Source organism: Lissotriton helveticus, chromosome 5_1 (assembly GCF_964261635.1).
Source record: "Lissotriton helveticus chromosome 5_1, aLisHel1.1, whole genome shotgun sequence".
Taxonomy (NCBI): Eukaryota; Metazoa; Chordata; class Amphibia; order Caudata; family Salamandridae; genus Lissotriton; species Lissotriton helveticus.
Genome location: NC_136065.1, coordinates 1,178,742,338 through 1,179,319,053, shown reverse-complemented (window position 1 = coordinate 1,179,319,053; position 576,716 = coordinate 1,178,742,338). Strand labels below are relative to the sequence as shown.

Here is a 576,716-nt window from a genome sequence, read left to right as displayed (position 1 = left end):
TGTAAGTCTGAATATGGGAGATACAATGTGCCCTTCTGGTACAATAATGTAAGTACATTCTTCCTTTACATAGGTTATTTTCATAATTACTATAGCGAGTATTAAATCCAGGGAACAAAAACAGAGGAGGGAGGAAAAAATTAAGTGTGGCTATGCGCGGCCACGTTATGAACTGTTCAGAGGCAAGAAGCCAAAACAACTATGGATGTTGCTAGGCACCTACCCAGTGCTTCTGAGAGTCTTTTATACACCTGTATACAGAAGTACCACCCATAATCCTGACGTGGAGTGATATCTGGGCAGATGGCCAGATATCACTTGGGGATCACTGGGGATATCACTTGGGGATCACTGGGGATCCAGCTTGGGGATAGAGTAAATTACACCATCCCCATGGTGGAGAGGTCACCCACCAAATTTAAAAATGACCACCAAGCAGGTGGGTATTTATAAATGCCTTGGCAGGAACCACCATCACAGCAGTTCCTATCAGCATTTGACTTTTTGCTACAGGCTGTGTCAGAAGAATGCAGCCTTGTAGCAAACATTATTCTTTTTTTCTTTTCAAAAAGAAAATCCTGAAACATGATTTTCTTTTTTAAAAGAACAAAAGTAATGCTCCCCTCATCATGGGAGAATTCTCCCTAAGTTGCGGCAAGCATTATAATGGTTTTACTGTTCCTTATCGCCAGGTTTTACCTGGCAGTAAGAAACAGTAAAAAAATGACATGTCAGCCCATCTAAATTGGGCAGGCAGATATGTAGCCATTTCTCTGATTGGCACTTACTCCCCAGGGCCGTCTGAGACGTTTGGCCATGGTTGAGACAGAGTAGTCTCTGCCGTGGTGAGTAGTCTCCACCGTAACCAAACTTAAGGCACGCCAGCAATTAAATGTGGCAGCGGACAACTAAATTGGCAAGGAGGGAATTCCATCATCGTTGTGCAGCAGAACCCTCTTTGCCAATATATAAATCAGGCCCAATGTTGCTTATCACTCTTCACAGTTAGCACATATATTCAAACAAATACTCAATTTAAGTACAGAAATTGAACACATACTTGAGCCTCATACCCAACCTCCGATGAGAAGCATAACGTCACAACCTCAATACTAACACACTATAAATTAGTTTTTAATCTTAGAATCTGCAGGGAACTAACTCTGCTTGTCTTTTTTCCTGTTATCCTTTGGGCATTGTGATGCTCTGTGCCCTCATTATCTCTCTGTGACCAGGAGATGTTCCTGCAAGTTGTCATTGTTGTCTCTCTTTCTGTGAGTTCCAAACTCTGTTTCCTCCCCACAGCATTGCAATCTAATTGAAATTGCAGCCCAGTTGAGTAAGCCCAGAATTATTTGAACTTTTGCCCACAAGTTCATAGGAGGCTCAGTGACATGGAAGTCACTTGATGGTGACTGAAGAGGTCCAGGTAGAGGAAGACTGTACTGTTAAAGAAATAGATGGGCCCCTGCACTCTAGCTTACGTGTTCAGCCTTTTCAGGAGAAAAGAAAACATTTTCACCAGAATATCACGTGGCTTAGTTGAATCCTTCACACTTCCCTGGTACTTAGGATATATGTGTGCAAAAGATATCTGAAAGGCATCTTTCAAGATTGATCTGGATAGATCCATGATGCACTGGTAGCAGTAATCTCTGATAATTTCTCCTTAAGATTACAAATAAGAACATTGTCTCAGCATGTACAATATTGCATGTCCTCACAGTTGTCAAGCAACTGTTACATTTGCACCTCCAGCATGGACATGATCATTGTTGCAAGGAGTAAATCAGTGCTTAGATCAGTTACTTGGTAGGTTCCACTCTTGGATGCAGGGTTTTCATATCGGACGTGAGGGTGATGTTATTCCTGGAGCAGTCAGACTGAAACCTTTTTCAGGCCACTGTGAGAGTCCTTTCAAAGCCTTTTTTAATGTGGTCAGACACACTGTCAAGAATTCTTTATTTAGGTGAGAGTACTCCTTATCCATCATATCTGAATCTTCTAATTTCCTCACTCCAGTTTCTCTGTCTTCAACGTTGGGTGAGATCACCTTCTGCTGGAGGTAGCTGTGAAACTTGCTGCGCTGAGCCTTATTTTTTCAGTGTGTCATCGCTCTCCAGACATTTGTCCTCCTAGGAGACTGACAGCCCCCTCTCCCTATGCTTTTTGCTCAGATAAGGAATTAGTCTTTCCACCATCTGAATGTGGCCCTCCCAAATCTGCACATTTAGGTGCTCTTCCAAATTTTTAACCTGGCAGGATTCCAGCAATCCAGCATGGACCGAGAGGGCTACCTGTACCCACTGAGAGGGTGTCCAGGGCACAGCTGCAAGAGGGTGGCAGAACATCTAGGTGCGCCCGTTCATTAACAGGATACTTTGTTATTGATGGCATACCAGAGGCATGCCTGTCTGTGGCCGCCCTTAACAGGACCACTCTCAGTGGCCTGCTTCAATGGCTGATTCTCTCTAAAGCAGAGGATTATTTTTTAGTTGCTACTGCTGCCCATACTGTCATCTTACATCTTTATTCGATTACCTACGACTCAGTCATCTTTTGAATCTGATTTGCTTGCTTCATGATTATGTGTTGAAAAGCCATTTCCCTCGTTCCACCAACGCAAGCTGCTAATACACAGGCCTTTCGATTAATGGTGGTCAGCAGTTAAGAAAGCCACATCACTTAGCTTATCTTGGACTACAACTTGGATACGCATGCTATTACAGAAGCATTATTTTCCAAGTTTACCTGTGACATTGTAAAGGATATCCCCTTTCGAGGTTTTAAATTATGAACTCATCGTACAACCACTAAGGAGGCACCCCACCTGGAATGCTTTGGAGACCTTTTCAAGCTGAAACCCCACTCTGGACTCCATGCTATTAAGTCCCATGATCCAAAGGGGACTTTCTGGTCATGCATTTTAAATTACCACCCCTCCCAGCGCTTCATCGTAGTCTTTTGAATCCGTGGCCTCTGCCCTGACCAATGCGGCAGGTGTAAACTTGAACCAGCTTGCTTTAGGCGATTTTAATCTCCATTTTAACACTTGATTTCACCTGCTAGTGTCCAGCTCAACCTTTTTTCCTATTTGTCTCCAAAGTATGTCCTCACTTTGCAGCTTTCATACATGGGCACTGTCCTGATATCATTTGTTTAAACCCGCTTAGCTTTTTTAGTATTCCTAATCTCCCAATTTCTTGGACCGATTAATTCAGAGAACCCTTCCTCTGTACTTTCCTGAAATGTAAATTACCGAGGACTAAAGCTCCCACCATTTTCAATAAAAGAGACTGGAAGAAGGTCACCCCGCTATGCCAGTTAAAGCCATTACCTAAACCGACATGGATATTTGTCAATTCATTTCTACCTCTGTTTTGACAGATCAATATTATATTCTCCTGCACTTGGCTGCTGATAATCTCAGCCCTTGAAGGAGTTTCATATGAAAAAGGAGCCGAGCCATCTAAAATTTGGTACACAACAGAGCTTAAATCCATCAAGCTCCAACTCAGAGTTGGGAAAGCCACTGGCATAAGTATTATAATCCCCCCATGAAATAAGGGTCCTTGGCGCTTAACCAAATATGAATGCTGTAAAAAAATGCTAAAGCTCGTTTTTATTGTGACAAAATTCTTAATGCCCCAAACTTTCCCAAAGTAATTATTTCAACAATAAGATATTTGAAAGACTCTACTTCCAAACTCATATTACAAGGTCCGGGAGAAATGCAATAAGGGGCCATATTACACAGAGTGTGTGCTTTTTGCACTCCTGATGCACTATAGCATTAGTGTAGTAATAAACAGCCACTTTCTATTTCACTGAATGCGATGCTCCCTTGGCAGTCGCTGGTTGATCATCTACAATGAAGCACCTGTGGGCAGTGCATAAATTGCAATAGGGCATGCTGTTTCTGTTTGCACATGGCTCACTTGTTTAAAGGTGCACCATGGAACAGACATGGGCAGTGCTCCTTCTCTGTAATACACACCCAGGGGCGAGTATCCCTTCCTAATAGCGAGTCGCAAGGGCATGTACGATTGTTTTGCGACTGAAATTAAGTTGCAAGACTATCGCAGTTTACCACCTACTTCAAGTAGTGGGTAAGCCAATCGCAAGCAGGAAGAGGTCCCTTTGTGATTGGCAGCAAAAACTTTTTTTAAGAGCAGGCAGTTTTCCCATGCACCACTACCTACTCTTGAAAAATGTAACTGAAATGTTTCATTTTTGTTTTTAAAACGCATCCTGTTTTCCTTTAAGGAAAATGGGCTGCATTTTTTAAAAAAAGGTCGCTTTCTTTAAGAAGCAAACACAGACATGGGGGTCTGCTGTCCCCAGCAGTTCACCATTAATGTGGTATTGCCCATTCCCAATCGGTTGCAAATTGCGACCTGCCTCATTAATATTCATGAGGCAGGTCATTTGTGACCGGATTGGGAATCGCAAAATGAGTCTGAGATTAATTAGTAGATTTTCTTTTGTGACTCACAAATTGCGAGTTGCTACAATTCGCAAATTGCGAGTCGCAAAATGAAATGATCGCACATGTGTCCCACGGTGTACATATGAGTCTTTAATCCTACAGTTAATGGAATGTATTAGTGATGTCAGGTGCAACACTTTACATTAATATAGTTAGGACATATAAAGTACATGTGCTAAGTGCATGTATATGTTGCATATTTGTGACATGTAAGGATGGAGTCAAAATGATGCTGCTCCATGTGCTTTTAGCAAGACTCGTCAAATCCTTTGGACTTACCTGCTTTTTGTATGCAGACGATACCCAGATATTTGCTGGATTTGAAGATGATGCTAATTTAGCATTATGGAATCTGCAAAACTGGACTGCCGAACCAAAGTCCAGTCAAGTCTTGGATGAATGTCAATTTTCTCAAAAGGTAATGGCTCAAAAACAAAAAGCCTCTGTCCTCAAAAAATCATTGTCTCTGGCCCGGTAAAACGGATGTATGACGTTACAACGCATGCTTTTACCACGCATGCTGTTACAACGCGGTTTTTACAACGCAAACCTTTACAACGCATAGCGCTTTGGGGTGCTGGATAGTGAATAGTTTAATTTACTATTCCAACTCCAGTCCCCGTGGACACTAGGGAAGGTGTTGGATAGTAAATTAAATCTATTCCCTATCCTAGAGCGCCCCCCAGCGCAATGCGTTGTAATGGTTTTCGTTGTAAAACCTGCGTTGTAAAAGCACTGCGTTGTAAAAGTTTAGTTGTAAAGGATGTTTCCCGGTAAAACTTCTGCCCGGTAGCTAAGATCACTCCCTGACTTTTCGACCACTGTTGTAAAAAATACTCCGTGTTGATTGATGCCCCTCTATGGAAAACTGCCCAAGCTGTTGTCAAATCCTGTATGTTCCAGATGTACTGGCTGAGACGCATCCCATACCCCTTCACACCTGCCCAGAAGGTTCTAATTTTGAATGCCTTTGTATTGCCACAATTGGACTACTGTATTGCAATCTATCTTAAGCTGCCTGCCAGCCTCCTTTACAAGTGACAACTGGTTTTCTAAGTATTCACGATTTATCCTACTCCCTCACTGGGATCCGCTTCTCCCTGTAGTGTTGTGATGTCTAAATACCGCCGCAAATCGATTGGCAAAGGCGCGTTTTCTTTAGCAGCTGCTAGCAGAAGGACAATGTGCCACCATCTTTTGTAAGATATGGGCCAAGCTTGCTGAATTTTCGGAAGCTGCTTAAGACCTGGCTGTTCTCTCGCAAGTAGCAGCATTCTGCAGAAACGTCGTTGTGTGCTTTGATCCTTAGTTAGACCTCGAAAACATTGAAATACAATATAAGCACTGCAAAGACATATGTGTGAAAGGCGGATCAGATGCTCTGAAGTGAAGACAGGAAAGGTCAGGTCAAGCAGTGAGTCTTGCGTACGTTTTCTAGTCTTCACGAGAGTGGGGAGCAAAAACTGGCCTCCCCGCAGCGCTCACCTGTAAATTCAGAAGTTGCGCAGGCGCACAGGGGCAGGTGCCATCCCTCCAGCTCCCCACGATCCGTGGGGGTGGGGACCCATGTCTAACCCTCGTCCGAGGCCCTGCACTAGTTTTCCGAGGAGGTGCATAAGTGCCATTTGAGTGCGGGCCCTGACCCCTCTGGCTTCCAGGGAAAAGAGTCTTGGTGCATTCATTCTTCCGGTGCCCATGCCCTCCTTTGGCAGGCATGAATCACTCCAACGTGGCCGGCATTAGTTTCTCCCGGCTGGGGGTTTACTTTACTTTACGTGTGGATTTGTAGAGCGCAAGCGAATCATCCCCGAGCGGATCTCTCGGCGCTTTGAGGAAAAGGTACTTATTGGATGAGCGCATCTAAAACAGCCATGTCTTTAGAAGTTTCTTGAAGCTGGTTAACTCATTACAAGCCCTAATGTTTTGTGGCAGTTTATCATAATCAAACATGTTTCATTAAGCTCGAAGGCCGAAGGCATGCCCGCCCGGCCCCACCCAGGACACAGAGAGCTACCACGTCCAACAGTGATGCTCTCTCCGATTTGCACCGAGTTTTGGCAGCCATCTTGAGACAGCTCCAACACCTTGTCTGCTATCAGGTGTCTTTTTGCACAACACGTTGTGGTAACCCCAGTCCACAAAAGCATGTGATATTGTAACCCAAACTGCACTGGACAGTCTTTTCCACCTGCTGAGTAGGTCTATCACCCATAGCAGGGCACGGCTGAAATAATGGTTTGTAAGGAAGTGGAGAGGCAGTAACCCATCCATCTTGATGGAAGTCCCACTTGTAAAACTTCAGAAAGTGTCTGGCTAATAGAAGAGAATACAGGAAGCGTTTCAAGATGGCCAGAAATAGAGACCGAGTTGTTTATGGAATATTGAATAGGGGTGTAATTATGTCTGAGATATTTGATTTTTCATGTAAAATATAATGTTTGGCTTTTCTAGTGTAATATGGTGGCCACAAGATATGGATACATGAGATACGATTAGAATCACACAGTAATATCATAATCAAACATGTTTCTTTAGCCAGGTGTTTGCTACGGTAAGGTGATTGGTATTTCAGTACATTTGCCCAAAGAAGTGTGCATTAAGATTATTTTATATTGGATTAAATACAAGTGTAGTCAGATTTTGGTGTTGAGTCTGAAAGTTCTGAAGGGATGTTGAAAGAGTTTGGGTGTTCAGAGGCGCAGTAGAAACGATGAAGGGATACGTTCATCAGATGTATGTAAAGAAAAAGAAGAACGCAGTTTACCAGAATCCTCAGAATGTCTTTTTACAACGGTTGTATCAAAGACAATATTACAAAAAGTATGAAAAGTTGAGATTCTACTTAGATTTTAGAAATTTCAACCAGTATACTCCACTTGGTAGCTTTCACATTAAAATGAGTTTCTTTTCCCCTTGAAAAGATGGTAATATTTTTCTAGATTTGAAGTAGGCATATCCCTAGGTAGGACTCCGGCCAAGTTAAAAACAAATAACCCTATGTATAATCAACAGATTGAACTGGATTTACAGAGCACGGGTAATCAACCATGAGGGTATCCAGGCATTGAGAGCCATACTGCTCGGGTGGAATCAGTTCAACAACCAGGTCTTGAGATCCTATCTCTATTAATGAAGAGAGGGTGAGTTCAGGAGGTGGAGGTGGATGCTGTTCCAGGACTTTGCAGCGAGAGGAGAAGGAGCTTCCTCCACTGTTGCTCTGGTGCATGGGGGAGGGGGGTGGGAATGAGGAATAGGGAGGTGGTGCACAGGTGTCTGGAGGGTTAGTGGAAGCTCAGGCACTGGTTGATGTATGCCGGACATAGATTGTGCAGGGCTTTGTAGACGTGGGTCAGCATTTTGAATTGACATCTCTTGTGAACAGGGAGCTAGTGGAGTTTCTTGAGGTAAGGGGTGAAGTCGGTCCATTTAAGGAGGTCGAGGATGAGTCTGACCAACCAAGTTCTGCAAGATCTGCAGTCTCTTTAGGAAGGGTGTTGCTGTAGTCCAGGAGGCTAGTGACAAAGGCTTTATTGATGATACATCTGGTGCTGACTGGGAGACATTTGAAGATCTTTTGGAGCATGCGAAAAGTTAGGAAGCAGGCGGGGAATACTGCGTTGGTCTGGCTTTTCATGGTGAGTTTGCTGTCCAGGATGATGCTGAGTTTCCGTGTGTAGTGTGTGGGAGTGAGTGAGTGTGAGGGTCCTAGTTCAGCAGGCCACCAAGATTTGTATCACAGTGAAGTGTTGTTCCCGAAGAGCAATACTTCTCTTTTGTCTGTGATGGGCTTGAGGCAGTTCTGCATCCAGTCGGCGACGTTCGTCATGCACAAATGCTGAAGTTGGCCCTCGTGGTGATTGGTTCTTTTGATAGAGAGTCCATGTGTTCTGACGATGTTGGCCATGTGGGTCATGTAGGTGTTGAACAGGGTAGGGTTGAGGTATGAACCATGAGAGAGGCCACAGATGAAGTACTTGATTTCAGAGGAGAATGGTGGTAGGCGGATTCCCTGGTTTCTTTCCGACAGGAGGGATGCATTCCATTTGAAGGTTCCCTCTGGAATTCTGATCTGATGAAGCCTTTTGATCAGGGTTTTGTGGGACACAGTGTTGAAGGCTGCTGAGAGGTCAAGGAGGATCAGGGCGGCCATTTCTCCCCGGTCAAGGAGGGTTCTTATGTCACTGGTGGCTGCGATCAGGATGGTTTTGGTGCTGTGGTTCGTGCGGAAGCCGGATTGGGATCAGTCCAGAATATCGTAGTTGTCCAGGTATTCAGTGAGTTGGCAGTTGATGGCCTTTTCGAGGACTTTGGCATGAAAGGGGAGCAGTGAGATGAGCTGGTAGTTCTAGAAATTGATGGAGTCAGCTGAAGATTTATTGAGGAGGGGCTTGACTGCAGGGTGTTTCCATGCTTCTGGAAAAGTGACAAAGGTGATGGATGTGTTTAAGATGGCAGTGAGTTTGTTGCTGATGGTCCTCCTTCTGAGTTTGAACATGTGGTGGGGGCAGGGGTTCAAGTGTGCTCCTGAGTGGATGGAGTGCGTGATGGCTGTGGTGCTATGTGTGGTGAGATGGTCCCAAGCAGTGATCTGGGGGTCAGAGTTTGCGTCTGCGGAGGAGAAGAGGCTAAGGGTTCTGGAGGCAGCAGTTTGGGGTAAGAAATGTTTGTAGATGATGGTGATCTTGTCGTGGAAGAAGTCTGCCAGGGTGTCACAGAGTTCTTGGGAAGCGGTGAAGATGTTTGCAGTTGGTGATGGGTTGAGAACCCCTTGACAATGCTGGAAAGTTCTTTGCTGTTGGAGCAGGCTTCAATGCTGTTGGCTAGGGTGTTCTTTCCTGTCTCTTTCAGGAGTTCATTGTAGTGGTTGAGCGATATCTTGTAGGTGATGCGGTCGGCGGGGTCCTTGTTAGTGCGCCATTTCCTTTCTAGTTGCTTGCAGTTGTGTTTCGTGGTTCTCAGTTCTGGAGTGTACCAGCTGGCATGGTATGTGAATCTCTTGAAAGGGTTTGATGGGGGTGACTCTTTTAGCGCAGTTGGTTATCCAGGTGGTGAAGTTCTTGACAGCCTGTTAAGGTAGATTTTGGTGTCAGGGTCAGAGGTGTTGAGGGCATCAGTCCATTGGCTTACGTATACTTTTTCCAGCTGCAGTGTGAGGTACTGGGCAGCTTGGTGGTAGTGTTGGGGGCTGCTGTGATGGTGAAGCGGACGACTGAGTGGTCTGATCAGCTGAGCTCAGTGAAATGCCTGCACTTGACTTTCGCTTACTGTAAAATTAGAGTTGTGCATGTGTCCATCATTTTGTGTGAAGTTGGTGACCAGTTGGCTGAGGCCAATGTTCTTCATGCTTTCGAGGAGGCTGTCTGAGTTGGTTTTATGGAGGTGAAAATTGATGTTCTGAGGATAATGTTGTTTTCAGTATTGATGGCTTGTGGGTCAATTAATTTGGGGATGGTGGTGTAGAAGCCAGGGCATGGTCCTGGGGTTTGTAGGTGAGGGTGCTTCTGAAGATGGTTTTGCCGTCTGTTTTGAGTTGAAAGTCTAGTTGTTCTATAATCGGGGTTTCTGTTGTCTGTGGAGGTGGTGCAGTGGATGGATTGTTTGTGGATGATGGCAATTCCACCTCTGTGGCTGTTGAAGTGGTCCTGGTGAGCTTTCTTGTAACCGTTAGGGGTGTCTATTGAGATGTCAGGCGCAGATTTTTGATTAAGCCAGTTCTCGGTGAGGAACATGACGTCGGGGTGAGGAAGGTGATGGGGTCCCAGATTTCAGTGACATGTTTTCAGAGTGATTGGGCATTGAGCAGGGGGCAGTGAAGTTGTCCAGGCTTTGTCGGGGTTGGTGTGGTGGTGGCGGTTACGTATGTTCTGGTGCTGCAGGAAGAGAAACAGTGGCGGCATGAAAAATGTCCTGCTGTTGAGCATGGAGAGCTGTGGCAACAGTTGTTGTTGTTGTTGTTATTGCAGAGTCTGGGGCCCAAGGCTCTGAGCTCGGTGCTGGTGTAGCTTTGAGTGACAGGAGACCCTGGATTTTCAGGCTCTGGGCACGGTCCAGACTTTGGTGGGCCTTTGGTATGCCGGTGGCGCAGCTGCTCTTTGGTCTTCATTAAGTAGATCCTGAGATGGGTGCTGGGCAGTGTTAGCAGTGGCGGGAAGCGGGCAGGAAGAAAGCAGCAACAACGGCGGGAAAACACTAGTGGCCAGCAGGGCAAAAAAAACAGTAGAGCGGGTAAATAACACACACTGGGGAAAGCAACAGAAATATATGGTACAAGGAGCACAAAAGCAGCACAACGAAATCAGTAAAAAAAGTAACTAAGGCTAAACAGCAGAAACAAATATGTCACACTAATGGAAAGCAGAGAGAAAACAGCTGAATTAATAATGCACACTAGAGAAAAGCGGGGAAGAAACAGCAGAATGAAGAATGCACAACAATTGAGAGCAGGGAGAAAACAGCAGAATTTACAATGCACAACTGTAGAAAGTGGGGGAAAACAGCAGAATGAACAATGCACATCAGTGGAAAGCGGGGAGAAAGCAGCTGAATGAAACAGTGCACAATAGTGGAATGCAGAGAGGAAATAGCAGAGAGCAGAGACAGGCACAATATTGGGCTCAGCGAAAGCACGAGCAAAAAAGCTCAAGCAAGGGCGAGGCAGCAGGGAGCTGGCAAGGGTCAAGCTGCAGCCTCCATTAAGTAAGTCCTGGCAGGGACACTGGGCAGTGTTAGCTGAGGTTGGAACCGGGCGGAAAGAAGGCAGCGTCAACGGCGGGAAAATACGAGTGGACAGCGGGGCAGAACCAACAACACAGAAGCTAAAAAATCACACACACCAGGGAAAACAGCATAAAATACGGTATACGGGTAACAAAGTGTGACGTGGGTGCAGTAAGGGACTGGAATCTTTTGCGGGTTAGATAAGGCTTTATTTTTGGTTATGTCTTTCAGGTCCGGGATGTCAGTCTTTGGGGCCCATTGGGGAAAGGGGGGGGGGGAGAAAGCACCGACCCGAGACTCAATGTAATTATGATAAAGGCCGCTTTATTGGAAGCAGGTGCATCCTACACAATAACATCCTCGGCCTGTGCCGCACAATCTAAACCTCATAAATATGTAATTTCCTGCCTCACCCCCACCTCCTCCCCTAACTGATTCCCACAATCCACAACCATTAACAATTAGCATAACGTCAATTTGCCTCTCCACCTGGGTAAATACTTTATTGTGCTAGACCTACCCCCCGATACTCCAAACAGTTCTCCTCTCTTCCCCCATATATTAGGAAGAACCGCCCCTACATACAGAATGCACCCCACACCTGCTCCAGCGACATGCGAAAACCCCCCACCCAATCCAAAAACCCCCTTTTTGCACAGAATACAAAACATTGTAAATAGCCTTGAAAAGCCCTGGCGCACTTCTCACAGAGGCGAAGCACGTGTCGGCTGCCCACGTTTTCATCTATACAAATAAAGAGCAATTATCCACAAAGCAAGAACTCTTCTGCTTCTATTCATACCAAAAAAGGATTGAGCCTAAGGACACCAAGATGTGACGTCCACCAAACTCATCACCCCGTTCAAACCCCTTCTTGCACCAGCCTCCAACAAAACCTGCCCAAAATCCCCATTGCCCCCAAACTCCCCCGCAAAGGAAAATCCCCCGTAAAGAGTAGTGCCTGCCCGTGGGCACCCCCCCCCGAATCATGGCCCAGGGAGGGAGGGAGGGAAAAATGTTTTCAATCGCCACCCCCCGCCCGGCGGCCGAGACACCACACTTAAAATGGTGTCTCTGCCGCGTGGCCGGGCGGATACTACGGCCCCGCCCAAAGGAAGCCCAACCCAGCCCCGCCCCCCAGCCCAAAAGCTACCAACAAACCCAAAACCCCGTCCCCGTGCGGCGCCATCTCTACCCCCCCCCCCCCCTCTCCCCGGCCCCAAATTCCCCCGGGCGGGGCAGGCCTCCCTACGGTCGGCCCCCCCCCCAGGACCCCATTGGGGCCCATTGGGGAAAGGGGGGGGGGGAGAAAGCACCGACCCGAGACTCAATGTAATTGTGATAAAGGCCGCTTTATTGGAAGCAGGTGCATCCTACACAATAACATCCTCGGCCTGTGCCGCACAATCTAAACCTCATAAATATGTAATTTCCTGCCTCACCCCCACCCCCTCCCCTAACTGATTCCCACAATCCACAAACATTAACAATTAGCATAACGTCAATTTGCCTCTCCACCTGGGTAAATACTTTATTGTGCTAGACCTACCCCCCGATACTCCAAACAGTTCTCTCTTCCCCCATATATTAGGAAGAACCGCCACTCGAGGGACGTGCTACGGTCCTCGACCCCCCCCTAGGACTCCCCCTCCCTAAACCCGGGACGCGCCACCTGCCCCATTCGGCAGGACCACCCCCTAACGATATGGCTGCTGCGGACCCCCCTCAAACCCTGTGCTCCTATCGACGCGTTCAAACCGCCGGCAGGTCCTCCCCCCAACCACAGGGCCATGCCCTCCGTCCCAATGTATAGGGCCATGCCCTCCGACACCACTTACAGGGCCATGCCCTCCGTCACCACGTATAGGGCCGAGCCCTCCGTCACCAATGTATAGGGCCATGCCCTCCGTCACCAATGTATAGGGCCATGCCCTCCGTCACCAATGTATAGGGCCATGCCCACCGTCACCAACGTATCGGGCCATGCCCTCCGTCACCAATGTTTAGGACCATGCCCTTCGTCTCCAATGCGCAGGGCCATGCCCTCCGACACCCATGCATAGGGCCATGCCCTCCGCCACTAACCGTATAGGGCCATGCCCTCAGTCGATGTCACCCCCGGGGCGTGCTTCCTGGCCGCGGAATCGAGCTCCCTAACAGGTATGCCGCACTAACACGGGGCCGTGCCCCCTCTCTGGCGCAAAGGCCCACCCCTGTCAACATCAGGCCTGAGAAGCCGCTCAGCGCCTGCAGGCAGCCCGCCGAGCCGGCCGTCCCACCAGAGAGAAGCCCTCCGGATGCGTGTCCCACACCTGCGCCCGTCCGCCAGGAAGAAACCCCTGCCGCACCCGTTCGGCGTCAGACCCCCAGTCCTCCGGCGGGCGTGCTCCCTGGCCATGGAGTCGAGCTCACCACGGAGATGACCACACTGACATGGGACCGTGCTTCCTCACTGGCGCCCCGAAAGAAGTCCTCCACACAGTGCGTCACCCCCAGAGCCTGTCCGCCAGGAAAAAACCCACTGCACAACGTACCCCACCCTCACGCGCGACTGCGACCTCGTTGCGACCCCCCCGTCCTCGGCGGGCGCGCTCCCTGGCCATGGAGTCGAGCTCATTACGGAGATGACCACACTGACATGGGACCGTGCTTCCTCTCCGGCGCCCAGAAAGAAGTCCTCCACACAGTGCCTCACCCCCAGAGCCTGTCCGCCAGGAAAAAGCCCACTGCAAAGAACGTACACCTCACCCACGCGCGACCGTACATCTCACCCACGCGCGACTGGAGACGCCCGCGGCCCATTGAAACGGTAATTTTGTCCGCCGTATTCACAAGTGCATCTGCAGATATTTGGTAATGATTTCCACTCCGGGACGTCAACTGTGAAAATGTCACTTTTGTAACTTTTATAAGCTTGCCTCCTTCATACCACTAAAAATGGAAGAACGTACCTCTTACCCACGCAAAATGTCACATTTATAAACTCTATGCGCTTGCCTCCTTGTGTCCTACTAATAAAAGGGGGTTCTACAGAAGACATCAGTGTGGTACTCCGCAATGCCCCTTCGCATAGAAAGATCAGCAATAAGTCCACCGTAAAGAAAAGTATGTATATATTTTAAAGCGTGGGATTCGAACACAGAAGGCAAGAACAGTAACCCGGGCCCAGATTCAACATACTTCACTGCACGGAGGCGCAAAGTGCAACTCCGCCTTGCTCTATAGAAAACCGTGTAGCCCCAAATGTACCACGAGCCGCCTTTCAATTAGGTCTCCGCTGGCACCCGCGCTAAAACAGGCTGGACCCCCGCAAATAACTTTCATATATCACTATATGACTCCCTTATAGGTTCCGGAGTAGCAAGCTACCCCACTGAAAAGCGCTTCGGCACCTCGTCAGGGTAGGAAGCGCTATTTAAAAGTACTCACAATACCATACCTGGCCCTATAAGGCAGTGACCAACGTCTGCGATGGGATGGGGGGGGGGGGCGCACTGTGTACGAAGCACCGGCCTAACTATCCGAAACATAAATCCCAATTGTAACTTCACCATGAGAGAACATCAGAACGGGGAATTAAGTCGTTTGTGCTATGACCCCTCACACTCCAAATGCCCTCACATATATGTTCCACAGAGTATTCCCGATAAAACCTAGTTTGGAGAATAGCTTTGACCCTTAATCCATGGGGCCCCATCATCTTTTTGACACACTGGTTTCCACGGATTTAAATTAAAGGCAACGCTTCAGCGGCATATGGCAGACGTTCAAATAGCTCGAGACTTTATTGCACACATCTTACTGTCATGCGCTGCCCCCTACGCACTGTTACTTGCTGAACAATGCGGTCACAAATGTTGACATACCGCGACAATATTGAGATATGTTATACTAACAATACTGCCGGAACATGAAACAAATGAAATGCTGAGCAGCATATGCTATGTGCAATATGTCATAGCACCCGGAGTCCAGAGCCCCATGGGCACCTGACGCACTTTTATAAACAGCTTGTACCGTACATATACCCATGATACTATAACTGCACCACTGGTTGGTTTATACTGCTTGGTGCACTCTGCAGACCGGCCAAGAATTAACGTGTACAGTGCCTAAACATCTCTATGGCCCACTTACAGGCGCTGTGAGACCTGCGCCGTACCTGCAGCCTTAGCACCAGAACTTTCAACTTTCATAATCAGTCATCCATACAATGAACTCATCCAGACACCCTAATGGCCTCTCATTTTGCAGTATATGCTATACAAGAATCATATGCTGCATGAAAAACACAACTACAAAAACACAACATCTGGGACTAGGAAATACTTTTAGGAAATAGGATCACATATGCCATGAAACACGAAATAAAACTTGAAATGTAAACAGTGACAGCACAGCTGACTTGGAAGTCTTCAAGGGTCCTTCAAATTAATGATGGGACATGAATCAGAGATTTCCCTTGTAAAGTTAAGGGCATGCATGTATGGCCCGGTAGTGGCCCATTTCGATGTCAGTTCTTAATTATTGCTGGTGCTGAGCAGTGGTAGTGCCCACCCTACCTGAATCCCAACCTAATCCCAAAATTGTCCACATTTTACACCGGGTTGTCTGACATAATTCCGAAGGGGTTATTATTCTGGATCCTGGAATGAATCTAAAAACGTCCCTGGGATATGCAGACCCGGACCTGAACTATGTGTGCTGCAGCAGTGAGAACGCAGCCTTGCAAGCAAGCCCCGGGCTGGTGAAATATGTGTTTGCTGTGAGACGACACACAGTCGCCCACACTCAGCTGCCCCCAACTACGGATTTCTAGGAACAATGAAGGGTATGTTATTGCCACCCACGCGGTGCGGTTATCGCTCCCACTGCGGGCTACCCCTCCGGTTCGGAACAGGTTGAGCTCACTGGCACCTCGAAGGTTCCCGCCCAAGGTACACATGCCCACCGGGACGCTGTTTATAAATGCAGCGTGAGGGGGGGCGGCAAGGGGAAGCAGCACTATGAAGCCGTTTTCTGTCCTGGACGTTTATTGAAATCTACTTTGGCATTGCGAAAGGGCTGAACGTGTGCCTAATCACAGAAGAAATGGCCCGTTCCCGCTCCGGGAGCCGCCGCGGCCACGAACCACCGCTCCCCCATTGTGAGGAGCAGGTGGGCCCCCTGAAACCCGCAACACATCGCACTGAGCAACGCCCCGGACCGTACCGCCCCCTCCTCCACCTCGAACACCACTAAGAGGTCCACACCCCCAGCGTACACTCCCAAACATTGTCACCCAATAAAACCTCAGCACAAGTATCCGGATAACATAAACCACAGATGTAACCAGCAAACAATATCCGAACAATAAACCACCTTCGAACCAACACTCATAAGGTCTTCACCCCCCCTGCTCCCACGTAGCACCCCGGCGGCCGTATGGACCCTTCGGGTAGGGGGCAGAAGGGACTCACCTAGTCCCACGTGGGAGCCTGACCGCCCGCACTAGCCAGAACAGGCCCATCCACTCGGTCGCGTGGAGCCGCATGCTGCTCTCCCGAGCTCCTCCCACGTCCAGCGATGTGTCCCGCGCCGTGAAAGTCTCCTCACAAGCCTGACATGACCCATCGGAAAGCCTGCAAAGTCCCATCACACACACACAATCCTGAAGTGAAAGTCCCCTTCGCTGCAGGCCCTCCGCTCGTGCCGCTAGCAACCATGGAGACTTGAGGAGATTGTCAAAAAAATTTTCAATCGCCACCCCCCGCCCGGCGGCCGAGACACCACACTTAAAATGGTGTCTCTGCCGCGTGGCCGGGCGGATACTACGGCCCCGCCCAAAGGAAGCCCAACCCAGCCCCGCCCCCCAGCCCAAAAGCTACCAACAAACCCAAAACCCCGTCCCCGTGCGGCGCCATCTCTACCCCCCCCCCTCTCCCCGGCCCCAAATTCCCCCGGGCGGGGCAGGCCTCCCTACGGTCGCCCCCCCCCCCCCAGGACCCCATTCACGAGCAAACTCTGCCAGGTCCGTTGTGGCACAGGTCTTTTCCACCCCCTTGACTGGAACGTCCACCTTCCTTAGGTCCCGAGGGTTTCGTGGTGAGGAGAAGGTGCAGGGTAGGGGGGGTAAGGACGAGGTAAGCAGGTTAAAGGAAGCTTTACAGGAGTTTTTACACGCTATTTACAAATAGGACAGAAGCCGTCTGCAGCACTACGGAGGAGGGTCTCCCCGCCTCCCAACCCAGCCTGCAGTCGCTGACGTACCTGTCGCAGCCACAGTCCTCCCTCGGGAGTGTGGCACGGCGCTTCACAGGACCGTTGACCTTCTGGCTCGCCTTCCTTCTCTCTTCCTGGAGTCCGTACTCCACTCTCGTCACTGCCAATTCTCCACCACGCTCCGGCTTCTCTCTCCTGGGTGTCGTCACACGCCGCTTCTCTCTCTTCCGGGGTTTTCTCCACTCTGGAGATTCCAACGTCACGGGTGGGCGTGTCCTCGTTCTCTGTATACGCCCAGTTAAAGACGTCGTACTCTTTCTCCTCCGTTTCGTCTAGAAGAGGCCAAGATGACCAGTCGCCCTGAAGGGAAGGAGGGGAGGGGAGGGAGGATCAGTGACCCACCAATCTTCCTGTGGTGTACATTTTTCCACCCTCCGGCCCTCTCCGTTACACTCCTCCCCCCCTGGATTCTCCCGATCGGGGAGAAATGGTCTCCTGGACAAAAAGTCCGCATTGCCATTGTCCACCCCTTTTCGATGTTTTACAATGAAGGAGAAGGGCTGGAGGAATAAAAACCATCTGAGGACGCAGGGGTTTTGCGTTTTGTTTCTCTGTATCCATTGTAGGGGAGCGTGATCGGTGTACAACACAAAGGACCGTCCTTCTCGGTGGTATTTCAGTTTATCAATAGCCCACCTGATAGCCAAGCATTCTCTCTCTACCGTAGGATAGTTGCGTTCTCTGGGATGTAATTTTCGGCTAATGAATAAAATAGGTTGTTCCATTCCATCGTCTCCTTCTTGTGACAAGACGGCACCTATGCCTATGCTGGAGGCGTCTGTAGCTAGCGTGAAGGTTTTGTCAAAGTTGGGTGGTATTAATACTGGACTTGTGGTTATGGAGTGTTTGAGGAATTAAAAAGCCTGCCTTGCACTTTCAGGGAGGTGTACTATTTGGGTGGTTCTTACATTCTTTTTCAGGTTGGTCCGTCAGGGGACTGGCAGCTTCAGCAAAATTATCTATGAACCTCCTATAGTAGCCTATCAGGCCTAAGAAGGCTCTTAGCTTCCTTTTGGTAGAGGGAAAGGGTGTATTTAGGATGGCTTTAACCTTTTCCTCTTGGGGTGCTATGACCCCCTTGCCTAACATGAACCCTAGGTATTTTACTTTTGGATAGGCGGCTCGGGATTTTTTTGCATTCACGTGTAATCCGGCGGCCTGTAGGGCCGTCATGATTTTGCTTACATGTTCTAAGTGATGTTCCCATGACTTACTGAAAATAACGATGTCGTCCAGATACACTGAACAGTATTCCTTATGGGTGTCAAGTACATCGTTCATTAGTCTTTGAAATGTCGCTGGGGCCCCATGGAAGCCGAAAGGGAGGACATTAAATTCAAACAGCCCCTCTTCTGTGGTGAAGGCTGTTTTTCGTTTATCCTCCTCCCTTAGAGGGTCCTGCCAATAGCCCTTTGTCAGGTCTAATGTTGTTATATAGCGGGCTTCCCCTATTCTTTCAATTAACTCGTCTACCCGCGGTATAGGGTAGGCATCGAATGAGAAAATGGTGTTCAGGGCCCTGAAGTCCATACAAAATCTTGTTGAACCATCCGGTTTTGGTACCATCACTATTGGTGATGACAAATTACTCCGGGATGGCCGAATCACTCCTAATCTGAGCATTTCTTGCACCTCTCGTTTGATGTCTTGTCTCCGAGAGGCGGGTATTCTATAAGCTTTCTGCTTTACAATTTTCCCTTCTTCTCTGTCAATCCTATGTTCTGTTACATGGGTTCGTCCGGGTGTGTCTGAGAACACTTTCGAAAAAGGTCTTAAGGTATCAAGAAGTTCTCTTCGTTCCCCCTCAAGCAGGTCTTGGTTTATGGGTAACTGATCTAGGGTCGATACGTCTTCCATTATGGGCAGACCAAAGTGTGTTGACTTAGGAGGGGGTCCTATCCACTTTTTCAGCATGTTTATGAGGTAACTCTGTTGCCGGGACGGCGAGATCTGTATTTTATATGTTGTTTTCCCCAGGGTCTCAACAATCGGGTAGGGTCCCATCCACTTGCTCTTAAACTTCTGTGTAGAAGAAGGCTGAAGTACTAAGGCTCAGTCCCCTTTCTCTAGTTTCCTCCACTTTTTCCCCTTATCATAGTAGCGTTTTTGTTTCTGTTGGTGTCTGTCTAAGTTTGAGTAGGCTAGGTCCCTTAGTTTTCCCATTTTCGATTTTAGCTGCTGAGTGTATTCTAACAGTGTTCTTTGTTCTGCCAACCCCTCCTGCTCCCAGGCTTCTTTAGATATCTCCATAAGTGAACGGGGCTGCCTAGCGTAAAGCTTTTCAAAGGCGGAACAGCCGAGGCTACTTTGTACTTGGGCTCGGAGAACATATAGTGAGAGGGGTAACAATCTGCCCCAATCTTTGTTCTCTACTGTTTGCATTTTTTTTAGGGTGGCCTTGAGAGAGCGGTTATACCGTTCAACGAGGCCGTCGGTCTGAGGGTGATATGCTGATGTGCGTATATGATGTAGGTCTAGCATTTTACATACCTCTTTCATCATACGTGACACAAAGGGAGTCCCCTGGTCTGTCATGATCTCCCGGGGAAAACCTACTCTGGAAAATAGTTCTAACAATTTTTCAGCTACGTTTTTCGTTGTAGGAGAGCGTAGGGCAAAGGCCTCCGGAAAGCGGGTGTTATAATCCACTACAACCAAGGCATACATATGTCCTTTCGATGTACGTGGTAGGGGACCGATTAGGTCCATTCCTGCCCGTTCAAAAGGGTTTCCTATAATGGGTAATGGCTGTAGGGGCACGGCGGGAGGTCTATACATGTTCTTCTTTTGACAGACCTCACACTGCTTACAATACAACTCGGCTTCTTTATATATGCCTGGCCAGTAGAATTGCTTTGTTATATTTTGTGTCGTTTTTTCTGCACCTGAGTGTCCAGCCGTTAGGTGGGTATGAGCGTAAAAGAGAATCTGTTCTCGGAAGATTTTTGGGACTACCAATTGCAGGGGTTCGTTGGGCTTCCCTTCTCTATATAGGAGGTCATTTTTGATCGAGAATCTAGGATACGTTGGGGTAGGTGAGGATTGGGCCACATGTGCTGATTCCCATGCATTGAAAAGTGTAGCATCATTGGATTGTGCGAACTTAAAGCTCCTGTCTAATACCCATGGTTCAGTTGTCACCAAAGAGATGTGTCCTTGAGGAGCGATTTCTCTTCCCTCGCTTAGTTCAGAACAGAAGAGGGACATGAAGTCCGGGTTATCCACCCCTATTATCAAATCCTCAGGTAGGGTTTCTACCACTCCTACTTTTACTGTGCAAGGTGTTCTACCTCCCGAATGAAGGGTGATCTGGGCCAAGGGATAAGGCTTCACATCCCTGTGTACACACCTTATGTGTACCAGGGTGTTAGGGAGTATCTGAGAGGGTAACACTAGTCTCTTTTGGATTACCGACTGCCTACACCCCGAATCTAATAAAGACTTGATACCCCTTCCGTTATCCTGGATACGTACATAGAAGGAGGGTCCCATTTCCGCTGTGTACATCACCGCCTTGGGGATATACCCCACCTCCATAGGCTCCTCTGTGGACTTCCTTCGTAGACACAAGAGGGCTATGTGGCCCCACTCGCCACACTCGAAGCATCGTGGTCCTCTCACAGGAGTTGTGTCCATCCTAAATGGCTTTGGTTTTAAGGGTTCAGGACCAATTTTCTTTTTATCCTGCTTCAATGTCAGGCTGGGTTTTGGGGTTTTGTCATTATCCCAGGGGAAGGAACAGGGCTGTGCCCGTGAGTAATTAGCAGCCATTTCTATGGCTTGTGCAGCAGTAAGCCCCGAGTGTTGATTTAGCCATCGCTGCGTTCCATATGGAAGGGCCTCCATGAATTGTTCAAGATAAATACTGTTCATGATTTCCTCTTTACTTCGGTGTTCGGGTCATAACCACTTATCAGCGGCCATCTTTAAACGCAGGAATAAGGTTTTTGGGTTTTCCCCGGTGACTCCTTTTTCCTTCCGGAACCGTACGCGATACGCTTCTGCATCTAATCCTAGATGGTCAAGTATAACTTCTTTTATGTCCGGGTACGGGGTGTTCCCCGCATGGTTAGCCACTTGGTATGCTGCCTGTGCCTCCCCAGTTAATAGCGGGGCTAGGAAGAATGGCCATTTCTCTTCAGGCCACCCACAGGCATGGGCTGCCCTTTTGAAAATTGTCAAAAAAGCATCAGGATCTTCTCCCTGCACATATTTTTGCAAGGAAACCCCTGCTAGGTGTGGCATTGGGTATTTTCTCTCAAGGGAAGGTCCGGCGCCTGGGGTCTGGACAACTTTTTGTAACCCTTTGATTTGGGCTCTGATCGTGTTCTTAAACATTTCCCTGTCTGCATCTGCAGTGGATATCTGCCGCTCTATCGCCCATTCTAATTTTTCCTGTCCCTTTATTAGGAGCTGGATGACTTGCTCCATCAGTGGATGCTGGATGGAAGTGGCAGATCCCACTTCTGACACCAGTTGTGACGTGGGTGCAGTAAGGGACTGGAATCTTTTGCGGGTTAGATAAGGCTTTATTTTTGGTAAGGTCTTTCACAAGCAAACTCTGCCGGGTCTGTTGTGGCACAGGTCTTTTTCACCCCCTTGACTGGAACATCCACCTTCCTTAGGTCCGCTACGTGGAGCATTCACGTTGGTTTCCCACCGGTGGCTCGCCAAGGAAAACAACAAAACAAAAATAAAGGCCGTCAGGACTCAAGATCTCTCTCTATGGGCCCAGGGGAACCCGGAACGTGAAAGGACACCGCTGAGTTATGCGTGCTTTTACAGTCAAGGTCGTGCCGAGGGTTTCGTGGTGAGGAGAAGGTGCAGGGTAGGGGGTAAGGACGAGGTAAGAAGGTTAAAGGAAGCTTTACAGGAGTTTTTACAGGCTATTTACAAATAGGACAGGAGCCGTCTGCAGCGCTACGGAGGAAGGTCTCCCCGCCTCCCAACCCAGCCTGCCAGCCGCTGACGTACCTGTCGCAGCCACACTCCTCCCTCGGGAGTGTGGCACGGTGCTTCACAGGGCCATTGGTCTCCTGGCTCGCCTTCCTTCCCTCTTCCTGGACTCCGTACTCCGCTCTCGTCACTGCCAATTCTCCACCACGCTCCGGCTTGTCTCTCCTGGGTGTGGTCACACGCCGCTTCTCTCTCTTCCGGGGTTTTCTCCACTCTGGAGATTCCGACATCACTGGTGGGCGTGTCCTCGTTCTCTGTATACGCCCAGTTAAAGACGCCGTACTCTTTCTCCTCCGTTTCGTCTAGAAGAGGCCATGATGACCAGTCGCCCTGAAGGGAACGAGGGGAGGGAGGATCAGTGACCCATCATTCTTCCTGTGGTATACGTTTTTCCACCCTCCGGCCCTCTCCGTTACACAAAGGCAGCAGAACAAAGTCAGTAACAAAATCAACTAAGGCTATACAGCACAAAGAACAAGCATTGGCATAGTCAATAGGTCTCGCATTTGGGACCTTATAAGTGTTTAGCCATACAACAGTTGATGTTGTTGCACCAAGGATATTGTGCTGCATAACTAAACACTTATAAGATTCCAAAGGCAAGACCTATTGGCTATGCCAATGCTTGTTTTCTTGTTGGGTTGCTTAACTTTGCTATTTTACATGGTTTAGTTGCTTCCTTTCTTATTCTGTGTATCTCTGGAGACTCGTAAGCTTGCTTGACTGCTGTGTAGTGTAAGTCATTAAGGCACCGTGAAAGGGCAGCAGTTTGGGGGTCGGACAGGATGCCAGTAGGCATGGTAATAGAGTAGTGAAACATTGATGTCAGATGAAGTGCATGTAAAGGAGGTGAGAGAAGGGTAGGCGACAACGCGACATAGCAGGTTGTTGGAGGAGTGGGGGCATTTGGTGCAGAATTGGTCTGAAGATAGACCGCCCATCATAACAGGCTGTCTGAAAATAACCAGAGGCCTGAAGCAGTATGGCTCTGCGGCCTCAGCAAATGCAGATTAACATTTGTCTAGCCGCAGTCATTTTAGGCAACAAATTGTGTGCATGCGCATGCTCGGGTGCTAAACGATGCAGCAACCTTTTTATACTGCTTTGTACGATAAAACACATTTTACTTTCGCATTTGTTGAAGCCACGTCCCACCCCTTTTGTTGTATTTAAATTTGCTTACTCCTCGTGCTTTTTCAGGGACCACCATTTTTCTTCAGGTGCCAATCCATTGTTCTGAATAGGGCTCTGGTGTCCACTCTTATCACACTTGGCAAATGTCCTATAACCTACCCTCATCTTAAAATTGAACTTGCCTTGAACTGCTTTTAAGAGTGCTGACACAGAAGGCATGCCGTTATTTCCAGGGGACTGTGACCCCAGGTTATTCGTGTATGAAAGCACTGGGCGATGGGGCACGACAGCTGCACAACACCAACCGATCCGGGCACTTGATGCCTGAGGTGCAGTACTGACCGCTCACCTGGTGACCGGCAACAAGATACCTACCTTCATGTACTGCACCATTTGCTGCTGAGGTGATTTCTGTAGAGCCATAATGATGATTGTCAGGACATCTGCAAAATCCCCCTGGTTATGTGCGAGTTATTGTATGACAGGGACTGCTGACGGCTTTCCGATATAAGGTTATGACCGCACCTACATACCAGATGTTGCTGTCTTGTGTGTACTGCACAGTGCGGGTTGGTGGTGGGTGGTTACCTGCAGTACTGGCTGCCGGTGCGAGATTCTGGCTGCTGCTGAGGTGGTTACTGAGCAATGCAGTATCTGCTGGGTGAATAGTGGCTGTAGGAACCTGGAAATGTTTAAGGGTTCAGACTGTGTTCCACGAAGTGAGAGTTACAAACAGTGAGTGAGGCTGTGCTTCAACATGCAACAGCCACTCCAGAGGCGGGTTACTACGCAGACAATTCTGAGGAGTGTGGTTTGTGCTGTTTTGCTAACTGTGAGACTAGAGTGGTTAATGCTATTGTATGTCAATGTCAATGTCAAAGGTTCTTATATAGCGCCTTATCACCGCAAGGTCTCAAGGCGCTTGCTTTGGGAACCCGTCCTGGCTTTTTCCCTGTGAGATAACCCCTACTGGGCATCCCCAAGGTGAAAGCCAGGCATCCCGCCGCGGGGGGCCGTAGTGGAGATTAAGCAAGCTATTGCCCAGAGTTGCAGAGTGTGAACCCGTGATTCGAGTAGGCACCGAAGCGAGAATTATCGAGTCCGTGGACATTTGGGCTCAGGACCTTGCCGCGTCGGGTATTGAACCCTGGTCCCGGGTCTGACCTCTGCTTCAGGGTCTGCCTCCTCTAACCAGTGAGCCACACTTCTCCTGTAGCTCCTATTGTAGCTGGGTGCATTGAGAGAGACTGCACCAAATCAGTAAGGCGGTACCTCATGGAGGACAGTCTAAAAACTAGACTCTTGAAGAGAGACTTCCCCAATGAGTGAGCCTCCGGTTAAAGGATGAGACCTGCACCCAATTAGAACAGTGGTAATTCTTAGCCTCTGATGTCTCCCTATTCTTGTATTCTATTTGCTTCCCTCTGGCGGGAGGGGTTTCCCTCTCTGTTCACTTGCTGTTCAACCCTGCTCCTTCTGTGCTTGCTGCCTGGTCCTGTTGATCTCCCTATCCTGTGTGCGGCTCGTCTGTGGGTGAGCAAATGAAGCCTCCGCTTCTTGAGGCTAAGTTAGGATCCCGCAGCACGGGAAAAGAAACAGTGTCACAGAGGACCCGTAGTAAAAGAGATTTGTCACGTATGGGTGGAAAAGCTCTGGTTGGTTGTTTGTGGAAACTAATTGGGGAGAACCACCTCAACCCTGAGAGAGATTAGAAAGTAGTCACACAGCAGAGCTTATGTAGCCAAGAAGTGGGGCTGTGTACAAAGGAAAACAAGCATTGGCTCACAAAGAACATCAAAGCGGCCGCGAAAGTGAAAGTGATCGCGATCAAACGAGGCGCGCGCCCGCACACATGCACTCAAGCTCTAGGCCGGCCATAGTAGCATTTTTTTAAGCCATTCCTAAAAGACTCGCCAAACTAGCGCATGCGCTGGGTCAGACAAGACCTAAAAATGGTAAAATAATAGAAAGCGGGGCGAAAACAGCTGAATGAACAATACACAACAGTAGAAAGCAGGGGAAACAGCAGCATGATCAAGGCACAGCAGTAGAAAGTGGAGAGAAAGCAGCAAAATGAAACAATGCACATTAGTGGAACACAGAGAGAAAATAACAGAGAACAGAGACAGGCACAATAATGGGCTCAGCAGGAGAACGAGCGAGGGAGCTCAAGCGAGGCAGAGGCAGCGGGGAGCTGTCACAGGGATAATAATAAAAGAAATCTTTTGTTTTTCAAAGCGTCCATTTTGTTTAATTGCCTTTGCAGATTTTTAGAACATATTTCTGAAAGAAAGACAAGACTACTATTAAGCACAGCCTCGCATTAGTACCAACCTTGAAAATACTTAAAGAGGCTGCCTACAGGTTAGGCATACAGAAATGACATAAACATGATATTTTCTAATGAGGAAATTGTATTTCTTTGGATAGTTTATTTCACTAAAAGACATAATACCAAAGAGAGACACAGAAATCTAGGTAAGGGGGACCCACAATTTTGACACATCCAAATTTTACCTTAAAAGAGCACCAAAAATGTGATGAATCGGAGATGGTGTTATACCTCAAGTTCATGAGGCAATGTGTCCCTGAGGTAAGGTCCCTCACAGTCACAACACATCAAAATATCAGCAAAACAGTCAATTAAGTAATGGGCCCACTCAATAACTGAGTTTTAGATCAGCAGAAATAATTTAAAGGATTTATTACAAAAATGCAATAACGCGGAAGAGAATAATTTCAACAACGCACTTCGCAAATAGAATATTACAGAGAAGTGCAAAATCAAAAATATTGTAAGTCCCAAGTGGGATGCAAAATCAACAGAGAAACGGACATCATCCCTGAGGTCCAGAGATGGGACGTAGCGTTGAATTTCAGAGGATCTAAATGCTGGACTGTTGCCATGTAGGGCTTTAAAGGTGATACACCCCAGCTTAACACGTTGGCTGCGTCGCCCGTTTTGCGGAAGAGCGGCACTTCCGCAAAACGGGTGGAGCCGCGTCGGCCATCGGCCGACGGCAGCACCAGCGAGGTAGGATAGGGTTAAATGCACAGTATTTGGCTACTGGGAGCCAGTGTAGACTTTTATTTAATGGCTTAACATGGTGCCATTTAGGCTGGTGGTAGATTAATCTAGCCACTTGGTTTTCCACCAGCTGCAGGTGTTTTATTTGATATGCCGGAAAACCTGCATAAAGTGAGTTTGCATAATCAATGTGAAAGATTACCAAAGCCAGGATGGCTTGGGTCAGGACTTCTGTAGTCAGAAATCTACTGATCTTCCTGATCATTTGCGAGTGGAAGAAACAGGAGGATACCACTGTCCCAATCTGGGCTTTCACAGACAGGTCACTGCTGATAATAATACCCAGACTTTTGATAGAACATGCTGGGAGTTCCTAATTAACATCTCTGGCATCCCCCTTTTCAAATCCTTCACCTTTCCTCTTTTCTATTCTCCTTACACCCACATTTTAGTAACAAATACTCAGAACAAGCATTTACAATGCAATGGTTTTGCCTTTGTTAAAGTTTGAGCTATTGGCAAAGCTCTTGACATTTTTTTTTTAACATAAATAATTGTTATTTGCAATGCCACTAGCTTTATCTTTCGCAAATGACACCCACAAACACCTACAGAGAGCCCCCCCCCACACACTGCGAGCTCCCTCCACACACTGCGAGCCTCCCCCCACACAGAGCCCGCACACACCGAGAGCCTCCCCCAGACACTGAAAGCCCCTCCCCCACACACTGAAAGCCCCCCCCACACACAGAGCCCCCCGCCCTCACACAGAGAGCCCTCCCCTTGTCTGGCAATGTACACTAGGCCCTTGGAGTTCTATAAAGCTTTGGAGAGAGTTATTCTGCTACTGTTCATTATAAAGAATATATTCGTTCCCAACTATACAATGGTGGACAATATATCTTATACAAGCCACTCTCAGATGGACGCAGGCAGCTGCTTAGAAACTTCTTTAAACAACATACACAGTGAGGTCAAGGTCTTAGAATGCGAGTGCACGTATTGTTGTAAAACATCAATAAGGCACATGAGGATGACACACAGAACCATGCATAGGCACAATATTGCACAGTGACTTTACTAGATTGAAAAACCCCATAACTTCTGAAGAATCTGAAGATTGATGTATAAAAAGTTGCATGGATGAATGATGGATGTGTGAAAAGGTGGGTGGATGAATGATGGGTGGATGGATAGAAACGTGGATGTCTAAAGGATGGATGTATGGATGGAAGGATGAAAGGGTGGGTGCATGGATGGATAAAAGGTTGCATGGATGAATGATGGATGGATGTGTGAAAAGGTGGGTGGCTGTATGATGGGTGGATGGATAGAAGGGTAGATGTGTAAAGGATGGATGTATGGATGGAAAGATGCAAGGGTGGATGGATGAAGGATGGATGAATGAAAGTGTGGATGAAAGGATGCATGGAAGGATAAAAGGGTGGACGGATGAAGGACGGATGGAAGAAAAGGTGGCTGGATGTATGGATGGATAAAACGTTGCATGGATGAATGATGTATGGATGTGTGAAAAGGTGGTGGGATGAATGATGGGTGGATGGGTGAAAGGGTGGGCATATGGATGTATAGATCAAAGGGTGGATGGATGAAGGATGGATGGGAGGATGAAAGGATGGATGGATAGATAAAACGTTGCATGGATGGATGTGTGAAAAGGTAAGTGGATGAATGATGGATGAAAGGGTGGGTAGATGGGAGAATGAAATGTTAGATAGATGTATGGATGGAGAAAATGTTGCATGGATGAATGATGGATGGATGTCTGAAAAGGTGGGAGGACGAATGATGGGTGGATGGATAGAAGGGTGGATGGGTAAAGGATAGATGTATGGATGGAAAGATGAAAGTGTGGGTGGATGGATGTATAGTTAGGAGAAAGTAATGGTAGATGGATGGATAAAAGGTTGCATGGATGAATGATGGATGGATGTGTGAAAAGGTGGGTGGCTGTATGATGGGTGCATGGATAGAAGGGTGGATGTGTAAAGTATGGATGTATGGATGGAAAGAAGAAAAGGTGGATGAAGGATAGATGGATGGAAGGATGAAAGGATGGATGGATGTGTGAAAGTTTGAGTGGATGAATGATGGTTGGATGTGATGAGGTCTAACAGGCGCATTTATGGTTGTCAAAAGTTGATGAGGAGTACCAGTTTCTAGAAACTTTTGTTGGAAGGGGGTCCTTATGCCAAAAAATGTTTTACAAGTGTGTCTCGGCATCAAAAAGTTTGAAGACCTCTGCCCTACACACACTCACACAGAGCTCCTCACACACCCACACAGAGCTCTTTTCACACTGTGAGCTTTTTCCATACACTGTGAGGCACACACACTGTGATGTACTCACACACTGCGAGCTCCTCTCACATACGGGGAGTCTCCACACACATTGCGAGCTCTACAGAATGCAAGCCCTACACTCTGCAAGTCGTACACACTGCAAGCTCAACACACTGTTTGGCATTGTACATGAGGCCCTCAGAGTCCATACAGCTTTGGAGAGTTATTTTGCAACTGTTTATTATAAAGAATAGATTCTTTCGTAATTTTACAATAAAATGATATTGAAAGACACTTGCAGTTGTAAGTCTTTTTGAAGTAACTTTTTTTTCGACTATTTTCCTTCGAAGCTCACAATGCTTATTGTTGACTTGAATTGCCCATATTACAAATGTAATGTGAGACAATATATCTTATAGGAGTTCCAATGAACTTGTGATTTGTAAAAATTTTTGACTATTCACTCAGAAGTTAGAAGACAGATGAACTTGCTATAGGATATACAATGAGTGCATTTGTTATAGCTTAAAATAAAATATGTTTGCACAGTAACATATCTTATGCAGTTCGTAAATAGATATGGACTGTAAGTGCCTATCTCATTCACATTGTTTAGCTTGTTGTGAGTATTATCACTGGAGTAGCAGTTCTAATGAACGTGGGATATGTTTTTTTTTTTACCATTCTTTCTGAAGGTATAAGACAGATGAATTTGCTACAGAACATAGAATGAGTGCATGTGGTATAGCTTCTTTAGTATTATTTTATTTACAAAAGACAAAATCGCTTACCTGAAAGTCCTTACGCCACGGAGAAGGAGACCCGACACGAAAATCGCTTACATGAAAGTCCTTGCACCACGGAGAGAGCGAGCCAAAGATCCCAAGACAAAATGGCGACCGGAAATAGTTACCCCACCCTGGCGTCAAATACCTGCAACGAAAGAGAAATAAATGAAGTCCAAAATTCCGAGCATTCAAAGGGACAGTATTATTTTATTTACAAAAGACAAAATCGCTTACCTGAAAGTCCTTACGCCACGGAGAAGGAGACCCGACACGTCACGGCAGGATCAAAATTCCACCAATAGCAGCTCGTCCCGAGCAGGAAGGCAGGTGCCGGCAATGCCGGACCAGATTCAGGGGCGTTCCCGAGAATTTTTGGCTTTCGGCTGACGTAGCGTGACGTAGCCAAAAGCCAAAAATTCTCGGGAACGCCCCCGAATCTGGTCCGGCATTGACGGACAGGCCAGTCTTCCAATGGCTAGCCTCCATTTATGGAGCTAGCCAATGGAAGACGGGGGCCGTTCCTGTCTCCCCTACTATACTCATTAGGTTTTCGCCTGCGCGAAAAAGCTGCGCAGAGCGCAGCTTTCGCCAGGCAAAACCTAAAAATTAAACAAGAGGAACAGAACAATATCATAAAGCAAGGTAAAGAAATATAAGAGCTAGAAACAGCCTAAACATATCACCTCCCAAACTATCGAAGCATTCACCAACCCTGCTTAATCCCTTGTCTATCGCAATAACCCAGAAACCTTTTGTTTCCCTAAAGCCATGCTCTTCTAAAGCTTGCACTTCGCAAGAAATATTAGTTGTCTTTTGAACATATGTATTTTTTGTTTAAATCTGTATATTACGCATTCTCATTTTTACAGTGAATAAAAAGTTACAACAGCATTACAGCATCTTCAATAACCTGTGGTAGTAGCAATTATAGAAATAAAGCAAAGTGTGTCATAATGCGTTGACATTTGTGGCGCACAGGACATTTGACCGAAAGAAACAATGTGTTGCACAAGTCGTATGTCAAGCTGCTAAGCAGGCCGGTCGGTTCATATCTTTAACAAAATGTATACGGATCAAAACAGATGTGTAATCTACAATTAATATAGACAATTAATAGACCACACCTATCTACAGAAGACACCGAAGAGAAATTTCAGACCCAGTATGAAGGTATGAAGTGGAAGAACCAAAATGTGAAAAGTAAGAGGCAGTGCAGAGGGGACCCATAATAGGTGTGAAGTGAGGGGGCCAATGTCTGCAGTAGCCACTGAGGATCAACTAGGGGAGTACACCGCATATATTTCGAACATATGTGTTAAGAATCCGACTGGTATTGGGTATGAAGGTGCAGCCCTCACTTGCCTTCAAAACCCAGCAAACACAACCTTCTTTTAGAAAAAGGATATGTAAAAATGAGTTTGCATAATCATCGCCCGGATTGGGATTATATATGGAATCATAGCTCCAAATATATCTAATACCATCTGCTCAAAACCATGTTTCACTCTCTTCAAACCAACAACTTCATTAATTCCACTCCCATGATAAATTCTAGGAAACGGTAAAGCAAGATAGCACAAACCCATCCAATTGCAATATAGGTTGAAATAAGCTGTTTTACCGCACACATACTAAATTCCTCTCAGCATTGGTTCATCACGAACCAGAAAATAGCCAATAACAACACAACTTTTCTTAAGCTCACTCTCACCCACATATACAATTGACCTAACTCCTGTAGGCTCATGATACACCATACACAAGTCACCTTTTCGTTCATACTCCACTCTCAATCTTGGTTGAAAATTCAAAAATCTAAATTCATCCTCAGCCTTAATCTATTCTCTTCTTTCCAATCGCTCACAGTTTTTATCTTCTTTCATTATATACCTTACAAACTTATGCGTCGTTTACCTAAACTGCACATATACTCTGTTTAAGTTTTATTAGTACTAAGATTAATTTGTGCAATTCTATTTTGATATTTACCATATTTTAAACCATCTTTAGCATCTTTGGAGACAGGAAGATCTTCCAACGAAACTTTGAAATCGGACAGATAAAGCAATATAAGCTCATGTTCATTAAATATACTCACATTACAATCTAAATCATAAGACATCGGAAGCTGTAGGTAGGTCGCACTTCACCTACATAAGTAGCGAGAAAAGTACACACAAAACAATCCTTTACCCCATTATGTCCACATTCTCACCCAACATTTTAGTATAGATATTATCATGAAATCCACTAACTAAGCATTCCCTTTGTGTCTGTGTATACATCCAACATCATGATATACTGTAGTAAAATCAACCTCTGTGGAGACATATCCCACCGGAGAAAGGAACAATAAACCAACGAAGACTATTAATATCATTATTAAGGAGATTAAGTAAATAATTTTGTAGCATCTATGGCATTTTGAATGAGATCAAAAACAAAATGAGGGGCCGATTATTATGGCGGACGGACCTGAGTCCGTCCGCCACCATAGAGTAGGAGGGACCGTCCGCAGGGGCAGCGGCGGTCCCTCCGTGCAAATTACGATGTGACCGCCAGGGTGGCGGTCACATCCTGTATTAATAACATTGCAGCGGGTGCTGCTTCAAGCAGCACCCACCGCAATGTTAAAAATGCATGTATTACATTTACATGCACAAAGCGGCAGGCACCGCGCGGTGCCTGCCGCTTTGTGCATGTAAATGTTGGGGGGTACCATAGGTACCCCCCATGTGCACCTCCCACCCCCCGACACCCCGGGGGGCCCGCAACGGGCCCCCAAAAGCCAAAGTCCACATGCTGAAAAGCCGCCGCGGAAAAGCATGTCTCCGTGCAAATCCTAATTTGGCTGACGGTGTCTTGCAGACACCGTCACCAAATAGCCCTCCCTCAAAACCAAAAATCAAAAAAGTCTTTGAAAGCTTTTTATCAGCTCTTATGTAAGTTCAAACAGTTCATATTCTCGAACTCTTTTCATCTGGATTCCTTTGGAAAGCTAAAACTGATTGCAACACTGTCCTCCTCTAGTTTGTTTAAAAAAATGAATTGGTGACAGTTTATTGGACTGCTGATCCCTCTACCTGAATCTTCTTCTTCTGACACAGATGCTAATTATGCTCATTCAGGTAAAGCATACTCTCTGTTTGGATTTCTCTTTCTTGCTGGTCTTTTAGCAACTGGCAATCCACTTTCACTGTTCTCTCAATCGATTTCAATTACTTCCATTATTTTTTTATTGACTTTAGTATTTCATCCTTCCAGTGCATTCTTTTGCAGGTTCTCTGTACTGCCCTTGATGTCTGAACTCTTGCATCTACACTTGTGACTACTGATGAATATTCTCCACTCAATGATGATCTTGAGGTTTGATCAGCAACAACAACTCAATTCATTGTGATGTGCTTTCTCTCTCTGTGGGTTCCCAAGACTCAAATTTTCAACTGGAGCATTTCACTTGTTGGATCAGAGTCTATTTCTTCTTGCTGCAGCTCGTGACTTTGCAACAGCTTTTCACTCTGACCCTCAAATACAAACTGGCCACTGCTACTGGTACCTTTACCAGGTTCCTCATGTTCATCAGCAATTTCACCAGTTCAAATTTTTTCTTTATCTCCCACTAGTTCCACTGTGCAAACTTTAGCTTGAATCTGTGAATCAGTGGTTCTAGTCACCACTTCTTCATCCGCCACCGACATTCTTCTTTATGAGACTCCAATCTACAAAGTTCAAGGGGTGCCATTGAGTTTCTTTTGTTGATGTTGTTGCCAAATGTATCTGCTGAGAAATAGTTTTCACCACATCAGCCACACCTTAGCAGTAATCTAAAATGAGGTCATCAGTCATTCAAACAAGTGAGGAGGAGAGTGACACGTTAGGAGAGAGGATGTAGCCTGATGGCTAGAGTGGTCGCCCTCAAAGCGGGGGAACCGAGTTCAAGTCTCGGCAGAGATGCTCAACATCTGCGATTCTGGGCAAATCACTTAATCTCCCTGTGCCTAACAAAATGAATGTGTCCATCTGTAATGCAACTGGTGCTCATGTAAAGCACTCTGATACCTTCGGGTCAAGTTTTTGCTATATAAAACTCCGGAAAAAGAAAAAAAAAGTGTACCTGAAGGAATGTAGACCCAAATCATGGTGTCTATCACCAACAGCATGGAAGCGTCTGCAACTAATTTTAAAAATTGAATGTAGGCAGTGGCCTCCTGGATGGTAGAGAACTACCTTAGACTTAACGGTGATAGGACAGAGGTCTTCGTCTTTGGAAACCAACAGCCTATTTGGTCCCATGCCTGGTGGCCCGACACACTTGTCCCATACAAAAAACCTTGGTGTTATAGTGGACAGCTCCCTCTCCCTTGGCCCTAAAATCAACAGAACGGTGTCCACCTGTTTTGGAATTATCAGGATTCTTAGGAAGATCTCTCAATTTCTTTCCATTTCCTCAAGAAAGCAAGAGCTTGTCGTCCTAGTGCTGTCCATATTGGACTATTGTAATGCCCTATATCTGGACAGTAATGAGGGACTCATCCACCGAGTGTAGCTGGTCCAGAATGCAGTGGCCAGGCTGGTGATGGATCTTCCCAAATTCCACACAATCTCAGCGTCTATCAGTAAACTGCATTGGTTCCCTCTAGGCCGGAGAATTCTGTTTAAAGCCCTTTGCCTCACTCACAAGGCATTTTATAATCCAGGCATGGAAGGCATTAAAAGGCTTTTTCAACAATATGTTCCTACCAAGCAGTTAAGATCTGCCAGTAAAAATCGGATTGTGGTCCCTAGGTTTAGGAGAGCCATATGGGGGGGAAGCTTTCTCAGTGGCGTCACTAGGGTTGGTGTCACCCAGTGCGGGTAACTCATGGTGTCACCCCCTCACGACTTTCCCCATGTCACTTTCTTTCTCTACACACCAGTCTTCCCATATTACCCGCACCCCATTCGAAGTTCCCATGGCCAGACTCTTTCTCAGCAGTCTTTTCTACCTCCAGCCCCACACCCCTCCAGCAGCCCCAGTTTGTCCTCTGAACTCACAGTTTGTCCTTGGTGTATGCCCACAAATCCCCTTTCAGCAGTCCCATTATCGCCTTCTGCCCACCCCCTCTCAGCAGTCTTGTTTCCCCCCTCTATGCTCCCCACCCCTCTCTGCAGTGCAATATGAAGCACGCCCCCTTGTGCCCCCCACACCCCGTCTGCACTCTGTGGTCTGTATGTGCGCCCACCTGCTCCACAGAACTCCCCCCCCCCCTGAATAAACCTACATTAAAAGAAATCCCACATTGGGAGTAAAATTAACCCCAAAATAAAGGTACATTTCGGTTCCGGAGTCGCTGTACTTTGGCCCCTGCAAACTTGTTATAATGATTGTAAACGTTAATAATCAAAGATCGTTTGTAGAAGCGCTTAGACTGTCACACCATTAAGCGAAGCGCTACCATAAGAAAACACGATAAAGCATTTTGTCCCTTGTAAATGATGTCCTGCAGGCTGGGGTTCCCCATTAGAATACTCGCCGCACAGATAGCACGGTGGGTGGTGCGCTTACTGCACAAATCTACTGTCTGCCCCCCATGGCACTGACTGAGCCGGCCACACTCCCAGTGCTTGAATAACTAATGGCATTCAGTTGCTATTAACAACGCGCACTAGAGAATCATGTGCGGGCAATTGTGCATGTGGTGTCACTGCATAAAATACTGCCATTTTTATTATGACATCGATCAGACTAGAGTTATTTTGGGGGTACATTTTGCTGCAAAGTAAGAATAGCTCAACGGTGTGGTGTCTGGGGCGGGGAGGGGCGTGCAGTTAAAACCAAACTAAAGGGAACATGTACTTGGCGCAGTTCTCCGCAGCAGGCTGTAAAGTGGGGGGGCGCACATTTAGTTTACATATATTTAGAATCGCACACATATTACTTCGGACAATGCACGAGCCTTTGGGACACCAGTGTGCACTAGGCAGAATGATCCTTGTTTTTTTTTAATCCGTTTAAGGTTTGGGGCCCCAAGTGCCACCTGATTCCCCAGTGTCCTCTCAGGGGCCCTGATAAACGCCTAAACATGAAGACCCTCAAGCACGGTGGCGTGGGGTGAGGGGGGGGCAGTCGGGGTGCAGTAACTGAGGTATAAAGGGGGCGAGGCACTAAACACACGTATTAATGCATGTGGAAGCTGCGGGGGGGGGGTGATCAGTCCAATGAATGGTCAGTATGTCTGAGGAAGAGGTGTGGCGCCGTGGCCAGGGCGACTGACTCCGGAATCTGGGGATCACGGTTCGATCCCCGGCACCGGCGGCAGATTAGCCCAGCACCATGTGACTCTGGGCAATAGCTTGCTTAATCTTCCCGACGGCCCCCAGCGCCTAGAGACCCTAACGGGTGATTGTGCGCTTCACAAATGTGGATATTATTATTATATTATCACCCTCCCAAGTGGATCAATTGCCTCTTGGGTGCAAGGAGCGACGGAGGAAAATGGCGCGTGCCCCCGGGGGCCCTGTTTTTAGGTCTCGCCTTTACCATTCCGCAGGAATGGGAAATGGGGAGAATTCAAGTGCTCTATCGACTCTTCAAACTACCGCTTTTCCAGTGGCATTTTCTTCGAGTTCACGTGGGCACATGCACGAGCTTTAGTGCCATAAATTGTTTTCATTGGCTCTTCACTTTGTCCACACCTCATTCAGGCTGCTTCCTCCGCCCACCATCTATCTCCCCTGCGCGTTCCTCTTGCTTCTTTTTACATCATCGAGTCGTGCACTTTTTGAAACCGTAACACCCTGTCTTTCACTTCCTGAAACACGAACACTCAAACATCTTTCTGTTCCATTCACGCACCGTAAACATGCACTCAAACACGCACAAACAGCCCAGTAGCTTCACAACATCGCGTCGTCCATTTTTTTAAACCGTAACACCCTGTCTTTCACTTCCTGAAACACGAACACTCAAACATCTTTCTGTTCCATTCACGCACCGCAAACATGCACTCAAACACGCACAAACAGCCCAGTAGCTTCACAACATCGCGTCGTCCATTTTTTTAAACCGTAACACCCTGTCTTTCACTTCCTGAAACACGAACACTCAAACATCTTTCTGTTCCATTCACGCACCGCAAACATGCACTCAAACACGCACAAACAGCCCAGTAGCTTCACAACATCGCGTCGTCCATTTTTTGAAACCGTAACACCCTGTCTTTCACTTCCTGAAACACGAACACTCAAACATCTTTCTGTTCCATTCACGCACCGCAAACATGCACTCAAACACGCACAAACAGCCCAGTAGCTTCACAACATCGCGTCGTCCATTTTTTTAAACCGTAACACCCTGTCTTTCACTTCCTGAAACACGAACACTCAAACATCTTTCTGTTCCATTCACGCACCGCAAACATGCACTCAAACACGCAAAAACAGCCCAGTAGCTTCACAACATCGCGTCGTCCATTTTTTGAAACCGTAACACCCTGTCTTTCACTTCCTGAAACACGAACACTCAAACATCTTTCTGTTCCATTCACGCACTGCAAACATGCACTCAAACACGCACAAACAGCCCAGTAGCTTCACAACATCGCGTCGTCCATTTTTTAAAACCGTAACACCCTGTCTTTCACTTCCTGAAACACGAACACTCAAACATCTTTCTGTTCCATTCACGCACCGCAAACATGCACTCAAACACGCACAAACAGCCCAGTAGCTTCACAACATCGCGTCGTCCATTTTTTGAAACCGTAACACCCTGTCTTTCACTTCTGGCTGAAACACGAACACTCAAACATCTTTCTGTTCCATTCACGCACCGCAAACATGCACTCAAACACGCACAAACAGCCCAGTAGCTTCACAACATCGCGTCGTCCATTTTTTGAAACCGTAACACCCTGTCTTTCACTTCCTGAAACACGAACACTCAAACATCTTTCTGTTCCATTCACGCACCGCAAACATGCACTCAAACACGCACAAACAGCCCAGTAGCTTCACAACATCGCGTCGTCTATTTTTTGAAACCGTAACACCCTGTCTTTCACTTCCTGAAACACGAACACTCAAACATCTTTCTGTTCCATTCACGCACCGCAAACATGCACTCAAACACGCACAAACAGCCCAGTAGCTTCACAACATCGCGTCGTCCATTTTTTTAAACCGTAACACCCTGTCTTTCACTTCCTGAAACACGAACACTCAAACATCTTTCTGTTCCATTCACGCACCGCAAACATGCACTCAAACACGCACAAACAGCCCAGTAGCTTCACAACATCGCGTCGTCCATTTTTTGAAACCGTAACACCCTGTCTTTCACTTCCTGAAACACGAACACTCAAACATCTTTCTGTTCCATTCACGCACCGCAAACATGCACTCAAACACGCACAAACAGCCCAGTAGCTTCACAACATCGCGTCGTCCATTTTTTGAAACCGTAACACCCTGTCTTTCACTTCCTGAAACACGAACACTCAAACATCTTTCTGTTCCATTCACGCACCGCAAACATGCACTCAAACACGCACAAACAGCCCAGTAGCTTCACAACATCGCGTCGTCCATTTTTTTAAACCGTAACACCCTGTCTTTCACTTCCTGAAACACGAACACTCAAACATCTTTCTGTTCCATTCACGCACCGCAAACATGCACTCAAACACGCACAAACAGCCCAGTAGCTTCACAACATGGCGTCGTCCATTTTTTGAAACCGTAACACCCTGTCTTTCACTTCCTGAAACACGAACACTCAAACATCTTTCTGTTCCATTCACGCACCGCAAACATGCACTCAAACACGCACAAACAGCCCAGTAGCTTCACAACATCGCGTCGTCCATTTTTTTAAACCGTAACACCCTGTCTTTCACTTCCTGAAACACGAACACTCAAACATCTTTCTGTTCCATTCACGCACCGCAAACATGCACTCAAACACGCACAAACAGCCCAGTAGCTTCACAACATCGCGTCGTCCATTTTTTTAAACCGTAACACCCTGTCTTTCACTTCCTGAAACACGAACACTCAAACATCTTTCTGTTCCATTCACGCACCGCAAACATGCACTCAAACACGCACAAACAGCCCAGTAGCTTCACAACATCGCGTAGTCCATTTTTTGAAACCGTAACACCCTGTCTTTCACTTCCTGAAACACGAACACTCAAACATCTTTCTGTTCCATTCACGCACCGCAAACATGCACTCAAACACGCACAAACAGCCCAGTAGCTTCACAACATCGCGTCGTCCATTTTTTTAAACCGTAACACCCTGTCTTTCACTTCCTGAAACACGAACACTCAAACATCTTTCTGTTCCATTCACGCACCGCAAACATGCACTCAAACACGCACGAACAGCCCAGTAGCTTCACAACATCGCGTCGTCCATTTTTTGAAACCGTAACACCCTGTCTTTCACTTCCTGAAACACGAACACTCAAACATCTTTCTGTTCCATTCACGCACCGCAAACATGCACTCAAACACGCACAAACAGCCCAGTAGCTTCACAACATCGCGTCGGTCATTTTTTAAAACCGTAACACCCTGTCTTTCACTTCCTGAAACACGAACACTCAAACATCTTTCTGTTCCATTCACGCACCGCAAACATGCACTCAAACACGCACAAACAGCCCAGTAGCTTCACAACATCGCGTCGTCCATTTTTTGAAACCGTAACACCCTGTCTTTCACTTCCTGAAACACGAACACTCAAACATCTTTCTGTTCCATTCACGCACCGCAAACATGCACTCAAACACGCATAAACAGCCCAGCCCAAAATTGTGATCCTACTCTGTTCCCTGCCTTATATTCACTATCATTCATTTATCTGGACCTTTCTGCCTTTCTCTGTCGGAAATACGCACCAAAACAACGAACATTTTCTAAAGTCTTTTCACAATTATGCACGACATGGCTGTCTTCTTTTTCCCCTCTGTAAGGTGGGGAGGGGCCGAGAGCAAAACGTCTGGGGCCTAACCACCCCAGGAGGCTGAATTGCTTTCAACACAGTCGTAAAGATTGTAATCTGTTGTCGACCATCCGCTGGGAAATGCAAATGTAAACCAAAGAAACCTAACGTCGCCTTCGCCCTGAAAACTATAAAACAAGGGAAGCAACTTTCGAAAGTATGTGTCAAGCACGACTTTTTTTTACACATTAGATTACATGCACGTACATTGGGATTTTCTTTATTTTTGCACAGTTTGAAAGTGCAAACTTACACACCAACCACGCATAGCAACATCCGTAAGTGGCTGCTTAAGCCATTCACACACTACACTAATTAGATACGGCATAGACTTTTTACGTTACAAAATTACAATACCACATTCAGTATGCCCCTACAAAATAGCAGTATCTTGAGCCTATTCAGATGCTCCCTCCTAAGGGACACACACATCACACCACTTTGCCACATCTCTAAAACTATGTTGCATCTACATTAAACATTTTGGACAACAAATACAAAACTTTGACATACTTGACAATACGTATACACATATTGCAATTCACTAAAAAGTGGTAGTGATCCTTAATGTGATGGGGAGCACACAGTGTTATTTAAATGCCCCTCACACACCAACAGGCCCCTTGGTGTCATGCTTCATCATCGGGGCCTTCGCACCCCTCTACGGGATGCGGCGTGCTACTACTCACGTATACGCAGGAGCACTTATAAGTGAACTATGTGTATGTGTGTGAAGGACAAGGTGTGAGTAATAAGGTGAGGTGAAGGTGTGAAGAATAAAAATACCTGGCTCGTAGGAACAAAACAATGTATTATAACCTCGGCTCTTTCTTAAACCGTAACACTCTGTCTTTCACTTGCTGAAACACGTACACATTGAGGCGTGCAAAACATCTCTCTGTTCCATTCACGCATCGCAACACGCACACGAATACGCACAAACAGCCCAGTAGCTTCACACAAACAGCCTAGTAGCTTCACAACATTGAGGCGTACAAAACATCTCTCTGTTCCATTCACGCATCGCAACACGCATCAGAATGGTAAACTTTTATGTGACAGAAATTCTTCAGCCAGAACAATTTAGTGTGCCTTCTGCCTCCATAAGGTATGTGTTATTGTTGGGGCACATCCAATACTTAGTGGTGCATTTGCTACATATCAAGCAGACTCCATGTTATTATTGGAATCCTAGGAGGCAGATATGACCAAACTCACAGTGCACACAGCACTCAGTCACACTGCACGAAGGCCTCACTTGTACTGCATACATCCCTCACTTACACTACACACAGCCCTCACTCACAGTGCACCTAGCACTCAGTTACACTGCACCAAAGCCTCTATGTTGCATGTACATTAAGCATTGTTTGCAACAATACAAAACTTTTACAAACATCACAATTCACAGACTCTACATTTATACACACATTAGTCACATGCATGCAGAAACTCGTGATCCAACTCTGTTCCCTGCCTTATATTCACTATCATTCATTCATCTGGACATTTCTGCCTTTCCCTCGCGGAAATACGCACCAAAACAACGAACATTTTCTAAAGTATTTCACAATTATGCACGACATGGCTGTCTTCTTTTTCCCCTCTGTAAGGTGGGGAGGGGCCGAGAGCAAAACGTCTGGGGCCTAACCACCCCAGGAGGCTGAATTGCTTTAATCACAGTCGTAAAGATTGTAATCTGTTGTCGACCATCCGCTGGGAAATGCAAATGTAAACCAAAGAAGCCTAAAGTCGCCTTCGCCCTGAAAACTATAAAACAAGGGAAGCAACTTTCGAAACTATGTGTCAAGCACGACGTTTTTTTACACATTAGATTACATGCACGTACAATGGTATTTTCTTTATTTTTCCACAGTTTGAAAGTGCAAACTTACACACCAAACACGCATAGCAACATCCGTAACTGGCTGCTTAAACCATTCACACACTACACTAATTAGATACGGCATAGACTTTTAACGTTACAAAATTACAATACCACATTCAGTATGACCCAAAAAAAAAGCAGTATCTTGAGCCTATTCCGATGCTCCCTCCTAAGGGACACACACATCACACCACTTTGCCACATCTCTAAAACTATGTTGCATCTACATTAAACATTTTTGATAACAAATACAAAACTTTGACACACACACAATTACAGGTATAAAAGCATGCTTTTTGGCTGATGAGTACTGCAGTAGTGTGCATAAATGAAACTGTTGTTGTGCTACATACGGCTGTGGTGGTGCAGAGTGATGCTGTGTAGTTGTTCAATGGTACTGTGGAGGTGCGGAGTGATAATGTGTCGCTGCGTGTTGCATTGGTGGGGCTCAGTGATGCAGTTGTTGTGAGAAGTGCTACTATTGTGCTGCTGAGTTATGCTGTGGTGGTAATCAATGAACACCAACGCAGCAACACTCATCACCAGCACTGCACCACTCATCACCACAACAGCATTACTCAGCACCACACGAACATCACTCGGCAACACAACAGCATCACTCCACACCACCACAACAGCATCATTCAGCAACAACACAATATCACTCTACAACGACACAGCAGCACTATCACCACACCAGCACCACTCAGCAGCACAACAGCATTACTCAGCAGACAAATGTCACACAAACACAACATGTACGCTTTCACCAGGCACACACACCAACAGCCATCATTGCACGCTTTCACTAGGCATACACACACACCAACAGCCATTACTGCACGCTTTCAACAGGCATACACACCATCGGCCGTAAGTGCACACTTTCACCACATAACACACACACAATTACAGGTATAAAAGCATGCGTTTTGGCTGATGAGTACTGCAGTAAGGTGCATAAATGAAACTGTTGTTGTGCTACATACTGCTGTGGTGGTGCAGAGTGATGCTGTGTAGTTGTTCAATGGTACTGTGGAGGTGCTGAGTGATAATGTTGTGTCGCTGCGTGTTGCATTGGTGGGGCTCAGTGATGCAGTTGTTGTGAGAAGTACTACTATTGTGCTGCTGAGTTATGCTGTGGTGGTAATCAATGAACACCAACACAGCAACACTCATCACCAGCACTGCACCACTCATCACCACAACAGCATTACTCAGCACCACACGAACATCACTCGGCAACACAACAGCATCACTCCACACCACCACAACAGCATCATTCAGCAACAACACAATATCACTCTACAACGACACAGCAGCACTATCACCACACCAGCACCACTCAGCAGCACAACAGCATTACTCAGCAGACAAATGTCACACAAACACAACATGTACGCTTTCACCAGGCACACACACCAACAGCACACATAAAACATCTGTAATTATGTATCTATAATTATCATTGCACGCTTTCACTAGGCATACACACACACCAGCAGCCATTACTGCACTCTTTCAACAGGCATACACACCACCGGCCGTAAGTGCACTCTTTCACATTACTCGGCAACACACCATCATCACTCCACACAACCACACAATATCACTCTACAACGACACAGCAACACTCATCACCGCCACAGCACCTGTCATCACCACGACAGCATTACTCAGCAGACAAACGTCACACAAACAGAACATGTACGCTTTCATCAGGCACACACAACAACAGCTATAAATGCACTCTTTCACAAGGCATACTCCCAATACGCCGATACTACACTACATGACCCGCATCCCAGGACGACACAAGCAAAATAAATGAGTCAATGCATGGCGACATGGACACAAGCAAACTGTGAGCCCTAGTCCATAATTACATTATCACACAAAAGGTCCTGTATACAACGTACATACAAAAAATCACAAAAGAACGCTTTCATTACATTTGAACAATTTGCATTAAAAGCTCGATCGTATCAGCTCAGTCAGTGAATTCTAATAATAAGAGAAACGTGACAAAAAAAGAACTGAGGCAGTGCATACATACTAAGCCAATGGATAGCACGACACAAGCCAGATACGGCCCAACAACGATCCAAAGAAGATCCAGGTGCGGAATAAACAATTTACTGGGTGCGACCTCAGGCGAAACAACACTACAGGACCCGCATACCAGAACGACACGCGCAAACATGAGTCAAGGCATGCCAAAGAGACAGCCTAAATACGAGCCAGTGATCGCATGAAAAACGGCACTAAGAAGAAACGAGCCGGACACAAGCACAAGTGCGAAATAAATAATTGCAAATTTCTTATTTACATTCAATGCACACTAAAGAACATGATTATATTTTTAATTGTAAATAAACAAAGGCACTTGTTAAATAAAAAATTAATGGCAATTACCTGTCGATCGGAGCTGCTCAGTCAGTGAAGTGTAGAGATCAGAGAAACACCACACAAATATTACATAGACAGTGCATACATAATAATGTTTACAATAAAAATAAAACATCACAATAAACACGGCAATGCATAGCGGCGACACAAGCCAGATACGGCCCAACAACGATCCAAAGAAGATCCAGGTGCTAAATAAAAATTTTACTAGGTGCGAACTCAGGCGAAACAACACTACAGGACCCGCATACCATAACGACACGCGCAAACATGAGTCAAGGCATGCCGAAGAGACAACCTAAATAAGAGCCAGTGATCGCATGAAAAACGGCACTAAGAAGAAAAGAGCCGGACACAAGCACAATTGCTAAAGAAATAATTGCAAATTTCTTATTTACATTCAATGCACACTAAAGAACATGATTATATTTTTAAGTGTAAATAAACGAAGGCACTTTTTAAATAAAAAATTTATGGCAATTACCTGTCGATCGGAGATGCTCAGTCAGTGAAGTGTAGAGATCAGAAAAACACCACACAAATATAACATAGACAGTGCATACATTATAATCTTTACAAGAAAATTAAATCACAATAAACACGGCAATGCATAGCGGCGACACAAGCAAGATACGGGCCAACACCGATCCAAAGAAGAGACAAGATGCGAAATAAACATTTTACTAGGTGCGAACTCAGGCGAAAAAACACCGCATACCATAACAACACGCGCAAACATGAGTCAAGGCATGCCGAAGAGACAACCTAAATGCGAGCCAGTGATCGCATGAAAAACGGCACTAAGAAGAAACGAGCCGGACACAAACCAACTGTCAACGAAATTATTGCAATGTTCATAATTACATTCAATTAAAAAAAAAGAAAATGTATACATTTTTAAGTGAACGGTCACAGTCACACTTTCAATAAAATATCAAATAAAGCAATTACCTGTCGATCGGAGCAGCTCATTCAGTGAAGTGTAGAGATCAGACAAACAACACACAAAGAGAACATAAACGTTAATAAACAAAATTGATGTGTGTTGCCGAAAATAGCACTTTGAAGTGACGAAAGATCACAATCAGTACCCAAAAAAAAATAAAGAGACACAGAAGTACTTCGGAAACACAAACATTCCTTAATTAATTCCCAAATTTTTTTTTCGTCCTTACCGTTCACATTTCACATAAACAATCGAAACGTCACTTTGACAGAGTCAAACAAGAACGGTACAGTCAAAACCTATAAATTAAAAATTATTATATAAATTTAACGTATTCAAATACAAGCAAAATACAGTATATAACAGCTATCATTTGGCATTACAGCAAGAATTACAGAAAACATATCGATAGCTAACATTTACAGTTCGACATGTTCATATAAACACTGCATCCAATAAATTAATTACATTTTATCATTATACCATTACCATAATCCAATATTTACAGACGCGCAATAAATACATGACACAATATGTAAATAACTGTAAAATATTATATAAAAAGTAGATATCGTAACGAATAAACAAGGAAGAATATCAAAAACGCAATAATACATCTAAAAAATTGATCGATTTAATAACAATAGATACACAATAAATAATACATTCATATTCATGTAGTAAATACATTTTTTTTAAGCTTACCTGTCAAACGACGCTGGAACAAGAACGGAAGATGAACACGCCTTTCACGGAATAACATTCACACCAATTTGGAAAGTTACACGTTGACGCACGTCAAACGCAACGCTACGTCACCAAAAAGTAGCAATGCGATTGGCTAGAAATTACGTCACACTTAAATTTACATAAAAACAAATAGAAAACTAGAACGCTACATTCTATTACGTAACGGACGTAAAGGGAAAACATAGCCTCCGCCATTTTCAAATACGTAAAACTAGACTTTAATTACAGTCTATAAACATTAACACATATGAATTGCAAAATAATACTTACCACAGGATAAACACTCACACTCACACAGCATCAAATATGTTATTTCACAAAATAATATTTTACTCACTAAATACATGAAAAGTACACTAACAAAAAATGACGAAAATATTGATTTAAAAGTTCATTACTCACATTTCGGAAATACTCGGCACAATTTTAAATTTTAGCTAAACAAACAACACTATTCGCATATTTCAATTCAAACGAAAATAAACATAAAAAACATTCAATAAAAAGTTCGACATGTTCATATAAACACTGCATCCAATAAAATATTTACATTTTATCATACCATTATCAAATTTTTACATACGCGCAATAAATAAATTTCACAATATGTCAATAACTAAAATATTATATCAAAAGTAGATATGGTAATCAATTAACAAGGAAAAATACCAGAAACTCAATAATACATCTAAAAATATGATACATTTAATAACAATAGATACACAATAAAAAATACATTCAATACATTTATTTTAAGCTTACCGGTCAAACGACGCAGGAACAAGAACGGAAGAAGAACACGCCTTTGCCGGAATAACATTCGCACCAATCTAGAAAGTTCTACGTTGACGCACGTCAAACGCAACGCTACGTCACAAAAAAGTAGCAACGCGATTGGCTAGAAATTACGTCACACTTAAATTTACATAAAAACAAATAGAAAACTAGAACGCTCCATTCTCTTACGTAACGGACGTAAAGGGAATACATAGCGTCCGCCATTTTGAAATACGTTACATTTGAAAATTATGACAGTTGATAAACATCAAAAGAAAAATATGTATTAACAAATAATACTTACCACAGGATAAACACTCACACTCACACAGCATCAAATATGTTACTTCACAAAATAATATTTTAGTCACATAGGACATGAAAAGTACACTATCAAAAAATAAAAAATATAGAATGATAACTTCATTAATATTACATTTCGTAAATACTCCGCACAATTTGACATTTTAGCTAAACAAACAACACTATTCGCATATTTCATTTCACACGAAAATAAACATAACAATGATTCCATAAACAGTTCGACATGTTCATATAAACACTGCATCGAATAAAAAAATTACATTTTATCATACCATTAGACACTTTTTACATACGCGCGATAAATACATTTCACCAAATGTAAATGACTGACAAATATTAGATACAAAGTATATATGGTAACCAATAAACAAGGATAAATTGAAAAAACTCAATAATACATTTTAAAATATGATAGATTTAATAACAATAGATACACAATAAATAAAACATTCATATTCATGTAGTAAATACATTTTTTTTAAGCTTACCTGTCAAACGACGCAGGAACAAGAACAGAAGCAGAACACGCCTTTGCCGGAATAACATTCGGACCTATCTGGAAAGTTCCACGTTGACGCACGTCAAACGCAACGCTACGTCACCAAAAAGTAGCAATGCGATTGGCTAGAAATTACGTGACACTTAAAATTACATTAAAAAAAAGGGAAACTAGAACGCAAAATTCTATAACGTAACGGACGTAAAGGGAATACATAGCGTCCGCCATTTTGAAAAACGTTACATTTAAAAATATTTAGAGTTTATAAACATAAAAATACACATGTATTAAAAAATAATACTTACCACCGGATAAACACTCACACTCACACGGCATCAAATATGTTACTTCACAAAATAATATTTTACTCAGAAAGTACATGAAAAGTACACTATCCAAACAACAATAAAATATAGAATTAAAGGTTCATTAATATCACATTTCATACATACTCCGCACAATTTTTAATTTTAGCTACACAAACAACACAATGACATATCAGGATAAATCGAAAAAAATTAAAGTCACAACTAAAACAGAACTGCAAATTCAAAGTTACATCCACATGTGCACTTTTAAAATACATTGACTAACACTATTCGCATATTTATTTTCACACGGAAATAAGAATAAAAAAAATTCAATAAACTGTTAGACAGGTTCATATAAACACTGCATCCAATAAAATATTGACATTTTATCATTATACCATTACCATAATCCAATATTTACATAGGCGCAATAAATAATACGATCTCCAAATAAAAAATAGAGTTGAATAAAATAAATAATAATAACAAATAATAAAGACAGGAGAAACACTCACTGTCACACCACATCAAATGTACTAAATCAGAAAATTATCTTTTACTCACAAAGTACCTAACAACTACAGTAGCTAAGAAATACCAAAAAAAAGGTGAATATGTTCATTAATATCACCGCTAAAGTAACAGTCGGAAAAAATTGATATTCTTACCTAAAGAAACAACACAATAAAATAGCAGAATAAATAGGAAATAATAATACATACAACTACAAGAAAAATGCTAACTCAAAGAGACATGAACATGTGCACTTTCTAAATATGTTGGCTAACACTATTCGCATAGTTGAATTCACACGAAAATAACGTAAAAAAACATTCAATAAACATTTCATAATCTTCGTATAAACACTGGTCATCCACGAAAATATTTACTTTTTGTCATTATCCCATCACCATAATAAAATATTGATATACTCGCAATAAATACATGTCACTAAATAAAGTACATACAATGCAAGAACATACATTAATGTTATACACAAAAACATAAAATATTACAACATTTCACATCCGAAAAATACATAGGCTAAAAATACATACCCATTCGACGAGATAATACATTTTAGGTACGTAATAATTCGTATACAAACAATATATTAATTAAATATCAGGTGTCAGAAACATATACATAATATATCAATTTTACAAACATTTCATTTCTTTTACATTAAGTGAATACGCTATTACAAATTAATTCGCGAACACAACATTGAAGAATTTGTAGAAAAACATTATTATACATTCTTTATTTTAAACACACTATCAATAGTAGATTCAATAGACTTTAAACATAAATATTCAAATAAAGTCTTACCTGTTAAACAACGCGAAAACAGCACTGCAACAAGAACACGCCTTCCGCACACCACCATTCTCGATCTTCTGGAAAATTCCCCGGTGACGCACGCCAATCGCAACACTACGTCAAAAACGTAGCGCTACGATTGGCTGACAAAAATGTCAATAATAAATATAGAACACGGAAGTCTAAAGAAAAAAAAAAACTAGACTGCTGACCTACTAAATGTAAGTAGCGTCAAGGGGACGTATTGCGTCCGCCATTAAAAAATTAAAAAAATTAAAAATAATTATTTACGTAACAAAACACTACACTAACACACACAACACACACAAAATACATTAACAAAAACAGACATACAAATAAAAAAATTATAAAAAATAAAATTAATTGCATACTATCATACACGCAACACCACTCATCCACGCAACACCACTCATCCACACAACCCCACACATCCACGCAACGCCACTCACACACGCAACGCCACTCACACGCGCAACGCCACTCACACGCGTAACGCCACTGACACACGCAACGCCACTCACACACGCGACGCCACTCACACACGCAACGCCACTCACACACGCAACGCCACTCACACACGCAACGCAACTCACACACGCAACGCAACTCACACATGCAACGCCACTAACACACGCAACGTCACTAACACACGCAAGGCCACTGACACACGCAACTCCACTCACACACGCAACACAATTCAAACGCGCAATGCCACTCACACACGCAACGCCACTCACATACGCAATGCCACTCACACATGTAATGCCACTCACACACGCAACGCCACTCACACACGCAACACCAGTCACACACCCAACGCCTCTCACACACCCAACGCGAGTGACACGCGCAACGCCACTCACACGTGCAACGCCACTCACACGCTCAACGCTATTCACACGCGCAAACTCACTCACACACGCAACGCCACTCACACACACATCGCCACTCACACACGCAACGCGACTCACATGCGTGCGCAACACCACTCACACGCGCAACGCCACTCACAAGCGCAACGCAATTCACACACGCAACGCCACTCACATACGCAACGCCACTCACACACGCAACGCCACTCACACACGCAACGCCACTCACACATTGTGGGTGCAGATTGTGGGAGCAGATTGTGGGTGCAGATTGTCGTTGCAGATTGTGGGTGCAGATAGTGAGTGCAGATTGTGGATGCAGATTGTGGGTGCAGATTGTGGCTGCATATTGTGGCTGCAGATTGTATCTGAAGATTGTGGCTGCAGATTGTATCTGAAGATTGTGGCTGCAAATTGTGGGGGCAGATTGTGGATGCAGATTGTGGGTGCTGATTGTGGGTGCAGATTGTGGGTGCTGATTGTGGGTGCAGATTGTGGGTGCCGATTGTGAGTGCTGCTTGTGGGTGCAGATTGTGGATGCAGATTGGGAGTGCAGATTGTGGATGCATATTGTGAGTGCATATTCAGAGAAAACTCAGCAGCACCACCAACATTGCAATGCAATAGGTCTCCTTTTAACGCAAATTGGAGCTATAGGCCTTGTAAATGGAAAAACCTTTTATTTATGTTCCAAAAACAACGCCAAAAAAAAGGGCATTCTCATTTACAATGGTAATAGTTCTGACTTGCGATATTGCGAGACCTATTGCATTTTCAATGCTTGTTTGTTTTGCAACATCGTGGGTGTTTCTGCATTTTAGGTTAGCAGGCACACCTCTGTACTCTGTAAGGAGTGCGTTTGAAAGCAGCGACCGCGTGCCTGAGCAGACCGGCGTCTGGAACTAAGGGGTTAAAACCCAGGGTGATATGTTTATTTAATGCCCCAACTCGCGTGGCGTCACTGTCAATCTATAAAGGACACACAATAAATAGTCATATGTATTTTAAGCGCAAGGTGCTAGGATCGCCAATTACGATTGTTGTACAGTACTCCTTTTATCAACATCCGCAAAGTTTTCACACATGTGCATTACTTGCTTTGGTGCAGCGACGGGCGGGGCGGCTTCGGCTCGGCTGGACACAGTCCGGGCCTCTTCACCAGCCGAATCTGGGACATCCAACTCCTTAATGCAGAGAGCGAGACACCTAAAAATCCGCTATGACGACGGGGGCGGGGCTTCCAATCCAACATGTTTATCCCTAAACACTTCCACACCAGCCAATCCTGAAGGTGTTTTTTTTCATCCTTTGTTTTTTGTGCCCCGATGTGATTGGCTATTTTATTTCCTCTTCGATTTGGAAAACGTTTTCACACAATAGCAAAATATATTATGGGGGGAAAATAGGCAGAGCTGTGAGAGGGAGCCAACCGCCCCCAGATCCGTGGGCTGCCCTGGAAGCGCACCCCAAAGCCCTGTGGGCGCCTCTTACGGACAGCTGTGCCTGGTGGAGCTCCAGGGCCGGGGACTGAGGGAAGAATGTGGGTTAGTAGTTGGGGGGGGGGAAGGGGTCAGGGGGTTATCAGCGGGATTCTGGAAATCTGTCTGCAGCCCGGGTTGGAGCTTAATAACATCCACACTCTTCATTGTGAAACTGCTCAGAACAGTATCTGGTTACGGCGCAGACAGACAGCCACGCACCGGCGGGGCACGGGAGGGGCTGGCACGGCCCTCTGACTCTTTCTGCACCCAGTCCTAGGGTCTTCATGTTCTGCTGCTCGGCGTGGGGTGGGTGCCATTATACACGCTATACCTTCCAGGAGGTTTTACACAAATATATACGGGCTTCAACCTTTGTGCAAATTCCCCTTTTCCCCCAAATTAAAAATGTTATTGTACAATATAGCAAGCAGAGTCAGAGACATAGAATCGACGGTGTCACCCCATGTGATGGTGTCACCCGGTGCGGGCCACACCCCCCGCACTCCCCTAGTGACGCCACTGAGCTTTCTCCTTGGCTGCTCCTAGAGTCTGGAATTCTCTCCCTCTCTCAATTTCTGGGCATGAGTCTTACTTTCTTTTTCGTAAAGCCTTGAAGACTTGGCTCTTCACCATCTAATCCTTCTGAGCCTTTCACGTACCTTGACTGGCGGCCCTTTCCGCATCGCCTTGACGCCTCTGGGCATAGTTTGCGCTTTATAAGATTAATATTCATTTATTCATTCATTCAATCTCATTGCTCTGCTCACTAGCACTTATGAAGCAGGAGAACAGAGTTTTATCTAGGGTACTTCTAATGTGCATTAGGACAAGAGGAAGGGCACCTGGTCATTTCAAACGAGTAGATGCACACACTTTGGCCACCGTGTTTTTGATGGTCCCATTCAAACTCTCCGCCATGTCAGATGATTGAAGATGAAAATTACAATGGAACCTTTGATTAATCTGAAGAGCTGTGCAAATCAATTTCATAATTTCATTCTTAAAGTGGGAGCAACGATCCGTCTCAATAGAGGGCAGCAGGCCAAAACATGGTATTAAATCCCACAGCAAAAGTTTGGCAACTCCAATGCTATCTGATCTCCGAGTGCGGTAGGCCTCAACCCAATTAGAGAATAAGTAGACAATCACAAGAATGTATTTAAGGCCACTACAAAGCAGCATTTCTATGAAATCTGCTTGAAGTCTCATAAATGGGTCCCCTGATTTGATAACAAAAACTGAGGTTCTTTTTCCCTAATTATTTCTTTAACAAATGAGATACCTTTGACAAAAATCCTCTGCAACAGTTCTGAATGTGGATTTTGACCAATACTTAGTGGATGTTCGGGACATGGCACCTCACCATGCATGTGACTGAGTATGTAAATACCTAGCCATGCAATTCAACATAGACGCAGGTACAATATATTCAATTCAACATTTAGGGTTCGATTCCAATCTCGTTCAGAAGGTCTGCGAATCGGATTCGTGTTTGCTGAATCCGATCCGGAGCCCTTGTTCCCGACCGACTCATTCCCAGTTCCGAACGACCAAGTTCAATGCCTGGAAACGGTTAGGGCTGACCGAATTGGGTCCGAAAGGCATTGGGACAGGATGAGCCTTTCCAGGAGAATTGCAAGAACTACCAACCTTTGCCGCAGCATTCCTTATAAATAATTTTCTAAAGGACAGGCTTAATTCCTTCTCCTGAATCTTTAAAGTGTGTATTGTTGAATTCTAGTGTAAACTGCATTTGCCTTTACCTTTACCATGACAGGCTTTGCACGTTTTATCACATCTGTTTTCCTGTATAATCACATACTTGGTACATGACAGTATGTCTTAAATCCGGAGGAAATCATCTTTAGTAATAACTGGGAACAAATGAACTCTTGAATGCTGTGAGGTAATTTCAAACACTGAATCTTCATCTAGGGTTTCAATTGCAACGCCATCTAGTGTACAATAAATCATGAATTTCATCTTGCAAAGGAAGTCTGTACCCAACAAATCGACAGGACTCAAATCATTCAATATAAATTGATGATTATTCTCCATTTATCTTATTTTAACAGGAGCATCTGCTATAACCTGGTATTTGTTTATTGCTAATGCCGACAACTTGGACTACTCTTTCCGAGAGGGGTAGGTTTGAAACCTCCACAGAACAAACTGTTGTAAGGGTAGGTCCTGTAAAAAAAGACCTGTAGAGGCCATTCATCTCACCATCTACATAGGGGGTCACTTTAGTCTGCTTGCAGGACTGCTCCAAGTAAGAAATCCTCCCCTTCAGACCATGTCATTGGGAATTAGTCTCTGGGGAAAACTGAGGAAAATCATTATTCACAACCATTGAATTCCGCTGGTACCCTGATTTGCAAGGCATTTTGTGTCTCATATTTTGCTGCAAACTGGATGTGCGGGCATACTCATACAGAACTGCCCTTGCAAACAAGATAGTTGGGCTGGGGCTAATGACTGCATCTGCCCATGATTCACATTCTTCTAAATCTGGGGAACAAAATTATTATGGATTCATTCTGTATTCTGTCTACAGTCTTGCTTTTAATGGCTGACTTCACCACATAAATGACATGCAGTGCTCTTCTTCAGTAAATCAATATTTGCATTCACTCCAAACATGGCCACAGCTCCTCTTCCACAAACGTGCAACTGCTCCATCCTATTTGCAATTCTCACACCTTGCATCGAATTGGTACAATTCATTCTAGAATTGTCAGACGGCACAAAACCCAAATCAGAACCCATCATCTGGTTCTTGCCATTTCTCTGAAACTGCTTTGTCTGTGCAACCATCAGCTTCTCTTTGATATTTTTTTGCTTCACATCAAACAAACCACTACTGTATATGACTTATTTTAGGATCTTATCAATACACTTAGTCCGCCAGCACATCAGAATCTGCTGAATATGAGAACTAAGCTCAGGATGCAAACCTGTAACGAAAGCAGATACAAAACCGCTAACACCATCTTTCTCAGGACATTCAACTCCACTGTGAGTCTTAAAAATCTACATACGCTTCTCATAATAACTCCTTTGAGTCTTGTTAGATCTTGAAATCTTGCATAGTAAATTTCCTTCTTCCGCACCTTTTTTTTCAAATTCCCTATCACTGCTCTGAACTTGTCAACAACCACCTTAGTCGACACATTATTAGGCACAGCTCTAAATGGTTCTGCAGTCGGCCAAGCAACAGTAACCTTACTCTCAGACCACAAATCGCTAAGAACAACAATTTCAAACAGTGTATCCAAATCACTCCAAAGCATTTTCAAAATCATTGTCAAACTATAAACCTTTTTGTACCATTTCTCAGGTTCCTCTTGCAATTTTGGAAAATGTATCGTAAAAAAGTATAAATATTTCCTCTCATCCAAAGTACATGCACATATTTCCTTCCATGAACTTCTCTCAGGAGAAATTCTGAAACTGCCTCTAATTCTGAATTACTAACAGACCTCTTTGTTTTCTTTCCTGTCTCTGGAGCTTCCTTTTAGTAGTACCTTAATTCTTCCACCTTTGTCTATACTTTCGGAAATCCCTTCAGTCCTTAATCTTATCTCGATTTTTAATATAAGATCTTTAATATGAGCTTGTAAAGTCACTAAGTCAAACTCTTTTATTTCGTTATTGGTCAAATACAATTTGTAGCTTCTCTGTACACTTCTTACTCTACTGATACCTATCTCACACTTGTCAGCCAGTTCCTCAAGCTTAAACTTCAATTTTTAAAAGCCCAATGTTAATATCTCTCTCTTTAGGAACCTCAACAGGATCAGTAGCAAAAGTCATGTAATTTGAAAATGGAGAGACATCAGTAGTATCTCTGCTAGTACTCTGTAGAACTGTCAATGCATTCTCAGGTGGGACACTCACGAAGCACACACAACTGTAAACACAGTCAATCTCTGTGCCTGTACATTCGTACCCTCTCTTGCTGCATCAGTCCAGGTTGAAGAGAGTTAGGCTGACATTGCGAAAGATATTCAAAGATTACACAGAGATCCCTTTAGAAAAAACCCAAGTAGAGTTAAACCAAAGAAGATTCTCATTAATTTTCAGACATATGCCCTAAAGGAAAAAATCCTCCTTTCGGCATTTCAATTAAAAACTTTAAGGGGGCAGATTTCCCATTTGAAATTAGATCAGATCTCTCTCTAGTGACCTTAGATAGACAATGGCAGTTGGGCAAACGTCTAGATGAATTTAAAAAAGTTGGAGCAACTGGGCAGCTCAAATTCCCGGCATCCCTAAGAGTAATGCATAACAACAAAATGCATATAATAAGAAGTCCAAAGGAGGCAGATGATTTACTAGAAGTCATTTAGAAGGGAGGAGTAGGTAGCTGAAGGATATACAAATAAAAAGGAGCTATATCCTAGGAATATCTTTGCTTCCTCTCCTCTCTTTTCTTTTATTTCCTATGGGGTGCTGCAGAGATGTGGGGGGGGGGGGGGTTACACATAGACACGTAGTTATTCTTGGCGGTGGGTGCCCGTTGCATGGGAAAAGAAATTTGGGCTAACATCAGGTCCAAGGAGAAGTATGGGAGGGTTCTCCAGGGAAGGGTGAAAGGTGGGAGGGGAGGAGCACTGGGTGGGGAGCATGTGGGAAAAATGGATACAAAATTCCTCAAAAACCTCAGAGACATATCGGACTTAGAAGAACAGAGATATGCCTATCCAGATTTTAACATGGAATTTTAATGGGCTACGCATGAAGGGGCGGAGGGACAAGATATTATAATACCTTAGAGACTCAACTGCGCAGATTCTGATCTTACAAGAGACACATCTGGTAAAAAAGGAATGTGTGGAATCATTTAGAAAACAAAGATGGGTACAACAACAAATAATATGTACGGATCAGAGTGCAAACATAAGAGGGTTGAAATAGTGGTGAAAAAACAAGCAAATCTATGGATATCACATATGAGCGCAGATAAGAGGGGTAGGTGGATCAGAGCAAGTGTAAAAATAACGGATAGGCTACTAACATTGGTAGGATATCACGGTCCAAACCATGATGATTGTGAGCCACCTAAAACATATTTTCAAATTTGTTAGATTTCTCGGGTCCGGTAATTGTGGCAGGAGATTTCAGTGTAGTAATGGACCTAAAGTTAGATAAATCAAATAAAAGTAGAGCTGTACCCATGCCTAAATCACGAGCCTTACTGAAAACCATGATGTACCAACATACTTTGTGTGATCTCTGGAGAGAGAGAGTTGGAAATCTGCAAGGTACCTCATTCCATAATAAGAAATATGGGCACAGATCAAGAACAGGCTACTTTTTAGTAGACTGGATCCTTAGAGAGGAGGTCCTAAATATTGGGTATAAGGCAAACCATTTATCAGATCATTCATTAATAACAATGACAATTAAAGACATCAGTAAGTGTATAGAAAGGAAGTGGACATTAGATCGCACCATACTGGCAGATAGGGAAATAATAGAAAGTTTAAAGATAGACGTTAGTGAATTTATTAAGATGAACAGTAAGTCAGCTCCAACCGGCATAGTTTTGGACATGTTAAAAGCATTTATTTGAGGTTAGATCACTAGTGCAGTTTGCTACAGAAATAAATGTTATAAAAATTAAATCTCCCGGTTAGAGAATAAAATAGAAACAATAGAAATTAAAACAAAAAGAACGCTAACAGATGATGGTAGGATTTTATTTTGAAGAACCAAATGGTGGAAATCCTCCAAACCCAGATTTAAAAAAAAGATGGGATGCTAGTAAGCTAGCACACTTCGAGTGTGGGGAGGGGGCAGGGAAGCTTTTAGTTTAGAAGACCAAGAAGGACCAGAATAGGAAACGGATTAAGGAGATTAAAGAGGAACAGTATGGGGATATTCTTAGGAGTTGAGACTGATACAGAAGAGGCATTTAAGGAATATTTTTGGGCTTTATATACTGAGGAGGAGATAACTGCAGAAGCAGAGATTGAGGAATGGTTAGCAGATTCTATCCAACCCTTAGATGCTAATCAGCAAAATATCTTAAATCAGGACATCACCCATGAAGAAGTTAGTATGACTATTCAGTCAAGGAAGGGGGGGTAAAGCGGCTGGGTCAGATGGCATGCCAGTGGAGCTGTATAAAATGCTAGGGGAAGTGTTAATTCCATTTATGACAGTAATGATAGGAGAGATATTAGATCAAGGGGAGCAACTACCAAACTCCTGGAATGAGGCTATTATTACTCTCACTTTGAAATCAGGAAAGGACCCTGCTACATGTGAATCATATAGACCAATATCTCTCCCGAACTCGGATTATAAGCTCTTTACAAAAATTCTGGCAGGGAGATTAAGTAAAATAGCCAGAGAAGTCATACCTAAAGATCAGAGGGGCTTTGCAAAAGGAAGGTATCTACGTGAGCTTACATATGGGTTAATAAGAGCCATTGATTTTGCAACAACTTATGCATCCCCTTTAGCAATAACAACATTAGATGCCTCCAAAGCCTTTGATTGGGCGAGGTGGTCTTATTTGATGTCCGTTTTAAAACGGTATGAGATAGGAGGTAAATTTTGTAGAGAAATCCAATTAATATATCAAGAACCCTCCGCAAGAGTTTTGGTGAATGGGAACCTATCTTCATCCATTAAAATAATTAGAGGTACAAGACAGAGTTGTCCCCTCTCCCCCCCTTTTCTTTAATTCCTGAATAGAGCCCTTTGCACATAAACACAAAACAGCAACTGACATCCCTCCCTTCTTCCAGGGGGAATGGGTGAGGAAGGTAGCAATATATACGGATGATCTCATGGTTTTCTCTTCGGATCTTGTGGTGGGTCTGCTGGCTATTATACAGTTGGCTTTTGAATTTGTTACGGTGCCGGGTTGCTTAGTAAATGAGGACAAAACAGTGGTTATGGTATGGAACCAGGGAAGGGAGAATAAGCAGAATAAGAGGGAAATGCGATACCTGGGTCTAAAAATAGTAAAATAGTACAAGATTTAAACAAAATCTCAGAAGTAAATCTTAAAATATTGAAAGAGATTGTGCGACTAATGAAGGGGTGGGCACATCTTCCCCTAATGGATTCTGGAGAGGGTTAATTTGGTTAAGATGACGATACTGCCAAACATCACTTTCCTCTTTAACAATATACCCCTGCGTTTCGAGAAATCTACTATAGATGTTATGTTATGTTTAATGCTCTTTTATAGCGCACGATTCACCCTGGGGCATCTCGGCGCTGCCTAGAAAAAAAAACCGAAGGTGGGGAGTCAGGTCAGCGGATATTTTAAAACAGGAATGCTTTTAGTTGTTTTCTAAAGGTGCAGTAAGTCGGAGTTTCCCGCAGGGCCTTGGGCAATCTGTTGCAGTACTTTGGAGCAAGATACAAAAAGGCTTTACCCCCTGTGCGGCTCAAGCGTATACGAGGGATCTGTAGAAGTCCTAGTGAACCTGATCTCAGATTTCTGCCTGGTACGTGTTTTACCAGTTTCTTTCGTAGATAGTAAGGGCCTCCACCATTTAGAGCATTGTAAGAAAGGCAGCATATTTTAAAAAAGGATCTCTTCCTTACTGGCAGCCAATGCAGTTCTTTTAGCAAGGGTTCGGAGGGGGAGCCAGCTGGCATATTTAAGATCATTCTGGCAGCTGTATTCTGAATAACCTGTAATTTATTTAGCAGGGTCTCACCCACTTCCGCCAGCAGGGCATTGCCATAGTCTAAGCGACTGATCACCATTGCTTGAACCAAGGTTCTGCTGTGAATAGTAGGCATGTGTGGGAGGATTTTTTACGAAGTAGTCGTAGACTATAATAGCAAGAGCTCATCGTTGCTGCTATGTGATCCTTCATCGTTAGCGATTCATCCAATTTTAATCCAAGATTTTTGACACTTTGCTTGGGAACAGGGGCTATACCCAACTGTGAAGGCCACCATTTGTTAGACCAGATCACCGAAGCTTTTCCCAGCAGCATGACTTCCGTTTTTCCAGGGTTCAACTTGAGACAGTTATCAGTCATCCAGTTGGAAATTGGAAATATGCCCATGGAGAAACGTACTTTGTCAGCTTCTGGATTAGGACCGATGGTGAACAAAAGCTGGGTGTCATCAGCGTAGGAAATCGTTTCGAAACCCAGTTGTTCTACTACTTTTGCCAGAGGAGCCATATATATGTTAAAAAGGGTTGGGCTCAGGCAGGAGCCCTGAGGAACACCCTTGTCCAGAGGCATTTTTCCTGATTGATATGGACCCAGGATGACTGTTTGGGTTCTGTCGGACATAAAGTTCTGTAGCCATTTCAGGGCTACTCCTTGAATGCCACAGGAGGCTAGCCTCTCCGCGAGCTTTGTGTGTGAGATGGTATCGAATGCCGCGGAGAGGTCTAGTAGGATCAAGATAGCTGATCCACCGGCATCTGTTGTCAGCCTAAGGGAGTCAGTCACGGCTAATATGGCTGTCTCCGTGCTGAAACCCGGGCGAAAGCCCGATTGTGATGGGTCCAAGATTAGATTGGTTTCCAGATAATTGCTTAGTTGCCTGTTGATAATACTTTCAAGCAATTTAGCCAGTAATGGGAGCAGGGAAATTGGGCGGTAGTTGCCAAGATCTTGAGGATTTGCTGAGGGCTTTTTTAGTATTGGGCATACGAACGCTTCCTTCCAAATTGTAGGTATAGTACCTGATTGTATAGACTGATTGAACATTTTTTGGATGGCTGGAGCACAGCTGGTGGCTAGTAGGGCCATAATTCTGGGAGGGCAGAGGTCTTTGGGTGAGCCTGATTTGGCAGTGGACAGTACTTTAGATACCTCTTCCAGCAAGGTAGGTTCAAAGCAATCAAGAGTGCAATCTACCCGCTTTGCTGGACCTTCGGAGTAGCCTAGAGATTCCAGATTCAGAGTGGCGGTAGATAAAAAATTGGAACAGATATTGGCTATTTTTTCCTGAAAGTAGACTGCTAAGGAGTTACAGAATTCTTGAGTTTCCACGGGGGATTGTTTGCAGACTTGAGGGGATACAACATCCCTTACTATGTCAAAGAGAGCTTTTGAGGAGTTGCTAGAGAGCTCAATTTGGTTCATAATATATGTGCGTCTAGCTGACTTTAGACTGATATGGTAGCTAGACACTGCTTGTTTGTATCGTTGTCTATTCTGGGGTCCTTACTCGCTCGCCAGAGTCTCTCTAGTTTCTTACAGATTAATTTGTCCGACCTCAGCTCTGCAGAAAATCCAACAGGCAATAAATGCCTTTATTTGGGCATATAAGGGAATCAGGAGCTCTTGGAGAAAACTGCAGAGAAAAAGAGAGAAAGTAGGATTAACCCTACCAGATATACAATATTGTGCTTGGACCTTCCAATTGACAAACTCTAGGATGCTTGTGAAAACACCAGATGGATCAGAAATAGGATTTATGTTCTTAGCAATGTTAAAAGAAAGTAAGGTGGATGTAGATGGCTTCCTTTTTAAAATTGGTGACCCAAAGTACTTTAAAAAAATTGAACTAGAGGCACTACAAGCAATGGTGAGAATCTGGTACCACATCAGACAACGTTCAACAATGGATTGCTATTCCCACTATGCCCCTATTTGGGAATCACCAGGGACCTCAGAGTGTATTAATGTTAAATTGGCATTACCTATAAGAACATGCGTGTGTAAGGGTCTGGGGAGATCTGTCATGAGACGGTAGTCTTATACCATGGCGAGATTTAAATGGGATGATGGAGGGTAATCTTTCATAGTTTAAATATATACAACTAAAAAGTTGGGAACAAAGTCTAAAATTGCTGTTGGGAGTGGGAAACGGTTTGGAGGAGCAACTGGTCACAAAACCATCAGGAAACAAGGAAGTCTCATTCTGGTATTGGGAAATACAAGACATCATGGATGGAGAGTTTACTTGTGCAAAAACACAAATGCAAGAAAAGCTGCGATGAGGCCAATCACGATACAAAAATCTGCAAAATCCAATGACAGACCTGCAAGTCACACGCGCCAGGCGGGAGAAATCACCATAAAAGTGGGAAAAAAACAGACAAATAAATGCCAAACAATAGTGAAGCACAATGGATGTTGCTGGAGCAAGTACGGAGGAGAACCAGAACCCCAAAAGTCCCCGGGAGGACCAGCCTAGGACCTCAGGGTCAGGGAAGGCCAAGAAGAAGAAGAGTAGGAAGAAGCGTTTCAATCCGCAGGAAAACAGGATCCTGATAATGGAGGTGTAGAACACCATCAACAACTGTTTGTCACCTCCACTGTGTCATTAGCAACAAAAAATGGACTATGGCAGTCCATCGTGGACAAGGTGAATGCAGTCGGAGTGCTGAAGAGGACAATGGAATAGGTCAAGAGGCGCTGGAATTATGTCAAGCGCAAAACCAAGCTGAAACTCGCCAACAGCCTGAAGGCAGCAATGCAGTCTGGAGGTGGGAGTCCTGCACCACAGGAGGAACTGGATGATATGGAGGAAATGGTGTCCACAGTCATCAGTGGGGTGATGGTGGCAGGAGTACTGCTCAACATGACCGGACACAACAGCACCAGAGTGAGTAACGACCAGGGACTGGGGGGATGGGGGGAGATGGGCACAATGACACACATGTACAATTGAGCTGAGCACATCTGCGGACAAACCATGCCCCAGCCCCCAACTCACACCAAGAGACCAATGTACCCAAGTTGGCAACATCTCAGCACTGCATAGGCACAGAAGTCAAAGGCACAACGAATGAAATAGAGAAGGGGCAGCAAAATCAGAGCTGCAGGGGCGACTCCCCCAAAATGCAGCACTCACATAGCATGCAGAGCACATTAACACTGACAACAATGTGGTACAAACCGAAACGAGTCCACAACAGAACACAGGACACAACTGGTGCCGACTGGGTGTAGACACTGGCCAATCACATTTGGCATTGCAGGCAAATGTGTGTTAATAATGTACAAGTATAAACACACACACGCCATCTTGTTGAAATGTCCATTGTCCCCCATCAAATAGGCAGTTCCTCACAAACAGTCACAATGTACACAGTCATGCAGTCTGTATGAAAACATATACAATGCGACAACATACATGTGGACACATTGTTATACTGCATCTCCCCTCCAGATTACAGAGGGAGAATCAACACCTCCTGTAGAGCAGCCCGAACCTCTCTTCTCTGATGATGAAGAGGACCACCACAGCTTCGACTCCGACTCCATCTAACAGCTCATGGACAGCCCCTGCAGCCCACCTCCAGGAGCAGGGCAGCCCAGCTGCAACGAGGAGACCCTACCCCCTGCACAGACCACACAGCAAGCAGCACTCACCACCACAACTGCCTCCCAGGACCCCCACTAAGAACACATGGCCTTCCATCGCCGTGTGTAGGGGTGCCAGGAGAAGCTGGCTGAACAGGTGCGGGTGGGCTTCGACTAACCCTGGGCGGGCAACTTCGTTACGCCCACGAAGTGGGCGTAGTGTTGCCCAGTGTTGCCCGCTTCGCCCTTTGCAAAGTAGGCAAAGCAGGCAACAAGTTGCCCGCCACCCGCCTCCCTACCGCCCTCCCTAAATGCTTACATTAATATATAAAAGAATTATAAAACCACTTACCTTGTCCTGCCGCGTCCCCGGGGCTCCCGCTCGTCATTGCGCCGCCGGCGCGCGCGTCTTAGATGCTAATGCGCATGCGCGGCCGCCCGCGCATGCGCATTTAGGGAGGGCGGGAGGGAGGCGGGTGGCGCGTAGTGGGGCTACGCGAAGTACGCGGGTGGGCGTAGTTTTTTGCCCACTTCGCGTAGCTTCGCGAAGCCCCACTACGCCCACTACGCCCAGGGTTTGCTTCGACAGCATGGCAGACAAACTAGATGCCATACGTGGGTGTCTGAGTCCCATCAGGGACCACTCACGGTCCCTAACGGACACCCAGAGTCCGCTCCATGCTCTCCAACGGACCATAGCTGACATCCCTGGAGCCCTGACTCAGAGGATAGACCAACTGTCCAGTCAGAGTGGCTCTAGCGATGTCACACGGGAGTTGGGAAACATGGGGAGGTTAATGGAGACAATGGAGCGGGTGAATGCGGAAAGAGCGGCTGCCACAGCTGCACACCAGCGAGTAGTAGCTGGGTTCCTCAATGACCTGAAGACCATCCTCATGGCATGGCTGCCACAAGGCCTGTAGCTGATACATGTTGCTGCTACCACTACATCCACATCTCCGAACCCTGAAGTGTCAGTGCCATGCAGTGCAGGAGACCGAACACCACCACCCTCACGTGAGGCACATGGAACTGCAGAGGACGAAGAAGCGGATGAATTTGCCATCGTGGTACGAAGGACGAAGTAGCATTCTTCTCCACCATATGGCCGTTTCTGCTTGGTCCTGCCCTCTGCATCATCACCTTCCACTGTCCGCCGATGCACTCTGTGACACTCACCTTGGACCGCGACATGGACTGCCATAATCTGTTTGATCGCCAATGACACAGCAATCACTGCAGACTGAACTCTTCCTCTTCCTTTGGACTTGTCATTCCCTGAAGGACGCTGGCTGGCCCTCCATGGGCCAACATCGTAATGTGCGGTTTGCATGGCCCTGTACTGCTCCAGATGCAACACTCCACTGAATGTGCATTAAACATTCCTAATCACACAGATGTGTCATGTCTATGGTCTTTCAAGTGTGGAAGTATGGATGAATGTAGGCTCAGTGAATTCCTCTTACGTCCATCTGGCTCATGTCATAGAACTTGGGTCACAGTGTGACACATTGCCAAATGCGGTCTGGGTGGCGCAGACACAACGATAGGGACACACGCATTTGTTACTTCTTTGTCCAGCCCCGTACGGAACCACGCCCAGGGCCCTGGGGTCATTGTTCACACCCTTACGCTGGACTGGCATACGCCATGCCAGTCCACTCTGCTTACGCTCACAGGGGGGGATGACAACGCTACATGTCCAAGGTCTTCCCTGTGGTGAACTGCGAATCACAGGTCTAGTTGTCAGCATGCCACAGCCACCCCCTCACAGCTGGTGAACACCCACACCACACCCATCCAGCACACACGCCACAGGACATGTGATCCTGGCAATAAAAGGGCTGGGCACACATGCTTGACGCCATTTCCTCTCTCTATCTGGGTGGTGTTCATGTAGGCATGAGGGCCTAGGGCCCTGCAACACCACTCTCCCACGGCCCGGAGGTGACATGATGGCATCCACACTAGGATACCCAATCATACAGGGTCCATGATGTTTGGGGCACAGACTTGGTGGCTCTGGATATACTGCGGCCGGCACAGGCACACCACCACGGGACGGTGACTTTCGGTACCCTGAGGTAGGATCACCTTAAGTGCTGAGCGGGTGTGCAGCCTGTGATGATGCCCCGTCCCGGCGGTCCAGACTGCTCAGGATTTGTGTGCCCTGCTGGACCTCAGTGTAGGCCATGGTCAGCGGTCAGTGCGGACCTACCACCACGTGGCGTCGCCTCCCGGATCACAGAGTTAGTGGTACCTCAAGGGCTGAGCAGGTGTGCAGCCTGTGATGATGCCAGATGCACTGGTATGTCCTTTGCCGTGGTGAAATCAAGACCCAGAATCAAATGTGAGACTTGGTGGCCTGCGGAGTGGGGCTGCATGATGTGGAGGGTGCTATGTTCTCGGGCCCCGGACTTGAGGCTTGCACCGGCACGTGGTGGGCCCTCATTGCGACACGCTGGTGGCGGAAGGTGAGCAGTGAGACCTGGGTGCACAGGGGCGGGCATGCACTGCCGGGTGGCGGGAGGTGCTGGGGGCAGCTGCCTGGGTGTGCAGGGGTGGCCATGCACCGCTGGGCAGCGGGAGGTGCTGGGGGCAGCTGCCTGGGTACGCAGGGGTGGGTATGCACCGCTGGATGGCGGGAGGGGCAGTGGGACAGCTGCCTGGGTGCACAGGGATGGGCATGCACTGCTGGGCAGTGGGAGGGGCTGGGGGAAGCTGCCTGGTTGCGCAGGGGTGGGCATTCACCGCTGGGTGGTGGGAGGGGCTGGGGGCAGCTACCTGGGTGTGCAGGGGCGGACAGGTGATGATGTTGTGTGCAATTGTATGTACTTTGCCATTCATGTATCTTGCAGGCTGTGACCTACAGATTGTCCCGAGGGGAGCCTCCATGTGTCTTCATTTCTGTTCTGTGTTTATTTGAATACATTTACATTTGTTAATTCGAAGGTGAATGTGTGATGCTCATTTGTGTGATGACACATGCATGTCACCAAATGTGTTTGTGCGACATCAGGCGGATTATTTGGTACATTATTCTGTGTAGTTGATGTGGCATGTCTTTGACCGAGGGGGTGGGTACCCAAGGAAAGGTGGTCCTTGGGGAGGTGGCGGTGGGGGTTGTGGCCCTGTTGGGGATCCCAGCTGCATGATGAGTGGCTCCATGGCATCTGTTCTTCTTCTGGTGTGGCTGTGGGCTGGGCTCCCTATTCTGGTGCAGGCTGTGGTCCGACTTTACACCAGGTCAGAGCAGGTGTTAATTTCCTGCTGCTAACGTGCCTTATCGCATGTTTTGTGGTCGTATCACCGATCTGGCTGGCCGTTGAGAAAGTTGCGGAGTAATGTGTTGCTGCTTTTTGCACGGGAACGCCTACTCTGCATCTCATTAGCGATAGTTGCGGGGGTCATCTGTGGCGATGTTTTTGGCGGCTGCTATCGCAGGTAAACTGGTGATATTGGCTGTTAACTTTTATCGTGACTTTGGCTGCTATAAAGTGCAGATAACTCGGCGATAACTCCTTATCCCCTCGATTTCTAATGTTAAATTCACCCTCAGTCGTGAATCAGATACAGGTATAAAACCCAATGTTTATCATCATTTCATATACAGGCAAACCCTCTGCAGGTATTATCTGTCCTTCTATAGCAGATAGTTAGGACCTTTAGGATGTTTCAACAGAGCACCCATTATTCTCACTGAAAATAATCACAAAACCCCACAAAACAAACTAGTGAATGATCTTGTCTTGAGAGTGTTTAGTGTGTCATTGAAGTTTCGAGTCTTGTGTGGAGTGATGGATTATTACACTCTGTGACATTTTAGATTATTCAATGTTAATTTTTGTGTTCAAATGGTGGTTTGATCACTATAATGTCACTTGAAACTGGAAAAACAACAGATGGCATAGAGTGGGCAGAATCATTTTTCATTTAGTGTGTTAGTGCTTAGGTGCTAAGTCAATATGATACTTAATAAAACTGTGCTGTGATTTGCTGAGATGCGACACATCTGAAAATACCAAAATGAATTTGCAGTTTTAGTGATTTCATGTGCGAAAATAATGCATAAGAACACTTGATTTTGGGGGTGAGCCAGGAGACTTTCCTGAAGAATTAGATGTTAGTAACATTGCTGTCCATTTCTCTTTTGATTTTGCTTCCCACTTGGAATTTAAAAGATTTTTTATTTTGCTCTACTCTGTAATTCTCTATTTTTAAGAGCCAAAATGGCAATTATTCTGTATTGATTTTTAGAATTTTTGTAAAAAATCCTTTAATTTTTTTCCTGGTGATCTAGAACTCAGACATTGAGTGGACCTTTCACTTAATTGACAGGTTTTAAAAATATTTTTATGTTTTTGGAGGTGCCTCACCTCGGCGACCAATTGCTCTTCCTTTCTGCTTTAGAATTTTTCTTTTTTACCCTGTCTCTGGCGTTAGTGGATTTTCCAAAGAAGATTTTCCTGGTGGATTTTTATGAGTTCCTGACTTGCAGTGCTGTTCCTGAACAAAAGGGATTCACAAAAACATAAATGCACAAAAATCCTTAACTGAAAGAGCGATCAAAGTGGCCCCCAATTCAAAGAATAAGTAATAAGTGCCTTCCAAAGTACTCTACAAACAATCAAGCCATTTAGGTACACCATATAAGATCTCATACCATGATCCCTATGCAAAGACAGCAGAGGGTGTTTTCCAGCTATAATCACTGTTGTAAGAGTGGAGACTTTGCAAGCACATCACAGGGACTTTGCCATTTTGATCTTTGCTTGATCAGCCCACATTTTTACTACTGGATTCGAGAGGCAAAGATCACTCTGGTGATTTCATCTCTATTTCTGATGTAATTTGTCATTTTACTTGACCTGATCCAAGCTTTGCTTATTTTATTCATTGACAATTTGTTAGGTAATAAGAGCCACTCATATGTATTTTCTGTGTTGAGAGTGTTGAGAATGGGCCCTCATTAGGATGTCAGGCAGACTGCCACAGACAGGCCGTCTCTGGTGGTCCATCTGACAGCCAGATTACAATACAGCAAGTCGGTTCGCTTTGGGTGGGGGAAAAGATTGCCACATCTGACAGGCTCAAGGAGCTCAAGGCAGCGGTTGGAGCCTAATCCCTATAATGGAGACGGTGCCTGCGGAGGCACGTCATAAGGATTAGCAGGGCCCCGTCCCCCCTCGGCCTCCACCATGTGGTCTGGGGGGCACATGTGATGCCCTGCCAAACATCCATGCACCGTGTGGCAGGCACCCCGTGGTGCCTGCTACAGGGTGCATGGATGTTTAAAAACATCCCTTTTTCAATTGTGGCTTGTGCTGTGCAACTTTTCTGGGCTGTAGCACAGGCTGCAATAGTTAAAAAAATTCCTTTTTCAATTGTGGCTTGTGCTGCGCAACTTTTCTGGGCTGTAGCACAAGCTGCAATAAAAAAAGAGATGTTTCCGACCACCTACATGGTGGTCACATCCTAATCTGGTGTGTGGGACCACTGACTACTTGTCGGCCAGTCCCATTCTCGCTGTGATGGGGGTTGGACGCTCGTCTGACTGCCATGGTAATGTGGCCCATAGACAGGAGACATATGGTGTGAGTAAGAACTATAGCAAGAACAGAATAGCCATGTGCTTTCACAGCTCCTTTCTGTTGTAGTCCATTTCCTGTTACCATGGGGACAGATTGGGGGGAATTCTACATCTGACAATTTAGTTGGTCATGGGGTGTAGATTTCGTCTATACCCTTCAGTGGAAGCACAGGTCATGTTTGAAATATGCAATTGCTACATGATAGGTTCAACAGTGTTCTATGTTTGTACATTTTCATTTGTGCTGACTTCTAGGGATTGTTATTTCATGAATCATCGTCAGAACAAAGTGGCAATCGCTTTCTTCTGGAATTTGCTACAGCTTCAGTCTCAGTGCTAAACTTGAAGGCGTTGGACCTGGGCATATTACCTCAAACATCCTTTGTGCTGTATGTAGTGATATTATTTTGAAAATTATATTGTTCTATTGGTAGCCAATGTAGACAGCAACGTGCAGGGGATATGTGCTCTGTGATTTTCAGGTTAGTGTTTTTGATGTTTTTGTCGCAAACCCTTCGATTAACAAAATCGCTGGGTTTCTGATCACCAAAGAGCTTTTCACCAATATCAAAAGCCCTTCTGTGAGTCAGAAAAGTCTCCTTCGTCATTATGGTTCAGAAAGATATAAAATAAATGGCTTATATCTCAATTGCGGTGGCAAACCACTGATCACATACCAACCCCTGAGTTGTGGCGGTAACTGATTGCAAAGCATATTAATCTTATCCTTTATGTGGGGGACATGTAGGAGCTAGCCAGGATTTGATGTACACCATACTGTTTTGGTCATTACTTTCACTGATGTTGAAGTAAGATTTTGAATGTTAGCATAATGATTGTTGATCTATTACTTTAAAAAGAGTTCACAATAGTTGATTGACAATTTTTTAATTAATCATTTTCACTTTTTTGTTGTAGAGCAAGGGCTGATGGCATGGCATTTTGAAAATGGAACGGTAGTATCTTTCACTTGGTCAAGTATTGTGAGTTCTTCAAGATCTTGAATAATTTGGTGTTTTTGTTCTTTTGTATCTATCAGGCAAATGTGGCAGTATATTTCTCTCAACAGGACAACACTTTCTGATAGTTTCTCAGGTGGATTTTACATTGGATTGTATCATTTTCTCTAGTCTAATTTTCCACTAGTTGCATTTGAAAGCTTCTAATAGTTTCTCATGGAAGCACTCTGTCATTACTTTTGTCTTTAGGTATAGTTCAAGATTGTGCGAGGTGGGGAAAGCATACTCAGGGGTGCTGTGGAAGGCTTCACTTGCCAACTTGCCTGGGGCCCTATAGTGCCTAAGGCAATGAGTGGTTGATGGGCTCCAGTTTATTATATCTTATTTCCCATTTTTTATAGTGCAGCTCACCTAGGATAGGCACCAGTACGCTTTGCATAAGAAACAAAGGATAGGTATCTGGACTGACAATATTGAAGGGGCCAGAGACTCTTTACAATTAAATGGGGGGTGGACAAAGAACAATACACAACAAATTAAACTCAATTCAGCATCAAAGGAAAAGCAGAAACATCCAGGCGGAGTTGGTCTCTTAGAGAAGAGACAGGAGCAAGAGCATTTGGGGAGAGGGATGAGGAAAGGAATTTGTTTGGGGACAAGTTAATAGAGGGGGAGAATAGCAGGAATCGGAAGAAGAACTCAAAATAGGGAAATTGGTTTCTAGGTTAAAGGGGATTGTAAGCAGGTAGGTGTTTTAGTTGTTTACAGAATTGAAGGGAGTTCTAGAAAGACATAGCTGCCCCAGAGCAAGACTAGGTGGCAGCTAAGTGGGATTTTAACTTTTGGGTTTAAAGTCTAAAGATCTCTTTCCTCCGGTGGAGGTTAGATCCCCTCGAGATCTTTAAGGCACCTGACAAGTAGACCGGGTTTTGCATGTAAATAGATTTGAACATGATTCAGTCAAGTATTTTAAAAGTCTGGCCTTGAAGAGAAGCCAGTGTAGGTCACAACACATTGGTGTTATGTGGTTACGTTTCTTGGCTCTAGAAATTAGCATTGCTCCACATGATCAAAGGTTGGCAAGGTCATTATGGTGTTGTCGGACCACATTTGACAGATGAGGCTCCTGTGTTCGACCTTCATCCTATTGTGGAACAGTTTGTTGAGTGAGTGACCAAAGAAATTGTGAATACCCAAACGTAGATTTACTCACAAGTAAATCTACCTTTTTGAATAGGGCTTGCTGTCTTCTTGTATTCTTCTTGACCATACAGTGGCAGTCAAATTTACATAAATGTTTTGGTCTATTTGTGATAACTCTTCAGATCAATTCTGGGCCTTTTGGTTGAGAAAGCCATATGTTTCCAATCCTTATCATCCGCATCTGTCAGAACCTTTTAGAGTTATGTTACAAGGGCAACGAAAATATGAGTTTCAAGAAATTAGTGACTCTTGGAAGTTTTGAGGTTGGCTTAAATTTCTGATCAACTGGAAATATTATCCATCTTAGTGATCATTTTTGGGAACTTGCTTTTAAGTTCATATTCTCTTGAAAGTTCACTGTTTCTTTCAGCGGCAGCCCAATAAACCCAGATCAAGGGGTTTCATACTGTTAGAAACATGCAAAGAACATTACAAAGAGCTTACAAGGGGTTTAATGAATTTAGAGAAGGAAGAACCACTTCACCCTCCATCCAAGGCAGTGTTGTGGATTGCCATGTGGAGCTCATGGCTGGATGTCCTCTCTCTTTGAATTATTCTGGTATCTCAGCACTCTTGGTTGTTCGGAGGTGTGTTCTACTAACCACAGAGTGCGCAAAGCATGAAGAGTGGGGGTGGGATTGCAGAACTAAGTGCAGCATTAAGGATGTCTAATTTCTTCTTCTTCACCAAGAATTCCAGAAAATGGTCATAGACAAACTGTATAAACAGCCTCTTCCAAGAGGGTGGACTGTCCATAAGATGTTATCTGAGGCTCCCAATCCAAGAGTCTTTTATTGTGATGATAGATCCTTCCTGAAGCCTATACAAAAGAGAAATTCTTCCTCTCGTTTTTTGCTGTGTTCTTTGCCCCCTAGCTACTTTTTCCCATGATTTTGGCTGTATCAGTAGCAATGTATACTAGATTCTACTTCTGCTTATTTTCATCTTCCTGTTGCTAGGCAGAATTTGGAGCCTTGTTGATCAATTCAGTGTTTATCTCAGATCAAGAGATACAAGATTGCTATAAAGGCTGTTTACCCTTTGTGTTGTTTTCCTCTTAGCTAGGACCCTCTTAAGGAGGCAATTGTCAACTTTCTTCTATACCTGTCCATGCAGTGTAGCACTCTGGCTATTGGAAGCAGTTGCCTTTTTCTTGGACAATCAGCAAGGAGACTCAACCGATCTTCTCAGCATTCAGTCTTTGACAAGAAAGTATTTCTAGCCGGGCTCCAGCATTCACCATTCCTACCTGTCAGGTTCTCACGCCTATCAGGAAGCAGCTACTTCAAGACATACGTGTGCTGTTGTCACCATCTTGGAAATGCCAACATTAATAAAGGAATGGTGCACATGGTTCAGGTCTTTTCTCCTTGTCATCAACTGTAATCACTTTTCCTCAGACTTAAAGAGAAACGTCATTGCTTCAGCTACTCTCGTGTGACAAAAGGTGAAGGGTAGACATAAATGAGATTCGAAAATGCTAGGCAAAAGGAAGAGACAACATAGATCTGCAAAGAGTACCACTGCTACTGGGATCACAGTCTTGAACATCTGTCATCAGGGAGATAGGTAAGCAACTACACACTAGACAGGGCATTGGTGAGCATTAGGGATACAAACATGTACAATCGGACAATGCCAAAGTTATTACAGGAATGTCCCCTGAAGGTAAATGGACGTGCATCCCTGTCCTAAGTCACATGACTGAAAGTGAAACTGATATCCTGACTTTCTCTTGGTCCTGTGTACACAACGGATCACTGACTAAATATCGAGGGACAAAATATAGACTACCCAAAATATAGATTCCAAAATATCGACAGACAAAATATCGAATTCCTATCTACAAACAGGTAAGTACCAAAATATCGACCCCAAAATATCGTTTATATATATATAAATATATTATAAAAATATCAAGTTTCTTAATATTAATGTAAAATTAAAAAAATATTAAAAATAAATAGCTAAAATATACTTACAAATACTTAAATTACCTTAAAATTATTAAATAACTAATTAAACTTATATAAAAAAATACAATCATATCTGTTAAAACATATATATATATATTAACATAATATTAATAAAAAATACACAATATTATTACCGTAGGACAGCGGAGGTGTAAAAATTACTATTCCCACTCCTGGAAGTGCAACAGTAGGGAAAGCGTTGGATAGCGTAGGGGTAAAAATTACTATTCCCACTCCAGAGAGTGCAACAGTAGGGAAAGCGTTGGATAGCGTAGGGGTAAAAATTACTATTCCCTTTCCAGAGAGTGCAACAGTAGGGAAAGCGTTGGATAGCGTAGGAGTAAAAATTACTATTCCCACTCCAGAGAGTGCAAAAGTAGGGAAAGCGTTGGATAGCGTAGGGGTAGAAATTACTATTCCCACTCCAGAGAGTGCAACAGTAGGGAAAGCGTTGGATAGCGCAGGGGTAAAAATTACTATTCCCACTCCAGAGAGTGCAACAGTAGGGAAAACGTTGGATAGCATAGGGGTAAAAATTACTATTCCCACTCCAGAGAGTGCAACAGTAGGGAAAGCGTTGGATAGCGTAGGAGTAAAAATTACTATTCCCACTCCAGAGAGTGCAAAAGTAGGGAAAGCGTTGGATAGCGTAGGGGTAGAAATTACTATTCCCACTCCAGAGAGTGCAACAGTAGGGAAAAGCGTTGGATAGCGCAGGGGTAAAAATTACTATTCCCACTCCAGAGAGTGCAACAGTAGGGAAAACGTTGGATCGCGTAGGGGTAAAAATTACTATTCCCACTCCAAAGAGTGCAACAGTAGGGAAAGCGTTGGATAGCGTAGGGGTAAAAATTACTATTCCCACTCCAGAGAGTGCAACAGTAGGGAAAGCGTTGGATAGCGTAGGGGTAAAAATTACTATTCCCACTCCAGAGAGTGCAACAGTAGGGAAAGCGTTGGATAGCGTAGGGGTAAAAATTACTAGTCCCACTCCAGAGAGTGCAACAGTAGGGAAAGCGTTGGATAGCGTAGGGTAAAAATTACTATTCCCACTCCAGAGAGTGCAAAAGTAGGGAAAGCGTTGGATAGCGTAGGGGTAGAAATTACTATTCCCACTCCAGAGAGTGCAACAGTAGAGAAAGCGTTGGATAGCGCTGGGGTAAAAATTACTATTCCCACTCCAGAGAGTGCAACAGTAGAGAAAACGTTGGATAGCGTAGGGGTAAAAATTACTATTCCCACTCCAGAGAGTGCAACAGTAGGGAAAGCGTTGGATAGCGTAGGAGTAAAAACTACTATTCCCACTCCAGAGAGTGAAAAAGTAGGGAAAGCGTTGGATAGCGTAGGTGTAGAAATTACTATTCCCACTCCAGAGAGTGCAACAGTAGGGAAAGCGTTGGATAGCATAGGGGTAAATTTTACTATTCCCACAATAGTGAAAATAACTTAATATAATTCTTATAATTATCAATTAATCAATTAATAAATATTAATTATCAATTAAGAATTAATTAATTATCAATTAAAAATTATTTAACAATTTGTTCAAAATAAATACCAATAAATTAATTAACATATTTAATTATTTATGATTAAATTCCTTCCCACCCTATTCCCCTATAAACCTACAACTCGCTACAGAAAATAAATTAATATTGTTCAAATAATTATCAATTAATCAATTAATACAAAATAATCATTTAACAATTAATTAATTACCAATTAAAAATGAATTAACAATGTAATCAAAATAAATACCAATTAATTAATTAACATATTTAATTAATTATAATTAAATTACTTCCCACCCTATTCCCCTATATACCCACAACTTGCTACAGAAAATAAATTACTTTAATTCACATAATTATCAATTAATAAAAAATTATTATCAATTAAGAATTAATTAATTACCAATTAAAAATTAATTAACAATTTATTCTAAATAAATACCAATTAATTAATTAACATATTTAATTAATTATAATTAAATTACTTCCCACCCTATTCCCCTATAAACCCACAACCCGCTACAGAATTAAATTACACAATATTTAAATAACATAAATTTAATTACTTAAAATAAATTACAAAAATATATACACTTTACACATATATACTAACATAAAAAACACTTTAAAAAAATCGATATTAATAAAAATTCGATATTTTTAATAAACTATATTATGTACTTCGATATTTTGACTGTCTATATTTTTTAAATCGATATTACATTACTTACCTTCAAAACTATATTTTTGATGTCTATATTCTGTCCATTCGATATTTTGTCCATTCTATATTTTGGACTCGATATTTTGGTTTGTCTATATTTTGGAATCGATATTTTGACCATTTACCGTACACAACATTCTGCGTGTGCACTGAGGCCTAGACATGAAATTGATCATGAGGCTCAGATCCTGGTACTGAGGTTGAGGAAGTTTAACATAAGCATACTCTCTAGTTGACAAAGGACTACCATCTTTATCCTTAGAACATACACAATGAGCAGATGGCAGCATACCATTTTGAATCTAGTGTTTGGAGTGGCCTTTTTACTTGTTACACGTAAGTTTGTGATGCCTATAGGCCTGCTTGTGAGAGTTCCATTTGCATGTGATGGCTACAACCGCAATGAGATTCTCATTTCAATGTTGAGTGCATGTGTGTGTGTGTGTATGGTGCCAGGCAGCAGGATTCCGCAATGCTCGTAAGCGTGTGTATGCTGTAACCAGTAGGTTCCATTTTGTAGTTCCCTTGATTTTGACATGGCACAGGCTGGAGGGTGTGACTCAGCCTCCCCACACACAGTGAAAATGTACTGCCTGCATTCCTGAGCCGGAGGGCGTAGCTCCAGACACTGAAGTGTGCAGTGATGGAGACAGGGATGATTGGAGCCAGCAATGTCACTACCTGCTCTGAAAGTCCTCATCTTGCGTAAATACGTTTTCCACCCTGCAGAAAGAAGATGTAATTATGAGAAGAAACCATCCATATCCCCTGTCTAGAAATCATGTATAAAATTGGGACCTAAACCTTTCCACTTCATTCCAGTTCCAAGCTGCTTCACTGACCAAGGAGTGGGGGATTACGAAGATAATGAGGGCCTACATTGGCTAAACAGATTTGGGTGCACTTTTAGGGATAACTTCAAACCGCATACCCAGCTGATCCTCTCCCTCACCAGAGACCCTGACACCGCCAGAACCTGCCTACACGAAGGGATGAAAGACGTCGCCGAGTGGATGAAGGACAGCCGCCTGAAACTGAACTCGGACAAGACGGAAGTCCTCATCCTGGGATCTTCGCCCTCCGCCTGGGACGACTCCTGGTGGCCCCCAGCCCTGGGCACCGCACCCAAGCCAACCGACCACGCACGCAACCTGGGCTTCATCCTGGACCCCTCCCTCTCGATGGCCAGACAAGTCAACGCCGTCTCCTCATCGTGCTTCAACACCCTGCGTATGCTTCGCAAGATCTTCCGCTGGATCCCGACCGAGACCAGGAAGACTGTCACCCAGGCACTCGTCACCAGCCGACTGGACTACGGAAACGCCCTCTACGCCGGAACTACAGCCAAGCTACAGAAAAGACTCCAGCGCATCCAGAACGCCTCCGCCCGACTCATCCTGGATGTCCCCCGACGCAGCCACATCTCCAGCCACCTGAGGAACCTGCACTGGCTCCCCGTCGACAAGAGGATCACGTTCCGGCTCCTCACCCACGCACAGAAGTCTCTCCACGACCTGGGCCCCAAGTACCTCAACGACCGCCTGACCTTCTACATGCCCACCCGCCAGCTACGGTCCACCAGCCTCGCCCTCGCAGCCGTACCACGCATCCGAAGAGCCACCGCCGGAGGAAGATCCTTCTCTTACCTGGCTGCCAAGACTTGGAACTCCCTCCCCATCCACCTTCGGCTGACCCAGGACCATCTCGCCTTCAGGAAACAACTCAAGACCTGGCTGTTCGAGCAGTAGCATACCCCTCCCCCCAAGCGCCTTGAGACCCTCCCGGGTGAGTAGTGCGCTATACAAATGGCATGATTGATTGATTGATTGATACAAGAACTGCACAAAGATAATGGAATGACATACGGGTCACAGAATATAGGAAAGCTGCTCCACTTATTGAGTCTGCACCAGGGCTTGAGTCTAAGAATTTGTTTCTTGATGTAGTAAATCCTGTAGACCGTGTAGTATGTACATTATTATGCTTTTGGTGTGATTAAAGTACTTTTCTTAAAAACTAAAGCACTGAGGTGGACTATGGACATTCACTTCTCACATCTATAACTTGATTACTTGAGTTCTGAGCCTCAAACCCCCACACGGCCTACCTTAGACACCTTGGACACCTTGGACTGCTCACTCTCGATACACAGAGAGTCATCTGCTTTAGGGGAGTACTTGACCTACTTTCTCCACATCATAGTAGGACGAACCCCAGGATATTAATGATTAAAGGCCCCAACCTACATGGTGGGCAACAAGTAACCTCTACGACACCTTGGACTGATCGCCCTCCCTATCCACAAAAGTCAATGGCAGCAGGGGTGTACTTGGCCCAGTTTTCAACACCATACTAGAAAGGACAACAGGACACTGGTGTTAAAAGTCCTCAACTCCATGGATGGGGTGCAGTAACTCCTGCTTATCCAGTGTCCCCCAAAATGGGTTCTAACTGCCAATATCTCAAGCCCTGCTGGAACCAGACAGACACAACAATCAGATTTGCTGATGCCAAATTCTCAGGTCTCACTGGATAATGTCTTGGTATTTACATGCTCTTAAATCAAAGCAAACTTCGTGTTGTGAAATGTTCAGATTGCGGTTTTGTTAAATCCAAACAATATGAGTGTTAAACCGCACTGGCCTAAAATGATGTAAAATGATTAGACTAATATGTTTCGAGGACGGGAAATTATACATTATACCCGTCTTTTGATTTTCATAAATTCCTCTCTATGAGTTATTTTTGACAGTGATGTCGATAATTCTCAGAAGACCTTCATGTTTTTAACCTTGAGAACTTGAGGTCATGAATGTTGCAAATTGTGGACTTGGGAAATGGCTTTGTTGGAATAAAACGCCATACACGATTGATTGCACCTGTGTTGTGACGTAAGCAGAATAGCTATTCCTCGTGCGCATTTTGAAGACTCGGAATTAGCCTATTAGCGGCTCTAATACAATTAATAAAAAAAATCGTAACACAAAAAAATATGTGCAGGGAAAACTATTTATGGAACACAGGGAAGAGCAATGGCTGTGTTCGGGGGCTGGCAGGGGGTGGCTTTCCTGCTGAGCGAAGAATACGAATGGTTGCCTGCCAACAATAATTCGTCATAAGCGGAAACCCTGTTCCAGGGAAAATAATATGTGGTATTGATTGATGAGCCATTCCACCGGAAAAAAAGAGAAACATGAAACTGTTTGACTACGAGATTCATTCTCTGTGGTCTCTTAATTATCTGGTTTGCTTTTGAATGATAAAAGATACTGTCGCCTGCTATGAATAGTGGGGAGTCGGGACTGTACTCAGTGGTGCGTTTTTTTAATGTTGTAGGCAGTGAAATCTTTGTGGGAAATGTTACAGTGAGATGCTCATTTGTTCAGTGTATGTGGTGCAGCGTGCTCAGCCCTGGTCTCCAAGGGCCAGATGTACGTAGGAAATCGTTTGCGATTACCAAATGGTAATCACAGTGCTCTGTGATGGGCCTTTGGGATTGTAATTATTGGTAGAGGGCCTCTTCCCTGAATAAGGTCAACTCCATGGTTAAGTTACTGTGCATTAGCATGCAATTCCCGCATGATTGCATATCGCAGCAAAATCTCCACCCACTGTGGCTTCACAACAAGTACTGAATACTTTCTCGTTTGTTGGGATATTTTGTATCCAGTCCAGTCGACAGAGACACTTTGCCGAGTTACATTTGTGTACCGACTAGAATGCTCGTGTATGTTAAATTTTATGAGGAATCTCATATCATTGTTGCTAAACAATCTATTGTTTCTTTTGTTTCCCTAAATGGGGAAGGTATGTTCAGATGTGGGTCCCGTGCTCATTGTGCCACTGGATTCAAGCTAGCCTGGCTGATGAGGGGTGATGCCCCGAAATCGCCCCCAGGATGCTTGTGTCCACTCCAGGGAGGACCTGTCTTGGCAGTTCCGGCTGGTCTTTTCTGAAGAGGAACAGGGGCAGGACTGATTTGCATATGGCTGAGTCCAAACTGGGGTGGTGTGGTGAGCAAAAGAAAGATGGATTAAACCCAGATATTTGTGACTGGGGTTGAATGTTTGCATTGTTCAGTATTCCGTTCATCATTTGTTCCTTTTGCTATTGTCGCCTTAAGTAGGAAGGATATGCCCAGACATGGGTCCCTTGCTCACTGCACCACTGAATTCAAGCTAACATGGCTGATGAGTTATGAGGCCCCGAAACCGGTCCCAGGATGCTTGTTTCCGGTCCAATGAGGACCGAGCTGGCGGGGTTGGACTGTTCCCATGTGGAACAGGGTCAATACGGATTTGCATTTGCTGGATCCACATTGGGGTGGCGTGGTGAGCAAAAGAAGAATGTGTTAAACCCAGATCTTTGTGACTGGGGCTGAATGTTTGCATTGGACAGCATTCCATCCTTCATTTGTTCCTTTTGCTTTGGACAATAAAGGGGTGTTATTTACTATTCCCACTCTAGTGTAACCATATTGTGGGAAGGTGTTGGACACTAAAAAGGTGACATTCACTATTCCTACTCCAATCTAACCATATTCGGGGAAGGTATTGGACACTAAAGGTGTGACATTTACTATTCCCACTCCAATCTAAGGCTATTTAAAGAAGATGTTAAACACTAAAGAGCTAACATTTACTATATGCACTTCAATTGAAAACATTTTAAAGAACGCTAAAACAAAATAAATATTTTATATAAACAAACAATACTCCACACAATTTCTTAACTATAAAATACGATAATATTTAATTGAAAAACACACTATCCAAACCACAGGCATATATATATATACATATTTCAACATCAAAATATAAATGAAATTCTTAAAAATAATAATTAATATAAATATAAAATAAATTACTAGCATTCCTAAAGTATACCATAAAAAGAAATACATTTAAAATACAAAATTAATAATCATAGAATAAAAAATTATTTAAACACATTTTGCTATTTTAAAATTTTGAAAATATATATTTAAAATGAACATATAATTTGAAAACAAAAAAATATTTTTTTTTTGTATTAAGAAATTTTCCAGAACAAATTACAATTTTTAAAAATGTATATAAAAATATTTTCTAATAATGATACTTTAAAAATATATATTTTTAAATAAATCCACTCCTTCACGATGATGCGCCAATTGATAGATCCCATGGGTGGATACGTGGGGGTCAATGGGGCAGACAATAGGTAACTTTGATTAGCATATATGCACCACCAAGGCTCCAGGCACCTACACTGGAAAAGGTTGTAGATGTCCTACTAGAGACATCCTCCTCCTTTCACGTACTTGGAGGTGACTTCAATGATGTTATGAACCTATCGTTGGACCGATCTCAGGCGGGCGGAGAACCAAGGGGCACTATGCCACTCTGACAATTTGCCACTACCTTAGGGTTCACTGACCAATGGCGATACTGTCACCCCCACTCATGTCAATACTCCTACTACTCTAGTGCGCATAACAGATACTCTAGGCTGGACTACATTTTTCTGCCTGAGGACAAAATGAAAGAGGTTGGGCGAGCGGAGTACCTCGCCAGGGGACTGTCGGGATGAAAGAGAGAATTTTTTGTACCATTCTAATGGTCAAGAACACGGAAGACACGACCTTTGAGACCTGGGATTTGAAATTCAGCATTTCATCAATTATAACTCCCAACTTTTTAGCCTTTTCTAATGGTATGGGAAGGGGACCCAGTGAACTTGGCCACCAAGCAGGGGACCAATGAGGAGAAAGCTTTCCAAATAGTAACACCTCAGTTTTGCTCGAGTTGAGCTTCAAGCAATGCCTGCTCATCCAATTGCTTAGAGCGACCATGCAATCATGCAGTTTGTTGGAGTGGTCAACATCTTTGTCCATAGTTGAGATGACCAATTGGGTGTCGTCGGCATACAAGGTTGGAGTAAGGCCAAAGCTTCTGATCAAAGGGGCTAACTCGGATACATATGCATATACATATACACATTGTGTGAAATTTCCCCCTTCCAGTACATTTATAGTGGTCAAGCTGCCCCCTTGTTACCTTCAGCTACCAAAGTAGAGTCTCTTGGTACCATTAAATGGGATGGAAAGCTATATGGAAAGCTCCTCTCCCCTTTGAGTTGGAACATGATTACAACAGGATGCTGCCCTTCAGGGCTTTGTAAGATGGGACTTGATCCCAGCTAAAGAGTATTTTAGTCTCAGCTCCAGGCCTTTTTGGAAATACAGCACGGCTTTGATCTCAACAGAGCCAAATTTTGTTCCTACTTACTGCTGAGGCATGCACTATCCCATTACCTGAAACACTCTAATGGATTTCTGACTTTAAGACACTAAAGGCCATGCTGACCATGGAAGCCTGAAGGGCCAAAGATATCTAAACTTTATAGGTTATGTTATGTTATGTTAATGGGTGACTTATATAGCGCACGGCTACTCCAAGGAGTGTCCCGGCGCTTTCTGACCCATTACTGAAAAAAAGAAGGATAACAGACATAACAGTATTATTGATTAAAAAGCCACGTTTTCAGGGCCTTTCTAAAGGCGAACAAATTGGAGATGTGGCGGAGACCAACGGGAAGAGAGTTCCATAGTCTGGGGGCATGATGTTTAAAGGAACGTCCACCGATTCTGGCTTTCTTAATGGGAGGCACCATTGCCAAGCCAAGATTTTCCGACCGGAGAGATCTGGTGGGCTTGTAAAAGGAAAGCCGTTTCCTAATGTAAGAAGCCCCTACCAGATGGAGTGCCTTGTGGGCCAGTGTAAGAGCTTTGAATATGATTCGTTTTTTAATCGGAAGCCAGTGCAGGGAGACTAGCAACTCAGAGGCTCTGGCTTGCCGGGGTAGGCCGAAGATGGCTCTAGCCGCAGAGTTTTGCACAACCTGGAGTTTGTGCAAAAGATAATCCGGCAAGCCCAGGTAGAGGATGTTAGAATAGTCAAGCCTGGAACAGATCAGAGCTTGTACTGTCAACTTCCTATGGGCAGCGGGGAGCATAGGAAGGAATTTACGAATCATTTTTAGCAGACCGAAACAGGTACCTGTGAGGCCTGTGATCTGCGTTTTCAAAGCAAGGGTGTTATCAATTTTCACTCGTCATTAACTCCTCTGGGTCCTTCTGAGCTCTTTACGAGGCTTGGGAAGCAGACATCAGCAACCTGCAAGACTGGAGCGATTTCTTAATTTCCCCTCTGGAAGTGGCCAACTGAGTTGTATTGAGTAGAGTGGATTTGAGGATTGAATCTGGCGAGGTCGGTAATTTGTCCCTTAGACCCTTGTCCCTTGTGGATGTGTAGATAGCAACTAAGCTCACTACCAGGTCTAGCATTCTGACCGAATCGTATCCGGAATGCGTTCCGAACGACTCGGATCAGGGGAGTCGGACCTAGCAATTTGGATGCATCCAGATGCTTCCAAACATGATTTGGTTAGACTCCCATTGACTTTAATGGGAACCTGTGTTCCGAACGAGAACACAGGCTCCCATTGAAGAAAAGAGAGACTGGGGAAAATCGTGCGCTCTGGGGCAGGCACCCCATGGTGCGTGCCACATTGTGCATGGTTGGGAAGTGAGGATGTGATGTGAGATTCCACGCCACAGGGGACCCATGGGCCCGATTTGGAGGGCCCTGGGTGAAGGGGGGGCTGCTATGGGCCCCCAAAGACAGATTCCGACAGCTGTTTCATTTCGGGCAAACCGAATTGTAACGGCTGTCCGAATCGGTCATCGTAATCGTTCGCTCCAAAACTCCATAGAGCTGTCCGATTCGACCAGCCCTAACGGTTTGCGGGCATCGTAATCAGTCGTTCGGAACTGTATACGATTCGGTTGGCAATAAGGGCTCCGAATCGGATTCAGCAAACCTAAATACGATTCGGAGTCATTCCAAACGGCATTGTAATAGACTCCTATGTAGTGCACACAGTTGAGTTGTCAACCAGAATTAAAAATGGATTTTCACTCAGTTAGCAGTACAAATGATGTTGTGCAGTCACAAGTGTAATTATATATAGCATACAGTCAAAGCTTACCACACATGCATTTACATAAAGTAACTTTTTTTCATTTTTCTCCATATTAAAGTTATTTTTGCCTGTGGACAAGGCCTATATACCACCCCCTCATTAATGCTAGCTGGGTCCCTTCCAACTTCCACACTGAAACTAGCCCTTCTAATGCTTGAGACAGAAGTAAATCTTACACCATCTGCAGAATGGTAATGAGGCCAGAAATTGTTTCTGAAATTTTCGAGCGCTCCTTAAGCAACACATTTAGTCTCAAATAATATCTCATCATACTAGTCGAATAAATAGAGTAAATGTGTTTAGAACTATAAATTCTTGCTTTATCAATACGAAAAACTCGAAAACTCATAAGTAAAGCAATTACTACATGTACGTTTAATTTGCATGTGCAAATGGCTTTCCTTACATTTTGGCACACGTCTGCATTTTCTTTCTATGGATCTCTAATAGAAAATGTCATAAATTAGACAGTTTAAATGTTGAGGCGAATTGCTTCTGCATAGTGTAGAGAAAGACGCTGTGCCTAATGCTGGCAATGTGCGTGACGGTGTAACTATAAAATTTAACTTAGGATTTATACGCAGCTTCGGTGAGACCCATAAAATATTATACCCTACACACCCCACGCCCCCACTGCGGGTGCCGCAATGCTGAAACTGAATGAAAGGCATACTTTCGCTTGCTTTGGCATGCTCGCTCGTGTTGCATTTGAAAGCTTGTAGAGCGAGTGCTTTAAAAACGAGCATCTCTGCAGCCTTGCCAGAACAGTGACATCGGTTAGTCTATGGAAGCCAAGCCTGCGTGTTTTCAGAATGCTTCCTCGGTGCTCCAGCTCTGGTTTTCGCTGACGAGGCCTGTTATTTTATGAAACTCATAGCCAACAATCAAAGGGTCAACACGAGGTAATATTAGCTCAGGGCATCGGGAGTTTCCCCGGGAGGCCGGAAGGGTGGGGGCGGGCCGATTTTGTAGCAGTGCAGCAGTTTTGAGAGGGCCCCCTGAAAGTACCTTGTATATCCAGTCGTTTTCAGGAAACAATAAATGTGTCAAGATAACTTTAGTGATATTAATGTACCTTCTGGAAAGAGATGGCTATGTCTGGTGGCAGTTTTGACTCATCTAGGGAAGCACAGAGGGTTAATATTTCTGCTGCAGAGCACGTTTACCATGCAGATCGCAGATGGCAGAACACTATCTTATGGGCAAAGCCTAGTGGGCTAATGCTTTTGTCACAGAGATCCTTTTGTTATTGTACAATTCAAAAGTTACGATCATAATCTAGCACAGCGAACTATGAAGTGTCATTGAAGACCTCCATTCAAACTACATGCTACAGGTTACCAAGTTATGTTTCTTCCTAGCCTTTCATTATCCTAATGTTGCTAAAAAGTGTGTATTTGGGTAGAAATAAATTCTCATTAGCAAGGCAATTAATCACTTGTGGTATGTTTTGCATCCTGAATTTGTGCTTCTCCAGACCAAGCACTCTTAAAAATGCCTACTAGTATGGTTGACATGTGAATCCTACACCTTGTAACCCTCTTTGCCTTATGTAACATGTTCTATACACTGATTTACACAAGTAAGATTCATTGTCTCTGTATTTGTGTGATGTAAAGTGCCCCAACACCCTACACTGTTATGAGAGGCACTATAAAACAAATGAAATACATGTGAGAGAGGGGCTATGGAGAGCTGAGAGGCACTGTTAGAGGATGACAGTGAGGGAATCATTGAAGAGCCCCAACAAAGATTGTTGTATCCTGGTGCACTGAAAGGTCATCATTTACTATGATTTAAAAATTAATACAATTGAATATATAATGAAAAATGTGTTGTAAAATGCGCTATTTTCGGCCAACTTTTCTTGGGAGGAGCATCATCCCAAACCCTCCCTGTAGTGGTCATGCTCCCTCACTGCACTCACTATGCACCGTACGGCAGCTAGTCTGACAAAATTTGCCAGGGCTGCTTTGGTATCTAAGTCCGGCCCTGTAGCTTAGTAGTAGTTGCAGATGTTTCTCGCCTGCTAGTTTTATTTGCAGCATAAAGTATTAAAAAGTACTTTTTCTTAACATGATAACACAGAACATGGTCTTATACCTGTAGGGAGGGTAAGGCCTGCGTTAGGGGTTTTTATGCCTTCAGCAAAGGAACATTTTGCGCCCCACTCCCATGACAACGGTCCATTCCTTTGCCTTTAATGGACAGTCTTTACCCCTTTCTTTGCTGGTGGCGCCCTGGACCACTACCTGATATTTGCATCCGAAGATGCCTTGCAGGGGATGAACCGAATGAATGCATGCTCAAAAAAAGAATTAAACAGGAATAGAAAGAAAGATAGGGTCCCTGATGGTTCAGGTTCAGCTGCATTGACCACTCAGTATAATTTGGAGGCTAGGCACAGGGAAAGTAACTCAAAAGCACCCACAATGTACACAAAAAATAGTAAATGTGTTGTTCATTGTTAAATTGGCCATCCAGTGAATGATCTCACAGTAGGCCTCAAAATCAAACAAGATGTTATCAAACAATAGGGAATTATGCATTTTTTATTGCAGGTGTTTGGTGGTGATCCTGCTTTTAGCATAAGAAATGAGTAACATCGTTATGTATTTTCCCATTGCTGACCAGGATCATCATTGAAACTGTTAAAAGCATCCATAATCAGTGATAATAGCATAATTTTGCCAGCTTATCCTATTTATAATACAGTGAAAAGAGCATGGGGGACTGATTGTTTTATCAAATGATGCTGCAACAATTTTGACAAGTGGTCATGCTCCTTCTGGCAAATTCCCTTTCTGACACATAAAATTACTTTGAGGAGTGAGCTTCCCTACTCCAATGTCTTCTTTTTGTGAAGACCATACCATGCCCCAATAAGATAGTGTCATTGGAGTGGGTATCTTGCTACATCACTCGTAGACTGTGTGTACTTTGTGCTGTGCAAAACTGTTTTGTTGACTTTGACACATGTTGTATCAATAAGTCCCTATGGTGTGCAGGCATGGGCGCACTTGATCCCTTTACTTCAATTTAGTACTAACCCTATAGTCTAGGGGAATGGGCCGGCCATGTGCCCAAAATATACTGAGCCTTTTCCCCACAATCCAGGAATGCACACCAAAACCTGTTCATTACTGTTTGTCTTTTCTGTTCCATAAAGACATTCATTAGGCATTGTCCTTGGTGTATAAACAGCCCATAGGCATCTCTTTGACAGGATCAAGTGGCTCAAGCAGGTTCTCTGAAGGTAAGAGTGCTGCAGCTTTCCGAACACACAGAGGGTGATAATGCTGTGTAATTCTCTGTGCAATGATGTCTGGTGCCTGCCCTTTGTTAAATTAGGAGTAGCACAGACAAATAAAGAATAATGATGCTTAGTATATGAACCTAAACATGTTCTTGCTCTAACTGCATTTGAAAATACCAACTTATGACTCACACCCAACGGATATGTTTTTCAGCTTGGAGGTTCGGCAGTCATTATCTGTTATCAGCTATGTTTGCTCTGCAAGCAATAGAAAGCTCCTAGTGCAAGAGATCCAAAGTCCAGTTGTAAGCAACGTTGTTCAACCCAGCCATTCATAAAACCAGTGAAGTAAGTGCTCATTGTAGTGTGGACATGCGGTGCTCCATAATATGCGCATTGCGGCTCAAGACATAAACGTGATCACAATAAAATCAAGAGAATAGCAGAAAGACCCCCAAAACGAGTGCAAATCCTATGGTAAACAAATCAGAGGTCCAGTTTTTCCAAAAAAGATGAATTACTGCACATAGGGTTCATTAAATGAAAGTTTCTCTCAGCCGGAAAGTTGTTGATGGCGTTTCGCTCCATATATATTCAAATTGCTGCACTTATGATCACTTATTAGCTCTGCACAGTTGTACAAATAATTGAGAATATTTTTTTTTTTTTTTTTTTTTACAAAAGTGTGGTCTCAGCTGCCTTTGTCTAGCCGGCCAATAGAACTAACAGTTTAGAAGGTACAAAAAAGGTACATGCTGAACAGCTTAACATGTAATGTGTTTACCCCCTGTCTTTTTTCATTTGTTTGGACACCCCCCTAGGAAATGATCAGTGTGATTGCTTGGGTATCAATCATCCTTAGTTTAAAATTCCTAATTCTAGCAATGAATGGGTTGCTGCTCCCAGGTTTGTGATACTGGCCTCCTGCCTGCACCTAGGAATGTTAATCCCTGGGCAACCATCTTATATTGCAGAATTGGCTGGGACCTCAGAAGAATTATACATATTTGAACAATGTTTTCAGCATTTCTGATTGATTGTTCTCAATCTTAATCACATTGGTCCTGATGGTGACCCTTCATTAATATATGGGTCGAAATGTCATCAACATCTTTCCTGCTGAGAGAAACTTTCCTTTAATAGCCCCCAATATACAGGAATTCCTCTTTTTGTAAAACATTGGGACTTTGGTTTGTGTACCATAGGATCTGCACTTATTTTTGTGGTCTTTCTGATGGTCTCTTGATTTTATTGTGATCCTGTTTGTGTCTTGAGCCGCATTGCACGTATTATGGAGCACCGCATGTTCACACTACACTGAGCACTTATTTCACTGGTTTTATGTATTTGCATGATGCACCCAATGACAAGTGATTTCAGCAATTCTTCTGCATACGTTTTTTATTTAACCAGATCCTTTATTTCTTTTATTTCTTTCTTTTCCTTTTTCGTCTTTTGGCATTGTACAATACATTAATTTGATACCATAAGACTTATGGAAAATGGGTTTCAATGATATCTGATGGGGCATTGTTGTATTTGAATATCTCATGCTCAGGTCCTTTTTAGGTCTAAGGGTCGCTCCAGTGATTTTTGAAATAGCCATTCCAAAGCAGGAATTTTCTGAAGTCCACACTTTGTTCCAATATACTCAACCCTGGGGTTCCCTTTTTCAGAGTCATACCGCTTCCCTCTTTTCTTTCTTCCATGAAAATCTGTATTTGTACAAATGGGGCATGCTAAATCGGATTTGCATGTCCTTGGTACCCAGCATGTTTTATATCGATATCTATATCCTATCTCACACAGGTTAGTCACTAAGGCTTTACCTAAGATTGTAAACCCCACACAAAGATCCACCAATACTACTGCTGTCTTGCCACCCATCTCTATAGTGCAATGTGGGAGTCCCTTACATTTTGAACTACAGTTGGTTTATACCAAAGTCGTCATTCTACACTACTTCTTCAACTAAATAGGTTTTATGCCCTCCATAATTCCTGCAACTTTGCTGAAGTGCACTGTTTTTTTGTATGTTTTACACACTTTGTCATAAGCTGGGCATGATCTGAAATTCCTCAAATGATTGGACTTGCCACACCTGTAACAAATGTCCACCCATTTTCTCTCCTCGCTCCCATTTTCACCATCCACTGCCTTTCTTATTCACCACGTTAACTTCTGCTGTGTGCTGCCATAATGTAGGAGGATTGCTGGTTTTGAAAGTAGGCCTTGATGATATTTCTCAGTACCTCTAAATCTCGCATACATCCAACACAGGTTGCTTTGGCCCATACTCCCCGCAACAAGGATGGCTTCAAGATACTCCCTTTCAGTGGAGACAACTGACATCACAGTCAACAAGGTCCAGTTTTCTGCTCCGCCCTTTAGACTGAAACATGACCTCACTTTAAATTGTCACCATTCTCCCTTACCACGTTGTTGCCTGAGAATGATAAACCTTGAACCAATACTGATGCATCCAATATCCACTATACTCCTCTCTGAAGGTCGACTCCATTCAGCTCTGATAACAAGGTGACTGCCATTCCTACTGTTAGCACGAGTTGCCAGTATTGTAGCATGAAAAGAAGATAACATTTCAACTTCTGTTTTCCAAGGAAGGAGTTATTTCTTTATTCATAATCTTATTCAGATTGGCATTTCCTGCATTAGGTGTAGCCACTAGGAAGGGAGTATATTCTGATTGGTGGTGCCTGTTAGGGAAAAGGTCAAAGGTGCAACAATTTTAAATACTGGTCCCACCCTAATTCCAATTACTTCCACAGTTATTGCAGACTCCCTATGCACTACATCTGGATTCCAGACCTGCTCCCTGGTGACCGCTGGAAAAAAAAATGGGCATCAGCTTTAATTTCCTTCTGTTACCACCACCACCCTTTCCAATGGAGCTGACAGAATCCATGGTCCTGCAGTAGGGTAAAAGCCACGAGGGAGGTGTGTTCCAGCCCAGTTGCTGGACGGGCCCGGAGCATGCTGCATAGGCAGCGCGCTGTGTAGGAATAATTGTAAGGCACACACTCAGGCTCCGATATGGCACAGGACTGCCTATGTGCAGCTCCCCCCCCCCAATTAATTTATGCCTGCGGTGACCCTTGGTCAAACCAAATGGGTGGTTGCCGGCCGGGGTGCGAACTCTAACATCCCTTCTAGGCCTGAAACTGTGCAAAACAACCAAATTGACACTTGATCACACAAACTTTCCCCGTGAGGGGCCAGGGCACTGTATCTAACAAACAGACAAATATGTTGGTAAAAGAATACTGGTGGCTGATCTATCAGCTGCTGGCTGCACCCCTTCAACTCATCGAATACATAGCCCTGGAACTCGTGGGATGGCGTTGGATTCCACCGGAGGCTGAATTTCAGGAGGCCCCGGTCAATTCCAGTTCATTCAGTACTGGGTCTTTCAGTCTCCTCAGTGGGGGACAGTTCGGTGGGGGCGGGCTACATCTGGAAAGGCAGTTGACAGGGCAAACTCTCCCGAGGGTGGAAGATCAGTCATATGTTAGTCATCCAATGACCTTTACAGGTGTCATTTTGGAGACTCGGGTAAATCTCTGGCGTTTCCCTTGAATGGCTTGAAATGTGACACATTTCACGTTGCTGTCTATTGGCCCCTGGAGGGTGTTACCATTGTCCCATGAATCCTAGAGATTTTCCATTGATTTAACTGAAACAGAACACGGAACTTGCTTTCGGGGGGCCAGTCTTTGATGAGCACCCAGTCTCTTACGGAGAGCTTTGAGGCTTTCGCCTGCCTGGCGGTACTGGTCTTCTCAGTGAGCTTGATTGCGGTTGGGTGGCACGGGGGCTTGTTCCCAAGAGGAGTGGTGCAGGATAACATCCGTGACCTTTTGACCAAAACAAAGGGCGCTTGGTGCCACTCCCGTAGTTGAGTGTGGGGTAAGTCGGTACTCCTTTAAAAATTTGTGGATGGCACTCTCTATGCACTGCTGCTCAGCCTGTGCATTGTGGATGGCCTTCGTGATGGTCCTCATGAAGCATTAGACAATGCTGTTGGCTTGAGGCCAATTTAGAGTGATCTGCCGGCGTTTGATTCCTCGGGACACCAGGTAGTTTGTCAGGTCCTGGCCGTTGTCCATGCAGAGTTTCCGGATAAGACCGTGGGTAACAATAACCTTCTCCAGTTTAGGGATTGTTTCCTCGAAAGAGGTGGTCTTCCCAATCTCAACCTCTGGATAACGAGAATATTCATCAATGACCACTAAGAGGTGTCTGCCATTGGGCAGGCTGCCAAAATCCACACTGGTGCAGTGCCAGGGGCCATCAGGTGATTGTTCGGTGATGATGGGGTGAGGGGGAACTATCTCCTTTGGTGGCTGGCAGAGACTGCAGTGGTGGACTGTCCATTCAACTTTTTTGTCGAGACTAGGGAACCACAACTTGCTCCTCAGTCTGTTTTTTGTTTTAAAAACTCCCTGGTGTGATCCGTGTGTGAGGTCTACCATCCATTGAGTCAGACTGGCTGGCACAGCAAGCCGGGGTACTCTGAGCAAGCATCCGTCTGCTGAGATGGTGAGCTCCTCTCTCATGTGACGCACTGACCAGAGTGTGTTATGGGGTTCTGGCATCTTTTGGGGCAGGGTTGACATGATGGTGTCCTATATTCCTGATCTCGTAGCTGCCATGACTCGCTGAAGACAGTTGTCAGCTTGGGTGTCTTCAATGATGTCGGCCAGTGAGACTGGAAGAGGGCATGATCTTTCCATAATGATACTCACATACTCCTTGGCATTCTCTGCCTCTTGTTCTTCTTGAGGGGTGGCGGCCTAGGTGCGTCTGGAGAGGTAGTCTGCTGGGTTGTGAGCTTTGGGCCGGAATTCCACGGAGAAATGATACTCCTGTAACTGGAGCATCCACTGTTCAATCCTCGGTGGAGGCTTGGATGCCGAACCTTTAAAAGGAGGTATTAGGGGTTTGTGGTTGGTACTGACGACAAACGGGTGTCCTTACAGGTTGTTGTGATAAAGTCTGCAGCCCCAGTGGATCGCAATTACCTCTTTCTCAATATGAGAATATCGCTGCTCGGTGCGAGTCAGAGCCCGGCTGGCATAGGCAATGGGGGCCCGCTCTCTGCACTGCTGTATTTGTGGCAGGAGGTCTCCCAGGCCTGTGGGGCTGGCATCCACTGACAGCTCAGTGTCCTTGCTGGGGCCGAAGTAGGCAAGTGTGGTGTCGGCGGACAAAGCCTGTATAATGTTTTGGAAATACTTTTCTTGTTCCGGACCCTACTGACAGTGGGTTGACAACTTGGTGAGGTCACATAGTGGCCCTGTGAGTTGGGTCAGGTTCTGCATTAAACAGCAGCAGTATGTGATCATGTCTAAGAAACTTCTCACCCCGGTGAAGGTGGAAGGTGCAGGCGCATTCTGGATGTCAGAGACCTTGGCAGGGTCAGGGGTGATTTCCTTTGCAGAGAAGCAATATCCAAAGAAACATTTGTCCTCTTTCAGGAATTCATACTTCTCCTTGTGCAGAGTAAGGCCACATTTTTGCAGTCGATGGAACACTGACCTCAGACTGTGGAGATGTGCTTCCAGGGTGGGAGCGTGGACCAGGGTGTTATCACTGACGTTCAGGACACTCGTGAGTCCCACTAGCACTCCTCTGATAATGTCATGAAACATCTCTGTCACACTGGAGGTGCCAAAGTTGAGGCATTTATATTGTCGCAGACCAAGATGCATGGAGAAGGTGGTCACATACCGGGATTCAGGCATAAGGAGGATCTGGTGGTACCCGGAACGTAGATCTATTTCCAAACCACCGGGAGCCTGACAACTCCCCTATGATGTCATCCACGGTAGGTGTCATGTGGCAATGTCTCTTTATGGCGGTGTTCGGGATCCTCATGTGGACGCATCTGCGTACCTTCCCCGGCTGTTTTGGCTTGTGGGTGACAACAATGTGCAACACCCAGGGCGTTGGCCCCTGCACTTTTTCTATGATGTTGGCTTAGTCAAACTTCAGCAGTTCAGCCTCCACTTTAGGTCGAAGGTGAAAGGCCACTTGCCAATATTGCAAGGCAACCGGTTGCACCGACTGGTCAATGTGGAGGTGGGTAAGTGGTCTTTGCTCAATCAATCAGGAGGTTGGTAAAGCGCACTACTCACCCGAAAGGGTCTCAAGGAGCTGAGGGGGAGGGAGGAGTGCGCAGCTCCTGGGAGTTCATGGTGTTTCGTCGAAGAGCCAGGACTTGAGGTCCTTCAAGAACTTGGGGAGTGTTGATGTCTGTCGTAGGTGGAGAGGGAGGGAGTTTCATGCCTTGGCCATGAGGAGGGAGAAGGAGTGTCCTCCTGTTCTGGTCTTCTAGATGTGAGGTACAGTTGCAAGGGAAAGCTGGGCTGAGCAGAGGGATCTTTGGGGTACGTGGAACGAGAGTCGTGGTTCATGTAGGCGGATCCAGTGTTGTGTAAGGCCTTGTGGGCGTGGGTGAGAAGGTTAAAGGATGATTCTCTTCTTGACCAGGAGCCAGTGTAGTGTTTGTAGGTGTTGGATGATGTGACAGTTGCACGGTAGGTTGAGGATTTGTCTGGCGGCGGCATTATGGACGTTCTGGAGTTTGCAAATGAGGTTCTCTTTGATCCCGGCGTAGAGCGCGTTTCCATAGTCCAGTCTGCTGCTGATGAGGGCGTGGGTGACGGTTTTCCTGTGTTCGAGGGGAATCCAGTTGAAAGTCTTACGGAGTAGGTGGAGGGTGTGGTAGCAGGAAGAGGTGACAGTAATGATCTGGGGGTATTGCGTTCAGAGTCCAGGATGATTCTGAGGTTGCGTGTGTGGACCATGAGGGAGGGAGGGTTTCAGGTATCGATCCAGGCATCGAGGTGTGGTCCCATGATGAATACTTCGGTTTTGTCTGTGTTGAGTTGTAGGCAGCTGTTCTTCCTCCACTTGGCGACTGCCTCCATTCCTTCTTGAAAGTTGTGATCGAACATGTTAGGTTCGTTGGAGAGGGAGAGGATGAGTTGGGTGTCATCTGTGTACAATATGATGTTGAGCCCATGTGATCTGACGATGGATGTGAACAGGGCCATGTAGACGTTGAAGAGGGTGGGGCTGATGGAGGATCCTTGGGAGACTCAGCAGGTGGTCAGTGTGGGTTTCAAGAGGAAAGGGGGGAGTCTGACCCATGCGCTCTGCCAAAGAGGAATGAGTGGATCCAGTTGAGGGCCTTGTTCCGGATTCCTGTGTCGTGGAGTCTGATGGCTAGGGTACGATGTGAGACTCTCAATGCCTTGGAAGAGTTGTTTGAACTCATCCAGAAGGGGATCAAGGGCATTGACAATGACCCCAAATGCGAATTGGACCAGTTAGAGCTGTTCCGCTGTGTGACAGCTGACCAACATGTCCAGTACCCCTTCTATCATGTAGGCTCCCGTTCTGGTGGCTTGTCCTTGGTTGCTGATGGTGGTGGTGAAAGTTCCTGCCTGCCAGTGCACATGGAGGTGCTGTAGGCATATACCCCGGTGGTGGTTTAGCGCTGTGCTGGTGGTGAGGCCATCCCTTTGTGCAGTGACAAGTATAGGATGTTGATTGAGGCCACTACTGGTTGTCGATAAGCGCCACTACTGGTTGTCCGTCAACAATGACTTGGCACGGGGGGCATAGTGCATACTATCTGGGTTTGGCTCCACTATGTGAATGACGTGAACTGTACCTTCTGACTCTACTTTGTACTATTGGAACCCATGGTTTAGAATCAGCGGGGGACTTAATGTTGAGCCATGCAAAACGGGTATGCTTATACTTAATTGTTACATGCATATTTTTTAATCCAACGTAATTTGGAGATGGGAGTGGTATAAACACTACCACCTTATCGCAAAACTGTTGCACATACTTATGGATCTTGCAGGTTACTGTTTTTGTATATATATTTACTTTTTTGTCCCTTTTGATTTTATTGATAGCTCAGTGTCTGTTGGGTACTTAACGGGGAAGATATGTTTCTTCTGACTCCTAATCAGCGGAGTACATTTTTTTTGTGAAACGTTTTGGCACTGTTATATTACTTGTCATTTTAGCACTACCACAACTATTGGTGTGAATATTTGTGAGACTACTATCATGTTGAACTAGGTAATATGGTATAAATCTATTTGCTGACTATGTTTCTTAATTAGGAAATGCTTTATGACAGGAATTATGATTGGCATTATTGGCCTTGCACAAACCTACTCTATGCAGTTTAATTTTGCAGTTTACTTTTTCGTGCATATATATACCTTTTATTTTTCTTTGCTTAGTTGTGTGGCCTAAACTTCAAAGTGCACTTCCTGCACTTTAGTTTCTCCATTTAGCACATTATGTTTTAAATTGTGTACTCTGATCTAATAATACACATTAGATTGCATGTACCTTCAAGTGGTTATCCTAATCCTTGGGTTACTTCCTCACACTTTTTCTGGATTCACTCATACCTTTCTGGTAGGTGATAGTGCGTTCTCAATAGAATATGATAGTAGTTCTTATACAAGTTATTTTGATTTCAAATTTCAGCATGGGAGGAAGTCGATAGGCATATTCGACTTGCTACGAAACAAGTGTTGGCTGCTTGTTATTGTTTCCACGCCACATGAACTGCAGGATGAATATGGAATAAGAATACTTGAGATCAAAGACTAGTTTAACCTTTGACATGTCAGAAATTTGATGTTTGACTTTTGAGTGCTCAGGACTCTCTCTTTGTTTATGATTACATTTATCCCTAAGCTTCAGGTTTATGTGTTGAGGTTGCTCGGTAGCCAACTTTTGTTCTAGAGCACCACTGAACTATAATACTAGCATGTATGTCCCGTACATTTGGTGAGTACCTTCCGTAAAGCTGGCTACCCCTTCTTTTTTAGTATTGTCGTCATCATCGGCTAGTATGGACTCCATGTCTACCCGGTTGGCTTCTTTCTTCTTGGACCCTTTTGTAGATGGCATAGACCATCAGACTTCAGCGAAATAATTAATTTTTGCTGCATCATGAGCATTTTCTTCCTTTCAGTGGGCAGTCTCCCTCATGTAGGGTGGTACCTCCACACCACCTGCATGGTCTGGCAGGTTGAGGAGCCCCTCGTGCCTTGGCAAGAGGCGCTGGCACCCACTTGGTTGACGGGTTCGGCCTTTATGGCTCATTAAAGCGTGGCTTCCATATGGGCAGCTTGAGATTTCGACAGCTCATTTGATCTGCCCATGGTGAGGATGTCATCCATCATCATGCGGGGCATCTCCAAGATGTGTTCGCATAGTTTTGCTGATGCACAGTCGCAGAAAAAGTGTTGTGGATTTCAACCTGCTCGTCGGGGAGGGTGCATGGTGGTAGCACCGACAAGTGGGGAGCTCCAGTGGTGACTTTTTCATCTCCCTCGCGCTTGGAAATTTGATAGGGCATGGGTGGATCCCTTTTCGCTTTTGTGTGAGTTGTTGGTGGTGCCTTTGCATTGTTTATCACCTTCAAGTAGTGGCAGTTGGCCGACTAGTGGCCTTCGAGTTACTTTTGGGCTCCTGTAGGGTAGTGGCATCAGCCTGGGCAACTTCCTAAGCCCCAAATGTGTACAACAATTGTGCTCGCCAAGCACCTAGATGTTATGTCTTTGAGCATTCTAGTAGCTGGGCGTGGGTGGATGCATGGGGTGGAGGAAGAGGCGGGGCACGAGCAGTAAAGAGTTAGTTAGAGTAGGGACAGGGACGAGGAAGGAGTGTGTTAATAAAGCTCCTTGAACATCAAGTAGTGTCTGTCATTATTGCATGCACGACACTACAGCTGGCGACGAGGGTGGGATGAAGTAACCTGCCATCCCCACATTGAGGAAACGAGTGCCCTGTCCCTGGGCAGCACCGAGAAGTAGTCGCCGTCGCGACACGTGTGCCCCCAGAGAAGATCGCCGCCTGAGGACCCAGGCCAGCGACAGCTGTGACAGCTCCACGATCCTTCGATCGTGTGGAGCGCTGCCGAGTGAGTGCTAAAATAAGTTTGCTGCCGAGAAGTCATTTCACGCCAAAACGGGAGCTCACCCCAGATGCTTGCAACTTGGCGAGGCGTCGGTAGTGACAGCGAGCGAAGCGACAGAATCGCGAGCCTACCGTGACCCCTTCGCCAAGAAGTTCCAGAGAAAGCAAGTGGAGCGCGGCTGCTACAGTGCTACTGACAAGATCGGCCATCCGGTGAGTCTCAGTAACTGGATCGGAGTGAGGAGAATGAATGAAGTTGAAATCTCGCGGGAGCCAAGATTTCACTAGCGGCGGCCATCTTGAAGTCAGGCAGCCCGCAGGACAATCCCTATGTGCAAATGGGAAGCGGCCATTTTGAAGTCAGGCGGCTCACGGCTCCAGCAAACAAGCATTGGTGAATGCGAAACAAGCACTGGTAAATGCAAAACAAGCACTGGCAAATACAAACAAGCACTGGTGAATGCGAAACAAGCACTGGTAAATGCAAAACAAGCACTGGCAAATGCAAACAAGCATTGGTGAATGCGAAACAAGCACTGGTAAATGCAAAACAAGCACTGGCAGATGCAAATAAGCATTGGTGACTGCGAAACAAACACTGGTAAATGCAAAGACAAGCACTGGCAAATGCAAAATAAGCGTTGGTAACTGCGAAACAAGCACTGGTAAATGCAAAAGCAAGCATTGGCAAATGAAATAAAATAAGCATTGGTGAAAGAAAACAAGCACTGGCAAACGCAAACAAGCATTGGTAAATGCGAAACAAGCAGTGGCACCTTAAAACGGGTTTCGACAAAACGACTGGCACCAGTAAGATAAAAGGTGACGTAGCCAATCGCGCTCAAGGATGTCGAATCCACCGCAAGAGAATGGCCATGCTGCCGTGGCTACCTCGACTGAACCTCGAATATCACACTTGCGTCCCCCTGAACCACTAATGTTGGTGGCTGGCGTAAGCATGGGCCCTCGATGGCAGGAGTGGCTAGAAGATTTCGAGGACTATCTTGAAGGTTCAAAGGTCACTGTAGATAGAGCGAAACTCATTGCACTGCGTAATTTAGTTGGCAAAGAAGTCAGCAAAGTGATTAAAGAGCTGCCAGAAGATGACAAAGGGACTTATGCCAAAGCAAAAGAAGCGCTGAATAAGAAATTCATACACAAGAGGAACGTGGACTATGAGAGATATGTTTTTCATCAAGCTCATCAAGACAAAGAAGAAATGATGAGCACCTTCATCTCCAGGTTACGACGACTGTCTCAGTACTGCAATTTTGATGCGTTTTCAACGGATGATGCTATCCGACTGCGAGTGATTGAAGGCTGTCACTCCGAAACACTCCGGAGGAGGTTGCTAAGAAAAAGCCATAACCTTGATGAGATAGAAGAAATGACAAGAGTACATGATCAGGCAGAGGAACACGCCAAGTGCATGGAGACAGGAAGAAGCGAGAGAAAAGAACAAGCCTTCTAGAAGCACAGCACCAAGACTCGCAGGAGGTCAGGTGAACAGCAGAGGAGGTCCAGACCGGCCTCTCGTCATCAACACAAAGGACGCAGACGCTATGAGTCCAGCCGGAGAGCTAAGAAGGCTGAACCTGCAAAGAAACTGGACAGGTCTAGAAAGTGCTTTCGATGTGGATACGATTATCTGCATTCAGACGTCTGTCCAGCGATGGGTCAACAGTGTCACAAGTGTGGGCGCAAGAACCACTTTGAAGCAATGTGTGGAACATATAACAAAGAAAGGAGAGGTGAAATGAACAGGCGGCAGTCTGACCCCAGAAGACACCACGCCAAAGCGGTGCAAGACCGGGCGATATCATCCTCTGGATCGTCCCGCTCCAGCCGAGACTCTCGTGAATCTCAGTGGACCAGAAGGTCACCGAAACGATCACCGTAGAGAGAGTCCAGATCGACGTCGGCAGAGTCTAATTATACTGATGAATATGTCTGCATGGTATCAGACCCTGATCAACTAAAAAGGTATCTTCCATTGGACATAAAAGTGGGGACTCATGCGACACAGTTCATGCTCGACAGTGGGGCATCCCTGAACTACATGCCCATGACAGAATATAACAAGATGAAATCACCACCTCACCTGAGCCCAGCGCACATAAGAGTTTTCACCTGGATGGCGAAGAAACCACTTCCATGCTTGGGCAAATTCAAAACAATTCTCACACACAAAGACAAATCAGTGACAGCATATATCCATGTCATTGAAGGTCCCGAGGCGGAGTGCCTCCTCAGCCTGCCTACGGCGGAACGTCTCCGCCTGGTGGAGATCCTTTACAGAGTCAGTGATGATCTGGATTTAATCCTCAAGTTCCCCAAATTATTTACTGGGCTAGGCAAAATGAACAAATGCCAGATCCGCCTCCACATCAATGATCAAGTGCGCCCTGTGGCTCAACACCCTCGACGAGTGCCTTTTCATCTTCAGCAAGCGGTGGAGGAGGAAATTCAGGAGCTGTTACAAACTGACATTATCGAAAAGACAGATGGTCCGACGCCATGGGATGGTCCGACGCCATGGGTGTCTCCTGTCGTCATAGTCTCAAAGAAAGGCACTCCAGACAAAGTGCGCCTATGTGTAGACATGAGACTTACCAATACTGCCATTAAGAGAGAGCGCGTCACCCAGGACCCCACCTGAGTGACATGATAACCGCCTTGAATAAAGCCTGAGTATTTTCCAAACTTGATCTGAACAAGGGCTATCACCAGCTGGAACTCCATGAGAAATCAAGATATATAACGACTTTCGCTACACATTTAGGTTTGTTTAGATACAAGAGACTAAGTTTCGGCATTTCATCAGCAGCTGAAATCTTTCAGGAAATGATTCGGCAGACCATCAGACACATACCCAACTCGCTGAATTACAGTGATGAGATCCTGGTATATGGGTCAAACACGCAGGAGCATGATAAGGCGCTGGATCGAGTATGCCATGCTCTTCTGGAGGCCAACTTGACTCTCAATAAAGATAAGTGTGAGTTCCACCAATCCACTCTCAAGTTCTTTGGCCATGTGTTTTCGGGAGCCGGCATGAGTCCTGACCCGGAGAAAGTGACTGCACTCAATGCCACCAAGAGGCCCCAAGATGTCAGCGACATTCATTCCTTTCTGGGCATGGCGAGCTATTGTGCCAGATATTTTAAAGACTATGCCACCATCAGTCATCTCCTGAGAGCTCTCACCAAGCAAGGACAACCTTTTGTGTGGAGTTCCAAATATGAGAGGGCCTTCCTGGAAATCAAACAGGCTGTTGAGGCTGCAGACAATCTGGCATACTTTAGCCCCAAGAGAAAGACTGAAATAACAGTGGATGCCAGTCCAGTAGGTCTGGGTGCCATCTTGGCCCAGTGTGACAAAGACAATGATCAACGGCACATCGTGGCCTACGCCAGTCGCAGTCTGATTGAAACAGAAAAGGCCTATTCTCAACCAGAGAAGGAGAGTCTCGCATTTGTCTGGGCTTGTGAGCACTTTCATGTCTTCATCTATGGCAGCCAAAATATTTCAAAAAGGGGGTGGTGATGGACAGAGTATCTGAGTTAATCAGAACACTCCTACCCAGTCAACAGATCAGGGCTTGATCCATCACCGTTTTTTAGCTCACTGCACCATCCCAGTTCAGAACCTGGCTATATGCAAACTAGTCTGTCCCTGGCCCAGTGCATCATGGGAACAGGGCAGACCAAACTACCAAGCCAATTCTTCACTGGAATGGAAACAAGCTTCCGGGGACCGGTTTCTGGCATTACAGCCGTCTTCGGCCCGGCTTGCTTGAATCCTGATGGTGCAGTGAGCAAGGGACTCACGTCTGAGCATACCCTTCCACACTTATGGTGGCCAAAATATTTCAAAAAGGGGGTGGTGATGGACAGAGTATCTGAGTTAATCAGAACACTCCTACCCAGTCAACAGATCAGGGCTTGATCCATCACCGTTTTTTAGCTCACTGCACCATCCCAGTTCAGAACCTGGCTATATGCAAACTAGTCTCTCCCTGGCCCAGTGCATCATGGGAACAGGGCAGACCAAACTACCAAGCCAATTCTTCACTGGAAAGGAAACAAGCTTCCGGGGACCGGTTTCTGGCATTACAGCCGTCTTCGGCCCGGCTTGCTTGAATCCTGATGGTGCAGTGAGCAAGGGACTCACGTCTGAGCATACCCTTCCACACTTATGGTGGCCAAAATATTTCAAAAAGGGGGTGGTGATGGACAGAGTATCTGAGTTAATCAGAACACTCCTACCCAGTCAACAGATCAGGGCTTGATCCATCACCGTTTTTTAGCTCACTGCACCATCCCAGTTCAGAACCTGGCTATATGCAAACTAGTCTGTCCCTGGCCCAGTGCATCATGGGAACAGGGCAGACCAAACTACCAAGCCAATTCTTCACTGGAAAGGAAACAAGCTTCCGGGGACCGGTTTCTGGCATTACAGCCGTCTTCGGCCCGGCTTGCTTGAATCCTGATGGTGCAGTGAGCAAGGGACTCACGTCTGAGCATACCCTTCCACACTTATGGTGGCCAAAATATTTCAAAAAGGGGGTGGTGATGGACAGAGTATCTGAGTTAATCAGAACACTCCTACCCAGTCAACAGATCAGGGCTTGATCCATCACCGGTTTTTAGCTCACTGCACCATCCCAGTTCAGAACCTGGCTATATGCAAACTGGTCTGTCCCTGGCTGGGTGTGCTCAGACGTGAGTCCCAGGCTCTCCACACCACTGGAGTCAAGCTATCCATGCTGAATGAAGGCTGATAGCCAGAAACCGGTCCTTGGATGCTTGATTCCGGTCTGGGAAAGACAGGGCTTGGCAGTTCGGACTGGACTTTTCCCATGAGGCAAAGGGTCAGAGCTGATTTGCATATAGCCAGTGTCTAACCCAGGGTGGTGTGGAGTGAAAAAAACGATGGATTTAGGCCCAGATCCTTGTACTGGGGTGAATGTATGACATTGTTCTACATTCTGTCCATCAACTGTGTTTTTTGTAATTTTCACCCCGAGTGGGCTGGGTATGCTCAGACGTGAGTCCCAGGCTCTCCACACCACTGGAGTCAAGCTATCCATGCTGAATGAAGGCTGATAGCCAGAAACCGGTCCTTGGATGCTTGATTCCGGTCTGGGAAAGACAGGGCTTGGCAGTTCGGACTGGACTTTTCCCATGAGGCAAAGGGTCAGAGCTGATTTGCATATAGCCAGTGTCTAACCCAGGGTGGTGTGGAGTGAAAAAAACGATGGATTTAGGCCCAGATCCTTGTACTGGGGTGAATGTATGACATTGTTCTACATTCTGTCCATCAACTGTGTTTTTTGTAATTTTCACCCCGAGTGGGCTGGGTATGCTCAGACGTGAGTCCCAGGCTCTCCACACCACTGGAGTCAAGCTATCCAGGCTGAATGAAGGCTGATAGCCAGAAACCGGTCCTTGGATGCTTGATTCCGGTCTGGGAAAGACAGGGCTTGGCAGTTCGGACTGGACTTTTCCCACGAGGCAAAGGGTCAGAGCTGATTTGCATATAGCCAGTGTCTAACCCAGGGTGGTGTGGAGTGAAAAAAACGATGGATTTAGGCCCAGATCCTTGTACTGGGGTGAATGTATGACATTGTTCTACATTCTGTCCATCAACTGTGTTTTTTGTAATTTTCATCTATGGCAAGCATTTCACCATGATAACAGATCATCAGGCGTTGGTCACCATATTTGGCAACCCTCATGCCAAAATGCCACCTAGGATAGAACGTTGGGGCCTGCGCCTACAGGAATACACATACACAATCATACACAAACCGGGGAAAGGGGAGAATCTGGCAGACTACATGTCCCGACACCCTCAGGAATCCCAGGCCTCGCCTCCGTCAATTGCTGAAGAATACATCCATTTTGTAGTAGGATCAGCCCGACCTCCGGCCATTCCCTTAGAAGCAATCCAGGAAGCCACTGCCCAAGATGGCGTTCTTCAGGAAGTCATGCGCCGACTGCGCACCCATCGATGGAGACACGTGTGCGCGTCACCGCACCCTATTAAAATACTTTCCCCTGCATTCTTTTAATAGCGCCCAGGAAAATACCGCTGGACCGATCGGCCAGACTGCCCCACTTCGAGGCGCCTCGCCTGAAAAGACAGGTATGTCCCTTTGCCGACCAGCTGTATTTTGTTTCATCAGCACAGCGTTATGCAGACATAGATTTACACGCGGTTCCACTTGTCTTGTTGCAGATATTGTGCACTACGCGGCCACTCTCATTTCAAATAAATACCACGACTGCCACATTAAACCAGGTAGGAATCCTAACCATCTAGCCTTGGCTGCGTTTGATGCCAACGGTTCTCTGTAGTGACAGGCTAGTCTCTGATAGATATACCTGTTTTCCTTGCAGATAATGTGTGCTCTGGGAGGCTGCTGCCCATCTCCATTCTGACTATGAAAATTACATCCTGGTAGTTATATATACCGGTTTCTGAGTCTCTGAGTCTATCATAATGTGTTGGCTACCAATACTTACACCAGATTCCATTATGATTATTTACAGCTACGGCTTTATCCAGTCCGTGTCCTGAGGAGAACCCTCAATCGTTTTGTGGTTCGAAACGCGTTGACCCCGAGCCAGCGATAAAGAAGAAGGGTGCCACTAGGGATTCAAATAAAACCACGCTTCCCGTCCCCAGTTGTGCAACCATAAAAATATCTAATCACTGGCTCAGTAAGACAGGCAGGCAGTTTCTATGAAATGTGTTGTCCGCCTGTCTTCTGTTATATAATCTGAAGGACTGGTGCCTATCTTGAAAAATTGTATCTAGGCATCGCATTTATTTAATTTACTTATTGATATGTAATTTCCTTATCGTTATGTATTTTCTGGTGTGTTTGAAATTTTTGTATTGATAATGTACATATTGACCACTTGTATATATTGCGCACATTGTTCTCTGAATGTATTCTTTATTGTTTGATGACTGTCTTTTTCCATGACTTACAAAAAAGAAATTTAAAAATCAAAAGTTCAATAAGATAAAAATCAGAAATAAAATACTGACCGCTCAGTACTCTTATGCTGGGCGTGATAAAATAAAAAACAAGTAAAACCTGACTAGCTATCTTTCTGTTTGGAATATTGGAGTGGTCCAAGTTAGTCAGAGACAGGACCCAAACCTTCTCTGTTGCCCCCCAGTGTCAACTAGTCAGCCATGGTACACCCCCGGCCCCGCTTCAAATGACTAAACTACCAAATGGACTCTGGCAAGAACTAGCCATGTACTTTTACGGACCCCTTCAATCGGGCAAGTATGTGGTGGCTATCATGGATGAGTACTCAAGGTTTCCGATAGCCCAATTCGTGCCCTCCACTAATGCCTCCAGCGCCATCGCAGTTCTTGATGAGGTGTTTGCCGCCTGGGGTGTCCCAAAGGAACTCAAAACGGACAATGGTCCTCCTTTCAATGACCAGGAGTTTAGTGAGTTTGCACGACACCTTAACTTTAGACATCGAAAGGTCACGCCTCTGTGGCCACAGGCTAATGGCACTATTCAGAGGTTCATGGCAACTCTGAAGAAAACATTCAAACAAGCCACGCTTGAAAAGAAGGACTTGCAAGTTGCCCTCAACGAAATCTTGCGAGCCTACCAGACTACCCCACATGCCACCACAGGAAAGTGCCCGGCCACTCTCATGCTGGGGCGACCCATAAGAATCAGAATCCCGACATGGGAAGGTGCTCTGCGACCAGTGTCTCTGACACATGTCCACCAAGAGGTGGCTCTTGCTGATCGCACCAATAAGAACAAGATGAAATCATATGCGGACCATCGACGGCGAGCCAAGTCTCCTTCCTTGCAGACGGGGGACTGTGTGGGGGTCAAACAAGAACAATCCCGCAAGACAGATTGCAGGTTCAAAGACGAACCGTTGGTTATCACCCAACAAAAGGGCACCATGGTCACTGCGGCATCTGACAAGAGAAAGATTACCAGAAATGTGTCTCACTTTCAAAAATGCACGCCGGGCCTGAAGGAGGCTCTTGAACAAGATGGAGACATACCGGACACACAAGGACCCAGTCAAGTGGGCACAATCCAAAGACTTGATCAGCAGACTGAGGCTGAATTGGATGCTGGCGGTATGAGTCTGTGACCGAGAAGGAACATTCACAGACCTAAAAGACTGATTGAAGAACTTGAATAAAGTTAGTTCGTTCTTTTGTTAACAACGGGGGAGATGTTATGTCTTTGAGCATTCTAGTAGTTGGGCGTGGGTGGAGTCATGGGGTGGAGGAAGAGGCGTGGCACGAGCAGTAAAGAGTTAGTTAGAGTAGGGACAGGAACGAGGAAGGAGTGTGTTAATAAAGCTCCTTGAACATCAAGTAGTGTCTGTCATTATTGCATGCACGACACTACACTAAGGTAAACAGGGTATGAGGCAGTGTGAGCTGCAGGTCATGAGCTGCTGGGCTGCTGTCTGTGTGACTTACTTGAATCAGGTGTGGCCCGTGGGCCTAGTCATGCTGGAGATTTGTGACACTGTCTCTTGCTGCCAGGGTGAGCCGGCGAGTATGGCAAACAAGATGTGTCCGAGGGCTGTGTGGAGGGCAAATGATCTTGCCCTTCGGCGCCCTGTTTTGTGTTCAGGCTGGTTGCTGGTCCGGACCTGGAGCATGCTACGTGGGCCGTCCACTGTGCAGGAATATTTGAGAGATGTACAGTCAAGGTCTGATCTGGTGCAGAACTGCCTATGCGTAGCCAAGGCCATTTATTTATGCCCTTCGTCACATCACTGCGGGCCAAACCAAATGAGTGTTAGCAGGCCGGGTTGTGAACTCTAACACCCCTTCTAGGCATGCCACATTACAGGGGGGAGCACTTGAGGTGCAGGCCAACCCATATTTCTTTGGCCCCAGAAGTGACCCAGGCAGCTGGCACAGCATTTAATGAGATATTGATGTAAACAAACTGCATTCCATTGATTGCATTGCATGTGATTGGGAAAAAACATACCTGCTGGAATAAGAGATGCGGAGGTCAAAAGGTGAACGAGCAATAAAAAAACTCCTTCAAATGTTGTTTTTATCTTGTCACATTTACTGTGCATTCAAAGACAGAGGTCAAATGTCAGGAGCAGCCCTCTGACAAATTGTTGCTTATTCTTTTAACATGGAGATTGGTGTTTATTTTTCTTTCTCTGACTGCAAAGTGAGAGAATTTTGTAAAGTTAACTATCTGACAATGTAACAGGAGTACATGGAGTGGAAATACACAACAAAATGTAAAAACCAGTAAATGAATGGTACAAAAATTTCATAATATATCAGCAGCTATGAAAGCCTAAATGAAGTTCATTTTGTTTTGTAATTCTGAAGTGTGATGGAGACACAAATTTTAATATGATCAAAACAAATCTTGATGATGCACAAATGATAACTATTGCATTGTATTGAAGCATTTATATAGCATTTATTACCCCTAAGGAGGACACTGAAAGCGTTAATATATATGGGCAGCAAGCTACGCAATTTAGGGTATGTGGTTGGAAGGCTTTTGTATTTGTTGTGTGATCATATGTGAGACGTATTTCCATGTCATGCATGATGACCACAGAGGTGAGGTTATCATGTTATGGGACGCAGTGAGCAGGAGTGTGGTGGATGATGAGGTGTGAGGGACACAGAAGCACATTATAGGGTTATTCAGTTCGCTAGCAGCTTTGAACAGCTCTGCAAGTCCCTTTATGGTATTGCTTATGATTATAGTTTGCCTTGCTGGTTACTGCACTGGGTCGTCAAATCAGAAGTTTGGGTGTAGTTGTGGGCCTGGCCTGGCATGATTGGAGGTAGAGAGAAGTGGATAAATCTGTTGGGATGGGCATGGTTACCATCACCCCATATATGGGTTTAACTGTGAGTTGAAAAGAACTAGCCATAGTGAATAGATATTTCCAGTGGAGGTCTAGATTACAGTCGCCGATTGACCTTCACTGAGTGGCAGATCTCTTTAGTTACTCCATGCCTGTTCATTTGGTGGTGGCTGGTTTATTGTCTGCACAGATCTTGTGCCGGATAACGCTTAAAGCAGATACATCTTATGAGAATGTAAAGGTGCAAGCTACAGTTGGCAGCCAACCGATGAGTGTTATGATATTAGTATTAGTGTGGCCCAAAAAATTTTATATATGAAATTACGTAACTATATGATTCCCCGGTGAACCATTGGTCAGCTGTCCTTAACTTATCTACCTCATTGAAAGTAATTGCTGTTTGGGTGGTTTCAGGTCTATGGATTGTAAGCTGAAGATTGTGTCTGAGGGTGCTACTGTCTTTCCGGGTTCTGTTGTTGGGATGTGGATACGTTTCAACTGTTGTCTCAAGTGTATATGCTCCTGGATGATTAGAATGATCAATCAATCAATCAATCAGTACATTTATAGAGTGCGCTACTCACCCGTGAGGGTCTCAAGGCGCTGGAGGGAGGGAGGGGTGTCGCTACTGCTCGAAAAGCCAGGTCTTGAGGTGTTTCCTGAAGGTAAGATGGTCCTCGGTCAGTCGTAGGTGTGCGGAGAGGGAGATCCATGTTTTGGCTGCCAGGTAGGAGAATGATCTTCCTCCGGTGGTGGTTCTGCGGATCCGTGGGACGGTTGCGAGGGCGAGGCTGGCAGAGCGTAGCTGGCGGGTGGGGGTGTAGAACGAGAGGCGGTTGTTGAGGTATTCGGGGCCATTGTCGTGGAGTGCTTTATGTGCGTAGGTGAGGAACCTGAACATGATCCTCTTGTTGACAGGGAGCCAGTGCAGGTTTCTCAGGTGGGCAGATAGGTGGCTGTGTCGGGGGATGTCGAGGATGAGTCGTGCGGAGGCGTTCTGTATTTGCTGGAGTCGTTTCTGAAGTTTGGCTGTGGTTCCTGCGTATAGGGCGTTTCCGTAGTCCAGTCGGCTGGTGACGAGGTCCTGGGTGACGGTTTTTCTGGTTTCAGTGGGGATCCACCGAAAGATCTTACGGAGCATGCGCAGGGTGTTGAAGCAAGATGACGAGACGGCGTTGACTTGCTTGGTCATTTTGAGGGAGGAGTCCAGGATGAATCCCAGGTTGCGTGCGTGGGCCGTGGGTTTTGGTGCTGAGCCCAGAGCTGTGGGCCACAAGGAGTCGTCCCAGGCGGAAGGGGATTGTCTGAGGATGAGGACCTCCGTCTTGTCTGAGTTCAATTTCAGGCGACTGAGTTTCATCCATTGTGCGACGTCTTTCATTCCTTCCTGGAGGTTGGTTTTGGCAGTGGCTGGGTCTTTGGTGAGAGAAAGTATCAGTTGGGTGTCGTCGGCGTAGGAGATGATGTTGATGTTGTGTTTGCGTGCGATGGCGGCGAGGGGGCTCATGTAGATATTGAAGAGGGTCTGGCTCAGCGAGGAGCCTTGGGGTATGCCGTAGATGATCTTGGTGGCCACTGAGCGGAAAGGAGGTAGGCGGACTCTCTGGGGTCTGTCGGTGAGGAACGAGGTGATCCAGTCCAGGGCCTTTCCTTGGATCCCTGTGTTGAAGAGGCGGGTTATCAGGGTGCGGTGGCAAACGTTGTCGAAGGCGGCCGAGAGGTCTAGGAGGATGAGAGCGGTTGTTTCTCCGTTGTCCATCATGGTCCTGATGTCGTCGGTGACTGCGATGAGGGCGGTCTCGGTGCTGTGGTTGGCTCGAAATCCAGACTGGGAAGGGTCGAGCGAGTTGTTTGCCTCGAGGAAAGCAGTCAGCTGTTTATTGACGGTCTTCTCAATGACTTTAGCTGGGAAGGGAAGAAGAGAGATGGGGCGGAAGTTCTTGAGGTCTTTGGGGTCCGCTGTGGGTTTCTTCAGAAGGGCGTTGATTTCTGCGTGCTTCCAGCTCTCAGGGAAGGTGGCTGACGTGAAGGAGTTGTTTATGATGTTCCGGAGGTGGGGGTGCGAGGATGATGTTGGCTTTGTTGAAGATGTGGTGGAGGCAAGGGTCAGAGGGGGAGCCCGAGTGGATGGTGTTCATGACGTGGGTGGTGTCTTCAGTGCTGATGGGGGTCCAGGTGCTGAGGATGGTGGTGGTCGGTGGTTCGGTGGCTGGAGGCGGAGTCTGGGGTCCGAAGCTGTCGTGTATGTCTGTGATTTTGCGGTGGAAGAACGTGGCAAGGGAGTTGCAGAGGTCTTATGATGGTGTGATGTCGTTGTTGCTGGTGCTGGGTTTGGAGAGCTCTTTGACGATGCTGAAGAGTTCCTTGCTGTTGTGGGTGTTGCAGTCTAGCCGCTCTTTGAACGATGCCCTTTTGGTGGTGTGGATCAGCTGGTGGTATTTGCGAGTGGCGTTCTTGAGGGCAGTCATGTTTTCGGTGGTCTGATCGTGGCGCCAGGTTTTTTCGAGGGTTCGGCAGGATTTTGTTTGAGGTTTGGAGGGGGTCGGTGAACCATGAGGATTTCCTGTTGCGGGACTCGCCTGGGGGTTTCTTCAGTGGAGCGAGGTCGTCGGCGCAATTGGTGATCCACTGTCTGAGGTTGCGGGCTGCGTTGTTGGTGTCCGCTGTGTTGGCTGGTGGGTTCTGGCTCAGCGATGAGAGGAGCTGGTCTGTGGTGATTTTGCTCCAGCATCTGCGGGGAATTTGTTGCGTGCCGAGGTGGGATGTAGTCTTTTTGAAGGTGAAGTGGATGCATCTGTGGTCGGTCCAGTGTAGCCCGGTGGAGTGGCTGAAGGAGACGTGGTTGCTGGCGGTGAAGATGGGGTCGAGCGTGTGGCCAGCTAGGTGGGTGGGGGTGTTCACCAGCTGCTTGAGTCCGAGGTTGTCGAGGTTGTCGAGCATGGTGGTTGTGTTGTTGTCGTTGTTTTTCGCCAGGTGGAAGTTCAGTTCCCCTAGGATGATGTATTCTGGTGAGGCTAGGGCGTGTGGGCTGATGAAGTCGGCGATGGTTTTGCTGAATTGTGTGCACGGGCCCGGGGGTCTGTAGATGAGTGTTCCTCTAAGGGTGGTCTTGGGGTCGGTGTGAATCTGGAAGTGTAGGTGTTCGGCGGCAGAGAGCGTGTCTTCGTCGTTGGTCGTGATGTTGATGGTGTTCCTGTAGATGATGGCGATTCCTCCTCCGGTTTGGTTGACGCGGTCCTTCCGGGTGATCTTGTAGCCGTCCGGGATGGCTATGGCGATGTCTGGGGCCGAGGAGGCGTTCATCCAGGTTTCCGTGAGGAAGGCAACGTCTGGAGCTGTTGTGTCGAAGAGGTCCCAAAGTTCGATGGCGTGCTTGTGGACGGAGCGGGTGTTGAGGAGGATGCACTTGAGGTGGTTGTTGTTGATGTTAGGTCCGGTGGGAGGTCTGCAGGTTCGGAGGCAGGTGAATTTGCAGGCTTGACAGGTGAAGGGTCCCTTGGTTCGCTTCTGGGTTGCTCTGTAGCAGGCGGGTTGACGTCCGGTGTTGAATGCGTTGAGGGCGGAGGAGTCGTATTTTAGTCGAGTTCCCTGGCTCAGGCAGGGGCCAGGGGTTCTGGCGCTGGGCGCGGTCCAGGCGTGGACGGGCGCAGACGGGCTTGCCTTTGGCGCGCCTTCGGTGCACCAGCGCCGCGCCCGCTGCACGCGTCCGCTTCGTGGCTTCCATAAGAGGGGCTGTGGGAGGGAGGGGCAGCTGGGAGGCGGGAGTGGGGCGGCAAATGGGAACAGCGGGGGGCGGGGCCGCAGGGGCGCAGCGGCAGGGAGAGGGCACAGAGGGGACCGGGGGAGCGGGGGACTGGGCACGGGCGGCGAAATGGGGCACTAGGGGGCACAGAAGGCAAAGGGGGAACAAGGAACAATCAAGATTGCAATGATGGCTGGTAGTCAGTTTCAGACCTTGGTGGCTTGTACTGAGAAAGCATGCCTCCTATGCATTTCTTATGATAATGTGGTTTGGTGATAAGTGGTTTAAGTCTGCAGCTCAGTTTTCTGCTTTGTTTGTATTGCTTGAATTTAACTAGTAGGTATAGTGGACCTTTTCCTTGGTACGCTATATAAACAATGCAGAGTGCATTGAACAATGCCCTTCTAGTTATAGGTAGCCAGTGGAATGAGTGCAGGACTGGAGCCATGGTGAAAGTTGAGCAAAAGTATTGTGGCAGCATTTTGGATGAGTTCTATTTTGTGTTTTATGAATGCTTGTGCACCAAGGTATAGACTGTTGACATTGTCAAGCTTTGAGATTATAAGTGTGAGGATGGCTTGCAGTTTCTGTTGGTATCCATGGTGATGTTAAGCTGTGGTGTCAAGAATAGGTCAGAATCCATGGTTACCCCTAATTTTCTGACTTCTCTTGATATTACTAGAGTGGTCTATTGTTCTTTAAGCAATATGGTGGTAAGCAGGTATTTTCCCCATTGGCTGCGGGTCGTAATGTCTAGCTTTGATGTATTGAGCTTTAGATAGTTACTCATCATCCATGTGTTTATGGCGCAAAGGCAGGCATCACCTTTTAAATTGTAGAAGTCTTCCAGGCCATCCATTTTAAAAATTATTTTGGTGTCATGTGCATAGTTCATGCAAAACAAAAGAAGGAGTATGCTCCGACGTGTCAGGTGGGGGTCAACCAAAAAATGGAGAAATAATCCTTTTTTAATAAACCCCTCACTCACCACCTAGTGGTGACATGCTTCATCATCGGGGTCCACCCTGGTGGCCTAGCGTCACCAGGGTGTGCTTCAACACCTGTAGTACAGTGGAGCGGGTTTGTGAAGTGTAGGTGCAAAAAAAGGGGGTGATGTTAAAAATGTCCTGGTTTGTCTTTCAAAAATGAGTTTTATTAAAAAGCAACTGGACAATATTAAAACAAAATGCGAGATACTGGAAGGGGGAAGTTACGACCTACGTATCTCTATATGTGTTGGTGGTGTTTTTAGGTCAACATGTTTCTACCTTATGGGATAATTCCCGGTATTCTTCAGGACCAAAGGAGATGGACGGTATGAGCCTCCTAAAGGACTCACCCTATCCTAAATCCTTGTGAAACCTATGGCACAGTTGTACCTAGGTAAAATGCTCACAACGTTGTGGAGCAAAAATTCGAAAAACAAAAACCTGTGGGGAAAGAAAAATGGATTGGCGTTAGGCGCAAAGCATTCTTACTAGCCTGTAACGTCGTGCAGATTCTTAGTGCAGTCATTCTGCATGCCACAGTGGTGATTTGAGACCTCAAGTTATTGATGAGCAATGTGATATATCGTGGGTGACCGCTTATTATTAAGGCCAATGGGAGATATATCAATGACTGTTAGGTGCGTGCTAAATCACATGCAGATTGTACCGTTTTATCTCTCAGGTTAAGGGAATAAAAGGAGAAATGAGAACATACTATGCTAACAGCGCGTGGCTATTATGACGCGCAATGCAGTGTCTCACGAGTCAATCACCGGTTGCTGGGGGTGACTCTGAGTGAAATGACAGACAAGACTGACAAAACATGAATAACACAGAAGGAGACAAATATACAAGATGGCAAAGGTCAGGCTTACTAATATCGTTTTTGTTTGGTGCTTCGTCGGGCAGGGGGTAGGTACATCACGCGGTACAACGTACTCTAAATTAAGAAGTGTTGTATCCGCGATTAGGATCAAGTAAAATGGAAATATATTGGTAGGGCGGTAAACAATCCGCGCGTGTGAATGTACACGCCGGTGTAATTGATCAGTTACTTACAGTTATCTGGCGTGGAACATGGCCCGTTACCTACAGCTACCGTCCGCTGCTCGGCTGCAATTGCCGGGCGGGCTGCCGTGGTAGATAATGGGCGGCTGCTTCCGGGTGCGGTCACGTGGGTCCGCGTCACCGGTGGGGCGGGGTTGCAGTATGGCAAGCCGCCGGGGCCCTCGGTTGTCAAGGAGACGCAGTAAGCGCTGGGGTTTAGATGACAAATGTCGATGCCTACGCGGGGGGGCCGCTGGCACTGACAAGGCGGGGGTTGACTGTCACGTACAAATAGTAGATCGTGATGGGGTTAGATACATGTGATTAAACAACGGGGGTAAAGAAGGAGGTAAAAAACGAACGAAGCAAAATAGAGTGAGTTCACTCTCAAAGGATGGGTCTTAAATACAGACCGAGGGCTCTATAATTGGTTCCAAGGGACACTGTTATTAGTAATGTGTTAAGTCCAGCGTGGGACTATGTGATGATAAATGGATTGGGAACTATGTGCATTAGGAATATTGGGGAAGATGTTCAGCACGGCGCCAATGGGCACAGTGAAAGTGCTGGGCGACCCAGAGTGGTACATGGGGTATCTACAAAAAATCGGAACAATATGCTCATTTCATCACAGAGGTCCACGGAATATTATCGTTTAACCCCTGCTTGTGGGTCGAAAGTCTGTAAATCCAGCGTTGCTCTTTCTCGAAGAGGCGGGATTGTATGTTGGGGCCTGGTTGCAGTTGCTCTATGACTGTCCATTTCATGTCATTGGGAGTATGATTGGCTGCAAGGAAATGGTCGGTCAGCTTAGTAATGTTTTTCTTGCAGCGTATTGTGCTTCTGTGTTCACAAATCCGTTGTTTAACTTTGCGGGTCGTCATTCCAACGTAAGGCTTCCCGCAGGTACAGGTGATTAGATACACAACATTACTGCTGTTGCAATTCGTGTGGCTCCTTTGTTCCCAAATCCTGTCCTTTTCGAGGTTTAGCGTTTTGGTGTTTTCCGTAAGATGGCAGACACTACAGTCACCACAGCGTGAGTGTCCTGTTACAGGCGGTAGCCCCCATAGTTGTGTGAGCGTGGGGTTGTTGTTCTCCATGGTCTTTTTTGGTCTGGTATTCACCAGACTGTCTTTTAGGCTTTGCGCCCGTCTGTAAGAGAAGAGTGGCTTATCCCAATTGAGGTTGCCGGAGTTGACCATGGACCAGTGTTTGTTTATACTTCGACTGACTTGATTTGAGATTGCATTGTAAGTGGTCACGCATGTCAATGGAGTAGCTGGTTGATTCCTCACGGTTTCTTCCAGGAGGGTATCTCTCTGTTGGTTCCTCGCTCTCCTTTGACATTTGTTAATAATCTGGGTTGGGTAGCCACGGTTTCTCAGCTTGGTTGTTAGTTCTTCTGCCTGGCTCTTGTAGTCAGTCAATTCGCTGCAGTTTCTGCGTAGGCGCAGATATTGGCCATAGGGTAGATTCTCCCTTAATGGCCGTGGGTGGAAGCTCTCGTACCTTAGCAGGTTGTTTTTTGCTGTCGGTTTGAAGTGGGTCTTTGTTATGAGTGTATCATTCTCCCTTTGGATCTCTATGTCCAAGAAAACCATTTTCTTTTTATCCATGCTGTGGGTAAAGTGTAAATGGGGGTCACAGTTGTTGAGCCAAGCAATGAACGCAAGTAGAGACTCTTGAGGGCCTTGCCAAATGGTTAAAACATCGTCAATATATCTCCGCCAGAATTTGATGTTGTCAAAGTAGGGATTATTGGGTGTTAAGATATATTTCTGTTCAAAATCAAATACGTAGATCCCCGCTACGCTCGGCGCGAAGACACTGCCCATGGAAGTCCCCCCTGTCTGGAGGTATAGTGTTCCTTCGTGTTCGAAAAAGTTCCGTTTCAGGGCTAGTGTGGCACAGTTGATGATGAATTCTTTGGGTGTGCGGTGGTCCCAAGGGGTTTCTTCCAGTGTTTTTTTCAGTACCTCTATGGTTGCATCCTGGGGAATGTTAGTATAGAGGCTTTCAATGTCAAAGCTTACCATGATGGTATCTTCCTCCAGTTTGATATTCTTTAGTAGTGTTAGTAAGTTCTTGGTATCCCTTAGGTATGTGGGTGTCTTCTGTACGATGGTCTTGAGAAAAAAGTCACAAAACCTCGACAGAGGTTCCAACAGTGAACCTATACCGGAAACGATTGGTCTTCCCGGGGGGGGCATTTTGTTCTTGTGCAGTTTGGGAACCACGTAGAAGTAAGGTACTTTGGCTTCTGTCTTGCTGAGATAGTCAGCGAGATGTGGCCCGCTGCTTCAGCTGTCTCCACAAGTTCTATTATTTCTGCCCGCAGGTCTTCCGTGGGATCACTTTGGAGTGGTAGATAGTTCTTTGTGTCGCCTAGTAGGCGTCTGCATTCCGTCTGGTAATCCGTTGTATTCATCAGTACCAGTCCTCCCCCTTTGTCTGCTGGCTTTATCACGATTTTGTCATCCTGTTTGAGTTCCGTCATGGCTTTTTTCTCTGCCCTGGTATTGTTGTGGTAGAGTGTGGTGACTGACATTTTCTCAATGTCGTTAAACACAGCCTGCTCGAAGGTGTTGATTTCGACAGGGGTGGTATGTGGAGGCGGTACAAAAGTAGATTTTGTTCTAAGACCTGTTTCATTGATAGTTGCCTCTGTGCTTTCAGTTTGATTTTTTTCGAAAAAAGCTTTAAGCTTCAATTTCCTGAAGAATGCCGCCAGTTCACAGTGTAACTTGAATTTGTCCAGTGCAGCTGTTGGTACGAATCCAAGTCCTTTATTCAGGACTTGTGTCTCTGTCACTGACAGTACTCTTGATGATAAGTTGGTAACTAGTTCCTCGCATTGCTGGGGCCTGCCTTGTTGGTCCCCGTTTTGCTCCTGGTGTTGTTTCCTATTCTGTCCTCCTCCTCCCAGTGAACGTTGTTCCCCCGTCTGTTGCGTCCTCTCCCGCGCCTGCCTCTGTTGGGAAAAGGAGGCCGGAATTGGTTGGGTGGAAAGGGGAACTGTTGGAATGGGGGTTGCCATCCATACATCGGGAACTGTTGTGGTGGTTGGTAGGGGTTCATGAAGGGAGGGTGGCTATATTGTGGCCATTGTTGGTGCCCTCTGTATGCTCCTCCTTGTCGTTGTCTTGGTGTACTACTGTTAGACCCTCCGCTGTTATTAGAGCTTTGAGAGGTGTTGCTTGAAGCATCTGAGTCTTGGTCGGGTATCGAAGTAGCTTTGTAGTCCGGATCCGAGTACGGGTAGGCTTTGACAAATTTGAATTTCTTGAGGTCCTTTTGGAATTTGAGTACCTTCTGTTGGGTAAGGTTATCTCTGTATTCATTTATTTCTTTGTTGAGATCGTCTAACTTTTTCTTATATCCCGTGATCGTGGCTTTGATTTGGCTCTCAGTCAATTGGATTTCTATTTGGATTTTCTCTGAGAGGCGTACTGCAGTTTTGAGTATCAAAATGATCCAATCATGGGTGCAGTGCCATGCTATCAGGGCCCAATCCTTCCTAAATTCAGGATCATCTAGGAAAATTCTTGGGGCGTTGGTTACCAGCAGGCCGTTTGGAGCAATGTTATTAGTTACGTATTCTTTTAATATGGTCCCGTGTAGTATAGTTCGTATACGGTTGCGTTTCATCTCCGTTAGTTTCTCCCATTCCGATGTCTGTGAGATAGTGTTACTGATATTTGCATCTGCAAATTCATTAAGATTGCTCATGATTGAGTCTATTTCTTCTGTAGAGAAAGATAAGCCTGGGTTTTCTGCCATGTTTGTATCGTGTCTCCTCAACTGTGACACCAGTGCTGGCAGTGTCTATACTCTCGCAGCTGTGCGCTGCCACGATATCGAGAAAACAAAGGAGAGAGTAAGGGATTGTGCCCACTCCGAGTGGGCAGGATATACTCCTGTTCCCCTGGACAAGGATATGCAAAACAAAAGAAGGAGTATGCTCCGACGTGTCAGGTGGGGGTCAACCAAAAAATGGAGAAATAATCCTTTTTTAATAAACCCCTCACTCACCACCTAGTGGTGACATGCTTCATCATCGGGGTCCACCCTGGTGGCCTAGCGTCACCAGGGTGTGCTTCAACACCTGTAGTACAGTGGAGCGGGTTTGTGAAGTGTAGGTGCAAAAAAAGGGGGTGATGTTAAAAATGTCCTGGTTTGTCTTTCAAAAATGAGTTTTATTAAAAAGCAACTGGACAATATTAAAACAAAATGCGAGATACTGGAAGGGGGAAGTTACGACCTACGTATCTCTATATGTGTTGGTGGTGTTTTTAGGTCAACATGTTTCTACCTTATGGGATAATTCCCGGTATTCTTCAGGACCAAAGGAGATGGACGGTATGAGCCTCCTAAAGGACTCACCCTATCCTAAATCCTTGTGAAACCTATGGCACAGTTGTACCTAGGTAAAATGCTCACAACGTTGTGGAGCAAAAATTAGAAAAACAAAAACCTGTGGGGAAAGAAAAATGGATTGGCGTTAGGCGCAAAGCATTCTTACTAGCCTGTAACGTCGTGCAGATTCTTAGTGCAGTCATTCTGCATGCCACAGTGGTGATTTGAGACCTCAAGTTATTGATGAGCAATGTGATATATCGTGGGTGACCGCTTATTATTAAGGCCAATGGGAGATATATCAATGACTGTTAGGTGCGTGCTAAATCACATGCAGATTGTACCGTTTTATCTCTCAGGTTAAGGGAATAAAAGGAGAAATGAGAACATACTATGCTAACAGCGCGTGGCTATTATGACGCGCAATGCAGTGTCTCACGAGTCAATCACCGGTTGCTGGGGGTGACTCTGAGTGAAATGACAGACAAGACTGACAAAACATGAATAACACAGAAGGAGACAAATATACAAGATGGCAAAGGTCAGGCTTACTAATATCGTTTTTGTTTGGTGCTTCGTCGGGCAGGGGGTAGGTACATCACGCGGTACAACGTACTCTAAATTAAGAAGTGTTGTATCCGCGATTAGGATCAAGTAAAATGGAAATATATTGGTAGGGCGGTAAACAATCCGCGCGTGTGAATGTACACGCCGGTGTAATTGATCAGTTACTTACAGTTATCTGGCGTGGAACATGGCCCGTTACCTACAGCTACCGTCCGCTGCTCGGCTGCAATTGCCGGGCGGGCTGCCGTGGTAGATAATGGGCGGCTGCTTCCGGGTGCGGTCACGTGGGTCCGCGTCACCGGTGGGGCGGGGTTGCAGTATGGCAAGCCGCCGGGGCCCCTCGGTTGTCAAGGAGACGCAGTAAGCGCTGGGGTTTAGATGACAAATGTCGTTGCCTACGCGGGGGGGCCGCTGGCACTGACAAGGCGGGGGTTGACTGTCACGTACAAATAGTAGATCGTGATGGGGTTAGATACATGTGATTAAACAACGGGGGTAAAGAAGGAGGTAAAAAACAAACGAAGCAAAATAGAGTGAGTTCACTCTCAAAGGATGGGTCTTAAATACAGACCGAGGGCTCTATAATTGGTTCCAAGGGACACTGTTATTAGTAATGTGTTAAGTCCAGCGTGGGACTATGTGATGGTAAATGGATTGGGAACTATGTGCATTAGGAATATTGGACTGGTACTGATGAATACAACGGATTACCAGACGGAATGCAGACGCCTACTAGGCGACACAAAGAACTATCTACCACTCCAAAGTGATCCCACGGAAGACCTGCGGGCAGAAATAATAGAACTTGTGGAGACAGCTGAAGCAGCGGGACACATCTCCAAACAGGAGGCTGACTATCTCAGCAAGACAGAAGCCAAAGTACCTTACTTCTACGTGGTTCCCAAACTGCACAAGAACAAAATGCCCCCCCCCCGGAAGACCAATCGTTTCCGGTATAGGTTCACTGTTGGAACCTCTGTCGAGGTTTTGTGACTTTTTTCTCAAGACCATCGTACAGAAGACACCCACATACCTAAGGGATACCAAGAACTTACTAACACTACTAAAGAATATCAAACTGGAGGAAGATACCATCATGGTAAGCTTTGACATTGAAAGCCTCTATACTAACATTCCCCAGGATGCAACCATAGAGGTACTGAAAAAAACACTGGAAGAAACCCCTTGGGACCACCGCACACCCAAAGAATTCATCATCAACTGTGCCACACTAGCCCTGAAACGGAACTTTTTCGAACACGAAGGAACACTATACCTCCAGACAGGGGGGACTTCCATGGGCAGTGTCTTCGCGCCGAGCGTAGCGGGGATCTACGTATTTGATTTTGAACAGAAATATATCTTAACACCCAATAATCCCTACTTTGACAACATCAAATTCTGGCGGAGATATATTGACGATGTTTTAACCATTTGGCAAGGCCCTCAAGAGTCTCTACTTGCGTTCATTGCTTGGCTCAACAACTGTGACCCCCATTTACACTTTACCCACAGCATGGATAAAAAGAAAATGGTTTTCTTGGACATAGAAATCCAAAGGGAGAATGATACACTCATAACAAAGACCCACTTCAAACCGACAGCAAAAAACAACCTGCTAAGGTACGAGAGCTTCCACCCACGGCCATTAAGGGAGAATCTACCCTATGGCCAATATCTGCGCCTACGCAGAAACTGCAGCGAATTGACTGACTACAAGAGCCAGGCAGAAGAACTAACAACCAAGCTGAGAAACCGTGGCTACCCAACCCAGATTATTAACAAATGTCAAAGGAGAGCGAGGAACCAACAGAGAGATACCCTCCTGGAAGAAACCGTGAGGAATCAACCAGCTACTCCATTGACATGCGTGACCACTTACAATGCAATCTCAAATCAAGTCAGTCGAAGTATAAACAAACACTGGTCCATGGTCAACTCCGGCAACCTCAATTGGGATAAGCCACTCTTCTCTTACAGACGGGCGCAAAGCCTAAAAGACAGTCTGGTGAATACCAGACCAAAAAAGACCATGGAGAACAACAACCCCACGCTCACACAACTATGGGGGCTACCGCCTGTAACAGGACACTCACGCTGTGGTGACTGTAGTGTCTGCCATCTTACGGAAAACACCAAAACGCTAAACCTCGAAAAGGACAGGATTTGGGAACAAAGGAGCCACACGAATTGCAACAGCAGTAATGTTGTGTATCTAATCACCTGTACCTGCGGGAAGCCTTACGTTGGAATGACGACCCGCAAAGTTAAACAACGGATTTGTGAACACAGAAGCACAATACGCTGCAAGAAAAACATTACTAAGCTGACCGACCATTTCCTTGCAGCCAATCATACTCCCAATGACATGAAATGGACAGTCATAGAGCAACTGCAACCAGGCCCCAACATACAATCCCGCCTCTTCGAGAAAGAGCAACGCTGGATTTACAGACTTTCGACCCACAAGCAGGGGTTAAACGATAATATTCCGTGGACCTCTGTGATGAAATGAGCATATTGTTCCGATTTTTTGTAGATACCCCATGTACCACTCTGGGTCGCCCAGCACTTTCACTGTGCCCATTGGCGCCGTGCTGAACATCTTCCCCAATATTCCTAATGCACATAGTTCCCAATCCATTTACCATCACATAGTCCCACGCTGGACTTAACACATTACTAATAACAGTGTCCCTTGGAACCAATTATAGAGCCCTCGGTCTGTATTTAAGACCCATCCTTTGAGAGTGAACTCACTCTATTTTGCTTCGTTCGTTTTTTACCTCCTTCTTTACCCCCGTTGTTTAATCACATGTATCTAACCCCATCACGATCTACTATGACAGTCAACCCCCGCCTTGTCAGTGCCAGCGGCCCCCCCGCGTAGGCATCGACATTTGTCATCTAAACCCCAGCGCTTACTGCGTCTCCTTGACAACCGAGGGCCCCGGCGGCTTGCCATACTGCAACCACGCCCCACCGGTGACGCGGACCCACGTGACCGCACCCGGAAGCAGCCGCCCATTATCTACCACGGCAGCCCGCCCGGCAATTGCAGCCGAGCAGCGGACGGTAGCTGTAGGTAACGGGCCATGTTCCACGCCAGATAACTGTAAGTAACTGATCAATTACACCGGCGTGTACATTCACACGCGCGGATTGTTTACCGCCCTACCAATATATTTCCATTTTACTTGATCCTAATCGCGGATACAACACTTCTTAATTTAGAGTACGTTGTACCGCGTGATGTACCTACCCCCTGCCCGACGAAGCACCAAACAAAAACGATATTAGTAAGCCTGACCTTTGCCATCTTGTATATTTGTCTCCTTCTGTGTTATTCATGTTTTGTCAGTCTTGTCTGTCATTTCACTCAGAGTCACCCCCAGCAACCGGTGATTGACTCGTGAGACACTGCATTGCGCGTCATAATAGCCACGCGCTGTTAGCATAGTATGTTCTCATTTCTCCTTTTATTCCCTTAACCTGAGAGATAAAACGGTACAATCTGCATGTGATTTAGCACGCACCTAACAGTCATTGATATATCTCCCATTGGCCTTAATAATAAGCGGTCACCCACGATATATCACATTGCTCATCAATAACTTGAGGTCTCAAATCACCACTGTGGCATGCAGAATGACTGCACTAAGAATCTGCACGACGTTACAGGCTAGTAAGAATGCTTTGCGCCTAACGCCAATCCATTTTTCTTTCCCCACAGGTTTTTGTTTTTCTAATTTTTGCTCCACAACGTTGTGAGCATTTTACCTAGGTACAACTGTGCCATAGGTTTCACAAGGATTTAGGATAGGGTGAGTCCTTTAGGAGGCTCATACCGTCCATCTCCTTTGGTCCTGAAGAATACCGGGAATTATCCCATAAGGTAGAAACATGTTGACCTAAAAACACCACCAACACATATAGAGATACGTAGGTCGTAACTTCCCCCTTCCAGTATCTCGCATTTTGTTTTAATATTGTCCAGTTGCTTTTTAATAAAACTCATTTTTGAAAGACAAACCAGGACATTTTTAACATCACCCCCTTTTTTTGCACCTACACTTCACAAACCCGCTCCACTGTACTACAGGTGTTGAAGCACACCCTGGTGACGCTAGGCCACCAGGGTGGACCCCGATGATGAAGCATGTCACCACTAGGTGGTGAGTGAGGGGTTTATTAAAAAAGGATTATTTCTCCATTTTTTGGTTGACCCCCACCTGACACGTCGGAGCATACTCCTTCTTTTGTTTTGCATATCCTTGTCCAGGGGAACAGGAGTATATCCTGCCCACTCGGAGTGGGCACAATCCCTTACTCTCTCCTTTGTTTTCTCGATGTGCATAGTTCAAACATGTGAGGTTGGATGATTTAATAAGGTTTGGTAAGGCGGTAAAATAGATGTTGAATAATAGAGGAGATATGATGGATCCCATAGGGACACCACAGTGTTGTGTGTGAGGAGCTGATGTAAAAGGTGGTACCAACATTTGTTAGCAGTCACAGTGTAGAGGCCAAGAATTCAATGGGCATTAGTTGAACGCCTTTCTTACCCTTCAAATATGGAATGTCAAACAATAAGTTGCTGTGTGAGAAGATTGCACAACTGGGCATGACATTAAGTCATGATGTTCTTAAGCCAGCAACTTCTTTGATCTTTCCTGTTCCAGATGCATAAGTGGTTCTTAGTAGCTAAACCTACCAGCCATTCTGAAGCAATGTCCAACCAGGAAATCTCCAGATGTCATAGTGCTTTGACTAGTCTATTGGGCTTGGGTAGTCATCACAAGTCAAGCATGATTATATTTGACTGACACTGTTCTAGCCTAGAGCCTTTCAAGGGGCATTGGGCGGCTGTGAAATGTAGCTCGATGCGATAATTCATCTGCTCTAAAGATAAAAAATGTTTTCCAGGAACCAGTTAGTTTACTAAGGTGTTGTGCCTGCTGCACAAGGCTGCAAATATCCTAACTAGCAGTAGTGTAAATCTGAAATGATCCAATATAGCCTGCCATGTCACAAAGGCTGCTATAACTGACTATTTCTCCTTAAAAAATGGTTTAATAACTAGATAACCCTGCCAGGATCAACACGCTGAGGATTCATCTCCTCGAACCAAATACTGTGGAAACCATAATCAGGGCATCTGAGATAAGACATCTCCGCACAACGTTGACTAACATTTTCTGATTTTTTTTGGTCTAGCTTATGAGAAACTGTTATTAACAAAGAAGGGCTTGGAGCCCGCTCGTTGCTTACCATTTGTTGGCTTGCTTGGCATTCTTCTTTACAGCCTTGTTATTTGTCAAGGCAGTACTAACACCATTTCCATTCCTCTCCGTGAAGCAGGTACCAAGCACTGATTCATTCAACTTAATCAGTGCCCGTCCGCTGCTCCCGACATGACTGAGGTACTATTTTGTTCTGTTTGACTTTCAGCACCATGCAACCAAAAGACGTGTGACTGGCAAAAACTTTCCCAGCAGGGCAAACAAAATTGCAAAGATTTATTTTCTATAGTTACATTTCTGTTAATTTGCCAATTCTTCTTTCCACACTTTGCACTCATGTTTTTTTTGTTTTTGCTCGCGGGAGCTGTTCTCAAAAGATGAGGATTATTTTATTGCAAAGCAACACTGTTTCTTTCTTGTGCGTAATTTCTGAAATGATGCTTTAACCCATAATCATGCAGTACACCCCAAACCACCCCACTCCAATCTGCCCTACTCCAATCCATGCCAATCCACCCCACTCAATCCAATTCACCCCAGACCAATCAAATCCATCCAACTTCAATCCAGACCACTCACCTCAATCCAATTCACTCAAATCCACCACACTCCAATACTCCCAACCCAACTCACTCCAATCTGACCCACTCAAATTTGGCACACTCCAAACCAAAACATCCAAAACATTCTACCCCACTCCAATCTTCCGCACTCCAATTTGCACTCCAATTTGCCCCAATCCAATCCAAAACAATCTACTACATTCCAATCTGCCCCACTCCAATACACAACAATCTGCCCCGCTCCAATTTGCCCCACTGCCATCCAAAACACTCTGCCTCAATCATTTCAAAACAATCTGCCCCACTCCAATCCAAAACAATGTGCCACATTCCAATCTGCCCCACTACAATCCAAAACAATATGCCCCACTACAATTTGCCCCACTGCAATCCAAAACAATCTGCCTCGCTCATTCCAAAACAATCTGCCCCACTACAATCTGCTCCACTGCAGTCCAAAACAATTGGCCCCACTCCAATGCAAAACAATCTACCACATTGCAATCTGCCACACTCCAATCTAAAATAATTTGCCTTATTTCAGTCTCGCCCACTCGAATCCAAAGCAGTGTTCCCAGCTCCGATCTGCCCCTCCAATCCACAACAATTTGCCCCTCTCCAATCCAAAACAATCTGCCCCACACCAATCTGCCCACTCCACTCCAATCCGGTACAAACCTCCTCACCCTAATCCACCCACTTCATTCCAACTCACCCCACCCCAACCCACCAGATCCCACCCCACTACAATCCAATCCACACTACACCAATCCAATCCTGCCACTCTACCCACTCCAATACAATCCACTCCAAACTAATCTCCCCACTCCTTCCTCAAGTCATCCCACTCCAATCCAATCCACCCCACTCCAATACAAAACAATCCGACCCACCCCAATTAACCCCACTTGAGTCCAAAACAATCTGCCCCACTCTAATTCAAAACAATCTGACTTACTCAAATGCAATTCACCCCACTCCAATCCACCACACTTCCATCCAAATTGATCTGCCCACCTCCAATCGGACCCAAATCAATCTGCCCAACTCCAATCCAAAACAATCTGGCCCACTCCAATCCAAAACAATCTGCCCCACTGCAATCCACCCTACTCCAATCTAATCCAAACCAAACCAACTCACCTCAACCCAATCCACCTCACTCAGATCCAATCCACCCCTCCAATCCAATCTGCCCCACCCCAATCCAATCCACACCAATCCAGCCAAATCCAATTTACCCCTCCAATCAGCCCCACACCACCCCACTCCAGTGCAGCTCACTCCAATCCAATCTACCTCACTCCATTTCAATCCACCACACTCAATCCAATCCACCCAATCCAGTCCACCCCACTCCACTCAATCGACTCCACTCAATCCAACAACTCTACCCCAAACCCATCCACCCCACTACCTCAATCCACTACAACCCACTCCACCTTATTCCACTCAACTCTACTCTATGTTACACCACTCTATGCCACCCCACTCTACGACGCCACCCCACTCCACTGCACTCTATGACACGTTCTGCCACTGAACCACTGAGCTCGACTCCATGACACTCTACTCCCACAACTCCACTTTACGACACTCCACGCCACTAACTTTTAGCCATGCTGACCAGCTGCCCGACTGGCGTACAGCATAGGAAAAACACATTGCAGAAGACAATAGGTCTTGCATAGGCGAGGCCTATCTGCTTTGCCAATGCTTGTTATATATTGTAATCTCAGATCTGTGCAGTGAGACTCAGCTTTTTAAAATGTATTGATTTCTTTGAAATTCTGCTTTATCTTTATCTCATTTATGTTCATGAAATAAATTGCTACTATGAGGTCCAATGTAACTAATGTACTACATATATAATGCTTGGTTAACATTTGGCGAATTGTTTTTATTGAGAGAAGTGTGGCAATGGTCAGTGCAGGGAATTTTATGAATGCTCATAGATTCTAGAATGTTCCTTCACAAAATATGAGGAAAATCTGTGATTTAGCCAAAGTTTGATGTTTGCAGGGCATTAAGTGTAAGAAAAGGTATTGAGATCAACTCAAGCCACAGCACCCCGGAGTATCCTAGGTGCCTTCGTTTTCGGCAATGTCTGGGCCTGACAGGCCTGACAGGTTTCCCTGGCTGCCAGCCGAGCATTGGCTTAAATACCTCGGCTATCCACATTGCCAGAACGGGTCAATTTGCTCAACCTTGATGGTTCTGTATTGTATTTGGGCCATTTTCTATCAAAGGCGATAGCCCAGCCACTTAAACGGAGTACTACTGTTATTTGGAGAACAGTAGGAACAATGAATGTGTGGTAGGACATTTGTGGATCCCCACAGATTACATTAGCACAGTCTGCTTTCACTTTTGTTTTGCTGTGACGTTAGCAAGTACAGCATGCAACGCAATAATGAAAAAGAAAAATTCAAACTCTGGATTAGAGGGAAGAATTTCCTTGTGTTCCATCTTTGATGTTGGAAAAGGAAATGTTCCAGGTGTTTTTACCAGAAATATTTTCCAGTACTGTGGACGACCATTGAAGTCACCACCCCGTGAACATATTGCGTTGGACATTAATGGGTTGTCCTTTGACCTAAACCAAATCCATGTAGCCTGTTGTCCGGTCCAAACAGAATGGACAACAAGCTGCAGGGATATGATGGCCCACTAGCGTCTTTGTTTCATGGTCGGAAGGGGCTTCTCCAATTCCAGATGGTAGGCTTTTGGGACCACAGAACAGCTAAAGTCACAATGGCTAAAGAAAGGTGGCAGCTGCTACTCATGGCAATGCAGAGCAAAGAGAAAGTTTCAGTTGCCATACATGGCAAATGAAGAACAGGGCTAGGGAGAGAATAAAATTACTAAGAAGTACAGAGAAGCTAGAAGGTGTTCTAGAAAAGGAAAGAAGGGGAGAAAAAAAGGAGAGGAAATCGCAAAAACAAGAGAGAGAGAGCAGGAGAGACAGGAAGGGGAATATAAACAGATGCAGTGGCAAGCAGAAAAGGGTAGAGGGGACAGAGATGGTGAGAGAGGCAGTGGAGACCAAGATTAGGAGCTGAGGAGAGAAGAGAGAAATTAAACTGAGCCTCAATGAGGAAAATGAGAGCTAGATACACATGGAGAAAAGGTGATTGGAGATTTTAAGTGGAATGTATAGCTTATCGTGTTTTTGCCAATACAACTGGTCCAATGTGATTTCAATGCACACAATTTCACTTATTTTCTAAAAAGGACTTTAGTGTAAGATCCAAAAATCACCTTACATTGTGTTCTTTGAAGTCCTATTAAGGTATCCTTGGTCCACCTCGCTTTTTACAAAATCTGAACTATTGCACCATTTATTATTTGGTACTACATGCTCTTGGTGAGACGTGATGATGCCTTACCTTTTAATGCACATCAGCTGTGACTACATTTGCTTGTATAGTCACTGGAAAGTACAACCTACTTGTTGAGAAGTCCATGTTCTATTATGGAGATGATTTGGCTTTCTGGTGTACATTTAAATATGGAAGTCTCTTAAATCATAACTAGAAATTTGACTTTTATCTAAACCTGTAGTATCCTTTATACATTCACCACTCTGAAAAGTGCATGCTGGTCCCAGCAATGATTGTCACACAGAGGGTGCAGCCTTGAGGATTCTATGCAAAAATTCTACTCAATGGGAAAGAGACGAGAATGTCCATGATACTGGAATTGTGGGATTCGGTAGCATCCAAATGGGAGGTGCCATGCAAGCAGCATCAAAGAGAGAGGTTATCACAGAGCAGGATCCTAGAGGCAAACTGTGAAACCACTACTCAGAGCCTTGGGGGCAGAGCAGCCCATGTACGGCTCCTCTAATGAGAGATGGAACTGGTGTCCTCAGCCAGGTCACAGGCATCAAATGGATGCATCCCAGGCTAAGACCATCACCTATCCTCTACTATGCCAACCTGTCTTGTTGGGTGAGGTCTGACCAAGCTCTCCTTTACTACAGCACCTTTTGCACAACCGCTGGTCGTACTCACGTTCTACAAACGCTAGTTACTCGTTTCTCTCCTATTATACATACACCTGTTATTCATTCCCCATATGTATTTTCTCCTGCCAATTGAAAATGATAAACATCTTGTTATCCTTGAGATCCTTTCTTACAAGCCTCGAAAATCTACCTCTCGAGATAGTCCTCTAAGGCTGTCCTTGCCCTTATTACTGACCCCCTCCTGATGATCTTGTTATTTTAAAAGCCACATAAGTCAAGCTGATGTTACCGTTTCTCTTTGACACATTGAAAATAGATAGTTTCCTCTATGTTCCACAGATGTTAATGACAGTTACTTTGAAATTCTCAATTTTTCTCAAAATAATTCAAGCTGTTTATATGTTATGACACAGTGCATGTGACATTGAAACTTGCTAGGGGTGGGAGGAGACGGGAGTCTGGTCTACATAAAACAATTCTTAAATACAAAATAAAATACAACTTGGAAGGATTACACAACGAAATAACTCCCGTTGTACCGTTCTGCTATGTGCTACAATTTTATTATCACCGATAATTTTAAATATAAAATAAGCACACCCCAGCACTTGCCACAGGTCTTTTTAAGGACACTTCTGAAAGATACCCTTTCCGGTTGGCTGAGTAAGCACCCCTTTTAAATACAACATGTCCCCTGGCTCCCATCCAACACTTATTCAAATGCTAATGTTCTCTCGGACACATACAATAGCCTGGATAGACAGGAATACTTCGAGATTTCATAGCAACTCTTTACTGAAATGGTTCCTGCCTACATGGCTACCTGCCATAACATGCTGGGGCACGTGGGAAGTAGAGACGCCATGCGTCACCTGGACAGTGCTCTTCAAGATTTCCCTTAAAAGAGTGCCCTTTAAAGGGAAACGCAAATGGCATTCTGCAAGCATTTAGCATGGAATGCCGCTGTTTGCGTGACCCGCAGGGGAGCATGGGCAAGCAGCACTTTAGTGCCACTAGTCGGAGCACCCATGCCTGCTCATTGGGGTGGGCGGAGTAAAGAGGTTGGCTCCTGACCCTCCCCGCTGCCACTGGACATTGGCTGAAAGGGGGGGGGGGCGGGCGGCCCACAGGGGTAGGGGCGTACTCGCCCCTATTTAACTAAAGCGCGCCCTTGGCCGGGCCTCTTTGTCCTGCTTGCCCGCGCCCGAGCGCTGTTCCCTCCCTGTCCCTGACCCAGCTGCTCGTGCGGCGGGCAATGGATAGAATGTGGTAATTTTTTCTTTTTGTGTTGCAGGCGGAGTTACAGGGCGATCTGGAGGCAGACGGGTACAGTAAGGGTACCTCTGCGGCAGAAGGGTACAGTAAGGGTACCTCTGCATGGCACAGTAAGGGTGTCAGAGCCAAGGACCAGAAGCCGAAGGAGGTTCCTGGAAGCCGCGTCGGCGCCCCGTTAGTCCTTCGGGCGGTCGGGGGGCCTGAACTGACCGGGGGTGTGCCACACCGCTCCGCCCTGACAGGGGGGGCGGGAGTATTACGAGGATGGCAATGTGCTGCACCGTTTGAGCATCAACTCACCGTGCAAGACGGCTCTTTAGGCATGCGGGACAGCAAGGGGCTGCCTGCTTTGGATCGCCCGTAAGATGACCCACCTATATCGTCATACATATGTGTTGTATGAAATAAACCTGCAACAGTTCTTTCCCATAATCACGTGTCAAGAGTATCATTTGGGTGGGAAATGTGTATGTGGCTTTGTGGGTGCTAACAGGCGGAGCGAATGACGGTGTGGGCACCAAGCTTTCACTGCCTAAGGCTTGGTTTTCTTGGAATATTAGGGTGCCTATGAGATGCCCCAAATAATCTAATTCAGTATCTTCAGAATTAACCTCTCGGAGGGCCTCTTCCCATTTGTATTCTTAAGACATCAACTGAAGGACCAGTGGCCATGTGTGTGGTCACTTTCAGATACAATTATAAGGGCAGGTGAAACAGGAGTCACACGTTTTCGAAGGCAAGTCCTAGACCTCAGAGAAATATATCCGAGCACACTCGTTTTGTTGCAGGCCTTGTGTGTAGCTACTTGCCAGTGCCACTATTAAATGTGGCGTGATTTAGTCATTCGCCATACACGTGGTAGTCGTGTTCAAACTGCAGTTCCTGCTGTCATGGGGTGTGATCTTCTGCATTCACGTTGCCTTGTTATTCATTTATAAATGCCTGTCAGCCAGCAGTGCTTAATCTGTGCCGCTTCTGTCCCATGGGTGGTGGCCCCAGTGAAAAAATAAAGCCAGACAGCAACATCAAGGCCCAAATATAAACGTCACCGTTAGCAGGGCTTCGTTCTGACATGTTCATGCCACCACATTATCGCGAGATACGGCGTTACGTGACATTTACTGAACTGTGTAAATATTTAAATGGACATACTATTATTGTATTTGAAATCCAGCGTGCAGTACACCCAAGTTTAATGGGAGGCACGGGCTTTTGCAGGTAGAGAACAGTTCTTGAAATGTAAATATAGAAGTGCAGGCACTCATTGACTCAGTTTGCTGCAGAGAAGTGCGGCTACTTACCACTTAAAAGTGTTGATGTCCTGTTGAGAAGTGCAGTTACTCTTCCTTTCAAATTAAAGATGTGACGGTTCCTGACAGTACCTGCCCATTTAAAACACGACATACAGCATTGATTTTGCCTCAGTCTGCTAACCTCCTGCCCTGATACAGTCTTTGCCACTGCGTCTGTGCTGTGCTGCACTGCACCTGCACTGCACCATGCTTGTTCTACCGCGTATCTCCCACTCTAGCCAGAGTCAGGCTTCCGCCTCTTGTCTGCACTGACTGTGATGCTCTCGCGAGAGGGACCAATAAAATCTATTCATGTCTTCAGGTAGCCTGTATCAGAAGTGCACTCATTGGTGTGGAGAACTTTGCTTCTCATCATATTGCCTTCTGCATCTTTTCTAATCACTGCAAGAGCGGCTCCTTCATTAGAGCGGCGCCCCACTAAAATGCCCCCAGAAATGCCACAGAGATGTAAAATAAAATGATAATGAAGTTAATTAATTACCATTTTATTTTATGTGAACCCGTCCCGAACAGAATGTCAGGACGGGACAGGGCCTGCTGAGTGACGGCAGCGAGGAGTGGTGGGCTGCCTGTGCAATAGTTTGAAGTGCGCATGTCTCTTTGACCGGCCATCTTGCAACGGCCAGCCAGACATGCTCATGTTAAAACTCTCTAACCCAGCTGCCTATGTAGAAGATGATGTAGTGAATCTGCATGGCAGCGCAGTAAAGCTAGTGTGTCAGAATCAGGATTGCCAAAGTATTGCGCTCGGATGTATTTGAAGTGTAGCCTTGGCAGGGATGAGTTCAGTTCAGCGTCGAAGGGGCATATTAGCAAGAACCTCGTTAAAATTATCGCAGTTTTAGCGGCAGAAAACTGACGCTAAAACGGCGATAATGGGCTTGCTAATATGCGTTATAGAATTCCAATAGAAACCCAGGTTAGATGTCCTGCACATCTAACCTGGGCTTCTATTGGAATTCTATAACGCATATTAGCAAGCCCATTATCGCCGTTTTAGCGGCAGTTTCCTGCCGCTAAAACGGCGATAATTTTAACGAGGTTCTTGCTAATGTGCCCCCAATATCGGCTGTGGATCCTTCTTCATCACGGTCGATGTTGAAGGGACCGGCACAGAGTGTGGGGCTGGGATTGAAGTCGGCACTGAAGCCCGTGCAGAACCAGGGTGGGGTCGAGAGACAAAGTTGGAAACAAGGGCAAACCTGCCAGCGGAAGTCCTACTGGACTTCCCTGCGGATATTTTGCCCCAAAGACGCATGAAAGAGAGCCAGAAGCCTGCTGAAAATACACAGAATTGCCTCCTCAAAGTCCTTTACTTGCTGTGATGTTGCCAACAGATTAGAAAATTTAGTGTACATTGGGGGCCAGTCTTGGAGTTAGCTCCTTACGAGTTCAGGAGTGAGGCCGGGTGTCACGGTGACACCCTTGTGCATTGTATGGAGCTCAAGAATGGTGGGAAGAGGCGCAGTCATCGCAGGCCCTGTAGTCGCGTCCCAACCCACAGCCCCAGAGACAGGCCTGGTAGGGATCTGTCACAGACATCTGTTTGTGACAGTCCCTATCAGGTTTAAACCCTGTTGTTGTGGGAAGAAACATTTTCCTTTCACATTCATAACATTTTGAGAAAAAGATTAGACAAATCTCACCATAGCTGAAAGGATTAGAGCTCCGGATCCACGTCTGAAGACACGTAAACAAAAGAACTGATGTCAGCACTCATGGGCGGTGCTTAAATATGGTTCAGTTCGTCACTTCCGGAGTGGGACATTGTTGACACAAAGTTGCACGTCACCTACTGGCATGCAGGAGTACTGCTCTTAGGTTTTCGGGAGCCAGTCTGGTGCCTGGGTAATATTTACAAGGTGAGGAATATGCAGTTATATATATCCATTAGAAACCATTTGTGACACAGCACTTACGGTTTAACAAATTAAGTGAGGCAGTCTATCACCTGTATGCATTTTACATAGTATGTTAAAGAGACGCTTTCATCCTATGCAGTTGGAAGACCAATGTGCAAGCTTGTGCTTGAATTGCTTCTTTATTATCTAACCCTTGGGTGTGTGCTAGATAAAGACCACGAGTTGGCCACACAACCATGCTTGTCATATGTATCTCATTCCTATTTTGAAAAGCAATCAATCTGTGGAGTAGTGAGTTTATCTGTGCAAACGCCAACAATGGAGCCTTTTCTATCCTATCAATCCCAGCTCTATCACAGTAATATCTTTAAAAGGCAGAAAGGTACACTCCTGCTAGTGGCTGCATAAGAAAGCTCTTGTGTAGTCACTATAGTAGCATGAAAACTGTTTTTGATCTTATTAATATTAGTATTAGTTGTATTACTGGTAATTGTTTTCATTATCACCAATAATATTGCTGCCAGTATTATAATTATTATCACAAATGTTAGTAATAGTAATAACTTCTAGCAGATGTTGCAACAGGGACACCTAGTAGTAAGTCAGAGGATGGCATGGGCTGTGCTTTGATGTTTTGATATAGCCCAATATACAGAAAAGATAATGGGGCAACCCAGTATCATTTGATATAGCCCAAGACATCACAATAGCACTGTTGCTAACAAACGTAGCATACTTAACCGCAGACTACTAAGTGAATGATGCAAATTTTGACTGCACCCTCCAGCTCACACTCAGTATTGTAAATCAGGCAGCTGCATGACCCCAGTATACTGTGTTTTGATTGGTCCTTAGATTGTGAACGAGGCAAATTTTGACTGCTCAATCGAACACTCTGGGTCAGATTTACTATTTTTTCACGTAACGCACTGAAGTCGCTGCAAATGCTGCACTGCACTACGTGAAAAGGAGAGAGGAGGAGAGCGCCCTATTTACTAAAATAAGGCACTTGTCTCCCCTCTCACTAGCGCCGATGCTGAAATCAGATGTTGTGCGCAACTGAGACACCTTTATGTAGTGCAAGGGTGTCTCTGTGAGTCTAGCATAGGTTTTGTACCGGAAGGAACCCTTCCAGTACAAAATACTATGCACAGACTGACATTAACCATTTTCCCACTTTGTATGTGTGCTGTAAAGTGCAGCACACATGCAAAGTCAGAAAAGGAAGGAGAAGTAAAAATATTTCTCCTTCCTTGCGCCTACTTGAAAAGGGCGGGTTTTTCTTCTGCAAAACCCAATTTACTGTAGTTAGTACATTGAGTTTAGCATGAGAAACCTTGGGTGGTTACATGGGAACGCCCATGCACCACCCTTGGTACGTCACCATGGCGCAAACTAATGCTAAGCAGTGCTATGCTCTGCATCGCTCTTCCGTTATTTCCAGCGTTAACAAGTTTAGCGCTGGAAAGTAAATTGGGAAAAAAAGATTTTGCGGCAGTTTGCGTCACAAACGGCGCAAAATCTTAGTAAATCTCCCCCGCAGTATTTTAAATCAGGCAGCTGCTTAACACCAGTATACTGCATTTTGATTGGTCCTTAGGTTGCTAATACCTACCAAGGAGAATCATTGCCAGAAAATGAGACCAGCCTCATCTCTGCTGGTAGAAGCTCTTAAACTAACAAAACAAAAAGGCTCGAATAATTATCAATTGTCCCATATAACTGTTTTAAGTGTGTGGAAAGCATGGGAGCATGAAAGAGGTTGAGCTCTTAGGAAAATGATTATGTATTGTTTGCTTTACTAAGCGGTGTTTCCTTTTGATAGTAGAGTTGTATAAACTGGGCTAGTGGTAGAACTTAAACTGATGACCAGATACTTGCAATTATTAGAAATAGGAGATATCTTTGCAATTTAACAACCAGAGAAAGCACAATAACCATTGTTTATGTATATGCAGTTATATATATATATATATATGTACACACACACACACACACACACCCAGCAGTCTAAAGCTAAGTATAAAATAGTTACCACAGCATGAGTTAAGACACAATTTAAGGCTTTACAAAGAGGACTGGAACATGACAGGTACAGAAAACAACAAAAATATCAAGAGAAAGGATGGGGCTGCTCTTTTGGTTTACAGGAGAATTATTTTGGATACACACTGGAGCAGGCCTTTGATACTCTCTACTTGAGCAAGAATGGGGTTTATTGTAGAAAACCATTTTTTTACTTCAACACAGCAAAACATACAAGGCCGCAGACTGTGGTGGATAATCCAAAACATCAATAGTTCATAAGCCAATCTTTAAACTTCCAAGTGAACCAATGTCTGCCCTCCCCCCCACCTCACCGCAAGACAAATGAAAGGACATGAGAGTATTAGGCTCGGACTTCTGGTCAAGTCGTCATTATGGCCACGGAAGTTAAAGGAAACTGATGCCTAAATGGCTATACACAACCTCCATATCTCTAGGAAGCCCCCTAACTATACCACACCTCCAGCATTCTTAAATGACATTGGGGTGGATGCAATGAAGATGCACTTGCATCATATACCACTGATACATTATCTTATATGCTGATTGCCCATGGCGCATACTTCGAAAGGTCTTCGGAGTGTCATACCACACACCCTTCCAAAACTCATCTGTGACTGCTACCCAAGGTAGGTTTCGTACGTCGGCTGGAAGGGATATTTCTCAACGGCCTATCTAAGATGGAGTGGCCTATAAATGTTAGAGATAAAACCCCAATAATCCCCCATAGTTGCAAACCAGATTTAAGAAATGGGTCAGGGTCGGGAGACATTAGGAAGCTGTAGAGCCTAGTGCCTCAGTTGGCAGTATTGTTTCCAATTTCTTACTGGAATTGTGTAGTCTGCTTTGCATTGTCCAAATGACTTAGTTTGGCCCTTGGAGGAGAAGTCTATTAGCGCCCTAGACTCCCACTTTTCTCAGAGACAACAGCTTTGCCTCCTATGGCTGAGGGATAATGCTGGATTGCGGAGGATGAGCGTGTTCAGTAATAGGAAAGTGATTAGGCCCCCTGTTTCTGCTACCCGGTCCAATACCTCAAGCATTGTATTCACTGTGGCGACCAGATATGCACTGCACAGGTGGGGGGTCACTCCAGTAATTTCAAGCCTGTGGTGATACACCCTCTACCACCCAATCCATGAGAAGCCCCCTTTTATAGCTCCCTGTCCACTCAAGATGATGCAAAGATGCACCACTCAGTAGTACCCATGCAAATCCGAGCACAAGCCCCCCACACCATCGTCTATATGCAATCAGAACTTTAATTGAGATAAGAGGCCTCCCAACTGAACTCCATCAGTCGGTTTTGCATTGCTTATATGGCAGCTGTAAGGATGCTTAATGGCAGAGATTGGAAGAGGTAGAGGACTCTGGGAAGTATATTAATTTTAAGGTCTTTGATGCGTTTTGGCTATCGAGGGTAAAAGAGCACCACCACCACCTGAGATCCTTGCATAATTGTTTGCGCAGGGCCAGCCAGTTGCCCCCCACCCAAATCTTCTATTTGTTGGAGAGGTAAGGTCAACGTAATGAATTAATCAGTCAGCCCACAAAAGCAGAAATGACTGCTGCAAGACTTGGGCAGCTGTGGGAGGGGATGGACATTTTGAGGATGATAGATTTTTGTTTGTTGAACCGGAACCTACCCTTCAATTGTCATACGGTTAATACTTTCTCAGTAAAACTGTGCATTTGTTCGACAACATAAACTTCAAAACTGCACAAGACTGGGTCCTCGGCCCCCATCAGTATATGTTGGCCTTAGTTCTGGCAAGCTCACACTGCACCATCTGTACCCCTAACCTAGCAAGGTAACTGGTGGTATGTGCAACCTCAAAACATGACAACCTTGACTCTCCAAGGAAATCATGGAAACAGATTAAAAGCACTTTTTTATTTATTGATTTTATTTAAAAGTTCACAGCAGTGTACATAATTCAGTATCGGTAACATTATGCCAAGGGGGAAATACCATGCAATCAGTGGAAAATAAATGAAAACATTGCAAAGGCAATGACCCATAAGATATGCAGTAGACACAATAGCAACATGTCGAATAATACATCCCAATCATAAGTATTGTGCAATAGTCATAATTAAAAGCCCTTTTGTTTGGTAACTTATGCATGCCCAAAGACAAACACAAGAAATACTTGAATTGGTATTTCAAATATTTATTGAAGCAAGAAGATTCTTATGTAAAGACGAGTGCAGCAATTGTCAATACAAGGAAACAAAACAGAGTAATCAGCATCACGTGTATGGTAAAGAAAATGAACAATTCAACCATTGTGATGTTACACAAAATATATGTTTAAATAGGAGTTTAGCTATAGTTATGCTCCTACTTATCACTCCTTATCCTAGTGTGCCTAGAGTGGGTAAACCTGCCAGAATCCCTGCGGGTGATCTAACTCCCCAGTTACCTGTGGGTATATTTCATCTGGGAGCCCGTCTTGGTGTAAAGTTGGGCACCATACTTCTAAGGAGGTAAGTAGCTGGGCAGGCTGGAATACTGGCATGGGCTGACTGGACAGTGTCAGTGAAAAGCTCCTCTAATTCAACAAAGGAGTGAAGTTGTTTATATAACAAACTTCATCCATATTGCGATTCCGAAACCTCAGTCAGGCTGCAATTATTGATTCTATCCTGACAGAGATGTCACTGAGCGAACAATAACAAACAATATTTTGCACAGTGAACTTTAGCTCTCGTATAGAATGTTCAACGCTCTGATAATATGCTTACGAAGTAAGCAAAGCCATTTCAGAGAATATTATCCCATACAGGCACACATGCAAATGTGTGGAAAGTGTCAATGTTCAAGAAAAGATATCAACTTTAAACGTGAGCATGATACAATGAAACCCGGTGCAGAACCCCCCCAAGTCTAAGTGAAAGCAGGATGTCATCTGCAAAGAGGCAGATCTTGTATTCCTCTCCCCCAAAAGGGAAGCCCCCAATATCATAGAGGGACCTGGTTTTGATTGGTACTAGCTATATTTGGCAACACAAGCTAAATCCTCAGAACCGACATTGCACTGTTCCCCATATTAAACGTATTGTTGTCAGACGATATAGAGAGGAAAAACATCTCTACACAATTCTCTTTCTCTTTTTTATATTACCTTCTTAGGCCCCATACACCTCACCATTTGAGTGGCATACTTTTCTCCTGCTAAAGAAGTCCCTGGGATGTCCACTGAATGGACCCTTTGGGAACCACTACGATGAGGAGGAGCTTAATGAAGAAGCATGTCTGTGCCGGTTTTCGTCCATTTTAGGAAGACCCTCAACGGGGGGGGGGGCAACTTCATTAGGGTACTGCATCTCAATGAGAGAGCCCCATCATTACCTTCAACGTGAGTTGGATACCTTTGCTTTATAAAGAGTTAAGAAGGTGTTTTAATAACACCTTACATTTTTGTTATATTCTCCTCTCCCTCTTTTTGTGTTGTTATATCTTTTTGACTGCGGTCTATCAGGCGGGCCATGAGACTGAGCTTCAAGACATTTGGTTAGCATCATAGTATAGATATTTGCATTGTTGTCATATAGTGCTTTTAGCCTGTAAGATGCGCCTAGATCCTGCTCAGGTTTGTGGATTACTGTAATATCTGCAGCATACATAGTGGGGGGGTAAGGCATGAGGTGTGCATGAATATATTGACCAGGGCTGACATTCGTTTTTAAAAAGAATACCAGGAAGATGACCGGGCATCATCTTGAGTGGACAGGCCTTCAGATACATCATCCACAACAAGGAGCATCAGAGGGAATAAACCAGTCAGGTTGCCCTCCACTGACAAGTTCAATCTACACAAGAACTTGACCGTTTTTAGGACACAAAAAACTTTTTTAGGAGACCGACGGGGATTCATCTAGTAAACTCCCGCTGGTTTCAATCAGTTACCAGTTATGTCTGGTCCAAAATGTCCCATCTAAAAAAAGTTTATCCTTTCCAAATGTGAAGTCCACCAGTTTATCCCGGTTAGAACCCCTACTCCACAGAAGGTGTATAAGAGGGGGAAAGAAAAGGTTGTGAAGGAAAGAAAGTACCTCACGTAAGCATCCACAGTGGAGCTGCTGGTTGGTACTCACCAATTAGCCCACGTTTCTCATCCTCAGTAACTTTCTTATCCGTGAAGAGAAAGAGAAACAAAGAGAGTGTCCAGTGTGAAATAAACAAGGTGGAAAAATGAGTGAGTGTGCACAGAGACGTTCTGTGTCACAAGGTGCCCCGTACTGTGAAAAAGAGAAAACACTTTTCTCTAATAAAAATAGAGTTATGACTCACACAATTCTCTTTTATTCCATGGTGTGAACCTACTCAAATTTTAAGCCAGACTGCACGTTTCATACCATTATAAGATGGGCCAACATGTTTCATTGCCACTCTTTTTTACGGCAATTTCTTCAGGGCTCGGGGCCAGACTCCAGCGCACTGGATCTCAACGTTTTGATTGTGGGTAACTGGTGAACAAAGATACCCCAATAATTTTGCCCTGCGTTCATCTCTCTTTACAAATGGCTTGAAAGAAGTCCATAAAAGTTTCCCGTTTGTCTCACTCCCTAGTTGCCCATCGCCTCTGTTTACTTTAGCAATAGTGCCCTTGCTCTTAGGAAACAGAGCTTCCTGGCTAGTAGGGGTGCTGCGTATCTCCTTATCATAGGAATACTGACTCATTTCCAGCAATGTTTTCTCCACTCAGCTGAACCTATTGACCCTAACCTGACCCCTAATAATTGGCAGCTGGCGTTGAGTTTTTTTTTGTTGGTTCTCATGTATTTATAGCTTCTAAGGCCATAAGCTGAGCTGTGAGATTGTTTTCCAACAGTTTCTTCTCTTGGACCAGCCCCGCTTTGGTGCTGATAGAATGCCACAAAGAGCTGGCTTAAAGGCATCCACGACTGCATCGAAGCGTATGCTTGTAGAGGCGTTAGTCTCAAATAAATCACTTATCGCCTTTGCCATTGCTACCTTATGGACAGAGTCCTGAAGCGTTCTCACCCACATCCTCCAATGTGATGTCCCCACTAGACATATTCCCCCTTCCCAGGATTTTCCCAAATGGGCGTGGTCGGAGATAGAAATATCAGACATGGTCACTTCCTTTAGAGATAAAATAAGAGAGTGCATGATCAGTATGTTATCTATATGTGAGTATATGGCATGACATGGCAGTAGAAGAAGACTATGTCTCCCAGGTAAAGAGATCTCAAGGTCTACGGCTGTTAGTTCTTTCTTAAGCACACCTGGTGTGGCTACAGTACCTGTGTACGACCTTCTATGGCTATCTAACTCAGGGTCCAGGTGATGTTGAAGTCACCACCAGTCAGTGTCCCCTAGTTGGTAGTGGAATAGTCTTCTGACGTCTGACTCTTCAGCCATTCTGGGGGCGTGGAAGATAAGAAAGGTGTACAGAATGTTATGTAGTAGAGTTGGAGTTTAATATGGCACGCCTTCCTAGGCCTTTTGACTTTGACACCTCCATTCCTCTCTTTAAGTTTGCAAAGTATTGCCACACCAGCCGTCTTTTTGGGTTCTGTCGCCCAAAATTGGTTAGAGTACTGGTTGTGATACATCTGGAAGTGAGAATATGTTTTATTTATTACCTTTGACTATAGTAAATTGTACGGTCACCCTACAGAAATTTATCAAAGACAATAAATACATTTTTAAATGTGTTTCTATATGTTGGACTTGGCCCGTCTGGCAGGTCCGCCCCTGAAGTTTTGTGCTTATTACATGTGACCGGGGGATGGTGATTCCCCTTCTGAGTGTGGGTGTGGTGAGAGAGACCTGCCTCCCATAGGAATGCATGGGGGATGTATGTGGCTCTGGTAGTCCCTGATGCGTGGGGCGTGCCGGGCCGTGTTTGGTATGTGTGCGCTCGTGAGGTTGAATGCTACAAGATGATGTATGCGGCATGCGTGTGGCTAGAAGGGAAGGGCCCCTTCTAGACCTTGGTGTGTGTGTGCAGTAGGTGTGCTGGTGCCTGATTGGCTGAAGCCGGCTGGGCCTTCCCCACTAGGCTGGCCCCCCCCCTAGGGGGTGCGTCCAGTGTCCCTGGCCTGGCCAGTACCAAGAAATTCCTTAGAACCAGTTCCAGCTGGTTCTCTCCCTGCCTGCCCCTTTTGGAGACAAAGGGAGCTCCTGTATAAAAGGAGGGTGGGCCCTTTTCTCTCTCTCTTCTTCTTCCTGCTTGGGACCCTACCTGGGTCGTGCTGCTGCTTGGGCTCAGGGAAGGGCGTGCCTCCCTGGGCCCTGCTCTGTTCCTGATCTGCTGGGCTCCTGGGCTTCCTGGGGTCTCTGCTAGCTATGGCCCTAGCGCTTGAGAGCGTTTCTCTGCTAGCCTAGCGCCTTGGGGCGCTCATTCCCGCTTCTAGCGCTTGGGAGCGCTTTCCTCTGACCCTAGCGCTTGGAGCGCTGCCTTCTGTCCTGTCGGCGCCGTTGGAGCGCATCCTTCGTGGCACTAGCGCTGTGCGCGCTACCTTCACCACGCCGGTGCCACCCGGCCGTTGCCCGGTCCTTTGGGGGATTATACCTCCCCCGCGAGTGCCTACCTCGCTTGCCCCTTCATTGAGGCATGATCGAGGGAGCCTGAACCCTCGTCACTTTCTCCGAGCTCACCGCCGCCGCCCGGGACCCTCGTGACGTCATCCCCGGGCCGCGCTGGTATTGGGCGCCGGCCCGGGATTCCCCCGTCACGTGGTCCCCCAGGCCGCGCCGTGATTGGCTGCCGGCCCGAGGGAAGGAAGGAGGCCGGTCGATGGAGGGCGTCGAGGCAGGAGCCGCGGGAGCCTACTCCGCGCTCCTGCCCTGCCCCGAGAAGCTGCCGACACCCCCCCCGGGCTCCCGAGAGTGAGGGAGGGCCCGGGGAGCAACGAGAAGCCTGCGCAGCTGCAGAGACCGGCGGCCCCAGACCGGTGAGTGCTGCGAAGGGAGGGGCCGTCGGGGCACATTGCCGGTGCCCGGCCCTCCCCTCCAATGATCCTTCTCCTGAGCCCCGAGAGGCTCCCTCATGGCCCGTGGGGCCGCCATTGATGCCGGGTCCCCCGAGGGGGGCCCCGCCTGCCCCCAACGACGACCCTGAGCCCCGAGAGGCTCCCTCATGGCCCGTGGGGCCACCATTGATGCCGGGTCCCCCGAGGGGGGCCCCGCCTGCCCGCAGCTTGACCCCTGAGCCCCGAGAGGCTCCCTCATGGCCCGTGGGGCCACCATTGATGCCGGGTCCCCCGAGGGGGGCCCCGCCTGCCCGCAGCTTTGTCCGGAGCCCGCAAGAGGCCCCACCATTGCCCCCCCTGTCTCCCTGAGCCCCGAGAGGCTCTACCACGTGTCCCCGACCCTGCCGAGCCTGTGAGAGGCTCCACCATCGCCCCCTGTCCCCCTGAGCCTGCAAGGCTCCGTCCAAGTCCCTCAGCGGCCCAGCACTTCGTGGGCCGCTGCCACGTTTAGGTTTGCCCCGGGCCCTTCCAGGCCACTTTGGACACCGAGACTCTAAGGCGCCCCTGCCCAGGACGGTCATCTGGCCTAGGGGGTGCTACTGACTAATATCAATGTGATGCTGAGAATTATTATGTGTTGCCCTGCTGATGGGGGCCTCTGTTGTGTTATGTACCTTGCCTCATGTATGTCCATGCTGGTTAGAGTGAGTTCTATTGTTAGTCCTATGAGACCCCGGGGCGTGACGTATTCTAATGCTAAGCTCCTGGTGATTATGTGTGCTAGTCCTAGTCCGAGGAAGCTCCCAGTGTTATATGTTCTAAATGCCAGTTCCATCAGATGTGTACCACTGGTAGTGGTCCCTTGGCCCTGCCCTGTACCTTTTCCCTGGTAACCCCTGCCGTGCCTTGAGCACCTTGTAAAGTGTATGTTCCTATGTGTCCTGTCTAATACAAAGACTATTTTCATATATACTTCGTGTGGAGTTCCTTTTGTGGGAGGCCTGGGATGTTGCTGTTGGTGGGTGCGTGCGCAAATGCTTCACACATGTCCTCCGAGATAGGCCTGACTGCCCGCGCCGCGTTACCTAGAGGGCGAGCAGGGGTCGACTTTATATAGGGGTGGCGGTCTCTGACTGGCTGTGGCGCAAGCCCTGGCCGGCCGGGGGCGCCATTTCCTACACTGGTGGCAGCGGTGGGATCTGGACTTGTGTTTGCGCAGTACCACAACGATAACTGGCCTCCCTACAAAAACTCTGTATTGTAACTGGTCGCAAAGAAAGGAGATTATTGTTCTTAGGAGGTTACTTAAATTCTGTTCTGTGAAAAATGTGTTCTGGTTAGGTGACCCTAGCCCGGGAGGGTAGATCAACCCCCTAGTGCAATGTGTTTTCTGGATTCACCAGAAGGGTGGGATCCAGTGGTGGCAGCGTAATTGTGTTCAATGTGTATGGTCCCTGTTCCTTCCCTGGAGTAATGATACCTGCGCCACATGGGGTCAGGTCGGGTTGCTAAAAATGTCTGCTCTATGGAAATGTTTTATGATCAATGGAAATGTCTGTTCTGTGGAAAAAGGGTGCGTGTACCCTGTTAGTTAGTTGCCCATAGCTTGGGAGGGTAAATCATCTCCCTAGTACAAGATGGTTTTCTGGATTCACCAGAAGGGTGGGATCCAGTGGGGTCTGCGTAGTTGTGTTCAAATGTGTATGGTCCTTGTCCCTCCCCTAGAGTAATGGTACCTGTGCCACAAGGGTCAGGTTGAGGAATCTGGGCGGTAGAAAACTGTCTTACCAGTCTAAGGGACGATGTGTGGATGAATGTTGAGGTGTGCTGAGTAAGGGGGTGTAAGTTCTCTGGGATGGGGAGCTTGCTGAATCAACGATAATCCTGTCCTTCCTTACCCCGCTGAATGTGTTGGATGCATCCGGTTCCCTTACCCCGCTGGCTGAATTTAGGTTGAGTTGTACTGAGACCTGCTGGCGCTGCCGCGGCTCATCTTGTTGTGTTCTAGGTGTCAGGTGTCGCCCTGGCTGAATTTATGTTGCGTTGTACTGAGACCTGCTGGCGCTGCCGCGGCTCATCTTGTAGTGTTCTTGGTGTCAGGTGTCGCCCTGGCTGAATTTATGTTGCGTTGTACTGAGACCTGCTGGCGCTGCCGCGGCTCATCTTGTTGTGTTCTAGGTGTCAGGTGTCGCCCTGGCTGAATTTATGTTGCGTTGTACTGAGACCTGCTGGCGCTGCCGCGGCTCATCTTGTTGTGTTCTAGGTGTCAGGTGTCGCCCTGGCTGAATTTATGTTGCGTTGTACTAAGACCTGCTGGCGCTGCCGCGGCTCATCTTGTAGTGTTCTAGGTGTCAGGTGTCGCCCTGGCTGAATTTATGTTGCGTTGTACTGAGACCTGCTGGCGCTGCCGCGGCTCATCTTGTTGTGTTCTAGGTGTCAGGTGTCGCCCTGGCTGAATTTATGTTGCGTTGTACTGAGACCTGCTGGCGCTGCCGCGGCTCATCTTGTGGTGCTTTAGGTGTCAGGTGTCGCCCTGGCTGAATTTATGTTGCGTTGTACTGAGACCTGCTGGGGCTGCCGCGGCTCATCGTGTGGTATTTTAGGTGTCAGGTGTCGCCCTGGCGGAATTCATGTTAAGTTGTATCCCGGACAAGGAAGACCTGCTGGCTCGGCCGCGGCTTGCCTTGGGGAGAGCTGAACGCTTAGTTCCCAGGTGGAAGACCAGTGGAGGGAGGAAGTTCCAAGACTGGTAGGAAGGTGTGTTCTGAGGGTGTTTCTCCTGGGAGAACGCGGAACCTCAGAAGTAGAGGTAGGGTGGGGCATTCTTGCCCGTGACCTCTGGCAAACCTGAGGGTGCGGACCCTAGGTGGAAGGAACAGTGGTAGTCGTGGCTACACTGAGAAAGGGAGTGGAGAATGGCTATTGGGGGCCACGGGTACCGCCCCCCACTTCGGATTAGCAGGGACCAGGGGTATCTGGATGGCTTAGGGCCTGGTCCTAGTCATGGGCAACTAAGGAGTACCAGGTGGGTAGCCTGGTTGGGCCTACGTCTTCATTTTTAGTTTTTTTGGTTGTTTTTGTTTTTTTTTGTTTTAACTTTTATCATTTTTTAATCTGGGTATGTCTATTGGTCCGGCAGTGCGGGCCGCGTCCACTTCCTATCGCCCTGCCGCAGGGAAGTCCATCACGGTAGTGATTGGTCTGCCCTGCGTTTGGGCTGGGAGGGGCATGTGTTGGACTTGGCCCGTCTGGCAGGTCCGCCCCTGAAGTTTTGTGCTTATTACATGTGACCGGGGGATGGTGATTCCCCTTCTGAGTGTGGGTGTGGTGAGAGAGACCTGCCTCCCATAGGAATGCATGGGGGATGTATGTGGCTCTGGTAGTCCCTGATGCGTGGGGCGTGCCGGGCCGTGTTTGGTATGTGTGCGCTCGTGAGGTTGAATGCCACAAGATGATGTATGCGGCATGCGTGTGGCTAGAAGGGAAGGGCCCCTTCTAGACCTTGGTGTGTGTGTGCAGTAGGTGTGCTGGTGCCTGATTGGCTGAAGCCGGCTGGGCCTTCCCCACTAGGCTGGCCCCCCCCCTAGGGGGTGCGTCCAGTGTCCCTGGCCTGGCCAGTACCAAGAAATTCCTTAGAACCAGTTCCAGCTGGTTCTCTCCCTGCCTGCCCCTTTTGGAGACAAAGGGAGCTCCTGTATAAAAGGAGGGTGGGCCCTTTTCTCTCTCTCTTCTTCTTCCTGCTTGGGACCCTACCTGGGTCGTGCTGCTGCTTGGGCTCAGGGAAGGGCGTGCCTCCCTGGGCCCTGCTCTGTTCCTGATCTGCTGGGCTCCTGGGCTTCCTGGGGTCTCTGCTAGCTATGGCCCTAGCGCTTGAGAGCGTTTCTCTGCTAACCTAGCGCCTTGGGGCGCTCATTCCCGCTTCTAGCGCTTGGGAGCGCTTTCCTCTGACCCTAGCGCTTAGAGCGCTGCCTTCTGTCCTGTCGGCGCCGTTGGAGCGCATCCTTCGTGGCACTAGCGCTGTGCGCGCTACCTTCACCACGCCGGTGCCACCCGGCCGTTGCCCGGTCCTTTGGGGGATTATACCTCCCCCGCGAGTGCCTACCTCGCTTGCCCCTTCATTGAGGCATGATCGAGGGAGCCTGAACCCTCGTCACTTTCTCCGAGCTCACCGCCGCCGCCCGGGACCCTCGTGACGTCATCCCCGGGCCGCGCTGGTATTGGGCGCCGGCCCGGGATTCCCCCGTCACGTGGTCCCCCAGGCCGCGCCGTGATTGGCTGCCGGCCCGAGGGAAGGAAGGAGGCCGGTCGATGGAGGGCGTCGAGGCAGGAGCCGCGGGAGCCTACTCCGCGCTCCTGCCCTGCCCCGAGAAGCTGCCGACACCCCCCCGGGCTCCCGAGAGTGAGGGAGGGCCCGGGGAGCAACGAGAAGCCTGCGCAGCTGCAGAGACCGGCGGCCCCAGACCGGTGAGTGCTGCGAAGGGGAGGGGCCGTCGGGGCACATTGCCGGTGCCCGGCCCTCCCCTCCAATGATCCTTCTCCTGAGCCCCGAGAGGCTCCCTCATGGCCCGTGGGGCCGCCATTGATGCCGGGTCCCCCAAGGGGGGCCCCGCCTGCCCCCAACGACGACCCTGAGCCCCGAGAGGCTCCCTCATGGCCCGTGGGGCCACCATTGATGCCGGGTCCCCCGAGGGGGGCCCCGCCTGCCCGCAGCTTGACCCCTGAGCCCCGAGAGGCTCCCTCATGGCCCGTGGGGCCACCATTGATGCCGGGTCCCCCGAGGGGGGCCCCGCCTGCCCGCAGCTTTGTCCGGAGCCCGCAAGAGGCCCCACCATTGCCCCCCCTGTCTCCCTGAGCCCCGAGAGGCTCTACCACGTGTCCCCGACCCTGCCGAGCCTGTGAGAGGCTCCACCATCGCCCCCTGTCCCCCTGAGCCTGCAAGGCTCCGTCCAAGTCCCTCAGCGGCCCAGCACTTCGTGGGCCGCTGCCACGTTTAGGTTTGCCCCGGGCCCTTCCAGGCCACTTTGGACACCGAGACTCTAAGGCGCCCCTGCCCCAGGACGGTCATCTGGCCTAGGGGGTGCTACTGACTAATATCAATGTGATGCTGAGAATTATTATGTGTTGCCCTGCTGATGGGGGCCTCTGTTGTGTTATGTACCTTGCCTCATGTATGTCCATGCTGGTTAGAGTGAGTTCTATTGTTAGTCCTATGAGACCCCGGGGCGTGACGTATTCTAATGCTAAGCTCCTGGTGATTATGTGTGCTAGTCCTAGTCCGAGGAAGCTCCCAGTGTTATATGTTCTAAATGCCAGTTCCATCAGATGTGTACCACTGGTAGTGGTCCCTTGGCCCTGCCCTGTACCTTTTCCCTGGTAACCCCTGCCGTGCCTTGAGCACCTTGTAAAGTGTATGTTCCTATGTGTCCTGTCTAATACAAAGACTATTTTCATATATACTTCGTGTGGAGTTCCTTTTGTGGGAGGCCTGGGATGTTGCTGTTGGTGGGTGCGTGCGCAAATGCTTCACACATGTCCTCCGAGATAGGCCTGACTGCCCGCGCCGCGTTACCTAGAGGGCGAGCAGGGGTCGACTTTATATAGGGGTGGCGGTCTCTGACTGGCTGTGGCGCAAGCCCTGGCCGGCCGGGGGCGCCATTTCCTACACTATAATTTCCTAAAATTTTACTCAAGGCAGTTGAAGTCGCTGAACTTTTATGCAGGAAGATGCAAAAGGAAGATGCCAAGCTCTGCAACGAACCTCCGGCATATATTACAGTCACCACACACAACTGTATTGCAGCATCCAAAAACAAGGTGTGCAAAATACTCATCCTTCACTAATCACTTGGTTGGCTCACCTCTCCTACCATGCAATAACGAAAATCCTCCTCATTTCTTTGATAACAGGCCCACTAATTCCCCCTCCTGAGAAGACCCCAGAAATCACAGGGGTTGAAACACATAAAAAATGCTATCAAGAGCTTTTAGGCGACAAAGACTTTCGAGGAGGCTAAATAAAAGTTCGAAATTGGTGCTTTTCATATTCCCATAAGAAACACTGCCACTATCCATGGTATATATATCCTTCAAAAATGTGTATAGACAAACAACTCAAACACATTGACCATACCGTAATTTGTTAATTCCAAGAATTGAAACTGAGGAGCACCTCTTTAAACATGAATTTCTCAAAAACGACCAAACAGATTTACACCAAATAATGAAAACATGCTTTCTGAGTAAAGTTCTAACATTTTTCCAAATTTGGTGTACTTCCATTCAGCTTTTTTTCTGTTTTCCTTACCAAACTATCCTATAAGAATTAACATAGGAAAACAATATTTTGAGAGTCCTTGCCTTTTTCTTGGCCCTTGCTTGACGGATCACCCTGAATCTTTCCAGAAAGGAGCTAAGATAGATTCACTTTTCCTTTTTAAAGGTTCGACAAGTGGCACACTCTTCCTATGGAGACACTGACCTGACTATAAGTATACATTGGTGACTGCCACTATGTTATATATAATGCTTCAAACAGGACCTAGCATCCCAGGAAGAAACTCTGCAACATCTTGGATTGGACTATTCAGACATCCGTGAGTAGACTGACCACCATCCTGGAAAGTGCTTTTGTGTTTTTTTTATAAGGCTGAGTTCTGCCCCCATCGAAGTATTGATGACATTCATTCGATTTTGAAGAAAACGCCCCGGCCTGTCAGTCAGCCAGTCAATAATACTTTTATTTGATTTCATTAAAAATCATAAAAGAATGGCGAAAGCACATAATACTAAATTATTTAATATAGGGGTCAGTAGGGTACAAAGGATAAAAACAGTGTGATCATGTAATCGGCCTGTCATCACACACACTGCTCAGAGTTCTGAAGTCCAGCTGGTGCCCTTCACGTTACACATTATTTATTGAACAGCCCTCTGGAGCACTGCGAGGGCGAAAGTGCAGGCACGTCCCAGAGGGCGAGGATGCCCAGCTTCAGCCTGGGCGCGGCGTCTGACAATGCGCTTATGGAAAGTGCATAAAAAACTCTTTCCGCTTCGTGATCACGCAGCCTCAAGTGAGCTGCTGGTACTGTTCTCTGCCCTGATGGTCGTATGAATGTAACAGGGATGCTGCATAGCACAGTGGAACGTAAAGTCTCCTGCCCCGGAGTGTTTAGCATTTCTAAATATAATTGTAGGGAAAACCTGATGAACTGAGCACACATCACAATCCTCTCTGGATTTGTATTGCGGAGCAGTGCCCTTTGCATGACTTTATGAGTACAATTTGTAAATTGTTTATGTTCCATGTGCAAGAAATACCTGGGCGGATTGTCATGGTTTCCTTGCTCTTTGCAAGTCTATGACAATAAAGAAATCTTGGATTATTGAATATTGGCTACTTTAGCAGACACGGTTTATGGAAAAAAGGGATGCAATTAGCTATGGAGCATGGGAAAATGGGTTGGCCAAGGAAATGTTGAAGGAGATTACAAAATATGTTATGAAAGGCTTCCCAAGAGAGAAAGTACTGAACACCGAGTTACAGGCAATAATAAAAGTTAGGTAGTTATCTGATGATGTTGACCTGGAGAGGGTGTCATGGACGGTGATGAGATTATATTATGCAGTTCCGGTATGGAGAACACAAAGACCAGTACAAAAAGAGGATGTGACAATAAATTCCTTGTGGTGATATACAGATGATAGAATTGTTCATTTTGTAAAAGAAAAAGTGTTTGCGTTGTAAGAAAAGTCGTCCTAAACATGTAAAGCTTCATGTTTGACGATGGCAGAAGGTTGCAATCAACTTTTGGGGTGCTTTGTAGTTTTTGGTGCTGAATAATAGTATGTGTTGGTGGTTATAGATTGATACTGATTACATTTGCAGGAAAAAGGTCAGGCTTACGGTTGAAGTGAATGGAAAAGAAAATACAATCGAAGTGAAACAGAGTATTGAGAATTATAGACTCTGTGGAAGATTTTGAGTGAGAAAGGAATGTGCAATAACGGTTGATGGTGTAGTAAAATGAAAAGTCCTAATTGGGCAATGGAGATGGGATAGAGCGGTGAAGGGCCAATGAGTGGTAGTGTGATATGAATAAGGTTTACATACACCTTTTCTTTAGCGGTTTCAAGGAGATTGGTGGTAGGTCAGTTAGTAGAGAAGAAGTTGGAAATGAGGTATAGAATGCAAGTCTGGAAGTTGAGGGGAAAAGAGCATTTCGATAAATTCATAAATCTAGAAGTTTCTAAAGAGATTGTGGTTCCAATGATGCCTAGAAATCAGAAGGCTTTGAATCGTTTCTGAATAATTTGTGGTTCCATGGACTTGACATTACTGTACATTCTTTTTAAAAACTTTGCTGCGAATTGGAGGTATAGCAAACTATCTTTTAGTAAAGTCATACTTAATTTCTACCTTTGCATAATCGAAGTTCAGGTTACATTAAAGAAGATAAGAATGTCCATGAAGGCTGCTTTATTGGCCTAAAAAGTCTGGTACCTGTTTACCGGACAGACACTTCAGATTTCCTTGAAAGTCTTCTACTTTACTTTGAATTGTTTTACGAATTAAGAAACCTATAGGTCAGAGGTTCCAAACGGAATCCTAAAACTGTGTTTTCCCATTCAATACTCTCTAGACGCTTAATAGGGTATAATAACTGTTGGCCAAAAGTTAACAAATTTCGAAGGACGTTAGAGGTTCATCTGGACTGATGTCCTGTTCAGAATAGCACATTTCTTTTTTACTCTCCCTTAAAAAAGTTTCAGTTATGAACTATGTAATACATGCATTGTGAAAAAGGGCATTTTGATGATTTGATCTGATCTGCAAATTCACAAATGTTCAAAGTTATTTTAAATAAAAACATAAATTGTTACAATATCGGCCAACTATTTCACAAGTGCTGACAGATTTAGAGATATTACGACTTGAATTTTGTGTTTATTGCTGTAAAATGAACAGTTGAATAATGCTAGATTGCTCTTTACCAAATACAAAGGAACATAGCACTGAATCCTAAGTCTGTAGATCAGTTATTGATTTGCTCAAAGAGGGGTCCTGTAACACTGCAGGTCATAGGGACCCAAGCTGTATATCTCGGAGGCCCCATCCCTTTCAAGGTGAAGCAAAGACTAATGTTCATATGGCTGGTCCCTTTTTGCAGTAATGTAGAGAGCAAAAATGAAGACGATGCCCAGGGGTAATTAGTAATTCAAACATTTCTAGCCATCACGTTTTACGTTTTGGCAGTGGGGCTAGAAGTATTAGCTAATAAAATGAATAGATAATATTTAGACAGTCCAAAATTTGAGACTGAAAACCATTGTCAAGCATTACTCCTTTAGTGGCTATCTTATTTTCCCAAATTATAGTATTCAATATGATGACCTTGAAACAGTAAGTTGAAATGATAATGGAACTGTCCAGGAAAACACTTGAGAGGAAGCTGGCTTGGAAAACACTTGCAACCTGTTCATTGGATGCGCAGAACAAGAACAGAGTTGCTTCATCTTCATTGGATGAATGCTTCTACTATGTAAGCCAGCGAAAAGACCTGAAGATGTAGCCATGTGCACCGGATTGATGCTCTGCAACAAATTCCTTCCCAAGAAAGGCTCTGTGCGACTGAAATTCAGATGTAACACTTTCTTTGAAAAGATACACCAGACACAGCCAACCAGCCCCAACATGTCTTACAAGCGTGTCACCTTCTGTGGCATCCTTCATCTCTCATAACTCCAGCTCCTGTGCACCATGCTTCTCTATCTGAGCAAATATTCCTCACTTTGTTGTCACAGTAGGGTTCTCTTCCTCGATGTCGAACTCATGCCAACACCTTTACGACAGGTCTAGATGATCCTTATCCTGTTCCTACAGCCTCCAACTCAAGCCTGCATCACAGACTGTGAAGCCATGGGTGTGGTGATCGGGATGTGCTATCTAGATACTTTGAAAAAATACATAAGCATAATTTGAATCAAGTTATATTTCAGGTTGTGGAAGTTATTGCTTCTCTTTCCAGCTGTGAGTACCCTGAGCCTGATTTAGAGTTTGTGGTAATTGAAAATACTGCAATCTCTGGAGGAAAAGCTAAACTTGGAAGAGATGCTACCAGCTGAATTTCCTCTGTCATAGAGAGTGTGTGTGGTAGAGAAATTCGCCTTGATTACGGTCACCAGATCATCCAATAATGAAGAGTGGATCTCATTTGCTGAATAGCTACCGGGAGAGACGGGCTTTCCTCCTGTTTCCTCGTTTAGTGTTAGATTATCATGACCTAAGCTACTACTCACACTAATGGGACTATCGGGCTTGTGTGATTATCTGACAATCTCCATTTTAATTGATGCTACCAGGAAACCACTAATTGCCCTCCTACCCAATCATTTTAACTATTTTCCTACAATCATGGAGTTACAGTCTGTGTTTTTTGACTGATGTTGTTTAACTCTCACATCACAGCACTTTTTTACACACACACCAAGCTCACATAGGGGTTTAGTACACCCTACCTGACTCAATAAAAACATCCCTGAGCTCCTCTCTCGTAGAGAGGGGGTTGTAGCCCATGCAAAGACTAGGTATTTTGCGTGAGGAGGCACCTCAATGATGAAGCATGACACCTCTGGTGTGTGAGGGTAACCATCCTAAAAAGGGAACCCCCCTGTCTTGCACAACAGATTATATTCAAACAGTTTATTAACCTCCTTCGAATCTGGACCCGTGGCTCTTTTCTTGTGTGACATTAATTTGGTGGGGAGTTAGTTCACGCAGGTCATTGAAACTCCTCAAGCCCCCAAGTGTATTGATGAGGTTGTATGTAACCTGATGAGATCCACCAACACGCACTATTATGGTTAAAATGGAGACTGATATGTGTATAGTCTGAATTTACCACACCATTAATTGAGAACTTACTGGATAACCAGGTCTTCCTTAAGAGCGCATGTTACATAGTTCAGCTTAGTTTTCTCTTACAGACGCACATTTTAGTAAATACACCACCCCCAAACCTCAAGTTTGTTTCTCTGCACAATCAGCCCTTGCTTTGAAATGTAATTTCAAGACCTATGAAATGAGTACAGACTGGCATAAGATAACGATTCACTTTGTTCTGATTAATTCTCTTATGTCTGGGACTCATGGAGCTCTCACTACATTACTTGTTTCCAAACACACAGGATCATAGGAGACATTACTTGGATACGATGAATACATTTCCCTTTGTTGTTTGGTACAGAGTAACAGAGAACCTTCATTTTTATCCGAACTATACATCTGCAATCTAAAAAACGGATTGTAGGGACCAGTGCTCTTTTTACTGACTTACGCAGGATCCCCTTCAGGAATACAGGTGAGCCCTGTTCATTTTTCCTTCTCAAAAAAGCAATATAAATTTAGTATGGGTACTGAAAGACTCCTCGTATAACGTCCTTGAAGTGGGCGAAGCACACACTTGTTAAAAGCTAACAAAAGTGCTGCATTCAAAATATTGCTGACCACTTGTATAAACCCAGAAGAGGGATTCCTAGAGACATCCGAATGAAGGAAGAAACAGATGAACCACACCCTATCTATTGCGATGCGACATGATTATACAACACCTTTAGCTCAAACGTGTACATTCTAAATCAATTCCGATTTCCAAGCAGATGAGAAAGCACACAATGATACTGACAACAATAATACGATAGCGTGGCCCGTGATAGGGGTACGGCTCGACAGCGCTATCCAGACATTGTGAAATGGGCCCAGAGCATACACCGGCATTCACACGAGTGGTTTCTGCCCAAACAAGTTAAATTAAAACATTATTCATCACCCTCAACCCCTTTTTTGGAGAAACCAGAATCTTTCACAAAAACCTTTACCAGCAGCCTTGGACACTGATGAAGACGCCACAAAGCCACAATTCGTGATGGTTAATGCACATTGATTGATTCATGGAAAGAAGGAAGAAATTCATACATGATACATTAATGATTCAAGAACAGATTGCTAAAAATGTAGAGTTACCCAAACTAAATAAACAGTATGGAATATATTTTCCTCTAAAAATGGCAATAACAGTCGACCAAACCGAGACAAGAGCTGAGAACAAAGGTAGAAAATTAAGATGAAAATGTGCCCCGTCTATAAGTATATGTGACTGATGCATGCCATAAAAAAGACTTCTACATTGACAAAAGACTGCACATTGTATTATTGACTTCATACATTCGTTTGCACACATGATGGATCTTGCATAAATTTAAGAAACAACTGTATGATATAAATGAGAAAGCCACTTGCCACATGTGGCTAAACCGTCCCTACATATAACGCTTTGTCTCACACCCAATGTTTTCTTGTATGCAATGCATGTTCGGTCACGTTTGTAACCCAGGGACATATTATAAATCCCCCTCTTCGTTGCGTTAGGTAGAGAGACATAGATGACTACCTGCTGATTATGCAATGACAGGAAAGGAACAGTGCAGAGCTGAAGGGCGGGGGTGTTGCACTTAGAGTAAACCACTTCTGATGGTCTGTTTGCCCCTGTGCCCACATCTGTAATACAAAAACAACAATTGATGAACAGAATACAGAACAATGTCATACATTCACCCCAATTCAGAGATCTGGGCCCAAATCCATTGCTTTTTTGCACTCCACACCACCCCAGTTCAGACATGGAAATGCAAATCAGCCTTGACCCTGTGCCTCATGGGAACAGTTCAGCCCGAACTGCCAAGCCATGTCTCTCCTGGACCGGAATCAAGCATCCTAGGACCGGTTTCTGGCCATCAGCCGTCTTCAGCCAGGATAGCCTGACTCCAGTGGTGTGGAGAGCATGGGACTCACGTCTGAGCATACCCATCCCACTCGGGGTGACAAATGCAAAACAACAGTTGATGGACAGAAAGCAGAACATTGTCATACATTCACCCCAGTACAGAGATCTGGGCCCAAATCCATCGCTTTTTTGCACTCCACACCACCCCAGTTCAGACATGGCCATATGCAAATCAGCCTTGACCCTGTGCCTCATGGGAACAGTCCAGCCCGAACTGCCAAGCCATGTCTCTCCTGGACCGGAATCAAGCATCCTAGGACCGGTTTCTGGCCATCAGTCGTCTTCAGCCAGGATAGTCTGACTCCAGTGGTGTGGAGAGCATGGGACTCACGTCCATCACCACCCCCTTTTGTACCACTTTGTTCGCCATAAATTGGCAGGGTATGCTCAGACGTGAGTCCCTTGCTCACTTTGCCACTGGATTCAAGCAAGCCGTACTGAAGACGGCTGAAATGCCAGAAACCGGTCCTCGGAAGCTTGTTTCCGGTCCAGGGAAGGCATGGCTTGGCAGTTCGGGCTGGACTGTTCCCATGAGGCACAGGGTCAGACTGATTTGCATATGGCCATGTCTGAACTGGGGTGACAGAGTGGGCTAAAGAACGGTGATGGATTAAACCCAGATCTGTAGAATGGGTGTGAGCGTTTGATTGGTTCAGATGCTCCGTCCATCACCACCCCCTTTTGTACCACATATCTGTAATACAGCATGGAGCAGTGGCAAATGCCTTCCCTTTGCAAAGGTCCACACTGCCGTACAAATGAGGGAAGTCCAAGGGGAATCCTGCAGGCTCAGAATGTGTGCTGAGTGATCAGTTCTACAGAAAGGGCAGCACAAGTGTCTGAGGACCCTGCTGCAGTGCCTCGGCTGGACAAAATGGTCGCAAATTCCCTTGTGATCCTAGATCCTTTCAGTAATCCATCCCCTGATGTCCTAATCCGTTAAATACGGAACTCCTAGTAAACGCTTTGTAAAATGATGTTCACGAGAGTCTACACTCTGTGAGTAAATGAAAACAGAGAAGTCAGGCAAAGAGGGGTGTTCCACCATATGGAACAAATCTGGTTGACTTGCGCACACCCTGCTCAGAGCACGAGTTTAGGGTCTTCCAGTGCCAAACACAATGTCCAGTAGTCCATGCTTCAAAGTGCAGGGGTGATGCTAAGTACAACTGCTGGACTCCTCCCCTTCAGGAAAAAGCACTGCGGGGTCACCGATCAGGCGTCCAAAGTAACGTCTATGTATTTTGGACAAACATTTGTTTATCGAGAGGTCTCAGAAGCTGTAAGCAATTGCAGCCTCTGCAAGACAGGCCAAGAGAAACAGCACAGAGGCCAAAGACAGGAAGGGCGAGGAGCCTAAGCTACAGACAATTAAAGCCCTCGTAGGTCGAATGGCGCCAGGTCGTCACAGTGGACTGTTGTTTACTTGGCATGCAGCCTCCTGCAACCTGGGTATAAATATTGTACAGAAAATCATTTTCATGTGTTATTTGAAAGACTAAAGTCGACTCGTATGCAACATGAGGAAGGGATTTTGTATGCGTGCTATAAAAGGCGCGAACACGTTTGAATTAACCGTATATAGAATCTCGCTCATGGTTCATAAATGTATTTCATGTGGGCTGATTACCTACGTATTAGGTCAGCGTCTATATCAAACACTTACCCGATTAATTGAAGACATTCACACAAATCCAAGTACCATACTGGATGAATTAAGTATAGTGTCGAATCTCACAATGTGTACTATATCTCATTACTTACACCTGTTACAGGGCCATCCTTGATAAAACAAAGGTCCCCGCAATTCAAGGCAGAAATCGCCGGTATTCGGACCTGCGTGTGCTAAAAAATAAACAATGTTCATCAAGTCATTAATGTCAGGTGAAGCTTGAAAACAGCCGACAGCAATAGACGGGAGAGGATGTGGTTTACAGCCAGAGCTGCTAACTTTGGAACTAGGGAAGCAGGTTCGAATCCCTGCGTCGCCTCAACATTATGCGATGACCTAATCTACGGTGTATAAAAAATGAATCTGCCCTTTTGTTACATAACTGGTGCTCGCGTCCCCACAGCTGCAGCTGAGTCCAGTTTGGGCAACATAAAATTGCACACAAAAAAACATCGTTATCGGGGACTTACCTGCGAGTTCCGCAGGACTCCACGCCCTATTACAGAGGTTTCAGTTAACCTTCCCTATTACACAGAGGCTGATATTTAAACAATATTGAAACGATAACAAGCATTTACAATGCAATGGTCTCGGCATTCATTATTAAAGGTAGAGCTATTGGCATTGCTCATGAAATTTCTTTTCATTTTTATTTTTTTTAAAACATAAATAAATGGTATTGTCAGTTACAATGGCAATAGGTGAGCATTAGAGAGTAGTAGAGAGTATTCACGGACACAGAGCCACACACACACACACACAGAGCCACGCACACACACACACAGACAGAGCCGCACACACACACAGACAGAGCCACGCACACACACACACACACACACACAGAGCCACACACAGACAGAGCCACGCACACACACACACACAGACAGAGCCACGCACACACACACAGACAGAGCCACGCACACACACACAGACAGAGCCACACACACAGACAGAGCCGTCTGTGTGTGTGTGTGCCTGGCTCTGTCTGTGTGTGTGGCTCTGTGACCATTGCATTGTAAATGCTTGTTTTATTTATCCATCAAAAAGGCATCCGTTCCAGTGCAAGCCACTGACGGGGGGATGTCTGTGGCCTTTGATGTGTACAGCCCACCCTTCCCCTCTTCTTATGTGTGTCATTACCAGATAAGGACCACCGGACCATCCAGTTTGCCACTCTTCCAGCCCACGGCCCCAGGATCAAATGGTGTGGCCATCGCCGATCCCCGAGATTTTCCAGCACCCCCGATAACTACTCATCCATAAGTATGCCACCCGAAACTCTCCTTTTGAATAAGCGTGGAGCTGAGGCTTACCCGTATCTGAGGCCGGCACTTTTAATAACCGGTGGCATTCTGACCTGCTGGCAAACACTGAAGGTTTGGGTCCTCATTACACCCTACTATCCATGTTCATGTTAACCACATCTCCCTGAAGTTAGATCAGTCGCGGAACAGCAATGGGTGCAGCTATCAATGGTGCAGCAGGTGCAGTTGCATCAGGGCACAAGAGTGGGAGAAGCCTTCCGGACCCCAAATATGTCTGTCGGCTACTAGCCCACTACTTGGGGTGGGGCCCATTCACCTAGCTTGTGTTACGACCAAGAACATCCTTGCCCCGCCACTAGGAACAGCAAAAGATTTTGTTTACTCACATATTCTCGAATATTTTTTCAGTACCAACAGCCAATATTGCGTCCCTTCCGGAATTAGAAATGGAGAAAAACGTGGGACAAATATCAAAAAACTTGCTCTTTTTTTCTCCCTGTCAGATTTTCCTAGTTACACAAGCCCCTATACCCGTGGCAACCTTAATCTGGGCCTTTTATTTTACCAAAGAATCAAGGCACAGGCAGACGCTTTGAGCACACATGATGGACGTGCCGTGACGCCGACCCCTTCAGTCCTTGTAGTACCTCCATTAACCTAAAGTCTGTGAATACATAAGCTACAGCAGTGTCAGGGGCCCCTCGGCACATTCTGAGTGGGGCCCCTTCACCTTGCTTTACGCCGCAGTGGGCAACATACAGCCTAGGGAGCTGGCATACAGGCTGCCAGGGGTTAAATGCTTCTTGTTCGGATCTGTGCTCTCCAAAAGGAACCCAGCTTAGTGAGCAAAAAAAGAAGACATGGATGGATGGATGGATGGATGGATGGATGGATGGATGGATGAATGGATGAATGGATGAATGGATGATGCGGCCCCTTCTCCCCACCTCAGCTTTGTTCATAAGAACACAGAAAGCCAGGACTCTTGCTGTTTCTTTCTCCCCCGTCTGCTTTTGCAACTGTTTGAGTGGTGTCATCTGCTTTGTGCTGAGGGCAGCAGAGTGGTAGGAAGGAGGCGCAGGGGAGGCCTGGAGGGAGGGGCAGTGACTCAGATGTTTCCTCCCAGAGAGCTTAACATGGCGGTGACCCAGGAAACAAGCGTGCGGCTCTTTAGGGAAAGTTTCCTCACTCAGAGAATACAATGGCAATTTTAAAGTCGTACCGCCTGGGTGAAAGGCACGCCGGGTTTGTGGTTTCCCCGTTTAACTAACCTCACAATTAACCTCACAAAGCCCAGGACTCCACGACTACCCCAAACAAGAGAGGAGCACTCCGCACTACCACGTTTCTCCGAGGCGAGGCAGAAATGCCTCGGAGAAACACACGGTCATTTTGCGATTCGGGGGCGTGTTTTTTAGGTTTGAGTGACTGAAGACGTCACAGATATAAAGAATCTAAAAAACACTCCCCCGAATCGCAAAAAGACGGGGCTTGAACCGAGTGACGCACCTCTCCTCCAATGGCTGGCCTCCGTTTAGGAAGCCAGCCAATGGAGAAGAGGGGCGGGTTCCAAACCCCCTCTAAGAAACGTCAAATCTCGGGCTCCACCCATTGCTACGCAGTGCGACGGTCCTCGGCCTAAAAAGGAGCAGGTTAAGCTAGTATTGCAGCAGACCACCCTTTTGCTACCAAACCAGTGCTTAATTTGAGCCAGTGGTTTCCAGTGCTCTGCACCGGCACTTCATTCTCGACATCGGCACTTATGACAGCTGCCACATGGTGATGCGGTGTGTATGATTTAGAGATAAGCAGAGCAACAGTAGTATAGATCAATAATACATTAAACACAATTAATACCTGCCGCCCAAGCCATTCTAATCGCTTTGGGAGCCTCGAATAGTCTTAGATTGTCCCACTTTATAGCAGTGTGCTGATTAATATTTGTGTAGGTACTGTGATGGCAGCACTGACAGGGGCAATGGGTGGTGCAAGCTCTGGTTGCCTCCTGACCAGGGCTCTGACACTTGTTTTACAAATTAAGCACTGAAATGTGAACGCTGTGACTGCAAGAGCATCACACGCATAACAATGAGTGTCCGGAACACAATTCGCGTTCTCTAGTATAAAAAGTAATACACTTCACTTATCCAGACAATAACAGCCTTTAAAAAGTCATACTGACGAAACACTTGTTGACTCTATCTGTTGTTCTACGTAAATCCACGGTTATTCCAGGCAATTTATTTAATCACATGAAATCAAGATCAACATCTTCCGGACGCATCTGTGTTATCCGTGTATACTGTAATACATATATTACGAATACCATTGTCATCAGCAGAGTCCCTGAACCCAATATACCTACATGATATCATACAGGGTAAATCAGTATCCTCTTCCTTAACAAAGAATAAATGAACGTGTATTACTTTTCGTACTAGATAGAGACAAGTTGCGCTCCAGACACTCATTGTTAGGACTTCAGGAACAGCTGAATCCTGGTGACTCACCTCGAGTCTTTCCCTATGCTAGGCTGCAGCCAGATAAGACAGGCCTCAGTCGAGGTGGCTGACGTCTGCATGATCATGGTACCAAGAATATGCCGCATATTTCCCCATAACATTGTCATCGTGGGGTAAGTACAAGTAAGGAGAGTAATACCCACTTTAGAAGCACCACAAAACGAGCAGCGGTTACCAGCCCTACTGGTGTCATAAGGAGGAGTCTAAAATGTTTGACTCATTGTCGTTTCAAGATTCAAATGTATTTATTTATTGCACGATTACTTAAAACTATTACAATCTAAAATCCTTTGCATATTAAAAACAATGACAATAAAAATGGATAAATAAATCATTAAATAAGAGCGATAAAGAAGTGATATATTAAAATCAACTGTCTCGGGAGGAGATCAGTAGAAGGCATGCACCAGTTGCTAAGTGTCGCCCAAAGTCTTGGCGTGACATGCTGTCCAATGCAGTTTGGAAAGCGATGAACCCCGCGTAGAGAGCCCTTTCCTTGGTTGCTAACATGGCTTCAATCAGATGGGAGATGCAAATAAGGTTGTCTTCAATATGGCAGCCCTTTTGGAAATAACTAACAAAAGCGACTAGGCCGTTCCTAAGGAAATAGGAAGAAGGGGAAGAGAGCGGTCACGAGGGGGGTAGGAATAGTGCTCAGTGGAGGACTATCCTGGGTGTCCAATTTGTTGGATATAATGGCCTCACACACCCTTGCGAGTGTCATGCTTCATCATCGGCAGTGCTCCTCATTGGACAGGCGGTGCAATGTCCAACGGGCTCACCTCAAAGAGGGGCTCTTTGGCGGAGATCTTTTATCCAACTGCCTATGGGTGAAGTGTGGGTGAGGGGCCAGGAGAAGGAGGATAGTGTGAGTGAGGTTAAAATGTGGCACAAGGTACCGGAGATCAATTTATTCTGGTGGTCCCTTGCCACAAGTAAAATCAAGAGATATCCTGTAATCGCAGGAAATGTAGGATTCCACGTCGCGGTACAGGACTAAAGTGCATTCAGTGTGGTCAACATGTTTCTCGCCTAAGCACATTGGCTGCGATTCTTCAGGACCTATTCTTTAACTACTATCACAAAAAACATGACCTAATAAAGTATCAGTTTTGTTATATCATCAGTTGTACTACCTGTATGGTACTCCTCTCGCCTAGGGGAAGACAAAAGAGATCGTTACCAAAGAATAGTGACAACAGGTGACCTTTACGTGACCGTGAGCACACAGTGCTGGTGTGAATAAGGTGACATACTAGTAGTGATTTGTGACTAGTATGAGCGTTTATGAACATTTTGAGAATCACACATTAAAAACATATATACATAGCATCTATATACATGTAAACAGCAGCAGCTTATTCAGAACCCCCTGAGTTCATCCTGTGGCGTGGGTAAAATGTTACTCACCTAACGGTCAAGGTGCGTAGGTGTCAACAGTACCCGGTAGATCTGACAACAAGGGGGAACCATAGGGGTTTAAGGCTAAGGAAAACCAAATTGACTTGGTTACAGAAGAACAGTTCCTGGCGTGGTTTAGACCACTTCCCTGTTTGTTTCTAATATGCAAGGACCTGATATTAGCGCTAGGGAACCTAAGGGGATTGCACTTACTTCAGTCTGCCTCTGTCAGCGCCCGTTGTGCCTATCCATATCCACCGGGTCCGGATAGTGGTGTTTCCTGGTGTGCTGCCAGATTAACTAGTGTTGGGGGGCGTGGCCAGTATCGGGTGTAGTCTAGTTCCGCATGTCACGTGACATCAACCGTGACTGTGGTGGCCATCTTAGACAGGAGTGAGGAACCCATATGTTGGTGGATAAATGGATATACATATTAATCCAATAGCCTGTGGAAATGTTGGAACGTTAATGGGAATAATATAGTAAAGGCAGGGTGCTCGGTCACAGTGTGCTAGCAGTAGTCATTTCATCTTTGTGAAGATGGTGAGATCAGTGTGGACAGTAATACAGCCCCGCATGTCACATGGATAATGCCGTGACTGTTGCGGCCATCTTGGAGAGGGGTGTAATTCAAGGTGGACAAACTGATGTTAGTATTGCCTCAAAATGATGTAAACAGTATCGGATCCTTCAATAAGGGCTATTGTGTTCAGGACTATCATTACAGTGCACTCCACGGTATGTCCTCATTGAGCCCCCGTTTATCAGAGGACAGACGGTGTATCCACCTCTGTTCTTTTTGAAACAGGTTCTGTTTGGATTTGTTACTAGGGGTCTCAAGGACTAGCCATCTTAGTGAATCTGCAGTGTGGTTTTGCTCTGAATAATGTCTACACATCTTAGTATTCATTTTTTTGCAACGAAAGTTGCTTCTGTGTTCCGAAATGCGAATCTTGATAGGGCGGGTGGTCATGCCTACGTATTGTAGATCACATGGGCATCTGAGTAAGTAAATGCAATTCGATGTATTGCAATTAGTGTGGCCCCGAAGTTCCCACAGGAAGGAATCTGTCAATTGGATGGTTTTGGATATGTTAGTAAAAGGGCATGCACTGCAGGATCCACAAGGGTAATGTCCCCGTACTGGAGGTAATTGCCAGAGTGTAGTCTGTTTCTGCGTTCCAGCCTGCTTAGGCCTGGTGTGGACCAGAATGTCCTTTATATTCCTTGATCTTTTGAAGGCGAATCTGGGGGTCGCCAAGTTCAGTTCCCCTGTGTACAAGATCTGCCAGTGTTTCTTAATAATCTTTCTGATTTCATTAGAAGCTGGTGAAAAGGTGGTCACGCAGGTCAAGAGATCATTGTTTTGAGGGGAAGAGGTATTGTATTCCAGCAAGGCCCCTCTATGGTTATTTTGTGCCCGTTTCCGTGCTTTGTAGATTTCCTTTGTGGGGTATCCCCTGTCTCTCAGATTGCGGGATAGAATGGAAGATTCAGTCCTGTAATCGATTAAGTTCGTGCAATTGCGCCTCACACGCAGGAACTGACCAAAAGGAAGATTCAGTCTCAAAGCCCTGGGGTGATGACTTGTAAACAGTAGCAAGCTGTTGCGATCCGTTGGTTTACGATACATTGTGGTATCAATCTTACCTCCCTCCAGCCTGATGGTAAGATCCAAGAATGCTATATTGGATGTAGAAGCGCTAATGGTAAAAGTAAGGTAGTTGTTAAGTGTGTTAAGCCAGTTGAAGAACTCCTTGTAGAGATCTTCAGTCCCAGACCAGAGTATGAGGATGTCATCAATGAACCTCCTCCAGAGTTTAATGTTGGAGTGGTAGGGGTTCACTGGTCCATTGATGTGGTTGTCCTCAAAATCAGCCATGTAAAGGCAGGCCACCGAAGGGGCAAAAGTACTGCCCATGGAGGTACCCTGGGTTTGCAGGTAATGCTGCCCTTTGAATTCAAAGAAATTTTCAGTGAGAGCAAGACTCGCACACTCCATGACGAAGGAGGGAGGTGTGGGGGAGGTCCATTCTTGGCACTCAGGATTCTCTCAATCACTCCTAGTGTGGCCCTCTGTGGGGTGTTAGTGTAGAGGGCCTCCACGTCTAGGGTGATGAGGAAATCCATTTGAATGTCTTCCTGTATGCTGTCCAGGAGACGAAGGACATCAGTAAAGTCTTGGACATAGGAAGGGGTTCTTTTTACCAAAGGTTGTAGAAAATGGTCGCAAAATTGCGAGAGGGGCTCTAGTAGAGAGTTGATGCCCGAGACGATCGGACGTCCTGGTACTGGGGTGGTCCCCTTGTGAATTTTGGGGAGGGTATAGAAATAAGGCACCCTGGGTTCTTTTTTCACAAGGAACTCAGCCTCCTTTTTCGAAATCCATTCCTGGCAGAGGGCCGATTCGACCAGTCCTGAAATGGATGTCTTTAGGCGGTCAGTGGGATTAGCTGGAATCGGGGTGTAATAGCGCCTGTCCCCGAGTTGCCTCAGACATTCTGTGTCATAATCAGTGGTGTCCATTATGACCGTTGCTCCGCCCTTGTCGGCCTGTTTGATTGTGATGGTCCCATCGTTTGCTAGGGAATCCAACACCTGCATTTCTGAGTTGGAAAGATTATGATGTCTCTTGCTTGGTCCCAATGAACCAATGTCCTTGAGTACAGCTTGCTCATAAGTCAAGATCTCATTGGGAACCATCGCACTGTGTGGGGTGAAGTTAGATGGATTATGGAGGCCTGAATCAATGGGGGTCTCAAGTGGTCTCCCCTCGAAAAAGGCTCTCAATCTGATCTTCCTAAAGAATTTCTGAATTTCGCAATTCTGTTGGAAGTTGTCTATTTTAGGAGTAGGGACGAATCCGAGCCCTTTTTGCAACACCTTTTCTTCACAGTCAGTGAGTTGGCGTGAAGAGAGATTCACTACCAGGCTTACTTCCGTCCTGTCTTGCTCCTGGTTTCCATCCCTTGAGCCTGTGTGTCTTCCCACTGCACCCTCTTGTCTGGTCCGTTTCCTCTCCTGCGCCCGCGCCCTCTGCCCCAACCTTTGTCTAAAAAAGGCTGCCGATTGGTGCTATGGGGGGCTAATTGAGTGGGGTACTGGGGTACAAATGGTATCAAAGGGTGTTGGAATTGTGGAAATTGCCACATAGGAGGCCCCTGGAAGGGAGGGTGTGGGTAGAAAGGTTGCCCACGTCTGCCCCCTCTTTTTCCCCTGCGGGGCTTAGGTTGCCAGTCATCCCCACTCAAATTACTATCACTGTTGGAGCCTCGCCTCGAAGAGGTGGCACTAGAGTCAGAAAAGTATCCTGTCCCAGGGGGGACATAGTCATCTTTAAGATACGGATAGACCTTCTCTTTAGAGAAACGTAGGATATCTTTCTGCAGTTTAGCAACTTTCTGTTTCATTAAGAAGTCTTTGTGCTCTGAGATTTCTTTATTTAATTCGGCCAGTTTGGTTTTGAAGCCTGGGTTATGGCCTGCGCTCTTAATGGCGCTCTCTGCGATCTGGATTTTGCTGAGTAGTTCATCAGCAAGTCGTTTAGAAGTATTAACCAATAGGATGAGTAGGTCATGGGTACACTTCCACGAAATAAGGGACCATTCTACCTTAAATTGGCCGTCCTCCCAGAAGATCCTGGGGAAATTCTTAACGATCAGGCCATTAGGTGCTATTTTGGCCTTAAAGTACTCAGCCATGAGTGCACCATGTAACGTAATCCTAACCCACTCTCTCTTCATATCAGAGAGTGATTTCCAATCTGCCAATTTACTCCCTGTGGAGGTATCTATGTCAACGCCCAGGATGGACTGAAGTCTATGAATAGCTGCTGCGTCATCGTCACGGAAGCTCAGTCCTTGTCCATCCATCTTAGGGTAACAAGGGCTCAGGGGTGTGATGAAGATAAAATACAAAGATTGTGGGAGGGGAGGTGAGGACATTGGAGTAAAAAGGTAGAGTAAAAAGGTAAAGTAAAAAGGTAAAGTAAAAAGGTAGTGTCCGTCCAGTTCTCGGTATAGTAGCCGGGAACTCAGAAGTGGGGGATAGAACAATTCTTACCCGCCTAAAGAGTTATTCCCCACGGTGGTTAGCCGTGCAAGGTATATATCCAAAAGGAGGGGAGGTAAAGGATCAAGATCTGATCCAGGGGCTCGGATTACCATTCACGGAAAAGTGAGAATGGAAGGTCCAGCCACAGTCAAAGCCCCAAAGGCAATAACTAACAAAAGCGACTAGGCCGTTCCTTAATTTCAGTAAAGCATCGAGGAGCTACTGGTTCCCGAGGCATATAGGAGGCAAAACAGAGGGCAAACAAAACAAGCACAAAAGGCAAAACAAAGGGCAGAAACACAAGCAGGAAAGACAAAACAGAGGGTAGAAAAATGAGCAGAAAAGACAAGAAGTAGGCAGAAAAGCAAGCAGAAAAAGGCAAAACAGAGGGCAGAAAAGGCAAAAGGCAGCAGAAAAACAAACATGAAGGTCAAAACAGGGCAGAAAAACAAGCAGAAAAGGCAAAACAGAGCAGAAGATGGCAAAAGAGAGAGCACTCAGACACTCACATACCCCCCTCACAGAACCACTCAGAGACTCATGCACCCACTCACAGACCCAAGGAGACACTCATACACCCACTCACAAACCCAGTCAGAGAGTCACACAGCCACTCACAGACCCACTCAGAGACTCATGCACTCACTCACAGACCCACTGAGAAACGCATGCACTTATTGACAGACCCACTCAGAGACAGGACCGGACTGGGAACCAAAACCGGCCCGGCAAAGTGCTCGGCCAGCCCCCCAGGGGGAGTTTGGGGGTGCGATCGAGCTCTTTGCCGGGGACGGTTTTCAGCCGATTTTGTTACAGGGCTGATTTTGCAGCTATGCAGCATAAACGGCCCGTAACAAAAACGGCCCCCAGGGGCCCAAAACCGGCCCTCACCCTTGCGGCGCACCGGAGGATTGCCCGGTGCCTGCAACAGCCAGTCTGGCCCTGCTCAGAGACTCATGCACCCACTCACAGACCCACTGAGACACTCACACACCCAATCACAGATCCACTTAGGCACCCACTCACTGACCCACTCAGAGACTCATGCACCCACTCACAGACTCACTCAGAAGCTTATGGATTGACTCACAGACCCACTCAGAGGCTCATACAGTCCATCACAGACCCACTCGCAGACTCAACATCCACTCACAGACTCACTTAGAGACTCATGCACCCACTTACAGATTGATTCACAAACTTATGGAGGCAGTCGCAAATCCACTGAGACACTCACACCTACTCACAGACCCACTGAAACACTCATTCAGACACTCATGCACCCACTCACGCACCCAGTGAGACACTCACTCACAGACTGAGTCACACCCACTCAGAGACTCACACACCCACTCACAGATCCACTGAGACACTCATGCACTCACTCACAGACTGACTCACTGACATGAAGGCACTTGCAAACCCACTCAGACACACTCACACTAACTCACAGACCTACTCAGACACTCATGCATCGAGTCAAACACTCACACCCCCACTTACGTACCCAGTAAGACACTCACACCCACTCAGAGACTTACACACCCAGTCACTCACAGACCCACTGGGCCACTCATGCACTCACTCACAGACTGACTCACAAACACTTGACCGCACTTGCAAACCCACTCAGACACTCTCACACCCACTCAGACACTCACACACCAACTCACATACCCACTGAGACACTCATGCACTCACTCACCCTCAGACACTAGAAGTTACAGTTAAGAAATAGCATTTACAAACATTAGAAATTTACTTAAAAGGCCAAAGGTTATAGGAATGGCATTGTTTGGAAATAGAATTTTTAAAAAAACTAGAAATTACCAGATGTGTGAGTGACTATGAATGAGTGATTGGTTGTGTGAGTACTGGTATGGGTATGTGTGGGTTTGTGTGGGAGTGAGTTTATGAGAGGTTCTACAGGGGTATGAGTGGGTGTGTAAGTGGTTCTGCGGATGTCACCAGTGATGTCAATTGAGATGTCATCAGATCAGAGATGTCACTGACCATGTCATGAGTGATGTAATATGTGAGGTCATAAGCAGTGCATTGCGGGAGTTTAAGTTATAGTTACCTCAGGTAACTATAACTGCTGAATTTCTATGGTTTTGTACAAGTGAAATCTGAGCCTAAGTATAATGTCCCTGTAATCTTTGGTTTTCAGTGGATTTATAAGGTTTTAAAAAAATTCTATTTCCTAACTATAATGTCCCTGCAAATTTTGTATTTTTCATTGAATATATATCACTTATCCGTATGGTACCATGGGCCGCTGAGCTTCAGACTGCGCGGCAGCATCATCAAAAACAGAGATGGCTTTCTCCATATTCAAACAACTTCGCACTGTTCAAAGAAACAGGTGCCCAAACTCTAAGCTTTTGCCACTTCTGACAGCCTTGGTCACAATAAAGAAACACCATTTTGTTCCGACCTATACACACACCTGACTACAGACACATTATAGAGGTAGAAGTTCACAATTGCTGCATTGCTTCATGCTTAAAAAGTAAATTCAATTATTCACCTAAATCATACCTCTTGTGCGCGCTGCACTAGGCTCGACCTAAAAATGAATGCGTCCGTCTGTAACGTAGCTGGTGCTCATGTAACGCGCTCTGATACCTTCAGGCTGAGTTCACGCTATATAAAACTCTGGAATTTCAGTGATTTTGCTACTGAAAATTATATTCATAACACTCTCATTGGGTTTATTCAAATAACTGCTATTTTGTTAAACAAATATTAAAGTCTTATAAGCAATATTAACCTTAACTTACCTTTAACCAAGATGAGTCTGTGAATGTTTTTTTTCTTCTTTGATGTACATTCAACTTCTCTTGCTATACTGTACTGCATATTTCTTTTGGTCATGAACAATGCTCTCTGTGTAGAAGGGCTGGCGTGTGTACTTGTGCTGCACCAGTTCACATGCCTCCAAACCCACTGTACACGGCCTTCGGCCGTCCACAGCAGACGTTGGGTGAAAGGTCTGCCACTGGACTGGCCCCAGTGGACTCTTGGTACAAGACTTGGCCTCCAGCTAAGCCGTATCCTGGCCATTTGCTTTCAAAAGCCGCATGCTGTAGACCTTTAGCCATGCATAGCAGGCCTGCGGTGCAGGCTCCGGTGAGGGCCTTTACCTGTACCTTCCTGCATATTTCAAGCAGCGTGCATGGCCTTAGTCCAAGTATAATTATCTATGGGTGCAGGCGCCAGCCCTTGTGGTAGCCCTAAGTCACTGTATGTGCTGTGCAGAGATTTTGGCCATGCATACCAGACTGTGGGACCGGTGACTGCACCACCTCGACTCTCTCGGAACCCCAAAGGTCATGTCCATGCAGGGTTGGATCATGAGCTCTTGGCGTACAACGGCTTCGAGGCACTTTAGGGGTGCTATTTATTTTGGATTTGAAGAATGTCGCTGCAGTCCTGCAGTACTCACCTAACGAAGATGTTCCCCAACATGCCCCATTAAGCCCTGCAACCCTTTGGAAACACACAAAATAGGTGGAAACATTCCATAAAGGTTTCCACCCGTTCCATAGATTTCATAGGGAGCCTGGTTAGAGTTCGAACAATGTCAGAAAACAATAGCTGTGCTCATAATAGCTGCGCAAATCAAATTTTGAATTTACATTAAACCTTACCTTTCGCGAAACCTGATCTCTTATTTGCAGCCGCTTCCGCCACGACAAAGGGCCAGGTCAGCAAGTTTCCATCCTGCGAAATGAGCAAATCTTCAAGCTATAAAACAGGAAGACTTGCACACAATTGCTCAGGTAATGTGGCTGGAGGCGACGGTTCAGTGGTTTCATGATTCCCGTGCTACTGAAATTGCACCTCCAAAGGCAACTAATAAATGGGAATATTTATTGCTGGCGGGCTTGCACACTTCACAGGGTTGAGGCGCCTACTCAGCAAAACTAGTCTCCCGTTTTTGTCCCTCATTTATTACGTTTTCGAAACAGCTGTCAGAAATGTGATGTGGCTTACTGAATAAACACTTTGATTACTTGATCACTCGGATATTTCCAACTTTCACGAGGAAAGCATGCCCACTGATGCCTGTAGGTCTGCTATTAGTGATAAAGCAGCGCCATCTTAGCGCAGCTCCCCTCTCACCCCCTTTTAACCAGGGAAGCAGCCACGCCAATAAATTCTATTGTGGACTGGTTACCCTTTTTAACATTCACATACTCCACACTGACTACACGATTTTCCCTCTGACTCACACACACCATCGGCAAGGAATAAAAGACCTCCGTCAAAAGGGTGCCCCCAGGCACCCCGTCAGACATTGCAGCGCCGGTCTGACGAGGAGCAGTGAGCCAATGATGACACTGGACACCCTACGGTCAGGGTGTGTTCCACACCTAAACGCCCTGGGTGTGTGAGGCTCTCTAATTCCGACAGAGGAACTTCTTAGTTCCTTGACGGCATACTCTGCTTGAACTTCTCTCCACTCAAGTAAAATTCCCCCCCCCCCCCAGGGAACTTTGTATCCTTCTGTGCGATGTAGATCACGTATGCCTTATGACATTAATAATGATGGTCTCAGTTGTGGGACAACACCACCAATCACAACAGATTACTGATGTGACAGGGAGGGATCTTTTTGGGCAAGACAATGGACCAAGAGCGATAAAGGAATAGAGTGTGTCCACAGACCTTCTTGTGACTAGCTGGCTTTTGGGTGGAAGAGCACCCCAAAACATAACCTTCTGACATGAGCATTTGAGGTGATAGACCCCCGCGAAGCACACTCCCTGTCAGCCTGGCAGTTTACTACCTAAAAAACCTTCATATATACCCGCAAGAAGAGGGCTCCTGTGTAGGGCTATTCCAAGGCTGTAGTCTGGTTTGCTATCTATCATCAAAGGCAGTCCTTGGATTGTCCTAGAATTTGTCCTAGAAATGTCTTAGGATTTGTGAGGCCCAGGGTATTGTTGGCCAATAGGGTCTCTCGCTTATGAGATGTCATCACAGGATTTAAATTAAAGGAAGTGACACCATTTGACCTTGAATCCTAGCTAGCATCCTAAAAGTAAATATACATTGAGTAACTTACGGACTTCCCTTAAAGGGACACTAGTATGGCATTCACAAACGTAAATGAATACAAACCCTAATTAAAATAAATACTTCTATCACAAAGTTATCCAAAGGGGAAGGGCATTACAATTATCTCCATCAAGTAAAAAACAGCCCCTGTTTATTTTCCTTAAGACTAACATACTTGGCTCAATGTTCACACAGTTTGTTTTCAGTTCAGTCACATCATACCTTATAACGTGAGGCACGAAAATAATATGAGACTTCTCTATTAACACCTCTTGTAAAATGTACACCTGTCTGCTATATCGTCTTGAGGTGCATGTACTAACTATTTTTCGATATTATTTTTCAGTTGAAAATTACATTTTCCGCTTTTGTGTTTTTGCACTACTTATTCCTTAGCTTTAGAGTTGGGCATATTATTAACTTATCCATGCCTGTCTTTAGGACTTGCTCAAGAGAGGCGTGGGGCTCAATGTTATTGCGAAGCACTACAAAAAGAGGCGCTACTTAAATGGCTGAATTGAGAGCTGGTTGAAAGCTCTAACTGATGCCCATTCTTCAGTTGCAGATGTCATGGCTGACATAGTTGAATTCAATCAGGAGTGGCCCGTGCAGGTAAGAGCGGTGGGCCGGGTTTTCCCTTGTGGTCGTCGATCGAAATCCCACCGCCCCACTGCTCTTACCTACACAGGCCGCGTCTGTATTCAATATTGCATCACTGGAGTATGGCTTCTTCACGCATCACTGGTGCTGCAGCACGTACAAACTGAATTTCTTGTGATGAACCACCTTATGTGGCCCCAGCGCCCAATGTCAGATTCTCAGGCGCACATTAATAGCACACATCACTAATTTATATGTAAAATAACCCACCATAATCGAATGCATCCCAGGACCCCACCCCAGTACTCTGTATTGTATTCTATGGACACTGGTCAGCCACACTGCAGTCTACGGACTCAGCCCTGCACAGCACACCACAATGCATCCTTGGGACTTTGGCTACAATGCATTTTGCAGCAACAAGATTTTATATAAAGTGTATTCTAGACAGTGCACTATAGAGGGAATTATCGTTTGGAACTAAAAGAAAGGCCTCAAACCCTTAGCAGGAATAACATTTTGTAAACCAAGACACACATATGTAAGGATTTCCCTATCAATGAATGATCCTAGCACATATTCATTTACAGTGCTTAGAAATGGCAATACCTTTGGCATTAAGCAGTACATAAAAAGTTAACATTATTATTCGAACTTTTAAAAGGTTACGTATAGGTTCTTCAGACTCGCAATCTTACACTCAAACTTTTACTTCCCTAAAAATGCAGGCGTTTATTGCAGATTTATTCTTTTTCAAGTAATTATCCCAAACACACTTTCATTTTTGCTGTGGTGGCAATACTTATTTTATTTGTCTGAAGCTTCACAAATAGGTCACATTGCAAAATATTCAGTTTCCAGTTGCCGGGGACAGCAGACAATCTGTGTAATGAATTTGCACTACACAGTTCGCTATTTATTACAAAGACAGGAATGGTGGGCTGCAAAGAACCGCAGACTACCATCCCTGTTTTTGAAGCCGTGTTCCTTAAAGCTAGAAATACATTAAAAAAAATAAAAAAAGAGAAGTTTCCCATTTTGAAAAAAAGCTAAGAGGCAAGCAGAAAGTGGCCTCCATACCACTGCATAAACCGCTGGGGCTACCGGACACCATTCACAAAGGGCAAACTGCCCTTTGTGAATCAGTTACCACCTCCTTTGAGGTGTTGATTACTGATCAATTGAGGGGGCAAACCCCTGACACATGCTACAGTGAATCACAATTAGGAGGGGCGCCTCTTTCATGCCCCTTTCTAATGGTAATTCGGTATGTGTTGCTAAAGCTATTTTGTGAGTCGGAAAGGCTTTTTTGTGACTTTGCTTAATCCAAGTGTTTGTTGACGAAGGGTCATTACAATTTATGAGCCTATGACGTGGATAGTGGAGATGCTAGAACTCTGCAGTACTGTAACACCAAGGTCACCAAATACTTGATACCTGCCCCCAAATGTCCGCTCTGTTGGATTAGGCTGACGAGAGGGAAGAAGAAATATTGATCAGCCTCCTACCCACAACCAGGGAATATTGGTAGACAGGGAGAAGAGACAACAAAAGACATTCACTGTCACTTGCTGGTGGTCTGCTCTGTAGATAAAGGTCTATAGCTAAGTCAAACTAGCTGTAGGCAATAAAGACCAATTTCGTAGGAAAGCCCACTCAATTAACACGTAAAGTTATGACCTATATATAACATATGTAGGACCACATGATTCAAAATGATTATCATTTTATTTAACAGTCATATTTTCAATGGATATATGTTTTTATATTTTTAAACATTCCTATCAAAAAATTACTTCATTGTTACAAATGTAATAAATAAAAGACAGTACAAGCAGAACATAGACAGAGATGGATGGAAACAAGGCGGTAGTGCTGGTGGTTTGTGCAGTAATAAAGATTTCTGGAATTGGCGAAGATGAAGTATTAATTGTCAACAGCATCTCAATTAATCAGCAGTTATAAAAATGGGAAGTATGTTTGTCACTCTCTCCCTCCTCATTTGAACACGATATCCCATTTATGCAATAAGAACTTACCTCATGATTGACAAATGGAGGCTATGACACTCCAAAGCGGAGAAACAGGGACCGTAAGCACCTGGAAAACAAGCATTTACAATGCAACGGTTTCGCCTTTGTAAAAGTTAGAGCTATTGGCATTGTAAATGACAATTTTTTTATTTATGTGTTGGTTTTGAAAACAGATAGATAAATAAATGGTATTGCCATTTACAATGCCAATAGCTTAATCTCTCGCAAACAGTAAAAATGATTAATAATAACTAACCTTCTTATCAAAGGACCAAAAACCATGTTTTAAGTTGCAGTCATTAAAGAGCTTGCTGACAATTAGGAGCTCCCTGAGTGATGGTGTGTGTTTTGTAGGTGTGTGTGTGTGTGTGTGTGTGTGCACGTGTGTATTGCTGACATGCAATGCTCACATTTAATTAGGAGCTCCCTGAGTGATGGGGTGTGTGCTTGTAGGTGTGTGTGCGCGTGTACACGTGAGTATGCACATGTGCACGGGTGTGTGTGCATGATCATTGTGTGAATGAACGTTCACGAGTGTGTATGAATGTGCGCATGTGAGTGAGTGTGCATATGCATGGATCCACAAGGCATGAAAATGTATGTGCCACTCTAGTTTGTTGGTCTGCAAGGATTTTTTCATCATGCCCTCTGAGGCAATCATGGACCAGAAACAATGTTTACTGCATGTGTGAGTGAAAGCAAGTGAATGTCAGAATGCATATGTTTGTATCTGTGGCAATGTGTTGAAAGTGGTGCGTGCATGTGTGAGGGTAAGTGTGTGAAAGAGAGAGATAGTGTGCAAAAGGCCTTGAAGGGCTGGTGTCAATATGCAACAAATGTCAGCAACTCATTCTCCTGCTCATCTATGCAATCATAAACCAAAATGTACGTGTGTGTTCGTGCATGTGCACTCATGTAAGTGTGTGTCTGTGCGCATTTGTGGAAGAATGCACAAGTGTATTAGAGTTTGAATGTGTGAATAATGCGTACACCACTCTAGCTAGGTGGCCTGGCATATTCGGCCTCCCATTAACATACTCACTGAAGCAAACAAACTAAACCAAATCTTGTGTGTGAGCTGTAGGGTCTGTTTCCCTTGCGAAAATAAGAGGTGTGAAGCAAATTACCACATGGGAGTCAACCCTGAGCTCCCAAAGTGTCATTGCCTGCAGGGGAATGAAATCAAATTGTGATGCCTATTACCCCTGTCCCTAATCTTAAGGTTCCCAGGTCCACTCCATAAGCAATCCATTGTGTCCTTGTTATCGCGTTTCCTTAAACCCATTGAGATGGACCGAGCAAACCCAATTACACAGATAATGCCTGCGGTAATGTCAGCCCTGGGGTGGTGTCGAGGGGACTGCAGGGCCAGAAAGAAGGCCAGCTCTGCTGCCCCTGGGCCGAGGCACACCTCATCCCTGCTCCCGCGTCACTTTCTCTGTCACATACACACGCACGCACACACAAACAGGGCCACAGAAGCAAGGCGCTCAAACAGCACAACACCAGCATGACATTTTGCGCCCGAGCAGATGTCCTTGGAGGGGACTGGTCGAATATTCCATAATACAATAAGAAGTATCATACTGATATATGGCATACACTCTTAAAAAACGATCCAACTTTTAGAGGGGGCACGTCCAAGCCCTCGGCCCTGCACATAAATGTTGCCCCGTCCCAAAGCCCAGTGGCAAAGTGAGCAAGGGACCCACGTCTGGGCATACCCTGCCAACTTATGGCGAACAAAGCAAAACACAAGGAGACTATGAATAGAGCGCTGAAACTTTTTCGTTTTGGTGGCTGTGTCTGAACTGGTAGAAGGATGGTGGATTTAACCCAGATCTCTTGACTGGGGTGAGTGTCTGAAAAGTTTCAGCTCTCCGTCCATCATCTTCGCGTGCTTGCTTTAAACGTCTGCAGCGCCATTTGCCGGTGCCGACTCCTGGCCCAGACAGCATGTACGGTGTGCACATTCGGCAAACACCGCGTGCCTGTCTGGCACACCCTGTACGCACAGTAGTTAAAAACAGCACACTACTGGATGACACAAAGCACTGCTGGCATTCACTGTGTGCATACCAGGCCACGTTGTATGCACTATTGTTAAACACTGCGTATGGTCCCAGCTCACACTGAATTAATTGCACTCACTGTGTACACTCCTGGTCCGCGCTGCTGAGAATCAATGTGTACACACGTTCGGTCGACTCACTATGCGCCCTTGTTAAACTCGGTGTCAGGTCATAGCATGCACTGCTGGTAAAAACAGTAAAGCATTGCCCTCTCTGTAACCCACTGGTAAACACTGCTGCGTACACCAAAGCCCGACAACGTGTGTGCTGCCACTAAACTTTGTGTACACTCCTGGCTGGCACTGTGACAAACGCTGCATACACGCCCTGTTCCTTCTAATTACCGCCTGTGACAAAGTAGGCCCAGAAATGACCCCAGGTGCAAACACAAGCCAAAAGAAAGCGATGAAAGACATTGGGAAAGGGAAACAAAGAACGGGGAAGGAGGGCTGACTTGGGTCAATACGGAAGCCGACTAGGCAGGGAGGGAGCGGAGAGATATTCACTGAACGACATTAATATTTGAATACCCTGGGCCGAGAGCAGCCACGTCAGATGCAAATCCTCCAGATGACGGCTGATTTAAAGCAGACGCTGGCCCTCACCTGTCAAACACCCCCTTAGGGCCCATTGGACATCGGGCGGGGATAGGGTCTTGGGGCTTTGCAGGATAACAGAGCAGGGTCGGGTTTGCAGGGGTCAGAGGGCACTGCAGGAAGAGCCTGGCAGCAGCGGGGAGGGCAAGGGTCTGGTGCTCTACACCATATGGGAGGGATCCCCGGGACAGCCGGTGTGGGCGTCAGGCAGGCCACGGTGCAAAGCTGGTAGTGTTGGCTCGGGCTGGTGCAGCTCAGCATGAGGCATCAGCGGGGAGAGGCGGTGCCCGTGACACGGGCCACGGGTTGGGCAAGCAGCTGAGTCAGCCCGCCGCGCCTCCAGCCTCCGCCGGCGGAGCCCCGGGCAGCAACAGCCTTCCTGAGTCCCGGGGACTCTTGCTGGCGCTTTCTCGCGATCCGGACTCACAACAAACGTAAAGCATTTTAGCATTGGTTCCCGTGAAACTGAAGCAGTTACTCAGCATCTGTACAACTGCACAAAGTTGTAGCGAAGCCTCCATAAGTACATCAAACATCAACAAAATGACATGTAATATCGCAGAAATTTGCAGAGTTCTGCCGACCCAGGGTACCCCTGTCCTGCTTTTGGGGTATGTTTTGGTTCGACGGTAATTTTACAAGTGGAAATCGTGGAAGGGGGGGTGTGCTGGCAACAGGCGAGAGATGCTCCGTCAAGCACGAACCCTCCCTCAAACATCACACACACACGGAAGTCGTGTCAGCGTCTTATGGAGCAAAGTCCATCGGGCAGCGGTGACACGGACCAATGCGCCTCAAAGCACTCATGCGTGGCGCTGCAGCACATTGAGGGAGTTTGGAGGAGAGAGCTGTCCAGAAGTAGAGGATTAAAAAACTTCCTTGGAGTAACTTTACGAAACTGACCAGGCGGACGAGAAGAGGGCACCACGGGTCAATACAGCCAAAGGGGGCAGGTACAAAGATTAGCACATGATTCTAGTAAGGACACGGTGATAGGTGAAGGTTTGAAGGGCACCCTTCTGAAGAGGGTCACTGGGCCTGTCACGTCAGATTGCCTGGCAGTGCTTAAACGCGGTGTGTATGGGGGAGGGGGAGAGACGTTTGGAAAACAAGCCGCTCTGACGGACCGAACGCTCTGCAACGTACCAGTAGATGCGAGAAGTCGACGGGCCCCGGCGCCATCTTCGGAGAAATGAAACAAAGCAAACCTTGGCAAAAAAAAAAAATAAGCCCACCGCCACAATGACGTTCATAAAGGGGCGGAGAGGGAAAAAATCAACGAACGCCCACGAATCGCCTCGGACAATGACGGACGCCTCTCTCTTCCAATGGCTAGCCTCCATTTATGGAGCTAGCCAATGGAAAAGAGAGGCAGGAAAAAGCCACATACTGTTCTCAAAAGATTTCGCCTGCGCGAATGCTGCTGCGCAGCGGATCGCCAGGCGAAACCTAAAAACTTGACTAACTGCAAGTCTAAAATGAAGAAGACTGCAGTGTAGTCATGAAAGACACAAAGCCAATACGAAATTTCAAAACAAGTAAACGGAAGAACGCCAGTAGGAGCACCCATTGAGGGAACAGGGAAAACTAAAGAAAGTGAAGAGACATCGACGGTTGAACGAAATCAGTCAGCAGCAGCACTACAACTAACCAAAGCCTCTAGACAACTATCGCTCTTGCTAAAACGCCCTGCCTTAAGCACAATACCCACACAATGATGTGCCTCAAAACCGAACCACAATTCTACTTGAGCTGGAACTCCTGCCTCCTGAACCCAGTATCGATACACCAGACTTCCATTTCTTACTTGTTAACTTTAGTTTCGCATTCCAGTTTCTGAACAGATTTCTTAATTTCGATGATAAGCAATTGTTATATTTTAACCGCTGTATGTTTTGTGTGCTTGTTCGGTTCTGAAAATCCTGACAGGAGAGATACCGAGAGTTGGGGATCACTGTAATGTAGAATCAGTAGGGCAGTGGTAGCGGGGAGGACAGGGTAACAGGAAAATGATGGAAACTTGATAGTAAATAAAGCTGAGGAAGAGTTAGCAGGGGACAGTCAGGTCTAGTTCAGAAACATTAGCCCACGGGGATTCATGTAGGAGTTTTCAGTTTTCTTCTGAAAAACAGTAGGGATTCGGAAAGTCCGATACTAACAGGGAAAAAGTTACTTATTGAAGTAACAGCTCACCTGATCCAAGATATATTAGTTTCTAATGTGATGTTCTGCATGCACCTCATAATCTTATTGGCGCTACAGCATTTGATGCACAGAGACATATATTCAGGTCTGTTTGGTGCAAGGCTTGGTATGTAATGCATAAAAATTACCAATTTCGAGAAGTGGGGGGTCCAGGTCAAGCAAGATCGCCTACTAAGATGTGAAGACAGCATACCCTTTGAGGAATACGACACCAGTTCTTTCCTGAATCTCAATCAAGTCTCTTGGCAAGAATGAAAGTTTTTGTAAAGATTTGTGATCAGCAAATGCACCCATGAACCTGATCCTTAAGTAAGAATGCTCGATTCCAACCAATACTCCTAAGCTGCCTCCACTGGCTGATTCTCAGCATTTCTTTCCCATGTTTTTGTCACATAGGACTCTGCTCACAACCACTTCGTAAGTATTTAGGATGGTCAGAGGCTAAGTAAAACATAAAGATGAACGTCCATCTCTGTACACTTAGGTTTAAAGCTCATCTGTTATTATGTATTTTAGCATCGTTAGATTTCTTGTCTTGCAACATTTTAGCAGCTGTGTTATGTTCATTTTTATTCAGGTGTCTACACAGGTGTTCATCTTAAAAGTGAGGAGCATCTACAGGAATGACAAAGCGGACTATGATGGATCCCCCTCGGTAACATTTGAAAGTGGTAGGGTGAGCAAAGTGCCCCAGCGCTTCCCAAAATTAAAAAATAAAACATGCATGCAATGTAAATACACTGTAAATCCCCGGCATGCATTACACTAACATTTTAAATAATATAAATGTTACTTACCTGCGCTTCGTCATCTGTAATCTTCTGCAGTCTGTGGCCCCGGGCACACGTCCAGAGCTAATTTCCCTAATAAACCAGACACTGCTCTCATGCTGTTAACCAGCATGAGAGAAGTGCCAGGATTGGATGGATGGGGCTGGCTGGACGCTCCTTCAGGCCCTGGAGGTCAGGGCTTATTTTCCACCCAGCTGTCTAAGACAGCTGGGTTTGGAGAGCAGCAAAGTGAGTATGTCAGGCTGGCCATCGTAGGACAGTCGGTAAAACGGACTTAAGCACTTTGTAGTGTTTGGCCAGCCACTGCTCTAATCCTCAATGCTGCCAACAGCAACAGAGGACATGGCAAGCATTTCTCCTGGCTCGAGGGGAGGGTTGGCGGCGCACCTCGGTAAAAAATAAAATGGCAATGAAATCATTTCATTGCTCACATTTAGCGCAGTTTGCAGCGGGTGTGGGGGGGGGGGGGGCGATACTCTACCGCATTAATGAAGAAACCGTCGCTGCCAGGCAGTAGTGCTTCGTGAATGTTTGTAAGGAAGCCCATGTTGCTGCCTGGCAGGATATCCAGGACCAAAACTCTGTCTGCTAACACAGTGGTCACTACCTTGGATCTGGTGGAATGAGCAATCAAATCCTCACAGGGTTGCTTCTTGGCCAATGTGTAGCAGGACTTATTACACAGCACAATCGATCGGGAGATAGTCCGTTTCTGCGCGGCCTTTCCCTTCTTCACTCAGGCATACCCCATGAAGTGTTGGTCATCTACCCGGAATTTATTGTGAGGTTAAGGTAGGAAACTCATTTTGGGCCAAGTCGGTGAAGTCGCTCCGCTTCTTTAGAGGGATATGGCGGAGCGTAAAAAGTAGGCAGGCTGATGGACTGGCCTACATGAAAGGGAGTGATGACTTTCAGCAGAAAGGAAGCTCTAATTCGTAGAACCAGCTCGTCTGGGTAGATGTTCTAGTATGGAGGCTTGGATGACAAAACCTGAAGCTCACTGACCCTAAGGGAAGATGCTGTTGTCACCAGAAAGGGCGTCTTGATGATAAGGAGCCTAGGAGGACAGTTGTGAAACAGTTCAAAGAGAGCGCACATCACTAATATCAGGACTAGATTAAGGTCCCACTGAGGAATGAGGAAGGGTGAAAGAGGAAACATATGTTGCAAACCTTTCAAGACCCTATGTGCAATTTGAAGAGGGAGGGCTGATCAGGCAACCACAGAAAGGCTGGTCCCTGCTGGGCAAGGGAAAGAATAAACAGAAGAACATGAGAAAGGGGAACAGATGTTGAGTCAACCTGTTCTGCACACCATGCAACAAACATGCCCCAACGGCATGCGTATTGTGGTGAAGAGATGCATTGCTGCCAAGATAACAGTGCAACCTTTGGGTGAAAGGTCGAAAGCTGTAAACTGGCATAGCTCAATCTCCATGCAAGAAGGTGGAGCGTAGACAGAAGATCCTCCCAAAGGGGCAGCCTGTTTAGAAGACCGATGGCCATGCTCAACAGCTCGGGATACCACACTCTCCGAGCTCATTCTGAAGTCACAAGGATGACTTGGGCCTGGTCATTCCTGTTCCTCTTGAAAACTATGGGCATGAGTGGTATGGGCGGAAAGGCATACAGGAGGCCCGAGCGCCATTCAAGACGAAGTGTCTCCAAGCGAGAACTGCCATTGAAGCTACAGCATGCAGAACTGCTGCTATTTTGCGTGTTATCGGTGGTGGCAAACAGATCTAACCAAGACTCACCCCACGCAGAAAGACACCTTGCACGATCCTTTGGATAGAGACGCCATTGATGATCTTCTAGGCATCTTCGGCTGAGTTAGTCTGCCCTGAGATTCAGAGAGCCCAACAAGTGTTCAACCACAAGGGTTATGCCATGCTGTTTCAGCCATGTCCAGAGACATAGAGCTTCTTAACAAAGGGTCAGTAACACCACCCCACCCTGTTTGTTGCATGAGGGTGGTGTTGTCAGTGAACACCTGCACTAGCCTTCCCTTGATGGAGGGTAGAAAGGCTTTTAGTGCCAGCAGTATCGCTCGTAGCTCCGTAGGTTGATATAGAGTCCATATTCTGCAGGAGACCGGAGGTCTCTGATCTCCACCTCCCCCAGATGGCCTCCCCATCCCAGGAGTGCCTCTTCTGTCCCCATTGTGAGATCTGGTTGGGGAAAGGAGATGGGTCTGCTGCTGACCTAATTGCGGTTCATCAATTCCCACTGCAGAACTTTTGCTGTTTCCTCAGGGATCTGGGCCCTGTCAGATAGATTCCCCTGACGCTGTGCCCACTGGAATTTCAGGTCCCACTGCAGAGCACACATGCCAACGGGCATGTGTCACAAGAAGGATGCAAGAGGCGAAAAGGCCCAGAACCTTGGAGTCAGTTTCACTGAAATCCAGGCTAGAGGCTGAAACATCTGTATCACAGCCTGAATATCCTGGACTTGCCATTCGGAAGGTTAGGCACAAAACTGCACTGTGTCCAGAACAGCTTAGATGAAACGGAGCATCTAAGAGGGAGTCAGGCGTAACTTTGGCATGTTGATAGTGATCACCAGCGAATGAAGGAGGTCCACCATGATCTGGAGGTGGGAAACATCAGCCTGGGGTGAGTCTGCCTTCAACAGCCAGTCATCGAGATAGTTGGAGATTGGTACTCCTGATCTTGGCAGATGAGCTGCAACCACACAATCACCTTGGTGAACACCCAAGGGGCACTGGTAATGCCCCAAGGGAGCACGGCGAACTGAAAGAGCTTGTGGCCCACCGTGAACCGCAGGTAACGTCTATGGGCAGGTGGGACAGGAATGTGGAAATATATGTCCTGCAAGCCTAGTGTTACAATCCAGTTTCCCGGGTCCAGGGCATACAGGACTTGAGTGAGAGGGTGCAGATCTGTGACAGGACTAAGGTCCAAGCCCTCCTTTGTCACCAGAAAGTAGCAAGAGCAGCAACCGCTACCTACTTCTGGAGTCGGTACCCTCTCAATGGCTCCCGTGGCCAAAAGAGGTGTTACTTCTTGGCAGAGCGAGGAGAGATGGTCCTCCGTCAGCCTGTCACAAGCAGGTGGCATGGGTGGAAGGGGTAGTCATAGAGGGGAGGGAGAATCCCCATTGGACAATTTGGAAAACCCATCAGTCTGATGTTATAGACCTCCAGTCAGACCCCCCAGGATATAGCGGCATGGATTGGCAAATTTAGCGGCACAAAAATGAAAATTTAGCGGCACAAAAATGGAAATTTAGCGGCATTTAGCGGCATTTTATTTTGGGGTTTTTGCAACACCAAACACAGATATCTTACTGTTTGACCTTGCCCACGTAACGCTTGTTCCTGTGCCTGAGTGTCTAGCACTTATTGCAGTACTATACCTCAAATTATACTCTGTTTTCTCTTATAACTGCACACTTGTCACTTTCATCTCCTCTTGTGCACTTTTGACTACCTCATGCATTTTTGGTTGCTCACAATTTTTACTAAAGTATTTTGTTTGCTCACGGTTGTCACTATTACCTTTACTACCTCATGTATTTTTGGTTGCTCACAATTTTTACTCAAGTATTTTGTTTGCTCACGATTGTCACTATTACCTTTACTACCTCATGTATTTTTGGTTGCTCACAATTTTTACTCAAGTATTTTGTTTGCTCACGATTGTCACTATTACCTTTACTACCTCATGTATTTTTGGTTGCTCACAGTTTTTACTACCTCATGTATTTTGTTTGCTCACAAATGTCACTATTACCTTATGTAAGTAACGTATGTTTTTGCAATCTGTCCTTTTGTAATGTTTCTCATTATGTTTCATCTCTGTTCCTAATGTGAAGCGCTCTGACGCCTTCAGGTAAAGTCCGCGCTATATAAAAATGCATAAATAAATAAATAATAAAAACTTTACCCAAGGCCGGGCGAGGCCTGCAATAAAAGATTTTCCCTCTCTCCTCTTCCACATCTCCCCTGCCCCCCTCCCACCCGGGCAGCGCTTCTTAACGCAGCTGCTTTTAAACTTGCCTACGGACGGTACCTGTCAGTGTTCTGTTCGCCGCCGGCCGGCTTTCCTCCTGCTGCGAGTCTCTGAGGAATGAGGAAGAGTCTTCCTGTGTGTCGCTGCCGCTTCGTGCTCTCTCCCCCTCTTGCTGGTGTGGTGCTGGTCTTCTCCCTCTCTCGGCCGCCGTGGTCTTCTCCCTCTCTCGGCCGCCGTGGTCTTCTCCCTCTCTCGGCCGCCGTGGTCTTCTCCCTCTCTCGGCCGCCGTGGTCTTCTCCCTCGCGCGTCCTCGACCTCCTGGCTTCTTCTCTTCTCGCCGCGCAAGCCGCAAATCAAATGGAAAATGGGTGCGGAAACGGGAAACGGCAAAAACAGCAAATTTCGCGGGCTTTATGCCAAATATCGCGGCATTTGCAGAGATCGCGCGATTTCGCGATTTTTTTGCAAATCGCGAAATCGCGATAAGCTGGAGGGTCTGTCCAGTGGGGCAGGTGATGGTGTATCCTGCCTCGCACTGGGTACCCATGACAGAAAGAGGGCAGACTATAAGGGTTTGGAGGCTGTGGTGGTGTTCTGGGGCCTCTGGCCCGATCTCAGACTGCCCGACCCATGGGGCTGGGAAACTTGAACGCAGGGATGGATGGGTGGGTGGGTATAGAAGGCTGAAAGCCCTTTCCGTGGCCATGAAAGGCGGATTAGGGATAGAAAGGGTATGGAAAGGCCCAAAGATCTTGGTGTAGCCCTGCTGTCCAGCGCTGAATCCTCCTTTTCTCTGAAGAGAAGGGAGCCATCAAAGGTAATGTCCAAATACAAAGGCTTGGACATTCCCTGAAAAGACAGTTGTTCACAGCCAGGCGGGACGTTGTAAGGCCACCGTTGAGGAAACAACTCTGGTCAGCAAGTCAGTGGTATCCAGTCCGCATTGGATCATGAACTTAGCTGCTTCTCCACCATCTGCAATAGCCTGGGAGAGTATACTCGGTCCTCCTCCTGAACCAGTGGCAGCACCTGCGCAACAAAATCCCATACAGCATGGAAGTAATGGCCTAAAAAGGCACGCAGTGTTTGCAGACTGCAGTGCCAGGCTGGTGGAAGAAAACCTCTACTTCCCCAAGGTATTCAGCTTCTTGGATTCCCTATCCGGTGAGGCAGTAGGGAATGCACCAGGATTTACATGGGAAGTGGAGGCTTGGGTTACCAGGCTCTCTGGGGTAGGGTGTTGTGGGGAAACGGCCACTACAACACGGCTGTTTCCACGAGTAACCATAACCACACATGCATTACAACGCATGCATGGTTACAACAAAAAGCCTTTACCACGCATACCTTTACTACGAGTTACGTAGTAAAGACATGTGTGCAAAAGGTTACAAAAAAAGGGGGACTTGGGGGGGGGGGGGTCTACCCCCAAAAACGTGGGTTTTATAAAGGGGGCTTGAGGGGGGTCTCCCCCCCCCCAAAAAAAGAAACTCACCTGTTTCCGAAAGATGAAGAAACTGAAGAGACAAAATGTGGAGGCAATCTGCGTTGTTAGGGGATACGGAAAGACTCTGCCGTTTCCTCTTAACCACGTGAAACGTCACCTCGGAAGGGCTTGGAGTGGAGAGGATGTGGAGAGGTAAGGAGGAATGAGGGGGTGGTTTCGCAGGGGAAAAATATACGGGTTAATAGTGATAGGAGATATCCTGTAACATAAAAATGCCATTAACATGCATAGTTTCACAACGAAAAATCGTTGTAAAAGTGTGCGTGTTAAAGGCATTTTCGTGGTGAAGGATATGCGTGGGGAAGGAATTCGCGTTGTAACACATGCGTGGTAAAGGCATGCGTTGCAACGGAATTCGTTGTAACATCATACAACCGGTGTTGTGTGAAGAAGTTGGGGTCCACTGGGGTGGGGCAGTGGCGGCGGGCAGTCATCCTGTTCACAGGAGCCCGTGTGCTAGACTTGGACCAAATCCTATGCCGGATGTCTGTAAGGGCTTCATTAAATGGGAGAAGCAGTTCTGAGGGTGTCACTTTCAGCTGAGCCTTCATCAAGATGTGGATCTTGCTTGCCACTGCGGGCAGGCTAAGGTCCAGGTCCTCAGCCGCCCTTCTTGCCGCCATTGTAAAGGATACTCCCTCGTCGCTAGGCATGGTGGGGTGGAACGCATGCCAGTGTCTGGAGAAGTGTCCGGTTAACTAGCCTCTGCCAAGTACTCACACCAATCCATTTGGGGATCTAAAGGCTGTTATTCCTCAAGGTCCAGCAACTCCTCCCAGTGCTCCCCGAGTCTTAGCCCATGGGACAGGCGTCAGGCTCTGACATGGAAGGTGTGGCTCCAGTTGGCGTCAGACGAAGTCCCTCCAGCTCAGTGTTAGAATTGGGGCTCAGAATGGAGGCAGCATCGGGAGAATCGACATCGGGACCAGTGTCAGAGAAGGTCGAGGTGGTATGACCGGCACTGATCCAGATCCATCTGTAGATCCAAGTAGCTGACTGGTGCCGGAGCTGCCGGAGTAGAACCAGTAGGGGCCCCTCGTGAACCCCCGAGGCCAGATGGTACACGTGTAGTTGAGTTGAGTTTAGTGGGGCTCCCGGTGGAGCCGACACAAGCATTGGGTCAACCACGGAGCCAGTCCTTGAATGACCATGCTCCCTCGACTCGTCAGCTGACTGACAAGACAAAGTCGAAGACCTCTTTGACTTCTTAAACTACTCCTTACGGTGGGACTTACCCGACAAACATTTGGGCTTCGCGACCGATCCAAGGACCTTCCTCTCGGCCGGAATTGAGACCGGTATGGAGTGGCAAGAAGCTTGACGAACCACTCCCTCAAGGCCTTGGGTTGCATGGTGTCGGCGCAGATCTTCCCGCCGTGGTCCTGTTCCATTCACCAGAGGCATACAAGATGCGGGTCCATCACCGACATCTGTCGATGAGAAGCATCCCACGGCTTGAAACTGGCCTTCCAAGTGGACATCCCTGCCACACTAAGTGAAAAACTCTTGAAACACCCTGACAAAACATTGAAAGAGCACGGTCAAAGAGTGTCTGAGGAGTAGCTCTCTCCGTATCTGCGCTGACTGGCGCAGAAAGAAAAGTACTGGGGTTGCGCCTATATAGGTACCTCACATGTCACTTCCAAAGCGAAGAACGCTATACATAGCCAAACAATACAACCTACCGGCGTGCAGGGGGACTGCTCATGAAAGATTTATGGATCCAGTCTGACTCCCGAAGATAGTTCTATGGTAAGGAATCTGTGGCTAGAAGTCTCTATCAAATTAAGGGTACACAACTTCACAGTATCAGTGCAGCATTAACCGTTGTTTCCCAGTAGCTGGAAGGTTGAATTCCAAAGCAATGTGCATAGCTCACCAAACAATTCACTGAAATGGACCACTCTTCTTTCCACAAAACCTTCACTCGCATTATCAAACTAGGTCCCTGCATCTAAGGCTTGCCCCATTTTCGGACTGTACCTCCTTTCAGAAAAGCTCAAACTGCCGAAAGCTAACTCTATGCACACACAGCCAATCACTGGAGTTCATTGACTGCTAGAATAAGGATCACTAAAACCAGGCTCTTTATTTTACTACAAACAAAATTCATTGACAGTGATTCATAAACAGAGTTGTGTATATGCGATTTTTCTGGTCCCCTCTCCCACTTTCTGCAACACTATGTGTATGCACTAAAACGTATGTCACATCATGTTTGGAGCATGTCTTTTATCCCCCTGCACCTCAAACATCTACCATGTTGGTTATTCTACACCCACACATCTCAAAAAGGGCACAAGGGCCTACTGTAAATGGGAGCACTCATCTGGAGTATAAAGTACTATACAAATGCTGCACTACAGCACAAATGTTCACTTTCTGCTCGGCATCCTTTTCTCAGGAATCCCATCTGCTCCAGAACATCGGAAGACAAAAATCAGGTCTGTAAATACATGACTGCAACTTGTACTGTTTTGAAAATAATTCTTCTCGGGACAATAGCCCACAATCCTGGCTTGTTCAGAACTTTAGTAGATGGTGAGCCAACTAAGTGCATTTCATGCAGATTTCCTTATGCATTTGTGCTCGGCGGTCTCCCCTTCTCCTTGTCTTCACCTCTACAGAGACCTGCATGCTTCCACTGTACTATAAAACCTCATCATATTTGGTTTACCATCTTTTTCAAAATTTGGTTTTAGTCTCAGCTATTGAGTTACATGCATCGATGCATCGATGAGGTTTGATCCAAGAGTGAGGGGAATTTGGTATGTTGACTACACACCAATGCTCGTCCTTCCATCTCTGCTGCCCTTTTACTCTTCTGCCATTCCCCACCCTCCACTATTCATCTGGTCTTTCCTTCCCTACACCAATGCTCCTTCTTGGTCATAAAACAACTTACTGGTCACTAACCCAATTTGCAAGTGGGACTGTAAACTCCCTTTAGTACACCGTCAATTTCTCGTTCTTGTCCTGCCACTTAGGCCTTGTCAACAAAAATATAACAAAATTAAGACCATGCAGCAATAAAGATACTCTAACTAGTGAACCCGCTATGCCTTTGGCCAATAATAAAATTGGGGACTTTCATCAAAACTCAAATCACACCATCATTATTATAAGGAGCTCTCCCACCTTCGAGCTCATTAGATAAAGGCTGTGTTCTGTTAAGATGAAGGTGGAAGCAATGGCAAACTGATAAAGAAACCCTAGAAATGCCCCGAAAATTGGTTCTATGCAATTCTTCCTTAATTGTCTCACTAATAACTATTGGTTGGCTTGAAACAAAGTTTGGAGATTACAGATGTAACAACCTAGAGATCATTTTCTTCACTTAACTCTCACTGAAGGAATACTCTCAGATAGTACTAGTCCTTTTTGTCTTGCAAGATAATGCTATTTTATGCCTGAAAACTATGGACAACCCTGATGGTGGAGAGGCAGTCCTCCACAAAGACGCCATAAATGAAAAAGTATAAAATTCCAACAATTCTTGACTTGAAAATGTTTCTTAATTGTAAAAAATAACAAACAAATCTCGATCAAAACCAAGTTATGTACCATTCAACTTGTGACAACACAGTTCTTGAGTAACAACTAACTGATCTCTTCACTCACAGTTCGATAATTGCAGATAACAATATTTTTCTTGGGGCTTCAGTTTACAATGCCATGGCCCACAAGTTTCCGATGTGTCTTTTTTCTTGTCATTCAATAATTCAGAATAATTTCCATACAGTCTCTAATATATTCTTCCTTGGCTACGACTTAGAGAATTGCCTGGAAACCCAGCTCAAACTTCATATAAGAAAATAACCTCTAACACGGCTTCAGGTTAGACAGCAGCATGCAAATAAAATTAGTGAATCAGCAACAAGAATATGAAAGTGGGAACTGTCTGCCCCTGGATACCTACTGCCTAGTAGTACAGATGCGCTATCTGGTCTACCAAAGGACAGGCATCACCACAGGTGAATACAGAAAGCCCTGGTCCACTTAGCACCCCTCAAAGGGATCACAGTAGGTAACTACAAAATTAACTACAAAGATATTAATGTATGGAACTTGGTCAGTGGTGCAAAGTGGTTGCCGCCCAGTTAATTACCCTAGATATTTTGCTTTAGGACTACCTGGTTTTGGACTTTTACTGTGAGTTAGTCTCACTACTAGAGTCTCACTCACTGTAAATTCTGTGGAAACGGACTGGGCGCTAACTCATAAGATAAGGTTCACTGTTGCGCAGCTTAAGTCAGAGCCTTTGGTTTGGTTACATGCAAACACATGAGAACAAGTGTTCCGTCTGCATGTGCGAGACTACAGTCTTGTGCAGCTCGGTATCTGTGCACAGGCCTTATAATATGAGTGGGCATTCATAGTGAAGGTCTGTAATGCTTACTGAAAGTCTGTGGTGCTTAACTGAATTACACAGTATAGGTAAAATGTGCACCAAAGTACAGTTTCACCCCACCGAGGCCTACAGTGAGTTATCAATTTTAGGGTAAACAAACATCTTAAGTGAAGATCCACAGTCCCTTTTGTCAAAACTATATTCCTTATGTCACTGTGAGAATTTTCATATTTTCCTGGCTAAGAGATAATCAGATTCCAGGGCTTGGAACCCCAATCTGTAGAAGAGGGATATGGTGACTTGGGTGGGAGAGAGACACTGATGTTTGCCTGCATTTTTGTTCAGACAATCGTCGAGGTAAGGAATCCCCCTTCTGTGATGCTAGGCATTTTGAGAATACCATAGGGGCAGTGGTGACAATCAAAGGGAACACTTTGAACTGATAATGTTGATCACTTATCACGAAATGTAGGTAGCGGGCATGATTGGTATAGATGAGTATGTATAATGGATGGGTATGTGGAAGTAGGTGTCCTTCAGAACGAGTGCGGTCGTGAAGTCACCTTGATGCAGCCAGCGGCATGACACCCTCCAAAATGAACTTTTGGAAATGTTCTGAGCGGATATACTTGTTGAGATGTCTGAGGTCTAGAATAGGCCTTAGGGTTTCATCCTTTTTTGGGAATGATGAAGTATAGGGGGATGACCCCGTTGCCGCAGTGTGGGAGACTGATACTGGCTATATGGCCCCCTTGGAGATGAGAGCGTGAACCTCCTCCTAGAAAAGGCACTAGTGTTTGAGTGCGAGGATGTGTTTGCAAGGTGAGATGTTTGCTGGGGCTCTGGGGATCCTAAGACAATAGCATTCCTTATGATAGAGAGAACCTACAGATCTCAGTGAGGAAGAAATCTCAGACGTCTCCCCCGACAGGTGTTGTTAGACTAGGGTTTGGAGGCAAACAAAGTCACTGCCTGGAAGAGGCAGCTCCTTTGCCTGAGTCTTCTTTGTCGTAGCCCTGGTGCTGTTGCCTCTGTAGGCCCCTCTGGAGTACACCTGCGCTGATTGCTGGTTGCATGCTTGGTGTTGCCTCGGATATGAGCTGGGTGGGTCTAAGTAGGTGGTGTTACTGCCTCCTCTGTTCTGCAGTCTCCTCCATGGAGTAAATGTTTGAAGGTTACCCCTAGCTTTGGCTGTGTCCCTGTATTTCTTTTATTTATTTTTTTCCCCAGCATCTGAGATCCGAAGAGATGTTCACCATAGAACAGCAGGTTCAGCATATGCTGTTGTAGTTCTGGTTTAAAGCCCGAGACACGGAGCCAGGAAGTCTGAGTAAGATGATAGTGTTGGCCGCTCTGGCTGCGGTGTCAGCTGCAACCAGAGAAAGACTGGTTACTTGACTTGTGCAAATACAGCAAAACTCAAGAGCCATATGTCAAAGGCTAGTCTTGCAGGAGCTGGAATACTTGTCTTTTTGACATTAAGATAGTATCTGCCATATCCCTCCAACCCTCTAATCCCTTTGGTCGGATACAAGATGAATGAGGGAAGAAGAGAAACAGTACCCAGAAAGTAATCTGGTACTTCTGAAGAAGAACATTAAATCCAGGAAAAAACATCAAGGCAGTGTCATATAAGCAGCGTTTCTAGTGTACAGGTTGTTAAAGAAGGAAATTGTAGGAAGCAAGCTGCAACCGAAGTAACAGAGTGAGGAAAGGAGCAGGATAACTAGCAAAGTTGCGGCGCTCTGAGCATCTGATTTATACTTTGGTTTTAGATCTGGCTAGACGAGATATTAGGAAAAATGACATGAACTGTAAATCTGTCATGTTAGGAAGGCATATCATCGTTAAATGAATGGGGAAAACCATTGGGAGTTTCCAACGGAAAACATGGCCTAGAGTGTTTTAAAACAAGGTTCTGTCTGTCTTGCTAAGAGCCAAGGAATCCGATTATAATGGCAGCTGAAATAACTTTTGCCAGCAGAGGTCAATGCTGAGTACTCTACTGATATGCAGTGTTGGGAGAGGGGTGTTGTCTACTTGACGAACTGGTGTGAACCACCCCCGAGTGTCCAACTGCATGCTTAATTTGAATGTAGGCTATTTGTTTGGCCCTGGCATCATATTAATCTAGCATTTGAGCAGAGGCCTAGGTCATGTTGATAACGTGAAGTCCAAAACCTGCTCTGTTGTTTAGAGGGGTGCACAAAACATTGCCCCATAGTTGGCATAGGACTACCTTTCATGCCTGGTAATTTGTTTAATGTTGCACCATTTGTAGTTACTTTCCAAGATGACATCCTGATATTTACCAGTAAAGAATCTGAGCATGATAATTAGGTTTAAAAGGTATTGTCATTTGTATAAGAAAAGGGTATAACCTTAAAGAAAGACCAATATATTTTTAAAACAACCAAAGTAGAGTATATTTGGCATAGATTCAGGGAGTGAAATCTAAACCAGGGTCAGTCAACTGCATTGTCAAGGTCACTTCTCCCATGGAAAAGGATCAATTGTGTTAATTTTTATAACTTTAGAAACTTAATTTGAAGTTCTTTAAAGATTTCACCAATTTAACAGAATGTTTCAAAGAAGTACTCAAAAAGGGAAGTGATTTTATCCCGTCTGAAAAATGTAAAATCAAGTTTGACTTCAACATCAGCTTCAGTACTACAACAATTTGTAGACAGCACTTATAGATGAGGGGCGGTCCTTTCTCTGATGAAGAGCAGTTAAGAAGTAGAAATACCATTTGCTTCAAAGACATTGAGGAAGGTGGGGAGAACATATTCTGGTATCATAAAAGGAGCGAGAGAGAGAAAGAGTATGTGTGTGTTGGGGGAGAAATTTAAAGCCTATGTGTGGGGTAGATCTTTTATACTGAGAACTGCCCATCATACTTATTCCTCTAAACATTCCAAGTGGTAAAATACACCCACAGTCAATTTAGCTACATTCCACCAAATCTTTCAAGTTTAATACCCAAGTTACACACATTTCTGGTGGTAAAAATGTGTAGGCAGATTTCTTTCCATACAAACTATTGAGTAAAACATATATGAGGAAGTTGAAGAATGCATCACTGCTAAGGTCGACAGCTCTGCGGTTTGTGCTAATATGAATGAGTGGTGCGTTGAACTGTTTAGAGATTAAATTCTTGGAGATGTTTTGAATTTTGTGTCATTTGGTTGGCCAAGGGCGAAGACAGTGAGAGCATGAATAGTTGGTTACATTGTGGTCATCTTGTTATGAATGTTCAAAATGGAAAATAGAACAACTTAAGATGGCATGGTCTGGATAGGGACATTGAGAGTTTGATGCATAATTGTGTACTATGCAACTTGAACAATAAACATCTGGTTACTTAATCTGCTGAGATTGGTCATGCTTCTTGTCTGGACAGGGAATGACTAAGGATTAAAATGGATTGGTCCTTTGCATTATAGAACAGTTTTAATAAGTCATTTGGCGAGATAGGTTGAATGAATGAATATACGACTTGTAGAGCGCTAACTTAGCCCATGGGCATCAAGGCGTTAAATGCAGAACAAAAATGAGGCTAAATGTGCAATGGATACCACTAAAGATAGCATCCTCAGTTTTTTTTCCACGAGGTGTTTACGAAAGAAGGACTTACTGAAGTTCTACTTATTCACAAGGGAGTACAATTTAAATCTTAAGTTAAACAAGAGAGTACTAAGATAGGTGTGGTGTGACGCATCTCAGAACCCTGCTTCATCATCCGCTGGTGAATGGGAAAGTTGAAAGGTTTAATAAGGTTCTTTTGGAATGCATTCAAAGTGCATGCACGTCAAGGATTGTTTGTGCAAGAGAAATGCTATGGTCATTCAGGACACAGCTGCTTTCCATGACTGGGAAGTCTCTATCCGAGTTAAATGAAGCATGGGAGCTATGTTGTATGGAGTTGTGCCCTTTTGGATGGTGAAAGTTTTGGAAAGAATAAAGCGGCAAGTTCTCTTCGGAGAGCACCAAGTCTGCCAATGATAGGGTGCAGGGTTTTCTTGTCATATGCACCGAGAATCTCCATTCCATTGTGTGTGGGGGATGTGGTGTATATTAAAGATCCCTTGGTGGTAGGGAAAGGTTTATCAAAGTAATAATGCAATATGAGTTAGCAATGAGAAGGTGATGATTATTTTGAAGAAACAAGACCTTTAGGATGAGCAGAGAAGGTGTAAAGGAACATCTGTCAATCTGCATAGTGGTACCAGGATCAGGAGACACCTGTGAAACTCTGTATATGACGCGCATCTGTGAAACTATGGATGTTGTACAAGATTAACTTCATTTGAAGTCATACTGGGCACCTACCTCCTGCTGCACCATATGCACTATTTGAACCTTTGGTTTTCTGTGTGACATTTAATCATATTGTTGATTTTGTTGCTGTCAAAGTGTCCTTCTTGGTATCATATGATTTGATTCGGCTCCCATAATGCACTGCTAATTACCTCCAATTTTACATCAATCATGACATGTCCAATCACATCACTGATACCATCACTCTAACATCTGAAATTACATCATTGATATCAACATAGTGCAAGGTAAGTGCTCAAGTTATACTTACTTTAGGCACGAGTTATGGATATGTGAGATAAATATAACTGGTGAATTCCAGTGGTTGTTTGTTTAAAAAAAAGTATGTTTTAACTGACATTTCCCCTAACTTCTTTTTCAGTGAAAATACATATTCAACAGTGTCAGTAGTCACTCTGTACTTAACGTTAGGGTTACCCAGAGAGAAGACTTCCTCAGATTTTTGCTCCTTAATAAATTTGCAAATGTTTGACGAATCGCTGTAAAAGTGTTCACACCTATTGCACTCGTTACATTAGTGGAGGATTGAGACTTTTGCGGTATTTGGCTAAATGGGTGCAAAGAAAAAAGGGGGATCCAAAAACACACGTGCACTCCAAAGCACTTTACGTAGACTTTTGTATTGGACGTAATGTGAAAACAGCTGAATGAATTTACATTACATTTGGCCGGATTAGACATTACGGTGGGCAGATGAGCCTTTTGGGTAGTAAAGGTAAGTATAGTGAGTCGTTTTTAAGTTTTAAGGCATTTTATCTAGGCAATATCTGTTGTTTCAGTATTTTTGTGAAATTAAGCAGTATTTCGCTGCAGTACGGGTGCTTTACTGAGTGATGACACGTCATTGGGTTATTGGCTTATGACTACATTTGCAAAAGTTAAAGGCAGCCATGTTGCTTTTATGTACACTTTGGCTGTGTTCTGTGTTCCAACCTTCAGATCTAGGCAAGTATTAGCTTTGGTGTTTTCCCCCTACCTATTACCACTTTTGTAAAGTGGTAATAGGTAGGGAAATAGATTTATAAGTTTCTATATATATAAAAAAATACAAAGTACTACTGCGGTAACCCAAAAACAAAAATGTTACATTTAAAATACACTTTAATACGCTATAGTCAACAAACGTAGTGTATTAAAGTCTATTTTTAACATATTTAAAATGCACAAAAAAGTCTACAGAGTAGTGCGTTAATACCTACAAATTACTGCGCTACTTTAAAAAAAAAAAGTGCAGTTCTCCCTAGACTGTTCTAAAAATAAAACCTAATATTAACCTTTATCAAAGACCCTAACCAAGAACGCAGCGAAAGGCGAAATTAAAAAACACGATATGCCTGCATTCTACCTTTGGTCAACACAGCCATTAGCCAATCACATACTGGCTTTTCATCTCCATGTACCGCAGTATACCGTGAACTAACCACCATATACTGCAGCACAATATATAGCTACATTTTTTAAAACTTATAACTTTAAAACTACTTACACATACTATCAAAAATTTACTTTACACCTCATAATGTATATTCCTGCACATAACATTTACATCCGTTCATACACTTTGATGTTACTTCTCTTTCAATAACACACAACACTCTATTCTGCTCCATTGTACGCCACTTTACGCTATTATACTGTAAGACACTCTATTCTATGACACGCGAGTCTATGCCATTTCACTGTATGCCTCTACACTGTACGCTATTCAACTTTATGCATCTACACTCTATGCTATTATACTCTATGCCGTTCCATTCTGCACCACTTCAATGTACACCACTGCACTCTAAGCTATTCCACTGCTCGCCACTCCACTGTAGTATAGGACACTTCACTCTACCACAATCCATTGTATGCTATTATGCTGTACAACACTACATTCTACACTATTCCACTGTTCAACAATGTACTCTACACTTCTCCACCATATTCCACTCTGCTGCACATCACTAGACTGACTACCACTAAACAAAATGGTATTCCACTCTGCACTACTACACTGTAAGCCCAGCCACTGTATGCCACTGCCCCCTAAACTACTCCACTGAACGCTACTCCACTCTCCAATTGTCCACTCTTCGCTATTAGACTTTACGCTACTACACTGACTGCATTCCACTTTATGCCAGTCAACTCTAAACACTCCACTGTACGCCACTCCATGCCACAGCACTGAAAGCCATTCCAGTATACGCTATTTCATTGTATGCTGCAACACTATGATAATCCAGTCTATGGCAATCCACTGTACGCCAATCCACTGTACGCCAATCCACTGTACGCCAATCCACTGTATGCAACACCACTGTACCACACTCCACTGTATGCTCTCCTACTCTCTACCACTCTACGCCACTCCATTGAATGCCACTCTACTATAGGCTATTCCTTTGTATACCACTCTAGTGTATGCCACTGCACTCAACTATACTCCACTCTACTCTACCCCACTTCTGTGTACTACATTCCACTCTACTGTAGAATTAATCCGTAGTGTGCAATTCAAATGTAGAGGCACTCGAATGATGAGGCAATGGAGGTCTAAATTATGTGACAGCGCTGAATAAATTATGGCTTAGGAAAAGGAAAAAAAAGGTGACCTTCACCATTGATGGGCCAATTATGAGGCATATTCGGTGGCCTTATTATCAAGATACTTTACCACACATTGATTCAGATTGGACGAAAGAGAATATACAAAGGTGTCTTAAGAAATTAAATTATTTACATTCATCAGATTCTCTACAAAACGTTATCATCTGGCAAGTAGTGATTTTGTCTTGCATAGAAGTATACAAATATTGTATTAACAGTGTCCTTCCTACAAGCCACAGTAACAATTAATAGAGCAAAGCATACAATGCTCAGCCAAAAACAAGTCTATTTGCACCTGCTTCTTGAAATAAAAGGCACGCCTCTTTTATTCATCAGTTATTATCCAAGAACCTCAAATCTATGTCTTTTGTATAGTCGCAAAAATATTTAATTTGCCCCCAAAAGTTATTAAGAATTATAATCCCTCTGCAGAAAAAGCAACAGGAACAAGCCTTGCCAGTAGGTCTGGAGTTGGCTGTTGACTGGTTTTGGCAGTGCTAATTTTGTATGTGAATGAAAAAATCATTGTCTAAAAGCTGCAACGTATATTTCCTATATTTAGGGCACTACAGGGGGCTACTTATGCGTGGATGTGAAGAGCATAATACCACAGCCTGGTAGGTAATGGCTGAAGTGGGTGGCCCCTGTGCCCACTACTGTATGCTGTGTTAGCTGAAAGTCAAATTCCTAACCTAAGACAGACCAATGGATGAAGGCTCCAGTGGCATAGTGAGCAAAGGGAAATGCAAAAACAACAATTGATGGACAGAATGCAGAACAATGTCATACATTCACCCCAGTACAGAGATCTGGGACTAAATCCAGTCCAGGGAGGACCTGGCTTGGCAATTCGGGCTGGACTGTTCCCATGGGGCACTGGGTCAAGACTGATTTGCATATAGCTGGGTTCAAACTGGAAAGGCATGGTGAGCAAAAAAACGATGGATTTAGGCCCAGATCTCTGTCCTGGGGTCAATGTATGACATTGTTCTGCATTCTGTCCATCACCTGTTGTTTTGCATTTGTCACCCCGAGTGGGACGGGTATGCTCAGACGTGAGTCCCGTGCTCTCCATGCCACTGGAATCAAGCAATCCAGGCTGAAGAGGGCTGAAAGCCTGAAACCGGTCCTTGGATGCTTGTTTCCAGTCCAGGGAGGACCTGGCTTGGCAGTTCGGGCTGGACTGTTCCCATGGGGCACAGGATCAAGACTGATTTGCATATAGCTGGGTTCAAACTGGAAAGGCATGGTGAGCAAAAAAACTATGGATTTAGGCCCAGATCTCTGTACTGGGGTGAATGTATGACATTTTTCTGTATTCTGTCCATCACCTGTTGTTTTGCATTTGTCACCCCGAGTGTGCCGGGTATGCTCAGACGTGAGTCCCGTGCTCTCCATGCCACTGGAATCAAGCTATCCAGGCAGAAGATGGCTGAAAGCCCGAAACCAGTCCTTGGATGCTTGTTTCCAGTCCAGGGAGGACCTGGCTTGGCAGTTCAGGCTGGACTGTTCCCATGGGGCACAGGGTCAAGACTGATTTGCATATAGCTGGGTTCAAACTGGAAAGGCATGGTGAGCAAAAAAACGATGGATTTAGGCCCAGATCTCTGTACTGGGGAGAATGTATGACATTGTTCTGCATTCTGTCCATCACCTGTTGTTTTGCATAGTAAGTAAAGGGCCCACTTCTGGGCATACTTGTCACACTTAGAGCTTTGCACTGAAATATACAAAACATGATACATGAAATGCTTGAATTAATCTCAGCCACTGGTATTTACTCGAGTTGCATCACAGTCCGTTGTTATTTTGCACACACCATGCCACCGCAGTGTGGACCTAGCAGTATACAAATAATTTTAACAGTGCTCCAATAAGAACAGCCCATGATGGACTGCCAGGCCAGGCCCTCTCTGAACCAGAATCAAAGCAACACATGACCGGTTTCACCCAGATTGTGGATCGTCAGTCACGTGTAGCTTGGTTCCAGTGAGCACAGGACCCACGTTTGGGGATATGTGTTGCAATCAGGGCATCTCATTGAAGTATACAAAAAAATTCCAAGGTTTCCAGCTCACTGTGCTTACATCATGTGATATCAGCTCTTCACCAGCAGACTGCGGAAAATAATCAGTTTTGGGTACTGCACCATGTGAGTTGGCCGGTCTTTATGTAATTCATGCCCTGTGTCAAAAAATTATTAAAGAAAAGATAGCCCTATTCCAAAAAGCACAAGACATAGGGGTGTGACTGGCAGCAACCCTTAAAAGAAGGCAATATGGGAAATAAGCATTGGCATAGCCAATAGATCTGTCCTTGGGACCTTATAAGTGTTTAACCATGCAACAGTTAATGTTGTTGCACCAAGGATATTGTGCTGAATATCTAAATACTTATAAGGTCCCAAAGGCGAGACCTATTGGTTATGCCACGGCTTGTCCTTTCTTGCTTTAGGGCCTAAAAACGCTCATGGCTGTGTTCTGTTGAAATTTGCCTAAGCAAATAAGAGTCAGTCAAAATTTAGGGCTGTTCATGGATATAAACGTGTGCAAAATTTCAAATATTGTAAATCCCAACTTTTTAGAACCAGAGAGGCAGAAATATAGCAGACTTTGCAGCCGTTGAAAGGGAGCATTGAGCAGCTCCTAACCTGGATAGCAAGCTGTCGCGAAGAAGATGACTGCCATTAGAATACTAATGGGCAAACACAGGAAGAGGGTGACGCGTGGGCCCACGTGGCCGTCCTTCCCACAGTGCAATGTGATCTGTGTAATTATGATGCGAGGAGCAGGCTGTGCAGTACTTTGAGGCACTGTTTGTGGTGGTTAAAAGGCTTTGTTCCACTTGGATGGCAAGCCAGCAGATGCGGATCGTACCGCGCCAGGCGAAGTGAAGAGGAAGTAACCGGGGAGGGAGGTAGTCAACAGCTGACACTCTGAGATGACGGAGGTGGAGGAAATCTGTTCAACCAGTTACATGCGATCCAGAGTGGTAAAGTGGAATGGTGTGTGTCTTCTAGACCAAAGGTACTGCCACCATCCTAAAAAGAGTCTGAACACGTACACAATGGCAATTTGCCTCTGGATACTAAGTCACCGCTATGCAAAATGGATACTAATGTTCAAACTCTCTCCAAGTACTCATAATTCGTAAACCAAGAAAATGAATCAAAGGTATCCCCACATATCGAGAAAAACCTTAGTGCCACAATATGGAACGACATATCTTGGTAAAAAAAAAATACAAATACACTGTGGGAACAAAACTAACAAACTGTGTTTTTCTGCGTACATTTATGTCTCTTTGACATTAGTTTCACATTATTTAACGGCCATGCCTAATACCTATTTTATTTAGTATTTGATGACCTAAATCCAATTAAAACATGGTTTGGAAAACTCTGAAAAGCACACACCCTCACGAACAGGCGCAACCCCAAAAAAAACACTGCGTTTTCGATATACAGATGACTAAAGGTTTTTACACATAAAAGCAGAAAAAAATAGTCAGTCAACACCATTCCGGGTTAAAAGGGCAATAGCTGCACTCAGCTGAGAAGCATTAGTGCATTTTTTTATTTTAATTCTCATCAGCGACCGGTATCTACTGATCAAGCAAGGACCCTGGGCCGAAAAAACAATGGAGTCGGGTCCAGTATTATGGGCTCCAACGGCCTTCCTTCACTGACCTCTGTCATTGGTTCATTTCTTAAGAGCGACAGTTCATCTTCCTCAGCTGTACTCAACGTAGCCTCCGTGATTGGCTCTCTTTTTCTAGTGGTCGCGTACTGCAGCTACACCGAGCCCGAATAGAGGCAATAAAAGCTGCGCGGTAGCAAGGTTAATTCCCGACATCCCGAGAAGAGGGAGAACAAATTGAGATCACAGCAGACATGAGTGGTGAAAAAGCGCCCGCGAAACCTCGCCTCAACGTGGTTATTATTAGCCATGTGGATTGGGGCAAGTCCACCACCACCGGACACATGATCTATAAGTGTGGGGGGCAGGAGCCACGATCCAACCCAAGCACGTGAGTGGTGCGCGCGCGCCACAGCCATCTGTTTTCTATTATCGCGCGTGTGTCTGGGCACGATAATTATAAACAGATTGGGCCCCTCTGCGGATAACCGCAAGCATTAGGCCATGGGCGGAGCAAAGGCGGGACATGCATTCGCCTTTGCCCAATTGCGTGCTGTCTTTCTTAGAAAGGCGCACACAAAGGCCAATAGCCTGTGACAAAAACAAAAACACAGATTTTCGAAGCCCCTTACAAAAAGTCTCACAGAGCAGCGCATGCGTGCTGGCTCAGGTGAGACCTAAAAAGCAATGAGATAGAGGAACTCTCCATTAGCATCCTGTCAAAGCAAGGTGACAACCAAATGCCGTTGCACCGTATTTAAGTACAAAGGGGGCCCCTTTCTCCATCATTATTCAGAAAATCAAGCCATCCAAGTTCACCCAAATACAAATACAATCACCAGTAGCCAAGTTAAATATAAATGGGCCACCCTGCGAGGAGAAAGACTGTGGTGCTAAGGGTAGAAGTGGGGTCCACTGATGCTATTATCAAATGGGAAACAGACTCTGTAAAGTTAAAGAAGACACTCAAGAACCAAATTTGCTAGGCTCTCTGTTTTGACAATGTTACAAATGACTGGTATGTGGTAGCATTTATTTTTGAACGAAGAGTCTTACAATACATGGGATTCTGCAATCCCCGTGTAAAAAAACGTCTCTACTTTCTTTTGTGATCAGCAACTTGTGAAGCACCCAGTCGCCAATTATTATTTTTTTTTAAACTGACTTGAATTAAACTGATTCTAATATCTTTTTGCAACAAATATCCACCAGCCTTTTGATGTGTTTTATTTTGCACCAGAGAGTTTACTTTTATTATTCTTGTTTGCAAACATTCTCTCTCTATCATATGAAAAAGCTATGCACTAATAAGTTAAGTGGTTTGTGAGAAAGGTGATGTTCAGACCATGTATTATAAGGAATAAAGTAGCCCCTTTCGTACGTGGGAAGGATATTGCAAGTCACCTTAAAGTTCCACAACCTTATGAAAAAACGGCCTTATTCCTCTATATGGTCATGTAACTCCTTGTTGACTTACAATATCCTTATATTATTAAGGCAGGGTGCACTTTAGCCCATATATACATATCCTATTAATCATAATTAAAGACACTACATCAAAGTAACACTCTTGCAAAGTCAATAGGTAGACATATTTCAGTCTCTTCATTGCTCTTACCAGGTTCAAACTGACACTCCAAACACTCAGGTGGAACTTCCTCTTGTATCGCTTTGTTCGCCCTAAGTGTGGCAAGGTATGCTCAGACGTGAGTCCCTTGCTCACTTGGCCACTGGATTCAAGATAGCCTGGCTGATGAGGATTATGAATCCGAAACCGGTCCCAGGATGCTTGTTTCCGGTCCAGGGAAGACATGGCTTAGCAGTTCGGGCTGGACTGTTCCCATGAGGCACAGAGTCAGACCGATTTGCATATGGCCATGTCTGAACTGGGGTGGCTGAGTGAGCTAAAGAATGGTGATGGATTAAACCCAGATCAGTTGACTGGGGGTGAGTGTTTGATTTGCTCAAACGCTCCATCCATCATCCCCTTTTGTATCGCTTTGTTCGCCCTAAGTGTGGCAGGGTATGCTCAGACGTGAGTCCCTTGCTCACTTGGCCACTGTATTCAAGATAGCCTGGCTGATGAGGATTAAGAATCCGAAACCGGTCCCAGGAAGCTTGTTTCCGGTCCAGGGAAGACATGGCTTGGCAGTTGGGGCTGGACTGTTCACATGAGGCACAAGGTCAGAGTGATTTGCATATTGCCATGTCTGAACTGGGGTGGCTGAGTGAGCTAAAAAATGGTGATGGATTAAACCCAGATCAGTTGACTGGGGGTGAGTGTTTGATTTGTTCAAACGCTCCGTCCATCATCCCCTTTTGTATCACCATGAAACAGTACAGCATGAAGCCAAGAGAGGGACAAGAGAGATCAGAAGACAAACACAAGATACAACACACTCATCTTCAACTTTAGTAACAAAAGAACCTTGGTCTCACAGCAGAACACCACATGACCTAATCAAGCAAACCAACCCAGTCTAAGCAACTGATATGATGCGGGATCCTCACATATGCATGTGTGATTCTCTACATCTTGTGCTTCGGATCTAGATGTTACAGTTAAGTATTAGCGATTCAAGTTTAATGACTGCATTGTTTTTAGTAAATGTCAATACAATTGAGATTTAGTCACCATTTGTTATGAGCAATAATGAGTATGCCACTGCTGCAGTGTAGATTCAAGGTTTTTTTTTTGGGTGTGACACCCCCCAAATAAATGCATTCTTGGCTTGGTGGTTGGGTCTGTGGCCATGAGTCAGGTTGGATAGGTCTTTTTTTTTTACTTTATTGGCATTTCAGGAAAAATACGTACATCATCATTAATACACACAGGCCTTACAGTCTTATTTCCAACCGGTATGTGTGCTCCTGACCACTATTCATAGATCTATCTCATTCAAGGCTAGATATATGTCCCTGTCTTTGTGACCTATAACTTTAAAACTCTTCCACAAGTTAATACATCACTATGTGTCAAAGTTCCTGCTCATGCCTTTTTATTCCAACATAACTCCTTTAACGCCCCACCCCCACTTACCGGACTTCTGCCTATCTTGCTTACTGAATAATGTATTGTCTTGTAGAAAGTGCCTATATTTGTGTACTTTGTGAGTTCTGTGAGTTGATTGGCTCGGTCTGTGAGTTCGTTTTAATCGGGGTTTGTAAGTCATTTATCTTCATTGTCCATGCTAGGAGGTCGTCTGCTAATTTTTCATTTTTTCTAACTAGTTTCATTCTTACTCTATCAACAGTGGCCCATTCACACATGTCTTTCATTCATCTATCTTGCTTCGGGGGGAGTTGGTTTTTGCCATTCAATTGCAATGCGTCTCTTTCCTATAATTAAGCCCAGCGTAACACATTTCCTGCTCAGCTTCTTGTTTTTTGGTGTTGGGAGAAGACCTAATATAACTGCTGGTATCTCTCTGGGGACCTCCCACCCCGATGCCGCTTTTATTTTTTTCAACACCTCATCTCAGAATGTTACCACCTGCGGGCATGTCCAAACCACATGTATGAAATCAGCATCTAGCTGCTGGCATCTGGGGCACGCACTGGAACGCTCTGGATATATTTTGCTGAGGACTTTTGGAGTGAGATGAGCCTGGTAGATGTAGTTGTATTGCATTAATTTAAAGCATGCATTGGAGCACCCCTTCATATACCTTTCCCCATTCTTTCTCTGTTATGTTGCGTGCCGTTGCTTACTCCCATTTCAACTAGTTTCCTTGGTAAGTCCTCTCTAATTGCTTTGTACAGATGTGTTATCATGTGACGTCCTTGTGCGATGTACAGCATCACCTGTAGGGTTCTCGTTACAGATGGCTCCTCCGGGAATGTTGGCCATATCTCGCTGGCCACTTGGGAGATCTTGCCAAATTGTAAATACTGACCCCTTCCTAAATTGTAGGGGGTCTCCGCATTTTCCCTTGTGATGAACTGCCCATTAGTCACCCATCAGCAGGCAGCCGCCTGCTTTTCATTTGCGGATCGACATTGGTTCCGCAATCTTGGCAAACCCCCGAATTGCCCACAAAGGTGTGTCAGGCACGTATGGTGCTCGCTTCACAACTCTTCTGATTGTATTTTGCCATATCTCCGCCGCATGGCTATAAGGTACGGAGATGCCCCGGGGACTCCCCTACCTTACATTAACAGTTCCGGCAACGAGCCTCCTTCATATGACCCTGCTAGGAGCCATTTTTCCCAATTATCTTGGTCATCTAACCAGTGAATTGCGTGCTGTAAGTGTGTGGCTGTATAATAGTATTCAATATATGGGACGTTTACACCCCGCCCACCCCCCTGCCAGGGTCTCTGTAATGTTGAGAGGCTGATGCGTTTGAGTTTGTTGCCCCACAACAAATCCAACAGCAGAGTATCTTGTTTTTTTAAAATACGGGACAGAATTCTATAGAATGAATTTTGTAATGCATACAAACATTGCGGTAAATAACCATTTTCGTAATTGCAACCTTTCCCATAAGAGATGGAGGCAAGTCTCTCCAGAATCTCACCGAACTTCGAATTCCTTGTACCACTCTGCCTATATTGAGCTCCAGGAACCTTTCAGCCGGCTGAGCCAGATTAATCCCCAAAAACATAGAGGGGTCCTCCATCCAGGGCAGACCCACCTCAGGAAGCATGTCTACCGGGCAGTTCACCAGGCATCCCAGAGGCAGTACTTTTGATTGTTTGGGGTTCACCCGGAGACCCGACACCCCCCCCCCCGAATTCTTCCAAAATCCCCAGAAGCACCGGTATTGTCTTATTTGGCTATCTACAATACACCAGCGTATCATCGGCGTACATTGAGACTAAATGGTCGGTGCACCCCACTTTTAATCCCCATTCTTTTAACCGGTTTCTGAAAGCGCAGGCCAATGGCTCCATAGCCAAAGCAAATATCAGAGGCGATAGGAACGCAGTGGAAACTCTACCTCCCGCTTTTACCCTGGCACTGGGCAATGTATAAAGTAATTGTACCCATTTAATGAACCCGGGACCCACTGTCATTTTTTGCATTGTAGCCCAAAAAAAGGGCCAAGCCACTGAGTCAAACGCTTGTTCGATGTCTAAGGCCACTAGGGCATGCTCTTCCCTCCTCATACCCGGGTCATGCCATACATGAGCTAAGCATCTCATGTTAAGCATGGTATTATGATGTGGGATAAATCCTGATTGATCTGGGTGAATCAAATGTGACATATGAGGGAGAAGTCCATTTGCCAGGATGCCACGCAGCACCTTCACGTCTATATTTGAGACTGATATCGGTGTATAGGAATTTGGTTGCTGTGGGTCCCTGTCCTGTTTTGGGATCATTATCACCAGGGCTTCTCGCATAGAGTCCGGCAACCTTTGTGTGTGAAGTGCCTCATTATACACCTCCACTAACCTGTCCAACAATATCGGTGCAAATTGTTGATAAAATCCTGCCAGGAAACCATCGTTCCCGGGTGATTTCCCTGAATTATGGCATTTTATGGCCCCCAATATCTCTACTCTCGTAATCACACCCCCTAAAATATCTTCTGTCTCTTGTACTCTTTGGGGTAATTCAACTGAAGACAGGAACTCCGATATTACGGTGCTCAAAGGCTCGGTTCCCTTCGCGTACACTTGAACCAAATGTCCGGCTAGAATTTCCGTAATTCCCATTTGCGTGTAAACTGTTTTCCCGGCGTCATCCTGAAATTGCAGTATTGGTTCAGTGGATGATTCCCTTCTCAGTAATCTAGCTAGCAGGGCCCCTGACTTATCACCGTCTCGGTGTAACCGCTGCCGGTACACCGTGTATTCATATTTTTCTAGGCGTTTCCATGCCTCAAAAAGTTCAGCCTTCCCTTCGCACCACTCCCTGCGTTTGTGAGTCGACATGCAGCCTCTCCTCTAACCTGGGCAGCTTATGTTCCTGCACCTCTATGTCCTTCAGTAGTTGTTGCCTCAACCCGTATGACGTATCTATGCATACCCCCCGAAGGACCACCTTCATAGCATCCCATTCATATGCTCTGTTCGTGGCCGTCCCCCAATTTTCCTCAAAATATTTAGTTAAAGCCATCGAGACCGCCTTCTCAAATGGAGGGTCCAGTAAAGCCTCCGCTCTAAGGCACCACATGGGTATGGCCGGTATCGGTTCAATCGGAATCGGTGAGTGATCTGAGATATTTCTTGCTTGGTACATTATCCCATTCACATCCCTTGCTAGTATTGGTGATATAAAACAATAATTCAATCGACTAAATGTGTTGGTGGATGGTGTGTGGCAAGAAAACATTTTCTTTGTAGGGTGGCTATCCCTCTATATGTCCGTGAGCTGCATTTCCCTTAGCATGTCTGTCAGTGTTTCCGTCATATGTGGTTTGGTGTGCAACTGTGGAGGCTCCCGGTCTAGGTTCCCATCCAGAACACAATTTACATCTCCAAGCAAAATTATCACCTCCCCCATGTACGGACCGGCTGCCTTCATGACGGACAGGAAGAAATTTCACCAGTCAGTATTTGGGGCGTATACATTAATGATACACAGTTCCTTCCCCTCCAATGTACTATGCACAATGATATATCGACCTTCTGGGTCTGCTAGTTGGTTTAAAAACTTGAATGGGACCCCAGTTGCCACCCATACGAGGACTCCTCTTGCAAAGCCCGAGTATGATGTGGCATGTATCTGTCCCCTCCATCTGCACCTCATACACAGAATTGCATCTCCCCATACATGAGTTTCCTGTAGACATGCAATCAACACTTTATACCTTTTCTGATAAGACTATACCCTTCTATGTTTTTCGTAGGCTGCCAACCCGGTAACATTCCATGTGGGCACTTTCAAAGTCGTAGATGCCATTTACAGCAAGAGTCTTTAACACCTCTGCCTCCAAATGACACTACCTCCCCCACACAGATCCGGTTGTGTGTTTGAACTGACATTCCTTCTATCTTAAACAGTGCTCCCTGTATCTTCACGGACGTCCAACATAATCCAACTTTGAAAACTGGAAAAAAAACACCTCCCCCCTCCCCTTGAGCAACCCAGCTACACCTCATACTTCCCCAGCACAAGACAGGGCTCGCAACAGTCGAACCATCCTCAACCTCACTGACACATTCAAAGTGGTACAGCATGTCACCCAATCAAAACACTCCAAATCTCAACCTCCAATTCTCGGCATAACCGACCATCCAATGGAAGGCACAAGTATCCCAGGACGGGACTGACTAGTTTGCTATTGCATCTCAGTACTTATTGTTTAACCAGCACGCCAAGATAAACCCAAAAGAGCACACCAAATATTCAGGTCCTTCAAAGCTTTCTCCATTAGTAACCTCAAGCTTCTCTCTGCTCCTGCCAACTCTACATCAGTCATCAACACTCTTCTAAATGATGTAATCATTTGGAAAATGAATGTGAATGCTCACACTCAACTAAAACAAAGAAGTGCAAGGTCAAACCTTCAGCGCCCTGGTGTTCCTAAGGCCCCACTGAAAACAAATACTTCACCTACAGACAGAAAATAGAAGAAAAAAAGAATCCTGAATCATTGCACGCTTCTGAAGTCCCTCCAGGCAACATTCACAAATGTCATAACATCAGCAAGAGCCAAATATTGATCCAAGACCATTAATGAAGTTGTCAACAAAAGCAAAACCTCTTGGATACAAAGAAACACTACATCAACCACCGCATGACCCGTGTATCCCACGCTTCACAGACAAGAAGAATGCCATCCTCTTTAGTGGAAACAATACAAACAATCTGGCAGCACATCTACAGGACCAAGTCTGCTACTCCTCTTAGATCCACCCGTTCTTATCGCATTCTGCAATAGGCATGCTTCAAAGTCTTATCCCGCCCAGATATACTTAACACCCACAAAGCCACATCCTATGAAGGTGTCTCATCCTTGTCCTTTATCAAGGCTCTCTCTGAAGAAGCTCTCTCACCACTGCACTGCACAACGTCAATGTGTCCCATCAATAAAGGCATCTCGCCAGAACCTCATAAGACAGGCCAGAATCTCCCACGTTTGAATAAAATTACACTAACAATGCCAAATATCTCCAGCAACACTACAAATCTGGCTTCAGATCAGGCTGTCACACGAAGACGACCACTGTCTCCTGATATTATTGGACCTCTTAGCACCCATCAACACTGTTGACCATTCAATCCTTATGCACGTCCTGAAGTCCCTAAAGTAATTATTCACTGGAAGCATCCTTCGTTAGTTCTGGTCCTACATAACCAAATGACAAGACTTTACTAACATGGGCATGGAAGATGCCAGATGATATCCCTAACATCTCTGGTGTCCCTTAGGATTCCATCACTTCCCCCATCCTCTTCAACATGGAGCCCTTTGGGACTCGGCTTCCTGATAACAGCTTCAAAATTCACCAATGTATTGATGATACACAGCTCTACGCGCGCAGCGGGAGCGCCGATTGAGCGCCGAAGGTGCGCCAAAGGTAAGCCCGTCTGCGCCCGTCCGCGCCTGGCCCGCGCCCAGCGCCAGGACCCCTGGCCCTCCCCGCCGAGGCAAGACGACCCGACTGACCTACGCCGCCGCCACTCTCAACGCACTCAATGCCGGCCGGACCCACGCCTGCTGCCGAGCCACCCCGAGACGCACCCACGGACCCTTCACCTGCAAGTTCACCTGCCTCCGAACCTGCCCCGCACCCGCCAAGACAAACACCACCAGCAGCAACCACCTCAAGTGCATCCTGATCAACACCCGCTCCGTCCACAGACACGCCGTGGAACTCTGGAACCTCCTCGACGCTACATCACCGGACGTCGCCTTCCTCACGGAAACCTGGATGAACGCCTCCTCTGCACCCGACATCGCCATCGCCATCCCGGACGGGTACAAGATCATCAGGAGGGACCGCATCAACCAGACCTGAGGTGGCATCGCCATCGTCCACAGGAACACCATCCGCATCACGACCGACGCCAACGACTCCTTCGCCGCAGCCGAACTTCTCCACTTCCAGATTCACACCGACCCTAAGACGACCCTCAGAGGCACCCTCGTCTACAGACCTCCGGGACCACGCACACAATTCAGCGAAGACATCACAGACTTCATCAGCCCGCACGCCCTCCCCTCCACTGACTACATCCTCCTCGGGGACCTCAACCTCCACCTGGAGAACAACAAGGACCGCAACACCACCGCCCTGCTAGAAAACCTCGCCAACCTCGGACTCAAGCAACTGGTCAACACCCCCACCCACTACGCCGGCCACACGCTTGATCCCGTCTTCTCTTCCAGCAAGTATATCACCTTCAGCCAGCCCACCGGACTCTACTGGACCGACCACAGCTGCGTCCACTTCAGCTTCAAAAGATCCACGACCCACCACCACCCGCAACAGGCACCTCACAGGAATTGGAGCAAGATCACCGCAGACCAGCTCACCACCTCCCTCAGCCAGAGCCCACCCGCCAACACAACAGACCCCAACGAAGCAGCCCGCAACTTCACACTGTGGCTGACCGCCTGCGCCGACGACCTCGCGTCACTAAAGCACCCTCCCAGCAGACCCAGAAGCAAGAAGGCATCCTGGTTCACCGACGACCTCAAGGACTCCAAGAAGACCTGCCGCACCCTCGAGAAAGCCTGGCTCCTCGACCGGACCACCGACAACATGACCGCCCTCAAACACGCTACCCGCAAGCACCACCAGCTCATCCGCACCACCAAGAAGAAATCCCTGAAGGAACGACTGGACAACAACGCCCACGACAGCAAAGAGCTCTTCACTATCGTCAAGGAGTTCTCCAACCCCAGCACCGGCACCAACGACATCACTCCGTCACAAGACCTCTGCGACTCCCTCGCCTCGTTCTTCCACCGCAAGATCGCCGACATCCACAACAGCTTCGGCGCCCCACCCACGCACCCAACCGTCGAACCAATGCCCCCCACCGCCACCCTTCACACCTGGACCACGGTGACCACCGAAGACACAGCCCGCACGATGAACACCATCCACTCCGGATCACCGACCGACCCCTGCCCACACCACGTCTTCAACAAGGCCGACTCCACCATCGCACCCCAACTCCGGAACATCATCAACGCCTCCTTCAACACCGCCACCTTCCCGGAGAGCTGGAGGCACGCCGAGATCAGCGCCCTCCTGAAGAAACCTACAGCGGACCCCACCGATCTCAAAAACTTCCGCCCCATCTCGCTCCTCCCTTTTCCTGCTAAAGTCATCGAGAAGATCGTCAACAGACAGCTGACCGCCTTCCTCGAGATGAACGGATCCCTCGACCCCTCGCAGTCCGGCTTCAGAGCCAACCACAGCACCGAGACCGCCCTCATCGCAGCCACCGACGACATCCGGACCCTGCTCGACAAGGAGGAAACAGTGGCCCTCATCCTCCTGGACCTCTCCGCCTCGTTTGACACGGTCTGCCACCGCACCCTAGTCCAGCGCCTCAGCAACATCGGTATCGAAGAGAAGGCACTGGAGTGGATCATCTCGTTCCTCGCCGGAAGAACACAAAGAGTCCGCCTCCCCCCGTTTCGCTCCGAGGCCACCGAAGTCATCTGCGGCATCCCGCAAGGATCTTCACTCAGCCCCACCCTCTTCAACATCTATATGAAACCTCTCGCAGCCATCGCACGCCAGCACAACCTCAACATCATCTCTTACGCCGACGACACCCAGCTGATCCTCTCCCTCACCAGAGACCCCGACACCGCCAGAACCTGCCTACACGAAGGGATGAAAGACGTCGCCGAGTGGATGAAGGACAGCCGCCTGAAACTGAACTCGGACAAGACGGAAGTCCTCATCCTGGGATCTTCGCCCTCCGCCTGGGACGACTCCTGGTGGCCCCCAGCCCTGGGCACCGCACCCAAGCCAACCAACCACGCACGCAACCTGGGCTTCATCCTGGACCCCTCCCTCTCGATGACCAGACAAGTCAACGCCGTCTCCTCATCGTGCTTCAACACTCTGCGTATGCTTCGCAAGATCTTCCACTGGATCCCGACCGAGACCAGGAAGACTGTCACCCAGGCACTCGTCACCAGCCGACTGGACTACGGAAACGCCCTCTACGCCGGAACCACAGCCAAGCTACAGAAAAGACTCCAGCGCATCCAGAACACCTCCGCCCGACTCATCCTGGATGTTCCCCGACGCAGCCACATCTCCAGCCACCTGAGGAACCTGCACTGGCTCCCCGTCGACAAGAGGATCACGTTCCGGCTCCTCACCCACGCACACAAGTCTCTCCACGACCTGGGCCCCAAGTACCTCAACGACCGCCTGACCTTCTACACGCCCACCCGCCAGCTACGGTCCACCAGCCTCGCCCTAGCAGCCGTACAACGCATCCGAAGAGCCACCGCCGGAGGAAGATCCTTCTCTTACCTGGCTGCCAAGACTTGGAACTCCCTCCCCATCCACCTTCGGCTGACCCAGAACCATCTCGCCTTCAGGAAACAACTCAAGACCTGGCTGTTCGAGCAGTAGCATACCCCTCCCCCCAAGCGCCTTGAGACCCTCCCGGGTGAGTAGTGCGCTATACAAATGGCATGATTGATTGATTATGTAAAAGTCTTCTCCACTCCAGACATCCAACGACTCACACACTGCCTGTACATCATCCAGATTGAATGTCCAGCACCAACATGAAGATGTAAGCCATCAAAACAGAATTTCTATTGTTTGTCAAGAACAATGAGCTAAGAAACAGTCCAAACCGAACTCCCTGACATAAACCTTGATGGCTTTAAATCCCAACTTCTACCCATGGCCAAGTCACCTGGATTCACCCAGGACAACGTCGTCACCCTAAAAAACCACAAAAGAAAACAAAGACAACCTAGTACCAGTTCTTACTAATAAGGAAAGTGAAACGGTTCCTCACAGAAAGCAATTTAAGACCTGCTGTTCAAGCCCTCATACTCTTGCACGAAGATGATATCAATGCTCTGCTCTCTGGCCTCTCACACCCCACACTGGCCTCCAGTTAAAGGCATGCTACACATGCTTCAGCATGTCTTATCCAGGGCCTGAAGAAATATAATCATCTCACATCCTCATAATGGAGTTCATCTGCCTCTCCTTGATGGCCCCACCACATTAAAAATCAGCTTCATAATTTACAAAATTATTATGACCAACATTCCCACCTGCCTCGGCTTACCATCTCCAATGGCACTCAGCAAATCCAGAGTCAGGACACCATTAGATGGGAGGGAGCCAAAGAAGTGTAAAAAAATGAAAACACGCTTTCTCCATCTTTCCACTCTTGATCTGGAACAACATCCCTGTATCCAACAGCTGTTGCAATCTGCTCCAATTTAGGGAAGTGTTGAAGTCACACTTCTTTAAAGAATAAAACATTACAATGCAGTAATTCAACACTAATGCTGTCAGAACCAAGCTACCTCTCCAATCACTTGTTGACGGAGTTTACTTTTTATCCCTGTAGAGTAAACCAGATGCTACTTGGCTACGTTTCCACTACAGAATCGCAGCATATATACCATTTAGGTATTTAACTGGTCGCTGCACTCCAGTGAGCTGAGTACAGAGCTATACATTGGTAAATGGATCCCTAGTCTCCATTGTCCTAAATACTGGAAACAGGACTTCCCTCAACTGCATCAGTCATTTCATTGGGATGGGGACCTTGTTTAGGAGATGGGTTTCGAGTCTATGGATTTTTGACTATTGTATTATGTGGTGCTGGAAACTCAGCAGCTGAAGCTTCAGCCTGCTGAGTTATTTAGAATGGTACAGTGAATTGGATCTTTAAAAGGACTTGGTCCTGGAGTCCCACAGCTGTAATCCGAACACAATTTTCATACCCTTGTGGGTAACAGTCTTTGGAAAAAGTTATGGACCGACAACTAAAGCCACGAGTCAACATGAGCATAGTCAGATACGACCAACGTTCTAGAAAATGTAGCTCCCAAAAACATTTGCACTCATCCCGAGCACAAAAAGGTTCTAGTACCTTCCAGATATATGTGTATAATATTTGAATCAGCTCTTTTTGGATGCCTATGAATAAGATTCCTATTCTTCAGTATTAAAACTAACAAGACATTGACTCTATTTAGTGCTATTTCTGTGTCGTTCTGAATATGAACCGGTGTTCCCCGTGACTTCCTACAGTAGGCTCTCGCTACTTGCTTTTGCCACATACGGCCAGATTCATCAATGTAAAATCGGCTCGCAAAGGGCCAGATTCTGAGAATCCGGCCCTTTGCGAGCGCTATTTTTGCATTTGCGATTCATTATCCTAAATGCAAAAATCGCAATTACCGAATTCGCTTAATTGCGAAGAATCGCATTTAAGTAATCTCAATTAGAGATTCCTTAAATGCTATTCATGAACCTTTTTAAAATTGCGAATTCGCAATACGTGGCCGCTATTTACCGCGAAGTGTAACATCGTGGTAAATAGTGAAAACTTAGAAAAATTGACTTTAGTGCATTTTTCTAAGTTGTATGTTACACACACACATGTCTTTTGGACATGTGTGTTCGCAACACCTGTGTACATTTGCATTTCAGGGGTGCTGCAGGGTGTCCTTTGGACACCCTGGCGCCCTTGAAGCAGTAGAAATCGCATTTAATTGTGCGATTTCTACATGAATCACGTTTTGCGAGTCTTTAATAGCGATTCCTTAGTAATCGCTATTAAGGACTCACAAATCGGGACATTGATGAATCTGGGGGTTAGTGTCAGTTGCCCACAGGCAGTTAACTTAGGCCTCCAATTGGAGTGCCACGGTATTACTGCCCGGAGACATTAGTAGAAAGCGACGGTACCCACGAGAATTCTATCCAGTCAACATTAACTGCCCCAGGTTCCCACGAAAAGTACTTAACACCAATCGGAGATTCGCATTTCTTCAAGGTTACATGAGCTGAGAAAGAATCCTTCTTTTCCGAGTGTACCTTTCTTTTAAAAACACTACTGCAGCATGAATACCGGTTAATTTAAATTCACCATTTATACAGCACGCTTCAGAATCGGACTTGCATCCTAGCGCTCAACAGGTGGATTTGTTATTGTACTAAAGGGTACTCAATTTACCGACCTCAAAAGCTTGCTGGGAATTCATTTTCATGACGTCCAGGTTATAAAGAAACCATAATCGTGCGCTCAACCCTATGCAATTATACATTACTGTGCTGCTCCCATGTGCAAGGTTGAATATAATACTACAAATCAAATTGACGTTGGCATTTTAATGGCAATAGAAATCTTTTGGAAATTAATAATGTCGCCTGCACACAAAAGAATGCTTCGTTAAAGAAAAATACTTATTCCAGAGCATTGCCTTTCTTTTGCAGGTCACAACAAACTGAACAGACGAATTACCCTTTCAATCGGAGGGTCTCTGCAATGCCATAATGTCCTTGCGGGATTTCTGATAGTGACAAGTTAATACCTAACCACTGACTAATAGCAGACAAATTAAATGTTTAAAACGTTAAAAAACGGGAAAACAGCTACAGGAAAAATACCCGCGTTTCATTTCAGCGTAAAAAAGGGGTAAACCATCACATACACTGGGGTCACTGCTGGAAGATAGCTTGATTCCGAAAAACACCCGGAGTTCTAAGCGACTCCCTTGCCAGGTATCATGCTGACCTTTCGCCCCATTCTTGAAAAGCTCCTTCCTCCCCCTGTGGGTGGAGAAGGTAAATGTAGATACAAGTCACCAGCTGCTCTGAAAGCCTCCAGGCAGCAGTGACTCTGTAGATGAAAATTGTCTTGCAAGGTGCCCTGAGGCAATGATGATGAATTTCCCTTTGCTATGGGGAAGACTGGCATTTTTCTGGGAGTGCTTCCACCCTACAGAGTAAGAGGCTATGGGCGTCCATCAGGAACTGCAGTCTCTTCTGAACACTCCTGAAATCCTTGCTTCTGGTCACAGTCCGGATCACACTTCTCACTCGGCGCTGGCCCCTCGGCCTCTTTGTTTGAGTCTTGGGCCTTAAACCTCTTAGAAGAGGGGTCTGTGTCAGTAGATGCTGGGCCTTGTTCCAGGGCCTGTGCAATACCGTCTATGGTCCAGTTCTCCTCGGGTACTGTATTCTCTTCGGTAAATTGTCCTTGCTTTGTGCGCGTCAGCTCCTTCACGCTAGCGCAAGAGGACAGCTCTAGAGAAAGAAGAAAAACATGTCTGACTTTGCAATTGGAAGGTGAAAAGACTAGGCTGAATTAATGAAGAGCTTATAATAGCCACTGCTCAACCTGTAGTCATGTGGTTGCATTGATGAAGGGTCTGTGTCTGGGACAAGAGCAGAAAGCCAAAAAGTCAAGTTCTCGAAAGCTCTGATCCAGTCTCAGAGAAAAGCAAGCAGTGAGCTGAGCTGGGAGACCTCTCATGTTGAGATGAGGCACTAGGCAAATATCCGACTATTAAATAGCCATAAAACTCCGGGGATTCGAGATGATCGGAGTGAAAGAGGTAAATGGCGAATGTATGGGATGGGACACACACAGAGGGTAGGGTGTAAGGCGAATCAAGAGAAACTGGAATAGGGTTTCCAGGTTCCAAGAAAAAGCTAATGTGAAAATGGAGGAAATGGAAGTAGAGGGCACCCACGGATGGATGTTGGGTGCAGTGGGGCTGGTATACAGATGCCAATGTGAGGATTCCATAGGGGATCTAGGAGATACAATTTTTTTAAGCGAAGCAAGAGTTACTGGAGTGGCCGTTTTAGGTGCCATGCAGTTTCAGGTAAACACAAAAGGCCGCATAGCCATTACTGTACACACCTTTACCAACGTCGCTGACCAGGCTCCGGATATAAAAGCCTCCTCCGCACTCGACATCTGGAAGAAAAGAGGAGCAGTTTATCAGAGGTGAATCTAAACGGCACAGAAAACAGAATGACCCTTCAAAGGCCCATGTAACCAAACGCAAGGATCAAATATTGATGGGATGCGGCATAAATTATTCAGCCAACGACACGTGCCGCGGAGATCGCAGAGGCGCGGCGCAGAAATAAAAGAAAATGGATGAGCTTATTTTAAATTACAAGCCAGGCTTCACTGAACTGTCTACTGAACACATCCGTTCTTCGGATCGCTCCCGGCTGACGCCGCCGCGGCAGCAGTTTCCAGTGAACAGAGAATGTCCTGTTTTCTGAAAACACGAGGAGCCGCGGCTCCATAACCGAGTGTACCGAGCGCGCAGAACCAAGCGGGTGTGACGCAGCTCCTCATTGCCGAGTGATCCGGAACGAAACAAATAATCAGCTAGGATCACAGACCGCCAACTTGGTGAGCAGCCACATATTCACGCCTGACACCCACAGATCGAGCATCTCGAAAAAAGATAACAAAACAAGCATTGGCAAAGCCAATAGGTTTCACCTATGCGAAAGATTTTGGCTTTGTCAATGTTTTTAGACATTTTGCAGAGTAGTGCGACAGTTGTGCAACGTGGCTGAAAATAAAGAAAATAATAGTGCTGTGACGTGAGCAGCGCTGGCACAGTCACATCACTTTTTTCTTTAATTTAAACCATGTTAAGCAATAGTCTGCATTGCTGTGCAACATGTCTAAACAAGCATTGGCAAGCCAATATGTCTCACCTATGCGAGAGCTATTTGCTTTGGCAATGTGTTTTAGCCAGTGTGTACACCAATGGCAGCCGGTATGGGGGTGGCGGGGGAGAGGGAGTGAGGAGGGGCTTGGGAAAATAAAATCACTTACCTGATCGCCATGTCTCTCCTCTGTCTCTTTGTCTAAGTGGTAATGTTCTGCACACTTTCACTGGGAACCCGTTGCGGTTCTCTTCAGGTAAATCCATAAACAATGATAATCCAATTCTCTGGTCTCGTTTCAAAACTTTCATATTTATTGATTTCATTTCATCTTATTATTTACTGCGTTATATCCACGACATTTTGTATTGACATTTCCCATTTACCCAATGCATTTCGGGTCTATGATGACCCTTCTTCCGGGGTCTCTGTCAGAAAAATCAAGAAAAATGCAATCAGCATCCCAGCCATCTCTGTGTATGTGCAACTAATGCATTAGTAAACACTCTAACATCATTGTACATGCAAAAATTATACGCGTTCAAAAATTATATAGCATTCAACTCTAGCCCATTCAGTAAATGCTTAACAGCTGTACGCCCTGTTTCTTGACACAGAGATGGCTGGGATGCTGATTGCATTTTTCTTGATTTTTCTGACAGAGACCCCGGAAGAAGGGTCATCATAGACCCGAAATGCATTGGGTAAATGGGAAATGTCAATACAAAATGTCGTGGATATAACGCAGTAAATAATAAGATGAAATGAAATCAATAAATATGAAAGTTTTGAAACGAGACCAGTGAATTGGATTATCATTGTTTATGGATTTACCTGAAGAGAACCGCAACGGGTTCCCAGTGAAAGTGTGCAGAACATTACCACTTAGACAACGGGATGGCCCGCTGTCTCACAATTTTGTCATTTTGTAAAGTGTTTTTAGACTAAAACACTGGGTCAATGTTGCACAACAACGAATGGATTAAGTGAAAGAGGAAAACAGTAATAATTAGAGTGCTGGATGGACTCAATAAAGTTTTAGTTACATTTGCAGTCTACCCTCCATCTAAGCACCACAAAGATGAATCTAGAAGAAATAGCGCAGATCACATCCAACAAGGCAGAAACCCTAGCATACACCGCAGCGGAAGCGGAAGAAATATACAGTTTGATCAAGGAAACTAGAGCCATCAGCCCACAGCCAAGTACAGTAAATCAACTATTAAAACAACTGGAATATGCAAGTAAACGAGAAATAAACCAAAGATTGCACGCAACAACTTTAATACACTACCATAGGAATCAACGAATCCCGAGGGGTTTAAGAATAGCCCTTAAACCTATGTTATGCAGGAATAACAAGGCTTTCCTTATAAAATGGTACCAAATCCTGAACAAATGTAGTTTGGATCTTATTTTGCTGATCGTGGAAGAGTTGTCAAGAGAACTGAAAACAATTGAAGTGGAATTGGAGAACATAAAAAGTGAGTTAAATCAATTTGATGACTTATCAGCTACACTTGAAGAAGTCAATAAAAAGCTGGAAAGATATGCTAAAGAGATTGAGGACAGGAAGATCAAAAAATATCGGAGAGATACAATAGATTATAAACTTGAAGAGGTGTACAGTTGGGCAGAAGTTTACAATCAAAGGAAGTGGCAACAACCACAGACCAATGTCAGTTCATCACAGGAAAGCGTGGTATCTGACTCTGAAGCAGCACAAAATAGGAGACCCATACCACAGGATAAACGCAAAGATCAACAAAGTAAAGTGTCTTTTTTAGACACCAGCCCAGCAGCAAACAACGCTCCATCAACAAGCATAATAATAACAGAGCCCTCAAAACAAGGAGGGGAAAAGGAAAAAGAGAAAACGCAAGCAAAAGAAACTGTAGTGGAGAGAGAATTGAGACCAAAGAAACCGAAAATGACCTAGTCATTAATATATCGGATAAACAATTGACGGAGGCTCAAACCAAAGTATTAAACAAAGGTTTAACATTTGTTCCAAGATACAAATCTAATGCCCAGGAAACTGAAATATCAATTTACAAATTTTTGAGAAATTTGAGATTAAAGAACTTCTTCAATAATCTACCACCGAGTGAAAAACCAGAGACAGATTTGAAAGAATTCAGATCTAAAAGCACTTTTTGTGCACCCACCTCACATAAAACCATTGATGCATACGAACGAATTATAACATCTGAAATTCAAAAAATCAAATATTCCAGTGGAACCACCAGTAATTTTTCCAGAAAAGAATGGCAAGTTCTACAAACTTTGAGAGACGCCAATGACATTACCATAATAAAGGCAGATAAAGGGGGCGCAATAGTGGTGATGAATACCACCTACTACAAAGAGAGTGTACAGGCTCATCTTCAGGATGAAAATATATATCACAAGTTGGATCAAGACCCGACAGAAATTTTTGGAATGACACTTAAAACAATTTTGGATAAAGCTTTAGAGATGAAATGGATCACTTTGAAGACATATCAATTTTTGAACCCCAAGTATCCCAGGAGATCCCAATTTTATATGCTCCCAAAGATACATAAGGACCCCAAGAGACCTCCTTTTAGACCGATAGTCTCCGCATGTGGATCATTATCGGAACCACTGGGCCAATACCTGGATTGGTTCCTACAGCCTTTAGTTCAGAAATGGAGCACACATATAAAAGATACCACTGCGTTTCTCAACATGTTATCTACAGTAAACATCCCAAACGATGAAGAAATATGGCTATGTTCCATTGACGTGACAGCTCTGTACACCTCAATCCCACACAGTGAGGGAATTGAAGCGATGGAATGGTGTTTACTGAATAATGAAGTAAGTGGTGGAGAAAAAACATTCATGTTGGAACTATTACAGTTCGCTCTATTACACAGTTATTTTAACTGGGAAGACAATTTCTATGAACAGTGCAGTGGGACCTCCATGGGGTTTGCGGGGGCACCGTCCTACGCAAACACCTTTATGGCAAAATTTGAGCATGACAACATAATTCACAACCGGAATTGGACTACTGGGCTAATGGTCTTTAAAAGATACATTGATGACATCTTCCTCATCTGGAAGGGTAAGCAAGAGGAATTAACTAACAACATTCAAAGACTTAATGCAGTTCATGATCGCATTAAATTCACCCACCATATGGACCAGAAAGAATTGGCTTTTTTAGATGTAAAAATTCATCTTGAACAGAACAGAATAAGAACCAGTGTGTACACTAAACCAACGGACAGAAATAGTGGTCTACACTATCAAAGCTTTCACCACCACTCTTTAAAGAAACACCTCCCAGTGTCTCAATTTATCCGCCAAAAAAGAATTACCTCAGACTCACAAGATTTACTCTCCACCATCGACAAACAGATCCAAAAGTACTTACAACGAGGGTATCCCAAACCTTTATTGGAAGAATCCAAAATTAAAGTTTTGACCATGAAGAGAGAATCCCTGCTTGTGACTAAAGAAAGAAGGGAAACGAAAATGACAGTATGTGTCCTGAAATATTCGACACAATCAGTGAAGATAGCCAATATCATGAGGAAACACTGGGCACTTATTACACAGGAACCTGACTTAGAACCACTAGTTGCTGAGCGGATTACGTTTGCTTATAGCAGGTCAAAAAACTTGAAAGAACTTTTGAAAAAGAAATCTAAACCGGAAGTAATTAACTACAAAGGCATGCAGAGATGCGAAAATTGCGTCCACTGTAACAACGTGATGGTGGGACAGATGTTTACACACCCAATGACGGGCAAGAAGATGACTTTGTTACATTCAGGAACCTGTGACACGAAAAACGTAATTTATGGCATCAAGTGCCCATGTGGTAAATTATATATAGGCCAAACCGAACGAAAAATTAAAATCAGAATAACAGAACACAAGAGTAACATTCGGTTGAAGAATTTGAAATCTACAGTGAGTGCACACTGGTTGGAAGCAGGACACAATGTTGCGCAATTACGCTTCACCATACTAGAAGTCTTAAAGCATCATCCTGAAAGAGACTCACATAAACAAAGACTGAGATCAGAATACTTTTGGATAAAGAAGATGGGCAGCCTACAACCTAATGGATTGAATGACAGGATAGAACTATCCTGTTTTTTATAAATAGACTTTGGGAGAGCTGACAATTGTTCCTTGCATAACATGAAGTTTGAGAACTTCCCTACCAAAAATGGCCGACACTATTCATGTGCAAATGTTTATTTGTACTGTTTGTTATGGTTTAGTTTATTTTAGTTTATTTTAGGAGACCACTAACAGTAACTATGTTATAACAGAGCGTGTGAATACCATCATGAGTAATATGTAGTAGTTTTTTCCAAAGCGCGAACTGTATTCAAAAATGTATCGTAATTTTGCATTTTCATTTCTACAGTCTAACATTACTGGTTTTACGCTCAATTTCAATCCAGTTACTTACATTCATTAACATGTGTTTGAATAATATGAGGGCTTACATCGAGTCCGTGATGGCGGTCACGTGACCGCATGTTTATCCAATCTAAGCGCAGAGCGCATCATATAGCTTTACCCTCTATGTGAGAGAGTAGCGGATTGGTCGGCATTTTGAAATCTGAAGACTGGCGCATTTCCTAGTAAGTAAGAACGAACGAAGAGCAGGGCGTTTGTTATGCATTAGAAGCTTTGGGATCTTTTTTGATTTCTTGTTGATTCAGAGTAACTGCATAAGGCAGGATGCATTGTTTGAGAGAGTATAGTTAGAACTTTTTCAGAGTTGGGCTAGCAACTCGTTTTAATTTTGGCGGTCACTTTTGGGAGTAAACCTTCAAGAAACAGGGCGTACAGCGGTTAAGCATTTACTGAATGGGCTAGAGTTGAATGCTATATAATTTTTGAACGCGTATAATTTTTGCATGTACAATGATGTTAGAGTGTTTACTAATGCATTAGTTGCACATACACAGAGATGGCTGGGATGCTGATTGCATTTTTCTTGATTTTTCTGACAGAGACCCCGGAAGAAGGGTCATCATAGACCCGAAATGCATTGGGTAAATGGGAAATGTCAATACAAAATGTCGTGGATATAACGCAGTAAATAATAAGATGAAATGAAATCAATAAATATGAAAGTTTTGAAACGAGACCAGTGAATTGGATTATCATTGTTTATGGATTTACCTGAAGAGAACCGCAACGGGTTCCCAGGGAAAGTGTGCAGAACATTACCACTTAGACAACGGGATGGCCCGCTGTCTCACAATTTTGTCATTTTGTAAAGTGTTTTTAGACTAAAACACTGGGTCAATGTTGCACAACAACGAATGGATTAAGTGAAAGAGGAAAACAGTAATAATTAGAGTGCTGGATGGACTCAATAAAGTCTCCTCTGTCTCTACCACACTGCGTCTTCTCTCTGCTTCTTCCAGGTAGCACTCAGGCTCCCCTGACCCAATCACAACGCTGCAATGCAGCGTTGTGTTTGGTATGAGCGCTGTGGTTCCTCGCTTAGATGGGGACAGGGAGCATGGGCATGTTCTCCACAACATGCAAAGTGCGCATGATGGTTTGGCCAGGCCAAGACGGCTGGCCAAAGCGTCATGTGCACTTTAGAGTGTAGCAACCACTCCTCCTCCCTGACATCAGGGAGGCAAGCCCCACCCGCCCTAACCCGACGTTACTGAAAATAAAATGATAATAACTTCAGTTATTATATTTTTCTTAAACACTGCTCCGTGAGCGGAGGTTGGACGCTTCGCTGCCTTAGCCAGTGGTGTAACGAAAGTGTAAGGGCCCCCCTGCAATATATACAGAGAGGCCCCTGCTCCAGATTTTAACCGGAACGCTCAGTATTGAGTACTGTGCTGAGGGGGGGCCCTACAGCTGTAGGCCCCCTACACCGCAGGGGATGTGGGGGCCTGTGTTATGCCCCTGGCCTTAGGGGAGGAGCCGCCACTGGTGTACACCAGCGTGGCTGCTGCTCAGCATGGCTAAAAGTGAGTGGTGTGGGGTAGATTGGAGTGGAGTAGATTAGGGTAGAGTGGAATATGGTAGATTTGGGTAGAGTGGAGTGTGGTAGGTTGGTATAAGGTGGAGTGGGGTTAGAGTAGGATAGAAAGGTATGGGGTGGATTGGGGAATATTGGAGTGGGGTCGATTGGGGTGGAGTGAGGTAGATTGGGATGAGTAAAGTAGAATTGAGTGGAGTAGATTAGAGTGGGGTAGATAGGAGTAGGGTAGATTGGAGTGGGATATATTGGGGTAGAGTGAAATGGGGTAGAGTGGAGTCGGGCAGGATGGAGTTGAGTGGGGTAGATTGGAGTGGGGAAGATTGGGTGGATTATAGTAGGGTAGAATGGAACAGTGGGAATAGATTGAGTTAGTTTTGAGTTGGATAGATTGGGGTAGATTGAATTGGTGTAGGATAGATTGGATGGTGTGGGGTAGATTGAGGTTTACTTTAGTGAAGTGGTATATATTGGAGTGGAGTAGATTGGGGTGTAGTGGACTAGATTGGGGTAGATTGGAGTGAGTAGCTTGGGATAGACTGGAATAGAGTTGGATAGAGGGGTGTGGAGTAGATTGGGTTAGGGTGGAGTAGATTGGAGTGGAGCAGACTAGGATAGACAGCAGTGGGGTAGACTGGAGAGGGGCGGGTGAAGTAGATTGGAGTAGGGTAGTTTGGGGGTAGGGTAGATTTGGGTGGCGTGTGGTAGATTGGAGTTTACAGGAGTGGGGTCGATTTGATAGAGTGGAATGGAGTGTGGTAGGCTGGGATAGAGTGGAGTGGGTTATATTGGAGTTGGGTAGATTGGGGTAGAGTGGAGTGGGGTAGATTGTAGTGGAGTGGAGTTGGATAGATTGTAGTGGAGTCTAGAGTGGAGGGAGCTAGACTGGGGAACAGTGGAGAGGAATTGGATAGAGTAGAGTGGTGTAGATTAGGCTGGAGTGGAGTGGGGTATATTGAGTGGATTGGAGTAGAATAGACTTGAATGGAGTGAGGTAAACTGGGTGGAGTAGAGTACAGTAGATTGGAATGGGATGGAATAGATTGAAGAGGGATGATTGAAGTGGGATAGATTGGAATGGAAGGGGTTGGATTGGAGTGGGGTAGATTGCAGTGGGGTGGGTGGAGTGGGGTAGATTGGGGTGGAATACATTAGATGGGGTAGATTGGAGTGGGGTAGATTAGGGTGAGGTAGATTGGTGAGGGGTTGATTGTAGTAGGGTACATTTGGATGGAATGGTGTGGATTGGGATGAAGTGGGTTAGATTGGAGTCTAGTAGATTTGAGTGGAGTAGATTGGATGAAGTGGAGTGGGGTAGATTTGGGGAGAGTGGAGTGTGGAAGAGTGGGGGTGAGTATATTGGGTGGATTGGAGTGTGGTAGACTGGAGCCGAGAACATTGTGGTAGATTGTAGTGGAGTAGGTTGTGTCAGATTGGGGTGGGGTAGATTGTGATGGAGTGGGGGAGTTAGGAGGGGATTCGGATACATTGGAATGGAGTGCTGTAAATTGACCCCGGTTGTTGGGTGCAAACCGAGATCCGGCCAGAAGTGTGAGGCATGATATAATACCCTTTGCCAGCTGTGCACTCTCCACATACACCCAGCGTTGGCTCATACAGCCATGTCTGTGTTCACATCTTCCGAGAAGGGAAGCCTTTGACTTCCAAAAACTCTGCTTTTTTAAGTGGACTGACCAAAAGAACAAGTTACTTACCTTTGGTATCCCTATATAACTGTAGACTCTTCACACTGTTAGTATCAATTAGGGTCCCCATGTAACTGCCACCTCCATGTATCAACGACATTCAGTTTCTGATATCTATCTGTCATCAGACACAAAGCCCTTTGAATAAGATTGAGCCAAAATGGAGATCTCTAATTGGATTCTTTGTAGGATAGACCAAAGGAGATTATTCCACAGAACAGGGATACGGGTGGGTCAGTGAGGAATCTGCTGTTAGACAGTTTCTACCAGAAGGAGCTTTACCAAAGTTAAGTAGTATCTTGTCCTTATGATCGACACATCTAACTGCAGATTCCTCCCCTCGTAAACAGATCCCAAAGACACCTCCCAAGGTGGTGGCCCTGTGGAATGGCACAAACCAGGAAATCCTGCAAGGCTTAACAAGAAAAGTGTCCTTCCCAACACACCTGGCTATTCAGGCAGAGGTGCTTCATGAATGTGTGAAATGACGCCCACGCCACAACCTGACAGATGGCCAAAACAGGTACGCCACTAACCAGAGTTGTGGTAGCAGCTTTGGCTTTAGTGGGATGAGCCCGCAGTCCTTCCAAGGGCTGTTCTTGACCAGACCACAGCAGATCATTACACAAAGAACAATCAATCTGGAGATGGTCCATTTTTTCGCACTGCCTTTCCCTTCTTTGCACCAGAGAAAGCCACAAATAGCTGATCATCCACGGGTGATCCTTGGTGCTATCGATGTAGAAACTCCAAGCTCTCCTAAGTCTATGGAATCAAGTCTCTCTTCACGGATAGATGAGGAGGAGTGAATAACATTGGTAGGGTAATGGACTGTCCAATGTGGAAAGGCGTTAAAAAGTTTGGGCGAAAATGCTGCCTTGATCCTTAGCACCAATTTGTCTGGGAAAAAGGGTGGTTTACGTTTGCCTGACAGAATGAGCTTGCAGCTTACTCACATGATGACCTGACGTGATTGCAAGGAGGGACGCTCCTATATGTTTGCAATTTCATGAGACAGCTATGGAAATGAAGTGCACATCAAGAATGTAAGAATGAGATTGAGGCCTCACTGGGGCATCACAAAGGGTTTTGGTGGAAACATATGGCTCAGACATTTATAAAATGTATCACAATAGGTGACACACAAGGATGGTTGATCAAGTAAACATAGAAAGGCTATTAGATCCACAAATAAACTAACTGTTGCATCAGCAAAACCTAGGCTAGAGACCATGAGAAAAAGAGAACATCCTATAGCTGAGCCTGTAATGGTTGGATGTGCAAAGAAGAACAAACAGCTTCACCCACTGTCCTGCATAGATAGTCTTAGTGGTGAGATGTTTGGCTGCTAAAATTACATTCACCACTGTGGAAGGAAAATTGAAGGCAGTCAACTGTCACTGCTCAATCTCCAAGCATGGAGGTGTAAGTTGTGGAAGCGCGGAACCCTACCCTGTTGTTGCGATATCAGGTACTCCGGAAGAGGCAGCCCAATAGGAGACCTTACGGGCAGAAGTTCTGTGTACCCCTCTCTCCTGACCCAATCTAGAACCACGAGGATGAGTTGGGCCCGGTTGTTCTCTACTTCTTCAGAAATGTTGGCAGCAGAGCTAGAGACGAGCTCAAGTCTAACCGAAATGCATCTTTGAGCGAGGACTACCTTGGGAACTCCAATATATAAAAGCTTGAACACTGTGCATTCTCGTGGTGGCGAAAAGGTCGAGCTAAGATTCTCCACATTGTTGGAATATGCCCCGTGCCACCTCTGAGCACAGCAGCCCTTCGTGATCTGGTAGACAATGGTTTGTCCCCCTAGCATTAAAAGATCCTGTCAGGTTTTGCATGACTAGGGAGACACCCTGATGACTCAGCCAGTTCCAGAGGTGCAAAGTCTCCTGGCACAGGACCCACAACCCTATTCTGCCCTGCTTGTGGCAGTTACCACATGGCATGGGGTTGTTCCTGAGAACCTGCACCAGTTCTTCCTTGATTGACTGGAGGGAGACTTCCAGTGCCAAGCAAATCATCCATAACTCCAACCTGTTGATGTGGAGACGTGTTCCTGTTGGAGATCAGAATCTTCTAATCTCCATCTCTCCCAGATGGCCTCCCCAATCCAGCCACGATGCCTGTGTCACGACTGTTCGATCTTGGTCAGAGAGGTCTGCCCTGGATCAATTACAGTCCAGAAACCACCATTGCAGATCTTTCACAGTCTCCCCCAATGCCTGGATGGAATCCGAGAGGTTCCCTGGGTGCAAAGCCCACTGAGATTTCAGATCCCACTGCAGGGCCCGCATGTGCTACCTGATGTGGTTTACTAGCAGGATCCAGGAGACCAAGAATCTCACTCAGACCCACAAAAGGATTGCAACATCAGGCTCATACCCAGAGTATCCTGGACCCACTGAGGTAGAGGGACTGCTCGAAACAGTCCAATGAACAGGGTCCTCTGCAAAGGAGTAAGTTGTGACTGGCACATTGATGGAGAATCACAGAAACATTTAGTGATTGGCTGGTGTCAAGAGGTGAAGCAAGCCTACTTTCAGTAACCAATTGTTGAGGTGTGGGAAGACTAATATTCCTAACCTCCGAAGAATGGCTGTGAACACCACCATTACATCTGTGAACACCCAATGGGTGCTGGTAAGGCTGAAGGGGAGCACCACAAACTGAATATGCTCATGGCCTAATTTGAACTGCAGGTAGCATCTGTGGGACTGCAGGACAGGAATGTAGAAATGAGTGTCCTGCAGGTACAATACCACCCTCCAGACTCACAGATCCAGGGCAGACGAGTCTTGGGCCAGAGTGAGCATCTTGAACTATTCAAGGAAGAAGTTTAGAGGACAGAGATCTAAAATAGGATGAAGTTCTCTGTTCTTTGGCAACAGAAAGTAGTGGAAGGAACAACAACTCCTGACTTCTGACGCCAGCACCCTCTCTATAGGACCCTTCTCCAAGCTTGAACTGCTGTTCAGAGAATGGATAAGTAGTCCTCCGGAAGCTGTTGGGGTGTAGGTAGCATGTTTGGAGGGGTAGAAGGTGTAGCCATGCTAGACACGTTGACATACTTATCAGTCTGATGCCTAGCTACCCATGGAGGTAATAATTTATCCAGCCTCAGACTGGGTGAAAGTGTATTGTTGAGGGCAAACGAAAGAGGGTTTGCAGGGGAGGTGGCAGGAGGGAGGGAGATAGGGGAGAGGAATTGGTTAGTTTGTTGCCCCTCAGGGCCAAACATTGTTGACCGGATCCCCAAATTCTGCCTTACAAGGCTTGGAAGGCCTGTTGTTGCTGAGGCAAGGTCTGAGACAGTGGCATAACAAAACATTCGGAGGACCACCCTGCAAGATATGATGAAGTGGCCCACACCACATCTCCTTTCATGATGTCCACTAATTTCTGCTTTCATTAGCCCTCATGGAGTAGAGCGGTCTCACAGGTTATACAGATAGAGAGGTTCTGGATTTAGTATACAGGGATAATCTTCATATGTTACAGAGGTTACAGTCACACATGCAGGCTGAATTCACAATCTCTCTCACTCCCTATGGATATCTTATTTTTCTTCAGCCCTTTCCTATGGTCGCCCTTCTAAAACAGTCTGACCCTTCTCCAGTGCTGTATGTATAATGCAATTTTTTTGTAATGCTTCTGTACCAACACAGTGAAAGCATGAATAATGGTGGATGCTGCTACATCCTCTAGCATAGGCAATACCTTTGAGTCCTAATGCATGGACTACATGACTACGTTTTTGTGAGCTGTAGCAGGCAAGTATTGGCATGCAACATGTCAATATTATCATAAGCATCTGAGGCTTGCACGGTGAGTTCCTGATCTGTGCTCAAAACTCAACCAGCACCATATGCTGTCCAGTCTTCATGTTTAGACTTCAAAACAGTCTAAACACCATCTCAAAGAATGCTGTGAGAAAAATTATTCTTGTTCTAAGCAAATTCCCACATCTATCAAAATCACTGAATTTATACTTTCAGCGTTATTATGGCACTCTTTGCTGCACATTCAGAGAAGGTCAATCTGTGTGCAGTTGTGTCTTTTCTTGGCGACACTTCAACGGCAAATGGTCTTTTCGCCCTTTTATGATTGGCGGTTTAGATCATCAGTTATGGGTCCACATTCTTGAAATGTGCATGGTGGCCAAAGACAGTAACTCTCCATAAGAGAATGTGCATTGGAGAGGAGCACACATCTTTTCAATGGTGGCTAGAAACATGCTCCTTGTCCCTCGTACCAACACTAAACTGCTTTGTTGAGTTGCACTTTAAAAGACCTTTAAGTACTTCTCCATAGTTAAAACTAAAAGATGGTGGTCAAACTCGTAGTACGAGTAGATTGGGCTTAATGGGAGTAAGGATCGGACAGGTCCCTCCTGAAGCACTAATGTGTCAGGAAAAAGATCAAGCACATTATGCCTAAACGCCGTCCTCTACTCCCTGTCCGATCCTTACTCCGATGAAGCCCAATCTACTCGTACTACGAGTTTCTCCTTTTTCCTCGCCTTAATAGGTTGTGAGGACACCAACTGTAAGCACACAGTTAGGTCAGTGGGACCGAGGGTTGTATACACCTTAGCGAGTGTATACCGCCCAGGTTCCCTCAACTTGGTCCTGACGAAAGCCTGGTACATCCCACCACAGGTTGAAACATGTAGACCTTTTTCCACACTCACATAGATACGGACTCTCAATTTAAGCAACGGAAGTATCGTAAAACTGCTTTTAACATTGTCCAGTAGCTTCAGAATAAATCTTTTTCCTAGAAGTTATACTTGGCCAATTTTTAACCTCACTTTATTTTTTTGCACCACAGTCACAAAAAACTACCCGCTCCACTGTAGTCAGGTGTCGCAGCACACCCGGATGGCACTCAGCTGCCCAGGTGGGACCCCGATGATGAGGCATGTCACCAACCAGGTTGGTGAGTGAGGGGTCTTCTAACAAAATAATAATTTTCTTTTGTTCTCTCCATCTCCCTACACCCAGTTAGGACCAGCCCCTTAGTCCAATGGTAATACTCCTCCTTTTGTTTATATAGGTTAGGGTTCAGGGGATCAGAAGTACCCCCCCCCCCCCCCACTCTGTGGAAAATCCCTTACTCTCTTTTTTGTTACCATATACTGTTGCTATCTTCCCATGTGTTTTTGCACAAACAGGCTGCCTAGAGTCATGAACACACTGCTGCACCTTAGAGGAAAGGTGTGTGTGATGTTTAAAAACGTTTTTTGTACTGGAAGGGTAGTATTCTAGTACAAAGTACTAGGACTAGATACACTTTTCTCACCTTGAATGTGTGCTGTACAGGGCAGCACACATGGAATGTGTGAAAAGGCAGGAGAAATTAAAAGATTTTTCATACTTAATACCTGACTCAGGAGGCGTTATTTTTTGGCACATAGTCCTGACTAACCATTTTGGAAGCGAAGGATCAACATCAATTATTTCCGTGCCCAAGAATGTCTATTACCGGAGGTCCTTATAATTTCTGGGGTAGAGAAATAACACAGATTTACACGTCTCTAAAGAATGCCCTACAGGGATCTATCTGTGTTTCTACAATGATTTCTGCATGCTTTCCCACTGTGTTTCCACTTTAGTGGACAAGATCTCCATGTGAAACACCACAGATTCGAACTCCGATGGGCCTGGTAACACCAGTGACCAAGCTACTCAATCGAGGTTTTAGTGGCATGGATAATGTAGGACTTAAATTAACCCGTCTCCCCTGCCGTGTACCAGCAACACCCTAAGCACATCTCTAACTAATGTAACTAAGGAAAAGGCCCTCCTACATTCTCTTTTGAAGCAGAAAGAAGCTGCCATTATTGCGGTGTTGTGAGGCCACCATGTGCAGGTCCCCTTGCTAATGTATCTGCTACGCTAATGCCGGATGCACCATGCTGTCTCACCTTCATGGCTCTGTTGCCTACCTATGGATGTCTTTTTAGGTCGAGCCTGGCGTTGCAGCGCATGCGTTGCTCGCGCTGCGAGGCATATTGTAGTAAGGACAGATGTGGAAGTGCCCTGGACGCTCCGCCCTTTTTTTTCATTGGCTGGCGTCATTGTCCATAGTAAATGCTGGCTTCCGATTGTTAATGAGGCTTCTTAGTCCCGCCTTGTTAACGCCCAGTCTCCTTTTGTGACTGGTCATCAGGACTGGATCTTTTACTTGAGGCGTTACACGGTCTACGTCATTAGTCGGTAAGCACTATATTGTTTTCACAATGGCAACAGCTTGTCTGGTATTTGTATTTGGGGTTTTAGGTGCAGCTGCAGAGCCTGAGAACCAGGTCAGCTGAGCCGCTGACCAGGTCAGCTGAGCTACTGTAGAGCCAGAGAACCAGGTCAGCAGAGCTGCTGTAGAGCCATAGAACCAGGTCAGCAGAGCCGCTGTAGAGCCTGAGAACCAGGTCAGCAGAGCAGTTGTAGAGCCAGAGAAGCAGGTCAGAAAGTGTGTCTGAATGACATTGAAGTTGTGGAAAGTACTGAGGTGGGCTTGACTTTGGTCGAAGTTGTGTCAGATTTGCTACAGAGTCTGAAAGGGCAATGGACTCTTCCTGTGACATATGCAGAGTTGCTGTCGAAGCACTGGGCCCTGGTGCAGTTCTTGGTTCCATAGGGGAAGACAAAGCAGGCATCAGTCACAGAGTGAGGCAGGTCCCAGGATGAAGTACAGAGGCACAGATGGCATTGGGGAGGGATCCGCCAGCAGAAATCCGACTGGCAGCCTCCTCTGATCTGTTGGGCCCAATGGTACTCCATAGGGATTTGGAGGGGCAATGAAGATTTGCAGCATGGTCTACATGGAGTCTGCTGTGGTGTCGCCGGTGGACCTGAACATTTAATCTGGATCGGGACTAGGTACAAGATCGATTCCAAATTAGGAGATCAAGGCCAGGACCCAAGGTACCCTGATGTCTACAGTGGTGGCTGGCACGATCGGGGGTGGGAGGGGGTAACGGGGGTTAAAGAATAATAAAAAACACTTACCTGATGCTGCGTGTCAATCACCGTCTTTCCCCTGGGGCCAGACCAGGAGGCACCGTGGCTCCCCATAGCCAATCACAACGCTGCAATGCAGCCCCAAAACTTGGCAGCATCACTTCCTGGCTGAAGTGGTGGCAGCCAATCAGATCTCATTTTGAGATCTGTCAGATTCGCAGATCCTCTGCATCTCTAGATATTCATAATTATTTTCTTTGAACTCCAAAACTACTCAAGAGATTTACACCAAATCACAAAAAAAGATCTTTCTGGATCAAGATCTAGCTTTCTGCCAAATTTGGTGTAATTCCGTTCAGTGGTTTGGGCTCTAGTTGGGGCTAAAATCCCAATGGGAAATTGCATGGGGAGAAGGCGTTTTGGGAACCACCCTATTTCTTGGCCCCTGCTTGACGAAATGCCTCGAAACTTTCCAGACAGCAGCTGAAGCGACTGGTGTAGTAGTTTTGAAATTGTCGTGAAGGTTCATCATAAGGCACCAAAGTTATAAGTGAAACAAAAATGCTTCGTCTATGGAATAAGTGCATTCACTGAAAAAAAACAAAGGTTAACGTGACGTTTTAGTTATGTGTTAACATAAGATAAAAACTAATGTTTAAAAAAAACAAAAAACCTGAAATCTACCAGTACATGCCATGCAAAGTATACAACATCATTTATTGCATCACTCATGACATGTTCAATGACATCATTGATGACATCCCTGATAAAATCATAGCAATATACAGCATAGAGTTAATGAGTGTACACATTTGGGTCCCTAACATTGAAAACGAGCAAGTCGTAGAGGCAAGTGTGATTGTGCATGTTGAAACTTATATGGTGCACCGTTTACAAATTACTAAAGATTGAAGTGCATGAATTACTTCATGTTAAACAAGTTAAAGGCTGAGTGCACCTACTTTCGGTTGCAGACATATGTTTGAAAGTAGGTTGAGGAGTAATGATAAAGCCTGTTCCCAACAATCTGTAAGAAAGGCCAATGCTTCTGTTGCCAACAGATTGCCCACGGGTGATATCTGGGCACATGCCCAGGTTAAATAGCTGTAATTCAGAGGTATAGACACATTCTAGGTAGCAAGGATATATATAAAATGTGAATGTTATTTCCAGATCATTGTTGAAGATTTGTGGGCCCTGCAGATTATTGAATAATTTATAATGTAGGGGTGTCCCACATAGAGGTGGTTTATCTCACACTGATGTTGTAAACATGCAGGGTTGTGGGATTCATATCACCCGAGAAATTATGATTTTTGTGGTGGATAAGAAGATTGAATGCCATTTTGTCTGATGGACAACTGGACTTTAACTCACAGTAAATAATGTATGAGCTGTGGTACTCTGGGGCACACAGCCAATCGCAAATGCCAGAATAAATCATATGAACATCGGAGGTTAGAGGACCCTGACAGGCTGGAAGCCCATGACTGGGCTCTAGCCTGTGATTGGCTGTGGGAGTCTTGAGCCCAACCCTTTAGTAAATTTCACACCTCTCCTCGTTGGGGAAACAGCCTAGTGGTGTGGGGACAGTGATGAGCAGGCTATGTTTGCTCCCCCTCCTCAGACTCTGGGGACTCAAGAGGGCCATGGGGAGGTCTCATTTCAGCTCCTTCAGCCCCTAGCATCAGCTCTATCGGGATCTCTGCTTTCTGCCCGTGATTCAATGTCAGGCCACAAAGAAAGAAAGGAAAAAAACCAACCATTTGCAATGCAATAGGTCTCGCGTTACTGAAAGTTTAAGCTATTGACATTGCAATATTATCTGAGAAGCCAATAGCTTCAAACTTTCAGTATCCTATTGCATTGCAAAAGCTTGCTTTTCTGCCTAAAAACATAAGAAATTCGCGCAGCCTTGGGAAGCGGCCGCAATGGCTAGCTGATCTAGCTGTGGAGGAACGTAAAGGAAGGATTGCCACCTGAAACAGTCAGCATGGCTTTCCCTGTGCGCAGACGGTGCACAGAGAGGCTTGCCTTTGGCTTGTCCTTGGTCATCATGCTGCAGCTGATCAACAGTAGTTGCTTAAAATAAATATACGGGGGCGTGGCTTGCGCCCGTAGTTGATGGCGGCATTCCCTTGACTCTCCCGGGAGGCGGGGACGGCGACGGGCCAAGTGTGACTCCCCACACCTCAGAATGATGCCGGACTGCGGGAGAAGCTGTAGGAAGCCTTGAGGAATCGACGGACGTGTTTTCCAAGGTCCTTCGTGACGGCTGCAGGCATTTTTTCATTATGTGAGTGGCGCTTACAGCTGTGAGGCGGCGGTCGCCATTACGGGAGTCCCGCTGACGGAGCTCCGCTCCAAGCGACATTCCTGATCTGTCAAGAGCGCTGTTGTTCACGCCCTAACAATGCCGCATTGCTCTCACCTGTGAGCCCTGCCTTAGCTTTCACTCCTCATTTTGCCTGCTTATGGGCGCAACTTCGTGAGTTGTGATTTCATTCACGGATAGCTGCCGCCATTTCCTGGCTTCATATTACAATGACTCTCGTCTCAGCGCGGCTCTCCACACATTGTTGACGATGCCATTGAGTCAGTATTTGTCCGTTTTTAGCGCTGCTTTCCTTCATATGGAATTGTTCAACAAAAATTACTACTCATCCTTGTCATAGTGGGTTTTATATCTGAACTCTACATTTGATACCAACTTCTGCCGCTTTCTCTTCATTTTTTCAACATTATGTGACTTTCATACCTCTAAATGGAGCTTTAACCATTTGTTCTGCCTACCTGGTCTTCAGCTGGCTGCATTTTTTCTCTTTTTTATACCAGGTGTATAATGCATTATTGTGTTTTGCGGTTGCCCTATTTTCCTAGTGTTACCTTCTAATCCACATTTATTTGACTTTTTCTGCCTCAGTTGTGTTTTGTGCTGACACTACTTACGCCTACATTACTATACTGCATATTCATGACATGGGCTCTGTTTATTGAATTAAGTGCCTATTATGTCTTTGAATTCGCTAACTCTGTACTAGCGGCACCTATATTATGCTTTTGACCTATGACCTCTACTGGTATATTTATTATATGTTTATATTGTCATCTGTACTAGATACATTACTTCAGTCATTGCTTAGTTGTACTAATGTTTGAGGTGTTGTGAATTGCGATTTCATTGCTCCTCACCTATGTCCTTTTGAACCGCTCACTCCCTTTATGGGCAGGCTATCTAGAGACATTTTACATTGTACTTTTTTCTATTGTTTGGCTGAAAAGGTAACCTTATACTAGATTCGTTCCTCATTGGTGGTTAGCTATTTTTTTGGAATCCTGTCATATTATCATTTTTCAACTTTGATGGTACTCTTCAACTCATGTGTATAGGCCTCCTTATGTCTCAATCGTGTTTCATTGCCTTTACTGTATTTGTTTCAACTATTTTATTGTGCACGTCTGGCATTTTTTCAATTTGTTGGATTACTCACCCTTTATGCTCTTGAATTCACTAACTTTGTAATGGTGGCACCTCTGCTTTAGCTTTGTCACATGACTTAGGCTATTTGGTTTATTATATGCTCATGCTGTCCTTCGAACTAGGCACATATTTGTATCCACGGGTTCAGTGTAATTGTATCTGAGCTATTGTGAATTTTCCTGTGATTTCAGCTATTTTATGGGTAGACTCTACAAGGTCCTCCATAAGCCTTCCCCTTCTACGAAGACATTTTGGACTCACACTGGTTCTAGATATCAGTGTTTATCGATGGAGGATGCATTGGAAACTCCTTCTTCTAAGGCCTCTTCTACCACCTCTGCTTCATCAAAGTCTAGTACTAGCAAGGGATCTATTAAAAGACTTAAAAAGGATCCTCCCTCTCCCCCAAAGCCATCAACTTCGACCACAATGGATCTCTTACTAGATGAAATAAGGGCCTTAAAGCCTTTCATTGGAGAGACAAAATCTACTCTCCAAATGCTTTCGGATAAGTGGTCAAAATGTGGATAATCGGGTCACCGCCTTGGAACAAAATGTGGCTTCACTTGAATCATCTGTTTCCAAGGTTGATCCCTTGTGTGCACAAATTTCAGTCCTAAATAAGCAGATTAAAAATGTGGAAAACAGGAATAGAAGGAACAATCTCCGCATTTATGGTTTGGCAGAAAACTCGGATCCCATCGCTTTTTTCAAATCCTTTCTACCAAAATTATTTCATTTGCCAGACTCTACCACTCTTAACATACAAAGAGCACACCGTTTAGGCCCAATGCCTGAAGTAATAACTTCTTCGACTGCAAGGAAACCTGTACTTCCTTGAGTACACCGATCTACTCATGATTTTATCTGCTGCAAGATCCATGAAATGTATAACTTGGTCAGGAAGCCCTCTTTTTTTCTCTCAAGATTATGTCAAATCTACGGCGGACCGACGCAAGGAATTTTTGTCCCTTCGACCACAATTGCGCTCCATGGGAGCACGCTTTGGGCTTTTCCATCCTTGCCTTTTCAAGGTGACTCAACAATAAGACTACCACTTATGATGATCCAATGAAGTTGAAAAGCCCTCTGTATTCTCATAATGTTGATACAATGGATTTTGCCTCTGCGTCCGCTTCTAAGTAGCCCATTTATTTATGAAATGTTTTTGCTTCTTCAGGTTCACATTTAATGGTTATGGTTCCTTTTTGATGGTCATTGGCATTATGTTCTGATTTATACATATTCATATTACTGTTTTTTTTGCCAGACTTACCTTCTTGTCCTTTTTACCCTCACAGATATCCTTCCTGCGCATCATCCTCTTCCCTGATGTTTTTGGAGTCCGTGGGTTTCGTTATCCCTCCCTGTTCCTCCCCCTGAGTTTTGGATCCGTCATTGTTCTATGTGGCCTCCATCCTTCCACCCTCTCCATGTTCTGGATGTTTTGTAAGTTATTTTTTCTGATTATATCTTTCTCACTCTTTTCTATCTCTCTCTTTATTCTTCTCTTTTGCTCATTTGTATTTCAAGTTTTATCCTTTTCTACTAATCTATTCTTATTACTCTTCTTTTTATTCTCATTTCTTTCTATTTTGCTCTCCTTCTCTCATTTTCAGTTTTTCCTAATGTCATATAGCTGGCTTTTACCACATTTCAGCTTGTGTTCTTTATTGAGATACTTTGTTTGGTTTTTGATGTTTCTTCATAACTTTTTTATAAGCCTTAACAGCTCTTGTTCTTCACATTTATTCCTTGACTGGCTTTTGATGTATTTTTATAGTTTTTTCATATGCCTTTAAAAATTATTTCCTGGAATGTTAGAGGTTTACATTCGACAGAGTTTTAACACACCTTGCCAGACTCAACGCAGATATTGCCTGTATACAAAAATCACACCTATCGGCTGAGGAGTCTGCTAAACTAAAAAGGGGCTGCGGGGGCGAGGTTTTCTTCTCCCCAGGCGATGGAAAGCGTAATGGAGTTCTGATTTTATTTCGTAAATCCCTTTCTGTCAAACTAATAACACATTGCATGGATCACTCAGGTAGATGGGCTCTGGTGAAATTCACATTAGGTGATGTCCCCATTTCCCTTTTGAATATTTATGCCCCAGCAACTGGGGATGCCTCATTTTGGACCTCCTTAGCTCCGCATATTACACAATATTATGTTGATAACTTCATTCTTGCAGGTGATTGCAATGAAGTCCTCGACCCATTTTTAGATAGACACTCTTCTAGCGCTTACATCCCTCACAAATCACATAAATCTTTTACACAACTCATTAATCAATACAAACTCATTGATGCATGGAGACTTTGTAACCCCACTTTGCGAGCATATTCATTCTTCTCACCACCACACCAAACCCAATCGCGATTAGACAATTTTTTCATTTCACATCACCTCTCCCAATCCCTAATCGCTTCCGCCATTGGTTCCATTTTAATATCCGATCATGCGCCAGTCACTATTACTTTGGATGTACTACAAAAACCTACTTCTACTCGGAAATGGCGTTTTAATAATTCTCTCCTTCTTGATTCAGTCTTCGTCTCTTCCTTTACATCCTTTTTTCATGAATATTTCTTGTTGAATCAAACTGATGATATTCAATTTCCTGTAGTGTGGGATGCTTTCAAAGCATCGGCTAGAGATTTTATTATTAGCTATGTCTCTCGCAAGCGGAAAAAAGCTCAACAAATGACTAATGACCTCTTATCCAAAATCAAAAGATTAGAACACTCCTATTACACTTCCAAATCAAAAGAATGCTTAACTGAACTCATCGCTACTAAATTGCAATTCAATAAAGATTCCACAAACAACGCCTCAAATTTTTTATTAAAATCCAGCGCTAAATTCTATGGTGGTCAGAATAAGGCTGGGAAATTACTGGCCAATTACTTGAAAGTAAAACAAAATAAAGTTAACATAGAATCCATTTTTGGTCGGGACGGGTTACTGAAACAAAGATGATGAGATCTTACAGGAGTTTCTTCATTTTTACGAGACATTGTATTCCTCTGAATCAGTCTCCTCTGAGCAATCCATTTCCCAATTTTTGTCCAAAATTCGAACACCTTTTGATACTCCTCCATATCTTTCCCCATTGGAAGCAGACTAAACACAAAAAGAACTTCTTCGAGCACTAAATACTCTAAAACATGGGAAGGCCCCGGGCCCAGATGGCTTTACAGTTGAATTCTTTACTCACTTCTCAAAATTACTTATGCCCAAATTGCATATTCTTCTTTCCCCTTTTTTTTAATCTGGCTCTGCTTCTGGTACATTTTCTGACGCTCTTTATTTGCATTCTCCCTAAACCAGGTAAAGATACACAGTATTGTAAAAACTACCGTCCTATTTCCTTGGTTAACATCGATTACAACATTTTTTCAAAAGCGTTAGCCTTACGTTTAGAATCATATTTACCTGATCTCTTAGGGAAGGAACAGTCCGGTTTTGTTAAAGGCAGATTGCTAGCAGACAATACTAGATTGTTTTTTGACATCCTCTCAAAGACTTCGCACTTTTCTCACCCTCTTGCAGCCATAGCTTTAGACGCTGAAAAGGCTTTCGATAGGGTGGAGTGGTTATATCTTTTTCGCACTCTGAAATGGTTCGGTTTTGGTCCAAAAATCTCCACCCTGATTTCGCTTCTGTGTTCTCGTCCACGAGCGGCCATTTTGGCGAATGGTGGCTTATCCTCTTATTTCTCCCTTAACAGAGGTGTTAGACAGGGTTGCCCTCTCTCCCCTTTTTGTTCAATCTTGCCCTAGAACCTTTTTTATTGAGGATTCGCCAAAATGATGAAATTCATGGTATTATCTTTCAGCAGTCTACAATTAAGATGGCGGCTTATGCCGATGATGTGTTATTATTTTTATCCCAACCCAACTCATCCCTTCCCACATTCTTAGATGAAGTTAATTCTTTTGCGCACGTTTCGGGTTACAAGTTAAATAAAGATAAATGCGAAATCTTACCCTTTACTAAATTCACTTATAAAAAGGATTTTTATGACTCGGGTTTTACATGGAGCCCCAATTTTATTAAATATTTAGGTCTTCATTTTACTTCTTCCCTCTCGGGTACAGTTACTCGTTGTATGGAGGATTGTATACAAAAACTGACTGCCCTCACTACAAAATGGCATCCTTTGTATCTATCCTGGTGGGGTAGATTAGATACAATTAAGATGATGCTCTCTCCTATAGTCCTATTTACAATTTCTAATATCCCATTCTCTATTCCCTTGAAATATTTTAAGAAAATTAACTCCATTCTGTCTATCTTTTTGAGGGGTCATAGAAAATCTCGTATGTCCTTAGCTAAATTGATGCGTCCTGAGACAGAGGGGGGGCTGGGGGGGGGGGGGTACATTTTCCAAACTTTTCCCATTACCATCCATCCTTTTTATTAAATCAAGCGTCAAGATGGCTTTCGGATTCCACTTCATCTCCTCCTCTCTGGTTAGCTTTAGAACATTCTTTTACATCTCCTTACTCATTCAAGGAATATCTTATGTTTTCTCGCAAACCACAATCTTCTTCCACCCCATTCCTAAATATACTTCTAAAATTCTCCCAATCCTTCCTATTTCATCCTTTTTCGAACAGCCTATTTGGCATAACACTTCTATGTTAATAAACAACAAACCGATTTTTGGGAAATCTTGGAGATCACGCGGCCTCATTTTGGTTCACCAATTATTCCACCACAATCAGATTATTTCATTTTCATTAGCTGCTTCTTTTCATTTACCTTCTACTTTCCACACCAAATATTCGTCACTATCGTTAGCACTTCAATCTGCTTATGATGCATATATTACCTCTACTCCCTCTCCATGTCAGGAACCCTCTAATACATCTTCACTACGATCTCTACTTCTTAAAGATACCAAGTCCTCAAAAATGTATGCACTTCTTCAAACTCCAATCTCACCTCGCACCAAAACCAAAACAGAAGAAGCTTGGGAAGAGGATTTAGCTGTTTCCTGGCCCATCGAATTGTGGGACAAACTATGGTTGAAGATTCGCAAATCCTCCAGAGCTGCTAACACAACTCCGACACTATTTTATATTTATAACCGACTTTTATTACCTCCACTCATTCTTAGTAAACGGTTTCCAGACACCACAGACACATGTTGGCCCTGCTCTTCATCAGGTGCGGATCTCCTCCACATGCTTTTCAAATGCCCCCTAGTTCATAGTTTTTGGGTGAAGGTATGGTCTCAAATTAACACGATTTTTTCCTCGACTCACTCCTTTTCTATCTCTCACATCTTCCTGGGGAGCGCTTGTCCTATTTGGGATCATTGCACTTTTAGTGTAAGAATAATTGACTTATTGTTGGCAGTGGCCTTCCAACAAATCACTACATTTTGGAAAGACTCTACCAAAATATCATATCAGGCTTGGTGGTATGCTGTATGCTATAATCATAGATTAGACACGACATTTATTTATCCAATGATTTTGGCCTCGAAGAGAAGTGAATTGTGGGGTCCAGTTACATCATTTTTTGATGCGAGTGCTAGATGTTCTTTGTCTCAATCACCGTTGCAACAAGAAGTTCCTAAACCTCCATGACTTCCTTAAGATTATTATATATGCTTTTCTTATTATTCACTTTTTACTTATAATGTATATTCCTATATATCTCATTGTTATAGAATTTACCAATTGCCGGTGATGCTTACAGTCATTTTTTTCTGGTTTTGGATTTCTCTACCTTTATTGTTAACATCACTTGTTTTGCTGTATGATTTTATTTAACTTTTTCATTGACTTATTTTGTATACTTTTATCTTATTTGCTTCAATAAAACTTTTTCTGAACTGAAAATAAATATACAATCTCCTTAGTTACTTCAATGCAGCAAATCACTCTGACACACCCATAGAGTCTCCAATGAGAGCATGTTTGTGCTGCACAGACGTCCTTAAAAAACCCAGGGACTGCCACGCAGGGGAGGAAAGAATGCGCTAAAAATAAATATAAAATGTGGAGTCATGGCTACCAATCAGGAAAATGAGGCACCAAAACCCGCCCTAGCCAATAGCAGAGTAGAGGTGCCCTTGGATTAAAAGTAGAACTCAGCCCTTACCCATCTCAATCTCTTGGCAGCCTATGACATTATGCACCACAGCGTGCTGCAGAATCAAGGAATGAGCGGATGTTACTGGCTCCACCTCCTGGGCCTGGCTGTTCCTCTCTAACCCTTGCCAGTGATCCCAATTGAAAAAATGAAATTATCATCTTGGAAGGTGTTATGTCGGTGTCACCAGGGATTATTCCTATCAGGTGTGGGTCCGTGCTGGCTACGCCACCGGTTTCAAGCTAACCTGGCTGATGAGGGGTGGTGCCCTGAAACCGGTCCCAGGATGCTTGTTTTCCTGTCCAGAGAGGGCCTGGCCTGGCAGTTCGGGTAGAACTGACCCCATGAGGAACAGGGTCAAGACTTATTTGCATATGGCTGGGTCCAAACTGGAATGGTGTGGCAAGCAAAATAACGATGGTTAAAACCAGATCAGTTACTAGGGCTGAATGTTTGACAATGTTCAACATTCCGTCCATCATCTTTTTGGGTCTCATTTTCACTCTAAGTGGGAAGGGTATGCGCAGACGTGGGTCCCTTGCTCGCTATGCCACCAGTTTCAAGCTAGCCTGTCTGATATGGGGTGATGCCCTGAAACCGGTCCTAGGATGCTTGTTTTCCGGTCCAGAGAGGACCTGGCTTGGCAGTTCGGGCTGAACTGTTCCCTTGAGGAACTGGGTCCTGACTGATTTACATATGGCTAGGTATAAACTGGAAGGGTGTGGCGAGCTCCAATGCAATATTCAACATTCCGTTCATCTTTTTGTGTTGCGTTATTCCTAAAAGGCCTGTTTTTCAACACCTGCATGTGTCTGCTACTGCATCTCTGCAGAAGATGCCAGGTGAACACCCAACGCTGATGACAAACCCATTTCATCAAAAGGGACACTCAACTGCTACTTTTATGCACAAACCTCACCAAAAGGATAGTGTAACTTTGGCTGCTCTTAGATGCACACTTGCACATGCACTTTAAGGTGTTAATTTTTATGTTTTAATGGAAAATACAATATTGTGACTGAGTGACTGATTCTTCTCAGCTTGACACTTTGCTAATATATTTTGCGTTTGTTTTGCATAGAGAGTTTTTGGGATCAGTCACATTGGCTGTTCCAGCGAGGAGCGCCATTCATTTTAGTGCACGGTCTAGCTGACCAGCAAATGACACCCTTTACAACCCCTACCAAATATAAAAACAGGGCCTAAGGTGGATAGGCATTGGGCGCACCAAATCAATCGTGGCACTTGCGCTTAAGCTGTAAACATCTTAAGCTAAAGCACTGGTGTTGTGAATGCTGCAAAAGTAAAGAAATAGTTGAAGAAATCGCGGCAGCCGCGCTTTAGCTTAAAATGTGTAAAGCTAAAGAGCGGGTGCCATGATTGTAACAGAAGTAAACAAAAAGCTAGCTTTTTTTCTATCTTTTTTTACAATGGTGGCACCCTCGCTTTAGCTTTAAACTTAAGCTAAAATGCAGGTGCCGCGATTGCTTTAAAAGTAAAGAAACACGAATAAAAAAAATCGAATTTTTTCCCTATTTTTTTTTATTTTGAAGCAACTATGGCACCCACGTTTTAGCTCAAGATGTTTAAAGCTAAAACGTGGATGCCGCCATTGTAAAAAAAAAAAAAAATATATATATATATATATATATATATATAGAAAAACAAGGCATACAACTGCGTTTCGCGATTGCGAGTATCAAAAGAAAAGTGCGACCGCCATTATTAGTGCTGAGGCGTACAGCGCTGTTAAATAACGAAATACTTTTTTTTTTAAAGCGGAGCGTGAGAGCATGTCCTGCCTGCACAAGCAGGCAGGACAAAGCCCTTTGAGAAAATAGTGCTCTGAAGCTGTAATTAAAACCTATGTAGAAACAACCAACACATGTAACAGGGTTGCCATCATGGGAGGTTACAAGAAGAGAAAAGGTGGTACTAAGGAGGGACTACTAAGTCTATTGACCAATGAAAAGCCACCATTTACAAAGGACAAGGAGAGGCGCCAATTAAAAAGATGGATGGAAAGTAGGCGGAGCTTCATGCCTTATCTTGAATACAGCATGTCTCGAAGAGATAGCGCAAATGCTGCCTAGAGATGACCTAAAAAAGCAACTACGGGCAGTTGGCTTTACAGTGGGATACATGTATAGGCAATAGTCTACAGCAGTTTTTCAACTTTTGCACTGTGCAGTAGATGAGTGGGGGTTGCGTAGGAGGGAGACATGTACTGACTATTAAGGTGCAAGGTGGAAAAAAGGGGTCGAGGGCGCCAAAGTACAAGTGAGTGATTGTCCTGCTCTTTGATCTGCGATGCCACCAGAGAACAAGAGAAGTTGATTTGGTGTGGCTATGCAGCTGTGTCAGTTAAGGGCGGACTGTATTCCCCACAGCCTCCTCCTTCTCACTCTCTCATTTGTGTGCTCGTGAGGATAAATGGCTTTGTTGTGATGAAACACATTTTTCCTTCTGGTCGGTCATGCTTCACTTCATGATCAATGTTGTGTGTCGATATCTTATCTCTTTACCACTCCTCTCTTCCACGGCCTGCCGCTCTCGAGTGGGATGGCTCCTCTGCCATAATCTTGTTGACAGCTGTTGTGTAATATTTGGCATCCTAGAAGAGTTCGAGAACCTTTTGCCACTGGCGTAGCTAGGGGGGGGCGAGGGGGGCGGTCCGCCCCAGGCGGCACCATGTTTGAGGCGGCCACGGCTGCAATGTTTCTATTGTAGTGAGATACTCCCACCCCGGAGTCCCGAGTTCGCATGCGCATTACTGCCATCGACCTTACAGGAGTCAGTGCTCATGGTTGACTATGTGATCGCATCGGAGACAGACACACTAGTCTAAGGTGGAGGGTGAGTCACAGGTCCCCCATTGCCCTGCTGAACTCAGCTGCTGCTCGCAGTGCGAGCGGGCAGCATTTTATAAAGTTTTTGTGGCACTTTAGGCGAAGCCGTAATTCTGAACTGCGCAGCAGCCTGGGAGCCCGCTTCAAGCTATTTGACGCTATTGCGCTGGGGATCTTGAGGATAGTCACTATTTTGCGCCACTCCGGGACAGCCGGGCCCAGGCAATGCCGGCCGCAGCTGAATTATCTTTGGGGACGGAGTCAGAGCTGATCAAATGGGATCTCGCCAGCCCAGCGACTGAACCCCTTGACCCCAGGCCTATCTGTGCTTTATTCGAGTGATGCACCTGGCAGGCCTCATGATTAGCCGGCAGGCAGTGCAGCAATAAAGGAGCAGAGCTTGCTGGCATCTGACTTACCCAGGCCAGATCCGATACCAGCTTGCTGCCGCAGCACGTGCAGTTGGGCTCAGCTGCCACAAGAAGCCATTGGTCATCAGAATGAAGTACGTACCAGAGAGAGAGAGTGCCGGTATGTTTTAAAATTAAGACTTCTGTGCCATATGTGTGTTTTTAGACAGCCTGCATGACACGCACTGGTGCAAGTACTCTTAGGTAGAGGTGGTGACATACCAGTAAACCATGGCCAGGGCTGACGGCCGTGCAACTATTTATGAATATTACTGCTCACTCTCTCAAAAAGTGTCTTTTTTAGAGAATACAGCTTACAGTCGGGCTCTGAACTAGGCTATGTGTACTTCAGTCAGCCTCTCTTCCTGAGGCTTGGCCTGCCCCACCCCCTCCCTCCGATGCCTTACTGTGTCGTAAGGTAATGGCTTAGAATAGCAATAACATGTATTTTCAGCCTCAGGTAAATAATAAATAATGAGCGGGGCTGCGCACCCTGCTATAATCCGCAAATTGATTTTTATTAAACTGCTCATTGTGTCTTTTTGAAATAAAGTACAGTCTGTGTCCGGGTTGTGACCCCTATGGGTGTAATGTCTGATATTTATATTTCCCTCGTTCTAATTGCATGGTTTTGCTTTGCGGAAAAAGAGTCACTCCTAGTTTTTGAAATGTCACTCATAATTACGCTGAAATTATGAAAATGTCACACAAAGCAATCTGAAACCATGGCAGATATGAACCACTACTTTAAAATCCCTTAGTTGGGTATTGTCCACTTTAATCACAGAGGGGGGAGAGAAGTATTATACCCATAATCCCTCCTATGCAGGCAACTTTTCAATTCACGAGGAAGGGTGGAAATATTGACACAATCTGGATCTCAGTGGTGGGCTTTTATGAGCTAGATTTGTGCAAGTCGTTCCCTGTCACCCTCCCTTAATATCTTAAAGGGCACAGTAATATTGTAGGTCATTCCAAAATCGCTTCACCTTACACCCTAGTTAGTGAACTCCGTGTGCCTATAAAACAGGACTGACTCATGGAAAGGTCACCAGTGTCACAATAAGACCAGTCATCCAATCAAGGCTGCAACACTGCTTCCTGGTCTGTTGTTCTTTAATAATTGATTGGCACACAATGGCGGGACCTGTTATTTTGTCTCTTAGTTGTGCTCACTGTCCTTTTTCCCCAGCACCCTCCACTCCCCCAAGGGGCGGCAACCTGAGGGATAGCCCCGGGCGCCACAAGCTCTAGCTACGCCCCTGCCTTTTGCTCTTATTTTATGTAATAAGGTAGTTGAAGGAGTATGATTTGCATTATTACAATCTAGTTATCTTTAGGTAAATGCCTACCCGAGACCGGTGCAAAAAGGCGGAGTTTCAAATGTCACTAAATTGACAAAAGAGCATCTGTTTTTTCTTTAATTACTCCTCTGCTAAAATCGGTGCTACACTTTCATTTCCTCCTGCAGCTTCTGCCACAGCTGTAACAAAAGCACGCTATTACATGCAAAAGATATATATTTAAAAAAATCAGCACAGTTGTTTGTGCTTGAGCCAGCCACTGCATTCTCAACAAGCTGATCATTATTCATGCGACATCTGCCTGCCACCCATGGTCTTCTAAACTGATGCGCAGCGTTAACTTTAGACGTAAAAATAAATTAAAAAAAGATGCCCAGCAACTGGCTTAATCGCACAATGTGCAACCAGCTACTGACTTAATTGGACAATGTGGAACCAGAACTCCTTGGATCAATCCTGGATGTCCCTTTTGACCAACTCGTGTGATCCCAAGCAAGTATTTTATTTAACCGAGCCATCTTTTTCTTCATTATCACATTCAAGAGTACATTTAAGTGAGGGAGTTTAAAATGTGTGTTGTATAAACACACTCTTATATTTGGTGGGCTTATGTTGCTTCATGTATAATAAGAATCTAGACTAAGTTAGTGGCCTAGTTTCCACTGGTAACTAGGGCACCCAATCGCACTACTGAATGAAAAAATATTTACATTCAACAAATTTAATCATGAATTTTCCTAATGCAATATACATTGCTGTAACAAAACAAAAAAATCTTTATTCTTTTGTGCTGAGAAACACATTACATAATATCAAAATCATGAAACAGCAAGCGGTTCTGTGCAATATATTTCAGAACCCAGTACATTTCGGGACTCTCAGTCCCTTCATCAGGAGTATTCTGTAAAAAGGAAAAAAAAATGCTAATGATGCATTATATGAACAATGCAATTTTTTAATGTAAACAAACATATTAGTGGTTCACCCATATAGCATGCTACCATCACCCTTGTGTTGAATACTAGGTGTATGTAAAAGTCTAAACTCACTGTCTTCACACAGATGGATGTTTCTGTTGGATGAAAAAGCTACAACAAAGAGACCGTAAAAACACTGTGTTTATAATATACCATGCCAACGTACTACCAATCAATAAGCCACTTAAGTTCAAAAACAATGCATACCTGCTCAGTGTAGAGCAAGGCGAACTCCTATGGACCAGAACAGTAGTTCAAAATCGTGGGTGCAAAAATGCCTGAAAGAAGATTTCAACAACTCGTCAATGAAAGAGGTCTGTATGCAAAATGTTAAAGCTATGTGTTATAAGGAGTCTAAGCTCACCTCTTTACTCTGCTCGAAAATGGCGAGAAAAGACCGACAAACGGGTGTTACAAGTACTCGCGCTGATTCTATAGAAAGATAGTCTATTGTCAATGGATTATAGCCCAAATATTAAAAGTCGAGAATAGCCACTCTGAATACCGGATCACTATCCGCTGTAGCGTGATAATCAACAACTAGTGAAATACACAACTCTCCCAATGATGGACACTGGTTAATATTGGAAGTCTTAACTCACCTCTTTTCTAAACTAGACGATCGCGTAAATAGACCAACCAGGAGGTATTCCAAATTCTCGTGCGGGCTCTATAATGAGTAACATGTTGTCAGTGAAACATTACCCAGGTAATGCGGCTCGAAAATAGCCAGCGTTAAACGAAAATTCCTAGCGTTAAACAAAAAATACCTTCAACACTAACGGGCTTTCACCGTGATGCCGTTGTGAAAAATATCCTCACTCGGGTGTATAGACCTGTAGAATCAACGTTAACACCCAATATCATCTCGTCTAAAAAGTTGCCGGGCCAAAGTAACGTACTAACTACAATGTCAGCTTACCGTGAAATTCTCTCGGTTTATAGCCGATAAGTGAACCCAACCGTACTCAGTCCCGGAAAGACCACAGTCACGAAACGCTTGCGTTTGCCCCTTAAAAACCTGCAAACACCGTGACGGCACGTAAGCAATGACGTCCTGCCTCAGACATCGGCATAAACACAAAGGACAGACTGTTGAAGCTCCGAGTGAGTGTCCAAAACAAAAAAATGTGGACAAACACTCAATAATGTAAACCTACCGGCGCCCTATAGTCGCGCTAAAACGAATGAAGAATAAGGATTCATGAGCTGTTCTTCCTGTCTAGGGAATTGAAATGTGCAATTAAAAGAAGAAAGAATGAGGAAGTTAGTAATGAACATATTGTACATTAATGTGTTGTCTTAACGATTTTGCAACAACTGTAGTGGCATTGAAATCATGACATAAATGATGATGAAAATTATCCATAGCATGAAAACCTCCAAAAATGTTAATACAAACGTTTCCAAAATTATGTGAGAAAACATAACACCCTATCCGCATCATAAAGTCTGAAGTGGGGTGTGTGTAGACAAGTATATGGGTGAACGTCAAGTGAATTCAAGCACGTGTTGCTATTACATCCTTTATTGAAGGGGTGCCCTAAACCTGAATAATGTCCAATGTTATTAACTACGAACTATGCTCTAGAGATCCATAGAAGAAACTCTGTTTAGGATGTTCCTTAGAGGAAGCAGGCCATTTCAAATGTATCATTAAGGCCTTGTGGCATCATGGTCTGGAGACGCTTGATCCAGAAAACTTTTCTCCGTAAGATCATTTTAGAGTTATCAATCTCTACTCTCTTAGGTACTTGCTCTATAATTTTAAATTTTAATTGCGCAATGGTGTGGCGTAATTCTTCCCAATGTCTTGCCAAACTTGATGTGGAGTTTTTGGTACGGATTTTACTTTTATGCTCTGTTAATCTTATTTTCATCTTCCTCTCTGTTTTTCCCACGTATAACAGTCCACATGGGCACCTGATTTTATACACAACGTTTTGTGAGTTACAAGTCGTACTACTCTGTAATTTGATTCTCGCGCCAGATCTGGGGTGCAATAAAGTGTCTCCAACTATCACGTTATTACAGTGAGTAGAATTCCAACATTTAGACATTCCAGTTTTCATGGTTGTTGGTCCACTTTTAGTTTGTGTGTTTGTGGAGAGGAGTTCTTTTATGTTACGAGCTCTTGTATAGACAAACAGGGGTCTCGTGCTAAATAAACTGTTAAAATCCATCTCCGATTCTAGTAAGTCCCAGCGTTTATTGATTATTCTTTTGATGTCGGTTGAAGCAGTTGAGTATTTAGATACAAACACTACTCTGTTGGTAGACTTTTTAATGGCTTTTTGCAGTGTTTGTTCTCTTGGTGTAGACTTGACTCTGTCCATTTGTTGATTTAAAAGATCTTCTGGATATCCCCTCTGAACATAATTATTTTTCTGTTCGAGTAGCGTATCCACGCATGCCTTATTGCTCGAGGAAATTCGTCGAGTTCTAAAGAACTGTGAAACTGGTAAGTTCTAATAAGAATCCAGGACATGTACAGGGTACACATGAAAAGTAACTTGCCTTTTAAATCAGTAGTGGCCCCCTATCTGCCCAAAAGCTGTCAATATATGCAGCAATGAAGATATGTCATCTTTGGAACAACCATTGCATCAATCCCAAACGTGCTGAAGAAGAAGACACTACATCACTGTCTGTTTGAACCAAACTGCGAACTCTGCCGAGAACCAAGATTAATGAATCTCATATGCCCGTAAGGAAATAAATTCTAATGTCAACCTTGCAAATGCAGTCAGTATAAAGATCTTTAAACAGCCACAAGAGTAGTGGTGCCAAACGTTGATCCAGGAAGCTAAATCCATATCAGATTTTCATAAATTTTCTACATAAAATAAATGTGCATAGAATTAATCACTTTGAAATTTATTTACATAGACGGTGGTTATCCTGAAAGCCTGGAATGGATCGGGCCTTTCTGGGCCTACATTTGGCACCTTTACTGAAGAGTCTAGAAAATCTTAGAGCACTCCATCTTTCGCAAGCTCTTTGGATGGCAGGTTTCCAGTCTTGAGTTTGTGTAATCCTCTAATAAAAAGGGCCTTCTAGTTTTTAGGGGGAGAAATTCGTTTTTTTTGTTCTTGGCAGGCTGCTGCCTATGCAATTCCAACCTAACTTGCCTTTCTTGGGGCAGTCAGTACAACTTGTACATGATTCTGGTCATATTACACTTAATATGTGGCACCCATCCTGCGTCTTCAAGAATTACTCATAATTACTTAGTCCAGCGAGCATTAAAAAAGTACAATACAATAGCCTAATATTATCCCTATCCTCACAGGGCAAAGTCCAGCAATTTCAGTGCGACTTACAACTCAGTAGACCAATTCCCTTTCATTGCACCAGTGTTGGCCACCAGTTTTTGTAATTATTCAAGAGGGGAAGCACATCCCAGTCATCATAAGCTACCCAGCGATTCATTTCCAGGTCGCATTCTATCCTAGTTCCATTATTTACATTAATTGATTGGCACAGCATATTAATGTGCTCATCTCGTTATGTTGGTAAATCATTCAATTTAGCTTCTATAGCCAGAAACATCTGAGGCGGCCATCAACTTGCTTCTAGCACGCAGTCCTCTGGCAGCGTGAAGAGCACTTTATTCCGTCATGCCCCATTCTTAACGTCTTGCAGCCACCTTATAGATTCAGGCTTTTTCCACCTCCATTGCAACGTTCATTTTAGGTCTATCAAGTGCAATATATATTTTAGAGGTTTTGATTGTTGCCTCTGACCAAGCCACTACATCACTGGGTCAAGCGGCACAGACATGCCCATCGGGTACTATGGCAGCCAAAAAACACTGCGGTATTTCCGGAGCATAGATCGCACCACCTCCAAGTCCACATGCATATTTCTGACACGACCTAGCCACTAGGATGGCCCTGGTGTGCTGTCTCGAATGTTTCATAATCCCCATCAAAGCTCCCACGACCCACCAGACACTTCTCGCTCAAACAAGCTGAACCTATAGAGACTCTCTTGATCTGTTGCGTGTTTAATGCATCCCATCGACCAGGTCAACTAGGCCACATAATAATACACCTCCAGATTTAGTACTCCATGCCACCTTCATTTACTGGTATCATGGACTTCCGAAATGCCAATCTAATCCATTTATATGTTCAAATTAAGCCTGAAAGGAAGCCACTGAGTATCTTAAAGAAAACGTTTCTTGGAATGCCACAAATTGTCACAAAACACAAAGTAACCTGAGCAGGATTAACATGTTTGGCTACCCCCAGAGGTGAAAGAGGGAACCTAGCCAAGAAAGGAATGAAGGATTTAATTCACAATACAGCTCTCCAAAACTTCATAGATATTAGACGATCGTCACTGTGATATAATTGTACCCCTAAATATAAAAAAAATCACGTTCCCATTGAAGCGGGTATCGGCGTCCATCAGATCAGGTAAGGAACATTGGGAACATTCATTTTCCCAATTAACCTTTAACTTATAATGTGACTCAAACTCACCCAGCATCTCCATCACCTTCCGGCAGTCTCCGCCTGCGTTCTCTCAGGAACAGGAGAGCACTGACGGATACAGTGAAACCATGTGTGTGCTACATGATAAGTAATACCTTACTTCTGGGCCCTCTACCACAAAGCCTCTGCAAGAAGTTCCATTGCTATGGAAAAGAGGGCACCCATGTTGTTTGCTCCTCTACAGCACCCACGTTGTGAAATCACATTAGGAGGGTGCAGCCTGGCTACCGGATTCCTGTACAGTAGTTGAATCCACTTCAAAAGGAAAAGTTAACATGCTCCGCACATGACACAGAGTTGTGGTCCCTCTCCAGGCACCACAGACATACTAAGTCAGGATCCAACACTGACATTTGTCGATGGCTGACTGGCACCACAAGGCTTGAACCCGGTGGGTTTCTTCAGGGACATTTCTGAAAAAAATATGAGCAAAAGGCACACCACACTTCCACAAAACATCAAAAGAAGTCCGTCAAAAAGGAGAGCATAATCTGGATCTACGCTGATGGCGCGGAAAAGGAACTGAGGTCATTGCACTGGGGTGGCACCAGGCACGTCACTTCCAGCTCAGATGATGCCAAAGAAGCCACGGCGAGTTGAACTATGCCACCTACTGGCTTTCAAGGGGATTGCTCAAAATGTTTCCAGATCCAGTCTGACACCTGGTAATATCCTGCCTTCTAGAAACGATGCAAATTTGAACAGGCCAGATTCAGCAATGGCGCCAATGACTGCTCCTCGAAAATATTGACTTGGGTGATATGAACACTTTCACCCAGCCTGTGGTGGTGAACGAGCATAGAGAAATTCTGTTCTACTTCCCAGTGGGCTCCCTCTGCCATGTCTGTTCAACAAAAGTCATTGACTATGCTGCCTTTGGTCCCATTTGGAAATCTTTCAGAGACTTTCCCTCTGGATGGGTCTATATTTCCATTTACAATTGTTTTGGGCCTTTCTGTTTCTTGGCTGGAGAGGCTTTCTGGAACCAGACAGACTCGAGATTGAAAAAAAAGAGCGATACAATTATCCATTCCCATACCTTTTCTTTGTACTAGAATTGTGTATTAATGCAGGACCAGGTTATGTGGAAATAAAAGGCAAGGTGTGCGGCTGGTAATGTAGTGAAAAGAGGTGGCCTAAGTGGACATTCTCTGGGATTGTCAATCCACTCTGACATTTTGATATACAAGGGTACTGAAAGAAAAGGTTTCAACAGAGTTTCTTCCTTTCCCTAGGTTTACTCTTGTTAGGATTAATTCCCTCACTCTGATGTTAAGACTTTTTTTTTTACCACATCAGGGTAGAGACAATGCAAGATGTTTAATGATGCTTTTTCTAGTATGGGTTGTTGCTTTATTATATGCAGAGTTGGTGAGCGATGCTCCTGGGTTGTGCCTGCAGGGCGATGAGGTAGTGGCATTTTTCACAAGTATGCAGTTACATTTTCCGCTATCTCCCATGTTGACCATGCATCAATGTTCGATGCATACCTTTCAACTGTGAAGTGGTCATGTTATCTTTCTGTTTGGACCTCAGTGAGGCCTGCTTGGCCCTAATATCAAATGGGCTGTGCTTCAATCTGCATGCAGCTACTTTATGGCTAGTCTGTATCTGCTTGTTTTTTCTGGTTTATGGGTTTAGCTGGTGTTACACTTTCCTATCTTAGACCAGGTACTGGTTGGGTGCGCTATTGCTCATCTTGGTAACAGTTTGGTCAGCAAATGCATGTTGGATAAATTGGGTCCTTTCAGGGATTATTAGCATATGTCCGGTTATTTTAGTGCAATTCCAGTGGCCTAAATACAAGATGTGTGGTAATGCCAATCAGCACCTTGTGAAGCATGTACACATATAAAATGTATATATATCAGGCACCCAACACACATGCAGGTCGAAAGTTAAACATCCTTATAACCACCTCTAAATTCACACCTGCTTAATTATCTCCCTGCAAATGCATATGAGTGAGAGTTACTCATATCTGCCAGTATTGCTCTTACCAAGCGTGAACAACGGTGGCTGGAATGCTTTGAGGGATATACTGTAGACGGTCACTGGCCTGGCAGGTTTGGCTTCCACCTTTTCTCCCTTCTGTGCTAAACTTGAAAGTGTTGCCCCATCTTTCTTCAAAGCGGAGTATCTGACCAGGTAAAAAACAGACAAGCAATATGATACAAGGCATGTGGTCACGTGAGTAAAAAAGAAAAATCCATGCTAGAACATATTTCAGATTCCGCTCCTTAAGTGAATAAACTATGTCAATCATACCAAATGATATTGGACCAAATAACCAAAATGGATTTTGGCACAGTGAAATAATCTTGTTGCTTTGTGCTAAGTCCCCTGTGGGTGCCCAGAGAAAACATTACATTACTCTGGCAGCCTCATTGAGTGCCATCCAGAAAGTACAGAATTACTCCTTCAGTCTCATGGGGGGCAAACAAATACAAACCCAGCAAAGTGAATAGTCTACTGATTGGGTGTCCAAACAGAACTTTGAAGGGACTGAATCCAACTCCTTCGTGCAGAATCTCCCAGTAAGAAAATAAGAGATATGGCAGGAGAAAATCCCACTACCTCTTGAGGTTGCCTGGTAGAGTTTCTGTCATGTTCTGAAGCTTCTTGTTAAACCTCTCCAGTAAACCTATTTAATGTAAAAGTAGTAAGTCACACCAACTTGCTCCCACTTCCCTCTCATATAACAATAGGATAACTTTGTTCCACAGTCGGTATGTCGTCTCTTTGGAAATCCAACCCCGGAAAAGATCCATAGGGAGACCTATCTACCACCTTTGCAGGCATGCTCATAAGGAGCACTATCCAGCAAAACCGAGACATATTTGTTAGATGATGTTGAGTGAACCAACTATGTGTATTCCAACTACTCAAATGGGACGCCTACCATTGGTAGAGGTACTAACTGTGCCTTGGTCTTACCTCCTGACTTACCATTCAGCTGGCATGTATGACAGGTTCTATAGAACCTCTCTGCGTTTCTGAGCATTCCTGGCCAGTAGAATAGAGGGTCTAACCTATTCTGGGACTTTCAAATGCCCATGTATCCTTGCTAGCACTTAGCTCAGGATTCAGTAGCAGACTGTCTTCCCAGGCATCATAGTATCTTCCTATCACTCCTTTGTTGACCTGGTTCCTTCTGAAGTGCCACAAACATAGGGCACTCAACCTGTGCCTCGTGGAATTCTTCCCAGGCAGGCCCTTGAGCAGCTAACAACTCCTGCAACTCTAGCAGTGACCCAGACACCAACACTTGTCCCATTTCAAGTGCCTCACTCTCCTCTCCTTCTGGAACAGGGGCAGTGGATGCCATCGGCAGTGCATTCTCAGAGTCCACACAATCTGCTGGCTACCTAATCCTGTTCTCAGCAAATTAAGCATGGTTTCATTCTCTCCCCAGGACTGACATGCAGCATGTGCTTAGGTGAGGTTGTTTAAGCCATACAGGCTTCTGGGCCTGGTCCTAAACCAAGAGCAATCAAATCATAGTCGAAGAGACATCCAGTTCTTTGTTTTTCTCTTACCCCAAAATCTCTCATGGCTTATTTTCTATTGATTTCCATCTCAGCTAGGGCAATCGTATATTACATGTACTCTCCATTGGTACTAAGCCTGTGCCTTCGGCACCAAGGAGATGCAACTGTGTCTTGAGATACTTCCTCTCAGCCACGGTTATGTGAGCTCTTCTATCCCTCAGGAGAGGCAATCCTTCCATCAATGCGATCAGAGTATTAAGTGTATGTGCTTCAGACCATCTGCTTCGCTCTCCCAGATGTTCATTGCAACTAAGTTAAGAGCAACACGTCATCTCAGGTCCATTCCTTCATAGTTGACATATTAGCTATGATAGGTGTGAGTGGTACATGGTCTTTCACCTGGCAGCCGCCTTTGTAATACCCTCCTTTTGGTACTTAAAGCAAATTGTCACCCGGGGCTTGGAAGAAGATTTATTTTTCCTTTGTTAGGCTTTGCTGGCTAGGAACCCTAATTCACCTTCTGTTTCTACCCCGGAACTTTGGGGATTGCCCTGGCCCTTACCCTCTGGTTTGCAACCAGTCTGTGGAGTGTTCCTCTGACATCTGGATTTTCAGCCATTCTGCTCCAGATGTTTGTTAACACTGTTTGGTAACCACTTGTCAGCCAACACTGTACATTTTCCCAAATCAACTCAGTCAGATCTGGCAGGTATTGCCAAAGTGGGGAAGAGAACTCCTCCAAGAGTATCTATCGAACTATTAACTGGTTTAGGGCATGAAAATCCTTAGGGCCAGATGTATCAAGCGTTTTCCCGTTTGCAAACAGGAAATAGCCTTTTGGGATGTATCCTTTTGGGATGTATCATCCCAAAAGGCATACGCAAAATAGGGAATCCCAATTTTTGCGATGACCTATTTTGTGAATGCATTTAGAGAATTGCAATTTGCGATTCTCTAAATGCAATGCAGGAAGCGCTTTCCAAATTGCGACCCTGCTTTAAGGACTCACAATTTACCACCAACTTCAAGTTGGTGGTAAATTGCAAATCCTTAGAAAAATGCAAATGTTTGCATTTTTCTGAGTACTGCTTTGGCTTCAGCCCAAACCTTCTGATCAGTTTCTTTTATCTGCTCATACACCATTTGCTCAAGCATCATTACAATGACTACTGTCCCTTCTATAGACCATAGACTCATAAGCGCTACTTCCTTAGACTCATTATTCAAAGCCTGAGCCTAACAAGCGATCTCAAAGCTCACAAACTATTCAAACATTTTCTGGCCCTCCATACATATGTGCACAAGCTCTTTTAGAACAATGGCAAGAACACTCTATGAGAATGAAGTGGAATCACTTTTCCCAGATGTAGCCATCTATGCTGCCATCGTAAACGTTTCCTTCTCTAGTGCTATCCTTTCTGTCTCAAGTTCCCTCTCATTTTCTTTGTCTCACTTTTCCCTTTCCTGCTCTTTATGCTTTCTTTTTCTAACCTCATGGGTCAATTTTTCCCGTATGTCCCTCTTTCTTTTCTCTCGTTACTGTAGATCTAATCACAACTTCTTCTCGAACTCTCTGGCTTTCTATTCTTCCTTAGCTTTCTGGAGAGCCCACTGCAAGTTCAGGCTTTGCCAGACATAATGCTCCTAAGGGAATAATTTGTGGAGTTGGTGTCAACTGAACTATGGAAATTGATAGCTGTGAATGTATTGGCGAATATCTAGAAAGCAAATTTTGTTAACACATGGGATGTCTTTTAGAGGGAAACTGAACTATGGGGCTGGAAGAGCCCAACTCTACAACATCCATCTCAGGTTCTTCTCTCCAGCTCCTGTAATGGTATTTTAACATATCTCGCTAGGATCCCCCAATACTTACTTCTGGGATTCCTCCACCCTCTATCCATAGACAGATCTCACAGTTGATGTAAGGTCAGGGTATACAGGGCTGCTCCCTTCAGTCTTGTATCCACCATTCTTGTGTAGGCTGTAAGGTAATAAAGTTGGACCTACTGTCTGCTACGGAAAATTGGAACTAGCCTCTGTATTATCTCACACCACTCGAGACCAAATGTCAGACCCTATTCGGATGGCATGGGGCATGAGGCATGGGCTACGAAGCCTAAGCCTAGGAAGGTGCCTACTCTCCCCATGACCTGTCCCACTATGGCTTTGAAAACTGGGTCAAGCACAGCCCCATCAGCACTTGACTCTGGTAGCGATTACGAGCAGTCATAGGGTTCTCAAGAAGGATAGCATGGGGTTACTTGTTCACATCACTCACCAGCAGCACAATACAATAAATGAGCAGTCTAGTGCTTCTCTTTACAAAAACGTGCCTTATTACACAGAAAGTAGAATAGTTCACTAGACAATCTTGTGGGAATACTAGATTCAAAGGAGTGAGTCTTGGGTGCTTGAAAGTAGGCCTGCTCCCTCTGGGTGCTGTAAACCCCTTTCCCCCCCTCAGGCTCTGTCTCCGACTCCTCAGGGTTCATGAAGTGGGTTCTAATAAGGTGCAGCACGATCTCTCCCACTTCTCTTAGCACACAGTCTCTAGGGCACGGGGTCCGCAAAATGTTCTTGCCATTTTTGGTTTGAGCGCGACGGTGTCCAATCAGACAAGTTCGGTGCCTCAGCTGCCAGGCATAGCGTCACAAATATTCTGAGCAAGGTTGCACTGGGGCACTTCTGGGCAGTGTAGGGTTCTCTACTCATTACAGGGCACTGCAGGGTTGGTAGTCTTTTCTAATAGTGGACTGGTCAGGACTGATTTGATTTGATTTGAATGGAGATTTGTAGTGCGCAACTTTGCCCGAAGGCGTCAAGGCGCCGATGATGGAAAATAGCCAGGTACATATATAGTGAGTATAGGAGCCTAAGAGTAGGCTTCAGTGAAGAGCAAGGTTTTAAGGCCCTTTCGGAAGAGGACAAGAGATTCTTGGTTCCTGAGTTCCAAGGGGAGGTCGTTCCAAAGTCTAGGAGCGAGGGAGGAAAACGCCTTGCCTCCCCATCTCGCTTTAGCAACTCGAGGGACGGTCAGAAAATTCTGGCTGGCAGAGCGCAAGGCCCTACCATGGGCGTAGGTTGACACTAGGGACCTGATGCCCTCAGCACCAGCACCATAAAGAGCCCGGTGGGTAATGGTCAGGATTTTAAATTTTATCCTGGCATACACAGGGAGCCAGTGAAGATTTTTCCTAATCAGGGTTCCTGAAGAGCGTCTGGGGGCATTGACGACAAACCTCGCTGCAGCGTTCTGGACGACTTGCAGGCGATGGATTCGTTTGTTACTCATGCCAAGATATAAAGCATTGCAGTAGTCCAGGCCGAGGATAGGAGGGCAACAGAGACAAGTTTCCGGGCGTCAGGGGAGAGGTAGTGGGTAAGCTTTCTTAACACCCTTAGAACCCCGCAGCAGGCTGAGACCGTTCTGTTAACTTGCTTGTCAAAGGCAAGTGAGGTGTCAAATATGACTCCCAGGTTACGGGCAACGGGAGAAGGCTAGGGGCATGTTCCCAGTGTCTGTGGCCACCAGTCGGCTGACCAAACCTCCTTGTTTCCACCAAAGACAAGGATCTCAGTCTTTTCCCCGTTTAACTTGAGGAAGTTCGAGGCCATCCAACCTGCCACAGCTTCCATGCAATTTCTAAAGTTTAGGGCCGTGGTCTCGACGGATTGCGACAGAGAGACCATGACCTGGGTGTCATCGGCGTACGAGAGCACTTCCAGTCCAAAAGTCCTGACAAGCCTAGCAAGTGGGGCCACATAAACGTTGAAGAGCGTATGGCTCAAAGAAGAGCCCTGCGGGACCCCACACTGGAGAGGCTTGGCGGTGGAAAGGAAGTCACCCAATTTGACCCTTTGCTCCCGATGGTTAAGGAAAGAAGTGAGGAGGCTCAGAGCCAGACCCTCCACCCCCGTCTCCCTGAGACGGGAGGCCAAGATGGTAGGGAACAGGGTGTCAAATGCGGCTGTAAGGTCGAGCAGGATCAGATGAGTGGTCTGACCTCTGTCGACCTTAGCGCGGATGTTATTGACCACCACTGTGAGGGCTGACTCAGTGCTGTGTGCCTTTCGAAAGCCATGCTGAGAGGGGTCAAGCAGGCAGGTCTTATCAAGAAAGGCGCTAAGATGGAAATTCAGATGAGCCTCCAGCATCTTGGCTGGAGCAGGAAGAAGCACAGCACGGATTGGCAGTGCACTGGTCACCCCATCCAAAATGCTCCCATACACACAAAGAGTGCCACAACCAGGAACTTATCCTGGCTTCAGTTATGCCTATCAATCAGGAACACGGCTCCTGGTGTCTTGGTTGTGACTTTAGGAATAATGCAAGGAGGCCGCGTGACACACTTCAACAGTGTAGGGGCTCCTTCAAGTAAAGCTGCACACAACGGTAACCCCGATCTCGTCCGTCATGCCTAATGATTATTCTCTTATTAGATAAACCCAAACACCAGGGTCATTTACTGCAGTTCCTTCCTCAGCCACCTCCTCCTGCAGGGTTGGCGCTTTCTGTCGTCTTGCACAGGCAGGACTTTTTTGTTATAAGGACAGGTTCAGCAATTCCCCCTTCAAATCTTACTCCCGGTGATGTTCCCTCACCGCTGGGGCACTAGGTGACAGACAGGCACCAACCCTTGCTTGAGCATTAGTCCTCGGAGTAGGCTGAGGAGTACTCCCTCCTTGGTTGAAGAGAATGAGATGTAACAAAAAATGGTTCGGCAGCTCCATATTTTATATGGTTTTCACAAACCGAGGTTGTGGATTCCAGCGCTGCCCAGGTTCATCTAGCCAGTTTGGGTCCGTTTCTTTTTCATGTGTTCCAGCCAGGCCATCTCCTGGCCCAGCCTTTATCTCGAGTGATGCTGCTCACAGCAGGGAAGTCTCCAGATGGAGTACACACCACAGAGGTCCAAAAGAGGTATGAGCAGGCTGCACCATGGTTATTTATGACTAATACTGACAGCGATCGGGCCGAGATAAAGGTCAGCTCCCTTCAAAGGAACCTTTCATCCCTGGCACCAGACTCAGGACTCCTCACGCTTCATACGCCCCATACCGTCCACCAAACAGCACCACATGAAGACTATTTACAAGCAGTCTGGATCAGAAATGGCCCAAGCAGTGTCTAGTGGAAACCCATCTCCTCTTTATTCAGTGTAGCGTCTGGTAATCCAACCTCTAATCTCAGTAATACACACCTACCTTCAGGGGAAAGCAACCCCACCTCCATCTTATACACATGCCCAGGTCAGGGGCTAACAACATGAAGCCCACACGTATGGGTCACTCGTTCCTTCAGATACACATTGACTGCATATCAGCACATGCTCTGCTCGGGATCTCTGCACAAGTATGCCGGGTTCGCCATAAGCAGAGGAACCTCCAGAGACATGGGCCAGCAGGCTCATATTCACATGTTACAGGTAAAAGGTCCAGGCCACTACAATCATTTACAAACATGGTATGCGGTCACTACCACACTGCACGCACTCGTGAAACCAGTGGCAGGGAAGTAGTCCTTCTGTCACTGTAAGGGCTCGCCTCTCCAGGATTAGGACAAGTACAGGCTCTACCACAGTCAAAAGCATTCTTAGGCTTTCACGCACACACTAGATTAGTGCGCGACAAGGCTTTAATCCAGATACCAAGATCAGATTTTCGCACTTTAGGCATTCAGGACTGGCAACACGACTGTACATCATGCAGGAGACATTCCCACCCACACAGGTGTCATTCCAGCATGGATGCAAGTCTGAGGCAGTAACCGCACTCCCACTATTTGCGATTCCTCCTGGTATAGTAATTCACAAGTCAACAAATACCACACAATTCCAGGTTTCAGACATCAGAATGCAAGACAACGTGCAAATAATCATTTTTTCCACATTCCAAAGTGCACAAAACTGAATTATCTGCCAGCAAGATTTTTACCAGGTTATATCAGGAGAAAACGAGTTTAAGCACAACTCAGGATTAGCGCCTGTGTAGGGCAAATCAAGCGCAAGTTATCACAATCTGTAACAAAAATGAATGCATTAAATTCAAGCCATGCTTACATTGGTGGAACCTGCATTATGTCACCGACAAACTTTGCGAGGACGTCTTCCATGTCTGACCTGGTGATGTGATCTGTAAAAAAACATGTAAGAGACCAGTGAGCTTGCATGATAACACTAACTGCAAGAAAAAGGCACGCGGGTTTCATTTTTCCATTTCCCTTGCAATTCGGCAACACACCATCTGCATTTGAATCCATTCTGAGGCTAGAGTTGTATTCACCCTGTCAGAGATGTACACAAGTGCGTGTGACATTAGAGAACACCTTTGACTGAAAGAATTACATTTTAGATGGCTCATTGTTCACATGTTTTCCATGTGAGACCCACTGCCCCACAGTGCTTTCCACATACTTCTCACTGAGTGTGTTCCTTCTGGTATCCATCCATTGGAGTTCAGTTCAGGTTTATTTGCATTAAAAGCAGTCATCACAAAATACAAATGGCGCTGAATATGTTTCCTATACAATACTGTTTTGCACAGGAGTAATACAGCAATCGAAAAGAAACTGCGATAGGAAAGGCATAAAACATCCCAGGTAGAATTCATTGCTCCAGTGAGTTCTTCCTATGACGGCGATTTCCCCTGTGTGCCCTCTGTGTAGTATTTAGAACTGTTCTGCACAGCATGTATTTATTATAGTGTGCTAGCCGCATAGTATGCACAAATTCCTTGTGAACTTTCCACATGGTATGCACAGGTTATACGTGCCTTCCATGTGGCACTGTATCCACGGTTTCTTGGTGCCTGTTACTCTGTCTGCTTTCTACATGAGGGTTAACTCTGGGGGTCCCTGTTTGCCTAAACAAGCATTGGCATAGCCAACAGGTCTCGCCTTTGGGACCTTTGTTTAGCCAGATCTATTGGCTTTGCCCATGTGTTTAAGCTATGTTGGTGGACTTACTTTAAGGGACCTTCGTAGATAATGGAGGTGTAGAATATCAACAGGATACAGGAAATCAGTTATAAATAAACCAAAACGGGCTGTCAGTAGGGTAAGGAGTGTGCTTCTTTTAGGGGAATGTGGCAGAATTCGGGACCCATTAGAAGCTGCCCAGTAATCCATTTTTGGCCAAAAGGTTATAATGGTGTATTGTTACCGCACAGCGGAATTCCTGGATCCTGTAATACTGCGTCGAATTCTCAGCACGTTACCGCCTGCTAAAAGCATTGCTTGCATTAAGGGTTTAGATGTGGAAATTGGCGCAGTAATATTGATTCTGTAATGTTAGTCCCAAATGCACATGACCGTTCGGGGTATTACCTCGGTTTCTGTATTAGAGCACAGCGTTGGGATTTACAAGAACGAGAATAACAGTTAGAATAAAATAGAAGAGAGGGAAGATAAGGGAGAACAAAAAAAAGAGATGCAGGGGGACAGATGAGATTGTATGAAAGCTTAGCTTTATGTGCTATGCAAACCACAGTTATCACAATTGGGTAGCGCTGCTTCAGGATGCTCTGACTCACACAGAAGCACGTAGTGGCAACTTTACTGTCAATTTTTATAAATTTTTACAATATATAGTTTCTACAGATATACAAGACAATTTCATTGAATGCGACCTACGTACAGTGGTCTGCTGCTCCCTAAGTTCACACACTTTAAAGCACATGTGCTGATGAGAAGCAACAGCCAGCCCTCTTTAACTTTGTAACACAAAAATTGCATTTACCTAGTGTGGAGAATGCCTTCATATGGGGACTACTGGCAGTACCAAAACTAAGCAGGTTAAAGAAAAGTGCAAGGATCCAGTTAAAAACGTGCCCACTAGTCAGGTTATTAAAAAACGTGCACAATAGCAGCCATGGAGCAATTTGGTTGCAATAATGCCGAATCAATAAATATGCATACTATCTATGCAGTGGTATTGGTGCACTGGTGAGTTCACGACTACAATCAAAGAATAGCATCAAAAGTCAACTATCACAGGCCTGCAAACTATACTATATACGGGAATCTTAACCACAATTGCTCTCTCCCACCTGCCGGTCAAGCATCTAATGTGACCTACCTATCAAGGCCCACAATCACTTACAATTGGGAAACTAATCATTTTTCGAAATCCATAACTTCCAAGGCTCTTTCCTCATTCCTCCAACTTTTTTTCTTTGAGTGTCTCTTCTCTTTAGACCCACCCTACCACTTGACCGCATTTTGTTGAGGAATTGTGGGTGGCTTATACAGTTATACCGATCAACACAATATTCTCCGGAGTGCCATCCATCTACCCAATAAGCAGAAATAAGTTTGAAAGCATTGTCGCAAGAATGCAAAAAAAGCGCCTCATTTAGAAGCGATGAACAGATTTCCATTAAAGAGCTCCCATGACGTGAAAACAATTTACAATTTACTGTAGACAAACTATTTACGAAGATAAAATAGTACTGAGATAGGCAGCAATCCTAATGCATATTGCCAGATAAGCAGGGGCACCAATGGTCCTCTAAACTGGAAAGTCATTTTTAGGATGCAAACACTTCTCAGAAGACAATCTCCTGGACTACAGCAGACCTGCAACAGTGTGCAAAATGTCAAAGACATTTTGTTTTTATGTACTCTGCTGTATAGACATTTACTGCCCTAATTTCTTTTCAGTTTTTGAGGATATCTTTGAAAATACAAACATATTGTGGAAGCGGATAGAAATGATTACGATCATCGTGGCTAACACAGAGGTGCTGTGGGAAAAGTGGGTGGCAGATATCGTCACCTCATGGTAACAGAGTATAGTGGGTCCAGCGGTAGCTTGCACAGCCACATTCTTTTACTCCATATGCGGACTTTGGCACTGTGGAATGGGGTTCAAATCCCAGCATGGGCTCTCCCAGTGATTACAAAAAAACATGCTGATCGAAAGAAAGAAAAATTAAACAATACCGATTGGCGATCACAAGGATAAATTCATGTGCAGTGCACTGCCCCCTTCCCTTGTAGGCACCGTAGGAAAGAAAACCTGATTGACGGGGCAAAACGTTGGTCTATTTGTCCATGGCCAAATTAAATAAAAAGGTGGGCGAGTCGCGCTGAACAAAAAAAAAGGCGCGTGGCCGTCATTGTTAAAGATGAAGCGCAGCTCATGTGTCCAGCTGTCTCAGCCCGCACGAAACTCCAAAAAGTGCTCGAAAATAAATATTTTTAATGCTGAACATGTTTCAACCTCTGTTTAATGAGAGACTGCCTGCACTCACCACAGAGCACCCCCCGTTGCAGGAGCTCTGATCAGAGCACAAAACCAATTTTTTTCCGACCCGGGAGGAGGGGGTAGCAGCACAGCACGCCACTGCTCGTTCCCGCGGCAATACTCCATGGGAGTTAACTTTTGAGAAATGGTGAGACGTGCGTCAACCATTCGCCATTTGGAGGCTATGATTTTTGAATGAGACAGACAAAAGCCGATCCAAAGCATGGGAGGAGTGAAACCCCACAAAGTACATACAACAGATGATCCTGCAGCCTAAGGGCTATAGGCTCGACCTAAAACCTGAGAGTCAAGTAATTTTTAAATTTTTACCAGATTTCGGTTATAAAACAATATTACATCTCATACCAATGCAGGAGTTGTAAGGGACGCCTACATCACGCCCCTTTCAAACACCGAATAAGTGGTTGCAATCGAATTTTAGGAGTATGTAAAATGTTACCAGTCAATGGGATTGACAGATTTAAAAGAGCATTTTTGAGGTCGTAATACAAAGGTTTGCAAGCGTAAAAATGCTTTGAACATCACTAGCCTTATTATACATTTGCACCTGCTTCGCGCACCCCCAGGGCACTCTGGAATTACAGAAGGGGCTGCAGACACTTGTGCAGCCCTTTCTGTAGTACAGATAGCGGTAGCACACATATAGCGCCAGCGCCATCATCAGAGGGTGTTCCCTCATTTGCATGGGACGCAGGCACAAAGGTAAAGAAGCAGTCAGGCTGTCAGGAGGCGCGCTGACAGTGTCCCACCCAACAGGTGACGCACTGTCAGTGTGCTTCCTGATGGCAGCCCTCTAGAGCTCGTGAAAGGCGTCCTACGGACCCCTTAGACATACCCATGCCGGCAGGTGCAGTCACTGACTGCACCACCCTTCAAGGGGATCTCTCACCCTCTTAAAAGTGCAGGGTTGCCGCCAGTACAGTGAAACAGGGAGTGGCTGCTTCAAAGTCACTCCGCATTTCACTTGAACGTGCACTTTCCTTGTTAGTGCACCTTTTGAAAGGTGCGCCCCGTGCTAACAATGAAAATGCGATGCACTGTATAATACAAAACCTGATCTTGTATTCCTTGCAGCATCAGCTATACATGTAGTACTCCCATCATATTTATCAGATGATACCCACTGTTGCTACATGGTATACTTACCCGACATTAGAATGTTCTGGTATGCCTTCACACTGCTCTCGGTAGTCTCCTTCTTATACTCTGTGATTCCCACGTAAACGGCCCCTTGTGGGTAATGCAACAGGTTGTCCTTGCTTTTCTATGTAGTTTCCATGTGTTTTTCACTACTACCTTGTGCGACTATCATAAGTTATTCATTGCTTTGACTTCTAGCTATGTGTACTCACTCCAATAGCGTTTCTTCCTTCTGGTTCTTCTGGCTGCTATGTGCTAACCATGGTTGGTTATTATTGCTGTGATCTTAGTATTTAATGCTCCCTTGGTATATTTCTCAGTGAGCGCGTTCCACATTCTTGACCCTTCATTAGAGTATTTCCTACCCTCTGGTGTACACTCATGCAGAATTTCTATAGCCCTGATAAAACTGCAATGCACTCCGATTTGCATCAGGTTCCTGGGCACCCTTTCAGGCGTGCTGTATGTCTTATCTGGAAGATGTTGGGAGACGTGCATGAGGTTCAAAGAGGTGCATGAGGTTCAAAGAGATTAGCCAAATGGGAGTTGACGAGGCATTATAAGTCCAAGCAGGGAGCAAGGACCAAGCACTGAGCGCTGGAAGACAGAATTAGCACAATGGGTGGCCAGTGAGACTATGGTGCGGCTCCAGCAGGCCAGGAGAGCTAATAATGAAAGGGCGTTGGAGGCTGCTAAGGCATGGGAGACTATAGTGGTGACGTTGATGCTGCCTGGGTCGCGGGCCGATGGAGACTCAATGGATACACCAACAGTAACACCCTAAGCCGAGGTACTCAGGTGGGGCCACTAGCACTGTCAGGGGGTGTTGATGTAGAATTAGGTTTCGCTGGGGCAAAGCTTACCAGAGCAGACGCAGGAAAGAGGCACATCCCATGGCACTGTTACGTATTCTTGTTTGCTTGTTCTGATAAACTGTGATGATGGAAGGCACACCGGTGGAATGGGTGGGGGAACCATAGGGGTGGGGCTAATAGTTAGATGGGTAGATGTTGGTAGACCTTGGACTCTGGCACAGGAGTAGGTATTGAATGAACCACAGAGTTAGTCCTGCATACTAAGGACATATATTCAGGATTGGATGAGCAAACATGTAACGTTAGCACAAGTTATGTGACATGAAAATGAACCGATGGTACAGTCACAGAATGAGGTTAACACTGAGGACTGTACCGGTGAACATTGACGGGCAACTGACAATTTTTGTATGTGGAAAAAAATTAATAAAAATATATATATTTTTTTTAAAATGAGGTTCAAAGAAATGCTCCAAACTTGGTGCAGCGTACATCGCCATACGCAAGCATGAAGTGGTAAGCAGAATGTGAGAACAGACACAGTCGTCCATGCTTATACTAACCACCTTTAGAGAGGACTGTGTCATAAGGTAAAATCCACCACCATAGATGAGAGTATAAGGGGCCATAAGTGTTACACTTTGTGTGTGTACCTGGCAGGGACAAGGAGCCCACACCTGGAGGTGGAGGCAACTACACAATCCTATGCTATATGGAGTCCACTAAGGAGCAACAGAAGCACAGTCGCCTGAGGCCTGTTTGAGATGGTGTATATTCTCTTGCCATTTACTCCCATCTTGTGTGTGTCTTAGTCACCAACATACTCTCCCGTGTGGTACTTGCATACATTAAAATACTTTCTGTAGGCATATATTTGTAGCAGCACACTTTACACTGGGCATTTACTGCTTCTGAAAGTATCCCACAACAGCCACATGAGGGTTTAAGCTGCTAACTACTGCTCCCTCCTCTGCTCTGTGTGCTCATCCCTAAAATATTTGTGGACATGGGCGCTGGAAGTAGGGTTCAGAAGGGGTGCAGCAACACCCCGTGTTGGAGTTTAATTTAATTTAATTGTGGGTTTATATAGCGCTAGAATCAACTCCCGGAGGAGTATCTCCGCGCTTCGACCGCTGGGGAACCCGTCCTGGCTCACCCTGAGAGATGGTCCCTAATGGGTATCTCTAAGGTGGGACCAAGCATCCCCGGCGGTCTGGGGGCCGTTGTGAAGATGAGGCAAGCTAATGCCCAGAGTTGCCGAGTGTGGTCCCTGACTGGAGTAGGCACCGAGGCGAGAATTATCGAGCCCACTGACCCTGGTCCACGACCCTGCCGCGTCGGGAATCGAACCCTGGTCCCAGGCCGTCCTCTGCTTACGGGTCTGCTGCCTCTAACCAGTGAGCCACACCACTTCAAAAGCTGAATTAGAAATAACAATGGCTTAAAATTATTTTTTATTTTGTGACATTTTCTTTGGTTAAAAGATAAAGGTCAGAAGTCAGGCAAAGTCTTCTCATGCCTCAAGAAATCATAGAATGTTACCAGACCTGCATGTCTAGTAATTTGAAAAATCTACTTGACCTCACTGTAATGTACCTGACCCATAAACTGTTTTTAAATTGTGTGATCCTAGGAAAATATTGTATTTTAAAGAGCCATCTTCTTCTACATTGTCACGAATAGGAGAGCCTTCAAATATGCAAGTTCAGTATTTCTGCTGTACAAAAAAACTGTTGCGTTTGATTTAGCAGACTAAACTTTTGCTCCATGAGTAATAGGAATATAGCCAACATATAGGGTACACAGGAACCCTGACTTGCGTCTTAATTCACGAATAGCATTGTAATCGAGGCGAGGGCAGAAATGTTTCTCAGTTCATGTTTGAAAACTCACTTTTAATAAATATATCACTAAAACATGATGTGATAGTGCACCGTCATTTACCAAGAGCACATTTTCCAATGGAATGGTCACAAACCTTCCCATTGACATGAAGATTTACTGATAAAACTATCTAGCATATAAACAATCTGTGAAATGTAATTTCAGCAAAAATATGTCATTTGCACATCATCTAGTAAATTGTCGTCATCCTACTAAAATCTTTTTTTATCACACAATTGCAAAAAATGTGCGTTCATGACTACAGAATAATATTTTATAAAAGGTTTTACAGGTCATTGGCAAGCTATTTAAATGTCTTAGAAAAAGAACTCTGAGTTCTACTGCCTTTTATTTCACACTCTTTGTACAGCACAATTGTCAGACAGTTCACTTTACCAAATACTCTAACTTTGAAGTCAAAGAAAGAAGAGTAAACACCAACCACCAGCATAAAAGCAGCAGCAAAGTGTAAGAAGACATAAGCTGATATCTGACCTCTGTCTCTGAACGCAGAGCAAATGTGACAAGATTAAAACAAGATTTAAAGGAATCTTTCCGACGGAGCAGAACACCTGTTCTATGCCAGTTCGCCAGATCAGGCCAGTTAGCCCTATTAATAGCTTGCACTGACAGAATCATACTCACCATAGTGATTGGGCAAGGCGATTTGTCAAGGCCTGTTCTGATCCAATTGCTGCTTATACTTTTAACATGGAAGATAGTGTTTACTTTTCTATCTCTGACAGCAACGTGAGAGAATATTGTAAAGCGAAGAAAGGAGTGTGAAAGGAAAGGCCGTAGGAGGACCTTTTTTCTAACACAATACAATTTAGATACCTGAAAATTAACTGTACAAATAGTTCAAACTATATCAAGAGTTAGGAAAGCACACATAAGCAACGTTCTTTGTAATTCTGAAGAGTGTTGGAAACAAAGATTTAATGGGATGAAAACAAATTAGGACACTTTACTTGGTGATGCACAAATGATAAATATTCGCTGAAACCCAATTTTCACACATCATTTCTGCACTGTATAGTTTTATAAGTAAAACTGCATTCTGCAGATTTAGTGGACATTTCAATGGAAAATGTGATGTCTGTAAATGTTAAACATGCATGCTTTATTTGACCATGTCAGAATCAGTGCCTTCTCATGCAGGATTTATTGATCAACAAACACTATACTCCGGCTGTGAGATTCAAGATTTAACTTTTTAACCTGAGTGCTCACTTTTTCACCTGAGCACTGTTAAATGTACACCACCTCTGCAGAGGGAATCATAATCTGTTTACTACACCTTCAAGTACAGGAGCCCTAAATCACTGACCAATCAGAAACTGCATGAATAATTAGCAACGTGTGTCAGAGTTGGAAATAGTGGGACAGTTGTGCTTCATAGCCATTTATGGTTTGACAGTAGCTGAGAGTTCTATCATGGCACCCATCTGGCTTTAAGCACAAGTATTTTTCACTTTGAAAAATCAATAAAATATTTTGAACAGTAAAAACACACGTATTGGTAAAGCCAAGAAGTAGGAGTGCTTGAGCCTAACAAAAAAAAAAAAAAAGGTGAGATGTTAAAACTGTTGCTGGTTTTGTTATTCTGTACGCGTGCATGTGTCACTACACAGGTGGACACCTTTTTTTTATTTTAATGACCAATCTAATATGGCAGACACTACTTGAATTGCCAAACCAATTAAAAAAAAATACAAAGTGTTCAAAAGTGCTTTTGAAGTAGCTGAGAGAGTCAGGCCCTCCATAAATAGGGCAGCAAATACAAGAACTGAACTCTTGACTGAGATGGGGGCGGGGGGGAGGAGGGAGTAAACGGGTGGAGGGACAAAAAATAAATAAATCCAGGTTGGGAGGAGGAAGGACAAAGCACCACTCAAGGAAGAATGCAACACAGGACAGGGGCGAAGAAGGAGACAGAGCAGCATATAATGGAGACAGCAACACAGAGTGCTGGGGCAGAGAGAAGCAAATGAGAAAACAGCAGCATACGTGGGGAGGTAGTAGGTATTTGAGGGGATAGAAGCAGCACATGAGGGAGAGAGCTAGAAAACACATGTACACTCGGAGTGCTGAAAGAAAACTAGTTCCATAAATGTGAGCAGTAGAAGGATACAAGCCATACAATCAAAAGGATTGTAAAAAGGCTGTGCTAAAGGCGGGGGCCACATTAGAGAAGGGGAAGGCAAATCATCGAATATGAAATAAATGAGAGTGTGACAATAAACCAAAACCAGTGGGCTTTATTTCCATTCAAAGTATTTGGCAAGCCCACAAGAGGTCTTTCACAACTAGACAGCTTAAGATCTCTGGTAGGTGAGCCCTAAAAAAGTATTTGCGGCGCCTGGGTACATATGAAAGTGGAGAGGCATAAACATTGGGTATGATTTTTAAAGGCGAGTGTTCGAGGGGGGGGGGGGGTCCTCATAACGAGAACATTTGGAAAAAAAGATTGGCAAATGGTGCATTTAAAGCACATTTTAATACAACATTTAGTGAGAAAGCAAGATTTCAAAAGCAATTGTGAATGTGTAGTCTTGCTACATTTAAATACATGAAAATTGCCCTGTATCTTACTGCATTAATATATTTAACAGTTTCTGAAGCGGTGCAAATTGTACAGCGCAACAACTTTAGCCCTTTTAAAGTCTGTGCTTACCCAGTGTCTTGCATTGCGTGTGGCATCGACTTTGGAAGAAAATGCTCTAACCAAGCATCTGGAAGCACCCACAGCTGCTAACTGCAATCAGTCACATAGAAATATGTGCAGACAGGGCTTTAAGGGGATGGAATAAGTTGGGGGGGTCTCTAAAAGAGAATATGTGTGAATACATTTCTGTGATTCCCATAGTATGCCACCTGACCAGTATTGTAGATTCTTTCTGAGTTGTTAGTGCATCCACATATATAACACATCTGACATACATCTAAAATCTGCCAAGACTATTGGCTTTGTCAATGGTTATTAGCTGTTTAAGATAAAGGAATAGCATAGACTGTGAATTAAATATTGTTGAGGCATGTGGAAGGAGTATTGGTCTTCAGTTATGTGCACTTTATGTTAAACATGTATGCCCTTTTTAGCTTCACATATCGTCCAACTGTACATCTTCAACCTCATCTTTCCTCTTCAACACCCTCTTTTCACTCTCTGCCAAATGTTCTTCCTCCCATGTCTCTCACTTTACCACCCCCAAACATACACCCCACTCACTCACATCCAAGCACTTCATTTCCTTTTACTTTTTGCCTTGTAAATATGTGTATCCCCTCCACGCTCATCTACACAGAATTTCAGTTGCAACTGCAATAGGTGACCATTGCTCTGTGTGTTCTGCAGAGAGGCCAACCTACTGATAGTCAGTGTGAAAAGCTCATACTGCCTTCAGCCTTAGCGCCAGATTTATCAAACATGGCGCCTCATAAACACCTGGCAGGACTCATAGTATGCGCTATACAAGATTATTAGATGCACGAAAAAAACATAGAAACACAACATGATGGAAATAGCTAACACTCTTGGGGAACTCAATATTAAGTAAAACATGTGAAATAAAAGAGGAACTAAATCGCTGACATGCATTAACTTAACATTTTTAATTTTCGTTGTTCAATCTGTTTTTTGTTTTGCATAAATGGTAACGGCGTTAAGAGAGGACCCGTTTTAACGTCATATGACAGAGCCAGATCCCCAGAAGAAACTAAATACTTACTTGTACACTATGGTTCTCCAGTATTGATATCTGTCATAGATTCACATGCTTGTATCTTCCCCGTCGTCATGGTGGGAGTCTCACGGTAAAAGAATGACCATAGCAGTAAAAGAAAAACTGCATAGAAAAACCCATAGGGAACAACATTGTTTGGTAACATAACATCATCATGTGGTCCAAAACCCAGCCAATGGACTGCCAGCCCTGACATCACACTCCCCAGCAGGGCCACCATACCTCAGATTTCCAGACCCGAGTGAGAGCCAAGGATATATCTAGAGATAAAAATGGTCTACCTGAGAAACGGGGAGGTGGGCGGGTCGCATGTGAATCTATGAAAGATATCAATACTGGAGAACCATAGTGTAGAGGTAAATAACTAGTTTCTTCTCCAGTATTGAATCTTTCATAGATTCACATGCTTGTATAAGAATAGAGAGCAGAACTTATACCGAATTGCGTTTCCAGGATAGAACCCTCTATTCCCTCAGGACTCTACTCCTTATCTCTAGGATATTATAAACACCTAGAAGCACTCCAATATTAACAACCATGTTATGAGATGTTTTTAATGTAAAGACAACATCTATATAAAAATGACAATCAATATGCATATGTATATGTATATATATATATATATATATATATATATATATATATATATATATATATATATATATATATATATATATATATATATATATATATATATATATTCACTGAAAAAACCATAGGTTTCACACCAGTTATAGTTAGGTGGAAATTTTACTCGCATAAAACCATTGAAATTCCCATGTTATAGTTAGTTGGACTCACCATAACTTGCGCGTGCAATGCACTGCTGATGACGTCACATATTACATCACTCATGACATGGTCAGTGACATCACTCATGACATCACTGATGACATCTCAAATGACATCACTGATGACAACATCCTTGTGACAAAGTGGCAGACCTCCTATCAGCATAAAATAACCTTTGACACACACATTCAAAAATAGAAACTAACATTTTCTTAAAAAAGGAGAAACCAATACCAATTACAACAACTTATTAGGTAATTCCAACATCTACATACACATCCACTCATTCACCAACAGTTCTATATAGTCACTCATGCATGTACTTACTCATCATATGTACTCATACACCTATACATCCTGTTACACACTAATACTCATCCATATAGTTACTCACACACAAATTCACACATGCAAATAAACTATCAAAAAAACATTTACTTGATTATACTGCTATATACACACTACTACACATACTTCTACAGAAACGGAAACATATTTACTCTCTTAAACAATCAATTATAAAAACACATACTCACTAACCCACCCATACACACAATCATCCACCCATACAGTCTTGCACACATGCTGTCTTCAAAATACATACAAATAGTGAGTCACTCATTCATGCATCTGTGCTCTAAGTAATATCCCCCACCGAACCATACAGACACTGATACGGATACTCAAAAAAACAACTAATAACCCATATACACACTCATGTAGCTACTCACCAACCCATGCAGCCACTTATACACAAAGTGAGACACAGATACAGATATTTAAATATTTTAACATTACTCGCTAATATATGTATTCACTAAGATACATTTAATAAGTCAGTTAACCAATCAATTTTACACAAAAAAAACATCCATTTAGACATTTATTTACCCATTTATTCTTCCATCAACCTTTAGATATACATATATAAAAAATATTTATTTTTCAGAAAGATACACATTCACTGGATGATGTCATGAGTGATGTCATTTGAGATGTCATGAGTGATGTCATGAGTGATGTCACTGACCATGTCATGAGTGATGTAATATGTGACGTCATCAGCAGTGCATTGCACGCGCAAGTTATAGTGAGTCCAACTAACTATAACGTGGAAATTTCAATGGTTTTATGCGAGTAAAATTTCCACCTAACTATAACTGGTGTGAAACCTATGGTTTTTTCAGTGAATTTAATAGGTTATTTAAATGCTAATTCCTAACTATAACTGGTGTGAAACCTATGGTTTTTTCAGTGAATATACATACATATATATATATATATATATATATATATATATATATATATATATATATATATATATATATATATATATATATATATATATATATATAAAAAATTCTCTGGCAAAATGAAACCCCCTCATTTTGTTCCTTTGCAAATTAAATGTTTTAAGTGTTAACACTTTATTCCAATCAAGATGACTTCAGGTGTGCCATACTTTTGTCATAAGTAAGACTGTTAGCGCTCTAGTTGTTCTTTAGAACACTCTGGGACATTCTGCCATTGGGCTATAGTTGGGCTACATCTGGCTGATATTTGGGCTACATTTGTTTTTTTTGTCTCTGGTGGCCATCTTTGGGCTAAATTGGGCTACATTTGGGCTCTAACATATATATAGCCCAATGTAGCCCAATATATATTTTTTCAAAGTTAATTTTCGTAAAAACCACTGGAGCATATATCTTGAGACATAGCAAAGGCACATCGGGGTACCGGTCCCTACAATTTTGCCAAGTTTGGTGGAAATCCATTCAGCCGTTCGGGCTAAAAGTGAGTCCAACCGCCCTATGGAAATTAACATGGGGAAAACATGTTTTGGGACCCCTCTTTTATCTCGGCCCCCGCTTGACGGATCCCCCCGAACCTTTCAGGGAAGGAGCGCAGCGCAGCGAGGCAAAGTTAAGGAAAATTACAGGCAGATCCCTCATTCGGCGCCAAAGTTATTCCCAATAGAATGTTGCGGATTTCCTATGGAAAACGATCCTAACTATAACTACCTACTGGCGACCGCCAGTAGGTAATATATATATATATATATATATCCACAAAGAAACAACGCTTCTTCCGGAGTGCTGGGACCCAAGAAAGTTGGCGCAGATACCGGCGAAGCAGTCCGGTAAATTAATCCATCACAAAGAAGCAAAGTTCGTCATGCGCTCTCAGGCAGTAAGGCAAAGGAACCCAAATGTAGAATTTGCAGTTTATTACACAACGCGTTTCAGCTCAACAGCCTTGTTCACGTGAATAAGGCTGTTGAGCTGAAACGCGTTGTGTAATAAACTGCAAATTCTACATTTGGGTTCCTTTGCCTTACTGCCTGAGAGCGCATGATGAACTTTGCTTCTATGTGATATATATATATATATATATATATATATACACACATTTATAGAAATACATAAATATATAGTTTGAGAAATACCTTATTGAAACAAATGACGTAGAACTGCTTGTCCCACTGCGGCATCCTCCTTCCACACAGTATCTAGACAATAGTGTACATTCTTCCATGTTGCCGCTCTGCAGATGTCTGGTAGTGATACTCCTGCGAACAGAGCCGCCGAAGTTGCCATCTTTCTCGTGGAATGAGCGTGCACTCTGGATCGCAGAGGTTTTCCAGCTTTCTCATGGCATAAGGAAATGCCAGATGTTATCCATCTCGAAATAATAGATCTGGATAGAGCTAAACCTTTACTAGGTACCAGAGAATGCCACAAATAGTTGGTTTATTTTTCAAAATGATTTCGTTTTGTCAATATAGAATTTTAAACATCATTTAATGTCTAGAGAGTGCAGAGCTCTTTCCGCTGCTGAAGAAGGATCTTTAAAGAATGTAGGCAACACTACAGGTTCATTAAAATGAAAAATGGAAGGAACCTTAGGAATACATTTTGGATTCGTCCTGAGGATAACTTTATCTTGCCTGAATTGAAGGAATGGTTCTGCAATAGAGAACGCTTGAATCTCACTGACCCTCCTAGCTGATGAGAGGGCTAATAGTAAAGTGGTTTTCCAAGAAATTCACTGTAATTCCGCTTTATGCACCGGCTCAAACGGTGGCTTCACGAGCTGTGTCAGAACTGTATTGAGCTGCCAAGGGACTAGCGGGGGCTGAACTGGAGGAAACACTCTGAAGAGTCCTTTAAGAAATTCTTTTATCACTCTTTGCGACCAAAGCGATGGATGGTTTGGTACTCTGCAATATCTTGAAATAGCTGCCATATGCACATTGAGTGATGCATGAGAGAGACCTGCTTTGGCCAAATACAAAAGGTACGGGAGAATTTGCTCTGGAGAGGCATAAAAGGGATGCAGAGCTTGAGATGCGCACCACTGTCAAAATCTCGGTTTGTTGAAATTGCCCGAGATTGGGCGAGTGTATCCCGGCATTCTTGAGTAATATTTAAGGACTGGAATTCATGTTCGTGAGGTTCCAGGCTGACCAGTTCAGCGATGTCAAATTTGGATGGAGAATTTGTCCGTCATTCATAAAAATCAGGTCCTGAATTAGCGGAAACTGTATTCTGGGGTCACCGACAACTGGAGGAGCTCGGGAACCAGACCTGTCTCGGCCACGCTGGGGCTATCAGAATTAAGTGGCACGGTTCCAATCTCATTTTCCGTAACACTCTTGATATCAGAGGGAATGGAGGAAATGCGTACGCGAACATTCCTGTCCAGCGTATATACATTGCATTGCCCCAAGATCCCGCTTGAGGGAACCTGCTTGCAAAGAGCTTGCATTTCGAGTTGTGGTGGCTTGCGAACAGATCTAAAGATGGGGTGCCCCACAGACGAAACACTCTCAGAAGTTAACTTTGAGCTAATTCCCACTCGTGGAAAACACTGCTGACCTGCTCAGGATATCTGCCCTTGTGTTGTGCACTCCTGGAATGTCCTGCACTTGGAGAGAGATGTTGTGTATCAGTAGCCATTTCCAAATCTCTTGAGCTTGTTTCGATAGGAGCTTGGACTTTGTACCCCCTTGTTTTAATAGATAAAACATTGTGGTTGTACTGTCCAGCCTCACTAGTACCGTTGAATCGTGGATTCTGGGGAGGAACGCCTGTAAACCCAAGAACACTGTTTTTAGCTCCAACAAGTTGATATGAAGTTGAGCTTCATGGGCGGACCAATGTCCTTGTATTTCGAGGTCCTGGAGGTGTGCTCCCCCAACCTTGAAGTGAAGCGTCTGTCGTCATAACATAACTGGGACGTTGAGGTTCGAAGAGCAGACCTTTTGTCAAATGTTTTATGATTCTCCACCATGACAGGGCTGCCTGAATCTGAGGAGTGATGGTTATCCGATCTTTGAAGGACCCTTGAGATTGCACCCATTGCTTGTCAAGAAGCTCTTGGAGAGGCCTTGTGTGCACTCAGCAATTGGGAAGGAAGGGGATACAGGAAGACATCATCTCCAATAAGGACTTGAAGATTCTCACTGAAGTGCACCTTGTTGTTTGCAATTGTGACGCCAGGTTTAGGATTCTCTGGGTACGCTCCTCTGAAGGATAAGCCTTTGCTTCCTTTGTGTGAAGCATGGCTCCTAGAAATTGAAGGGATTGTGACGGAATGAGAGACGATTTTTCTAAGTTGATCCGTAGTCCCAGACAATGGAAGAGATCCATGCAGCATTGTGGAGAGTGCAGGGCGTCCTGGTATGATGCACCTTTTATGAGCCCATCGTCCAGGTAAGGATACATTTGGTGGCCTTGTAGTCTCAGGTGCGCTGCTACCAGCGCCATGCACTTTGTGAAGATCCTTGGCGCCGATTTTAGACCAAAGTGTAAGACTTTGAATTGGTAGTGGCGCCCTGCCACCATGAAACACAGAAACTGCCTGTGTTTTATGTGAATCGGAATATGGAAATAGGCATCTAAGAGGTCTAGGGATGCCATGTAGTCTCCTTTGCGTAGCATCAGGAGGACTTCCTGAAGAGATCGCATACGAAAGGGTATCTTTTTGATGAATTGGTTCAAACCTCTCAGGTCCACTACCTGCCTCCATTTGGATGTCTGTTTTTTCTTTATCAGAAAGAAATGCAAGTAAAATCCTTTACCTCGCTGTTGAAGCGGAACTTCCTCTATTTCCCCTTTCGCCATAAGAGATAATATTTCTGCCTTTAGGGCTGAAAGATGCTGTTGCTTCCTGTTAACAGGTGGTTGAATCGGGGGCTTCTGTATAAATTCTAAGGTATGGCCTTGATGTATCACATCCAGTACCCATCTATCCGTTGTTATCGACAGCCATTGTTGATAAAAGAGAAAGGTAATGATCTTTTTTAAGGTCTGACCAGGTGGTGGGCGCTCTGGTAAAGTCACTGCATCCGATTGGATTGTTGCGATTTTCCTCTCGCAGTATTCTTCCCTCGGGATTGCTGTTGGTCGGGAGCGTTTGACGAACGAAACTGCTGGTTGCTCGAAAACTGGCAACACCCCTGCTGACTAAGGTTGATACCTATTGGACTGGTACGAAGACCTCTGATTGTATTGGCCTCTTGAACCTCTTCTCCGAAAGGACTGGAATCTACCTTGTTGCAGAGAGCCCAGTGCTCGCGCTGTGTCAGATTTGATTCCTTGGGAAGCATCATCTATATGCTTTCCGAAGAGATTCTCTCCGTCAAAAGGCATATCTACAATTTTTGCCTGGTCTGAATGAAGTGGCCTTTAGCCAGCCTGGTCTCCGGAGTGCCACTGCTCCTGCCATCTGTCTAAAGGCCACCGACGAAATATCCATAGCAATATTGATAGATATAGAGGCCGCCCTAGATCCATCTTGTAAAATGGAGGCCGCTTCTTCCTTTTTGTCATCTGGAAGATGAGCGAACAACGGTGCAATGTCCGACCACATTTGTCTATTGTAACAACTGATCAGAGCTAGGGCGTTTGATGCTCTAATGGAAACCGCTGCCATCACAGCAAAACGCTTCCCCGCACCATCCATCCGTCTTCCTTCCTTGTCGGGAGGAGCTACAGAAGTCGAGACTGTTTTTTAGGTCTCGTGACCTACAATGCGCGCAAGCGCATTGAGGGATCGAGAATTCAAGTGCTCAAAATCCTCGTGAAACCACGGGCTTTCTGCTGCAGTTTTCTTGAAATTCACGTGAACCACGTGACCAAACAAGCAGGCGCATCAGCCTCCCTCCCTCCTATCGGCCGTACTTTCAGTTTCCCGGCCGCTCATCTTCGCAGCACATCAAAGGGCTTCGCCCAGCGTGCGCTCTGCGGCTTCTCCTCCCCTAATTATTCTTACTTTCAGCTCCAGCACCTCCCCTCTCTCCCCACACACAGCCTTCCTTGGATTTCTCCTCCCCCTCCCCAGCCACCCTTCCTTTGATGTCCACAGTGCATTTGGGAAACGTGCATTTTCAGCCACACTCTTCATGCCTCTGTTGTCATTCAAATTCGTTGTGAAGCTCCGGTGTCTGCGTTACGTGCAGCTGCTTTAGAAATATCTTCAGTGAGGTACCTACAAGATTTTCTGTTGTCTTTTATTTTTCTCATGTAGAGCATTTCTCCTACTTTTTCCTTCTTGCCGACTTTAAATTAAGTATGGCCAGTGACACAGCACTTACGCAACTTGTCCTTAATACAGCAGCCACATCAAAGGGTTCTGTTGCCCCGCCCCCTGCTTCATCGCCATCTGTTCCCCAGTTCCCCGGCTCTGCAGCCCGGCCCCCCCCCCCCCCCCGCCGTCACTTATTCACGGCCACAGGCCGTGACTCCCTAAACACTTCACTTTTCACGACCGTAGGTTTCACCGGGGCTTCTCTCATCCTCTCCTCTCTGCTCCTGAATCTTCAGCCGGGACATCTCGTGCCCCTGACGTGCCTCTCCTCGCTTCCAGCCGCCTTGTTTTCACGGCCGCCCCCACCCGACTTGAAAGGAAGCCTCACACCACCAGACATCAAAGTTGTCAAGTATATAATTGGGGCAGTGATTTGGTCACCCGGCTTCATTTTTATAACCCGTATAAACTGTAGTTCTTCACTTGGGTTTTGGCTAACGCCCCCAGGCAAATGCATACACTTTATATGGTAACTTGAGATCGGCGCTCTACAATATTTGTACTGTGATTCGACATTATGTACCCTGAATTCTCATTGTGTTCTGTCTAGTTGCTTGGCAGAGGCTGGTACTGTGCAACACGGAGCCCGTGCCAAGGCACTTTTGGTGCCCCAGTTGAAAGCTGCGCCTGTTTTGTTTTCCGGTATACGCCCTTCTTTATTGTGTTGAGTTTAGGAAACACACCCACCAGTGCTTGAGCTATATGCTGCCTTCTGCTGTCACAGTTGTTCCACGTGTCTTCGGGGATAGCTTTCCTCTTCAAGCTAGATGTACGACGGGCTCGCTGGATCCTTGCAAACTGTAGTGATGCAAACAAACTGCATTCTAAGCGAATACATTCAATTCTGTTGTGGAGCCCATGATTACAGGTGCAAGCTGCCGCTGGGATATAAGTTCGGTGTAGGTCCCATGGGGTCAATTTGTATTACTTGTCAATCCGTGCATAACATCTAGTGGCGCACTTTCTTAGCTTTTGCCTCCAACTTTATGAAGTTCAATTTTTTAATGCAGGATATTATTATAAAAAGAATGCAGGCCCTTAGAAGCAAAGCTTTTATAATGCAATTTGACCCTGATGTAATCATCAGGTGGGTTATTATTTTGTTCTTTCTGATAAGATGTTCAACTGCATCAAGGGTTAAAAAAAGGCACTTATAATACATGCTCAATTGAGAGCTTGTCGCGAAAGTTATAACTATTGGCATGGTAAATGACAAAGCTATTAATTTAGCTACTTTCAAAAACAAAACCTAAATAAAAAAAATTGTCATTTACAATACCAATAGCTCAAACTTTCCTAATACGAGACCTATTGCATTGCAAATGCTTATTTGGATTGTCTCCGAGACACTTGCATCACTACGGACTCTGGACGCGGATGTCCAATTAGGAATGCAGGAGAAGACTCTGGGGCCCGATATTTCTTCTCTATTCTGGGCACCGAGGCCGCAACCGAGGCTGGATTTTTCATTATCTTCAAACCCTTGTCCCAGATATGATCAATGATAGGAATTGATCTGATAGACTTTCTCGATTCTTCTTTGAAGTCATATAGGAAACACTCATTTTCCTGTACTGATAGTGAAAGCTCAAACCTCTTGGAGGTTTTTTCCATAATGTCATGGAATCCTCCAATGTCCTGTGGTGGAGATTTGCTGGCGATGGAGAGGGTGTCGTAGGCAAGATATATTGATCCCATTCGATACCTTCTGGATTCTCCTGAAGAAGCTCCCCTTCCTTCTGGCTGGTCTTCTCCATCACTCTCTGCGAAATCATGCCTAATTGTAATTATTGGGGGAGATCGCAACTTTTGCACCGTAGGCGGAGGTTGAACCACCGAAGCTTGAGTAGAACCCCCTGAAGTATTCGAGGCAGGAGCGTTAGCTTCAGGAAAACAACGATAATAGTCGTTGATCATGTGTCGTAAATCAGTCACTAGAGAAACAGGCATCGAAATGGACTACTCCCTCACATCAGGCTGAGTTTCTTCTTCCTCATCATACTTGTATGACTGGTGGAAAGATTCATATCTTTTGGAGTCGGATACTGGGCGGTCTTCAAAAGAAAAATCCCCTTGAACCTCCTGGCACTCTTTTTCATCTGTGTCCTGGCTCTTGATTTGTAGCTGTGAGGGACTATAGGCTACTCCCAGCAACTCTTCATCCTCCGATTCTTGTAAGTCCAGAAGATTTGATGGAGGAAAAGGAGAAATGTTTGTCCAAGTAGTAAATTCTGTAGATTTCTTGACCGTTGACGAGCCAGTCAATGGTGGAAAAGTCTTGATAGATATCAAAGATTTTGACATTGGTGCGTTAAAGGTCGTCGTCGACGGAGGTCCCATCGACGGTGCTCCCGTAGACGGAGTCGATGACGAAGAAATCTGAATTATCGCCGACTAGGTCGTCGTCGACGATGGTCTTCCCGTCGACGGAGTCGTCGAAGAACCTTTCTTCGATGGTGTTATTTTTGTCACTGATGTCGACGCAGCTGTCGTCGTCGAGATTGTTATCGTCGACGAAGTAGTCATCGACGGTGTCGTCGACGTTTTCACAGGAACAGGCGCCGGAGACACCCCAGTCTTCGTCGACGGGGCTGAAGACACTACCCTTGAATCTGAAGTCTTTTTTAGCGGTGTTTGAGGAATAGAAAATTAAGACGCCTCCTTTTCTTCAGTCTTTTGCTTTTTAGACTACCCTTTCTCCACAGAAGTAGAGAACTTCCGCTTTTTAGAAGATTGAGTATTACAATCATCTTCGGAGTCAGATTCTAAGGTGGCCTTCTTTTTCTGAAGCCACAACAGTAAGCGTGCCTCTCTGTCCCTTAAAGTTTTTAGCTGAAAAAGTTCTGCAGTGCTTGCAGTCCTTAGGCACATGCTTTGGGTGTAGACAGTACAAACAATCTTTGTGGGGGTCTTCAGAATATAGTCTGGCATTCCCACAAGATCTGCAGGGCCTGAAAAGCCTCTTTTTAGAGCTTTCAGACATTTTAGATACAAGATGGAAAACAGTACCTTCAATCCAGATGAAAAGACTTGCAGATAGAAAGATCAAAAGTTCACTCAGGAACAAAACTGAGCAAGGCTCAGGGAGTCTCCTTCTCACACGAAGGTGGGTGGAAATCTGAGGTATGGTGGCCTTGCTGGGGATTGTGATGTCAGGGCTGGCAGCTGATTGGCTGGGTTTTGGACCACATAATGATGATGTTAGGTTACCAAACAATGTTGTTCTCTATGGGTTTTTCTATGCAGTTTCTTTTACTGCTATGGTTATTCTTTTACCGCGAGACTCTCACCATGACGACGGGGAAGATACAAGCATGTGGATCTATGGAAGATTCAATACTGGAGAATAATGCAACCACATACATCAACCATGGTACAGCGTGTAACTGACTTTAAAATCTGAACAGGTCAAGAATGAGGATAAAACACTATAGAACAACCGCGCCAATCAATCTAAATAAAAAAGGGTCTTAATAAGCAGCAAGTATGTGCGCCATAGTCTACGCATACATACTCACCATAGCATTTAATGTTTTTTAAATTTTTGTTGGTATTCCACAAATCAGGACACTAGAAGCACATTTTACTCCTTTCCCCCTAGACTTAGATATTTGGATTAACTCTGCAACTGAACAAAAGCCCTGCTCATCTTCTGGATAAACGTCATCGGGGAACACATACAGCAGCTCCAGTTCTAAAGGGGCCAGCAACCTACAGCCATGACCTGAGGCATTAGAGTGGGGGAGGTCAGCATGACCAGGGGTCTCAGCATAATAAACAGAAAACAAGTTTACTATTATAATACTTACCACAGATACCTAATCACTCCTGAGGCGGAAGCCGGGAGATCCTGTTCGTATTACTTGTAAAATAACATTGCATTGTACTGCTTTTAATCCACTGTACACTTACCTTTGGGCACTTTCCCCCTGAAATCTGCTGACATTTCCTGCGCACAGCGGATCTTAGCGCTGTTGCGGGTAGGGAAAAACATCGCCGCCATCGTGCGCCAAACCCCCGGACCACGCCCACTTCCTGAGGCCACGCCTCCCACCTCTCTTCATCAATGTGCATTCCCTGGACGCGCAGCGGGCGAGCGCAGCGGGCGCCCCAAACGAAAGCCTGTCTGCGCCCGTCCGCGCCAGGCCGGGCCCAGGGCCCGAAACCCCTGGAGGTAACGCACCAGCTTTAAGGGTCTATTCGCCTGATATGCTTCTCTCTCTGCGTCCCCCTCTCAAGCATAACTGTAAGATCCTACCTAACGACAGACACAATTCAATCTCGTGTCCTTCCTGCTACTTTCTACTTGATGTCCCTCAGATCTGTCGATCCGGTCCTACAGGCCGCAAGCCGGTACACACCTGGCTTCTTGGCAGCCTGAACTGCAGATCTCTCAGCAAACACAAAAGAAATATCTATGATCTTCTGTCCGACAACTCACTGGATGCCCTATTTCTCACAGAGACGTGGCTACACGCTAGTTCAGGCCCAGACATCGCCGAAGCCCTTCCGCCAAACTATGCCATTGCCAGAAAAGACCGACCTACGGGAGTAGGGGGTGGCATTGCAGTCATCTTTAAAAAATCGTTGCAATGTACTCTGGAACCGGTTTCTATAAACACTTGTGAGACGGCCCTTTTTAAACTTCAACTCCACCCGAACTTTACCTTCATAGGTCTCCTGATCTACCGACCACCCGGCCCTATTCAACCCTGGGCCACCCAACTTGTAGAGTGGACCGCCTCGGTCCGGGTAAACTACAGCAACTTGTCCATTATAGGAGACCTAAATATACACTTTGACGACCAGCTGAACAAACCTGGCAGAAACTTAATCCACGACCTTGCTGCCATGAATCTTACTTTATGGAACTCGGGAGCTACACACAAAGGAGGTCACCTTTTGGACCCGATTTTTTCCAGCATTTCCCTGTCGCACTGCCAACCAGCCCTGCCCCTGCACTGGTCAGACCACTTCCTAATTAATGTTAGCGTGTCCAACCCAATGGCTTCTAGCCCTTCCAGCAGGTCAGGACAGTCCGGTAATAGGAATTGGAAGAAACTGGACATAAATCACTTCATGTCCGCCCTAGACTCAGCACCTTTGGGTGAAATATTCGATACTGAGGACATAGAGATTGTAGCCACTAAGATTAACAAATGGCTTCTAGGAGCCTTAGACACTTGCCTTCCCTTGGCTCGCAAAAAAATCATAAACCACAACGCCCCAGCGTTATGGTACAACAAGGAATTGAAGGCAGCGAAATCCAAGTGCAAGCGTTTGGAACGCCTTTGGAGGAAAGACTACTCCCCTGTAGCCAGCTTGACCTACAGAAACGAACTCAAGCTTTACCACAAAGCCTGCACCACGGCCAGAGCAAACTACGTGGCGAAATCTATTTCGGAAGCCACAAACAAATCTAAAACGCTGTTCAATCTCGTAAAAGAGCTAGCGGGCTCAACCACATCAGCCAAACCCCTTCCATTGAATAATGTTCAATGTGAAGAATTGGCGCAGTTCTTCACAAAGAAGATTGAGACCATCTACCAGGACATTGTAAAACAGCACCTGACACAAGAAGCGACTGATCAGGATCTCGGTCCGAAGGAGGAGGCCATCTCCCCTCCGCCAAACCTGTCCTACGAGCCACTAACATCCTGGCCCGGGTTAAATGTTCAGGGTCTACAAGACATTTTAGGGAAAGTAAAATCTGGCTCTCCCAGCGACCCCCTCCCGATTTCCGTACTCAGACTCTTGGACACCCCTCAACTCTCCGTTATCTGCCAAACTCTGAATCTATCCCTCTCCATGGCAAAGGTCCCAGCCATGTGGAAACATGCCATGGTTTCACCCCTACTTAAGAAACCATCGGCAGATCCGAAAATCCTGCCCAATTTCCGCCCAATATCCCTCTTACCCGCCTTCTCCAAAGTCTTGGAGAACCATGTCCACGGACATCTTGCCAAGTTCACGGAGGCAAATGACATACTTCACCCCTCCCAATCGGGTTTCCGCCCAGGTTATTCGACTGAGACGACACTGCTTGGAGTGATGGAAAATCTTCGCCTCCTGGTGGACAGAGGAGATTCCGCTGCGCTGATTTTACTTGACCTCAGCGCAGCGTTCGACACCATCTCCCATAACATTCTGCTAAATTCACTCTCCACCATGGGCATCAGAGGCAAAGCATTGGACTGGATAGCATCTTTCCTGTCACTTAGGACCTTTCAAATCAACTCCAGTACCGCGGCCTCAAATGTCCATCTATCCCCCTATGGAGTCCCTCAGGGCTCGGTGTTGAGCCCCCTGCTTTTTAACCTGTACGTAACACCGCTCGCCCAGATCGCCGAAGCAGCAGGTCTAAACATGTTTACCTACGCCGACGATTCACAGATCGTATTTTCACTCTCCAATGGAGATCATGACTCCTCCTCCCTCCTGCAGTCAGGCCTTAGGAACATTGCCACTTGGATGAGTGACAATATGCCTAAACTAAATGGTAGCAAAACGGAGGTTTAATACTGGGCCCAAACCAAAATCTCTGGAACCCAAGACACTGGCCATCTGAAATGGGCTCCCTACCCATTCCGTCGCAACAAGTACGCAACCTAGGCATTATCATTGACAACGGCCTAACTATGGAGCCACAGGTCACCAACCTTACATCCACCTGTTTCACCATCCTGAGGTGGCTCAGGAAAATCATCTGGATGTTACCGGACGACACTCAAAAGTCTGTGGTCAACGCATTAATCACCTCCCGTTTAGACTACGGAAATGTACTCTACTTAGGATCATCACAGGCAATCATGCATCGCCTGCAACTGGTGCAGAACGCCGCAGCTAGACTGCTCTGCAAGTGCAACAGAAGGGATCACATGTCCGGTCATATCAAGGCACTCCACTGGCTACGAATTGACAATAGGGTCAAATTCAAAATACTTAGCCTGATGCACAGAATTAAATGGGGAAATGCCCCCAGATACCTACAAGCCCTCGTGCAAACCTACACGCCGGCTCGTTGCCTGAGATCATCATCTCAAGGCCTTTTCTGCGTGCCCAAAGCGCGCCGAGCGAGGATGGGGGGTAGATCTTTCTCCCTACTGGGCCCCAAGCTCTGGAATTCCCTCCCTCAGCACCTTCGCATGGAAACACGCTACGTCCACTTCCACAAAGCCATTAAGACCTGGCATTTTAACCAGTAGCTTGCTCCCGTCTCTTCCCTGAGTCATTCGCTCTGCTCATGTGGTCATGTATCTCTTAGCGCCGGGAAACCCTTTTTGGGTAGCTGTCGCGCTTTAAAAGCCCCCAAAAAAAAATTACTGAGGACAAGGGGCCAAATCTCACGTACGGTGCTCGCATCCAGTCATACCCTGTGGCGAATGGGAAAGCGTGGGATCTATACCTGTGAATGACATTTGCCTGGCCTCATGCAGGAATGCAGTCTCCGACACCCGAAACCGTGATACTGACACCATCACTGGCATACAGTGGACACCACCATAGACTACTGCCTGTCGTTCGGCTCATTGTTGAGAGTGAGGCGGGGCAAGTAGCCTGGGAGAGGTTAGCCTAGCATACATCGATTTCTTAAGAGATTTTATTGTATCGCTAAATAAATCTATTTACATTGTTTGCATTAACATGTAGGAATTTCAGAGGTGCACAACCCTAGAGTCCTCCTAATGGAGAAACCACTCCTGTATTAAACAACCGTACAATCATTTGTATTAAACATTCCACAATTGACTGAGCCTTCACGAGTCCACAGACCTTCAATGTGCATAGCCTATGTAATACTAATTTACCAAAACACAAAATATAACCTGTTTACGTCATTATAACAAAATTAAAGCTTGAAAAGGAGCTACTCATGATTTCACCTTATTAAATGTAATTTACATAGGTACGAATGATTGAAGTACTGTTAAAAAGCACTGTTGCCAATCTCCAAATACAAACTCACATTCTAAAATCTTAATAAAGTTACCCCACCCATCCTGTTCAAAATACATATGATAAATAGTCAAGTATGCACAGAAGACAACTGGTAATGATCACTTTGAGATGTAAAGCATATGGTCAATTACCTCTGACGAGCACCTTTAACAACCTAAACTCAAATCCACAATGTATTCCCTTGTGATTTCATGGTAACTGCATAGTAACTGAATAGGCGTGGGGCCAATTAAACACAAACCCCACGATGTATGATAATGTGCATTGTGCATGCCTCTCTTTGCTAACACACAGTGACCTTATGATGGCAAAGTGTAACCTGTATTTAAATATTCTCCTTGAGATAGGTACAAAGAGGCAGTCTGAAATACGTTTAGTCGTTTAAAAAACAGTTCGGCTGTGCCATTCGTTTTTCCTGGGCAATAGTAGAACATTTCAGGTCATTACTTTACGATTCTTTGACGACAGCAAACTCACATATTAAGTTGAACATCCACAAGCAGTTTATAATCAGACATTCACCAGTCGAGTGTTATGATCATCATAGGACATGACTCCAGCATTACACTGATATTTTAATGAGAGGAACGACTTGAGTGACGAGATCTCGTATATGCTAATCTGGAGAACTGCTTCTAGCTGCACTTCAGGTTCTGCAGCATCTTGAGGTATGGACTTCAAGGCGGCATGAAGTGTGAACAGGAATTCTGCCCGGTAAGTTAAGGACTGTTGCACAGCCTTCTACACCCAGCAAATGGACGGGTCCTGAGAAAAACCAACTGACCTCGCTATCTGGCTTTGTTTAGCATAAGCTTGATTCCATTGTTAGAGTGAGAAGATCTTCTGCTGCACGATGACACCAGAGAGAAATACAGTGGAAATAGGTAATCTGCAGACAAGAGTCGCTTAGTTTGATCCTGAGACCCCAAGAACTGCTGTGATACTGAAGATGTTGAGAGAACCACACAAAGCTGCAGCCTCCATGACCGTAGCATTGTATAGGCCTCTAAATCACATCTAGCACTTTACTGCCGCACATGAGATCTAGACCTGATCTTGTCTCTTATTAGATCAGAATTACACAGGGAACCAGCAGAATAACGCTTCCGCTTCACAGAATGCTTCAGGAAACAAACCTTGTGAAGGTGCCTAAATAATTAATAAAAGTCCCACAAAATCCAACTCAGATAAAAACAGCACGGTCTATACACCCATCTACACAAAAAGTAGAATACTAATATATGAAAACAAAAATTTGTACATCCATAAAAAAAGCAATCATTATTGGCTACCATTCGAAGCAAGAATTCAACAAAAAAACGCTTGCATGAGTCACAAAGCCCTTCACCACAATACCCCAAGTTACCTGGCCCAGAAACTGGAGCGCTCATGTGGTAACAGATCCTCCAGAAGTTCCAGCACTCTTCTTCTGAAATCACAACGATTTGCCAAAAAGAAAACATACTACCGGGCTTATGGAATCGCTCCAAGGATCTAGAATGCACTGCCCCCAGAAACCAGACTGAATGGCTCTACTGCCAAGTCTCTACTCATGAGTAAACTCACATGAACAACTTATCTAACCCACATAACAGATGTTGTCTTACTTTTGTTGTCCTTGCGCATACACCTTTGGCACATTCTAGAGCAGCACAAAATGATGGCATACAGTGTTCTTTTGTTCAATTTTCTCTCCTAGTAAAGCGCTCCGATACCCGCAAGGGTCATGTTCGCACTATATAAAACCTTCACACAAAAAAAAATATTGGGACACAGGGCAGGTTCTAATCATCTTTTTCGGAAGGTGGCAGTGCAAATGAGAGGAATAAACAGACGAGACTGAGAACTTGTAGCCCTACTCAACAGGAAACAGCCTTTAGTACGACGCCGGAATCACGCTGTACCTTTACAGCACCGGCAATTAAACAAACACGTCATTAACACGAATTTGTATAGCATACAAGTCATTACAACGACTTGCTTACGGTGGGCGCATTGGTGCAGAGGTGTTGGATTTAAAATCAAACACCTTCCCTATTGATGCACAGACTGGAGTTGGATTGGTAAATTATACTAATCCAAAATCCAACGCCCCCTAGGGCAAGTTGCGGTAACGACTTGTGTGCAAAAGAAATGCGTCGTTCCGATGCATTTGTACTAATGGTGGCATAAAAAAGGCATGCGTTCTAAACGCATGCATAATTCTTCATACAATCCTACTCAACACTGTAGCCACCTTGCAAGGGGCTTATCAATTCCCAATGATAAAGGGAAACAGCAGAAGGTAGCGAACAGCAAATCATAGAAGAATGCCACTACCAAAAGTGATAGCTTCAGAATGATCTAAATTGTATCCAGTAGCGCAGCATGTGACAGGAGGAAGGAACATATAATGCATAAAACGTTGGCATATGTGACAGATTAGATGTACCCAGCCACCTTATGTGCCATTTAGGGATACACAAGGATAAACCTGTGGGCCACCGGGAGCAGAACATTATTATAGTTTTGAATATGAAAACAAAGACAAATTATGCAGGGGGGGGGGGGGGGGTATTGAAGGAAGATCTGAAACCCGGAGATGCAGAACTTGCCTAAAGTTTGTGTTACTGTTACCGATTACATGACTATGCCACGGGGCACTGCAACGACTGTCACTATATGTGATGAGAGGCAGGTGAAATATACTACTGTTTTCAACTTGCATCTGAGTAGGACGCTCGTTTTATCTGTGAATATTAAAGTACATTTTAAAAAGTTATCCAGCAGCATGTGAGATGTATTTTCTTCTGGTATGGCGGGACGCACATCTGCTGTTCAAGTATTGTCAGCAATTACAGAACTAAACGTTTAGCAGCAAACAGGTGAGCAAGAGAAAAACACCAGAGGTTAGAAGTCAATTTTGCAAGAGTTTGTTCCTTCTCAATTGACTGAAGAACCACATTGATAACAATTCTGTGCATTAATCCCGCCAGTGTGATGCCTTTTATTATAACTGCACAAGAAGATCTGACTAGATAAAATCGGCCATGGGAACGCACACTCCAACTATGGCTTCTTCTGCCTGTGGTCCCTGCTTCTGGTCCATCAAGGACGTCTTTTACGAGCAGGTCCCCATCCATGAAACGAGCCCGCCATCGCGGCTGCACGGAAACCCACCTGCAGGTCGACGGTATGCACTGCGCGCATGCGCAGAGCCAGAGGCCACAGCCGTGCCTCGCGAGGGCGGAGAGACGAGGCGGGGGTGATAGTGCCACAGGGGTTCATAAATCAGCCGAGAAGCGGCCGGGGCCATGATGAAAACTCAACTGGAGCCGCGATCCCGCGCGAGACAGCAGGGAGAAGTCTGACAAGAATGACAGAGGAAAATAAAATATGTATGACGTGGGGTGAAGGAATGCTGTCCTTTCAAGGTGACAGCTGGAAGGAAGGAACACAAATAACACGTTCAGTCTACTATGAACAGCGCAGATAAACAAGAACGCTGACAAAGGAAAATCTAGATATTAATGCAGGAGAAAGATATGTGCTGTAGCCCGCGTACTATCCTCACAATCCATCATTTTCTCATTATTTTATGCCCCATGCTAAAGGCCCTGCTTGAAATGCTTGCTTTATCGGAGTTACCCAGGAAACCGGAAGGAGACGGATTGACATCTCAGGGGAAGGACGAGGAGGAACACACTCGGGACACCCACGAAGCAACAGTCCTTTGAAGGATGCCGGGTGGCCTGTGGTCAACGGAGCCCTCATTTGGGGTGATCATTCCAAAGTATAAAGTCTGTACACCAGCAACATGCGTACAATCTGACACTTGGAAACACTTAGAGAAGGGAGTAGAAGATGACAAAGGAAAGCATGTCACCGCATTCAAGTGGCACAATGACCTTCTATGCACAATTCTGTAATCCCTAAAATCTTCATCTCGTGCGGATGGGAAACAAAGGCTAATGATACGGAATGTTGCATGATGAAAAGTTGTTAGTTTTTAAAGAGGCTGCCTGGCTTACAATAGGGACAGTTTGCAAGATCTACAGAATGACCATGCGAACTGTGCGAAGAGAAGCTGTTGATACCGACTAATCAGAAATAAGGCTTCCTGTGTTCCATTTTTACTTCGCTTTACAGAGAAATACAGAAAGAAAACTATCTGTTTCGCCAACTGTATTTGTATTTAAAAGTGAAAAAATAAATTAAGTATTTTTTTGAATTAATATCAATGCAGTCCATCGTGACTGCAGGACAATTGCTGTGCAGGCTGACAGGGGTGAATAAAAGGAACAAGACTTAGAATAGAAGTTTAAACAGCTGCAGATGCGCGTGTATTTATTTATACAGCAATTCTAACGTTTTCATATGACATTATTGCATACAAGTAATGCACGGTCCATGCTTTCTTATAATAGTAAAACCCATCAGGCATGGAAGTGTCCTTGTGCCATTATTAGTTTAAAAAAACAATAAGTGGAAATATACTAGCTACAGGTTCTTTTTATCACAACACTCTAAATAAATATGGATACAGATAGAATTGACAAAAACAATATATGGATAAGACAAATAAAATTTGCATAAAAATAAACAAGGATAACTACAGATAAAATTAGCACAAAAATAAATATAGAAAAGTACAGGCAGGAAAATTCAAAAATAAAAACCATAAAACTGGGATAAGTAATCATAGCCATAAGGTTCACTGCAGTGGCACGTCTCGCTACATTTCAACTGTAGGTAGACGGCGATATACACTGGGACCAGCTGCTCCTGAAGCATTGGTTGGGCAGGTGGAAAGAGCACAGATTCAGCAGGCCTCATTAATCACTAGTGTTCATCCTCCCAGTGAACAGAGGACTCTGGCAAGCTTTCCCAATGGATAATGCAACTCAGAGGTACAAGAGCAAACCCTATGAAAGAAGCCATGAACAATGCCTTCGCTGCGGGTGAAAAATGCGCTCACATGCTCTGGGCAATGAATGAGAACAGCAAGCAGCGGCGTTATCTGCATCAAGCACAGCGGCTGTCTGCCATTTTGTTTCTACACACTGATATCAGGTTAGAAAAGGTGTTCGCTGTTAAAAGAGAAAAGGAAAGGTTTACAGTTAAAAAAAGAAATGCACAGGAGGATTTGGGCAGAACAGAACGATTCGTCTTGTGTATTCATGGTAACACGCAGCTTAAGAGAAAATCGATTTCTGCAGGATGGTCCCAGAGGTGATTGTATTATCTCAAGGCTAGAAAACACTTCACAAATACCTACAATACGATAACATAAAACATTTTAACCTGGAAGGCAGAATACACCACGCTTAGTTTCTACCACAACTATCTCAAGACAACCATCTTTCTCCAGGCAGTGTCCAATTTGGAATTAGATCCCAAAAGAATGCCTCAACAGCCTGCCCTGACAGGCTTTCTGTGAGTCTGAGTTAAGCACAAAAGTCACACTCTGACCAGGACAGTATTAAGTTGTACAATGCTGACGATAGTGTGGAAACAAGGGGAATGCTACGTATACAGCGGTGACTGAGCGCCAGTAGAGCACGAAGTGACACCATGTGCATAGCTCAGATGCTGGTGTTTTTGGCTGATACATTTGAATAGTTTTCACATGGGAAAAAGGCTACTGATTGAGGAACTGTCCAGGATGATCAAATCGCCAGGGCGCGTCCTAGTCAAGGAACTTGCACGTAAACGCTTTCAGAGGTAGCAGCACGCCAGCTAGAGGTAGTCTAATCCACATTCAACACTGACGGTTCCAAAGAGTCAATGGCCCCATCTGGAGCTGATGCCCGAAAAAGAAGAACTCTGGGCAGAATCCTAACCATAATATCAGAGAGGACTCCTTCACGGCTCAGCGGTTATTCTTTGGAAAGCAATGGCAGAGGACGCATAGTCAGTCAATTCTGCCTGAAATACTATTATCACTGCATTTTTGTACAACATTCCTGAGTTTTAGAAAGTTATAAAAAGGAGGATATATGATGAAGGCATTAATTCCATATTGTCGGACTAACTTAGGTCGCTAATAGACAAGGTATGAGAAATGTACTACATCCATCCTTCATTTGCGCCCAGTGCCACAGCCCACCACAAGGGAACTTTAAACAGCTACTCAATATAAAAATGTAAGACCTATCCCTTTAGTCACGAAAAAGTCTGGTATCGTTCCTTTCCAGTTTAGGTTGAGACACGCTCAAACCATACACTGTATATACTGTGCTCGTGCAGTGGGCCCCAATGTATGTTTGGATTGTCTCTTTTGACCACCTTATGGATTGTGTTCTGCTGAGCTTCTGGCCTTAAGTCCCCACTAAAGTGCTTCAGAGGCTATGATGACGCAAGGTAGTTCCGCTCTAGACACAATCCAGCGGTGAGGAACTACAGGCCCGCAGATTCCCAACCAACACCACAGACCGTACACAGCGATCTTGAGCGCAGTGCGTGGAAGCTCACAGGCTTCCACTGTTCACGTAGGTATACTAGTGACCACAACTTAGAGTCTGCCAGCGGGATGATATCAACCAGGTACGGTGTGTACGAGGTACATGAAATGAAAACACAGTTAGGGCTGTCAGTCCGGTATGTCATCTCCTAACACCACACGCTGTTGTCCTCTGTGGCCACATAGTTGTTAGGTGTTAACACGCATTAGTGCCTCAAACTTTACTTTGCGTCAGCTGATCAGATATCTTTGTTTGCTTCCAGTCTGTCACTTTGTGCATCTGCACATAAGATTTTAAAGGAGCAGTATTTTACTCACTCGAATATCGGGGATGCGACTAACACCATTTCCTAGGAAGAAAATATGTAATCTCATTCCTGACGAACGCATTGTAAACCAGGTTATAACATTTAGGGATGTTTAGTTTTAACCATGCACAATTAATAAATGTATCCAGAGCTTTGGTTGTAGCTAGAATTTCATGCACATAAAAGGATGCTCTTTTCACACCAAACGCCTCTTCAGAATCGGCTGCAAACATAGTTCAGTGCCTCACTGGAGTCAAGATTTACTGATGTCAAGATGTTCTTATTTTGACGCAATGCAGCTGGGAACTGTGGTAAAATTATTTGCATTTTACACTGGTCTTTGTTCTGCCAAAATACAAGACGTAAAGCAGCATGCATGCTGTGTGGTGGTCTGTTCCCACCAGCAGAAGAACAGTTATCAATGAACTCCATTTGGATTTCAGAAAATGAAACCTTTTATGCACCATCAACAGCCACCAACTGAGGATCGATTGGGATCTCTTCCCAAAAAGGGAGTCATTTCCATCAGCACAGATCAGCTTGTGAACTCACCGTTATGAGTGAGCTCTGGCGCCAAGCTCTTGTTCTTTGCCAAATTAGAACTGTCCCAACTTTGCACATACAAGCCACTATTTCAGGCTTCGACAAATGTCTAAGAATTCTGTCAGGAATAACTTTTAATAGCTTATAGTTCTGGGCGATTAGTCCCTCTCATGAAGTAATAGTCTTGCAGTATTAAAGATCGAAGATCAGACCGAATGAAAACAGGGGCCCACGGTCTGCACACCTCCCCATTCCCTGCCTTCACCACTTCCCTCCGATTCCCAGATTCTCAGATATTGCCAGTGCTCAGGCCAGTGTGGATGAAAGATAACATTTCATGGGTGTGCCTAGGCCTTGTAATTAGGATATTGCAAATGTTAATGTGCATTCAATCTTACAGGTAGGTCCCATAGTTGTGCTGACAATACTGCGATAGATCTTGTACCTTGGGGAGCCACACTGCGTGGAATAGCAGTACACCTAGTGTTTCTACTTTTTCACTCCATATGTCACCGCCATGGCACATACATCTCTTTCTACCAGTCTCAATTTAAAGCTAGGCAGCATTAAAGCTATGTTTTGAAAGAAAAGCTTTTCCTCCCCAGTCTCGCCCCATCTGATTTGACAGAATACCACTGCCGTAAGATGATCTGTTTTGCCTTCCAGATAAGGACGATCGATATTGTTTTCAGATGTTTAAAAGCCCTGACTCTTAGCAGAAGAGCAGTGCATGAACTAAAAATTCAATATTCTTGGAAAACTGTTCACCCTCACAAATGTCAATCTGCCGAACTATGACATTGCCTTGATACTTCATCTTATGAAGTCTCAGCTTAGTGCACTGAAGATAATGTGCAATTTACCATGGGAGTTTTGGTACATGAAACAAACCAGAAATCGATCGCTGCCACTCGTCCAGCAAAATGAGTCCAAGTGCTCCATCTCCTCCACTGGGAAGATTAAGTAAGTATCTCAGATCTGCTAAGGCTTACTGTAAACACATAGATTTGTATAATCAATGGTCTGTCATCAAGTTTGGGAGGGAAGTTGGCAGTGCAGAAAAACGTCTTCAATTTAAATTCAATATTTGTGAATATGAAAATTTTCTTATAAAAGTTACTATTATCTCTCTCAAATATTATTCCAATTAAATACTTTTTCGAAAAATCTCAAGTCAATAATACTGGAGGCCTTCTTTACGTTGATGCGAGGCCGTATGTTTATTAATCAAATGTTGCCTCTATCTGCCTGTTAAACTCAAAAGCTGTTTGACCAAAATCAACAATCCTTGGGAGCCACACCCCTTTGTATAGCTGCAATCTTTTTGGGAAATCCTTATACCTAGGTTTGTTACACCAATTACAAGGCACCCAGATGAATGTCCTTGACAGTGCCGTCTGGCACGTATCAGGAGTGGTTGGGAGATTAGAGTGTTGTAAAAAAGAATGAGGAAAAAAAACTGTACCTCTTCACCGCGCCTCTCCTCATCATTGCCACGTCTCTCCTCCATCTTCTTGCTGGGTCTCTCCCAGCCAGGAACAGGAGGCACATCCAGGTGCCCCTGACCAATCACAATGCTGCAATGTAGCGTTGTGATTGGTCTGAGCACCGTGGTTTGGCACTCAGTCAGGGAAGGGGAGCCTGGCCATGTTCTCCACCCAGGTTGTAATGCAGCCTGGGTGGGAACATGCAAAGTACGAATGACTGTATGGCCGGCCCAAGAGGGCCAGCCAATCAGTCCTTTCGCACTTACAGTGTGCCCACCATCCCTCCCCTCTGCTCTGCTCTGAGAGCAGAGCAGTCCCACCCCTCAAAACGCAGCAGTAGGAGCAAATCAAATGATAACGAGTTATTATCATTATATTTTTCATTTTTTTCCACTGCTTTAATCAGTGGGGTGACGCTCCTCTGCCTTAGCAGGGAAGCCGCCACTGGCCATGACAGATCTGGGGTCAACAAGACCATCACCTATGCCAGTGAGTCTGTGACAACACCGAACTGGTGAAATGAATAGCAGTTAAAACAAGAGTTTCAGCAAAATATGTGACAATTTCATAGAAATTGATTCAGTAACAAAGCCTTGTTCTTTTATTACGAGGTGAGACGTTCGTTTCTTCTATTTCTTTACTATGTTTTTGTTCATTTATTTATCTATATATTTGAAAGGTGTATGCACACAGCAGGAAGTCGCTCCAGCATGAAGGGATTTCATTCGCTTTGAGAAAGACCATGAAGGATACTGTTCTTCCACATGACTGTAGTCCTCCACAGCTGCAAAAAAGTACCAATCTTAGAAAGCTAAGTTTTGTCCTAGGAGTCTGGCTTAAAGTCTTGAAGAGCAGAAAGGAATTAAGAGATTAGTGAATTGATAAGCAAATGAGGCAAACAAAGGCTTTTACAGAACTTTAGGAAGCATTTTTCAAGTCTTAGGTGTGCATGCTGTTTGTTGCATAGTGTAGATCAGTGGTTCCCAACCTTTTGACTCCTGTGGAACCCCAGTAAATCCCTATTGGAAGTCGGGGACCTCCAAGCAATTTGTACGATTTAAATTTCAAACTTTAAAACACTAATTCGCAAAAAATACACAAACAAGTACACACTAAATAAATACTCTAATTACTAAAGATTTTATTTTTTTAATATTGAAAAAATATGTAAAAATCGAAAATGTTTAATGGTAAGGTGGTGCTGCGTCTAGACGACTAACTTTTCAATGTTTGGTTTTATTTTGGAAAGTTGAATCCTCAGGTCAGATTCTACATTTCCCCAGCGATTTCAGTATTTATTTTTTAGGTACTTGAGTACCGAGAAAGCTTTTTCCACAAAAATATGTGGTTGGGAAAGGAAGTAAAACCTTAAGTGCTTTGTAGTCTAATTCAGGATAATCTGTTTGTATATGCAGCCAAAAATTTGCCAGAGCATTTTCCTTGAATTGAAGTCTAAGTGCGCTATATGTAGAGGTTTCAATCAAACCATTTTCTTCAGATGCTGTAAGCCCAGTTAAATTGTCAATCTACCTGAAAAGGATTTTTAATCCAGTTTTTGCTTTCATCTGGAAGTGGAAAGTACTGACGAAAATGACACTGCATATCTTGTAGATGCTGGATAAAATATCACAAGACTTTGGGGCCGATTATGATGGCGGACGGACCTGAGTCCGTCCGCCACCATAGAGAAGGAGGGACCGTCCGCAGGGGCAGCGGCGGTCCCTCAGTGCAAATTAGGATGTGACCGCCACCCTGGCGGTCACATCCTGTATTTTTATCATTGCGGCGGGTGCTGCTTGAAGCAGCACCCGCCGCAATGATAAAAAAGTAAGTTGTGCAGGCAAATGCAGGGGGGTACCCCCCATGTGCACCCCCCACCCCCCCCCCTTCACCCCTGGGGGCCCGCAACGGGCCCCCAAACACAAATCCGTATGCCTTTACACGGCGGAAATGCCGCCGTGTAAAGGCATCTTTCCGCAGTCATCCTAATATGGCTGGCGGTGTCTGATAGACACCGCTAGCCATGTTAATGCTTTTCCACACGCGGCGGAAAAGCGGCGGACAGATAGTAGTATGTATCAAATGGCAGCAGAACAGTAAATCTTCAATAATGTTCCCATCAAACTCATATCCAACCTAACAAAGGAGATGAGATTTATTTGCTATGTCCTTACTTTCACTTACTTGAAGGTTATAATGCGGACTTTTACTAATTCTTTCAATCAGCTGTTCTTTTATGTTGTCTGACACTTTGTCAATTCGCCTTTTAGATAATGGCACCAAATTTAAATCTTTTGCTGCCTTTTCGTCAACCATTGCATTCACCATGGCTTTAGTAGCAGGTATCATTAGTTCTACAGCAATTTATGAGGTTTAGAAGTTTTTGCTACGAGCATGTTCACCTCTTATGAAGCTTTAAGAGCATTTTCATTAAAAAATCCTATTGCTATTTCCATTGCTTAGTTTCAAGTGTCTTCATAAATTAGAAGGTTTTATGGCCTCATTTGTCAAAATGTCATAACCTAGCATGCAATGTGGTTGCTGTTTATGTTCTAAACCTGAACATGTAAAACCCATTGATAAATATTCAACATTGTATTTGCGACACTGTTTTCTTTTGACTTCAATCACTTACAATGGGTTATGGAATCCATTTCTAGCAAAGTTATTTGGGAACGCACGTAGACCTTCACTACTTTACCTACTAATACAGGTTGCCCTCATCTGATGTTTCCAGACTACATATACTATGATGTTTAGAGATGAAACAGTGTCTGTAAGAAGATTTTAACACTGTATCAGCACTTGTTTTGTGCAAAAGACAGAGGACACTAGCAAATCATATGAATGGATATGACAATCTTAGGAACGCTGCACACAGATGTTCATGTATGAATTTGCCAGAACATTCATCCTCCCAAAACACCTAACTCTCCCTGACTGCAGCAGCTATGAGTGTGTGCTGCAACACTGCAACTGTAAATGATGCATAGTGTGTCTGCTAAATAAGGACGAATTGTTGTTGCCAATGCTGTGAAATGGCATAGCTGTGCAAGCAACTCTATTACTCAATTTTACACTACTTATATTAAACAGGCAAGCAATGCTTGAAATTGAAATATAGAAGTGCTGGTAGTCATCATCACAGATACCATCAAGCACAGTGAAAAGAGCAAATGGTTGAAGCGGGCTGACCCACTGCCCCTGTGTAGTCTGTAGTGGGCAGAGGCAAAATGTAAATGACACCTGAACAGACTAATCAGACTAAAACAAACAAATAAATAAAACAAAACAAATATGGAAAGGTGTATATAGGTGCTTTCAGACTAAGGGATGAGGAGGGCAGACAAAGTACCTATATATGCATAAGCGTATTGTTATAATTTTTTTGTTTTTTAGACAACATTTGACTGGAAAGACTGTTAAAGCGATCTATAGGCGAGACCCAAACATGGCAACAAATCTTTGATTGAGTTCAACTCAATCTTCATAAATCATGGGTAGACAGTATAGGTAAAGAAGGCCAGAACCATCTCAGATTTTTAGGTTAACTAGTAACTAAAGGGGCTCCATTTTAATTCAGAATATGTAAATTTCCTTAATGTAACATTCATATAAATCTGTTACGAACCTTCGTTTGAGACCCTTAAACTAGGAATACTATTTATCATATTTTATTATATGCTCGACTCTATTACAAGCAGGTATGAAATAAAATTCTCAAATTTTGCCATAATTCCTATTGGTTTGTGTGGTGTTGACTGTTTGCAATAGTTTCAAGTGTTTTGCTTATCATGCTTTAGGAGACTGCACAATGTAGAAGACACCACAATGATGACAGTACTAGACTCTACACATAAACGATAGCTACATAACAATTTCTTGTAGTAATTTCAACTAAAGCATAAGCTTCTAAGCTCAGACTAAACCGACTCCATCAGGTAGTGAACAGTACACAGCAATGAGAGTGGACGCATCGTACTTCATTAAACACCAAAATCGATAAACTCCATCCACGCTGCGTTAAATGTCAATAAAAACGACCGAACTCCGTCAGAGTAACACTATAAGGTGAAGTCAACTCCATCTTAAACTTTAAAATGCAAGGTAACATCACCCGCTTGTATCTGAATCCAGCTCTGAGATAAATATCCCTGCATAACTGATTCCCATTGGAATTGTACTAAACCCAGTCCAACCCTAAGTGCATTTGAATATAGGCCACACACTGCTTGTGCATGCGGCCTCGACACAATGAGGTTATCAGGCAACACACTCCAACACCCTGGTCAGCAAAAACTGCCAACCACCTTGTGAGTGTGACACAGTCGCGTCTGCATCCTGCCCAGCGCTAACATATATGTACTTGCATCCAACACCAGAGAAGAGCAACCAGTTACAGCCAACTATCTGTTAACAGCAAGAAGATAGCACTTCCTTTCAAAGGCTCATGGAATCTGGTCACCCATGATAGCACGTGAGGAGAAGGTGCAGGCAGGCTCAAGTGAGCTTCCAATACCCAAGAGATTTAACCAAACTGTTTCGACCAACAAACAAGGGAAGGAATGGGAGGTGCTCCAACCATTTCTGCCTCCGAGGAGACCACTACTAAAGCACTACTACAGCTGCAGTGTGTTCTGTGCCGATCAGCAGAGGCGACCACTTTGGCCTCACTCAAAGAACAAGACCACTTATGGGTGACTACTGTAATTGTCTGTAGCAGGAACTCACTGTAGACCTGGATCCGGTAAAGGCGGGTGGCCTACTTAGCACGCCACGTGTGAAACTCTCCGAACACAGTGTTATTAGTTCAGTGTCTGGCGCATAACCGTGCCTGATGACTGATTTACGGTCGCATGCAGAGCGTGGGTGGAACTATTTTGGAGACAGTGGTGGGGTAATAAACTGTCACCGAGTTGGTAGTGACAACACTACAAATACCAGCAATACCATGCAAGTGCAACTCGGAAGGCGCCTGAGACCTGTGGACCCCTTGGGAATGTGTCACAGACTCCTGGGGGACCGGGGACCACAGTTCGGGAACTGCTTCCCTAAGACATCTCACCACACACAACCTATGGCTGTTAGCCAATCTCACCAGTCAAATCCAGTGCCACTACTGAAAAAATCAATTTGCTGAAATAAAGAAAACACAGTCAATTTAGCGGTCAACTACTTTCTTGAGAAATCCTAGCGTCTGGCTGGCTCCTCAGCAACCTCACCACTTCACTCATATCCCAAGGGGTGTCATGATTAGGCTAGGGGTACGGAAAGGCCACCTCCTCAGCAACTTGCACATTAAAGAGTGTTCCCTCACTGGAAAAACGTCCACTGGCATGTGTCGATGCTGACTCTAGTGCCCCACTCAAAAAAGGTAAGAGGTGTGACTGGCTCCAATTGAATGTGCGGCAGGCACTAGAAACTGCAGCGCAGAACACCTCACATTCTCAAGAACAAAAAACAGTCATGTCAAGAAAGCACAATAGCAGCTATTTCAATACTGTGCAAAGCCCAAGAATCCTGTGACGTTATTCGCATGAACACATTTAAAATTATATTGCCTCATTATGATGAATTCCAAACGCAAAAAGAGCAGTCTGACAAAACCAGCCAAAACATACCTCTGAAGTTGCCAAGCAGCTCTGACTAGTTATAGCAAAATTCAAAGAAATAGTACAATTTATCTGCGATTAGAAGAATAGCAGATCATGTGACCTCTAGGGATATGCCGGAAACATTCACAATGGTCTAAAATAATCCCGGTGAAGGTCTTGGTGGCAGAGATTCCATTGCCAAAACATATCCAGCGTTCATGGTTGGGTTAGGCATTAGGAAACCTCCACCCCCACAGGAAAAAAATTGAACAGATGCTATTTTAAAACGGTCATTACTCTTTTGAGTGTGCCACTATCCATTTCACATCAATAAATATAAACACTTAGAAATTAGCTTTTTTTTCCTGGTGAACATCCACGTAGAGCTTAATTGGCTATGATGTCAGGGTAGCAGTGCCACTGAATCAGTGTTGGACCTCAACCCTAAAATACTTAAGAGGGAGGCCACCTAACTTGGTTAATCTACATAACTTGGTGTCCTTCAAGGCATTTCATTCTTGCAAACATAACCCACCTAATACAAGGCATACAAGTTAATCCACTGCAGCAGTGTTACTGCCTTTTTCCCTTTCATCCGGATCTTAGATCTTGCTTAATACTAACTTTCAAACAGCCAGAACAACTGTGCCCCTTACATTTACACAGCACCGCTGTGATACATTTTTTGGCTAGGATTAATAAAGTGTAAGTAAACGAGAGGACAAAAAAATTAATTAGAGAAGCCTTTCCTTATGAACTTCCCGTTAAATCTACGAAAGCCCCAACACTCCAGAGTCAATATATCCATGAATATTGTAAAATAGCTAAATTTTCTTTAAATTATTAGGTCCATTTACCAGTTTAGGCGCTGTCAGTGTCATCTAATGAGACTGATTCATCCGTTTACCAAATGATGGTGGAGCAACAGATTTGCACTGTTCTAAGGATGTGGGTTTTGATCTGCTTAAACCATCCAGTTTATTTGATCTGGACGTGCTGTTTTTTGGTCTCTACTGTTAGTAAGACTCCAAATGGAGCCTCACCCACCATACGTTCTGTAAAAGTGACTTTAGCTGTAGCTGCCTTTGCTTAACTTTTAAAGAGCCAGCAGCGGTGCACAACCAGGACACGAGGAACATGAGCAGGGTTTACACACACATGGGTGCATATCTGAATGCACACATCTGCAGACTGAGCAAGGAAGACGGTTGTCTGATCCAGCCTGGTATCTGCGCACCGGGTATAACAACATATGAGACCCAGAAAAATTGGCTATGGCCCGAGCAAAACGTGGAACAGAATTGGGAATGCAAGAAGATATATTCCTTTCTTTTTGACGGAAGGGTACGATTGTAGCACTTAATTACATTTACACTTGAAGTGAACCTGAGCAAAATGTAAATTTGAGTGGTTTCAACATAGGAAAGAGATTGATTTGACTTTTTTCTCGTTTTAAAAAATGGTCAAACTCCATATATAATATTAATATTTATTTGTCCATGTACTTGTCCATGATGCACTTTGACATTATGATTTCCCTGAGACAACCATAATGACATTTGGGTTCTGAACTACTCTGCTTAACCAACTTATTTTCTCTGCTGTCCGTTTAGAAACTTCCCTGGATAGCAGGCCCATTTGGCAAGGATTAGTCTTCTTTTAGAGGAAGGGGCTGGGAAAAGATGAATAGAGTGATCATCTGCCACTTACAGAGAGACCTTGGCATGCACATCTCCCACTGAAAAAGGGGAAAGGGCAGAACTCTGACACCAGTCACATTACAGCTCCGTTTGATTTCTTGGAAGGAGGATCCAATTTTGCAGTGTCAGTTAACAACGGAGTAAAACATACTTAATTCTACCATCTTTAAAAACACAAAGAAGTTGTCTGGGTGGGATGGAGGGAAGTCAGCCTTAGGGCTGATCCCAGGACATGTTAGCGGAGAAGGGGTGAATTAGGTAGGGACATCCTACTTCTAGAGTTCTAAACCTCCCCTTGTATACCTATGCAGAGGGACAGGCACTTTAAGGAAAGCGGGAGCTACAGAAGGACGACAGACCAACTTGCTGATAAACACCTGTCTGATTAGAGGGACCCACATTCGATTTAGATTTCTTGGATTTCGTGGACTCCTGGATTCTACATCCAGGGGCACTCCAAACTCCAGTCTGGGAGTGGATGTGCTAGGAACTCTGAAGGTGCTCTTGGATTTCTGTAGTCTGGCCTTGTGGTGGGTACCACTGGAGGTATGTCCCTTGGCTTCTGCTGGACATTCAGCTGGCGTACCACATGGGCATGAGGCATGATGGGTGCAGGCAGAGAGTCGAGGCTGCCTGGAGGACCATAGGGTGCTGCTGAAGGGAGACCATGGGCTAAGGAGGTTTTCAAACCCCAGGACAGAAAGGCAGGTCCTTCTCCCTTTATAGCTCCTTTCTGCTAGCAGGAATCAGCTGGGTCCAGGACTCTTGAAAAAGTATTTTTAAAACATCAGAAAAACATTCCAAATTCATTATGGCCAGGAGGCCCTGATCTGACTCTTGTAGTTGCTGGAGCATGCCACCAGGAGCATAGCCAGTGACACACTGTCTTAAAAAGGCCCATTAGGACTACATAAATTAAATTTTGTTGCTGCCTCTCACATTTGGTGCTCTGAAGAATTGCAGTGGTGCCCTGAGGCCAGAGGCACAGCTGTGTGTCACTTGAACCTAGTTTCACCCTTGGAGTGCCAGTGCCCTTTGGGTCCCACAGGATGACCAGCTGTTTTGTAGGAAGTTGCTGCACCCACATTCAAATACTCTCCAGGAAAGGGGAACAATGTGCCTGGTGTACTCACTGGGGCCTGCAAGGGGAAGAATCCCCAGGCCGCTGTGTGGGGAGCATACCCTCTTCCCTGTGGCACTAAAAAAGCAACTCACTGAGTGGGCGAGAGTAAGGTGGGAGACCTAGCACTTTTCCACTATCCGCCACAGAGAAGTGGAGGGTCAGGAGATGAGCATGAGACGGCACACCCCCTGGAGTGCCCAACAGGAAAAGAAAAAAGGCAAATTGTGGTAGGGGTCACCCAGGAGCTGTAGTGTCCTCCCTATCCAAGTAACCAGAGCCCCACAAGCAATTTCGAAATGTTGCTTTACGTTTTATGAATACTGTGAGGACAGATTGACTTTTTATAAACGCACACCACACGTTTGTATTAGGCCCACAAGTTTGAGGTGACTGGCTTGCTGAAGTGCAAACCATGAGTACCTCCAGCACAGGGTGTGCAGTGTTCTTTTTGTGTACTTAACCTGTATTACCTTTGTTGTGTGTCTCCTGTAGGTTGTGAGGTCCATTATAGGGTTTCCTCATACATCATACAGATTATTTCTATCTGCCAGTTTATATGTGTGCTAATATGTGAGCAGTAGGTCGTTTTGTGTGCAGTGAAGTACTTTTTTTCCTAAAAGTAAAAGCGCTGACTGGCCAGCAGTTTATTAAGTGTTGTTTGTTCATTGCAGAGTTCTGAGTCTGTAGCCCACTTTAATCCCCTGGAGTATCCCTTGAACAGCTAAGTGCTTAAAGGGGTATGTGATGTGGTTCCCGGTTTGTGGGTCTGCAATACTGAGGCCCTAGAAGTGAAAGACCCCAGTTGTTAAAATTGGTGCTTAGTTCTATTTAGACTGCCCTTGGGCCCTGGGATTCGTATTTCTCAACTAGCTGCTATGCTTTATTTTATTGTAGAATAGAAAAAAACTGATGCCCTGTTGCATTTGAAAAGCTTACATATTACCTTATTTATCCAGCAGATCTGGTCAATATTAAATAGATTGCATGATGGTTGAACCAGGATAGCATTTTCAATATTGGAATTACAGAATGTCCCCACACTGCTGTGCATTTACAAAGCCCTATATAACAAACGTATTTGTGGTTGTCCCATTAAACATAGACTGTTTCCCAGATAATCGACAGCCTTTTTTAATTCGGATTATATTTAGTCAAACATCCATCTGGACTAATGAAATTAAATTATTGCTACCCAAAATATGATTTTGGCAAAGAACACATATTAGGATCAAGCAAAACCCGTCAGCCCAATAATAGTAATGTTTGATGTCAGAGCAGGAATTACTGCTTCTTTTAGCCTGTAAACCGATTTATTTCTGGGTACTCTCTGTCTGTGTTACACCAAATAAAGTGTCAACCCTCGAATACATAAAAAAGTCATCTGAAACAAATTGGGAATTGTTGAAATGAAAATAAAAGTTAGAGCAATTGATATTATTTTATTTACCAATTATGGAAATGGACATGATTTTGGTTTTTGTTATCTCAGACAATATGCAACGATAATTCAAACTGATCCCCATTGGCTTCACTTTTTCATTCACGTGCAAATTAACGTGAAGTGGTTTTGAAGATGTGCTTTTGTACATTAAACATAACAATAAGGCAAGTTCTAGGTACATGTATGAAATTCTCATGCAAGACATACCATAAGGCTTTTCTTCTGTGACTTTTCCAAGAGCATCCAAGGTGTCAGTGGCTTTTCCCAGCTCTCCAACTGTTGTATATTTCTAGGTCAAAGTGAGGAGAAACAAATAAATAACCTTACATTTCCTTCAAAACAACATAATCGATGAAAGTGAACGCTTTCAATAGGTGGCTACTGTGAACGATAATATAATTTACAGTTTCAAGTGATCACTTCATAACAAAACAATATTAATAAGATTAATCTTCTTTACCTCAACAGCTCTAAACCCAGTACAGAGTCCATCAAGCTTTGATCCTCTCACCAACATGTTTCAAAATTTGTAGATAACCACTTGCAGATGTTTTAAGATCCCTTGGCGGTAGATTCCTCATTTAGGTCTCTCAGGTTTATTACTGGTTCTCTGCTACACTCTGACCAGGTCCAGTGTTTGTACCACATTCTGATCATTATTCAAAATTGGATGAACGTTGACCTGTTCTGCCTCACACACACCCCTTGCACTGCTTAGAACCTTCCAGTGGACCATCTTACAGTTTTCATTGTTTCACTCCCTCAAACTTTACTCAAACATTACATTTTCAAAGCCAAGAAACCAAGAGGAGCAGGAATAACACACGATAGCCATCTTTTCTAAGAAGCACACATAATTTCTCAAATATTCTCCTGCAATTTCACTTTGAAAGGTCCTCTTACGTAAAGATACAATCTAATCTGAATGTCAGACCTATCACCAAGTTACCAATGCTTCCAAATTCGTTTTTTTTTGTAATGCCATTCTCTAAAGATATAACTGCTCTCAAAAGGAAACTCGGAACACAAGACTTCTGAAACCTTCTTTCCCCCACTCAGACTTCTCTTTCTCAGTGTTGATCAGATCTGTCTTATGGGTCACGTATGGAGCAGGGGGTACGCTACAAGATTCACATGTTTACATAATATATGGACATGACATGGTACTGAGGACATTCAATGGCAGCACCTGAAACTCCTTTTTGTATTCTCAATCAATGGCTTGTAAACGTGACTACTCACACGTAAGTGGCTCAAGGCTCAGAAAACGGCTGGGTATCAATAGTTTATATACAGAACCATAAGTACATGAATATGTTAGCCCAGCACACTCAATACACAGAAATCACAAAGTATACAATCAGTAATGCAGGAATTTTTCGAAGGCGAGTCGATGTTGTATTTCAATTCTTTCTTTATTTTTCATTCTTTAAAACACTTTTGAAACCGCCAACGCGTTTCGTCCCATCCAGGGACTTCTTCAGGGCTTGCAATGTAAAGTGAGCGTATTTCGATAGTTAATTTCTCATTGAGTCAGGACGGAAGATTTCTCGGATTTAATACACTTCCTTAACTGTCAAATTCCATGTGGTTTTGTGCAGAAGATTTTTCTTGTTTTAATAAGCACAATATCCCGGACAATGTAGTCCCAGTCCCGCAAGCGCCCTCAGCAAGGTCCGTCCTATCGCAAATCCGGAAGCGCCTTTTGTAGATTTTAGAACCATATTAGAACCATAAGTAGCAGCAGGAATAAATTATGAAGAACACAAGTGCGTCTCTAGAAGTCTGGGGACACTACGATACTAACTCATTCACATCTGAGGGGGTTATTACCCTTCCTGGACTTGATCACATGTAGGGACACCTCCCATCTCCCAAAGTGTCACCCGTCACAGAAGTGTCCTAAACACCTGCTCTGTAGGGGCGAAGAAGAAATAGTGAGCGGCAACTTGGTATGCAAGCAGATGTGGTAATGGCTTCCTCAAAATGCCCCTATCTGGTCCCCTAAGAATTGTGATAGTACCAATGATCCCAAACTGAGAAGACAATGGTGAGGATATTACAATGGGGGTACATTTTGTATGGCTAAGAACCGCTCCATCTGGAAGGAAGAGCATCAATTTGAACCCAGTGACTTGCTCACTGAGTTAGTATCCCTTACCAGTGACTCACTGCAAGTTGATCAATTACTAGTGATCCAGCGCTCTCACCAAAATATTTCACAAATGACACTATTTACTACCACAAAACTTACACTACAACACTAGGCCCATAACAACAATAGAGCGCTTGAATCATGAGGCGATAAGATCTAAATATAGTTGTTTAAACCATCTGCAATAATCAAGACCAGCTTGTCATTTTAGAAAGTTTATTTTAACACATCTAGAAAAACTTAGGTTTTGGTATTTTATTAAACAAGCATTATAAAATGTCATAAAGAAAGATTTATTCAGTATTAATAAAAAGAGCATAAATCAAGAATTATTATTCATTAGCAGGAATAAGTAAAATTAAGCATTTCCCAAAATCCTAACTATATCTCTGTCTCTACCCTCATCACCTAGTAATAAAGTAATTAATAAAAACTCCTGTCCTCACGTGTAAAGTCCATCAGCATAACATCGTCCTCCAGATTTTCTCGAGCGTAAGCCAACTATGTGTTCTCTGAACCTATTCTTATACCCTAATTTTAGCTGAGCTAACTATTTTTCACATTCCAGCAGACGAATTCTAGTTCTTCATTGGCTGAACCACCTCGTACCACAGTAAACTGTGACACCTCCTTCTTACATGCCCAGGCAAATTCACTAGTCCATTGTTCATTTAGAAGTCTTGGCAGTTCTTCCTTAGGCTGCTACATTTTGTAGCAACAGCTTCCTTTTAACCTTGAGCTAGTCAGCTCTGAACTCCCGTGGCACGTTAGCAAACGTTAGCAAATTTCTCCAGAAAGTCATCTTTTTAGCAGTTCATTCCAAAACCTTTCAAAATAAAAGCTCAGAGGCCTTTTCCATCCTTCTTGGAATTATTTTCACTTGAGCCATTTTCATCATTAGGCCTCTTTCAGAAAGCGTCAATTTTCTGCGCCACTGTCCCTGCGCCACTTTTAAAAGGGTACTATTTTTCTGCAGTCATCTCTAAGCTTCACTTGTAAAACTATTATATAAACAAACACAAAGAATAATTAATGAAAGAAATACAGTTTGTTCTGTTGCCTCCCATCACTGCTAATAATTAACCCATTAGTCTAAATTACCTAGCAGTAAAGCACAAATAAAGCAGCATTTTATATCTACCAGTCTTCATAAATCCATAAAGCCTTATGTGCACCTAGAATAGTAGAAATGACATCACATAGACAAGGGAAGCAAAATAAGCACATGCCATTATTTTAAAAACAGCTGCTATTAGTTATGACATGACAATAGACAAAAATAATTTATTATTTTCCACATACATAAGAATGCAACATAATGCACATTTATGAGCACACATATTAGTTTCCCGCGTGTTCTGTGAAAATGCAACTTTAAACTAGGTTGAATTATTATACACACAGCACAAGTTGTTAGCATTATTAATTTATTTATGGAAGTGTGACTTCACGGGTTTAAACAGATTTCTGTTTTCTATCCCGCTCCATCAACTCCCTCATCTGGTGATTAACAAATCACCACACCACCACCCAATATTTTAGCAAAGATTTTATCTAAGATGAACAAGATTCAATTTCACCTGTGTTAGTATTTCTAAAGACTTATCTCATCAGTTTATCTACAATTCTCATATTGAGTTTTAAGAAACCCCTCTAGTTCTATTTCTTTTTCTTGTGTAACATACAACTAAGCTTCAATAAATGTGTTGCAAAAACTATAACTAATAAAATGTCTGTATCTTGCTTGTCATATTAACTTTAAACTTCTCCTTGTTAATTTCTAAAAGAACAATAACCACCTAAATCAATCAAAGCTGAATTATTAGGAGCACATATATCAGAGACATCTTACAACATTTTTAAAATTAAGCATCTTGAGCTTGTAGAATGTATTTTCATTAAGCTTGCAAAGAAAAATAAAACAAAAATTTTAAAAATTTTACCTAAATTTTCTAAAAATTTCTAACACCCCCCTTTTTCAATTTTTTTTTTTTTTTTTTTTTTTTTTTACTCTTTAAACCTTCTAACAGTTTTTCTTCGACCTATTGTCACAAATTAATTTTTCAGCTAACAGTATTTCTTCGACCTTGTGTCATCTAACACATTTTCTTCAGCCTTATGCCAAAAACAGAAAACCTAAAATTTAACAGGTATATACTTCAATCATTGTCACTATTCTTTTCAATCACTTTTTGACTGTCACTATTTACCTCCATTACAGGTATCACTTCTATTTTCTTTCCTGCCTCAATCTGTTTCTTTGATCTGTATCTCAATTTGAATTTTAGGCCTTCATTTTCTTCTGGCCAGTTATCACTTTTTCTTAGTAATTTCTTCTTTTGCTTGGTCACTTTACATTCTGTTCTCCAAGCTCCTTTTCTGAATTTTCTCATTTCAGAATCTTCATCATTCTCATCAGTTTCAGTGTCAGACATTTCCATTCTGGACTCAGGTACTTCTTTACTCGGCAGCTTCACTCCGTTAGGAACATCATCTTTGTAGCTGGTACTTGGCAATTCATTTTCTTCTTCAATTACCTTCAACTTCCCAGTTTCAGAATTCTTGTTCTTGCTTTCAGAGCTACTTTTCTGCTTTTCAATACTCTCCTGGTCTTGAATCACAATCTGATCACATTCTTCTTCTGCTTCTTTTTCTGGCAGATTTCCATCATTTTCTGAGTCTTCAGTCACAACTTTCAAGTCTTCTTCAATCAAGGCTTGTTTTCCATTCATGTTCTCCAGATGTCGACCAACTTGTCGATCTTCAAGATCTGGATTCTCTTCAGGCTCTTCTTCAGAATCTGAATCATCAATTGTGACACTATTCTCATCAGGATTTTCAGGTGTAGATACACGAAAAGTATGGCCAGTGTCAATCCACCTCTTCAGTCTTTTGCACTTCTCTGCATTTGTTGTGACAAGACTGACTAGCCTCCTTTTCTGCCACCTTGGCACTAGAGAATTTCTTTTTAGACGAACCTTTTTCCTGATTCTTTTTCCTGGTAACAGATCAAATACTTGCTCTTTTTCTCTTGTTTGTACTTCAGTTTCATCTTCATCAAACACAGAGATCATTTCATCTGATAAATTTCTGCAGTTCTCCAAATTGATGCTATTATTGATAGGCATCATTCTTTTCTCTGGTATAAATGTCTGTCTCATGACCTTGTCCATCATAATATCACGTGGACTTAAATCTGTCTTTTTATCAGTAGTATTTCTCAGAAACATCAAAACAAGTGGAAGAACATCTGTCCACTTTGTACCTGCAGCTAGGCACATTTCTGCATCTCTGTCTTTTATAGTAACATTCTCATGCTCTTCAACATCTGAAATTTCTGTTCTATCTGTACAATGGAGCAATCTGTTTTCAATATGTTTTCTGTTATCTAATAACTTTTCAACAGTAATTTCATCATTATCTCGCATCTGAAATGTTTCAACCCATTTTGTAATCAAACAGTAAATCACAAAAATGTAGCACAGCTTTTCATGTATTGACATCTCACAGAAATCCATTTGTAATCTGGTCAATGAATCACTCTCCTGTAATTCTGTTCCCAATCTCATAATTGTTCTCTTAATTAAGTTCACTTGTTGGCAAGTCAGACACCTCTGGTAAAGAGATTCTACAAATCTATGGTACATTCTGTCCATGTCAATAATTATGCTATTTGGTAAAACTACTCTACCATCTTTGTGTGACAAAATCTCATCCTCATCTCGCTGTCTAAAATCTGTTCTCAACCATGTGTTTCTCTCCTTATGAGTTGCATCATCTTGTAAGTCTTTGACTCCTTGCCATGTTTCTACTACAGATGTTAGTATTAGTGAACTCAAAGCATGTTCATCAATCCTTTTGTATGCTGCACATATCACGACAGCAAACCTTTCTGCCAATTGAATATCATCAATCAATCTTTTAATTAAATTTGCATTTCTGTTAAGTGAACCTGCAGAAGTCAATGTTTCAATCTGTTGATCAATTGTATCCTTTACTTTGATGTCTTCACTCAAAAGAACATCATTTTTATTCCAACATTCTGGAAGTGCATTTATTCTTTTTGGGCTGTTTTCTTGTTCTTTATTTAATCCTGTATCTATATTGTCTGTCTGTTCATTAACAAAAATTTGGAATGGCAGTGAAGCCATCTCATTCTGCTGAATCATTACCTGTCGCTGTATTTGTAGCTCTTTATTTAGCTCATTTATCTCAATCTCCTTTTCATTTGACCATAATTTTGACTCATCATGCTGTGTTAATTCAATTAAGTCAATGTCAGACTTCTCACTTACCAGAACTGAAGTCATCTCTGTTTCTTGCTGAGTTGCAATCCCTACTAATTCAATCTCAAGTACAATAGAATAAACCTTTTCAGTTAATGGGACCTTTAAATTTGCGGAACTAATTTCATCCTTTCCCAGCACAGGGACTATTTCTGTTTCCATAATTATCATGGACTCTTTTATATCATTTGATGAATTTACATAATCAGGAATATTAATTCCAGAAGTACCAATCATTTCATCATGTTTTTCAATTGCATTAATTTTAGTAAAATTCTGAACTGGCACTTTATCAATCTGATCTGACACTTTTGGGGTTGCATTAATCTGCTCTAGGGGTCTTCGTGAATTTCTGTTCTGATCCATATTTACAACATCAATTGTACACTGATCTCTATTTTCTACTCTGACATCTTTATTATTTATTTTCACTAATTTGGGAATCTTTAATTTACTCTCGCATTTGGCTACAACCTTTTTCATTTTCTTATATAAGGAAGACATTTTCTTTAATTAATTTGGTAATTGTACTCTCTAAATTTGCCTTGCAGCGTTTGCTAATTAATTAATTAATTAATTTAACACTATCAGGTGTATAAAACTTTATAATTTGGTCAATTTAATATTTCTCCTAATTTACCTGTATCACTAAATTTAATTAACCTGTAAAGAAAAACATCAATTTACAAAAACAGTAGCAACTCAAAATATTTATTTCTATCAATACCAACATATAATCACATGTGTTTTAATTGTACTTATTTTTCACTTACACACCTTCTGCAACATATACCTGTGAAAAAAGAAAACCTAACTTGTTTTGCCTTAATTTACATATAATGTCTTGCTTGTAAATAACCTTTTACCCTTTAAACATTAATTATATATCATTATCGCATTTCGTTCTGTGACACAATGTTTTACTGTTTTCGCTATAACCTGTATTTAATTTACAATTTTAATGATAACTATTTATTATTTAACTTTTATTTAATAAACTCTAATCACCTTTGCTGTTATTGTCAATTAAACAGGGTAACTAGTTACATATAATATTCAATGTTTTATAAAATTCCACTTTTTAATGTTAATCAGTTATTAAAATATATTTCTGGGCATTACTAGCATATGGTTTGATAGGAAATAAACAATGTGCATCAGCACAACAGGTGTTTTAATCAATCAGCGTGTAATTACCACAATGCTCAGCTGACCAGACTGTTGCTAAGGCCATGAATCGCTACTGCTTCTGTCCCACTCGCCTCACATTAGCTGTGACATGCAAACAATAGCGCTGCGAGGAAGGAAATTCAAAGCGGCAATTTTTACTTTTTACAATTTATTCAACAATAACTTTGAAGCAACAACGTGCTTCAGCCAATTACAGTGTTGGTAGCGATGCTCCAACCAATCACAGCACGGCCTTGCTGTGATTCGCCAGGCCTCTTCAGCCAATCAGAGCCTTACCTTGCCCCAATGCTCTAAACTCTTTAGTCAAATTTTAGCGCGGCTCTACAATGACGCGCCAGGTATTTTAATCAATCAGAGCAAGGCGGCTTCGAATCATACAGTTACTGCAAACATGCTGAATTTTTAACAAAGTGCACAAAATTTTGTTTGCTGCCACTATTCGTCTATTATATCACGCACTCCTCAAGAAAAGGTATTCAATTCGGGGACATTCAAAAAAGTAACTTCAAAACGAAGATACTTATAAACAACTCATTAGCGCTTTATCCAATCACAGCGCGACTTTGCTGTGACGCTGCGGCACTCCTAGCCAATCAGGGCACAGTTCCTTGATGATGCGACGGGACTTCCACAAATGGAAGCGCGGCGGCTGATGAAGACAGTCACTACAGATGACAGCTCTCCCACTCGCTCTTTAACAGCCCTCTCTCCTTCACAAATTGCTCGGGACACAATTATTTAATATCCAGTGGTGCGATTTCAACAAAAAAAAATAATCTACCAAATTAATCTAAACACAAAAACGAGCAGTAATGCTGTAGATGAAACGGACTTGTGTGGTTTAAAAGGAAACGAAACCTAACACTTGACAGGCACGTTGTCAAAAGATAAGGGGCTCAAATCTATTAAAAGATTACTCTCCTATATAGCGCAATTTGTGATAGATAAAATCTAAATAAGAATGTTTATTTATTGAATAAACAATCGAACATTACTCCTCAACCAATGAGATCGCTTCTTTGGCCAGACACTCCAAAGCATGTATTATCTAATGGGAGAGCCTCGCCCAATCAGAGCGGGGCTCACGGAGCCTCGCCCAATAGGAGCGCGGCTTTTCTATGACGCGTCGGCCTTTGGACCAATGGGAGCGCGGCGGCTTTTAACACACTCAGCTGCTACAACTGGAAACTTTCTCCCCTCGCGCTTCAAAAGGATTCACAATAGCGCGATAAGGAAGGAAATAAAAACGGGCACTTAATTTTATTTAGAGTGTGTGTTTATGTAAATTTGGGAACATTTGAAAAATGTTAAAATTTTCGTCAGGCTTCTATTCTAAATACTGAAGCTCTGTCAACAAATCACAGCGCAATTCCACTGTGACACTTTAACCAATCAGGGAGTAGCCCTGTTATGATGCTACGGCACTCTATTCAATGGGAGCGCGGCGGCTGTGACGTAGGCAGCCGCTGCGGTCTACAGCTCTCCCCTTCGCTGCTCACTCGACAAACGGCCCCTCCCTCACTAAATGTATTTTAACAAAGCGCGCTACTCTTATGACACGCTTTTCTTTGGTGTTTATAAAATTAATTCTAATCGCTTTTTACTTACTTAAAAATGTTTAACAACGTGGAATACTTTAATTATAGCCTAATTAACACAGAACATTCTAAAATGCTCCTGAATGTTTTAAAATAGCACAGTTCACCTTTTTATATTTTTCAATTATGCTGAACACTTTTGAATCGAATTTATTAGTGTGCAGAGCCTTTAAATGTATTTAAACACTGCACAATATCATAAAAGTCTTAGAATGGTACAGACTTTATCCTAAACTTTCCTAAGTACCTTAGAATTACTTTTGGTACATTTTAGTGAATACATAAAAACGAAACTCATCTGTCTGCTTCTCTAATTAGGATAGTTTACATACATTCAAGTATCCACACTTCGGAATAGTCGGCGCTATTCACACTAAGGATAATTTCCATTTGCCAGTAGAGCAACTCTTACCCTACCCTTCTAACACGTAAGAATATGAACTCATTTTCCTCTGAACGCACCGCGAAGTGACAGTATCTAAGAGTTCCACTTGAACATACCTTACAAAACAATCACGCACTTTCACACTGAAAATTCCCTAACTTCAGTCACACATGAAATCCGTACAGGACTCTCACCTGTTTATAGAAATCATGCACCGTTAGCAAAATAACACCGTTATCCGTACAGGGCTCTCACCTGTTTATAGATATAAAACATGTACCCGTACAGGACTCTAACCTGTTTATAGATAATCATGCACCGACATTACCCTGCCCTTCACTCAAGCTTGAATATAACTAATACTCTTATCACAGTGAGTTTTATGGAAGGCGCTTTGTCCCTATTCTCATGCTGTTCTAATTTCTTAGAAAACCCTCACTATTACAAGATTCACACCTAGCCCTAAAACTGTGTTGCACGGCGACAACACTGTATTGCACGGCGACAATACTTCTGGTACACGGCGATACCAACAGTGATACTCGGCGATATCACAGAAACAGATCAGATATTCTGCATGACTACCTTCTCATCACACAGTTTTTGTACCGGTACACACATAGCACAAAATAAACAAACTCAACATGTGTTAAAACTTAATCCTATGAATTTACCAACATATATGTATCATGCATGTAACATGTATGTCAAAAACAACATATATAAACCGTCCGATGGCTACCAGAAATTGATCCAGCACTCTCACCAAAATATTTCACAAATGACACTATTTACTACCACAAAACTTACACTACAACACTAGGCCCATAACAACAATAGAGCGCTTGAATCATGAGGCGATAAGATCTAAATATAGTTGTTTAAACCATCTGCAATAATCAAGACCAGCTTGTCATTTTAGAAAGTTTATTTTAACACATCTAGAAAAACTTAGGTTTTGGTATTTTATTAAACAAGCATTATAAAATGTCATAAAGAAAGATTTATTCAGTATTAATAAAAAGAGCATAAATCAAGAATTATTATTCATTAGCAGGAATAAGTAAAATTAAGCATTTCCCAAAATCCTAACTATATCTCTGTCTCTACCCTCATCACCTAGTAATAAAGTAATTAATAAAATCTCCTGTCCTCACGTGTAAAGTCCATCAGCATAACATCGTCCTCCAGATTTTCTCGAGCGTAAGCCAACTATGTGTTCTCTGAACCTATTCTTATACCCTAATTTTAGCTGAGCTAACTATTTTTCACATTCCAGCAGACGAATTCTAGTTCTTCATTGGCTGAACCACCTCGTACCACAGTAAACTGTGACACCTCCTTCTTACATGCCCAGGCAAATTCACTAGTCCATTGTTCATTTAGAAGTCTTGGCAGTTCTTCCTTAGGCTGCTACATTTTGTAGCAACAGCTTCCTTTTAACCTTGAGCTAGTCAGCTCTGAACTCCCGTGGCACGTTAGCAAACGTTAGCAAATTTCTCCAGAAAGTCATCTTTTTAGCAGTTCATTCCAAAACCTTTCAAAATAAAAGCTCAGAGGCCTTTTCCATCCTTCTTGGAATTATTTTCACTTGAGCCATTTTCATCATTAGGCCTCTTTCAGAAAGCGTCAATTTTCTGCGCCACTGTCCCTGCGCCACTTTTAAAAGGGTACTATTTTTCTGCAGTCATCTCTAAGCTTCACTTGTAAAACTATTATATAAACAAACACAAAGAATAATTAATGAAAGAAATACAGTTTGTTCTGTTGCCTCCCATCACTGCTAATAATTAACCCATTAGTCTAAATTACCTAGCAGTAAAGCACAAATAAAGCAGCATTTTATATCTACCAGTCTTCATAAATCCATAAAGCCTTATGTGCACCTAGAATAGTAGAAATGACATCACATAGACAAGGGAAGCAAAATAAGCACATGCCATTATTTTAAAAACAGCTGCTATTAGTTATGACATGACAATAGACAAAAATAATTTATTATTTTCCACATACATAAGAATGCAACATAATGCACATTTATGAGCACACATATTAGTTTCCCGCGTGTTCTGTGAAAATGCAACTTTAAACTAGGTTGAATTATTATACACACAGCACAAGTTGTTAGCATTATTAATTTATTTATGGAAGTGTGACTTCACGGGTTTAAACAGATTTCTGTTTTCTATCCCGCTCCATCACTAGCCCTCGGGGAACTGTGGAAGTGGGTCAGTCAGCCTAAGATTACACAGACAACGTTAAGGCCATGTCACTCATACAAGACATGGCAACGCAGAGGCCTCAAAGAGCTGCCCTGTGGATAGTCACTGTAAGCCCACTGTCTGCTCCTCAGAGATTAGCTCTAGTCTGAGTTTAAACTCTTTGAATATTGACCTAACACATTCAATCACATTTGTTCAGCCAATCAGATCACAACACAGTCTGCATGCACAAAGAAACACAATGGTTCTACTTCAGCCGTCCTTTGTGGATGAAATACTTTGCTGATCTCTTCCCAGTCCCCCACAACCATAGCTTGCCTGGTGCTAAGCCACCAGAGTACTAGTTGCAACCCTCAAGCAGTAACACCTGTAGGTAGTGTTGTCCTACACACGTATCTCAAAGAAAGAGAATATGTGAAGCGCGGACAAGTCCCAGAGAGCTAAACATCCAACATTCTTCACAAATATCCCTTCGCTCTGCCATCATCAATCAGAACACCCAGACTTTGAAATCATCTGCTGAGGAAGTAGATTGAGACTATAAATCCACTTTCCCAACGAAAGTGGGGCTTTAAGAAAACACACGAAAACAGGGCAGTTTCAGAAAGTTTTTCAAACTCTATTGCTACTTTTAGTAGTATCCAACTTGGTATGCACCTTGAGACTTACTTGAAATGCTGTGCTGCACAAATTGTCTATTGCAAATTAATAGAAAGTCACTAAAGCATTTTGCTATGTGGTGCATGTTGCTGATATGACTTCCATATAGCCTTTTGTCTTTCCTGTGGACCTGCAGGTGGGGAGTTCTGCGACATCACACGTTATGGCATCAGATCTTGGCATGTATGACTGCTTCCAGTATCAAAAAACGGAGTGCTGATTAAGACCAAATCATTAGAATCCAGAAGGATGGGTAAACTATAACCTTACCTGCCTAAGAATTCCTTACAAGATTGGTTGTAGGGTGCTGGCCTACAGTGAAAAGCTTTTGCACTTTAAGCACATAAATGTGTTTATTTCTATAGACTAAGGTAGTTATTTGTAAACTGATTTGGGGGAAGGTCATCGGCTAGTTCAACAGATTTTAAATGTGTGTGTTATTTCTTTTTTTTTACTAAAGGCCATGTGGTTCGAGTTGAAACAATTTTAGTGAGAGGCCCATTGCAGAGGATGGAGAGTTTGTTAAAGAATGTATGTGTACATTATGGAAAAGCTGGAAGAATAGTATGAGAGGAGGTGGAATGAAGAGATCGACTGAGCAGCTAACAGTGGAGGTTCCTATTGAGGAATTCCAATTTATGTCCACTGAAAACTGGGCAGGTGATGCAAAGATTTTAAAAGTCTACTTTTTAGTCACTGGAAACCTGTGCATGGAATATAGACCACAACTGAAGTGGTCGGTGGAGATGAAGCAGAAGTGAGTCCACAACAGTTTGCCTACTTTGGGGATGCAGTAAAAGTTATGTTTAGATGTGGGTACAACAGTTTAGCATAGCCAGGGTATGAACTGGCATGACTAACAGTGCCGTCACTTGTTTCGTGAAGGTTACTTAGGGAAGATTTATTTAGGAAGAGGTAAAGATTTAATTTTTCACCATCAGGGAGTTTATCCTGATGGAAGAAATAGGCATGTGGTAGAATCAAGACTACACAGCATTATTTTTAGGAAATCCAGACATTCATCCGCGCTAGCTGCGCGTTTCTGAGAAAAACTTTGGCCACCAGCACTATTGTTTTACAAATTGAGCATTGGGTGGAGACATCACCAAGAGGCTGCTGGTATCCACAGAAGGCTGGTCAATGATCATGAACATCAGATGGTTTCTGGTCATCTAGTGATCTACTGCTAGGCAGCCTAGGGAGAGTACAGGCGTGGTCAAAGGGAATCTCACCAGATACTCACGTTTCTTGTGTTAGATTCAAAGCAGAGCTGGAGACTTTTCATATCCTATAACTAAAGCAAACAATCCTGCTACATCTTCTACCTGTGTACTTTTAAATAATTAACTTATTTTTCAAAGACAATATCCTAAAATATGGTACTCTTCTTTCACAGCTCATCCAAGGTTCTAGATCATAAAAGTACCCTCGACTCTAGCAGATGCACACTGCCCGCACCAAACACTGACAGACAGACACATGCACAACGGACAGCTAGCACGGACATGAAGGGGGCTTAGTATAAGCCGTCTACAGTTCGCTTAACCACACTTGCAAAGCTGCGTCCTCCACTCTCCTGAAAAAAATCCAAAGCCTAAGTACATCTCTCTCTCTCTCAGTGCTCGGAAAAAAGTCTGTGAGAACGAATGCTGGCTCCACCTACCGCTGGACTAAAGAGTACCAAGGCAGCAGGTGTTTTTAGAGAAAAGCCACAAGTAGGAAAGCACGCTGCTTTTCAGGAAACAGATCTGTATGGAAAGCACTGCGTCATGCTTTGGACAGATAGCAAGCCGCATGTCATGGAGGATTTGCACAGCTTAGAAACGCGGAAAACAGACGAGCAACCCCTGCTAAACAGACCCATCTGGTGTTTGCCTCAAAGGCAGCCAGAGATTTGAGACCGGCGATAGTTCCTGCTTGTACCGCCCGGAAGAACAAATACAAGGGTAGATAAGAAACGGATCCCTGGCTGCTGCGGGTTTGTCAGAAAAGAATGGTCAAAGCTTTGGGCGGCGGGCCTGAGAGATCTGCTCTGCCCAGCGAGCTCGCATGGCATAGAGGGGCGCACATAGAATGCGTTGGAGGCCTGATGAGCACAATGTGTGTCTTGTGAAAAGTCAAGACGGCTATGTGTCAAAATTGTTGAAATGTGTGAAAATGTTACCGATTACAAATAAACGTTAACGTGGGTGGTCTTCTTAGTGAACCTTGTACGGGAGGTATGTCCTCGCACACACAATCACACTGGTACCTGCTTAATGCATTTCAATTACCGTTTCTGAAGCGACGTTGTTTGTGCAATTTCACAGTTCCTGCATGACATTTACTACTCCAACCTATCTCCCTTGGGCAAAAGTGATGAAGTACGTATGCGGAAGAAAACAAAGGTTATTGGAAATACTTCAAAACCAATAATCGGGATTTCTGGGAGATTACATGTACGTAACAAAAATTTCACCCGCACATAGTTGGCGCATGCAGGTCTGATATTTCCTGACACCATATAACCAAAATCAGAAAAGACTAGGGAAAGGCAAAAAAAATCCCCAGAGGTATTTATTCAGTTGGATCAGCTGCATTCTTCTTTCAGCACAAGCTGCACAGCCATACAAGAAATCATATGACAGACAGGCCCGTTATTATGGAGCGGTGCAGTCCGTGTTTTCTTCAATAACATGAGCCACTCAGGTTTGTCGGCAGAACAAAGGCGGGTTATGGGATAAGAAAAACACGGTGCTTTCAGACACTTTCATTTCGTAAAACCTACAGAGCAGCCTAATTTTCTTACTGCCTTTGACATGTTGCCACTAAAGTGTAGGGCTAAACGGAAGTTCAAGTGCAAGCGCGCTGCCCGTGAGTGTCAGTTACATTTTGCTCACTAAATGCTTGTCAAACACTAATTTTAATTGTAGTTCTGTGTTCTCTCTCTTTTAAAAAAAACTTCATTTTCGCTTACTTGCACACTAACATTTTAATTCGCATAGAACTTAGTTCTATATATACTTTTTTGTTGTATTTCATTTGGAATGCTCTTGCTTTAAAATCGTTTTTAAATTTCATCTGTGGTAGTTGTTTGCCTGGCTCTGCATGATCCCATACTCTATGGTATGGCTGCCCCCTGACTTTCAGCCGCTCTAGCCGCACAGACTCCTCTCGCTGGTATAATTTTGAGCGACATTCTAGCCGCACTCTATGGTCCTGGACTATTTTTTAGTGGACAGATGCAAGCGCACAGCGCGTGCGCCAATGGCGTGCCAGAGGCAAACCCGGCCGCGCCCAGAAATTATGGTGAAAATGCAATCACTGTAAGTAAGAGAATTACATACTCAGCTGCACAACTTCGCACACTTAGTAAATATATTTCTCCTAAATGCGCTGTATGCACTCCTCCCTATCGCGGCTTTACTTGCATTCAATGCCATTTTACATTGGGTCCTATGCGTCTTATAAACACCATTTGCAGAACTGGCCTTCCGGTCTGTCACAGCACCACCTCTGCAAAAATGGCATGTCGCCAGAATTTGTATTTTTTAAGCCTTAACTGTCGTTCTCTGGCCAAAAATAAGCAGCATATTTTTGACCTTCTTAGTACTGAACATCCAGATGCACTCTTTCTGACCGAAACATGGCTTCATGCCAGTTCGGGCCCTGACATTGCCACTGCTCTTCCTCCTGGCTATGTCATCGCCAGGAAAGATTGTGACACAGGCAAAGGCGGGGGGGATTGCTATAATGTATAAATCTACTTATTTTGTAAATTTGAAGCTATTTCCATCACAGAGTCTGAAGCGGCTCTGTTTAAACTCTCGGTATCCCCTCAGCTGACCTTGTCTGGCATTTTAATTTATCGCCCTCCGGGGAAGCCCAGCTCCTGGGCCTCCACTTTCCCTGACCTTATCGCTCCCTTTATTTTAAAGGCAGTGAATTTTACAATTCTAGGTGACCTGAACCTTCACCTAGAAAATAATCAGAATAACATCTGCCGCACTTTTTTATCTGATCTGGAGGCTCTAAGCTTACGGTTATGCAATCAGGGCCCTACTCATAAGACGGGACACCTTCTGGATCCAATTTTGTCTAATCTGTGCTATGACTGTAGTACTCCTGCACTCCAGTTAGATTGGTCCGACCATTTTATAATTTCATTCAACCTGCAGCCTTCTACATCGAGGGTAGTGGCCCCTCCTACTATCTCAGGTAGTCTCAGACCTTGGGGCAAGCTGAATATGGAGTCTTTTAACACTATTCTGTCTACTAGCATACCTGATGTCACTTTACCTTTGCTTTCATTAAATACTGCTGTCTCGGACTGGCTAACCAATGCCATTGACATCTGTCTGCCCCCTGTACCCAAACGCAGCTTTACTCATCACCCCCCTGCCCCATGGTTTACAAACGATCTAAAAGTTATTAAGTCTAAATGTAAAGCACTAGAAAGAAGATGGAGGAGATCGTATTCTTTAACTTGTAAAGATGCTAACAAAGCTGCTCTTAAAAGTTATCATTCGGCGTGTAAAGAGGCACGCATTCTTTATGTTGCTAACACAATAACTAAGGCATCCAATCGTCCTTGGGCTCTATTTTCGGTAGTGAAGAAGTTAGCTGGCTCTGATACCATCCCTCCCCCTCCTGTCCTTGCGAAAATAAATGTAATAACATTGCTGACTTCTTTATCCAGAAGGTCGAACTCATTTACAAGTCACTCTCTGCTCCTTCCTCTTCCTAGTGTAGTATGGCTTCTGCATTGGACCCTACATATCACAGTAATTGTGACCAGATAGCCAAGATTTTTTCCTGGCACCCATTTGAAGAGACGTCTTTCCAAAATTGTTTAAACAATATTAAATCTGGGTCTCCTCTTGATCATTTGCCTATTAACATCCTTTGTCAGCTCTCTGCCACATCTAAAGGCGTCCTTATCGATCTTCTTAACGCCTCTATGGGGAGGCCTTGGTACCCCCAGAATGGAAGCGAGCCATGGTCATCCCTTTGTTGAAAAAGGCTGGAGCAGATCCTTCTGTACTATCTAACTTTAGACCTATATCTCTGCTTCCGTCTTTCTCCAAAATTTAGGAGAAACATATCAATACTCTACTGACACAACACATAGACAAAGTTGGCTTACTTCATTATTCACAATCCGGGTTCAGAGCCAACTTTTCAACTGAAACTGCTCTGCTTGGGGTCACTGAGAAACTGCGCCAGCATTTAGATCAAGGGGAAACTGCGGCACTCATTCTATTAGATTTGAGTGCCGCATTCAACACTGTGTCGCATAACATCTTGCTCAACGCCCTTAGGTCTCTTGGGCAGGACGGCACTGCCCTATCCTGGTTTGCTTCATTCCTTGATGGTCGTACTTTTCAAGTCTTTTCTGCTAAGGCATCATCTCAGATCTGCGTATCAGCACATGGAGTCCCACAGGGATCCATTTTAAGCCCCCTGCTCTTCAACATCTATGTCAGACCTCTGGCAGAGGTTGTGGAAGAGGCGGGTCTTTCCCTATATTCGTATGATACGCAGATTGTCTTTTCACTGTCCACCACTAAAGACGCTACGACATCTGCCCTACAGTACAGCCTACGGCAAGTGACCGAGTGGATGCGCCTTAACTTTTTGAAGTTAAATGGGGATAAGACTGAGGTCCTTATCCTGGGCAAACACAAGGACCTATGGGGCACTCACCACCGGCCTCAGGAAATGGGTTCCTTTCCCCTACCTGTCACCCATGTCCGTAATCTGGGCATCATTATTGATGATAGTCTCTCTATGAGACAACAGGTGGCGAGAGTTGTAGCCATCTGTTTCACGATCTTGAGGTGGCTTCGTAAGATCATTTGGATGATTCCTGCCTCAACCCAACGCACGGTAGTCTAGGCACTCATCACCTCTTGCCTCGATTACGGCAATGTTCTCTATCTCGGTAGCTGCCAAACAGTATTGAGAAAGCTACAGGTAGTCCAGAACTCTGCAGTATGCCTTCTTTGTCAAGTTCCTAGACAAGCCTCCATCTCGCCATATTTACGTGACCTTCACTGGCTTCGAATTGATCAAAGAATTACATTTAAAACCCTGCGTTACATCTTTAAAATCAAACAAGGTGTGGCACCAGCGTATCTGCAAGAGCTCATCCATCCTTACATTCCTTCTCGTCCCCTGCGCTCTACAGCCCATGGAGACTTTGTGATTCCCAGATTTAAACTTGCAAGAATGGGAGGCCGTTCCTTTTCTTGTCTTGGCCCTAAAATCTGGAATTCTCTTCCGGTGTCCCTGAAGAATGACCCGTCCTATCTCAGTTTTCGAAGAAATCTTAAAACCTGGCTTTTTTAGTAGCAAATGGTTCTTGACTGCTCTTTCCTAGCAATTTGTGTGCTAGGCGCCGGGAAACCCTTTTTGGGAGCTGCGCGCGTTACAAAACTAATTTATTATTATTAATAATAATAATAATAATGTTGTGCCTAATTTACTTAATGCCTTTGACAGGTTGATGCGGCTGCAGCATAATGCTGTGAATAATTTATATATCCAAGCAGGATGGTTCTCTCCTATTGGTCTGCGAGGAATTACCTGGTTTGATGTGAATAAAAAGGCTACGCCTTGAACAACATGCTCTGATTCTGAGAGTCCCTGGGCATATCAGGGTGGAAGAATGATGGAAATGGAGAGGAGTGAATGTCATGTTGTGCGTATACTAAGAGTTTGGCTGTAAGGAAATGCCTCTGTTTGCTTGAAACACTATTAAAGTTTTGGACTCGTGCTGCTGGTTTTCTGACAGGGGTGTCAGCTAACCGGACCTCAGTGCCAGTGCTCTGATTGTTAAACAGTGTTGGTTTGATTGGCTTGTACCCACTTGGCATGAATTTACTTGTAAGTTTATGGAAAATGGTACCAGGAGTACCCAGGGCCTGTAAAAAGCTGCCTCTCAAGACTGCAGCACTTACTGTGCCCAACTGAGTGTGATAAAGTAAAACATGTCTTCTAGCCTGCCAATTCAGACCGGTAGAGTAGTTTTAAATGACTAACTAGACTTTTCCATTTAAATTGATGGCAAAACCCAAACCTCCTTTTTCAATAAATATAGGTCATCCCTGAAGCAGGTTTTTCAAGCGCTATGGCAGGTGCTGCTTATTAAAAAGTAGGATGTGTAATTTTCCATGTCCGAACAGTAAAAAAAAACTAATTGTTGTTTTTACTGTGGAAAGGCTAGTAGCCCCATTGGTGAGCACAGGGTTCCAAGTGACAACTCAGTTGTGCAGACTTCTGAACGGGACTACTAAAGTTAGTACTTCAAGGTGTTAGATTTGGTATCTTTGGCATGGTTTCCCCAGAATTTTTGCCTCTACCCCCTGTATTATTGATGCTGTGTGGATTTTGTTTTTGCTGGCTTAGATGCTTTGGGCACTTTGCCACTGCTGATCAGTGTCAATTTGCAAGTGCTCCCTTTGTAAATTGTTGTTACAATTGTTTCTCCCCGATTGGCATATTTGATTTACTGGTAAGTCCCTTATAAAATGCACTGAAGTGTGCCAGGGCCTGTAAATCAAATGCTACAAGTGGGCCTGCAGCACTGATTGTGCCACCCACGAGTAGCCCATAAAAGGTATCTCAGAGCTGCCACTGCAGTGTCTATGCGCAGTTAACTGCCATGTTGACTTGGGAAGTGCACGCACCTGCCAGGCCCTCGCCTTCCCTTTTCTTACATGTAAGGCGCACCTATGGTAGGCCCAAGGAACACCCCTGGGCAGGCTGCAGTGTAAGTGAAAGGGATGACATGTACTGGTGTGTGACATGTCCTGATAATGAAATGCTGCCAATTTAGTTTTTCACGATTGAAAGGCTATTTTGCCCCATAGAACAGAATGGGAAAAGCTTTGTAACATCTACAAGTATAACTTCCCATTGGGACAAGAAAGAGAAATACAGTAGAGGCTCTCTTAACTCAGAATTTAATAACATCTTTTAGTAAAGGTGTTTTTTACATTGTGTGTTTGAAAACACCACTTTAAGAAAGTAAGTATTATCTTGTTTAACCATTCTGTGTGCCGCTGCCTGTTTGTGTATTGACTGTCTGGTTTTGGAGTCACAGGGGCTGGGGATGTGCATTCACTGGAGACAGCCACTGGGGGGATTGAGGTGTGCATGGCCCTTCCCGGAGGACTCAGAGCTGAGCTGAATGGGACTTAGCTGCATTTAGAGTAGTGGAAGGAGATTTCCCTGCACCTGAATAGGGCCTTTCTCCCTTGCACAATGTTGTTTCTACCCCCTGTGGTCATACTGCACAAGTGAGGACAGAACTGGTTTGGACGGTTCTCAGAGACCCTTGCACAAAAAGAACAAAGGCATTTTGGGGTATAGTTATTCGACCGAAAACATGGGTGTAACACAGGCCCCCACATCCCCGCGGTGCGGGGGCCCCGAGCTGCAGGGGCCCTATCAGCAGAGTACTCAGGCCTTAGAGCTCCGAGTTTAATCCGGAGCGGGCCCCCTCCATGTACCTTGCAGGGGGGCCCCCCTCAGCTTTCGCAACGCCACTGACCTAAAACCATAGAACTTTATATCACTTCTGTACTCAAGAGGAACCTTTGCCAGGTAGAAGATCTGAAGAGCTGTGAGGAAGAGTACTGCCCCTTTGCTGTGTGGGGTTGACCTGCAGTTGCTGTTTCTGCCAAGGAGAGGACAAAGACTGGAACTTTGCTTTGAGCCTGCTTGAAGAAGATCTCCAAGGGCCCGCGTGTGATGGTCTCCTGTTCTGAAGTCTCAGGGACACAAAGACTTCACCCCAGCCCCCCTGAACTCTGCTGCTAAGAGTACTAACCTGCCAGGGGAGGCCTGTTCCAGTTGTGGGCCTCTGGAGGTTGTTCCTCCTGTTGGGAGCTGAAAGAAACCCAAAGTACTGAAGAAATCAACGCATCGCTCTTCTTGCGGCTGTTTTTCCGACGTATGTATGCTCAGCGAGAAGAATCTCCATGCACCACTGCCGAAACAGACGCAGTGCCTGTCGCCGCATCGATCACCGACGCATCCCAGGCTTCCACGCATCGTACTTGTGCGGCAAGTTTTCCCAACGCATCACCCGCACACCAGAACCATCTTGGAGTCGACGCATCACTTCCCATTACAGACCGGATTCGACGCAGCACTTCTCCTACGTGCAGCAGAACTGTCGCATTGCCTCTCCAAGGTCTCAGGAACTGACGTATCTCTTTGTTTCTCGATGCTTCTCATCTCTGCGGCTGTTTCGCTTTGTGAATTTTGACAAATCTACAAGTACTCTGAGAAATCACGCATCCATAGTTTTCTACATTTTCTACTTTTACAACATTTTAAAGTCATATTCTTATTACATGTATGTTGGATTTTTGTTGTTTTGGTCTTGTTGAGTTTAGATAAAGATACTTTGTTTTACCTAAACTGGTGTGGTGTCCATTTGTAATGTTATCACTTTATTACTGTTTGTTTTGAGTACACATTGCCTTTGGGATAAGTCTGTCTGTTCCTGCCAAGCTACCCAGGGGGTGAGCAAGGGTTATCTAAAGTGTGTATCCCCCTTACCCTGACTAGAAGCAAGGGTCCCTATTTGGACAATGGTACCTACCTCTGTCAATTAGAGACCCCCATTTCTAACACATTGTATCAAAATAATCGTTCCATTAAACTCAACTTGATGCCCAAGTCGGATTTAATCAAACTTCTGAATAAAGTAAACTTTTAGAAAGTTGCCACTCTGATGCCCAAGTTTTTCCAGAGGCCATTTACAGATACTGGCCACAAGACAGCCTTCTGCCCACTAGTGAAGAGGTTTTGAACGACTCCCAGGAAAGGACACAATCGAAGCCTGCCATTAGAAGAGGAGTTACATCTCCCTGGCAGAAAGGCACATAGAATTTGAACCCAAAAAAGTGAGCATCAAAGGGGAAGCCACCTTTGAAGGCCAAATGGTGGAAACGCAAGAGAGGGGCTGCTTTGAAGACAGGTTGGCAGTAGGGACAGGGGAGAGGGACGGAACAGTTGCCAAACTGGGTTTTATGTGGGCGTGTAGTCATGCCTCTAGGTTGGGCTACCAAGCTTCACACACCAAGAGGGGCCCTGCCATCTTGGGTGCGGGAAGAATATTGCACTCTGGGATAGCTAAATGCCACACATCACATGAAGTCATCATCAGGCGGGAAGGGACCTGGTAGCCCATTAGCTAGTAGCTGCCACATCCCCAGATGCACATCGGCACCCAGACCACAGAACCCAGATGGACTAGAGAGAGGGCCAAATAAAGACTGCCCTACTATTCTCTTGACCTAGCAAGATAAACTGCAATAAAGACTGGGCTGCACCTGCTGATCCTTGCCTAGCAAAGGGAGGATTGTGCCTGTGGTGCCTGGCTTGAGGAACATTTGCTCCCGAGCCCCAGACAGAAGAGGTGAACTCCATAAGTTAGTTGTCTAACTTCCTATTACAGTACCAGGACAACAAAAGCTGAATAAGTCCACCTTGGCAAGTCAGCAGTTACAACCGCTTGATCGCCACGGACTGCTGACGTGCAGCGAGACCAAGTCCAGATGCACAAACATTGTAGCCAAGTCTGCTGGACTCAGGAGAATCATCCGAGTGCAGTTTGATCGATCAAGAAAGAAACTAGCCTTCATCAAAGGGAACCACTGGTACCGGTGTACCGGCGGACCCTGAGAGCGGTGTGCGGCTCGGTCGCGAGCGGAGCTTTGGCGAGGCTCCGCCCCTTCTGCGAGGCAAGTAATCCAGACCCCGGCTTTGCGGCCCGCGACTCCGGTGGTTGCTGCCCGATCCCTGGCCTTGGCGGATTGCCCGGAGAAGACCGCTCCTCGGCGGGACTGGTCCCTCGGGGACGCCTCAGTGGCTCTGAGCGAGGAGCCGACCCCGGTGCAGCCGGGCCCCGCCCGGGAGGCCTGCTCTGAAACCGGGTCTCGGGGCCGGTGATTCAGGTCCCTGTACCCGTCTGAGCTGTGGCGCTACCTTTGGCAGTGAGCCCAGAAGAGGCTCGGATCCGGCCGCCGCACCAACGCGCTAGACCCGGGCGACACTGGGTCAGAGACCTCCTGTGTGCTGGGGACTACGTCCTTTCCCTTGGGGAAGCCCGCCTGGGACCGCTTGGGACCGCCGCGCCGCGCCCCGACCTCGAGCTGTGGGGGAGGCCCACCTGCGACTGCCGGCGCCCCTACTTTGAGAGCTGGGAGAGACCGGCTGAGACCTCCTGAGACCGCTGCGGCCCGGCCTCGAGCTTTGAGCGAGACCCACCTGGGACTACCGACACTCCGACCTTGAGGGCTGGGAGAGACCACTTGAGACCACCTGCCCCACCCCGATGCTCTGGAGAAGCGCCCCCCGCCTGCAGGACGCTGAAAGTTTGGGGGGCTGGTCGGGGCTTGGCTGCTCGTTTCTCTGGGTGGAGGCGGCTCCGACCTGCCACTGCTGCACGGTGCGGACGCCCTGAGGAGGAGCTGAGTGGGGAGAGGGGGCTGGAGCTTGCCGCGCGGACCCAGGAGCGGACCCCTGGCTCTCGGGCAGTGGAGGCGCACTGTGTGACTCCGAAGTGATATCCCCAAGACTGGTGCCCGACCTGATCCCCACGGACCTCTCCTGCGGAGTCGTTACACCACTGGACGTTGGGCCGGTAGCGGAGCCGCCGAGGGGCCGCCGGTCCGCCTGTTGCCGGGGACATCGTCACTGCCCGACCGGCCTTGGGGGCCCGGACCCGTTCTGTGGGTGAAGGATGGGGAAACCTAAAGGACCCAAAGGAGAGGGGGGCCCATCCACGGAAACGCCAGACGACTCATCACGGCCTCCAACGGAGCTCCAACAGATGCAAGACCGGATACTATTTATTTTTTTTGCATTTGTAATGCGCACAGATACCCACAAAGGGTTTCCCGGCGCCAAGGCTAAGAGAACAAGACACAGAAAGCAACTGATGACAACAGATCGACAATAATTTATTTAAACAGTTATTTATTAAACAGCCAGGTTTTAACTTGTTTCTTAAAGCTGACAAAATTCTCCTCTTTGCGCAAGGCTAAAGGAAGGGAGTTCCAAAGAACTGGCCCCAGGTGGGAAAAAGATTTACCTCCCATTCGGGCCAGTTTGAATCTGGGAACCGTGAAGGTTGCTCCGTTTGAAGAGCGAAGATTCCGTACAGGTACGTGGGGCCTAACCAATTTCTGCAGATACCGTGGTGCGGTTCCCGCTCTGATCTTGAACATGTAGGTCAAGGCCTTAAACCGGACCCGGTTCTCAACTTTCAACCAGTGCAGGTCTCTAAGGTGCTTCGAGATCCTTGCTGTCCTAGGAATCTTACACAACAGCCTGGCTGCGGAGTTCTGGACCAGTTGTAACCGCCTGGTTACAGCTAAATTGGAGCCCAGATATAGAATGTTACCGTAGTCAAGCCTAGATGTTATTAGCGCATTGACTACGGTCTTCTGGGTATCCACGGGCAGCATCCAGATAATCTTCCGCAGCCATTTAATGATCGTGAAACAAATACCAGCCACTTTATTAGCCTGTTGTTTCATCGATAAAGAATCGTCGATACACACCCCTAAGTTTCTAACCTGTGTAGCTGGACTGGGGAAAGCGCCCAAGGATGGCGGCCAGTGCCTCTCCTGCCACAGATCACGATTTTTTCCCAGGAGAAGAATCTCCGTCTTCTCCCCGTTGAGCTTCAGCTGGTTTGTTGACATCCAGCTGAAGACCTCCTGAAGACCAAGTTTCAGGGTTGAAGGGGATGAAGACTCTGAGTTGGTAAGGGAAAAAATAATCTGTGAATCGTCCGCGTAGGTCATAAGTTCAAGACCTACCCGCTCTGCTAAATCAGCGAGGGGGCGGAGATAAAGGTTAAAAAATAATGGACTCAAAATTGAGCCCTGAGGCACGCCATGGGGTGACGGAAAAATATCCGACTGGGCGTGAGAGGACGAGATCTGAAACGTCCGGTTGCTCAGATAAGATCTAATCCAGTCCAATGCGGTCCCTCCGACACCATCCCCACTCAGCCTAGCAAGCAGTCTGTTGTGCGAGATGGTGTCGAAAGCCGCACTCAAATCGAGCAGGACGAGAGCAACCGTTTGTCCGTCGTCCAAAAGTCCCCTGATCTTCTCCGTGACTCCCAGGAGGGCAGATTCGGTGGAATGGCCTGCCCTGAAGCCCGACTGGGAATAATGGAGCAAGTTGTTGTTCTCCGTGTATAATGAAAGCACGCCATGGATATGCTTCTCCAAAATTTTTAAGAAAGCAGGCAGCAGAGATATTGGGCGATAGTTTGCAAGAACCTCTGGATCAGCAGATGGCTTCTTCAACAGAGGGCTGACCATAGCGTGCTTCCACGGTGCCGGGACAGTTGCCAGACGGATGGAAGCATTAAGTGTCTCGGCAATAGTTCCTAAAGCACCGTCATCCAGTTGGCATAGAATGTTAATAGGGAGGGGATCACACGGAGAGCCTGATTTGATGGAGGTCGCCAAGGATTTTAAGATGCCCACGTAAATATAAGTCCAGGAATCCAGCCGATTTCCTAATGGGCTTTCTGAAGGAAGAGCTTCCCTATCCTCCCTCACCGGGGGATTAATGTTTGCAAGAATAGTGTCGATCTTTCCCACAAAGTACGTAGCAAGATCTTGGCATTTTTGAGGGGTCAAAGGGCGCGCGACCGCCGCAGAGTTTGCTCCGGCTAAGTCTTTCACTGTATTGAAAAGGGTCCGTGCTTTGTTGGCAGCCATATTAATGGTCTCCGTTACATAAAATGCCTTAGCTCTGGAACAGGCCGTGTGATAGAGGTTTCTGGCCCTACGGTATAGTTCCTTAGATTGAGGATCATAGTGCTTGCGCCACTTCCTCTCAAGTCCCTTACACTTAGTTTTTTCCAGCTTCAGTTCTTCCGTATACCAGGGAGCCGGGGGCCGATGGACATTCCCTCTACACCTGGTAACGGGTAGGCAAATATCCACTGCACTCTCTAGCCAGGCGTGGGCTTCCAGCGCATTGATCTCCATATCATCACCTAAAACTGGGGGGGGATACCTGTAGAGCATTCTGCAGTTCGGTCAGATCTATCTTTTTCCAATTTCTCATGGAAATTGGGGGCCGGGCAGAACCTAGCTTCTCAGGTTGTGTAAGCGTAATACTAAAGAGCGATAGGAAATGGTCCGACCAACAAATAGGGTCGGTTTTTAACCATTTCAGCTCCTGTATATTGGAGATAATGGGATCCAACAGGTGCCCAGCTTTATGCGTGGGGTCCTCATTTCTCAGGGACATATTCAAAGTATTAAAATCTTCCAAAAGGTTGGAAGCAATGCAGTTGGATTTATCCTCAAAATGGAGGTTTAAGTCCCACAATATAGTCAAATTTTGGGCATTTAGGAAGTAAGGGGAAATAAGATTAACCAAATTTGCAGCCCATACACTGCCGTTACCCGGGGGGCGGTAAATTAAGAAGCCGGAAAACATGAAATTAGGATTCAATGATATTTTAAAAAATGCGGCTTCGCATCCAGAGATATTAACCGTTTCAAAGTCACAATTAAAATCCCTGTCAAAGATCACCGCAATACCCCCGCCGACCTGTCTTTCTCTGTCTACTCTAACAATAGCATAGTTAGAGGGCAGAGCGGCGGCTACATCGGGACCTGAGCCGTCGTGCAACCAGGTCTCTGTTAAAAATATCGCACAAGGTTTTTCTTCCATTAGGAGGTGATGGATGTCAGCTTTGTGTTGGGGCAGTGATCTACAATTCACAGTGTAAAAAGTAAAAGTGCGAGAGTTTACAACAGAGGTTAGAGTAGGTGGCCTAGGCTTGTATGGACTAGACTCCATTGCGCCATTGCGGCCACGAAGGAGGCGCTGCACCAGGATATTGGTCAGGTGGCAACGGGGTTGGGGCTTCTGCGGGCGGACCATGCGAAGCTGGCGGACAGGGTCAAGGACACAGAAGATGCCCTAAAAGATGTTGTACCGGCGCACAAATCAATGGAGGGGCGGCTCACAGACGCGATGGAGCGGATACAGGCCCTGGAGAGGAGAGCAGAGGATGCAGAAAACCGCAGTCGGAGGAATAATGTGCACGGACATGGTGGGCTACCTGACCGACTGGTTAACAACTGTGGTTGCCACGGAGGGCCTGTCTCCCTTTTTCACCTTGGAGCGGGCGCACCACGTGCCTTCCCGACCCCCGCGTGAGGGCCTGCCGCCCCGCCCAGTGATCATCAAATTGCTCCACTACAAGGACAGGGACTGGCTCCTACAGCGGGCCAGGGAAGCAGGCCCATTTCAAGTGGATAACAGCAGAGTTACATTATTCCCGGACTACACGTTTGAGACCCAGAGACAGCGTGCCTCCTTCCTCTCTATCAAAAAGGAACTGCGTACAGAGGGGCTACAGTATTCGCTGCTGTTCCCGGCCAAACTCCGGGTGATAGTAGACGAGAAGGCGTTGTTTTTTGAAACATCGGCGGAGGCGTGGACTTGGTGGGACACCTACAAAGCCGGAACGAACGGAGCCCGGTTTCGGGCGGAGGAGGAGCGCCAGAACCACTTCATCATACGGTCACGTAGACTTCGTAACCGCGGCCGGGGCTCCAGGAGGCAGACGACCTCGCAAACGGAGGAAGAACGGAAGGCGGCACTAAAGGCGGTGCAAGAGGTGTCGGGAACGGCGCCGGCACTCTCGGCAAGGGAATCGGCCTCGGAGGCCCTGGCTACGGGCTCGGACACTGACCTGTCCGGATTGGATGGCGCCAGGGGCCCGAAGGTCACGCCGCAAACTTCTGGGGAGATCGTCGAACCCTGACGGCTGTCCATGATCGCGGAGAGCTGTAACTCTGAAGGCGACGCCTCTACGAACACTGGGACAGACCACTGTGACATGTTTCCTTTATGAGTCGCATTGAGTAATGTGGGGCGGAGGGGTATGGGGACGAGGTTGGCAAGGGTCAGTAGCCAGTTCACGTTCCACAGGGCCCATAAGACCTCCGTGGTGTTTACTACGATCTCCAAAGTTTAGTGGGCACGTTTGCTCACCGGTTTGGATGGGAGCGACTACTTTGCAGTTGGGTCCTATTCTGGGGGTGGGGGGGCCTGGAGTAGTTGGGGTGACTCGAGGTGGGGTTTGGGGTGGGGGGAAGGGGGGGGCGTTGGGGATGGGGGGGGGCGGGATGGTGTCTGGTGTCCGGATGAGAACTGTTCTTGGACTGCATCGAATGAGTTGGGGCAATGGCTAATATGGGTTCGCTGAAATGTGTGTCCTGGAATGTGCGGGGACTAAATTCAATGACGAGGAGGCACAAGATACATTCCCACCTTGTTCGTAGGGGGATCAATATTGCCTTTTTGCAAGAGACCCATTTAACTAAAAAAGAGGGGGTCGCATTGCAAAGGCGGTGGAGGGGTCACCTGTTTTGCACCACGTACTCGGCATTTGCCAGGGGGACACTAATTTGGATCCGGGCGGGGGTTCCCTTCCAGGTCACTAGACACACTATAGACCCAGACGGGAGATATGTGGTGGTTGAGGGCTTACTCAGGGGTCGCCAGATTGTTCTTTGTAGCGCCTATGCGCCGAACGGGGAGCAGGCTTCATACTTCACCAGGCTATCCAGGCTGTTGGCCTCTTATTTAACTGGGCCGGTGCTGATGGGGGGGGACTTCAACTCAATAGAGGACACCACCTTGGACAGATCGCACCCACCATTGCAAACATCCCCGGTACACAGACTAGCGAAGCACAGATCTACCTGGCAGGGGAGGTGGGACCTGACGGACGCATGGCGCGCACAGCACCCAACTGAGAGGGATTATTCCTTCTACTCGGGCATACACGACCTCCATGTCCGCATAGACGCTTTCCTGTGCTCCCACTCGGTAATGCCATTGGTTGCCCGGACTGAGTACCTGGCACGCACAATATCGGACCACAACCCCTTGCTCCTCACGCTCGCTTGGATGAACGAAGTCTCACCGATCCCGACATGGCGGCTTCGCCCAGACACGCTGGACGACCCACCGTTCAGCGGAGCGTTGGAAGAAAGGATCTCCCAATACTTTGCGGAGAATGAGGGAACTGCCTCCTCCAGGGCCGTGGAGTGGGACGCGCTGAAGGTGGTGGTGAGGGGGCACGGTATAGGGAAATTTGCAGGTGCACGGCGGACGCTAGTGGATGACCTGGACAAGGCTGAGCGGGCCCTGCGGGCAGTAGAGAAACAGCGGCCCAACCGCCCCGAATTGCAGGACAGGGTATGCACTGCGCGAGAGGCAGTGGCAGTAGAGGTGGAGCGCCTTCGTAGTTTTGATTATAAAACATACCTGACTAAGGCGCTCGCTGAGGGAGATAAGACTGGGACACTCCTGGCCTGGTTGGCTAACCCCAGCAGGGGCGCCGCTCCGATACTATCACTGACGAGTGCGGATGGCACTTTATCCAACACCCAGCCAGGCGTATTGCGTTGTTTTAGGGCGTATTACGAACAGCTGTATGGGAGGGACGCTGTGGATCGAGCCGAGATGATAGACGCCTTGATATCGGAGATCCAATTGCCACGCCTCGAGCAAGAACAAGCAGAAGCCCTCGGGGGCCCGATTGAATTGGCGGAAATTAGAGGGGCCATAAAAAGGATGGCGCGCAATAAAACACCGGGTGTAGATGGGCTACCAGTTGAATTTTATAGTAAATATATTGATGTCCTGGCACCACGGCTCCAAACCATATACAACGAGGCGAAAGAGACAGGGGAGTTGCCCCGCTCGATGCGCGAGGCGATCATGATTCCCCTACTAAAACCGCGTAGGGACGGCTCTGATCCGGCGTCGTACCGACCGCTGTCGATGCTGACGACAGATTATAAAATACTGAGTACTATACTGGCCGCTAGGTTAGTGGCCCACATGCAGGACCTGATCCACAAGGACCAGTCGGGCTTCATACCCACCAGAAACACGTCACACAACATCCGCAGGTTGCTGAGGCTCGTGGCGGACCCCCCACCGCTCGCCAGAGCCCCTATGGTTATGGCGATCGACATAGAGAAGGCTTTTGACAGCCTGGATTGGTGCTACCTGTACAGGGTGATGCACAGATTTGGTATCGGTGAGGGCTATGTGCGATGGACCACGGTGCTCTATGCGTCGGTTGGAGCTAGGGTACGGATAGGGGCGCTGATATCGGATCCCTATGAAGTGCATAGGGGTACTAGACAGGGGTGTGCGCTCTCTTCCCTGCTATTTGCCCTCGCGATGGAACCATTAGCGGCGCTGGCCAGGAGAGGTGACTATTACCGGGGGCTGGAAGTTGGCGGTATCCACCACTACATTTCGTTGTACGCGGACGACCTCCTGTTGTTCTTGGACAACGCCGAGGAAGCAGTGGAGGGGGCGGAGAGCCTTTTAGCACGATTTGGGGAGGCCTCGGGCCTGAGAGTAAATTGGGCAAAGACATGCCTCTTCCCACTCCGGAGGGCGGAGCGGTGCCCCTGGGCCCGTCCCAGGCTCCGCTGGGAGCCGGACTGTCTCCCTTATTTAGGGGTACATATCTACCATGAGCCCGCAAACCTGCTGAACGGCAACGTAGGCCGCTGTATCCGTACGTTACAAGGTAACATGACCTTTTGGGCTACTCTTCCGCTATCCATGACGGGCCGGGTATCTCTGCTTAAAATGATTGCCCTACCACGATTATTGTACTTCTTTAGGACTCTCCCAGTGTGGATACCGGGAAGTGTCTTTCGACACCTGAAGTCCCAGGTAGTGTCCTTTCTATGGGGCACTGGCAGGCGGAGGATAGCTCTGGCGACCCTGACCCGCCCAAAGAACGAGGGCGGACTCGCGGTCCCGGACTTTGAGCTCTATTATTTAGCTGCCCAGCTGCAGTTTTTCACGCAGGAGGTGGCAAGGGTATACCGGGGCCCGGAACAGGAGAGGGACACAGGCACCCCCCGCCACGTACTGGCGTATATTACCTTGCAGCAGAAACTCACACTCAGAGGATTGTCCCAGGAAGAACGGACGCTGAGGCTCTGCTGGAATCGCATGCAGAGGCGGGCGGGTCCTGCCCATCCATATGCGCCTGAAATCCCGCTAGGTATGTTGACAGCGTTTCCACATGGCGGCGACTGGTCGAACCTCCAAGGTTGGGAGGAGGCTGGCCTGCAGATGGTGGGAGACCTATACACTGATGGGGTGCTCGTGCCATACCAGACCTTGCAGGAGCAATACGGCCTCCCGAGGGGAGACTACCTACTGCATGCGGCCGTGGTACGCGTGATCCAAGCGCACTGGGGGGAAGGGCTGCTTGAACCCCCAACATCGCCGGTATGCCAATACACGATGATGGCTGCAGGGACGTTCAAGGCAGTCACGTGTCTGCACTCCAGGCTACTCGAGGATACTTTGCAGCCTCTAACGCGTCTAAAAACCCAATGGGAGACGGACCTGCAGAGGGAAATCCCGGACACGACGTGGGCTCAACTGGTTCGGAGAACCAGGAACAGCACCAGACACGCCCGCTTCCAATTAATACACCTCTATATACTCCATAGGGCCTACCTTACCCCGCATAAAATATTACGATATTTTGGTGCGATGGACGCAGCGTGCCCCAGATGTGCGCTATTAGGCGCGGACTTACTGCACATGTTGAGGGGCTGTCCACACCTGCAGGACTTCTGGAGGGAAGTGGGCGACACCCTGAACGAGGTCACGGACAGGGATCTGCAATATGATAGTGCGACTACACTCTTACACTGGTTTCCACACACACGCAAAAACAAACTGACGGGCAAATTCATAGACATGGGACTACTTATAGCAAAGAGGGAGCTCACCAGGGGATGGAAATCAAAGACGGCGCCGACACACCGGAAATGGCTGACCGAGTTTCGGAATGGGCAGCGGCGGAGAGCACAATTAGATACCAACTAGCACGACGGGGGTCCAACGAGAAAGCTCAGGAAACGGCACTGGCATGGGAAATCCTAGTCCAAGCACTCAGGGACAGTGCAGTGGAGAGCGAGGAGGAAGGGGAAGCGGCAGACCCAGGGATCCAGGGGGAGGCGGTGCCGTCCCTTGCGCCTACCACGGACACACACACTCAATGATTCACTCCAAATCCGTAGCTCACCAACACACCTCAGTATACTACTACCGGACACAGGCACTGGACACCATAGAACACCGGAGGGGAGGGGGGAGGGTAGTGCGAAGGGGGAGGGAGGGGTAGCGTCCCAACGATGCCAAGAATCGCAATACACATTGATCAGATGCTGGAGGGGGGGGACTTGTTGATATAAAGTTAAAAGCAGATGGCGGTTGACCACTAGACGTGCTGACACTTGGTAGTGGAGAGGATGCACTGATTGCGATGAACGCCACCCGGCCTCAGGGATGCGGGTTATGAGGCTGTGTACATTCTACCTAGAAGTAATGTGAGAATCTGGGGTCCCGCGCAAACATAATTGCAAATATACTGTAATGCTTACATTGGAATCTGCAATAAAAATTGTTTTACAAAAAAAAAAAAATCAAAGGGAACCACTGGTTTCACTGTGACCAGAGACCAGTAGCAACAGGACTTTTGCTGGCACCACCAGGACTTTGAGGGACATTGACCCCTGTGGCCAAACTCGGGCCACCAGGACGGTGGACTTAGGCATAGCCTCAAGAAGCCACCAATGGACTGCAAAGCATCCTCAGCATCTTGCATCCCTTTTATAAGGACCACTGGATTAAAGTCTATGGCAGTTCGCCCATAGAGCCTGAAACTGTGCTACTGACTGCTTTGGTGATAAGATAACTGCTCTACAATTCCTTACTGGCCCCCTAACTTGCTCCCTACCAGAGTTGGTCACCCAAAGTGGGCCAGAGTACCTGAACACAACTCTTCAAAAGCTTTAAAAAGTTTCTGTTAATCGCAGTAGTTACCAATGCTTGTTGGTAATTTGAGTGACGAGCTGTGATTTACGTTTTACTTAACAATCTAGATCTCTGAACCTTTCAATCAATTTTTTGTTCTTTTTGGTGACTAAAAATTCATAAAAATAAGATCTATTTTTATAATTTAGTGACAGAATCGTGTTGTGTGACTTTCTTATTTCATTGTTTTGGTACTTCTAAATGATTTGCACTTTCTCCCTTGTTTAAGCCTGACTGCCCAAAGCTACAAACACCCAGGTTTAAGCTAAGGTTTAACAAAAAAGCCTGACTGAACCTAAGACTGAATTCTGAGTGTATTACACAGTGAGGTCACACAACCACACCATATAATACACCACTTTTCTCACACTGGCTTCCTGAATGTTTATTGCTATAAGTTGGGCTCAAACCTAGCTTCAAACCAGCTCCTTAACCCATGTAACAGTTTCCTAAAGGCATCTTCTGTATTTCCCCAATTTAATCTGTGTCTCTAAAGTATTACTCACTTCTGCTCAGCTCTTCTAGTTCTTACAGTCTATATTTTTGAGCTACCACAGTAAATCAAAATACTATTGATCTCAAGGGGCCTAAACATACTGGTCTTGCTCATATTTCCCATGCATTACTCTACTAAAGATATTTTTCACAGTTTCAGACTAGATTAGTGGCTATTGGACATAGGCGAGCTATCAAGAAAAGCAATATAATCTATATGAAGGAAATCTATGTAAGGGAAATTGAGTGTGAAAAGGGCAATAGTCTTATTGCATAGCTGAATAAAACAGTGTTAACGTATTTTTATTATTAGAAAAAAGTGGTTTAGTTAACATGACTACGTCACAGACCCCAAGAAAGAGGCGGGGCTTGTAGCCGACAAAGATGGTCGCAGCCTAACGAGGCTCCCGACCCCCTGCCCACTAATCCGCCCTTTTATCCTGTTGAGGCACTGGGATCCCCGCCGAACTACAGGCGATTCCAGAGGAAGCTCCTGTGCCTGCTCCGGTCGTGGCGGAGGACTCCTACAATCGCTGGAAAGGGGACGCATTGGCGGCGGAGCTCCGGTCTGCAGACCCACAAACTGGCGGTGAACCCGGGACCTGAGTTGCACCCTTGACTAATCCACCAGCCCACTCATTCCTGAGGCCTCCCAACGAGAGTTGCTCGGGCGCTTGAAGCTGACCGGAGGAGCGAGCGGCTGCCGCTGGGACCCTTGGCCCGGAGCCGTGCTTGCCGCCACTCCGCGAATGACAAACTGACTCCCCGGCTCCGGAGGCCTGCAGCGTCCGGGGGTACACAGAGTCGGGCTGCGCTGCTCTCCCCGCCTCCCCCTGCTCACCTGAGCGCATCGAGCTGCGGGGCCCGCCGGCTGCGAGTGGCGGCGACGCTGTGTGCTGTGTGGCCTGTGTGTCCGGCCGCTGGAACTGCAGACACCGCTGCTCCACCCCACCCGACTGCCTACTGACTCGGGACCCGGATCTTCGTCGGCCCGGAGCAGCCGAGAGAGGAGGGAGCCGCGGGTGCACTCTGGGTCGGCCCGGAGGTGGGACCCACTGACGCAGCATTCTGGGGCCGAGACTGGAGGAGACGGATGACCGGGGGGCCGCTGGCCCTCTGTGGATGCCTGGCGGGCCGGAAGCACCGGAGTCACTGGCGCAACAACCACGCCTGACGACTGTGAACCTCGCTAGGCGGAGAGGGGATGCCCACCTGCTGTCCTTGGGTCGGCCCTGCCGAGAGGGCCACATTTCAGGAGCGCCGAGGGCCCCGAGGCACGCGCCTGCTCATTAGCCGCCGTTGGGGGAGCCTGGCCCGCCCCAGCGGGGCCCGTGGAGATCCGGCGCTGGTGAGTGCAATATTGGGAGTACCCTCCTGGACCTAGCCCCCCGACTGGAGCGCAGCGCCTGCTAAGTGGTGGACATAGGCGCACACGCTTTGGGCGCTGCCTTGCCCCCTGCAGACGTCGACTTGGGCGCTAACCGCTGGTGGGGGAGCGGCGGGAGTGTCGTTCCCGCGCAACCTTGAAGATTACACCGGCGGGAGAGCTGCTCAATGGTGTGAAACAAGAAGAAGGGGGGCTTGTTTAACTGGGTGCTGCGTTAGATCACTGGCCCTGACCGAGTACTGGTCGTTAATCCTGGACTTGTCGACCTGCCGGCCCCCACTGACTGTGAGCTGCTTTCTTCACTGGGGCGGGTGCCAACCATCACCAACAGCGCTGAGTGGCCCTGGCCCGGGAGCACTAAGTCAACATGGGAAAGCCCAAAGGCCCGAAGGGAGAGGGGGGCACTGGCTCGGAGGCTCCTGATGGCACATTACCGACCCCACCGGACCTCCAGCAGATGCAGGACCGGATCTTAGAAGCCATCACCGCCACAAAAGACGCCCTACACCAGGACATAACGCAGGTGGCCTCGGGCCTTGGACTACTACGCGCGGATCATGGGAAATTGTCGGACAGGGTCAAGACTGCAGAAATCACCCTGAAAGAACTGGTACCCGCGCAAAAATCCGTGGAAGGCCGTCTAACGGAAGCTCTGGACCGGATACAGACCCTCGAGCGGCGGGCGGAGGACGCAGAGAATCGCAGTAGGCGCAACAACGTACGCCTTGTAGGCCTTCCGGAAAAGAAAGAGGGTCCTGACATTGTGGACTACCTGACCACTTGGTTACAGGCGGAGGTGGCGCCTGAGGGCCTTTCTCCGTTCTTCACCATTGAAAGAGCGCACCGGGTACCAGCTACACCGCCCAGTCCGGGACAATCGCCCCGGCCAGTGGTAATCAAACTACTGCATTACAAGGACAGGGACTGGTTGCTGCAGAGAGCGAGGACAGCGGGTCCCTTTCAAGTAGACAATTGCAGAGTGACGCTGTTCCCGGATTATACCTTCGAGACCCAGAAGTTACGGGCCTCTTTCCTCTCCATCAAAAAAGAACTGAGAACAGAGGGCCTGCAGTATTCGCTACTCTTTCCGGCCAGGTTGAGGGTGGTGGTGGACGAGAAGTTCCTGTTCTTTCCTACCTCAGCGGATGCATGGGCCTGGTGGGACACGTACAAAGCTGGAACAGACGGAGCACGCATGAGAGAGGAGGAGGAACGGCCGAAGCAGCCGCTGCGAAGATCTCGAAGGGTGCGAGGCCGCAGACGCAGAACTGGAAGACCGACGGTCTCGCAGACGGAGAGTGAACGGAAGGCTGCACTACAAGCAGTAACTGAAGTGTCAGGTGCTGTGCTGACACAATCGGAGCGGGCCTCGGGCTCAGAGGCTCAGGCAACGGGCTCTGAAACTGAACAATCGGAATTAGGCAGCACGAAAGGCCCGGAGGTCACGCCGCAAACCTCGGGGGAGATTGTCGAAGGCTAGGGGTGCTCTGCCCGCCCGGTGCTTCCCTTGCTTGCTGGATCTTGGCTGACCTAATGACCGGAGCAGGCTGAACTTGGACGATAATGGTGTGAGTAACGTTCTTTGGAGGGCGGGGGGAGGGGACCGAGGATCAAAACTCCCGTAGCCAACCCACGCCTCTTAGGGCCCATAAGGCCTCCGTAGTGCAGACTGCGGCTTAGCTGGGGAAGGGGGCACGGTTGCCCGCACACGGTTTGGATGGGAGCGACTATAGTACAGTTAGGTCCTGTTCTGGGGGAGGGTGGGGAGCCCAAGGCAGTTGGGGTAGCCAGAGGCGCAGTTGCGGGAGGGAGGAGGGGGATTGTTGTTGCGGGGTGGAGGGATTGTGTCATCATGAGTGATCGGGGATATGGATATGGAACACTGTACCACGCTACATGGGATAATGACTAATACGGGAGTGATAAAATGTGTGTCCTGGAATGTGAGGGGGCTGCACACCATGACCAGACGCCACAAGATTCATGCCTATCTAGTTCGCAGGGGGGTTCACATAGCCCTACTACAGGAGACACACTTGACGAAACAAGAGGGAATAGCACTGCAGCGTAGATGGAGGGGACACTTGTTTCATACCACATATTCGGCCTTCGCTAGGGGGGCCTTGATTTGGATAAGAGCGGGTACACCGTTCCAAGCCACCCGGCAGGTGGCGGATTCGGAAGGGAGATTCGTGGCGGTGGAAGGTACCCTTAGAGGGCGACACATAGTGCTTTGCAGTGTGTATGCACCCAACGTAGACCAGGCTGCATATTATGCGCGGCTCTCTGGGGAACTGGCTAGTTATCTCGCAGGCCCCGTGCTGTTGGGGGGAGACCTTAATTCAGTGGTAGATGTTGACCTAGATAGATCGCATCCTCCATTACACTCGTCACCCGTACGCAGACTAGCGAAATGTAGAGCTGACTGGCAGGGACAATGGGGAATGATTGATGCTTGGCGCGCGCAACACCCACTCGAGCGGGACTACTCGTTCCACTCCGGCCTCCATGACCTCCACGTCCGTATAGACGCCTTCTTGTGCTCGCCGCTGGTGCTCCCCGCAGTAACCCACACTGAATATCTAGCGCGAACGATATCGGACCATAACCCACTGTTACTATCGCTTGACTGGATGGCTGAAATCTCTAAGGTCCCGACTTGGCAGCTCCGACCGGATACACTGGATGACCCCCCGTTCCGCGAGGCGTTGAGAGACAGAATTGAGCAATATTTTGCGGAGAATGAGGGGTCCACCAACTCCAGAGCCACGGAATGGGATGCCCTTAAGGTGGTAATCCGCGGGCATTGTATCGGAAAGTTCGCGGGGGCCCGTAAAACATTGCTAGATGACTTGGACAGGGAGGAGCGTAAACTGCGTGAGATCGAGCGGGCGCGCCCAGACCGACCTGACCTCCAGGGAGATCTCTGTGCGGCAAGGGAGGCGGTGGCAGTGGAGCTGGAACGCCTCCGCAGTTACGATTATAAGTCGTATTTGGTGAAATCGCATGCCGAGGGGGACAAAGCTGGGACCCTGCTGGCTTGGCTTGCCGACCCCACCAGGCGCAGCCACCCGATTCTGGCCGTTTCAGGGGAGGAGGGCAACATGTGTACCACGCAATCGACGATCCTGAACAGCTTCAGGGCCTATTATGAACAACTGTATAGGAGCGACCTCGGTGACAAGGAGAGGGATACAGCTGCTTTCCTGGAAGACTTGCAGCTACCGCGGCTAGACCGGGACCAAGCGAAAGCCTTGGGAGGCCCGATCGACTTAACGGAAATCAGAGGAGCGGTAAAGCGGATGGCCCGAAATAAGACCCCGGGCCTAGATGGCTTACCGATTGAGTTCTATGGGCGATACCTCGATCAACTAGGCCCGCGGCTCCAGATTGTCTATGCTGAGGCTAAGCGGCAGGGACGACTGCCATGTTCAATGCGTGAAGCTTTAATGACCCCCTTGTTAAAACCGGGGAGAGAGAGTACTAACACTGCGTCCTACCGGCCCCTATCGATGCTGACCACCGACTACAAGATCCTGAGCACGGTGCTAGCGACTAGGTTATTACAACACATGCAGACATTGGTCCATAATGATCAGTCCGGGTTAATTCCCAAGCGAAATACCAGCCACAATATAAGGCGACTGACCCGCCTGTTGAGCAGCCAACCACCAGAAGCAAGAGCTCCCTTAGTACTGGCAGTGGATATAGCGAAGGCTTTTGATAGCCTGGAATGGGAGTATCTCTACAAGGTGCTGCGAAGCTTTGGGCTCGGAGAGGACTATATACGATGGACTAAGGTGTTATACGCTGAGGCGAAGGCAAGAGTGAGAGTGGGCACCCCGGTGTCGGAACAATTCGAAGTGCTTCGTGGCACCAGACAGGGCTGCGCGCTATCTCCACTGCTATTTGCCTTGGCGGTGGACCTTTGGCGGCGATGGCTAGGAGGGGCACCTACTATGAGGGCCTGACCCACAATGGAGCCCGCCATTTTCTCTCGCTATATGCGGATGACCTCCTCCTCTTCTTGGAAGACGCCGATGAGGCGCTGTTGGGGGCGGAAAAACTCCTTGCGCGCTTTGGGGAAATCTCTGGCCTGAGGGTTAACTGGGCCAAGACCTGTCTGTTCCCTCTCCGTAAGCATGAGATCCAGCCCTCCCTCCGCCCCTTACTTAGATGGGAGCCTAGCTGCTCGGAATACTTAGGGGTGCACATTTACCACGAAGAGACAGACCTACTAGGAGGGAACGTTGGCCGCTGTGTCCGAGCCTTAAAGGGCAATATGACTTTCTGGGCCACTCTCCCGCTGTCAATGACGGGCCGCATATCGCTGCTAAAGATGATAGCATTGCCCCGATTGCTATATTATTTCCGTACCTTGCCTGTTTGGGTCCCAGCCGCGTTTTTTCGGCAGCTGCGCTCAATGATTATTTCCTTTTTATGGGGCACGGGCAGGCGAAGAGTGGCACTGTCCACGCTGATCCGCCCGAAAGACGAGGGCGGCCTGGCTGTCCCAGATTTTGAGCTTTACTACTTAGCTGCCCAGCTTCAAACTCTAACGCAGAAAATTGCGAGAGCGTACCGTGGCCCAGAACAAGACCGAGACAGCGGCATCCCCCGACATGTGCTTGCCTTCATTGCCCTGCGACAGAGATTGCGGCTCAGAGACTTATCCCTGGAGGAGAGAACTCTCCGCCTGTGCTGGAATCGCTCGGCGAAGCGCGCAGGGATTAAATGTCCATATGCACCTGAGATCCCTCTCGGCATGGTGACGGCGCTCCCACACGGGGGAGACTGGTCACACCTGCAGGGCTGGGAAGAGGCTGGGCTGCAGATGATTGGAGACTTGTACGAAGATGGAGCATTGGTCCCATATCAGACGCTGCAGGAACGTTTTGACCTCCCACGAGGTGACTACTTATTGCATGCGGCAGTGGTGCGGGCCATACAAGGGCACTGGGGTATGGGGCTCGCGGAGCCGCCGACAGCCCAGGCCTGCCAGTACACTATGATGTCGGCAGGCGTCTATAAGGCGGTTACGTGCTTATACTCGAGAATGCTGAGGGAAACACTGCAACCGCTGACTACTCTGAAGGCCAAATGGGAATCGGATCTACAGGTGGAGATCCCGGACACCACATGGACGCAACTGGTGGGTCGGGCTAGGAAGAGCACGAGAAACGCACGTTTCCAGCTCATTCATTTTTATATTCTCCACAGAGCCTACCTAACCCCGGGCAACATTCGGAAATATTTTGGGGCAGAGGAAGCCGCTTGCCCACGCTGCAATGCATTAGAGGCGGATCTGACCCACATGCTCAGAGAGTGCCCCCACCTGCACGACTGCTGGAGGGACATCGGTGACACCTTGAATGAAGTTGCAGACAGGGACCTTCAATATACCTCAGCTGTCAGTATTCTCCACTGGTTCCCGCACACACCCAAAAATAGGATGTCGAGCAGGTTCATCGATATCGGCCTCTTATTGGCCAAACGCGAATTGACAAGGGGGTGGAAATCGAAAACGTGCCCGACACACCGAAGGTGGCTTGCTGAGTTTTTGAAATGGGCATCAAGTGAGAGCACACTTAGATATCAATTGGCGCACAGGAGAGCTGACGAGCGGGCCCTGGAGGCGGCGATGGAGTGGGAACTCTTGGTGCAGGTGCTACGGGATAGCGCACTGGACGAAGAGGAAGATGAGCGGGAAATGACGCTTGGGGCGACTAATGGCCAGGAGATACCGGCACCACCTCCAGTCACACACACACAATAGATGACTAGGACCCTCTGATTGCAGTCATACAGACCCAATTCCTGACCGGGAACGATTGATGACACGTGGGGGGGGGGGTGGGACGAGGGGGAGGGGAGAGGGTTTCCCTCACCAGTAGTGTAGTCGGGACGTTCAGTTATAGACACTACAGGGAGGGGGGGGATTAGACCTACAAAACTGAAAAGCAGACAATGGAACCCCCACATGCGCTGTGCAAAATCCGCCGATTGTGAGGATTGCATCGTTTTGTGACTATGCCGCCCGACCTCCGGGTTGTGGGCTAAACGGCTGTGTATACCTGTTGGGGACCTCGAACCGAGAGGGGGGTTTCACACTGATGATACTTAAGTCATTGACGTTTTATATGTATGGATCTGCAATAAAAATTGTTTAAAAAAAAAAAAAAAATGACTACGTCACAGATAGATTACACTGATATCTACTCATTTGCATAAAAATATGCAATTTTATGTGAACAAACATTTCCACAAGCATGAAGCCTTGTTCCTGGCTTAGTAACTTTCAAGGTTCTTCGAGTATTTTCTAGGGACCATTCATCTGCTGACCGGTCTACTTGTTGGACTGGGAAAATGCTTTTTTCCGAATTCTATATGCACTGTATGATTTAAGTTTGCATTCGCTGCACCATTTTGTATTAGCCGCCATTTTGAGCAATGATCGAAACTAACTTCTGTCTGATTTTGTGTCTGCCTCACCGAAAAACAGCTTCCAATGCGTTCTCGGTTTGTGTATTTCTCCATGGTTGAGTTTTGCTGTGCTAATCAAGACCGTTCTTATTATCGCATACCTTTCTGACTAGATAGGCCTGCTCCCACCGCTCTGAGCGGCGAGAGCAGGCAAAGTAACCTTGAGTGCAAGATAACGTGTGCCCGGTCTCAGAAATGCAACCCACCCTTCTGTGTCTCCTTTGTTCACCAGCTACTAACTGGAAAATTCCAGACTGGGCGTGTCTTTAGGGGTGTTGGAAATGTACTATATGCATTACCATGTGGACTGAAGTCAGTCCCTCTGCCGCAAACTAAGGAGGCTGGTCAGACCGAACTCCACTCAAGTGTATTTTCAATAAATGTCTTTGGTTTGTATTCTCTACTGTCTGACCGACTCTTCATTTGTAAGGAAGGCTGAGAGGTGGTCGCGAGTGACCCAAGTGACCCTAATTGGGTCACTTCCTTCATACTGTATTTTATATGTGTCATTTCTGTTATTTCCATGCATACCTCATTTATTAACATAAGACACGGATGTTGCTAGATGTATAATATTGAATGGTAATGTCACTAAGGAAGCTGAAGCCCTTCCTACCTGAGGAAAATTGAATTTTGCCCTGTCATGTGTCCCTACGTGTTCCCCATTATATGTTATATGTGCATGATCGATATGCATATGTTCCCCCTTGACCGAATAAAGACGCAATTATAGTTGTGTCCAACGTTCGTATGCCAGTTATCCAGTCCTCGTGAAAGCAACGAGTATTAGGCCTATGTTGCCAACGTCTTTACATTGTGCACGTTAAATCATCGAGTTGCACCCGTTTCTAGGCCTTACAGGGCCCGGATACCAGATTCAAGCTTCAAGTCTCCTAAAACCACTCTGAGGAGCGATGCAGCCCCTCCCGCATCCCTGACCCTTCACTTACTTTCTGCCAAGCAGCGCGGTGCCCAGCCTGGCCTGCCTGCCTGTCTGCCAAGAATATGTTATGCTTACAGTTATCAGTTCAGCTCCCCGGCTTCACATTCCTAAGCTAACGAACCGCATAAACATCTTCATCTATAGTCTAGTCTTTCTGTCTCCATGCAAGAGAATTACTGAATTAGTATCCATAGAAGATTCATAGCACACGCAATACATGTAGAATATATGCATGCACCAGCCTTAGTGTCAAGTAGCCTTTGCCCTGATGACTTTTAGATTCAAACAACATGTACTCCAAACACAAGATACCAGATATGCTATAGGTACATGTCGTCCTGACATCCCAGACTTTAGTCTCCTCTTCTAGTACCAGAAGTCAGAGCCCCAGCTCTCCCTAGTTACACGTCATGGCCCGTCTGCGCGCACCAGTAGGTTAAAGGTCCCAGCTGCCCAGGTAGCCCCCTCCATGTATCCACCCATTTATGACACTTCTGTGACGTTTACATCACATGTCTTTGTGCACGCCCTGTGCACGCCTTCTTTTTACGCCCATATGTTCTTATCTTCCGTTTGTCACTTGTTACGCCTACTGTATGCAATGCAATTGTACTGGTTTACTATATATACTGTATGATGTTAATATGACATTAGGCTTTTTCTTTCCCCTTGTGTCTGTCCCTTCCTGAACCTTTGCAGGTGATGGAACCCGATGGTCCATTGGCTCGAGCCATCTGATTAAAGCCCGTAATACTCAGATACCACGGATTCTGCCTCTTATTTATTGAGCTATCCTTTTCAGTTAATGCATAGAAAAATAGTACCGGTATTTAATTATTTATTTACCACATAATGGCGCCCGAAAAGGGACAAGCCCCTTCCCCACGCGCCGGCGATGTAACGCAGGCCCCCTGACCCTTCTACAGCCGTGACGGAACCCTACTGTGCACGTGCAGATATTTCTGCTTCAAGTCTCCCTCAGGCCCATGGAGGAGACGGAGACTGCGGTCCGGCATCCAGACGAGGCGGTGAGGAAGGCGGATCGTCCCGACCAGAGCCCAAGCCGAGAGAGCAAGGTCCGAGGTATCCGGAGGCCCACCTGTTTCCGAAGCCCGAAGCCCGAGGCGCATGCGTAGTGCGTAGCAGTAACCAGACGTCGTAGCAGTCCAGTCCAGTCCGAGGCCTTCAGTTTTGCTTCCCGGTGAGTACCGTTGCTGGGACGTATCTAGACGGGTTCATTAATTTGTGCCCGGTCCGACGGGTTTTGGTACACAGATCCGGTCCGACGTGTTCACCTAGGTGGATACGGTATGACGTGTCTCTTTAGGAGACCGGTATGTTCTGTACTGTTTTAGCAGTGCATCCTGCAATTCTAGTAAGTCTGTTCTCGAGAAGTTCAAGTATTGTGTTTTCAATATATTAGGTAGTATCTGTTCGAACTGTTATTAATGTGTTCTTGATGTCGTGGTATGAATGATTGTTTTGCTATTCATTACTGTGTTCATTGTGTATTGTATTTAAGTTCAAGTACGGTTCCAATATGCCGCTGTTTTCTAAGTTACGTCAGATAAAAACCAGAAAAGGGTTACTCGAAGAATCAGTTCCTGTCCCTCCCAGGGACAGTCCTGGACATTTCATGTATCATAAGCATGGCTTAGATGCCATACTGTATCTAGATTTATGGGTTGATTACACGAAGGATCTCGAAGAGAAATATAGATGGCCTGTTTCAGGAACATGGGATGCCGAGTGCATCATGAGAGTAGAAGAAGCATTGTGGAAAAAGAAAGCCAGACAATCCCAGAAGGATGCCATAGAATTATGGCGTAAAGAATCCCATAAAAGAACAGAGAAAGAATTTAGAAAAGCAGAATTAAGTAGGGAATCCTCAGAAAAAGCCCAAGAAAGGGAATTACTAGAAGAAGGTGAACGAGTTAGAGCAGAACAATCAGACAGACAAAGAAATGCCCTTATTAAAGGTATGTATCCTCTTACCGCCGAGGGTTTGCCTAAAGCGACCCCGGAAACAACCTGTAATTTACCGCCACCCTTGGTTCCAACTAAGCTACGTCATAAACCGACCGCAGCTGAAATTTTCCTTTCTTCCTATTTGGACGACACTGTCCCAGAATATGCTAATACGAATCCTCCGCCAGTTCAAGTCCAGCATCCTGTTAATGTAATTACTGTGCCTCCAGTCGTTGGTCCTGTTAATGTGCCAGCACCCCAGGACCAACCCACATTACGTACCCCTACTTTGCCAGTCACGTTACCAGCAGCCGCACATTCAGTATTAACTGACGATTCCAGTTCAGGAGGAGCAGGGGGAGGTATTCCTATCACCCCGCCTCAAACAAAGCGACTGACGCTGAGAGATGCAGCGTTACAACGTACGCCAAAAGTGACTACGTACGAAGCCCTCAAAAAGTATTTTAATGAGTGTGGATCTGATTGTAGATATGACCCAGTACCAGGCGAAGATAGTATGATAATATATTCCATACGTTTACGACGAGTTGCAAGCTTCTTGGTTACCATATCAAATATGGAACAACATCTAGACAGAATATATCACTTCATTCGTACAGGGGAGAAACCAGAAAGTATTCACGAAGCTATGGTACACAGGAAAGTCGAGATTCAAGGCATGATTTTACAATTTTTAATAAATTGTTTAATAAGAGAACAGGATTATCCTGATAAAAACAAAGAAGATATGAAAGTCCTGACCAGATGGAGTGACAATATAGCAGAAGGAAAACACAGAACACAAAATTGTATAGAAACCATGTACAGAAAGATTCGTAAAGAAATTATAAGTATACACCAAAAGGAGGAAGCAATGAGAGTAGCCGAGAAAGAGAATGACTCTTCAGACGAAGAGGTAGACAACGAGAATCCCACTAGAATAGCGTATGTAGGTAGAACAAGACCTTCCGATAGACACACACGCCTAGACTACAAGAAAGCTTTTCCTCCTCCCGTACCAGAACAGTGTTCTCTTGAACAATTATTCCAGGCTACCGATAAAGTTGTGAAATTACGAATAGGTTACAGTGAGCTTAGTACCATGCATGAACAAGAACTAGCCCGTTCAGCAGTTCGATGGACTAGTGATTCTACCACGTTTTCAGACGAAGTAGTGGCTCAAATGTTTCTGAAGCTGCCCCCAGCCGAGCAGCGACTGGTGGGAATGTATATGATCCAGCACCTCATTACACAGTACGAGAGTCAGCATTCTGATCCAGGTCCCTTATATAATGTATTGAACGAGTTACTCCTAAACAGATGGAAAGGTCTAGGTACCGATTTAATTAGTGTCATTTTAGAACAGCGCCACAAATACAGAACGTTCCTGACTCCGCATTTTGTTCCTGTTTCACCTCCGTTCTACATAGACAGACAGAATCCGTTACGAGAAGTACATCCTGTTAAGGGAACGGGGGGTAATCTCGAACGAGTATTTGTTTACACCCCTATAACGAAAATAGAACTACTAGAAATGAAAAAGTTAGTGCCCTGTCACGATAAAGATCCAGCAGGGTTCCACCGGGAATTAAAAGACATGCTCCGTATGGGAGAATACACGTATCCTGATATCATCAAAATGCTAAAGGTCCTGTTGCCTGCGGGCATATATGAAAAACTGAAAGAAAAAGAATGGGAGGTGGGAGAGAAAAAGATTGACTGGACCGCGTTAGAGAACGAAGATAATGCACGGGTCCCAGGTACTGGTCTTGGGGATAGAGCCAAAGAGTTGCCCGAACTGTTAATACAAGTCTTGCCAAGATTACTAGCCACGAAAAAGGAAGATTGGAATGCCATCTCAGCCTGTAAACAGAAACAAGACGAAGACACTAGTGATTTTTATTCCAGATTTGAGAAATGTTTCATTATTAATAGCGGTCTGAAAACAAGTAGTGAATCGTATCCACATCTTTTTGTTACCAAATTGGTTGAAAATTCTTTACCACAAGTTAAAAATCGAGTATTGAAGGTCGAGAGTACTTGGCAAGCTAATACTCCGTCACAAATGCTCCAGATGTTACAGTATCACCAGAATAGAATCAGGGAAGAGCAAGAACACGAAAGGAGACGTATGAAAGACACGAAAATGAAAGTACTAGTTGCACAGTCTGTTACACCAGATAGTCAGAAGAGGGGTCCGAATCAGACTAGTCATTCTGCAGCTCCCGTTCAAGGGACATGCAATTACTGTAAACAGCCAGGTCACTATATAAACGAATGTGCAGTTCTGAAACATAACATAGCTACAGGTAAGACGAAAGAGAGACCGCGTCCTCCTAGACAGGAACATGTTCCGCAAAATTCGCAGCAACCACCGCAGAATGCACAACCGACAGTTACAGTACCGCAGCCTATAGCTGCCACACAACACGTTACACAACAGATGTACCAGTACGCACAGTCAGATTATCCAGAATATCAGCAGTATTCATGAAATAGCCTAGAGAGGGAGGTTGGCTTGCCTCTCATCGAGATTCCTGTAGATCAAGAAGGTCCCTATGTACACAGTCAAGTATTAGGGAAAGACAGAAAGTTTCTGATTGATACAGGGGCAAGTAGGACTACCATCAGTCATGACGAGGTTCCAGGGGCTCCACTCTCAGGCTCAAGAAATGTTTCCCTGGGATTTTCAGGAAAGCCTATTGTTAATGAAATATCGAAACCAGTTTCCCTGGAAGTTGGTCCATTGTCCCGAACTACAGACTTGTTACTTACGAAATCCTGTCCTGAAAATTTACTAGGTATTAAAACATTGAAAGAGTTAGGTGCCGTAATATGCTGCTCTCCGGAAGGAGGGAGATTGTTTTTACGTGATTTTAAAGGTCATTATGTGTTACGTGATTTTGATCCAAGATTACTGAATGTACCACAGCATTTATGGGCGCAAGGTCCAACTGATGTAGGTTGTATGCACATTACACCATATCGTGTCACTCTGAAACAAGGTGTTGTATTACCAAGAATCCGACAGTACAAATTGCCACCTGAGGCTGTAGCAGCCTTATCAAAAATCATTGACGAGCTCATTGCTCAAGGAGTAGTTGTAGAAACTGACTCCAATGTATGTAATTCTCATATCATTCCGATTCTTAAACGTACTGATCCAAATGCACCTCCTGTTTATCGATTAGTGATTGACCTCCGAGAACTTAATAAATGTATCATACCCCAGTACCCAGTGGTCCCAGATATCTCTTCCCTATTGACTGCCATTGATTCTGAAGCTACGTTCTTTACAGTTATTTATCTCAAGAACGCATTCTTTAGTGTTCCCATTCATCCAGACAGCCAGTTTCTTTTCGGATTCTGTTTAAATGGAAGAAGCTATAAATTCACACGAGCTCCTCAAGGTTTCACAGAAAGTCCTAGTATTTACAGTCAAGCACTTAAAAGACAACTAGACAGTATTCACATGCCAACTGACACTGCCCTGCTCCAGTATGTCGATGATCTATTAATCACAGCCCGAACAGAACGTGACTGCGAACGTGCGTCACTGACAGTCTTGTATTTTCTGGCAGAAATGGGGCACAAGGTGTCCCCTCCGAAACTACAATTCTGTGTCCAGCAAGTGGTATACCTTGGACACTTACTGTCCAAGAGGGGTAGACAGTTCACACCTCACCGTATCCAGTTAATAGCACATCTTCCACAGCCCAAGACACAGAAGGAGGTACGAGCTTTTATCGGCCTCACTTCTTACTGCAGACAATGGATTCCTCAGTATGCATATCTAGCCAAACCACTGATACAGTTAACGACACAGGAGGCAGCCACATCGACTGTCCTCCCTTGGACCCAGGAACATACACTTGTTTTTAATGAGTTAAAGAAAGCTTTATGTAATGCACCTGTATTAGCGACACCAAACTATAGTAAGCCTTTTACACTTTTTGTCACTGAACGTGATGGTACAGCATTATCTGTCCTCACGCAAGATCAAGCAGGACAACACAAGCCTTGTGCTTATTTTTCTAGCACATTAGATCCAGTAGCCCAGGCTCTGCCTGCGTGCCTCAAATCAGTTGCAGCCACAGCTTTAGCTATCAGACAAAGTGATTCCATAGTGTTAGGACACTCCCTGACAGTACAAGTTCCACACTCCGTGGAAGTTCTTTTAAACCGAACACAAACTCAGCACCTGACAATTGCACGTTTAACAGGATATGAACTGACACTGTTTCAGCCACACATAGAAATCAGACGCTGCAACATTTTAAATCCTGCTACACTGTTACCCTCGATTACATCAAACCCTGCCACACATGACTGCGTGGAAGTTATTACTACCATGACAAAGCCAAGACAAGACTTGACGGACATTGCATTACCTGATCCCGACCTGACACTTTACGTGGATGGTTCATGTATGAGAACAAGTACAGGAGAGTTAGTAGCAGCGTATGCAGTGACTACTGAAACTGAAGTTATAGAAACACATCGTATTGACACCCTGTCTGCTCAAGCAGCAGAGCTCATCGCTTTGACCCAAGCCTGCATACTAGCTAAGAACCTGAAAGTATACATATACACAGATTCACGTTATGCATTCGGAGTCGTTCACGACTTTGGAGTCCTCTGGCAAGAAAGAGGTTTCATGACCTCTCATGGAGCCAAGATTCAGCATGGTCCCCTCATTCAAGCTCTGTTAGAAACAATACATTTACCGAAAGCCATTGCCATTATGAAGTGCAAAGCACATACGAAAGCCACTGATACCATTTCTCAAGGTAACGATCTAGCAGATCGAACAGCCAAGCTTACAGCTCAAACTCCAGACATTCCAGTTAACACGACAAAGACAGATGTTCCAGATCAGACGACTTGTATTACAGTGAAGGACCCTACACAAGACGTACTAGACATACAGACACATGCTACCCCAGACGAAATCAAGAAATGGTCTGAACAAGGAGGGGTCCAGACAGATCAGGGATGGTTGACGAAGGGAAAAGCCACATGGTTTCTCCCCGACTCTATGGTTCAAGTCATTATTAACACCGCACATAGTCCAGCACATTTAGGAGAAAAAGCCATGTTGGATAGCATCCAGAACCTTTGGTTTAACAAGCATTTACGAGCAGCAGCAAAGCAGAAAGTGCGTACCTGCATGATATGTTGTCAGTTCAATCCAGGTAAAGGTGTTCCGGTGGAACAAGGTGGATTCCATCCTCCTGACCACCCTTTTGAAGTCCTCCAGATGGATTATATTCAGATGGATCGATGCCGAGGTTTCAAGTATGTCCTCGTAGTAGTATGCGCTTTGTCCAGATGGACAGAAGCATATCCAGTCCCAGATTACACTGCTGCGACCACTGCCAGGCAGTTGGTTCGTGAGTTTTTCCCCCGCTATGGTTTGCCCAGGGTCGTGTATTCAGACAACGGCCAGCCATTCTCATCCGAACTCATGAAACAAGTATCTCTTCTGTTAGGGTACCAGTGGAAGTTCCACTGTGTGCGACATCCCGAGGCAGCTGGCCTCGTCGAGAGACACAATCAGACTCTGAAAATCCGCATTGCAAAGGTTTGCGCAGAGAAAGGCGTAGATTGGATGGTAGCTCTGCCAGTCGCCCTTTTTTACATGAGAATGGTCGCTCACTCCCGTTCAGGTCTGTCACCTTTTGAGGTTGTATTCGGACGTCCCCCGAACATGTGGGGTACACCTATGCCACGTAAAATTACCGATGTTGACAGTAATATGCTGACAGATTACCTAGCTTCCTTGATGTCTGCACTACTCTCTTGTCGTTCACAGGTCGCGGCTGCTTTTCCAGACAACACCCAAGTGAAACCGCACGAGGTCGTTCCAGGCGACCTAGTCCTCGTAAGGAACTTTGATCGTTCAAGTCCGCTGGAGCCCCGCTGGAAAGAGCCGAAACTTGTTCTGATGACCACAAGGACCGCAGTGAAACTGGAGGGCCGCAAGGGGTGGCTACACTCCAGCCACATCAAGCGTTTTCATGGACTCCGTCCAAAGACTTTTCTCAAGGACTGCCCCGATACTGACTCTAAACTTCCCCTGTTAGAGAAAACTCCGCAGCAGGAGTATAAAATCAAGCTACGGTCTAGCAAGTCAGACAGTTTAATTGTTTAAGTCCCTCTCGGGTGAAGCGGTTAGACAGGTTCCTGACATGTATGAGATAGACCCCCATAGTGAGAGAGTTAGACGAAACTCCAAGGAAATACGTTACTGTAAGAATTTGCGCAGCAGATGCGTTATTACTTTATTGTTTATGCTATTTCTGAGTCTTACGATTACATGCATAAGTTATGTTTTACATGTATTTTTTCCTCCTATTGATTCACATGTACATCTTTCCTCTAATGATACAGTAGAGCACACTTTTAGTGAACTACCCCCTCACGAGTTATCCTACCGACTTGCCATGCGCAACAATACTTTTATACGAATGTTACACTATTCACACCAGACTAGCAATGCCACTAATTGTTGGGTGTGTGGTCGACTCCCCCCTTTCCAGACACCGAAGGGAGTTCTGCCACTCTTTCCCTATCCGTTTTCACACAATGGTTCGTGTGGAGCATGGTTTACGATAACATCATCCTCAGACGATAAGTCCCTTCTGAATAGAACATGTTTCCCAGACAAGGAAGGTCTTTCCCATAGAACAGGGTTAGATCTAGAAAATGAAGTATATGATTTAGGTAATTATTCCTCGAATTTCATGGTTTTGAATGTTCAGTCCGAGACTACTCCAGACTTGCCCGCTATTACAGTTCTACCAGTGAAAGGCGAATTATGTGTTAGAAGGAATGGTTCAGTACATCTAGGACACAGTGATTGTACTACTGTGGTCGAGTATAGTGACAGTGGGAAGTCTACTTTCAAAGCCTCACGTCATTCGTATTTTGTATGTGGTCAGACCGCATATGTACGTCTACCCCTAGATTGGGAAGGAACATGTTACATTGCCTTCCTACTGCCACCAGTTTTCCTAGCCCCATCCGATTATCACAGAAATACACATCTAGTACACGTCATACATAGAAGGGAGATCGAGTCCCCAATTGTCGATCAAACTGAAACTGCATTAGAACAGTATACAGACTTCAATAAAGGTTTCTTTTTCTTCATAGGACCTGTCCAGAATAGTAAGCTAATACGTAGGTTAACCAGAACCCTTGAAGCAGTAGTGAATGAGACTACTTCCGCTCTAGGTAACTTAACAGAAGAACAATCTGCTATGAGATTTGTCGTTCTTCAGAACCGCCTTGTTCTTGACGTCATACTGGCCGATAGGGGCGGAGCTTGTAGAGTCATCGGATCTAGTTGTTGCATTTTCATTCCTAATAACGCACCGTCTGTTTATTCAGCTATAACCAGACTTCACAAAATAGCCCATCAGTTACACCAGAATCCAGGCACCTGGACATGGTCCGGTTGGCTCTGGAGTATAATATCTGCCTGGGGATGGAAAGTATTGTCATTCCTAGGAATAGTAGTAATGATCATATTCAGTTGTTGCCTATGTTTACAATGTGGCCCTGCGATTTGCGGCTTGTGCGCTACCTCTTGTATTCCAAAGTCCCGTTCCAAGAAGATAAGAGACGAGCAAATGATGCTCTATGAACAGATAGATGGTCTCATGAATATTGATGTTTCCTGAAGGAAACGTAGGGAACAAGGAGGGAATGAGGAAAATTGAATTTTGCCCTGTCATGTGTCCCTACGTGTTCCCCATTATGTTATATGTGCATGATCGATATGCATATGTTCCCCCTTGACCGAATAAAGACGCAATTATAGTTGTGTCCAACGTCAGTATGCCAGTTATCCAGTCCTCGTGAAAGCAACGAGTATTAGGCCTATGTTGCCAACGTCTTTACATTGTGCACGTTAAATCATCGAGTTGCACCCGTTTCTAGGCCTTACAGGGCCCGTATACCAGATTCAAGCTTCAAGTCTCCTGAAACCACTCTGAGGAGCGATGCAGCCCCTTCCGCATCCCTGACCCTTCACTTACTTTCTGCCAAGCAGCGCGGTGCCCAGCCTGGCCTGCCTGCCTGTCTGCCAAGAATATGTTATGCTTACAGTTATCAGTTCAGCTCCCCGGCTTCACATTCCTAAGCTAACGAACCGCATAAACATCTTCATCTATAGTCTAGTCTTTCTGTCTCCATGCAAGAGAATTACTGAATTAGTATCCATAGAAGATTCATAGCACACGCAATACATGTAGAATATATGCATGCACCAGCCTTAGTGTCAAGTAGCCTTTGCCCTGATGACTTTTAGATTCAAACAACATGTACTCCAGACACAAGATACCAGATATGCTATAGGTACATGTCGTCCTGACATCCCAGACTTTAGTCTCCTCTTCTAGTACCAGAAGTCAGAGCCCCAGCTCTCCCTAGTTACACGTCATGGCCCGTCTGCGCGCACCAGTAGGTTAAAGGTCCCAGCTGCCCAGGTAGCCCCCTCCATGTATCCACCCATTTATGACACTTCTGTGACGTTTACATCACATGTCTTTGTGCACGCCCTGTGCACGCCTTCTTTTTACGCCCATATGTTCTTATCTTCCGTTTGTCACTTGTTACGCCTACTGTATGCAATGCAATTGTACTGGTTTACTATATATACTGTATGATGTTAATATGACGTTAGGCTTTTTCTTTCCCCTTGTGTCTGTCCCTTCCTGAACCTTTGCAGGTGATGGAACCCGATGGTCCATTGGCTCGAGCCATCTGATTAAAGCCCGTAATACTCAGATACCACGGGTTCTGCCTCTTATTTATTGAGCTATCCTTTTCAGTTAATGCATAGAAAAATAGTACCGGTATTTAATTATTTATTTACGAATGACTTCAAGTTAGCGGTTCAGGCTCTAGTTCTACCTCGGCTGGTCTATGGAAGTGTCTCACTATGCGGTCTCCCCAAAGCCACTACAGCTCCTCTAAGAGCCTCTACCAACGCAACAGCGAGACTCATCACTGGCTCGAAAAGAAGGGCCCACATCTCCCCGGACCTAAAATCTTTAAACTGACTGCCATTTGAAGCCAGAATCCACCTGAAAATAGCTTGCATGACGCACAAGGCCTTACATCTTATTGCGCCCAGCTATCTCACATAAAAACTCACAATATCTGGAGGGTCAAGATCAACAAGAAGTGTGGAAAACATCCTTCTGAAACCACAAAAATTCAACAAGAATAAAACGTATAATCGTTCCTTTTCAGGAATGGCACCCAGGATATGGAATGCCCTTCCACCTGAAATAAGACTGAACCCCTCCACCTCTTCCTTCAAACTGGAAGTAAAAGGCATCCTTATGGCAAAATGCACGTAAACATAGCCCCATGTGACTGTGAGAACCCCTACTCCATTCATCCTACCTATCAACCTAATCAATTTTTGCCACTACCATGATTCGCATGTTTCGCCTTCGCTGTGCACCTCACTGCTTTGCTTTTTATATGTTCAGTCTGTTCTATTTATGTGACGTTCTTATGATCAATGTATTACCATTACCCTTCAGACCGACCGTTCCGGTTCTGCATCATATCTGATTTGTCCTTTTATCTGTGATTCTCTTTGCTGCTATTCATTATGGTCCTGTTTATCCTTAATGTTTGATTTGTCCTTTTGTTTATTAAGCTTTCTGATGTCATTCTTATGGTCCTGCTTAATTTGATGGTTTGATACCTATACACATTTACTGTAAAGCGCTCTGATACCGCAAGGATCTTGTTCGCGCTCTATAAAACTTTCAAATAAATAAATTAGAATGTTCATTGGCTTACTAGAAGGATAGATTGCTAGTTCAATGCTATTACATTATATCTTGCCACAGAATATGTGTGGCTTTTCTGTCTAAAATACATTATATTGTTTGTGGGATATGTGTCAGAGTACCTTTTAAACTGAGCAGACACTACACTAGTCTGAGACTTTATACTTTAGATTTTCTTTCCCTTCTTAACTGTGTAGACTAGGTTTGTCTGTTTATATGCTTTATATTTGGCTGTTGTTATTGGCTTGTTTAAGACACCTACCTGGTGTTCGTTCTCTTGCAGATTATGACTTTTGCTATTTTATTTGGGATAATTCATAATTGATTAACTAAGTACTTTTTTCCTTCTGTATGGATCTCAATGTTGAATAAACCTGTTAGGTGTAACCTTGAATTCTATATTGCACAAGTTATTTGATTTGGCTTTGGACTAAGTTTTCTAAAGACTCATAACCTCGATCCTACATCTCTACCCTCTAATTAGAACTTTGACAGATCTTTGGGGGGGGAATTCGGGCAAGGAACCAATTAATCAAATTAACATAATTGACAGTAATTTTGCTAAGTAATTAATGAAAATTGTTGGCGATAGAGAGTTGTGGAGATCTTACATTATAATAATACTAACTCGAAGGGGGGTCTGAGGGAATATTAACAACCACAATGCTACGACCCTCTTGACTTACAGAAACCAACATTAAGGTAGCACTTGGTCTCAACCTCCGGAGAGGAGTACATAGGTGTGTGTGGACTATTTGAAAAATCGTTCACTGGGTACTTTCAGAATGTTTGTAGTGTTCCCATCAGAAAACCAACCTGTACCGCCCCACATCATTTGGGAAAGACATCATAAGACACACTGGAAATGACCCAGTGTGCGATAAGGCACATCAGTGCTCAAGTTGTTCTCTGTATCCAAATGTTTGTTTTGTCACTGAATAGGTATCAGGAGGTTTCTAACAAGCAGTGCTAAATGTTGAAATAAACAAATTATATCAAAGAATCCCAGTATTGTGGATCTCTTACCTACTACACCAGCCAACACGGATGAAGGGTGGACGAAAGTCCTTGTATTAAAGAAGAACCAGGCAAGGGTATGTGTGCATGGAACAATAATGGCAGAATATCTGCGTGGAAATTGCGCCCCCACTGGGCTCATAGTGAATAACGCACCACGCCTATTTCTGGATGATAAGGACTTCCTAAGAGATTGGTACCTGATAGCGTGGAGATGCACACGCGACTGGTTGGTGTTGATCATCAAAACAGCGAAGAAAACAGCTGATAAGATTCTTGTGGAGATCCAAACCTTGGAAGGTCAGATTAAGACTACCATCTCCACGAGTAAGGCATTCTCTAAGAAACAGGACGAAGGGAACAAGACGAGTAAGGAATTTCGCGATTCCATCTTGTTCACCAAATTAGAGAAGTTTAAAAAAGATCTGGCAAACTTTAGTATGATCAAGGTGTATCCGTATACGAGTGATGATTACTCTCCACCAGTATACAACAAGAACACTCAAAAAGGAGGTTCTAATTATGGCACCTCGAGCTCAGATAATGGATCGAGTGATTCGGATACTTCCAATCAAGGAGGGACTCCATTGCAACAGAGAGGTAGAGGTAGAGGCAATAACAGGAGGAATTGGAGAGGCTATGGCCAACAATTCGGGCCACCAACCGGGCCCCCACCCTGGTGGCAACCCTCCCCCTGGGGACCTCCAGCATACCCCCAGTACCCCCTATGATGGGACTTTACGATCCACACCAATCCTTTCAAACCTATAACCAACAGCCTTTTTTAGGATCTGGCCGGAGGACACGGGGCCGCCAACGGACGGCCCAACCAGGCCAGGTACGTTGGAACTTACCCCCCCAAACGATGGGTTTGAGGAGCGGGAAAGTTATCGGCCAGGATCAAGCAGAGACGTCGACCGGTCCAACATTGTGATCAATCTCAGTTCGTACCAGCTCACTGAGATTGAAGAACAGGTACTGAATAAAGGCCTTGGATTTGTTTCCACCAATAGGAGTGACCCTTTTGTCACCCAGATAGAAATGGGAAAACTCTATAGAAAGATTAGACTACACTATTTGTTTGCCCATAAGCAACAAGCTCCTGGAGAGATAACAACTAGAGTGGTGAACACAGGTCTCAAAAGACCTTCCACTTTCAATCCTACCACTATAGGTCTCCCGGCGAAGGTTCTTACTTTTGAAGAAGCGGTGGATGCAGATTTGAAAAAACTTTTCCTCGAAGAGCATAGACCTTTCCACAATCTCTCGAGAACGGAACAAGAGGCAATCACAAACTTGTCCAACAATCAATCCGTGGTTATTAAACCGGCGGATAAAGGCGGGGCGATTGTGTTGCTTGACTCAGATGCCTATCGGACAGAGTGCCTTCGCCAACTTAATAACACGAGAGCATACCGTAAACTATCAATAGACCCCACTGAGAGACTCACTAGAGAAATAAGGCAAATTGTGGAAGAAGCCCTTAGTGAGGGTTGGATAACAGCCAAAGAAGGGCAATTTCTGTGCACGGTGAATCCCAGACTTCCCTATTTCTACCATTTACCAAAAATACACAAACCGCAACGACCACCCCCGGGCCGCCCTATTATCTCAGGGATCGGCTCGCTATTAGAACCCCTATCAACATTCGTTGATGTCTTTCTTAAACCAATGGTGAGCGAAATGCCAACGTACCTCAAAGACACCAAAGATGTACTGAGACTCCTTCCGGACATTGAATATGAAAGAAGGACAGACATCTTGGTGTCATTTGACGTAGAGAGTCTTTACACCTCGATCCCCCAGGTAGAAACACTAGAGGTGGTTGAGGCACTTCTAACAGAGAGACAACTGGACTCTATTACTCCAGTAAGATTGATAATGACTTTGGCTAACCTAGCGATGACTGAGAACTTTTTTCAGTATGAAGACTCCCTCTTTTTACAAGTGAGTGGGACCAGTTTGGGCAGTATTTTTGCCCCGTCCCTAGCGAATCTATATGTCCACAGGTTTGAAACAGATCACATCTTCTCTGAGACCAATCCTTTCACAGACAATGTACGTCTGTGGAAGCGTTATATAGATGATATCCTAGTGATATGGAGGGGGAGCGAAGCAGAACTCGCTGTTTTTCATGAATGGTTGAATGGAAGGAATCAGTTCCTGAAGTTCACCATAGAACACAATAGGACACACTTGGCCTTTCTGGATCTTCTCATAACCTCCACGTCCACAGGTTTGGCGTCTGAACTTTACAAACCAATGGCGCGGAATTCGCTATTGAATTACAATAGCTGTCACCCTAAGGCCCTCAGGGATAACTTGCCCTATGGGCAATTCTTGCGGATTCAGAGGAATTGCTCCACAAAGAACAGTTTTGAACATCATGCAGGAGGCCTAGAACTAGATCTCCTGCAAAAAGAATACCCGAAACATCTAGTTCGCAGAACTAGAAAGCGAGCCTCAAATAATAATCGCGAGGGGCTATTGGAGATCTTACCATCTAAACCTAAACAAGAACGTGTGACTTTTGTGAGTACATTCACTACACAGTCTAATCGCATTCAACGAATAGTGAAAAAACATTGGAGTATTCTGAACACGGGAACAGATTGCATTCAAGCTCCTCTGTTCGCGTTCAAGAGGGGGCAAAATTTGAAGGACAAACTAGTCCATACCCGGCCTAAAAATGACTTACCAAGAGCATTGGGCACTCTATGGGACATGCCGGCGGCCACCGGACATCATCCTTGTGGGAACTGCGCAGTGTGTCCCAATACCACCAGATCACATACAATAGATATTGGCACAGATCGTCCGTGGGAACAGCGCAGATTCACCAATTGTAACAGCTCCAATCTAGTCTATCTTATCACATGCCCGTGTCAAAAAAGATATGTGGGCATGACAACCCGAAAGGTTAAGACACGCATCACTGAACATAAAAGTTCCATTCGGTGTTCTAGACAGTCAACGAGACTTACAAACCATTTCTTACTAGCAAAGCATACGCCTACTGATCTGCACTGGACAGTGCTAGAGCAACCTTTGATACCCACACACATCATTGATACGAAGAGGTTCTTATTTAGGCGTGAACAAAAATGGGTACATAAGCTTCAGACGGACAAACAAGGACTGAATGAAGACATTCCTTGGATGTCATTATAAAGCCTTTTTGAAGTCCATATTTCTTCTCCAAGAAGATAGTACCTTCGATATGTGCTAGACGCAGACATTTGCATAGACCACGTGGCTAGGTGATTGAGATCAAAGAATGACTAACACGTTAGGGTCATGTAAATTTAATTTGATGTAATTGAGACTGTGTATGGATCTTGTAAATGCAAGAACTACAATTCCCATAAGCTATTGCATAACGCGCTGCTACCTGAGCGCTGGATTCTGTGTTCTCTATTGAGACCATGGAAGGTCACACAAAGAATTACTTTTCTCTTAAAAACTTGTTGCTCTTGCACTTTGAGAGTAGCGCACAGCAAGACCTAGATCAGATGTTAATAACTCACGCTGTCTTATGGTGTTCTGCTGCACTATACAACATATAAACTACATTTCCCATGAGCGTAGGGCGCCGCGCAATGACGTCAGGGTGCCGCGCCTAACGCTCTGGAAACAAACAGAAATCCGTAAATACCAGCAAACCTGCCCGCTCGGTACCTCCCACAGACAGCCCAGAAGGACGTCTGGAGTACCGACGGGCAGGTGAGTGATCCGCGCGAATCAGTCAGTATTTTGGTTCAGGGTCAGCGCGGTCGGATTGAAGAGACACACGCTAAACTACAAGTGAACCTCCGGGTCGCTTGTTTTACCGCAGGACTCGATTAGAAAGGGCATCACGAACCGTTTTTCGCTCTAAAGAAATCGAGTCTGAAGTAGAACGATGGTCCCTCAACGCGCTTAGGTTATAAGCGCGTCATCATAAATACAATCTTGAGTCTAAGATCGTGTCATAACAGCAGAATCAATAAACTCCCCTGAGACTGCTTGAGAATAATTTTAAAAGGAAACAGTGGTTGTCCCTGCCTTATAGTGCCTCCTCTGACCCTTTCTTTCTGCCTTTGTTTATTTGTTCACACAGAGCGGGGCTCCGTCATACCTGCGCTAATGCCAGGTGAGGTGGGGCGATATTCTCCTTAACACTGGGTGAGTGTATCTGACTAGAGGTTATTCTGCTCTCATATGATTCGCTATGCGAGAATGTGATATGTGAATGTTTTAATTACTTTAATTACTTTTAGCAATAGCTACTATGTAGAGCTTTGTACCACTTTGGCTAGATGTGACAAATCAGCTAAATGTGCTTTTTCTTTTCCTTTATTGCATATTGGTGTGTGTGTCACTTTATGAAATCCGGGGATTCGACATCCAGGAGAATCTAAGGTGATATTCTTTACACTTTCCCCTATGTTATTTTCACTACAAACAAGCAGTAGAATAAGAAGGTCCTGATGAAGCAGTAGGTGACCTCTGGGCCCAAGGTAAAGCTGCAGAAACATGTCGACCATGACCATAATAACTGTCAAGGTAGTTATTTGTTAACACTACCTCTTTTCACTGTTTTTAATATTGGGAAAGGAAGGTCTCTATTAAACTTTTTTCCTCCCTTTACCCCATTTTATTGGCACCACCAAATTTTGATATAATTTGTTTATTTCAACATTTAGCACTGCTTGTTAGAAACCTCCTGATACCTATTCAGTGACAAAACAAACATTTGGATACAGAGAACAACTTGAGCACTGAGGTGACTTATCGCACACTGGGCCATTTCCAGTGTGTCTTATGATGTCTTTCCCAAATGATGTGGGGCGGTACAGGTTGGTTTTCTGATGGGAACATTACAAACATTCTGAAAGTGCCCAGTGAACGATTTTTCAAATAGTCCACACACACCTATGTACTCCTCTCCGGAGGTTGAGATCTTACATTAAAGCCAGAGTACCAGTATATGTCATCTAATGTGTGGATTTTTTTAGTATTAATGGGGCTTTTGCATGGTTTGAGATGTCATGAGACATGTGATATATGTTATTGATTTGATGATTAAAATTGTGTTATGTTGCATTTGCGCTGGACAACCAACTCTGTGACCTATTGAAATGCAGTGTGCCGTGGGTTCATGTTGCATTGAAGATACTGAAAATGTAAGTGATTTAAGGAGGACTTGAGTTATATAAAGTGTTTTGCTGAATAAGGTGAGGCAGCAGGTTATTTTATAAGTTGAAATTTATGAGATTCTTAATAGTGTGGCTGTGAATCTGTACAAATTAGAAGTTGTGGGATTGTGTTCTGTGCAAGCAGATAAGATTCATGTGCTCCAGGTTGTATCTGGATCACTGGTCATGAAACCTAGCTCCAAATGCATGTAGTAATATCCCAAGGTACTATATCTCTTTGCAGTGACAAGTTTGATTCCCTTCCCGTGTCTTGGTAGACAGACGCTTGTGTATTTTAGTTCATTAAAATTGTGAATTGTGTTTAAGGTTTTGTTTTCAAATTGTATTGTGATTCATTACATATATTGTACAGTTTGGCTGAGTCAACGATGGGGGTGCATATGGTAAAATCCAAAACAGTCAAACAGTGGAGAAATTCTGCATCCACATATGAAATGATGATGCCCAATGCTTAAAGAATAGCAGAGCCCTACTAAAGGTGACAAGAAGCTGCAATTGTCCTGAGAATGGTATGTTCGATGTAAGAACTAAGTATTTGAGACATTTCATGTTTGAAATGAGACCACAACCTAGACATGCACATGTTGAGGAACTGAATGAATGGGATTAGATGGCCAATGAGAAGAGTCATCAGAAAACGTGGAAAGGTCAAGTCTGTAAGGCCGTATATAAGTGGATGGAAGCAAGACTGCATTTAAGGAAATAGAAGTGGTGTGAGAACATACTAAATACTGTGGGTGCATTTCCTGCAATTGTTGCTAATTTAGACACAAACAAAAGAAAACTAAAAATGAGACAGAGACTAAGAGTAATTCAGAGGGAGCGTATGAGTTCATTGATAATTTGCTGATTGTAGCAAGACCATTTCCGCATAACGAGAATCAAAAGCAAGTGCTAGAAGTGAGAGCAGGAGAGGACAGTGTAAGCAGAGAGGACCCAAAGCAGCCTGTTCCAGCTTACCCAAAGTGAGATGAAAAAAGTGGAAATTAATATTTTTGATTTTCAAGAGAAAACAGAAATTCATAGAGTTAAAATTTAATGAATAATAAAAATGAATTAGATGAATAATAAAGATGTATTGATATTTTCTGGTGCAGAATAAAAAAACGTGAGGCATATAAAACACTTGAGAAATTGGCTGAAGTATTTTAAGTGGATTTATCTAAAAAGAAACATTTTGAAACCTTTAGAATGAGATTGACTGAATGAAAGTTGCAATAACAAAGTTACACCCTTGCAAGACAATCGGAGCGAATTAAGTAATGTGATCAGAGACCTGGAAAATGTGACAAGGTACAGAGATGAATGGCCAGAAGTTTCTGATAAGTTTGAAAAATGTAAAAACCGTAAATCAAAAGGAGTCTAGTTTGTGAGGGACTCTGAATGGGAAGTGAAAGTTGAAAAATATTTTCTGTTGAGGCCAAGCTTCTGGCCAAGGTGATAGCCAACCGTCTCGTCCCTTATATCACGGAGTTGATCCATCCAGATCAGGCAGGATTTATGCCAAATCGCGCCACATGACACAATATTAGATGTGCCAACAATGTTATCGCCGCAGTAGATAGACTCTGCACTCCTGCTGCGCTCCTACTGGCAGACATGAATAAGGCCTTTGATTCCCTTAGTTGGACGTACCTCTTTGCTTTTCTGGCTCGCCTAAATATTGGCCCCGGTTGCTTGGCCTTATTCGCCTACTATACACAGATATAACTGCCTCAGTTCCTGTGGCTGATTCATTTTCCAACCCCTTTGTTATTGGTCGTGGAACGCGCCAGGGCTGCCCGCTCTCCCCCTATCTCTTTGCTCTAGCTATGGAGCCGCTAGCGACTTGGGTACGGATAGACGTGCAATTGCGCGTTTTTTAATGGGCACCAGGTATCTGACCGTATAGCACTATATGGGGACGATGTACTGTTCATCCTCATCGGTCTCGACCGGACCGGCCCGCGTCTTCTCCGCATTATGCAGATCTGTGGCGAGACCTCCAGCCTATACATGAACCGGGGGAAATCCTTTCCGTGGCCACTGCGGGGTGGAGATCGGCTGGGCGACAGGCCACGAGAAGTGGTCACAGTCCCAGGCGGCTTTAAATATTTGGGTGTCCAACTCTCTTTATCCCAGGCCCAGGCATGGACTAAAAACCTTGCCCCCCCTATGGACACCGGTAAGTCACCAGACATGTATGGTCCCACCTAACTCTCTCTTTTTGGCAGCTCCGCTATTTTTAAAATGATTTCTCTTCCTCGTCTCCTTTATCAGCTACAGAATAGACCTTACCTGATAAAATCTATCTGGTTTCACGAATTGAATGCTATCCTCGCCCGGTTCATGTGGTGGGGGGGGCATTGCGGGTGGCTCTGCGGACTTTTTTCCAGTCTACCTACTCCGATGGAGTAGTCACCCCAGATGTTCAGGCATATTATATGGCCTCCCGTTTGCTGGTTCTCAATGACTGGTGGTATGTTGATTGTCGGGACCCGGCATATGCGGTGGAGCGCTGGCTCCCGGGAGACAATGCTCTCCACAAGGTTCTCTATTCAGTAGCACTGCGTCATGAGCTACCACTTGCCACAGCCACGATATTTCAGATCTGGAGGGTGGCGCTCTGTCAGCTGGGTTGGTGGGGAAAACTCACTAAAGAAAATCCACTGTGGAACAATGAACAACGGCCACAGTTATTACACTTGTCCGGTTTCCGGGGCTGGGAGGCCATTGGGTTGGATACAGTAGGGGCAGTCATACGTGGATATCCGCTCAAGTCCTTTCGGGACTTCCAAGCAGAGTACGATATGCCTCGCTCAAAATGTTACCATTATCTTCAGTACCAACACGCATTTACCCTATAATATATGTGTCCAAACCGTGATCGGAGTGAGAGCGATTGCAGGCGGAGATGGAGGTTGTTCGATAGATATATATATATAGATATATATAGATATATATATAGATATAGATATATATATATATATATATATATATATATATCTCTCACTTAACAGAAATTCCTGAATTCAACCCCATTGAGGCGAAGGTTTTCATGGGCGATTTAGGGGATCACAAAATCACCAAAATATACAGCACACTTATCAATAACACCCCCACCACATTCCATAAAACTAGGGAGACATGGCAGCAAGATCTAGGTCTCTTAGGTGAACATGACTGGATGGAGGCGTTGGAGTCCCCACGCAGCGCAGCAATTGCAGCTCGCAGTTTAAATACCTACACAGAGCTTACTACACCAGACATAGGCTCTGGTGTGCCAGACTTATTGCATCCCCGCACTGTTTGCACTGCAGATCTATGGAGGGCACATTTGTACACACCGTATGGGCATGCCCGGCACTATCAAAATTCTGGAGGGGGTGTTCACATGCCTGTCTGAGGTTCTGGGATGGGTTCTTTCTTCTTCACCATGACTGGCTATGCTACACATTACAGGGGACATGGGGGGGGGGGGGGGGGGAGGGGGCGGAATAGGTATAAGCGCCATCTCCTCTTTCTCGGTCTAACACTGGCCAAGAGAGATATCGCCCGGGCCTGGAATAATGAATTTGCGCCGTCGCTTGGGGAGTGGAAGAGGGGGTCTAGATTGGTGTATGGGCCTCGAACTTCCGGTTTTCGAGACCAGGGGATGCACAAGCAAACACTACAAAATTTTGAAGCGGTGGGCTGACTATAGGGAACTATATCTGGAACCTCCTCACCCCTGTGCGAGCCCATAGAATCATATTGTTTAGTCGAACTATCTGTAGAGCATGTAATCGCTTTGATTATTACTGGCAGAATCTCTCTCTTCATTTAGAGTTAATATACTTGTCAAGGGGAGACGAACTGGCACAGTTGGCACAGTTGGTTGTTTCTTCTTTTTCCTTTATTTCTTTTATTTTCTGGTGCTCTTGCCATGTATCTTCTGTGGACTTTATCCTGTATTACTACTGGAAATGCTGATACATGTATTTGCTATCATGTATATTTGCATCGGGTGCCTTATGGGATACTTGTACTATATTGGATGTCAACAAAAAAAACATGAAGTAAAAAAAAAATATAGTTTCTGAGAAGTGCCCGAAGAAGCATTTGTGCATGCATATACCCTGGACATGGCAAGACGTGGACTGTTTCAAAGATGTTTCCTTATATTAGAGTCAAGCTACAACAGTTGTATTCTAAGGTAGAGAGAAATGTTACTTTTTGAAGGTGCTTTAGGAAATCTAGATGCATTGTTTTCAACTATTGTGCCTAAAGACTTGTGCACTGAGCGCAAGACCGCTGATCGAAATTGGGCCTGCAGTGGCCCAATGTAGAGAAAGAGGGTCCTCGTTTTAAGCCTTATTTTTAGTTTATTTATTTATTTAATTTATATAGCGCAAATCAGCTACCCACCAAAGAGTTTCCCGGTGCTTTGATAATTCAGAAGTACGTTCTAGTGCCAAGCAATATTAGATGTTAAATAGCCAGGTTTTTAAGGCCTTTCTAAATTTCATGTGGCTCATCTTCGTACGTAATGCATATGGCATCGCATTCCAGAGAGACGGACCCAGGAAGACAAAAGATTTCCCACCCATCCGTGACAGTTTCATTTTAGGAATCACGAAGTTATTGGCTGTTGCTGACCTAGGGGTTCTAGATGGTTGGTAAGGACGGACAAGTTTCTGCAAGTCTTTTGGGGCAGTGGCAGTTGAAATTTTATGCATGAAGCACAAGGATTTAAACTTAATCCTATTTTCAACTTTCAGCCAATGTAGGTCACGAATGTATTTAGAAGTAGAGCAAGACATAGGGATTTTGAATAAGAGTCTCGCCGCCGCATTTTGCACCATTTGCATCCTTCTGATCGTAGTTTTTTTTGCCCCTAAATATAGCACATTGCTATAATCAAGCCTTGAAGTTACCAAAGCATTAATAACTGTTTTTTTTGTACAATCAGGTAGCATCCAACAGATTTTTTTTAGCCATTTTAAGACTGCAAAACAGGTAGCTGAAGTCTTAACGGCTTGCTGGTGCATATTCAAAGATTCATCAATGATGACACCTAAATTTCGAGCCTGTAGGACTGGCATCGGAAGAGGGCCCATTTCAGATGGCCAATGCTGGGGTCCCCATAGTTCTTTATTTCTTCCTAGAATGATTAGCTCTGTTTTCTCGCCGTTTAATTTTAGAAAATTAGCTTGCATCCATCCCGCGATCTTACCCAGTCCTAGTTTTAACGTGGAAGGATGATCGCTTTCTGCTGAAGAGAGAGAGAAAAGGAGCTGAGAATCGTCAGCATAGGAAAATATATTTAAACCTGCCTCTTCTACTATTCTGGCAGGTGGACTCATATATAAGTTAAAAAGCAATGGGCTTAAAATTGAACCTTGTGGTACTCCATGCTTAAGAGTTAAAGTCTCTGAGCAGGCAGACAGGGAGAAGACTTGAAACGTACGATTGCTTAGCAGGGACTTGATCCAGTTTATAGCAGCGCCATGAATACCTATAGAGGAGAGTGTTTGTAAAAGTACCGAGTGTGACACCGTATCAAACGCGGCACTAAGGTCTAATAATACGAGTGCAACCGTTTCTCCTCTATCCATCATGGCGCGGATGTTCTCTGTCACTCCAAGCAACGTAGTTTCAGTTGAAAAGCCTACGCGGAAACCAGATTGTTGCGGGGGCAAGAGATCGTGTGTCCTTATAAACTCAGTGAGGGACTGAAGAACATGTTTTTCTAAAATTTTTGAAAAAATAGGCAAAAGAGAAATTGGCCTAAAATTTGAGGGCATGTTTGGATCAGCTCCGACTTTCTTCAACAATGGATGAACCATTGCATGCTTCCATTCTGCTGGAACATATTCTTCCTGAAGGGAAGCATTTAGAAGGTCCGTGACCGTAGTCATGGCATTCCTATTTAATTGCTTTAGAATAGAACATGGTAGAGGGTCTTTTTTTTTTTTTAATTGTTTTTATTGCAGAATTATATATAACACACCGGGGTAAATCAACTATCATCACCACCTCAATACAAGGTACCATACAGTCTCAGGATTGTACACAGCCCATCAGCCCACATCCCGGAGGCCGGGCGGCGCAACTTCAAAGTCCACCAAAAGGTCTCCTAGTATGTTACAGAGGGGTTTCCGGTCAACAACATGATGATGCATCTGCTTTTTTATTGCTCCTCAACAACTCTCCCTCTCCCCCCAGCCATCCCCTTGAAGAGTCGTTCCTTCCATGTGAGCAACACCCGGACCCATTAGATCTGTGGAGCAGGGCTCCGCTATCACATTACTATGTCGATTCTCCATGTCCCCTTCTCGTCGCTACCTGCTTCCCAATCCCTACCAGGGTGGCCAAAGAACTCCCCTCATTCCCCCCCCTCCCCCCAACTGCTGCTGATGTGGGTTGTGACAGTGGGTTTCGGACAGAGTGGCGCGCCATCAATAAAATTAAGTTTTAGCGCCTCCAGCCTCATGGAACCTCAATCTCCGAGAGTCTCTCCTCCTCATCCCCTATCAAATAATCACACAATGCCTGCACAATCGTCTCCCAAGCCCTAGCCATCGCCAGGCTCCTCTCATTCCCCGTTCTGGTGGCCTGCCGCATTCTCAGTACACTCTCGCACCTCGACCATTTCAATAACTCATTCGTCCACCTCCTCACAACAGGGCCCTCCTTAGTTTTCCAGCGCCATGTAATCTCCCTCTGGGCCAGCATAAGCCCCAGATCAATGAACTTGCTTGTGATTTTCGTTTTCGCTGTGTGAGGAAACCAAAGTAATAGGCAAGCAGCCATGTCAAACTCCACGTCCCTATCCGTGACCACGTTCAGAAGCGCACCCACCTCAGGCCAGTATGTACCCAGCCTCGGGCAGTCCCACAACATATGATCCAGTTCAACCTCTGGTGCCGAGCACCTCGGGCATGCCGCTCCCTGCACTTGAAAGTGCCTGCGGAGTTTCCCTGGGGTCAGATAAGCTCTATGCAAAAGGAAAAAATTTACCTGTTGGAACCTGGCATTCCATCTACCCTTCCACATTCGCGCTATAATGTGGCCCCAATCCGCATCCGGGATAGGCTTGCCAATACTTTCCTCCCATCTGGCCTTCAGCACCGTGAGCGGTTCCAGCCCTCCGTTCAACATCCGTGACTGGAGACAGGTTACCGCCTTGACCGTACCCGCAGCCGTCACCACGTACTGACAAGCCAAGGTCGTGTCCGGCTCTGTCAGTCCCACCTTCCAGTGTTTTTGCATTGCTGCAGAGATCGCCGCATGCAGGAGATAACCCCCATCCGGGAGGCCAAATCGCTCTTGCAGCACCTCAAACGGGGCCATTGCACCCTCCACAAACAGATCACCTAAGACTTGTAGACCCAGCTCCTCCCATTCCAACAGAGGAGACCAATCCCTTTTGTGCGGCAGCGCCGTCAGCATCCCGAGAGGGATCTCCGGGGCATAAGGTCGCGCAGCCCGCTCACGCTTCAGGCTCCTAATCCAGCACAACCGGAGGGTTTTTTCCTCTAAGGTGAGCTCACTCAATGCCAGTCTCTGTTGCATGACTATATAGGAGAGAACGTGCCTCTGGATACCCATCCCACGAATCCGGTCAGGACCCCTAAATTCCCTAGCGACATTTTGTGTCAGAACCTGGAGCTGGGCTGCTAGGTAATACAGTTCGAAATCCGGCACTGCCATCCCTCCCTCGATTTTGGGTCTAGTCATGTTGTGCAACGCCACCCTACGTCTGCCATGCCCCCAGAGGAACGCAATAACCATCGACCTCAGATCCCTAAAGATCCGCTGCGGGATCCAGACCGGCAAGGTTCTGAAGTAATACAGCAGTCGAGGGAGAGCTACCATTTTTAACAATGCCACTCTACCCTGCACCGACAAAGGAAGGGAGGCCCAGAAGGACATGCAGCCACGCAATCCCCTGATACATCTACCTACATTGCCATCTAGAAGGCTCGCCGCGTCATGGTAGATCCGGACTCCCAGGTATGTAAAGCATCTGTCTGCCCAGACCACATCTACCGCAAGCGGAGGACACCGGACATCCGGTCGCAGCGGGAAAACACACGTTTTACTCCAGTTCACCTTAAGTCCTGACAATCCGCCGAAGGTGGAGAGCATCCCCATAGCCCCACTCAAGGCCGCCTCCGTGTCCTCCAAATACAGCAACAGGTCGTCACCATACAACAAGATGTAGTGAGTACTCCCTCTATAGTGGATTCCGTTAAAGGAGGCCCCCGTCCTGGCTAGCGCCGCCAGTGGTTCCATCGCGAGAGCGAACAGAAGAGGGGAGAGCGAACATCCCTGCCTAGTCCCTCTGCGTACCGGATAAGCGGATGATACAAGTGACCCCAATCGCACCCTAGCGGTGGCAGAGGAATAGAGGACTTTCGTCCAACGTCCAAACCCTCCACCCAGTCCGAACTTCTCTAGCACCCCATCTAGGTAACCCCATTCAAGGCTGTCAAAAGCCTTCTCAATGTCCACCGATAAGACGGCCGACGCATAGTCCGAGCCTAAGGCATCTTGCAGTATACGGATCAGCCGGCGGGTGTTAGTGGCCGTGCTTCTGGTAGGGATGAACCCTGCTTGGTCTTCGTGTACCAGCGTGGTCATGTGAGGAAGCAGTCTGGTGGCCAAAATACGGCTCAAGATCTTGTAGTCCACCGTCAGCATAGAGAGGGGCCTGTATGACGTCACCTCCAATGCATCCTTACCGGGCTTCAGAAGCGGCACCACCAGTGCTTCCCTCATGGAGACGGGGAGGTGCCCTAGAGCTACCGCCTCAGAGTACACCGTCAGCAGCCTGGGCGCCAATACTTCAACGTACTTCGCATAAACTCAATTGGCAGGCCTACCACCCCTGGCGTCTTGTTTCTGGCCATCTGCTTAATAGCCCCTCGAATCTCCATTAAGGTGATCGGTCCGCCCAGGGCCCTCGCCGTCCCCTCATCCAGCCCCGGGAGCTGCACCTTGTATAAATAGTCGCTTATTTCGGAGGGCCCCGCCTCCAACTGAGTATCATAGAGGCCCGTATAATACGACTGAAAGCGCTGCAATATTGCCGTTGGAGAGTGGACCACCTCCCCAGTGTCAGTTCTGATACACATAACCGGGCCACTCCTTGGCTCCGGGTTAGCAAGTTTTGCAAGCAGCGTGCCCACCTTATCCCTTTCCGCATGTACCTTTGTGAGGTATAGCTTATAGTCATAGCATCGCAATCTCTCCGTTTCTCTCGCCACCACCTCCTTCGCTTCCAGCAGTCGATCCTGCAGATCTGGCCGCTCAGGCCTACACCGCTCAATCTCTCTCAGCACACATTCCGCCTTCTCCAGATCCGCCAGGACAGTAGTCCGTACATTCGAGAAGCTGCCCATACAGACCCCTCTCACCACCACTTTCATCGTGTCCCACTCTATCGATCTCGTAGCGGCCGATCCCTCGTTCTCATTGAAATAAAGCGCTATACCCTGGTTGACCCTGTCACCAAACACCAAGTCTTCTAGAGTATCCGGCCGTAGCCTCCATGTCGGGACCGCAGACCTCGCCACCTGCCACCTTACCGCCATCAGCAAGGGATTGTGGTCCGAGATGGTCCTAGCAAGGTATTCAGTGTGCGTCACCATGGCTGCCAAGGGGGCGCTACACAGCACTGAATCTATTCTGACATGCAGAGCGTGCATTGCTGAGTAGAAGGAATAATCCCTAACATTAGGATGTTGTGTCCTCCATATATCTAGCAGACCCCACCGCTCTTGCCAATCCTTCCTACGCGCTGCCAGTTTACGCACCGGGGAGTCAGCCAGTGGCGGGTGTGATCTATCCCACGCTACATCGGTGATTGAATTGAAGTCTCCTCCTAGTATAATGGGGCCCGCCAGGAAGTGGGCTAGCGAGCCCGTGAGAACATCAAAATATCGGGCCTGATCAACATTGGGGGCATAAACACTACATAAGACCACCTCACGGCCATATAGCCTCCCCTCCACCACCACAAACCGACCCCCAGGGTCCACCAATTGATTCGTGACCTGGAATGGGATCCCCGCCCTGATCCATATCAGTACCCCCCTTGCAAATGCTGAATAAGAGGTACCAAACACACGGCCACGCCATCTCTTCTGCAATGCATCACACTCTGGTTTGGTTAAATGAGTTTCCTGCAACAGAGCAATTTGAACGCCCCTCCTCACCAGATAGGCATGCACCTTGTATCTCTTTGACATATTCCTGAGACCACGAACATTCCATGTGAGGCACTTATCAGGTAACGACCCCATCGCTGCCATCCCCCCTCCACCTCAGCATTGTGAACCTACCCCCAACATCATTGCAGCTATATCTCCCCCCCCCCCAAAACACCCCAACAAAAGTCCCCAACCCCACTCCCCAGGACAGGACCTAATAGCAGTGCTTTAGCCCCCATCCAAACCTGTAACATCACACGTATTCCACTATCCTGTGGCAGTCACCACAGGAGGCCTTAAGGGCAGTAGGGGGTGCTTCAGTACCGACCCGGGGCAGGTCAACCCTCACCCCAAGCCCATGATCCCATATGAAAGTTACCACAGAGTACCTGCCAAACGCCAAGCATCAGGAAAATAGTGCTCCAGTGGGGAGCCAGCAGCATGCCCCCATACTATTCATTAAACAGTCCATCCGCCGTCTGTGGTGTGACCGTCGGTCCTGCAGAGCTGTCAGCTTCAGAAAGTTCTTCTGATTTTCGTCCTCCTTCCTCCGAGTCCGAGTCCTCCACCAACTCCCGCTTCTGCGACCCCGTGATGATCGCTGTTGCCGCCAGCGCTCCCTTCCTGTCCGCCGCCATCAGATCTTCTCTCATCGCCTGTTTGAGTCTATCGCGTTTGCGGATCCATTGAGACTTTCGGACCTGAACTGGCCTCTGTTTCCCCTTTCCTCCTTTGTGCTGACGGTCAGTTCCTGCTCTGTATAGTTTTAGCCACGACCAAGCCTCATCAGGCGTTTGGAAAAATTGAGTCGCGCCGTCCAGGATCACTCTCAGTCTGGCTGGAAAGAGTAGCGAGTATTGTATTCCCTCCTCCCTCAGTTCCTTCTTGACTGCCAGAAACGTTGCCCTGCTCCTCTGAACTTCCTGTGTGTAGTCCGGGAAGATTGTGACCGAGCTATTGTCCACCTGGAAGGGTCCCGCGGACCTCGCCCTTTGTATCAATAAGTTACTGTCTTTGAAATGAAGGAGCCTGGCCACCATCGGTCTGGGGGGACGACCCTGCATGGGCGGGCGGGACGGGACCCTATGCGCTCTCTCTATCGAAAAGAACGGAGATAAGCCCTCGGGAGCAACGACGGATCTGAACCAGTTCTCCATATACGCCACCGCATCATCCCCTTCGATTTTTTCCAGCAGGCCCACTACCCTTACGTTGTTCCTGCGGTTGCGACTTTCGGAATCCTCCGCCCGTTTCTCCAGCGTCGCCAGTCGGGCAAGGACATCGGACAGTTTGTGCTCTGCAGTAACTACTGCCGGTTTCAGCTCCTGGAGAAGCTGTTCGTTTTCTTTCACCCTATCGGAGAGTTTGGCGTGATCTGCCCTCAGGAGGCCCAGTCCCGTGGCCACCTGCGCTATATCCTGGTACAGTGTCTCTTTGGTCGCCGTGATCGCCTCCAGTATATTGTCGAGGCGTGCATTCAGTCTGCGTTCCTGTGCAGATGCATCCGGGTATTCCTGGAGCGCGCCGTCCATGCTCAGCATATTCATTTGGCCCTGATTCAGCCCAGCCGCCGCTGCGCCACCGACCTCAACCATCCTGGTTACCGCTCGGGCCTGTACAACAGCTCCGAAGGGCGGACTGTTCAGCCGTGTCACCTAATCACCGGGCATGGGTACCCCTCTGTTCCAGCATTGCGTGTTCACCAGGCAGTAACTCCCCACTTCAGGCTGTAGATCGCCCGATGCGAGGGAGAGCACTCGAGCGATTAAAATGGCCGACCCCCAATTGCTCCTCCCGGGGTCAGTCCACCTCTCACTAGTCGGAGGGGCCTTTGCCGGTCACTCTCAGGCCCAGTCTCCTCGCGTCCTGGCGCTAGCAGCTGATTCCCCACCACTCCGTCCCCGGTCCCAAGCGAGAGCGACGAGCCTGGGGGGGGAAGGAGTCCGTAGTCCCGCTGCAGCCGCGGACCTCCCGACCCAGATCGGAACCTCAAGCTGCGCAGGGGCCATCAGCCGCCCGACGCGACGTTCGCCGGTGTCACCCGGTGCAGGCCACTCTGATCGCGGTTGGCAGCGCTATTCTGGGCCAATTCCGCGCCAGCGGCAGCAGCCGAACAGGAGCCTGCGTTGCGCTCTCCGTCACCACAGCCAGTCCCTCCTGCCTGCAGGGCGTCGCTCAGGGCTCCCGCTGAATAACCGGCCTTCCTCAGCTCCGGGGATCCGCTCTTCAATTCCGCCGCTCCGCACCTCCAGGGGCCTCCGCCTCTCTTATGCCCGCCCTCGCTCCAGCGCTGCCCCCGCCGACACTGCACAGAGCTACAGGGCAGCCCCACTCCCCGAGGGCAGCGGAGAACAACGGCGGGGGGAAGGGCCCTCCGGTCACAGACCGCGGTGCTGCCGATCGCTCACCGTCTCGCGGTCGTCGCCGACACCCTCCGCGGTGTCAGGCCACTGCACCGCGGCTCCCACCAGGCAGCAGCTCTCTTTTCACCTCAGCCGGAGAGCGCTGCGGTCCGCCGATCTCTGTCCATCGATGGGAGCCGCCGCCATCTTAGGTCCGCGGTCCCAGTCCCCCAGCAGCGCCGTGCCGGTTCTCAGCACCACTGTGGGGCATCCGCCGTCCCCCCCAAATCGTGCCCAAGTGTCTCCGATGCGGTGGGCAAAGCCTCCGGATGTCTCGCAGGCTCAGAAGCGAGGAATTCCAGGAGAAATACGGGATCTGGGACGGAGCTCCGGGCTCACGCCGCCATCCCAGTCGGCGCCCAAACCACGCCCCCGTAGAGGGTCTTTTGGTGAGCCAGATTTGATCGCGTTTAGTAAGTCGATGACCGAATCAACACTCAGCAAAGGCCAACTTTCTAGTGTAGCGTGCATGTTAACAGTGACACTTGAATCTGATACATTAATATTATTGCATAAGTCCTCGGTTGGGCTACTAAGGATAGTCGTGTTCGACTGATTTTGGTCCTTTTGTATACGTTCAATACCCTGGTAAATTTTATCCACTTTATTTACAAAAAAGGAAGCTAATTGGTCACATTGCATTTTGTTTAAATCAGGAGGTGTTTGAACGGTATTTGATCCAGCGAGTTCTTTAACGATATTGAACAATGTTTTGGATTGGTTAAGAGCATCCGTAATCGTCATACAAACATATTCTGTTTTTGCTTTCCTGCACAGCATCTGGTAGTATGTCAGTTTAGTTTTATATTCTTGTTTGGCTTCAAGGGAATAAGTTTTTCTCCAGTTGCGCTCAGCGCTTTTACATTTGTTTTTTTCTTTTTTCAAAATATCACTGAACCAGGGGGCAGGGGGGCGATGGACGTGACCTCTTAATTTCGTTTTGGGCAGGCACGTATCAATGGCTGTCATGAGCCATTTCAGTACTAGTGGGGAAAGATTTTTAACCTCTGTCTTTGTGCATGGGGTATGTGCTTCAATGAATGCATTTAGAGCATCAATATCTAACTTTTTCCACTTCCTAATGTATTGATTAGTGTTCAATGTATTTTCATTTTGTCCCGTATTTATTTGAATGGAGAATTTAATTACAAAATGGTCAGACCAAGGAATAGGTAGGGCGGGGAACATAATCATGTCTGTAATATTGGAAAAGACAGGATCTAATAGGTGACCAGCACGATGTGTGGGTCCGGTATTTTTCAAATTTAGGTTAAGGGAAGCTAAATCGGCAATAAGATCAATAGCAGTTATACAATCCTCTTGGTCCAAGTGTACATTTAAGTCGCCAATGATTGTGAAATTTGCCGCCTTCATTACCAAAGGGCTGAGCAGGTCTGAGAAGGTGGTTTGCCACTTAGATACTGCGCCAGGCGGTCGATAGACAAGGACACCTGAAAAGGTGTAGTTGGGAGCAAGTATAAGCTTAAAAATAGCACCTTCACAACCAGAGCATGGAAGTGTGCTAAATTCACAATTATAGTTTTTCTTAAAAATAATGGCTAGACCTCCACCTAGTTTCAATGGTCTATCCTGTCTGACAATCGCATATGAGCCCGGGAGAGCTGCTGCAATGTCAGGACCAGAACTGTCCTGAAGCCAAGTTTCTGTCAAAAATAAGGCATCAGGTGCCTCATCAAGTAACAAATTGAAAATCTCCGTCTTATGTCCAGGAAGAGAACGACAATTCAAACTCAGAAAGGAAAAAGACTGAGATGTATTATCAGAGGATGTTTTACAAGTTCTGACTTCACTAGTTTTAGTTCCCACTGGATTAGTAGTGATATTACAATTTTGGCAAACATCTATTTTTCCTAATTCTAGTAAAATGCAAAGAGGTGACCTAGGGATTCTTAAATATCGTATATATTCCGATGTATATGTAATACCAATATTCGGAGTTTTCTCCGCCTCATGTAATACCTGTGAAGGATCCTTACTAATAGGTGTAGGTAACGCCATAGCCCTATGGCACGTCCAAGGCGCGGACGGGCGCAGACGGGCTGACTCGGCCTTCACCTATTGTCATACAGAAGTATACTCCGGTTAATGAGCCTTTGAAAGGAAAGGTTCCACAGAAGCAGGTTAGCTGGTGAAAAGTCATGAGAGCAAAGCGAAATTCGGATGAGTCAACTCATGAATATTATGGGAGATTGGTGCAAAAGTATAGGCAGTATAGTCGAGTTGAAGACCCAGTAAACGAAAGTGTGACAGGATTTGTTTTTGCTTTTGTGTTGAGCTTGTGTCCCAGAATCCATGCACATCTTCAACAGATTGTGATGTGTTGGCAAGCAAAATCATTGGGTGAGATTTTTCCATTTGGGAGGTACTGTAATGATTATTGTTTTGGGAGAAAATAAGAGACTAAGGAAAAGTTGATGGTGGCTTAGACAAAGTTTTCTCTGAAAATACCCTTTTAAGTCAAGGAATTTTTCAAGCCCGTAGTGAGGGTGTGCAATTTGTGCAAGGTGAAAATGGTGGTCCTCGAGATATAGTGTTTTTACTAACAATAATATTAACAATTAAATGGGCAGGGAAAATCGGCATAGGTTATGTTTGTGGTACAGAAGGCCAATGGAAACAAAAGTCTTTAATTTAATATGAATATATTTCTAGTGAGTCAGAAATGGTTCCTCAATTCCAGCATAATATGAATCAGATGAAACAGAACGGAATGATGCAGTCAATGGTCCCAGCCTTATGGCCTACATGCAGAGCATGCAGAATGTAAAGTAGTTCAATGAGAATATGCTTTAAGCACCAGCCCTACAACAATCTATGCAGAACAACAGGTCAGGATTTCAGCCAAATTTGAAATTGTATCCAAAAAATGAAATAATTAATCACAATTTCCCACAATTTTCAGATATATTTTGAGTTCCCATATGACCAAGTAAAGCACAGTGACCGTGCCGGGGGAGGGAATTGCATGCTTGGTACAGTCCTAGAGGTAGACCAAGGTGGCCCACGTGTGGAAGGAGAGGTTAATGGCCATCCATCATTTCTGATTTATACAGGTGCTACCCGTTACACAGTTAGACCAGTGGAAGTTCCCAGTCTACCCTTCGTGGAAAGTCCAAGTTGTAGGTATTTCGAATAAGCGAGCTACTAATAAATGGTCAGCAAGTGTCCTAGTTAAAATTGGTTTGAATATTAATAATCATGTGTTCATAATTAGTGAGACAAGTCCAATGAATCTGTAGGGTTGTGATCTTTTGTGCAAGGTAAATTGCATAATTTACTGAACACTGGATTGTTTTGGCACTCAGTCTAAAAGATGACAATGTTGATTTTAAACAAAAATCAAGAGAAGCAAAAGAGGGAAATTTGTCTCCAGATTTAGGACATACCGTAAATAAGTATGTTTGGGAGTTTCAGAACTAAAATAGACTAATTAAAAGTTCAGAAGCGGTATAGATTACGGTAAAACCAAATTCAGTGTTTTCCTGTTCTCATCAATGCAGGCTGCACGTGATCTGTCACTGGTAAAATGAATGGCCAAGGCATGTTGAGTGAAGTGCTAGGAAGGCTATGAAACTCTCATATAGTGGTTTTGAAAGAGTAAAGTGGCAAATGGAAGATAGTACAAGATATGCCCAAAATAAATAACAGTGATTCTGTGTTGTCTCATGGGATCAAATACAGTAGTGATTTTATTTCAATTTCTAGCAAATGCAGAGTGGTTCACAGTGATTGAGTTGTGTTCAGCATTGTTCTCTATGCCTCTTCACGAGGAGAGTCGGTGTCTTGTTATAGAATCCCAGGAAGCTGTATAGAGAGTAACTTAATTGTTTCACAAATACTTTGAAAAGAGGCGGAAAGTTTAAATTTGCCTTGTGATTCATTACTGGTGCAGAACATTGATGATATGTTGATTGCAGCTAAAACAAAAGAGGGCTGTGAGCTGGACATAATTGCTTTATTAAAATTTGACGGCAAAGGGCATAAAGTGTCCCCTAATAAAATATAGTACTGTCAAAAAAGTAATTTGTTTCTAGAAATGGTTGACTACTGTTGTCAGTGGAATCAAAATGTTTCCTTGATTATGATGCCTCTAGAGAGACTTGCGCACAACAATGTATCCGGTATCCTGGGAAGAATAATGCATGCAAGCCTTCCTGGAGCTCAGACACTTATTGTGTACTGCCACCTCTTTAGAAATGCATACTTATGGGAAACATTTATATGGATTCTGTTCTCCTACAGCAACATGGAGATGTAAACAGACCAACTGCTATTCTTCTGCAATACATGATCCAACCTCCGAAATTGTTCAGATTGAGGGAATAATGATGGGGTGCACACATATTGCGTTGGTTCCTCATTCATTTGAAACATTACTGACTCGTACACGAACTCAGCACCTCACAAATAGTCGTTTAACAAAGTATAAGCAAATTATTTTGGCGGCTGAGAACATTTCAATAAAATTATGCAAAACATAGAATCTGGTCGCACTCTTGCCTTTGCCGAAGAAAGATCCTAAGGAAGTAGATGATGGAATTGATAAAATTGAGCATCACTAGATTGATGTGGTAGAAGAACTTTGTAACAAACCAAGACCAAACATCTGAGATGTACACCTGAGATGCACCACTAAATTTGGCTGATTTGATTTAATTTGCGGATGATTCTTGTCTAAGAGACCATCGTGGACTTTTTCAAGCAGCACATACAGTTTGCATACTGACATGTTATGGAGGCAGCGTACTTGTATATTTAAATTTAGGCACAAGTAGCAGAATTGTTTGTGATTACAAGAGCATGCTGCACAGTCAATGAAATTAATGTACAGTCTTCACTGATAGTCAATATGGTTTTGGAGTGGTCCACGATTTTTGGAAGTTGTGGTCCCAGTGTGGTTTCATGACGTATACTGGCACCTCAATTAGGAATGCCCCAAGAATTTTGGATCTGCTCAATGCCTTGAAATTGCCAAAGAAAATCGTTGTTGTAAAATGTGCTGCAGATAAAAGTGGAGATTACATGCTTTCTGTGGGAAATGACTTTGCAGACAAAGTTACTGTGCTCCTACATCTAGTGCAAAGCCATCAAATGAGAATTGTGTAACAGAAGTTGAAAGTGTAAATAATTTTTGTCAATGTCAGGTCATACTCTTAAAGAACTTGGAAATCTGCAAAATGAGGCACCACAGGATGAAAAGAAAAGTTGGGAAAAGGCAAGTTATATACACAATAAAAATGATTTATGGCTATCAAGTGATAGGAGACGTGTATACAGACTCAGTGCTACTGCAGCTGGCAAAATACATACACAGACATACACGTGAGATGTAATTGGATTGTGGATACATTTGAAAGAATTGGGTTAATTGTCATTTTTGAAATATTGCACAAAATTTGTGTCAAAGGTATTTAATATGCTAATAGGTGAATGTGGGGAGGAGGACACCAGTGACTATGCATCACATATGTAAACCAGAGACTCCTTTCACAAGGCTGCAGGTGGATTTCTTAGAAATGAGCACTGTATTTACTACACTGCTAAAGCCTTAAATATTAATGATCATTTATTTGTTTTCAAGACGGATTGAGGCATATCCAACGAGGAGATGTGACTGACTATAATGACGGGCACCCTATGAGGTGCTCTTTTTCAGAGAGCTTTTGTTCCCAGTGCCATAAGGTGAGGTGCGGGTATAGGGCCTTTTTTTGCAATGTAGATGTGTGTCAAAAGTGTGGGTGCAGAGTGGAGGTGGAAACAAAATGGGATATAGTGGTACTCAAAATTAATTTTAATCAGCGAGTTCACTAACCTCAGTTTAAAATGATAGGGACTCGCTACTGATATAATGTTCAGCAGTGGCTAAAATATAAAGGTCAAAATGTTTCTTGACTAGTTTATCGTATGATCAAGTGGCAATTCTTCAGGACTAAAAATGTGAACCAAATTATTTACACAGGGGTTGGTTTCTTAGTATCCATGATAAACCAAACACACAAATAACCTAATCAGTGAGGTAAAGTCTACCAAACAGGTGGAGCGAGGGCAGGTCACTCGGCTCAGTAGCCACATCTTAACCAACGTTGGTAATCCTCAACATCCCCTCTACCCGCATTCGATGCTACATGCGACCCACCCAAGCTGGGTCGGTTCATTACAAACCAGGTACCTCACTGATTAGGTTATTTGTGAGTTTGATACAAATCAACAGAAGAGTGATGAAATAAGAAAAATAGGGCAAACCAAATGAGGGGATAGATTACTACCACAAAAGTTGGAATGATAGACAGATACATGCACAGTGCTAGAAAGAGCCCTCAGGCACCAAAAAATTATTGGTTGCCAGTTGTCGTCATTGGGCTCTTGTTGGAAAAAAGGAAGAATTATATCCAACAATAGTGAAAAGGTGATTTAAAAGAAGTACTGGCTACTCCCCAGTGAAGAAAAATTATTTAATACAGAGGTAGCTCTGACTTCATTAAAAACATAGTGCAAGACGGACATAAACCTGGTTGTGTGAATTTGAACCAGGGAAGTCCTATACAAATCTAGGGGTCAACATGTTTCTGCTACGAAAGAGCCACAGGTCAGCTAAGCATTCATCAGGACCAAGAAAAAAGAAATTCGCCTTTTTGGGCGACGCACTCTAAGGCGCCAAACCCAACTAGGGCGAAAAATAACAAAAAAAAGTTACAAACTTGTAAGTAAACCAAGCACAGGGACTTCCTCGTGCATACCCTCCAAAGCGTGAGGGCTGATATACCTGCAAATAATCAGAAAACAGAAAAAAGGAAAAAACAAGGTAATCTATTACAGCATTTCCTAGTAAATCATTCAGTATAAAATCTACAGTTGTTATCAGCAAGAGTTGTGAGTTTGGTCTATCACCACTGTTGAAAAAACCTGTATGCATTGTTTAAAGATTTGTTCCCCTCTGTTGTTTAAAATAACTCGTACAATACTAAAACAAGCACTTTTGGAGATTTTAAAAATTTTAGCATTTTGTTTTTGAGACTTAGATTGTTGAGACTATATTTATAAAGATTTCAACTTGCACTGGAACGACCCCAAGGACCCTCAGGTCAATGCCATCGGAGACTTCCTGGCCGACTAAGCCCTTAACAAAGCCTGCGCACTCCCTACTCACTCGAAAGGCGCCACACTAGGCTGGATCATCGCTAAGGAATCAGCGGTCAAACTTATCTCTATAGACCCATGTGATTGGTCTGACCATCATACTATCTCCTTCCTTCTTCCTGGCACCCACAAGACATGGACACCATAACCCCCAAACAATGGGTTAGAGACACCAAGAACCTACATCAAGGGAAATTGTCTACGAGCTGTGAGATTAACCCCCCCCCCCCACCACTAATCTCAACTCGGTCAGCAGCTTCACGGAACATTACTCCTCTACTATATCCGACATTCTCGATGACCTTGCTCCGCTAAAACTCAAAAGAACCCAGATCAAAGACAGGAATCCCTGGTTCAAAGAATTCCCTCAACAAGGAGAGGAGATCCCTTCGGCAGACAGAACGGAACTGGAAACAGCACCCGTCAGCAGCCCACCTAAAACTTCTCCGCCAGGCCAGAAATGCCTATAATAGGAAAATCCTCAACTCTAATAAAGAACTCTTGAGAACTAAACTAGAGAACGCCAAGAATATACCTCGCAAGCTATTCGACTTGGTCAAACACCAATCCAACAAACTAGCATAAACCTCCAAAGAAAGCTAATATCTTGCGAGGAATTCTCCTCCTTCTTCTGCAGCAAAATCTCTGCCCTAGGAAACAAACTTACATCCACAACTTTCTCCCTAACTCCGTTGGCTCTACCTCCTCTCTCCTCCCAGACTTCACCCAAAAAGCAAGCGCACTGGTCCAACTTTAAAGTCTATGACGAGCACTCTGTCTCGAAAATTCTATCCTCCTTAAACCCAAACAATCGCTTTGATGATCCTCTTCCCTGCAACTGCCTAGCCGCAGCCTCTCAGGCTATCATCCCTTCCTGGACTGCAATAATCAACGCTTCCCTCCTACAGGGATCGATACCTGACTCTCTTAAAGCCGGCCAAGTTGCTCCGTTCTTAAAAAAAACTTACGTTGGATCCTACCTCCCCTGACAACTAAAGACCTATATCCAACATCAAACTCCTAGCTAAAGTTCTAAAAAATGTGTGCAACAGTAGCTGAGCGTACACATCGCCAACTTCCACTTACTAGACGACTTCCAATCCGGGTTCAGACCTGGACACAGCAGTGAAACCACCCTCCTCCACATTGTGGATGATGCCATCCAAGCCCTGGACCAAGGAAAACCTGTCTCCTTATCCTCCTAGACCTATCCTAGGCTTTCGATACGGTCAACAACAAAACAATCCTTTAACGCCTCAAACTTAGGATGGGTTTGGATTGAACCGTTCTTGAATGGTTTAGGTCCTTCCTCCAGAATCGCTCACAGAGAGTCCTAATTAACGGCAACCTATCCCCTCCCTCTCCGATCACGGTGGGAGTCCCTCAAGGCTCAACCCTGTCCCCTACCCTCTTCAATCTTTACCTTGAACCGTTCACAGAGGTGCTACGCACCGCCAATATCTCCTACCACATGTATGCAGATGACACACAGATCTACATTAAAATCTCTTCTCCGAAGGACATTCTCTCCCTGAATGAGGCCTTGAAGCGGACTGTTCACTGGCTCACCTCTAACCAGCTCAAACTTAACGCAAAAATACTGAGTTTCTTCTTTTGTCCCCACCCAAAACCAATCCAGACATCCAAGAATGGATCAAGGCTATCACAGAGCTAAACTGACCTCCTACCATTGTGGACTCTGCTAAATCATTTGGAATAACTCTAGACGGCAGCTTGAACATGCGTGGCCATATCAACTCGATGGCCAAAACTACGAGATTTCACCAGAGTTACCTATGAAACCTGAAACCCTTCCTAGACACTCCAGTCCTAAAAACGGCAACCCAGGCACTAGTCATCTATACACTAGAATACAGATGCTCTACTCTCGCAGGTCTACCCAAGAACTCTCTGGCCCCACTGAAAGCCTGCCTCAACGCCGCCGCCAGACTCCTAACCAGTTCAAAGAAATTTGACCACATCTCTCCCCACCTTAAAGCTCAGAAATGGGTCCTCTCAAGGTCAGAATACAACTTAAGATGGCCTGCATTACTCACAAGGCTATATACTCCAATTCCCCTGCGTTCTTTGCCCAGAAACTCATGATATCCGGAGGAGCCAGAAACTCCCGGTCTGCCAGAGACCTGTTGCTCCATCCAGCTTGCTTCCAGAAAAAAAAAACCAATCAGGCCTTCTCTGGGGCAGCTCCAAGAATATGGAACTCTCCCCCACCCACCATCTGAAGACTGTCGTCTTTGGCACGCTTCAAGAAGGAGACCAACATTTTCCTTATGGGCAAATTCCTCACCTAACGATCGCATTACAATCTCCTCTATGACCTTGTTCCACCCACCATTACCGCATTATCCTTGGCTTTTCCGGATGATACCTTCCCGGCCCTTCTGGGCATCCCACCCGGGAGCTGAGACGACTTATTTTCTTGTATAAGGATTCTACTTGTTTTTATCCCAAATGTATTCGGAATTTGAGACTGCTTGTTTTTCCAGTATAATGTACCTACTCCTTTGTATCCCACTGGTATCCTCCCCTCCTAAGTCCTTTGCATACCACCCATCAATCCTGTAAAGCTCTCCAATACCCTCACGGTTTTGGTTCGTGCTCTAGAAAACTTTCAAATAAATTCATTAGTCAATTAAGAAGGGGCTTTATATAAAGTAAAATATTGTTTGACTCTTAAAATAATGTATATTTCTTTTTATTTATAATACTAATTGGAATCTAAGTGAGTCTATATTTCCATGCTGGGTATGTTTCAGGTCATAGAATTCATATACAGAATAATAATGGCAGAGGATAGTAGGTTAGATCATAGAGATTGCTTTAATGGAAATTATGTAGAAAATACTCTAATTTGCTTATTGCTTACAAAGAGTATGAATTTTTTCAATTGCTATATTTGCACGGATCTACCAACTGTTTCATATGGTGCCACATTCATATAGCTTCTTCTTTCCTATTGGATTTTCTGTTCTATTTAAGTATACTGATGAATCACAACTCTTTAGAAGATTATGAAGTGGATTATAAACTTTCTATAGATAATATGTCTGAAGTTGTAAAAGTTGATTCTTCAACTAAATATAATAGTTCATTATGTAACATTGTTCTATCACTATTGCAATGATTGAAAAGAATGTGTGCAAGTTGACTGATGTGCAACATAATTTTATTGGAGAATGTATTGGAAGACGAGTTACATGTAGTAATGGAAAGAAGGAATGGACTTTCATTTGAAAGATGAGACCATGATTAAGAATTCACACATACATCTTAAACTTAGGTAAAATGTTGGTCGGAAAAGAAGAAAATAACCAGACAAAAGAGGAGATCAAACTTGATGTTTTCAACTCCAGGGTGCAGTATGAATTGAGGCCTTACAGAAGAAGCCGAAGTAGCGAACAATGATGAAGTATTCTAGTTTAGTATTGTGTTGTTTAGGGCAATTCTTATTTTGATAAAATGATCAGAAGAGGAGATTGTGAAAGTGTATTTATCAATTAGAAAATAATGCATAATTTAGATATTGTTTAGTTAGCATGACTTGGCCTAAAGCAACTTGGATTGAAATCTATTCCTATTTGCAGAAATAAATGTGCACTTTTATTTTATGTGAAAAAGCCTTTCCACGCTCAGGTCTCTGTGTGCTTTTACATTTCAGAAAACGAGTGAAATATAAGCCTCATCCATGGTCTCTAAATTAATCAATTGTATTAATGTGTGTTCCATGTAAGGAAGCCATGTTCAGGATGTTCCTGTCTTTGTAATTGTCAAGGTCCTTTCATCAAGTCTTTTCTAAGGACCACTCATTAGCTGAATTGTCTATTGTATTTCTGTATTATATAAATGCCATGTCATTTCCTTCATTTACATCTCATTTAATAATAAGCAGTAGAAATAGGTGCTTATAGACATATCTTATTGAATGCATCTCACGTGTTAAACTGTTCAATGGTTTGCTAGACTGATACCTTTCTAGTCCAACCCTATTACATTACCTTACAACTAGATGTACTTGTTTTTTCTGTCTAAATCCCTGTAAAAGATTATTTTGGGATATGTGCCAGACTTTATTGGGATTGTAAACTGGGCAGACTTTGCACTAGTCTGTTTATTAACTTTATAATTAAGGCTTGCTTTGACTTTCTAACTAAGCAAACATTATGTTATTCTAGTTGCTTTATAATTGGTTCTGGCTTTTGGCTTGCTTGAGACACTGAGTTTATGTTAGTTCCTTCACAGATTGGGATTTGGACTATTTTATTTGAGCTAATTCACAATTTTTTAAATACCTTTTGTTTTCAGTAATGATCTTAATTTTGAATAATCCTATATGGTTTAACCTAGAATTCAGTCTCACATAAATTATATGGTTTGGTCTAAGTTTAGACTAAGTCTTCTAAAGACTCAGTCCAGTTCCTACGTCTCGACCCTCTTGATTATTTGATTAGACCATTGACAAAAGTGTATTGGGTAACTCATGCTTTTTGAGAGGTGATCCCGCCTTTCTCCTATCTTTTTTATTATAACCTGAGAGTGATGCCAGGGACAAAAAACTGCAAAGGTTGCACTGAGCCCGCACAGAAGGAACAGAGAGCCATCTGTGCATATAAATGCAGTCAGTTACCACAGTAGGACTAATTATGATCAAACCTATTTGATAAACTTCAAAGCATCCTAGTATCATTGGACGAGTAATCATTCTTGGTATTCCATGTATTATATTGTCAATTTGTATTCTTTGTATAGAACATGGGGGCATTTACAATGTTTCCAAATCTCAAACCTCCCTTTGCGTTAATTTAAAAAACATTAACACCAGGAATAGGAAGTCTGTTTGAAAAAGAAGACCATGCAAGGGAGTGGATGGGGGATGGTTTATATTAATAGCCAATACTTCAGAGTTAGGAGGAACAGGAATATTCCCCCGAAGCTGCAGAGGACTAGCATTCATGTGCAATCTATGGTTCGTAGGCGATATGGTTACCTGGAAAACTGTGTCAAACCATTGTATTAACATTGTGGATAGGTCTACTTTTGGGCAGTTCTGTTCATGGCCAAAGGAGTTGCCAGTATCAATGTGGGTTGCAAAAGGAACCAGGAATGGAGAATGGTATGTCACCACTTTCTTTGATATCATTTTATGGGAAAGGGGTGTGTGACGTCAGTTCAACTAACGCTAGCAATATAATAAATCAATGTAAATTAAGTTCCTATTTAGTGGCATGAAACTACATTGATCAATCATATTTTTATCAACTCCTACTAATATAATATTTAGAAAGTGTGACTAGTCAGATTCCTCCCACCTCTTTATTGCAATAAACTGAGCCAAATTCATTTTTAGAGGGCTACAAATGATAATTATATAACCACAGAAGGATTGGCTCTTCACCATCTAATGGATGTGAGCCTTCTATGTACCTCGACTGCTGGCCCCTAACGCGGCGCCTTGATGCCTTTGGACAAAGTTTGCGCTTTATAACACTAATATTCATTCATTCATTCAATGTTCAATTATAGGCTGAGATATTAAGATTGTCATACTCCAAGAGAAACATTTGAGAAATATGGTTCTTCTTCAAAAATAGTTGAAAGATCAGCCTGAAACTGCACTTTGGTTGCAGTAAGATTGGGGCCTATTGGTGTTCGGTGTGCAACGAAATAGTTAAGATGATAAATTTGGAGGTAAAATCCACACCTGAGACCCCACTGTTGTGTTATGTGCATGATTTCCCCAAGGGAGTACGCAAATTCACTGCCATTGCTTTTTTACACGCGAAGAGGGAGATAGCTCTTAAGTGGGGCTGTAGATCCTTGCCTATAGTAAAAGCCTGGCTCCACAGCCTAACATATTGCAATACGAAGAGTGAGCTTTACGCTGTCACCCAGCCACAGGCGTCTTGCCCAAAAGATATCTGGGGTCCCCTCAGGAGTTATTTGCTTTAGATGAACGCTCCTCCCGCATGGCAACTGCTAGATGGAATTGTCCCCACCGGAATGGGGTAAAATAAATAGAAAGGGAAACTAAAACCCAGATTACATGTTCTCAAATAAATACTATTGTATTGGGGTGTAGGGATGTTCTCCATTGTTAGAATGGTTAACTTGGGAAGGTCTTGATGTATGCAATTAGAAGCACCAGCGATATATACAATCAGAAGATTGGGCTGTGTCAGATAGAGGAGGACAGAGATTGTTATGTATGTACATTATTTTTCATTTCACCGGCTTGCAGTTTTAACTTGCAAAATAACAGTGAGTAACATGTGCGGAATGTAATTATTATGAAAATGGTAAATAAAGTTTTTAAAAAAAGAAACTGCACTATTGTCATATTTGAAACGAACAGAAAAAAAAGAACACAAAGCAAGTCCTCTCAAATGCGCACCCAGTCGAAGGATCAACAGCTCACCAATGATAAGGCTCACTCCTTCAACTCTTCAAAGCTTGAGAGAAGGAGATGAAAAATCTTCTCTGCAACGACTTTTGAATATCCTGAAGTGAAGAGAGTCCCGGTGCGGCCTCCTTTATTTATTAATGAGTCAGAGGAGTGCAATGTGAAAGTGAATGCATGTTTCAAAAGTTATACTATATGAACCCACTGTACCAACTAATGGCCCAGTGGGATCAAATAAGGTTTAGTACTAAAAAAAGATAGGAGAAAGGGACTCGCACTGGGACTCCCTTCAGTCCAGGATCGATCTCTGCCATACAAGTGTTACCGGTTTAAAGTTGACCAGACACACCGGTCTTAGCACCATTTTTTGCCTGATCCTCTAGGGGCAGTTTTAACAAAGAGCCCTTGTGTTTTAAGATTAATAGTCTTCACAGAGTAGTCTGAAATATCTCTTGGACTATATGACACATAGTTCATGTTGGACTGACACTTTCCAAAAACATACTTACACCAGGGCAAGACTTCGTTTTTGCTTGTTTGTGCTCATAGACTTGCAATTTTAGCCAATATGTATATTCGTTTCATTGAGTAATTGCATTAGTGTTTCTGTCTCCTCTTCTATTCCTCTATGATACAGCTCTGCGGCTGAGGCATTACCAACAGGTTTGAGAGCGGATTTTATCTTCTCAATTTATGGTACGATGACCCATTTGTCTTTTTCACTGGGCATCACTCTGGTTGGCGTTAGGCACTACATGTACTAAGCTATAGCACTGAAAGAAGAATTGCGCCAATGATTTTAGATGGCATTTTGAACGTTTCTTGTAAACTCATTTAGCTCTATTGTTACTTTACAGAACATCAGTGAACCCTGAGTATTGTTGGGCCATCCCAGTTCTTGCCAGGCTTACCCTTGCAAGGCATGTATTTTGTTATTTTCTACTTTGATGTCCTTAGCAGAGTGACTTACTCTGGGTCCTGACAAATGCCTTAGTACTCCTTTCTGGGTCAACGATTGTCAGAAACATGTTGACCACTCAAAGGGGTATATTTGTTAAGAATCCCCAGTCCTCTCTTATTTTTAACCGTATCCTAGAAGGCATCCAAATAAACTTCTGGATTGTTATGAACCACACCAGCCCTTGGAGATAGTTTTATGTCTATTTCTTTCTGCTGTCTGCCCCTCACTCCCTGTCAACATCTGCTCATCATTTTTTAAAACACCTCAGCTCCTCCCCATTGGGGAGTTGTAGTCCACACTAGGTACCGTGCGGCTCTGGTGTGAGCAATGATGAAGCATGTCACCTGTAGGTGAATGAGGGTTCTCGGCCTTAAAGAAGCGCTCTTCCCTGAAGACTAAACAGCAAATTCCACCTGTCAAAATTACCCATTTTGACAGGGTTAAAACTTTCTTTTAAATATTGATAAGTCAACCCTGAGTAAACCTTACTGTCCATAAGGCAGGGTGCATGATATTTGAAAGTAGAACAAGGATGGATCTGATCCTTCCGGACCGGAAGGACCCAGTCAGCTTGGCACCATACACCTCGGACACCCGCAACCACAAACAAGAGTTCTGCAAGGATCCTCCCTGAGCCCAACCCTGTTCAACACATACTTGATCCCTCTAGCCAGCATAATCTGCGCTTAAGATATCAACTTTCTCGTCTACGCCGATTACACACAACTCATTTTTTCCTTCATGGACAAAAAGCCAAGGGCCCGGATCAAGTTCAATGAGTACATGACTAAAATCGCTCTCTGGATGAAGACCAACCGTGTAAACCAGAACACCCATAAGACCAAAATTGTAATCTTCAGGAAGAGCACCTCACTGTGGGACTCCACCAGGTGGCCAACTGAAGTAGGACTAACACCCAGCACCCACACCATGAACCTCAGGCTGATCATCAACATCCAACTCAACATAACCACCCAGGTCTAGTTCATCACATCTCAAACAGCCCAAAATTTCATTTGCAACTCTTTGTATTATTGATTAAAAGCCAAATTGATTGGCAAAGTCAGAATTTTGTTATTTTGAAAAAGGTATTTTTAGAAAGATACCTTTTCCCTGCGAAAAGCCTTTGGGGGCCCATTTACATGAGTTCCAACTGTCACCCGACAGCTGAAAAGCCCCATTGATGGAATGTAAAAAACTGATCCCAGAGCAGGACAAAAACATGCGTGTGGGGAGGGGTTTCTGTCCCTCTGGCACAATGCCCATCTGGGTGTGCCCAGGATCTTCAAATAGGCCTACCCTATCACAGTCAAATTTTAGTTGACACATAAGCAGGGCCCTTCTTTGTTCCTTCAGCTAGGCAGGCTCTAAGCATAGTGAAGATTAGCTGCCCCCAGAACGGGTTTAGAGTGACCACAGAGGAGGGTTGCTCAGTTCCCAGGCCACACTCCTAAGGTGCGTACACAAGCTCTGCACAATAGGCTAAGGATTTCACCCACTTAGATTTAGGTATCTATAGGCACTGTGGAATTGTTTGCAATAGGGAACACAGGAAGTGCTCCGAAAGCATACAGGGTATTTCCTGGGAACATTTACCTCATTGGCTAGGGAGAACACCGGATTCACCCCCACCCATAGACTGATGCCAGGCATAAATGTGGCACCCACAGTACTCTCCTCAGAACACTACTCATTTTGGGGGAAGAATAGAAGAGGATTAAACCGGCAGTGCCTTGAGAAGAGGCTAGAAGACCTAGAAGAGGATTGAACCTACTGTAACCAGAGAAGAGCCTACAAGACAGACCTGCTCACCCTCCTCTTGTACCCAGGACAACGAAGTTGACTCTGAGGGTCCTAAGACTGATATAACAAGCTACAATAGGCCTTTTCCTCAATTGACTAGTTGATCAGTTCCAGGTGGACCTGTCCTGGACTCTGCTTCTGGCTTCCGCTGGAGTGAGCCTTGACCTCCCAAGTGCTGGCCTCACAGCCCTAGGACCCTTGGCTTTGTCAAAGTATACTCCTCTTAATATATCCTGAAACCTAAGGACCTATACATTTTTGGGCTCCAAAGACATCCGGAGAACCAAAAGCAACATGCAAAGCCGATCGGACAAAGATGTGATGCTGCAGGACAGAGGATTCAGGTTTCTCCCACACAGAGCTTTTCCGCAGCAGCAAATCAAATTTAGTGGGACCTTGTTGAGACAGTACTCAGACTTGTGGAGCCTTCTTCGACTGCAGCATTGCCTGGCTGGAAGAATTCAACCTCCCAAACAGACTAAGGCTGAACACAGAAATCTTCACTGGCAAAGGCGCCAAAGGTATCAGGCCGACAAAGAACCTTTTTCTGGGTGCAATATACATTTCTACTGCTTGGAGTTTTCCTGCCAAAAGTCAGTGGCATCACCTATACCTCATCCAGCAGCAATCTGATAACATTGAGTCCTCTCTGGCCACACTCTGCTGCCTTTCCCTGTTGAAGATTTTTGATTTCCACTCCAAAGACTGAAGTCTGAAGGTAAAACTTCCAACCAGGTCAAACCTCATTTCTTATTTCTGAACCATATTCCATCTCATTCAGCCTTAACTTGGGCCTAGATACCGTTCAAAGGCAACTAGATAAACGTGGTTTGTGCCTAACACTTTTTGGACTATTTGGAACCTGAAACAAAAAATTCATGACTTTGGTTTCCCTTATTAGAATTTTGGTGTAATTTTATATAAGAAAATATTGTCTATTTTTTTAAATTGGTCCAGGATTTTTCGTGTAATGTGTTTTGACTTTATTACTGTTTTGGCACTGCATAAATGCCTTACACATTGCCCCTATTTAAGCTTTCCTGCTCTGTGCCACAGCTACTATGGAGTTGAGATCAGGTTAATTTAGTGACTTTACTGCTTCACCCTGACAAGAATTAGGATTTTTAAATAAGGTTGGCTACCACCTCCATTCTCTAATACCCCTAAATTCCTACCCGAGTTTCGTAATAACCCTTAATTCTCTTTCTTAGGCTGAGAGCAATGGTAGCCTTAGTTCTTGTGGTCACTTGCTGGATATAATTATTTAGCTTGATATGGTTCATAAGAATCCAGAGGACAATTAGTCTGATTCCTGGGCCATTTGCATAATTATAGGAGTTCAAATTAAATGAGGAGAACAGCTTAGGTAGAGGTAGGGTCGGACTGGCCTACAGGCAATCAGGCAGACCCTGACATGCAAGTCTCACAGGTCAGTGCTTGGACTGGTTTTTCGGCTTTTTGTGGACCTGTTGAGCCGATGTTTACTGTTAATTACCCTGATATTAAAACAACATTTCAAACCAAACGGTGGGTAACTGTTCCAGTGTGGGCAGAATAGTGGTCCACAGAGAAAGAGAAATAGAAAAGGGAACAGAAAGGACTAGGTCTAAACGTCACAGGACAGAGGCAAGCCCAGGTCTTGTCTCTTGTTGCCCTGTTTTCACGACACCCGTTTTAAGCTGAGCTGACATTATATCGCATGTTCTCCTTTCTCCCCATTTCTTGATTCTCAGCGCGTTACGGTGCAGGTGAACACACACTAGCCTATGGAGGGACCCACAACTTACTTATAGGTAATAACGCTTGAAATTCCATGTTCTACTTCACTCGAACCTATACCATGCATTTTGTGCTATGTGCCGGAAGTTTTTGGGAATGAGAGTTTGTACTTTGGCGCTATATTCCCACAATTAACTAAGGCTCCTACGGTACAGTTGTATTCTTCATGACACAATATAAAGGTCTCGCTAAACTGTGATGAACGTATTGCAATACCACGATTTCGGCCCATGAGTCCTGTATGTATACCAGTGTGTGAGTAATGTCATCTGCTCAAATTCTACTAAGGCACAACTGGCACTTTTTTGTTTGCCTGATAATCGAGTGTATCAATGTGGTGAGGTGTAATCAATTGTCCCAACGATGAGCATGATTCTACATTTATGTTGTATGTCTTGTATATATTTTCGTATGCTCATCATGTGTATACACTACTGGGATGAGGTGCAATCAATCATCTCACAACTGAGAAACATATAATATTTTCACCCTTTGTGTTTCATTTTCTATTCTCCTTTCCCCATCTAGGTTGCAACAAGAGCGGTCATTAATTGAGCTTAAGCCACCATGTAGCTCGTCACAAGGGGAACCGCCCATTTCTTTTTAGTAGGGTTCTTTACCCATTCATGGGTTTATTCACTTCATTGGTCCTGAGGAAGCACCAGGGAACGTAATGACCATTTTAGGGTGCAAAACATGTCGACCAAAGGATTCCTGAGGCACATTATTGCCTAGTCAGTAAACGCACAACCTACGGGGTTTTTTAACCTGTCAGGGGAACGCACACATTAAACTAATTTTGTTTGGTATCCGCAAGTTTTTAACCATTCCCTCACCCACTCAAACTTTCTTACAAACCCTCAATCTCACACCCTCTCTCATCAAACAGCGTTATCAAAAGATCTCAGCTAAAGCAACCCTTCGGGGGACCTGTAGGGCACTGCAGCGCCGGCCCAACAAGAAGCAATGCACAATGATGAAGCAGGACATCCCTTGGGATGTGTGAGGGCAACAAGAGACTAGACTTCGGCTTGCCCCTATCCTGTGGGGTTTAGAGCTAGTCCTCTCTGTTCTTTTTCTATTTCTCTTTCTCTGTGGACAACTATTGTGACCACACTGGAACAGTTACCCACCATTTGGTTTGATATTACTATTTGGAGCACGGGCACTGGACCATAACTAGCTCCAAGTCCCCCCCTTCTTTTTGATACATTAAAACAACATCAACACAGTATGGAGGAGCATTACCCAGAGACAATCCAGGGTTGGAGATCAATGGGATGGGCCTTTAGATGGGGAGATCAGCAACTCAACTGAGAGCCTAATTTAGCTCTAATGCAATTGATATACCGATACACAGCCTTTTGAGTATGGATGCATGGGTTATTTTGAATCGCTGCATTGTATAGTCCATGGGATTACTTGTGTCAACATAATTGTTTTTTTTCAGTTCTTTAGATTTAACACATTGTATGACTTTTTGGATATCAATAAATAAAGTATAGGACCAGAAATACACTGGATGCAGCAACCTCTAATCCATGCACTCTTCCATATGTTGCAAAACATTTAATCAGTGTGTCTTTACAAGTTCAAAACTGCCCCAACTTGCAATCATGGGTCACTTTATTAGTAATCTAAATCACTAATGGGGGCTTGTTAGATCTGGGGGTCTCTAGTGGGCAGAGGTAAGTACCTTAGACCAAGTAGGGACCCTTGCTTCTAGTCAGGGTGAAGGAACAACCCTCCGAGATAACCCCTGCTCACCCTCTAGGTAGCTTGGCACGAGCAGTCTAGGCTAACCCGAGGCAATGTGTATAATAATTGCACTTAACACAACAATAATCCCAAATCCACCACAAACTGAGACCACACAGGTATGTATATTTTATAAAAATATATCTCTTTATCTAGTTTCAGCAAGGTAAATAAAGCAGTTGCACGATAATCGCTTCTTTAATAACAGGTGGTACTTAATCTTGATGGTTGCAGATAATTTTAGGAAGTTCTTGTTAAATAACGATAGTCTCAGGTCTCTTGTGGGTCAGTACTAAAAACGAATAATACTGACTGTTCTTAAAGGGGGCTCTCAAAACGAGCAGTCAAAGCAATGCCAAACGATAACGTTATTCAAGTGGATCAACCCCTGAAGCCAGGGGCCCTTCGCGCTACTAGCGCGCCTCACCGGAATACTTGGGGACCCCTTTCCTGCCGATCGGCACTGCCTTCCTCACTGATGGCCTCAGGCGCCCCGCGCCTACCAGAACGCACTCGCTCCTTGTCCCGGCCGGTCCCTTCTGCTCCCCCGCCTGCTCTCGACAATCCAGCGAGCGGCGGGGAGCTGACCGGGCACTCAGATACTGGGACGGCAGGCCGGGGACGGAAGACACTCGGGAGACTCCCTCGGCGAGGACAGGTCACTTCTCCGCCTCAGCGTGGCTTCGGCGTCGCCCGCCGAGGCTAACGGGGGTTAGACCAATGAGGTCACGGCTCCTCAGACGAGCCCCTACCCTCACCCGGGAGTCAGCCAATGACAGCGCGGCTCCCGGGGTACGCCTCAGAGGATGCGAAGGCCGGCAGCCAATCAGAGCGCGGCCGCTGACGATGACGCGGCGGCGCTGGGCCAATCCCAGCGCGGCGTTCGCCGAGGGGGCTCGATCTCCTTAGCCAATGGGAGCGCAGCGGCTTCGATCTCCGTCGCCGCGGTCCCGGCAAGGAACGGCAAACTTCTTGGTGTATTGCTGGCCCCGGGCAGCGGCGTTGACAAGGCGGCGAGCACTTTAGGGCAACAGGTCGTGTCTAGACCTCCCACAAAGGCCACCAGTTCGCTGGGGATGATTTTCGCCGCAGGGTGGTACCACGATCCTCGGGTCACCCTTAAACATGTGCCGATGAGCACATCGATCGTTTCCCCCGGCCAGCAGTTAAACAAACACGCGCTGAGAGTCAAACACAGCGCGATCTTCACGGCAAGTTGGCAAAGCTTTAGGAACCTTTAACCCTGGGTTCCAAACAGGAGGCCAGCTCTTCTCAGGCCCTTGGAGATTCAAATTGCAGACACAGCACACAGCAAAGTCTTAGCAGTTTCAAGCAGGCAGGGTCACAGCACACAGCAAAGTCCCTTTCTTCTCCTCTCCTTCAGTTGCAAAGGCAGAACAGGTCAGCCCTTAGAGCACACAGCAAGGCAATCTTCCTTTTGTTCTCCAGCAGTCCTTCTTCCAGCAGAGGTTCCTTCTTGATTGTAGAGTCTTAGAATCTAAACTTCTGTAGTCAGGGGTCCTTCCCTTATACCCCTCACAGTCTTTGAAGTCCTTTGAAGTCTTTGTGCAAGTGGGCCCTGAGCCCGGTCTAAACCAGTTCTGGGGGTTGCTGGAGCACTGAGGGGTTTCTGGTTTTCTTCTTCCGGTCAGCTTCAGGGTCAGAGCTGACAGTTGGCCGGCAGGAGGGGGAGCCAGCATGGTGATCAGGCAGGCACAGCCCGGCACTATCAGGCGCTTCCTCCTCCCCCTTCCCTGGCAGCAGATGCTGCCTTTCATCCACGGGCTGACCCCGACCCCCTCCCTCCAGGGGCTCTGCAGCCCCTGTCACACTCAGACCAGACAGGCAATCCACAAACAGGCCCAGGCACACAGAAAGGTTTAGACAAGAGAACAGCCACTTTCTAAAAGTACTATTCTCAAACACAGAATTTAAAAACAACCTTCACTAAAAGATGTGTTATTAAAGTCTGAGTTCAGGGATATCATTCACTTATGTCCCATCTTGTTCCTATGAGAAGATAGGCTGGGATCCACTGGGACCAGCCTCCCCCATGTTATTCTGTGGAGCAAGATAGCCTTACAGCAGTGAGCGCACAAAATGGCTGCTGCCCACTACCAGAGCATGTGACCTGCACTAGTACATGCTCTACCTTATCCATACACTGCACCCTGCCCAGGGGGGTACCCTGAGCCTTCCATCGGGGTGACTGATGGGCACAGACAATGAAGAGTTAGGCCCAGCCAGTGGAGACACTGGCTAGGGGGACAGGGCAGTCCACTGACTGCACACAGGCCCTGCGCTGGCAGGCCTGAGACACCATTTTAGGGCTACTCATGTGGGTGGCGCAATCTGCGCTGCAGGCCCACTAGTAGCATCTGTCATCACCAGCCCTGGCACACACAGTGCACTATACTAGGGACTTCATGGTGATGCAAATATGCCAATCAGGTATATCTAATCAATATGGCAATTTACAGAGGGAGCACTTACACTCTGGCACTGATCAGCAGTGGCAGAGTGTTCAAAACATCTAAACCAGCAAAAACGAAATCCAGCACAGCATCAAAAAATACATGAGTCAGAGGCAAAAAGATGGGGGAAAAACCACGCCAAGGGTGTCAGGTCTAACAGGGCTGATTTTAATTTGGTGCCAAGTCCTGTTTGGTGTCCCAGTATGACCCTGGGTAGAGGGCTTAAATAAACACTGAACAGGAGGAGAGCAAATGTCGATCCTTGAGGTACTTGGACTGTGGATTTGAATGGTGTCAATGAAAATGGAGGTAGCAATCTGATGAGAGATCGGCCAGTGAGGCAATAAGCAATCCATTTTAGGACAGTTCTATAAATTCCTATTCCAAGTCTTTGTTGGAGCGCAGCGTGATGAACTGTATGATATAAACGAGTAATACCACTTCTCCATTTGATTTAACTGTACGTTAGCTATCATTCAATGTCACAATCATATTGATTTTGTCCCATAGCTAGGATGAAATCCAGTTTGATAGTCCAAGAGTTCTAGTCTTTTAAAGCATATTTTTCTTGGAGTTTGCATAAGAACAGACCATTGAATATCTGTTGGAAGTTAGAAGTATTAGTACACTCTGACACATTATTTTATTTGTTTTTAGACCAGGTTATAAGTAAGTGGTTTTGAATTCACTTGGCAAGGTTACAGTTGGCAAGATACGGCTGATCATGGATCTAGCCAGTACAGCATTAGACATTTTGAGGAAGATGCTCTAAAAACTATGAGCTGAATTTAGTTATTACAAACAATATAATATATAATATAATATCCTGAAAATATTCTTGAAGAAAAAAAAAGAAAAAATCTTTATTTTTTGTACAGGCGATTGTGAATTCTTTAACTCCGAGCCGAAAAGTAAGTTGAAGGACGAGATCGAATTGAACTGAACCCTATTTCACTTACTTATATTTGACCATCTTATAGGTAAATTAGAGAAATATAGTTCAAACCAATATATAGTGAATATAGAATTGAGTATTTATCTTATATATTATCAAGGGAGGGCTGCTTTCCAGAACTTGCTTCAATGAAGATCGTTTGGAGAGCAGGGGAGGGATCGGATTAGTTGGATTCCAGCAAACACACAGCCAACGCATGTATTAAAGGGCTTATTACTGCATATTTTTATTCCTATGGTCTTAAAAATCACAAAGAACATAAGCAAATGTTTAGTTTTGTGAGAATTTTCTTACTGCTAAACCTATTGAGGAAGTGGCAGTGCAACCCTGTCCTAATACCGGACTGCTATCACTTTAGAAGATATCCCTTTACGTGAGTGGTAATATTTGTATTTAACTTGAAAGCCAAGAAAAGTTGCTTTTATGACCCCAAAGCAAAGGGGACGGTTACACTATTTCGAAACTCGACTGTATTATGTAATAATCGTGACAATGAAAAATAGAACTTGTTTAACGAAGATAAATGTGTAGTAATCAGAATATTCATATATATAGATCCACAAGTCTGGTTAGAAACCTGTAACCGTAGGACAAACTTGCAGAAAGTGGACAAAACATTTTAATGCATTTTGGGTATCAAGTGTACATACAAATGGGTTTGACCTCCACCACCGCATTAGGCTATACTTTTTGTTCTTACTGTGCCTCTATGCTTTCGCTTGCGGGTTTCTTACCTTGGACCCAGTCAGCATTGTAGTTAGCATTTTAGTCCCTTTGCCAATCCCAACCACTGTCAACAAAGAGAGAGGCATTTTAAGACACAACATCAGAAACCATGTGTTCAAAAGACAAATTGTATTTCTGAAAAATGTATGCATAAACAATGTGAAGGTATTTCTTTTTAAAGGGCATTTTTACACACTCCTAGTGCAAACTGCTAGTTGTGCCATGTTGTACAACTTAAAACAGTACAAAAAACTATGCGTTTTATTAGTAGCAACATACAATAAAAAATTAGCAATTTGGATTAGACCCACATAGTTTTCCCATCCCCTACCAGGACATTTCATCAGGAAGAGAGCCACATGACCAAATAATATGAACTCTTTAATACAACCTTTTGCTGTAACGTTCTTAGTGACTACAGTGACAAGCAAGCACTGGCAAAGCCAGTAGGTCTTGACTTTGGTACCTATTGCTTTGCCAGTGGTTTTAGCTACGCAGCACAGCATCACTTATGCTGTAACAAAAAAAACTATTGATGTGACCAGCCGTACCATTTTGTAGGGATGTGTACCAGACATACGTGTCTAATGATCCTGCCCCTTTTTTTTCCATTTTATTTAACAAATCGGAGTTGGATCGGTAACTAAAAAAACACTTGCAGAAGCATTTATTTTTAAAGGGTGTGGGTGGGAAGCAGCATTGGGATGCAACGCTGGGAAGGGGAGCAATGCAGGGCAGCCTGGGTGGGCGCGGAAGCGACAGAGGGTCCTGAAACCAAAATAAGGGGCATGGGTTGGGGGGAATCAACTAAAAGACTGCAACATGGTTGGCAGTAACGGCTGCTACTAGACCTGGGCGGTAGGCGGGTAGGCGGGTAGGCAGAGACAACAAAAAGAGAAAAAAATAAAAACACTTACCTGTGACGGCCGGCCACCGCCTCGCCTCCATCCTCCGTCATCTTCCTTCTCTTCCTGCAGTCCCAGTCGGTAGCAGGAAGCACTAGGAATCCCAAGCTCCCCTGAGCTAATCACAACGCTGCCCGGCAGCGTTGGGATAAGTCTGAGCGCCATGGTTGACACTCAGACTGGGAATGGGATGTTTGCATGTTCCTCACCAGGCTGTGTAATGCAGCCTGGTGGGGAAGATGCAAAGTGTGCAGGACTGCAAGAAGTTGGGCGCAGTTAGGGAGTGTAAACCACTCCTCCCGCTGTTCTGGCCCCCCCCATCCCGAAAGCCACTGATGAAATAGGAAAAATAAAATGATAACAGTAGTTATTATCATTTTATTTTTCCTTTTGTTCACTGGGACGACGGTCGTCCACCCTAGAGGAGGAGCCGCCACTGGGTGCTGGTGGGTAGAAAGCACATGGGCAAGAAGGCAAAAGAGGAAGAGTTGGTGGAAAGTGCATAGTATGGGAGCAGGGAAGGAAGAGAAACGGACGAGCAAGACAGCTTGAAAACATGCACAGTTGTAGAGCGCTTATACAGAAAGAAAAAAGCAGCACCTGAAAAAGAATAATGCAATGAAAAAGTAATGTGGCTATGCTCCAGGGGAGGGACAAACACAAGAAGAGGAAAGAAAGTCCACAAACTTAATGAATAAGAAGCAAATCAAATGAGAGTGACAATGAAGCAACCCATGGTAAGTAATGGTCAGGCTTTAAGCCCACTGTAAGCTAACCGTATACCTCGGAACAGACAGCTAATGAGCGGTCTTAGGTGAGACCTAAAAACACATGAATTGTAGAGGAAGAGTAATCATAACCATTTCTTCGAAGACAATAGTGAATAAATCTAGCCAGATAAGGTCATTTTATAACATATCTGGATAGCTTCAAAGTACTCAGAGTAGGTTGCTTCTCTTCCATATGTTTCGGTAAAACTGCTAGATTGTTGCATGGATTCTACACATGTACAGAACTATGGGCAGGAAACCATGACCTCGGTGTATAGTGGTGTACCCAGAACCCCAATCTGAATAGCTATAGTGTCTCATTCGTTCTCCGTACTACAGCGAAGCTACCACTGATTAGACATCCTAGAACATGTCACTCCGACCCTCTCAGGAATCGCGGGAACAAGAACACTCTTTTTCTCACTCACTCATACTTGTCCACAACGTGAGTAATCAGAGACACAGTATAGTTCAAAATGTTTATTTTAACTAATGTGCTCTATAATGCAGTACATGAGCCGAAACTAGCAGCAATATGCATAAACAGAAGATAGTGAGCATTGTTACAATTCCGTAGAATACAAACAGGGATATCATGTTATAAAGACAGTGGAAAAAGGACTACTGTGCCTTACCACCCTCCCTGTGCTAGGATCCCTGTGCTAGGAGCTATTTGATTATAATTATAGAAGACCTCTCTCTGGGCTTTGTCATGGGGCACCCCATACCTCCGAGTCTAGATGCAAAGGTTTATATATCCGGACAAGCACAGCTCTTCTCTTCTGGAAAGGTTTTCTCCAAGTGCCCTAACATGCATGCAATGCAATTTTAAAAGCACTCGATTTTCAGTAGAACAGCTGTGCTCTCGTATTGTGTCTATGTGCGTGAGACTGACCAAAGCAGATTAACAAGGGATGTTGTTTTTCGACCTAGAACATAATGTGCAGACGAAGAACACAGAGCACAGCAAGAAACATGAAAGGCAGACGGTTCTCATGTGAAAACGCACAAGCAGAGTATTTGCCAAAACAAAGGCATGTAGTAAAAGGTGCAAAAGCGGCAGCATGACCGCCAAGCTTATACTAACTTATCAATGTCCACAGTTAAACTCATATCCTCACTACAAGATTATCCACAAAATGTAACCATTATATGTTAACTAGACTCCAAAATCCAACATTTTTAACGTAGTCTTTGAATACAGATGTGGAAGGAGAACTAGTTACTTTCCTTTGGTAGCATTCCTTCTGGAAGGTAGTCTATCAGCAGATTCCTCCTTTTTGGAAATCCCCAAGCACCAGAATGAATCTGAAAAATTTCAAAAACACTGTTCACACAGCAGGTGGTGCTGTGCAGCTACTCCTGGACTTCTTTCTGCCCCAGAAATGAGGATGGCCTGCACATAAGCACCATTCCGGCTCAAAAACGGCAGTTTATATCTTGATTTGTCCACGCCCTTGGACACTGAGCCCGACAATAATAGGCAGTATCAGTGTGCAAACCTCTAAATTAGGACCTGTTTTAGACAGAACAAGACCATTCCAAAGAATGGGGAGGAGGGACAGTGGAAAGGAATCGGCAGTTAGAAATAAGGTAGTGTCCAACCCAATGGCCTCTTGCAAGTCATATATATTTATGGTCATCGTCATTGTGACAGGGTGAAAAATCTCTCATCTCTGTTGTCATCACAAAAGGTTTGTTGACTGCGATAAAAGTCTGACCAGAGTTGCTATTTTAGCGAGAACTTTTCTGGGCAAAGGTAAGCGCAGATTAGTTGATCCCCTTGGTAGATGGGTCATAGTCGAACTCGATGTGGGCATTACCATCTGCTCATTGTATGGCTCAAATCAAGACGACCCTAAGATTATTCAAGATCTTGAATTGGAGCTGGCTTCTTGGGCAGGTACACTAGTTGTCTGTGGGGACTTTAACATAGCTTTGGGCCCTATGCAGGTTAGTCAACCACAGCCCTATGCTGGGCGTAAGCCAAAAGTCTTTGGGGCAATTAAGCAATTTATGAATAGCTATAATTTAAAAGACATATGGAACTTGAAAAAGGGCAATGATCCGGGGTATACTTATTTTTCCTATCCCCATAATAAATATGTTCGCATTGATTATATAATGACACCTAAAGAAAATGCCACCTATGTTGAAATAGCTAAATCCCCAAAAACAATTTTGGACCACAATGCACTTACCCTAGCGTTCACCATCACCAATTATACGAGGCCTTACTCTCAATGGTCATTCGACAGGAAGTTACTGGTGAACAGGGAATATATAACATACATAACCCTTTGGGCACAATAATTTTTTGATTACAACCAGTATAGTGCTCCCAGATTGGTGGTCTGGGATTGCTTCAAAGCGGCTTTAAGGGGTGAGACTATTGCTTTCGTAGCTAAACGCAAAAAAAATCAGGACAAAGTGAAACATCAACTCAATTCTGATTTAGCAAATCTAGAAGAACAACATGCCTCCCAGCTACATAGAGGAGAGGATGGAGATAGTATCCTGCGTAAAATATTAGTGCTTAAAACAGAGCTTAACAGTGGGCTTACCCAAAAAGCAGCTGAAATTTATCAGACAAACCAAAACAATATTTATGAAAATGGAGAGAGGGTGGGTAAACAACTTGCCCTGCATACACGCCAGAAACAGTCCTATAACATGATACAATCTATCGATTTTGAAGGGCAGAAACACACTACCCCTGTAGGTATCTCAGAATCCTTTCGATGCTATTATCAAAGGCTTTATCAAAATGAAGACCACCAGATCATGGCTTGCGACATAAAAGATTTTTTAACTGAATGGGTTGCTGACTCAGACCTAGATCGAACTATTGACGAATCAACGAGGGAGGATCTAGAAAAAGAAATTTCAATTACCGAGCTCGAACTAGCTCTCTCAGAGTTGGCCAACGGAAAAGCTGCAGGCCCAGAAAGGATCCCCTTAGATCTCTATAAAATCCTGGGAAAGCAAATCACACCAAATTTATTGGACCTATTCCTTGGGGTACAATGGGGGGGCATCCCACCAGAATCTTGGAAACATACTAATATAGCCCTTTTCCCTAAGAACGGGAAACCCCCCGAACTGCCGTCCTCTTATCGGCCAATTTCGCTGATAAACTCCGATTCAAAGCTATACGCCAAGATTCTCGCTAATCGGCTCAGCAGGATCGTCGCGCGTCTGGTCTCCCCGTGGCAGCATGGTTTCATCCCTGGAAAGGGCACTACTGACCATACTCGAAGAGTTATTTCTCTCTTTGATATCATGGCTGCCGCGGGGGGCCGGATGTCGATGGTCCTGTTGGATGCCGAAAAGGCCTTTGACCGAGTCTCTTGGCAATTCTTAGGGGGGGGTTCTCGAACTAAACAACGTGGGACCAGGTTTTGCCAAATCCATCAAAGCATTATATGTTGACCCCAAGGCAAAAGTCACAGTAAGAGGCGCTGAATCGGAGTTTATCACCATTCAAAGAGGCACGAGGCAAGGTTGTCCGTGCTCGCCAATCCTTTTCGCCCTCTACATCAATCCTCTAATTACAAAATTGCTTATATCTAACGTAATAGTACCCGTCACAGCTGGCATATTTCAAACTAAAGTATTAGCCTATGCCGATGATGTGGCGGTATTAACACCAAACCCTGCGGAGACAATACAGGAGATTGAACAAATTACCCATACTTTTGGTCTTTACTCAGGGTACTCCCTGAATAGGGATAAGACAATGGTCTTATGTACGGAAAATATCGTCTACGAAAGCCCATATAGAGTGAACCAAGCAACATATCTCGGGGTCTGTATATCTCCTAAGATCAATGAAATTAACCTAATTAAACTAAGACTTAACTAGAGTAAATAACCTTCACTTATCAATCCTCGGTAGGGGGAACTACCTTAAAATGACAATTTTCCCGAAAATTGTATATTTATTTCGCGCTATCCCGTTGATGGCCGATGACAATTTTATTAAAATCATTGATTCCTGTATGTCCAAATTTATGTGGAATTATGGGAAAATTAGGAGGGCGATGCCATATCTTTCATTGCCACAACATAGGGGCGGGTTAGCCATTCCAAATATAATGTTTTATCTTTGGGCAACCCTTCTTCAGCAAATGGCACCTTTATTTAACACCAAGCCTTTAATCGAAACCATATCAGACTGTAGTATACCTTCAATTTACGAATTGGCATTAGGAGACAAAGCTAGAGGACTGCTTTTAAGGCAATTAGAACCATCTTATTTTAAGAAAACCAAATTTAAGATTATTACTGACGCATGGAATATTTGGAAACGCTCATCTAAACATCTATCAATACCCAAATACACTAAGTATACTCCTGTATGGCATAGCTCGATACTACCCGCTTATCTTAACGATAGGATCTCTAGAACCTGGGAGAACATGGGGATTGTAATAGTGGGTGACTTTCTTGGTCAGGGACCTAGATCAGGATTCATGGATTTACAAAAAAGATTTCCAATTCCCTCCACCGACTTTTTGAAATTTATACAAGTTTATACTATCATCCGCCAACTCTCACCAAGAATCGGATTAGAACCGGTCCCTTTGTTCGAGCTTATAGCAAGGCGAGCCACTAGGATAGGGAACATATATGAACTATTGATGAGGAGTCAAGGTGATGATATGGAGCGTATCGAGAGCGGTTGGGCAATAAAATTAGATAATCCCAAAGTCGACGTCGATATGTCTCTGCTTTTGTCCTCTAAATTACTCCTAGCTTCTAATCTAAGGGCCCAACATTATAGAACAATATTTGACTTGTACTACACGCCAGCAAAGTTATTCACATGGGGCAAAAGAGCAAATGATGAATGCCCAAGATGTGGTTTGGGCCCAGCAAACCTAATACATATGTTTGCAGATTGCCCTAAACTTGACCTATGTAAAAAAAAGATCTCGGATTACTGGGAAGAAGTTTTTGGGCATAAATTGAGAACACCGCTAACATTGTATTTATTAGGCCATGATAACACCTTAATTTACAACAAGGGGTGGTGATGGACAGAGTCTCTGAATTAAGCAGAGTACTCTCACCCAGTCAAGAGATCAGGGCTAGATCCAACACCGTTTTTTAGCTCATTGCACCATCCCAGTTTCAGAACCTGGCTGTATGCAAATTAGTCTGTCCCTGGCCCAGTGCATCATGGGAACAGGGCAGACCAGACTACAAAAGCCAATTCTTACACTGGGAAGGAAACAAGCTTCCGGGGACCGGTTTCTGCCATTTCAGGCGTCTTCGGCCCGGCTTGCTTGAATCCTGATGGTGCAATGAGCAAGGGACTCACATCTGAGTATACCCTTCCACGCTTAGGGTGGACAAAATAATTTACAACAAGGGGTGGTGATGGACAGAGTCTCTGAATTAAGCAGAGTACTCTCACCCAGTCAAGAGATCAGGGCTGGATCCAACACCGTTTTTTAGCTCATTGCACCATCCCAGTTTCAGAACCTGGCTGTATGCAAATTAGTCTGTCCCTGGCCCAGTGCATCATGGGAACAGGGCAGACCAGACTACAAAAGCCAATTCTTACACTGGGAAGGAAACAAGCTTCTGGGGACCGGTTTCTGCCATTTCAGGCGTCTTCGGCCCGGCTTGCTTGAATCCTGATGGTGCAATGAGCAAGGGACTCACATCTGAGTATACCCTTCCACGCTTAGGGTGGACAAAATAATTTACAACAAGGGGTGGTGATGGACAGAGTCTCTGAATTAAGCAGAGTACTCTCACCCAGTCAAGAGATCAGGGCTAGATCCAACACCGTTTTTTAGCTGATCATCTGAGTATACCCTTCCACGCTGTATCGTTTTTGGCCACTATAGGTGTGGCAGGGTATACTCAGACATGAGTCCCTTTCTCACTGCTCCATCAGGATTCAAGCAAGCCGGGCCGAAGAGGCTGAAATGCCAGAAACCGGTCCCCGGTAGCTTGTCTCCTTTCTGGTGAAGAATTGGCTTGGTAGTTTGGTCTGCCCTGTTCCCATGATGCACTGGGCCAGGGACAGACTAATTTGCATATAGCCAGGTTCTGAGCTGTGATGGGGCAGTGAGATAAATAACGGTGATGGATCAAGCCCTGATCTTTGGACTGGGTAAGAGTGGTCTGCTTAATTCAGACACTCTGTTCATCACCACCCCCTTTTCTGTATCGTTTTTGGCCACTATAGGTGTGGCAGGGTATACTCAGACATGAGTCCCTTTCTCACTGCTCCATCAGGATTCAAGCAAGCCGGGCCGAAGAGGCTGAAATGCCAGAAACCGGTCCCCGGTAGCTTGTCTCCTTTCTGGTGAAGAATTGGCTTGGTAGTTTGGTCTGCCCTGTTCCCATGATGCACTGGGCCAGGGACAGACTAATTTGCATATAGCCAGGTTCTGAGCTGGGATGGGGCAGTGAGATAAATAACGGTGATGGATCAAGCCCTGATCTTTGGACTGGGTAAGAGTGGTCTGCTTAATTCAGACACTCTGTTCATCACCACCCCCTTTTCTGTATCGTTTTTGGCCACTATAGGTGTGGCAGGGTATACTCAGACATGAGTCCCTTTCTCACTGCTCCATCAGGATTCAAGCAAGCCGGGCCGAAGAGGCTGAAATGCCAGAAACCGTTCCCCGGTAGCTTGTCTCCTTTCTGGTGAAGAATTGGCTTGGTAGTTTGGTCTGCCCTGTTCCCATGATGCACTGGGCCAGGGACAGACTAATTTGCATATAGCCAGGTTCTGAGCTGGGATGGGGCAGTGAGATAAATAACGGTGATGGATCAAGCCCTGATCTTTGGACTGGGTAAGAGTGGTCTGCTTAATTCAGACACTCTGTTCATCACCACCCCCTTTTCTGTATCGTTTTTGGCCACTATAGGTGTGGCAGGGTATACTCAGACATGAGTCCCTTTCTCACTGCTCCATCAGGATTCAAGCAAGCCGGGCCGAAGAGGCTGAAATGCCAGAAACCGGTCCCCGGTAGCTTGTCTCCTTTCTGGTGAAGAATTGGCTTGGTAGTTTGGTCTGCCCTGTTCCCAGGGACAGACTAATTTGCATATAGCCAGGTTCTGAGCTGGGATGGGGCAGTTAGATAAATAACGGTGATGGATCAAGCCCTGATCTTTGGACTGGGTAAGAGTGGTCTGCTTAATTCAGACACTCTGTTCATCACCACCCCCTTTTCTGTATCGTTTTTGGCCACTATAGGTGTGGCAGGGTATACTCAGACATGAGTCCCTTTCTCACTGCTCCATCAGGATTCAAGCAAGCCGGGCCGAAGAGGCTGAAATGCCAGAAACCGGTCCCCGGGAGCTTGTCTCCTTTCTGGTGAAGAATTGGCTTGGTAGTTTGGTCTGCCCTGTTCCCATGATGCACTGGGCCAGGGACAGACTAATTTGCATATAGCCAGGTTCTGAGCTGGGATGGGGCAGTGAGATAAATAACGGTGATGGATCAAGCCCTGATCTTTGGACTGGGTAAGAGTGGTCTGCTTAATTCAGACACTCTGTTCATCACCACCCCCTTTTCTGTATCGTTTTTGGCCACTATAGGTGTGGCAGGGTATACTCAGACATGAGTCCCTTTCTCACTGCTCCATCAGGATTCAAGCAAGCCGGGCCGAAGAGGCTGAAATGCCAGAAACCGTTCCCCGGTAGCTTGTCTCCTTTCTGGTGAAGAATTGGCTTGGTAGTTTGGTCTGCCCTGTTCCCATGATGCACTGGGCCAGGGACAGACTAATTTGCATATAGCCAGGTTCTGAGCTGGGATGGGGCAGTGAGATAAATAACGGTGATGGATCAAGCCCTGATCTTTGGACTGGGTAAGAGTGGTCTGCTTAATTCAGACACTCTGTTCATCACCACCCCCTTTTCTGTATCATGATAACACCTTAGGCTATATAGTAAGGAGGAAGAAACATCTGTTTTCCTGGGCATGGCGGTGTTTCGGATCATACTTGCGGCCAGATGGAAAGACTCAGACCCTCCCACTTTCCAACTATGGCTAACCCGATTGCTAGGGATTTATAGGCAAGAGACAGCTATTTACGAAGCTAGAGGGAAAAAATCCAGAATACAAGGGGCCCTAATCTGGGCTCCAATTACTGCTTGGTATAATGATACAAGGAATATTTAATTACCATTGTTGATAGGATTATGAAGTATATATATATATATATATATATATATATATATATATATTTCTTTTCCTTTTTTATTTTTATTTTTTGTTATGATGACAATATTCTTAATTCTTTGTATATTACCTATATAACTTTGAGATCATGATTTTGTAAGCTCGGATGTACTACCAGACTTTTTTCTTTTGCATCTTATTTGTATATTTGACCTGTTTTGTGTATTATTCTGGAACCATGCTCAAATAAAAAAAAAAAAAAAAAAAAGTCTGAACAGAAAAGTTGTTAGTGAACTGGCTTAATGCTCCAAGGCAGAGGCATGGTTCTGTCTCAGTCAGATTGGACAGGGACATGAGTCAGTTACAGTGTCTGGACAGGATCTCAGTCAGGACAGAGGTGAAATCAGCTCAGAGTCAGAAAGTACTATAGAAATAGGATCTTTCTCCGGGGCGAGTGTCAATAACATAGGGACAGGGATAGAGTTTAGTGCCGGATTGGAAAAAATCCGAAATTAGTTCAGGAGAAAAAGATGGTAATGAGGATGGACCAACTGGTGTGGGGTTAACCCGGACTTAGGCCTTCGAGGATCATTGGTGCATCAGAGGGAGCCAGAAGAGTGGCAAAAATATGCAACATAGCATCTTTAAATGCCTCAATCTGTTGCGATGTCGCCAATGGTCTTGGAAACCCAAGTGCATTGGAATCAGCTGTGGAATCGATTCAGAGGTAGAGGACTAGGAACGACACCGAAAGTCACACGGACATCCTCATGGCTTCTCAGGCTAAGAGTGGCAGGCACGGACTGATACGAGTTAACATTCTTGTGCTTCCTCTTCTATTTACCAGAAGACTTGGACTGCAATGTAGTCCTATTGCAGGAACTGGTCTGCACCATCACCTTCAAACACGAGCAGGACTTTCAGTGCTGTTCAGAAATGTACAGCTTTGCTGCACATTCTCAGATCACCTTCCGAGTCACAATCCTCACAGGACTTGGAGTCATACCGCGAACCCAAAGACCAGGGGCACAACTCATGAGAATGGGTCCCAGACATTTGCTTGCAACAGTCCCCAACAAGGTTTAAATCCTGTACTTTAACCTCTTCAGCGTGGCGCGAATTCTCGCGCTGTGCTGAAGGTTCTAATGAGCCAACGGACTCATGACGGAACGGTTCCGTCATGAGCACAGGCCAACCGACGCTCATGACGGAACCGTTCCGTCATGAGCACCGAAGGAGTTAAGGATGGGACATAGTCCCGAACACACAGGAAAAAGTAGTCTACAGAAAAAACTGGTACCTGAAAAGAAAAAGTTGGGAGTGAGTTCCAGACACATGTACAAAGTGAAGAAAGAAAAAAAGAACGGACGTCCACATGCAGGGGTTGAGCTTATATGTGGTGCAATCATCACGCTCAGGGAAGAATTAAGTCAACGTGGCGCCACCAACTGTGATAGGAGCATGCTGTGGAAAGCATGCTGATCCAATCTGGCGAGACTAAAGGAATCTGTGGTTAGAAATAGGCATCAGAAATGAAGTGACAATTCATTGCTGATAACTCAAACTTTGCCTGGTTTCTAGAGTAGCCCGAGATTTTCCTTTCATCAGTAGTTCAAGGATTGGCACCATATAATAGTAAGTCATCTTCATATATTGCAAGTTATGCATTTGAAAAAAGGTTTCTCATTGATGCTATTTTTTAATGTTCTCCGCTACTGGCTCCATGTAAAATTAAAATAAGCAGGATCAGTTAATGTTGTTGTCTAGTCCTACAACAAAGTTTAAACAAAGTTATTTACAAGCATATGCCCTTATATTTTTATTAACTGCTATGATGCATCTAAATTAACAAATGGCATGGTTTTTATCCAGGGCGACTACATTTATTTCCCCATTGTTTATCGTACAAGTAAGTGTATGACTGCTTTGTTACATAATCCATACCTTGCTGGACAACTTGTACATTTCAATAAACATGTGTTTCTAGCTCAAACAGGTTGCAACGATGTATATGTAATACACTGTAACTTGTGAGAAATTTCTAAAGTTAACCGATTGCCTTGGACTTCGTTTTGGGGATAATGAACATGGGAACTGCACTAAGATGGTACTAAATATCCTCATACAGTGGATTAAAGCAGCACTTATCTATAGCAGAAACCCCACTTATTTAAATGTAATTTAAATGGAGTCGTTAGAATTAGTCTTATTTGGCCATTAAACTTTATTTATACTATGCGAATTCATGCATACATCACTGGTATACACGCACCAGTTATTTAAAGAGGACGTTCATAGTTTAAAAATAATCCAAACACTTTCAATCCATTATTAAGCATAATGAATGAGTACAGGGATGCTCTAAACAGCTGTCTCTGGAAGGAAATGGATGTTTGCTTCTACATGGCCTATGGTTTAACTCTTAAACTGAGTTAGAGAAAACAGGTTTTAAAAACATCTAGTATGTGCAGAATAAAAAAAGACTCACCTTTTATTACGTTACGAGTGTACACATAGGGTTGTATTCTTGTGAGACATCATTGTATGTGTCCAGATAAATTATTAAATATGTGCAGCAGAAAGAAACTAATGAATATAATGGTAGTCCTGTGCTTCAAAGCATGATGAAACAATCACTTGTGAAAAACATCTGGAAAAGTAGCTGCTTAATGTGTAGATTTATTTTAATGATCCTTCGTATTTCCTACAGTACGTGCATCCCTTTTGCATCCACTTACAATGACTAAACATCTAAGTAAAAATGGCCTAGAATCTGTCATACGATTTGAATCTAATGTGATTTTATGTCGACAATACTGGCCAGAATAAGCAGGGCTGAAATGACCCACTAAACAAAAGTTAACTGGTAAAACAAAGGAAAAAATTACAAACAATTGGCACTGAACGTGTCCAAAAAAGGTAAAGAGTTGCAAGCAGTGAACCGAAGCTCCAATCCTCCTTTTATTATTTATTGCAGGCAACAAGTAAGATAAAAAGGCACCTGGAGTTGGTGGCCACCTTTGGTAAAGCGTATTTACTGTTGCAGCATCAATAAGTAGGCATCTAGGAGTGGGTACAGTGTGCTAAGAGTCCTACCCTGAGCCTGGTTCATTCTTCCCCTTGCTATGCCGTCACCCTATCGAAGGCTGCTCAGTACACGCAACAGCGAAATAAACCGGGAGGCACCAGCCACCAACAGACAAAGGTAAGTTATAAGTGTGGTGTCCCCATGCCACATACCAGTGCCTAACAGCCACAAGCACTGGGCATTGTTGGTAAAGGACGGTTTCAAAGAAATGGGAATGTTCTTGGAGACCTTCTCCTCTATGAGTCAGTGAGTGAGAAAATGTATATGGTAATCACTACTTACCAAGCAGTGTTTTTACAAATGTACAAACCTTGAAGAAAAGAGCTATTTTATAATCTAAAAGAGCAGTAACCTTTTCTGTTGTGGTCCCTCGATTCTGAAAGATCAGTTGTGGGGTCCCAACATATCCTATAGTAGGATACACACCAACAGGTACCATCTGTGGCATGATTCAGCATTGGATCCTCACCCACAACACAGAAGGCTCGATTACGATGCTGGTCGGAGTTGCCTACGGCCGATACCGTCGCGATCTCCGGGTCAACTGTCCTCCAGTTGGCCGTCCCAACACCGCAATTACAATGCGACCTCACAAGGTGCGGTCGCATACTCTCATTTCTCTATGGGCGCTTGTGCTGTGGCCATAAACTGGCCGTAGCATAAACTCCCAAAGAGAAACGGGAGGCCTCACGGTGCCTACCAAATAGTGCAGGGATTTTCAGGGGCCACAGGGAGAAGGGGGACCTGCTAGGGGCCCCAAAAGTTGCTTTCCGACAGACTTTCTATGTCGGAAAGCCTGGCATGGAAAGCCTGTCGGAAACCGACACTATAATCCCTACGGCAGAAACGCAGTCATATGGGATTACGTTGCGGTCTCCGACTGGCCGATGGGCTCCTGGAGCCCGTTGGAATCCAGCCGGAATGATCGTCTGGTTTCACTTTTGGCTGCCTAGATTGTAATTAGGCAGTCGGAAGTGAAACCGAGATGAGAGTCGGAAAGCCTCCGATCGAAGGTCGGAGGCTTTCCGAATCACATCGTAATGGGGCCCTTAGTGTAAGTGGGTGAGCTCAAAATGGTTTCTAAATGGAGCTCTTAACTAAGAATAAGGGATAGTTTGAGCAAATAAAAATAGCCTTCTGGATCCTAACTCCATTTACTTTGAGGTCCTTCGGCAAGGTTAAAAACAGAAGGAGGTTTCCGGGATGTAATGACCTGTAAAATCAAGGAGTCAACATGTTTCAGCCTTCCGTGTGCCATTCAGGGTCTGCAGGCTTTCTTCAGGACCAAAGTCCATATTTAATCCCTACACATTATAATTGGCATTACCAACACCTTAACGGTTTTTTAAGACATACAAGATGAAGCACGCATGCATTATACAGACCATAATGGGCCTTTTCTTCTGTATAATCTATACAGTGTATATCAATTAGGCTTCATAAGGCAGTGGGGCAGGCCATCCTTGTAGTAACACATTCGTAGTTAAGAGCTTCACTTACAAACCAGGTTGAGCCCACCCACTCATACTAGGTGTAGTGAGTGAGGATCAGATGATGAAGCATGCCACAGATGGTACCTATGGGTGAGGTTCCTATTTTAATATCTAAGATAGGCTAGATACCCACTAATTTAACTGGGTGAAGAGCCTACAAATGTCCAAAGATGTGTTAAGACCTCCCAACTGATCTTTTGGAATAGAGAGATCACGACAGAAAAGGTTAACCCTCCTATCTGGAGTTGCTTGTCTTAATCTGGGATGCGAAGTGCTCCCTGTCACAGCTCTTCATGCGGTCCAGGGGAGGTGCTGAGTAGGTAGAGAAGCGCGATTTCACAACACAGGATCAGTGTCTCCCATAAGTGAAATTGACCCCCCAGCGAGACCATGAAGTGTCATTTTTCGCTTCAATAACACCTACTAGTTGAGAGGAACGTATGTATTTTAATATAAATGCATGCATAAAACCACTTTATTATTGTTATAAATTCACTGTCCCCACGATTGGGATTTAGGAGTGGCATATGCAGGGCTGGTCCCTGCATGGTCCCGAAGAAATGCTAGGGGTAGCATGAAACATGTCGACCATATTGATCACGGAGTCAACCACATTATAGGTTGCCCTACAGTGACATTAACCCCACTTTTAATATACCTGCATAGGAGCTCAATAAAACAGTTAGGCCCACTAAGTATGGTATTTTTAATACTCACACACCCACTCCACTTATTCTTCTTGCACCACACATAGTCATTCACACTAAAAGTGCTCCTGCGTAGTTCGTGAGTCGCAGCACGCCCCTTTTCGTAGAGAACTGGGATGACCCCAATGATGAAGCATGTCACCGTGGGGAAACCCCGGTGAGTGAGGGGACACTAGAAAGAAATTTTTCTTTCTCTAAGGCATAGTGATTTAAAGCAATCATACACCTGAGCTGAGCTAGGTCCTAGGGTCCCACGACTGGGATCCACACTGTTATTTGTACAGCTCTTCACCCCCCCATCTGTTATATATAATCTTAAGAAGCTTCCAACAAAGAGGAAGGAGTCTCATTTACTCATCATTGCGGGCTATTACAACACTCTTCCCAGCCTACTCATCCTTTGGGTGAGGTAGAGATTAAGAATACCCTTGCGAAAAGGAGCTTCACTTGGTTTCCTTTTAAGTATTTGAGTAGGAGTGGCCAACTTTTTTCTAAAAGAAAAAATGTGTCCTTTAGTACAGTACGACAAAAATATATGCGTCTGAAAGAGCATTGGCAGTAAGAAAACATACAGTTGGCATTTTGATACAATGTCCAGAGTTGGTGTCAAATATATTCCAGAAGTTGTAAGCAATCATCACATGGACATATACAGGTCTGTCAAAACCTCCTCCGTGCAAGTCTCCACACCAGGTATAAAATCCATGTGAAGCATCAGTGTCTGCCTCAGGCCCACTAAGAGTAGCCAACATTTCTTGCCAATTTCGGGAGGGTCTCATCCATAGAAATACGGATCTCTTTATCAAACAACCAGTCTCCGTCATCCCACCTCACAGGCCCAGGGGAGGTTCTAAAGCTGTAGTCAATGTGTCAATATCAACCTATTGGCCAAAAACAGCAACAGGGCTACAAATGTTTAACGGTCATTCCCATTTTTAGACAACGATACAGGCCCAGTATGAAAAGTTTACGAACGTAGGTAACCATGTTTCCCACCACAATCTCGAAGGAGTCTGTTACCTGTTTCCAATATTCCCCACAAACAGGCACAACCATATCAGATTGGGAAAAACTGATCCATCATAACGGCACCCAGTACATTCTTGCAGGCTGGTGGGATATATTTTGTTCTGTATTTTTGGGGTAAGAAAGCCAATGCAGAATTTCAAACTGAGTGATGGAGAATCTCACATTGCTGGATACTTTTTTTTTATGGTAAGTTAATATTTTATTCTATTCCATGTCTGAGTTGCACCAAAAAATCTCTCTGCCTAGACAGGGTGGTTCAGCGGACAATGTGGATTGGGTGCCTCAAATATTTGAATCCCAGTTTGCAGTTTGCGGTAACAGTCAATGTAGTCCACCAGATAGTCACCTAGGCAATCCTTCCCAGGTCAGTCGGTCAGCCATTGCTATTCAAGTAGGAATTGACCAGTCTCAATTACAAATCAATGCCTAGCTTCCTTCAACAACAACAAAAATATCTTTATTGCATGAGTTCCCTAGTTTGCAACAACCTCCTTCAACTCATACCGCAACTTTACTTCATGTCTCCGTTTGTGGAAGTGGGGAAGTGCCACTCAAGGGAACATTTTCAGGAATTGCTAAACTACCCAGTACTATATTTAAGAAATAAATACAGCCTGTTCATTTTAGAGAGAGAGAGAGAGAGGAGTAACACATTGCTAGTAATAACCGCTCTTGGGTAGGCATCTTTGTCAACCACACTGGGAGGAGCTGCAGTGGTGATGCCCAATACCAGCATTCCATATCATGGAGGGCCTAGCCCCCTTGTTCGTACAGGACTAAGTGTAGCAAACTACATTGAAGTGAGATAAGGCCCAGCCTAGATTGACCAGCATGGTATTAATTCATCTAAATGTTGACTTGGATAGCAAGCACATCACTGACTGAAATATATATGCACCTGGGGACTATTGTCATGTTTACTAGTGCTACACGACAATGAAAGTTGCATTCAAAAGGGAAAAGATTGATTCATACCTTGGAGGGCCCTATCTATGTTTGCCAATAGGTAAAATGTATGCCCAATTATTTCAGGGACTAGGGTTGCCATATCTGTCTCGGTGAGCAGTTTTCCCCCTGGATATATGGTGTGATTTGGGCCAATCGTTCTGCAACTAGAAATACTCCCTAATTCATCTAATGTCCTAAGCTTGTGAGTACTAAGGCACTCTTTGTATCCCTTGTATAGACAAGAGTATTGTCCGCATCCAGTGAGCTACATGTGTCCTGTCCCCCACTCTGATGCTGCAGGCTACTTTGTCTGTTCTCATTATATTGGCTAGTGGCTCCATAACTAGGGTAAAAAGGAGAGGTGAGAGGGGACAGAGGACAGCCTTGCCTCATGTCCAGCCCAGATCCTTTACCAGTCTTGACCCTCACTACCAGAGCGGGTATATAGTTGCCTACTCAGCCCAGTGTGAATTAAATGAAATTCCATACCATAGTATCAAATGCTTTTTCTATGCCATGAGAGGCAATTGTTTATTCCTATTCATCCTATTCAAGAAAGTACTTTATGTTGGCAAGCCTGCATATGTTGACTATCGAAGTCTTACATGATATAAATCCAAACTACATGCTATCGACAAGGACCATGATTACTAGTGCTCCTCATGCCAAGGTCTGACTAAGGAGCTTGATGTCTGCGTCGAACACTGATAAAAGCCTGTAGGAACTCAATCTGTGCAATCTTTCTCCAGTTTAGGGACCACACCGATCAGGGCCTCCCTCAGCGTACAAAACAATAAACCAGGCTGTTGGGCCTCATTGCACACCTTTAGAGGTTTACATAAATGTAGAGTTGATACTCTACCACTACTCCTTTGGAAGGGTTGGTTGTAGGGCAGTGGGAGGGGGGGGGGGGGGGGGGGGGGGAGTCAGTTCTCAGAGTCCTGCCTCCCTGCATTTCCATAAGGGCCTCCTCCTGTTCCACCACAGTGAGCAGTGACTCGATTTCCTCCATCAGATCCATGGATCTCAGGAGTTGAACCCTATGCTTCAACTGCATGGGGTCTAAGGGTTCAATTTGTGCTAATAAACTCTGGAGATATTTCCAGAACACTTAACTTAAAGCCTTGTGCATGGTCTGCATTCGCCCATTATCAACTGTAACTACCAGTATATCCTCCCTTTGAGTCTCCTTCTTCGGAAGTTATGGCAGCATCCTCCCAGATCTGCCCCATTCTCTGTGAAATCCTTGGTGAGATTACCTATGTGAGCCCTTACCCAATCTAGAATGCAATTCCCCATATTGGTGTTTTTGGTCCATTACCATCTTACAGTTCCCCTGAGTTCATGGGGTCTTCCGACTCACCTCTGCTATTTTCCGCTACCCACCTATGGTCCTGCTCCGAAGAAGGTCTGCCAAACCAATAACTTTTCCAGTGGATGTTGACCCAACCACCATCACTACTGCTTCCCATTTACTGGGTCTCGCCTGTGTCTACCCCCAGTTAGTGGCTAAGTATTTCATCAATACATTCTTTATGGTTGTGTTGTACACTTCATCTTGCAGTTTCTCGTCTTTTACCCACCATTCAGAGATTAGAGGTCTTTGCCAATTCAATAAGATGTGTGCTCGCTAAATGAAACTCAATTTTAAGGAGTCTGGGACATACCCACAGGTATGGAAGGAGGCAGCTCTCATCCCTCTTAAGAAAAAACCTGATGGTGACCCCACTGGACTTGAATAATTTGTGCCTGATTTCTTTGATGCCCTCTTCGGTGAAGATCTTGGAGAAACATAAAAACCAGCAACTATCCAAATTCATGCTTCAGCATGATCTCCTGGACCCTTTGTAGAATGGGTTCAGGAAGAATCATAGCACCGAATCAGAGCCAATTGCCACCTCAAATACCATTGGTAGGCAAGTTGATCAGGGAGGTGTGTCAGTACTGGTTTTGCTAGACCGGTCGGCAGCCTTTGACACCATATCTCCATCTATGTTGGTGCAGAGGCTGCAGCAGGTCGGTTTGAAGGTTTTGGCATTCAAGCTGTTGGAGTTTTTCCTGTGCAGAACAAACACAGTTAGATGTGGCGACTTCAGAGTAATCCCCCTCTAGCTTCCCTGTGGAGTTCCCCAAGGGCTGTGCCTTGGCCCGACCCTTTCTAACCTGTACATTGCCCCATTGGCACAACTGGTACTGTCGTTCGGGTTCCAGGTATTGTCATATGTGGACAATATCTACATCATATGTGGACGATATCTACGTCATATGTGGACGATATCTACATCATCGTTACCATCTCCAACGACTGGGAAGAGGAAGCAGACAGGTTTAGGGTGGGTATGCAGGAAGCGAGCAGGTGGATGAGAAATTATGGTGTTCAGAGCTAACAATTCAATTTTGTCTGACCGATGGTGCCTGCCACCTGAGGTACTCCACCTGTTCCTGTGGCGGCAGCAAAAAACGTATGAGTGCTGTTTGATAATAACTAAGCCTTTGACTCCCAGGTTAATAGAACAGTGAGTTTATGTTTCTGGATGATTAAGATTTTGAGGAAAAATTCTAACATTATACTAAGGAGATCAGGGTTGCAGTGGTCATTGCTCTTATCATTTCACACCTTGAATGCTGTAATGCACTTTAACTAAACATTAATCAACTTTCTCTAAACAAGCTCCAATTCATCCAGAATGTGGCCACACGGCTAGTTCTGGGAATACCTAATATACATCTCAGTCAGAAAAGGTATGAGATCCCTTCATTGGTTACAGATTAAGAAACGGGTGTCCTTTAACGAATTATAAGGCCCTATATTTGAGGGGATCGAGTTATCTTAGGACAAGCATGAAGTGGTATGCTTCCAGGAAAGTGCCTAAATCCAAGGTAGAGGTTTCAAGATGCAAACAGGTCATATGGGTGGGAACACGCCTTCACAAGAGCAGCTGGAAAGCTATGGAAATCCCTGCCTGAACATTTTAGGAGTCAGAGCTCCTATTTGAAGTTCCACAGGCAAATCAAAATTTGGATGTGTGTGGATTTGGCCAAGGGTGATATTTTGTTGAAGGCTCCCACTTCTTCCTGTCCGACTACCTCCAATTTGGCGCTTTGATGACTTTTGGTCTAATGCGCTTTAGAAATGCAATAAATTAATGAAGGTTTATGCTCCAAACGTAGATTACCTGTCCTTTCATCCCAAATTATTGCACCTGATGCTGCCGCATCCAACGGTCACAATAATTTGAGCTGGGGACTACAACTTTCTCTTTGAAGAATAGATTCCCAAGAGACGAGGGCCTCAGAGTAAATCCCCCCTGAAATTTACAGATATTGTGGATCTGCTATATTTTTAGATGCCAGAAAGACAGGTAACCTGGAGAATCTAAAATATTCTTTCTACGCACCTTCCCAAGGGTCTTATAGCAAGCTGGACTATTTGTTTTGTAGTCACAAGTGGTATGCGGGCTGCAATGGAATAGCTTGGGTATATTTCTATCATACCATTCCCCCACCGATTCTCTAAATTGAAAAGAAATCGAGTACATGTCCATCAATATCAAACTCACCCTGGCAGCCCTCTAACCTCGGAAAAGGAGATCTTTTTGTCCGCTCACCAGAAGGAACACAACAGAGCTTCTTTCCAATTTTAATTCTAACAAAGAAACCACATCAATTAAATCTGAAGTAAAAAAAGAAAAATACTGTCAATCCCTCAAGCGTGTACTCAACTGATAACACTGAGCACCTTCACAAGCTTTTGGGCAAAGTTGTAATTGTTGTTCTGTCTTATGTTTTTTGAACCACGTGTCTCAGGTAAGGGCCATTGATTTCCGGGATGAGATTTATTTCTTAGTAGGTTTTAAACATTTGCGAGCCGATGAGAGAGTGATTTGCAATGTGATCGATTTCGTAAACCCTCAGCTTTTGTCCACAATCAGCAAATTTAGTTCTGTGGCTTTGTCATCCCCAGACTTTGATAATGCAACAGACAAGAATAGAAGTATGCCATTTTCCATTCAGTGCCTAGAACCATGGTTTGTTAGGTAATCTCAGGAGCAGTAAGATTAGATTATATTTTGAAATCAGCAAAGATGAATTTAAACTGGGCGTTGCCTCTAATGTAGTAATAAATATGCCGTGCACCTACCTAAATGTAGCTTCTCATCTTGAGAGACACACCAATCTGCATTTCAAAGGCTCAAAACTGGGTTTATTTGTGCTTGTTTACCTTTTTGTCAATATTCCAGGATGATCCCACTTTCCCCAGCTTGCCTTTGGTAATAGTCTCTTTAGTATTTAGCCAATCAGAGAGGGAAAGACGGTAGTGGTGTATCCAAAAGGAAAGGACCGCACATTCACTATTGACAATGAGATATATAGTAAGTACTGGAAATGTAACTAATCTTCAGTTGCGAAGACGGAGTGCTGTACAGACCACTATCCCCCACTACCAAGAGAGATTCAATGACAATCAAAGGTTGGCAAAATACAAATAAAGCAAGAGGGTCCAATCTAGCACATTCCTAACATACAAATGAACAGGGGCAAACTAATAAACCTCCTGATTGTTTCTCGATAAACAATAGGTTTTCCAAAAGCAGTAGTGGTTGGACATCAAAGATGGACAAGAAAGTTCAGTTTCTCATGTTCTTTATTCAAAATTCCATGGGAGTAGGCTTGACCAAAAAACAGCCGACACGTGTTTCGTCAGTACTAAAGGTAAGTACTAAAGACTTTTTCAAGGCTAGGCAGGACGAAAAATAACGTCGCGTGTCACACAAGGGCTTGTCCAGGCGTGTAGTTTTAAAATAAGGAACCATATACAAAGAAAATCCGGAACGTCAAGTCAGAGTCCAGGTATTGAAGAAAATGGAATCAAAACGTCCTGATCTGGGTGTTGTAATAGAGCACCTGGGAAGTTCTGCATACACCAAACACAGAGCTCCCCCACACGGATGTCGTAACCAAGTAAGCTCAATCAGGACGAAAGAATAATCGTTGTCTTAACTAAAGTGTTCAGTTGAGACAAGGTAACAAAGTCATACCCAGTAATAGAGAGTAAAATTATCGGGGGTGCAGTCCAGTGCTCACATGTGAGTGTGTGAGCATACAAAGTGAACGTCCCTTGGAAGAGTATTCCAATATACTGCAGCCAAGCCCCACTGCAGCGAAGGTCATAAGTGCTCGAATCCGTATAGTAGCCGTTTCATTGACTCCGCTACTATACGGATTAGTACTGACGAAACACGTGTCGGCTGTTTTTTGGTCAAGCCTACTCCCATGGAATTTTGAATAAAGAACATGAGAAACTAAACTTTCTTGTCCATCTTTGATGTCCAACCACTACTGCTTTTGGAAAACCTATTGTTTATCGAGAAACAATCAGGAGGTTTATTAGTTTGCCCCGGTACATTTGTATTTTAGGAATGTGCTAGATTGGACCCTCTTGCTTTATTAGTATTTAGCCAATGTGCTACCTCACTTTTGTAATCATTTAAGTCCTATTTCTTGTGCATGCAATCAAGTGATAGGCTATTTTGCAGTTGAGTGGGGGCAATGATGTCCTAGAGTATATGGTCTACATCACCACCCTCTCTCTCACTCTTCTTCTTCTTCTTCTGTTCTTCTTTCAGGTAATGGGCCTCTGGTTTCACAATACATGGCTAAAGCGCAATCTGTCAAAGGCAGAAGACACCTCTTAGCGAACAGTTATTCTATATTGAAAACTGATTGCTCTCCTTCAGCACACTTTATGAAGTCCACATCTAATACAGTTCATTTGTCTCGGAGCTCCTCAAAAGGTGCTAAAGATGTTTCAGGGCTAGGAAAGCAATTGGCAGTGGTACAAAAATCCACAATGGGCCCAAAAGGTCACAACGTTAAGGACCAGCACCCGGGCCTCTCCGTAACTCTGCATTACAGAATAAACAGGAGGAGTTCAACAGGAGGAGTTCTAAGAGCAATTGGTGGTGGTATGGGTAGGAGCAGAGTGTCTCCCAAGACTCCAGGAGCATCACAGATCCTTATTGTAATTTCTTAAGTTGCAAACATCATTTTGCGTGGAGCATACAAACTATAATTATTGATAGTTTCAGAGTTCCGTCCCATTGTTTATTGTACTTTAAATGTGCTGCAAGTTTAGTCTTTTGCAGGCATTACCCAGATGCAGTATTCAGATCACAGCATGCTCCAACCTGGTCCTGTGTTAAGCTTCTGTCCTGTCCTTCTGGGACGCGGGTACTCCCTTGTGCATGTTAAAACCCTGCCCCTGACAGGATCATCTCTCTATCTCAGTTACTCATTCCATGTGTCAGCAGAGTTTCTTTCATTTGGCTTTTAACTCCAGTTCGGAGATCAATGGGATCAGGATATGCCCCAGATAGGTTAACGCCTGGTTTCAATATTTCTTCGTGCTGACAAAGTCGTGCTGATGGCATGCATGACAAATGAGTTAGAAATGCTTGTAGACTCATTTGTATAGTTTATCCAAGAGTTGGACTTGCAGACAAATCTTACTTAATCTTTTGTGATGGTCTGTGGCCCATGGTCTGTTTAAGTATTATTTTGTGCATGGTACCGCTGTACAAAAAGTAAAAACATTTCAGTATTTGGGAGTTTCCATGGATTCTGCACTCACATGGGATCAACTCCAAAGGGATAGAGCTCATCAGTTTGAATGATCGACTGAACCAGTTTTTTGATCTTCTAGCAAACTGTTCAAAATCACAAAAGGGATAACAGCAACCTATAAAAGCAAATGTATCTCTACCATAAGTTATTGGACGGATATTTGGGCCTACAATCACTAGTGAATTCCTCCCGATGTTTCCAAAAACATTTATACTATTAATTGTCATATTGGGCTAGGGATTAGGTATCTGGAGAATTATATTAAGCGTCGGCAATTAGTCCTCTGACTTTCCGTTTGTCAAAGCAAGGAACAATACTCAACCAATGGATCATTTCAGATTGTCTAACCCTGGAGCATGAGCACAGAATCAACTGGCTTAAGTGAGTAAAAGAGGGGCTTGAATGGATTAGAAAACTGGAAGATTTTCCTATACCCGATTCCGGAAATCTTTGTTCTAAAAAATTTGCTGAAATGGTTATTATTGAAAAATTTTAGCAAAACCAGTATTTTACTAGAGGCCAGTAAACTGACTATGTGCTTTTATATTTCAATTTCGGCAATATTAAACTGTAACTTACTACTGTAACTAGCGTGCATCACACATTTCTTTTAACACGATTTAGGCTCAATCGTGCACGTTTTACTGGCTTTTCTGGAGAAGGGCATGTGGAAGAAAGATTTACCTCATGTTTGTGATAATTGTCCAGTACAATCAAGAATACATTTTTCCTGGTTTTGTCGTTTTTATAAAGGACCCGAGGAGGTTTTATTACCTATATAAATATAATTTTAGATACCATAGACCCGCTTTCTCCTTTCTGCAAGAACTTCCCACATGACTCCTATGCTTTTCAACTGTCAAATGTATTCAACATTTTTGATGACTGATTTTATGCCAAGACAGGAGGCTAGCATTTTGCTTTATCCTTCTATTCACCACTTCTGAGAAGCAACACTACAAAGAACATCTGAATAGAACACTAAACATCAAACAATAGAAATAGACCTTGACAGTCCAATAAATGCCTGCTGTCCGCCATTGTACCCCTCTTTTGTTTGCTGCTTCTGAGCAGATAAGAATCTCTTTTTTTTTATGTTTATGAGGAGCGAATGCGGTTATTTAACAAGAATTGATCCTATTTGTGACTTTGTTGAATGATTGTTATTACATTGATTATTATCTACACCATTCATTATTTAAATATAAATGTTACCGTTTTTTAGGCACACTGGGATCGACATTGGATTAAAAATAGCAAAGATAAAATCTTTTTTAGGTAGCGCTTTAAAGAATAGCCAATATCAAAACAGCTGCGCTTACTGATTGCCACACACTGCTTTATAGTTTGAGGAAAGAGGCAAGCTGATACGCGCAGCTAGCCGATAAATGATAGCGGACTTTTTGAAATAAGCACGCATTCTCGTAAGATGTGCTATTTCAGAAGAATAACTGAAGACCTCAGCGCCATTATAAATTGGGTGCATTATGCGTTAGAGGTGTTTGTGCAGTAAGAAATTTGGGCCTGTTTTTTCAAAAACAGAGGCTTTTGTTTCTCAAGGAAATGGCACTGATATGCAACACATTTTGCCATTTATAGTAAAGGACAGTATTCACGAAGTTGGAGGGCTTGAAAAGATTTTGTGGAGTCGCTTTGGATGTTACGAGGAGTTCTTAAAACGCGCAAAGGGTTATTTTAAACAATATTACCGTGATTAAGATTGATTTAGAGTAGCCAAGATACGGCTGAACAGAAAGCACTAGTGAGGCTAGCCCAGATGTGATGATAAAGTTATTTACACAACAGATTAAACATTTGCTACAAGAGTGAGTAAGATCTGTAATGAACGATAGAAAAGAGGTCTTTGTGATGAAGACGATGAATATAACTATCTCTGAAGGGGACGAAATAGCATACAGGAGCCCAGGAGGTAAATGCTCCATGAAGAGGTAAATGCTCCATAAAGATTGGTGGCCATTGAGTCATGCGGCAGAGTACATTAGGAATTTGATCAGGAGACCTTTGGAAAAATAATAAATGAGTATTATGAGGGCAGAATGTTCACGCCCAGTTATTGGTGAGAAAGAATCTATGACTCCTAATTTGGTTCCGGAGTTATTCATGTATCAGTTTAAATTACATAGAGTATTCGAAAGTAGGAGGCGCACAGCTGATTAACACGGAGTTGTGAAAAACGTGGTATTCTCCAATGTTTTTTTCAATGTTTTTTAGAAGATCGGGTGCTCACAACAGGTAACGTGTCCGTCCTTAACACGTCTATCTAACAATGAATCATGTGTCACCATGAGACCATAGTGACATCCCTGGATGTCGGGCACTCCTTGGGTTCTCGTGGAAATGAGACTCCAAATGTAGTTCAAGAGAGAATTTTCGAAAGAGAATTTTAATCATTCATCTTAAATTAAAGTCATTCAAATTTTCATTCGGTAAATGCATCCAAAGAAAATTATCCAAATGCTCCAATGCATTTCGGGCAAAACGAGCCCTTCATCGGGGAGCCTTGTAGATCAAATGTTTCATGCATTGCATTTAAGGAATCTCAAATTGAGATTCCTTAAATGAAAATAATCGCAATTTAGCGATTTCTAGAATTGCGATTTTTGCATTTGGGATGATGCATCCCAAATGCAAAAATACCTCTCGCAAAGGGCCAGATTCTCAGAATCTGGCCCTTTGCGAGCGGATTTTTGTTTGATGACTCTGGCCCATAGATTTGTTTTTCTAATCATCGGAGAGGCAGACAGGAAATAAGTATCTGGCTTAAATGAACTTACATAGAAGTTGGCAACTCTCTTTTGCATGGTTTCATTTAGGGGGGTCTCAGATATTAGAGCTCTGAATATTAGTGGGCGATTTTATCAACCACAAGGAGTTCTGTTTGAGATTTGGAGGAGAAATACGACTATGTCAGAGCCTGTTCTTTCATCCAAGGTTGGATGCTTGGAGAGTAAATGTGAATTCGAACGTTGCTAAATGTAATGGAATAACTGTAATGAAGTGCTTTTGCAGATGATTACTTGTACAAGCAGATCTTGTTGTTTACAATAAAATGTAATAAAAAGAAAAGGTTGGATGATTGTCCTAAGTTACGTCCAGTTAGAAGTCTTGAAGAGTATGAATCTAGAGTTATGGAGAATAGGAGCGAAGGAGTGGATTAATTGTTGATTTCGTATGTAAGACCATTCAGGAGTGTCTCGACAGCTACAATAGCCAGATTGGTGAGGACAGTGAGGAAGGCGGAGTGTGCGAATTGAACTCAATATGCAGCGCGCTTGATTAGGGGTGCTATGGCTACTAACATTTACACAAATGGTGAAAGACATTTTAAAAGCAACAGACTGGTCAAATGCAGAGGCGTGTAGGAAATTTTACTTCAAACCAAATAAGCATGTTTCAGATGGTGTTGAAGGTCTTTGAACATGCAAAATGCTAATATCCTGTCTTGACATTAAAAGGTATAAATAAAGTACCAGGTCAAAACGAAAATAAATTGTTTGATCTAGCATTAATCAGGAGACGCCAACTAAAATAAAAAAGGTTCCGGCTTTCCCCCTTGTTTGACAATATAATTTCCGGCATTAATTTTCCATATGCTGTACAGCAGAGAAGAAATGGTCTGATCACATGCTCAGTGGATTGAGAACTCCTAATATCCACTTATAGCGGAGTGTGTTTTTGAAGTGGGGTTTCCCCATGGTTTGTGTTTACGTGTACTTCTCTCTGAGTTTCCACGGCGATGTAGGGGCTGGATACTCCAGGCCCTACAGAGCTATAAATTAGTCCATCACATACTTGCCAATAGACCTGATTTAGGTGGGACAATCCGCTAAAATCATTCCACTTTCAAAAAAAAAAAAAATTACCTTTGTGAATGAAGCAGTTTTTGATCTTTTCACTTAAAGTCGCTGCCATCAGTCCTTGACTCAAAACTAACTTCAGACCTTGCAGACTCCAATTTAGGAACCTACATACACATATATTTCTGTTCATGTATAATATCAGATATAGGACTGCGCATTTGGGTTCAGTCACAACTGCAAAGTCCATTGAAAATTAAGATGATGGCAGACATTCCAACATTGGGGAAACCGAAAGAGGGAGATTTTTAAAAATACAATCAGGAGTATTTAGTTTTCCTGGTTAACTTGCATTGAAATGGGTGGCAATTTCAGGCAGGAGAAAGCTGAATTAAAGTCACTTTTGGCTTTACAAATCTGGATTGTCATTTGGATATCTCTAAGGAACAGATCAGTTAAACTATCTTCAATACTTTAGAACATTCGGAGTTGAAAGGTCAGAGCAGACCAATTACGGTCAACGCAGGAAGGAGCTCTGATGTGGGTTCCTAAATTTTCGTCATGAAAAAAGTTCCATAAATTGATAAGGAATGAATGAGAAGTGTTCAATTTAACCTCAAACTCATCAATTGGCACGTTAGTTCACATTGATTATTGTGCAGCTATGAACAAACATAACTGAACAAAAAGTACTTTTCAGCATAACCCAAGAGTTTATTCATATGCAAAAGAAGTCAAACTAGTTAGGAGTTCACAAACATAAAAAGTTGCAAGAATAAAATAACTCACCCAGTACTCCAGATGCAGCACTGTCCAGGGTGCCTCCATGTCCCATCTTCAGCTTCTGCTGCTTTCGTTTCATTCCCCGATGTTCAATACCAGCTTCTAATGAAAAAATAGCATCAAAGCAGGTCAGCGAAAAACAAACCAATAAAACATGTAAGGCAAAGTATCTGCACAGGACCATCAAACTGCGATGCTCAGGTAAAAGGCTGGCCCACTCAAATGGTGTGCTAGGTCTTTGGGATTAGAGAGTAATTTTATATTAGAAAGACATTTTCTGCTTTTTCAATCAATTATCAGTTTCAGTTTATAAACTTTATTTTGATTTGTTAAAAAAAATCATAAAAGTTGAAGCAGCATAAGCATTGAGGCCAAATAAACAATGCGACATAATTCATTAACAGGAGACTTCGCATGTATAAAACTAACACCCTGGATGTCCTACGTAAAACAATTAATAAATACAATTAAAAGTTTTAAAACAAACCCATAGTTTAAAAAGCCCTATTTTAAAAAGTTATATTTGCATTAGAATTGATTAGCTAGGGGAGTGAATACACTGCACAAAGAAAGGTACATAATACTATAATCAAGTTACATAGATATGAAGCACATGATTAGGCTCAAATGACTGAATCGCTTAGGCTGGCAAAAAGTTAAATTTTTAACTGTAGGAAAGAAATTTGCACTGCTAGAATTTTACTGTGTTTTCAGTGTTTTTAAAACAAATACAAGTTACTGTCCTTGCGCGTGAGTCGGCTGTTCCGGCTTCCCTGCTGCCCCGAGTGACTCCCCCTGCAACAGCCAATCAGTTGGCGAGAGGGCGGAGCTGTGGGCCGGGACCGGAGTGAAATACAGCCAGCAGCGCGGGAGATCGCCATTAGGCTCTAATGACTGGATCGCTTAGGCTGGCAAAAAGCTACATTTTAAACTGTAGGAAAGAAATTTGCACCGCTAGAATTTTACTGTGTTTTTAAAACAAATACAAGTTACTGTCCTTGTGCGTAAGTCGGCTGTTCCGGCTTCCCTGCTGCCCCGAGTGACTCCCCCTGCAACAGCCAATCAGGTGGCGAGAGGGCGGAGCTGTGAGCAGGGACCGGAGTGAAATTCAGCCAGCAGCGTGGGAGATCGCCATTAGGCTCGAATGACTGGACCGCTTAGGCTGGCAAAAAGCTACATTTTAAACTGTAGGAAAGAAATTTGCACTGCTAGATTTTTCCTGTGTTTTCTGTGTTTTTAAAACAAATACAAGTTACTGTCCTTGCGCGTAAGTCGGCTGTTCCGGCTTCCCTGCTGCCCAGAGTGACTCCCCCTGCAACAGCCAATCAGGTGGCGAGAGGGCGGAGCTGTGGGCGGGGACAAAAGTGAAATACAGCCAGCAGCGCGGGAGATCGCCATTAGGCTTGAATGACTGGATCGCTTAGGCTGGCAAAAAGCTAAATTTTAAACTGTAGGAAAGAAATTTACACTGCTAGAATTTTACTGTGTTTTCTGTGTTTTTAAAACAAATACAAGTTACTGACCTTGCGCGTAAGTCGGCTGTTCCGGCTTCCCTGCTGCCCCGAGTGACTCCCCCTGCAACAGCCAATCAGGTGGCGAGAGGGCTGAGCTGTGGGCGGGGACCGGAGTAAATGCAGCCAGCAGCGCGGAAGCGCAGAGGACGCGCACAGCGGGCGCGCCAAAGGCAAGCCCTTCTGCGCCCGTCCGTGCCCATCCGGACCCAGGGCCCAGGCAGTATCCCCGAGCTATTACCTACTCCTCGGACACCCTAAAATTGATACACTCTCCCCTCTTATATCCTGTTCATGAAAAACAGGTCTTACTCGAGAGCAAGGAATCCTATTCGAAAGGCGCGATTTCCCAGAAATACAGATTTCTACCACCTTTGAACAGGGTTCTCCTCACCTGGTTAAACCCCAGCCCAGGCCTTTATCTATTCACTACCTCAACACACGCTCCCTCGTCAAACACCAGCTTGATATTCTTCTTCTCCTGCTCACTGACACACCTGATCTGTTGCTGTTGACAGGAACCCGGCTCACTGAAGACTCCGCTCTTGATTTGCTGGAAGCTATACCCTCTAACTATTATGTCTTATATGCCAACCGCTCATCAGGTAAAATGGGAGGGGGAGTCACAACCATTATCAACACCAACTTCAGGTTCAGTACCCTGCCCTCTCTCCCTCTCAATGAGGCGGATAACATAGTAATCCAACTAGATTCCACCATGGACACCTTTGTCTGTGTATTAGTCTATAGGCCCCCATATCAGATGGCTCACTTTCCCCTCTTACTTAGCGAGCAGATGGCGAAACTCGCCACCGATCACGCTAAGGTCCTCCTTATAGGTTATCTTAACTACTGGTACAATGACCCCCTTGAAGGACCTCAATCTGCTGAGCTGTCTGACCTCTTCACTAACTTAAATTTTACACAACAAATCTCCTCTCCCACCCATGTGAAGGGGCACATCTAGATCAAGTGTGGATTAATGGAATGACCACTTCAACCGCTACAATTGACCCTTGTGTCTGGAGTGATCATCATCTTATAAAATTCATGATCACACTGCCGACTCTTCATAAAATCAGAACAGTTGAAGGTGGCTATGCTAGGAAATGGAATGCCATCAATAAAAAAGACTTTCTCGACACTTTGACCAACACTACCCCGTCCCCGGGCAATGACATCAACGACACTGAGGCAAATCTCTCCCAATGGCTTCTTGAGGCCAGTAACAAGCACGCACCTCTCAGGAAAATTAAACTAGCCCGACGTGCCGATGCCCAGAGATGGTTCTCTTCTAAACTTAAAAACCAGAAACTGGCCTTACACCAACTAGAGAGGCAGTGGCGACGGTAATACTCCCCTGATAAGAAACTGCTGTACATATCCACCCAGAAAGAATATATGAAGACTATCATCACAGCGAAAGCTGCTCATTTCTCTTCACGCATCCTTAACTCTAACAAAAGCTCCAAAGAAATCTTTGTTATCATGAATGAACTGTCCAACCCAGGGTTCTTACAAAGGTCATGCCCTCTCAAGTTCTCTGTAATTCTCTAAATGATTACTTTATAGAAAAAATCATTACCATCAAAGCCAGCATTCCTCTGCACCCCCCCATGTCACCCAGAACAACTATACACAGTAACAAATGCACTCTTAGTTGTTTCCTCCCCATCAGCACTGAGATTCTTCAGGAGCTCCTCGTTAAAGTCAAATCTGGAGCTCCCTCTGACTGCTGCCCACCTCACATACTCAAGGACAGTTTATCAGTCTATCCAGGCCCAGCACTGACACTACTGAAGGAGTCACTCACTACCGGTCAAGTTCCTAAAGCATTTAAAAAAGCCACTGTGGTCCCTCTTCTGAAGAAACCCGGCGCTGATCCTACACTTTTATCTAATTATCGACCCACCTCCCTTCTCCCGTTCTTAGCAAAAGTGCTAGAGGCTCACGTAGTCAAATGCCTGTCAGCCTTCCTGGAAGAATCTAAATATCTTAATTCCTATCAAGCAGGTTTCTGGCCAGCCCATTCTACTGAAACCTTAGCTGTCCTGGACACTCTCTGTGATGGCGCGGATCAACACTCTCCTCAAGCACAGGTCCTTCTCGACCTCTCCGCCGCCTTTGACACGGTCGATCATGCTACTTTGGTCGACCGTGTCAAACAAGCCAGCATTCTGGGTGCAGCGGCTTGTTGGCTCTCCTCCTTCCTGGAGGATCGCTTCCAGGCCGTCCGCCTAGGCCACTTTGTGGCCCCACCACGCAAAACCAACTGTGGTGTACCACAAGGTTCCGCTCTTTCTCCCCATCTGTTCAACCTTCACATCCTCCCCTTAATCCACTCCCTTAAAGACAGGAATGTGATAGTTGTTAACTATGCAGACGATCTGCAACTAGTTTTCCCGATTGATAACTCCCATAGTTCCATCACCGAATTTCAGACCACTATGTTACATATCCAACAGTGGATGGACCAGAACCACCTTAAGTTAAACCCTGGGAAGACGGAACTTGTTCTTATTGGGGACAGCCTTAAATTTTGGGGTCCTCATTACTGGCCTTCAGAGTTAGGTCCTTCTCCCTCCCCCTCCCACTCGGCCAAAACCTTAGGAGTTACCCTCAACCATGATCTGTCACTAAAAACCCAGGTTGGCACGGTCATCTCCAAATGTTTCTTTCGAAAAGGAAGATCAAAAAGATACATCGGTTCTTCCCACAGAAAGCCCTGATTCAAGTGGTGGTCGCCATTGTCTTGTCTCTCCTGGACTATGCCAACTCTGTATACTTGGGCATGCCTATCTATCTGTTCAAACAGCTACAGATGGCCCAAAACCAGGTGGCCAGACGGATCCTGCATCAACCAAGGTGGCAGTCTGCCACCCCTTTGCTGAGGTCACTTCACTGGCTCCCAATCCCTCAACGCTGTGCCTTTAAGGTGGGCCGCCTCATTTTTAAATCTCTGCATGGTAACAACCCCAAATTTATTAAAACCTTAATTTCCAGGCACACCCAGTCCCGGAACCTCTGCTCTGCTCATCTCTCACTACTCACCACCCCCGTATTCAAACGAGTCCGTCAGGGCGGCTGTAGATTTGCCACTCTTGCTCCTAGATTGTGGAACACTCTCCCGTTGGAGATCCGTTCCTGTACTGAGCTAATGCAATTTAGAAAATCCCTTAAAACATGGCTATTTGCACAAGCCTATAACTAAAGCTGTCCTTTAACAATGTCTGAGCCTTTACATCGCCATGAAACCATCCGGTGTAAGTGCGCTTTATAAATCAGTTTTAACATTAACATTAAAATCAGTTAGAACGTCTTGTTTTATTCCATCTAATCACCCAGACCCAGTCCAGAAACTTTGCTATTGCAACCACAGTCGGGCCTTCCACTGAGGTTTTTAAAATTCGGAAGGCCTCGCTACTTGGCCTGGTGCCCAGACTAGAGCAAACAGGTTTCAACCAGATCTGCCTTGGCTTGGTATATGCTCGACATACAAAAAGAATGTGAGGCAATGTTTCAGTCATATCCTAACAGAAAGGACATGTTCTACTATTTGTATTACTCCATTTGGAGATAAAAGAATGTGTAGGCAAGGATCCCACCCTGAACTGATTGAATAGTTTCCTGTCACGTGATGACGTGATCAGATCCCAGTACCCCTCATACTTGGGCTTGTGTTTTATTTCAAGAAAAGCTTTGGACAGGAAGCCACTGAAACAGGATGCAAAACGTTTCATATTATTTAAGTTCCAATAAGCTGCCTTTAGCTCCAATTTGCTAGGGAATACACTTCCGACAGGGGTGGTCCATAGTTGAGCCATACCCAGCTCACATAGTAAGTTTTTAACACAACTAAACCACCCAATTTTCTAGTTGACATCCAAGTCCCTCACTTCTAACAGGGCCTGGGCGTAGTGTGTGAGCTCTGGGGTCACCCAAAGCCTCCTCCAATAAGCTAAAAGCCTGCAATGTGCCACATCTCTCACTGAATGGCATCCCAGATCCAGAAGAAGAGGTACTAAGGGAGTGGACTGGGGAGGCTGATTAGGGACCTTAAGAATTTATTCTGCCCCACCACCAGAGTTTCCAAATTGGCATGTCCCCACAATTCCACCCCATACAGGGTTGATGCACCTATTTTTGCCTTGTAGATCTGGAGCACAGGGGCTATAGGTTTGTTGTGTGAGCGTCTTTGCTCCTTGAGCAATGCGCCAGAAAGGTGCGCATGTTTTACAGACAGTCTAATTGCGGCTTCCAGGTCAACTTTCTATCATTTAGTACCCCCAGATACGCAAAGGTCTCTGTTTGGTCCAGTAACCCTTTATTCATTCTAACATCGCAGATGACTTTTTTATAATTATGCAAGACCATATACTTCGTTTTATCGACATTTACTATAAGGTCGTGGTCTGCACAAAACTCTTCGAATCTTGAGAGGGCACATTAGAGTCCCTGTCTCGTCTTCAAGAGAATAAGAGTGTCATCGGCGAACATTAGCAATGGGGTCTTAACCCCAGCTAAAACCGGAGCATCTGTGAGGAAGTCTTCAAAATAGTTCACTACCCCGTTGATGTACATGGAAAAGAGGGTCGGTGCCAGGACACATCCCTGTCTGACACCCTTTTCTACAGGGAATTTTTCCGTAGTACCACCTGCCGCGTCCCATCTGACCGGAGCAAAATTATCGCAGTGTAACTTAACCACAAGAGCTAGAAATTCAGGTGGCATGCCCAATTTTAGCAGGGTGTGCCACAGCTTAAAGCGTGGAACCAAATCAAAAGCGGATTTCAAATCTAAGAGGGCAGCATAAATGGTGGCTCTCCCCAAAGTTACCGTCCGCCAATATATAAGAATAAACTTTAAAACCTGATCTACAGTGCTAATGGATTGCCGGAACCCCGCTTGCAGATCAGAAAGGATATTGCAATCCTCCATCCAAGCCTGAATTCTGCATAACAATACCCGGGCAGAAACTTTTTGGATGCAGTCAATCAGGCTTATGGGCCTGAAATTACTCGGTAACGAGCGATCACCTTTTTTGTGAATCGGAATAATTACTGCTCCTGCCCAGGAACAGGGCAGCGATGCCCCTTTAGCGATGGCATTCAAAAAAAGTTGTATACATTGCCCAGGTATCAAGATTGTGTAAAAACAAGTCCGCAGGGATGCAATCTAGCCCGGGAGCCCTGCCTTTCGGCACTTGGAGGAGAGCCTTTTCCACTGCTTTTTTGGTTATGTGTATAGCGGGGATAGGGGATGGCATTACAAAGACATCTTGGGCTACTGGACCACATGCGGACTGGTCTTTGTAATGGAGAACCCAATCATCAGGCGCCACATAATTCATTGGAGTTTTACTTAGGTCCCCGCTCCCCCACTTCACCAAATGCCAGAAAGCAGCCATATCTTTTCTACTACATGCATTAAGTAGGTCAACCCAATGTGCTTCATCCCAGTCCCTTTTAGCCTGGGACTGAGCTTCCTTATAGGCCCTACTTTTTACTTTAATCAAGCCACCATCTTTGCTCCTAATGGCAGCCGCTAAAGATCTATATGCTACGCTGCAAGAGGAGTTGTACCATTGAGCAGATTTCTGGCATGTTTGTATAGCTAATGTTTTGGGTTTGGCTCTAAAAAAACTTTTAAGACAGTTAAAAAGCTGTTCATGATCCTGTGCAGCTCTAGAGGAGAGGTCAACATGTTCAGCATCAAGCTGAAGGGAAGCTATGGCGTTAGTTACTAGTATGTTCATTTGGTTCAAATGTTCAACCTTATTCGCCACATTTGACCATTTAAGGCGCCGTGAGTCGTTTGTTGTGAAAGTTTCCACACATTCGCTATATGGTGTCCCTCCTTCCGGATTTGGGTACCGACCCCGCAGGGAAAGAAGCAAAGGATTGTGGTCACTTTCCGGGCGAGAGTATACCTTTATGTCTAGCAGGTAAGTCCAAAGCTCCTCGTTAATAAAAATGTAGTCTATGCGACTGGTACGTTGGCCACTAACATAGGTCGGCAACCCATTTTTATCAGATATAGTGTGCCCATTAACAGCTCTTACCCCATGTTCCAAAGAAAATACTTTTAATTGGAGTGCCGAGCTTGTCCACTTCTTTATTGGCGTGAGGTCAAGAGAAGGGATCGACCCTTTAACAACCTCCTCAACACTAAAATTCATATGGAAATCAAGGGGTTCGAAAGTACAATTGAAATCTCTGGCTATTATGTTGTTTTGGCCTCTTTGATTAGCTAAAAAAGCATCGAGCAATGCTATGGTTTCTGAAGACTTCCCACCTTCCAGACCCCTAGAGTAAACATTGATGAATAAGAAATCAGAAGAACTACCCTTACAAACCCTAATAATAAGAATATCCCTGGAGTCAATATAGATTTCCTCTATCCTGTACTGCAAACACTGCCTAACCCAAATTATCAGACCCCCTTTGGGCCTTCCCCTTTCACCATTCTCTGCACTTTTATAAAATTAATATAACCTGGGCGGAATACCTGATCCACCGCCCAAGTCTCTTGGAAGGACAAACTATCTTGTTCCTCAATAAAGTATGAACAATCAAGTGAGGCACTTTTACTTGTTAGCCCCGCTATGTTCCACAAAATCATATTTAAACCAGCACGATTGTGCACGGGGTCTATAATACTTAGATGAGGACGTGGACCCCACCTAGTCACAGGGGGGTCGACAATATTTGGAGTGAGCTTAGTAATTGGGGGTGAGCCACTATCTAATGCCCTACTTTGTTCAGATGATCCAAGGTTATTACGCTGTAATGGGGCCCAAATGGCATGGGAAAAAGGAAGGTGTGTCCGTGAGGGGGACAAAACTAGGTCACCAGCACTCGGAAGAGATGGTATAGTTTTGCGAGAAGACAGACGACCCAGTCAGTCGATTTCTTCCAAATTGGAAAGCAAATTAAAAAACTGTTGTGAGTGGGAACATTATATTCATAGAATCCATGGGGATGGGAAATAGCTTGATAGTCACCCACCACAGTATTGGAGGGTTTTGTTAGAAGAACCACAGCGGTAAAATACTAATGTCTTCCTCGCTCAAATGCCTTGACCCTGCCATATCTAAGATGGTTTTCACTAGTAAGGGGGACCCGAAGTTCAGCACCACACAGTCCCCTCTACTTGTCTTTGGCAATCTCCCAATCCATGAAATTCTACGAATCATTTTAAATTTGTGGAATAAATGACTGCCCAACCCAGTTTTGTTATTTAGAAAGTGTAGGGCTTTGTTCCTAAGCGACACCCAGTGTTCCCCACTTCCCAATTGTAATGGGGGTACTTTAGATAGTATAATAGTGTAGGGTGTGGCAGTAGGAGGTAAATTAAGATAGTCATTTGGGTTAGTCGCACCACCCCCTGATCTTCCCTTCTTAATGCCCCCAATTAGTTCCTTCACTGGGGCAGTCATTGGGATACTAGGGGGTATACTGCTAGAATTTACAAGCGAGGGTAGAACTGTTGGATTGATGCCAGGGCCAGCGAACTTATTAGTTGGATTAGTTGACAAAGATAGAGTTCTAGTGTGATCAATGGGACAATTACTAACTGCTTCGGAGGAGGCAGGTTTTGGAAGAAGGAGTTGTTGCTCAATTTTATCCAGTCTTAGGTTAATATCAGACAACTTAGTGAGTAGGAGATTGAGCAAAGCTGTTAATTATAAATAAGTGAAATCAGAGTATGTGAACTCCAATCAGAAAAGCAAGAGAAAATAAACGTTGCCTAAATCTCCTGAGAAAGATGATAGCTAGAATAGTTTTCTAGGCTCAAAGAGCAGAGCTCACCACTTAGGTTGCCGACATCCTAAAGTTTCAGACGTTACACCAATTATAAAGGCTCTAGCTTCCCACAGCAGCAGGGATGCCATAATATCTTTAATAAAATAGATGATGAATCTAAATTTGCCAAAGAATAACAATCGCAGCAGAAATTGCCCTCTGGAACCAACCAAATGCAGTTACTCTTCCAAACTCACAGTGGATTACTATTCAGATATCTACGTCAAGCAAATAAAGGTGCCAGTGGTGGGAGAGGGGATTCTGTTAAGAATTAACTATGCCAATGTGTTACCTAGCTCTTACCACAGGAACTTTTCAGCACACCCAAAATATGGCGCTTATATTTCTCTTCACTCTGCGAAAATGTGATCAGGTTTCAGAGGCCAACCAAGGGTTTAACTGCTCACACAACTCCCCCTTCCCCCTTACCCCCCAAGGGGACTCGGTTTAATGCCCTCTGCATTGCCCCAAGGGTATTTAGTGGCAATTATGATTAAATCCACTGATACATCCCCTCTCGCTCCCTTCGTTCGGTTATACTTGTTCTCAATGCAATGGCAGGTCTGTGTGGGTTTTCATTCCACAGGCATAAGCTGCTTGTTGACATTTGATAGATTTCTAATCTTGGGATCTTTCATAGAACTCTCAAGGCCCACCTCTTTTAATAGGAGTCTTTCTTTCCCCTTTGTGGTCTTCCTTTTTTCTTTAGTACAGACAATATGCAGCTTCTGCTAAGTGAGGAAGGTAAGACAGGGTACAATAGTGAAGTAATGGCAGGTATGTATTTTTCTCCAGAAGGATGGTGGGGGTTCCAGAATCTATTGGGGTAAAATTAAATGTATATCTACTACAGCACCTTCCATTCCACTCACTCGCATGTTTTTTTCTTCAATAAATCTATATTGACTTTTGTGGGTATTATACAGACAGAACACATAAGGAGTCCTTCGTCCTTCCATAGAATTTCAACATCCCATTATCCCAATCATCCCCCCCAAATAGACAACAAACGTATTATTGCTCATGTGGGAATTACAAACGGATCTCATAGAAATAGATGAAGGTAACAAAGCAAAATTCTCTCTCCTGAAAAGTCCTAAGCAGGCATTAACATCATGTAAAATCATAGAACTCAACTTCACCCAAGATATATTGGTATAATAGAAAAAAAGGAACACAAGTTACATTCTGTGTATCTCTCAAGTCTGTGCAGAAACACTATAACTTTCCCCCATTCCCAACAACCTGCTTTCGTGTATGCCTGTACAATACCTAAATAACAAGGCAATACAAACATGCCCTGATATGCCCTGAATATAATAACCGTTGTGCATACCTGTTATCTTCCCACATACATATATCAGAATGAAAAGTCACAGGCCACGCAAACACGTTGTACAGATCGGACACTGTCTGTTACTCTCGTAGCGCGGACAGCATAGCCAACCAGGCCATCACAGCATCCTCTAGTTTCTCATCCTGGCGTACATGGAGCATCTGCACCCTCTTCGCAGTCGCCACTCACAGACATCCTTCAACCATGCCGCAGAAGTGGGGGAGTGTGGGACTGAGCCATGCTACAGCGAAGTGTCTTTTGGCCAATACCAGAGGGACACATTTTCTACTTAATTTCCTTGACACCGGGGACAGGGGACAGGAGCAATCCCAGTATTACTTGTTGGATTTCCAACGGAACATCCCAGCCTGTAGCCACCTTAAGCTGAGTAATAATGGTCTCCTAGTAAGAGGTAAGGGTGGAACAGGAACACACAACATGGAGAAAGTCTGCCGCTGGAGTCCTACAAAGCACTCAGCCATCCGGGCGAGCACAAAAAATAGCATGCAGCGTCCGCGGTGTGACATAAGTCTGATGCACAAAATTATATTGTAGAAGCTTCAAAAGGGCTTTGGAGCTAACTTTCTGGATTCCCTCATGAAATTACACCCACTCCCTGGCTGACAAGGATTCCCCTAAGAGTGTCCTATTTGGTTTGTATACTGAGTTCCACTCGCAGTAAGTAATCTCGACCTACTCACTCAACTTATTCCAAGGTACCATGTCACCATCCAAAGGCTCCCATTCACCATATCTATAGCTCACAACCATGGGCATTTACATTAGTATTTAGTATCTATTATTTATGACCATGTAACGGTGGATATACCGCATGGTAAAAATATGGCATCTGATTAAGAGGAGGGATTATGGCACAATTCCCAGTTGGTCTTAGTGACAACTTATCCAAAACAGAAATAGGAAGCAAGGAGTAATGGCAAGGAAAATGTCCGTGGAGAACAAACACAAAGACTCACACTGGTATTGGTAAAAGAAAAGTCCCTTGGACTAATTTCACTAAAGTTACCCTAGTTCAAGCAGCATTTCATCCACACCAGTGTAAAAAAATCTGGGATCCCCACAATTACAAACACAAAAACATTTCAATTATAAAACCTAAATCTTGGCAAAAATAGTCAATGTTGTCTCTTTTTGTACTTTTACATATTACAATTGTCTGCTTTGAGCACTATGAATGTATAAAAATCTTTTTAATTATTGTGTTTTAACAGTTTTCATTGATTGATCAATAAATTTGACTATTTTTGCAAAGATTTAGGTTTTATAATTGAAATGTTTATGTTGTGGGGATCCCTGATTTTCTTTTTGATTTTTTTTTTGAAAGACCTTTATTGGATCTTTACGAGAAAAAACACAGCGTATGGCCTACAACCTCTAGGGCTGGCCGCGACATTTGCAATTTCCTTTCAACATTTTCGGTTTATACACAGCCTCATTGCCGACAACCCTGGGGTCCGGCGGCGTAGCAATTAAGTTTGGATTTTCTGCCTTCTGTGTCAAGTTTGTCAACATTTCAGGTCTTACATTTTCCATTTTTTATTGTGAACAACCTACAACTGGGTTCAAGATGTAAAATCACACATATTGACCTTTGCCACATCCGTGGCGACACATTGTGAAGCACCATACGTATTTAAAGGATGTAGTCATGGGTTACGTTACGTTTGTGGGATATCGCAATCTCACCCCCCTAGGTCATCCACCCCCCATTCCCTATCTACTCCCCCTCTCCCTCCTCATCTGAGCTTACATTTTCCTCTTCTGGTAACGGGTCACACAGCTCCCCTCTGTATAATTCCATGCAGACCATACTTTGTTCCACTTACGTGGGCAGGCCCGTAGCACATACACCGCCCGCTCTGTGAACATGAACAAGTCCATGTTCCTGCTCCACTGCGACACCGTGGGCAAGTCAGACGCGCCCCACTTCTAAGCTATGTCTCTTTTAGCTACCATAATGGCTAGTGTGCCCCATATGTGGCAGTGTCTAGATAAGTCGGTCGGTTCCCAAATGTTCAGCAAACATTTACGCTGCTCTGGTACCAGGGAAACCTGAAGTGTTTGTGAGATAGTTGAATACTGGCGGCAGGTGATGCGTACTATGAGTGGGCAGTCCCAAAGTGTATGGAATAGTGTACCTTCCTCCCCACAGCAACGAAGACAAAATGGATGCGGCGCTCTATGTAATTTATGTAGCAAATGCCTAGTGTAGTATATGCGGTGTAAGATTTTCAATTGTACTAGTCTAAATTTAGCCGAGATGCCCACCTCCTTGCGGGATGCTAGTGCCTCATTCGGTAAACATCACTAACAACGAAACTTTTACAACGCACTACCATTACAACGCGGTCATTACAACGCAAACTATTACAACGCATTGCGCTGGGGGGCGCTCTAGGATAGGGAATACGTTTAATTTACTATCCAACACCTTCCCTAGTGTCCACGGGGACTGGAGTTGGAATAGTAAATTAAACTATTCACTATCCAGCACCCAAAAGCGCTAGGTGTTGTAATGGTATGCAATGTAAAAACCGCGTTATAAAGGCAGGCGTTGTAATAGCCTGCGTTGTAACGTCATACAACCGCCTCATTCCATTCCGAGTCATCAATTTCTCCAATTTCCTCCACCCACTTCTCCCTCAGCTGCAGTGTAGGGTCCGTCAGGTTATTCAGTAATTTACGGTATGTAAGGGAAGTCGCACCCTGCTGTATGTAATCAGTGAGTAGCCTATCCTCCAATGGCGAGGATTCCGGTACCTCGGTGCCTGCCGGTATTGCCTGTAATAGTGCATGTCTGATCTGTACATATCTGTAGGTTTCGTGTGGGCCCAGGTCGTATTGTTGCTGGAGCTGTGTGCAAGGGATCACCGTCCCCTTGTCCCACAGATCCCCCACCGTGAATATGCCGATGCTATCCCATTGTGCAAACCCCTTACTTTGTCTCAAGCGCCCTAGTGCTTTCGTGTCCCAGAGGGGGGTGAGTTTAGTGATCTTCCCCTTCCATCCCAACTTTGCCTGTGCCGTGTGCCATAAGATGGTTGTGTGTCTCGTGGGTCCTATCAATTTCTGAGCCTGGTGTCTCTTGTAGAGTGCTGAGACCATGCAGTCAGTTCCTAGTTGTGCCCTGTCAGTTCTGTAGGCCGGGTCATCTCTCGATGCGTGTATCCATTGGTTCACAATTTTGAGTTGTGCCGCCCATTAGTACAACTGCAGGTGTGGCAAAGCAATACCCCCCTCATACCAACTTCTGGTCATTTTGATATGGGCAATGCGAGCCAGCCGATTACTCCACAACAAGCTGGAAACCAATGCTGTGACTTGCTGAAAATATCGCGACGCGACTGGGTGCGGGGTATTTTCCAGGGCGTATAGAAATCTTGGTAGTGCCATCATCTTGTAGAGGGCCGCTCGCCCTAGGAGGGTCAGTGGTAGGGTCGCCCAGTGTTTCACGTCTGTACGGAGACGCTCCAAGGGAGGTTTTAGGTTATTGTCGAAGAAGTCCGCCGCGTTATCGGTAATGTGTATACCAAGATACCTAAAGGAACCCGATGTTAGCATGAGCGGGCAATCTGCCGTGAGCGAGGGTTGCGGCCCCTTTAAGATGTATATCACTGATTTCGACCAATTTATTGTATATCCCGACGTTTCCCCGTGCATGTCACAGAGTCTCAGGAGTGCTGGGATGCTCCTGTCTGGATCTGTTAAATATATCAGCATATCATCAGCGTAGAGTGATACACGGTCCTCCCAACCCTCCTTCCAGCTAATTCCCTTTAGCAACGGCGTTGTCCTAATCAGCGTCGCCAGGGGCTCCAAAACCAGGGCAAAGAGTAAGGGTGACAGGGGGCAGCCCTGACGGGTTCCCCGCGCCAACGGGAGCGTGTGTGAGAGGTGGCCGTTGGCGGTGACCTGAGCGACTGGGTTGGTGTACAGGAGACGGATCCAAGCAATGTATCTGGGGCCGAAGCCCATATGGGACAGGACTGCGAACAAGTACTCCCACTCCACTAAATCAAATGCCATTTTGGCATCCAGGGAAAGGATCACTGCTGCCTCCGATAATGAAGGGGCTCGCTCCAAGACTCCGTGCACACGTCTGAGATTAGGAGCCGTGCTCCTATGGGGCAGGAAGCCCGACTGATCTGGGTGGATCAGCAGTGAAAGGTGGTTCATCAGTCTATTCGCCAGTAGTTTGGAAAGAATCTTTACTTCAGCATTAAGAAGGGATATCGGGTGGTATGATGAGCAATCTGCCGGCGGTTTACCGGGCTTTGGAATGGCTATGATTGTTGCGGTGCGTTGTTCCAACGGGAGTACACCGTCTGCCAAGCTTTCTGTGTACATCGCTAACAGTGGCTTACCGAGTTTGTCGGACATGAGCTTATACCATTCTATGGGAATCCCGTTGGGGCCTAGAGCTTTCCCTGATTGTATCATGTGGATCGCTCGTTGTATTTCACCAGGGGCTCCAAAACCAGGGCAAAGAGTAAGGGTGACAGGGGGCAGCCCTGACGGGTTCCCCGCGCCAACGGGAGCGTGTGTGAGAGGTGGCCGTTGGCGGTGACCTGAGCGACTGGGTTGGGGTACAGGAGACGGATCCAAGCAATGTGTCTGGGGCCGAAGCCCATATGGGACAGGACTGCGAACAAGTACTCCCACTCCACTAAATCAAATGCCATTTTGGCATCCAGGGAAAGGATCACCGCTGCCTCCGATAATGAAGGGGCTCGCGCCAAGACTCCGTGCACACGTCTGAGATTAAGAGCCGTGCTCCTATGGGGCAGGAAGCCCGACTGATCTGGGTGGATCAGCAGTGAAAGTTGGTTCATCAGTCTATTCGCCAGTAGTTTGGCAAGAATCTTTACTTCAGCATTAAGAAGGGATATCGGGCGATAGGATGAGCAATCTGCCGGCGGTTTACCGGGCTTTGGAATGGCTATGATTGTTGCGGTGCGTTGTTCCAACGGGAGTACACCGTCTGCCAAGCTTTCTGTGTACATCGCTAACAGTGGCTTACCGAGTTTGTCGGACATGAGCTTATACCATTCTATGGGAATCCCGTTGGGGCCTAGAGCTTTCCCTGATTGTATCATGTGGATCGCTCGTTGTATTTCTTCCACTGTCAGATCTGCCTCCAGTTCTTGGACCGCTTCCGGTGGGAGCGTCGGGATTTCTATATGATTAAGGGATTCTCGCGCCGCCCGTTCCATGACGTCTCTCTCTCTGGAGTATAGACTTCCTGAAAGTGTTCCGCTAGTGCCTGCACTATCTCTTCAGGGTGCGACTGTATCTGACCCTCACGGGTATATAGATGTTGTATGCCTCTACTGCTCCCTCCCCTTTTGTCTAACCAGGCCAGCATTTTCCCTGCCTTGTCTCCAATGTCGTAGATTCTATGAGCCGTGCGTGAAATGCTGTCAGTGACTTTTGACTGGAGGTGGTCCTGATACTGCTGCTGGCGTAGTTTCAGCGCGTGTGCGGAGTCTGTCGTGTGATCCGACATGTGCGCCACATTAGCCTCGTGAAGCGCCAACTCCAGCTCCGAGAGCTCCTGCCGGTACGCTTGTTTGTGTCCCGATATGGACGCAATGGCCTGCCCTCGCAGGACCGTCTTATAGGCTTCCCATAGGATCGAGGGCGAGGTTACTGATGCCGCGTTTTCAGCAAAGTAATAAGTGGTTGTTGTTTTAAGGTCCTTCTTGATCTTGGGGACCGTCAGATAGTTGGGGTATATGGGGTATATTCTCGCGCAAGTCTTCTCCCAGCTGGATAGGGTCAACACCACCGGGGAGTGGCCCGAAATCCCCATGGGCAATATGTCTATGGAAGCTATGTCGCTCATGCCATTACCAAGTAGCAGGAAATAGTCTATGCGGGATAAGCTATTATGCACCGTTGAATGATAGGTGTATTGTTGTGTAGTGGAGTGTTTGTGTCGCCAGACATCCGCTAGGCCCATTGCCTCCAGAAAGCCCGGGAAGGTGGATGTTCCTGACGTGCGTGACTGCACAGGAAACGTGTCCAGTGTTGGGTCCACAACTGAATTGAAGTACCCCCCCCCCCCAATGATCGTGTCCCCCGTCGGGAGGTTCAGTAGAAACTCCCCCAGTGCTGGCATCGCAAGTGATTGGAGGGCCGGAGACTACATTCAGAAGTCTGCCTTCCCACGGTCCGTGGACTGCCACGAAGCGGCCTTGATCATCCACTTTATGGTGTAGAACAATGAAGGGTGAGGTCTTTTTCACCAAAATACCAGTCCCCCTCGATCCCGAGGTGAACTCCGCGTGTGCCACCATTTTATAGCCTCGTCTGTCAAGCGCCTGGCATGCTTTCCCTGTAAGGTGTGTTTCCTGGAGTTACACCAGCGCAGGGCCCTGGCGTTTAAGTGCTTGTAGGACCAACCCTCTTTATTTTGTCACCCAGCCCTCTCACATTCCAAGTGAGCAGTCGAAGGGGGGGGACCGCCATGTGGAGTGCTGCGCCCTCAGTGGCAGCGGAGTGTGAGTGTTGTGCCATCATGAGGTGGCATGAACGTGCCTTGCTCTCCTATCGCCATCGGTGTAACGTAGTCGCCGCCATGCGGGACCCTGTGCGTACAGTTTGTGACAGATCGTGGTGTGACGTGTGTATCCTGAACCAAAACAAATGAACAGCCCCCCCCCCCCCCTCCTCCCTCCCTGCCTCCCTGCTCCACGGGCATTACACCGCCCGCTTCCCCAACCTAGCAGAGTGCTTAAACCCAACCCAAACCATCTTACTTGCTCGTTGGGGTAAAGAGTCTCTTAACAGCGGCGGCTCACTCCACCCTACTCAGCTTCTCCCCGCATTGAGTCCAAGGGCAGCCCGCCCGGCACCGGAGATGCACATTGTCTTAGTTACAGAGGTGTGGTAGTTAGCAGCCTTGCTGTTGCCTACCATCCTCCGATCCCGCCTCCGATGACCCTTCCTGAGTTCCTGTTCTCGACGTCTGTGCGTCCGTGTGCGATCCGGTCTGTTGGTTTCTTTGTCCTCTGTTGGAGCGGCGAGGCGCCCCCACGTGTCGCCAGCCGTCGAGCCAGTCTTGCGCCGTCTCAGGCGTGTCGAACACCACGTCTTTCCGTCCGCTACAACCCGGAGTTTCGCTGGGAATAACATTGAATAGGGCAGCTCTTTTGCCCTCAGTGCTTTCTTGACCTCCAGGAAGGTCTTCCGACGTCGGGCCACTTCCGCCGTGTAATCTGGAAAGAATGCCAGCGTTGAGTTCTGGATCTTAATGGGTGGCGATACTCGTGCTGCTTGCAATATGACATCCCTATCTCTAAAGTTGAATAACCGAGCCAGTACTGGACGCGGTGCCGCACCCGGCTTCGGTGCTCCGCCGGGCACCCTATGTGCTCTCTCTACGGAGAAGAATTGGGACAGGCCTTTAGGATGCAGTTTAGTCTTTATTAGGTCCTCGATGTAGAGGTCCATCACTCTTTTACCTTCCGATTCTGGAACACCCAAAATGCGCACGTTGTTCCTCCTTGAGCGCCCCTCCTGATAATCCAGCTTCTCCTGAAGTTGTTTGGTCACCGCCTCCATGCGTTCCATTGCTAGTTGCAGTTCGGAGGTGTCTTCTACTAAGGATTATGTGACCACTTCCACTTGCGCCACCCGTTCCGACATTTTATGGAAATCCGCTCTCAGTAAAGTCACATCTGTAGAGATTCATCCTACCGTCGTTTGCACATTGGAAAGTGTCTTCATGATGTCCTCCAGCGTCACATTTTTGGCCCCTTCTGCATCTTGACCTTTGCCCGCGGCGGTGCGCCCCTCTGTTTGTGGCGAGTTATGCTTCTCATAAGCATATTTGTCCAGTTTGGCTTGCGTGGACATATTTTTAGGCCCCCTGCCTGCCATGACGATCGCTGTCACTGCGCCACTGGGAGGGATTTATGCTATGATAGTGTTCGTTATGGCGTTTGCCGATCCGTGGTGAATAGAACTGTCCAGTAGCGGTCCACCGCGGGCAGACGGCACTCCAATAGAAGTCTACCGCGCCGATGACCGTGCGACCCAGGGGAGTACCAGTGTATACGCTGGCAGGAGTTGTGGTACTGTCAATCCCTCAGGGTGAGGCCCCTAGTTCAATGAGCGCGTTGTCTGGATCCCTCAGTCACTGCACCGGAAGTTGCCTGTTTGCGGCTCCGTAGTCCGTGTCTCGCGCCGTAGCACACTGCCCATTTCCCGGGGTCCACCGCACTGCCTCCTGTTTCAGACGTCCAGTTCTCTCCTGCTAGCCCTCTGCCCTCAGTAGGCCGCCGCTTGTGCCTGACCCACTGCATGCCTTGCTTGGGCGCTGGTAACTCAGAGTGCTCGATCAGGGTAGTCGGCAGCCTCTAGCTGTGGCCCCACCGAGTGACTGGGGTCCTATTCCCGCCCATGTGGCTTCGGGCGACGGTAATATAGGATCTGCTCACCTTCCAACAATGTACACAGGGGGAGGGAGGGGCAACCTTTCCAATATGCGCTGTTTCCGTTGCCTCCCCTGCCCCATCTCCTGGTCACTCTGCACTGTCACTGATGGGGCTAGGTCGGGCCGTGTAGACACTGGCAGTGTCTCTGCCTCATGGACTCGAGCCAGGACTTTCCACTGCCCCCAACGTTGCCGCTGCGGCGTGAGGGTCGCACCTTATCTGTTCGTAGCAACCCGCATCAATCTATGACCCTTTTCGGAGCGTGCATGCCAGCCTACCAGCCTCCGATGTGCAGGCTGATTCACAGAGGCCACTCAGTCTCCCGGTCTTTTCCCCACCACCGGGAGCCGCAATGTCAATGGCGCAGCAATGGCGGCCGGCCGCCTCGCTGTGTGGCTCGTCTGGTGCAGCCCCTCCCGTTGCGGCGGCGTTAGTCCTCGGCAATCGTCCCCTCACCGGAGCACTTCTTCCGCTGCTTCCCCCAGGCCCAGGCCTTGTCGTAGACGCCTCACTGTGTGCAGAACTTCAGGTCTTCTGCATGCCGCACCGTCACCCCGTCGATGCTGCGACTCGTACCCTCGCCTCGGCTTCTGTGGTGCAAGGACGGCGGTGGATAGACCTTGATGCAGGTCGGTGTGTGTTGCTCTTTTGGTTGGGTGTTGCGTCGCCGCACTTCCGGAGGTCCGGTCTGCTTCGGCTGCATGTAGCCGTTCACCTCCCACTTCCGCCGGGGCTAGTGATCACTTTAGGCCGGTGCTGCGCCCCTGCTTAAAGGCCTCACTTCCGCTCCTCAAGGCCGGGCCGGCTCCCGACGTCGGACTTTTACCGGGGTCGGAAGGGAGAGTTCACCAATGAGCCAGTGCATAGGGAGGCAGAATTTCCTATTTGCCAATATCCCCCCAGTTCAGACTCTGAAGGGTATGGACTAATTAGATCAGAAATCTTAACTACATTTAAGAGAGACAAGCCCCAGATTCAAATCAGGAGACAAAGACAAGGGCTAAGAAGAAGGTATACACATTTCTCACACTATACAAAGGTAGCACAGAGAGGAGGCAGCAGAATTGGTCTGGAAGATCACAAGGGACCCTGAAGATGCCTTCTGTTCACAGGCAAGTTTGGATAGGAATAGGAATACAAGCATAGGATTTGTAGGGAAGGGGAATAGAATTATGTTATGTTATGATTGAATGCGCTTGGAAATTCACAAGTGAACCAGCCTGCTGCATTCTTCTCTTCCTAGTTGAAGAACCAAGACACTCTTAAATAAAGAATTTGACCAGAATGAATAATGTAAGTACAAGAATTGAGAAAAGACAGATTTATAAATTAAAGTACTCATGCAGAGCACAGTGTTATGCCAAAACCATACAAGACAGAACTGTAACTAATAGTGCAGCAAGTCCACACTCAAAGGACTATTGAGAAGTCCTTTCCAGACCCATGCACATGTATTAAAGTGGCATTAACCTACTCAGAGCATAGGGTATTGTTTCAAGAAAGGCTACCACACATATTACAAATAGTGTCCTAGGGCCTTCACACTGCCAGGACAGATTTGGCCTGCACTAGCTGCTAACACGTCTGCCCCGAAAACCTACCTTAAAAAAAAAAACATGTGTTCCCTGTCCAGGCGTTTTAAAAATAAGCGCTGGAGTCTGCACTTTTTTTTAATGTCTATCAACAGCAAATTCAGGACCCCACCACAAGGCTTGTCCTGCCCCCAATGACTTTTTTTTTTGTTTAAATTTCTTTTATTGGTTTTCAACAGTAAAAAGATAGCAAACGAACCAGTACGCTCTATGGTCTTCGGGATGCAACCCAGCAATCGTAGGGTTATATATGGCCAACTAGAAAGAAAATTAAGAAACGCAATCCCCACCTCCTCCCCAGAGAATAATACAGCGCTATCAGAAGGGCCTAAGAAGAACTGACCAGGGACAGACACAGGGAACCCTCTAAGAAGTATAAGGGACTGGGTCGGAAAGTCCAGGGGGGTCCGCCAGTTTCAGTAGTCATAAATATTTAGGGCATGTGAGTTCTGTGAATTCGGAAGTCAATAATGTGAGAAAGGGAACCCACAACTCATGAAAGGAGGCCCCAGGGTGGGTCAGGGAAAGAGAAATATTTTTCATCCCCAAGATGGCCCACAGTCTATGAAGCCATCCCAGGCGTGCAGGCACCGTCTTGGTGCCCCAATGAGTGAGAACATTTTGGACTGCTGCTCCTAAAGTGAGGGCTGTCTGCCTTCCTCTCTGGGATTTAAGGGGAAATGTGATGGCGTTAGGGAGACCCAAGAACACATAAGCCGGGAATCTGGGGATCTGGGTGTTAAACTGGGAGTCAACATCATCAAGGATCTGCTGCCAATATGCCCCCAAAGAGGGGCATTCCCATAATAAGTGTGTAAGGGTGCCCGATGTACCACAGGATCGCCAACACTGCGGGCTAAGGGAGGGATAACCTCTGTGGAGTCTCACAGGCGTCAGATACCAATAGGTGGCCAACTTGATGGCAGTCTCAATAGAGGCAACATTGCACGCTCTGCGTCTGGCTCTATAATATATTGTAAAGATCCAATTTCCAGTCAATTTGATGAAGATCAAATAGCTTTGAGAATCAAGGCAGATACCTCCAGCACAGCTTCACAGCTCAAAGATCAACTCCTATAATGAAAAGCTAACATTCTATCCTAGCAACATAGCTAACATTCTAATGATGACATGCAGATGCACTCAACTCTACACATCTCCCTACTTAACATACACTAAATAAATTATACATTTTTCTTTCATATAAAATCATATTTAAGGAATATAATACATTTCCATTTTTTTTAGGTCGAGCGACCTATCTCAATTCGCATGTGCATTGAGCGGGAGCGAGATATAAAGGGGCTTAAACAGAGGTTTAACTAGCTGGCGATTTGGTGCTGTGCCCGTGCGCTTTTAGGTCAATGCGCAAGAGCATTGACCTAAAATGCGCGTGCACATCATCAAATCGCCATCTGTTCCCCAGCAGCTCTTCCTGCTCCGCCCCACAAGCTTCCCCCAGCGTGCGCTCTGCCTGAGCCGCACTCCTCCCACACCTTTGAAGTGAAGCTTCACTTCAAAGGCCCCTGCTGCTTCACACTACCCCTGCTGCGGCCTTGTCTCATTTCTACTCCACCCCTCCCCACAGCAATGCCCTCCGCCTTGTTTCATCTGCCAGCACTGGATCACTCTGCCCCTCACCGCTGGTTCTCACCCCTCTTGCTCCTCAGCCCTCGCTACCGATCCCCCTCCCCGGACGCACTCTCCATTCTCTGCCCACAACCAGCTGTAACGTTGAACCCGACTCCGCCGTCGATCTTGCTCCCGCCTATCTCTCACCCTCCCCGGCACCGACTTCAATCTCCCTTTCCCCTTTACCACTGACCCCCTCCCCACCCCCCTTGAGCACGGGTTCAGACTGTAGCCTTTCCTTTCTCCGGTAATGGTATTTTCTCCTCTCAATTTTTTTGCACTTACTTTGATTTTTTTTCTCTCGCCCTGTTCCCCATCCTCCAGCACCGCCCCCCTCCCACGCCCGTCATCCAGGAGTAGCTTGCTGTTTTTTCTCTCTTCACATCTCCAACACCTCTATTCCCCCTCCTGCCACTCTCTCCAGCACTAGCTCGCGCTCCTTCACCCACCCTTTCCCCTCTGTCACCACATCTCCAGCCCCCCTCACCCCGACCAGCACCTTGAGCACTGATTCTCTCTCCAGCACGTATACTCTGCGCACCCTGCACTGCTATAGCTTACCCTTTCTTCTCTTTTGAACAAATTGGCCACATGCCGCCCCCCGTCTCCCCTCAATCACAGTCAGTTGTTTTTGTCCAGATCCCGGTACTGAACGATGTCATTGATAACCCGCAGGGTGGGGAGGAGACTGACAAAATGCTGCAACTCCGGGCCGAATTATCCGACAGCGCTATTATGTGGCTTTGAAAAGCAAATTATATGGTACATTGTGAATGAAACAAATTATGCGCCACCTTTTCACATTATTGTGAAGTTATTTAGAAACTTTTATACATTGATGCAAAATAGACCTCAATGATCCACCACATCCACCATCACATCCACCGCCACATCCACCGCCACATCCACCGCCACATCCACCACCACATCCACCACCACATCCACCACCACATCCACCACCACATCCACCACCACATCCACCACATGCACCACCACATCCACCACACCCATTACCACCACATCCACCACCACATCCACCACCACATCCAACACATCCACCACCACATCCAACACATCCACCACCACTTCCACCACTACCGCATGCACCACCACCACATCCACCACCACCACATCCAACACCACCACCACATCCACCACCTCATCCACCACCGCATCCACCACACCCACCATCACTTCCACCACCACTTTCACCACATCCACCACCACTTTCACCACATCCACCACCACCACATCCACCACCTCCACCACATCCACCACCTCCACCACATACACCACCACCACATCCACCACCACCACATCCACCCCATCCACCACCACCACATCTATATGTGTGTGTGTGTGTGTGTGTGTGTGTGTATGTGTGTAGGTGCAAATGCAATGTTCTTGGATTTTCGTCACAATAAAATACACTGAACATAATCTTCACAAAATTTATTTACAAACGTTTAAGCTATTGCCATTATAAATTACAATAAATTTTATTTAAGTATTAATTATTTACAAAATTAAAAGCCATTGTTATTTGTAATATCAATACATGTAAGTCACGTAAATACAACACACATTGCATTACAAATGCTATAGGTGTCACATTTGCGAAAGTTAAAACTATTGACATTGTAACTGACAAAGCTATTACATTTGCTATTTTCAAAACCAACACATAAATAAAAAAAAGTGTCATTTACAATACCAATCGCTCAAACTTTCCTAATGCGAGACCTATTGCATTTCCAATGCTTGATATTCAAAAGACATCAATCTTCAGAAACATGAACCGGAGCACGGCATTTGCATATGTTCCCAGTACTCCAAGCTGATCCATCGGATAGGATAACAACATTTCTTTTTATAGACTTCACTTGAATCGGTGCAGAAAATTTGCTGTCACCCTTTGTAGTTACACCACCACGTTTGATGGTCACCCAATCACCAATCTCAAATTTAATATCTTTCACACTCTTCCAATCATTATAATATCTAGTAAATTCAGCTTGCATTTTAACTACTTTATCTTCCACAGCAGTTCTGTCCACCCACACACAATCTTTCACTTTCAACCAACCAGGAACCTCTTTGACACCAGGTTCACGTCCATTTAAAGATATAAATGGAGAAACCCCTGTTATTGAATGCGGCGTAATCCTGTAAGACCACACCAATTTTTTTAATTCTTCACTCCAAGACAATCCATTAGACAGGGACAACTGAATATTATCCATAATCAATCGGTTAATTTGTTCCACTAAACCATTAGCTTGTGGCCTAAATAGAGCGACCCTCACATGAATGATCCCAAACTTAGAAAGAAATTCCTGCATTTCTTTCGACACCAATTGCACACCATTATCTGACATTAGTGTCTTGGGTATCCCTTCATTCATAAACACCCTTTCCATAAAATCAACAACTCTTTGAGTATTTATAAATTCTGTGCTTTCCACCACAAACCATTTAGAATGGTAGTCAACAATGACCATCAAAAACTTGCTACGAGTACCAAGCTTGACAATTGGCTCAAGAAAATCAATCGCCACTCTTTCCCATGGACGTTTGGGAAAAGTTGTAGACCCCAATGAAGGCTGCCTTACAACTTAGTTTTATCCGCTTGAGCGCAAGCGTAACGCTCTCTTACTGCATCCTCAATCTCTCTATCCATTCCAGGCCACCAATACGATTGTCGGACCCTTCTCTTAGTCATATTCCTGCCTAAGTGTCCCTCGTGAGCAATATTTATAATTTTCTCTCTCAGACTTGCTGGTGGTACAAATTGATATCTCCTCAATAGTTTTCCTTCACTTACACTGAGTTCAGCCTCAACATGGTAGAAAGTTCCTAATCTTACATCTTCAATAATGTTTTGATGCCACCCATGAGAAACACAAGTAATCACGTGTTGTAAAAGTTCATCATTTGACATTGCATTTGTCCATTCCTCCTTGCTAAAAGCATGTTCAACTCCTTTAACATCATGTACTACATCAATCATGTCGTCCTTATTATTTTCCACACCCTCAACTGGCATTCTAGATGAATAGTCTGCTACTACATTCCTGAGACCCTTAACATATTCAACAACAAAATTGAAATTAAGTACAGACAAGATCCACCTTGAAATCCTAGGGGTAACATTTCCTTCTAATCCTCTGCCTCCTTTGAAAAGATGAACTAACGTTCGCACATGAAAAGGAAGACCCCATACAAAGTACTTAAAGTGCCTAATCCCCCAACAACACGCTAAGGCCTCCCTCTCTATCACAGAATATGATAGTTCCGCATCTCGCAATCTTCTGGAAGAAAATCCAATGATCCTTTCCTCACCATTACTCAACTGAGTCAATACAGCTCCAATCCCTACTGCACTTGCATCAGTAGTAACAAAAGTCTTATCCTTAACATTAAAATGCCCAAGAATAGGAGCACTAATGATGCTTCTTTTAATGTTATTAAATGCCTTGCCACAACTCACATTCCAAGTAAAAATAACTCCTTTCTTCATCTGCAGTCTCAGTGGTTCAACAATTTCTGTAAAACCCTTGACAAATTTTGAACAATAGTCAGCAAGTCCTAAAAACGACTTAAGCTGATACTTATTGTTTGGAATGGGAGTCTCTCTAACTGTAAATGTAAATGTACAGGAATTTATATAGCGCAAATCACCAAGCGGTTTCTAAGCGCTTGCTTAGGGAACCCGTCCTGGTATTCCCCTGTGAGATAACCCCGGCAGGGTATCCGCAAGGTGAAAGCCAGGCATCCCGCCGCGAGGGGCCGTTGTGGAGATTAAGCAAGCTATTGCCCAGAGTCGCAGAGTGTGAACCCGTGAATCGAGTAGGCACCGGAGCGAGAATTGTCGAGTCCATGGACATTTTAGGACTCAAGACCCCGCCAAGCCGGGAATTGAACCCTGGTCCCGGGCTGACCTCTGCTTCCAGGTCTGCCTCCTCTAACCAGTGAGCCACACTTCTCCACTGCAGCAATGATACATTTTTTAGGCTTAATACCATCTTTGCAAATTTCGTGTCCAAGATACGTTACACTATCTTTTCTTAACTGACATTTTTCTTTCTTTATGGTCAGTCCATAATCATCCATTCTTTTCAATACCTCATTTCAGAACAATATCATGGTGTACACTGTCTTTTCCTACAATTAAAAGATCCTGAAAACACAAAACATCATTCATGTCTCCAAAAATCCTCTCCATCACTCTCTGAAATACCGCAGAGGCGGATGCTAAGCCAAAAGGCATCCTACAATACCGATATGCCCCTAACGGCGTCACAAAAGAGGTAAGATGTATTGATCCACTTTCCAAATCCATCTGATAATACGCCGAAGACATATCGATCACACTGAAAACAGTACCACCACCCATAGCTGTTAGCATTTCAGAAATAGTTGGCAAAGGTTGTCTATCTACCCAAATATTTCTGTTTAAATCGCGTAAGTCCACACACAAACAAATTTTGTTTCCATCGTTTGGTGCTACGACAATCAGGGCCAACCACTCGGAGGCCTCGATTGGTTCAATAATTCCTTGAGCAAGGAGTTTAAGTTCACATCGCAATGGTTCTCTCATTAAATGGGGTACATTTCTAACTTTGTGTACTACTGGAAAAGCATTTCTCTGCGCGAGAAGTGTTTCAATTTCCCAAGGTCATCAGAGAACACTCTTGAGTACTTTTCAAATAAATCCCTTCAGCATTAGGGTTGAGGATAGTATTTAAATCCTTTTGATGGCGCCAGCCCAACAAAAAATTCGAGCCTTGTTTGGTTAAATACACCCTGCCATATACTTTCTTTCCATTAAAGAATATTAACATCCATTTGAGGCCAATTATATCAATAGTTTTTCCTCCATACCAGACAGCTCTGATGTCAGGCTTATTCCATGAGTTAACATCAGATTTACATTTCCACACGTCATTATACGTTTCCATGGATAACAAAGTGTAAAGACTCCCTGAATCAACTAGCATATTAACATCATATGAGTCTAATTTTGTGATGCAGTGAGGCTTGGTCAACAATTCTGTGCTTTCTCTAACCACATCACAATCCAAAATTGAATTTTCAGAATGTGATTCTAAATCATTACTGTACACTTGATCATATTTAGTAGAGTCACTGTAACCATCAACACATAACATAAGCTCCCGCATATTATCAGTAACATCACCCACTTTATGTACTTGATTTGATTGCGTGTGCCCCGACTGGATCTTGGTCCTACACGCTTTGGCAAGATGTCCCCTCTTTCCACAAATTCTACACAAGGCATTCCTCGCAGCACATTTGGGACTAGAAGCAATGTGAACAGGTGCCCCACAACGGTAACACTTAACAGTCCTCATGTCAAATTTTGGAATATTATTATTACCTACAGATCTATCAATTTTGACAGGATTTTTTATAGGATATTTCTCTATTTGCTTAACTAATTTAATTTCATCAACATAGGCTTGAGTTTCACATTTCTTATTATTCTGATCTTTACTTAATGAATCACTACAAACTTCCATTTCCTTAATCCATATCGGAGTATGTTCTAGACTTTTAGCGATTTGAATTGCCTCTTCTAGAGACGGATCTTTATTGAGAGGTTTTTCTTGTATTCTCTTATTGTTAGTACATCTTACTATCTGGTCTCGAATAAGAGAATCTGCTAGGTTTTCAAATTGGCATGTAAGAGATAGACCCCTTAATGCAGCAACATAGGTACCAATATCCTCATCAACTTTCTGTTTGCGACTAAAAAATGTATGCCTCTCAAGGACAGATTAATCTTTGTCACCAATTTCAGTGCAGCAAGCAATAGAATCAAAAATATAATAAATCGCAACTGGTCATTATTGAATGACAAACCAGGAGAAAAAATCCCCAAACCAATGTTCAGTTTCCGCAGGAACAGAACTATTAAAAATTGTTTGGTACATACCTTTAAAGAAAATAAACGTGTCACTCAAAGTACCATCAATAATACTCCCTTACCAGTTGGAAACTTTACCTGTAATATGTGCTTAAATTGCACTTCATTGATTAAAGGTAGTCTAATATCGCACAATGGAGTACAACACAAGTTAAAAAACTTTGTTAATTGCAGAACAAAGAATTTGGTCTACATGATTAAGTGTCCGTGCAACAAAGCCTATATTGGCGAAACAGCTAGGGAAATTAAAACCAGGATAACGGAACACAAATCTGCCATCAGAACGAAAAAAAGATCTGCCCCACTAGTAGAACACTGGCTAACGCACAACCATAAGATAGATGATCTAAAATGGTGTGTGATTGAAGCGATGTCATACAACACCAGAGGTGGTAATATGGACAATAAGAGAAAGAAGAGAGAACAGTTTTATATGTCCTTATTTAACACTTTTCGCACTGGATTAAATAACAGAGAAGAGTGGGAGAGATTAATCCTGTAATGTTGAAATAGAAACAAACAGTGACAATTAGGTGGAGAATGTCTAGACAGTTCACCAGCAGAGTACTAAACTATATGTATAGGCCCTTTCTTGTCTCGCTCATGTACACCCAGAGATATATTTTTTTTAAAAGAATAGAGAAAAAACAGCAACTCTGACCAATAACATCGATTAGATACCTATCTTTATTGTGTGATGTTGATTAGATGATGTTATGTATGTGTATTAAATATAGGATGATGTGTAACATAGCCACATGGATTAAATCAATGATCTATAAGATAAGACTGTTAATAGTGTATATGAGTACCTAAATATGCAACAGTTAAACTATGTGTGCCATTGTAAAGTATTCGATGTCTTTAAGTTGACAACCTACGACCTTACTTTGGGAATAGGATACACGTAGCCATATAATGTAGAGTCTGTGAACACAATATACAAAACGCAATTTATTAGGAAGATCAACAAACCATATACTATTATAACGACCGTCAATAGATTGGCCAAAGAGGTAGCTAATCACCTGGAGTTAGTTGCAATAGTATACATAGATGTCAGTATGCTTGATGCCTTCTTTACCCATTCCAAAATGGCCGAGTAAAACACATTTCGGTCGTCTTCATCGTTATAACCATGAAGACTCGGCACGTAGAGGCAGCTCTAGTGTCACTTTATATTTCCTAAAAAAATTTATCATTAGCGATGTGAACGATAGTAATACAATTATAAATAACTATCGTTTTCATCCGTTGAAATCGACGAACAACTTCCGGGTAAAGATATGCAACAAAGGAATACGTTTCTGAGGACAAAGTATATAAATTCTAAAATAATGGCTGCAACATAAACCGCCCAAACTTCTAGTTAACATAGTGATAAGGAAATTTTTATTTATTGACCTTTCGGGTACATGCTAAATTACGCGATCCCAAACTCGGATGTATCTACTTCCGGGTTAATGTGGGAATCGCCAGCATAAAAACAGACGCTTACAGGATACGCGTCACTCTTCGTATCCCCATGAAGACGCCGACACGGAGGAGCAGGGAGGTCGCAGTTCTTATGCGAGGTGAGCAATACTCCACACAAGGGAAGATAGACAGTATCTAAAACCCCCTCTCGGTTGCTGACTTACTCTCTTACTGTCATATACTTAGCAACCCTTGCTTTTAACATTGCAGGGCTATTTCGACTTGGATTATAAATTTCTGGTAGATGATATTCTGGCCCTTATATGCATCAATGTTTAACGAGCCATTTCTGATTTTTTTACCTCTATTTACAACACGAGGTTCAGGGTAATAAGCAGAGCCACAGAATAACAGCCTAGATAAAAAAGGTTTCTAGTGTCCATAATTTTTGTGGTCCATCTCCGAGCTCTCAGAATCCTGCAATAGTCTATACGCCAACACTCTTCTTAGATCATATATTATGTATTTACAGATTTCTTCTAATTGATGAGAGGAGAATCTGAGGAATTACCAAAATTTGACCTCGTGCCTATGAAATGCAGAATATATTAAAAAAAGACTCATTTTATAACAAACCCAGGTTAGTATATTATTGTAGACATGAGGAAATTTTCAAACAATGGGATATTTGCACAAGAGTAAATAATATAAACATTACTTTTTACTCAGGTCCAAAGAAATTTACAACTATCGGTGGCCCCTCCGTGCACACAGAAATATCTAGCTCTGTGACTAGAGGTAACCTTTGTTTATTATCATTAACCACAGAGAAGCCCTGTGGCCTGAAATTATTACTCTGAGCTTTCTCAAACTTTCGGTTTATATAGACTAGTGGAAATCTGAAATTCCAGTGAAATTTTAACCCACCAAGGAAACAATTGAAACGTTTTTATACAAAGTCCTGTCATATCTACAGGTATGTGTCCTATGTCAAGACCTAATGATTAAAATGCACTATAAAGGAAAATAACGAGATCTGAAGTGATACACTTCAAAAATATTTTTTTAACGGTTTCAAAAGGATAATCCGATGATAATGTCCTCATTTAGATACTGTCTAAACTCAGGTTAATGTGGATAAATGTCATTAGCAGAGTTAAGAGTAGAGATTGACACGCTCAGTATTCATAGCAAGTATAACATTGGTAAGGCAAATGTGACTGACTGATCAAATTTTGAACAAAAACACCGAAAACAACAAATCTTTTTGGTTTCTAGATATGGAGTCAAATGTTTTAATGTCCTGAAGAAGGTGTCCAGTATCACAAAGCACCGAAACGCCGCGTCGACTGTTTTTAACTTTGACTGTTTAAGATATTCATTGCATTACCACCCATGGTGGTTGTTTTAAACTTGTTTATTTCTACTATCGATTGTATTTTAGATTGTAACCCAGTTGGGAGGTACAAATAAATTCAGTGATCTTTTTTATAAAATTTGGTTGTTTGGTACATTTACACATAGATCTTCATTGAGTTTTTAGTTCAAGTGTCCACTTTGCCTTCAAAATGTTTCCATTTCAGTTTGGTAGAAATGTTTGACTTTAATGCAAGCTATACCTCTAGGATTGATAACCTTAGTGAACCGAATCTACTAGGTATTAAACAGGGACCCAACACTTTTTTTCATATGCCTCTCAAGGACCACATTCACTTTAGTAGTAAAGCGTAACTAACATTTTCATTGACATTTCATAAAGATTAATGGGTTGACCATCTACCATTCCTAGAGAGATCTCAGGTAGATCTTCATATAATCGACGCCCTTCAACTCCAAGATGATGGAGTAATATAGCTTGTTTTCTTATGGGTCCATATTTATCTGCACCAGTAGCCAAAATGTAAGTCAAAAATAGTTTTTTCCAGTCTTTCCAAGGGATCGCCGGATCACCTGGAGTAAGAAGGAAACTTAGAGGAGCAGACATGGATTGATCACCCATAATGATAAAAAAAAAAAAAAGGATTAGAATATTTATAATACAATTTACCTGGAAGGAAAGTGTTGGTTAAGAAAACAACAAATCAAAACAATAAATTAATAAATAAAGATAAAACAATAGTTTAAAATAACAAACCAGATTATTTGATGTCTTCTATTTATAATTCATTTCCAGTCCTTCTATTTATAATTCCAAAGACTTCTAAACTGTTGTAGTCCTTTCCAGTTCAATACCTCCAAACTGTAGAAAACTGTTCACCTCTTTTTTTCACATTCAAATATTCCTCAAAATAGATGGTTTTGTAAAGTCGCAATCGTATTTTGATAAAAATTATCGTAAAGTAATGTTTTTCTAATGAAAATCTGCCCAATCTCTTAAAATGGCCGCCGAAAGAAACACTCAGTCCTCTTTTCAAGGGAAATAGGGCTTGCTTTGAAGAAAATCCAATATGGCCGCCGAAAGAAACACTCGGTCCTCTTTTCAAGGGAGGTAGGACTTGCTTAGAAGAAAATCCAATATGGCCGCAATCACCATATACCAGTTAGGAAGCAGTTCAAAGAATGTAGTCTTTAACACTCTTGATATTTCTCAGGCAAGCATGAAAATCCTTAAAGTTTCAGTATTAAAACATCCAGGTTCTATATTAAAACATTCAGGTTCTATATTTAAACAAATCTTCAGAAGTTTTAGTAAATATTAAGGAAAATAAATGTTTCCTTTCCTTATTGGAGAATCCAGATTTTCCAATTTCTAATTAAATCTTGGAAAGTGTAGTAAATATTCTTTCATCCAACAAATTTTACTCCGAGTATATCCAAAGGAGGTAGAACACGATTTCAGCAGTTGTAGGTTCCAACTAAATCTCAACAGGTAGATAAATCTCCAATCAATAAGTCCATAAATCCAGGGGTGAAGGTATCAATGTCTCTGACCCCTGCGAGGGAAGACCACCTTGTCGCCAATGTAAAGATCCAATTTCAAGTCAATTTGATGAAGATCAAATAGCTGTATTTGAGAATCAAGGCAGATACCTCCAGCACAGCTTCACAGCTCAAAGATCAACTCCTATAATCAAAAGCTGACATTCTATCCTAGCAACATAGCTAACATTCTAATGATGACATGCAGATGCACTCAACTCTACATATATGTACGCTCGAGGAATGGGATTCCCCATAAAGGCTGGCAAGCGAGAGACCTATCCATAAATAGCCAATGTTTCTCCGACTCTGGGCGCGACCACTCCACCAGCGCCCGCATTTGAGCTGCTCTCCAATAGGCTAAAAGGTCCGGAATGCCCAGACCCCCCTCTACCAGGTTTCTGTAGGAGAGTTCCCGGCGCATTCGGCATGTGGATCCCGCCAGATAAATCGTTCTATATCTCGTTGCAATGAACGTATGACACCTACAGGCGGCACCAGCGGAAGTATGTGAAATAGGTAGAGAATCTGAGGTACGATCACCATTTTCACTGTCGCTGTACGGCTCAACCAGGAGAGAGAGTGCGGTCTCCACCTCCTGAGGGAGGCACAGACTTGTATCAGAATGTCTGTAGTTCGCAGTTTTAGTGGATGCAATAGTGGGAGAAACCTGCAAGCCTAAGTAAGAAATGGAGTCACGGGCTCATTGAAGCGGGTAGGAGTATTGAAGTATCCCCTGAGTCCCTGACCAGAGAGAGAGATCTAAGGCCTGTGACTTGTGCACTTTAATCTTGAAACCCGAGGCCGGGGCGAACCTATCCAATTCGTCCAGGAAGGCCAGCAGGAACTCCCTAAGGTGTTCCAATGGCCTTATGACTTTTGTAACCCTTTTTTGTTTAGGACTTGAAACGAAGATGGCTGCCACCACTTCCTGACTGAGCTGTAAGCAGCCAACCAGATCTCAGTTTGAGATCTGTCGGTTCCGCGGATCCTCTGGGGTGTGATTTATACAATTTTGTTTAACCTTAATTTCTCAAAAACTAATGAATGGATTTATACTAAAATACTAAAAGCACTTTTTCTTTACAACCAAGGTCTAGCTTTCTGCCAACTTTGATGTACATCCATTCAGCAGTTTGGGCTGTAGGTGTGTCTATAGTTCCAATGGAAACATTAATGGGGAAACTTAGTTTGGATCCCCTTTTTTCCTCGCCCCGTTTGACGGACCAACCCAAAACTTTCCATGCACCAACTAGTCAAAAGGTAGCAGTTTAAAATAAAGTTTTGTGGAGAATTGTCAAACAGGGCCAAAGTTATTACCAACAACAAAAGGCATTTCCTATGGAAACACGATCCAAACAATAACTACCCAGTGGTAGAGAATATATTATATATATATATAGATTTCCAAAGTGCCCAAAAGCATTTCGGGAGTGCATTCAATTCAGAGGAAGCCAAAAGGTATATTCTGGAAAGAAACGAGCAGCAGCTTTCATCATTAATTAATGTTCCTTCCGATGCGTTTCGAGGCTCCTGCCTCTTAGTCATGGATGATTAATGATGCGCACAGCAGATGGTTCTGATCACTCACAGCATGGCTGCTTAAGTACCCTAAGTGGGTTTTGCTTGGTGCAGTTCTAAACTTCTTTCCTCCCCATTGCATGCTGGGACATGTAGTCACTGTCCGAATAATTTGGCACCCTCCGGTGGGCTCCGCTGCGTGCATGTTGCTTTAATCTATTATTGCCCTCCAGTGGGCCATGAGACTGGTGCAGGTTTAACTTTTAACCTCCTAAAAGTGCTACGGTAAGTCATGGCCAAGTTTCGACTCACAGTCTCTGAGAGTGCACTCTCAAAATGCTTTTGGGCACATTGGACAAAAAACAAATAAACACGGCAGCCCTACCGTGGAGCGCTGCACTGTCTTTAAATACAAGAGCCTGTGAGTCGGAACTTTGCCAGTACTTAGGTAAGTAGTGATATGCCTTGGTGATATCCAAGTTCACCATTAGATATTACCAGTGCACAGGGAAGCCATACGAGTACATCAGCTGGACACTCGTCATTCCGAGTTCTCCAGCTGCATGATGGTTTCACTGTACCCCAAGGTATTTGGACCAAACACCTTGACTTAATAAACCCACACTGATGCAGGTGTTGGCTTTATTCAGAAATACACCTAGAGGGCACCTTAGAGGTGCCCCCATGAAAGCCTATCGACTAATAGTGTGTTGACTGACTGTTCTCGGCCAGCCAGCCACCCTAGACAAGTTTCTGAACTCCTGAGGTGCGAGCCTTTGTTCTCAGAGGTCAGAAACAGAGCCTGCTCTGGGCGGCGGTGTTCACACCTCCTCTCAGCAAAATGGGCCTTCCAGGCCAGGAAACTACAAAGGCCCTGCCACCTTTGTTACCCGACCATGGCTGCTTCACACGATTGGGCAGTTCTTGGCATTTTGCCTCAAGGTCTAAAGTTCGGGCCCCGACCAAGTCCACATCTGCCAGTAGAGCCACTATCTTCACTCCCATTTCCGCTCTGAATGCGTCGAATGAGGCTCCTATGTCTGCTTTGATGTCTTCTCTGAACTCCTTTTTGAAGTCTCGCAACAACGCCATCAGGTCCTCACGTGTGAGCGCCATGTCTCCTCTAGACTGCGCTTATCCCGTATTGTCCACCCCGGCGCCCGCCGGGGTGAAGTTGCTGGAAACCCTGGTAGTTTGAGTCTTCTTTGGTAGCATAGGGACCAGGGCGCGTGGTCAGCCCAGGGCCTCAATGCAGTCCGCTGGGCTTGGGTCTATGTGGTGCTCCCCGGCAGGGGGACTGGCTCGCTGAGCCAGTGCGCTGGGCCGGTGAGTTCTGGGAGATCCCGCTAGGACACCCACAGGGTTCACCACGGTGGACAGGCGGGAGTCCGATGGAGCACTAATCGGGGGGCTCCACGTTCTGCACCACAGTGCGAGAGGGCTAAGATTGAGGGGCTCTCGCCAATCTGCTTAGGGAGCTCAACACATTGCCAGCACTCGACACTGTTCACATGGACCCCACCCGCGCCTATAGCTGCTTCCCTCAATCTGTTGTCTCGCATCTCGAGTCCTTAAAACCTGGCATCAGCTTCAGCCCTTCGCCCAATGCTTAGAGTGCCTGGCCGACCCCATCTTGAGGTCAAGCATTAATGGTAAAAGTTCGGCAGTCTATCCAGCAGACCCCAGGGCCTCCCAGCCATCGGCTGCCCGCTACTGTGGGTAAATCCGGCAGAGCCTTGCTCCCGGTCAGCCATCCCCAGGCTTCTCACCTGACAGCCAGTGTGGCGGCCGGACTCCTCCTCGCGGCATCTCAAGGGGGCGGGACACACCTGCTGGCCCAGAACAACCCGTATCGCGACTCCATTTCAACGCCTCCGACCAGGCAGAAGCGGCCCACAAATTGTGGATCGTGGGCTGCATTCGATCCCATTCTTTAGTCCCTCTGCTACACGGCTCGGGGAACATCGCCATCTTGAATCGTTCTCCGCGTTGCAGACTTCTTTGACTCGGTGCTACGCTGGTGATCTCCAGGCTGAAAACTTGAAACACGGGAGCCTCCTGGAGCCTCGTAGCTAGATCTCCTCTTGGTCCTAATTTGGTGGCATAACAAGCACTGTACAAGCAAGCTGCTCAGGGCCTGGAGCGGAGCCGAGCAGATCCACATCCGATCGGCCATGATGGTTGGCCACACCCCCCTTCCTAAAGCACATTTTCCATCATTTGTTAGAACTCCTATTCTAATTTCCTTAAGCATATTTCCATAATCCACATCAGATGCTTGCCGCATTTTTGTCACTAGTTCCTTCTATACAAAGTGTAACCAAATAGTTACATTGCCAAAACTCCCAAGAACTTCTTGTTTCATTATGGACAAGTATTTTGAAATCAGGTTGTCCTTTTACGAGAGTAAGTTGCAGCAGTTCACCAATTACAATCAAATGTTTTCTTCCACCGAATACATCGTAGTTTGTTCTTAAAATATGCTGCATTCTTAAGTGCATGAAGGCCAGCATTAAGTTCAATACCATTCTCACCTCATCAATGATTAAAAGCTTCAGTTTCTTCAATACTCTTGATAGCTCATGGCAAGCTTCACCAGATAATTTCTGGTATTCCAGTTTATTGTCATGTTCAACAGGAGGCATTAGTAGTCGTTGTAAAGTAATTCCTTTAATATTATGTGCAGCTAATCCTGTTGGTGCCGTTACTACACATGAGAAATTTGATTCTGTAGTCTTCTGTAGATAACCGGTGAAAACTTTAATTAGAAAGCTTTGCAACAAAGCACGATTCATGTGGTACTATTTTGTAAATATTATTACACAGAGAGACAAAGATGGTTAAAGCCATTACTAAAAAGGGGAGGATGGAGACAATGTCGGCCTGCCTTCATCTACCTGCAGATGTTGGATAGTTTTTATTGTATCAGCTCTATGGCAGGGATTTTAAAGAACGTGATGAAAAATAGGAAAGTAAATAATCATTGAATTTTGTGGACTGGGTGTTTGTTAGCTTGATCAATAAGATGAGAAGTAATGTCTGAAACTGTTATTGTGATAAAGTAGACTGAAGTATATAGATGTATTTTAGATTAACTGTTTTTATATGTAATGCTTTTATGATTTTTACTACCTAAAATCGAATAAAGCTCGTTTGATTGATTGAATGATTGATAGAATGCTTTTTCCAGTGGCAGCTTGACCACTGATGTATAATAGTATTCATTTAAATGAAGAACATTCACATTGTTTCTTCTCGTGGAGAAATCGATGCTCTATTTTATCTTTAACTGTGTTAAAATAAAAACAATGTGTACATTGTTCAGTTATTCTAGCAACTGTTCAAAATGGACAGATTCCTCTCTTGCTTGCTACATTGCAGTTGCCACCTCATTCATAACTATAGCTGCTTCATTTTGAATAACAGGTTATCCACGAGGTTCTTGAGTGAGTGCTCCAGAACTTTGGCTGCTTTATGAAATCTCCTTGCCTATCCTAGCAGCAATGGTGCCTTCCTGTTCAATCTAATCTTTCAACATTTGCAAGTAGGTTGGAAACATTGAACACTCAATGTGGTTTTTCACAGCATTGAGTCTTCATAACAGTCATAGTGTTCAAGTAAATCTGATTCAGCACACCATGGCTTGAACAACTGCAAAAGTGACAAGTAGAAAAACTCTTTGTTGTGTGTCGATTTAGATACCGTATATGGATTTCCTGATTTTTGCCTTTATATAGGTACAATTCATATTGACCTTATTTAGGCATCGAAATCCAGCCCTTATTTAGGCATTGCCCATGCTAACCAAATACAGGCATGTTCAACTACATCCGTTCATCTTCGTCACAACAAGTTCTTGAAAAACCAGACTCTTAAGCCTGCCTTTAGGACTTCCCCTTGCTTGGATATTGATTTCTCCAAGAACTCATTTATTATGCATGAACATCTATTCCTTAGGGTTTCATTCATGACGTTCTAATGCCCGACTTGTACGTCAATACTGGCATTCCTAAATACCTTCCAGGTATGAATATACCTTCACTTGCCATGGCAAACCACGGTTCGGCTGCCTACTTGCACGACGTGGCTCGCCACAGCAAGTTCGGAAAGAAGTCAAGTCCCCACCTGACGCACTGACCAGACGCTGTCATCCTCCTCGCCGAGAATGCAGCTCCAGTGTTTCCGACTCCCCTTGCGGGGTGTTAGAGATCGAGACCCGGAAAGAGATTCCAACCTCACTCATTCTAAGTTATGGAGCTGACTAGAACCTAGAGAAACTTTTGGCAACTCTTGGCTAAACTAGACTAGAGCTAAACAGCACCTACATCTTCCCTCGTACTACACTTAGGTTAGGTGCACTGGGGAAGATTATTTTAGAAGCACCATGAGTATTTTAGTCTGTATTATTTATTTATGTATTTTTATGAATATATGTTGTAGCTACACACCATGCTCTTGCAGTATTATTTTATCTTACTGCTAACGCTGTACGTATTATACTTCGCATTCTGTCTTACAATTGTAGCAGTTCATATCTCTTGCATGAGAAATTAAGACTGTTCAATAAACCCTTTGTATTGAAATGCCTGTCTCTCTATTTCTGTGCAACTCTGTAGAAACTAATCATGCACGATTGACTGAGTGAAACTGTTATCTATTGTTTACACGATTCTGAGATTGTTCTGATTCTAAGGGAAACAAAGTTGTCATGTTTATGCGGTTGTCAGAAACTAATCCCTTCTTGTTTATTCGAGAAGTTTCTAGTGACCTCTGAGTTAGCTGGCACACACAAGTAATTAAGTTCAATGTACTCGATAGAGTCATTTGAACTGTTTTATATGTCAAGTGTGAAGATTGCATCATATACAAAGGGGTTGTTTATTATTAGAGTGATAGAAGGGATAGATTACAATTGATCCTTATACCTAGTGGGACAAGTGTGTCTTTCAAACTGCAACTGGACTGTGGGGTTGAATCAAATAGATGGAGGGGCAGTGGTTTGATCCTGATATATTCGTGAAAACTTTGGGTCTAAATGTTGTTTTAAAATGTGTTTAAATGGTTTTTAAAAATTCAATTTAAAAAAAAAAAACATTTCCTATTGTTTAGATGCCTCAAATGTATTTGTAATACAGTATTATTAATGATTGTATTCTACTGTAGGTGACCGTACAAATCTATCCAATAAGCACAGAGAGTCTAATTACTGGTCTTGAGAAAGATGGATTTATAAAATGGACCCATCGAAACGCGTCGACGACAACATTTTAATACATAATCCACCTATCGGGCATTGGTTAAAGGAAGTCAATTCTGAACTGTTCATTTCCATGCCTTTTGCTATTGTTTGAAGATGGATGTGTAAATTGTCAAGACACATTATATTTGTCTGGCTTTATTACTCTCTACATGTCTTCATGTTATACTGTATCAATTGTTAATGTATTGTGTTTTATTAATTTTTGAGGTATTTGGTTTATTACGGGTTGGGTCATTTAATTTAATGAAATTTTGGCTTTGTAAACAATAAATATATGTGAAATTTTAATTGTTGTAGTGGTTCCCCTGTTACATATGGTTCAATCTTCAAGTGTGGAAGAAGAGCAAGTTGAAAGAGTGGATTTCTTTGAGTGTGTGAATTTGTAATTAGAATGTATAATTCATAATGAAATCTACCCAAGGGGATTTCTCCTTTTTCACTCGATAGACACATACTGACCTCAGTCCTATGTCAAATCTATAGTGTATATTATGCCAATGTGCAGAGCCTATCAGGGATATAGGAACTACATTACATCTTCTCTCCGGAGTTTGCCAACTAAGCTTTCAGAGGTTTATTAGACTTCCTTTCTAGTGTCTCACCAAACAGCCATCACATCCAAGTACTGCATATCTTTCTTCTTCTATGTTTTCAGTTACATTACTTCTTTATGTGTAGTATTGAAGTCCTTCATCCAGACATGTTTTGAAGATGTTGACTCCTTTTTGGGTAGTATGTATCCAACATATTAGTTTTCAGAATGTCTCTACTTTCTGGATCAAATTCTGCAAGATAACATTTCTTGGAAAGACATTGGTACTTTATTTCATCTGCTTGCAAGGCCTATCAATCAAGTGGCTAGTAAAGCGCGACTACTCACCTATAAGGGTCTCCAGGTGCTGGGGGGGGGGGGGGGGGTGGCTGCAGATTTGTAGCAAGGCACTGTGATTCTGACGAAGAGACAGGTCTTGAGGTCCTTCCTGAATTGTAGTCTTACCAACACCTCCTCTAAACACTTCATAGCACACAGCCCAAATCTCCAGGTTCCTCGTTAAGTTTATCTCTGCCAACCTAAACCCCGATAGAGGCCTTACACCCTTTCAGGACCAGTGTAGTTCCCTGGATATAGATCTTAAACAAACAAATATCAAACTACCCAGGGCTCACCGTCTGCTGCATTTCAGCCCAGCGTCCCAGATCACACTGACATGAGGGCGGAGACGAGCTGTTGGAAAGTGAAAGCGTGCATGGTGCGATGTAGGAGAAACTCAATCAAGAAAATAGTACTTACAAGAAAGACTAAGTAACACGTACCATGTAACAACCAAAGTAATGGGGCCAGTAGTCATGGGAGGTTACAAATGAAGACAGGGCTGTACCTAGGAGGGACTAACACGCCTGTTTACAAATCAGAAGCCACATTTACAAAGGACAATGAGACAAGCCAATGACAAATATGTGCGGAGAGCCGAAGGGGCTTCCATTCCATACTCTACTACAGCAGATCGACAGAGCAGCGCATGCGCGCTGGCTCAGGCTCGACCTAAAACAAATTATAGATGATGTGAAAAAATAGTTGCGGATATCTAAATTACAAAGTAAATGGTTGGAGTTCAGGCATGCAATGGAGACTTACCCTGAGCCCCCCTGGACTTCTGTCTGGATAGCCCTGATACTGATTTGGTTCACACTTTAGCTAGCTATCGTGTATTTCCCATTGAAATGATCCAGACTAAATATATTCCAGAGACTGGGAATCCAAATTTGTAACGGCAAAGCTAGGCAAGCACGAAGATCTAAATGTTAATAGCCATCATACTACAAGACGGTGCCAATTGGGACTGTACAAGTGTCTCACACCCTTCTCCGAAACCTACATGCCATTTTATCACCCAGTGCTTTTGTCATTGATTGGTGTAGGAACACTATAACAAACTTGCTTGAAGAACTACATTCATATACTTAAACGTATAACAATGACCCGCATCTCACCACAAATAATATTGCAGTGCTACATATTTCCAATGACACTATGATTGCGTTTCTGAGCAATCAGTGGGAAGACTCCACCATACTGATTGGGAAAGTGAACCAATATTTTTTGCAAAATTTTCTTGCTTCAAACCATCAGCAAAATACTAATCTGATCCAGACATTTCTTTCAATAACCAGAAATACAGAAATCTGACCACTTGTGTTTTTTCGAAATACAAAATACTATTCTCCTATGTTTTTGAGTGAATATGCTGAACCGGGGTTTGTGGTGTGGAATAAAACAATTGCTTTACTGGAAGTGTGTGGAACTGAAATATGCAATCTTCAGGGAACACATACAATTTTTCTTGTATGCTTGTAGATGACATTGTTCACCAAACAAAATGTTTCCACGCTGTACACTTGAAGGGGCGGAGTTCTTACATATGATGTGGGATTGTCCTCAACTGGGAACGTTCTGGGAGGAGGTGGTGGACCTACTCTGCGATGTTACAGTGCGACGCATAGAAGCGGACATGGACACATGTTTACTATATTGGTTCCCACACACACCCAAAACGAAGGTAACAAGCAAGTTTTTGGATTTGGGGTTGCTGTTAGCTAAGAGGGACATCAGCACCCACTGGAAATCGAGGGGAGGGCCCAGTGTTAAGGAGGTGAAAAACAGAGTTAGCTAAGTGGACAGCAAGTGAAAGCACAGTGCAGCTTCAGCAGGCTAAGCGGATTAATAACAATAGGGCACTGGTGACTGCAAGGGCATGGGAGGCCTTGGTTCAGTCCTTGCGAGTGCAGGAGGAGGAGACAACTTCAACGAGATCTTGAGAGGGTGACTGGGGTCATACCTGATATGTGAGGATGATGGGAAACCCCCGATTTTGACGCGTCATGTAACCATAGTACCGCAGTGTGCTTACAATTTCAGGTGAATGGTACCAGTATTACTATGCATAGAGTGTTAAGAAGGCGGTGGCCTGCTGAAGTATTAGCGTTGGATGATCAAGACACAACGGTGGAGGAGGGTGGGGAGGGTTTAGTTAATTGTTATTTTGGGTGACCAATGGAGAATGTTCCCCTCGGGGAGCTAATAATAGTTAAGTTTATGTCCTTCAATGGTGGGTTGCACTGCAGTGAGAGAATAAAGAAACAATCTGATGAGCATGCGTGCGTAACGTAACATACTATGCTGCTAGGGACCCTGAGACTCCTAGTTACAGAAATAATGGAGAAGAAGGACATTGAATGCAAGTAGTAAAACGATGGTTGTTCGTACATGTGTATAAAAAGCAATACATTTTTTTTTTTATGGATTTGTTCAGCTCACGTGTCGAAACTTCTTGGCACCTACAGTGACTGTAAACGTGTACCAGGTGTAGGATTATTATCTCCAAGACACCCCCCTCCCTTTCATAGTACTGCTTTTAATCATACCAGGAGCCCAACTAATAAAGGGATACTCAGGTGTTCCAAGGTATTTTTATTCTAAGAAAACTATCCAAAGTGCTTCCTGAAATATGGTGAAGCCCATCCTGGTTTTAGGGGCCAGGATGACACCAAATGATGAAGCATGCCATCAATAAGGCAAGCGAGTGTCTAACACACAAAATAAGAATTGTTTCTATTCGTAGGGTACCTGCCCCTTGTGGATTTCTTTTTTTTTTTTTTTTTTTTTTTAAACCTTTATTTCAATTCGCATGAAATTACAGACACGGGCCTACAACCAGTGTGGCCGGCCGCTAATTAAATCGAGCAGAAATTAAGTAAGAAGTATCACATCAATCCGGCGCTTAAAAACAAAGCCACATCCAGGATACAGCAGAAAATCAAGATAATACGTGATACCAAGGATTTGAAACGGTTCATTTTTAAATAACCAAAAATTAAATCGAAAATCGACATCGCATTGTCATTCCCGCCCCAACCCAGTCAGCTAAAACACATTATCACTCCGATGATGAACATAGATTGAATGGGAAAGGAGAAGAGTACCAAAGTCAGGATAAATGCAATAGTCACGTACCAAGCACGGTATGCGAGCCCCACCCCTGAAAGGGAACGTACTATGGGAGACATGAAGACGACGACATCGAAGAAGGAAAGGGGCAAAGGGCCATAGAAACAAAAAAAGGAACAGAGAACAAACCCATCCCCCAACCCCCCACCCTGCAAAAGGCTACGGCCTACCCCCCAGCAGCGTGCCTGTCGCCCTAAATGAGAGACCCGAAATATAGAAAAGGAAGAGAAAAGAGAAAAAAATTAAATAAATAAATGAGGAGAAGCGCCGGCGATTCGGTTACCCATTCCCTCCCACCCCCGCATACTAGAATCGTATAAACAGAAGCAGTAGAAAAGTATAAGTATCAGCAAGCACATAAAACGCAATCAATTACAGCCCCACTAGACGTGCCCTTGAATCACCATTAACCAGCAAGAAGTCCCTCCAAATCCCAAACGAGGTCACCCCTGGCCGCTTCTGGCAATAGTATCAATGATGAATAGTCCTGCAGACGAGATACAATTCGGTACAAAAGGTCCAATCGTTCCAATCAGACCAGGTAGCGCAGCCGCCCAACATGGTCGTAGCCACCGAGAGACAACTGACGATGCACGGCGGATGTCGGAATGCAACAATACCCAGACCACCAACAGTCTCAAGTCCAAAGACAGGTCCGCCAAGCACAGAACGGAAAGCACAGGATGTGGGAAACACCGCAGCACAGTCCGGGCCTCATGTACCATGGATCGATGTAGCCTCTCCACTCGCTGAACAGAAGAAGGACCCGGTGAGACAGCCACTTGCGGAACAGATGTGGCAACAGTAAGCTCAGAAACCAAATCTATTCGCGCCTCCAAGTCTGTAAACTCATCCGGGGGATATAACACTGTAGCAGAGGGAGACGCATCGGCACCAACTCGAAAGCAACCCAGTCCGCTACAAAATGGCGGGTCAGCAATGGCGGCGATCCTTCCTTCCAAATCCCGGGCTCCCCGGAGCAGGGCAGTCCGCAGGGTTGTCAGTGCAGCCAAAACGTGGCCACGCGTAAGCGTTTCCCCACATTGCCAAACTCCGGGGGTCTCAAGTTCAGCAGTTTCTCTGTCCCCGGGAGGGGCGCACCACGAGGCGCCATCCGCCATTTCAGCCATCTCGTTCTCCTCCTCTTCCCCTCCACTTCAGAGTCTCGTAAGACCACTGGAGTCAGCAGGCCCCACGGCTGGATCTCGACAGTCGGCGCTTGCTGCAGAAAGGAGAGTCACCAAAAGGCCGGACATGCTCCCCGCAGCTCGCCGGGAGCCACCCGCTGGATCCCGGACGGGATTATCAACATGGCTGGGCGTCTCACCCAAGGGGAACCGGGCGACATGGGCTCTCTCCGGCTCGGCAATATCTCGTGTTCACGGGGCAACCCACTATTGGGAGTGGGTTGATACCAACTCTCCCGGCTCGCGGCTCTCAGGCTCCCACTGACCGGCTTCTCAGCCCGACCAGGGCCGCCAACGCTACGATCACTGCAGGGCACCCTCTGCACTCGAGGCCCCGGCTTCAGCGCCACGAAGGCCGGCAAGCAGACGGGGACGGTTCTTCGGATCTACTGCACGGTGGAGCCCCAGAAACAGACGGTAAGCGATTGCTTCCCTTCAGCAACATAGATCAGCAAACCTTGCTCAGGATTATCTTCAGGATATACGTGCGGGGAGGAAGGGCACACGGAGCCAAGCGTTTATGCAACCGTTCCGATCGCCATCTTGGCTCCTCCTCCCCTTGTGGATTTCTTGAGGTCTTTGCCTGATAAACGCATAGGATACCTTTTGGTGTACAGGCATTACAGGCGTAAAGAGATATACTATCCATCTACTCTCTCCCCACTCACCCCACACCCACCCCGCTATGGCTGACCCTCTGGTCTCCTTCTGCATTACTGGTTATGTTATATAGATGCCCTGCGACAACTCTCTGAATGCTTCAGCTTAAAGTAGTGATTCAAGTACAACAGGATAGAAGTGCCTTGTTAACACTTGCAGATTTCTTATCAGCGACACAATGGATCATGTACACTCTTGTTCAAGTTAGAAGAGGACTGCTGAGGTTTCACTAGGATACAGTGATTAGAGGTGCATTTCCAGAGTTCTGTATTATAAACAACACTGTTTCATCATCGAGGATGACTATAAAAAGGCAAGAAAACAGGTACATGCAATTAGTAAGTAAACCCTATAAATGAAAAGCAGAAACCAAAGACTCAGATAAAAGGAGGTTTGCCGTAATGACTGTTGCGTTGTCAATCCGATACGATTACATACTATTCCTATATGCAAGGTGCAAGGAAATGTGCTCAGTGCATAGAGTGTTCACACAAGGCTAGTTAATTACAAATTGTAAGCATGGATACCGTAATGGTCTACGTCGGTTTTAAAAAGACTCAAATCTATAGATGGAAATCCTCTGATACATGAATAGTATGAAATTATTATGATTTACGGGGTCCTCAAGGGCGTTTTGACCCAGTCGTGAATTTGGAGTCATCAGCAGGTCAAGGGGAGTAAAGATTGAGCACAGCAATAATGAAGTAGAACAAATCTATCCAAGCAGGCCCGTACTGGGTACATTGTATGTAGAGTTAACAAAAGAGACTGCCTCAAGTGTGGTCATTTATTTGACGGACAACTAGTATAATGCTCAGAAGCACCAATTATTGCTGGAATGTACGTTAAGGGAGACACGCCATAATCTTTGTCCTCAATGAGAGACCACTAACTGACTGGTGTTCTATGGTTCTGCTTATCATTCATTTTTTTCTAACTGGCTGAAGATGCATAACATTTTCACGTTCACCCATTCACCCTCAAAGAAACAATGTTGTTTATAATATATTTTGCCCAAGTTTCCTTGAGATTACCAGGCGGCTCCTGGTACTTGAACTATTCTGAGTTTGATCAGGGATAATAATTCAAAATGCTGGTGAGGGTGAAGGGTAATTTGAGGTGTTTAAATCACTTATATTGACAGAAAACATTGTTCATATTTTCAACAAACAATACCCTAGCTAGGTGTATTAAAGTCGGCTATATGCCCTGTTGTGTTCATCCCAATATTGAGGCGATAGCCCCTTAGCCCTTAAAGGAAGTGTGTCCTTTTCTGAAAAAAGGAGAACTTGCTGGTGTCTCTCACTCATTCTCTTGTGAGTTATGTTCTGTGAGAGTGCTAGGAGTCAGAAAATCCTGCTTCAGAATAACTTGCGGATAAATGTGGCACCTCCTAAAACATATACTCAGAAAAAATGGCTCTCCTCAGCTCCTTGGTACAATGAGAAACTAAGGCAGACAAAACAATGTTGATGTCGTGCTGAGCGGGCATGGAGACGAACCAGAGAGGATCAAGATAGAATTATTTATAAAGCCAGGGTCAAGGATTATAAAGCTGTGCTTGCAAAAGAAAAATCTTTGTACTGCACGCGGGTAATGGATAATTCTAAATCGACCAAAGAACTGTTTCCTCTGGTACAACAGCTTTCATCCTCTCAATCCTTGGCAGAACCGGACGTATCACAAACATTTTGTGATCAATTAGCTTCCTTTTTTCAGAATAAAGGTCAAGGACATATACACTGGGCTGGAGGCAAACTCAAATATACCCACTGCAAATCCAACAGTAAACAGCCCTACCAAAGATGGTCCACTGTTGTCTAATGGCGAACACAGGGGCCTACAAATATGTTGCGACCTTACGCCCCCTACTCTCATACAGTATCTGAGGAGAACGCATTCCGGTTCTCCTATGGAGGTATGCCCACCGGCAATCTTACTTATGGTTGCAGATACCATAGCAGAACCCGTCTGTAAACTAATGAATATCATCATTCGCTCTGGAATTTATCCCCAGTCTTGGAAACAAGTCATAATTAGACCTCTTCTGAAGAAACCAAATCTAGACTCTAGGGACTGCAAGAATTACCGTCCCATCTCTTTGCTTCCTGTTCCAGCAAAAATCTTGGAGACATCTCAATAAGCAGCTTATGGAAACGGCAGACAGGCAATCCTGGCTCAATGAGTCACAGTTTGGTTTCAGAAGGCATCACAGTACAGAAACGGCCCTGGTTTCAGCCTCGGTTTACATCAGGCATAAGGTGGACAAAGGGCAGGGAGTGGTGCTAATTCTCTTGGATCTGACAGCAGCATTTGACACCATCTCTCCCATGTTGCTGCTGGACAGACTCTGGAGTCTTGGTATATCCCACCAAGCCCTTGCCCTTTTGTCCTCATTCCTGACAGGAAGATCCCAGAGGGTGAATCTAAAATCTTTTCACTCTGACTCCTACTCATTACCTTGTGGAGTCCCACAGGGGTCTTCCTTGAGTCCCACCTTTTTTAATCTGTATTTGGCACCCCTCGCTACAGTAATCCACTCTTTTGGATTGGAGGCGGTGTCATATGTAGATGATACACAAATTATGGTTACCATCCCTAAGGGGCTGGGCTCATGGTCAGAGAATGCCCGCGGTAGCATGTCCGGAGTAGCAAACTGAATGTCGGCTAACTTCCTTAAACTTAATGGGGGAAAAACAGAGGTGATGATATTCGGATCAGGGGCATCCAAATGGAACAGTAACTGCTGGCCTCAATCTTTAGGATGCAGTCCTGTCCCGAGTGAAAAGGCCAAGAATCTGGGAGTCTTGATGGATACGGAACTTAGCTTCATGGCCCAAGTGAACAGTACCATTTCCACATGCTCCTGGCTCATAATGATGTTTAAAAAAATCTTCCCTTTCATCCAGCGTTCAGCCAGGATCCAGGGAGCTCTGGCTCTGGTAATGGCCAGATTAGACAACTGCAATGCCCTGTACCTGGCTGCTAGTAAGGGCTTACAACATAAACTCCAGGTACTACAGAATGCACTGGCAAGACTCATTCTGGACATTCCCAAAAGACAATCAGCCAAAAAGGGACTAGAACACCTACACTGGCCTCCCCATTGAACAATGCATCAGTTTTAAAGCACTGTGTATGGTCCATAAGTCACTGCATGCCTCCTATCCTCTGAGACTGAAGACCTTTGTTCAAATGGTATTCCCCAGGACGACTACTTTGCTCCTCTCCTCAATTGCAACTTCTGGTACCAAGAAGAAGAAGTGGGGGGATAGGGCTTTCTCTGTGGCAGCATGTAACCTCTGGAATTCCCTACCCTTGGAACTTAGATCTATTCCTCTTCTGCTCCCGTTTAGAAAAGCCCTTAAGACCTGGCTGTCCTCAGGCAAACGGTGAGCTGAAGCTCCTCCATTCTTCTTCTGGACGATGTGTTATTTGCGGTCTTTCTCTAGCGACTTGATGCCCTCGGGTGATTGTTGCGCTATATAAATATCAAAATCAAATCAAACTTAGTTTCAGGTGATGATAAAAGTAGGCCCCCAACCTCTTAGTCCTAATCAATACCCTCACACAATGATCAATATTTTACAATTATATGGTTGATTACTAACAATGCAGTACTAGTCTACATCAACAGTGTATTGGAATGATCAACATTATTATAAGCAACCCAGAAGATAACATGCAAATGATGTCAAAGGTTAAGAAAGTCCCAATCACATTTCATCACACATGCCAAACTTATCAATCTACTCCCTAACCAATATATCTACAACGGTTTCAGCCATCCAACATAAGTTGCTCTATTAGCTCTATTATGCCAAGTGTATATAGTTTCCCTGCGTCAAGACCAGGATGGCGAAGCAAGGCGGTGCGGAGTGCGGTGCCCACAGGTCATGGTACAAGCAGCGACTCGGTGGCATCGGTCATCGTTGCCGGTGAGACAGGGTTGCAGTGCGACATGCATACGGCGCCTTCCATTGTGCCATCAGGACACAGAACCATCGAAGGGAGTCAGTTGCGTTTCCCTCTCTGTGGCTACTAAAACAGTGGTTCCAGAAGCGGTACCCAGAGGTTGGTGAAGTCTTTGCAGTCCCTGAGACTTCAGAACAGGAGGCACGCTCTACTTCAAGACCTTGGAGATACTCCGCACACAAAAAAGAAAGTCAAGTCCTTTCACTGCCCAAGGCAGAAGCAGCAACTTCAGGCCAACCCAACAAAGAAACAACACAGCAAAGGGGCAGTACTCCTCCTGGCAGCTCTTCCAGCTCTTCTTCTTAGCAGGTTACTTGATCCCAGCGAGAGCTAAAGTTCTGGGGTCTGGGCCCCAATATTTGTACTCAAAATCCCTTTGTTCTCTCATGCAGAAAGTGTATGTGCTTAGTTCAAACCAGTGCTGTCCTCTCTGGCCTGGCTTTCCAGCAGGAGGTGGAGACAGCATTGTTCAAGGCAGGCCAAGCCTATTCAGGTGCAAGGAATTTTCTTCCCACTCCTCTAAATGCAGCTCAGTTCTATTCAGCCCAGCCCAGCCCAGCCCAACTCTTCCAGGAAAGGCAGGACACATCTCGACCACCCCCCACCCCCAGTGGCTGTCTGATGAGAATGCACATCCCCAGCCCCTGTCACTCCAAAGGCAGTCAACCCACAAAGCCAGCAGAGGCACACAGGATGGCTAAGCAAGAAAAAGTGGTATTTTCAAAAACAGAACATTAAAATCATCTGTACTAAAAGATGCATTTTTACATTCTGAGTTCAGGCATACTAAACTCCATTTGCCTATCTTGTCCTAATGGGAAGTTATGCTTATAAGATCGTATAAGTAAAACTCCAATTCTATCCCATGGGACAGATAGCCTTGCAGTGATCAAAAACAATACACTGTTCTTAGCCACCAGGACATGTCACACAGACCAGTACATGTCTTAACCTACACAGCACCCTGCCCACAGGTGTACCTTGGGCCTACCTTAGGGGTGACTTATTTGTAAGGAAAGGGAAGGTTAGGGCCTGGCATAGTCAGAAAGCAAAAAGACAGGGGAAACACACCAAAAGATGCCAAATCAACACCGCCCTTTCACCGGTACATGATATACCTTTATGCATGGTGTGTTACAGAGCAAGTAAGGTGTCACACATTCTCAGCGCCTGCTTTGTTACAACAAAAAAATACTAATATTGCCCCTTGCTGAGAGATATAGAGGCTAATGCTACTTTCTCATCCTTCTTTCCAATATGGATCTTTGCGTGGCCGTCTGTCCTTGCAGCCACAGTTACGAAGCATGCACCAGAGAAGTGTAAATTTTTTATTCTATCTTGTAGTTTCAGAAAAGCATTGAGTTTCTGAACTGAAAACATGGTGATGGTAATCTGTTAGTAGTGCAAATCAAACAGAAAATAGTTTACATACACCTCTGCCCAGCAACTGAAGTAGAAAATGAAAAAGGTTTGGCGGGTAGGTCTCAAAAAGAGGCATGCCCAAAAAAGTGCAACTAGGAATCATTTTCAAGAGGTATGGTCTATGTAATTAAAGGAATGGCCTAAAACATCAATTGAAATCAAGTGCTTGACACAGCATCTCACCTAACCAGTATTTGGGTTCCTGTACATACTTTTTTTTAGTACATCCAGACATATAAAGCAACACTCACGCCTTTGCCAATTCTTGTTAGCACTGAATTTTAAAAATTCAAAAGGGCCCAGCAATGGACAACAATGTAGAGAAGAAGCTCGGTGGGTGGCTCATTTAGCTAACATATTTGCCTTAAGCACTCCCCCTGCCACATTCCCTATCAATACAGAGTCCACATGACAGGACATACTGTCTTTCTCACCCTGCGCAATGAGAAGAGCCTTGATGCTGTGCAGTCCTGGAAAGGCCCCAAGCCCTGATGGGGTCCCGATTTACTTTTTCCAGGACAATCTGGACCTGTGGGTCCCTCTACTAACGGATTTTTTAAATAACGTAGCCATAGTTACCCCCCCCCCCCCCCCCAATGGACAACTAGTGTAATCGTCCCAATTTACAAACAAGCATTTGCAATGCAATAGGTCTCGCAGTTGTTAGACTTTGAACCATTGGCATTGTAAATGGCAATGCCTTTTATTTATGTGTTGGTTTTTAAAACGTAAATAAAAGACATTGTCAATTACAATTCCAATAGGTTAAACTCTTGCAAATGCGAGACCTATTGCATTGCAAATGCTTGTTTAACTGATTAGTATAGCATAAAGCAAAGTACGTACATGTCGTGAATTACAATGGCGAAAAAACATGAATGAATGAATTGAAATTATAAAAACCACAAGTCCCATAATACCTCGCGTGAAATGAATCCCTCAGCGGGGGCCGAGTACTTTTAAATGTTGAACGAGCTGATTTGTCGGGGGTAGCTCTCACGCTTTCAGGCATATTAACATGGTCCGTCGGAGCCTTGCTTCCTGTGCGGGGGTGCGTGTGCCCCTCGAGAGGTAATTCTATCCCTTGCCCTTTGATCTGTGCCCTTGTCTACACTGTGAGTAGATGCTTTTTTTTTTACAAAACTTAAAGAAAACTCAACATATGTTTGTGAAAAGTTACAGTGCTGAGCATGAATGAATGACAATTGAGAGACTACGAATACCATGATGCAAATGAATCTAAAGGGGCTGGACCTGCCCAACCTGAAAAAGCGTGTGATCTGCAATTACTTTATATCAATTTCATTTCCTGTGTTGTCATTGGGACATCCTTCAGAGCATTACATTTAAATATAGCACCCAGAAGCGATCCAGTCTATACAGTGCTCTGTGAAACTAGAAGTTTGCACTTAATGCTAACAAAGCGCACAGGGAAATAAATAAAATGTCATGCAAACTCAACCTCAGCCTCAAGTACCTCTGGCGCTATTACCGGACTGGTGGTCTGAGCGCCTCTTAAGATTTGTGGGCGCTATGTGTGCGGTTGGGGGTCAGGGGTCTGGTTTCAAACACATAAGGGCAGCATTGTAAAGAACAGCAGTGACAAAGAGTGTCTGAACTGTTTTGTATGTTGAAAAATTGTCATGTGGCGCTCGTATCTATGCTGCCTGTCTGCCGTTTCAAAGCGCTTTGAGACACTGTAAACATGCAGGCAAGACAGGGCTCGGAGAATACAGCGTTAGTGTAATATGTATGCAGGGTAGAGCCCCCCCCCTGGGTTCAAAGTGTTCCAGCCAGCAGGATATATTCTGGTTGTCTATCTGTCCACCCCAGCTGTCAACGCGTATTTACAAAACAAGCTCCTGGCATTGGAGGGGGAGGGGAAATGCGGCTCGGGAGCAAATGGTAACGAGCGCGTGAATGGGAATAGCCGATGTCGTTTCCTGACAGTGCACACATATCACGCTTGTGAAACAGGCATAAGGCTGATCAGGGAGCTGATGTGGGACGATGGCGCGATTAAGAAGAACAAGACTGCACTGAAAGTGTAAGCGCAACGACGACGAGGCAGCGCTGGAGAGAAGTCACGGATGAGCAAGGCTGTGTTTGCGCGCGATTAAGGGAAAGGACAGCTGAAAATAATTTAAGACATTGCGCGGCCTGGCAGATGCCAGCTGTAAAGTAAAAAAAAGGTTTTTCTTTCGAATTCTTTTGTTTTGCATCAATCGGGGCACTGGAGGATTAGCTTTCAGCATGTTAAAGTAAAGGGACGAGGCCGCGATTAGGGGAATGGATGCACGCTTGTGAAACAGGCATAAGGCTGATCAGGGAGCTGATGTGGGACGATGGCGCGATTAAGAAGAACAAGACTGCACTGAAAGTGTAAGCGCAACGACGACGAGGCAGCGCTGGAGAGTGTCAGCTCCGATCGTCAACGCAGCACTTGAATGAATAAGGCATGCCTTTGAAGTGAAGCTCTTGGCGCGCTGGAGAAGCGTGAGCCTGGTGGGGGGCGGCGGGATGCCAGTGAGTGGGAGGGAACGGGCCAAGCGCGCGCTCGAGAATTCACGGATGAGCAAGGCTGTGTTTGCGCGCGATTAAGGGAAAGGACAGCTGAAAATAATTTAAGACATTGCAGCCAGCTGTAAAGTAAAAAAAAGGTTTTTCTTTCGAATTTTTTGTTTTGCATCAATTGGCGGAGTGAATGCGAGCGAGGAGGGAAGCCGGATGGGGGTGGGAGAGCCTGGGTAGTGAATTCGAGCGAGCGAGGAGGGAAGCCGGGTGGGGGTGGGAGAGCCTGGGGAGTGAATTCGAGCGAGCGAGGAGGGAAGCCGATTAAGAAGAACAAGACTGCACTGAAAGTGTAAGCGCAACGATGACGAGGCAGCGCTGGGGAGTGTCAGCTCCGATGCGGGAGAGCCAAGGCTTCTGGCGGGGGGAGAAAGGAGGGGCAGCAGAATGGGGAGGAGAAGTGTGGCAGGCAGATGTGCGGCCTGGTGAGGGGGCGGGAATGCGAGCCTGGTGGGGGCAGGCGGATTAGGGAGATGCTCGTGCTTGTGTGGTCACGTGACCCGCTTTGTGGCCACGTGACCTCACATGCACTGTGAAGAAACGCCAGTTGTTTCACTAGCCGATCAAGCACTATAATTCTCCCCCATTTCCCATTGCTTCGCAATGGAAAAGGACGTGACCTAAAAAGGGGAGAGGGCAAACCCAAAGAACTACAGCCCAATTTCCCTGTTGGACACCAAAGCAATGCTCATGGGTCGACTCCTCCGGTTTAGGCTGGAGGGGTGGGCTCAGGAGAAAAACATCTTAATTGAGGCGCAGTATGGGTTCCAGTGGGGAAAAGGCACAGTAGACCAGTGTTAGAACTTAGCATTAATAATAGACAAATACACCTGAGCAAAGGAAGGGAAAATCTACATGGCATTAATGGACTGCTCAGCAGCATTCGACTGTGTGGTCCACTCCAAGCTCTGGTTAATAATGAAGGAGATGGAGATTGAGCAAGCCATAATCAATTTTATTCAACAGCTATTTTCAAACGCCACAGCATCTGTCTGCTATGCCAAAATGGGGAATGCACCCGCTCATTCAAGATCGCCCCGTTTCTCTTCTCCATCTATACAAATGGTGTTGAGGACGCTCTCTTGGTGGCATTCCGGGACGTCCCTGTGTTTGACACACAGTTGTTATCCATACTGGCTTACACAGACGATGCGGTGTTGATTGCAAGAAAGGGGCTAGCCCTTCAATGCTTCATACCCACGTACATGGCTTACATGGATTCAATAGGCCTATAAGCCAACCTAACCAAATCCTTTGCCATTATAGCAGGGGCTGGCAAACGAGACAAATCCTCCTACCTCCATGCGGGTTCTGGAAGAACTGAAGTGGTAGACACCTTTCCCTAAGAATGGAGAGAAGTCTTGCAGCCATAAAACCATTTTCCAAGAAGCTGGGTGCCAGACCATTGATCCCCATAAAGAACATTTATCAGGCCAAGACAAAGTCCAAGGCAACATACAGGGCAGGTGTCTGGGGCTTGGCCCCGATAGACTAACTGCAAACCATAGAAAATAGTTTGTTTAAGTCCCTAGTGTCCCTACCGCCTTCCTGTTCCAACTACAACTTACACACTGAATTGGGCTTGCCTTATATCGAAGACGTAATTAGGGTAGCCCCGATCTTACTGTGGCTTTCCATTTGGAAGAGGGACACAGTGACCCGAACGCAAAAGGTAATAAGTAATTGCCTCAAACTGGAAAACTACAGGAGGATCGGATGGCTCAAATATGTTGAATCAAAGCTGACTGATGCTGGATTACCTGATTTTTTTTTTAAAGATCCAACAGCATGTAGTAAGGTTCTGAAACAAAAGCTAATTAACATGTTTATGTGGAGGGAAGAATACAGATGGCGGGAAAAGAATCAAGACAAACAGGCGGTTCTTGCTTATCACTTAAATCTGTCCGTAATAGAGGGTGGCTATTTTTATTTAGTAAATGTCAGTACAGCACAACATAAATGTATATTATTGAGATTCCGTATGAATTTGAAATCTTCGATGATAGCTCATCCGAAAAGAGTTTTTAGGGACTCAGATATAAGCTCATGTCCTTGTGACAACCTTTCCCTACGATCTGACCTGCATCTAGTTTTTTCTGTGGGCTCTATAAGAAAGAAAGGGCTGACTACATTGTCCCGATTGTAAAACTGTACACTTTTAAACAATATCGGGTCGTACTCTATTTTTTAAAATCTTTACCTTATCCTTTAGTCTGCTTCTGACTAGCGACGTTTTTATGGTCCTGTATGAAAATGAGGAAGCAGTTTGACAAAAAAAAAAAGTTTGCCAAAAAATGAGGAAGCAATGGGGCTGAATAATGTAGTGGTTTTTAACCTTTTACCTATTTTCTGACCTTCTACTCTGCTTATTGGTAACGTTTTTTTGGGCCTGTACAAAAAAAGAGGAAGCAGTGAGGCTGAAGAATGTAGTGGTTTTTAACCTTTTATCTATTTATTGATTTGATTTATTATGACATATCAGAGATAAAAATGAAATTGATATATCTGTATCATGTGTCTAATCTTGTACAATATACCTTAGTTGTCGTTTAGATTATCCCCGTTTTCAAGATTTGTTAAAAAAGTAATCTTAAAGACGTGATATGAAACACTAGATATGGAGTTTGTTAGATGAATTGTGATTTTAATATTGGTTTTTGTCATTTCCATCTGTGCTTTTATGATCATATTTATAGGATCGATTAAATAATTAACGTATCGTATCGAATTTTACTCAATATCAGATGATTAACAATAGTGACATTTTTGTGAATAATTAGACTTGAAAATGTTCGACTCCCTCAAAATACGAGACTGAATATTCAGAAGGTCTGTAGAAAGGGCGATCTTCTGAGCATCTCACACTCCTGTCCTCCCCATCACGAAAAACTTACACTGCCTAGTGGCTGGTATAAACACATGGAGGAAACTCGGGTTAAAAGTATTCATTACACAAGAATAATATCTATCCTGTCCGGAAAAAAAACAACAAAAACAAGCATTTGCAATGCAATAGGTCTCGCAGCATTCAAGTTTGAGTTATTGGCATTGTATATGACAATGTGTTGCATGAATTCTTTTCCAAACTCTGTATTGGCTGGTGGTGTTTGTGCCCGGTGAAAGCGTGCACTGACGGATGGTGGTGTTTGTGCCCGGTGAAAGCGTGCACGAACAACTTATGGCGTCTGTGCCTGGTGAAAGTGTGCACTGACGGCTGGTGGTGTTTGTGCCTGGTGAAAGGGTGCACTGGTGGCTGGTGGTGTTTGTGCCCGGTGAAAGCGTGCACTGACGGCTGTTGGTGTTTGTGCCTGGTGAAAGGGTGCACTGGCGGCTGTTGGTGTTTGTGCCCGGTGAAAGCGTGCACTGACGGCTGGTGGTGTTTGTGCCTGGTGAAAGCGTGCACTGATGACTTATGGTGTCTGTGCCTGTTGAAAGTGTGTACTGACGGCCGGTGGTGGGTATGCCTGATGAAACCATGTACTGATGGCTAGTGGTGTGTGTGTGCCTGTTGAAAGTGTGCACTGATGGCTGATGGTGTGTGTGCATGGTGGAAAAGCGTGCACTGACATGTTTAGAGGTAAAGTGCGCCATACTGCGATTGCTACAATAGTTAATTGTGGATGTGCTAACCATTGATGCGTGCACTGATGGCTGGTGGTGTGTGTGTGCTTGTAGAAAATGTGCACTGATGGCTAATGGTGTGTGTGCCTGGTGGAAGTGTGCACTGCCAGCTAGTGGCGTGTGTGCCCGGTGAAAGCGTGCATTGACGGCTGATGGGGTGTGCCTGGTGAAAGTGTGCACTGACGGTTGGTGGTGTGTGTGTGCGCCTGGTGAAAGCGTGCACCGACGTCTGGTTCTGTGTGCGTGTGGTGGAAGCGTGCATTGATCGCTGGTGTTGTTTAAATAGCAACATACTTGGGTCCAGCATATAGAGCACTCTTTTTAAACAGGCATTAAGAGTGAGACAGCACACAATGATCCAATGGTAATTACTAGTTGAAGGCAAATCGCATATAGAACATTAGGAACACTGCAATTCTTTACATTGATTCAGACGGTCCTTGCTGCATTCAGGACATTATCAAAAATCAGTCTGTTTCGTGAGAAGTAATACCTTACATCCTAAACAGCTGTTTTAACAGAATGTTCCCGACTTTAAAAAGAGAGATGACTAAAACATTGGCAGGGAGGCAGCATCCTGAATTTAGGTTGTATGAATGTTACTTTATTGTTTGACTGAAAGAAAAAAGCTCAACTATAATAAACTCCTAGCCAACGCTGCAACACCATTCTGCCAGCTAAGCAAGCCGAGTAAGAAGGGATGTGCGGACTTCACCCGAAGGTGTCAGAGCGAATTCACAATAGAAACAGAACTGATACATGAGAACATTACTAGTGAACAAAATACAAAGGCAAACGTTACATTACATGAGGCAAAAGTGACAATGATAACAAACCGTGCCTTACACAGTGTGTAAGGCACTTTTTGTTATCTTAGTCTAAGCCCGCCTGATTCTATGAAATGGCGGCGGGACGCGGGACAGGCCTTTATCCTTTTCTTTCACTTTCCGTTCCGCACTTCCGCCGCCGCGTATGCGCGTGCCGCGTGCGTGGGGGGCGTGGGCAGCAGGGCTGGCTGCTGCTGAGTGGTGGTGAGCAATGCCAGGCAGCCCCAGGGCACGCACAACATCATGTGGGCCAATAAGCAGTAAGCCCCTGTGCGTGGCATATGGGGCGCGGCAGGCGGCGCGCATAGCCAAAGAAGAAGACAAGAGAAGAACAACGAAAACTACGAACTTAACTGCCTTCCAAGTCCAAGACAAAGCAGCCAGGCGGCCAGGCCCGCCCACGCTGAGCTGCCCTGTCCGATTTCCGAATCCGAGTCCGAAGACCAAAGTAAGTCACTCAGAGTCTGTCACTCCGTCTCCGTCACCGACCGGCGGGGCAGGGCTGCTGCTGGCTGCCTGCCTCCAGGCCTGCTGCGTGCACTAATTAGTTGCTTTCCTGTCGCGCATTTGCCTGCTTCTTATTTATGTCCCAACTTGTCACTCGTGTTTGTCCCTCCTATAGAACATGCTTTCTCGCTTCTGTACTTCTTTGCTCCCGGGGCCGCACTCATTGTTGCTCTCTGTTCTTGCCTGTGTGCCGCTTCCCTCCATATTGGGTTCGCCCTTGCACTCAACCAGCCCCCCAACCCCTGTTGCTTCCTCGCCTGCTCCATTTGCCCTCGGCTGCTGCTGAAGCAAGCAAGCAGGCAAGCCTATATTATAATAGTTACAGTGCGCAACGCACGCCAGGGACGGATGGTAACGGGCCCCGGCCTATAAACATTAATTATGGTGCCGTGGTGCGCACGCCCTACCGGCCTGGCCTGAGCCTTTTTAAAATTAATTAAATAGTTGGTAGTGGTACGCACTGGAGCCGGGCCGGGTCTTCATAATTAAAATGGTGCACGGGAGTGGCGGCGCGCAGAGTAGTGCTATTTTTATTTTGTATAGTGGTCATTTTCCTGCAGTTTTGCTCTTTTAGACTACTGTAAATAAAATGCGCTTTTATCAGCCAACGTAACGGTGTTCAATGCATTGGTCTTGTAAAGATGAATAGCTAAAATACTAGATTGTTATTCCATCATGTTTTTAAATGTTCAGCATCACATGCTTACTTTCGTGAGCTTTCTATGTACTTATGACATATGCATCATCGTTATAGTTGCTTCAGTCAAGGAAAAAATGCGTGTCTCTGCATCAGATGTTTGGTGATTAGCAGCTGTCCTAAGCAGGTGTTACAAAAGGAACCTTACATTATTAATCTAGTATGTTTGCACTCCGGAATTTTTCAAGCTAGCTCAGTTGGTTGATGCACCTGTTACAATGATGCAACTGCAACCTAATGGCCACTAGTTTGGAATCAAAGCAAGTTCGGCTCAGCATTTCATCCTTCTCATGCTGAGAAGATGAGCACCATGCCTCGAAATTGTTTGAACACCTTCTGGGGCCTAATCCATTTTTAAAATAAAACGTGTTCTAGCATCACTTCGTAATGGACATACACAGGTGATATTCACGTGGCTCCTTGCTCGTAGTGGGGAGTAGAATCAGGCCAAGCCCCTCTCCTGTGATAACAAAAACAACACTCGCAGGCAACAAAATACACATAAATGAGAGAGCTGGACCAAAAGCAGCAGAGTGCGGATCATCCTTCTCTTGCTCTGTCAGGGTAAGCTGCTGTCTGCTGAGCTACAAATGGGATCACATCTGAAAAGAACCCACCCGAGAGAGGAAGTGTAAACAAACACAGCGCGGTGTAATTTAGATTGATTATTGCAGTGGATTCTCGTGGATCGAAGCGCTCTCTTGTAGTGGGCTCAGGTGCACCAATTATCCCTAGACACCTGCGACTGACCTCTGTCTTTTGGGGTCATGAGACGATGAGAGAGAGGCAATGTGACCTGTCATCACTCAAAGATCTCTAAGCAGTTGCAAGACCTGGCATCCTTGACGTGTTTTCCTCTGTCTTTTTGCTCTACCACCTGTATTTTTGATGTTATGCTGGACTTCTTTTTTGCTGTTTTATGTACTCCGTACACTTTACCACTGCTAATCAGTGCTCAAGTGCAAATGCTACTTCTGTCATTTTTAATTCTGCTGGGTTCTCCATAATTTGCATATTTGATTTACTGGTAAGTCCCTAGTAAAGTGCACTGTGTGTGCCCAAGGCCTGTAAATCAAATGCATCTAGTGCGCCTGCAGCAGTGATTGTGCCAACCATATAAGCACCCCTGTAAACGTGTCTCCAGCCTACCATTGCAGTGCCTTTGAGTACAGTTTTAAACTGCCAAGTCGACCTGGCAAGTGCAGTCTCTTGCCAGGCCCTAAGCCTCCCTTTTACTACATGTTGGACACCCCTAAGGTAGGCCCAAGACACTCCCAGGGGCAGGGTGCAGTGTATGTTAAAGGTGGGACATGTGTAGGTATGTATTACATGTCATGATAGTGAAATACTGCTAATTTCGTTCTTCACTATTGTCAGGACTAGCTCGCCAATAGGATATTATTGGAGCTGCCTTGTATGTTTGCTGACTGGGAACACATTTTAAACCTAGATTGAGGACAGATTCCTCATCCCTTGTCAATACTTTCGTGGATAAATTGACTACTGTCGATGGTGGGATTTCTATTATTTGTAAAAGTTTCTGCGCGCGGGGCGCTGTAGAGTGTGGGGCGCTGTAAAGTGCGGGGCGCTGCGTTGCACTGTAGAGTGCGGGACGCTGCGGTGCGCTGTAGAGTGCGGGGCGCTGTAGAGTGCGGGGCACTGCGGGGCGCTGTAGAGTGCGGGGCGCTGTAGAGTGCAGGGCGCTGTAGAGTGCGCTGTAGAGTGCGGGGCGCTGTAGAGTGCGGGGCGCTGTAGAGTGCGGGGCGCTGTAGAGTGCGGGGCGCTGTAGAGTGTGGGGCGCTGTAGAGTGCGTGGCGCTGTAGAGTGCGTGGCGCTGTAGAGTGCGGGGCGCTGCGGGGCGCTGTAGAGTGCATGGCGCTGCGGGGCGCTGAGAGCGTGGTGCGCTGTAGAGTGCGTGCGCTGTAGAGCGCAGGGCGCTGTAGAGTGCGGGGCGCTGTAGAGTATGGGGCGCTGCGGTGCGCTGTAGAGTGCGGTGAGCTGCGGGGCGCTGTAGAGTGCGGGGCGCTGTAGAGTGCGGGGCGCTGTAGAGTGCGGGGCGCTGTAGAGTGCAGGGCGCTGCGGGGCGCTGTAGAGTGCAGGGCGCTGCGGGGCGCTGTAGAGTGCAGGGCGCTGCGTGGCGCTGTGGAGTGCGTGGCGCTGTAGAATGCGGGGCGCTGTAGAGTGTGGGCGCTGTAGAGTGCGGGGCGCTGTAGAGTGCGGGGCGCAGTGCGTGGCGCTGTGGAGTGCGTGGCGCTGTAGAGTGCGTGGCGCTGTAGAGTGCGTGGCGCTGTAGAGTGCGTGGCGCTGTAGAGTGCGGGGCGCTGTAGAGTGCGGGGCGCTGTAGAGTGCGGGGCGCTGTAGAGTGCGGGGCGCTGTAGAGTGCGGGGCGCTGTAGAGTGCGGGGCGCTGTAGAGTGCGGGGCGCTGTAGAGTGCGGGGCGCTGTAGAGTGCGGGGCGCTGTAGAGTGCGGGGCGCTGTAGAGTGCGGGGCGCTGTAGAGTGTGGGGCGCTGTAGAGTGCGGGGCGCTGTAGAGTGCGCTGTAGAGTGCGGTGCGCTGTAGAGTGCGCTGTAGAGTGCGGTGCGCTGTAGAGTGCGGTGCGCTGTAGAGTGCGGGGCGCTGTAGAGTGCGGGGCGCTGTAGAGTGCGGGCGCTGTGGGGCGCTGTAGAGTGCAGGGCGCTGCAGAGCGTGGGGCGCTGCAGAGTGCGGGGCGCTGTAGAGTGCTGTAGAGTGCATTGCGCTGTAGAGCGCGTTGCGCTGTAGAGCGCGTTGCGCTGTAGAGTGCGGGGCGCTGTAGAGTATGGGGCGCTGCGGTGCGCTGTAGAGTGCGCTGCGGGCGCTGTAGAGTGCAGTGCGCTGTAGAGCACGGTGTAGAGTGCGGAGCGCTGTAGAGTGCGGAGCGCTGTAGAGTGCGGGGTGCTGTAGAGTGCGGGGTGCTGTAGAGTGCGGGGCGCTGTAGAGTGCGGGGCGCTGTAGAGTGCGGGGCGCTGTAGAGCGCTGTCGAGTGCGGGGCGCTGTAGAATGCGGGGCGCTGTCGAGTGCGAGGCGCTGTAGAGTGCGGGGCGCTGTAGAGTGCGGGGCGCTGTAGAGTGCGGGGCGCTGCGGGGCGCTGTAGAGTGCGGGGCGCTGTCGAGCCCGGGGCGCTGTAGAGTGCAGGGCGCTGCGGGGCGCTGTAGAGTGCGGGGCGCTGTAGAGTGCGGGGCGCTGTAGAGTGCGGGGCGCTGTAGAGTGCGGGGCGCTGTAGAGTGCGGGGCGCTGTAGAATGCGGGGCGCTGCGGGGCGCTGTAGAGTGCAGGGCGATGTAGAGTGCGGGGCGCTGTAGAGTGCTGTAGAGTGCGTTGCGCTGTAGAGTGTGTTGCGCTGTAGAGCGCGTTGCCCTGTAGAGTGCGGGGCGCTGTAGAGTATGGGGCGCTGTGGTGCGCTGTAGGCTGCGGTGCGGGCGCTGTAGAGTGCAGTGCGCTGCGGAGCGCTGTAGAGTGCGGAGCGCTGTAGAGTGCGGGGCGCTGTAGAGTGCGGGGCGCTGTAGAGTGCGGGGCGCTGTAGAGCGCTGTCGAGTGCGGGGCGCTGTAGAATGCGGGGCGCTGTAGAATGCGGGGCGCTGTAGAGTGCGGGGCGCTGTAGAGTGCGGGGCGCTGTAGAGTGCGGGGCGCTGTAGAGTGCGGGGCGCTGTAGAGCGCGGGGCGCTGTAGAGCGCGGGGCGCTGTCGAGCCCGGGGCGCTGTAGAGTGCAGGGCGCTGCGGGGCGCTGTAGAGCGCGGGGCGCTGTAGAGCGCGGGGCGCTGTAGAGTGCGGGGTGCTGTAGAGTGCTCCACTCTGCACTCTGAAGCTCCACTCTGAAGCTCAGCTCCACTCCGAAGCTCCACTCCGAATCTGCACTCTGAATCTGCACTCTGAATCTCCACTCTGAAGCTCCACTCTGAAGCTCCACTCTGAAGCTCCACTCTGAAGCTCCACTCTGAAGCTCCACTCTGAAGCTCCACTCTGAAGCTCCACTCTGAAGCTCCACTCTGAAGCTCCACTCTGAAGCTCCACTCTGAAGCTCCACTCTGAAGCTCCACTCTCCACTCTGAATCTCCACTCTGAATCTCCACTCTCCACTCTGAAGCTCCACTCTGAAGCTCCACTCTACTCTGAAGCTCCACTCTGAAGCTCCACTCTGCACTCTGAAGCTCCACTCTGAAGCTCCACTCTGCACTCTGAAGCTCCACTCTGAAGCTCCACTCTGCACTCTGAAGCTCCACTCTGCACTCTGAAGCTCCACTCTGAAGCTCCACTCTGCACTCTGAAGCTCCACTCTGAAGCTGCACTCTGAAGCTCCACTCTGAAGCTCCACTCTGAAGCTCCACTCTGAAGCTCCACTCTGAAGCTCCACTCTGAAGCTCCACTCTGAAGCTCCACTCTGAAGCTCCACTCTGAAGCTCCACTCTGAAGCTCCACTCTGAAGCTCCACTCTGAAGCTCCACTCTGAAGCTCCACTCTGCACTCTGAAGCTCCACTCTGAAGCTCCACTCTGCACTCTGAAGCTCCACTCTGAAGCTCCACTCTGAAGCTCCACTCTGAAGCTCCACTCTGAAGCTCCACTCTGAAGCTCCACTCTGAAGCTCCACTCTGAAGCTCCACTCTGCACTCTGAAGCTCCACTCTGAAGCTCCACTCTGCACTCTGAAGCTCCACTCTGAAGCTCCACTCTGCACTCTGAAGCTCCACTCTGAAGCTCCACTCTGCACTCTGAAGCTCCACTCTGAAGCTCCACTCTGCACTCTGAAGCTCCACTCTGAAGCTCCACTCTGAAGCTCCACTCTGAAGCTCCACTCTGAAGCTCCACTCTGAAGCTCCACTCTGAAGCTCCACTCTGAAGCTCCACTCCACTCTGAAGCTCCACTCTGAAGCTCCACTCCACTCTGAAGCTCCACTCTGAAGCTCCACTCTGAAGCTCCACTCTGAAGCTCCACTCTGAAGCTCCACTCTGAAGCTCCACTCTGAAGCTCCACTCTGAAGCTCCACTCTGAAGCTCCACTCTGAAGCTCCACTCTGAAGCTCCACTCCACTCTGAAGCTCCACTCTGAAGCTCCACTCTGAAGCTCCACTCTGAAGCTCCACTCTGAAGCTCCACTCTGCACTCTGAAGCTCCACTCTGCACTCTGAAGCTCCACTCTGAAGCTCCACTCTGCACTCTGAAGCTCCACTCTGAAGCTCCACTCCACTCTGAATCTGCACTCTGAAGCTCCACTCTGAAGCTCCACTCTGAAGCTCCACTCTGAAGCTCCACTCTGAAGCTCCACTCTGAAGCTCCACTCTGAAGCTCCACTCTGAAGCTCCACTCTGAAGCTCCACTCTGAAGCTCCACTCTGAAGCTCCACTCTCCACTCTGAAGCTCCACTCTGAAGCTCCACTCTGCACTCTGAAGCTCCACTCTGAAGCTCCACTCTGCACTCTGAAGCTCCACTCTGAAGCTCCACTCTGCACTCTGAAGCTCCACTCTGAAGCTCCACTCTGCACTCTGAAGCTCCGCTCTGAAGCTCCACTCTGAAGCTCCACTCTGAAGCTCCACTCTGAAGCTCCACTCTGAAGCTCCACTCTGAAGCTCCACTCTGAAGCTCCACTCTGAAGCTCCACTCTGAAGCTCCACTCTGAAGCTCCACTCTGCACTCTGAAGCTCCACTCTGAAGCTCCACTCTGAAGCTCCACTCTGAAGCTCCACTCTGAAGCTCCACTCTGAAGCTCCACTCTGAAGCTCCACTCTGAAGCTCCACTCTGAAGCTCCACTCTGAAGCTCCACTCTGAAGCTCCACTCTGAAGCTCCACTCTGAAGCTCCACTCTGAAGCTCCACTCTGAAGCTCCACTCTGAAGCTCCACTCTGAAGCTCCACTCTGAAGCTCCACTCTGAAGCTCCACTCTGAAGCTCCACTCTGAAGCTCCACTCTGAAGCTCCACTCTGAAGCTCCACTCTGCACTCTGAAGCTCCACTCTGAAGCTCCACTCTGAAGCTCCACTCTGAAGCTCCACTCTGAAGCTCCACTCTGAAGCTCCACTCTGAAGCTCCACTCGGAAGCTCCACTCGGAAGCTCCACTCGGAAGCTCCACTCGGAAGCTCCACTCTGAAGCTCCACTCTGAAGCTCCACTCGGAAGCTCCACTCGGAAGCTCCACTCGGAAGGGGCAAAGATCGGAGCATCACGGAACTAAAACAAATATAAACAAGGGCTGTGAGTTACTCTGCGCATGCGCGGGGGCAAGCCTGTTCATTCCAAGCCAGCCTCAGCCAGCCTCGGGAAAAACGAAAGTAATAAAAAAGCGAAACTGACACTGCCACTGCAGACAATGCTGCGCGCTCCCGAGGTGAAATCCGGCACTGAAAACGCTCGTAACACTTTGGTGTCCACTCTCCTAAAAACGGATCACATTAGTTGTCGAGCTGACAGCATTCATGCTTCGCATGAATGCTAACGTCAGCTCGACCTAAAAACTCACAACATCCTGGAAAAAGCAGACCCACTTGAGGCATGGGAGAGTAAGCAAAGCAGGTGAAATGTAAACAGGAACTAAATCGGTGACATGGATTACTTTAACGCGTTTTACATTAATTGTTTAGGAATCATTCCGTGTTATTTACCGTTAAGGTTAAGGTCATATACATAGGACTCAATAGGGGACCGGTTCTAATTACAACCGGTTCTCAGACTTGGAGGGACCCATCCCACTTAAAGCCCAGCCTTGTGGTTGCTTCTATGCCCACACGTGACCTTTCATCTTCCACTTCCTAGTTGCCCGCCCACATATACTATGTATAAGCCTTGCCGTTCATCCTGCTTCGTGTACCCCTATCCATGTGTGCTTAGCAACGACTCCTAGCCGCTCAGCTACCTCTAAAGATGCTTCCAACACTGACTTCCGAGCATGTCTGTCCATCTTCTCCTGAGTACCCCAGTCCCCTAACTGTGTTTGAAAACTTGCAACCTCGTCCCTTTTACCTTTCAACAGCTTCTCCTTCAGCTGGTTGAGATAGGAAGCTGATGTCGGTCCTTTGGGTTTAAAAATGGGGAAGAGACCACTCAAAGACAGCAACCGCGCTGCTTTACTGCAATGAACATCACCCATGCTGGAAGCGGCAGCCATAGAAACAGAGAGCTGCCTGTCTATTCACTTTCTTCCGATTTAGAGAGAATAGTCCGTTTTCTTTGTCAGTGTACACAGAATTATAGTCCCTCTTCTCTGTCTCTGCCCTTCACAGCTACACTACACTGTATCTCAGCGCACTCGCAAAATATGAGCACATCAGTTACTGGAGTAGAAACTTTCCTTTTAATGGTTAGTCGTTATTATGATTCGAGCTAAGATAAGTCAGCATGAAAAAATAAAATGGAAACTGCAAAGATACCTCATTTAGTCTACCGTGCCACTTCTGTCAACAAGCTTCATGTCAATAGCAGCCACCGATAAACGGCTGGGTATTATCACCTACTTAGGACGGCGAATCACCAGCCCAGACTCCCAGCATGCAACGATGTGTGGACTGAAAAATAACAGTGGGTAGAAATCACTCTCATGACAGCTGTTTAAGGGCATAAAACTGTTTGGGGACTGTGATCCTGAGCGCAATGGGGCCGGGGTCAGCGAATAAGTGGAAGAAGGCAGAGACTGGCTGGAAAAAAACAAGCATTTACAATGCAATAGGTCTCGCATTAGGAAAGTTTGAGCTATTGGTATTGTAAATGACAATTTTTAGGTTTCGCCTGGCCGAAGACTGCGCAGCTTTTCGGCGCAGGCGAAATCTAATGTTTACTATATGGGCTATAGGAACGTCCCCCGGCTCCCATTGGCTAGCTCCATAAATGGAGGCTAGCCATTGGAAGCCGGATCTGTCCGTCAAGGCCGGACCAGATTCGGGGGCGTTCCCGCGATTTTTTTCGCTCTCCGCCTCTGCGATGTCGTCATCGCGGCCGTGGGCGGGGTTTATTTTTTTTGTAGTCCGTTTGTTTTCTTCCCATTCCGCGGCCGACCGCCGGCCGAAGAAGTCCAGGTGAGTGCTTTTTTTGGTGCCGTTTGCCGTCCCCCCCCCTCCCGCTGTCCGTTCCTGCACCCGCTCCCGCTGTTCGTGTTCCCCCCACCCTCCCGCTGTCCGTGTGCCCGTAGGTTTAAATATTGCTTAAATGTTGCTTTCCCAGCATGTTTTGCTTCCCAGTTCTGCTTCCTGGAGGGGTGCCCGCAGCTGGTATGACGGGCATAGCTGCAAAACAGGCTGGCACTGCGCGCCCAATCACAGCGTGAACGGGCTGTGTGTGCGCTACGTGCCCGGCACTCGAGCTGTCGACGATCAGAGGGAGAGGCTGGCACAGGTCTTGATGAGGGGTGCCCGGACCCCGCGCCTCTGCCCAGGCCGGCATGGCCTGCGGCCATCAGCTTCTAGCTGCCTCTGTATGTTGTAATTTTCTTTAATAAAACTCATGTTTTGCATCCCCTTCCCGGGGATGCCCTGCAGTGTGTCACCTCAGGCGCTCTGTGCCCTCACTCCGACCCTACTACTTTAGCACTCTCTAGTCTATTTCTCCTCCTACCCTCTCACCCTCTCTCTCTATTCCTCACATATCTCTGTGACGCTTTTCATCTCCCCTTCTCTCGCCTGCATCCGCTTCTTTCCTGAACCCGTCACGTTTCTCTGCCGTACCGCGTCTAGCGCACAGACGCCCCTTATGCGGCCACGGCTGGCGCTGTGTCAGGAATAAGATAACATACATGTTTGTAGGTGGTCGCAGGGAGAGCAGCTCGAAGGTTCAAGGCCGGACTGGCCGTCCTGTGCCGGGCATCGGGCGTTCCCGGGGCCCCTGGAAGGGTGGGGGGCGCGCTTGTTACTGGGGGGTGGTTTTGTAGCACTGCAGCAGGTTTTAAAGCGCCGCAGAGTTCCTCGTAGATTCAACAGTTTCCAGGCAACAAGAAAAGTGTCAAGATAACTCCGTGATGAATGTTCCTGCTGGAGCGAGCAGAGTTTTGTCTCCTGGCAGCGTTGACTCCTCTAAGGTAGCACAGAGGGTTAATATCCCTGCTGCTAAGAGCCTGTACAATACAGACCACAGAGCAGTATTTGATGTGCACAGCTCAGTGGGTCACTGCTGTTGTCACAGAGGTCCTTTTGTTACTGTGCAGTACTTGTGTTATAATCGTAATATTGGTTACAAAAGTTGTTTTTTTCCCCCAGTGTTTTTATTATCCTAATTTTGATAAAAGGGGTTACTTGAGTAAAATGTATTCTTGTTGGTGTGTGTGTGTGAATGAATGCCTGTATATACCTGGATTTGTATAGTGCTGCTAATCGGACTAGAGGGTATCCAGGCGCTGTCCATAGGCACGAGGGGATTAAATGATTTGCCCAGAATCACAGGAAGTTGCGCCAAAAAGCCGAGACTCGAACCTGGATCACCCGTCTCCGAAGTCGGCAGCTCTGGCCGCTAGCCGCACCCTCTCCTGGTAAAGGCCACCCTAACCGCTCTGTTTCATTCTGAATGCTGAGGTTGTGATTTCCCCAGAACAAGCAGCAATGCCTGCCAGTCTGCATGGCAGGGGAGTCCTGTCCCCTTTGTCTTATTAACCTTTTCTACGGACTGATTTACACACGTTTGCGTCATTGTCTCTGTTGTTTGTGATGTAAAGTGCCTCGACACCCTACGCTGTCATGAAAGGCGCTATAATACAAATGAAATTCATGTGAGAGGGCTTATGGAGTGATGAGGGGCACTGTTAGAGGGTGACAGGGAGGGAACATTGAAGAGTCCCAACAAGGATTGTTGTATCCTGGTGCACTGTAAAGTATTACTATGCTTTAAAATCAAATACAATTGAATATTTAATAAAGAATGTGTAGTAGAATGCATCGTTTTTGCCATTATTTGCCCCAATTTTTGGGGGGGGTGGCAGAGCACCCTAAAACCCTTTGTAGTGGTCCGACTCGCTCGCTATGCACCATTTAGAGGCTGGTCTAACAAAATTTGCCAGGGCTACTTTGGGTTCCCAGTCCGGCCCATGTCATCATGCTCGCCGGGGAGGGGGGGGGTGGTGGGGCATGAAGAGGGGCATCACTGTCTGTCAGACTTTTATTTCGTGATGGGAGCTTTTTGGTTTCTTCGCAGCGCTATGAGATTTGTGGCTGTGGGTTCTCTGGTGTACAGAGGCTGCCAATGCATGTCTGGAAGGAGGTACATGTGTACTTTGGGGTTCCCTGTGCATGTCTTCCTTATTCGGGGGTAGGGGGGCATGGAAATGACAGTAATGGTATATTTAGGGTTGGATAGGGGTATTAGGCGGTATGGGAGTTTTTGGATTTAGGGGTGGGTATGGGTATCAGGTTGTGAAAGGGCTGGGCTCTGTGTGTGTTGGGGCTCTGTCTGTGTGGCTAGCTTTTTTTTTAGGTGGCTGTGTGTGGGTGGCTCTGTGTGTGGGTGGCTCTGTGTGGGTGGCTCTGTGTGTGTGTGTGGCTCTGTGTGTGTGCGTGTGGGTGCAAATGCAATAGGTCTCGCATTTTCGAGAGATTAAGCTATTGGCATTGTAAATGACAATGGCATTTATTTATCCGTTTTCAAAACCAACACATAAATACAAATTTTGTCATTTACAATGCCAATAGCTCTAACTTTTACAAAGGCGAAACCGTTGCATTGTAAATGCTTGTTTTATTTATGTGTTGGTTTTGAAAATAGCGAAATTAATAGCTTTGTCATTTACAATGCCAATAGGTTTAACTTTCGGAAATGTGACACCTATAGCATTTGTAATGCAATATGTGTTGATTTTACAAATAACAATGACTTAACTTTTTAAAATAATTAATACCTAAATAAAAGTTACTGTAATTTATAATGGCAATAGCTTAAACTTTTGTAAATAACTTTTGTGAAGATTATGTTCAGTGTATTTTATTGTGACGAAAATCCTAGAACAGCAGTGAAATATTAACATCTTTTTGTGACATTTGCAATAAAGCTTGAAACATTGAGAGAACATATTTGAACCAGTTGTTGAATGGTTGTACAGATTGATGCTTTGGTGGCGCTGAGTGATGTTGTGGTGGCGACGAGTGATGCTGTAGCGTTCAGTGATGCTGTGGTAGCGCATAGTGATGTTGTGGTGCCCCTGAGTGATGCTGTGGTGGTGCTGAGTGATGCTGTGGTGATGCTGTGGTGATGCGATAGATAGATAAGAGTGAGTGCGATAGATAGATAGATAGAGAGAGGGCGAAAGATAGATAGAGGGAGGGCGATAGATAGATAGGGGGAGGGCGATAGATAGATTGATAGATAGAGTGAGGGCGATAGATAGATTGATAGATAGAGTGAGGGCGATAGATTGATAGAGTGTGATAGATAGATAGATAAGATAGAGTGAGGGCGACAGATAGAGTGAGGGCAACAGATAGAGTGAGGGCGACATATAGAGTGAGGGCGAAAGATAGGTAGAGTGAGGGCGATAGATAGAGTGAGGGCGATAGATAGAGTTAGGGCGATAGATAGAGTGAGGGCAATAGATAGAGTGAGGGCGATAGATAGATAGACTGAGGGCGATAGATAGACTGAGGGCGATAGATAGCGTGAGGGCGACAGATAGATAGAGTGAGGGCAACAGAGAGTGAGGGCGATAGATAGATAGAGTAAGGGCGATAGACAGAGTGAGGGCGATAGATAGATAGAGTGAGGGTGACAGATAGAGTGAGGGCGATAGATAGATAGATAGATAGATAGATAGATAGATAGATAGATAGATAGATAGATAGATAGATAGATAGATAGATAGATAGATAGATAGATAGAGTGAGGGCGATAGATAGATAGAGTGAGGGCGATAGAGTGAGCGCGACAGATAGATAGAGTAAGGGCGATAGATAGAGTAAGGGCGATAGACAGAGTGAGGGCGATAGACAGAGTGAGGGCGATAGATAGATAGAGTGAGGGCGACAGATAGATAGAGTAAGGGTGATAGACAGAGTAAGGGTGATAGACAGAGTAAGGGTGATCGACAGAATGAGGGCGGTAGATAGAGTGAGGGCGGTAGATAGAGTGAGGGGGATAGATGGATAGATAGAGTCATGGTGATAGAGTTAGGGCGACAGATAGATAAAGGGCGATAGAGTGAGGGTGATAGATAGAGTCAGGGTGAGAGATAGATAGTTAGAGTGAGGGCGACAGATGGATAGAGTAAGGGCGATAGACAGAGTGAGGGCGATAGATAGAGTGAGGGCGACAGAGTAAGGGCGATAGACAGAGTGAGTGCGACAGATAGATAAAGTATGACAGATAGATAGATAGAGTGAGTGTGATAGATAGAGTGAGGGCAATAGACAGAGTGAGGGCAATAGACAGAGTGAGGGCAATAGACTGAGTGAGGGCAATAGACAGAGTGAGGGCGATAGACAGAGTGAGGGCGATAGACAGAGTGAGGGCAATAGACAGAGTGAGGGCGATAGACAGAGTGAGGGCGATAGACAGAGTGAGGGCGATAGACAGAGTGAGGGCGATAGACAGAATGAGGGCGATAGACAGAGTGAGGGCGATTTAAGATATTTTGAGCACCTTTGAAAACAATAGCAGCTGTTGATGTTTTCAGTAAGGAAAATTGCAGTGGTTTGGCAGAGCAAAACTAGCTGTCCCATTGATTCTAACCAATAGTGTTTATCACTTTGTGAGCTGCATTATTTTACATATAAAAACTGCCCACCAGTAAATCCTAAGCATAACTTTCACAAGCCACTGTAACCGTTCCTGCAGATAAAGTGAACCCAGTGCATGTGAGAGACCCTCGATGTGACTACCTTAGGAGAAGTGGGCAGGGCATGTTCAAGGCTTGATTAACATGTTAGAAACCCCCTGTCCCCAAAGAGCACGCGCTGATTGCCATGTGACTAGGATTCGCGGAAACCAACCCTGCCTGGTAAGGTCAGTGCTTTACAGCAAATGCACATCAAGGCTGTTGAGTCATGACCCGCTGCTTGGAGACAATAAAACTGCAAAGGATTTACAGCCGTAGGTTCTCCTGCCACTGGCCTGATACAATAAACCACAACCCCTTCTCAAGCTTCTTATCTGTGTTTTCACACAGGAATACAAAGATGTGCGTAGTCAGCATGCACGAGTTCTGCGTGGAGAGCTGATGTGCCGAAGCCACTTGCTTTCACTTTCAGGCTTTAAGATTTGTTGCCAGGTGCTGAAATAAGCAAAGGCTGAGACAAACTTTCAACATGTGTTCTGTAATCATCATCGTAGGCGACAGTAAAGCTCCTTAAGAGTGAGCAGGGGAAGACTAGCTATTGAGGCAATTCGAAATTCTGGTGGCCTTATCACAAACGAGTATGTCGCTGGAAGACTGTTTCATGTTGTGGGAGTGTGTCTATGGTGGGGTGAGGGGGAAGGGTGTCCGTCCTCTGCCCAAGAAGTGATTGCGATTTTGGCTCCAAACCGTATGGTGAGAGGGTTCGGAGAGCAGCTTGTGTCATTGGATGGTGGTTCAAAGCCCAGTCTTCCTGCGATCTACATTGCAGATAGTATGTTTTGCATGGGAACCCGAATGGATGTTATGTGAGGGGGAGGTGGTTGCACGAGTAGGCACGATCAGGTGGTTTTTGGAGTGTGGTAGGGAGGTGGATTTTGGAGTGTGGTGGGGAGAGTGTTATCAATGCGGGTAAGATATGTGCAGTGCTGGGAAACGCAGATCAGCAGAATTTGGCGCTATTCACAAGAGGATGAATGTTTTTGCCAGGCTCGGCCCACAGATATGTGCCCAGCTGGGGAGGCAGGGGACGTACTACAGGGTAATTTAATGCACGAAGACGGGGGAGGGACGGGTTGAGTTTGGGTGCGGGTTTGCATGGGTGAATGGTGTGGAAGTTCGTACAGCAGAGGGAGTGCGGGAGGGTTCGGTACAGGGGTAGCGCTTGTATTTGTAAGGGAGGCTGCTGGGGGGCCGCGGATTGCGGATTGCGGAGGGGATTCGGAGTGCAGTGTTGTTGAGGCAGGCAGTGGCGGGTCCCAGGAGGCGGCGACAGGCCTTTGAGGTGGAGAGGTCGATTTGGGGCACTGGGAGTGGCGTTCGGATGCAGTATGGAGCGATGTCCGGTGATCTTGGGCAAAGTGTTTGGATTCCTCGGAATAGCACGAACTGAGGAGGAGGGGGTGGGGGGCTTTCTCCGGGTATGACACAAAGGGGCTCATGAAGGCAGACGTATCCGGAGAGAGGTGCGTGGGGGGGCAAGGGGGCACTGGTTTGAGCAGCTGGACAAGAGGCAGCCACAGGTCTGGTTACTGGGCAAGGGGGCGTCCTGCAAGTGGTGCGCATGCGGTAAAAGGAATGCAGCTGCGGTGCGAGTCTCCCCCGAGTAACGCCCACTCTTTTAGCATCACTGCCTCCAAGCAAAAGCCCAGATTAATGACAGCGGGACTGCGGATCCCTTTGAAGCACGGCCTCGCGGCCGTGAACAGGGATGTAATTAGGGGGGAGGAGAAGTGGAGAAGTGAGGCCGAGCAACAGATGGCTTTGAAGTGGACGCGCTCGAGGCAGGCGGATGGAAAGCGCGTGCAGCAGGGGGCGGAGCGGATCCCTAGAGTTGCATCAGGAAAGCTAAACCAGCAGGCGGATGCGCGTTCACGATCACATGCACTTGTTGAAATCCGCCGGCTGGTTTAGCTTTCCTGATGCAACACTAAAAGTCGCCCCTATCCATTCCTGTGGAATGGGACAGGCTCGACCTAAAAATGCACTAGATCTCGCCTTTGATTAAATTAAAGCCATTTGCTTTGCTAATGGTAATGTATAGCAAAGCAAATGGCTTTAACTTAATGAAAGGCGGGACCTATTGCATTTTTAAATGAGGCCCAGTCTGGGCTCCACATTGGAAGCGCTTTTCAGTGCAGGGTTCTCGGTCTCGCATTTGGGAAAGTTAGAGCAATTGGCCCTGTAAATGATGATGTTTTACGTTTGTTTGTTTGTCTGTAATGGACAAATTATTTAGAAAACGAGAGTTAGAGCTATTGGCGTTATAAATGTTAATATTTCTTTACTTATAAATTGTGGAGTGGATGTATGTGGTATGCAGTGGAATTATGTGGATAATAACTATGTGGTATTTATGTATTGGAATTTTGTGGAGTGGGATTGTGTGTCATAGAGAGTAATTATGCGGTATTGTATTTTGTGTTATGGAGTGTTCTGTAGTGGAGTTTAAATAGGTTGAGTGCTGTTGAATTTTGTATGTGATGTAGAATTATGTGGTGTGGATTGTATGTATGTGGTGTGTTATGTAATTGTGTAGTTGATTTGTATTAAATGGGTTCTTGTTAAATTGTGTAGTGTGGAATGGAGATGTGCGGAGTTGATTTTGTGGAAATATGTGGCACTGAGTGAAATTCTGGTGATTGGAATTATGTGGCATTTGTTGGAGTGTGATTATATGGAATGTTGCTATGTGGTATAGATTGGTTTCGTGTGAGGTGTATTTATGTGAGTGAGATAGGCTGGGTGAAGAAAGAGGGTGGGGTCCAGCCTACATCAAGCCTTCAATGGCTCACCTCTATAGGCAGGGGCCGACTGGGGAACCAAAAGCAGCCCTGGCAGAAAATCTCAAACCAGCCACTCTTCATTTTTTTCTCCTCATGCCCTCTTTCTCACCTCGCTCGTCTCCTCTTCTGGTTACTTTCTATCATCTATCTCTCTAGGAGCCTTCTTGTGTCTTCAACAATTAATCTCAGAAGGAGGTGACAGAGGCACTAGCAGTGGCGCTAGGTTTTCAAAACTAGCGTCCAAGGGATCCAAACCACTGGGGAAATGCCCAGTGGAATAAAGGTAAGAGTGGTCTGCTTAATTCAGGCACTCTGTTCATCACCACCCCCTTTTCTGAATCATTTTGTCCACCATAAGCGTGGAAGGGTATACTCAGATGTGAGTCCCTTGCTCATTGCACCATCAGGATTCAAGCAAGCCGGGCCGACGACGCCTGAAATGGCAGAAACCGGTCCCCGGAAGCTTGTTTCCTTCCCAGTACAAGAATTGGCTTGGTAGTTTGGTTTGCCCTGTTCCCATCATGCACTGGGACAGGAACAGACTAATTTGCATATAGCCAAGTTCTGAGCTGGGATGGTGCAGTGAGCTAAAAAACGGTGATGGATCAAGCCCTGATCTTTGGACTGGGTAAGAGTGGTCTGCTTAATTCAGGCACTCTGTTCATCACCACCCCCTTTTCTGAATCATTTTGTCCACCATAAGCGTGGAAGGGTATACTCAGATGTGAGTCCCTTGCTCATTGCACCATCAGGATTCAAGCAAGCCGGGCTGACGACGCCTGAAATGGCAGAAACCGGTCCCCGGAAGCTTGTTTCCTTCCCAGTACAAGAATTGGCTTGGTAGTTTGGTTTGCCCTGTTCCCATCATGCACTGGGACAGGAACAGACTAATTTGCATATAGCCAAGTTCTGAGCTGGGATGGTGCAGTGAGCTAAAAAACGGTGATGGATCATGCCCTGATCTTTGGACTGGGTAAGAGTGGTCTGCTTAATTCAGGCACTCTGTTCATCACCACCCCCTTTTCTGAATCAGTGGAATAAAGGGCCAGCATGGCTTTGCCTCTAGGCTGCAGTTATTCTTTATCGTATCATTCAGCGGCAACGTTTTTTTTTTTAATTGCCCTGCTGTCAGGAGACACTCCCCCAGACTGTAGGATATATGCATTTAGCCTACACTAACCAGTGTCCTTTGGCCTGCAAGCAGCAGTAAATGTAGCATAAAGCAAACTGTGATACAGTCTGATCTCAACTTGCAATGTCATCAAACTAGAAACACCGTTTCTGTGTAAAACCAAAACTAGCACATGTCCATCAGGCTTTTGCTTCAATGCATGCAGCTGTGCTATAAAGTGAATACCATTAGTTGTCTCTCAGCAACAAGAAGTTAACCACAGTCTGTCGGGTGCACGTGGGTTATCTTATCACGTGGCCTTTTGTTCCTCTCGCTTTGGTGCGTTTAATCTAACAAATATCCTTGACTGGATTAGCTACTCACACCTGCCATGAGACCACTTTAAATCTCACTTGCACGGGGGGAGGAGCTACGTCAGCAACCAAGATGGCCGCATAGGCTCTCGGCTCCGCCGACCTCCGCCAGTTGCTCACAAATCCTGATTATCATCCTGAATTCTCACCGGACTCCCGTGCGGCTGAAGTGTGCCTGACTCTAAAGGTGCAATCCTGGACTCTCTAGCTGCTCCAAGGACAAAGATACGCCGTGCTCCATTCTCGGCCTAACCCAGAGTTGAAGCCGGGGCCTTGATTTCTAACCCAGCCGGGTTGGAGTTGAACAACATCAGCCGCGGGACGTGGGTGGCATCCGGTCTCCCGAAGTGGAGTTTTTCTTGACCGTCTTGGATGATGGCTCGGTGGCAGCTTTATCCCACAGCTGCGGCGGCTTGACGTATCGATTGCTGTGGTCGGGGATCCGCTGCCCGGAGGCCCCGTTGAGCTCCCGGGGTCGATGGGCTTGGTTCCTCGCTGGCGGCGATGGTGTTGAGTTCGCGCTTTTGGAAGTGCCTACAGTTGTCATTAGCATCGTCTGTGCCTGGTGCCCCGGAGTAGTCGACCTCCGGGGTTCAAGACCGGCTCGGTCGCTTCGCGAGGGGCGATGGAGCGGCTTGAATGTACACCGTCGCTGCATACTATAATGGCCGCCATTATGGAGCTCCACTCACAAGTCACCGCCATCGTCCAGAGGATGGCTGTAATGGCTGATATCATCTGCTGGAGACCGGACCCCGACCCTTTGTTGATTCTGGAACAAGATGCTTTACCCGCGGAGCAAGCTTCGACTGCTACAGAGGGCCCCGCGCGGAAGTCGGACTTTGTATTCTTTCTCGACTCCCAGACGGCAGCAAGCGAGCCCGAGAATATCAAAGGTGCATCCTGCCCTATGCCGATATTGCCCGAGATGGATGTGGATATTCCTACATTTCAGAGTGAGTTCTCCAAGAACTGTCGGATCGATACCTCGCCCTTTTTCCCCCGGATTGTTAAAAAACGCTCTGGCGCCCTAATTCTGGTGGGCGGTAAACCTCGTCTGACTTTTGGACTTTTTACACGGCTATCCTGGTATCACTTCTTCTATGCTGACTTGGAAACTTTTCTATACTTTGATTCTCCTGTTGTGATGACGGTTCGAATGGACAGGGCTCGCATGAAGATTCGTAGTGGCCAGGGTTGACTTTTACCGTATGGGTTTGAAAACGGACTTCATTTGACACAGGATTTGTACCTCATGTTGGAGCAGGGTGATTCTTACAAGCATCCCCCCTGTTTGACTTTACTTGTTGCATTCTATTATCCTGGAGATGTATGGGGTGGGTTGCTGCTTGGGGGGGTAAGGGAGACCGGGGGCCTGTTTGATATTCCCTCCTCCACTTTCTTCTTTCCTTCTTTTAGGACTAGTTCTGGGGCGACAGGCACACTGCTAGTGGGGATGGGCCGTAGCCATTGCAGAGGTGTAGGGTGGGGGGAATGGGGAGGGGTTTGTTATTTTATCTTCGTTTAGTTCTATGGCCTTTTTCCTCTTTCCTTTCTTCTTTCACAAGAGATGGGTCGTCTATCCTGTATCGACTTTCTTATTTGTCGGGTGTCTAATTTGGTCTTTATTATCCTGGATTATGGGTGGGCTAATCTTGCAGGCTGTTGTTTTGTCAGATTGCTGATCGTTTTTCCTTCACAATGTATGTATCGTTGCTACAGTTGCAGTCTTCGGTAAATTGCGGCTTATGCATTGGTATACTTGCTCACCTCTTGATATAATGTATTCTGTGTATGACACCCGATTCGCGTAAATTCTCTTGTTTTCTTCAATAAAAACTCTTTAAAAAAAAAAATCTCACTTGCACCACCATGTGCCCACCCACTCCACATCAATCTGCATTTCATGTTTTACTTTACCATGCACCGCTGAGGTGCAGGGCACCAGGGGTACTTATGTGCACAACTACCTGGGATCCCATCGACATTGGATATGGTACACCTGCATGCAAAGGGAGAGGTGTGATAATTGGTATGTGTCCGTGGATGCCCGAACGATTGTGGCTGTGTGCCTGTATGTTTAGAAGACAGCAAAAAAAGCCACACCTAATGACGAAGTCAGTGCTGCTTATACTTTGGTGTTGTACAGCGCTATATGCTGTTTTAAGTTGCCTCCCAGCGCTTATCCATAGGGTGGAAACCCGTTAAATACGTGTTCTTTTGTGGCTAACAGATGATGGAAGGCTTTGGCACAGCTAAATGGCGCCCTGCGTGGCACAGCTATGAGTAGCTAGCACATGGTGCAAAATGCCCCACCTCACTTTCAAGTCGCAGCACAGACGGTCACGGTCGGAGATTCACAAGAAACCCAACGGCCTCAGCTGAACAGAGCACAAGGAGCGAAGCTGCCGGTGACTGGGCAGCGGCCTGGATGGCCATTGATGGCACCGCCACTGCCATCAGCTGGTGAATGTGCGCACTACGACTGCGTGTTCAACCGCCAAACCTCTGTAGACGCACTCAGGCACATCTAGGAGCAGCTGGGCACCACAATTCTGTTGGTGTGAAGTAAACTTTCACAAGCCCCTCAAGGGTGTGAAATTGCACTGTCTACAGCGAGGAGTGGTCCCTGTAGATTGCTCATGGTCTGGAGCCACAATGGATGAACGTTCGTGTGACAATGTCATTAGTGAACTAAGAGGCAAGTCACTATAGTGTCATGTAAACCTTAAACAGGACAGATTCTTACTGTACATGGAGCAACATTGCAGTCTAATAAATCATTCATAACAGTTGTTGCACAGCGCACATTGTGAACTCAAGTATTTGAAAGAGCTTTCACGTGTAATAATAAAGCTCTGTGAAATATGTTTCCAGGGATCACACAATTTGGGCAAGCTGGGAAGCCGGTATTGAGTCCAGGTCATCTGATTTCACGTTTTGAAATGTAGCCACAAGATATATATTTCGGTGTCTCTCTCAGTTTTACATCGAAGGACATTGTTTCGTCTCAAATTCTTGGCACACAAGGAGACTAACTAGCAGACTTAGCTGACCCGACTCAGAGCCCCCTGACCCCAACTACCACACCAAGAATGCATTTGGAAGTGTCTCACACCATACACCCCCTCCTGAAGAAACACCCGTGAGGAATTACATGCCAGAGAGAGTGAAGAGTGGGTGTTGAAGAGGAAAAAGATCAAGTGTGTGATATGCCTATGGAGGATTTCAGAAAATGTAGGGAGAAAAGGACCTGAGTGTCTAAAGATTGAAAGACTTTAGCGGAAGAGGGGTGCAGGGGGCTCAGGGGTTCAGGGGGCAGTCTGGGAGAGGTAATGATCTTCACAGACCTTAGTAACAGTTAATCCAGACTCAGAATTGAAACATTTTCACCTCTAATCATTCTCAACAAAATTATTTTGTTATGTATTTGATTCTGGTAAGAAACATTGGCAAAAAGAAAGGGGTCTGGCTTGTCTTAGGCACATGTTTGTGGTATGTCCAGAGGTACCCAAACACTGTCCAGGTGGTTTAGTGTGTGAAGCACAGAATATGAATTTACGTGGTTAATGCCACGCCGTTAAATACACAGATAACACTTCTTAGAAATGATTTAGAATTTACACTTCTTTGGCCAAACCTTCTAGAGACACCCCACTTTTTCAAGCGACTTAAAGCCATTCCTGCTCCCTCAAGGCAATCCCTGCCTGAGGACGCAGTCTTTTTAGCGGCCCAGGGAGGGTATCACTTGAGAGATGTTCCCAAAAACAGCTAGGTAGGCCACCAAGTAGGTAAGCATCGCAGGGATACTTTTCCCACCCTCTGGACAGCTCCCGGATACAATCGCCTTATATTTATAAGAAGTTGGGCTTAAATGCAGTCTGTTCTCAAACTCTAAAAGTCAAGGGATCTCATAGGCGCCGACAAGTAAGTAAATTCCCTGGGTTTCTAACTATTCAAATCACATCCAGGGGGGCTGCAGAGCCCCCCAACGCACTAATGGGTTGTTGTGCTATAGCACCAGCTGCACTATTCTGTGCCCCTTTACAAGGTCCAGGGTTTTAGATTTTAAGACAAGCAAAGCATGCAACACTCCCACTCAAGCTCATTACCAGCCGCGAAGGCTCACTGACAAATGTAAACAAGAAAACCGTTCAAGGCATGCCAGGACAGTGATAGAAAACTGCTTCGGTGCGCCTGCATTTCAAACCAACACTATAATAAGAAGCGAGCGCGCTCCGCTAACCATTCATAGAATTAAAAAACAAGCACGGCAACACCAGGATACAAAAATATGTTTACATGTCAATCAAACAAAGAGCAGTTCAACACTTTTAAGTTTACAGCTGGCAACTGATTGATCCAACGTAAAAGTCGAAGCTCAAGCTAAACATAGGTCTTTCAGTTGCTGTCCCCACAAAACCACTGCAGTCAACCTCCCAGTATTAACCCCAGTCAGTAACTCATTGCACTGCAGCGTTTTGAAGGTGCGCAAAAGTCCAGTCACACTCCCCCCAACCTATACAATTACAAGTTAGAGGGATCAGAACGCGTGAAAACGTGTAATTTCCAAACGTTGCCTAAGCGATTCAACAAAGTGCCTTTTCACGGCACACTTTCCGTGGTGTTTTTTATCAACGCTTCAAAACATGCTTCTGAAAAAACATTGCATGAAAATACGCGCAAAGGTCAACCTAAGTAGCGCTGAAAATGGTAACAAATTCAATGTGCCGCCAGACACGTTATGCAGCACGCGAGAGCAGGTTACAGCGTGACCATTTAGAAGTTATACACTAATTAATATAGCCGTAAAACGAGAGGAGCGAAGTGGGTGCCACTCACCTGGTTTTGCACTCTCCGGGCCATTTTGAGATTCCAGGAGCAGTGCTAGGTGCATGGGCAGTGAACGGCACAGCGGCAGTAGCTCCTGCCCCCACTCCCGTAGCTCCAGCCCTCGATGGCAGACACCTGGGATCTGCACCGGTGCCCCGCCTAGCGCCCGACAAACTTCCGAAGGGGCGGGTCTCTTCTTCCATCACACAGCCACTCCAAGCGGGCTAACAGACGCGAGCGCGAGCGCTTCGATGTACCAGGAGACAGAAGCAGTAATACTAATGAGAGCTGCGGCTCACAGCGCGAACCCCGGCGCTGCCAGCGCAGCCAATTACATTTCAGGTGACACATCTTGCCCACAAGTAATTTGAGCTCGGTCGATTAAGTGAGGTTGCAGCTGGTCTGTCTCCCTTCAGAGGCAACTCGGCGACAATAGGTCTCGAGAGCGAGACCTAACAAAATATTTTGGAGTTATTTTTCTGGCCTTTCGCTTTTTAGTATTTACACATAAAATATAAGGCACACAACTTAAATGGAAAACAAACAGAAGTTAAATTAATCGATGGGCTCACTGCAAATATCTGTGTGTAACCAGACGTTAAGGTTGCCACTTTCCGCAGAAAAAATACGAGCCATCTGTTCATGTTTTAATATTCTTAAAAAGGCCTGGTCATGACTCTTAAGTAGAACTTGATATAAATCGTCAGTATTAAACTTGGCCTTTCAGTTATTGTTTACTTTTTTTTTTTTTCGTTTGTCCTCATTCTGACAAATTACTTGCTGGCTATACTCCTCCCCTTCTCCGGTAAACCAGACCAGATTGGAGTCATTCCACTCAAGAGAGAAAAGCCGTTTCCATTTCCACCCTTCCCTGGAGTGACCGTAAAACGGAAGGGAAACAGGACCAACAGCTCAACATTGGCTTAATCATTGAACCTCAAGTTTTTTGGATCCAATCCACCAGCTTAACCCATACTCTCTCTCTACTACTGGGATCACATAATCGGTCCTGTTTGCTTATATATATAACACTTTTTTTGCATTCCAGGAAGTGAGGTAAAACATTCATCTTCCATGATTTACAAATCTCCCGTCTTCCTAAGAGAGTTACATAAAAAATAAATCTAGTGTCTAATCTACTAACCTTAATAGTATTGTCTTGCCAAATTCCAAAAAACACCAGGACAGGACTGACCCTCACAGTAATACCTATGACTTCAGTTAAAAATCGACATACCTCAGACCAAAACTTCTCAATTTCTGGGCATGTTAAAAACATATGGAGATCATCAGCTGCAGGATCTTTACATCTTGGGTATTCATAATGTGTCCCTAAAAATTATTCTAATCTTGCCGGGGACCAATATACCCTATACGTGGTGAAGAACTGATTACGTTTTAAATAGGCAGGTTTCACAGTTTCTCTAAGCAGACTAATGTTCTGATTTGTTACCTTTGGCTTAAATTGTATAGCGCTCTGATATCCTTCGGGATCAAGTTCGCGCTATATAAAACTTTATGAATAAATAAAATAAAATGCAAAGGAAGCCATCCAAACTTCCCTCGAATCAATATTCAGGATTTCATCCCCCCCAAAGCCTCTGAATATCTCTATCTAAATCGTCTTCTGCATTGATAAAAAATTGATATCACAGAGCTACCTACTTCTTTACAATACCAATTTTTAGCGCTTGATCTAGCCAGGTATCATCCTCCTCTTCATTCCAGTCTTGACTCCCCCACCACGCAGAGAGCTGATAATATTTAAACCTGGTTAGTTTGCCCCCTGTTATTAGAGTCAGAGTTTCCCAACCGACTAACTCAGTTCCCGACTTCAAATCACCCCAACAAAAAATACCAGAATTCTTTAATGGGAGAATAAGTGAATCATTCAAGCAGTCGGGGGTCCCTGGAGATTCTCAAATCGGGGCCCTAGATGAATAATAGGGAATTCCTAATTTTTTGCGAATATGGACCCATACTTTCAAAGACCCCAATAAGATCTTCCATCTTACTTTTTTGAAGAACTTTGGATCTCCAAACTTAAACAGAAATTGGTCTTGGCCCTCCCTTAGTTCTTCAAGCATTGCCCCAAAGAGGGTACCTATAGTAGAAGTATCAACCCTATTTAAAAGCATCCTACAGTTCTTAAAGAAAAAAGCATGCCCATACATCATCAAATCCGCAAGAGCCAGCCCCCCCTTCTCCAGTCTCCTCCTTAATCTTTTCCAAGATATGCGAGAGCCCTTAGAGGCCCAAATAAAACTTCCTAGCCTCCTTTAAAGTTTGGCAATTTCTTTTTATCAAATAATAATGGTATAGAGTTAAAAAGAAATGTTATTTTGGGTAAAATAATCATCTTAATGAGATTAACCCTACCATACAAATTTAGAGGGAGATTTGCCCATCTGACCAGCAGTCTCTCTACTTCTTGGCTAATCTTTTTCCAATTTACCTTGGTGACTTCCGCCAATTTCTGCGTGATTATAACGCCAAGGTAGCGCATACTCAATTTTGCCTGTAGTTGTTGTTTTGGTTGGTTTGATTCCATAATTTCGGCCTTATTCGAATTCACTCTGTATCCTGATACCCTCCCAAATGCTTTGGCTTTGGCCATTAATGTAGGGATAGACCGTTGTGGATTGAAGGTATAAAGTAGAACATCGTCTGCATAGAGGGCTAGCTTAATCTCAAGATTCCCATATCTAAAAGGAATAATGGCAGGATCTTTTCTGATCCATATCGCTAGTGATTCAATGTACATATTAAATAAGAGCAGAGACAGGGGACATCCCTGTCTAGTTCCAAGTAATATATTGACCAACTCAGTTAGCTCCACATTTACCAACACCTTTGCTCTTGATGAATGATACAAAAGTTGAACGGACTTTATTAGATTAGGAGGAAATCCAAACCTCTTTAAGTCCTCCCAATGATATGGCCAGTGAACCTGGTCAAAAGCCTTTGCGGCATCTACTGCCACAAGCGTTACAGGTAGATTGTAGGTTTCCGCCACGTCTACTACTCCCAGCATTTGAAAGGTTAGCTCATTAAGCTGTCTCCCAGGAATAAAGCCTTTCTGGTCTTTGTTTATTATGCACTTAATGATCTTCGCAATTCTGGCGGCCAAAATCCCTGCAAACACGTTATAGTCCATATTCAACAAAGATATGGGCCTATAAGAATCAAGCAAGAGGGGGTCCTTATTTGGTTTCAATATCAATGTTACTGTTGCCTCGGCCCAGCTTAAGGGAGGTTCTTCCCCATCTCTTAGTATTATATTTAAACGTTCCTTAAGCACTGGTACCACCTTGTATAAAAGGTTAAGATAGATCTCAGTTGGGAGGCCATCTGGCCCTGCAGCTTTCCCTCTGGCCATTTTTCTAAACTGCTGTTGAATCTCCTCTTCTGTTATCTCGACTGATAAGGTCGCCTTCTGGTCTTCGCTCAATTTCGGGAGTTCGATATCCTTAAAGAAACCTTCAATGTTGGCCCTCCCAGGAAAAGTATCTTCTTTATACAATTTACACATATGTCTGGAGACCTCCAACCTAATTTTTTTTTTATTTTTTTTAAACTTTATTGTCAGGAATGCAGGATACATAGTTTCAATAACATAGGCATTTCACGTTCTAGTATCAGTTTTCCCATAATGAGGAATAAACAATATGATAGACCGTATTACAACATATAACTTTTGTTACCTTGAGTATGACATGAGGTTGTCAGAATCAATTACTACATAGAAAGTATTCAGTTCCATACCTTGATGGTAACGGAGAAGCAGAGTATTAATAGGCACATGTACCCGCCCCTAACAATTTCAATGTGTAGCAAACATCAAAAAACTATAAAACCCAACTAAAGTCATTACTCGACAATGAAGCACATATTCTCACAGTCAACGGTAGGCCTCGTCATACATTCTTCACTGTATCCCAGGTACAATTGCAACCCGGTCCCTCCCCGCACATCTCATTGTACAGTGTAAGTACCCATACTGTCTAGTCATCGTCCTCTTCGGACTCCGAATCCTCACCTTCCGGCAAGGGTGCACACGGCTCTCCCCTATATTTGTTCCACGGTAGCCAAACCTTGTTCCATTTACGGGGGCAAGCCCGTAGCACATAAACTGCCCTTTCCTTCACCATTAGGAGGTCCATATATCTGATCCAGCCAGCCACCGTAGGCAGTTCCGGGGCACCCCACTTTTGTGCGATATCACGTTTCGCCACAGTCACAGCTAAAGTAACCCACAGCTGTCCATACCTGTTCAGGTCAGTAGGGTCCCAGATGTTCAACAGGCATTTACGGGGTTCAGGTAGGACCGACACTTCAATGGCCTGGGAGACTGTGCGCATGATCTGTCTCCACACTTCTTGGATTTGAGGGCATTCCCACAATGTGTGAAACAGAGTACCTTCTTCCCCGCATCCCCTGAGGCAGTAAGGGTCTGGTGCCCTTTGTATTTTGTGGAGAAGTGTTCTGGTGTAGTAGGTGCGATGCAAAATCTTGAGTTGCACTAAACGGAACCGCGCCGATATGCCTACCTCTCGTGGTGATGCAAGGGCTTCGTTCCACTCTGTGTCATCCATCTCACCTAATTCCTCAACCCACCTCTCCTTAAGCTTCCGAGTGGGCTCTGGCAGGTTGTTAATCAGTTTTTTATAAGTGAGAGAGGTCGCTTTTTGCTCCATAAATTCCATCAGCAACCTGTCCTCTAGGGGTGACGATTCAGGGAGTGTGGTTTCGGGTGGAATTGCCTGCATTAGAGCGTGTCTGATCTGCCCATATCGGAATGCCTCAGTGGAGCCCATGCCATATTGTTGTTGGAGTTGTGTAAATGCAATCACCGCGCCCTTGTCCCAGAGGTCCCCAACCACTGAGATCCCGATGTGGTCCCATTGCGCGAAACCCCTACATGACCGTAAGTTACCCAGTGCTCTAGTGTCCCACAGTGGCGTCATCCTGGTTATCTTCCCCTTCCAGCCCAGACGGGATTGTGCTGTGTGCCATAGTGTCGCTGTATGAAATGTTGGGCCGAGTAGGTTCCTCACACGCAACGGATTGTATAACACTGCAAGCATGCCGTCTGTTCCCAGTTGTGCCCAGTCAGCCTTGTAGGCGGGGTCCCCCCGCGGGGTGTGTATCCAGTGATTAATTATTTTAAGTTGGGATGCCCAATAATATAATTGGAGATTGGGTAACGCAATTCCTCCCTCGTACCAGCTTTTCACCAGTTTTTCCTGCGCTATCCTTGCTGGGCCATTGCTCCACAGCAAGCCGGAGATCAGTGCAGCAACCTGCTTAAAATATCGCGGGTGCACTACATATGGAGAGTTTTCCAGCACATATAGAAACCTCGGGAGAGCCATCATTTTATATAGTGCCGCTCGCCCAAGGAGGGTTAACGGTAGAGTAGCCCAGTATTTAACGTCCGCACGTAAGCGCGCAAGAGGTGGCAGTAGGTTTTTGGTATAAAATTCCGCGGCATCAGTGGTAATGAAAATTCCCAAATACTTAAAGGAGGTGGTCGTTACTGTTAGGGGGCATTCGTCATGTAGAAGTGGGTTCGGGCCCTTAAGTACGTATATTATGGATTTGGACCAATTCAGGGTATACCCTGACGCCCGGCCGTGTTCATCGCACAGCGCCAGTAGGGCTGGAACTCCCTCGGTTGGATTGATCATGTATATTAGCATATCGTCCGCATATAAGGAGACTTTGTCTTCCCAGCCGCTCTCCCAGGTAATGCCTCGGAATAGTGGCGTTGCCCTAAGCAGAATTGCCAACGGCTCTAGCACCAATGCAAAGAGAAGGGGTGACAGTGGGCACCCCTGCCTAGTTCCGCGCCCCAGTGGGAATGGAGGTGAAATGTGACCATTCGCAGCCACCTGCGCGACTGGTGACGTGTAGAGCAACCGCACCCACGCAAGGTATTTTGGGCCGAAGCCCATGCGGGTCATGACCGCGAATAAGTATTCCCACTCTACCATGTCGAACGCCATTTTGGCGTCCAGTGATAGAATCACAGCTGGGTCCGAGAGTCGATGTGCCCGCGCCAGCACCCCATGCACCCTCCGTAGGTTCAGAGCCGTACTCCTGTGTGGCATGAAGCCCGATTGATCGGGGTGTATCAGAGTACTCAGGTGCTGGGTTAGACGACTGGCTAGGAGCTTCGCCAAAATCTTCGCTTCAATGTTCAGTAAGGAAATGGGCCGATAAGAGGTGCATTCAGTAGGTGGTTTGTCTGGTTTCGGGATGGCTACTATCGTGGCCGTGCGCTGATCGATTGGGAGCAACGCTTTCTCTACGCTGTCAGTGTACATATCCAACAGTGGGCCGGACAATGCCGAGGCATTCGCTTTATACCACTCTACAGGGATCCCGTTGGGCCCCAGCGCTTTGCCGGACTGTAATGCCTGTATCGCCAACTGGATCTCATCCTTCGTCAAGTCTGTGTCTAGTTCTTGTTGTGCAGTTTGTGGAAGCTCAGGGATATCGATGTGCCCAAGCGAGGCCAGTGCCTCCTGTTCCGTGACGGACCGAACCGGGGTGTATATTTCCTGAAAGTAGCCTGCTAGGGTGCGAACTATGTGTTCCGGGTGTGTCTGTAGCCGGCCCTCACGATCGTATAGTCTTTGTATCCCTCTGTTAGTGCCGCCCCTTTTGTCCAACCACGCCAGCATCTTCCCGGCCTTGTCTCCAACGTCATAGATTCGGTGGGCGGTGTTTGCTAAATGACCCTGAATGATCGTCTTGAGGTGCGCCCGGTGTTGCTCCTGTCGTAGGTGTAACGTGTGTGTGTTGTCAGGGGTGGGGTCCGACATGTGAGCAGTGTTCGCTGCGTGGAGTGCCAATTCCAAGGTAGCAAGTTCAGCATTGGAGTCTCTCTTATGGCCAGTGATCGCCGCTATGGCTGCGCCGCGCAGAACCGTTTTGTATGCCTCCCAGAGCACCGTGGGTGAGGAGACTGTTCCTGTATTTTCGCTAAAGTAGTGTTTTGTGGCCAATTTAAGTTTTTTCCTGATTCCAGGGACCAGTAAATAATTGGGGTAGATCGGATATGTTCTGGCGCGCTTCTTTTCTCTGGTAGTAAGATGGATGGATATTGGGGAGTGGTCTGAGATGCCCCTGGGTAAAATTTCTAGCTTGTCTATGGACCCCAGTCCCACCCCCAAAAAGAAGAAGTAATTGATACGTGAGAGGCTGTTATGTGTGGATGAGTAATGCGTATATTGAGTTGCCGCAGGGTTCAGTTGTCGCCATACATCTGTGAGACCCAGTGCGCTCAGGAAGCCAGGAAGCGTGGCAGCTCCCCTCGGGCGTTCCCTTATGGGAAAGGTGTCCAGTAAGGGGTCTGCTATAGCATTGAAGTCTCCACCAATAATTATATCACCACATTGAGGGTTTTCCCCTCCCACTGTCCGGAGAGCGCAGCAGAACGCCCCTGATCGTCCGTCTTGTGACTATTAACCATAAATGATGAGTTTTTTTTTAGGAGTATCCCAGTGCCTCTGGAGCCCGTGGTGAACTCAGCATGTACTGCCATGGTATACCCGCGCCTATCAAGTGCCTTGCATGCATTCCCTACCAGGTGCATTTCTTGAAGCAGGACCAACTCAGGCCCCTGGCGTTTGATGGTCTGCAATACCAAACCTCTTTTAATTTTATCCCCCAGCCCTCTGACATTCCACGTAAGCAGTTTCAGCGGTGGCACCAGTGTCATCGCAAGGGCGCCCTCAGTGCGCGCAACTTGTGTATGTTGTGCCATGTAGAGGCAAGACCAGTGATACTAATGTGCAGCAGTATGATGTTACCTGCATGTAGTGATACGTTCCGGAGTGCCAGGTATGGACGGCCTGTAGTGTGACTGTGTGTCTAACATAAGTAATGTACGCAGTGATGACCAATAACCATAACCATAACTTTACAACTTTCCCCCCCCCACCCCCTCCCTGCTCCCCTGCTCTACGGACGAAATCCCGCCCGCATCCCCAACTTGGCAGAGTGCTTAGTCTCTTCCCTATCTATTCTTACTTGCTCGTGGGGTTGGTGAGTCCCCTACAGGCACCGGCCAATGCCCGCCCTACTCAGCTCCATCAGCCTCGAAGTCCCAAGGGCTGCAATCGTATTGTTCCTTATGCAGCTTAGTCAGTCAACCCTCGACAGGTTGTCCGGAGTCAAGTGGGTCCCTCTCGAGATCAGATTCCAGTCCTGCGGCGCCTCCTTCAGTTGTTGGGCTAGTCGACTGGTGTTCCGTCGTCCTCCCGTTGCGTTGGTTTTGGCGGTCTCTGTGCGGGCGTTGGGGTTGGCCCACCTGCCTCCATCCATCCAGCCATTCTCGCGCCACCTCAGGCGTGTCGAAAAACCACGTCTTACCCTCGGCTACGATCCGCAATTTGGCGGGGAAAAGCATCGAATAGGGCAGGCCCCTGTCACGTAGCGCCTTTTTCACTTCAGTGAAGGACTTCCGGCGTCTGGCCACCTCAGCTGTATAGTCCGGAAAGAAGGCCAGAGTCGAGTTCTGAATTCTTACAGGCGGCGCGACCCTTGCCGCCTGCAGAATGGCGTCTCTGTCTCTAAAGTTAAATAGTCTAGCCAGTACAGGCCGCGGCGGGGCTCCCGATTTGGCCGCACCTCCAGGGACCCGGTGCGCCCTTTCAACAGAGAAGAAGTGTGACAGGCCTTTAGGTTGCAGTTTGGTTTTGATAAGGTCCTCGACGTACAGGTCCATGGCGCCCATCCCTTCTGATTCCGGAAGGCCCAGGATGCGGACGTTGTTTCTTCGTGAGCGCCCCTCTTGATCATCCAGCTTTTCCTGCAGTTGTTTAGTGACTTTTTCCATTCGCTCCATCGCCACTTGCAGATCTGAAGTGTCTTCAATGAGTGATTTGGTAACCACCTCCACTTGAGACACCCTTTCCGACATCTTCTTAAAGTCTGCTCTTAGCAAGTTGACTTCGGAGAAAATAGTGCCCACTGTCGCTTGTACCTCTGTGAGGGTTTTCATAATGTCTTCCAGGGTAACTTTCCCTGCCCCGCTCGCATCCGCAATCGCACCATTGGAGTGGCGCCCGCTTCCCTGCGAGTGTCCGTGCTGAGTATACGCAAATGTATCAAGTTTCGCTTGCGCCGACGCACTCCTCGCGCCTTTGCCCGCCATAGCGTCGTATTTGCTACTGCACCTCCCGGTCTCCGTAGTAGTGCCGGTAACAACCGGCCGCGGGCCGCACGTTCCCCCGGTCACCAGGCCGTGTGCGTTCGTGTGGTGGTCCTATGAGAGAGCAAGAGCCTGAAGTGCCACGCACAGTACCCCTTTATATCCCGGTCGGGTTCCGCTACAGCCAGGAGGCCGTTCTCTGATGTTTCGCCGTGTGGCCCACCACGTGTGTACTCTGTCCCTTTGTGGCCGTTGCAGTATGCCGCGCTGCGATGCTGCGCTGCGGCGTCGGCGGTCTCTGGGCAGGGAGCTCCCCGCAGGCAGCGGTGGTGTCCTGCTGTGTCTCTGAGGTTCAGTGTCAGGGCGGGATGTCCCACTTAAGCACGGTCCCTTCTTGCGGGTCGGATTACACTATGGACGCCGCATCAGGATGGTATGCAGGTGCCACGAGACAAGGAGCAATGTCAGCTCTACAGCAGTCTCGGGCGAAAGTCCGATTCACAGAACTGCGGGTGTGTGGTGGATCTCCGGCTCACCCCCTCTCACCTCGCGGCAGGAGCGGTGTGCCCGGTCATCCGGGGATCTCAAAAATGGCGTCGCCAAGGATCAAGGACGTCTCCGCTGGCGAGGGTGCTCACTCCAAGGTCGGGAGATGTGCCCAGCCTGTCCCGGGTGCAGCAGCCGCATCCGTGTCCACTGTAGTTCGCGCCGGTTACATGAGGCGCCGGAGCTTTTCTTCACTCGGAGGTCCGCGGGCGCCGGCTGGTATCAGCGCCCCCCAGCCGATCAGGGCGGACTTCCGCCCGGGTCCGCCAGTCACGCCAAGGCGGCGCTGCCGGGCAGGCAGAGGCCCCAGTACGCCGCTGCTGAACGGAACCCTTTCCAACGCCGGATTTTTGTCGGGAGCGGATCAGTGAGCGCTGCTTGCTTCCCCAAGCCGATGTCACTCCTTCAGGCGGGTGTAAGTGCGGATGAATGTACGGATTTGTGCACGGGCCGGTATGCCTCTAGGAGCTCCCGCTTTAGGCAGCCGCCATGCTCGGCAGTTGGCCACGCCCCCCCCTCCAACCTAATTTTAGCGTTAGTGTCCACTATATCTCCGGTCATATGATCTCTAAGGCTTTTTATTTGTTTACAGGCTCTATCGGCCTTTGCTTTCTATGCCAACAAAGCACCACTTTTCTCACCATAAGCAAAATGCTGCAGTTTACTAACCCTGCATCTATCTGTTAGTGTCTTATCCAAGGCTCCTTGATATTCTGCTTGCAACACTTCTAATTGTTTCGTAAGAGAGGCCACATTGCTGGAGCTCTCAAGGGAAGCTTTTTGTACCTCTTGCTCTTTATTCTTAATGGTTTCCAAAAGATTTTCTTCTTCGTAATACGTTTTGTACCCACCATAATACAAGTGCCTATAGATCTTAAAAAGGCCTTAAAGGAGTCCCATATAGTTTGAAGTTTAGCAGACCCACTATTAGCTGACAAAACACCACAATCTCTTCTTTCATTTTGTGGATTACCCCCTCAACCAACACAATTGTCCTGTCCAAAGTCCTCCTAGTTATACCCCTTTTATTTGGAGTTTTTAGTGATAGGAGGACAGCCGAAGGTATGGCAGGTACATGCTTGATCATTTCAACCCCTGATAGCAACTCATTGTCTAATAAGAAATAATCAATCCGCGAGGGATGGCCATACTTTTTACTAAAAAAAGGTGAAATCTCTCTTATCCCCCATCTTATGTCTCCAAATGTCAATTACATTTAACTCTCTAATCATATTTTTGTGTACTGACATGGTTTTTGGTGGAGTAACATATTTAACTTTGGAGGTTCTGTCCAAACTTTTGTTTAGCACTAAATTGAAATACCCTCCGAGCATCACTGGGGTATTAGATAACAGTAGACATGATTCCAATTTAATTAGTGCATCAGGGTTATCCTCATTAAGCCCATAATAGCTAACAACAAATACAGATGTTCCTTGTATTTTTATCTTAGCTAGGGCCCACCTCTCAGAAGAATCAGTCTGGTGACTCTCCACTGTAATACCCGCATTGTTTCCTATAAGAATGGCTACCCCCCTCGTGTTACTTCTTTGATTAGAACGGACGTTGTCTTGAACCCAGGACCATTTTTTAAAGACGTTTACACATTCATGTTTTGTTAAGTGCGTCTCCTGCAATAGTAAAACATTGGCCTCAGTTCTCTTCACAAATTCCATTACTCGAGCTAACTTCTTTGTAGACCTCAGACCATTTACATTCCAGGATAGAAAGTGCACTAAATTCTTCTTCATCTGTCTATCCTCAGCGCCCTACCAGTCCTTTCTAAATCGATCTTATGTTGAGCTGCCTTTTGTATGCATACAAAGATAAACAGATCTGCATAAGCTAATAAGGATCACCAACCAAATGTCAGAATGAGGACTATATTTTTTATTTTTCTCCCGAATGCTCCCAACCACCCGTGACCCCCCCTTCACCCCCCCTAGGGAACCCCCCACCCTATCTCTTAGGCAAAAAAGCCTTTGAGGTCTCGCTGTGCAAAAGAGCGAGAATCAGTAGTAAAGATATAAGAAAAGGCAGGAAGAATCTTGTGTATTATGTGTTGCTATACATTAAGTATCCATTGTGTATCTCTTACGTGAATTTGTTACGTACTATTTAACTATGTGGACTTTCTATATACATCTATATACATATTATATCCCTATTCTGGGCTTCCCATCTGTTTTAACAGGCAGTCAGCCTCCATGGGGTCTCTAAAGTGCATTTTGTTTTGCCACATTATCTTTAGCATGGCAGGAAATTTAATTTGCACTTGGGCCCCCCTGGAGCGTAACTCACTCATTTTTGAGCCAAGCTCCCACTGCCTCTGAGAGGTCCTTTTACCCTAATAAGAGCGTATTTCATAGGTAACGTCCCCATATTTTAAATCTCGTTCCTTCAACGCTCGCTCGAGCACCATCTCCTTAATTGAAAAGGTTAAGAAGTTTACTAAAATTCTTCTTCATGCCTTTCTCCCTGGCTGAAGTCTGTAAGGGTCTCTATGAACCCTTTGAAGTTATTTTCCCCACTAAATATCGCTCCTATCCGGAAACAGATCTCCCAATAGTTTACATAAGAAACCTTTAATGTCCAGGCCTTCTGCATTTTCAAAAACACCCTAAATAAGAACATTATTTCGTCTAGCATGTAGTTTGACTCTTTCCAGATCCTCTTGTAAAGTCTTGTTCTCTTCCCTAAGGTCTGCTATTTCCTTAGAGTTTCCTGCAGTGGCCTCACCCAGCACCTTCACGTCCTCCAGTGCTGCCATACGCAAAGCAATCCCTTCAACCTTTTGTTCGAGGATCCCACATTTATCCTGTATGACCTTCTGATAATGTTCGGAGGTTTTGACCTTAAACAGCATATCCTGTCTTAAACTGAGTAAGAGATCTGTCACCTGAGTTGCTAAAGGAGAGCCCTCCAAAGCACCATAATCCATCCTCGCCCCTTCTTCATTAACTCCTGTGAACCCCTCCCTGCTGAGGCCCCCCTCTTGAACAAATTGTAGCGTAGGCATAGGCTTAGGCGTAGGCATAGGAGAGATTTGTAGTGGGGTACTCAGAGCTCCTGGGGCACTAGATATAATTTCTTCCCGGCTCTCTGCCACAATCTCCGTGAGGGGAGAAAACCAATTCTCCAACCTCAGTGGCCACTCAGATCTTTCTGTCCCGTCTGTGAGTCTGAGGCGTCTGTCCCATTCCCTGTATCTTCAGGAGATTTCTCAGCCTTCACTGAACAAACCACATGTCCATGATTTTAAAATAGGACCTGAGAGAGGGAGGCGGTTTAGACAATATAGATGCTTCTCTTTTACACTTTCTAATTCTGCCTCCTTTAGGAGGTTTCTTAACCGGAGTTACAGCTTGGGGCGTGTTTACATGCTTCCCAATTAGACTCTTCTTTTCTGGGACAGAACGCAAAAGGTATCTGCTTTTTCCAGTTGGTAAAAGCTGTTCACCCTTACGAGCCACCTCACAGTCCCCAGAATTCCCGGAACCCCTGAAGGCCTTTGATATAAGTTGTTCCTGTTCCGTAATGGCCCCCCCAATACCCTTTAATCCCTCTGCTCTCCCAGTACTCCAAACATTGAGAGGTGGGTCTCGCAGTGCCGGGTCCTTCTCCATCCAATCCTGGATTGTGGTAAAATTGGGAACCTGCTCATATGGTATTGCTGTAAGGGATGGAGCTCCCAGGGCTCCCCGAACAACCCCTCTTACCGAGCAAACTGTTTTATTATGTTTTCATTAGAAGAATGCACTCCAGAACTCAGCTGGTAGTACCCATACATCACTGCTCAAAAATAATAAATCATTGCCATATTTATGAGTTTTATATAGCACTGGCAGGACACGAGGGTATCAGAGCGCTTTACATCAGTACATGTGCTCATAATAAGTATAAAACAGATTCCAGCAGTAGAACCTTGTTGCTAGGAGATAGAGAAAAGCACAGTGAACACAACTTAAATGAAAACATAACACATCTCCCTATTTTAACAAAAATAAATAAAATAAAGATCTAACAATGAGAACAATAAATAAAATACAATGGTAAAGAAAAACTTGGATACATAAGATAAGAGTTAATTGCAAACATAACTCTCCAGCTTCTTTGGTCTAAATTTCAGACGTTCACTGGGAACTCTTCTACTAACATCACTTGCATTATTGATTATTTCAGATTTTTTTTCAACCAAAATCTCACTTCAGTGTCAGTGCATTCGACCGCTCTACGTATATTCCACCATTTTCCATCAGACAATTTAATTAAATTGCCTTCAACCTTCACTACTTCCTTCGGTTCAGATAATTTTCAAGCACCCCTCTTAACAAAATTACCTGCACACAATCTTACAAAATCACCTTCCTCAAAAACCCTGAAACACTTTTCCAACTTATCATTATGCCTATTTTGATAGACATCTTGATATTTTTTTACCTTGGTGCGTAAATCAGAATCATTAATATTTTTCTTACCACTTCTGCCCATCCATGTGGGTACAGACAGAGTGCAAGGAACTCTACCCTTAAGGAAACTAAAAGGAGTTTCTTCTGTTACGGAGTGAGGAGTAGTCCTGTAATTCCACAACGTTTTCTTAACCTCTGATCTCCAACACCCATTCATAGATATACACAATTGAATGTTTTCTCCCAACACACGGTTGAAGCTTTCCACTATACCACTTCCCCTGGATGATAAACAGTTTTCATATGTCTACTGCCCCACTTCTTGATAAAAACACTGAATTCTTCAGAAATAAATTGAGGACCATTATCCGTTAGAATTTCAGCAGGGCAACCCTCCCTTCTAAATACTTCATCACAAAATGCTACAACACTGCTGGATTTGACTTCCCTGACAAATGCCACCTCTGGCCACTTAGATTAATAGACCATCATCATAATTGCATACTTTTCAGACACTCCTAAACTATCAAATGGACCACATATGTCAATGACCAGCCTATCCTAAGGTTTTTTGGTAGTTTAGTAGGAGTAATGGGAGATTCTCTCAAAATATGAGACTTATCACTACAAGTGCAAGATACACATTCCCTTACAAATCTTTCAATGTCTCTATCCATGCCCAGCCACCAACAACCCATCCTAGCTTTTCTTTTGACCGCAGACATACCACCATGGCCCTCATGTAATAAATCCATCAATCTGATCCTCAAAGATTCAGGTACAACTAGTTTGTCACCTCTTCTTACAACATCATCCACTACAGATAACTCCTCCCAAACATCTCTGTAACTTAAGACATCTTCATCTAACTTCCAACCATATGCAGTAGCAAAGTTTTAATAACTTTAACCAAAAAAACATCTGTAGAAATAGCTTCTTTCCACTCATTCTCACTAATAGCCTGACATTCATCAACAATGTTAGCCACCATCCATTCTTCTTCATCATTATAACCCTTTTCATCTCCCTTTACAGGCAAACGAGACAGTCTGCATTCACATTCTTCACTCCTGGAACATATTTCAAATTAAACGAAAACTCTTGTAGACGATACAACCATTTAGCAATGCGTGGAGGAGCTCTTCCAGCTCGCGCTGTGGTAAAGATATCTAACAACGGCCTGTGATCCGTGTAAAGCTCAAATTTTGTGCCACAAATATAGATACGAAAATGTTGTACACCCCACCAACAAGCAAGAGCTTCATTTTCTATGGTGGAATAAGACATCTCTCCACCTTAAGTGTACGTGATGCGAAAGCCACTACCCTTTCCTTGCCATCCCTCCTTTGCATAAGTACAGCACCCAGTCCATAACCGCTGGCATCAGTTACGATTATGGTTTCATCCTGTGGGTTAAATGGCCTTAAAGCAGTAGAGCTAGCTACACCCTTTTTTACTGCTTCAAATGTTGACTGACACTCTTCTTCTTTCATGAGTTCACGCAAAGGATGTACCAACTCAGAAAAATGATAAACAAATTTGGCATAATACTCAGCCAAACCAAGTAACGATCTCAATTGATCCTTGTCATGTGGAGAAGGAGCTTTTTCTAAATCTTCTACTAAATTTAACTTAGGTTTGATTCCATTGAAGGACAATGTGTGTCCCAAGAAATCTACTTCGTGTTAACAGAATTTACATTTCTGGAGACTAATGGTGAGAACAGCTGCTTCCAACCTCGTGAGCACTTCCAACAAAATCACATCATGGTGCATTTAATCTTTTCCCCATATTAAAACATCGTCTTGGAATGCTAACACATTTTTTACATCTTTCAAAATGTTTGCATCACTCTTTGAAATACTGCCGATGCCTAGGCTAAGCCAAAAGGCATTCTAACAAATTGAAACGCACCTTCCGGTGTTATGAAGGACGTTAAATGTTTCGATTCTGGTTGCAAACGCACCTGGTGGTAAGCACTGGATAAATCCAGTGTAGTGAAGCATTTACCACCCGCAACACTAGATAACATTTCATTTATACGTGGCAAAGAATGTCTGTCCACCCATATACACTCATTTAAATCCCTTAAGTCCACACACATGCAGATATTTCCATTGGGCTTTTTGCGCGATTACAATCGGACTTAACCATTCAGATGCTTCTATAGGTTCTTGTATTCCCTCCTTGCACAGTCTTTGTAGTTCATCTTTTAATTTATCCCTCAATGCTATTGGAATGTTACGAACTTTGTGCACCTTGAGTGTGGCATCCTTCTTTAACACAATTCGATGCTCAAACTTTTTGAGACACCCCAATTCTTCCTTAAACACATTCGGAAATTTTTTAACCCATTTATTATCATTAGCATCCGTTAATAAAACTTGCAAAGGATGATTGGGATTGGGAATGATACCTACGTTTTTCTGTTCCCTCCATCCCAATAAACATTTTCTAACTTCAACCACATCCATTTTTGCTTCAGTTCTTCTCCCTTTGAACAACACCATAGCATTAAAATATCCCAACACAGAGAACTTCATTCCACAATACCCTTGAAGTTCAACGTCAGTAGGGATTAATTCCACAGCTCCCAACTCCCCCCACTTCTGTTTGTCTATAAAAGTGAAAGGGGAACAGGAATCTGCCCACATGGGAACATCATAATCATTTGTAGTAACTATGCATTTAGGGGGCACATGAGCACTAGTCGACTTATGATCAGAAGTATTAATTTCTCCTGTAGTGTAGTTCCTATATTCCCAATAGGCTCTGCGCATTGGAATAATATATCCTATAGATTTGACGTAGGACTGAGGTCAACTAGGTCTCTATCGAATGAACTAAACTTAATTGTGTGTGTGCCAGCTAACTCAGAGTATATGTGGAGAAACAGGAATATGAACCCATCAACCTATTGGGATTGGGGTCTAAGGAAGTGTATACAAAACAATATCCCAAATGGTATTATTGAACACGTTAGTAAACAGTACTTGGTAAGGATATCTATACAGTATTATCCTAAAAACTCTCAGGTCACTAGAAACTTTCTCGAATACACAAGAAGGGATTTGTTTCTGACAACCGCATAAAAATGACAACTTTGTTTCCTAAGAATACGAATATATCTCTCAGAGTAGCGGAAACAATAGATAAGTATTACACTCAGTCAATCCTTCATGCTTCGTTTCAACAGAGTTGCAGAGAAATAGAGAGACGGGCGTTTTCAATAAAAGGGTTTATTGAACAGGCTTCTTTCCTATGCAAGAGAAGTGAACTGCTACAATCATTATGCAGACTGCAAAGTATAATGCGTACAGTGAGAATAGTATTATAAAATAATACTGTAAGAGCATTGTATGGTTTCTAAGCCATATAAAAATAAAAATACATACATAAATAACATAGACTAAAATACTCAACTGGTGCTTCTAAAATATGCCTACCCCAATGTACCTAACTTAAGTCTAGTACGAGGGAAGAAGTAAGTATTGTGTAGCATAGGTTTATTTTTTTTTGCCAAGAATCTACCAAAGGTTTCTCTAGGTTCTAATCAGCTCCATACCTTGGTTTAGAATGAAGGAGGTCTGGTATCTCTGTCTCGGGACTCGATTTCCCAACACCCCGCAAGGAGAGCCGGAAACACTGGAGCTGGATTTTCGGCAGGAGAAAGGCAGCTTCCTGATTAGTGCGTCAGCTGGAGAGTCGGCTTCCTTCTGCACTTGCTGTAGCGAGCTGCGTCGGGCAAGTAGGTCTTCAAACTGCTCCAAACCACCGTATCTTGCTAGAGCAAGTGAAGGTATATATACCTTGAAGGTGTTTAGGAATGCCATAGTTTGACGTAAAGTCGGGCATATGAACTTCAGGAAAGAACCCCTTGGGAATAGTTGTTCTTTGAAATGTAACTAAGTTCTTGAACAAATCAATATTCAAGCAAGGGGAAGTTCCCTAACTGCTTAAGCCGGTTTTCCAAGAAATCATTGTAATGTTTGGTACGGGTGGAAGTAGCCATGCCTGTATTTGGTTAGCATGGGCTATGCCTAAATAAGGGCTTGATTTCTATGCCTATATAAGGGCAATGTGAATTGTACCCATAGAAGGGCCTGAATCCAGAAAATTCACTCGGAGCTTAAAACGCCACACAACACCCACTCCACTTTCTTATGTACGACATTACTAAGTTCTAAACACATAAAAATATATCTAAACATGATGTGTTAAAACCCACCCAAAATAAAAAATGCATTGGTACTGGTTGCACACGAAAAGCATTTGTGCTGTACGCATTTAAAGCAATGGTTCATTCAAAGCATATAGTTTTTCATTTGAAAATGCTATCGGAATGAATCATGAAGAAACATTTATGAAATGGCTCTTAAATACAGAAGAAAAGGTGGAGACCATTTCATGGCAGATTATATAAACTGGTTGATTGTGGACAAGGTCAAATATTGTCTCTTGGAAGTTTTCAAAGAATTGTAGTTCTCTATGAATAGTTCTACTTTAAGCAGATTACTTTGTGCCAAAAAATTTAAAAAAACAAATTTCGAAAAACAAAAGTTTGACCATAGAAAAATAGAGTTTCAAAGTTAGAAACTTTGTTTTGAAAAATGAAGGTTGAATTCAGAGTCTCTCAGAACACTGCCTGCCAAATCAAAAGTCAGTGTTATTGTTTGGAGAAAACATCAAATCTTTTAAGTCTGTAATGAATTAGTTTACCATTGTAGGTGAAAGTTGGATTACCTCGTTAAGAAGATTAATCACACATAGGTGTGAAGCATCGCCGTCAGCGTTGTTCGCATTAGCAGTGTTCGAATTGGAAGGTACCTGTGTGCCGCTTTCCTCTCGTACCTCACCGTCAGCATTTTGCGTCTGTGAGATCTCAATGAATGCCGTCATCAGAATTGGTAGCCGCTGGGGACAACACAGTGCATGAGCCGTCACTGGTCCAAGCAAAGTATCAACATCCTTTGGCATGACTGATGGGAGTGTGAGACAGATGTCTAACACGCATTCTTCACCGCATAGCAGGCATTGTAGAACAGGTAAGATGCAATCTTGCTAGACTGGTCTGAATGACATAAACCATGTGGTATTCAATTCTCTTAAACGAGTTAATCCCAAAATTTGGACTATGTGCTCACGACACTTCATCGCCAGTAGAGTATTCTCCACGGTGATGTGGTTGTCTGTTGTGGGTTACCTTGCCATATCGAAGCAGTAGGAGCAAAAATAGTATCCCTGCAGCGAGTCCCAAAATGACAGGCAGTCCGCCAAACACAGAGTGCACGAAGTTTGGAAATTTACCTAGGACTGCTTCAAAAGGTGCTAACAGTCCTGAAGAAATCGTCTTAAATACATGTACAATACCACTCATATCAGACATGTTTATGATACGACCTAACATTTCTGAGAAATGTATAGGGCAATTTGTAATTAAGAGGGTGTGTATCTCTGCAGAAGTCCTTGCGACTTGCAGATCATAGGTCTCTTTGGCCGAGGTCAATGGCACAGTTTTCTGTAAAAGAATGGCTTTCATTCTGCTTAAAGTATCAATTCGTATAGAAGAGATGTTCAGTGAAGGCCATAACGGCGACTCCCTGTCTGTCTTGGTTTTTGGAAACAATACTTGCATACAGCAAGTGACACTGGCTGACACAGTTACGAGATAGGCTAAACCTGGCAACATGCCACAGCAGCTGTGATCATTCAACATAATGTAACTTTCATTAGAAAGTTGCCTAAAAATTAGATCAATCACTGCAGCTGGTGAACCTTGCAGGTGGCAGGATAAATTGTTAGAGGAACCATCGCTGGCAGGATAAATTATTAGAGGAACCATCGCAGGCGCCGTGTAAATTAATACCCTGACAAAGGAGAGTGCGTTTTCACAATTCTTACCACTAAGAAACACTTCTCTACCCCCACTCCAACATTTGTGTGTGTATGGTAATTCCCAGGATGTCTTGATGTATTCTTTTCCCAACCTTTCATATATGCCTGCTGGTATATGTTTTAAGCAGTACTGAAAATGGAAAATTGTAACAGGCAGAGTGATTGTTCTGTGTATTATCCATTCAATGGCTGTTTTTTCAGCGACTATAAATGGCAATATTTCCAGTTTTTCAATGCTCAGCACTGTATAGTCTTTTCCCCTCTGTGCCAGTTTGATCTGTTTATCAGTGAGAATGAATTCTGCAAACAGTGACGTGGTATTGATTAAATGCCAAGGCACATAGCCTGAACGAAGGTTTTGTAATGTCCAGCCTAATACCATGATAGAACGTAGTTGTGACTGACCATGTTGCAACATGACCAAGTCCTGTTCCATTATGTCCATGGCACAGAATACTATGCTGTCCAAAGAATATATCCTGGATGACAGAGTCATTAACCCATTGTCAACTACAGAGAGAGATTTCTTTAACTTAATACGATCAATTTCTCGTATTCGTTCTGCAGTCTCTGCTTGCGTAATCTTCCATGCTTCATTATACAATGCATAGATACCGGCGTATATAAAATGTTTATAACGCGGTTTAGTAGGTCCTTGTAAGAAGTCCCTCAGATCAGTGTTGTTTTACTTCCGCTAGTGTAGACTTGTGTAGCCATTCAAGGCACAGTTTCCCTACACTGTATGTTGTTACTATTCCTGGATGCTGTCTCAACATATCTTGGATCTGGCCTAGTGAATGTGAACCCTTGTGTCTTATTCAGGAATCTAGCTTGACAGTTGTGTGTGTCTGTGTGCCAGATTAACCATTTTTTCCAATCTGGATCTGTTCTGTTGTGGAGCAAAATAGTATGTACGTCGACCACCCCCTCTGAAGTGTTACTGTTATCAGGTGTAGGTGTAGGTATGGACTGTTTGTTTTACTCCTTGATCTTGGCTAACCCAAGACAAGATGTCTGTTGGACAGTGTCATTCAAAACCATTATTTGCTCTGGGATGATGCAGGCTCTAAATAAAGCTTCTAAACTGTGCACCTGCCAGTCTATTGTGCCCCAGACAGTTTTTGTCTCGATGTTGTCTTTCCAAAAGTCGAAACCTAATGAAGACAGCTGAGCATAAAAGGCCGCAGAATACATTTGCTTGGTATTTGTCAAAAAACTTTTCATTCCTGTCCTATTAACATTTGTAAAGTAAAATGACTCTGCATTTGAAACATTAAAACCTGATGGAAATTTGCCATAAAATGTTTTTTTGAGCTACCCTTTGGTGGCGTAGGACAATGATCCCATTGGTTATATTTAAATACATTTCTAGGATTTGCAGATTTATGCAAGAAATGATGACCATAGTGATTATAACAATACATTAGTTCATAATCTGATGAACTTTCTAAATTTTCATGATTAGTACATTTTGCACACATTTCTAAATCCAACATCATATTATTAATACTCTTGAAGTCCCAATCATCAGAAAAGGTACTAGATGAAAGAAAGTAATTCAAGTAAATCTTGAACTGGTGTGGAATCTTCAACAGCTCAGTCGGACCGAAAATGCCATATTCAGTTCTGTCCCAAGCTATACCACCAGGTATAGGAACGGCTGTGATGTTCACTGATGACAAGTCTCTTTGTTCACGGTGAGATGATTTGTGTGGCTTGAGGAGTAAGTTGATGTTTTTACTTGCTGTGTCCTTTTTAACATGTCTTCCATTTATCAGCATTGCCAAAGTTATTACAAGACTCAAAACAAAGTAGAAGAAAAAGCACACCCAACACAATCCAAAGTTCAATCCATGGTGAAACCAGATAAGTCTTTTCCAGTTGATGAAAAAGTTCTGTTGCTTGTTCTTTAAAAGTTATTTTTACTGGCGTCGTTTCAGGTTCGCTAGGATCCTCGGAAAACGTATCAAAGTTATTGAAATAGCCAGAGGCAGTCCTGTCAATTATAGGGATTGCATCAGGATTCGTTGAAATCACTGGAACCATTTGATCACTTGTTACATTTGTATAGTCAGATGCTATTTCATTGTAGACAGGCATTTCTTGACGAACTGTTATTTGGGTTTCAAGAGGTACAAGTTCCATGGCTTTGTTGCATAGTCCTTCTTTTCTCACTGCAGATTCTTCAAAGGTGATGAGTCTCTCAGTTTGAACCTCTTGGATAGTAGCCAGATTCGGGCGTCTGCTACATCTTTGGAGTCCACTTGGCCTACTACTGATGATCGTTCACATGATGTGGTTTTACCAGGTCGATGGACACAAACCTGTTCTCCTTTTTACAGAGGGACAGCAGTAATACTGTTCTTGATCCCTGGATTGCTAGGACAGGTACTGGTTGTCTGTAAGAAGGCCCAAATTCCTTCTTGTCCGCGATCTTTTCTCTGACTAGATCCCCAATCATTGGAATCCAGACAGGTCTTGCTGGGACGGTTGGTTTTTAGGTTTCGCCTGGCGTTCACTGCGCAAGCAGGCGAAATTTGATGTTTTTCAGTAAGGGGCTTTCACCCGGCTCTCTCTTCCATTGGCTAGCTCCATAAATGGAGGCTAGCCATTGGAAGAGAGATCTGTCAGTAATTCTTGGAGCAGATTTGTGGGCGTTCCGGTGATTTTTTCTCGCTCCGCCCCTTTGCGCAGAGTCATGCAGCGGTGGGCGGGTGGTTTTTTGGGGGGGTTTTTCTCGGCATGTTTTTGTCACTTCCATTGTGTCTTTTGCAGGAGTGGGCTGCGCGATTTAAGTTGCCGGGATGTATTTCTTTATTTCCGAGCAGGTAAGCAGCATTTTGTTATAATTTTCTTTGTACGTCCTCCGTTTCCTGTCGTCTCCGTGTATTCCGTCCGTGGATTCTTTCCGTCTTCTGTTTTTGTTGTTTTGTTGTTTACATGTCCTGTTGTTTCCGTGTACCGACGTGCGTGGCGCCGACATAGCTTTAAAGCGACCGGCAGTGTACTTGTGTCTTCAATAATGGTGCATTGCCGTGTGTCTACTTCACACACAATCTCACCCGAGGGATGTCACATAATAGTCAGTCGTGGCTCCAGAAACTTGAGCTTCATTCCCAGCGTCCCTAAGTCCCCCTTACCACAGCCCTCCTCCTTTACGCTTTTGCCTCCCCTCCCCCCGCTCTCGCCTCCCCCTTCCCTCTGCCCGCAGCTCTTCTCCGTCCCGCTCTCGTTTCGCCTCCCCCCACCATACCAATGTGTGCACAGTGACTACTCCGTAACAAAGACATTATCACAGCTGGACACTCCCATGCGTAGCTCTACGACGTTTGCACAGTTGTGCGTGAGAGCTATTGGCCGTGCCAATGTGTTGATTTGCGTGACCCTGTTAACACTTCTGTGTAGGCATAACAGTAATCTGTTGAAGGGTGGTGTAGGTAAGCGTAAAGCCTACTGGAGACAAAGCGGCTTCTAAGCTTAATAGGTGCATGGCGTCACTATAAGTGGAACATCATGTTTTCCATTGGGCCATCAAGTGCACATCTAGTTTGCGTCCAGCCTACCCAACCTACTTACTCTTTTGAAGAGTCAAGGTGCTGAGCTGTGCACAGTTGCGGCTGAGTTTGATGATCCATGTCTGTAGTTGAATCGTTTAAAGTAATGCAGTGACTGCGGGTGTGTGTATAGAATAGTGACCATATTATTTGTAGCCATACAGATGTACATTTTTGATGAATAAAATGACCAAGAACGCAGCGGAGCACTGACTTACATTATAAATGATGGATCTGTTCCCAGGAGCGTCACGTGGAGTGCACTAATAACAATGCGCCAACTTTGATCTGCGGCTTAGTAAGTACTTTTTATCTAGTTCACCAAGTGTTCCTCTATTCCTACAGAAGCTTGGGTTTTACAAGTATGTAACGCATCCTATGTTGCTTTACAAGGAAGGCTGGGAGGTAGGTGGTGCGTGTGGGTACGTTTTCGGCGGACAGTTTATTTTAGGGCACAGATGCATTCTTCAGAGGCGACTCTTGCATAGCTGAAGATTGCATGGAAGTGCTGAATCCTCCAAGCTGGAGAGAGGTCAACTGAATGCTGCTAACTCACCACGATCAGCTCTTCGAGCCGTCCTTAGACTTTCTAATTCACTCTGGAGCATGTCTCGGAAGGGAAGTCGCATAATGATTCAGATGTTGAATACAGACGCCGAGCTGGGCTCCTGGATACAAGTCGCCATGTAAGCTGATCTCTTCATGCTGGTGTCGAAATATATTGCGGGTTGGCCTGTTTTTTTTTTTGTAAACTAAATGTCCATCCAATAGTTCATGGGTGAAATCGCTTGATTCATTTGGTGTATGTGCTTTGTAGTGTCCCATTAATGTCGTTACCCATGTTTGAGTGGGACAGAGGAGAGCGGTGGCTTCTACCTCCAAGCAGTTCCGACTTTGTTAGTTGCTCAAGGAGGACTGTGTTTCAAATGGTGTTTAAAGTCCTTTGCTCTGCCCGTGTTTGCGTTCGCTTTGTATAGTTGTGTACACCTGATCTTTTCTCTTGTGTGATGGCGATCACGCGACACGGTGATTAGTGCTTTTATATTGGCCTCCGCCTGATTTTCATTTCCGGTATAACTTGTGTTAGTTGTTGTGAAGCGCTGGATTTAGCAGTGTCAATGTTGTGTTATAGAACTCGTCTGCAAGTAATTGCTGTCTGCTGAGCTCGTCCAGTAGGGTACAACAGGTCTCACATTTGCGAGAAATTAAGCTATTGGCAATGTAAATGACAATGCCATTTATTTATCTGTTTTCAAAACCAACACATGAATAAAAATGTTGTCATTTACAATGCCAATAGCTCTAACTTTTGCAAAGGCGAAACCGTTGCATTGTAAATGCTTGTTCTTCAGTGGTCGTTGGCTTCAGGAACAAGTTACTTTGGCTTTTTCCTATTTCATTTAAATCCTGCAAAACAGCCAAACGGTCTTTGATATCAAAGGGTTTTTGTTCTACCACTGAAGTGTGACAATCGAGATCCGAAATAATCATTCTTGATCCACAAAGGATTTCATATGGAGTGATTCCCCCTAGAGTACTTCTTAGCAGATTGTTAAGACTACGTTGGACACTTATTATATGTTTGACCCACCCATCACCCGAGCCTAATACCCTAGCTGTTATACATTGCTTTATGTCCCGTTTTTTTCTTTCCACTACCGAATTTCCCTCAGGATAGAATGGACTAGAGTACCGTAATGCAACGCCCAATTTGGCCATGGCCTCCTTGTAAGTTCGAGAGCTAAACGCAGGACCCTGGTCAGAATGTAGTGTGCAGACTGCGTATGTGCAGATAAAGACTTACAAATCTTTTATAACAGTTCGAGCATCAGCCGAGTGCTGAGGCCACATCCAAATGAATCATGTCTTAATATCTGTGGGACCGCATTTGTCCATAGGGACGTCTGCGTGTAGAAAGTCTAATGCTGTCTAACAATGGTGTCTGTACTGGGCTGGCTACACTGTAGTCAGGTGTTCGCTGCTACGATCTCTGTTACTGTCATGGCAATTAATTGCAAATGTGTGAATGCGACCATTCATCCCCAGCCACCAGCACGTCTCTTTTATTATGTTATGTTATGTTATGGGAACTTATATCGCGCACAGCTGCTCCAGCAAAGGAGCGTCCTGGCGCTTGACAAGGTAAACAACACAACACAACTAAGAAAGCAGCAGACTGAAAAAAGAGCCAGCAGGCTTAAAGGAATAGAAAGGTCTTAATGGCCCTACGAAATGAGAGGAGATCATCCAGCGCACGGATCTTTAAAGGCAGAGAGTTCCACAAGACCTCAGCCCGAACTCGGAAAGAGCGGCCTCCAACTCGGCTAAGCTTAAACCGAGGAACCACTGCGAGTTCCTGACCCAAAGATCTTAAAGAACGGGCGGGGACGTACGGAGACAAAAGGTTCGTAAGAATCTGGGCAGGGGAGCCCTTAAGAATTTTGTAAGACAGGCAAAGCTTTTAATTTTAGTATAGATTTAGAGATCCACTGATGTATCAGACCCTCTCGCAAATGTACTTTGTGTATCAAAGCTACTCTACGTTTCCTGCAGGGCCGGACTGGGAACCGAAACCGGCCCTGGTAAAGTGCCCCCCCCTACTGGGGGTTGGGGCGCGACCGCGCTCTTTGCCAGAGCCAGTTTTCATCCGATTTTGTTACAGGGCCGTTTTTTCAGAAATGGCCCAGTAACAAAAACGGCCCCCAAGGGCCCAAAACCGGCCCGACCCATGCGGCCCACCAGGGGATTGCCCGCTGCCCGCAATGGCCAGTCCGGGCCTGGTTTCCTGTTTGGAATTACTCTATCCCCCACTCCAGTAATTCGAGCAAAAGGAACGGAGTTTGCGTCAATTATGTATGAATATTTGAGCGGATAGTTTTAAGGGTAATGCTGCACCGCTGCCTTTGCTTGTGGCATTGACAGCTAGAATTATTTTGACGTCTATTTTCGTTTTTGAACGAGTGATTGCAGCTACAGAAGCCGTTTGCACAGCTGCCTTCGCAGCTTCATCAGCCAATGAATTCCCTGCAACGTGAACGCCATCACGTTGATGACTCAGTGTATGTATCACGTGATCTTTTTGTAGTTCTTGTCGTAACTGAACTACTTGTTCCCAAAGCAACTTATACTTGATTGTGCCACCTTTTGCATCTTTGTAACCGTTTTGAATCCAGTTTTGCAAGTATTCATTGTAAGATTGAACACAATAATACGAACTGCACACTATGAGTGTGGGGAATTTGCGATCAGTATTTTCAAGCGCCGTCTTGAATGCGTGTAGTTTAGCTCGCTGAGCTGTACAATCTCCTAGAGATTGCGTTTTAGTGACCATAGGTCGGAATTTACCATCGCGCCACAGCGACCTTTAACGATCGTGCACGCAGCACTATAAGCTGGTTTACCCTCATAGCGGGTTGGGCTGATCTGTCGGTATAAATTATACATTCATACTGTTCTAGAGGCAGAATTTCAGTAGGCAGAGGACATTCTTGTTCGTATTGTAGAAATGCTTGCGTTTTCAAATAAGGGTAAAAAAAGTATTCAACGTCTGTTGCAGCAAGAGAATTAACCCATTGTATCCATCGCGGATGTAGAGCTTTTGCATTTGGAATGCTAGCGTTCGTCACTGCCTCTAAGGCAGGTACAGGAGTAACAACCATTATGCACTTACCCTGTGCGAGGGCTCTCTCTTTTGCTACTGCAGTTTGAACCGCTGTCAGAATTTTTTCTGTTGAATTCAATTTCATTTCTGCTTGTGTGTACAAGTGCAATTTGTAAGCTATTGGTACTTTTTCTCCTTCATTAAAGGTTAAGTAAGTGAATCCACATTGTCCTGGAATGATTCGGATCACTAGGTTGCATACATTTACGCATGTTTGCAAATGTTTTGTTGCTAACATGTTCGTTTGCAATGAACACAAAATTTCTGTGTGTTTTTGAGTCCAATTAACTGTTTTTAAATCAGGATTGATTAATTCGTAGAGAGGTTTAACCCTTTCTGTGTAATTTAGAATGTAAGTTCTTCCAAAATTCAGGAAACCTAGAACCGACAGTACGTTTTTCAGCGTTTTTGGAGGTTGGAGCAGCGCACATTTCTCTAGAAAGTTTGCTGCCAGGCTTTTGCCTTCACTTCAAAGTTCTTATCCTAGGAAAAGGACGTTTAAATGGGCAATTCTCGATTTTTTTAAATGGAATTTATACCCTTCAGAGGCAAAGCCAAGTATGATGGTGTTCACCCTGTTCAAGTGCCTATCCAAGTCATCGTCTGCTAGATAGATGCCATCGACATATGATGATGCTTCATCCTCATAGGTTTGTAGTAACTCTGTTACTCTGGCTGAAAATAACCCTGGACTATTCTTGAATCCCTGTGGGAGACGACAGAATTGATTCTGTGTCCCCATAATTGAGAAAGCGGTCAAATACCTACTTTCATGTGCAATGTTTTGACAGAAGAAACCATTAGAAATATCTAATGTGGTTTTATATTTTTTACGCACAATGTTATTCATTACTGCTGCACTGTGTGCATTTTGTACTGCAAATGTTTTGCAACAAGAGTTTAAATGTCTGTAATCCAAAACTAGACGATATGTATTGTCTGGTTTGGAGACAGGAAACAAAGGATTGTTCATGGACGAGGTGCATGTTTCAATCACCCCTTGGTATTCAAGTTGATCTACTATCTCCCTGACTTGTTTTTTAGCTTCTTGCTTAACTGGGTACTCCCTGTGTGCAGTTGGTTGATTTTTTAACTGGATTTTATGTTGAGGAGAATCCTCATCTCATCCTACATGATTTTTATATAATGCAGGAGCCTGGGCTACTGCCCACTTCCTGGCATAGGTATATTTTAAATGAATTGGAATATGGTTGCAGAAAGCTGGCATAATGATGTTTTCACCGTGTGGGTACTCCCTGACAAATTGTGGTGGCCAGTCTTGTTCAGCTAGAAGAATGTCATAACCCTGAGAGAGCCGCTGCCAAAAGAGTGCTCTTATTTTTCTATTTATGTCCCCCTCCATCGGGAGTGTTACTTCATGTAACTTATTGGGACACTAACCCTGGTATCTGCAGTTTCAACTTGGATGTACTCATTCAATTCCACTGTCTCCAGATGATCCTTCAAGTTCTTGTGAGCTAGGGTGACTTCTGCTGCGCTCCAATCACTCGCTATCCAGCGCTGGCCACAGAAGGAGAGACCATCGCGTCGCCTTCCCCTGCATCGGGGTCCGAGTATTTTCAGGGCCCTCCCGATTGTGGGACAAGTACCCACGTGATACTTCAACAGGGATCTACACTTGGACCGTGACCTCTATTCTAATAGGCCTCCCACTGCGGACCCTTCCCACCATAACCGGATCTTCTGAAGCGGTTATCCCCAAGTATGGCTGTACTTTGAACTCAAGCCCACAGATTTTCACCACCGATACAACGGAACCCTCCTCCGCGGTAGAAATCCCTCCGGGTTACCACCACCAGATAGTTTGGCTATCCTTGCCAGCAGTCCCCTACCTCCCGGGATTGGAACTAAACCAGGCAATTAAATACGATTAGTCCTGATGATCCCACGTTTATTAGGAGCCAGGGGATCAAAACGTCGACTTTAAATACAGTCCTATATGTGTAACCACTGTGTACATTCAATTGTAGCAACTGTAATTGTGAGCTTGCGAGCATACTGTAACTACGTGCAAGCTACAAAATTGGCTCCCTTGCTTTTGCCTGTTATTCTTTTCTCAACTCTCACTACCTTCCCTACCTTCTCTGTTTTCTTTTTGGATTATAGGTACAGGATTGTGCCCTATCACTTGTCTGTATATATATTGTGGTTCTGATCACCCTACTAATTGTTTAAATAAATATCCTATGCCCGGCTGGGTATATGGATTAAACTTATAGAACTGACTCTAGTCTATAATACCATTGTGTGAAGCCATTTTTCTCCCACTACTAGGACCTATGTTCTTTATAATACTTGTCTACCCATGGTCCTAATGCATCCATTGGGTCCCCTTGTTTATAAGAAGAACAACATCGTTTGAGCCCATTCCCTGTTCTTGAGTTGTGTCCTTAAGATCCTCGGCATGTCTAATTTTTAGACATGCTACCTTCTTTTTGATGGAATGAGTTTTCTTATTTTTTGGAACGTGCTGGTCGTCCTTGGACTCCACGCGTTCTTTCTTTTGTTCTGACCGTCCTCTTCTTTCGGGTTTCTGTGAGGAAGTCTGAAAGGTACAAGAGGAACGTGTATCAGTATCTTGATATCTATCAGGTTTTCTCAAATTATCCCTATTCCTGAGGTTATACCTCCTTTCAGAGGGCTCCTTTTGAGGAGACCTACCTCGGGATTGAGAACGCTTCTCTTTAGAAGTTTGTTTAGTGTTCTCCCACTTCTTTTTAGGAGGAGTGGGAGTGTTTTTAATAAAGACCTTTAACTGTGTAATTCTACTAAATTCTGTATATTACCTAGTAATTCATCGTCTGACATTGCTTCAATGCCAGGGTCAGGTCTGTAGTTGAATAAAGCTAGCCATGTTGCTCCTGGTCTACCTAGTGGACTGAGCCTGGTAATATGATATAAATGTTTTAGGGTGCCTTTAAACCAGAGCACATGCTCTTGGTATGTTAGTGGAATTTCAATGTCCTGGAAAGGAATGTATTCCTCTGGTGGTTCATCTTCTTTGTAGAAGTGAAACACTTTTGTTCCTGGATTTGCTTCAGGGAAGACTATCCATGAATAGAATACCTCTGTCTGATGATATTCATGTGCCTCAATCACAAAAACTACCCTACCACCTCTTGATGATAGGCCATTTCTTATAAGTTTCATAGTGATGGCTTTCCTTAAAGTTTCTGGAATGCTTATAGCATCATCGCCGGTCTCTTGGAAACCTGTAAAGTTTAAAGCTTGTACGGCGTTATTGCCTGTAGCTCCACCGATTTCGGTGTTGTTATCCCCGTTTAGGGACATTTTTGTTTAATGAAAGTTTGCAGAGCAAGTTTGAAGGAAACAAATATAAGGTGCACAATATTTTGGAATACTGTATCCTTCAACGTTGAATCAACCAAAAACTAATACATAGGATTTTCGTCCTACTAAGCTATGGGGGATATTATCCCTTTACCTACTCCAGACGTCTATTGGAGTATTACGGAAAAAGGGGTCTCTGAGAAAAGCACAACTGAGTTACTTTAGTATCTAGCGTTAAATTAGTGCCTTACCAAATGTTGGGCACCATGTAGTTCCTATATTCCCAATAGGCTCTGCGCATTGGAATAATATATCCTAAAGATTTAACGTAAGACTGAGGTCAGCTAGGTCTCTATCGAATATACTAAACTTAATTGTGTGTGTGCCAGCTAACTCAGAGGTCACTAGAAACTTTCTCGAATACACAAAAAAGGATTAGTTTCTGACAACCGCATAAACATGACAACTTTGTTTCCTAAGAATAAGAATACATCTCTCAGAGTAGCGGAAACAATAGATAAGTATTTCACTCAGTCAATCGTTCATGCTTCGTTTCAACAGAGTTGCAGAGAAATAGAGAGACGGGCATTTTCAATAAAAGGGTTTATTGAACAGTCGTCTTTCTCATGCAAGAGAAGTGAACTGCTACAATCGTTATGCAGACTGCAAAGTATAATGCGTACAGTGAGAATAGTATTATAAAATAATACTGTAAGAGCATTTATGGTTTCTAAGCCATATAAAAATACATACATAAATAACAGACTAAAATACTCAACTGGTGCTTCTAACATACGCCTACGCCAATGTACCTAACCTAAGTCTAGTACGAGGGAAGAAGTAAGTATTGTGTAGCATAGGTTTCGTTTTTTTTGCCAAGAATCTACCAAAGGTTTCTCTAGGTTCTAATCCGCTCCATACCTTGGTTTAGAATGAAGGAGGTCTGGTATCTCTGTCTCGGGACTCGGTTTCCCAACAACCCGCAAGGGGAGCTGGAAACACTGGAGCTGGATTCTCGGCAGGAGAAAGGCAGCTTCCTGATCAGTGTGTCAGCTGGAGAGTCGGCTTCCTTCTGCACTTGTTGTAGCCAGCTGCGTTGGGCAAGTAGGTATTCAAACTGCTCCAAACCACCGTATCTTGCTAGAGCAAGTGAAGGTATATTTATACCTTGAAGGTGTTTAGGAATGCCATAGTTTGACGTAAAGTCGGGCATATGAACGTGAGGAAAGAACCCCTAGGGAATAGTTGTTCTTTGTAAAGTAACTGAGTTCTTGGACAAATCAATATTCAAGCAAGGGGAAGTTCCCAAACTGCTTAAGCCGGTTTTCCAAGAAATCGTTGTGACGTTTGGTATGGGTGGAAGTAGCCATGCCTGTATTTGGTTAGCATGGGCTATGCTTAAATAAGGGCTTGATTTCTATACCTATATAAGGGCAATGTCAATTGTACCTATATAATGGCATGAATGGGGAAAATTCACTCGGAGCTTAAAACGCCACACAACACTCCCACCACCATTACTTCTAAATCAGTATCACTCCTGATAGAGCGCGCGAGGTCACCCAGCCAATGATTCCGCCGTTTCCGGCTTCAGGGCCCATATACTTTCAATTCACACTAATCATTGACAGGGCGACTTCACGGGCTGCTACCAATTGTGTGTGTTCCCTACTGTTATCACTTAGTGTACCCGACTTACCATCCACCGACACGGGTACCTATGACCTCAACAGATCAGGGGCCTAGCTGTAAAAGGAAAGGCAGCAATGCAAATTCAAATGACATTCAAATACTGTTGTAAAATGACCACGGACAACTGGAAGTTTTAAAATGTTTATCTAAAGTTCGTTTTCATCAAGCATTAAACTTACAAGAATAAGGCAATCAATAACCAAGATAATGAAAAGAACATCACTATAGAGAAATAAAGTCAATGTAATCATTTAAATGCAATTTATGAGATGCAAAGGAAATATGCTATGCATTCAAGGCAAGAAATCTTTAGAAAATTTAAGTAAGGCCGTTCTAGACCATATCAGAAAATGACAAATTGCAATGCAAACTATGATTTCTAAAAGGTAGGGTAACATGGGAACATATCGAGAAATATGCAAATGACTTTATGTTTCAATGGTTTTGCGGCAAAAAGCATGGAAAAATCAACATATGCAAGAGGTGTCTTTATTTAAGCAAAAGACAGAAAATAGAAAGGTGCAAGTTTTAAAGAATTTAGAGCAGTATTTACCTAGACTGGTGTGGAAACCAAACCCTGGCCACGGGTCAGTTAAGGACAGGAAACCCTCAAGGAAGGATACCCCTCAAAGGACAGCAGGTGCAGAATGGACACCCAGGACAGGACAGGATACCCTCAGATTAGGAATCAGGACAGGACCTCAGGACAGGACAGCAAACCCTCAGGACAGGACCGCTCAGGACAGGACCGCACCCGCAGTTTGGAAGCAACGCCTGCGCTCCACCCTCTCTGCAGCTATCGATCAAGACTCCGATTGGGTTAGCGAACTCCCAGCAAAGTGCTTCGCCAGCACTTTAAGGTTCAGTAGAACCTTAGTCTATGGTCAATTTCGGACAGAGTGCTCCGCAGCGCTCTGTATCTTCAGTCACCTATTGAGTGCGTTGGGTCAGTGACAGGTCAGCTAAACCAGACAAGTCGGACAAATTCCCTAGGCAAACCCAGGATAGATATACTGTTTTGGGACAGGGTACCACCCCCCAAATGTTGCAAAGGGTCAGAATCCCCAATTTCGATTGGTCCTAAGGTAGGATTTGGGTAGCACACCAATCATAACACACTATTTGGATGCTTCATTTACATATCTGGGTACCGCCTAGCGAGATTGGGGTTCCCATGAGAAACAGCAAGGAAATACAATGACAATTTAACAATGTAGCATAGCAGGGACATGTGACTCCGTTCAGCCGAGTTTGCAGGTCAGTTCTCAGGAGCATCTTGCCCATCACTGCCAGCTGGCTAAGTTCCATCAGCCAAGGTTGTCAGGTCCCCGTAAAGTCGCATATGCGCAGACGGGACCTCCAAGATGGCTCTCGGTACCGACAGACCCCCATTCCCCGCGGTACATGGAAAGCAAGCGAAAACAAATTAATACATCGAAATAACAGTATGAAAACACATCACAGGGTTTATACTTTCAACTTATCACTAAGAAATATACTTATGCAGTTTAAATGTTAGCTACATATCAACAGTCACAAGAGCAGTGGCACGAGCAGTACCACATGATTGGCAAAGCTATGTATTACGCATGCGCATAAATTTCCCTCCACTTCTGCAGACCCGTCAGGAAACGTGAGTGTGGCTGACGCATGCGCAGTAACTAAATACGAGCGGCGGCCATATTTTACGGACACGGATTAAATGCATTAGGAATACACATAGGCAAGCTTCTTAATCCTTATTCAAACTTAATATAAACGTTAGTAAGACGTACACTTATTACCTTGTTACACATAAACGAGGTTCATGAATACAGCAAGTCGCAAAATATGCGAAGCTTTGCTTCATCAATCCCCTCTTTGATGATATTTACTATCATCACAAAATAAATGGAACCAGATGCCAACTTTCTCTCACACTTTATACAGCTCTATCTCTTCCAGCAATCGCTCCAGTTTTTCTCTTTCAGTTCTGGTAGGGTGAGAATTCTTCACCTTTTTATAAATCTGATTATTCACTTCTTCTAATTCGAGCTCATCCACACTTCGTTTCACCCCTCTTACATTCACTTCGTGCTTTTTGGTGCGCTTGCGGCATTTGCAACAAACAAATATGAAAAATAGGATAAGACCTATAATTCCAATTGGCATCAGTACTTTGAACAATAAGCTTTTACCTACGCTAGCAAGCCAATGACCTACATTTGAGAGACCATCTACCAGTCTCTTCCAGGCACTATCAACCTCGAGTGGTTTGAGTTCCTTTGCCAAATTAGTAATGTTTTTCACATATCTTTTGAGCTGTACACTTTTATCCGGAATATAAGTGCAACAATGTTGCGCCTTCAACATCCGGCAGACTCCGCCCTCTTTCGCCAATAAGGTATCAAGAGCAAGTCGATTCTGCAAAACCATTGATCTGATCGCAACCATTTCGGTATTGACCAGCAGAAATCCATGAGCTGTCTCAGTAGACAATACATCCACTATAGTTGACAATTTGCAAATTCTATGAGTGTTCAGAACCACTCCCACTCCAGGTATCAGTGCACTGAAAATACTACCCATTATTTCACCTATACTTTCTCTTTTACTACGCACTAAGCCATTAGTATTTTCACTGCTTCCAGCAACTCCATTCACATGGTATATTTTCGGGAAGACAATGCCAAAATAGCAGCTTCCATACCAGTGATCCGGCAATTTGAAATAAGCCTTGTCCCCACAAATATAATAAATTCCAGGAAACACAGGCTCTGACCCATTTTTGAAACCCCAACCTCCAATTACCTTGTAATTATGTTCGCATTCACTGGAACCAATGAAAATGTTATTATAATAGCTAGTCTTCTCGCGGTGAAGACATAGCTTGCCTTTCTTTTCAAAATCCAGCAACAGAGCAGGACCCGCCCCACCAGATGAGGTGCCTTCCATGTTCTCTGCCCATCTTGGCTTTTTCTGACTTTCGTCATTAGCCTTCTTTTGTATTTTCATTCTCCTTTTCTCTGCCATGTTCAGGAACATCTTTTCCTGCTCACGCAAAGAACAAGTCAAGTTATCTCTGTGTGCGTCCGCTATGTCAATGTTACCTATAGTCAGGAAGTAGTCTCCCATATATCGTATTACGTCACTTTTGGTATGTACAGGATTCAAGTTCCCACGTATAGGAAGTTCAGAAAAGATCACGTCATTGTTAGAGTAATAGTACTGTAACGGTCCTCTTTTGTAAAATAAACTAGCTAATATGCTACAGGAGATTCCATATGTCAATGGCAAGTGATGGTATGTCACGCCTTCAGCTACAGAGGTAGGTAGCTTCATGCAGACATAGCAATCTTCAATTTCCATAGTCTCTACATAGTGTATTAATAAGTTTGCAAAAACATATAAGTGTGTCTTGTTCTTAACTCCATGAAAATGTAGTCCTCCCTCATCTGATGCTTCTATGTCTTGTTTTGTTTGTCTCAGTGCTCTCTCATGTCTTGCTACACTCTGTGTTGTCAGCTCCTCATTGTCAGTATTTACAATTTCAGTAGGGACAATATTAGTATCTTTACTTACAGCAAAGGGAATAAAAATTGTTAGACCTATCCAAACTAATATCAGGACAACTACACTACAGACACATACCTTGCAGCATGTTTTGCAACAGCTGCGACTAGGTCTACCACTCACGTTTGAATCAGACATTTCGGCTCAGAAGAAGTTTCTCGACTCCTCTTTGTGACTTTACACTAGTAGCTTACTTTGTGCAAATTCACGGTGGCTCGTCTTCTTCTTCGTCAGAGTACTCAGGGACGGGCTCTCCGTCGCTTACGTCAGTTATATCAAGATCTTCAAGTTCTTCCAACACAAGTGTCCATTCAGGTGACTTGTACTTTTTGTTTTGTCTTTTTATTCGATCACTCCTTCTGTTGGAAGTATCCTCTTGTTGTTTAGCTATGCGTGCACTTCTCCTTTCTTCTGCACGTTTTTCTTCTACCGTCTTTATCCTTAGTCTTAACTTCTTTACGAATCTGGGCTCAAGATGCTTTCTTTTCTTAAGTCTTTTAGTTGGTACTTGGACTTCGTTTCCTTCTCTGGCCCTTTTGTTCTCATTTACTGTTGGTAATTCTGTTTCAGTTTCTTCTTCTTCTATCTGACTAATTCCAGGGCTCGCATCTATTTCTTCTGCCTGGGTACTAATCTGGCCTTGTTCAGGTGGATTTTGTGTTTGCTTTTCAAATGTCTCTGATTCTGTTTCCTGAACACGTTCTTCTAATTCTATCTGATCCTGTTCAAGCACTTCGATCTCTGGACTTTCTTCTGCTCGAACTATTACACTATGTCTAATCTGTCCCTTCCCGATATCAGGAGTCAGTGGAGGAGTATCAAACACTTGCTCTGTATCCTTCACCTGTTCAGCATCGGGCACTTGTTCCGTATCGGGCACTTGTTCAGTATTATTCACTTGTTCTGTATCAATCACGTGCTCTGTCCCTGTCTGACCTTCTCCTTCCTCAGATTTGATGTGAATCTCAAGATTCTGAGGTTCTTCGCCTGTGCCTTGCTTTTCCTCACTAGTCCACTCTCTACCTTCCTGTAGTCGCTCACTTGTTCGAATGGGGTCTTCAGTGAGATCAATCAAGGGAATCCACTCTTCTGGCCATATGCTTGGCAGCTCGTCTTCAGCTACTTCTGGCTCAGCTTCTTGGACCCCTTCAGCAGGCTGGTCTCTCGGTAGTTCGTCATCAACTATCCTTGGGCCAACGTCTGCTGATTCTGCAGCTTGACTGGTACTGGGCTGTACGTCATCAGCTACTTCCGGTCTGGCTCCTGCAGAGTCCTCTGCTGGACGTCCTTCTGCTTCAGGCACCTCGTCTGGTGGTACCTTCTGGGTGTGGCTGGCGTGTACCCAGCGTGGAACTCCTGCACACTTTACTGCTGTGGTGGTTACCAGAATCACCTGACGTTTTTCTCCCCACCTTGGCTCCAAGCAGCTCTTCCGAGTATGCTTCTTTATCTTCACCCAGTCCCCCGGGACCAGTTTGTGGAGAGGAGTCGTTGGATTCAGGATGGCGTCTTCTCCGATCTGGCGAGAGATAGAACGCACTTGGTCACCCAATCTCTTGCAGTATTCAAGCACCAAATCATCAGTAATACTCAACAGTTTGCTTCCTGGTACCCATGCTTGTCTCATCACTCTTCCCATAATGATTTCATGGGGACTTAGGCCTGTCTTGCGATCAGGAATACTTCTGAGTCCCATCAGGACCAGGGGCAGGGCCTTCACCCAGGTCAATTTAGTTGCATCACACAGTTTTGCTAGTCTATTCTTGATAGTTCCATTTATTTGTTCCACTACTCCAGAAGCCTCTGGACGGTAGGCACAGTGAAGCTTTTGTGAAATTCCAAAGGCCTTACAGAGTTCGTCGATCACTTCATTATGAAAATGTGAGCCTTGATCTGATTCAATAGTGACTGGAACCCCGAACCTAGGTATCAGTTCTTTTAATAAACACTTAGCTACTGTTTTTGCGTCATTTTGGGGAGTAGGGAAAGCTTCCACCCATTTTGAAAATAAACAGACCATGACAAGGACATATCGTTTCCCTTCACAATGGGGCATGGTGATGAAATCAACCTGTATTCTCACAAAGGGACCCCCGGACCTCCCAATTTTTCCCAGTTCCACTACAGTCTTTTTCCCTGGGTTCATCTTTTGACATGTCAGGCACCTCTGGCAGAGGGACTCTGCTACTTTCCTGAACTTTTTACTGTACCAAGTCTGTTGGAACACTAGAATCATGGCGTCCCTACCAATGTGTGATCCTTCATGTATCAACCTCGCCATTGTGCTAAGTAGGTGTCTAGGTAACACAGGCATACCAGTTGGACCTATAATGACACCATCCACACGTCTTGGTCGACACCCATCTTCCTTCCACTTCTCTCTTTCTTGCCAAGGTGCCGCCTGCTGCCACTCTTTCACTTCATCCCATGTAGGCACTTCTTCAAACACCTGAAGTTGGCAGCTGGTTCCTGGCCCCCCTCGTTTTGGATTTACGATATACCGATCTCTTGCGCACCATTGGGCCACTCGATCAGCATAATCGTTTCCCAGTGATACCTTGTCCATGCTCTTCTTATGAGCAGCACATTTTACCACTGCCAGTTCCTTTGGTAACTGGATTGCCTCTAAAAGGTCCTGAACAACTTTTCCATTTCGAATAGGGGTGCCTGATGAAGTCAGGAACTCCCTCTGTAGCCACAACTGGCCAAAGTCATGCACGACCCCATAACAGTACTGACTGTCAGTATACACTGTTATGCGTAGGTTCTTCCCAATTTGCAAGCTTTTATCATAGCAATCAACTCGGCTACTTGTGCAGACTTTATGTGATACAGGTAACCTGCTTCCTCAATTTTCTCTAAGGACACTACTGCATAGGCAGCACTCAGGCCTCCTTGTTCATGCCTTAGACATGAACCATCCACAAAAAGTTCTTTATCATGCACAGGCAATGGCGCTTCTTTTATGTCTGGGCGTGGCTTGGTGTTGAATTCTGTTAGATCAATACAATCATGTTCATCATCCACCCCCCCTTCCATATCCTTTGGGTCGGGGAGTAGGGTGGCTGGGTTCAGAATACTGCACCTAACAATGTTTACATTTGCAGCACCCACAAGAATCCTCTCGTATTTAGTCAGCCGACTAGGGGTGAGATACTGAGTTTTTGTTCTGGTCAACAAAATTACCACTCCATGTGGGACATACACAGTTACCGGATGTCCCATGACAATTGACTCACTCTGTTCCAAACTGGTACAGGTAGCAGCTACTGCTTTCAGACAACCTGGTAATCCAGCAGCCACTGGATCCAGGGTGGCAGAGAAATATGCCACAGGCCTTCTGGTTGTGCCATGTTCTTGAGTTAGGACAGATAACGCGCAATTATCGCGAGTGTCGCAGAATAAGGTAAATTCTTTGGAATAGTCTGGCATTCCCAATGCAGGTGCTGTACACAGACAATCTCGCAGTTTGGTGAAGGCTGTTAGGCTTTCATCATTCCATTCTACAATATCAGGTGTTCCTCTCTTGGTCATTTTTATCAAGGGCCTAGCTAGGACTGCAAATCCCAGAATCCACTGCCTGCAGTATCCTATCACACCCAGGAACATTCTGATCTCTTTCTGAGTACGGGGTAACTGCATCTTTTGAATTATTCTCACTCTTTCCGATGTCACTTTTCTGACACCTTTTTCTATCTGGTGCCCCAGATATTTCACCGATTTTGCACAGAACTGTAACTTGTCAGGGGCCACTTTATGTCCCTTTTCACACAGGTGATTCAGCAGGGCAATGGTGTCAATCACACAATCCTTATGACTTTTAGACGCCACCAAGAGGTCGTCTATGTATTGCACTAAGACAGAGTTCCCAGGTAAGACCAAAGTTTCCAAACATTTTTTCAAGATCTGATTAAAGATAGAGGGGCTCTCTGTATACCCTTGAGGGACCCGGTTCCAGCAATACAAGTGACCGTCGAAGGCAAATGAGAAAAGAAATTTTCTATCTGGATGCAAGGGAATGGAAAAGAATGCATGACACAGGTCTATCACAGTGAACCACTCAGCATCCCAGGGAATCTGATACAGAATCACTGCTGGGTTCGGGACAATAGGGCAACAGGGAACCACTATCTTGTTGACCTTTCGTAAATCCTGCACTACTCTGTACTTGCCACTAGGTTTCTTGATGCCCATAATCGGGGAGTTACATGGGCTACTCATCACCTCCTGTATGATGTTTCCTTCTAACAATTTCTGTATTTCCACAGTAACACCAGCTTTCACTTCTGCATTCATTCTGTAGGGTTTAGTATTGGGGTATACTGCATTGTCCTTGATTGCTATCTGTATGGGGTCCACATTTTTCATTAACCCTACATCTTTCCCAGTAAAGTCCCACACCTCTGGCTTCACTGCTTCTTGGAGTTCTTTAGGTAAATCCTGCATGGTCATTCGTTTAATTTCCGAGTCAGGGCGGACTAACATTAATTTGTAAATGCCGTCTTCATCTGGGGTCTGAATTTCAACACCCTTTGGTGTGCAAAAGATGGTACAGTTCATTTTGCACAGCAAATCACGTCCCAGTAAGTTTACTGGACTGGTGTCACAAACGACAAATCTATGCATTTCCTTAAAGTTTCCAATTGATATTTCCATGGGCTTGGTAACAGGAGTACTAATCAATTGATTAGATACACCCACTACTTGGATGGCTTCTCCCGAGAGGGGTAGGTTTGGAACGTCCACTGTTCTCACAGTAGAACGGGTAGCGCCAGTGTCCAACAGAAAGGTGACATCATTCCCGTCAACCTTTCCTTCAATGTATGGTCCGGACTGGTCTACCGGCAAGGAGGCGCCAAGTACGCACTCCTCGTCCTCCCCTCTCAGGCCCCGTCAGTACTGGTCATCACAAAGGAAGGTATCATTTAAAAGATACTGCGAAGTTGCTGCATTTCTGTTCTCATTGCTTTCCCAGACTTCTATCTCATCTCCCTCTGCCTGTTTTCCCCTGTATACTTGCTTTGGTGCTCGGGGCACCTGAACTGTTTTTACCTGTGGTTGAGTCTTTCTTGGTCTCTCTTTCTGCGTCTGTGGAGTTAAATCAGGAGTTTTGGGGTTATCTTCGGGAAGTAAGGACACTCGTTACGCCAGTGTCCAATTTCGCCGCACTGATGGCAAGGAAATTTCTTCATAGCCTCTTCCCTGCTCATTTTGGGCCGGGGCTTGCCTCCTCCCCCTCCCCCAGGACCTTCGTTCTTAGCATTTTTGACCATGTTACTCAACTGCTTTTCCTGTTGTTCTGCGAGCTTCACCTGAGCCCACATCACTTTCTCCTTAAGAGCCTTTTTCTTTTCTGCCATCTCGTCCTCGCAGTACTTTGCGTACCGCAGGACCTCGTCTACCTTTTTGGAGTGCCAACAGATTTTGTTATCCTTTATCCACTGACAAATTTCAGGTCTTAAACCGTTTACAAACCTGTAAATAAAGTGCGTCATATCCTTCATCTCGATGTTATCTATCCCACTGTATGTTTTAAACACCTGCAACAGCCTTTCATAATAGGAGTGCACTGTCTCCTCTCTTTCCTGCGTTGTTCTATCTATCCTGGTCCAATCAGTTTCCTTTGCGGGCACCTTTTCTTTCAAGTGCTGAATTACCTGCTCACACTTTCTCATGACTTCCTTCGAAGGTTCCCCTGTTTCTTTATCTCTTGTATACTCCTCACTAGGCCAGGCTATGGCTATTTTACACTCGGTCCATAGATCGACCGGGACCACAATGTCGAAAAACCCATCCAGGTCTTTCCACAGGCATTTTTGCACTTTCACGAACCTTTCCACTTGCCGGTACCATTCAACCGGCTTCTCGCGCAGTTTCGGAAAATCGTTAGTAAAGGACACAATATCCTGTCTGGACCATGGAACGTGCACATACCTCCCACCTGGTACTTCACGCATGGGGCATAATGTTTCGGGCTTGTCTACTTCTCTCAGAGGGAACTCAGGGGTAGCTTGTCTGGATCGGGCCTCATCTTTCTTACGTGCCCACCTCGTTTTCCACCTTTCCACGTCTCCCCATTTTTGCAAAACTGCAAGCAACTCTTTGATCTGCAACTTCCTCCCTGACACATTCAAGTTCTCTAAATCCTTGTCTGAGAACTCAGCTCGGTATGGTTTCTGCAAAGGCTTCGATCTGGATATATCTATCCCCATACTAGCTGCGGTGTCGGTCAGTTTTTCGTGGAGCACCCTAGTACTCCGGGTAAGGCTTTTACACATAAACAGCAATTCTTCTTCAGAATAAGTATTTAATCTGTCTAATCCCACATTTCCTGCCATCAATTCCTCGATTTCTACCCTCAGCTTGTAGAGGTCTAAAGGTTTCGTCTGCGGAGCCTGTTTTTCTAATTCACGACTCCAATTTTCAATTTCTTCTGGCGTTACCAAAGAGACACTCCTGGTACCCGTTGCTGATTCTAATTTAATTTCCTTCGTATCGAAAGGATTATGCCTCTTCTGCACTCCCTTCCCTGTTTGTTTGTTTGGCAGGTCCAAGAACACAACTTCGGACTCGCACTCACTGGACTAATCGTCTATCAGCAGGGGCTCTTGTCTCGGCGGGGCCATTATCGGGTTCATAACTGGAGGGTTCGGACCTCCTTGATTATTCCCGTACAATGGAACTACGGGTCCGATTGTTACCGGAATAGTCAAAGCTTCAGGACTGGTATTTAACTGGGAGATTTTCTGAATTATTTCTGACCTTTGTCTAGCTATGGCCTCTTGCTCCCTTTCATCTAATACTCTTCCTAAAGTTCGGTCAGGTATCATCTGTGGGGTCAGGTGAGGCGTAAAACTCGGGGCTGTAGGATGCGTTTCACTTGGTCCCCCACCATAATTCGGTTTTGGGAACAAAGTTCCTGTGCCAAATGACCTGCGCTCTTCCCCATATGGAGGCTGCAGAAAGGGTACTCCTGAACCTACTGGCTTTTCTTCGTTCTCATAAAGAGGTCTGGGGAAAAACGTTCTTTCACGGGAATATTTTTCCTCCGAGCTCACGGGCATTCTAGGATATATATCGCGTACCTCTGCGGGTCCGGGATTCTCAAAATAGGGCAACACCTGGCCACCTCCCCCTCTGCATAGGGATCTGTCCTCCTCCTTAATAGATGGATGCTGGTGATTCTCTCCTGCACTGGAAGGTCGGGCTCCCTCATTATAAGGGGGCGGACTTCTCGTAAAGATGTCATCTAACAATTCATCGTCTGACTCCCCCATGGCCCCCCAATGCTTACTCTTTTCTGTCCTTTTCTCTCCCCCAGAAGGGTTCCCTGCTGGCATCATGGGAAACAGACCCTCAACAATCATGCTCTGCCTCCACTGTTTCATCCTCTTATCCCTGGTCTCTTGTTTCAGCCTGGGGTACCACTTGGTCAGACCTTTGTCCAACCGGGGTTTCTCTCTTTCAAAAGCCTCAATCTCCCATTCCTCCAATGCCTCATACTGCGTTAGTCTCGGTCTGGGATGTAATTCATTCATTCGGGTTCTCAAATTAAAAAAAATTCTACCATTGAAAGTACCATCTAACGGAAAAGCCAATACTCCGTCATCTTTTGTGTACTTTACCCAATTCTCTAACCACACACAGGTGTTGTACCCTCGGTCAAACATCATGAATGAGGCGGGAGTATTCGGTGGCGGGATAGTAACGCCCTCTCTAGACTTAATCGGTTTGTCCGTTTTGAAATAATTCTTTACCCTACTTACAAGGGACATCTTTCTCTTAGCTCCGTACATGATATCGTATCTATTAGCTTTCCACTGATCCCTTTCAAACCCTTGGTTTCTTGGATCGGGTCTAGTCTCTGGACAATACGAGTGCCACATACGATTTCTACGCTTAACTCTGTTTACAAAGTCACCTCCAATCAGAACGCGTCTTGCAATTCCGTGCGACCAATGAGGTGCACGCGTCCAAATAGTTTCGACCAATGGGTGCGCGGCCCCTTCGTGAGACAGTTCTCACTCCTCGGCGCTTCACCCCTCCTTTACAATTCCAGCCCCGCTACCCGCCCGCTGTTTCTACCAATCCCAGCGCGGCACGGAGTGACGTCAGAGGCGCTTCGCGACTTGACTCCCTCCCTTCACAAGGTAACGGAAACTTTCTTTCTTTCTAAAGTGCTCAGTGCTTGGTTATTTTACAACAAATACACATTCGCCACAGTGCTCAAGTGTCTAGACAGAAAGATTTCTTTTACTGCAAGTAAACTACTTCCATTTACTTTTCACGTGCTGCGGGCAGATCTCTTCCGCCTACACTTCACTCTAGCATCGGTGAACCTGTTATTCCCCTAAACTCATCCACTTCTCCGGGATATATCCGAGTCTAAGGTTTCCCAGCGGACCCCTCTGCTTTCACCCTAGCTCCGAGGAACCTGCTACTCTTCCGATGTGACCCTTACTAGGTTACGCCACTATGGGAATTTTGCCAATGAACCTCGTTACTGACATTTATTCACACATGTATTCAGAAAAAACCCTAGTTAGTGCTTCCCGGTTATCCTAACCTGCACCTAACTTTCCTTAAGCCTGTGACCTCAGGACAATGGATTCTATTCACCACTTGCCCTTTCAATTCCCCGGGGAGTTCGGACAACAAGAAACAATACGGTTTACAAACGCATGGATTAATACATATAACAATATAAGAACGAGAATGACAATGATAAAACAATTCATAAATTCAAAAACAGCGTATCCACAAGAGAATGATCAGATCTCTCGGAACAGCCGCTCCTATAGCAGCATTAATGTACTAGCAGCTACCGACTTAGCTAGTCTAACTAATCCTGCCTAACCTTTAGCTAGTCCCTAACCATCCTCTGATCTACCAGAAAACTGATAGAGCGCGCGAGGTCACCCAGCCAATGTTCCGCCGTTTCCGGCTTCAGGGCCCATATACTTTCAATTCACACTAATTATTGACAGGGCGACTTCACGGGCTGCTACCAATTGTGTGTGTTCCCTACTGTTATTACTTAGTGTACCCGACTTACCATCCACCGACACGGGTACCTATGACCTCAACAGATCAGGGGCCTAGCTGTAAAAGGAAAGGCAGCAATGCAAATTCAAATGACATTCAAATACTGTTGTAAAATGACCACGGACAACTGGAAGTTTTAAAATGTTTATCTAAAGTTCGTTTTCATCAAGCATTAAACTTACAAGAATAAAGCATTCAATAACCAAGATAATGAAAAGAACATAACTATAGAGAAATAAAGTCAATGTAATCATTTAAATGCAATTTATGAGATGCAAAGGAAATATGCTATGCATTCAAGGCAAGAAATCTTTAGAAAATTTAATTAAGGCCGTTCTAGACCATATCAGAAAATGACAAATTGCAATGCAAACTATGATTTCTAAAAGGTAGGGTAACATGGGAACATATCGAGAAATATGCAAATGACTTTATGTTTCAATGGTTTTGCGGCAAAAAGCATGGAAAAATCAACATATGCAAGAGGTGTCTTTATTTAAGCAAAAGACAGAAAATAGAAAGGTGCAAGTTTTAAAGAATTTAGAGCAGTATTTACCTAGACTGGTGTGGAAACCAAACCCTGGCCACGGGTCAGTTAAGGACAGGAAACCCTCAAGGAAGGATACCCCTCAAAGGACAGCAGGTGCAGAATGGACACCCAGGACAGGACAGGATACCCTCAGATTAGGAATCAGGACAGGACCTCAGGACAGGACAGCAAACCCTCAGGACAGGACCGCTCAGGACAGGACCGCACCCGCAGTTTGGAAGCAACGCCTGCGCTCCACCCTCTCTGCAGCTATCGATCAAGACCCCGATTGGGTTAGCGAACTCCCAGCAAAGTGCTTCGCCAGCACTTTAAGGTTCAGTAGAACCTTAGTCTATGGTCAATTTCGGACAGAGTGCTCCGCAGCGCTCTGTATCTTCAGTCACCTATTGAGTGCGTTGGGTCAGTGACAGGTCAGCTAAACCAGACAAGTCGGACAAATTCCCTAGGCAAACCCAGGATAGATATACTGTTTTGGGACAGGGTACCACCCCCCAAATGTTGCAAAGGGTCAGAATCCCCAATTTCGATTGGTCCTAAGGTAGGATTTGGGTAGCACACCAATCATAACACACTATTTGGATGCTTCATTTACATATCTGGGTACCGCCTGGCGAGATTGGGGTTCCCATGAGAAACTGCAAGGAAATACAATGACAATTTAACAATGTAGCATAGCAGGGACATGTGACTCCGTTCAGCCGAGTTTGCAGGTCAGTTCTCAGGAGCATCTTGCCCATCACTGCCAGCTGGCTAAGTTCCATCAGCCAAGGTTGTCAGGTCCCCGGAAAGTCGCATATGCGCAGACGGGACCTCCAAGATGGCTTTCGGTACCGACAGACCCCCATTCCCCGCGGTACATGGAAAGCAAGCGAAAACAAATTAATACATCGAAATAACAGTATGAAAACACATCACAGGGTTTATACTTTCAACTTATCACTAAGAAATATACTTATGCAGTTTAAATGTTAGCTACATATCAACAGTCACAAGAGCAGTGGCACGAGCAGTACCACATGATTGGCAAAGCTATGTATTACGCATGCGCATAAATTTCCCTCCACTTCTGCAGACCCGTCAGGACACGTGAGTGTGGCTGACGCATGCGCAGTAACTAAATACGAGCGGCGGCCATATTTTACGGACACGGATTAAATGCATTAGGAATACACATAGGCAAGCTTCTTAATCCTTATTCAAACTTAATATAAACGTTAGTAAGACGTACACTTATTACCTTGTTACACATAAACGAGGTTCATGAATACAGCAAGTCGCAAAATATGCGAAGCTTTGCTTCATCACTCCCACCTTGGGTCTCGCTTGTGGAACGAGATAAAGAGGTGTTGTTAATAATGTTTACAGATTTTTTACTTTTGTGAAAATCTCCTTTACAAACTCTCGAAAAATGACCTATTCTTTTGCACTTGTAGCAACGACTTTTAGAGGCAGGATAATGACTAGCATCAGCAGTGTGTCTATTACTACCACATCTATAGCACAATTTCCTATATCCCGCTTCTTGTTTTACAATAGGAACTTTGTTATCTACGGTATCTACCTTTGTAATTTTCTTAGTGGTATTTAACACGCATACCTTACTTTGGTCCAGATCATTTTTTTGTTTATTATCAGCCAATTCCTTAACGTATTGAGAAGAGTTTTCAATGCGCTTGGCAATCTCCTATGAGTTTTTTAGTGTAGGATCTTTCAAATCTAACAATTTTTCTTGAATCCTCATATTGTTGGTTCTATTTATTAGTTGATCTCTAATGATCTCATCCCTTAGATCTTTAAACCTACAAGTTACAGCCAACCTCCTCAATGCAGCTACATATTGTTCTACTTTCAATCACTAGAATTACTTTGTTTCCAAATTTTTCAGTTAATGCAGACGTAGCATTCTTGTACACAATATACTGATCATCATCAGAATCAACATTACTTGCACTTGGCTGGAAATTAGGCAATGTGCTCAACACTTTCCTACCCTCCACACCCAGACTGAGTTTCAATATGGCAAATTTTCTCTTTGCCAAAAATACGTCTCCTCCAATAGCTTCCAAATATGTAATGTGTTGTAAAGGAAGACACACAGTCCAGCTGTATAAGTAGATAATCCTTTATTGTAGCTTGCTTCTAGGATAGACGAGTAGGAGAAATAGGAAGTACAGTTGTAGCTCCACCAGGAGTAGGCTCCTAGCAGCTCAGCCTGAGTTGACCAACTGACACTGTGAACACAGAGAGACACCCAGGCATTCCAGGATGTCATGGTACATTCTATTCAGTGGAGAACAGTAGAGAAGTAATTTACTACACATCCTCCTTCCTTATGAAATGACAGCAGAAATAGAGAGAAAGATAAGTAAGATACCTCAAATATAACATTTACATGAAAGTACAACAATGAGATACACCAATCTAATAGTGTACTAAATTAGGTATCAGAAATACCATTAGCATGAACAGAAATACAATTAGATGCTAACATTACTACTATACACCCCTTCCCCCTCCTTTAGGGAAAAACAAAGCATGGCTTAGATGAATAAAAACCAATGCAAAAAAGAAGGGTGGTCACCCCACAACCTCCCCATACATGGGTACACCACAGGGTAGGCACCCTGGTAAACAAAGGTGGGTGTAGACACAGACCCTTGGGAGAAATACAACATCCCCAATAAAAGGTACAACAGGGGTAAGATTCACTCTAGATAACCGGACGAGTGTAACCTGCACAACAGAAATGCACCAGAGAAAAACGCTCTGGAAAGAAACCAAAGGTTCCCCAGATTTGAATGCATGCTGACACTGAAAACCAGGAATAACGGAAGAGGTGTAAACACTAGAGAAAAGCTTCTCACTCAAAGTCCTACCAACATGAAACCCTTGGTCACGAGTTCCAAGCAGGTGCACTTCGGCCAGAGCATAGTGTCAAAATGAAAAGGTACCCCATGGGTAGTAACCCTAAGAGTTGACCAAACAATATTTACCCAAAAATAGGGAACAACGCAGGGTACTAACCCTGGAAAATAAAACAACCTCCCCTAAAAAGGGTACAACACAGGGTATTCACTCTGGAAAACAAAAACTACAACCTCCCCTAAATAGGGTACACCGCAGGGTACTGACCCTGGAAAAACAAAAACTACAACCTCCCTTAAAAAGGGTACACCACAGGGTACTCACCCTGGAAAACAAAAACTACAACCTCCCGTAAATAGGGTACACCGCAGGGTACTCACCCTGGAAAACTGAACACTAAATTAGAGGCATTGACTACCCCCCACAACCTCCCCAAAAAAATGGGCACACTCTACATACAAAGAATAAATCGGGACACACACCGTTCAATGGTACACACACTTGAAGTGAAGACTGAATAGGAGTGTACACACCCACAACTTCCCCAAAGAAAAGGGTACACACTGCACTAACAACAGAAAAGGGGAACTGAGTGCCACTAAAACCTGTACACGTTAATGTATATGTCAAATTGTTGCCTGCGCAGTGACCACATCTCCAGGAGCGTAATACTTGCCCCTACCAGGATAAATCATATACCAATACAGGACATGCATTATGTCAACTTGCTCTGTGTCCCGGTAGAAGAGCTGCGGGTCCATGTATTGTCCGTTCTGCTGTCCACTCAGCCACGACAGCTCCAGGGACATTGTTCTTGCACCTGCTTGGATAGGCAACACCAGGCAACTCCTCATGGACTTCGTCAGGAGCATAGTGACCTCCTCAAAATTGGCGCAATGTCCTCCGCTTTCATGCCGCACCAGCCGTTGACCATCGGAAAGAACTGTGTGACTCACAATGTAAGGGAACTTACTGGAGCAGACCGAGTAATTTGTTGTCCGCAAAACTTTATTGGAAACACGGTTGGCAAAAGAAGTACACCGCAGTAAAGATTTCCAAGAAGGAGGAAAACATCCAACCGCAAGATGGCGGCACGCATCCCTGGCACTGTGCAGAGTAGCTTGCGGCAGGAGCATGCACCAAAGCGTCCATTGCTGCAAGTCACTGGAAGAGGAAACGGACGTCACAGAAGAAAGATTGCAGGCATCACTAGACCAGTAAGGCTGTGCATGTCGAGTGCACATGCGCGGTGGAGGATCGTGGGCTATTTGAAAGGCAGCAGTTAAAGCCATGGAGCAAAGGTAACATCTCAAATATCCAAATAAGTAACGTAAAGTGCCCCACACACAGGTATTACACGTCCCCAGTCCCTGCCTCTCCAAACATGCGTGTCAGCTCACTAAAGTGCCCCTGGTAACACATACACTGGGATAGCTAGCAAAAAACTCCCAGTCATTGAGTATTACTTATCCAAAAATGCTTGCAAGCTTACCAACGATGCCGCTATTTTGGACACTCATAAGTCTTCTCCAAGGCTGCCGGTAACTCTTGTGCAGGCGCCAAGCTCCACAGACAAAGCCATAAATAGCATCAATATTGAAGAGTGTGCCAAAACAGGGAAACTTGTAGCGTCTGTGGGAAGTGTGGAGCTAGCGAGACAGATCACGGTAGAAGACTTCCAGGTGACTGTAGGGAATGTGCCACACTGGGAAACTTGTAGCGCCTGTGGGCAGGGTGAAGCCCAGATCAATGTTGAAGATCCCCAGGTGACGGTAGAGTCCTGATCAATGAGAAAACAAACGCCCAGGCTGCAGGCTGTCCAGATGGTATAGGACACTGGTGGGGCTAGCCAGGGCGTTACCTTAGAGTTTCAATTGATGTTTTGAAAGTCTTTTAATGTCCTTGGTTCCTTGTCTTTTGGTTCCTTGGTTTCTTAGTTGTCCTTACTCCTTACTCTACGCGTAGGCTCAAGATAGTCGCCAAATTTTTGTCACGGAAGATACACAGTCCAGCTGTGTAAGTAGATAATCCTTTATTGTAGCTTGCTTCTAGGATAGATGAGTAGGAGAAAATAGGAAGTACAGTTGTAGCCCCACCAGGAGCAGGCTCCTAGCCCCTCAGCCTGAGTTGACCAACTGACACTGTGAGCACAGAGAGACACCCAGGCATTCCATGAGGTCATGGTACATTCTATTCAGTGAATAACAGTAGAGAAGTAATTTACTACATAATGAAAGCTTCCTTCCAATCTTTCCACTCACTGCAAGTGGTACCGGGTTCCTGTAAGAATGTAGGTGGTGGGGGAATATTCTGAGTTGCCATTATTAATATGTAAATGCACATACCAATTAGTAATTATTCACACAGAATATGTAACTGTCACAAAAGATGAAATTAAATCATGTGCAGTATAAAAATTATGTGCTGAGATCACGTACTGAAAACGAAGTCTTACTCCCAAATGCAGTCTTAACTCGCTGTTCTACTATTCGTGGTGAATTCAAAATTTGCAAACATTCGTGACAAGAATTTGCAATTCTATTAAGGACAAGGAGGCGAGGATTATGCTATCTCATTTCTTTAATGAAATGCCCAGCAGCCATAGAAACAATAAACTACAATACCCAGAAACACATGGGCAACAACCATAGAGTCAGGGGTATATAATGGCATATAGAAAGTCGCTCTTCCTCTGTCTTCCGTGACAACAAATCCAGTAAAGCAGAACATATCCAATCCGGAAAGTCAAACAAGGAAAGTAGTATCACCAAACTAGGAAGTCCAAGGAACATCCAAAACGGCACAGACTGACAAAGACTGAAGCCAGAATCCTCCGCAGAAGTAGGAAGGCAGGAACCAGGCAGGCCGGAAATATCTTCATTTGGGATCAGATCCTGAAAAGAAACACAAAGCCGTAATATCCAAGCTATGCAAAAATGAGCATAAAGCAAGGGGGGGGGGGAATCACAAGATGCATGTAAACAAACCATCATAAGCATAATTGCAACATATGTATCTGAACAAAATGCAGACAACAATGGGTGGGATAATCCTCGCCTCCTTGTCCTTAATAGAATTGAAAATTCTTGTCACGAATGTTTGCAAATTTTGAATTCTATTTCAGGACAGGAGGCTCCGATTATGCTTGTTTAAAGCTGATCCACCACAACAGAAGCAATATTATCAATAGGCTTAAAGTAAAAGGTTTTGAACACAGAATCAGAGGACCAGTCCGCGGCCTTCATTATATTAAACAAAGTCACTCCCAAGGAGAAGGCTTTAGAAGCCATAGCACCACATGCAGAATGAGCCCCAAACACAGATACATCAATGAACTTCACAAGTTGACCTCGCACACCAAAGACTGTATAATAAACACGATGTTAGTGCTTTATAAACATTTGTTTTGTGACATAGATGGAATCCAACTGTTCTCCCAAGAAAATTTCAAGTCAGTTTTCTTCGTTTTATTCTTTCTTTTATTATTCAAAAACTCGCAGATAAAAATAGCCAACGCGTTTCGTCCGAAACCGGACTTCTTCAGGGCTTAACGCAGTGTATTTTTATGCTACACGTCCCATCCGTCTTAGTAGGTGTCTGAACAATAGGTTTTATAATTTGTGTAGTTGGCAGATCTAATAATCATCCATTCATTGAGATCCAGTCGAGAAAAAGAAGAATAAAGTATATGCCATATGTTCGGCGTCGTCGTAGCGTATGTATGCGGTCGTCTGGTCTTCCGAAGACAGACACCTACTAAGACGGATGGGACGTGTAGCATAAAAATACACTGCGTTAAGCCCTGAAGAAGTCCGGTTTCGGACGAAACGCGTTGGCTATTTTTATCTGCGAGTTTTTGAATAATAAAAGAAAGAATAAAACGAAGAAAACTGACTTGAAATTTTCTTGGGAGAACAGTTGGATTCCATCTATGTCACAAAACAAATGTTTATAAAGCACTAACATCGTGTTTATTATACAGTCTTTGGTGTGCGAGGTCAACTTGTGAAGTTTGATGTACAGAACAAATTCTCATTTGTTCTATGTTGGGATCTAGGGGGTTGTATCCCAGACCATTTGCACCCATATTATAACAACATTAGGAACTTGACCCTCGGTGCGGCCCTTAAAGCCTCAATCCCCTTTTTTTTTTTTTTGCTTTGACACAGATACATCAATGCCAGCCTCTGCCATGAGCCACCGGACCCACCTGGCTAAGCTAGCCGGGGTAACGGGACGAAAGGGCTTCTGCAACGCAATTAACAACTGACCTTGTATATCAGAACGAAAAGAAGAAGTACTTACTTCATAATCCTTGAGACATTGAACGACACACAGTTTTGGACGCGCAGGGAAAGAAGGATAGGAAATAACCGCAGTATTGGTCTTGGTACGTCTGGAGAGACAAAACGAGACCCCGTCAGGAGTAAAACTGCGTCCGGCTAGATCCAAAGCCCGAACATCAGAAACCCGCTTGCAGGAGACTAGACACAACAACATAGTAAGTTTAGCCGACAACTGCTTACGAGACAGTAAAGAATTAACCGGCCATGCTTCCAGAAAACGTAAAACAATAGAAACGTCCCATAAAGAAACATATTTAGGACGAGGGGATACCCTTGAGTAACTTGACAACCAGAGGATGTTCACCTGCCGGTTTACCGTCCAAATGGGGATGACCTGCAGAAATAGCTGAACGAAAGTTGTTCACCGTACGATACGCCAAGCCAGAGGAAGCAAGCGAGGCCAAAAAATTGACCACCCCAGAAACATCAGCCGATGTTGGATCAACTTGCTGTTGAACACACCAGTCACTCCAACGCTTCTAGGATCCCCTGTATCGTTTGTGGGTACCAGGGGACCAGGCGTCACTGATGAATTTGGAAGCGTCCGCAGAAAGGCCTGGGACCGACCAGCGTTCCCCGAAATTCGCCACGCTAGAAGGAGAGAGCCTGACTGAATCAGGGGATGCGGATTCTGAAGCGGATCCAGCAGGAGATTCCACTTCTGGGGAAGAAGGAACGGCACTGCACAAGCCATTTCCAGGAGAACTGGGAACCACGCCTGAGCCCTCCACAGAGGAGTGATCAGAATCAATTCCGACTGATACCGTTTCATGTAAGCCAGAACCATGGGAATCATCATGAATGGGGGAAAGGCATAACACAGAGCAGTCGCCCACGGTTGGAGAAAGGCATCCGTGGCTAGGGCCGCTGGATCCGGCCTCCAACTGAAGAAACGTGGGAGTTGGAAGTTGAGACGGGATGCAAATAGATCGATCTGACAAGGGCCCCAAGACCGGAGGAGAAGACGGAACACTCGAGGATGAAGCCTCCAATCGCTGAAATCCCTCAGACACCTCGAGTTCCAATCCGCCAAAAGATTGTTGCACCCCGGAAGGTATTCGGCAATAACCGTGATCCTGTGTTGCAGACAATAATGCCAAAATTCCTTGGCAATTGCCGCCAACAACCGGGACCTGGTTCCCCCCAGTTTGTTGATGTACCAGACTGCTGACACGTTGTCCATACGGAGAAGTATGCAGCAGTTGGACTGAAGAAGAGAGAGGCAACGAATCACGAAGGATCCCGCCAATAGCTCCAGGCAATTGATGTGGAGCGAAAGCTCTTGGGGAGACCACCGACCCCCCGTCGAGAACGGGCCGCACCGGGCTCCCCAGCCCCAGCGGCTGGCATCCGATTCTATCACCACCTCCAGCGTGGAACCGAACAGGGCTCGACCACTCCATGCCTCCATATGATCCAGCCACCATTGCATCTCCGTTTTCGCCTCCTCCGAGAGGGGAATTTGGTCGGAATAACGGAGGCCGCTTTGAAGATGACGAATCTTCAGGCGCTGCAACGCCCTGTAATGCAGCGGGCCGGGAATATGGCTTGTAGGGAGGAAGCTAAGAGACCGACAACTCGTGCTAACGATCTCAATGACACAGTCTGTTTCGAGATAACGGAAGTCAATTCCCTCTTGATATAACGAATCTTTTGACCGGGCAAAAGAAGTTGACAGGTGAGAGAATTGACTTTGAAACCCAAGAAGTCGATCACCTGAGTCGGACGTAACACAGACTTCTGAGCATTCACCAGGAAGCCGAGGGACTGCAGAAGCTCGATGGTCCATTCCAGATGAGACATCAATTTGACCGGACAATCCGCCAGAAGGAGGATGTCGCCCAAATAAATGATCAACCGAACACCCCGACTGCGGAGAGACTCCACGACCGGCCGTAACAGCTTCGTGAAGCACCAAGGTGCTGACGATAGGCCGAAGGGAAGAACCTGATATTGGTACCAAGTCCCCAACCAGTGGAACTGGAGAAAACGAAGATGAGGGCGGAAGATCGGACCCGACAAATAAGCGTCCTTGAGGTCCAGAAGAACCATCCAATCCTCGTCCCTCAAGAGATCTCTCAATAGATGGATTCCCTCCATTTTGAAGTGGCGGTAGACCACCCCCCGTTGAAGTCTTTCAGGTTGAGAACCAACCTCGATCCCCCTCCCTTCTTCTCCACTAGGAAGACCGTGCTGACGTACCCCCGCGGATGACGCACGGTCGGAACAATTGCCCCTTTTAGGAGAAGCGACCTGAGTTCCTCTGTGATGAACTCTTGATCTTTTTGGGAAAAGGAAAGTGGAGAAGGAAGACGAGTTTGACATTGGGGATGATAAAACTCTATCTTGTATCGCTGAACTGTCTCCAACACCCAAGCATCGCTGGAGATCAATTGCCAATTGTGTAGGAAAAACCGAATCCTGCCCCCCAGAACAACACTGCATGCAGGAATTAAGCTCACGTGAAGTTCCGGAATCGTGATATCCACCGGCTTGACCGCCGGAGCGTCCCTTCTTGTATTGGCCTCGTCCCTTTCTGGAGGGGTAGAAGTTGGACCTCTGGTTGTAATTGGAATCTTGATGACCCCCTCTGTTGGATTGGTAGCCTCTCTGAGAGGACTGCTGCTGCTGACCGCGGCTGAACGAGCGCCCCCTAACACGTCCGGCCTTGGCAAAAACCGGACGGAACGCTTGCCGGAGGGTCGCCTGCGCCTTGTCTAAACCGCTGAAGGTACTTACAAATTGAGTCAGTTCCTTCAGAAACGGTTGCCCAAAAAAGCAAACCTTGCGCAGCAGGACCTGATTCGGAGGTAGAGAGCTCCGCCAACTTTGGGTCGAGTTTCAATAAAATTGAACTACGTCTCTCACTCGAGAGTGCACAGTTTGCATTGCCCAGTTGGCAAATTGCACGCTGAGCCCACTCAATGAGTTCGTCCGGGTCAACCATGGTCGAAGACTCTTTAGCCATAAATCCAAGATCTAAGATCTTAGTAAGGGGGCCTAGCATGTCTAATACCTTATCCTGACAGGATCTCCATGAGCGGTCCAGGCCTTTTTTGGGATCCTTTGCGAATTCACGCAAATAGGTGAGCATAGTAGGATCCACCTCAGGTGTATCTGCCAAATTATCAGCCAGGTCCGGCCTAGGACACTCAGAACGGAGGCATGCACGGACCTCCTTGTCAAAGGATTGTCTAATGTGCTGTTGACCATACTCCGCCACCGCTGGGGACGGAAGCCATGCTGTCGAATTAGGGTGGATAATGTCAGTGGGGTCAAAGGAGAGAACCTGGGGATGAGTAGGGGCATCCACAAAGTGTTCTTTGCACTTTCTCTTCTTAGGAGGAGGGGAAAGATGTTCTGTGGATGAAGAAGAGAGATGGTCCTCACTGTCGGCCTCCACTGCCCTCTTTTGAGACGTAGAAGTGGACATTGACTTGGCCAAGCGTTGAAAATCAGGCGCATGTGGATTCCCCGGGGAAGATGTATATTTCTGTGATGGTGGGACCCAACCCTGTTGCTGCGCATATTTAGTCAAATGTCGCTTAAGAGGAGTAATGGCACGAACCAAAGCCTTATTCATAGAGTGTTGGACACCCCTATCCAATGCCTCAACCAAGCCCTGTTCAAGTGAATCAGAGGCCTCCTCATCATAATCATTGTCATCTGCATAATAAGAGTCTGCCATTGTTAAGCAGAAACGAAGTATAGCCCACAAGATGACACAGAAAGAATTTGCCGTAGGCGAAAAATCAAGGAGAGTGCAAAAACCCCACAGCAAGCCAAGAAGCAACAAAATAATGCTTCACAGACAATTAAAACGTGGAGGGAGGGCTTGCCGTGTAGAAAAACATACACTCTAGGCAGAGCCTATGCTAATTTTCCTTGCCTGAAGCCTAACTCAGCAACCGGCGTCATAAGAGGTTAACAGGGAGGCTGTGGGCGAGTGTGTCACGAAGGACGTCTTTTCAGAAAGCTCCGGTTTCGTCAACAAACACGGAGCGCCGGAAATGCCACAATGCGCATGCGCGGGGCACCGGCTGCCTCTCCGAAGAACTGCAGAGCTCACGCAGGCAGTGCGAGCCTCTACAACCCCAAAATCCACTCCACACAATGAACAATACAGGCGCAGAGCGCCCGACCGTTAGCGGGAGGTGAGCACACGCTCCCGAATGCGCCGCCGAGAAAATAGGCGATGGGAAATTAGAAGCGCTAAAGCGCGAAAACCAAGCTACAACCAGCGTAACAAAGCGCGAAAAAGAACGCGGCACACAGCGCGAACACAGCGAAATACAAGTACAATAGCAAATATCAAAATCGTAAGTAGAAGTAAGAAAGCACTTAACTGGCTGCGGAGCAGCAAAGGAAGAGGAAGAGTGACTTTCTATATGCCATTATATACCCCTGACTCTATGGTTGTTGCCCATGTGTTTCTGGGTATTGTAGTTTATTGTTTCTATGGCTGCTGGGCATTTCATTAAAGAAATGAGATAGCATAATCGGAGCCTCCTGTCCTGAAATAGAATTTTCTTAAATGTAGATGTCACCATAAATGTCTAATTCAAAACAATCACCCGCAAAGTGCAATCTTACTCCGATAGAGAAAGAGGCGCCATAACTAGGTAACATGAATTTCAAAATGGCCGCAAGCATGTCATGTGCGTCACCACGCCTCTTCCAATCACACAGAAGTTGCCGTGTGAATGATAGAAATGACAATATCACGTTCGCTTATGTGATGTTAAAACGTGGACGCGTTCAAGATGTCAGCTCGTGAAGATCTCCAAGTCGTCTTCAGATGTAGTTACTAGGTAACGATGAGAGGCTTCCGCACGCCCTGGATTCTGCTCTTCGTTGCCAGGTGAGGATCCGCCGCTTGTAGATTACACACCTCGTTGCTGGTGTCTCGTGACTCTCCTCGCTACAGAAACCAGTACAAGTCTCAAGCCCTGCAGCCGCCGATCATGAGCAGAGTAAAAAATGTGCTAACATTCGTGTCAAGAATTTTCAATTCTATTAAGGACATGGAGGCGAGGATTATGCTTCCCATTCTTTTACTGAAACTCACAGCAGCCAATAAAAAATACGTATTTTTCATTTAAAACAGTAAACAAACTACATATCCCATCATGACATGTACTTAGGCACGCCCCCTCAGTCCATAAGAGCTCCTTGCGTGCAGCCATCTTCCTCTTTCTTTGAGGCGAACAAGTCCAAAACAACTTGAAACTTCATAACTCCTCCAACGTGGAAGAAATAACAAAACATCTCAGGATGCATATCCTGGTAATCTTCTACGCTCAGTCTGCTTTTTTGTCTGAACCTGAAATAAAGGAAATGAAACCGTAACCACCGAAAGCTACTGGGTGGGCAAGCAGGTATACAAATAACCTTGCCGGGTGGGATAATCCTCGCCTCTGTGTCCTTAATAGAATTGAAAATTCTTGGCACGAATGTTAGCAAATTTTTGATTCTATTACAGGACCGGAGGCTTCAGATTATGCTAGTTTAACGCTTATTGAAAACAACAGAGGTAATATCCCCCACCGGCTTATAGTAGTATGTCCTAAAAGTGGACTCTGAGGACCAATCTGCACTATGCATAATATCCTGGATACTGGAACCCAACATGAGTGACTTTGAGGCCATAGCTCCTCTAACAGAATGAGCACCAAATATGGTAATGTCAATGCCAGCTTCTTTCATGATATAACGAAGCCATCTTGCAATGGTGGCAGCCGCCACAGCTTTAAAAGGTTTTTGCAAAGCAATTAACAATTGTGAACAGCCCTGAGGCCTAATGGCCTTTGTGCATTCCTCATACGTCTTTAAACATTGAACTACACACAACTTCTCATTATCATGAAATGCATTGTAATTAATATGATGTGACATTGTCTTTGTGCGTCCTGTAATTGTAAAGGAAACTCCTTCCGGAGTAAATACTCTACCTGTTACGTTGAGAGCTCGTACGTCCGACGAACGCCTACATGCTGAGAGGCAAATTAACATGGCTAACTTGGCCGATAGTTGCTTCCTGGTTAACAATGAATTGACTGGCCATTTGTTAAATAGTGCTAGAACTAAAGACACGTCCCACAAACCTGTGTATTTGGGTTTTGGGGGATTGGACACTCTAATGCCCTGAAGCAACTTGCAAACTACCGGGTGCATGCCTACCGGTTTCCCGTCTACTTGTGCATGCCCCGCTGATATGGCAGACCGGAAGTTATTCACCGATCTATAAGCCAAACCGTCCGCTGCCTTATCCGATAAGAAGTTTAACACATGGGGAAGTTTTGCCCCCGGGATCCAGGTGGCGTTCCACGCACCAATCCACCCAGTTCTTCCAGGCTGAGGAGTACCGTTTCCTTGTGGATGGTGCCCAAGCCTGCCTGATAAATTCGGAAGTCCTGCTCAAAACGCCTGGCAACTGCCACTGCTCCCTGAAAGCCTCCAAGCCATCAGCTGAAGTCTGCCCTCCATTATCAATGGATGGCGCTCCTGATGAGGACCCTGCAATAGCAGTTCCGACTCCGGAAGAAGTCTGGGTAGATCGCAACTCCATTGTAATAACTTGGGGAACCACGACTGGGACGTCCACCACGGCGTCACCATGACTATCCCGCCCGTTGTCTGATCACCTGTGACATTACTCTGGGGATCAACATGAAGGGGGGAAAGGCATATTGAATTTTCTTCGACCAGTCCTGGAGAAAGGCATTGGTCGCCTTTGCCAAAGGGTCCGGCCTCCAACTGAAGAATTGAGGTATTTGATACGTCAGTCTGGAGGCAAAGAGATCCGTCTGAAATGGACCCCAATTATTCTGTAGCCATTGAAAGACCTCCGGGAGCAACTTCCAGTCGCTGTAGTCCCTGAGGTATCTCGAATTCCAATCTGCCACTTGATTGGACTGGCCCGGCAGATATTCCGCTATTATGGATATTTGATTCGCCAGGCAATAATGCCAAAAATATTTGGCTATCTGAACAAGCAGCGACGACCTCGTGCCGCCCAACTTGTTGATGTACCTCACCGCTGACACGTTGTCCATGCGAAGGAGGATACAACAAGTGGTCTGCCTCGGGGATAATGTCCGCACGGCGAACGACCCTGCGAGTAGCTCCAAGCAATTTATATGTAGCGCAAGCTCCTGTGGAGACCATCTGCCGCCTGTAGAAATGTCTCTGCAGCGCGCCCCTCAGCCCCAGCGGCTGGCGTCGGACTCGATTATGACCTCCGGCTGTGAGCCGAATATTGCCCGGCCGTTCCAGGCGTCTTCATGGCCTAGCCACCATTGTAGTTCGGTCCTTACCTCCTGCGAGAGAGGGACGACGTCCGAATATGACAGTCCCTTCTGCAGGTGCCTAATCTTTAGCTGTTGCAGGGCCCTGTAGTGCAGAGGGCCCGGGAATATCGCTTGGACCGATGAGGCCAAAATTCCCACTACTCTGGCAATTGCTCTGAGAGTGACCGTCTGATTGCTCAGCAACTTCCGGATCTCCTTCTTCAGATCCTTCAGTTTCTCCTTTGGAAGGCACAGCTGTGCCGCCATTGAATCTATCGTGAACCCCAGGAAATCTATTACCTGGGTGGGGACCATCACAGATTTCTTCGAATTGATGACAAACCCCAAGTTTTGAAGCAGCGTCGTTGTTTGCTCGAGGTGCTGCTGAAGGATCCTCTGATCCTGTGCCATGATCAGGATGTCGTCCAGGTATATTATGAGACGAATCCCCCTCTCTCTGAGATAAGCTACGACTGGCTTCATTATCTTGGTGAAACATCAAGGAGCTGAGGAGAGCCCGAAAGGCAGAGCCAAATATTCGTACCATTGGCCCTTCCACCTGAACTGGTACCTGCGATGTGGAGGGAAGATTGGGACGAGAGATAGGCGTCTTTAAGGTCCAATCGGACCATCCAGTCCCCTTCCTGTAGCAAGTCTGTTAAGAGATGGATGCCCTCCATCTTGAAATGATTGTAAGTGATAAACTGATTGAACTCCCTGAGATTCAGAACCAACCTGTGTCCGCCTCCTTTCTTCTGAACAATGAATATATTGCTGCAAAAGCCGTGAGGCCCCTGTTCGGCCGGTGCTATCGCGTGCTTTTGCAGCAACCCCTCGATCTCCTCTTCTATAAAACTGAGATCTAGGGCCCGATGTAGGTAAATCTTATTTACCACTTCTTAAATACCGAATTTTACCGATTCGGTATTTAAGAAGTGGTAAATATGAAGGGGGGAGATGTAGGTATTTCCAGATGTGTAAATACCGAATCTTTAAGATTCGGTATTTACCGAATATGGAAATACCGAATCGGTATTTCCTATTGATTCCTATGGGCTGTGAAGCCCATAGGAATCAATGGGCAATACCGATTCTGTAATTACAGAATCGGTAAATACCGATTTGCACAAGGGTGCAGGGGGTGTCACTTTGACACCCTCTGGCACCCCCAAAACAGGCTCGGGTGCCATGTGGCAGGCATACATGCCCTAAGGGCAGGTCTGCCTGTCACATGGCATAGGTGTGCATGCACACATGTGCATGTACACCGGAATCGGTATTTTACCATCAAATTGGATTTGATGGTAAAATACCGATTCTGTAAGGCCTCTGGGACTCTGAAGAGTCCCACCTACATCTCGGTGCCTCAGAATTGGTAAATTTACCGATTTTTAATTTTACCGAATCAGTAAAATTACAGAATCGGTAATTTTACCGATTCGTTAAAATAATGCCCCCTACATACCTGTCACCCATATACCGGTCTGTAACGGCCGAAAATACCGATTTTCGGCCGTTACCGACCAACCTACATCTGGCCCCTAGTTGGGAAAAATGTAGACTTGCCGGCATACTTGATTGAACAGGACGAGAATAAAACTCCAAGTGAAAGCCCTGCACTGTCTGCAACACCCAGGCGTCCTGTGTAAGCTCTTGCCACTGTCGGAGGCAGTGCTGCGTCCGACCCCCCAAAGGAAAGAGAGAAACATCTGCAACCCTCACCTGTGCTCTGCTGACTTTTGAAGTTTCCTCTATTGTTGTTCGACTGGAAACGATTTCTGTTGAACCTCCTGCGCGAAGGATAGAAGGTCCCTCCTCTGGTTGAATCGTAGTCGCTCCTGCCACGACCATAGTCGCCTCTCTGGGAGCCTTGGGGACCTCCACGGCCCGACGAGCGACCCCCGCCTCGTCCGGCCCTGTTAAAAACACCCTGGCTTAGGGCTCTTTTGATGCCCGACTGCGCCTTGTCCAGCACCGTGAAAGTCCCGACGTACTTTGATACGTCCTTTACAAACTTATCCCCGAAGAGCTGACCTGCTGCTGGGGGTCCCGGTTCCGCGTCTGCCAACTCGGTCAGATTGCCGTCCATTTTAATCAAGAGAGATTTGCGCCGTTCCGAAGATATGGCGCAATTCGCATTGCCAATAAGGCATATGGCCCGCTGGGTCCATCCTGCCAGTACATCTGGGTCCACTGGTGTAGAGGATTCCTTGGCCGCTAGAGCCATTTCTAGGATCTTGGCCAAAGGGCCTACTGCATCCAACATCTTGTCTTGGCAACCCCTCCATGCCCGGTCTAGACCACGCTTGTGGTCCTTTGAAAACTTTTTGAGAAAGGTCAAAAGACTAGCGTCTATCTCCGGCGTTTCCGCCACCTTATCCGGGAGATGTGGTCGAGGGCACTCAGACCTGAGGCGATTACGCACCTCCCTCTGGAAACTTTTACGAAGATTCTCATGGAGATAAGCCGTGACCGCGGCCGGGGGCACCCAGTCCGAGGACCTGGGGTGCATGATATCCGACGGGTCGAAAGTGAATGGGGTATTTACAGGTGCCACCCCAGCTGGTTGAGACGTCTTCGCTTTCTTTGGAGGAGGCTCCTCCGAGGTGTCTGTATCTGTGTCCGTGTTAGTGGTGTTTGTGTTGGTATCCGTGTCCGGATAGGTTTTGCGCTTGGAGGGGCGTGGTTTGGACGCCGATCGGGATGGCGGCGTGAGCCTGCAGCTCCGGGCCAGATCCCGCAATTATCCTGGGAACCCTCGCTACCGAGCTGATCGCGGCGCGGGACATCTGCCCGCAGCACCGGAGAGGCAGAGGAACATAATTGCGGGTCAGCGGGTGGTCGGCAGCGGTACTGTGACCCGGTGTGGGAGCTTTGCAGAGTCGCGCCCGGAGAACCAAGATGGCGATCGCCCTGGACTGCAGGGGCTGACCAGCGAGGCACGGCGGACTGTGGCTGGGGATTAGCGGAGGCTGGTGACTGGAGGACTCCGCGGAGAGTGGTCATTGCCGTGCGGGGACTGACGATTGCGGGGGAGGTGCGGAGTGCTTTTTATCGCCTTGAAGACCTGCGGTCGAGGCGCCCGTCCCCCCACCACCGGACCCAGGAGCCGTCTCCGAGGGGTGCTGTTCCTTGTCTGCGCATAGGGACCCCGTTGCTGTTGGGAGCCTGGCGGCGCCGCGACACCGGCAAGCTGTGCGGAGGTGGAAACAGTGAGTGGAGCGGCTGAGCGGGTTGGGGGACCCGGCACCCGGACTAGGGGCTAATCAGCCGCCCCGAGCTGGAGTCCCGGAGGAGCGCCGATCACTGTGAGGAGGGGTAGCGGCTGAGGGAACGCGCCCGCGTGGTCCCCGTGAGTTGGCTGGGGCGGCAGGAGATCAGCGATTGCCGGCGGAACATTGCCGACATTGGGCTGGACAGGAGGCGGCGACGTGGATACGGGTGGCGCAGGAGGACGCTGCACCGGTTTAAGGGGAGGCGGCGCCCCAGCGCGGATCGCGCATCCAGCTCTGGCCGATCCCTGCCTGATTGATCGGGAGCGTATACTTGGCTCCCCCACGTTTTTCTTCCTGAACTGGGCCCTTTCTTGAACTGGGCACTACTCACAACTGTCGTGGGGGTATGATGAGTCCACACAGGGGACGGCAACTGGTTGTGTAAGGAGGTGCCCCCGGGCCGTGAGGAGCCTGTGGGGGCACTGCCTGGGCTACTGAGAGGAGGTCGGTCATTTTGAGCACAAGAGCGAGACCCTTGAGAGTTGGATAGCTTGATCCCTGGAGGAGGAGTGGACTGATTGGGCGAGACGCTGGGGACACTGTGCGGGGAGTGGGAGCGAGGGGCATTCCCACCCGGTTGATGGAGGTTGGGGCAGGACCCTCCCCTGGAGGCAATCCCACCACAGCGCATGAGGCGACCAAGATGGCCACTACTGGCAGTGACTTAGGTGTGCAGCAGGGGCAAGGCCGGATAAATTTGCCGGAAATGGATGGCGGGCCCCACATTGCCCAGGATGCATCGGCGCAAGAACGGAGATTGAATGCACGGCTGGATGGCATACTGGAGGCGATCGCCGCGACCAAGGAGTCACTACACCAGGATATAGCGCAGGTGGCCTCAGGACTGGGCCTCTTGAGAGCAGATCATGCTAAACTCTCCGACAGGGTGAAGGAAAACGAATTGCTGCTCCAGGAGCTAAAACCGGCGGTGGTAACCGCAGAACACAAACTGTCTGATATCCTCGGTCGATTGGCAAAGCTGGAGAAACGCGCAGAGGATTCCGAAAGCCGCAATCGGAGGAACAACGTAAGGGTGGTAGGCCTGCCGGAAAAAGTTGAGGGGGATGACGCAGTGGCCTACATGGACAACTGGTTCAAAACGGTCGTGGCTCCAGAGGGTCTGTCTCCATTTTTCTCCCTGGAGAGAGCACACAGGGTCCCGGCCCGCCCGGGCTGGGCCGTCCTCCCAGGCCAATGGTGGTCAAACTCCTGCATTTCAGAGACCGGGACCTACTGATACAAAGGGCGCGCTCGGTGGGTCCCTTCCAGGTGGACAATAGCTCGGTCACGGTTTTCCCGGACTACACGCAGGAAGTCCAAAAGAGCAGGGCGTCTTTTCTGGCTGTGAAGAAGGAACTGAGAGACGAGGGCATACAATACTCCCTACTCTTTCCGGTCAAATTGCGAGTGATCCTGGATGGAATGACCCAATTCTTTCAGACCCCTGACGAGGTGTGGTCGTGGCTCGAGTTGTACCGTGCTGGTATGGATCGCCAGAGTAAAGGTGAAAAGGAGAGACAAAAACCGGTCCAGATCCGAAAGTCACAACGCATCCGCAGGCGAAACAGACTCAAGAGAGCGCTGCAGGCCGACCAGATGGCGGCGGACAGAAAGGGAGCTTTGGCAGCAACGGCGATCATTACAGGTTCGCAGCAGGAGGAATTACCGTTGGACTCGGACTCTGAGGTGGAGGGAAGAAAATCTGAAGGAGAACTTACGGAAGCTGATAGCTCTACGGGACCGACGGTCACCCCACAGACGGCGGATGGACTATTTAACGACTAATACTTGAAGTAAGGGCCATGCTTGCGGCTCCTGCTGAAGCGGCCTACCCCTGGTGCTTGGCGGCCTAGCAGGTACTCTGTTGTAACTACAATATGGGATCACGGGCTTGGGGCGAGGGCTTTGCTTGCCCCAGGTCGGCTCTGACTTACCCCCTCCTTGCCCTTAAGGCTTTCTGTAGTGACGACTACAGAGTAGTGGTATGTGGGTCGTGTTACAGGTTTGGATGGGGGCTGATGTTGAGTTATTAGGTCCTGTTCTGGGGAGAGGTGTTGGGGGAGTTTTTTGGGGTGTTTTGAAGGGGGGGATTTTCTGCAATGATGTGGGTGTTCAACTGACACTGTGGAAACGGTTGGGAAATGGCTGCAATGGGGACGTTACCTAATCTGAAATGCCTCACATGGAATGTCCGTGGACTTCAAACTATGTCAAGACGGTACAAGGTGCACGCCTATCTGGTGAGGCGAGGTGTCCAAATTGCACTGTTGCAAGAAACCCATTTGACCAAGCAGGAATGCACCGCATTGCAGAGGAGGTGGCATGGTCAGGTGTTTGGCACCACGTATTCAGCGTTTGCCAGGGGGGTGTTGATATGGGTGAGAGCGGGGATCCCATTCCAGGCCACGAACCAGCTGGTGGACCCTGAAGGTCGGTTTGTGGCGGTAGAGGGGAGGCTCTATGGCCGTGAGGTGGTCCTATTGAGAGTATATGCTCCAAATGCCGACCAAGCCCGTTTCTTTGATAGTCTCACAGTCTCACTGGCGCACTTCCTGGCGGGCCCCATCATATTGGGAGGGGACTATAATTCGATCATTGATGTGACGTTGGATAGATCGCATCCGCCGTTGGCCGACTCCCCAGTGCGCAGGCTAGCAGCACACAGGAAAGACTGGCAGGAGAGATGGGGCCTTATAGATGTATGGAGGGAGCAACATCCTGATGTTAGGGACTATTCTTCTTCTCGGCGTTGCACGCATTACATGTTAGGTTAGATTCCATCCTATGTAGTGGCCCCCTAGCTGCCATGATAACGCACACGGAGTACCTGGCCAGAACCATCTCGGACCATAATCCCTTGCTGATGACAGTGCAATGGCAGCGGACGAGATCTGCGATCCCAACATGGAGGTTGTGGCCTGACACATTAGAGGACCCGGTGTTCAGTGACTCGGTCCAACGGGGCATTGAGCATCCCGGTGCTGACTGACGAGACTGCGAAGGACCTGGGCGGCCCCATAACGCTATCAGAGATTCGGGTGGCCATTAAGCAGATAGCCAGAAACAAGACGCCGGGGGTGGACGGCCTGCCGATCTAATTTTATGTGAAATATATAGATGTTCTGGCGCCACGGCTCTTAGTGGTGTACTTAGAGCCGTGGCTCTAGGGCAGCTGCCTCAGTCGATGAGGGAAGCGCAAGTGGTGCCGCTGCTGAAACCTGGTAGGGAGGCCTCGGATGTGACGTCATATAGACCTTTGTCTATGCTGACGGTGGACTATAAGATCTTGAGTCGTATTCTGGCCACTAGACTACTGCCACATATGACCACGCTGATACACTGAGACCAGGCCGGCTTCATTCCTACTAGGAACACATCCATAAATATCCGCCGCCTGATCCGTATCCTAGACGGCGCCTCCGAAACAGACTACAAATCAGCAGTACTGTCGGTGGACATTGAGAAGGCCTTCGATAGCCTTGAGTGGCAGTACCTCGAGAGGGTGCTAGTGAAGTTCGGCCTCGGAGGCGGCTTTGGGCGATGGACGAGGGTTCTCTACTCTTCTGCTACTGCCAGGGTGCGATTGGGGTCCGTTATATCACCCGATTATCCGGTGCGTAGAGGGACGAGGCAGGGTTGCTCGCTATCTCCTCTCCTGTTCGCTCTAGCGATGGAACCACTGGCGGCACGGGCGAGAGCGGGAGAATTGTATAATGGGATTAGACGCGGTGAGGAAACTCATCATATCTCACTGTATGCTGATGACCTGTTGCTGTACCTGGAAGATACGGAAGGGGCTCTTAGGGGGGCTGTAGAGATGCTATCAAACTTTGGTAGGTTGTCGGGCCTAAAGGTAAACTGGAATAAGACCTGTATTTTTCCGCTGCGGGCAGACACGCCGTGTCCTCCTCTTGCAGTGGGGGTCTGGGCGGACACGTGCTTCACCTATCTAGGAGTCCGTGTTTACCACGAAGCCGCGAATTTGCTGGAAGGAAATATAGGCCCCTGCATAAGGGCTCTGCGGGGGTGCATGTCCTTCTGGGCCTCCCTTCCTCTGTCGGTGCAGGGCAGGGTGGCATTGCTGAAGATGGTGGCTCCGCCAAGGTTGCTCTATTATTTCCGTACCCTACCGATATGGATCCCACAACGGATCTTCAAAGACTTAAGGACGATGGTCATTGATTTCCTTTGGGGGCATGGAAGGAGCAGGGTAGCGTTGCACACTTTGATCAGACCCAAACTGGAAGGAGGGATGGCGGTTCCTGATTTTGAATTGTATTACCTAGCGGCCCAATTACAGGTTTTAACACAAAGCATTGCGAAAGAATTTAGAGGCCCAGACCGGGAGCGTGGGATGGGCATCCAGAGGCACATCTTAGCCTACATAGTTATGCAACAGAAACTGGAATTGAGAGGGCTCACCGTTGAGGAAAAAACACTTCGGTTGTGCTGGCATAGGAGCCTAGAGAGGGCAAAGGCTGCACGACCGTATGCGCAGGAGATTCCTCTTGGGATGTTGACAGCGCTACCACATGGAGGCGATTGGTCTCCGTTGTCGGAATGGGAGGAGTTGGGTTTACAGATGGTGGGAGATTTATATGTTGACGGGATGCTGTCCCCCTTTAGGGTACTACAGGACCAGTTTGGTCTCCCGGAGGGGAGCTACCTCTTGCATGCTGCAGTAATAGCGGCAATACAGAAACACTGGAAGGGAGGACTGGCGGAACCGGACACAACCATGGCCTGCCAATATGTGGTGATGGCTGCGGGCACGTTCAAAGCGGTGACTTGCCTCCACTCGAGCATGTTAAATGAGGGACTAGTGCCGCTCACAGCGCTGAAGGAGAAGTGGGAGGATAGCATAGGTAAACCCATACCAGACACGGCTTGGGGCCAGATTTTGAAACGGACGTGGAAGGGTAGCA

General features: G+C 45.3%; 1 protein-coding gene across 1 annotated transcript; it reads right to left on the bottom strand.

Annotated features, from left to right (window-relative positions):
* Nucleotides 1-211,290: 211,290 nt before the first annotated feature.
* On the bottom strand, nucleotides 211,291-493,932 carry TRUB1 (TruB pseudouridine synthase family member 1). Its single transcript, XM_078641182.1, has 8 exons — nucleotides 493,758-493,932; nucleotides 427,920-428,015; nucleotides 399,608-399,663; nucleotides 302,467-302,548; nucleotides 257,488-257,560; nucleotides 249,935-250,074; nucleotides 212,850-212,906; nucleotides 211,291-212,227 (listed from the first exon to the last, which is right to left on the bottom strand). The coding sequence occupies exons 1-8, from the start codon at nucleotides 493,900-493,902 to the stop codon at nucleotides 211,935-211,937; spliced, it is 942 nt and encodes a 313-aa protein (XP_078497308.1). The 5' UTR covers nucleotides 493,903-493,932; the 3' UTR covers nucleotides 211,291-211,934.
* Nucleotides 493,933-576,716: the final 82,784 nt, after the last annotated feature.

Excerpts from the sequence above, each read along its gene's own strand:
- TRUB1 (XM_078641182.1), bottom strand. The coding sequence starts at position 493,902 with ATGGCTGCCGCTTCCAGCATGGGTGATGTTCATTGCAGTAAAGCAGCG. Across the intron at positions 257,561-302,466 it reads CACAGAAGAAAAGCCTTATG|ATCACATCACCAGGTCAGAC; the intron begins GTATGTCTTGCA and ends GTTTTTTTACAG. Across the intron at positions 212,228-212,849 it reads GGTCAGCGACGTTGGTAAAG|AGCTGTCCTCTTGCGCTAGC; the intron begins GTGTGTACAGTA and ends TTCTTTCTCTAG.